This window comes from Sphaerodactylus townsendi, linkage group LG01 (genome assembly GCF_021028975.2).
Source record: "Sphaerodactylus townsendi isolate TG3544 linkage group LG01, MPM_Stown_v2.3, whole genome shotgun sequence".
NCBI classification, from domain to species: domain Eukaryota; kingdom Metazoa; phylum Chordata; class Lepidosauria; order Squamata; family Sphaerodactylidae; genus Sphaerodactylus; species Sphaerodactylus townsendi.
The window spans coordinates 142,765,953-143,342,668 of record NC_059425.1 but is presented as its reverse complement, the minus strand read 5'-3'; the positions used below and the strand labels follow the sequence as shown (position 1 = coordinate 143,342,668).

The 576,716-nt window shown below is 41.8% G+C and overlaps 3 protein-coding genes across 3 annotated transcripts; 1 reads left to right on the top strand and 2 right to left on the bottom strand.

The window, feature by feature from the left end:
* Window positions 1-105,606: 105,606 nt before the first annotated feature.
* LMBRD1 (LMBR1 domain containing 1) lies at window positions 105,607-175,207 on the bottom strand. The gene is made up of 16 exons (XM_048496336.1): window positions 175,068-175,207; window positions 171,762-171,938; window positions 165,899-165,959; window positions 154,889-154,986; window positions 153,160-153,227; window positions 144,557-144,645; window positions 143,281-143,354; window positions 132,108-132,233; window positions 131,022-131,174; window positions 126,965-127,029; window positions 125,404-125,506; window positions 124,280-124,384; window positions 122,717-122,866; window positions 120,558-120,636; window positions 106,340-106,431; window positions 105,607-106,165 (listed from the first exon to the last, which is right to left on the bottom strand). Exons 1-16 carry the CDS (start codon window positions 175,131-175,133, stop codon window positions 106,046-106,048), a joined length of 1,626 nt encoding a protein of 541 aa, XP_048352293.1. The 5' UTR covers window positions 175,134-175,207; the 3' UTR covers window positions 105,607-106,045.
* Window positions 175,208-220,061: 44,854 nt separating this feature from the next.
* On the top strand, window positions 220,062-468,497 carry COL19A1 (collagen type XIX alpha 1 chain). Its single transcript, XM_048496321.1, has 49 exons — window positions 220,062-220,180; window positions 227,807-227,933; window positions 239,713-239,784; window positions 245,698-245,775; window positions 246,532-246,631; window positions 276,821-276,944; window positions 278,847-279,122; window positions 282,750-282,830; window positions 285,186-285,311; window positions 289,345-289,398; window positions 307,590-307,643; window positions 321,539-321,592; window positions 322,134-322,178; window positions 340,976-341,029; window positions 351,666-351,719; window positions 352,801-352,836; window positions 361,147-361,200; window positions 377,698-377,751; window positions 398,723-398,776; window positions 406,499-406,534; window positions 408,262-408,315; window positions 413,391-413,435; window positions 418,970-419,023; window positions 420,772-420,861; window positions 421,325-421,369; window positions 421,453-421,530; window positions 424,052-424,087; window positions 425,463-425,516; window positions 425,606-425,659; window positions 426,907-426,948; window positions 428,749-428,802; window positions 430,509-430,562; window positions 433,084-433,137; window positions 433,677-433,730; window positions 437,889-437,933; window positions 438,679-438,729; window positions 438,810-438,845; window positions 441,507-441,533; window positions 442,754-442,807; window positions 444,187-444,231; window positions 451,584-451,628; window positions 451,719-451,781; window positions 452,557-452,592; window positions 453,265-453,309; window positions 455,469-455,630; window positions 455,869-455,935; window positions 459,413-459,541; window positions 467,661-467,738; window positions 468,300-468,497. Exons 2-49 carry the CDS (start codon window positions 227,843-227,845, stop codon window positions 468,434-468,436), a joined length of 3,285 nt encoding a protein of 1,094 aa, XP_048352278.1. The 5' UTR covers window positions 220,062-220,180; window positions 227,807-227,842; the 3' UTR covers window positions 468,437-468,497.
* A 10,811-nt stretch (window positions 468,498-479,308) lies between these two features.
* Window positions 479,309-565,512, bottom strand: COL9A1 (collagen type IX alpha 1 chain). Its single transcript, XM_048496309.1, has 38 exons — window positions 565,372-565,512; window positions 565,025-565,098; window positions 563,328-563,405; window positions 562,982-563,114; window positions 555,177-555,573; window positions 548,839-548,922; window positions 548,301-548,321; window positions 545,555-545,629; window positions 544,968-545,003; window positions 544,792-544,854; window positions 541,176-541,229; window positions 540,952-540,987; window positions 535,947-535,970; window positions 535,660-535,713; window positions 534,020-534,073; window positions 530,251-530,283; window positions 530,110-530,166; window positions 529,095-529,148; window positions 528,634-528,687; window positions 527,274-527,327; window positions 521,084-521,137; window positions 511,658-511,711; window positions 511,112-511,165; window positions 510,879-510,932; window positions 508,951-509,004; window positions 508,082-508,126; window positions 506,265-506,318; window positions 506,094-506,147; window positions 501,368-501,421; window positions 500,579-500,650; window positions 497,488-497,523; window positions 497,353-497,397; window positions 496,530-496,562; window positions 491,376-491,522; window positions 489,957-490,011; window positions 486,968-487,156; window positions 485,427-485,504; window positions 479,309-480,311 (listed from the first exon to the last, which is right to left on the bottom strand). Exons 1-38 carry the CDS (start codon window positions 565,383-565,385, stop codon window positions 480,127-480,129), a joined length of 2,766 nt encoding a protein of 921 aa, XP_048352266.1. The 5' UTR covers window positions 565,386-565,512; the 3' UTR covers window positions 479,309-480,126.
* Between the last annotated feature and the right edge of the window lie 11,204 nt (window positions 565,513-576,716).

Below are 576,716 nucleotides of genomic sequence, written 5' to 3'. Positions count from 1 at the left end.
TATTCATTATCAGTAGATTCAATAGTGGGCATGTCAGGTTACAGAGGTCTCAATTACTTATTTTGTTGGCTTAATGTTAGAACTAGAAAATGTACTATCTGCAAGGAAGAAATCATGTTTTGCTAATCATTTCTGCAATGTGTCAGAGTTTGAGAGAAAAAAAGTTAAGTGCAATGAAGTTTTGTGTTACGTACAAAATTTAGTAAAGGAGGTTTGTCAGGAAGGAGCAACCCAATCCAACTAGGCTGCAAACATCTGTGGAGGCATACAGATGTTCTGTAGTTAGAGTCGAATGTACATAATCTTGTTACAATGGAGCCAATTATTTGGAAGGGAGAGCAGAAGCCAGATTTGTTCATATCCATTCATTCCTTCAGTCTCTTGCATATACGTATCTCTTCCCCTTAAACAGCTGATAGGAACAAATAAATTAGGATTTTTTAAAAAACAAAAACAAAAAATCAATGAAGCAATGTGTGCTTGCTTACAAAGAGCATGCCACTAACATCTCATCTGACTGTGAGCCACAAATGACACAGGAGTCTCTGGGGATGCCCTGGCGAGCCAATCATTTTGAAGCAGTGAGTTCCTAGCCAAGAATTCCTTTGAACTACACCACAGGACCTGTGGAGGCCACTGTAGCATAAGTAAAGGAGGGGCTCCTCCTTCCTCTGTGCCATTTTTCCAGTCCCAATTCAGGTTGGAAAATGGCAGGGGGGAGAGGAGATGCTGTATTGTTTCGTTTAGCCTTGTGTTGTGAGAACATGGTGACCATTGCTGAAGCTCTGAAGTCTGAGCTACCTTGGAGCTTAGGAAAGCAACAGGGACAACATTAGGTAAAACACGGGAGAAAAGGAAGATAAAAGGCAGGGAGGAAAAGTGAAAAAAGTGAAAAAGTAAAGTGTGTGGATGAGGGCAGAGGCTGCCATAGAGATGGGAGAGAGAGAGATGTGAGGGAGAAAAGGAAAGGGGCGGGGCTGCAGGCATGTGGGGGGGAAGCAAGGAGAAAAGGAGTGGGAAAAGTACATTCCCTTTCACTACAAATCCTCACAGATCATCCGCTTGTAAAAGATGAACTTTAGATATGTTTTAGATGCCCCCAAAGAAGTGAAGGCCAGTCCAAGTGTGTAATCAGGTTTCCACAGTTGATTTCCCCTTTAAATGCGCAAGAGGCTATCAAGAAAGTATCAATCTTGGAGGAATTTTCCAGCTTTAGCTAGTTTTGTCTTTGCAGGTCCAGAGTACAGCCCCCTCACAGCCATTTATCTCAAGGACAGTTACCAGGCAGGTGCAATTTAATCATGCAGTCCAGCTGGAAGTTTCTGTTGGGATGGGTTGGGACGGGAGGTCACAAGGTAATGGCTAACATTTTCCATAAATATGCAATTGCCAGAACAGTCTATGTCCCTTTTTTCTTCCCCTTCTTCCCCTTCCCACACCTGTACAGCTGGAAAGAAACTCTAAACTCTAGAAACTTCAGGCCTCAAGAATCAACTATGTTGTGATAGGATTTTAGTATGTAAGTTAGCTTTGTTATTTTGTTTGAATCCTGTTGCTACCAAACTGTGTTCTTTTGTTTTAAGCAACTTTCTGAACTTCTTTAATAAAGCTTTATTTTACCTAAAATCTGGTGTGAGACCAAACCCAGAAGCATTTGGTCGCATTACTGACATGCAGCTGACCTGCCACTACAGAGGCTTCCGTAGGGGATGCAGACTAGTGATCCAATGAGGCTGTATTTCTTCGCTACTTGTTCCTATTCTAAAACTGATCAGGGTGAACACTGGCCTTTTTTTACACAAATCACCTGAAATCTGTAAAACATTTTCAATCACTCCCTTTACCATGATGTTAGTCCGCACTCATCTCAAAATGATCCATGGTCACCATTAGGTGTTTTTTTTTTCGTATTTTGATTTATTTCTTAAATCAATGCTTCAGTGCTTCCCAGCTTCATGTTTTGTTTCTCTATTCCTCATATAATCAATGCTCACTATGACAATAAACAGGAGAGTGGGAACGGAGTGAGCTCAGACAATGGCACCAAAGAGGAAGTCTGGGGACAGCACAGAGGCATGGGAAGCATCTTAAAGAGATCCTGCAATTAAAGACGTTTTCAAAACATTTCAACCAAAAAATTATTTTAAGAGGACATTCATTTTAAAAGTTCAAGGCTGCAAATAAAACATTTGGGGAAAATGTGAAACTCCTTGGAGGAAATGGAGGAAGAGCAGCAGTGGCGTAGGACGTTAAGAGCTCGTGTATCTAATCTGGAGGAACCGGGTTTGATTCCCAGCTCTCTGCCAGCTTCTGAGCTTTGTGGGAGGCTTATCTGGGGAATTCAGATTAGCCTGTACGCTCCCACACATGCCAGCTGGGTGACCTTGGGCTAGTCACAGCTTCTCGGAGCTCTCTCAGCCCCACCCACCTCACAGGGTGTTTGTTGTGAGGGGGGGAAGGGCAAGGAGATTGTGAGCCCCTTTGAGTCTCCTGCAGGAGAGAAAGGGAAGGGATATAAATCCAAACTCTTCTTCTTCTATTTCCTGCCTCAAAATGTTTAAAAAGGTTTGGGTACAAAGGGCCACTTTCCAGGCAGGCACCCTTTGTTTTCTGTAGATTAGCAAGACAAGCAGAGGGAAAGATCGATGTATGTTTTGATACTTGAAAATTTCTGTTATAATGAAATGCGTTTTAAAGTATACCACATTTTTTCCATTTTAAAAGCTGTACTTATTTTGTTATTTCTCATTACAAAGGATAAAGTCACATGCTTTGTCTTACTCTGTAGTCCAAAACTGGAATTCACTTTGTGAAATGTATATTAGATTTGATGGATATTTTTTATACTAGAATTGATGGATTTAAAAAAAATCCCAATGGATTTTTTTAAGAAACATGCTTAGCTCTTACAGGATTGGGCTCTACGTTAAACCTGTGTTGAAATTTTACTGTAGCAGCCACAACAACAAGGCTAATTGCTGGTGAGTCATTGAGACAATGTTATTTTACAAGCATCCAAAGTATGAAGTCAGGAACTTCGTTCTTCTGGTAGAATACCTGCTGCTTCATCAAATATTCTATTGCAAAGAAGTCAGGGGTTTTTTTTAATCACCCAAGAGATATTGGACAAATAAGCAGTCTTGAGGCACTCTCTCAGTCACTGTATACTGACAGTTTTATACAGAATTGTTTTGTGGAAAGTGTACCATTTGGTTTAACAGGACTGTACTCATGGGAAGCAAAGATTACAAAAGAAGAGGAACCGACAAGCAATAAAGTTTCTGGTTGCAGTTTGTTAAATAAGGTTTATGATTGAAGTAGCTGAGGAGTCTGAGAACTTACTCATGAGCAAAGGCAAGTAATCCACATTAATGCACTGCAAGCATGTATTCCTTTTAATATCATGTGGACGTGGAAGTACCCACAGTTTGAAGACTAAGCTTAACATGTTGGAAGATCCATGAACCTTTGAAGTATTATTTATTGGCAAATGACACCAGGAGGGAACAAACTCATCAAGGTAATGACATATCAAAAGGGGACTAACATTCCTCTTCACACCATTTCTGCTATTAGAGAAACCATGAAGTTTGTCTGTGCTACCCATAACAGGCTAAAGAATAGCGCCATTTGGATGTTTTAAAATGGAAAAATGGCACACACAGAGAGTCAGTGCAAAAATTATGGGGTTGTGGTGGTAGGGTTCCACAATTAAATTCATAGTCCCTTCCTTCAGACTCTTCTCAATTTAGGTCCTCCTACCAGTCTTCAGAAGCCACACCCCATCTGTGTTCCTACAATGACAGTCACATAATTCTCAGATCGTTGTGAGTCAGGTTTGTTTAGACAAGTGCACAACAATCAGGAAAATGGCTGTTGAGGGTTTTCCAGGCTGTGTGGCTGTGGTCTGGTAGTTTTTTTCTCCTAACATTTCACCTGCATCTATGACTGGCATCTTCACTGTGCCATGGAGAAGAACATATCTTATCGTGACGTGCCTCTGAAGATGCCAATTGTAGATGCAGGTGAAACATTAGCAGCAAAAACTATCAGACCACAGCCATGCAGCCCGAAAAACCCACAACAGCCAGTTGATTCCAGCCATGAAAACCGTCAGTGATCAGGAAAGTGCTTGGGAAAATCACATTTCCTTCAGATCCCAAATGGTATTGAGGCTTACAACTTCCTATTCCTACTCTTCTTAGCGCAATCCTAGTTACTCTAGACTAAGCCCATTGAAATGAATGTGTTTAGACTGTAGCAACTTTCCTTAGAATTGAACTGTTAATCAGCATTCTAATGCATGTTGTTTTTCACTTCTGATATTAAAACAAAACATAAAAAACCATGTGCACTGAACTAAAAACAAGCTGGATGGTTTAACATCTAACTGTGGAGACAAGTGCTCTTTATTAGAGGGTAGACTTTCTCCCCAGAAACCATTCTCTGTTCTCTAAAGACTTTGTGTTCACTGGGGAATTCTTTTCAATTTTTCATAGAATTTATAGTGTTTCTAGATGTTCCCTTCTTTGACTTGCTCATTTATCAGATTGTAAACAGCATGGAAAAGCAAGAATGTGTTGCTTGAAAGGGAAAACAGAGAGACTAGATGCACACCTTAGAACAACCACGCAATTTCTCTTGCTGGATGTTTTAAATTGTGTATTCCAGTTCACACATTTATCATTCCACTTCCAGGCCCAAAACACACAAAAAATTTTTTAAATGTCCCTTCTGTAAACAGCTACAGGAAAGAAAAGAGAATAAAGATTCCCTGGCACAATGCAGCGTGCTCAGTCTCTAGTGAGGCAGAGGGGGTGGAGGGAAGCACCAGCAACAATATCATTTCCAGACATCACCTCCACCCCAAAATCTTGGCGTGGCAGAGTAACGTTGCCACACACCCAGCTCTGTACAATAAGGGTAAATAACTTCTAAGGCTTGTGCACACAAATATGTTCTTCCAGGAAATGTGCCGATTGTTGAGGCAAAACATGAACTGGATGTTAATTGAACTTGCTCAGTAGGAACAGCTGTTAATGAAGTGTTAATGAGGCATCACCACTTGCAGGGAGTTCCAGTGCAACGCTTGTTAGTGCAGGAAGGGCAGCTCCTCATGAAATGTTTCCTTTGTGTTCTCCCTTTGTTCTCCCCCTCATCCGATTTAGGCATATTGCTCCACACAGTTAAAGAAACTGCAAGAGTTTAATCATCTTCAGAGTCATTCCATTTACTTTTAATGTGCTACCTATGGTCCATTCAGCACAGCACAAAAAAGATGTCTGGGAGATATCTTTAAAAGAGGCAACTTCTTTTTACTCTGCACACCCAAAAGAAGGTGATCTGAACAGAGGCACAGCTGGGCCATCCTGCACCCAGTGCGCACTCTCTGTTTTCCTCCCCCCTCAGCGGCGCCCTGCCCCCGCCCTTACCTTAGTTCAGCCTGGAAAAGCAGCCTGTTCCCTTCAGGCTGAAAATGGCCTGGTGGGAACTACACTTCCCATGAGACCTTAGGCTCGCAAGGTCTCCTGGGAAGTGTAGTTTCTACCAGGCTGTTTTCATCCTGAACAGGCCGCTTTTCCAGCCTGTTCAGTTTAACTAAGGTAAGTGGGAAGGGTGATTTTCCGCCCTGCCCCCAGGCACGCGCCCAGTGCAACGCACGCGCACACACACCTGCCCCTGGCAGCTCCGCCTCTGCCTGGGGATGTCTTTTTAAAAGCCACCTCTCATGTTTTTTCTAGACAGCACAGGCATCAGAGGAGAAAAGAGGCAGTCCTGCCAATTGTGGCAATATATAGTTTCCTTTAAAAAAAAATTTTTTTTGATGAGGTGCCTGTGAGGAAAAGCAGACACAAATTTGAGAATCTTAGCTGCCCAGAGGACTGGTGTACTTCCCATTGAAAAGCATTGAGACCATGGTGGACAGGTCTACCCAATGCTTCTCAATGGATGGTAGACCAGTCCTCCAAGTGGCTCAGATTCTCGTATTCATGTTTGCGAAGAAAAAAATCAAAAATATTTTTTAAAATGGGAAAATTATATATTGCTGGAATTGGCAAGGCCAACTGAGTACAACTATTTACTTTTAGGGCTGAAAAGGTACTGAGGATCAAAGCCTGCAGAACAACCATCCTGGGGCAACCTTCAGCAAATGGCAGCTGCACACAAGTTGTCTGGTGCAAGCCAAGGGTGAAACAGTTGAGTGGGGAAAACAATTGAGTGGGGGAAAGCCTCTTTTCTCCTCTGATGCCTGTGCAGTCTGGAAAAAACATGAGAGTTGGCTTTTTTAAAGACGTCCCCAGGACATCTCATTTTGGGTACGTGGAGCAAAAAGAAGTTGCCACATGTGCTAGAGTGCTCGGGAAAGTTTTACCCTTCCATTCCCCTTCTAAACACATAGACCATATGTTTCTTGGGGTTTACATCCCTATGGACTTTATATCCACGTATTCCTGATATGCTCAAAGTGTGTACCCATATCTACTTAGTTTTGATACATAAACCATGCATGCAAGTGTACATCTTGCATCACACATGACAATGTACTTCCTCCAAATAGGGAAAACATATGATCCCTCCCCACAACTTACTTCTTTACCCTGTCGAGGCATAAGCCTGCATACTGGGGCCTGCATCATCTAGCCAAAAGTTGTCGTCCCATTCATCTGACTACATATTTGAACACACCACAGAAGTCAAAAGGAAAGTTAGGGAACAAGGGATATTTTTACATTTTTTATCTTCTTTTATGTGGGGAGCACTTGTTAAAATTGAAGCGGGGAGAATGCATTTGCCGCTTGTTCCTAATTCTGGTGCCAAAAGCATGTACTGTATTCTGTGGAGCTATAATCAGACATTTCTTGTGATAGTTCAGTTCTTTTTTACCAATTGTCTATTACCAACTGAATACACCTACACAAGAATATGTTTGTGAAATGAGATAGAAATGCATTTTAAATCAGTTCCTCTTGTTCTGAAGAGGTACAACTAATTCTCCCAAGGCTGTTGTTTCTGATGGGGTACCTATAAGCGAGGATTTTTCTGAAGAGTGAACTCAAACATGTTTTTCTCCTTCTGTGATAAGAACTTTTGAAATTTCCAGATGATGAACCTGGCTCAACGGGCTTGTCAGAAGACAGCCATTCCCCTTCCACACATGTACACCATATGTGTCTTGGGGCTTACATCCACATGGGCTATGTATCCACATATGCCCCGTATACTCAAAGTGTATACTCATGCAGTTATTTATTGTAGTACCCTTTTCCTTTGGGAAAGTTCATTTACATTGGACTCCAATCCTTATTAGTCTTTCATCCCACTCTTCATCTTAAGGTACTGAGATGGCACTTATGGTTCTCCACTCCTCCATTTGATTTCCATAGCTACACGGTGACGTAGGCTAGACTGAGAGAGGCCAATTAATGAGCTTTATGACAGAGCACAGGTTTGAACCTTGGTTGGTTAAATGTTCCTAAAAAGCAATGCAGATTCTAGGTGGAGCCATTACACCACACTTGACCCTAAGTAAGCTCAAGATTAATGATACTTCCTGTACTGTTCAGCCCACTGATTAAAATCCTCTTCCTGAAACTTGCTCTCCATGTCCTCACCTACAAAAGTGAGGTGAGTTGCGGCCAGAAACAAGGCTTGTTCAGTTGAGGCAACGCCACCCTGTGGAATTCCGCTCTCCCTAAGACTTGCCTGGCACCTGCCTTGCTATCCTTTGCATACAAAGTCAAACATTTCTTTTTACCCAGGTCTTGAACTGCCATGCTCCATATTTTTTAGTTGCCACTTCTATCCTGAGGACTGTTTTATGAATATCATTCTAGGCTGCTGAATGTTAGTTATGCTGTTTTTATTGTGGCTTGTATTGTTATTAATGAGTTTATGTTATTTTTTATTTTATTGTATTTTTTAAATGTTGTGATCCACCTTGAAAATGTCTCTAAAGAGGCAGCATAGGAATTTTCTAATAAATAAACAGGATGCCCTGTGCTCAGACCACTCCGTAGTCAAATCCCTGTATCTAATTCTCAGCTTGGCCCATCTGCAAATAGTTAAATCCATGAATCAGGACCAGATGGAGAGAAAGGAGGTCTTTCTGAAAAGTTTGTGGAACATCCCCAGGTTTGCAAAAAAAAAATCTAAAAACTTACTGAAAATGGATAGAATTTATTTCATCCCTCCCACCTCTTTGCTGCTGCCACCAGCCCTGCCTCTCCTCAGCAACCTCTGAGGCAGTGACGTAGCAACACAAGGGAGGGGAAGTGGGTGGCCCTGGTGCAGTTGGTGGGGGAGAAGCAGCAGTGGGATCCAAAAATTTTAGTAACAGGTTCCCATGGTTGTGGGATTCAAACTGTGGCATAGCGCCAATGGGGCTGGGTGGGGCATGATGGGGCTGGGTGGGGCACACTGGTGCACCTCCTGCTAGACTGCTTCAAGTTCTGCGCACTACTGCTGAGAGGAGGGGCGTAACTAAGGCAAAAATCACGTGGCAAAATCACCAATTAGTAACCCCCTCTCAGCACACACAAATAATTAGTAACCTACTCTTGGGAACCTGCGAGAACCTGCTGGATCCCACCTCTGGGGAGAAGGAACTGCTATTGCCACAAGCCTCACCACTGCTCCCTCGCCTGACCAGCCCCTGAGATGGTGATGCTGTGGGCTGTGGCATATCTACAGAAAATAGAGACTGAGGCAAGAACTCTTTGCACCCCACCTCCCTTGCAAGCATTCAGCACCTATCTTTTTAATATCTGCATAAAGACAACTCAGTTTTTAAAAACCACAACAATATGTACCAGTAATAAATTTCTGTGTATATACCAATGTTCATGGAGAGGAACTGAAGCTCAGTGACAGAGAGTATATATACGATTGGCTTGCAGAAGGCCGAAAGTTCGATTTCTGGCCTTTCTGGTTAAAGTGTACTGACAGCTGGGAAAGTGCTTTTACTTTAACATTTTTCAGTTCATAGAAAGATCTGTTCTGTTTGCTCATGGCTCCAGTCTCCAAATTTGAGGCCTTTCCCACACAAGTTGTTTACAACATTTCTTGCCGCCAAATGCTGTTTTTCCCTTTTTAATTTCACACATTTTTTCCTTTACTTGGTTCCAGAAATGTTTTTCCTTTATTTTATCTTGATTGTTTTCCTTAACACTTTTACCATGATGTTTTTTCAATCCAGTTTTCCTTAAGCATGCGAGCATTTTAAAACAGTCTTTATTTCTCTACCCGACCAAACACCTGACCCTTTCTCAAGCCCCCATGTTGTTACCCAACTTCCCCTTCAGTATTTCTCCTCTTCTTTCTCCTTTATATTTGAAAGGAATTTTAAAATTGTTTTTCTCTCTGTCATATTGTATTTGTGATATAACGTTAGAGCACAGGCACAGGTTGATTGTGTCAGCTTTGACAATTTCATCTTGAATTAATGAAGTAACATTAAGGCAAAGATACACTGTGTTGACACTTAGGAGTAAGTGAAGTTGACAAAGGAAGTTGCTTTTGCAGGAGGAATTTGACAAGGGAATGCCACAGTAATGATTGTGCATTACTGCAGCTCTAACGCCCTTTCCACAGAGCACATGTACAGCGGGTTGCAGTCGAGACAGAGTAACTTGCTTTCCTGTTTTCGCGTTTGCATGCCTCCGTGCAGGCAGCGATCGGAGCCCATGGAAACAATACAGGTTGCTGTTGCACCTTTACACAGAGGTGCATCAATTTTTTTATTTACCTCCCACCAGTGCATAGCTATGCAGGCATGCACAAGCAAACCCCCACAGCCATGCTGATGTCTCACGATACAACCCTTTGCACCTGCGTGGCTACACAGATGTCAGCCGGGATTTTTTTTTTAAAAGGAAAGTGTAGCCGCATAAAGAGGCTGCAACCCGGGATTTTTAAAAAGACTTGCGGATAGTGCAATTCTCAGAAAACCCAGTTTGGGTAAATAACACGGGGTAGACTCACTGTAGGGGTGGGATCTGTGTGAAGTTCCCCCCAAAATGATTTTTTAAAACCATTGTTAACCCATGTTTATTGGCCCGTCGGAAGGGGCCTAAGTTGACTGAAAAATGTGTTTGTGTGTGTGTGTGGGGGGGGGGGGTTCTGTTCCTTCAGGTAAAGGTGTCTGATCCAGTCTTTTTTTTTTTTGCTTCCATTTTGTGTAAGTAGTTCTCAGTGCTAGAAATGGAGGCCGGGACATTTTTTTTTCAAGTGTTAGTTCAGTGTAACTTGATAGTAATGATTAAGTGCCTGCTCAAAAGAAAAAGGGAGAGAGTTTTTCTTAATGCATCATGGATGACATCCCACCGCTATTAGGAATAATATATGGGGAATAAATGCAACATGATTGTGCATTACTGCAGCTCTAACACCCTTTCCACAGCACACATGGAGACCCAGGTGGCCCAATGGAGACCCAGGTGGCCCATACAACCAGGTGGCTCAATGGAGACCCAGGTGGCGCATACAACCCAGGTTGCATTTTTCCATCTTCGTCAGGCCCGGCGGCTGGCTCCCTTCCTCTCCCACGCGGACCTAGCCACTGTGATCCATGCAACAGTCACCTCCAGGTTGGACTATTGTAACTCGCTCTACGCGGGCCTACCCTTGCCTTTGATCCAGAGGTTACAACTGGTCCAACACGCGGCGGCTCGCCTGCTCACAGAGGGCGCCTTCAGTGATCATATTCAACCAGTGCTGCATCGCCTGCATCGGCTCCTGGTTGAGTTCCAAATCATCTTCAAGGTATGGGTGCTGACCTTTCAGGCCTTTCGCGGCCTGGGACCCTTGTACCTTCGGGGCTGCATTACCCCATATGTCCCTGGGTATAGAAAACCCAGTAATAAATAATAAATAAATAAACATAGGAGACAAGGGGAAAAATAACAGCAGGAATGGAGATGTGCAGAATGATTTCACAGAAAACGTTTCCAGGACACAAGGTTTGACCACTGGAAACATTTATGGTAAACTGTGCATATGGAAAAGGCCTACTTATCTGCAGAACTGTCCATGTGGAGAACTAGATATACTGATGATGAATGTCCTCCCAATTAAGACCATGAGGTATTAGAGCTTTAAATCTGGAAACCAAGAAGTCATTTCTAGTTTTCAGTATCTCTGGATTTGATGATTGCTCCATTCAGAAAAATTCAATGACCTTTCATAGCAAATTGTTTTAATTACATGTTGTTCAAGCTTCCTTATCATGATTGCTGCTTTGTGGTTTCTGTAAAGATATTTACCCTCTAGCAACATACATTACATTGCTGGATATAGCTAACTCCAACTCAGTATATTCCTGGGAATCTAGGGGTCTCACTGGGGGAGTGGAGTTTGGGGGATTGGAGGGAGCACAGCAGAAGTGTGACATCACTGTAGGACTGCTGTTTCTCTGCTTCCCAAAGCTGCCATTTCTTTCTCCAAGGTAATTGGTCTCTGTAGCTGGAGATAGAGTGTTACTCTAGAAAGAAATGCAGGTCCTACCTTGAGGTTGGTAATCAATGATAGTTGGGTAATTAAAACAATCATTCAGTAGAACTTTAAAAACACAGATTTCCACCGAAATTCAAGTGACGAATTTGCTACCCATTATAATGAACCACTGAAATTATAGGCATCAGATGACAATATTTTACCACCTCTGGACCAGCATCCCACCCGCACTCAAAATGTCACTATAATCTGCAATAATGTGTTAAGATAGAACACTGCTGCAGGCCCATCTGCTATTCTGGCCCAATTTATGAGGGCCAACCAGGATTGGACCAATTGAAAAGCATGACCTTTGGCATTCAAGTAGACTGGCATTTATTCAGCAACCTGAGGAGAAAGGTGTAATTTTTGTGTTCACTGGGATCATTGGCAATCCATGTATTATGAAACAAGCATATTAAGTGCCAAATAAAGGGCATATATTTAGAAATAGAAAACTGACAATGAAAACTGTGCGAGGTTTGTTTTTGATCCTGTTAAATTGTGTGAATTTGCAGAAGGGTCAGAAAGCCAGGTAAAGCATGTTTCCAGCTGCTTTTATCTCTTCATGGGGAGGAATTGGGGAAGTAGCCAAGACTAGCATATTCAGTTCTGCCAAATCTGACAATGAATCAGGAAGCACAGTGTGAAAATCTGTTCTACTGCCTTCTGTTGGCTGTTGAATACCAAGATCAGGTGCATTTGTCATGTGGATTCATCAGTGAATGAGAAGCAAACCATTCTCCATCTTCAAACAAGGGACCTTTGAAATACATATCTGCTAAGCTAACATGCAGTGAATGAGGGCTGATTCATGTATCACACATATTAACTAATTATTGTATATAAATCAGGGTGGGGGTAATGGTAGGACACATGGCTCATATGGACAAGTCTTATGTTCAGTTCTTGGTACCTCTAGCTTAAAAGAAACATTAGATATTGAGAGGGCAGTCCTAAAAGGTGTTAGATAACCTCCAAAGTCTGTTTTTACTTTAAACAATTATTTTTTTCCTTCTTACTTTTCCTGTACAAATACCACTACCATCTCCAGGTCTTCTCAATATACACTAAACAACCCTTAGTAACCGTGATTGTTCAAACAGTGCATAAGTACTTTGTGGGAACTAAACACTGAAATAGTAGCAGTAGAGCAGCCCAATTTATATTTTTGACACTCTCAGCAAACTGTGACTTTGGCAGTGCCCCTCCTCCATTCAGTGAGAGAAAAGTGAGAAGTCTAGAATAAGGTGACCAGACGTCTCACTTTTGGCGGGACAGTCCCGCCTTAAACCAATCTGTCCCGCGGGGTTTTATAACTGTCCCGATTTTGCCTTCTGGGGCGCTCCCCTTTTCCTGCCCTGTCACAGGGCGGGAAACTGGGGAGCGCACCAGAAGGCAGTGCGCTCCTGCGGCCATGCCCCCCATCCTGGTTTAAAAAGGTGACAATCTGGTCACCTTAGTCTAGAACGAATGTTATGCATTGGGCATTCAAACTGAACAATGTAAAAATACGCTCGTCAAAAGCCTCTCATATCCCATGATGATAGCTGTAGAAGACCAGTCAACAGATTTTAGATGCCAGTTGACTCCAAGCTTTCCTTTAAGCCACTAGTAGAGTATGGCTGTTTGGAGTCAGAAGGGCTGGCCAACACTCCAACTTTCCATTGCTCTTCTTGATGGCACGACTGAGAACATAGCTGGAGCATCTACCCACCAACAGCTGTGCATGCATGAATTCCCAATGCAGCTCCCATTTTCCACTGAGAAGCCTGATTTCACTGAAGGGAAGGTGTGCATTTCGTGAGGTGGTGCACAGGACACCCAATAATCATGTGGCTCTTTTGGTTGGTTGTAAACATCACTGTGTCTTTCTCCAAGCTGCACTGTGAGTATCTCTGATATAGACAGAACTTTCATAACACCTCAAATATAAAAGCCACTTCATAGATTCAGCTGCCAGTCCGTCATAATTAGGAGTTGAGAATGCAAGTGATAAGAACCTACATGTGAACAACCCCTGAGATTCTGTAGTTTTTGAGCATTAATGATCTTGCATTAGATCATAATTGACATTTGTTAAGTAAATGTGGTGCAGCATTCTGTTTGCAAAGTCCTACTATCTTATTTCAGCAATTCCATTATTTTCTATTTATATGGCAATTTGTTTTGTACAGAAAGTTTAGAATTTCCGACAAGTTACAGTTACTTGGTTTGCTATACAGAGTTGAAATCAACAATTTGCTGCACGTGCCAAGCAACTCTATTATGCAGCCTTATGCAGACACCCACTGGAGGCATACTAACCCCCTGGGTGATCAGAGAGGCAAGGCACCCCCCCCCCTGCCCCTTCTAAGCACAAAATGGCCATATCATCTGAATAAATTCTGGTTGGGATTATGGCAGGGTAGTTACAGGGCTTCTATGAAATAATTAATCCATGTCAGAGATATTTCTTCACTGTACTTTCATCTTTATTTTCTAATGACCCAAAACCATTCAGGGGCTCAGGCAAAAATCCAGATTATATCCTCCTTCTGATATATATATAAAAAATCAACCCTGCCCCATATTTGCTGACTAAAGTGATTGGCAGGGCTGGCTTTGTCCATAAGCCTCTGAACAAAGGAGAACAGAGAGAATGAAGCAGTCAGAAGGTATTTTCCACTTATAATGTGGAAGTCCCTGAAGTCCTCACATCTGTTCGAACCAGATTGCCTATTTTTTTCAAAGTAATTAGTAAAAGTGGGGAAACAGTGGAGTATTAGGCATGAAAATATAAATAAAAATATAGTGTAATGTAACTTGTAATGTGGGCGGCTATGGCAAAAGAATATTTCTACAAACAACATAATTATGAACCACTGTTTTACTGAATGAAATAAAATAAAATAAATGCCAACAGGAATAAGTGAGCAAACTAATATGTAGGTTCCTGCATGAATGCATGTGTTTTAAAGAGACTCAAAAGAGACTACTTATTAGAAGACAATAGAAAAATCTTATAATGCATTGCAAACCACTTTTTGTTCAAGTTCCTTACTAAAACAGAAGATTGCTCACTCAAGAAGTTTTTGCAACATTTCTATAGCGTTTTCTGGATGGACATAATATCCCGGGGGGGGGGGGGGCAGGGAACCAGGATCATATATACCGGAATGTTTTTATTTCAGTTTCTCCCTCTGCACGGCTGCCCGTTTCCACAATCAGACCAAGAGGAAGAACTCCAGGTGATTATGCATGGCCCCCGGTTTAGTTTCATTTTCCATGGCAACATTTCTGTGCATGCACGAACAGACCTATTTTTCCGATGTTCTGATTGGCCGCAGCTGTGGGGCGAGGCGAGCAGGCGGTGAGGTGGGAAAGATAAACTGGTCCATCTCCTGCAGTGTTTGCATGGGAGCGAGAGTGGTGTGGTTTTTTTAAAAAAAAAGAACCGCCAATTTATCATTTTTTGAAAGCCGTGGGACAAGGGAAATCTCATGGGGTGGACCCAAGTTGGACCCAGAAGCCATGTGGAAGTCTTGGCCGAACTGAAATGTTTAACCTCCTTATCCCAGGATATATGGTCCATGTGGAAAACACTTATGACATCTCAAAAAAAATCAGTGTTGAGGTTTGGGTTACAATTCAAATATATTTCAAATTTAATTGGTAACAATATATTTAAAATTCTGTTGTAAGTAAATTCTGTTGTAAATAAAAAATGCTTAGGCCCTTGACATTAATGACCCAAACTAACATAACAGACCGTAATATCTGGTCCATGTCGACCATTTTATTGTCTCCATTTATTAATTTATTTGTAAGTATTTTTACCCTGCCTCATATTAGTGTTTATAGGCAGTTTACATAAGTTAAAAACAATAAAAAACACAATAAAACACCATCAATAAAATACAACAATTAAAACTACAATAAAATAGCCCTGAAATAATCTCTACCCTCACCCCAACTCCCCCAGTCCCACCCCCTAGACCAGGGGTAGGGAACCTGCGGCTCTCCAGATGTTCAGGAACTACAATTCCCATCAGCCTCTGTCAGCATGGCCAATTGGCCATGCTGGTAGGGGCTGATGGGAATTGTAGTTCCTGAACATCTGGAGAGCCGCAGGTTCCCTACCCCTGCCCTAGACCAGCAACTGTGGAGGGGGTTTCTAGGGAGGCTAACCAAATGCCTGGACAAAAAGGAAGGTTGTTGCCATGCACCTGAACCCACAAAATGTAGGTGCATGGCAAATCTCCAAGGACAGACAATTCCAGAGCCTAAGGACAATCATGGAGAAAGCCTTCCCACGTATCCCACCTCCTACACCTCAGCACAGCAAGGTACCATTAGAAGTACCTTCCCCTTTTTTATTTATTTATTTATTTGCTTGTTTATCTGACTTCTATACCATTCCATCCCTGGAGGGCTCTGACCTCATTGCCCATGCAGGTACATATGGGTGCAGGCGCTTCTTCGGATAGTCAGGGTCCAAGCCATTTAGGGATGTGTACATCAACATCAACACCTCGAATTGGGCCCAGGAGCAAATCAGGAGCCAATGCAGTTCCATTCTGGCATGATGTGCATACCAATCAGATGTACCAGCTAACAGCCTAGTTGCTCCAGCTTCTGGACTATCTTCAAAGGTAGCCCCATGTAGAGTGCATTATAGTAGTCCAATTGAGAGGCCACTAGAGCATGTGTAAGGGTCTGTTACTCCAGTCAATAATTGAGAATCAGGAAGGTTCAATAACTTTATTGAACCATGTCAGGACCTTAGTTGCAGAAAGCCAGAGCTGGGGCCCTGGCTTTTACAGCTAGCATATATCTCCAAACTCTCCCACTTTCTCGGTCTCCCTCCTCTCACCTGTTCCCACAATAGCAAGAATAAGAAAAGGACAATGTTTAGATCAGTATTGTTATGTGTTCCAAACTCAAGGACAGCAATAGACTCATTCCAGCCTCAGGGAGGGGGAGGAAGGAGGGATGCATACTTTACTAGGTTACAAGCACAGCAATTGAAACAGAATGGCCCATTAACATACAGATAACAGCAAGTGCAGGTGTGACCTTGGTGCCAGCCTGGTGATGCCAGGCCAGGCGGCAGCCAGTTCTGACAGCATGTAACCCTGTGTTCATGTTCCCTTTGTCCAAAAATGGGCAGAGCTGGTGAACCAGATGGAGCTGCTAGAAGCCACTCATGGCCACTGCTGTCACCTGAACCTCAAAGGATAGTGGTGAATCCAGAAGCACCCCCAATCTCACTCCTTCTGGGACAATACAATTCTTTCCAGAACCCATTGCCCCATGACCTCATGGATTCGGGAGCTCAGAACACAGAGAACCTTCTTTTTGTCTAGATTCAGTCCCAGTTTGTTAGTCCTCATCCAGTCCATAACTGTACCTCTCTTGACTCTGATAAAATGGAAAGATAGAGAGCTGGGTGTCACCTATATATTGGCGTATCAGTCCCATCTCCCAGCCATCTCCCAAGACCTTTGCACATAGCTTCCCAAAAGAGGGAAATCGTAGTACTTTTCCTTCTGTTACCTCTTATTAGCATGCGCTAGTTAGTTATTTTCCAACAGGTCAATTTGCTTAAACGTCTTTCCTCCCATGAACTGTACTTAGCTCCATATCTTCCCCCATATATGCTTGAAAGTAGGGTTGGAGAGGGACACACACTTAGGGCTGGAATAAGATATACTCAGACCCTAAACTATGCCAGGTTTAAGAGGCTTCATGGTATTAGCCATCCTCCCCAGGCCCCTCTTAATGAGGCCCTAAAATGCAATTTACTTCACTTGTGCATAAATCCACCTCTATACTCAGCACACTGAAGTCAGAGGATGTGATTACAGTATGATCAAACCACAGATATTTGAAGGTGAAACTGAAATGTTTGAATTTAACATTGCAGAGGGGAAGAAGTAATTTATTTTATAATGAATCCCTTGATCAACTTTCATAAAGCTAATGAAAATAGTCTATTTCCAATTGCAGGTTTTAATTCAGCACCAGCCTAAAATGTCACCTGCGTAAGAGAAGTAAGATCAATTCCTCATGGCTCAAAGTAGCAATAACCAGCCATGCTAACTGATGTTGTGTGGTTTTTCTACCTCTTAAAATACTTGTGGTAATTTAATTTTAAAGCTGAGTTGCTTTAAAAGTTTCTCTTTCCTTTGCATCTGAGCTTTGAAGGTGAAAGAAATAATAGGGCTGGCACACTAAAACAAAATCACAACTGATGATTACAGGAGTTTCAGTTGATTAACCAATGAAAATTGCCTAAGAGTTCTGAAGCAAAATTATACCTTATTTTGTTTTTCCTTAGAGCAAGGGTGCCCAATCTTTTGGAGCCTGGTGGCACCATTGGAATTTTGACACAGTGGTAGGTGCAGTCACAAAATGGCAGTCATGGAATAGGAGGCAGAGGCAGAGCCAGCCACCAGTGGCTGTTACAGCTTACCTTCCATCACACAGTGCAGATCCTTGTGCTGAAGAGACAACTGGTGCCAAAGGAACATTTTTGGAAATCTGAAATCTGCCAATCGAATTTCCAATAGCTAATCAGAAACTTTGCTGGGCAAAAGCCCCACCTGACACAATCTACTTACTAAAAACACTTGGCAGTCACCAGGAAAAGTATCAGTGGGCACCATAGCACCCGCCTGCCTTAGATTATTTATTTGTGTGTGTGTGCCATGGCAACACCATCTTGTGTGAGAGAAGAGGAATGCCTCTTCCAAGATAACACTTACCATCTATAGTATTTAAAAGGTAAAGTTTCCCCTTCAGTCGTGTTCAACCCTGGGGTACCACTGCAAGCAGTGATTTCATAGGCAAGTCATTTTTGTGGGGTAGTTTGTCATTGCTTTTCCTGGCTATTCTTTACCCCCTAGCTGTGTGCTAGGTACTCATTTACCGACCAAGGAATGGATGGATGGATGGCTGAGTTGACCATGAGCCAGCTGACAGGATATCTGTCTCACAGGGGGCTCAAACTCCTGACTGTGTGAGTGGCAGTGCAAGCACTTAACCACTACGCCGCGCAGCTCCTCTATAGTATTTACAAATACTTATATTAAAACAGTATTAAAAAAAATATTGCCTGTCTGAGGACACCTTTTTAAATTGGTCAGTTTTATTTTGGACAACTGAATCTGATTGAACCATTAAATGCCAAACTTCAAATTATAATTTACAAAGCACATACATTCCTTTCATGTACCTTTCATGTTAATAAGCATTACATAGCTCTCAGTTCCCTTTTTGTTCAGTCACTTCTTTAGCCTAGGAAGTAAGTTCTACAAAGGTGGGAGCCATGTTCTATGACACACAAACCCTGCACAATACTGCAATACAGGAAATCTGCCAGAATTAAAGCTTGCTTACAAGTCAGGACTTATTTCCAGATGTTGGTGAGGCAAGTGCGCACACTGCAAATAGGTCTACTTTCTGGCACCTGTCCCTGACTAGCCTTTTGCCGTTTGAAAAGATTTGTAGAGATAATGATTTTTTAAAAAATGATGTTCATTTGCACCTATGTAAGTATAGCCATCTCATAACTTGTCCACATAACTTCTTACCTGATAGTAAATGATGCTGAATGGAAATCGCAGCTGTTCTCAGGAAGGGACCATAGCTTGGTGATGAAATATCTGCTACGCATACACAAGCTCCCAGGGTCAATCCACAGGATTTCCAGTTAAAAGGGTCAGGTTGAAGATTATATGAATGGCCTCTTCCTGATGAGATCATGGAAAGCCTCTCCTAACCAGGACAACACTGACTTTGATAGATGAATGATCTGACCTGATATTAGGCAGCTGCATGTGCACATCAGTAGTACCAAATCCATTGCGGCAAGAAATAAATAGTGGGGAACACTGCGAGTACACATGGAACACTGGAGGACTGACTGGTGGGGAATAGCTATGCTGGGAGAAGAGAAGAAGGCAAGGGAGAGCTTTTTGTGGGGAGGAGCTATGTCTGAATCTGCCTGCCCTAAACAAGAACCACATCTTGCTGTCCTGCTGCTGCCTTCAATGTGTACCCCATCAGGAAATGAGGTGCCCTTGATACTTGATGCATCTGCACAAACAGCAGGTCTTTCCAAAAAGAAGCAAGGAAACCTCAGAAAGAATCTAAGAACCGACTTGATGTCCTACACCCCTTTTTAAAGACAGACCAGCTTATGGGAAGATCACAAGCAGGCCAAAAAAATGAACTGACTAAAGTTATACATGTTCTGGTTAAATTCCTGTCTTGATTACGGTAATATGTTATATGTAGGGCTACCCTTGAAGACTGTTTGGAAATGGTGGTTGGTTTGGAATGTAGAAGCCAAATTATTAAAGTTAGCTGCAAATAACAGTTTCCCCCTATATTAAGGGATCTTTCTATTGTTTGCCTCTACCTCTAATTATGGAGGCTCTATTTGACTTATCTTGGTTAATGTACATTGTCTCATTTGTTTCCCATTAACTTGTCTAATCCTTAAAAAAAAACTCATCTTGCTCCTGAAGCTAAAGTCATTAGTTTATTTTTTTAATTGCTGATTGTCGCCAAGACATGGTGTGATGAAGTCAAACATGAGGCTGTCATGCACCTGAGAGGTAAACAAGCACTCAGCTGCTTTGACAACTGAGTTTATTGGTGTGCTTCTTTAGTATTCAGTCTCCTTCCAGAGGAGGGTTGAGGGCTGCCACAGGAAGAGTGCAAACAAGAGAGGGGAATTCGCTCAGCAAAGGAGTACACAAGTTTATGTATAGCTCTGCCTGGCAGTGTGGCAGAGTGGTTTAACTCTACCTCTGGGAAAGGAGAGTCTTATGAGGCCTGTGTCCAGTGGTGGGATCCAAAAATTTTAGTAACAGGTTCCCATGGTGGTGGGATTCAAACTGTGGCGTAGTGCCAATGGGGCTGGGCGGGGCATGACGGGGGCGTGGCCGGGCATTTCAAGGGCGGGGCATTCCTGGGCGGGAATGCTGCTGGCAAGGACGCAGCCGCTGCGCCGGTCCTTGGGCGGGAAACGAATGCACGCAGGCGCAGGCTGCTACGCACGCAGGTGCACCTCCTGCTAGGCTGCTTCAAGTTCTGCGCGCTACTGCTGAGAGGAGGGGCGTAACTAAGGCAAAAATCACATGGCAAAATCACCAATTAGTAACCCCCTCTCGGCACACACAAATAATTAGTAACCTACTCTCGGGAACCTGTGAGAACCTGCTGGATCCCACCTCTGCCTGTGTCTGGTGATGACCAGACTTTGTAACTACAAGCGTTAAAGAGATTTCACCACATTGGCTGTACATAAATAAATCCCAATGCAATCAATAGGCTGATACGTCTAATAAGTAATTACAAGGCCTAGGGTTGCAGAAATTTGAAACAAGTCTGTTATCTGAACAAATTAGATTGTCGGACGCCATCTTACAAATTAATTTAATTATTCTTTTTAGTCTTTTATCCACTGCTGCTTTTAAAGGTTTTAACTGTTTTTATCTGTATACAATGGTTATCGTGTTGTACACCGCCCAGAGCCCCTAGGGGATGGGGCGGTCTAAAAATCTGAAAAATAAATAAATAAATAAAAGTAATATGTTAAACAAGGCAGGATGTGGTATTACATTAAGGGCAAACACAGTGCATTTTCCTGGACCAGTCTGTTATGATGTAGGCCTAGATCAGTCACATTCTGTCAGCCTGGCCTACTTCAAAGGACTGTTCTGAGCATAAAACAGAGGAGATTAGGGATGCTTGAACATCCATTGGGACAGATCATGTTTGGTTCCCTGGTGGTTTCCCTGGTTTTTGTCTACTGGTTTTTGTCTACTAGAATGCCTGTTTGTGAGAAGACATTTGAGCCTGTTTGCTTGGTTACTTTTTGCATATCCAGGCAGTGCAGTCAGTGATGTTTCATGCATATATGTTCTTGCATGCTTCAGTGGGAGTTCTGTTTATCACCACCCTATCCCTCATGCCAATTCCACACATCTTGGACTTCAGAAGAGAAAGTGGGAAAATCAGTCAAACAATGATTATTTAGGTGCTGTGTGGTTTCCGGGCTGTATGGCCATGTTCTAGCAGCATTCTCTCCTGACGTTTCGCCTGCATCTGTGGCTGGCATCATGCCAGCCACAGATGCAGGTGAAACGTCAGGAGAGAATGCTGCTAGAACACGGCCATACAGCCCGGAAACCACACAGCACCCAAGTGATTCCGGCCGTGAAAGCCTTCGACAATGATTATTTTTTTTAAAAAAACAACACACCCTTGTCTTGTATTTTTTAAGTCTTTTCCATTCGTGACTATGTCCGAGCATTCCTTTTCACAACCTTACGGAAAGCCTAGGAAAGAAAACCAGTATGACAGCTGCCTCATAGCCACAAAGCCTTTTGGTAGCTGTTTGGCTTGGAGGCCAGTCTGGCAAACAAACTGAAGGCTTGGCTTATGCGTGATGCGGGTGGCTGAACACGGCACATTTGCCTGCTGGATGTGTTTGCTATGAAGTCTGCCACATTCCTAGAGGACTGGACAGCCCTGTAAGCTGTCCCGAGCTTCTTGGAAGACTGTTGGAATGGAAAAGGGATAGAAAGTGAACCTTAAAATCCTGCAACCTGGGAATTGAAGTGTTCATAATGAATCAGGACAGGCTCATTCATGTTTGCATATTTGATTAGTGATTGATTAGGTGTAAACTTCGCTGAGTATCAGCCAAAGTGATTGCAGCTCATTGTGTTATTCGGATGCTCTAGCCTAATTACAAAATCATGCTAGGAAGTGAAGCAGCAGTGGGGTATGCAAGGAAGCCTCTGAGCAAAGAAGATGGTGTTTGCACCAAATCCTAAACAGAGTAGAAGATTAATGCCTTATTTGAATGATAATCGAATTAGAGATGACATTTTCCACATTTACACTTAGGTATGTGTGTCATGTTGTCTGGCAGACCTGCTGAAACCATCGGATGTGTATTTATATTCCAGTTAGCAGGCAAGCACTGTGGCCGCCACCACCAAGTGGATCTTCATTTTTTCCCCCTCCTCTCCCCATTCCTAGACTTTGTTGCCCTGCCAGGCTTGGTTGGCTTGGACAATAAGAGAAGACATGGGGGTGGAAGAGGGGGAAGGAAAGGAAGGATGGGTGGCAGGTGGACTTCTTCCTCCCTAAGATTGCCTCATAGCATGTCATTGAGAGCTAGTGTAAGCCCCCAGTGGCGTACTGCCCATGGGGACATGTGGGGTCATATGTTCCCAAGCAGAGACCATTTAGTCATGGGGGGGCAGAAAATCGCCCCCACATGGCCATACCCCTCTGCATGCAGGAAGTGGTGGGGACAGCTGCGGGGCTGTTGCTGGGCCACCCTTGCCTGGGTTCAGTGGCACCACTGTGCCTCACAGACTGCAGGATGAGCAGACGTGCTCCCCCACAGCCCTGAAGGCCCCCTTGCCTGCAGCTCCCCTGCTGTGTAGCCAACCACGAGCTTCGCGCCACACTCTCCAGCTTCCCCAGGGCTCAGGTATTGCACCGCAGCCCTCTGGCTCTGTCACTGGTGCAACCACAGCTTGGGGAGGGGTCATGGCTGCCACCCCCATGCCCCGCCCTGTCTGCTTCTCCAAGCCCTTCCCCGGGCCTCAGTGAGGCCCATAGCGGGTGGCCTCTGCCTCACTGGCTTTCCCTGCCAGCTTTAACAATGATTCCCTATCCTGGCTGTCCCCAGCCATTTTTAGGACGTTGGTGCCGGCATTGTTGGGGGGGGCAGGTGTGTCGGCAACAGGGCTCATTGCCTGGCCGAATCTGGGTGTTGGGGCTGCACCCAGCTCTTTAAAACAAACACACCAGGTGGAAGATGCACAGTCGGTATTTAAATCATGTGCAGCTGCAGCTGTTGAGTAGCCAAGGAGGTGGGTTGCGATTAACATGCGCTGTTGCAGAGGTGCAGGAAATGGGCCAGGGAATCGGACAGCGAAGAGTGGGGTAGGTTGGCTCATGAAAAGCGCAATGGGGCCTGTCCGCAGGCAGAGAACAGAGATGTTGTGGTGAAGAGAGATGCAGGCAAAAAAGGAATGGGGCAGGGGCAGCAATCTTGAACTTGACACCCCAAAGCACATTCAAAGTGTGTTTATTGTTCTTCATGGCCTTTCCTGTATGTGCAGAGTGTGTCTGCTGAAAGGTGCGGTTCGTGGGAGTAAATATTACTTCAGCTGCATAACTAACATGGGGCAGGGGGCACCGCATCCTAGGTGCATGCCATTGGGGTCACGTTGGGGGTTGAAAATTGCCCCTTACACCCCTCCCCCTTCATCCCCTCACCTTGCTCCACCTTGCCAGACCTGGCAGAAGCCACTGCCATGCTGGCCTCGCTGGGCCAGGCCCAGCAGAGACTGCTGCTGGATGCTCCTGCCTGGCCCCGTCCCACCAGCAAGGCCATGCGGCCGGGAGCAGCCTGGCAATGCCAGGCTGCAAGGCTGGGCGGCGGCCCAGACAGGCTACTTTTTCAGCCAGCTGTTCTTTGCATTTTGCCTCAAACACCATTTTCCCCCACCCCCACGCCTTTGCATTACTCCTGGGAAACTTCTTTGCACATGCTCAGACATAGAACATCCCCCCCAAACCAATCAACTGAGCCTTTGGGTGTCGCATATGGAGGGTGCAATTTCATTACTTATCCCGGATGCCATTTTCTGTAGATACGCTCCTGCCCCCCTCCCCAATAATTAGTTGGTTTAGCCCAGTAAAGGTGGTTTAGCCGCAGAGGAAAAGGCTAATGGTTGGGGAGCTTCGTAAGATTATTTGGGCTCATACCACCTTATATAAGATAACTGGAACACTTTGTATGCAAAAATTAATTTATAAAAGGACAATTAAACTTTGCTCAAATGAGTATTATTGTGGTAATTACATTGTAATTGGAGGGCTGTGTTTTTCAAGCTGCAGGTTGCAGTCTAGTTACTTCATTGTCCAGTTTGTTGGAACTGAATCCTTTTGAAAGAAAAATGGATGAGAAGAATCTTGCACCTTAATCGACTTGAGAAGTGAGATGTAACTCATCACAAAAGTTTTGTAAGCCAGAACCAGCTGATTAATTGAACTCAGACAGACTATCTGTTGCAGTTTCCTGTTTGCTGAATGTTCCTGTTTTGGCTACTTCAGTTCTGCTGTATTCTTCTGTATGACGGGAAGGGTGAGTTACAGAATTTTTTATTCTAAATTGATTCGTCTTACAAGTTCTGTTCCTGAATTAGCCCCAAAGAATCCACACAGAAAAAGGTTATGCCAGCATGATGTAATGTTAAAAGTTTCAGACTAGGGTCTGGGAGACCTGGGTTCAAATGCTAATTACCAAGGAAGACTGCTGGGTGACCTTAGGCCAATCACACTTTCGCTCTGCCCAGTCTATCTCAACCTAAACTACCTCACAGGACATTGTTGCAAAGATACAATGAAGAATGAGAGAATGTTGCAAACCACTTTGGACTCCCACAGAGGGGTGGGGGGTGGGAATTGAGATTAAAATGAAGTAAAATAAATAAATGCTATGGTCAGTTTACTAACACATCCTGCTTCAGAATTCTGGCAGGCCAGGCTGTTGCAGAATAAATGATTAAAAATAATATAAAGTAGATTTTTTTTAAAAAAAAACCTTCAATAATGAATAATGCAGTGATTCTTTTTATGCCTAATAAAGGTTTACTGTACTGTACTGCAGTGATTCTTAATGTGAAAATGGGGGGAGGGGTTATCTATACAAAGGGCCCCTAATTTAACCTGTGAAATTAATTTTACATATGCTTACAGCACTTTAGTGTTACTTCACTAAGGCTGATTGCGCATGGGCCAAAAACAGTGGTGTGAAAACAGTGTGAAAACAGTATAAACCCTTTTACACTGTTTTAAACCCTTTTACACCATTTTCACACCGTTTTCACACTGCTGTTTTTGGCCCATGCGCAATCAGCCTGAATTAAGGGCTGAGTCTTGGCATTCAAAGTTCTTCTGAGCCAGTTGGGAAGATGCTGTGTATAATGCTTTCACTAATTTGACATCTCTCTGGCTTCAGCAAGGACTCAGAGTAGAATTCAACCAACAAATTACATCATGTAACGTTTGTACACTTGCTGATTTTGTTTCCCTTTTCCCCTAATACATAATCCTTGGAACAGCAGGAGCAGTAGAGATTATTCATCCTCCAGTACACCCACAATTCCCAGAACAGCCTTTTGCACCAGGACTCTCCGCCCCAAATGAGCTATCCTAATGCTGGATGCTCTTTTGTTTTCTCCAGGTATAAGCCTCTGGCCTGTCTACCCCTGCTGATTACTATGCTGAAGCCTCTCACTGCACGCAGATTTCTGTCACTAGATTGGAATGACTACTGCTTGTTCTCTGACAGAAAAAAGAAAAAGCTCAGTCTCGGTTGGCAGATTATAAAGGCTTGGGTGCTCTCCTTGCAAAGTGCAGAAACAGGATTCCTGGTCATTTCTCTTGTGTACTACTCTCCATTCTTCTGAACATTCTTGGGAATTTTAACTACATGATTTGTAAGCAGTAGTGAGCACTGGAGTATTATGGCACTTTGTTGTTTACTAATATGTGTTGAGACTGGGGGAGCAGACAACCACCAGATGTAGTACTAGTCAGAGGCCCTTTCCGCACGGACCATTTACAGCGGCCGAGGGATGGCAAAAACGCCGTTCCTGGGCGGCTGTTCACACAGGAGGCCGTCCTGGCTGCCCGAGAGTGGCGTGAAGCCACTCCTTGCAAAACTAGCGAGGTTTTTCTAAAGCACCGTCTTCCCGTTGGTGCTGAGTGAACAGCACCAGCGGGAAGACGCTGCTTTCCCCCTCCCCTCTACTCACCTTCCTGTCCTTCATCGCTATGGAGGGCTGCAGAGTCCCTGCAGCCCTCCAGAACAACGAAGGACGGGATGGTGAGTGGAGGGGGGCAACCGGAGATGGCTCTGTATGGAGCCGCCTCTCTGGCTGAGGGGGAAGTGCCGGCTGCTCGCACGCTAGCATGCGAACGGCCCCCAAGCCTCCACTGGCATAAATTATGCTGGCGGAGGCTCGGATCTGCGCATGTGCGGAAAGGGCCTGGGACACAACAATAAGCCCCCTTTTCCTAGTCTGCTGCATTGGCTTCCAGTGGAATTCCGAATCATTTTCAAGGTGTGGGTTTTGACCTTTAAGGCCTTACGTGGCCTGGGACCCTCGTACCTTAGAGACCGCATTACCCCATATGCCCCTACTCAGCCTCTGCGCTCAGCAGAGGCCAATTTGCTGGTGGTTCCTGGCCCCTCAATGATGCGGCTGGCCTCCACACGGGCCAGGACTTTCACAGCCCTGGCCCCGGCCTGGTGGAACACTCTTCCTCCAGCTGTCCGGGCCCTGCGGGACCTTGGTGAGTTCCGCAGGGCCTGTAAGACTGAGTTGCCCATTCACCGGGACCTTTGGAGTGTCCAGTCGCTGAAATGTGCGCCCTCTCTCTCTATTCGATTACCACCATATGCTACCCTCTTAGAGGGGAGTCCGGCTGTTCCCTTTCCTTAGGGAGGCCTTTAATTAAATTGGGTTTTGGGGTGCCTGATATCTTTGTATTGACCGCTGCCTTTAATAGATTTTAATAGATTTTATTGGTTTAATAATTTTACTGATTGTAATGAATATTGTTGTGCACCGCCCAGAGCCCCTCGGGGATGGGGCGGTCTACAAATTCAATAAATAAATAAATAAATAAATAAAAAACTCTGGCTTCTCCTTCATACACATCACTTTCGAGCACCATAGTATTTCCTTACCAGACACTGTCCAAAACCATGGGTATGCCAATAGCGGTCCGCCATCAGTGCCATGAAAACACATCTTCAAACTATCCAAAGCCATTCAGAATGCAGCTTCAGCTTCTCTAGCAACATCAGATGAACCCCAGCGCCTTTCTGCAACCTGTCAGTGCAAGAGATATTCCTATCTTCCCTTGACATCATGCAACAGCATTTCTGCTCCACTTCCCTTGACATCATGCAACAGCATTTCTGCTCCACTCTAGAATTAAGGTGATGGTCTGTCAGAATATCCATGTCCCAAATCCAAGGAGGAAGAAACCCATTGCTCTATGTATAGCAGTGGTTCTCAACCTGTGGGTCGGGACCCCTTTGGGGGTCGAACGACCCTTTCACAGGGGTCGCCTAAGACTCTCTGCATCAGTGTTCTCCATCTGTAAAATGGATAAAAGTTAGGGTTGGGGGTCACCACAACATGAGGAACTGTATTAAAGGGTTGCGGCATTAGGAAGGTTGAGAACCACTGATGTATAGGCAAAAGGTTATTATCATGAAATCCAGATTTACAGAAGCTAAAATGTGAACTCTCCATGAAAGGCCACTAAGCCAGCTGTGGAATGAGGCTGTCAGAAAATCTGTTCTCATGGGTTTTAAAAACAAACAAACCAGAAGCCAAAATAATCTAGTACTGATCTCCAGAAGAACTGGTCAGTCACTAAACCTCTGAACAAGGTTGTACACAGTGCTGGTTGGCTGGGTCTCAGGTCAGTTCCAAAGACCTCCCTCTCTCTGCTTCTCAGATTAATTCCCAATGACAACAAAGACCTTAAATGTGCTAAAACATTTTGGAAAAAGCCAAAGAAACATCTAACCAGATGAACACAAGAAGGTGCTTGAAGTAGAAAACAGTGAGTAGCCTGGCTGTGGCATCGAAGAAAATGCAAAGTGGAAAAAGTAATCAGTATTCAATCCAGAGGCTCAATAAGTGTTCTTCACAGAAAAATGAGGAAAGGGGTGTCACCTGGTTGCACAAAACCCACAGCTGCTCCTGTTTCCAAGTATATACATGACCTAACATGGTTTCTGTTTTCCACAACTGAGAGGATAAGTATGTTTGACTCCTTGAAATCTACTATCTTGTCATGGATTTTGCCTTCCCCCTTCTGAGCTTCACCAAGCCAAATCTGTAAACTCGGAGCATTATGGGACAATCTACTGTTCCACTCAAGTCAATGCTCATTTTCTTAGTACAGAAGCAAAGTTTACCTTACATCAGATTAAAAAAACCCCAGATGAATACATGTATAGAAAGATCTCCCACTTACAGAGGTACATGCCCTGATTAGCATGTCCCTGAACTGGCAGAGTAAAAAAAGTAATGCATTGCTTTCCAACTGCGATACAGCATGTGACCTTTGAAAATGTTATCATCTGATCTGCAGACTATTGAAATAACTTCAATTTGTTTGGCATGGAATAAGGACGCATTCAATCATGCAAACTAGACCTTTGCAGAACTCTCAGAAAGATTTAGAGATGTAATATAAAGGCAGAAGCACTGTGAAAACTGTGGTTTAAAGTTACTTAGAAAACAACCTTACACTTCAAATTTGTCTTTTGAACACAGTTTCAGATTGGAGTACCTCATGTAGCACATATGTAGTGATGCCAGCCCAGAAAACTGTATTGTTGAAGAGCCAAATATATGAATTCTGTAACTCTTCCTGTTTATGTGCCCAAATAGAATTAAACAAGTGAGAACCAGCAAGGACTTGTGGGAGGCATCTCATTTTCCCCCTCCTATACTATTTCCTCTTTTTTGAAAGCCCCCATAGCCTCTCCCCTTTTCCTCCTTCACCTTCTCAGCCATTCACCACTCTACATTTTATCTACCTATCACACTCAGCAGTAGTGTAGCGCCAAGGGGATGAGGGCATGCATGACGCACCAGGGGCACGCTCCTGCAGGGCCATGGTGAGGGTGTTCGAGGGAGGAGCAGGGGCAGACAGGGTGTGGCAGGGGTGCAGGATGCACGTGTGCCCCGGGTGCAGTTCCCCCACGCTCCACCTGTGACACTCAGCTATATTTATTATTTGTTTACTTCACAGTGAGGATCAAAGCAGCCCACTGCCTTGTGCCACCCACTGCCTCGCATGGTCCTGGCTCACTTGGCCTGCCCCTCCCTCTTGAATTGTGCATAAATAATTGTTTTAAAATGGCCACTGTCTTATTCCCAGACACCAACAGCACTGCTTTCTGTAGTGTCATAATTTTAAAATGGGCACAAGATACAGTTGGGATTCTCCAGGTGGCTCCTGGAGTTCTCTCCAGAAGTCAAGTTTCTGTTAAAGAAAAATGTCTACTACTTGTGGGGGGGGCTCTACTGAGTGCCCTCCCCAAACTCTGCTGCCCTCAGGCTCCATTACCAAGTCTCTTAATACAAGATTACAGGGGGAAGAAGGAGCAAAAGTGACATTTATGTGGACATATGCAGAACTGGGTCTTTTTTTTCCTGGACTAGGAAGCCAACCTACAGAGCATCAGCTATGCAAAGGAAGATTCTGTTAATGCTCCTTGATATAATCTACATTACTTTCAGAAGAAGATCATTTATCTTATTTTCAAGGCTATAGGTGTTAAATACAAACTAAGTCTTTTTTGAACCAGAATCAACAATACAACATATTCTGCAAGCAAGACAGAAAGGAGAATTATCACTCCAATGGGTCACTGTTAATAAAGATGTGAATTTTCTTCAGAACATATTCATAGTTTAGGATTAACCTTCTGCTCTGCAAGTAAATAGACCCTAATGCATGCTTGAAAAAGTGATGTCTCCTTGCTCTGCTGTGCTGCACTATTTATAATCAGACCTCCTTCCTGGGCTACATTCTTGAAATGGCCCTCTGCAAGCACCAAGTCGCTTAAGAATCTGACTTATTTATGGCTCTGGAACACCAACAAGAACACAGAAAGATGTTTCCTATCTTGTAATTGAAATTATTGGCAATTGAACAACATCCTGGTACCAAATTGTCCCATTTTTCTTCTCCCTTTTTCCTTTCTTTGCAGAATGGGGCTGGCCTCTTTCACATGAGTCATCGGAAGCCATTCTGCTGGTACCTTCTGCAGTGCACCTGCTCTCCGTGTGTGGCATGCTGTGCCCTGAATTGCACAGGCTGATCCCATGGGGGAAAATAGGACCAGTAGCAAGAGTCTTCTGCATCACATCACTAAAAGGCCATTCAGTGCTAATCAGTCTTCTAGATTCTATGAACTGACAGCTTTTTTTAAAAAAAGACAATAGCTCTGATTTGAAAAAAAAAGGTTAATTGGGTATAAAATAGTACAGCAAGTTGCAGCTGATTGTCTCTACCACTGCATTATTATTATGTTTGATATCACAGCTGCCAGTTCTTTAGCTGGTTGTTGGCCTTTCATTACAATTTGAGCCTCACCCAGGGGCCTAGGAAGTTGTAATGTATCGGCGTAATATTCGTGCGGATCCCAGCAGGGCTTCCTTCTGAATATGACAGATATTAACTTTGTTGATTTGAAGGTGTTTCAAGTGCCGCCCTAGCATTTTTGGAATGGTGCCCAGATAATTGGCACGATTATCACTGGGACAACTTCAGCTGGTTGTGCCATAGTTGCTGTAACTTGATTTTCAAATCATGGGGTTTAGTGACCTTCTCATGTTCTTTTTCAATGACCCTGCTGTCATCAGGTACTACTATGTCGATGATGGTCACTTTCTTGTCCTCGATCACTGTGGTGTCTGGGGTATTATGTTCCAAAACTTTGTCTATTTGGATTTGGAAGTCCCATAAGATCCCTTCTCATTTTCCATTATTTTCTCTGGACAATGTTCCCACATTGTTTTAGTTGTCCTAATTTTGTAATTCTTACATAAATTCCAGTGGATCATTTCAGCCACTGAGTTGGGCCTCTGTACTCAGCCTGGGCGACCTTTTTGCAGCAGTTGAGGACATGATCTACAGTTTTGTCAGCTTCCTTGACAATCTGCACTTTGCATCATTGGAAGGTTTTTCGAATCTGGCCTTGATAGAATGTGTTCTTATGGCCGTGCAGTGCTTTGTTGTGCCAGCTTTCAGTTCTCATTTTAATCACACTTTTCTGTACTCCTGCTTGGTTCTCAGGGCTTTCAGTAAATTTCTGTTCTTCACTTCAATCAATACCTGTTCTTGACTTTCACTCACATAATCGGCCAGTGCACGTTTCTCCTCCTCCACTGTTTGCTTTACTTGCAGTAAGCCTCTGCCACCAGAGCTCCAGGGAAGGTATAATCTATCAGTATCACTGCGTGGGTGTAAGGCATGGTGCACTATCATAAGCTTCCGAGTTTTTCCATCCAATGCATCCAAATCAGCCTGTGTTCAATTTATGATTCCTGTAGTGTATGTGATGACAGGTATGGCCCAGATATTGATGGCCTTAATGGTATTCCCGCCATTTAATTTTGTTTTCAAAAAATTTTCTGACCCTCTGCTGACCACAGTCTTCACTTGTCCAAACTTGATATTATCCAGCTGCAAAATGCCCAGATATTTATAGACTTCCTTTTGGTTGTACTTGATAACTTGGCCATCAGGCATTTCTATGCCGTTACTCTCAGTGATCTTGCCCCTCTTTTTCACCACACTGGTGCACTTTTCCAAGCCAAGCTCCATTGAAATGTGTTCGTGAATATTCGGACTGTGTTCACTAGTGGCTGGATTTCTGTGTCTGATTTTCCATAGAGCTTCAAATCATCCATGTACAGCAAATATGAGATTTTTTCTGAGTCTTTGGCCAGTTGACATCCAAACTTTGTTTTCTTTAAAATTACTGTTAGTGGGATCATGGCAATGATAAACAGTAAGGGCGATAGTGAATTTCCTTGGAAAATTCCTTGCTTGATATTGACGTGTCTCATAGTTTTCATTTCAGATTGTCAGTTCAGTTTTTTCAGTGAATACTTGAATGTTTTTGCTGACACCAATGGTTTCCAAGCATTTCATGATCCAGCTATGGGACAGTGAGTCAAATGCCTTCTTGTAATTGATCCAGACCATATGCAAGTTCGTTCTTCAATACTTGCAGTTCTCCACCATCTTGTCTATCAGGAGTTGATCTTTTGTACCCCTGCTCCTTCTTTTGTTCCCTTTTTGTTCCATTGGCAGGATGTTATTCGCTTCCAAGTAGTCCATAATGTTATCTACTATTATGCCAATGAGCAGTTTGAGCATTGTAGGTAAACATGTTATTGGCTTGTAGTTTCCAGATGTTGTTCCTTTGGCTGGATCTTTCTGAATTAAGTATGTTTTCCCAGTTTTTAGCCATCCTTTGATTTCACCCTTTTGCATGGTTTCACTGAACTGCTTACCTATTGTTGGGTGCAAACTGGTTAAGTATTTAAGCCAGAAGCCGAGCAATTGATCATGTCCTGGTGCCGTCCAGTTTTTCACTTTCTGGATTCGATGTTTCATCATATCAGTTGTTATTTCCAGCTCTTGCATTGTTTTTTGCCATCATCTTTCTCAAAATCTTTTATCCGCTTTGCCTTCTTGTTGTAATCTTTCTCATTTTCCCACAGATCTTTTCAAAACTGAAGTGTTGCATTTTTCTCTGTTGTTGTTTTTTTGCTTTCAACATTGAGGTTCATGTTGAAGCTTTGGTAGAAACACCTTTGGTCTGATCAAAATTGCAATTTTGTCTGTGCTGGTCATTTCTTGCTTCATATCTTTCAATTTTTCTCGCTGTGACTGTTATTTGCTGATCTCCAGCACTCCTTCAATTGTTCTAGTGTCTAGCCAATATCTTCTAATTAGTTCTTTCATGATCTTGCCTTTTTTATCTTTGTTCCCTCAGGTTACTGGCATCTGATCTTAGTTTTTTGATCTTCTGTTCCAGTTGAATTTTTCACTTTGATTTTGATATTTGATTTATGTTGGGTTTAGGTGTTTCAATGCCCAGTTCATGTGTGACCACTACAGTTATACTGTATATGAGCTGATTGATGGAAGTTGTTTCAATTGTCATCAGTGCCATGTTCACATCCCTCATTATGGATGCGGGGTATTTTTTGGACACCGTTATCAATGCTGGAAGCTGTTGTCTTTTCTCATTTAATTGTGCATATTTGATTATCTCTTCCCTTAGCTCTTTTTGTCTTTTAGTCAGTCCATCAATTATTTCCATGCGGACTTTCTCTGTTGATTGCAATATTATTGTACTGGTGTTTTCATCTTGCTGTTCTACTATTATCTCTCCTGTTGTTTCTGGAGTATGTATTGTTCTTTCTTCTGGTGTTACAGTTGCTTTCTTTTCACAATTTTTATGGATTTCTTTCAGTTGTATCTCTGTAAACACTTTGTTCTGTATGATGGATATCCTTTGATCTGCCAGTCTTTGCTTAGTGATATTTGAATCTGGGTAGTGTTATTTCCACAGATTGTACATCCACTTCAAGTATCCTCTTTTTTCTGGTCCTGAGTGTAATAACAAGCCATAATGGCACAATTTTCTTGTGCACTATACTTCTTTCTTTTTGATGATTGGTCCACTTGTAACCCACTTGTCAACACATGCCCAGGGACCCCAGGGTCTTTGTTAACCCATAGAACAACTTATGTGGTATGACCTGGAAATCTGTACAGCAGTGATGAAATACAACTAGTATATGTATTGGATAAAGCTTAGTCTCAAAACCCTAAAGTGGAAGAAAGCAGTCCTTTCACAAAATGGTTGCTCTGGAAGGTGGAACCACGCACATACTCCCAGACAAAGTCCAAGAGGAGAAAAGGGTAATTTTAAAAGAGACACTGGAAAAAGAGAGAGAGATAATAAAACTAACATTGTGGGGGTTGTGCCACTGAAGCATCACAATTTAATTAGCATTTTTCATGGCCTCTGGAACTCATCCATTTTTTCGCCTGATGCACATGGAATTTTAGATCCGTTGCAAGATGTTGCCAAATGGTTATGAAGATTTCTTTTAAAAGAAGGTAATAGTAAAATATCATATAGCTTGAAGGATAACAAGAAAAATAAATGAAGATTGGAGCAGAGTTCAAGATTCTGTCAGCTGCACTCAAATTGAGTCCTGAGACTAAAACTTCTGTCCACTTTAAGAAAAAGAAAGGAAGTTTGGTGCTTGCAGAAAGGTGTTTCAAATGTCAAACATACAGGAGTTTGTAATAGCAAAAATGACATCACTAGTAACCTTTCACTGAACAAGCTTTTTCAAACAGAAATGTACACTTTTAATGGCCCAGCTCCATGGATTCACGTCTTTCTTTTCAGCCTTAAAACAAGGCTTTTAGGTCAAAGATTTGTATAACAGATTGATAACACTGGATATATTTGTTCATCTCAGTATGAATATATGACTCTTGAAGGAAAAAAATATATAAAGCAGTCAACATTTAAAACATATTTTTCAACTTTTAGTATGTATACTAAAATAACCATAACTGTGTATTAGAACTTTGCGATAAACACAGAGCTAAAACAGGCAAAAAAAAAATCAGCTTGGCATCAATTCCTCCCCTCTGACTACAGAATATGAAGTCCAACTCAACATTCAACATCATAGTGCTGCGTACTCCCCTGCCCTGCCTCATGTTGTTACTTTCCAGTGGCAGGTGTCAAAAAATACTCAGTGCAATAACATTAGAACATGGAGTAAATGTCATGTCTAGGGAACTTGATACAGAATTGAGGCCCCCCTGGAGGTCTCAGCCAATACTCTGAAAAACTCTCATATATCTGATGTATGCATGTTGGTTTTGCTTGCCTTCTTGAGGGAAATTCATTCCACACAGAGAGATTTTCTTCAATATTCGGAATAGGTCCTAGGGCTGAGATTCCAAGGCCAACAGCTGATGAGTCCTAGCATACATGTAAGCCCCACAACGCTGTGCTGCTTGAGTGAGGAAAGGATACAATATGCTACAGATGTGTGGGGGAAGCAAAAACGGGGGGAAAGTTGCCCCACAAAAAGAATATTTGAGGCCTCAAAATATGAAGGAGGAGGATGCACCCCATTTCCAGCCAGAAACTGTACTTGGGAAGGAGAATTTAAATTCTCATTTGGAATCTGATTTTATGAAAAGTACTTGAAGAAAAGAGCAAAAAACAAAACAAAACCCAACACACATCACTTTTAGCATGTGCTAAAATTGAATGTGCTTTTAAATGATCCACAGTGATCCATGCAATGGTCATCTCCAGATTAGACTATTGTAACTCGCTCTACGAGGGCCTTCCCTTGCATTTGATCCGGAGACTAAAACTGGTGCAGCATGCGGCGGCGCGTTTGCTCGCAGGCAGCGCCACCTGGGAACACATCCAGCCTGTGCTGTGTCAGCTGCATTGGTTCCCAGTAGAGTTCCAGATCATCTTCAAGGTGTTGGTGTTGACCTTTAAGGCCTTACGGGGCCTGGGACCATCGTATCTTCGAGACCGCATCACCCCATATCGATCAGTTGAGGCCAACCTACTAGTGGTCCCTGGCCCCTCGGTGATGCGGCTGGCCTCCACACGGGCCAGGGCCTTTACGGCTCTGGCCCCGGCCTGGTGGAACGCTCTTCCTCCAACTGTCCGGGCCCTGCGGGACCTTGGTGAGTTCTGCAGGGCCTGTAAGATGGAGCTGTTCCACCGGGCCTTTGGAGGAACCGGCTGCTGATGGTGCCTCCTTCCCCCCCTTTCATGGCCCTCTACATCTGGGCCGTTTGTCATTCAACGGGACCTGCCATTCCTCCCTCTTGGGAAGAGGATTTTGAATATGGAGCTGCTGGATGCCCTTTATTTTATGCTAGTATTTTTATATTGTATTTATGAGATCTAGCTTTTACTGTTTTATCGATGCTTTTAAAGATTTAGCCATTTTATGTTATATTATGTTTATTGTTGTACACTGCCCGGAGCCCCTCGGGGATAGGGCAGTATAAAAATCTAAATAATAATAATAATAATAATAATAATAATAATAATAATAATAATAATAATAATAATAATAATAATAATAATAATAATAATAATAATAATAATAAATTCAAACATTTTGAAATCAAAAATTTTAACACTGCAAGACTCAAATACTTGTTGCAGTAAATCTATGCCATTAGCATTTATCTACTTGGTTTTTAAAGAAAAAAAATCACAAAAAATAAATGGGAATATTTCATATACCCTGAGTTCACAGTCAAACATCTGCTTAATTATAAGCTCCATGATTGACCTTGGATAAATCATGATATCTTTGACACGGTTGTTATGAGAAGAAGAAATAACAGTAATACCGGTATTGCCAAGCAATTGGTATACAATGCTATGCTAGAGGAAACATGTCTTCCTGTTATGGAAATGATTCTAAATATTCCCAATTAATACTCACAAATCCGACAGTAGCAGTGAAACAGTTTATTCAGGAACACGTCTATATAGAGGTGGAGATTGACCCTTGGTAGTAGTCAATCTGAAGTCTGAGGTGCAACTCGGCTCATTTTTATACATCTCCTAGCTAGCCCTGGCAGCCAATCAGGAAGTTCCACATGGTCCTCCAGACTGACCCCCCAGTCATTACAATTCTAACTTATTAAGGCATTAGCATATCTCATATGGGGTGAATGTAACTCTAGAAATTCCCTGGCTTGTTTTTGTAGTCATTTACCGATAACAGCTTCTGCATTTTAGTTCTTATAAACATATAATATAAAGCAAAACATTATCTTACAGTAAAACCTCATTCCCTGCACCTGCTTTGTGCCTGGATCTGGTAGATAGTTTCTTTGGTTAATAAAAATAGTTTATGGTTAAACACAGAAGCATCACCTGTGCATTTTTTCCCAACCAGGATTAGCCACAGGGCAACCAGGGGGCCACTTCCCAGTGGTGAGGGCCTGACTATCCACCTGCTATACCACCACCTCTGCTGGCTTCTCTACAGTCTCTGGAGTTATGGCAGGTAGTGGCAACTTCAGGGCAGCAGCCAAGGCAAGCAGTCAGAGGATGGGGCCGGGGCGGGGGGAGGTCTCCCAGGTGTACACATGCTTTCCCTTGTCATGACGTCTCCCCCACCTCTGCACACAATAAGAAGGGCAGACTGGGAGGCAAAAATAGCCCTGGAAAGGGCCTCTGCTCAAGCCTGCCCCATTTGGTGTTTGGGCAGCTGCTTATGGCCTCTTCAACCCAGATGAAGCTAATTGCCTTGCAGTGGCTCCCCCTGTCTTGCATAAGGTGAAAGATGCCCTTGCTTGGGGTAGGAGGCATGATTCTTGGGCCCAATCCTGGACTTTTTTCTCATCATCAAAACTATCCCTGGGTGTTGTGGGGTTTCCGAGGTGTATAGCTATTTTCCAGCCGTCATTTTCATATAACTTCCTGGCCTTGGACTAAGGCATCCCATAGGAAGGAATTTAAATTTATAGGTGGTTTAGCAGAGTTATCCCTCCACAGTTAATCTAGGCACAATCATAGCACTGAGGGAAAATATCCTTTTTATATATAAAATTAGTCCTATCAAATTTAATATTTTTGATGGAGAAAGATGCATGTGATAGTACTTGTAAAAGGATTCAGACTGAGTTAAATAACTTCCTATTACTCCAGAAGGGTAGCTGAGCTTTTAAGAAAGAGCACTTGACTAACTAAATAAAATAAAAGATAGCGGTAGGAATTTCGACAGTAATTAATTAAATTACAAACTATTGGTCAGGTAACCAACTGAGAGAAATCCAATAGAACTAGAAGCATGCATTAGCAACTGACAATTTGAATAGCTCTTAGTGTTGCCATTTATAAGACCTTACTTAGCAATATGGCTTTTGATTGAAGATTAAAACAGGAAGTGGCAGGTAGTCACCTAGTCTCATTAGAAATGGGAAGTAAACACTGAAGCCTCTCCACCTATACTGAATGTGAGTTATGTTGATAATCAGAGCCAGATATAGAGGCAGGTGGCCCAGACAACCACCTGGAGTAGGTACTTGAATGCCAAGACAGTGGGTTCTGGGCTCAAAATATGCCCATCATGGTGTATCTACTCAGCTATCCACTCAAAAACTAAAATCAATAGGAAAAATTATATCAATAGGACAAACTATCATAAGACCATCACCTACAATAACAGTAATAGAAGGTCCTCCCAGTGAATTAAAAATGGTATTTTTCAGATCCAGATATCAGGGAGATGAAAAATTTTGATATTTACAGTTATTGGGCTCCAAATGCCAATTCCATTGTGATACTATTCTGCTCCAGTAGTCTGTATGGGGAACTTTTCCAGAGGGCTGGAGGGGCTGTTCTTTGAGCATATTGTACCAAAAGGTGAAATATAGATGTTGATGACTGTCATTTAAATAACCCCCAAGTTTCAAGTTAATATGACCAAGAGGTCCAATTCTATGGGTTCCTGAACAAGTTGCTCCAGTCATCCTCTATTGTTTACGGGAAGGGGGGGGGGGTCCATTCTTTTTCCAGAGCAGAGAATGGCCACAGGCATAAGAGAAAGCAAAACAACCGTTGGCCAAAAGCCTTTCAAATCAAACAAGCTGTACAAGGGAATCCCAGCAGAAACAAAGGACAATATGGGAAGCCTGACAAAACAAATGTACAATGTCAGAATCCAAGCAAATGTCAAACTAGAGAATAATCAATGCAAACCAAATAGGAACCCTGTTGCAAGCCCAACAAATGTAAAATCAGAGAATCCAACCTAAAAATCCAAGGCAATGTCAGGACACAGAATTCACTGAAAACCACTAACCCAACAGAAACCAATTCATGCAAAGAACATAACTCTGCAAGACCCATAGAACTGATTTCAAAACACAGAATCTAAGTCAAATCAACTGGCAAGCCGAAATGAAATCCCAGAAAGATACTGATAGAGACACATCAATTCAAGGGTGGGGAGAAGTCCTGGAAGTCTTAAAATGCTGGCTCCTAATTTTCCAAATTACTCCAGAATATTTCCAGGATTTCTTGGAACCAATTTCCTGATATGCTAGAAAAACCCAGATACCATCCAGAGAAAATACCAGCAAGATATTTTTAGATATATATTTGGACCAGATATATCTGAATGCACATCTCTACAGTGAACAGTTCAATTTCTTAATGCAAGCACGCTCCAGTTATTCTTAAAATTAAACAGCTTCTAAAAGCTTAGAGGAAACAAATTTGTTTTATATTTGCATATATATGGCACAAATAAATACAGATTTACAGATCCCAATGTGCAACGTATCTGTCTTCTATGATAAATCATGTATGCAAATTGAACATCAAAAGTGTCAAATGGCTTAGAAATGCAATAACAAAACAAGGTATGGAAAACTGAGTAAATGGAAGGGATGTAAAAGATACGCTTCACCAAGGGAAATGTTGGGCCAGGACCTATCCTCCATTTGAGCTTCACAATACATTCTATTTATTTATATATATCCAGCTTTTTCTCCCCAATGGGAACTCAAAAGTGTCTCACATCACTTTCCTCTCCTGCATTCTATACTCACAACAACCCTGTGAGGGAGGTTAGGCTGAGAGTGTGTGATTGGCCCAAGATCACCCCCAACATTTGACACTCCTACCACCACAATGCACTGGCTGTCATTTACACAATATAGAGACAAATCTGCATTAGATTAACCAAAAGGTTAATTCACTGGAGAGGGAAGTGAGAGTTATAGACCCAGAGCTAATCTAGTCATTCTCAGGGCTTGACTTCTGGTGTTTTTGCATCCATATTCTTACAAAAAATCTTGGTAGGTAAAAATCATGTATTATATTTCACCATCCTTTCCCAATAAATCCTGTTGACTAGATAGTATAAGAAAACATGTTGTAGAGGCGGCCCACTCTGCACTGGCCAATAAAGCTGGGTTGGGGGCGGTATAAACACCATTTGGGGCAGGAACTTCACACGGTTCCCGCCCAGAATGCCACTCTATACTGCCCCCAACCCACTTCATCGACTTTGGAGTGGGTTATACTCATTGAGTTATACTCATTGAGTGGGTTATACTCATTAAACGATTCTTTTGTTTTACAGCGGAGCACAGATGCAGCTGAGCTAATGGCTGTGGCTGTCAGCAGCTTTAAACAGATAAATTGCTCATTGAGTTATTCTCGTACCACGTCCTCCCTGGCTCCCATTTGCAGAGCTATGGCGGGGAGGGGCTGTCCCATGGCCCAGGGAAAGCAGGGACAAGGTGGGAGGTGTCAGGGAGGAGATCCACGGACATGCCTCCATGTGAAGGCGCATCTCTGACCCCCGGCAGCTGTGAGGTTGCTTGTATGAGAGTGTGCGAACAGTCTCAGGGCTCCACCACCATCAGGTACCCTGGTGTGAGCCTGCCTCCCCGGCCTGTGCAGAAAGGGTCTTATACGGAACAAGACTTCACCCCATACTAAAACGTAACAGCATTTTTAAACACAGAAAATACTTGGGGGGGGGGGAATATAACAGCTGCATGTTTTTTCAGAAAGAAATCCAAGTTAGCTCAATCGAACTTACTCTTATGTATACCTGTAGAAAATAGTATTCTTGCATATTACGAAGTAACATTATACGATTTTTAGCAGTAAGTTGGATCATGCTGGTGAATCTGGAAGGAGCTCATGTTGGTAAATCTTTCCCAGCTTCTAAAAGACCCTGAGCATGCCCAGAAACCTCTGGTGAGGATTGGGAGATACCCATGAACAGAATGCTACACAGCATGGGGTTGCAGTGGATAGGGGAAACCACGATAAACCCCTCTCCCTCTCATTGTGCAGAGCACAACAGGCCTTGGGGTTATCACAAAAATATCGGTTGGATTTCCAAAACTATAAATAAAAAGATAAAAAATACTAAATAAGGAGACATTAGATAATAAGACACCATTTATATAAAAACACTCCCAGAGGCCCCTTCCGCACATGCAAAATAATGCATTTTCAAACCACTTTCACAACTGTTTGAAAGTAGATTTTGCTATTCCGCACAGCTTCAAAGAGCACTGAAAGCAATTTGAAAGTGCATTATTCTGCATGTGCGGAATGAGCCTGTGATTTTAGGCAACAGAGATCACATAACTTTACAGCAACTAATACATTTCTCTGACATTTTAGGTTAGGTCAAAAGTCTTTAAATTTAGTTCACACAAACATAAAATAATAAAGAATTAAAAATTTGCTATGCTGTATCTGTAAATGTATGTGTGACTCCCAACAAAATGCAAGGTAATTAAAAGAATATTAATGTAAATGGAAACCAAGATCATTCTATCAGGCATTTCCTTAACCATTCCAGTAAAACGGAACTTTTACAACCAAGAATAACAAAAGAGATCAAACACATTTCTATTCCAATAATAATCCTATATCTACGTCACAGGAAAAATGAACTCAGCTTGAATACCTAGAGCTATAATTTCAACGTATTCTGCACAGACAGACAGAAGCCTTTATTGGCAGTATTGTATTCTGTGTTTGATTGTACTGAACAAAAAGTGGACTTGTAGTTTGGGAGTATATCAGACCCAAAGTAACAATACCAGTACTCCCTCAAGTCCTTTACAATGTAATGCAGCATCATAAGCTTTGTGATAAAACTTTGCAACTTGACAATCTAACATATTTAAACCAGAATTCAAACATTTAAGGGAAAGTTATTTGAACAGCCTACAATGGCAAACTGGTTTTTAAGCAGGACACAAGACTGCATTTGCAATGAAATAGGCATTCTTAGGCCCCTTCTGCACATGCAGAATCATGCACATTCAATCCACTTTCACAATTGTTTGAAAAAGGATTTTGCTATTCCACACAGTAAAATCCAGCTTCAAAGTGCATTGAAAGTGGACCGAAAGTGCATTATTCTGCATGTGCAGAAGGGGCCTTATATTGCTGGTTGTGGTAAAATTATGGTTACAAGATAGCACTAGCATGAGAGCATGGTGTTTGCTCTTACTTTCCCATAGAAATAAAAACTAAAAATTCACCAGACAAGAACAACTAACACATGGCGGGGGGGGGGGGGGATTCCGGCCGTGAAAGCCTTCGACAATACAACTAACACATTACTTAAGTATTTTCATCCCTCACTCAGCCTTCCAAACATCCTTCTCCTTTTTTGCTGGGATGCAACATTTTACCTAGCAGTTATGAACCTTTAGAAACCTGCTTTTAAAACGCAAATAGTTCCTTCTCCCTTAGATCTGCAGAATAGTTCATTATAGCTTTCTGCAGTTCATGGGAAGCAGGAAAATGCTTTCTTTAAACTGAATGAAAATCAAGTAACTTCTCGCATCTGGGATTATCAGTGGCTAATGCTAGAAAATTGCTCACATCATGAAAGAAGCAAAGAGTCCTTGTGAAAGCTCACAAAAGAAAATAGAAAATTGCAGTGATGGAACTGTATAATAACCTGTATTGCGGCAAACCACAAAACCCACTTTTTTATTTTTTAACTATCTACAGATCTTACAGGCTGACACCCAAAAGGTAAACGAGCCTTTCCTTACTTTCCTAATATATTTTTTTATCCACCTCTTTTGTTGTTTCTTCCATTCTCACCATTAATACTGCAATTGTCTTGGAGCAGGGACATTTGTGCAGCATTTATTACTTTGAACAGCACTGGGGCAATGGCACAACTAAACCAAGCATAAAATTAATATTAAGGGGTGGGATCATAAGTCCCACATGTGTGGAACAATGTTTATAAAATGGGCGTTTTCCACCTATGTATTCTTTTCTCCACTGCCATGCTCCAAAAAAAGCCGCTGTTGTTGACACTAAAAGGGTCCTTGGGAAAGGCACAGGGCACTTGAAAAGGGAATCCACAGAAATCTAAGACACAGCCCCCTCCCCACAGTGCAAGCAAACATTCCATGTACTTACACTCGGTGTGTGCGTGCAATGTGGCAACTTCATTGGAAAGCCTGTGCATTTCTAACACATTTTTTTGGGAAGCAATTGTATTTCTTTCTTTCTTCAATTTATAATCCACATCCTGTTTTCAAGATTGGGCTTGGGGCGGTTCACGGCACACACAAATATAGCATTAAAACATGAGTACACAATAAAACCTATACATGCAAATAAATAGACTCACACTTGCAATTTTTTTAGAGCCACACTTATTGTGGCTTCTCTATTTTCACCATGAGGCTACAATTATACAGGAGTATAATAAACTCAGTAGCTGGCCCTGTAGCTCATTATCTCCAAGCCCAGAATATGGCTCTCCCCCTTCCCCTGTACACAGTAATATTCAAGGCTATGGAAGTTCTATAATTCTGTGCAAGTAGGGGGGAAAAACCCTATTTGTTATTGGACACAGAAGCCAGGATCCTGAGATACAGTTTGTTTAAAACATTAAGTCCTTTACCTCACACTGAAAAAGTAGGCTTGGCAACTGGTGAAGACTTAAAAATGTAGCGAGGGGCTTAGTAACACTTCCAATATTCAGGGACCCCCTCAGATCTTGCTCCCTCTCCACAATTGCTAGATGCAGAATCAGTTATTCAAAATAAGTCAGTACATGCACATTTACTTAAATTATGCTGGTCTAATTTGCAACTGAGAGGTTTACCAGGAGTGAACAAGATGATGTATATCAAAATGAAAATCTTTAGGAGAACAATGTTTATCTTCATAATAACATCAGAATTACCAGATCTAGAGTGATGGAGACAGAGATTGTGTCTTTAGAGTGGGACATAAAGGAAAATGTCGCCGGTTGAGGCTTTTCCTGAAACATGGTGGGCAGGCAATTGCAGAAGCACTGACGTCATTGTTCAACAACTGCTGGCAAAGGAGTGCGGTCCCAGAAAACTGACAAAGGGGTACCAAAGTCAGGTTCTCCAAGGAGGACAATATCTCTGAATGCACCAATTGGCAGGGCATCACATTCCTCTTAGTCCCTGGGAAAGCATTCTGCATGATCCTACTCCAGTGATGCAGAATGCTTTCCCAGGGACTAAGAGGAATGTGATGCCCTTGATCAATGCCTGAGAGAGGAACAAGCTGGATTTCACAGTGGAAGGTCCTGCAGTGAACAAATCTTCACCCTCTGAAACATCACTGAGCAATGCATTGAATATCCACACCCACTGGCCATCAACTTCATCGACTTCAAGAAAGCTTTTGACAGCATTCACCGAGTGTCCCTCTGGCAGATCCTGCATTTGTATGGAGTACTAGCAGCCTTCATCACCATCTTCAAACACTTGTACCTATGATCAAGCTGTTGCATCAAGACAGATAATGATTGCCCAAACGTCCTTGAAATCACCACTGAAGTCAGACGCGGCTGCATTCTGTCTCCACTTCTCTTCCTTGTTGCCCTTAACTACATCTTGCAGAAAACTGGAACATGCTCTGGCAATGGTATACACTGGTCTGACCAAGACCACCTTGGCAACTTGGATTTTGCTGATGACAACCCTCTGCTCAAGCGAGATGAGCCAAAGCTGCAACATGCGACAACTGACCTGGATAGAGAAGCGGGCAAAATTGGCCTCAGGATAAGCACAGATAAATCAAGGATCATGTGTGTTAGCTCCACAGTCCGAACACAGGGAATCATTATTGGATCACAGCAACTAGACAAAATGGAGAGGTTCATCTGCTTGGAGATGCAGAGGCAGATGTCAGGTGCTGCATTGGGAAGGCTGCAGCCATTTTTTGGAGAATGAACCAATCTCTGCCTCTTCGTTTCCATTGTGATCCCAACAGCCATTTATGCTTGCTAGACCTGGAAGACATCAACAAGCATCAAACACAGGCTCAACGTCTTCCAACTGAAGTGTCTATGCTGAATCCTGAATATCCAATACTATGACCACATCACTAACAAAAAGATGCTCCAAAGGAGCGCCATGTGCTAAATTCCATATCATCGTTGCACACAGAAGACTTCGACTGGCTGGCCTCGTCCTTCTCATGGAGAACGGTCAGATCCCAAAGACGGCAATGAAATGGATACCTCCTGATGCCAAACGACAGTGAGGATATCCCTGAAACACCTGGAGAAGAACAATTGAGAAAGACCTGAAGGCACTGAATATTGCATGAGAAGAGGCTGAAACACTTCATGACTGGAGCTGCTGGGGAGCACTTATTGCCTGATATCTACTTAGCATGATGGATTTGGTGGTGGTGGTGGTGGTGGTGGTGGTGGTGGTGGTGGTGGTGGTGGTGGTGGTGAGGCTTTTCCAGTACCCTGCCTTTGGTATTCCCAGGTGAGGCTGAGCTCATCAGATCTCAGAAGCTAAGCAGGGTTGCCCCTGGTTAGTGTTTGGATGGGCAACCTCCAAGGAACACCAGAGTTGTGACTCAAAGGCAAGCAATGGCAAACCCTCTCTGACCATTTCATGCCTTGAAAACCCTGCAGGGCCACCATAAGTCAGCTGTGCCTTGATGGCACACACACAAAAGTTTATCCAGTTACTACCGCAATTCTGCATTAGAACTGAATGAGAAAAAGAGAAACTGGCAGCAATTAGGAAACAAAGAAGAGATGAAGGGTTTATTGGAAGGGCAGGCAGAGAACTGCAAAACCAAATAACCAGCATCCTCCTTATGTAGATCTTTGGATGCTGCTCAATGAAAAAAAAATCACTGCAGAAACCGAGAACTAATTTTTTTCTCCTTGAGAAGTGACCTCTAGTGAGAAGTAAGGCTCACTGCACTTCCCACATAGCAGCATTTCCACAGAATAAAAATTGCCTGTTAAAGAGCTGCATCCGAGATACTGTTCCAGCAAACATAATTTCCCCAGTGTTTCAACATGTGACTAGGAAAAACCTGCACCTGGTAAAATTCTCATATCTGTGTACCTCTTAAAGGTCAAGGAGCTCCCCAAAGATGGGCCCAAGCAATCCTAACAGATGTGTGTGGAGCATTGACAAAATAAACAAATGGGCAGGTGGATAAAAATAAACATATACATCACTGTGGGATGCTTATAGTGAGTACTAAACAGTCTGTCCAACCATATTTGTCAGCATTTTAGCAGGAGAAAAATAAGGTATGGATATCCAGTTGCTGCTAAGTTGTGTATCTAGGGTTGCCAACAGCCTGGAGAAAAAATGTTCTGTCCCTTTAACAAAGGCTTTTTAGGATGTTATTTACAAGAGGATGTTATTTACCTCCATGCCATGAAAAATTCATCTACCTGTTCCCACACAGTAAGTTTCTATTAAAGGAGTAGGACATTTTTTTCCAGCTGCTTACCCAGTCAGCGGGAACTCAGAGCAATGCAGAGAGGAACAAACAAATCCCCTTCCAAGAATTTAGATTTGGGAGATTCTGCACAGCCAATCTAGAACAGGAGAAGGAGGCAAACAAAATCTGTTTTGGGGGCAAAGGTTTGCATGGAACACTCCCCCAAAATGGGTCAAGTATGTTTTAGAGAGCCCCACCCATGTTAAATGAAGTTCACTAAACAAGCAATCTTTTCCCTGTAACCTGGGTTTCAAACATTTCTTGCTTGCCTGTGCAAACTATGACAGCAGGAAGCATCCAATCCCCCCCCTTCCATCCACCATTTGAGAATCTCCAGAGAATCCACTAAAATTGTGCCTGCCATGTTCAGATGGGGTGAGATTCTCATTTGGGGGGATCTCTGGCTGCCCACCATTCCAAAGTTCCAGACATGGGGGCAAGGGGAGATACTTTTTTTTCTTGTCTTGTCTGGGCATTGTGTGGCCACAAAGTCCCCTAAAGGCCTCTGTAGCTACACATGCATCTAGGGAAGCGGGGGGGGGGAGTATCCCTGTTCAAAGGAGCTGGAGCTTTTGCTGCTACTTCCTGAATGGGTGAGCTTCTATGTGTGAAGCGGGAGATAGGGAAATGGGTTCATTCATAATGAGTTACACTTGTTATGAATGAGATGTGCACAAAGGGCCTTTCTTCTGGGCCATTCACTGTATCAGGCCAGAATATTCGCTCTCTCTTTGCCATCCCTGAGAAGTCATGACATGCTCTTTGTTTTTGAAGTGAATGATCGATTGCCCTGTAGCTTTCCATCATTTGATTCTGTGGACAAGGTAACAGAAAGCATCCTGTATGCTTGCTAGTTGACTGTTTGTTCTTGCTATGACCATGTTTAATAGACAAGTCGTGTATTGTTGGTGTTGGTCTCATTAGTCTCTTGAGCAGAATCTGAGGTACTGTGACCTCTTCAATCAAACAGAACAGAGTGTAACACCCTCAGGACAGCTGGTGGCAGTCTCAGGACTGTCAGCCCACACGTTTAATGATTTTTTTTAAAAAAAGACAGACAACTACATTAGAGGACTGAGACAGGAGGGAGTCATCTGGCATTACAGCCTAATTATATAATATATTTAACACACAGTTGATGTTGTGATTTTTTTTTTGCTTGGTAAGTAGTTCATTTTTGCAAAGTCACATGATTATGACTATTGTCATTTGAAGATACTTCATGGCACAATTTCTAATGGTTTGTGGAAGTACTACAATTAGTACAGATATTCATATGATGTCACAAAGTCTCATAGCATGACATCACCAGAGTCCATGAGACTCAAGTTTTGGAGTGCTTGGAATATAGTAATACTATTTACAGAGCCACTATATTTACATCTCTGCTTTTTTCCCTGACTATTCTGACTGGAGTTCAAGCGTATTGGCTGCCACTATGATCTTCTTTTTCCTCCCACCGTGTGAGATCAGTGTATCCTGGCTGGTATCTGAATAAGGTAATACTCTAAAAGTAAAGGTTCAAAAGTATGTCTCCAACTTTAATACAGAAAAAAAAGCTGAAGCATTAACTATGAGAAGTGGAGCGAATGCTGATCTATAAAGTATGTCCTGAATCACTAGGGTAGTGAAATTGTGAAAAGGAAAGATTTATCATTGGCTAACATGGGGCAAAGAAGAGAAGCATGACATAGCTCAATCTCATCAGATCTCAGAAACTAAGCAGGATCAGTATTTGGATGGAAGAACACCAAGGAATATTCTGCAGAGAAAGGCAATGGCCATGCACCTATGCTTCTCACTTGCCTTGAAAGCCCCCTTACAGGAATCACCAGAAATTGGTTGTGACTTGATTGCACTTACTTACATAACATGGGGTGAAGTATGAAGAGAAAAGGATTTTATGAAAGGCCTTTAAAGTAGAATGTACTTATGGATGGTCACTTCACACTCAGCTCACTCCTGATCCACTTGTAGGATCTTTCAGTTCTTTGTCATCACTCCCCACTTTCAAGGACTATGCATTGACAGTGACCATGGTAGGTTTTGGGCACGTGGGGCTTCTCTACTGGATGATTCAGCCTCCTCTACCTTCCAACAGCAGCCCAATTGAAGGGATAGGGCACAGGTGTCAAACTCACGGCCCTCCAGATGTTATGTACTACAGTTCCCATCATCCCCTGCCAGCATGATGCTGGCAGAGGATTATGGGAACTGTAATCCATAACATTGGCCATGCTGGCAGGGGCTGATGGGAATTGGCCAATTGGCCATGCTGGCAGGGGCTGATGGGAATTGTAGTCCATAACATCTGGAGTGCCAAAGGTTTGCCACCACTGGAATAGGGCATGCACTTCAGAATGAGCCTTCTCAGCTGGGCAATTAAATGTCCCCCAACTCCTAGCAGAGCCTAGTTAGGGGGGTGGGCATGTGCTGCAGAATGAGCCACCTCTGCTTGGCAATTCAGCCTCTCCCACCTCTTGCCACTGCCCCCTCACTGCCTGCTGCCCAGAGCACATGTCTCTCTTGCTCCCTTAGATCTAGCCCTGATTATTCAAGGAGTCCAGCAAACAGACTCCTTCTGCTGCTAATCTCCATTTACTGCTTCCACCATTTCAGGGCTCTATCAACTAGTTCTTGGATATACAGGATCATCTGTGAATGAAATATTGGTTTCACAAGCTAGCCATTCTTAAAAATGAGCTATGGCTTTGTGATATGTCAAAACTGATCTATTGACTGAAGGTACATGCATGCCAAAGCTTCCAAATGAAAAAAAAAAGTGCAAAAATTAAAAACATGACATGAGATGTAGTCCATTTTGTAGTCTTTTACAAATTATATGCTTTAGGTAATAATGTACCGACTTACTATCAGCTTTGCTGCAGGGAAAGCGACACCACAGCTATGATGCTGCAGGCATTCTCTATATTCTAGCCTTCTAGTATTCAGGGGTCTAATAGTACATCCAGAGCATAATTACCCTGTTTCCCCGAAAATAAGACATCCCCTGAAAATAAGACGTAGTAGAGGTTTTGCTGAAGTGCTAAATATAAGGCATCCCCCAAAAGTAAGACATGGCAAAGTTTTTGTTTGGAAGCATGCCCGTCGACCAGAGCATGCAGCTGTGGAGCGGAAAAATAAGACATCCCCTGAAAATAAGACATAGCGCACCTTTGGGAGCAAAAATTAATATAAGACACTGTCTTATTTTCGGGGAAACAGGGTACCAATGCTGGATACTGCAGGACCCAGCTGGAAAGGAAAACGTCACACAGAATTCAAGGTGCATTCCCTCCTACTACCATATGAACTTGTAGAAGACCAGACTGAAGCAGGGAGACAACCTATAGCACAGTCACTCCCAACTATTAGGATTGTCTGGATATGTCTTAAAGCTGAAATAATATTACAAAAACTCTGACTAAATGTTAGAATACTGTTCTCCTGAAACAAAAAAACCCTCCAAAACAGCTCTGTGGGGGTTCTCCAGTCTGGAAGGAAGAGAATGATCGTATCCCCCAAGGTAACAAGAAAGCTAAAGGGAGTGGGTGGTCTACTCCAGAGGCTCCCAATGGAGCTCCCAATTTGCATGTCTGGCTAATTCTTTGTGTGTCACTGGATTATTGCAGCTGTTCTTTCAGGCTTATTTTACTACAATATTTTTCACGGAGCAATCACCAAGGCATCTGTTGAGTTCTGCTTCAAGTGAAAATGGGAATTATTATAAAACAATCTTTTATCTAGTTCCAGCAGCATAGCACCCTGTTGCTTTCTAAATACATCTTTTTCTCCTCCGCAATGACTGTTGAAATGAAGACACTTAACTATCTCTTCAAGTTTAGGTGCTGTTGAGAGCGTGCAATCTGTTTCTGGCTACAGAAAGATTAAGATTTCTGAGAGTACAGAAGTTGTTATGATTTGTTTGCCAGGGAGAAAAAGCTGAGGTAAGATCACTTCCTGAATTTTACACTTGTATTTTATCAGGTTCATTTTTTAAAAAAGTCTTCTGCTTCATTCAGAGGAAAAACACACACAACCAAAGTGGCTTTCAGAGAATAAAATTTTTAATTAGAATATAAACAAAACCCATGACTAAAAACACAACCATCAAAAACAGCCAATAAGAGAGCCAATAAGAGAACCAATAGCCTACAGAATGGAAAACCCAACATTTATTAGCTGCGTAATATCTTCACAACAATAATAGAACTGGGATAGTGCTCAGAGTCCTTCTGCTGGCTGCTTTTCCAACAGGAGGAATAGCTGAGTGTCACCAGTATACTGATGGCACCCAACACCAAATCTCTTGACAAGAGGGTACATATGTACAGTGGAACCTCGGTTTTCAGTGCCTTCGATTTTCATCAGTTTCAGTTTTCATTGATTTTTTCAGTGAAAAATTTGTCTCGGTTTTCATCGATTTGCCTCGGTTTTCATCGATTTGCAGTAAGGTGCAGGGATTTGTGAAGAAAAATCACCCGGACAAAGCTGTTGCGGGCCGTGTCTGCAATTTGTTTAATGACAATGTCTTGCCCCATTTCAGACAAATCTTAAAGAGGCGTCAGAAACAGACCTCTTTGGACAGCTTTCTGGTACGACATTGGTCCACTGGCTCTGCAGCTGGTCCTAGTGTTATTGTTTGTTACTGTTTTCAGCATTAAACACTATGGGTGCTGTGTGGTTTCCGGGCTGTATGGCCGTGTTCTAGCAGCATTCTCTCCTGACGTTTCGCCTGCATCTGTGGCTGGCATCTTCAGAGGATCTGATGTTGGGAAAGCAAGTGGAGTATATATCTGTTGGAGTGTCCAGGGTGGGTGGAGAAACCTTGTCTGTGAGTAACAAAGAAGGCAACCAGGTCAATATTTGAGCGCATCTGAATAGAAGTATGAGTAACAATGAAGACTATAGCATGGGCGTAACACCTTGCTATCTCCAGTGACCTTGCTATCTCCAGTGTTACGCCCATGCTATAGTCTTCATTGTTACTCATACTTCTATTCAGATGCCCTCAACTATTGACCTGGTTGCCTTCTTTGCTACTCACAGACAAGGTTTCTCCACCCACCCTGGACACTCCAACAGATATATACTCCACTTGCTTTCCCAACATCAGATCCTCTGAAGATGCCAGCCACAGATGCAGGCGAAACGTCAGGAGAGAATGCTGCTAGAACACGGCCATACAACCTGGAAACCACACAGCACCCAAGTGATTCCGGCCGTGAAAGCCTTCGACAATACATTAAACACTATGTTTATTCACCAAAAAAATCTGTTTTTGGCATGGGGTGCTGTGTGGTTTCCGGGCTGTATGGCTGTGTTCTAGCAGCATTCTCTCCTGACGTTTCGCCTGCATCTGTTTTTGGCATGTTTTTTGGAGTGCATAGAACGGATTAATTGGATTTACATTGATTCCTATGGAAAAGTTTGCCTCGGTTTTCATCAGTTTTGGTTTTCATTGATTCTTTTCGGACAGATTGCCAACGAAAACCATGGTTCCACTGTAGGTTAAATAGAACTGGGGAGAGAATTTAACCCTGTGGGACCCCACAATTCAGATCTCATCAGGAAGACCTCTCTTTCCTAATAGCAAATCTCAAAGAGCATCTTTGAAGGAAGATAACTAAGGGATCTGATTAGGACCAAATGGTCAACAGTACAGAAAGCCGCCAGTAGATCCAGAAGAATCAACAGCATCAGCATGCCTTTATCCAGTGCTGTCCCAGCCTCAAAGCAAGGCCTGAAGCCTGACTGAAAAAGTGGAGAGCAGATGTTTTATCCAAGAAGACCCAGAGCTACTCAGTCATTGCTCTCTCAATTACCTTCCCCAGGAAAGGAGGATTAGACATTGTGCAGTAATTGGCCAACTTTTTTTTAATCTAAGGAGGATTTCTTCAGCAAAGGTCTAACAATCACCTCCTTAAGGGAACTGGGGAAACAGCCCTGTTAGCAAGACAAATTAATAACCTGTATCAAAGGGCCACTTACCACTTTGTGGCTTGATTTTACCAGCCGTGGGGGACAAGGAGCCAAGGAGTAGGTAGTTGGTTGGTTTGTAGAAGACCAGGCTGAAGCTGTCACGATCCTATCACCCTATGCAAGGGTGAGTAGGCCACAAGAGTAAACAGAAAAAAAACAGATAGTGCAAGCAAAGTTCCCATTACAATTCTGTTATCAGTTCTGGCGGCCAACTCTTGACAGAGTTAAGATACTTTATCCACAAAAAAAACTCACAAGTTAATCACAGTTGAGGGTCAAATCAGTATCAGTTTCAGGGCACACTAAAGGAGTGGTCAACTGTCAAATCAACCTGAATAATTGAGCTGGTTGTGAACTAGCAAAAACTATGGAGGCAGTGAAAAAATATCACTTTGCACCACTTTCACTGCCACCTCATAGGGCTTCAGTAGGGCTCTATAGTACGCTGTCACAGCTTTGTCTTAAGTTAGTAGCCAATTGCACTCTAGCTCTCTGAGCAGCCTTATAAGACCTCATAGACTATCATTTTACCAAGAAGCCACAGAGTCACGAAGGAGCAGAGAGCATCAAGAAACAATCCAGTCAATAGCTTCCTGAAGATCTCTGTTCAGTCAGCTCACTGAGGGAACTACCAGAAAGTTCAGATAAATCTCAAAAAGTGTTTTGGAAACCATCAACTTCAATTAATCTCTGTGGACATAAATATGCTCATAGCCCCTTTGGGGGGAATGGCCTCACCCAAATGAACCCCCAAGAGGAAGTGGTCTGATCTTGGCACCAGGTCACAAATGACTGCACTGTTCATATCAATCCTAGCACAAAAAATCAAATCTAGCATGTGGCCTGCTTTGTGTGTATGGGGGGGGGGGAGGGTGTCAATACAATCTGGGATTGTTCCAATGTTGCCATGGCATCCATGGAGTCTAAAACTGCACCAAGCAAGAAAGACTCTGCATTAATATTGAAGTCTCCAACAGTCTATGGAAATACCATGTCCATGAACTTGCTTATGGGCAATACTGAGCTTAGACAAAATGTGTGCCAAATTGATGAGAATTGCTGAGGAAATCTTTGGGTAGCTCCCTCCTCCTGCAGCATCTTGTGCTGCTATTCAAGCCTTCCTGGTGTAGAACTAACTGCAACTTGTCATCGTGTCTGAAGTGGATGCTTTAACTAATGCTGGCTTTTCTTGTCTACAAACCAGGATTCTGAACCAGTCTGTATGCAAAAAAACAAGCTGCAGCAGACATCCTGACCCATTTCAGTTTGTTCTCAACCAGGGCATCTTCAGTTTTGGCATGCAAGAGCAGGAGGGAGGACACAAGCTCCACAGCTTCATTGGCTTGTTCATGGACCAAACAGACCTGGTTTTTATGGTTGTATGAATGTTAGAATCACCCTTTCACTGCTCCAGCAGGATGCTAAATTCACAGTGAGCACTGGTGAGCCAATCTACATTTTACCAGTGCTTATAAGGTACTGTGAATCAGAGTTTAGCCCTGGCTCCCTCATTTAATTCAACAAACTTAAGCCAGTCTGGCTTGCAGTATCATCGTTGCTATGCAACATTCTCCATCGATATTGCCTTTTTATTTTTAATTTAGAGGCAGATTTTTTGCTACAATGAAATAGGGTTTTTTTTTAAATCCATGTGTTAGGCAAATTCAAAATAAACTAACGTTCTGCTGAAAAGAGTGAATAGTCTAGGCAGGTAAGTTCAGGAGAGTCATGGTCACATTTGTCTTTGAGCAGCATCAATATTGAACACATACAAAACGTGTGTCAAGTTCCTGTATCACATTCCTTCTACACGCAGAGAATCTCAGCATGAAGAAAAATTGAACACCTTCTTGAGTGAAAATTGCACTTATGTCTGTAATTATGTGTTTTTGGAAGCCACAGCATGGAGTAGTGTCTTCAGATTTACCTAATAGCAGTAAAGTAGCCTCCAATACAATTTTTATACAATGGAGTATTTATTGTTGTTTTTTCTCCATGGAGATTAAATTGGAAGCCTGTATGAAGCAACCCTTAGACATATCTATGGCGATTTGCCTTGCATACAGATCTTCATCTTGATTCCCCCCCCCCCCATGTGTCTGGAGGGGAAGAATTAAAACCAAAGCCTAGTGGGAAGCCAGAGAAAGAACGGCAATATTAATGTTCTAATTACAAGAGAGGAATTTAATATGCTCAGTGAAGCCTATCTGCAGATCATTCTCTGAGAACAGAATAAAAAGTGGTTGCGGTAACCTGAGATATTTCTCCTGTTCTCTCTCTCTCTTAATGGAAGAAATCATTTGTAGGGAAAGAGTCATTTCTATGATAAGCTGTTATTCTTAATGAGAAAATGGGGACTTGCTGGCCAGGGAGGACATGGGAAACAATCAATCTTGCACTTATTCTATGTAAAACCAATGATTGTGAATGCAAGTGGAATTTTATTTTAAAATGAGATGGGAGGAACATAACAAAAAAAAAGTTTCCACTGCCTCATTGATTTCTACTTCTGATTCTTTGAAAGAAAGAACTTGAGCTGTATACAGCCACATTCTGAAAACTCAGTAAGGTCACTTAGATCTCCTTGAGGGAGCAATTATTTTCATTGATTTCTGCCCCGCCTCCACTCATCCCATGTTAGACTTACCAACCTACCTCCATTTTTTCATGATGAAGGAAAGATGAAGGAAAGAAAATACAGTGGCTGATATACTTCTAATTAATGTCAAGACTCAGAAGAGAATTAACAGAGGAAGGAATATTAAGAGATATGACAGAGTTTGAAAAAAGCTCGTATCACAAAAACATTGGCTGGAAAGAATGTACAAGATTCTACTTAAATAAGTATTCTGAAATAGAACAAGTGAAAGACTGGAAAACTGGATGCAAATCTTTCAAGAAGAGATATCGCTCCAACAATGGGAACAATTATGGTTCAAAAATATTAAATTTACCACATTAAAAATTGTGAGAGAGAATTGGTACAAAATGTTCTATAGACAGTATGTGACACTGAAAGACATCATGAAGATGAGCAAAAATTTCAGTGGTCTCCTTTGGAAATTTCAGGAAGCTGGGTCATTTTTTTTCATATGTGATGGACTTGTAAAAAAGTTTTAAATATGGGGTGCTGTCTGGTTTCCGGGCTGTATGGCCGTGTTCTAGCAGCATTCTCTCCAGACGTTTCGCCTGCATCTGTGGCTGGCATCTTGGGGGTGGGGGGGGGGGGGGGTGGGGGGGGGGGGGGGTGGGGGGGGGGGGGGGTGGGGGGGGGGGGGGGTGGGGGGGGGGGGGGGTGGGGGGGGGGGGGGGTGGGGGGGGGGGGGGGTGGGGGGGGGGGGGGGTGGGGGGGGGGGGGGGTGGGGGGGGGGGGGGGTGGGGGGGGGGGGGGGTGGGGGGGGGGGGGGGTGGGGGGGGGGGGGGGTGGGGGGGGGGGGGGGTGGGGGGGGGGGGGGGTGGGGGGGGGGGGGGGTGGGGGGGGGGGGGGGTGGGGGGGGGGGGGGGGGGGGGGGGCACGGGGGGGGGGGGGGGGGGGGGGTGGGGGGGGGGATGGGGGGTGTGGGGGGTTGGGGGGGTGGGTGGGGGGGGGGGAAAAGTGCGAGGGGGGGGGTGGGGGGGGGGCTATCTATCTATCTATCTATCTATCTATCTATCTATCTATCTATCTGTGCGAATTCCACTCACTGACTCACTTGTCAACGGAACTCAGAAACCGCCGAACCTACACACTTGAAAGTTGGCACACTGGTTCCTCATGAGCCCGAGGTGCTCAATAAGAAAGGATTTCCAAAAATATTGAAGTCAATTTGAGTTATTAGCTATTTTCTGTTTTTCCTATTCATCTCTGCCCATCTGCCCGAATACTCCGTGGGTGACAGTTGAGCACTTCAGCCTTCCCAGAATACCAGACAATGGCCACAACAGCCAGCAGAGGGAGCTGTTCCATTAGATCCTGGACCATTTAGCTTCTCTTAACACAGTCCCTTGTGTATAGGATCTAAGTGAGGGTGAGTACTTACAGGAGGAAACTCAATTTTCAGATACAGACGATCCACTCACAGAGGACATAGAACAGACTCCCAGATATTTTAAAGGGGAGGATTTATCTCTACTACCCTGTTTCCCCGAAAATAAGACAGTGTCTTATATTAAATTTTGCTCCCAAAGATGTGCTATGTCTTATTTTCAGGGGATGTCTTATTTTTCCGCTCCACAGCTGCATGTTCTGGTCGACAGGCATGCTTCCAAACAAAAACTTTGCTACATCTTACTTTCGGGGGATGCTTTATATTTAGCACTTCAGCAAAACCTCTATTACATCTTATTTTCAGGGGATGTCTGATTTTCAGGAAAACAGGGTAATTACAAAAACTATAAATGCGTTCGATTTGCAGCATCCAGTGGACGCTGAGGATTTAAAAGGGGCTTGGACATATTTATGGAGGAGAAGTCGATTTATGGCTACCAATCTTGATCCTCTTTGATCTGAGATTGCAAATGCCTTAACAGTCCAGGGGCTCGGGAGCAACAGCCGCAGAAGGCCATTGCTTTCACATCCTGCATGTGAGCTCCCAAAGGCACCTGGTGGGCCACTGCGAGTAGCAGAGAGCTGGACTAGATGGACTCTGGTCTGATCCAGCTGGCTTGTTCTTATGCTCTTATGTTCTCATGATCCAACTGGACAACTGCAAAGAAAGCCTATAAAAGGCTGTCCCAGGGGTAATCAGAATTATTTCCTGGAGGAAGGTGTCCCTTCCAGGGTTCTCCCTCCTACCTCCTGGGTAAGAGAATGGAACAACCCACGGAGAATACCCACTAATAGAACAGCTTCCCAGTTCCTTTGATGAGTCACTCACTCTAACAGTGATTGGTATTCCACATATACAGCTTCATGTCACAGGACTTTTCAGTGACAGCCACGTTCTGCTCTAACTCCACTATCCAAATCAACAAGCTGTGGTACTGCCCACCAAACAACAGGCACGCTTGATCCACTGGTGCGATGCCTTACATACGCACAGCAACTTACAAATTGTATTACACGCAGACAGCGCCAGAAAGCTGCTGCAAACCATGCAAAACCCACCCACCCCCCACACCACAGGCATGCTGTGAGGAAACATGCTGCATGTCACCCCTCAGTTCACAAACACACTGCAAAGAAGTATGCTGCCTGTCACCCTGACATTCATATAGACACCGCTCTCACCAACACATAGCGAACCACAGGTGCCCTGCTATCCAACACGACGCTCCTCCACACACAGCAACCTGTTCCTTCTTCTGCAACCACTACAGGGTGACTCAACAAATTCATACAGACACTGTGATCACCAACACGTTGCGAATCACAGGGGCCCTGTCTAACACCGCGCTCCTCAGCACACAGGAACCTGTTCCTTCCGCTGAAACCGCTAAAGGGAGAACATGCCTTACATACACACATCAACTTACCCATTGCATTACACACAGACAGCGCCAGGAAGCTGCTGCAACATATGCAAAACCCACCCCATCACTCCACAGGTAGGCTGTGAGGAAATATTCTGCATGTCATCCTGCAGTTCACAACCACACTGTACAGAAGTATGCTGACTGTCATCCCGAAGTTCACAGAGACGCTGCGCTCACCAACATGTACCGAATCATGGGTGCCCTACTATCCAACACCAGGCTCCTCAACACATAGCAAACCGTTCCTTCTGCTGCACCTGCTACAGGGTGACTCAACAACTTCATGCAGACGCTGTGATCACAGGATAGGAAGCCTCATGGCAGGACCCCAGCACCATGACTGCACCATGGCTCACACATGAGGTTTCGAGGCCCTAAATAGGACGCTCCAAGATATTACTGGCCACAACCGTCTTACGGGCATTTCTTACAGGTGGAGCATTTACATTTCTGTGTTCCGCTTTTCCCACTCCCCGTAGTGAAGCACGGGTACCCTGCTAGTTTGACATATATTCAAGTGCTATCTGAATAGCAAAATGTTAGGTAAAATTATTCTCTTTATCAACTATTCTATTCAGGACAACTTCACCATAATCACATGATCACCAACTCACATTTCTACTCTTCCTCGTTTTGATTCCTGTTTTAAACCAACACAAGGTTGTTATAGCTGTTCATGTCTTGCCCCCTCTCCTTTCTTCTATCATTCAAGGAAATTTTCAATTAATTTTAAAAGTTGCTTCTTGTTGTCTACAGTCTCACAGTTAAACAGCTCCAGTTACTTTGGGAAGTTTAGCAGTTTGCTGTATGTATGCATTTGTTTATGAGTTACTATCAAGCTGGAAGACTTAAATCTAGCTTAGTCCTTCAAAGAAGAAAAGCACATGAATAAAAGGCAGCCAGCTTTTTCAATAACCATAATAGCTTTGTTTCCTCCCTCCTTTCCTCCAGGTTTGGTTTCTCAAATAAGTGTTGGATGGTGAAAAAAAAAGGAATGAGTTTTTCTGTATCATGAAAAGAGCACAGAGCTGTTTTCCCACAGAGCAAAGTGCAGTTCTTGCTTCCTCTTGAAACTCTACCATTCCAGTTAATCATGAGGAGGACAGGCTATGGCTGAGTGATAAGGGAAAGTTTCAGAGGGTAACTGTGGTGGTCTGTAGTAGCACAGCTAGATTCCAGCTGTATCTTAGAGTCTCAACAAGATTTTCAGGGTATAAGCTTTTAAGACTCAAATCTCCCTTGTCAGAGTTCAAATGGAGATCTCGGAGTCCTTCTATCCCAGTCAGAAGGTGGGAGGGATGTTGCAAAGAAGGAACTCAAGATTCAGAGGTACAATACAATGGTGAGGGAAAGATATTATCCTGTGTTATTGCAGGTCTTGCCCCTTTAATAGAGGCTTAAGGTGATGTTTGCGTTAGCATCTTGAAAACAGTCAGATCCCCTTTTCATATTTTTTTTGCTATCAAGTCACAGCTGACTTATGATGGGGTTTTCAAGGCCACAGATACTCAGAAGTGCTTTGCCATTGCCTGTCTCTGTGTAATGATCCTGGCAACTCTTGGAGGCCTCCCATCCAAATATTTTCTAGGGTCGACCCAGTTTAACCTCTGATGAGATCAGGCTAGCCTGGGCAATTCAGGTCCCTCCTGCAGGGACAAGGCATCTTTTTCTGCAAGCAGTTAACATTACGATATATGGAAGAGATTTAAAAACTTGATGAAGGCCCCTTCTGCTCATGCAGAATAATGCATTTTCATTCCACTTTGAAGCTGGATTTTACTGTGCAGAATAGCAAAATCCACTTGCAAACAATTGTGAAAGTGGATTGAAAGTGCATTATTCTGCATGTGTGGAAGGGGCTGAAGGCAAAGGTAAGGTTAAACAATCTAGAAGACTTTTATGTCAGGGAATGAGGTTGTGCTCCATCTGAACTGGAAGCTAATTTCTTACCAGAAACTCTGTTTAAAATGAGAGAAAGGGTTGGTTCAGAGCTGCATAGGAGCCATGCTACCAACCCTAAATAGGATCATCAACTCCAGGTGAGATCTGGGGGCAGAACCTGGGGTAGGGGTATTTGGGAAGGGGATGGCACTCAGCAGGGATGTGATGCCATACAGTTCTCTGAAGCTGCCATTTTCTCCAGGGCAACTAATCTCTCTGGATAGGAGAGCAGTTGTAATTCTGGGAGAACTTCATGCACTACATTGTAATCAGAATATTGGCCCTAATATCATCCTCCCATCTTAACTGTATTGTGCAGCAGAATTATGTCAGAACTGGGTTTAGCCTATTGTAAGAAATAGTGGCCTTTTCCTCATGCCCAGATTACCACAGATTTTCCTAGTGGTCAAACATTGTCTCTTGGAAACATTTTCTGTGAAATCATTCTCTCCTTTCCCTCCATGATGCAGAATAACAACCGTCCCCCTTTATTTCCCTTTTGCACAGGCACTCCAGCGTTATTGCACAGTGACAGTTCAAAATGTCTCAGCCTCCATTTCAACTATAGAGAACTGCCAACCCAAAATGGAAACCAAAACAACTCCTACAATGGACACCATTGCCTGAAGGAACAGAAACTCATAGGCCTCCCAAACAGAATCACATTTTCCAGACAAATTTGGTCTGCCGTAACACACAATTGTTACTGCAGCTGTCTTTGATTAGATGCAGCAATTACTCTTAGTGTTCTTTTAAGCTTCAAAATCACTCTCTGCCCTGGTGTTACATTGGTAGTTTGATATGAAATTGACAAAGCTGATCCAACTGATCATGCTAGGTTGTATCTTTACCTCAGAGTTTCATCATTTGATCAGGCAAACAGAATTTTTTTAAAAAAAACTTTTTTAAACGGGGGGAGGAGAAAATGGCTGAAGTGAAGGTTGAGCAACTACATGGGGTATGGATAAGGGCCAGGTGTTTGCACAAAATGGAAGTTTAAAAAAACCCTGCTGGAGCAGGCACCATTACCTGAAGGAACAGAAATATGATGTAGCCTACCCCCACCCTCACAAAAAACACATTTTTTGACCAAATTAGAGCTGCGGTAACACACAATCATTATTGTGGCAGTCACTTGTCAATTTTTTTCTACAAAAGCAAATTCCCTTGTCAATTTCACTCACTCCTAACTGAATCCAGTGTACCTTTGTTTTCACATTACATTGCTAATTTCAGATGACATTGACAAAGCTGATACAATGGACCTGGTTTGTTTCTGCACTTTAACATTAGATCGTAGCCCCAAAATTCACCTGCGTTTTTGTATTGTTGCCAGAATATTCCATTGTAGGTTCTGTTTGAAATTAACAAAGCTGATCCAATCAACCCTGCTTGTGTGTATGTCTCCACCTGAATGTTACACTGCTAGTTCAATATGTCAAAGAGAATTTTAAAAAAAAATTCTTTCAAAAATGGAGGAGAGGGGAGGAGAAAATGTGTGGAGGGGAGGCATGGATAAGGACCAGGTGTTTGATGGGATGGAAAAATATTACCTTTTCAACATAATTGAATGTTCAATGGAAGCTGGCTTGAACACAGAACAAAAATTGCAGTAAAAGTGCTTTGGAAAACAACAGAGGAAAAATGAAGGGGAAATGTTTCCAGAATCAAAGGGAAAAAATGTTCTGAATTAAAAGAAAAAAATGTAGCATTTTGTGGCAAGAAATAAACAATTTGTGCAGGAAAGACCAGTGACTAAATATATGTCATGCTGTTGCCATTAGAGCATGGAGGGGTTTTTTTTTAAGTCTTCTTTGTTGTTGCAATTCTCTTAAATATACCACAATGTTGAACTAAATTAGTAGCTGAAGGACAAGGATTTTTTCCCCAATTCAGGACATGTTTTCAATTAGTTTGACTTAAGAAAAGGAGACCAAAGAGGCTTCTTTAGTTTATACTGGGCTAAGGGTCTATCCAGTTTCATAACGTGGCCCTGGCAGAACTGGCAGCTGAATTGGGATCTAGAAGCAAACTAGTACCTCACTCCAATTCCCTAAGAATTTACTTGGTATAATCTCTCCTTAACACTTGTCAGTAGGTGATCTGTCACAAGTTGGCGGTTAACTATAGCTTCTAAGTAATTTTCAACAGGAGAAGCGTTCATAATCTAGTGGTCATCTCTACTCTGCAGTCTACCTTTTCTCACAAATAATTGGCATAACACCTTCTCTTGGGAGAATAAGGCTTGTTGCTGGACTTTGTTCTGAGGAATGCCTTAAGATCTTTCATCAAGACATCTTCAAGTTTGCCTCTTGAAGCGTGGCACAAAAATTCTGTTCAGGCTGACACCACATGTTGAGTCATTTTTACTTCTGAGGCTATACTAAATTGTTTTAATTATCAAGACTGAGTGCTGTGGAAGGTACCAGTTGAAGGCTTCAAGGCAGAAATCCTTGCCTCCCCCCAAAGATTAAAGATATACTCCTCTGCCAAGTGCTCCAAAATCAGGTTTCAATCCCAGCATTCTGGATGCATTTCTAAGAATTAAAGTTATAATCTGCAAATGAGGGGAAGGGTCTTGAAAAACACTGTCTAACATTTCTTTTTAGCCCCTAACTGTCATTCTCACCAAAAATGGTATATGCCCCCCCCCAACACACACACACACCACTACTCCAGCCACACACTGTTCACACAGCCATTACTAATTAAAGTGTCATAGCCATCCTGTTCTATTGTTCAAATTGGAGATGACTCATCTCTCCGGGCTTTTCAATACCTACTTAGTTTAATAGGTATTGGTGGCCACATGATGTTCCTATGTTCCCAGAACCTAGAATGCAGTTCCCATTCTCCTACCAGGGGGTGGGTTGCAGACAACAGTTTTGCAGTTTGAATTTAGCCAAGAAAATAGTAACTGTTTTTGAATTTCTGGAGTCAGCTGGAAAAAAAGCACCCTGAAGCAACTGTGCTGTCATATTGGGACAGCTGATGCATCGCTTGTTCATGTGCCTGCTTATTTCCCCTCTCAACTCAATCCATATAATTTCTCTGATATTAAGAATGATCTACTATGGGTTTCATTTTGTTGCTCTGTTGCAGTACAACTGGGGATGAAGCCAGGATGAATTCCCTCCACAGTGCAATGCTGAGCAACAGCCAACCCTACAACATGGCCAATGGCCACAGTGGCCAGTTTGCCACCAGCTGTCCTGGTCCAGCCTACCTCCTGCTCCACTGCAAGCTGTTCCAATCAATAGTTATTCAGCTAGCATTGCTGCTCCTCTCATAGAGTTGCAGGGAAAAGAACTATTCTACCTAGGATTCTATGCAATATATAAACACAGGAGCATTGTTGGAACAAGACAGCTGGCAACTCCAGTTGGCTAACATTGTTAATATACCTGATGCCATTCAATAAATTTATGTATTGCTTTACAGCAGTGCCTCTGTATGATTGGAGTGGGACAGAAAGGAATGGGCTCCTGCCCCCTGTTCATCAGTAAAAAAAATCAATAAAAGATTTCATTGTAGACCCATTGGCCTTCACAATGTAAGATATAAAAAGCAAAAAGATAAACAAGTAGATAAAACACAATAGATAAAACAGTAGATAAAGCACCCTTTCTGTTTCATTGTAGGTGTTTAACATGCAGTCATAGAGGTGACAAGAAAACTTTGGAAGATTCTTAACACTTCATGTATATTTTGCTCATGTATATTGGCTGTGCAATTAGAGAATTCTTAGTTGTGTGATTGGTAGTTCTAGACTGGCCTGCTCCTTTTGTTTGGCAGCTATTTGGCCTGTAGTAGATCAAAAAATGAACTTTTGTTGTTTCTTGTATCCCCCTTAATTAGGGTTGCCAGTTCCTTCTGGCCACCAGCAAAAGTTTAAAAGGGGGTGGAGATGATGCTCTATGCATGTGGTGCAATGATTTCATTTCCAAGTTTACCCTGGTAGCCCTGGCATCGGGCAGGAACACTCTAGCACTACCCTCCAAAAACTATATGGACAGTCACAGGGTCATCTTAACACAGGGGTCTGCTGGGCAGTTGCCTGGAGGCCCCACGAGTATAGGGCCCCCATGCTAATTTATGAATGTTGTGACATGCTGTGAATAAATAAATACTCTACTATACTACACTATACTATAAACATTTGATATTGGAAAATTAATATTTATCATGTGTTTCACTAAAGATAATAAACAATATTAATGTTAATGTTTATGATGACAAGTGGACATTGGCATTCACCTCTGATTTGGTATCATGGTCACCTCTGCAACTACATGTGCATGTATGTGCATGTATCTCATACACTATATTGCGAGGAGGCCTATATAATGCTATAAAAACAGCCCTGTATTTGGAAAGCATAGAGTTTGCAGGGGGAGGAGTGCCAGAGTGTCCTCACTGCAATGCCAAGTATTTACTGGGTAAACCCAGAAGTGACATCATTGCACCACTTGTGTGAATCTCTCCCTTCCTTCAGCTGGCCTTCCACCTGCTACCCAGCTGAGGGTTGATGGGCAGCCTGCTTAATTGGGCAGTCAGTTGCCCAACATTACTAGGCAAATGGGAACCCTAACCTTATCCAGATCTGAACCCATGGCTTCTAGTTAAGAGAAGGATGCCTTTTTCTGGTGAGCTATTGGGGAAATGAGTGGTAAAGCACTGAGTACATGTGATTGTGTGTTCCCTTGCTGCTGCTACCCCAGTAGCAACAATTCCATTGGCCTAGTGAACGACGTATGGTCTTGAGCCCTGACCATCCCAAGGCGTGAACTCATCTGCAATTAAGATTTGGGATCTTTTATGAGGTTTACCTCTGCTAGGTTACCTTAGCAAGGGTAAAATAAAATCTGGGCCCTGCAGAACCTAGTACAATTCATCAGGGCCTGCAAGAAGAAGAAGAGAAGAAGAGTTTGGATTTATATCCCCTTTTCTCTCCTGTAGGAGACTCAAAGGGGCTTACAATCTCTTTGCCCTTCCTCCCTCACAACAAACACCCTGTGAGGTAGGTGGGGCTGACAGAGCTCTGAAAAGCTGTGTCTAGCCCAAGGTCACCCAGCTGGCGTGTGTGGGAATGCACAGGCTAATCTGAATTCCCCAGATAAGCCTCCACAGCTCAAATGGCAGAGCGGGGAATCAAACCAGTTCCTCCAGATCAGAATATACCTGCTCTTAACCACTACGCCACTGCTACTCCTGATGGAAATGTTCCACTAGGCTTACGTTTGAGGACAGCAATGGTTTTATATTAGTGGGTCTCACTTCCTTTCCCATCCCATCCCATCCCCTCCCCTCCTTCCCTTCTCCTTTCCACCCTTCCCTTCCCTCTTCTTTCCATTCTGTTTCCTTATCCTTTTCCTTGCTCCTCCCACCGACAGCTTTGACAGCTTTGCTACTCTGCAGATGCATGGCTTCTCTCCAGAACTGGAATTGACGGTATCAGCTGAGAGAGCTGCACCCAAGGTGCTACACTTAGTGTTAAATTTTGTGATTATATTTTAATGGAATTTTATATGGTTATTTATATTCTTAATTGCATTTATTCATGTTGGCAGCTGTCCTGAGCCTGGCTTAGGCTGGAAAAGTGGGGTAAAGATATAATTAAATAAGTAAGCAAATAAATAAGCAAACAAATAAATAAGAATAGGTGAGTATTGTGACTAGAATGACCATGTTCCCTTCCCTGTCTGTGTGCCTGGCAAAGGGGAGCATGTTTGGCTGAGAGGATTCACAAACCTGTATCTGCTGAGCTCTTGGGAATATGTTCAATCCAGATCAGGTCAGGTCAGGTCAGGTCGTTCCATGGTGTAGTCTGGACCTAGCACAACCATGTTGTGAAAGATTTTTGCTTTATACAAAGCACAGATAGACAAAAACTTGGATTGAAAATACCCATTATAAGTAGTCATGACTGTAGGAAGAAGCAGATGGGAGTACTGAGATAGCTTATACTTATCTTAGTCTGCTGGCACAATTTCAGGGTTTCTTCCAATGTCACACTGACTACCCCATTAAAATGTTTTGGTTGGACATAAATATTTAATTACTTAATTCATTTATGCTCTGCTTTTCTTTCTCTGGCCCCTTCCGCACACGCAAAATAATGCGTTTTCAAATCACTTTCACAACTGTTTGCAAGTGGATTTTGCCATTCCGCACAGCTTCAAAGAGTTTGAAAGTGCATTATTCTGCATGTGCGGAATGAGCCTAACAAAGACCCAAAGCAGCTTACTCCATCTTCCTTGCTTCCATTTCATCACCACAACTGCACTGTGAGGTAGGGTAGCCATAGAGTGTACAACTGGCCCAAGATTGCCCATAAAGTTTCCATGGCAGAATGGGGATTCGAACCTTCATCTTCCATATTATTGTCAGACATTCTAACCATTACACTACACAAGAAATATGAGAAAACAAAACTGGTCTTTTGTAGACACTTGCCTAAATAGTATGAATACTTTTTGTCAAAAGCTTTAATCTGCACACAATTCCACATGCTTTATCAGGCTTTAAAAAAAATTTTCTTCCTTCCTTTCTAGTCTAGCTTTGCTATTTATTAATCACTATCACTCGCATATTAAAGAAGGCTGCAGGGTTCTTAGGATTCAGCTCATTGGTTAGCAATTAACTGAGCTTGACTTCAGCCATAAACTTTTAACTTCCAAGTCTACCTTTGATATATGTATCAACAAGCTCAGGAGACTGAAGCTCAATTCCAGATTCATGACTGAACCAACAGGAATGAGGTCCCTCTATTTATGAGCCTTGCAAATAATAAAACCCCTGCCTCTTTTCGAAACTTGTGCTTACTCTAAAAAGGCAGGTAAACTTATCCCCCCCATCCAACTGTGTTAAAGATTTCATGCATCACTGAGTTTTAGGTTTTTAAAAATGAAATTCAAACCTCTAAATCTTTTGCCTATAATTGGAGTGTGAGGATCAGAAGAAAGGAAAGATGGATTTTGATGAAGGAAAATATGTAACATCTTTATATGAAAGTTTAATATTATGTCCAGTTGTTCACTACTTGGTACCATTTAATGCTTAAAAATTATGGAATGCTATCAAGATGGGGTGCTGAAGGCTGTGGGAATCAAGGTGGTTTTTCTGTATCAATAATACAGAAACATCATGCAAATCATAGGTCCATTCCACACAACACAAATGAAATGTTTTGAGGCTTGAAAATAAAATGTTTCCTGCAGGATATCTGCACAGTGTTTTGCTCAAAATGTCTGGAATTGCTCAAAATGTTTGGAAAATGTTTTATTTTTCCTCAAAACAATTTATTTTGAAAACACAAGAGATTTTTTCCCCTGAAATGTTTTCAAAGCATTTCCTGCTTGGGTTGTGGACATCAGGAAACTTTTCATTTTTCCAAGCTCTCACATTTGTTTGTTACACCCGCTATTTTGTGCCACTTGTAATTCTCCATGTCACCTGCCATGTGCAGAGTTTTTCCCAGGGATGTTTGCTCTGCTGGCATCCCTGCCGGGCACCATTTCACTGTTAAGTACATGAATCAACTCAGCTTTGCCTGCTGATTTCAGCAACATGTCACTTTATTATGCCGATTTTAGCAACATGTCTTTATTATTATTTTTGTTTGTTTTCCATGAGGCAGTGTCAAAGCTACAGAGACACGATACAAGAATCACCATATATAGGTGCTCATTTGAGTCTTCTTAGTTTCGACGTTGCCTCACTGAAAAAAAGGGGGGGGGGGAGGAAGGGACACATTGCCAAAATAGGCAGGCAAATCTGAGTTGATTCATACTTAAATAAGTAAAATGTTGGCCAGCAGCGATGCCAGCAGAAGAAATGTCCCTGGGAAAAACTTTGCAAATTGTGGGTGGCACAGAGAATCTCAAGTGGCACAAACTGGTAGGCACAGCACTGAATAGGAGGAAAAAGTCAAACGGTTCTTCATAAAATGTTTTAAATACATTTTTAAATGTTCTGTGCAGAATCACCCATAGTTCTACAAATATCATTGTTGTACTTTTGCATTTTGAGATAAAGAATGTGTAAAGATGTGTGGAATGCTCCTATTTGTGCTTACTCAGCAAATCCCACTCAGTTGTATGCTGCTTACTTCTATGTACATATGACTGAGACTGACTACCTTACAATCATAGGAATGCTTTTCTTGGAGAAAGTTCCACTGAATGGACTTCAGTAGGATTCTAAGTAGACTTCCTTAAGACTGAATTGTTAGTCTGGGAGATGTAGTCTCAAAAGGGGTGATGTAGTAGCAAAGCAATGCAGTAATAGGTAGAGAATACTACAGGTCCAGTGCCATTTTCCTAGAAGCAGTGATAGTAAAATATATATTTCACCTGCTGCACGCACCAGATACCAGGATAATGCTAAAGGTTGGACTAATGTAGTTAGAGGAGAGGAAACAAAGTAATTTTGAAACAATCATTCCCTTGTAACAGTTGTCCAAATCACTTCTGTATTTTTAAATAATTCTCTAATTAACAATGCACTTCTAAACAAAAACAGATTCTGCATGGGCTAAAAACAGCAGTGTGAAAACGGTGTAAAAACAGTGTAAAACGGTTTTAAAAGCTGTAAAAAGGTTTACACCATTCTCACACTGTTTTCACACCACTCATGCGGAATTTGCCAAAGTAGCACCCTTCTAAACCTTTTGGTTTCAGTGGACTTAAAAAGTGTTCAAGATTGTACCATAAATTACCCTAAAGTGATTTAAATAATCTGTTTGGTCTTTTGGGGTGGTGAAGGAACATTTTATAAACTACCATATGCAGGTACCTAAAACATAAAACCTATTTGAAGAAATGCCCTTTGCAGATTTCTTTTGGATTTAGGGCTGTCAGTAGAAGTGGTGGGAAAGGAGTGAAAGGCTTTCAAACACAGAGAAACAAACCCATCTCAGAGTACAGTGACTCCGATAGAAGATCACACTCTGATCATATGCCAGAACAAACTGTGACATAAAGGAATTAATCACATTGTTCAATTGAAGCCTGCCAAGTATGTACTAATATTTTTCACTATCAGCAGCTTCATTACATTATTTGATTCAATTTTTATAAATATTATTTTATACAAAAGCATGAATATTGTAGCATGGCACAAATTCCATAACATCTGTCACGGTGTTCCCCAGATCTTCTGACACACTGAAAGGACCATGCTGTAAATGTTGTCCACCTGTTTGGTTCATTTGTATTGTTGGAGCTACTGTGGCTTAGAATGTTCATCCTAAACACAAGTTTAAGCGAATAAGGTCAGGAGGTGTGAGAATACCAGCTGTGTATCCTGCTATCATGGTGGTAGGGCTCAAGGTGTGGGATTTGAAAATCCCTCTAATGGTATCTGTCAAAAATGCCACATCCTTGCAAGGATATTTGACTCCCTTGTTCCCAAACCAGGCCCCTGGAATAAATCCCCTTGTGATCGTTTGACTAAACTGGGCTTGGACTCTCACGCACAGAGTACAGAACACACCAATAAAAGCAACAGGCTTTATGGAAAAGGTTTAAGAAAACGTCCAGGTTGAAGCATAAGACAAGAGACAAGGAGATGCAATAAAATAAGAAAATCTAATTTCTGAATATACATGTGGGTTAAAACCAGTGGTGTGATTCAGCAGGTTCGCACCACTTCGGCAGAACCGGTTGTTAAAATGGTGCTTGTAAACAACCAGTTGTTAAATTATCTGAATCCCACCACTGGTTACTACATCTTCAAATTGGCAAAAGTAACAAAACAGCAGGTAGGAGATGTAGCAAGATGGACCCTGGCCCATTACTGTTGTTGATGGCGATATTGGGCCATGCTTGGAAAAACTTATGCCAGATGGTTATAGGCTAGCTTTATAGGAAATTGAACACCTGACCAGCATAAGCCAATCAAGAACATGACCCAAAGAGGAACTACATTCCCTCTTCCTTCCTGACATCACTGATGGCAGTTATGTCTAGTCACTTTGCAATGTGAAGTTGTGACCACAAGCCCTTCATCTTATCTTAGAAACAGCAGACGAGTTTGTAAGCATTTGATATGGAACTCTCCCCTGTGTTATTTTTTAACACTTGGACGACACATGAGAAAACAGGCTATTACTTAAAATTTATGACTTGGCTAAATGCTAACATTTATAAACTGTCAGGTTGATTGATACAGAGGTGACCATTTCTCTTGACAGTATCAGGGTAATGTCTGGGTTCTTATCCTGTATTGCCATCTGCTACAATGGAATAGTGCATTCAGGCCTTATTCTGAGAACTGGAATTCAAAATTAAGTGGACACCAGGAGTAAGTCAACCTCATACTTTTAGACTCTAACCATTACACCATGCTGGTTTTCACTTCTGTAAGGAACCACTACCATGTATACACTTGTTATCAGGGGAAGGGCTTCTAAGTCAGACCATTTTATGACAGGCTGGAGCCCTGGGACTTTCCATACGTAACCTCTGAATGTGTTGGGAGGGTGGGGGATGGACCTAGAAAATGTTAGCTTAAAAAGCCATTGTAATAGTCATAATTTACATAATTACCACATTGAAGGTTATTCAGAACTATGTGGAATATTTTTAATCTTATACCTCATGTTTCAGAATCAGTCTTGACTTTTCACAAGCACACAAAGCATCACAACATTAACCAAACCTGAGCAAATTATCACAATTTTCAAACTCTGCTGGCATGCAATTGCTGTGCTGTTTGTAATCAAATATGTGCATAACCATTTGCCAGGACAGAAAAATAAACTCCTTTTAACAAACTAAAGGATGTAGCCAGTGACCACAGTTCATAGCAGCATTTAGTTACAGCAAAGTTGTTCCAAGCAGACATTTGGTCACTAACTACAATCTTGCCAGCCAAAGATAATATTCGAATGACAAATACACTTGATTATGCATTGCTATAACTTTTGTGTGTTGTGTGTGTATTATTCTCCAAATAAAGGAAGCCCCTTTTCTCTGAAAAAGCTCAGCAAAAGTACTCTACTGGTAACTGGTTAAAAAAAACAACCCTAAAGGTATCACGTGTAGCATTCTTGCACTGCTTCCTCTTCACTACACCAGTCAGTTCAGGTTGGGTAAAATCAGGAGGCGGTTCTGTTCGGGACCCACTGGAGTGCCATCTTTCCAAGAAGCTCAGGGACAGAGCACTAAGGCCCAAACTCTTCAGTCTTCTTTCATACAAAAGGTGCTCACCTTTCTTAGTATCTTTTTTAGCTCTGCAACATCCTTTTTGAGATACAGTATTCCAGACAATGCTGCACCATGGCCATTTTATTTCTGTCCCTTTTCTGATGATTCCAAGCAAGGAGTTTGACTTTTTTCATTGCTGATGCATACTGGGTCAGCAGTTCCATCGAGTCTTGCACTACAACCCTAAGATCTCTAATCCATCTCAGTCAGTTCAGACTCCATCAGGATTTTTTGAAACTTTAATACTCATTACCTTATGCTTGATGGGGTGGAACGTGCCATTGAGTTACAGTCAACTTATAGTAACCTGGGGTGGGAGTCCTCAAGGCAAGAGACATTCAGAGGTGGTTTGTCACTGCCAGCCTCTTCATAGCGACCCTTGTAGTTCTTGGTGATCTCCCATCCAAATACTAACCAGAGCCAGCCTTGTTTGGCCTCTGAGATTTGATAACATCATGCTATGCTGAGCGATCCAGGTAAGGGCCTTTACACTTACCTATTATTAACTTCATTTGCCATGTTGTTGCCCACTCATCCAATTTAGAGAGATTCTGTTGTAGCTCTTGACAATCTGCCTTGATTTTTACTATCTGGAATAATGGTAGTATCATCTGCAAACTTGGCTGCTCAAACAGAATGATTGGTTCTGAGAGTTGCCCTAATAAACCACCAACTGAAGGGTGTGTGTGGAAATACAGAAATACAGACATGTATATTGTACTGGATTAGAGAGTGAGGTCATAATTTCTCTTCTTAAAATGTCAGAGAAATGAGGAAGATGTTAGTGATTATGGATACCCCATAACTTATTACACCTCAGGAAGGCCTTCTCCTTTGGAGAGCGGTTCATCCAGCTTCACTTTCTGCTCTGCCTCGGAACTGTATTATATGTTCATCAGGCTTTATGGCTTCTGCTGTCCTACAAACTCATAACACTATGTCTGATGTTCAAAACTGTGAATTAAAAACAAGAATTCAAACAAAACAGAAGATCTCTCATCCCCACTGGATTCAAAACCAAAGCAATCATCTCTTTGACAGAAGGGCTGTCTTAAAACCTATGCCAAGAGTTTGACTGCAAATTAATGAGGCTTGAAACATTGTTAGCGCAAAGAGGACAAAACTACTTCCTTTCCCAAATGCTCCTGCCAGAGTAGTTCATAAAATACAAGTTATAATTGGGCAGAACAGATTGAAGGAACACATGTGTGTGAGGAGGATGGTATAAAAGCTCACGGCACAATAAGATTACAGATTTGCCACAAAAACTGCAAATTTTACCTCATTGTTATACACTAGGAACATTTGGATCATGGTTTTAAAAGATTTGTTGAGTTTTATTGTTCTATCTAATTGTAAACTGGCTAGCTTTGATGTGATTAATGAAAATTGTATCCACCCACAGACAAAGTGGGGAACTTTACATACTTGGCAGGTGCCACAGGTAAATAGAAAAATAGTATATTATCCAAAAAATAAATGTGGGGAGAAAATCTTCAAAAACAGGCTGCTGAATGCAAAAAATGCTCCAGAAGGGCAGAATGAGCAGCTAAGAGTCTAATAACCCAATATATTGTCCATGTCTTCCTTGGATCCCATTGGTCAGATGCTCCTGAGAAGTCTGCGCTTGAAATGTAATCCCAAGGTGTGTGGGAACCGAATTTGCATCACAACTGTGTCACACAGTGAGAGGGAGCTTAAACCTCCCCCTCTGTCATATTCCCCAAACTATTTGCCTCATTGGGGAAAGCTATGTGCAGCTCATCAGTAATGTAGCCCAACAGTATGCACACATTTCCCTACTGGGGCAAATAGCATTCCCCACACCACCTGAGCCATTGCAACTCTGGAAGAGGATACAGAGGAGAAGATGTAAGCCTCCTCTCTCCCTATGGTCCCAATACAAATTGGGTTTCTGTACATGCAGGAATTAGGTTATAAGCATGGGCCTCCCTGTGCAGGTCTAGTCAATAGAACATGGGGCTAACACAAGGACTTGGTATCATGTAGTTAGGTCCTGAATGTTAATTGAAGCAAAACCAAAACAAAACAAAGAACCAATTTGTTCTCCAAAGAGTTTATAGAATCCTGGATAGGGCAGTGGCGAAGCTCCCACGGGGACATCCGGGGACACTTGACCCGGGCGCACCCCGTGGGAGTCACGTGGGGGGCGCAAAACCATCCCAGCGCCTCCCCTCCTCTGCCTGATCTCCAGCCGTTCTCCCCTTCTCCTTGCCTGTTGTTGTCGCTTCCTCCCAGCCGTTCTCCCCTTCTCCTTGCCTGTTGTTGTCGCTTCCTCCCCCTCCTTGGCTGCTTGTCTTGATCGCTCGGCTGCTCTCCCTCACTCTCATTCACTTTCAGTTTTGATTTTGCTTCATGAGGGAGGGAGGGAGGGGGAGTGAAAAAAGGCTGGGATAGAGCCAGACGAGCCAGGAGAGTGGAGAAGAGATCATGCATACCCTTCTGAAACTTGCATTGGTAAGTTTTAAAAGAAAATGAAAGGTGTTCTTTTAGTTCTTTCAGTTTTACAGGGGGCTTCACTAGGGGGCTAATAAAAACAAAAGCTAGTTTGTGGCTTTTACCTGTTTTCTTCCAGCATAAGCACAGTATTATATCTGTAAATTGCATTTGTATGAGATCTTTAGTGCATTGAATATGAAAATAATCCCTTCATAGGTAATGGTTTAGCACTATAAAACTGCATTATACAAACAGCACACAAGCAGCATAATTTGCATACTTGATTCCACTTGAAAAAGATCTATCTTTAAACCTTCCAGTTTTCCCCCTTGCTATTTTAGTTGCCTGTGGCTATTTTGTTTTTGGTATAGTTTTTGGCATATAATTTTATAATACCGTGTCTCTCAAAGTAAGTGCATCATGTGGTTTTTAACTATAGATAGTGGAATGAATAGTTAGCTAAGGGTTCCAACCTCCAGGTGGGGGCGAGAGATCTCCTGGAATTACAAATGATTTCCAGGTACAGAGATCAGTTCACCAGGAGAAAATGGCAACTCTGTATGGTAGATTTTGCATTGCACTCCACTGAAATCTGTCCTCTCTCTGAACCCCTTCCTCCAGGGTTTCATCTTGGAAAATCTCCTAGTGTATTTCCCAATCTGAGCAGACAACCCTAGTTCTGCACAATGTTGCAATGTTTTAATAATAGCTATATCTTCTAGTGTTTGTGATGTCTAAATTGTAAAACAAAGGGAGCCTAGAAGAAGGAGCAGGGGACACAAACACATAGCTGTGCATCTGGGATTGTAGAGAGTGATGTGTTGGAATGCTTGGAGTAAACTCCCCACAGTAAACTCTCCTCTGAGGTTCAACAAAAAAGGCATAGAGGCAGAGTCAAAGTCACAGTGATGTTGCCTCTCTGGCACTGGATATTCAAGAGGTTTAATGCCCCTGGAATGTGGGAAGTTTTGCACAGGATTTCAGCACTCAAGACAGATTTTTCAAGAGCAAGTCAAGAAAGTAGTTTCTGAGTTTGTGCCCAAGCAGCCCACAGCAGCTTCATGGTCTTGGCTACCCAGGCGATGAATGCCTCACCACTATATAAATTCAAAAGAATACATAACCCCCCCCTCTGGGACAGCAAGAACCTTTTGGTCATCCAGGGTTACTTTGGGCTGCAACCTCTTAGCAATTAAAGGACAAATCTCAGCAGTGTTTGGAATTGCTTTGTAGATACATGAGTCTGAAATAGGCATTCAGAGAAAGAGAGATGGAAATTCCAGACTTGTACTGGTGTCTTACTTGGTCAGGTTTAATATTAATCCAAATTGGCTATTATTTTTGGCAATGCTTGGGAGAAATGCAAAGGAATGAGTGGAGGGTAATAAAACATTATTGAAACAAAACATTTTGAAAGCATTTTAAGTCGTATGGCACTTAAAATACTTTTAAGTGTTATAACAGTTGTTAAACGTTTTGAAAATGTTGTCAAATTTTGTTAATCTTTGCTGTGTGCCATGGCCCATTGCTGTGTTCAGATTTGTGAGTTGGGAAATGTTCTATAATGTGATGGTGGCTTTGAGATGACTTGGTGCAAAAAATCATTCTTTGGCTGTAGTGGGGGAGGGTGGTCTTTGGTCATGGGGGAGGGGGGCTGCCTGGGGGGGGGCGCAAATCCAGATTTTGCCCCGGGCTCAATTTTCCCTAGCTACACCTCTGGGATAGGGGGAGGGGAGATAGTGCTTCCACGATTTCCTCATTCTGCAGCCTGGCTTACTTGGAAGACTGACTGTCAATTGAGAGGAGAAGCAGAACATACATTTAGGAATCTTTACCCAAATAGTAGGCAAGCAAGCTCAAAGTGCTTCTAATAGGTAACCAGTAACCAACTAGATATTTTCAAAACAGTCAGATCTTTTTTTAAAAAAATAAGGTTTACAGTGTATTTAGGGATTTTAATTGATTTATGTATATTTTCGATTTATATGCCACCATACCACACACCAAGCAGGGTATATAGTGTAATAATATTGAAACAGCTGTGTCCAGAAGGCCATGTGAGTTACACCAAAGGAGAGAAAGTCAAGCCTCTGGCTTATCAAATACCAGCAACAGCCACAAGGAGGAGGGGGACAGTGAAGGATTTAAATAAGCTTATTAAGGTGGGAACATTCTGAGAGAAGGTTACATTACACAGCCTCTGACAAAGCAGCATGTGAAACATTTATGCACAGAAAATAGTAATACATTTTGCCCCAGCTCCATCATTCTTCTCGTCCTTGATTTAAAGAAGGGGAAAGGAAAAAGGGAGTGTGTTGTGAGAGAAAAAAGAGAAGTCCTAGTCTAGGGTACTTCTAGGAATGAGTAGCTCAGGGATTCATAGAGCTACCCATTGTCATTTTTGGATTTCACCTGGAAGTGACATAGTGACATCAGCAACACCACCAATGTCATCACCCATGTACCCACCCTTTCCCATTGGTTGTCAGGCTCAATCATTGGTTGCCTGGCAACCATACTTATTAGAACTGTCTCCTGGATACCACTTAGTCAATTAAAGTTCTTACAGCAGAGCTAATGGATACTGGCAACTAATTATTGTATTTCCTGATGATCTGGAAATTCGGTGATTACATATAGCTGTAGGAGCTCTCACCTTTTAAAATAGGAGACAGCCAATTTTGTCCCGTCCTTTGAGGTGGGGAGTCCCTGCCCCCCAAACTGAACAGGCACAGTTTTCACATTAAAATGATTGGTGTGAGAAGTGCTTACTCTAATTTCTTGCAAAAGGTCCTTGGACCTTCTGGAATACTCTTGGCATTCAGCATTTTATTTTGTAACAGTCATTGTTCGGAATTTTTGAAAGGAGATGTCGTTCCCACCTTTGACCTTGTTTGGGCACCACTCAACTTCATTCCATCATGGAAAAAGTTATGAAATAGATTTATATACCTACTATATTACATCACACATTGCATTCTATGTGGTCAGGGTCAGTATCACAATGGTAAAGTATGCAGTGGATCATTTTGTTCACCTGGATTGTACAGTTAGTCCTTAGTAGCTCTATTGGAGGTATGATGTCAGTATGGAAACTTACCATCCCAACCATTTAAACGACATGATTGCCAACTGCTTGTTACCATGATAACATGGAACTTAGACCATGGCAGAATATTTTTCCTAGTAGCTGCCAGATTCCCTAGGTCAGGGGTGGCCAACCTATGGCGCTCCAGATGTTCATAGACTACAATTCCCATCAGCCCCTGCCAGCATGGCCAATTGTAGTCCATGAACATCTGGAGTGCCATAGGTTGGCCACCCCTGACCTAGGTAATCTGTCAACCATTCTGCTGGTTGAATCATTTCAAAAAGTCCCAGGCTGCAGTGATGCAGTTTTCTTAAGGAACAATATGTTATGTTTTTTCATAGGGGAGGTTCCTTATTTGAAAGTTCTCCTGCAAGAAAAACTGCAGTGTTTGTGTTGGAAGATTGGGTAAATCAGCTGTTATTCTGACTTCCATTTGCCTCACCTAACTGTATGGACTGAAGAAAGTACCCACAGTAAAAAATGAAAAGACTAGAATTCCTCTATGGTAGATGATTTCCAAATTCACATTAAAATATCTTCTTCCAAAGTTCATATATCTTAATTGCTGCTTCACACTTTACAACCTCCATGTGGATATGATCAAAGACAGCTTCACGCTTTGTGTATTCTTCATGGGGTCGTAGCATTCACAAATCTCTTACTCAATGTATTGCCACAATTATATAGAGACAGTCTATGCATCAATGACAGGAGCCAGTAGGAACATAAAGAATGGCCTTGAATACCCCATGTACAATTAAAGTAGAATATACAGTTATGATCTCTGAGTGGAAACCAGTTTTCAGCAGCTAGAATGTGGGAGATGTGATCTGAGATACTAGTCTAAGCAGGCTGGATGGGGCATAGGAAAAAGGAGGTTTATCCTGCAACACAGAAGGTGACCTGATATACAAATGAAGGAAGTTTTGGCTAACTGCTGCATCAGAATGCAAATATCCCAAGGCTTACTCCTCATTAAAAATCATCATTCCTTTCTACAGAACACTAAAAAAAATCCACAAACCCTTTGAAAACATAGCCATTTGTAAAAATAGCCATAAGTTATGGCAAAAATCCCTGAAAATATCAGTGCAATATGCATCAGAAACTAATGCGGGGGGGGGGGGCGGGGGGGGGGTTAACCACATTAGAGAAGTAATGACATTGTGTCAGTTCAGGATATTCACAAGGCCATCTAATAAAAACTTGGTATTAATATGCCATTAATGAATCCTTTCTTGTTTACTGAGATTAATGAGAAGCAAGACAATGGACTTTTCCTGTTCTTCCCCAAACATTGAAAGGGAATGTTGCTTCAACTTGGCTGGCTGGCAGGTCAATTCCACAAACCACTGACTATTCATACTCACACTGGAGCCCACGTATTTGGTCGTTGGGATCTATTTATGGTATTAACTAGGGCTCTGTCATGCCTGCATCTCTTGATGTCTATATCATCAAGTGGTGACATACATAATTGAATGGATTGTCACAGAATTAATGTCATAGATAGAATTTTCTGTATTGCCTCACATTATCTCAGTCAGGCCTGGTTTACATATGCAACAAAATAAAGTGACAGAATCCTGAGGAGGGAAGAACTGTAAGCCACAGGTCAGAAATGACATTTTGAATGATCTTAGCAAATAAAGATGTCTGCATGGAACAAGTACATGTCAGGAGGAAAGCAAGCAGACTAGATTAGAACCTACTATGTTACTTCTCAGTTTGCCAAGAAGCGTTCCATAAGGGAAACTTTCAAAAATATGATCCCTCACCTTATTGAAGAAGAAGAAGAAGAAGAGTTTGGATTTATATCCCCCCCTTTCTCTCCTGCAGGAGACTCAAAGGGGCTGACAATCTCCTTGCCCTTCCCCGCTCACAACAAACACCCTGTGAGGTGGGTGGGGCTGAGAGAGCTCCGAAAAGCTGTGACTAGCCCAAGGTCACCCAGCTGGCATGTGTGGGAGTGCACAGACTACTCTGAATTCCCCAGATCAGCCTCCACAGCTCAGGCGGCAGAGCTGGGAATCAAACCCGGTACCTCTAGATTAGATACACGAGCTCTTAACCTCCTACGCCACTGCTGCTCCTGAGTCGTGCATTCTACCACCACTCAAGAATGCCTGAGTCGTGCATTCTACCACCCCAACAGCACAGTCTTGTGCAGGTTTACTGAGAAGTTAGTCCTAAGATATTGAATGGGACACACTCTTGAATAAATTTGCATAGAATTACACAGTAAAGTTACTAATTTATTCACACATTTTTTTGTGCATGTTTGCTTAGACCAGTGGTCCATGAGCTTTCTAGGTCTATGGGTATCTTTGGAATTCTGACACAGAGCAGTGGGCACAATTATAAAATGGCTGCCACAGAAATTGAATCCATTCACTAAATGGCTGTCACATGAGACAACAAGCTAACAACAAAAATGTCAAAGAGTTAGATCATGCATATCTCTAATAGTAACTCATCAACATTTCAGATAGTGTAACCTCTATCTGTGGGTTCTGTGGGGCAGAACTTGGAATGAGTTTGCAACAACAAATTTAAAAAAAACAAAATGGTTTACTTTCTTAACATATAACATCAACATTTAACATCACACTTCAAGGTCTTGTTCAGGTTGCATTTTCAAGTCCTTATATTTACAGTCTACTGATACTGCCAAGTCCAATTCTTCTTTGCAAGTGGGTTGGCTCCTGAAGACTCCAAGGGCTTGATGAACAGGATTCAACATGATGAAGGTTTCCAGGAGAACTCTCACCCATTACAAACATAAAAAACCCTGAAACAATAAACTCCAACATTTACAACATAGCAAAAATAAACAACTACCTTCCCAGTAGTTCCCAACAACATTGCAGCTACCTTAACAAGGTGTTAAGGGCTTATACCAATCAAGGTCTGAGTCTGGTAGCCTTGCCTCCTCCAAACTACAGGAGCTCTGCAGCCTCTTGCTGCTTTGAGTCTCCACCCCTTTCTGGCTCAACCCATTCTGAGCATGGGGGTTACAATAGCACCTCTTTTTAACACTTTCTAAAAACAGTTTGCTGGTACTGGCAAAGGATCTGGAAAGCACCATGGCTTCCATTGGGAATCCCAGATTAGACCCAGCCACACAGTGCTTTTCTAATATGTCAGTACATGGCTCCAGCCTATCATCAAGTATAATCAAGTCCATGCACATGTAAAGGATCATGTAAGTGGAAAAGCAGACTCCACCCTGCAATCCTTTCAAACCTTCCTTATCAGATATTTGAAGACAATAAATATTAGAAAATATGACTAGAGCTTCAACCTGATACTATTAGCCCTCTGTGATGTAAACTGTCTCTGATTGTTAGGGTCCATAAAGCAGCTAACACAACATGTTAAAAAGAATGCAATATTTTTTTTAAAAAAAACAGGTAATAAAAACAGCCAGCAGCAGTTAAACCTGCATAGGCATGACAGCACATGAAGTTGATTGCACATTTTTCCGAACATTTCTCCTTGAAAACAAGGCCTTGCTTGTAACTAAGAACTGCCGGTTTGATTTCCACTCATATGATTTCACACCTAGCTGAAGGTTCTTCTTCACAGCTGTGCAAGGTATTTATATATTCTTTCATAGCTTATCCTTCACAGACTTTAAAAGCCAATAATACATTTGTTCTTTTCCTAGAAACATGATTGTCCTACAATGTCAACAGTTCATAACACAGCTTAGCAGTCACAGTGCATCAGATGGCAGGCTGTGCATGGCCTAATGCAGGTTTGGCACTCATGAGCTTGAATTCACATGGATGCTGTCAAGCGATAAGCTACATCCCCATGGATACTGGACACTGGAGAGAGAGAGGGGAAGATCTGGAGAGCTGCCACACTATTTTAACTAAACAAGGCAAAAATAGGGTCTGATAGTCCTTTACTAGGGATAGGTACCTGAAAACAAATAACTGTGACTCTGGCAGATAGGGACTGCTGGAGTTCATAATAGCTGCTACTTGTCAAATTGAACACAAGGCAGAGGTACCTTAATAGTTTGCTGTCCTCTGAAGTGCAACTGCAAACTACACTGGGAAGAATATTGCATTAATACATTTGGCAAAAGGGTGAAGCCCTTGTTTATATCTTTTAGGTCAGATGGGTCTTCTTGCAACACTTACTGGCAACACTGATTTCATGACAGCTTGTATCTTACAAGAGATCCTATATTTTGCATTTTATCCTGCCATTCCTCCAAGAAGCTCAGGGTAGCATAAATGATTCTCCCCTCCCCATTTAACCTCACAGCAACTCTAACAAGCACATCAGGCTGAGAAAGAATTAATCTTTGCGGAAAGCCAAGCCTATCAGATGAGGGGGCAGGTTTACCCTCGTCTTTGGCCAGAAGCGTAGCTGGATAGGAGTGCACTTGGGGCACACTCCATGTTTTATGCCCCCTACAGCCCCTCCCCTTCTCTCGTGCCCCCCCACACTTACCTTTTCCAGCCAGTAGAAAACAGCTTTCTGCTGGCTGAAAATGGGTCAGGCTGGGGGGTGGGGGCTGGCAAGGTAGGATGGGGCAGGAGGAGAAGAGAGTCGGGGTCAGGGGGTGATTTTTGCACCCCCAGGCATGCTCCTGGTGCAACACACACCTCCCTTCCCCCTTGTAGTTCTGCTGCTGCCTTTGGCAAAGCCAAGCATAACACAGCTCCCAGTTTTAAAGTGGAGGGGGGAGCAAGAGAAGAGCCTGTCCTCTTCCCCTCCACCTCATTTGACTCCAGGCTGCTCCAGAGCTTACATTGCCTCACCTAAGTACAAGGTAGGGGGGTAGAAAGGAGGGGTGCGTCAGGTGTTCTCAATCATTAACATTCAGAAGCCTGAAAAAACTCTTCTCTCCTTAAGAGTATTTAGAATGTACTCTAAGCCCCCTCCCACAAAGCCTGCCATGGCCACTGTCACTGCACAGTCCTTGAAAGGCAGAGCGGGAGGAACAAATAATTGGAAGGTCCTGTAAGTGCAATAGTGGAGGGTGCCTCAACCAGGGAAATGAGAGAGATTAGTAATGCCAAGAAAGGTTACCTGTGGCAGGGGAGAGTCTCAGTTCCCACCGCATAGAACTTGACATCTTTGAACATCTCTTCAGGAATCTGTAGTTCCCCTTCCTTTTTGCTTGCTATAGTCTCCCCTGACTAACAGCTGCAGCTTCTGCCTTACTAAGGGCTGCAACTCCCCTCTGAGGGAGCAATGACCTAATTGGGGAAATGGGTTGTGAACACTGCAGAATGAATGATCTCTTCCATGTAGTTGAACCTCCCCCACCTCCTAGCAGCAGCCAAATGGGGCGACTGGGGCACACGTGCTGCAGAATGAACTATCTCTTCTGGGTAATTGAGACTCCTCCTCTCCTAGCAGCAACCTAATCAGGGGAATGGTTGCGACATACTGCAGAACAAACCATCAATTCCATGCAATTGAGTTTCCCCCTCATCTTAGCATCAGCCTAATTGGGAGAACAGGTCACATGCACAGCAGAACAAACCATCTCTTCTGGGCAATTTTACATCATCCACCTGCTGCCACCACCCTCTCTCTGCTCACCACCTGGGGCACTGCCTCCTCCCTTCTCCTCCAGATACAGCCCTAGTTAGTACTTGGATACAGGTTTAGTACTTGGATTGCAGGTCACTATGTGGAAGAAAGCAATGGCAAATCATCTCTGTTAGTCTCATGCCTTATAAACCCAACTGGGTTGCCATAAGGGAGCTGCAGTTCGACGGCAGTTCTCTCTCTCTCTCTCTCTCTCTCTCTCTCTCTCACACACACACACACACACACACACACACACACACACTCACACTCTCTCTCGCTCTCTCCCCCCAAAAATGAAAAAGTGTAACTACTGAAAAGAAATCATCCTCTTTTATTTCCCTTTGAAGAATAACTACAACTCATGTGCAATAGTTATCTTCCACTAATTATCTAACTTAAAGAGGGGGGGAATCTTAAGGACAGCTACAAAGGTAGATATTTGCAGCTATGTGATGTGTCTGCATATGTTTTTTAACAGATAGCAGCAGACCTTCCTACAACCAACTTTAGTGGTAAAACTGTGAATTGCATAATACTCGAGCCCAATGAAATACTATACTGGATGTAACTGGGTACTTCTAATTTATCCTGCAGTTTTAGACTCCCAATAATGGTAAACAAAAAAGTTGTTTTTGGCTGATTTTGCATGCCGAAATTGCCTCTCTGTTGGCATGGGGAATGCCCAATGCAATCAGGAGTTTCGAACAGCCCCTGGTGCTGCAGCATGGCTGCCACATTTCTGCCCCAGAGCCGCCCTATGGCAATGGCTTTGCTCCACGAATTTCCTGAACCGCAAAGGTTGATGTTCTTTTGAAATGCCCCTTTGTTGCTCCGGACGCTTCCGCTGCTGTGCAAAACTCCTCTGTGGCAGAACCGGGGCCAGTTTTCCCACCTCACTGCTCTGGGCCGCCCCATCAATGGACAAGTGCTGAGAAGGAGCACCCTCTCCCCCACCTTGCAGTGAAAAAAATGGAGGGAGAAAACCTTGGTTATTAGAAAGGAGGGAGAAACCTTGGGCAAAAAAGCGCCATGTGCAGGTGCTGTGAATGGGAGGGCAGCAATTCTCTCTCACACACGAGGATTTTAGATTTACATTTTAGATGGGGGTTGGGGGTGGAGGACGGCAATCCCATCACACATGAAAGGATTTTAGACAAGGATTCTCAGTGCCTAGTTTGTGTTCAGAGTCATGTAAAACTGAATAGTGGAAGTGAGTGGGGGGAATGGAGCGAGATTCAGCCAATCCGAATGCAAGAAATGGAGGCTGCCCACGTATGCGCGAAAGAGACTATGGAAGAGCTCACAGTGCTTAAGCAGTGCTAATGGGAAAGCCTCAGGTTTGTGGGGAACTTTTCAGGGCTTCCCTCACCAGCCCAGACAAGAGCAAAGAAAGAACTGGGCAGCAGTGGGGAACTACAAGTAGGGTGAGAAGTCCCGCAGCAGGTACGCTCCCCAACTAAGCCATGGAGCATTTAGAAAGTTCTTTGTTCACTGAATAGAGAACTAACTTAAATGCTGTGGCCAAGGATTTTCAACTAGAAAAATGCCTTCTCAACAGTTGTAATGTATAATTACACATATTTGTTCAAAAGAAAGACAACACCAAAATGACCCCTCTAAAAATGTTATGCAGTACTACGGAGAGTCACTCCAGTCTTAGCCCTTTCGTTTCAATGGGCTTAAATGGGAGTGGCTCGGCATATTGCACTGATAAAAAAAATTTCTGGACATAACTGTAACTTCTTCGTGGATGTAAGAAGACCACCTCTTTTTTTCCCCTTAATTGCATACCTGGGAAAACCGTAGTCTTGTACTGGAGTAAATACTCTAATACTTGTAACATTGATTTCACCTGAAACAGAGGTGAGAACGGGTACCATTTCGGTTTCTGAATTAGCAAAAAGTTATTAAGAAAATGTGAAGTCTCTTCAGTGTTAAGAGTATACTCTAATGAGCACTAGTTCTCTCATTTCTCAGATTGCGATCTTTCATGTCACCTACTACTGAGATTGTTTTAATTAAAGTTGTTGAAGATTGAACCTGGGACTTCCTGCTGGCAAAATAGATGTTCTACCCCTGAGTCACAGCCCTTCCCAAGAACAGCTGTCTTTATAGGAAAGGGTTATAAAACCAATCCAATATTGATTTTTACTGTTTTCATATGATGTGGCAATTTCTCTGAAGGAGTATTTATTGCTATGATGTCCATTTTAAATTTAGATTAATAATCATAATAAGACTTCATTATAAGAAATATTTTCCTTGCACCTTGGCATTAGGTGTAAATGTACACTTCTAAGCATGAAGCTCAAAGGAATAATTCATCGGGGCAAATCAATAATAATTTTTTACATTGCATACTAATGTGTGACTTTAATACAACATTTGCAAAGACTGTTGCAAGGACTGTTGCTTTCCTTTTCTGTGGACAAAGGCTCACAGCTTGGTCACAAGCACTAACATATTTTTTAATGTTTGAAAACTGAAGGCAAATATTACAACACATTGCAGACATTGAAACAGAAATTTTAGTAGTAACTGTGTATCAGTCTAATTTTTAAAATCTCTTTTCTGGCACATAGAGAGGAAATAGAGTCTGCAACAAACATTAATAAATTTGGTTCGAAAGGATCTCAGCAGACTAATTTATTCCTGACTAGGTTTATGTGTACATAGTAAGGCCAAAAGATGTGATCCAGGATGAAAGAGTTCTCTTGGGCCTTCATTTCAGCAATAATGACAATAGCTAATTAGTAACATTCCAGACATTAACATTAGGTTTCCTCATGAGTTGCAAAATCAACAGGATTAATTATATTAGAATGGAAACAGAGGGGAAGAGGTATGGAAGAAATCACATTGCATTGGTGGCATGATATCATTTCTGACAAATATGCAAAAGTGACATCACATCACTAGTATAGTGCTCTAGGATTTGGACAAAGCTCTGTGGCAAAACCATATACAAGTCTTAAAGCACTACACTGGTCAGGTGATATCACTTCTGGGTATTTGCTGGAAGGGATATCACATAACTGACACAACGTTTTGGACTATCCTTCCCCCTTCATCCTGAGAGGCGGCAGGAAACAAAAATGTACATGGGGAGGAGATAAAACTGGTTCCCCACACAGGGAAAGTGAGATTATTCCTCTGTTCTGGACCCTACTTTAACTTAAGAAATACTCCCATATTTTCAGGTCAGAGTATCTGAGAAGTCAATGTTTACTGAAGATTCTGAGATGCATTTGAGATTTGTACTGAGTGGTGTAGTAGCTGCAGTGTCTAAGATTTGGAAAACCAAAGTTCAAAGCCCCGCTTAGCCATGTTGCACACTATGTGACCTTGGGCCAGTTACACACACTCCATCTAATCTAAGGTAATTGTGAGGAAGTGAGTGAAAGGGAGGAAGTATTTCTTTTCAGATGCAAATGAAATATTTACTCAAATTTTCTCTGTGAAGGAGTTCACAGCATCTTTATCCTCCACTTATAAAATCTTTTTTGACTGAGATTCAGACACTTACAAGTGATTTTATTTTTTAAAAAACCACATGATTGTTGATGGCATATTGTTTTTGGAAATTACAATAATTTCTTATTGAAATAATTTAATATAGATTATTAAGTATGGTCCTGGACCAGGTTCAGCCCTGTGTCCTTCCAAGGTAACTGAGAAGTGTATGCCCCTACTGGCAAAGTACCCATCAGGGCTTGGAAGAAGTGAGCTTCCCCCATAGAAAGCAAATGTGCATGAAAACAAAGTACAGTTAGGATCTGGAGAAGATAGCAGTGAGTTGACTGCATCTTGGATGACACAGGATCTTTTTCTCTCTCTGGGCATTTTATGTGACAAAACAGATCTGCTGCTCTCTAGGAGTGCTGCTCTCCTTGTGTAAATAAATCAGATACTACAAAATGTCATATTTACAATGTTTTTCCGTCCAAAGGAAATCCCTGAAATTTCGCACCACTTGGGTAGTAGAGGGTGCACGACAAAATTATTGTAGTTCTTCTCTCTCTCTCTCTCTCTCTCTCTCTCTCTCTCTCTCTCTCTCTCTCTCTCTCTCTCGTTGCACAGGGGTTTAGTAGCCAAAAGGTAGGACCTAAATAAACTATCACAAGACTGTAGCAAGGACAGAAACAGAACATTATTGATTCATGAGGAACACATTTGTTTCTTCCATAGAAGTGAATGGAAAATGTTGGCTGTTTGATCCTCAGAAATACCTTCAAGGCGCGTGTCTATGTGAGGAGGGGGGAGACCCAAAGGAACAAAACCACACAGTGAGAAAAAACATCAGGGTTTCCCTGCTTTTGCTAACCACGGGGCTTTGGGGATCAGCAGCAACATAAGAGTAAGCGTGTTTGCACAGAAATCTCTGCTGTGAAGGAAATGTTCCCTTGCTGCACAGCAGAGCAGCAGTGAATAACTGGCCAATGACTTACTGGTTTTTACCCAAGGTAATTTACTCAAGGTAATTTCACCCGGTGTTTTTTCTAAAGTATCATAAGAAATTCCCATTTTATTCCTGAGAACCTCTTAGTATGTAAATACCAGTGGTTTGGAATAACATTTAAACCCTGAGATGGGACCTTTATAATGTATTTGCCAAAGGTTACGTAGGAAAGAAAGAAGGAACAAAGCAGCCCCTGCTAGAATGATTGCAACATATTTGTTTATTCCCCACTTTTCTTCCCAATGGAGACCGATAAATAATTTATAACAAATACTTCTCTATGGTATCCTCACAAATACAAACCTGTGAGGTACATTAGACTGAGGAAGATCAACTGGCCCAAGCTCACCTATCAAACTTTCATGTTGAAGTTGGGAATTTGAACCTGGGTCTCCCACCTCCTAGCACAATAACCATTACCCCATGGGGTAATATTCCACGGGGGTATGGGATGGGTAGGCAGGCCTCTGGCTGAAAAGACACCCTCTAAGCCTAGCATATAGCTACAGAGAGACATAGTAGAGACACTGAGGTTTAGAGGGCATGGGGGCTTGAACAGAGGCCAACTTACACACCCCAGAGCCTAAGACAGTATTCGCAGATCTCTATAATTGGAACCTGGCCTGATCTCAGAAGCTAGGCAGGGTCTGCCCTAGTTAGAAATTGGATGAGCAACCTCCACAGACTACCAGGGTCATGATGCAGAGGCAGGCAATAGCAAGCCACCTTTGAACATCTCTTGCCTTGAAAACCCTACAAGGTTGCCATAAGTAAGCTGTGACTTGACGACACACACATACACACGCACAGATCCTAAACCATATATTGTTTCAATCAGTTTTTTTAAAATGAAGATAGCCTTTAGTGAACGGTCATTGAAAGCCAATTTCAGAATAGCAATTTGGCTTGATTTTTATACAAGTAAGCAGATCTGCAGAAATCCAAGTGAATTCATCACCATGGTAACTACACTTTGTGACTCTTCTATTTTAGATTGATAAGAACATACTCAGAGGTCACTAGCTAACTTGTGGAAAGCTGAATTTAAAAAATGTTCATGCACAGCTTTTCATAATTCTGAATAAAACGTCTTTACTGAAAATGCTAAAAGCTGGACAGAAAAGGGGGGAAATGGATTCAACAAGGAAAACCAGTATTAAAACATTAACATATGACCTTAAGAAGCCATGTCTTTAGAGTATGGTATACATAATGCAAATCTTTAACCCCTATTCTCCCCAGAAGGCACAAAACAATTGTCTGAATACTCCAATACATATTAAAATCTACTTGCCTAACCCATTGATCCGATTAGCTGCTGCTATGAGCCAGCATTCCCGAGTGCCAGACTAGGATTTGGAAGACTCAGATTCAAACTCCCACTCAATCATGAAGCTCAATGGGTGACCATGGTTATGCTAAGGATAACATAGAGGACTGTGCCCCTGAGCTCTTGAGAGGAAGACCGCAATAGAAAGGTACTCAAGAAATGAAATGAAAACATAGGCTACCATACTATGGAGACTTGTTTCCAAACCATGACAGGATACTTGCTACAATGCTTAAGACAGCATCCAAAGAACTGTAAGCAGAACAGGGGTTGCTTTTCCTGCTGCAGCTTCTTGCTCTATCTCCTTGGATCCTTAGAATTATAGGATCTGAGTGATCACAGGATCTATCTAAGGAATCATAGGATCCATGGGAATGGCAAAGGATGGGACAGATAGCATCTGGATGGCATGTGAAATGCCCAGAAATTGCAGGCTCCACCCATCATGCTAGTGGAAAGTGGCTTCTACTCTTAGAAGCAGGCATGGGGCGGTGTGTGTGTGTGTCACATTATTAGAATTTGATTTGCATCCCACAGGCTGGCTCATTGGCCATGTCACTCTCTGGATATTTTTCATTTGTCATGTTCTCCAGAATACAGAGTGCTTTAAAATGTCTAGCACATTCATCATATATAAGAGCTACCCAGTTGGATTAAGCGGCTAACAGGCACTCTTAACCTTGGATTGAGACCCTCATGCAGTTTTCCACATTGTACAGCCAGATCTGACTGCTCTGTGTTTTCTGCCTCACTCATTGCAATGTTTGCATTGTGTTACAGCAGTGGTTCTGAACCTGTGGGTTGCAACCACTTTGGGGGTTGAACAACCCTTTCACAGGGGTCACCTAAGACTCTTTGCATCAGTGTTCTCCATCTGTAAAATGGATAAATGTTAGGGTTGGGGGTCACCACAACATAAGGAACTGTATTAAAGGGTCGCGGCATTCGGAAGGTTGAGAACCACTGTGTTATAGGATATTGTTGCTGCTCCAATGGATTTCTTTCAAAGCCCCTCCAAAGGTGTGTGAAAGACAGTTCAACTCTGCCTTTTACTCCCCCTACCCCACCCCCCATTAGCAGTTCTGAATACTGGAAACTGCCAGCTCTTTCCAGGCTTGTCAGTGATGGTATACATATTTAGAGTCATCTTATCTTCCTGTTACTTATGGTTCTGTGTTTTGTGCAGAGTAGGAATAAGGAACCATTTTTAGTTACTGCATTAGCTATAGCCATTCCTTCTCATATTGAAAATGGAAGGTGTACAAGAAGCTTGGGAACACACACACACACAAAAATCTTGCAAAAGTGGAATGTGCATTTTCTTGGAGAATTTGGCACCATAAGTTAGCAGACTAATGCCTCATAACATGTCCATGTTTTATATATGGCAACTGTTCAGAAGCTGATTTGAATGTTAAACTACCATGGCACCCAATAAATCATAAGAGCTTCAGTTAATTGCTGAATTGATTACATCAGCACAAATATACATAGTTTTTTTTAAGAAACGCATACATCATTTTTTAGACACTTCATTCTAGCCACCATCTTAGAACAGGCCTTTCTTCCTGTGTAAAACAGAAGCCATGGTGTCCCTTCAGAATTTTGTAAATATTTGTACTAATTGAGGGCACAATTTTTTTGTCAACTGAAAGGTTTGAAATCTGTAAACGCTTCTTGGTTGAACTAAATCCTCAAAATTAATGGTGGAGAAAATATATACTTTAAAAGAAGTGATTAACAACATGACTTATTTATGTAGTTGAGTGCCTGAAAACAAGTTCTAAAATGGGGCATGGAGACTTCCAACCCTTCTCTTATGTCACGAAGCAAGGGACTAGTTCCATTTTGCACTGTTTTGCTTATTTATTTATTTTCTATGGAAACAGTTTGAACTTTCTTCCTCAAGTCTGATCTCAAGAGGTCCTTTTTGGCACAGAATCAAATAAAAATAAAACAGCATCCAAGATGTAAAAACCAGCACACAGTATTTAGAGGGGAAAGTATGCTCCTACTGGAGAGTGTAATAAGTTTGCCTTTTACTTTGCAGGCAAAATTGCTCGAATTCAGCTTTACTTGAAGACTGCCACTTCAAATTTAGAGTCAAGAGTCTGAAGTGCCAGGGGAGCAATTGTGTTCTGCTTATTTGGACTTTCAGGCTTTTATCCTAAAACAAAAGTGTGTGCTCAGACACACGTGACCAACCACCTGCAAGCAATGTCCATCCTTTGCTGGTGGAAACTGATCTCTAATGTCCAAAGAAACCAAAGTCACAGAGACCTTGAAAACTGCAGATCTTTTGTTCTTCTTTTTCTTTGTAGATGCCATTGTCACAGAGAGGATGTTAAACACTATGAAAATGCTGAAAGAACAGTGATCTCCAGCTACACACATCACTACCATTTATTTTCTGGATTCTCACCAATGACTCAATTATGGCATTGAGATCACTCTTGTAGCTTTAGTTGACAGTCTTTACCTACAGATTGATGGGGTAATTGTACACCATTGATCTCATTAGATCTTCAATACCATTCATCATGTAGTGCTGGTGATTTGACTGTGAGACTTGTGGGCACTTGTGGGCCTGTCGCAGAGCACTGCTGGTGCTCATTTCTGGCATAAACAAGCAATTTCTCATTATGTCTCTGGAAAACTACCTACAGAGTACTTTAGGATTGCATGAAGTGGGTAGGTGAGATCTGACTCCAAGTTGTATGTATGTACCGCTCTGCAATCTAATTCAGGTTCTCACAAATGTTTATCAATGATGGGATTAAACATGAGCAAAGCAAGTGGGACTGAATCTAGGGCCCTTTCCACACAGGCCAAAAACAGCGCCCTAGGGATGGCAAAAATGCCGTCCCTAGGGAGCTGTTTGCATGGGGGATGCTGCTGCATCGCAGCAGCGCCGCCCTCGCTCCCCCCCAGTGGCGCAAAGCCACTGTTTCCTCAACCTCGCTCAGGAAACAGCGGCTTCCAGAATGGCAGTGGCTGGAAGGCGCCATCCCCCCTTTCCTGAACACCTTACCTTCCCTCCGACCTTCTGGCGCGTTGTCCAGGCCTGGGGACACGCCCCCCCTGCCCTGCTACTCCAGAGTTGTCACGTAGAGCAGGGGGGCGTGTCCTCTGGCCTGGGCGACAGGCCGGAAGGTTGGAGGGAAGTTAAGGTGTTCAGGCGATGGCGCAGCGCTCTGCCGTCTTCCCCGCCCCGACTGGGACCATTGGTGCGAACAGTCCCAGGGGGGTGCATTGGCATCGTATATGCCGACGCATCCCCAAGCGTGGCCGTGCAGAAATGGCCTAGATACTATTAAGATAATTAAATATTGACGGATCACACAGAGAACGCTTACCTCAGGTCTCTTCTCTGCGCAGTGGGCTTGCAAAGGGCTCTCCTCACATTTTTCTGTTTACACGTGAGGAGGCAGCCGGGTGCTTGGCATGCAGCTGCTTCCTTAAGTCTTAACCGTCTCCTTTTGCTGCTTCTCTTAACTGACTTTCAACAGTCTTAAAAGGAACAGATCAGAGAAGGGGGAAGGAGTTGGTTTAAAGGGAAGAAGTTAGCAACAGGAAGGAGGGCAAGGGGGGAAGCAAGCAAAGAGGAGGACCCAAACTGTAAACACTATCATCTGCTTTATTGATAACTTGGATTTGAAGTAACAAAAATATTAATGGATATTCTGCCATTTCAATATTTTGAAAACAAGTTTTATTTCAAGACACAAAACAAACATAACAAAGCAACATTCACATTTATACAATTTTTATGGAGTTTAACATTTTAATTTACATTTTGAGTTAAATTACTCTATCTTTTCAATATATTCTCATATCTAATAACATTTATTGTGAAGCATATATTACCTAAATCTGTCTTCTGATGTAACTTTATTCTTAGTTTCCAACTATGTAATTAAAAAAGATATTCCATTATTCTTGAAATTCTGAAATTGATCTATTATGTTAAGGATATTAGTTTTGCTATAATCACATATTCAATTAATGTACTCATCCATTCATCTAAATTTGGATATTTCTCTGCCTTATATTTTGCTGCATATGTTATGCTTGCTGCCTTCACCACATACTTGAATAATTTCCTATATATTTTTGGAATATTACTTGGTAAGCTGATTAGCAGCATATTTTTCAGATTCATCTCAAACTTAAGTTTTAATATCATCTTTTTTTGCATTTTCATGTATGTATACCCTGACAGTATATTTTTCTTGGCAGTACTTTGTTCCGCGTGTCCATGAGATACAGAAGCTGCTGAATTTTGGTCCCCCCCCCCCTCTTGACATTCCAACATGATAATTTTTGTCAGCTTTTGCTATACCTTTAGGTGTGATATGCCATATGAAGAACATTTTATACCAATTCTTTCTTGCTATCTAACTTTCTGTAAACTTAATTTCTTTAGTCCAAAGGCTTTCCCATTGACTGACGTGTATGTTTTCTCCCACATTTTGCATTCATTTTATCATGTAATCTTTTACTTGCTCTGCTTCAGTATCATATTGCAATAACATTTTATAAATGTTCCTAGGAAATGTTTTGAATCTCAAGTGATTAACTGTTTGAAAGTTTTCTACTTAGTTAGTTGCCTTCTTTGGCTATTCTCTCTATTTTGGTACCATTTGGTGATATAATAACCACAGAATATTCTTTCCTTTATCTTCAACTATCTGGGCAACTAAAGACATTAAAGGCAATATAGATAAGAAATCAAGCTTTATATTAGTTATTAAATGTTTAAAAATTTGAACTAGATTGTAACGATGATGAAAACTGGATGAATGGCAGATATATGCAAGCTTCACAATGACTAATTTTTAATAATGCATTATATAAAATGTATTATATAAAATTATTGTAAGTTATATAATCAATTTTCTTCTTTGTGCTATTAATATTAAAAACGTCAACTGAAAATGTCAGTGGTGGGGTTGGCGGATTCATGATGCCCTCTTTCTTAATTTTTCCCCTCTCATATAACTAAATAATCAAACCAATTAATATTTTATAGAATCTTAATTTGATAATAAATATTGATAAATATTATTTGATTATCTAAGCCTCTAAAATATAAAATATAGTTGAAGACATGTAAAGATACAGTTCTTTAAAAATAGTTATAAACACAAAAGCCCACAATGTATAATATAGTTGACAGTTGATAAAAAAGATAATGTAATCCTCTCAGGGGATGTAACAGGACAGGTAATTCAAAAAGTATGATAGCCCTAGACCAGGGGTAGGGAACCTGCGGCTCTCCAGATGTTCAGGAACTACAATTCCCATCAGCCCCTACCAGCATGGCCAATTGGCCATGCTGACAGAGGCTGATGGGAATTGTAGTTCCTGAACATCTGGAGAGCCGCAGGTTCCCTACCCCTGCCCTAGACCCTGGAGAGCTATAATGTTAAGTACCAACACCTTGAACTTATCTGGAAACCAACCTGGAACCAATGCAACTGGTGGAGTGCTGGTTGTATGTGTGCCCTCCATGGAGTTCCCATAAAGACCCATACAGCTGAGTTTGGGCAAGTTGCAATTTCCAGAGTATCCTCTAGGGCAGTCCTGCATAGAATGAGTTACAATAGTCTGCCCAGAGGTGAGATCTGCTGTGTGGATCACCAGGTCAGAGTGCGACAGATAGGGCACTAACTGCTGGATACGGTAAAAGTGGGGAAAAAGCTGTCCCAGCCACATTTGTAATTTGCCTCTCTAACAAGAGAAAAACATCCAAGATTACCCCGGGGCTTCTGAGGGATGAAAATGGCACTAGTTGTGTCCTATCTGGAAGCTGGTTGTTCAGCTTTTGCCCCTTTCTGATCCATCCACAGGACTTCCATTTTTGATTGATTTAATTTCAGTCAGCTCTGCTTTAAACTCTTCACTGCAGCCTCCAGCTCTTGGCCATGGTATTAAAGTTAACCCCTGGCTGGCCATTCTTTAACAGATAAAGCTGGGTATCATCTGCATATTGGTGACAACCTAGCCCAGGGGTAGGGAACCTGCGGCTCTCCAGATGTTCAGGAACTACAATTCCCATCAGCCCCTACCAGCATGGCCAATTGGCCATGCTGACAGAGGCTGATGGGAATTGTAGTTCCTGAACATCTGGAGAGCCGCAGGTTCCCTACCCCTGACCTAGCCCATAACTCTTGACTAGGTGGGTAAGGGGTGACATGTAGATATTAAAAAGCATTGGGCAGAGGATTCCACACACATGGTTCAATCAACCTCTAGCTTCATGAAATCTACCCAAAGATTATTTCCATGAATAGTACAATTTCAGTTTGTTTCAAAAGAATAACGGTTGAATAAGCTAATGCATGAGTTCAGAGGATTAATAGTGTTAATAAGAAAAGCGTATGACCAGCACACAGAGTAAGGCTAATTATAAAACTTCAATTTATACATAAAATCCACAAAATTTAACGGATTAGTCGTCTGTGTTCCTGAGTAGGCACTAGCTTTGCTAACTGACAATGGAACAAAAGTATCAAAAAAAGTCATAATTCTAATGATAGGTCTTAAATTAGAACCTCTCTTTTAGGCTCCCAAAATATGCATCGTATGAGTTTTATCTTTAAAAGATTTAAGATTCCTCTACCCACATTCGCCCAGGGTGCATTCATTATACAATTATCTCATTATAAACAATATTGTTTCAGTAGCTTCATGAAATTTACAATTATGTACTGACCTTCCTTATTGCATGAACTAAAATTGGCTGCAAAAAAAGGAGGGGGAAAAAAGATAGAGGATGGCAGATCCTCAAATATATAGCATCTTTCACCTCCACCCCCTTAATTCGATATTTTAGAAAATATTGACTTAAAATATTAATAGACCCACCATTCTTCCATCCACATAGGATGGAAGCTGGGTCACAAACACAAAAAACATTTAGAAATCAAGACAAGATTTTTAAAAGCCATTTTTTAAAAAAGCAGTAAATAATATTCACATAGAAGACTTTACCTCTGCAATCTAATCAACTATAAAACTATTAAGTAATGCCAAAATCCTGCTAAAAGTTCTGATTTCTGTTCTTACCAAAGATAAAGTCTGCATTACTTCTTATGGGAAAATTCCCCTTAGGCCTGTGGTGGGCAATGAAAAAATCCAGTAAGTGAGCAGCAGAACAACACAGAACACAGCTGTTTTACAGGGTCAGACAAGGAGAAACAGTGTTCAAGTATGTGGGTCCCAGATCATGAATGTGGGTCCCAGTGAAGGTAATCACCAGCACCTTGAATCAGATCTGGAAACTCTCTTTCTGGATCTCTTTCTCTAGCTTTTGATAAAAAAAATCGTCCACTGCATTCTGCACCAGCTGAACGTTCCAAGTAGTCTTCAAGGGGAGTCCCATGTAAATCCATTTCAATTTGGCCTACAATTAAGCAACACTTGAGAATCGAGTAGACTTTTCAGACAAAGGTATGATTACCAGCTCCTTCAGTGCTTTAGGTAAATTCCCTCAGTGAATAAAAAGTTTATAACATTTCATAAGGGGTCGCTACTTTGCGAACTATGGCGCACAAAAATCCATTCCACAAATGGTGTGCACTGAACTCAGGACCCAGTATACATCCTTCACAGTGATCAAACTGAAACGATCCATACAATTTGGATGAGACACAAGCCATACTGTCAAAATAGAATCCAAGAGAGCAGACCTGAGATAGTTAATCTGCCAATGATCATAGCTAAAATTCAATTTCTACCTGAAATGCTTTTTTAACAACATCCCAAGTATACAAAATGATTTAACAGAATGTGATTCCACTGATGTGACTGTAGTAGCTAGAGATACCTCATTAGTACCAGAAGCCTTCAAATGGGCTGTCAGACTGGGCACAAGTTTTCCATCAATGATCCTTTGGATGTCTCCTTATCAGAGGCGTATCAAGGCAAACTGGACCCCAGGGACAAAACCTGGGTTTGGCACCCCCCCCCATGCCCATGAGAATGGATTTAAAAGGAGAATCTGGGGAAATTTGGAGTGTGCCTGCTTTCAGGGGTGCAATTGTTAAGCTAGCAGCACCAAACTTTCAGGGTATCTTTAGGAGACTCTCTTGATGATACCACCCAGGTCTGGTGAAGTTTGGTTCAGGGGGTCCAAAGTTATGAACCCTCAAAGTTGTAGCCCCATCTCCTATTAGCTCCCATTGGAAACACTGGGGGATGGGGCCACCCTTTTGGGAGTCCATAACTTTAGATCCCCTGAACCAAACCTCACCTAACTTGGATAGTATCATCAGGAGAGCCTCCTGAAAAATCCCTGAAATTTTGGTGCTGCTAGCCTAAAAACTGTGCCACCTGAAGGCCGAAAACTGAAAAAACACTAAAAAATACAAAAAACACACAAACCTGATTTTTTGTGCCCTCCAGTAGGGGGTGCCCAGGGACATGGGGCACCCCATGTCCCCAAGGCAAATATGCCACTGCTCCTTAGCCTTTACCTCTTGCTCAAGTCTGGAGAAAACCCACAAGAGCAGGGATATTCTGAGAAGGAAATCAAGAATCAACTGTGCTGATACATGGAACAGTCACTCTAGAGCACCATGACTAGGGATAAAGTAGGGAATACAACAACAACACCTCTTATTGGCACATAAATAAATTATATTAAGCATAAAACTACCCACAGTTAATATAGATAGGAAAGAAAAAGTACAAAGGCCATTCGTGGTTGATTATTCAAATAATTAGTCAGAAGTGACTATGAGGTTTCGAATCTTCATCGCCCTTGTTAAATAGGGAATAAAATAGGAAATATTTTTTTCTGAATTATAGATTAAACCCAAGATTATTGGGTTATCACCAAAAATATAGAATAGAAATCAAAAGTTTTTGAGTTACTCAGAATTATATCAGTCTGGATGTTATCTACAGGAAGAAAATGTCTTTAGTTGGCTTAGAAAGCCCTAATCTGCCATTTGTAGCTTGCTAAAAATAGCAGTTGAAGGATGTTGCTGACTCAGTTTCCATAAAGATGGCTTTTAGACACATTTGAAAGTGCCAAGATGAAGGGACAAAGCAGCAAAGAATGGAAAAAATGGAACATCCTCTTTGAAATTCAGAAACTAGAATTTCATCAAACCCTCCCCAGCATGCAGGGCCTTGTCAAGCTGACAGCAGCAAAAAAAGCATGATTATGCTCATCATCACAATGCTGGCTATTAGTTTTACATGTACAGCAGATAGCACACCAGGTGAAGCTAAATTAGATAGTCCTACTTCACGAGCAACCTCTTGAGCAAAACCTTTTACCCTCTAGTCAGATGCAAAGTCCTGGGAAACGTTACTTAGTTAATATAATTATAAACCATGTACTCAAAGTTTAGCATATTTGGATATAATCTCCTAAAAATAGAATAAAATAATAAAATACCATAAAATAAAAACACATGACTGATCTGCTGTAAAACACACCAGGGCATAACATCAGTGGCCGACAATCATATTTATTGGATAGTCCTCAGATTAGCAGCAGACTACAAAACAACTGATGGGCCCCATGGTTAAAAAGGTGGAGATAAGGAAATATTGTAGTCTAGCACTTACTAGGACAGTAAGGTTCTAGGTAAGGTTCTAGATAAGGCTCAAGCTGAAGAGCGTTACAAAGATAAGGAGCTATCTCTGAAAAAGTCCTTTTGTTGCCTGCCTTAACTCTACTCCAGGAGGGTTTGCTGAAAACAGGACTTGGAAAAAGGATTTTCACTAATGGTCTAGACTAGGGGTAGGGAACCTGCGGCTCTCCAGATGTTCAGGAACTACAATTCCCATCAGCCCCTGCCAGCATGGCCAATTGGCCATGCTGACAGAGGCTGATGGGAATTGTAGTTCCTGAACATCTGGAGAGCCGCAGGTTCCCTACCCCTGGTCTAGACTTCATGGTAGAAGGCAGCCCTTGAAAGCACTCATTGAACTGTGTTTAGAAATCTGCCTGCAGCAGTTACTCAGCAAGATTTTTCCCACATCCCCCCCCCTTAAGACTTGTCTACTGCTTGCATCAGTACCCTACAAATTTTATCAAATAGTAATTGTTAAATATACTCTGTGAATACAGTGGGTAGACTTGTTTGACATTTACAAGAAGTAGATATCATAGTTAGAAGCTATTTTAGCGAGATTTTTAGTTTTTCCTGTCCCCTTATGCTGTTGGAAAGCCCTCTGGAGGTGGCAGGGCAGCACAACAGTGGTGCCATCCCCAGCCACTTCGGACTTTGGGTGGGGCTGCTAGCCTTCTGAAAAGTCCTTAGCAGGCACAAAAAGCAAAATACATTGCAGTAGATGTATAAGCAAATAAAAACACAATCCCACAAATTACATTCTAACATCCAATGTAAGGAATACATTATCAGCTCAAACTTTTAGAACCTTGGGTGCATGCGAACATACAAAAGTTGCATAAAATCTTGCTAAATATAGCAAATGAATAGCTGCACGACATATTGCTCCTGTTTTAAAAATTGCTCTCAACCATGAGTCAATGCTTGAAAGCAACTGTATAATAGAATTGCAAATTATGGAGAATTGAGACCACAAACCTATGCTTATACTTGCTTTCTTGTTTGTTTCTTTAGCTTTTAAAAAAATGTTCTTTAAAATCATGTTTTCAACACAGTTCTGCAACCATAAGAGGGAGAGTTTGCATTTACACCCCCTTTTTCTCTCCTATAGGGAGATTCAAGGTGGCTTACAAATTCCTTTCCCTTCCTCTCCGCACAACAAACACCTTGTAAGGTAGGTGGGGCTGAGAGAGTTCCGAAGAATTGTGACTAACCCAAGGTCACCCAGCAGATTTCATGTGTAGGGAAACAAATGCAGCTCACCGGATAAAAGTCAGCCACTTGTGTGGAGGAATGGGGAATCAAACTCAGTTCTCCAGATCAGAGTCCACAACTCTTAACCACAATACCAATGAAACATTCCCCCCCCCCCCGCCCCAATTTAGCATCTGAAAATACAGGCTCCAACCCATATAACCTGTATTTTGGAGCAGCTGTTGCAATCCAAAATGCCACATGCACAGGTATTTTCACAGCCATTAGAACCTTCTTAATTCAGACCTCAATAGGTAGACATTAGGACAACTTTTGCTCATTGGCACCAGTGGGGAAGTCATTTCCTCATAGACTTTATTTTTCTTCTCAGGAAACTTGAGTGGGAAAGCAGCACACAAGTAGTGGCCAATAACCTCCTGTCTTCCCCCCCCCCTCCCCCAAGCATGAATCATCAGGAGATATGCAAAAATTTATCACGGTCAATCCAACCATCCTATGTCACCTTTTTCCAGTTTAAGAGACAAATAAATTAGAGACAGCCTCCTTAGATTTGAGAAAGCCATGAAAGTTGAGCCAAAGTGGAAGATGGGGAATAAATATATGAAATATAAAATTTTGACTAAAAATGAAATAAATTGTGCTCAGTAGAGTAGTACTATGGGGCAGTACTATGGGGCAGGATTGATACTATTGTTTCTACGTACAGAATAGGAGAGCAAGTTTGAAAAATAATTCTTGATCAAAAAGAAAAAAATTAAATGATTGGATTTAACAAGAAGAATGGTTGGATTTAAATTCTGATCTCTGATGAAAATGAATTCAGACTCTCAGTGTCCTAATTCATTCTCATGCTTATCTTTTAACATCTATATGCGACCCCTTGCTCAGTTGGTACGGAGCTTTGGGCTGGTATGTCATCAATATGCCGATGACACCCAGCTCATTCTGTCAATGGAAGGGGGAGTGGTCACTGCCCCTGCAGCTCTACAGCATTGTTTGGAGATGGTTGCTGGTTGGTTGAAGCAGAGCAGGTTAAAGCTGAATCCAACAAAGACGAAGATCCTTTGGCTAGGCCGTGGGGGAGGGTGGGGGATTTTCAGCCGCCGGTGTGGGAGGGGGTCTCATTGGCACCGACCCCCTCAGTTCGCAGCCTGGGGGTCCACCTGGATTCGTCACTTACAATGGAGACCCAGGTGGCCCATGCAACCTGGGTTGCGTTTTTCCATCTCCGCCAAGCCCGGCGGCTGGCCCCCTTCCTCTCCCAGGCAGATCTGGCCACTGTGATCCATGCAACGGTCACCTTCAGGTTAGACTATTGCAACTCGCTCTACTTGGGCCTTCCCTTGCAGCTGATCCGGAAATTGAAATTGGTCCAGCATGTGGCGGCACGTTTGCTCACGGGAGGTGCCATCAGAGACCACATCATGCCCGTGTTGCATCGCTTGCACTGGCTCCCAGTTGAGTTCCAAATCGTCTACAAGGTATTGGTGTTAACCTTTAAGGCCTTACGCGGTCTGGAACCCTCGTACCTGCGAGACCGTCTGGCCCCATATGTCCCATGTCGGTCTCTGCGCTCAGCAGAGGCCAATTTGCTGGTGATCCCCGCCTCCTCCATGATGCAGCTGGCCTCCACTAGGGCCAGGGCTTTTACAGCCCTGGCCCCTGCCTGGTGGAATGCTCTCCCTCCAGCTGTCCGGGCCCTGCGGGACCTTAACGAGTTCCACAGGGCCTGCAAGACTGAGTTATTCCGCCGGGCCTTTGGGGAGACTAGCTGCTGATAAGGTGCCCGAAAACAACCTAAGGCCCGCTGTTCCCCTCTTAGAGGAGTTTTAATAGTCGGATGCCATCTGTATTTTAATTGGTTTATGGAAATTGAACGCTGCATTTTAACTTTATATGTATTTTATGTATCCACTTGTTCTGTTATTGTTGTAAATCGCCCTGAGCCCTCCAGGGGAGGGCGATATATAAGTGGAACAATAAATAAAAAATAAATAAATCTTCAAGTTATTATGTACTAAGCTCTTTGAGATAAAAGTCTTTATCAGTTGTTCTGGATCCAGTGGAAAAGCTTGCAGAAGGAACGGCTGGAGTGGACCTTTCTCTGCCTTCCCATGGTTAAAGAGGCAACTGTACATGATTTTCCACCCCAGGCATGTGCCCGGTGCCTGGCGCACCCCCCATCCCCTTGTAGCTCCGCCACTGTTTTCAAGACTAGCAGAAGACTGGTTGGGGAAGAAGGTAAGAGAAGCAGCTCTCTGCCACTCCTTCCACTGTGTTTACAATGCTAGGGTCAACTGAATGAAACACTTTATGTTCATTTTAGAGAATTAACTTTTAGTAAAGAACACACCTATCCATATATAATCCTATTAGGAAGAGTGACTCAGTCACTTCCAACTGTGAGAAAAACTAATGAAGTTAGAAAGTTTCTCCAAAATTCACAGCTTGCATAAAACCTGAAATCTTTTAAGGCTTCTAGCAAGTTGTGCTTTGATTACATTTCAGCAGATGGTCATGGCTTACTTTACTGCTGTCAAATGTATTTGAAGGGGAAAAAAATCATTTGAAAGATAATCTCCAAAAGTCTGGCATTAAAAGTCACAAAATGCTGGCTACCAACACCTTCTGATGTTCTATTACTGGGAACAGAACTCAAGATACAATCGGAAGGGAATTTCTACTGAAAGTTCTGGTCATCATGACACGATGAAAGTACAGAAACGCTGAAGCCAAGAATAAGGCAATGAAACAAATGCCCAGCATACTTGAATTCCCATTTCACATGCTCTTCTACAATATTCTTGCCCTTAAAGAAATCCATGATTCTCAGCAACCTAAAGGATGTACTGGCTTCTAAGTAGAATAACCAACCCCTACCACAGTGGTAAAGCAAAAGAAATAAACCAATAAGCTTCACACAATGCAGAAGATAAAAAAACAGGCCTGGAAAAAGGATGTCCAACACAGAAAGGGGACAACAGCATTCAGCATGTTCAAGAGCTTCAAAATTTATTGCACCCAAAATGACAAAACCCATGAATGTCTAATGCAAGACAGGGCTTCCCATTAGATTCAACAGACACATCCTTAAAGTAGTTGGCAGCCATGTCAGTCGAAAAGTGAAATCCAAAACCGAAAAACACTATCCACATGAACACCTATTATTAAGACGAAGCAAAGTGACACAAAACAGCAGGTAAGCTTTCAGCTTCACCAGAACGATTGATCAGCTTACAGCTCATAAACAATGTGGGGCAGGGGGAGACGTCTCGGGCCATGACCTTATGTTCCATGCAGGCATGCAGATTTAAAACTGTGCCAGTTTGCAACCCTGGCTTTCTGGGGGTAGTCCCAATGATTTCTTTACAGTTAATACTGATGATGAAAAGGATACAATATGATTTCTTTACCCTCTTCTTCTAAGGGATATGCAATTCATATCTGGCATTAGAGAGCTTTTGGGACAATTGTTTCAATGGAGAGAAACTCCCAGGAAGTCAGGGGTGCAACTTAATACCCATACCATTTAAAATCTGCATGCCTGTTCAGCATAAGCACGGATGCGAAGAGCAAGTCCTAGCTTTGTGTCCTGAAACACTGTCCTTTTCCCCACTCCCTTTTCATTTTTGTAATATCCAGGTGAACTTGAGAGACTGCCACTGTTTTGTGCTATTTTGGTTGATCGTACTAATAAAAGCTGTTACATGGACTGAGTTCTTGACTGGAGGCTAAAAAGGAACATGCATGTTTCATAAGGTTTTTCTCCTAAAATGAATGGTTTAGTCTATATGTATCAACTTGTACAGATCTCTGTATACTTAAGTAGGCCTTTCAGATAAAACATCTTTAAATACTCATTGATGAAGTTGCAAGTCATGCCATAAAGATTAGCATTAAGAAAGTTCATTTTTTGAAATTAGTGACAGCTATATCAGTTGTCTCTAGTAGTTACTGTCAGGGCTGTTAAGTGGGTCAAATGACTCCCATGATCCTAAGGGCTATAATACCCCTCTGCAAGGATAGATGTAGTCCCTCATGGCAACATAATAGAAAAATGGAGTTCGAACAGAAGACACCTGACAGTTCAGGAGGGCTGATATAAAAAATTAACTGTAGCACCCCCTAACCACACTGTTAACGGTATACATTGCTATATATCTTATGAGACTCCTATTACACACTGTCACAATCTCATCAATATTGAGGACAGGTCTTTTCTCATTAATAGAATTTCTAACACCCCTTAATATATACCTATCATTTAATACAGAAGACCATCAGTTGTTTTTCTTTTTCACAATTAAAAAAATTCTTTCCCAGGAAAGGATCTTACTCAACTGCTTAAATGTGTCCTTTATCAAAACTAAAAGCACCAGCCAGGAGCTTCTGAAAGCAAAACAATTCTCAAAACAATTCTCAGAATAAACTGTTTTCATGAGAACATTCAGCTATTATCCTTATGAAAACTAAGCATCAAACAGCATCACTTAGATACCGTATATACTCGTGTATAAGTCGACCCGCATATAAGTCGAGGCACCTAATTTTACCACAAAAAGCTGGGAAAACTTACTGACTTGCGTATAAGTCGAGGGTGGGAAATGCAGCAGCTGCTGGTAAATTTCAAAAATAAAAATAGATACCAATAAAGTTACATCAATTGAGGCATCAGTAGGTTAAATGTTTTTGAATATTTATTTCAAAGAAAAACAGTAAACTGGCTCTGTAAGTGGAAAAGAGGGTCAACAAGAACAATATAGTATCAACAAGAACTTTAAAAGTACAAAAACCTTAGCTCAATCAGCAACCAAGCTAAAACACAAGAGTTAAAATCCTTCAAAACTGGATTCCTCATCATCATCTGTATGTTCAAATGTAACTCAACTTAGATTTTAAGAGGGATATTATCAGAAATGGAAAATCTATTATTAGCTTCCATTGTAAACAATAGGGGATGGGGCACCCTTTTGGGGATCAATAACTTTGGATCCCCTGACGCAAACTTCACCAAACCTGGCTGGTATCATAAAGAGACTCTTCTGATGAGACCAGCCAGGTTTGGTGAAGTTTGGTTCAGAAACCAAACCTCAAAAGGGTAGCCCCATCTACTAATAGCTCCCATTGAAAACAATGGGGAATGGGGGCACCTTCTTTGGGGGTCCCTAACTTTGGACCCCCTGAACCAAACTTTACCAAACTTGGCTGGTACCATCAGGAGTGTCTTCTGAGGGTACCCTGAAATTTTGGTGTTGCTAGCATAAAAACTGCCGGCAAAGTAAAAACACACAAAAAATTTTAATGACCCGCATATGTCAAGGGGAGTTTTTTCAGCATTAAAAATGTGCTGAAAAATTTGACTTATACATGAATATATACGGTACATTTTTCCTCAAAAAAATGTAGGAAGCTATAGAGGCCACTAGTGCTGCTCTCACCCCAATATGGCCTCTTCCCTTCAAGTGTATGTGCGCTGGTTGTGCATAGCTCTTTTGCTTCTTGATCTGATAACATGTAAAACTGCCCTATACCTTTTCCAAAAAACCCTTTAATACTTTATTTTTGTAGACTCTGTATGAATGAATTGCTCGAAGATTATTGTAATAATCTTTATTATTTTTCTCAGACTCAACAAAAACTCCTCTCTATTTTCAAAATGGTTCTCATTATTCCAAGGTCTAAATTCCTATAGAAGGATTCTGGTATGAATTGGTGGAGAGATTTTGCTGTTTACCCACCTCTTGCATAATTTAGAATTCCCCACAATAATTCACTTAGCTGCAGACCACTAATCTGAGTAACAGGGCCACCAAAACCAGTTAGCAAGAAGATACATTAAAGTGATAGCAGATTTCTCTTGCTTACCCACATGGTAAGCAAAACATAGCTTTTCCTCACCCTGCTTTCTTTTGAAAAAACAAAAATTAATCTCTAACAAAAATGCAGAACCTAGAGCAAATTAAAAATAATTAAGATGCAAGAGCAAACCTTAAATAAACATTACCTCAAAATTCATGGATTTAGTATGCAAAACTGGAAGACTAGAAATCATCATTTACAAGTCTTAATTTTGTTTAACCAGTAGATTTTAACTAAAGAAGCAGCAGTTAATTCCTTTAGTAAACGTCGAAGATAAGAGAACTAACGGACTTGTTTCTTGTTATAAAAGTATTTCAAAGTTGCATTTAGACAAGATTAATTTATCTCACACAATTGGACAGAAACTACTTCCATGCACAATTTAATTGTTTATGCTTTGTAGTTAGCTATAACTCATGAAAACGACAATGCGCTGATGATAGTTTAAAATCACTTCAAAATGTGTTATTGTAAGATGAGAAACTAACCTTGGTGATTAATACAGAACATAATTTTTTAAAAAATATATATAAAATATGGCAGATCCCAAATTACAAGTAGAATGAAGTTGTGGCTGTTTTGTATTGCTTGGCTGACAGAGATAAACTGTTAAAGAATGTACACAGGACAGGAAGAACCCATGTTGCTCTATCCAAATGTGACCACGTATCGGGGAGGAGCAGTACTATTTAGAGATGGCCTACACGCACCACCCCCCTCCTAAAGTGCAGAGGCTACACTAGGAAATCCCCTTGTTTGAATACAAGATCTAGCTAGTCTGGCTATATAAATATCCCACATGATAGAACTAGGGGAGATTTGTAGAGATTTCCCAGTATAATTAGTATCAATGGGTAAACAGAGAATCGGGACAGCATGTCAGCTCAAGGCCTGGACCCAGTCTCACCATAAATCAAGACATTTTGAACTGGCCCAGTGTAATGTAATTAAGAACTGAAATCAACCAATTCAACAATTCTGGACAACTAAACTTTATTAAAGTTACGATAATGTATGTTGCAGACGTTAACTCTTATATCAACAGGCAATGGCATTTTAATAAATTTAAGATTCACTGCATCATTTCAACATTATCAACCAAAAAACTGAAGCTTGCAACAGAAAGACAACTAAATTAAATGACAAATCACAATATTAGAGCATATACTCAAAAATAGTAGTTTTAATCATTCCTTTATAAAATCTGCTCTTGGGATTATTTATGTACACATTAGTTTAACTATAATACAATAATGATCTCAGAGATCCCAACTTCCAATCCCGTTTTACATCAATTGTCCCCCTTTTAACATTGGCAAACATGATCTTTTTTCAAGGGAAGATCAAAGGTCCAAATGAAAATGGCATTTTCACAGTTTTAAATGGCATGTGTTACTCTTCAGGACTCAGGACTGTCAACCATAATAGAGAGAGGGTTCATCATCACTTATATCTGAATCATCTTCATCCACATCACCTTCAATGACAGATTTTTTTCCTTTGCAGCATGACACAATTAATCCAATTAAGAAGACCTGTAAATTTAAAATCAGTATAATCTGTTATTTTTGATAAGCGGTGATGAATATGGAGGTAACAGATTTAGAGTGGGAAAGCACTTGCAGTGATGCAAATTATATGATAATTGCAATTATGTTAAAAAAAACCCTGTTCAGGATCATAAGGACTGCCAAAATAAGATTACTTACTGCAATAAAAGCCCAATTGCCAAAGTAATATGCAGCACTGAAGAACCAAAATTTGTGAAGGAAAAGATAAGTCCGAGTAATAATACACTGGCCTGAAAGAAAAGGACAGTTTAAGGTTAAAATGCAAAATAACTCCTCATTTTATTGGGTGGATACAATTTTTTAAATATCCCAACAACTCAAAACATATTTATTTTCCCTTATAAGAAACATTAAGACTGTACCACTAGCTAGTTATTGCTAGGAAATTTACTTCCAGATTTACAAGAAATTGCTTGCTACTGCATAATCTTGGTAAGATCAAGAGCAAACACATTATTTCTCTACTTAAAACTAAAAAGTGCCCTTATTCTTACTAATTAGTATATAAAACATAGTATTTCTGTTTGAACAATTACATTTTACATTTATTTCACTTATCATTTCAAGGTATTCGATCGAGCATTTTTGTGTCTGAAGTTTACATTGTATGTCAATAAGGAATTTGTTCTCCCTTTCCACCAGGAAGATAATTCAGAATTTATAATTTGACATTGTAGGCAGATTGTAGTAATACCAAGCCGTATCTTACAGACAGATTTTGCTCTTCTGCCATTTAGTTTAGGAGGGTAACATTAAGTAGAGCCAACTGACTTCACTGGTTCTACTTTCTTAGTCCTCCAGGATGAGTTAATACTTCATTTACAGATAACTGAGATTTTAAAAAAAAATTCTCCATAGCTACTGAAATAAAAGAGTGTACATTTGTTTCCCTTTATAAATAATTCCGTAGGAGGTAAAATTTAAAAACATATTTTACTGTTCAATTTATAGCATTGCCTGCTTTTTTCTCCCAATAATATCCTGAAGTGACTATCCTATTTTGTGGGTTAGCTCCCAAATTATGCCAAAAACTTTGTCAAAAACAGTTTATGTCACACTTGCACAGTCTGTGGCTGTTTTGGATAACACAAACAAACATCTTTTTTTGCAGTAGGCATGAATTCATGCAATTTACTGCTGTTCAAAAAGTTCTATTCCTTTCCATCCCCACCTCACAGAGAGTGGAAGGCTTCTTGTCTTCAGAAGCCTTCAAGTCTCACTTTGCTACCACAGCCAAAGGTGGGAGTCTGAGCAGGACCCTACAAGAAGAGATGCTACTGAATAGGTCACTTTTACAATAAGGTGAGTGTGAGTGAGTGAGTGAGAGAGAGAGAGAGAGAGAGAGAGAGAGAAAATGAGTTCGTTGATAATAAGCATTTTTCAAATATATCAGAGGGGGAAACCAGCCAAAGAATCAGTTAGGCCCTTGAATGACAAAGGAACAAAAGGATTGCTTAAGAAAGATGGGAAAGTGGCAGAGAAACGGAATAAGTTTCTTTCTTTACTGAGGAGACACAACAAATATCAACACTAGACCTGGAATTTTGGGGAACAGTAACTGAAAAACTGGATCAAACTGAGGCTACTGCTGGGGATGATTAGGAAAGGAATTGAAGAGAAACAGCCACTGTTGTAATGCCCTTGAAGAGATCTGTGGTACATCCTTAATTAGAATACAGTATCACATTCAGGTCACCATGTCTTTAAAAAGATACTAGGGCAGAAGAAGGTAACCAAGGTGATTAAGAGGGCTGAAGAACCTTTCCCATGAAAATAAGTTTAAAAAGTTTAGGCTCTTCAGTTTAAAAAAAGACTAAAGAGAACATGATAGATTTATAAAATTAAGCTTAACGTAGAAAATGTAGACAATTTTTCTCCCTCTCCCATAACACAACAACTCAGGACAGCAAATGAAGTTGATGGGCAACAGATTCAGTGCAGGAAAAAAGGAAGTAACTGTTCACATGTTACTAAGTTGTGGAATTCAAGGTCAGTGGACATACGAATTAGTTATGACCACTAACACAGATGGCATTAAAAGGCAGTTGAATTCAGAGAGGGGTTCATCAACGGAACCTAGCCATATAGGGAACTTGCACTTGCAGAGGAAGGAAACTGCTAAATACTAATGTCACGAGGCAACGTTGGGGAAGCTTTGACCTCTATGTCCTGTGATTGGCCCTCCAGGGTAACTAGTTGGCCGCCATGAGAGACGGGCTGCTGGACTACATGGACCCACTGGTTTGATCCAGCAAGGCTCTTTCACACTTCCAGCTTGACAGCCATAGTGTATGCTTCCTCGGCTATTATTTTCTTTGATGCTTTACAGGGGCTTTGAAGGAGTTTTCATGTAACAGACTGATGTTATCACAGAGTACCTTGAGTGACAACTGTTTGCTGTTCCAAGTATTTATTCCTGCTGAATCTTGGAATTCTGAGCTGCACACTGTCACATTAAGCAGGGGAACTTCAACCTAGTACCACCCCCACCAATCATGCAACAACCAAGTCAGCTTGACGATCTGCACTGAATTCTATTTAACAACATGAAACCAAAGAGAAACATGACATCTGGAACAGCTGTCACAGGAATGCAGAACATTTTCAATAGTGATGAATCATATTCTGGGAAAGGACGGCTGAGATTTACCTTGCCTGCTGTTGCTGCCGGGGGTGGGGTGGGGCAGGGAGAGGGGCAGGCTCAGTGCCAGCATCCAGCCCAAAGTGCCAGTGTGACTGAGTGACATGCCTGGAGAAGGCAGGGCCGTGACCTTATATGGGCAAGTCGGGCCATCCCACACCTCTTCTGTGCTGCCTTCGAGGCATTCAATTCCTTCCTCGAATGGGTGGTAAAAAGATGCATAGCCAGCCCCCATGTCACACACTACCTGGATTATTTCCTTTTCATGGGCCCAGCGGTGTCTGGCACCTGCCATACCAGGTTGGCTATCTTCCAGGCCCTTGCCAAAGAACTGTGGGTGCCACTGGCAGGAGAAAAGATGGTGGGCGCCACCACTCAATTGGTTGACCTGGATGTTTTGTTGGTTACCATTCAGGGCACTTCTTGCCTGTCAAGGGATAAGTTGGATACCCTATGTTCGCTCCTCCAGGACCTCTTGGGTAAGAGAAAATGCACTGTTTGGGAGTTGCAAGTGGTCCTCAGGCACCTTAACTTTGCCTCCAGGGTTGTGGCACCTGGCTGTGCATTCTGTGTGTGATTGTCCAGGGCCACCTCAGGGGCCTCCTCCCCACACCATTTCATCAGAGCGGGCAATGGTTTAAAGTTGGATTTGGCTGTATGGCTGGAATTCCTCAACCATTACCATGGTGCTTCGCGTTGGCAGACGCTGCTCAACCCTGGGGAGGCCTTCCAGGTGCACTCTGACACCTCTGTCAGTCTGGGTTTTGGCATGTTTAAGGGGCGATGGTGTGTACAACGATGGCCCAGTAGCTGGGAGGGCTCTGGTTTACTGTGGGACCTCACTTTCCTGGAGGTTTTCCCTGTCCTGGTTGCAGTTTATTTGTGTTGTGTGACCTATTTAAGGACAAGCTAATTCTCTTTTGGTGCAACAACCAGGAAGTTGTCAGGGTTATTAATCGCCAAACGTTCTGCTCTGAGCGGGTCATGTGTTTAGTTTGGCCCTTTGTTATATACTTGGTTCATAACACCTCTTTCTCAGGTAAGTATATTCCAGGCACTGATAGTGGCATTGTGGATGCCTTGTCTCACTTCCAGGAAGAGAGCCCAGGCCCCCAACTTGAGACCTCAACCCCGACATGTTTCTGCTGGACCTGTGGAGTCTTGGCAGCACCTAATAATCCTGGGAGTTCTTGGGTTCCTGGCCCCTGCAAAATGGCAGGAATACCAATGGCCTGTGTCTGCCTTCCTGGCCTTCTCAGCCCCCCCTGCCCCTCACATTTTCACCCCCTTCATAGAGTGGGTGGTCCTTCACTACCTTGCACAACTTTGAGTGTTAAAGCTGGGGCTCCAAGACCTTGCGCATGCACCTAACTACCATTTTGTTTTATTGCAAGGCATTGGATATAGCTGATCCATGTCACTCTTTTCTAGGACAGCTATTAAAGGGTGGACCTGCTTAACACCGCATCCCCATGACAACTGCAGGTCCATTACCCTAGTCATTTTGGCGAGCCTGTCCAGCCAGCTGTCGAGTATCTGCTCCTCCCAGTTTGAATTAAAGCTGTTCTGGACAGCCTTTTCCTTTGCCCTCTTCAGGACTTTTTGCTGCAGCGAACTGGTGCCCACATTTCAGGATGACCATAGTGGCAGGGCCCTCGTGCTGTCAGACCTATGGGTGGGTGGCTTTGAGGTGCACCTCTGATTTCGCCAGTCCAAGACTGATTAGCATGCATGTGAGATCACGGTGGCCCTTGGGGCTTCCCTTTCAGGAGTGCCCTGTCCAGTCAGAGACACAGCCAACTACCTTTCCATCCGGCCACTGACCCAGGACCCCTTCCTTATACATTCTGACAGCACGTGCTTATCACGTTTCCAATGTACCAGCATCCTTCAGACTTAGTTTTGGCCACATGGGGCTCCCAGCATCAGAGTTTGGCCCCCACTTTTTCTATATTGGTGTCGCTACCACTGCAGCACACCTGGGTTTGCCCAAGGTGCAGATCCACACCATTGGGTGCTGGCGCTCCCTGGCATACAAGGGATATGTTCGCCTCTGGCTTGAGAACTAATGTTTCTTGTCTTTCAGTCTGGATCGTCAGCCACAGCACTGTCCATTGGGCTGCCAAGTATGCATCTTCTGGTTGGGGGAGAGCCCTTGACCTCAGCAGCCATGAAGGCAGAGAATGATCTGCCTGCAGAAAAGAGCATGTTTCTGGCTTGCCACATGGTGTTGGAATTTATGACACGCTGGTTGTCAGGGACTACTATTTTCTGGTCAAACCTACTGGAGCATCAAGTATGGCATGGGGCATTGCCCCTGGAGAAAGTGGACCTGGCCAGATGCAGGACCAATAAGAAGACAGTGGAATGCTTTGTGCTGTGGGTGAGTCGGGGAGAGGCCGGTTGACTTTTGCCTGCCTATGCTTGATGGCGAGGCCTTGCAATTGGCCTAATCGGTCAAAAGTCTGGCGGTGACCCTGGAGTCAGTTTTGTCACTAGAGGCCCAGATTGCCAAAACTATCCAGGTGGTGTTTTATCATCTGCGTCAGGCATGGCAACTAGCACCATACCTCTTCCACTCCGATCTGGCCACAGAAATCCATGTAACAGTCACCTCTAGAGTGGATTATTGTAACTCTCTCTATGCTGGCCTTCCTTTGTCCGTGACTTGGAAATTAAAACTTGTTCAGCACACAGCAGCCAGGCTCCTTTCTGGAGCCTAGTGGAGCCCAGATTGTGCCTGTTTTGTACCATCTTCATTGGCTGCTAATCAAGTTCCAGACCATATGCAAAGAGTTGGTGTTAGCCTTTAAGGATGTGAGTGGTCTTGGACCTACATACCTATGGGACCACCTCTCCCTGTACTGCCCCATTAGGCCCCTTCGCTCATTGGAGGGGAACATACTGGAGATCCCTGGCCCGAAGGAGGCTTAGCTGGCCTCCACGAGGGCCAGTGAGGCCCCTACCTGGTGGAATAAGCTCCACAATTAGATCAGGGCCCTGCAGGACCTGGGTGAGTTCCACAGGGCCGGTAAGACAGAGCTATTCCACCAGGCATTTCCACCCGGCCAATCAACCTGACTATTGACTACCATCATGCTTGGTCTTCAGTGGGGGGGATAAATTTGCCATCAAAATTGATTTTATTATTTTATTATGATGCTGTTTTATTGTTGTTTATTATGGTTTATTTTGTGGTTGTTTGCCACCCTGAGCCCTTATGGGGAGGGTGGGGTATAAATATGAAAATAAAATAAAATCTCTGGCAGAGGGGGCAGGTGCGTCACCCACCTAGACATTTCGTTTTGTCTTCCAGCACTGTATCAGAATGACAGCATCCATCTGTCGGAATGGGGTATGGACTTTTGGCTGCACAGCATCAGATCTGCTTTGTGTGATTGGCTGTTGGCTTAGAAAGCTTTGGTGGGAACGAGGTAGTCTCACTCTTTAGTGGGTTGTGTATGGGGACTGATCCGTTCAGGAGAGGAGGAGTCTGCGGGCCAGCCCTCCCCATTTGGAGGCCTGGGGGTGGAGCAAGCCTGTGAACCACATGCCCAGGTGGGGGCTGCTGGTGGCTCATGACCCCTGGCAGCAAGTGGAGTTCATCCAGAGGCCAGCACCCAGATGGCTCCCACTAACTTGCTGCTCCGGGCATTGGTGTCTTCCTCCATGCATTGGGCCCGGGGAAAATTATTACTGGGGGACAGCAGATGTGCTGCCGAGTGCTGGATCTGCCCCCTATGCTGCACTTCTGCTTCCTTTTGCTAGCACACCAATAAATGGCTGTGGCCAAATTTTACCCACACAATGGGTTTTTGTGTGTCTCATTCTGCACCCACGGATTACTTCCTCCCCTCCTCAGGTGGACAACCTAAACTCATCACTGAACACAATATTCTAGGACATACTTTGTTATTTAGATTTCCACAATTCCTCCCTCCCAGAGCTGTGTTTAAATCAAATCTTTTACTAAAAGTTGTATTTAGGACAATAGCCCAAACAACTGTGTATGTAAGAGATGGTGACAGATTTCTCAAGAACTATGGTACAAAATTTAAAAAAGCCTCAAAAAGGGTGGAAGAAGGATGGGGGATCTATGCATCAGAGCCATTGAACAGTGACTGAAAATCACTTGGTAGAATAGACCTTCCTTCATTCACCCTGTTATCTCCTGCCCTCCTCAAAGTGTTCAGAAGATCAGAGAACAAATTGAGATGTAATATGGGGAACTTTCAGCAAGAAGAATCAGCCACATAAACTAGTGTTCTACCCATGAAAAAGAGAATGCAAACAGGAAGGGGGTAATGTCCGCTAATTTCCCTTTCAGCTGCATCCCCCTGTATTGAATCCCACTCTTAAAATATCCCCAACTTAAGGAGTAGGGTATGCAGAAAAGAATATTGCATGAAGTTCAGTTCACTGGATTCAAACCTTTGTCTACCAGGTCAGGTACCTTGCCAAAAATCTAGAGAAGGTGGAGGAAAATTCTAGCCAAAGTTTAGATGAAGAAACTGAAAAGTTCTGTAGAGTGTTTCTGCATTTTTAATTGACTGCTATAATTTTAAATATTTTAATTTTAAAATATGTTTTTATGTTTACCGCCTTGTGGATCCTGACTGGTCAGAAATGTGGCATAAAATGTTTTAAATAAGTAACTAAATAAGAATAAAAGAAAACTCAAGGGAATAAAGCGGGCACAATGGTTTCTTTAAGGTTAGAGAGAAACAGAGAATCAATCTAGAAAAGGACTCTGCTAAAGACATTTTCACAGTGAGGTGATATTGAATACTCTGCAGAGACATTCTGAAATCAAAATGCATACTGGTATTTTTCTTCTCAAAAGACTTTGTAAGTCAAATGTTGTTCTTCTGAAACACTGAAATGCCAGAGAGGATCGTTAACTGAGGGTTTTAAATACAATTCAGGTTTCTCTGCTAAGACAGTTCTTAGACTGCAAGATTAATGCTATCTCATATATACTATATTACTCTAAACAGTTTCAACCATTCCAGTGTTTCACCTAACTTTCTATGCAAGAAACAGTACAAGAATGATTTATTGTGGCAATCACTACAGAAAGTATTTGGGAATCTATCCCAATTAGGTCTAATTCAAGGGCCCAATTAGATGTGCAGAAAAGACTGGATAACTCCAAACACTTCAGCATACTTTTTCCTTGGCTATGCCACACAGAGCAGTTGCTCACTGAGATCCATTTGAATAAAGTCCCCTTCAGCGACAATCTCCACATCAAGTAATTTTTGTGTTTCTTATAACCAGCTGTTGTAGCAACTGGCCTTGTGCTGTCAATTTGTCTTCCCTCAATGAAAAGAGAAAGGAGGTAGATTTGCAATTCTGCTGTGGATGTCCAGGCTAATTCTGAGGATATGCTGGACTCTTCACCCAGCTATCCTCTGGCCTCATTATACATTTTTCCCAAGATAGTTCCAGTTAACTGGCCGCTTATCAAACATGAAATTTCTCGGGCATCGTTCAAAACACCACACTTTTCATTTGATAATGGCCTTGCAGTTATTTTATGTACGCTAATAAGAAAAAGGTCTTGATCATTCATGCCACAGAACTATCGAGGCTCAACTGTGCTCAAGTCTAAAATTGGTTCAGCTACATTATACAGATAAGAAAGAAAAGAAAGCAGCATGGCCAACTATAAGTTTAGATCAACTTGGCTGCGAAACAGATTACCTCATGACTAATCCACTACACTCTATATTAGGAGAGGAAATAAAATATTTTATCTGTATATCAGGACAGCATATTTTCCAGTACCATCTGCAACCCCTCCAGCTGCTCACCTGAATTAAAGAGCAACTAAAAGTCCTACAGATGGCTCTTTACAGTCAACTGACTAAACAAATTATAGCAGGTTATTTTCGACCTGCATGACCTTCAAGAAATGTTCTAATGGAATATGACAACACCTCATTGCTACAATTACAGTATTTTAAGTTCCTTCACAGAAGACGCATTTGGAGGACAAAATGCAATAAAACGATCCAATTCGTGGCTCTGTATCTGTATGTAACAAATACACTATCTGATCTTTTGACACTGAAGAACTGAAGGACTGCATCAAATGGACATATAATTAAACAGACAAAGAGGGGAGGGGGAATAGCCTAGTGTTACTGCACATGCATCACACACAGAAAGGCCCTTTAACGAAAACACTGCCATCCAATGCAGCTACTTCAGTCTAAGCCTACTGATTTCAGTGAACTTAGTCTGCAGAAGTCAGTAGAGGATTGCACCTAACGTGCATGTTGTTCTAGACACACAAAATCAACTTTAGCTGTCTATAAAAGTTACAAAAGATGGTTTTCCCTTCCCCTCCCATATCATACTGGGCATCTGATTAGCCATGTTCCTATGAAGTTATTTTTAAAGTACTTAATTCATTAGAAAGTAATTTTTTTAAAGGCTGCTCTCACAAAATTGTTCAGTTCAGTTGAACGAAGAAGACTTTAATGATTGATAGTGCAATCAAACCTAATTACAAATTAGTTGTGTTCTTGTGAAAAAATGAAATTACCCTTTTAAAAACTGTTATGACTATCACCAATGCTAGTTTTTTATGAATGGGGACATTCTCTAAACAAATTTGGTTTGGATTTTATCTTGAAACACCAGGGGTACCCTTTAATTAGGGGAAACAATTAAGAGAGAAATAAAGGAAAAAGTGAACACAACTGAAATCCCTATCTAGCTGTCTAGAAATGCATCCAGCAAATCCTCCCAAGAAGTTAAAATGACTGAACTACGGCTATTGTACTTTGGTCACATGACTGGAAAAGATAATAATGCTAGGAAAAGTTGAAGGCAGTAGATAAAAGATAGACCCAATAAGACGGATTCAATAAAGAAATGGCCTTTAGTTTACAAGATATGAACAAGGCTTTTGACAATAGGATGCGTTGGAGGTGATTAGTTTATAAGATCACCATAGCTGGAAGAGACCTGACACCGCATAACAGCAGTGAGGAGGCTTTGCAATCCTCTGCAGGTAGAGATTTCTAGAGAAAAACAATTAAAATAGAAAAAGGTTCATTTCTTGGGGAATGCCCCGCAAGTCAGCCCAGTACTGTAACCACAGCAAGCAAGTACTGGTTAGGACAGAAATATGACATCTGTGGGCTTAGTTAACATTTACCATCACTCTGCCAGGTTACCATTAGCATGACTTTCTTAGGACACAGCCTCCATCAGTACTCTTGAGTTAGGGACTTGGGAGGAATTGTCTGGTAGAATGGAACTAAAAACCCTCCTCTTGTAGTCTGTCCTGACAAAAGGGGGAAAGATCTCTACAACTTCCCAGTTAATAAGGACATTTTAAATTAAACACGGAGAATATTTTGTATTCTAGCCGACTAATTAGAACTCCAGTAAGGACACCATGGGGGAGGAGCTCCCTATTCATGCATTTTACACTCGTACTGCTATTTTAGGGGGCGTTTTTAGGTTTCTAAAAATAATTTCTAAATGCAGGAGTGTGAAACAAAATACACATTCCCCCTAGAACAAGCACAAGTTGTTATGTTTTTAAAAATGTTTAAAAATGTTTTAAAAAATGGTCTACAACTGGTAGTCAAGGGTAGGAATTAAAAATAGTCAGGTCTTTAAACTGTTCAAATACTTGAGGATGCAGACACAAAGCTTCACAGCAGATGATGGAAAGTAACAGAACAACGGATTAAAAGTCGATTGTAGCTTCCTTAGTAACAAATAGAACTAGTTGAGGAGGAGCCAGAACTATACTAGAATTAACTTTCCCCCCCAAAAAGCGTAGTTTATGGGGATTTAAGTTCAGCTTCAATTTGATTTTAGAGGGAAATAAATTCTCAAGACTACTGTTTCATTTTCATGTGTCGTAACAAACTATTCCTGCAGGGACTTTAGAGCTGCCTTAAATGTTACACTTTTCCTTCAGCAACTGCCACATCTTGGAGCGTGTAGGCACAGTGAAATAGTCATGAGAAGTCAGAATAGCATTGTTCCTGCTTTGACTTATATGACCGTGTGCTCAGTGCAGAAAATACGTAATATTTGAAATGGCCCTTAGGACTATGTTTAATACATTCTAGTGGGAACAATTAACCTTTCTAGAGGAAGCTTTAAGCATTAAAGTTTGTCACCCCAGATTACTTACACAGATAGACATGCATTCTATTCTGCCTAAGGTGACAACCTTGTTTGCTCTATTGCCTTACATTTACTATGCTGCTTGCTTTGGGTCAGTTATTTTATCATGGCCTGGCGCATCTGTTCCGAACTATAGGTATATTGCTGGTATATAAGCAGTAAATGTACATCTTCCATGTATTCGGTAGAAGAAAAACTAAAAATTAAATGCAGCCATTAGTACTAAAAATATGCCTTAGTTCTTCTAAAAAAAGTAAACAATTGTGCCCTTAAAACAAAATACTCAGATCTGTGAACAGCATTCTATATTAAATGTAATATTCTAGCAATATGGAAGTTATGTCTCAATACTTAGTTTCCATAACAACATCTCTAATTCAGACTTCCCTCTTCTAATGGTACTAAAAGAAATAGATCTCAAGAGCAAAACCATCAGAAATACTTTTATTTCCAGTACAGTACCATTACAGCCAAGCGGGTCAACATAAGCTCACGTCTATAGAACATGTAATGGCAGCAGAGTGATTGATAAAATATATATTTTGCCAAGCACAATGAGAGTTTAAGAAAAACATTCTAGTTCTATAGAAAATTTATTACACATTTATCACACAATTAGCAGGTAAGATACTGGATTAAGGGCTTCATTTCAGTAACACCGTATCCCCTCTCAAAAGACAGAAGCAAAATTGAAAAAGTGTATCAAATTATCAAACTGCCAGTGCTCATTTCTGTTCCAAGACACACAGATAAGATACGCATACGATACACGTGTTACTTTCACTTAACCAGCCCCAATATATGCACATGTATTTAAAAGTTTTCCCATTAATGGGAATGCATTCTGAGGATTGCAGCTTTGGGTGCATAAAGTTACATTTTGCAGATTTGTCTACACATGACCTTTTATCAAATTACTACCTAGAATACGTAAGCATTTTCTATTAAGGTTGGGAATTCTATGTGCCACAATACAAGCAAACCAGGACTATCCACAAGGTGCTCCTTGGTACATTGAGGAGCTACGCCATATGAAACGGGAGCTCAGACGGCTAGAGTGAGTGTGGAGGAAATCTCGTGACGAGGCCACGCGAACATCTTATAGGACGTTTATGAAGGCCTATGAGATGGCGACGAAGGAGGCGAAGAGGACGTTCTTCTCCTCCTCTCTCGCATCTGCTAGCTCCCGCCCAGCACAATTATTTCGCATTATTCTTCGATCAGCTCAATCCTCATTTGTCTGAGGGCTCTACAAATCATCAATTGGCTATTAGCTGTGAGGCATTTATGAGCTTTTTTGCGGATAAAGTCGTGTCGCTCCGCCAGGACCTTCCCTCCACCTTAGAGACAATAAATGAACTGGAGGCTCCCTTGCCGTCTTCTGACGTTTGTTTGACCCAGTTTTCCCTGCTCTCTGAAGCCGCTGTCGACAGGGTCCTGGCTGCTGTTAGACCTACTACCTGTCCTCTGGATCCGTGCCCCTCCTGGCTTATTAAAGCTTGCTGGGAGGAGCTACGACCCCACCTGTTGAATATCATTAACAGCTCCCTTGAGCAAGGAGTTTTTCCGGGTGGGTTGAAGGAGGCAGTGGTCCGCCCACTCTTAAAAAGACCATCATTAGATCCTGGAGATCTGGCCGGTACGCCCCGTTTGAATCTTTTCGTTTCTGGGGAAGGTAATTGAGAGAGTGGTGTTGGAGCAGCTTCAGGGCTTTCTGGAGGACACATCGGCCTTCGATCCCTTCCAGTCCGGCTTCCGTGCTGGGCATGGGATGGAGACTGTTCTTGTCGCCATTATGGACATGCTCCATATGCAACTTGACTGGGGCGGATCGGCGCTGCTGGTGTTGTTAGATCTTACTGCAGCGTTTGATGTGGTCGACCATGATCTTTTGACCCACCGCCTGGCCGCTTCTGGGGTGCGGGGCACTGTCCTTCAGTGGATTGCCTCGTTCCTCCAGGACCGGACCCAGCAAGTGTGGTGTGGGGACCAAGCCTCCCAAAGGTGCCCACTTCAGTGTGGTGTGTGCCCCAGGAGTGCTGCTGTCCCCGCTATTATTTAACATCTATATCGCGACCCCTTGCTCAGTTAGTGCTGGAGCTTTGTGCTGACCATCATCAGTAATGCGCTGATGACACTTCCAGGCTCTCGATTCTGTTGATGGAGAGGGAGGCGGTCATCGCCTTCCTGTGGCTCTCCAGCATTGTTTGGAAGTGGTTGCTGGTTGGCTTGGAAGCAGGTTGCAGGCTGCTGCAAAACTGAACCCGTCTAAGACAGAGATCCTCTGGCTGGGGCGGGAGGGAGGGGCTGGGGATTTCCAGCCGCCGGTGTGGGAGGGGGCTACATTGGCAACGGCCTCCTCCGTTTGTAGCCTGGGGGTCCACCTGGATTCGTCTCTTTCAATGGAGACCCAGGTGGCCCATGTAACCCAGGTTGCGTTTTTCCATCTTCGTCAGGCCTGGCGGCTGGCCCCTTTCCTCTCTCAAACGGACCTGGCCACTGTGATCCATGCAACGGTCACCTCCAGGCTAGATTATTGCAACTCGCTCTACGCAGGCCTCCCCTTGCGTCTGATTCAGAAATTAAAATTGGTGCAGAATGCGGCCCCTGCCTGGTGGAACGCTCTACCTCCAGCTACGCGGGCCCTGAGGGATCTTAAAGAATTTCGCAGGACCTGCAAGACGGAGCTGTTCCACCGGGCCTTCGGGGAGTCCGGCCGCTGATGCCCCCCCTCCTCTCTTATAACATCTGTGGACCCTGCCTTTCCCCCCCTCCCTTCTCCTCCCCTTTTTCTTTTTAGGGGATTGCTAGTAGGTCGCCATCGTTAATTTTGATATTAGGATGCTGCATTTTAATGGGGTTAATTTTAGCATATAGAGCTATATTTAACTTTGATTTTATTTGTGCTCTATTTGTTTGTTCTGTTCGCCGCCCTGAGCCCTTCGGGGAGGGCGGTTTGTTTGTTTGTTTGTTTGTTTATCTAATTTAAAGACTGCACAATATTTTTAAAAGTCTTTCTATCAATGTGTGGGAAAAGACAAATTCATGGCAACACAATGAGGATTTAGTGAGCACTTTGTTCCTTAAAAAGAATGGGCAGGTTGGGGAAGGGACCTTCTGCAGGACATGCACGTTTAATGCGGCTGAACAGGACAGAATTGTTCTTAATTATTGTAGTGAGTTTTCCGGGCTATGTGGCCGTGGTCTGGTGGATCTTGTTCCTAATGTTTCACCTGCATCTGTGGCTGGCATCTTCAGAGGTGTATCACAGAGAGAAATCTGTTACACAATGTATCCACTATCCACTGAACACTCTGAAGATGCCAGTCACAGATGCAGGCGAAACGTTAGGAACAAGATCCACCAGACCACGGCCACACAGCCCGGAAAAGCCACCACTACCAGTTGAATCCAGCTGTGAAAGCCTTTGACAATACATTGTTCTTAATAACTTTTTAAATTGGTTGCATTCTGAGACAGACCACAACTTTCAGATATGTATTTCACAGTTGTACGTTGACATCGCAGAACTGGAAGAGAATGATGCCGTCTTACCTTCAGGAGCATCTGCATCACAAACTTTAGGCACAGACGTTGTCACATTTGCAGACTGTCCATCAATGGTCATATTATTCTAAACAAAGGAAGAGACAATATAATTTCACGAACACTGAAGTTTTAAAAAGAGAATTCAGATGCTGTGGACTTATGCTGTGGAGCTTTGGCACAATAGGCGAATATAAAAAAGAAATAGATCTCTGTTTTGCTGGTGAAAAAAGCTTTTTGGGTTGCACGTATAGTTACAAGAACCATGATATCATTACACTTCAGATGTTCAGTACTTTAGTATCAGGAGAGCAAACATTCTGTACTATTTTCTTTCTAACCTTCACCTGTGGCAGTCTCACCCAGAAAACGTTCAAGACGCAAAGTAGCATAAACAGCACTTCCTGAAGCTTTCTAAACCGTAACCTTTCCACCCTCATACATGGTGCTTCATCTTTCTTTACCTAGGGTACATCACGGCTGATCTAGCAAGCCCAGCAGATGTACGCTTAAGTTAATAGGGCAGTCAGAAACTTTAAATGTATTTTCAAGTTGTGTAGGTGGAATTGTGTGTATAACACAACGACAAATGCAAGGTTCTGAACTTCCCTTGCTGAGAAACTCCACTTTTCAATTTTAACAAAAGGAAAAAGAAGTAACTTCCTGGTTGGGAAGAGACTGTTAAAATGGGCAATGCCTGGTCTCAGAAGCCAAAAATATGGTTGAACAAGAGCTTCAGGACCCTGTGAAGTCTATTCCCATGACAAGGGGAACCAAAAGAACTGTTCAAATCAGCATTAAAACTGCAGAATAATTTTGCACAAGATTCCAGACATACTCCATCTAGGCTGTTTCCTTAAAACTCAAAAGATGCTGCCCATTTAGAATCATACTATGGTAATTTACCACCTTCTTAATCTTGATGCGACATTGTTTTCCGTTGTTCTGGCTGCCAGAATAAGTGCACACAGCTTAAATACATTAATTCCAAACTGGGTTCAACTCAAAATAGGTTCAACAAGGAGAATTCAGGTTACCATCACGATCCAACTAAACTAGTCCGTTACTATTGTGTCATTAGGTACATGTAAAGTACGTGATATACTGGAATGATGCCTCTTGATGCATTAACGGAATAAGATGAATTTTGGGGAAAACTTCTAACATGCTCTCTCTCAATGTATATAACCCCAATGTGCTAGATTCTCTAGGCTTTTCAATCTGTAGAGATTAAACATTATTGCCCCTTCAAGACATAATCTCACTGGAACCCTTAATTGCTAAACACATCATAAACCAATTTGCTGATGACATGGCAGCTATATTAAAAAAACCTTAATGAAATAGCACCAGAACTACATAAAACATTTAATGCCTGTGGAGCGATAATAGGACACAATATAAATCAGGGGTTAAAGTATTTTGTTGTTGTAAAGGATAGAGAATATAGCTTTTCTTACAAGAAGATCTGGGTTACTCCTGAATTAATAGCAAATATGGCTATAGGTCATTAATCCATTACTCATTCTGGTTTTGCAGCTTTGTGACAGTATAACATTAGTCAATTTGCAGAAGTTGTGGAATAACTTTAGCATGTCCCCAGTTTGCAATTCAACTCAATTAACGGTACTGGCACCAAGTCAGCGAAAGTAGGTTGAGCAATGGTATGATCAACATAGGTCAAGCCATGAACATAGTCCATCATAGGATTCTCCCCACATGTTCCAGATTCCACACGGGATCACCGAGTCCAAATTTTCAACAAACCAATTAGGTTATATGAAGTGGCTGTACCACTCAGCTTGGTCAATGTTTGGTGGAATGATGTCTATTGAGTGAGGTTAGTTTATACCTCATCTTTCTTCCCAACAGGCAACTAACAGCAGTTTACATTGCTCTGCTCTCTTCCATTTTATCCTCACAATAATCCTGTGAGGCAGGTCAGACTGAGAGTGTATGACTAGCCGAAGGTCACCCAGCAAACTTCCATGGTGAAGTGCAATTCTAGCCTGAGTCTCCCAAATCATAGTCAGAAACTCACCATTACACTACAAGCATCACAAATCTTCATGCCAAACATATAACCTGAAAACAATGGGATTACTTCCAGGTAACATGCTTAAAATGCACTTGGAAAACACACTGTTCCCCCATATGAGACATCTTACCGGAATCAGGTACTTTTGGCTTCCATACATAACGTACTGTGGAGCAAGGCTGTAGATCATATAGCTGGTGTGAAGAACAATCAATAATAATATCATGCAAAGAAAGAGAAGAGCTTGAGGCCGTGTCCTACCCCGTCTGATCTTATACAGCTGAAAGCAAATATAAAAATTTTATGCCAATAAAGGCTTGCTGATTAAAAAATATAAAAATGAAGTGAATGGCATTGGAATTTCACAAAGACACACTTATAGTAGGATCTCCTTTTAAAGAAAAAACACAGTCCTAATTTTGACACTGTAAATTTTTTAATGCTTTACATTTAACTTGCGTTCAAGTTCAAATTCACTATTACTATTATGGATTGTGTTACAGATGTCCATGCTACTTTATAAACCCAACATAAAAATAAATTGTAAGCATTTTGGGGCAAGGATACAAGTATTAATAGTTGGAGAGAGAGCTAACGAAGAGAAGACATGAGAAGGAACTCTGGCAAAAAATGAAATGAGCACTGTGCGAGACTGAGCGAAATGAGGACCGCACTAAATATCCAAATGTGACACTAACAGTAGGCAGGATAGGGTGGATGAAGGGACAGCGAAGCTACACAGATTTTATGGGAGGCTGTTCCTGACAAAAAAAGGACAGAAGAGAGGATCCATGAAGTCATTTAAGGGAACAGGAGACTTGGGTGAAGCCAAAGATGGTCAACATGCAGGAAAAAAAGTTCGCCTCAATATAGCAACATGCCCTAACAATGAATTTGATAGCCTTTTCCTCTGGCACACCTGTGGTGGTAGAATGGAGTTTTAAGATAGAGATTCACAGTGTAAAAATGTACTCCACTTCAGCAAAAGTATCTGTATATTGCAAAATTTTAATGGCTCATGGCATATGGGCTACTTTAGCTAGGATGAAACAATACAATACTAATAACTCTTTGAGGAGGAAAGCAGGTATGGTTTCCAAATGAAAGAGGGCCTGAAGGGATTACAAGCTGGTGAGTGCTAAGGCAACAAGAGGAACCTAACAAGAAGGATCCCAAAAACAGAAAACAAATTCTAGGAACGGCAGAGAAAACTCCAGGTACTGATTTAAAAAAAACAACAAGTGAAAATCAATTTCAATCAGATAAGGTGGTTTAAAGGGATTTTTTGCTTCTTTAAGTGTTTAAAATGTCAATTTTCAAAAGCTACTGTTCTTCAAAGAAGCTTTATAGGAAAAGAAATCTGCATTTAATAGAGTTAAATGTGTTACTGTAGAACCTATGAAGTAAAACTAACTCCAAAGCACATAACCCAATCGGAAATGTACTGCCAAAGACAGGTTAATATGATGCTTGCATAGAAGAGCAATTTATTACACAGATATATGAATAAAGTTTTTTTTAATTGAACGTGGTCATCAGGATTAAAGGCCTTCTCCATTTATTAAGAGCTGATTAAGAAATGACATGCATTTACAGGTTTTTTTAAAAAACTTAACACACTGAGATTCCTTATAGAAAAAGTGTAATAGATAAAACACAAATACAGGTGTAATCAATAAAACAACAATTTTACCCTTATCCAGAAGAACCATATGCCCATGTTTCGAATCCCTGCCATTGAAGTGAAGATAAAGTACATGATAATAGTAGAAATGAGGATGTAATCAAGAGGGAAGACCTAGAAGACAAAATATGTTTAAGTTCAAATTGAATTAACTGGCTGTGTTTCTGCTTGCAAAACAATTTTCCCCATAATGAAATGGGGCATTGTAAAACAACATTTTTGGTGTTTTAAGGGGTAAAAAAATGAAGAGCAAGTGTGGTTATAAAACTTAATACAAACACAGAATGTTGCCCTGATTAAGACTGAACAAATTCTGGTAGAAATGTAAATTCTTCCAAACATCAGTCTAGAAATAAAGATATAAAAGTAATATCCAACTATTTTAGAACTACAGTGTATTAAAGCAGGTTTATCAAGTTTCTTGTGATAACACAAGATATAAAATTTACTATTAGGAAGGTTAAATAAATTCAACTGCGAAGAGAATAACCAGGCACCTGAGAAGCAATAACAACTGTCTACACAAGCAAACTGTTAGTTAAGACATTTTGGTTGCAAACATCATACAACAAAATGCAGTTCAAGATTTTGGACAGCTCTTTCCCCTTTAGAAAAAAAGAAGTATAAACCTTTTTAGTTAAATATTTATTTAATAAGTTATGTAAGGAAAAAGAGTCACAGGAGTGGATTTAAAAAACAGAAATATATTACATAAATCAATTTTAATTTAGCAATACATCCCTAACTGAAATCCTTCCCTGTAACACTTTTGACTTCAGATTCATCTGACTGCATTACTATTTTATAGAAGAGTGCTTCTGGTGAGATTTATAAATGCAGATTGATGTGATATCTTGACTCAACATTTGTCCTTTTTTGGTTATATACTTCCCGCCATCATAGCAATATTCTGCAAAATCCGAGTACAAGGGTTTCTAATGATAATGCTACAACCATGCATCTTAAAAGCTAAGCAATCTCACAGTTTAAGAATTTTTATAGAATGCTCCCTACTTGAGTGACGGCCTCTTGATGAAACAAATCTGAAAGTTCTTGGATGCAAGAACCTTAAAGTTTTCTACAATAAAGATTCATCCACTACATCTTTACAAGCCCCCGTATCTTTTACTCACAGTTTGTAGAACAGGCAAAAGCATATTCAGTGGATTGGTCAAATTTGTTCCCAAAATTAGAAATCCTGAATCTATGCCAGCTGAATGCAATGCTTTATCCAAGCTGTATTAATTTGAAAAATAGGAAGTTATTGCCTGAATTCAGTGTCTACTGCATTTTTAAATATACCCCAAATTTGCAGTGATTTCTTAAAGTTACTCAGAATCCGACTCAGGTATACTTGATGGGGCTTTTTCCCAGCCAACTGTTCTTAAGATTCCATTGTTAAAATCCTGTTAAGTATTTATTTTTATAGTATTTTGCACTGTCAAAATTCTTTATTTATGCCAATCTAAACTTCAACTTCAATTTCACTCTCTCAGATGTACAGGGATGAAGTTGTACATGATCCCAACGATGGAAATACAGCATTTCTGTATTCCATGCTTTCCTTTCCTTTTTTTCAAAGCTTCTATCACAGATCTGTTGCCATCCACACTTCCATCAATGCCCCATAAATTGCCCCATACATTTCTGACAAGGCAGAATTATTCCCATTATGTCACTAGAACACGTTTCCAATTTTTCTATAAACTGTAAGTCACTTAATTAAAGGCAATGGGTACAACAACATACAACACACACAGTGCCTCATCTCTTCAGTTATTAGAAAAGGGAACAGACATCTAACATGCTTTTTAGATTGCCAAATCAGTTTGTTCGTTTTGATGCTATTTTCCTTTAATATAAATGAAGATCTTAATGAACTTCAGCAGGTGAGATTACGTGGCTTAATATTTATTTAATTGAGGGCTTAACAAATAAGAGCTCCAGATCACCTCGAAAATCCTTTCTGGATCATGGAACCTACTCACGCTCACCTTCCCCCAGCAACCCTCCTTGATTTATTTTACTTCTTTATATTCTGCCTTTATCAATCTCAAGTTTATTCCTGACTGCTAGCCACGTGGGTCAAAGAGGCTGTGAAGGGAAGGAGGAAATCAGCCTCTCCTGGGATGGAAAAGAACAGTGCTGGGTAGAGGACAGCATAGGAAGGATTCAGGATTACTGGCTTCAACCCTGTCCAAATGAGTATAGTGCAAAACTCGTCCAGGCCTTGCTCAACTAAGTTCTGTCCTAAATTTAAGCAACCATGTACACTCAGACGGAAGTGGGGTGGGGGACGGGGGAGAGAAGAGTCAGGCTGACGCAAAACAACTTTTTTGTTAAACCAGGAGTTTCTTCACATCTAAAAAAAAAAAAGTAAAGGTAGTCCCTTGCAAGCACCGGGTCATTACTGACCTATGGGATGATGTCGCTTCATGACATTTACTAGGCAGGTTTTGTTTATAAGGTGGTTTGAAACCTTATTCTACCAGCTCATTTTGCCAGCCTTGGAAGAATGGAAGGCTAAATCAACCTTGAGCCAGTGCCCTCAAACTAACTCCCATTGGGATCGAAGTGCAGCACTGCAGCTTACCATGAGGCTCACTACACCTTCACCTCTATAGCTATACAGTTCACTTTCCAAGTATAAATAATTAATGTAGTCAAGACTTTAGGTACAAGAACCTTACTTACTTTGACAAGAAGAGAGAGATTGTGAACAGCAGGGCCACAAGGATGAAAAACACTCCCCAGATGACCTAAAAGACAAACCATTGTGATCTTTAAAAGCAAAGCAAGCAAGGTTCTTAAAATTACTTGTCTAAGGGCTGCAATGATATAATGGAGTGCAACGAATTATTTCACTTCCTACCACAGGTGCCTTAGGTTCCCCAGAGAAAAGAACAAGAAAAAGAGAATGCTACCAATATTACTTCTATAAATATATCAGATCAACATCAGGAAGTTAAAATTAGCAACAAAGTCATGCTATTTAGTTAAAATATACCTCCATAGACAACACAAATGAAGTCTGCTGTCCACATATAAAAACGTTTGGCACAACTGGTCACTAATTTCAGAAACTCGGTCTTGTAAACTGTTTTTCAGGTCAGGGTTAGATCTATTCAACAGACCAAATATAACAGTGAAAAATACAAAAAAGTACTGATTTAAAAAGTAATGGCGGCATGCATTGAAAGTCAAGTAAATTCAAATCATGTCAAGGGGGCTGAATCTATATATGACCCACACATAAATGGCAGGATTGCCCAGCAGGGCAGGCTGAGATTACAAAAGTGGGCCCTTGTGCTTAAGACTGTTCTGCTGGACTTCTGTGGATTGCCCTTAGTTCTAAACAAACAAACCACAGGGATTATCTTGTTTGGCACTGGGCTTGCACCACCACATTGGCCCTGGGTTCTCCTGCAGGGCTTCTCTGTTACACATTGGTTCTGTTGGCTTTGCAAAAGGCCTGCTTGATTTTGTTCTGCTGGGCAACCCTGGCTTGATATTGATCAGATTAATAAACATTTTCTTCGGCTTATAGGCCACCTTTCCCCATCAGGCTCAGGGCAGCTTACAACAATTTGACCAAAATACTTAAAACAGTTTTCGTATAAAATCCCAGCACCTTAATTACTACATTAATTCAGCTAGGTGGAGAATGAATTGATGAGAAAATACAAAACTGCTAAAATAAGTACACACCCACAAAAAAAGAAAAAAGGCCACGAAGAGGAATGGAGGGCGGGGAAGGGGAAAGGGAGGCCAGGAGGTTGGATATCATTGCTGCCTTCAACTATAGGCCTGGTTTTGTTGGACTTGCCACATTGGATTATGGTTCTGCTTGGATTCCTGAGCTCTGCTTTGATTCTGTTGGGCTTGTGTTGGTTCTTGGCATGGGAGGCATTGACCAGTGATTCCTGCAGGAATGCCCCATTGCTTTTGCCCCAGAGAAGAATTGCTGTTTTTGCCCATCTGAAACACTGGAGAATGGATGGGGCCCATAGAATTGGACCACCTGATCCAATCTTCTGGAAGCTTGGAGGTTCTTCTGTGGATAGACACCAGAAGTTCTGCTGCAAATTTCACACCTCTAGTTTTAACAGACCACCAGATAACTTTCCCGTAGGCAATAATGGAGCCTAATAAATTTGGATTCCAAAATAAAACCCAAATCTGAATCCACGCCAGTATTGGAATGCATGGATACTGGGAATATCAGTATTTTTCAGCTCCAATATATCTGAATCCAATTCCCTGCCCCTAACTTTGACAATGCACAACCCTAGTGACTACTATGCCCAATGGTTAGTGGTCAGTTCAAGAAAAAACAACTGTATATAAACTACTGATAAGTTTCTTTGAGGAAGCTAACTGATGACAATTAAATGATTTTTTTACCTAAGGAAGCTTTTGCCTCTTGTTAAAGCAGAACTCATATGACTTCCTATATACAGTTGGAACTGAGAAGACTACTCATTAGCCTTCCCAGGTAAGACCTGTATAAGACTTCTTACAGCAATTCATATTTTGAATACCTCCTTCATTCGATCCAGCTAACCTCTAAAGGCAGAAAACAATCCTAGAATTGCCCACTGTGTTCAATAGACCTAGAACTGGGTTTGTGGTATTTGGTGTTCAGTGAAATTCAAGATGTGGAATAGCATGTTAGAATAGTTCAGTAGCCACAGGAAATTTCAAGGTTTTTCCTACTTGATGAGGTCCTGAACCTTGTAGGAAGCTACTACATCACTGTGTACATAACAGGTTTCTAGGATAGCTTGGTATGAAGATCAATTCTACAAAAGCTAATCTGAATATAATGTCCATATCTCCTGATGCTATACATAGTAGGTACAATAATAGAGCAGCTTTAGAACTGATCTTATTAGGAACTCTAAATTGTTCTGAAAGCACAAGTATCTTGGAATTTAACCTTAAACATCTGGAAATGGATATCTCAGATACAGATCATGTGCACTTGGAGACACAGAGATGTCACAGAATTCGTCAAATTCACTTTCTGAATTCAATCTCAGGTTCAAATAGAAAAGTACTCTACAGAAATAACCAAAAGGCTACAAATAAATTTTCCCTCAAAAATGTGTATAACTTGCTGTTTTTACATCCAAAAGGACCATAATTCTGGTAGAAGAAAACAAAGATGATACACCAAAATAGGCATACAATTATAGCGTTACAAGGAGTAGCTATTTTCTGTCGCTCAAGTACAATCCTGCTTTTTAAAGTCCCCAGTGTCACTTTGGCTTTTCCTTCATCTGCCTTCTAGTACACTCCTTAGTTTCTCTGCATTCATTCTTTGACATTTCAGACGCTAAATTCAATTTGCTGCTCATTTGCTCATTCCACAAGTCCATTCGCACATTTCTTCAACTGGATACTTGTCTTAATTTGATTCACTATTTGTCCAATTTTATCAGTAACTTCAACCATAAATCTTGCTCCCATTTCCAAGTTAGTTTATATAGCTGCTAAACAGAATTTGACCCTGTGGCACTGCACAAATTTCAGAGGCTACACTCCTAAGCATCTTTCAGGGAGACTTTGTTCCCAAGTACATCAACGAAATTTACTTCTGACTAAGCAACAAAGTCTAGTGCGCCACACATTCCTAGTATATTGAAGCAGTATTCTTCTAATCTGACTATCTTGCTTTTAACATCGTGACAAAAATATTTAACACAGACAGAAAAATGGCTGAAATACACAATATATAGTGAGTTTAAAAAACTCACAAGACCCAACAAGCACAACCTTCTGCTTAGAAATGTATTATTAAATAGATTGAAGTTGACTTATACATTAACCACACTTTTTTGCATGGAAGAGTGGCGAGTACTTCTCATGACCTCTCCATCCCACTACAGATTCTCATTTGCCCCCCATGGTATCCCTAGGTTTCCATTAACCTACAGGGGCAGAATCTCAGGAAGCATGGCAGGCTGACTTGGGGGAGGCTGAGACATTCACTTGGGTGTGTGTCAATGCAGCCATACTCAATGAGGTCGACTTATGATCCAAGGAAATGTTTCCTGAGAAAAGTACTAGACAGATTCTTCATTTTATTCAGCCCAAGTGAATGAGTTCTGCCAAATCAGAGCAATGATCAGCCCCAAATGTAGGCAGCTCAAGTGTAATGTTCTGTAAACCTGAAATATTTACAACCATCTTCCAGGCATATTTGCATTTTAATTAGCATAAGCTGTCCTGGGGAATTCGTTCTGCAGTGCTCTTGACTAATTCTGCTTTCAACAGCTTGAATCCACAACAGTAGCAGTAATGGTGTTCCTTGACCTGAAGAACAGCTAGCAAAAAAAGTTTGCATGAAGTAGCTAGGAATCCAAAGAGCAACTTTAAACTTGACCAAGGATTTACAACTCCATAACAGGGATGTTTCCCTTTTACTAGCAATCTCATAAATTACACTTGGAATGCCACCACTCTATGCAGCATTAATAAGTTACCCAAGAAAAAGTCAAAAGAATATTTTGAACAGATTTATGGCCAATATTTCTATCCATCAACTGAACACATATTGTCCGATTGGTTCCCTCAAACCAATTCAACTGCTCCAATTTTGACTCTCTGTCTCTTTACCAGTTGCTGCAGCTTAATGGCCAGAATAGCTTGGGGGAGAAACAGAAAGAGACAGAACTGTTAAATTCCAAATTGTGAATTTTATGAAATATGGATTGTGTTTCTCCATGATACAAAAAGAAGTCCTTACTTTTAGCGGCCTCATGGCTCCACAGAACCTTGTCCAGCAGCTTTTCTCAACATATTCCAGATGTCTCCCTCTTCTTCGGAGGCTTCTTAGTCTTTCCTCAAGTTGCTGCAGTGTCCGTCTGTCCCGAGTTGGTAAAGGTCGACCATCTTTACACTAATGGGAAAGGTGGGGGGGGGGGGAACACAACTTTGGAAGTTTATTACCAAACTTTGCATCTTTTTAACTCGTTGAAAACCACACCTGATGAAAAACTAGGTGTGGAGGAAGAGATAACTTCTCTCTCCATGGGTCAGGACCTTGAGAACACTCACAACTCGGAGACAGAAAATCTTTTAAAATATCTTTTGAAGGTTTTATTGACTACAAAGTCCTTTTAATAAACCAAAATTACTGGCAGGCAATCACTCCATGAAGGGCCAGCAACTAAAACCAATACATAAAACACATCCTTGGAAAAACAGATGTTCTTAAGCAAGCAAGTAATATAAGCTCTAAGCACAAAAAAGACATAATTACAAAACAGCTGCTGCACGCGGAACTAACTGGTTAGCTGAATTCATCCTGAAGAGGCAGTTATAGAAACATCACCTAATCAGGAATTAGCACCAACTAACCCAAACAGGTAGTATGATTCATCATCTCATCAGGTGCCAAACATATCCTTTGTTAGAGAACTTCGTGCAGCTGGACCATGACCTTAAATTAACTGTTGTTCAGTGTTAAATGGAAAGCATTGGGAAAAAGCTAAGACAAGCAATTGTTTTGAGAACTACTACGCCAAAACTTACAACCTTCATGACTTTGGCTGGGTTAATATTAGCAATTCCTCCACACTTGGATATTCTAGTGCTACAGAAGATTCAAACTGTTGTGAATACAACAAGATGTAGGATTTTAATGGTCAGAATTAGTTTTAATTGGGGAAATTAACACCAAACTCATTTTTTTTCCATTTTTACATTGTCAGTGCATTGTAAAGGTTTTCTTCATTTTTCTTCATTGACCAAGCTATAACAAATAAAGGTGGCTGCAGAAGCCAACTTTGTAAGAAAGAGCTTTCGAAAATAAGCGTTTAAGACAACAAACCTTTGATTTAATCCTTTGTATGTTTTGCTCAACTTCCTCGATATCTTCAGTGTTTTCTAGAAGTTCATAAGTAGCATTTCTTGTTCCCTTTATCAAGTTTAGAGGTAAAGCAGACATCCCATAAGCCTAAAGAAATATTAACAATTAATTGAAACTACCAAACCTAAATGAGGTGTGACACAAAATACTCATTTTAGTTGACTTCTCCCACCTCACTAGGCTGTTGTGTCATATCTCATTGCCGAACATTGGATATGTTTTAGACTGGCTCTCAAGGGTATCTCCCCCATTCAGAATTACTTAAAAGTTAAGAGAATAAAGCACTATAACCCTGCGTATAACGATCTGAGCACCTGGACAGAAAGGTGAGAAAAAGAAGTCTGGTAATAGTAGTAACACCAAGCCATTTTCAGTCAGTTCTCTGTACTATAAAGAGCAGAAGACCATACGCTAAACTAGGATACTCAAGACCAGATGACTGACTGCCTTGGTAGAACAATGGTAAATGTGGCATTCCACTAGTTTACTATTTCAGGTCTCCTATGTAACCTCCTTGGATTTACAGTAAATAACAATGATAGAAGATTTGAACACTTGGGAAATAAACGTGAAGAATTAGATATTGAGAACAGTCCCACTTGCAGTTTAATAGTACACATCTACACAGTTACTTTCCCAGACAAGGTTTGGCATTCTCCTGTTTTATGATACGAGAATCTCTACCATTGATACTTCTAGAGGTATAAGTAATGACTCACTTCGTAAGCACTGGGAAAGCGTCAGGCAAGCAACTGAAGTCAAAGAGTTTACTGGCAATACTTGGGAGGAAGAATAATACTTGCACTGAAAATGCCCACAGAAAATGAAAAAAAAATTACCGTGTGAAAAAGGGGCACCACCACAAAAAAGAATTAAACTTCAGTTGAACTAGGGACCCACAATCAAGGCCTCTGTCACATGCATACGGGATGTTGATATTTATGCATTTTAGTTAAGGGTACTGGCTGTGTTTCTTTTTGCTATGAAGTGTTAAATAAATGAACTTAAAAAACAGGCTATATGAATATAAATTGTGAAATTTGGTCAGACTGGCCTGCAGGTAAATGAAATTATGAATCTTACAAACAGAAGGGCCGGGTTAGCAAGGATAAACTGTGCTTATGGCATCAGTCAGACTTAATCTGACATTGTCTGCCCATTTCTTGCAAGACCCTTTGCCCTCATACAACACAGGTCTGGATCCAACCCTTTGGCAATTCTCATTGTTACACATGAAAAATAATCTTAATGCATAAGCCGTTAGCAAGGTATACATTTTAGGTAAAACTAGGAGACCACAGAAGAAGAAAACTCAGGTAACAGGTTAGGAATGCAGCATTTAATTGATTGTGACCACACTGTAAGGAAACAATCCATAATACCTTTCATTCCTTTTTATGCTTTCTTCTTTGTCCTTCCTTATATCCTTCCACACTTTTTTACTCTTTGTCAACTTTCACAACTCTGTCCTCCTCCTGTCTTCCTTCCTCACTCTTTCTCTTCTTTCCCTTTACCCTAGCCCATTGTTCCATCTGCCTCCAAGGAATGCCAAAGGCGAGTGAAAGATAGAGGGGTTCAAATGGCAGGGAGAGGGGCTGTACCCTCTATTTGCGCCCTGCAAAGTGGATAATAACTGTAGCTTGAAGAGTAACAGGTACCTGATCTTGTAGTATGATTCTATTTGTCTTGCAAGAGTGGGCTTGATCTACCTTACCACAGCAGCAACTCAACCATAAGAAGAAAGGAAGCAGGGGAAGCTCTCCTTGTGAGAAGCTAAACAAGAATTGAAAACAGAACAGATAAAGAAAAAATGGCAGCAGGAAAAGAAAAACAGAGGATTTATACTTCCCCAGTTTCAGCCTGGGAATCTACCCAGTTAGAACCTACCACGGATATATTTGAATAGGATGCTCACCCCTACCTTTTGAGAAGCAAAAAAACCGAAGTGCCCTGCATGGCCATTATTCTCCATCCCCCTCCACCCACAGCAGTACTACCTACACAATAGAAAGTTGCCAACCTATAACATGAGCTTTATGTGAAAGCATAATTGCCTGCTGGAGGGAAAACAGATGACGTATTATGCTCTGCAAGAACAGAAGGTCACCTGATAACTGAGACCAAACATTTTAAAAGGTCAGGGACAGGGCTACAACCCCTATACCAACTGGTACAAAATCAGTGCATCAACTAAAAAAATCATCTACTAATCATCAACTAAAATCATCTACTAATCATAGTAGATCTATCTATATAGGATTGTAGAGTGACTCTTAGACACTCAGATAAGCAGTGGATTACACTTCCCATCCAGTCACTGCCAGGGGCAGGGGCTGATGGGAATTGTAGTCCATAACATCTGGAGTGCCAAGGTTCGCCACCACTGTACTATAATCTACTATAATAATACATAGTAGATCTATCTACTACAATCTACTAATCATCAACTAAAAAATATACCACAGAAGACAGTCAGATGTTTTTTAAAAGGAGTTGTGCGCGTTCCATGGTCCAGCAAGAGTAATGAATGTTGTGTTGAGTGCAAATATCAGCTGCCAGAACATCTCTGCTTTCATTAAGCAATTAGGCACGCTTTTAATCCTTGTGGCTGTGAAGATATAATTCAGAATGTACTGCATGGACAGTACAATCTCAGAAGCCCAAAAGAACTAAATAAGGTTTCCCTTTGTGAGGAGGGGTATCAATGCCTTGTTCAGCTTCTAGTCCCTAAATAAACAGGACCACAAAATAAAGAGTTGTGAGATTTTTTTAAAGACTGTGTACAAGTAGTCAGGCTATGTACCACAACATAGGAGGCATTTTTTTAAAAAAGTTACTCTCTTACGGACAGTGCTATAAGGCACAGAACAAGACTTTCCAACACAACACACATAGTCCTCCAGTTTTTCAGAACTATGTTGACTGTAGCACAGACTAACTCCCATTGCCCTCACTATTTGCCTGAGCTGTCCGCAGATGATAACAAGCCACTCTTAGACCTCTATCATATGGGATTTTACTTCATGGGGAACCATAACGGTTCCTCCCTTGAACCTACAGGAATCTGAAGGAAAATTTATTGAAGAAAGTAGATGTGACTACAAAATAATAAACAGTTGCATAATAAAAAGATCTAAACTTTAACTGTGTGATTCCTTTCATCAAGCCAACTCGCAAGAAGCCATAACAAAGATCTTTATCCTGCTCCTATAAATTGTGGCTGTTCAGTCTCCACCCACACATTCAATCTCTCCCTGGAAACACCAGACAAACCTTTTTTTTCCAGTTAGAGATACAAACCTCTGCTGTTATTTCACCCATCTACAAACTTCTGTTCTGCCCTTCCAGAACACACATCCTTTAGGACACTTGAAGAAATTAATGCACACATCGCTGATAAAAACCAACAGTCAGCAATTCAAGCAACAAAACCACAATCTTTAAAACAAGACATGAACATGAAAGCCAAGCATTACACAGCCAAATACTGCAGCAGATTGAGAACTAAGATAACTTCCAAAGCTCCAGGAAACAGAACAGAAATGTTGTCAGGCAGTCTGTGGTTGTTAAATGCCAAACAAAAGTATGTCAGATGAGATCTTCATTGGCTGGCCACTGACTCTTTACAGGAAACTCAACGGAAATGTACACTCAGTGCAAGGGAGACCGCAAGTGTGCAAATGACCCTAGAGTCAGGGAACATGAAATTCCTCTCAATTCAGCCAATTTTAACTTAACCTTGCATATTCTACTGCACATATTCCATTCATGGGTGAATAACTAGGCCTGTTGGGCTCCATGTAAACAATCTGTGTTCTAGGGTCAAGCACGTCGATGAAAACAGAGAGTGGCTGTTTTTCCAGGAAGCTTGAGCAGTCTTAACTGATTTTCATATTGAGGGACCCTAACATTTCTTGAAACTCACGTCCTGCTTTTTCAGGGACAAACTCCCACAGAGTCATGTACACCGCAGCTTTTTTTGACCACTGGTCTTTGATAACACACCCCGTACTCTCCCATCAAGAGAGGAGAAAGAAAAAGATGCAAGTCTCCTCACTGGCCAGATCTCTTTCTCATAAAAACTGGATTGTAAATTCGGCTTCAAAACTTCTGATTTAAATCATGAAACCACCAGTGTTTTCTACGTTGGGCATTTTCTTGCTGTGTTGGCAGCCACCACTTAGTTTTGATTAGAAGTGCCATGTTTTAATGTTTATGCTTTTTGTTCTAGTGCTTATAAATACTATCACAATTAAGCACCAATAGCTACAAATAATGCCATTCTCCAAATGTGTCGTAGGCACTGAAAGTGAAACTTGTTAATTAAACCTATAACTTCAAGGGCAATTACTACTTTGCTATAACTGTTTTGTTTTAAAATGGATGCAGATCCATTTGTTAATTTTCAGAATGTGCAACATGTAATTTCAGACTTTAAAAGCCATACTTAGCCTAACACAAAAGGCTTTTAGATGCAATACTTGGCTTGTATTTGTTGCCTACTCCTGCCCTCTAGTGAAGTCGTACCACTACATAAAACTGCAGGGAGATGGGAAGGAATATGAATAAGATCTAAATTGCACTGCAGTCTATGCAAATGTTAACAGCCTTAAAGATGGGCATTTATTGTTAGATAAGTGTGGTGATGTTTAAGGTGCCACATTTTTGCTAAAGAAGAGTAATAATCTACCCCCACCCCGTGGAACTGGTGCTAATTTCTGCTGTTTCAATCAGGATGGGTTGATTTAAATCACCAAGGGGGAGGAGAGGAGAGAAATCTAATTAAACAATGATATAGCAATTAAAACATGTTGATTGATTATTATATTGGCTGAGATTATTATATTGTCCCTCGTGCTATTCAACTTCATTTGCTAAATTTCACACATACTGTCTTATATTAATCCTATGCTAAAAACACAAAGTAACAGCCCAAAACTTCTGCTCATTGTAGCCCAACTCTGTGCATATCTGTTAACTGACCAGTAAAAGCAAAGAAATATCTATAGCCCGGTACTTAGCAACTAGGCAGCACGGTACTTTCCCCTAACATAATGGAATAGCTTTGCTTGCTTACAGCAAGCTACAGATTTACCACCTTGATATGTATAGGGTAGAATTTTTTAACAAAAGCCTCAATAATCCACCTACACCTATAATTTCAGGAGCACAGCTGGTTTGGTCTGCAGTAAAAGAGGTAGATGCAAGTACACTTAAGGTAAGATTTTAGGGGTATAAGCCTTAGAGAGTCGAGGGAACTTTTTCTTGAAGGTGTTCCCAGACTCAAATCTAGCTCATCTACCTACCCTTGTTTAAGTGGGCTATCTGATCTACTGTTTAAGACTACTCTCAGTCATTTTTCATCTAAAATTTTAGTGGGAAAAGAATCCCATGTTTGAATCGCTATAGCTAAACTACAGCAATAGCGGTGTAATATTACCATCTTCACAAACTTTTAGATCTTGAATTCTGGATATTTTCAGTACTCCTGCCAAGCAGTGGCGCAGAAAAACAAGACCTTTATGGCTCTCTGGGCATTCTCCCTTTGACGGAACAGCTGAGCCCGCTCCACCGTGTTTTGTTGTTCAGTGTATCCATCACATCACTTTCCTAAAAGCCCCCATATCATTTAACATTTATTAATCAGACAGTCATGGTTGGTCACTGCATCTTCACAGCAGACATTCTCTGAGTATGCATCAATTCAAACTCCTTCAATTACGGAACAGCAAACCTGTCTCCACCTCTTTGTTCTGGCAGCACAATTATAGGTAAGTGCTGGATCAGTTGGGAATCTTATAGATAGCTAGAGAGATGGGATATAGGTATACTAAAAATAAGCACTGGGGGAAAAGGAGTTTAATGGTGCTGCAGGAAGCCTTAATACTACTGACACAGCTACTTTATACCACCTTAATTCGCAATGGATCGCTCTGTTAGTCTGTTTGCAGCAGTAGAAAAGAGCAAGAGTAGTGCAGCACCTTATAGACTAACAGAATTTCAAACAGGGTATGAGCTTTCGTGAGTCACTGCTTCAGATTCTTTATGCTGAGACACTCTTGCTCTTTTATACTCTTATATTACCTTGGCTTCCTAAAGAGGCTCCAAAATATTACAGCACTGCAAAGAATGACAAAAACAAGAAAAATCTACCTCCCGTTGACACACATAGCTCTAGAGAGGTAAGCTTGTACACCAATTGGCCATGGCGGCAGGGGCTAATGGGAATTGTAGTCCATGAACATCTGGAGAGCCAAAGGTTGCAGACCCCTGTTCTACACTAAAGAAATACTATAGCCAAGCATGTACATTCTTTTGACTTAAGAGTCTTGTTTAAGTAGCACACGTCCTGTACAGAAGTTGACACTGGCCTACAAGAACATTTATTCTTCGCTCATAGACAAGGGATTAAATTATAGTGAAATCTGCAGAACACTTTCCTGGGAATAAAACTCATGCTACAGATTTTAGTAGGATTCAAAGTACACCAGCTCTCTTTGGCTACTATTACAAACCCATAGCTGTTTGTTTTATCTGAACAAGCCATGTAGCAGGAGCACACATTCAAAGCACCTCTCTGGGCAATTAGGGATTTCCCAAGTCTATACAGAAGGCATCTGCACTTCTGGAATGTTGATTGCTCCTAGCACAATGATACAGTTTATATTTCCAACAGACATTCCCACATATCTTGATGATCAATGTAGCTTTTTCTTTGAAATGTCCCAATAATTTTGCAGGTTGCTGATGCTTCCTAATTGATAACAGAATCTGCAAAAAGCTTTAATACAAAGAAAATAGTAGAACCCCTGAAGTCTTTGATGACAAAAAGTAATGCAGATAAACAAGGGTCAAGAAACTGTATCCTATAAGCTTACATGCAGTTTCACATTGCTGAATCTTTTCTATCTAAACAATTATACTTGCTGAATCTTTTCTATCTAAACAATGATACTTGCAGAAAGATGCAAAAATGTTAGCTATTCCTCTTTAACATCTTGAAAAGTAGAGCCAATTACACTCATCCTTGAAGGACATGCTAAATGAGAAATGAAGGGGAAAGGGAATCATTCAAGTTAATCTGCTTCATCAAAGCAAGAACTGTATTCTTTTAGTGACTCCAAATGGAGACCAGAGTTTACAACAGCTTTTCTATTAATATTTGAGACTACATAACGTCATTTAAATACAAGATAAATTAATGGAAGTATGGAAGCAAGCTACATCATCTGTGAAACAGCTTCTAACAAGGCATTCCAACCCGAATTTATCATTTTAGTTTGGGGCTTCATGTTTACAGACAGTTAAAGTTGTCAGTATCAATCAAGGTCACAGGATTTGTGATGCTGGTAAGAATCATTTGTTCAACTTTATTCATCCTTTCCCCTTGCCAAATGCAAGGGAAAAGACATTTTACAGTGAAGTTCTATTCATTCGCAATATTGGAAAATCAATGTCTGTTATTTGGATATATAAAAAGATCAAGGACACACATAGCAACTGCTCACAGAAAATTATTTCATTAAAAGCTGCAAAGAATAATGCAGTGTGCCAAGAGTAAACATCACCATGAAAAGATAATATTCTACAAAAGTCTTCAACCATTATGGAATTATGGACATCAAGAGAAAGAGCACTAACTTGCATAACTGAACAGTGTGTTCTGTTTCTGGATTTCACAAACAAGGGCTCTACAACAAAAGCTTTGAGAAACAGTTTAGAAAACAAAAACCATTTTGGAGAGCAACACACTCTTGTTCCAGGACAAAGGTCGGAAGATCACAACAAAATCCTCTGCATTTATCTTCCTTAAAGAAAGGGACAAACCAGCAACAGATTTATGATCATCTACTACAGCAACTAACACACATCTACACTATACCACTTAAGAGGCACCTGGTCAGGAATCCAAGGCATACTTAACTCACACAAAAGTCGTTCCTCCATAGTGTTATCTTATCCAACTGGGGAAGGGGGAAAAGAGTAAGCTGTTAAACCCATACAATTCGTGCACCTTCTATGCAAGTGAATACATCAAATACAAATTCTAATACTTAAAAGCACAGTCCAAAGTATATTTTGGCCATAATCTTTCAGCAGTTCTGTAAAGCAAACAGTACCTATACCATCTGAATTCTCTTTGCAAATGAACTGTTGGTGGTCACCAAGACTCTGCCAAATGGAGTGAATTTGTCCCTATACGACTTAAAAGTTCATTTTAATGAAACCAAGTTTTCAAGAGTGAAGGCTTTTAATCAGGAGAGGACTTTGGCCAAGATGCTGAGAAGTTCAATACTCAGGATACAAAGATCTATAGTTGTAATCCCATTTCATACCCTCAGCTCTGACACATTGACTTAGAGGTGGCATCAAAGTTCTGCTGACTGTAGTGTTGAGTCAGGAAGACACATCAAATCTACACAATTCATTTTAAAACCTTTTAAAACCGTTCCCTGCTGGGATACTAACTTCTGAGAAATTGTGACAGTTCACTGCCAGTCCAAGTCAATGAAGACTTCCAACTTCACAAATGCACATCAGAACCATGAAACAATTAATCACAGTGAAGTATTTCAAAAACACAAGTTCAGCACTTAGCTAAGTTACAATTGCTATGCAATGGCTGCTAAACCTAGGTTAATGATATTATCAGGACTAGCAGGTTCTAAAAGATATGATTAAATAATTTGCACCAATAAAATAAGCTTGGTTAGGATGTCTTCTCTGAAAACAGAATGGTTCTACAAAGTAATAGATACAACTTTGGGAAAGACATGTTAATTTACAAAAAAAAAGGATTTCAACAATGTATTGGAAAAATACCTTCCAAAATGAGGTTGGGCCATATTGCTGATTGATGTGACTGCACATGTAAAGCAACATTACATCATCACTTTACTTGTGTCATAAATACTCTCTAGTTACCCTTCTTCTCTTAATATGTAGGTTGTGCATATTATTGTAAAACTATACTTTAAGAGGTGAGGCATTTTTAGAAGTATTTGTTCAAAATAGACTCCCAAAGGAAGTCCCAAAGGAAGATCATACCAGAATTGAAACTGGAATTTTCCATTGAAAGGCAAATGCAATAAGGAGAACCAGTGTGGTGTAATGGTTAAGACTGGTAAACCTAATGGTTAAGACTGGTAAAATCTAATGAATCAGGTTTGATTGCCCACTCCCCCACATGACAGGTGGACTGTAATCTAGTGAACCATGTTTAATTCCCCACTGCTCCATTTGAGAGACAGACTGTAGTCTGGTGAACCCGGTTTCTCTGCCACTCCTCCACAAGATGCCTGCTGGGTGACCGTGGACCAGCCACAGTTCTCTCAGAATTCTCTCAGCCCTACCTACCCCACAAGGTGTCTGTTGTGAGGAGAGAAAGGAAAGAAGTTTGAAAGCCATTTTGAAACTCCTTACTGTTACCAAAATGCCAGATACCCCCCCCCCACCAACAACAGAGGGAATATGGCGGCAGCAGCCCTTAGGCGGAACATCTATTCATGGGCCTGGCACCCCTCTTTGGACAAAATAACTCTTTAAGGCATGGCAGTCCACCTCTTGAAGCTTGGAGGTTCCTTCTATTTTTACAGTGCTGTTTTTTTATTGGGGGTTGAATGAAATTGTGTGTTTATATTGGGTTTCCCCCTTTTGCTCTGATGTTAATGTATTGGTAGTGTTATGTTTATGTGTCGTATATTCAGCTAGTGCAGGGGTGTGTAACCCACAGCTCCAGAGCCGCATGTGGCTCTTTCGTCCTTGCACTGTGGCTCCGTGTGGCTTGGGTCCTCTCAGCCTCCTTCAGAGAGTCACCCTAAGGGTTAATGGGAAAGAGTCCCCATTCCTAGAGAGGCACAGCCCGAGACGGCTATCCCAAGCCACTTCCGGCTTCCTTGTTGCAGCTGCCTGGTTGGCTGATGCCGGTGATGACGACATGGGGCGGGGGTGGAGCACCGCTGGTGGATCCTCTTGAATAGGTGAGCGGTGAAGGGCGGGAAATGGGAGGGAGTTGCAGGAGTGCAGATTTTCAGCACAATCCTAACCTCAGTCCGCCCCCCTTGAACAGGGGGTCGGGGTCAACCCTGCTTTGAGTGGCCTCATTTCCCCCTCCCCCAGGTCCTTCTTGGGCGGCGAGACTACATGGGGAACCCCAGCAGCGCCACCTTGGGTTGCAGACTCCCCCCCCCCCAGCAACCCCACTGAGTTCCAGGGGCTTTCCTGGCAGATGGCTGCCTGGCTGAGTCCAGGTGAGAAATACGATGTCAAATTTTAAAGGAGTTATTACCCTGTTTCCCCCCAAAAAAGACAGTGTCTTATATTAATTTTTGCTCCCAAAGATGTGCTATGTCTTATTTTCAGGGGATGTCTTATTTTTGGGGAAACAGGGGTACCTGCAGCCCTGCAAGGTTGCACTTGTTGGGGCTGTCTGATGGGGAGGCAGGGGTGGGTGGAAATTGTTTGCTTCTGCATTGCCAAGGTGGGCAGGAGCGCATGGGGAAAGCCTTGCACGTGGATCTTGGAAGGTATACCTCAGAGTAAGCCAGTAGAGGGTAAGCTTGTAGATCGTGGAAGGGAGGAAGGCCAGGATCATCTTCAGCCATGGTTGTCGCAGGTTGCCAACTCCCGGTGGGCAAATCCCAGGACATTTGGGGGTAGATTCTCAGAAGTTGTGGCTTTTGGGACCAGGGTGGGGGCCATGCTCAGTGAGGAATATGGCTGTCGAGTCCACTCTCCATGGCAGACATTTTCTCAAAGTCCACCCCCCGGGAAGTTGACAACCCAATTAAAGGCACCAATTTTGATCCACCATCCAAGTGGAATTTGAGGAGGTTCGGGGGGGGGGGGGCAAAATCAGGGTCTCAACACAAGAAAAGAGAAATGTGTGAAACAGGGGTTCTATTGCTTGTCATTTGAATCATGTACAAAACAGGTTTCCCCCCTCCTTTTGCTTTGATGGGTAAAAATGGGCCCCAAAGGAGGGAACTTCTCCCTGCATGAGAATGTATACAGTGTTATCTTCATTTTAGATGTCAAAAAGTATTTGCGGCTCCAAGTGTTTTCTTTTCCGTGGAAAACTGGTCCAAATGGCTCTTTGTGTGTTAAAGGTTGCTGACCCCTGTCATAGACTTACTGTATAGGTCACAGATGCCACCATTCCTATAAGGGTCAGAGAGCTTATGGAGAAGGAGAGGGCAGCCAAACCATCTGAAAAACAAAAACCAACAGAAATATTTTGCTGGTATTCACATTTAGGTAGATTTGTGGCTCTGTGACAACAGAACTTAAGCTTATGTGACTACTTTAGAAACCAAATTTCATACTAATTTTAATAATCAACCTTGGGACACTAAAGTTGTAATTTTTTATCTTTGTACATACAGCAAAATGTCCATGTCAGGCAAAAAGTGCTTAATTACTACCAAGTTCTCTTAGCATGATTCCTTGCTTATATTGATCAAATATCTGCAATTACCATGATGGATCCAACCACCCTTCAGGATCCTTCCTCCAATGTGCCCCGTTAACAGAAGACCCACTTAAATTGGAGGAAGACTCTTTAGGCTAGAACAGGGGTAGGGAACCTTTAACACTCAAAGAGCCATTTGGACCCGTTTTCCATGGGAAAGGAAAACACTTGGAGCTGCAAATAATTTTTGACATTTAAAATAAAGATAACACTGTACATATTGGGTTTTTTAACCTTTTGCTCCGCTCATTCTGAGAAGCGCATGGATGTGGCAAGGATGGGGCCAGCGGCTCAGCCTCGCCGGCCGCCGGGAAAACGCCCGCCCCGCTCCAACGGGGCAGGCGAGAGGGAAAGCCCGTGGCGTGGCCCAGCCGGTCACAGGCAGTTGGAGCGCTCACCCTGCTGCCTGCAGGGCGGGCAAGGATGGGGCCAGCGGCTCGGCTCGTGGAGCCGCAGTGCAAGGGCAGAAGAGCCACATGAGGCTCTCGAGCCGCAGGTTCCCTACCCCTGGGCTAGAAAAAGCCCTCAAATTGCCCAGCATGGTGGTAGGTCAGGGTAGGATCCACCCCAATGTTTCCTGCATCCAGCTTACCTGGATTTAAGTAGCACCTACAAGGATTAGAAGGCCATCTCTTTGGATACATAAGCAGAACAATGCCCTCTGGTTTTTTTGACTGAATTACCAAAAGTATGATGTACAGACAAGGCTTGTACCCAAGAAGACTTTATTCAAAATGTGCAGACTCAGCCCCTTTCTCAATTTCCTGCTACATCAAATTCTCAGACCATCTTCGTCCTTATGATTAAAAAAAAAGCCCCCCCCCCTCCCCCCCAAGCCAATCCTAATACGATAATTCTATCTGGTATACTTTACAACTACCTACTAAACCTGTCTTTTCTAGAGATTGCATAATGACCCCAAGAATAAAGAACTTCTTACGGTTGCTTCCAAGTTCTTCAAACAAGAATTTCACTTTCTCCCATTCTGTTGAATTTTTCTTATGAGGAATATCCAGTGGAACAAAGGCCCTGCAGCAAGAAGAAGTGTGGATAAAAAAAGTCCTAAATATACTCTTCTAATGTACATTAGATCAAGCCTAAGAGATATTTGGCATATTGGGACTGTGTTGGCATTAAAGGCAAAGACTCCTTTTCAGCACTCGCCCGAAAACATAGGAACAGCAATTCTCTTTATTTCTAGTCGACAATTCTCCATTCCATTAATAGTGTTTTTAAAATGTTGATTCCATAACATCTTTGATGTGTCACATGACAACTATGACAAATTAGAGACTTAGAGAAATCTTTTTAAAACAGTGGTTTGGGCCCACACTGCTCTTGCAAGCTAAGTGCAGAGCCAAGTGTAGCAGTGAGAGCCAGGTGGATTCTGCATGGGCCAAAAATAGCATGGGTGTGAAAATGGTGTTAACCCTTTTATACCGTTTTAACCATTCTGCACCGTTTTCACACTGCTGTTTTTGGCCCCTGCGGAATCTGCCCCAGTCAAACTACTTCTGTTAATAAAAGCCTAAACAAGTTGAAGATTCACACAATTTGATCAATTCAAGAGTTTACAAAGGGGAAAAAAACCTGAATAAAAAAAATCACAGCAATTGACTAATAATGTAGGTTAGATCAAATATTTAAAAATGGTTTACTGTGTTCCTATTGTTCTATGAAGCTTTGCAACATTTCCCCCCATCAAATAGGGTATCGTTAGAACTTAGCCAAAGATTTGAAACCAAGGAGAATTTTAAGTAATTTGTGATATGACATTTTGTTCTGCTGAGGAAAAATAATCTGGGCATGGAAAATCCCCAGCTGCAACTTTAATAACTTTCTGCACTTGGCTACAGTTTTTTTCCCCTCCCTCATTTATTTAAAGGATAGTTTTTTCATCTTACTTTTTATGCAGTTAATTGCACACAAGATTTATAATTTTGCAAGTACTAAATATTCAAATAGTAGTATACTTCACAACAAGCTATGAACCAAATCCAACACTGTAGCAGCTGCTGCTACTACTCCTCAAAAGCAACCATGATTTAGATTTCTTAACTTATCAAAACATTTTATCAGAAATACTCATGTATTTCATTTTCCTTTGATGAAATGTCAGGGCATCAGTTCACTTGTGTGGTTAATGAAGATCCCATCAAATTTTTCCACAGTAATCCCCACCTCTCAACATTGTATTAAGAACTAAGTGGACATGAGCAATTTTTTTTTCATTTTGTTGAGATGAACCAAGATTTATTTTCAGGTAGTTGACAATTACAACTACCAGACCACTCAAAGGATGTTTAACAAGAGAACACGAAAAGTTGCCTTTTTATTGAATCAACAATTCAAGGTCAGTACTGTGTGCTCTTACAGGCAACAGTACTTGCTGTAAATTCATATTTTAACTCAGGTCAACTACAAAATTGTGTAATTCATAGGTGTCAAACTCACAGCCCTCTAGATGTTAAGGACTACAGTTCCCATCATCCCCTGCCAGCATGATACTGGCAGGGGATGATGGGAACTGTAGTCCATAACATCTGGAGGGCTGAGAGTTTGACACCTGTAGTGCAATTGAAGCAGAGGCATATCTAGGGTGGGGTAAGACAGAGCACATGCCCTGGGTGCTATCCCTTGAAGTGGGCACCAGCCCACACCCTGAACTATCCAGTGACCACTGTTGAACTGTGCCCAACCCAAACTGCATGTGGAGTTCAGGGGCATAGTCAGCCAGTAGTGCTTGCCCTCAGCACTGTTTTCTACAGATATGCCCCTGATTTGAAGAGAGTCCTCCTAGCAGCAAAAATATATTCTGACTACTTCATAACAATCTCCCCAAAAAAGTTCACAGAATTCAAGTTTTGCATTCTTAAAAAATGAATGCAGAGAACAAGAAACTTCTGGAGGCATATAAGGTTCTTCCATTAAAAAGTGCAAAGACACAAAATGGATTAAGTGAGGGAATTTCATGTCAAAAAAGTATGCATCTGTATGGCACTGAAAACAAGCATTTTAGCTGACAATATGTACAAACAACAGATGTCACCAACATCCATAAAGTTCACAATAATGAGCTGCAGCTGCTTTTGTCAAAAAAAGTCACTGCCTGTACTGGGTTCGTCCTGTCAGAGAACACTTGAATCCAGACAGCACAATATTATGCCATGAGTGGAACAAGGAGTGTTCAAATTAAGTATTTCTTATGGCAAACCAAACAACCATTTCTGAAGGCAGTTTGACTAAAACAGTGGTGCTGAACCTATGGCATGGGTGCCAGAGGTGGCACTCAGAGCCCTCTTTGTGGGCAAGCGCGCTATCACGCCAGTTTGGGCACTCGGCAGTGGCATAGTGTCAAGGGGGTGAGGGATGCGCAACCCACTGGGCACGTGCCCTGCAGGGGCATGGCAAGAGCATTCCAGGGGTGTGACAGGGGTATTTCGGGGCATTCCAGGGCAGGGCGGGGGCAGACAGGGGCATGGCAGGGGTGCAGGGCGTGTACGTGCCCTGGACGCAGTTTTCCCTTGCTCTGCCCCTGGCACTCGGTCTCTAAAAGGTTCGCTATCGCTGGCCTAGTACAAAAGAGAGAGCCTTAGCACTGATTCTGGGTTTTCTGAGAGCTCCTACAGCATCAGTAGCAGAATTGCATCCAGACAAAAGTACCAGACACCAGCACCAGAAATCTTCCCAGAGAAGAAGAAGCAGAAGAAGAGTTTGGATTTATATCCCCCCCTTTCTCTCCTGCAGGGGACTCAAAGGGGCTTACAATCTCCCTGCCCTTCCCCCCTCACAACAAACACCCTGTGAGGTAGGCGGGGCTGAGAGAGCTCCGAGAAGCTGTGAGTAGCCCAAGGTCACCCAGCTGGCATGCATGGGAGTGCACAGGCTAATCTGAATTCCCCAGATAAGCCTCCACAGCTCAGGCGGCAGAGCGGGGAATCAAACCCGGTTCCTCCAGATTAGATACACAAGCTCTTAACCTCCTACGCCACTGCTGCTCCAGAGCAGAGTAGGTTCCTGAACTGTAATCATACTGAGAAGCAGTCATTGTATCAAAAGGCAAAAAGAAAGCAGCTATTTAATACTCATGCATACTGACTTAGGGTTAGATTTTTTAATTTATTTACAAAGCTTCTAACTTAGAGATCACCCGGCCTATAATAAATGGCTAGTGTACTTCAAGCTAATTAGCAGCAGCTTGGACTAAAGCAGCATGCTTTTAAGAATCATCAACTAAACTGAACCACCTTTCTCTCTCCAGTACAAACCTTTCTAAAACAACACCCTAGTGAAATTACGACTTGCTTTCCCAATAAAACATTCATTTAAAAAAATGCTCCAACAATTCAGGTTTTCTTGGTTAAACAGTACTTCTCAAGAGCACAAAGCAGCATAAGCACATTTTTTGTCTATGGCGGCAGCCTAACTTAAATCAAATGTCTGTCAACTTCAACATCAAAGCAACACCAGAGCTATGAAGCTATGTCACAATATATAGAATACAGTACTGAACTGAAATTTATCTTTAGAAATTTCTCTGAAACAAAACTGCCAAATAAGGGAGGGAGTGAGATCAAGTGAGCAAAATGTGTTTGCAATACTACACACATAGGATTTGTCATTAAGACCACCAAGTGCAGAAGTCTGTCAAGCTTTCTTGCCCAGGTCTGTACCGATATCATCACAACTGCATGCAGAACCAGGCAGTTTAATGTGACTGTATTAAAGCTCCATGCCGTGCCCAGAACTTGGTGGCCATGTCAGAAGTGGAGGAATTAACCAAGCCTGCTACAGAATGTGAAAACTGCTGCGCGCTTTATGATGTCGGCAAATCTCTAGATCAGGGGTGAGAGACACCTGTGTTTTCTTCCAGATGTTCAGGGAACTGCAATTCCCTATCAGCCTCTGCTTCAGCATGGGCCTAATTGGCCCAAAATGCTAGTAAAGGGGCTGATGTGGGAATTGTAGTTCCTGGAGACATCTGAGTGAGTCGCGAGGTTCCACTCAGAACCCCATTGCTCTAGATCAACTGGTAGAAATAGATTGACGTCAGGATGCACAGTATGCATCTCCCCTCTCCCTTAAGATAATTTAATGGAATGTGGCTGAGTGGAGAAGTAAAGCTAGTATCCTGGACTTTTTAAACTATATTAAAAGTTTTAATGTAATTTTAATCCAAGAGACCTGGTCACAAACACAGATAGCAATTCGTGGGTATAGATCTCACTGCCTACAAAATCAAAACAAAAGGGTGTTACCGAGCAGGTTCGGTGATTATGGTAAAAGCTGAATTAGGGGCTGACATAAGGCGCTTACGTAATTGTAACAACTTGGCACATGCACTCCTGTTATAATGGGATCGATGCAGTCTAGTGCTAGTCAATTTATATTTGCCACCAGAACAAGTTAGAACAAACAGGATTCCCAATGGAAGCAGTTTATGGAGTACTTTGAGATGCTGAAACACAAATTCCCAGTCACCAACATAATAGTAGCAGGTGATTTCAATGCAAGAGTGAGCAGGAATAAGCCAAAAACTCGGGAGATGGTGAGGCTAGATTTGGAAGTCTTGCCCTGGTATTTCTCTCTCCCAGGGAATTTCAAGGAGAAAGTGATCAATTATGCAGGCATAAATCTCATTAAATTTTGTATCAGCTCTAGTATGATCTATCTAAATGTCCTAGTTCAATTCAACAACTCTGGTGAGTATACTTTTGTCTCTACCAGAGGTATTACTAAGGGTGCAGGATCTACTGCGCTCGCCTGCTGGCATAAAAATTCGACAAGAAATAATTCAGGTTACATCCCCCTCAGAACTCCATAAGGGACTGGCAGACTTAATATCAATGATCACTGAGGTCGCCACACCCCCCCCCCCCCTTGGTGATGAGCACCTGCAGGAGCTGGCTAGATGATGTAGTGCTGGATTTGATGGGGAATATGTAGTGCTGAAGCACCAGATACGGGAGATCTACTTTGCCTTTAGAAAGTGGAATGGGGTCAGGCTGCCTGATGAATATTTTGTACTTAGGAAACAGCTACTCCAATTAATCAAAGGTAACAAATTTAAAAGCATAATTTCCCACTGGGACACTCTTATTCAGGCTACATTATCAAATAAATCTAGGAACTTCAGGGCAATAATATCTGGTGATTTGCATCCCAGTGTTAACCCCATCTCTAGCATTCCCGCACATGTGGGGTATTTACATTTCCAAAAGCTATTTAATGATGATGGGGATATGTCAATAGTCCAAGATGGAGTCCAACCTCAAGATATGCCTGAATGGTCATGGGTCACCACAGAGGAAGTCAAGGTATGGATTGATCAACTTAAGTTGCGCAAATCCCCAGGCACGGCTGCACTGCCTCCAAAGCTGTTCAAATGAACACAGAATGGTGGGCTCCATTGCTCTTCATTCACAACAGTGGATAAAACAGGTACAACAGTGGATAAAACAGGTACACCGCCCTGAGCCTTTGGGGAGGGCGGTATATAAATATAATAAATAAATAAATCCCACCAGCCTGGACTGCCATTATTGTCCCAGTTTTCAAAAAAGATTACACATTACCAAACAACTTCAGATCCATAGGCCTGCTATCAATTGCTGAAAAACTGTATGCCAAACATCTTTTAGGCAAATACATCTTTTACACTTGTTCCCTGGATTTCCTTAAACGGGATATTGGGACGTGAACAAATTGGATTCAGGAAGGGCAAATCTACTTTGGACCCTGTATGGTCCTTAACTTATTAATTACCAAGTATAAAGACAAAGGGAGATCCAAGTTGTCTGTTGCCTTTCTGGATCTGAAGGGTGCCATTGACTCTGTAGAGAGAAGTCTACTCTGGAAAAACTGAATATGATTGGTAGGCTCCTAACTCTTACAAAGGCATTACATAGGCATACCACATGTCAGGTAAACTGTACTCCCTCAGCGTCACTCACCCCTAAAATATCAGTCACAGGGGTTGTTAAACAGAGTTGTGTTTTGGCACCAGTGTTATTTAATTTATTTTTGAATGATTTTGCTCCAACCCTGCAAGGAATTAATTATCATGCCCTGTGGCTAGGAAATGCCCAGATCCCAGTTTTATTGTATGCAGGTGATGCAATTATTTTGTCAAGATCCAGAATTGCTTAAAATGTCTCCTCAACAAATGCAATGAGTACTGTAGTAACAATTCGCTGGTATTGAACTTCAAGATTGTGGTTTTCTCAATGGTATACAAGACAGTTACATGGTTACTAAATGGCAAGCCCCTGGATCAAACTAAACATTTCAAATGTTTGGGCCTTAACTTCCATTTCAAAGCAAACTGGGCCACACAGCAATCTAGTGATTGCTGGAAGTAAAAACAGCACCATGGCTATTATATGTTTCTTTTACACCAAGGTCCATGAATTCGTCCAAGTGGCCATCAAAGTTTTCAATGCCAAGCTGGCCCAGCAATTGCTTTATGTGGTACCACTATGGATAGGAGCTTGGAACTCCTCACTTGAGTGAATTCAATCTTGCTTCTTATATAAGATACTAGGTGTCCCCCCATTGTGTGCCATATGCTGCTTTGTGTTTGGAAGCTGGTCAACATCTTCTTGAAACCAGGACATGGCTAGTGACCTTCAAGTTCTGGGTACATTTATGCTTCAATCTGGAGGTCCTGAGTTTAATGTACAAAGCTTTGCCTGCCCTCCAAAGATCTGAGTGGTGGTCTTGCATTGAAGCCAAAATACTGACTCTAGGTTGGTCACACGAGGCGTTGGCAATGTTACCAGCCAATGAAATCCTTCAGAGCTAGAAAAGGAGGTTGATTGACCAAGAGTACAAGAATCTAACCAGATAAGCCAGTAAGTTCTGTCCCCCACTCTAGTTTGGAATCTACCCCAAGGTAGCCAGTCTGGCAAAGTATGCAAAGTATTTAATACAACTAACAGAGCCCAATCAGCACCGAGCCTTTACTTGTGCAAGATGTAACAAAGTCCCATCAGCTTTGTTGCAAGGCAGACAGTTGAAAATTCCCCATCATGAAAGTTTGCATATGCATCATGAATTGTGTAGTACTGCTTGAACGTGTGTTTTTGTACTGCCCTCTCTATGAGACAACCAGACTAAATCTTTTGCAACAGGTTCTGGCAAAGAAAAAAAGTTTGTCAGACCAACAAAAAATCTTAAACTTGTGGAATAATGAGGTTGCTAATATAACCAAGACAGCAGCTAAATTAATACGTCTCACCAGCATGATATATCTTCAAACATAGAGTAGGAGTTCTACAGCACTGCAGCCAATTCTCCAACTCTATTATATTATGTATGACCTTTTTTCCCTTGTCTGTCTTTATACAGATATGCCAATAAACGTTGCCTTGACTTGACCATCAGGGAAAGTCCCAGTGGCCAATGGCCTAAGTGTCAGCCCTGTGTTAAGTGGGCAGTAGACACCACCACTGCAAGCAGCATCCCCCACCCCATAAGCCTGCAGCAAATCTTCCCTCTCAATCTCCAGCAGGAACTGGTTCTGTTTCTCCTTCCCTGCCCACCTCAATGAGGGAAGCGGGGTGGTTTCAGGGTTGTATTTGTCTCAGTCTCCGTCAATGCTACCATTGTAAAAACACATTTTACATATGAAACAGTGAAGGGTAGCCTTACCATATGAATTTTTTAAAAACCGGGGGTTCATGCAGAGCAAAGACCTCTGCATTCTATTTCAGGCATTTCCTTCTTGGAGTATTAGCAAAATACCTGCTCAGTAATTTACAGAATGAAACCTGAAGACAATACCTTACTTGCACAGAGATGTCTATTAAAAAGGTTCGTCACCTCAGCATTGATAAAGGAACTCAAGAAACAAGAGCCTGAAGGTTCTCCTTCAATCATATTCCAAGGGCATTATACTTTTCTTCATTTGCCATTTATATTTAATGTACGAGATGTTATTAAGCATACTAAATGCCGCAAATGATAGACTGTAAATTCTGGCAGTAAGGACATCGATCTCCATGTCTCACTGTATATATATGGAACATTAAACAAAAAGGACAATGAAAGGGAGAAAACCAAAGTAGAAGTCCACAATTCACATGCCACAGCAAGAGTTCTTCTTCCCTCTCTTCTCCAGGGAATACAATTCCACCCTCTACAGGAGTGAAACTAGGTTAAGACTCGTCTGGGTCATGCTGCAAAACTGGAAAAAAATCTGTGTTAAGCAAAATTAAAACGCTAAATAGACTTTCCTTTATTTCTTAAGTGAAGGAGACTGAGCATGATGAGCAGAGGCAAGTACATTCAAAAGGAGGTGTGTGGAAACTGTAAAAAATTGGTCATTGACAAGAACTAGAAAAACAGGAGGTATAAAGCAAGAGCCTAATATAGAAGACAAACAAAGGGAAAATTGGGATTTACTGGCCTATCACTTCGGCATAGTAAAAGACTATGGGATAAATGGGGGGGGGGGGGCAGAAATCAAGGATATAGTCATAAAAGCAGGAAAAGTCAGATGATAGGCAATATTCCAAGGTGTAAAGAAAAATATTCACTTACCCAATTACTAGAAGGATGGTACAAACCAGAAGAAATCCTAGCGTATACTTGAACGCCGTTTTAACCTGCTGTAAATTCAGATAAAAGTAAATATATAGAGAGGAGATCCATCCATTACTTCAATGTACTAAAGTTTTAACTTTCTTCCAAAATGAAGGACAGAGCACAACTTATTTATGGGATCTAAATTTCTTCCTTTGGATCTTGAACTATAATTTTTAATACTGACTTTCAGTATGAACTTTTCATAAACCCTGCAGGTTAAAATATCCAACAGCATGCCTAATGCGCATTTCATGCCACTCTCAGTACATCAAATGAGACTGATTTCTTTCCCCATTGTGCTGCCTCAATTTCTGCAGGCTAAACTGTCAACGTTCTTTGATATTTGACCAGATAATTGAACTCCAAAGGCCTTAGCACTTGAGAAATGATAGAGAAAAAGAGGTCATCGCTAGTAGAGCCTTCTGGATATTTTCTCTGTTAAAACAAGAACGGGAGTTTCCACAATACACACCTCTGCAGCCTATCTTATAAAAGGCCTCAATTTTCCCTCCCTTTCTGTTAAGCCCTGTTTTCTTGAGATAGCAACTGTACACTTTTTATTGTTAGTATCTCATCAATCTCAGCATGATAGGCTTTGCTCTCTTTTTGTTTCTGCCTCTAGAGACAGTATGCCAAGTCACAGAGGAGAAAATCATCAGTTAAGGTTGTAAGTTATTCTCACTGTTGTTCTACAATTATACTGATAAAATGCCTGCTAGAGAGAGCAGCCAAAGTCACAAAAACAAGCAGACACGTGGTAGCCACAGCTGCTTCCTCTAGAAGTCACATTTCAAGGTATTTTATCCATGTAACTATAGTACAAGTGTGAAAATAATCTTCTTCTTCTTCTAGGCTATTTTCCCAGTGGAGGGGTAAGCACTGTGACTGTCATTTCCTCAGGCCTCTGTTTTGTGCATCCACAGGGCTCAGGTTGGCAGCACGCATGTCTTTGTTGATGGTGTCCATCCATCCTTTTTTTGGCCATCCACGTGGTCGTCGTCCTGCTGTCTCCAAATGTAGTGCTGTTTGAGATACTGATGTTGGTTCTCTTCTGATGACATGGCCATACCACCGTAGCCTGGCTTCCTGCATTTTCTTGCTAATTGCTTTTATTCCTAGCCTTTGACGGATGTCATTATTTGGCACATGGTCAAGAAGTGTCAGGCCACGCGTCCATCTCAGCATTTTCATTTCCATTGCATTAAGGACTTATTCGTGTTTCTTCATTGCTGGCCAGCACTCTGCCCCCTGCTCTGATTCTGCCTCAACATGGAATGATTGCTACAAGGAAGAGATTGCAGCTGCCAGCAATGGACTGCAAGCAAAGTATAGCTATGAAAATAGAAATACACAGCACGAGCACTAGTTCTGTGAAGATTTATCAATGCAAAAGCTTCTCTGAAAGACACCACCAATATCTACTTTGGGTCCCCAAAAGGCCCTCAGATTCCATTTCATTCTTTTAAGAGATTCAAGAAGCCTACAGATGCTCATGAAGCAGACCTAAGAGGTCACAGGTCAAGACCACAGAACCACAAATATCAACTTCAAACATTTTATTTTTATAATAAGTAAGCATTAAATGAAGTTCAATTGCAATCGGTATTAGAATGAAGATATCTAAACCAATTTATATACTCCATGTCCAGCAAAGTTGTCAAAATAACCACAGCAAGAACCTTACCGAGCATGTGTCACCATCATCTTCATCTTTCTCCTCATAGTAGAAATAGACAAAGGGAATCCACAAGAACACACAGAATAATATAATGGAGTAGAGTGCTACAGAAGGAAATGAAACAACTGTTACATTCTGGGAAGAAACTTCTAATAATTCTGATTTATTTACTACTAAAGCATCACACTACAAACAAGTTTAGTCTGGCCAAAAAAAACAACAAAAAGTGCCCCATACATTTGATGCAGGAGTCTCTAGTGCAGTAGTGGGATTCAGCAGGTTCACACCACTTTGGCAGAACCGATTGTTAAAATGGTGCTTGTAAACAACCAGTTGTTAAATAATTTGAATCCCACCACTGCTCTAGTGCCATCCTAAAGAACAAAAGGATTACATATAGGGCCCTTGATTCATGACACTGGACAGATTCCTTTGGAATGCTGGAGAAGGAAGGCTCAGAGGGAGGTGCAGGGCGGGCACCACAGCACCAGGTTGCCAGGTCAGCACCAGTCAACCTGTTTCTGGAGGACACAGCAGGTTTTCCCAGATAAAAGCAGCCAGGAAAGAATGAACCAGAAACAACTTTGTCCACCACTGTCTTGTGCCTGCCATTGGGCTTTGCCTTGTTCTTGACCTCAGTGTATTTGACCTGCTGGACCATGACCTGGCTTGTGCTCTTTGGGTGTGCCTTCTGGGGTGATGCTTAGACTTCTGAACACCTGTCTTTTGACACAGAAGTGTGTTTGGATTACATTTGTTGTCTCTTGCCCCACGTGACTGCCTGAACCCAGAGACTAAGCTAAAGCAGCTGTAATCAGAAAGCCTTCAGAATAACATGCTATGAGAATGGAAATAAATCTTTTTATTCTATTGTTGTGTCCACAAGTTATAGGAACTTAAAATTTCAGTAACAACGAAGATACAGCACAGATTGTTTAATAAGGAATGCTGCAAAGAATAGCACAAAATAGTCCTTCACTCCATCTATCAGTATCATATAGCAGTAGCTCTATAACTGTAGTAAACATACAAGAGTTTCCGTCTTATCTACCAGAAATGAGAATGAGTTTTCCCCTGAAATGGTGATATGTACAAATCAGTCAAGAGGCCTCCTCCAAGCTTACACGCTTATTGAAAACATTATAAGTTACAAAATGAGGTTTTCAGTCTAATCTTTGATTGTGAAGCCTTTCATAGGAACATGTTCAATAAAGATAAACATTTATGAGCAAGCCAGAAACCCAGATACCATCATGCTACAGTTCACATACGAAAGGGAAACAAAGCACATCTTTGTTCTGTCATCATTTTGACTTATCTCTACCAAAGGTTCTTTCAAAATATTTGTCCATACACAACACACTATCAAAACTGATTTGAAAAAGGGAGATTTTTATTAGTAAGATTACATTTCTGCCAGTTGAAAAGGCAGAAAGTATGCTGTTCAACCGAAAGAGTATTCTAGAGATCATTATTGTAATCCAGTAGTGCTTCAGGCATAGATCTGCATTTGGACATCAATAATAAGCTAGTGTGTTTAAATGACAGTCTGGGGTACAAACCTAATTAAGTCTACCAAACACATAGTTTGTCTGTAAATCTTAATTAATCTCCTTTTTGCTTCTTCTGCCATCTCCAAACAGACACTATCTCCCTATGTAAACAACCTTCAGACTTCCTGAACATTCCAATTCCACCACACAATAGATTTTCACAGACACTTGCTTGTTTTTGTAGACTTTTAAAAATCCCCCCAGGAGATCTGTGAAGAACATACGCCGGGATTCTTACCTTCTTCAAGTCTTCAAGAGAGGTGTGGAAATGCGGCAGCAGAAAGGGAGAATATCTCTAGGAGATGGTGACCTGCGCCTCCTTCTCTGTGAGCAGAAGGCTCCAAGAGTTAGTGCTACTGAAGAAACTGGGATTTCTACGCCCATGTTTCAGGACAAACTGAGGGCAAGAATCCCAGTTCAGGAGGTAAGAATTCCAAAACTGACACACTTTGTTATGCAGACTGCAATCAGACATCACACTAAACTAGAATTTAAATCAAACCACAACTAAACCACATTAAATTAAATCAAACCACAGTTTGTTATGTCTGAAGTATGGACACAGATTACCCCATATTAACTCTATGATCAACACATACGCAAAATGGGTTCTTCCACCAAAATGAGCAAACAAGTCCATGAGCAAAGCAGCCTGATGTGTGTATCAGAATTTCTAGAGTGGAGTGACTTAGGATACAATCATTGCCGCTCCCCCCCCCCCGCCCCGTCCTTTGCTAAAGATTGAAAGGAGAAAAGTCACTCGTTCCATACTAACTTGTTTTGAACATATAACAATCCTCTTATACCTCCCTAGTGTCACAGTTGTCTTGATTATTTATGTGTTATCACACAAATTCAGTTTGAATGTAGAATATGACTTCACCATACAGCACTGCCAGCCACAATTTCATCAGTCTCTATAGAAGTGCTTGAGAAGTTGTGAACCCTGACAAATTTTAAATAATTGTGTTAAGAGCATTAAAAAGAGATGTGACAAGGATTAACAGAACAGCTACAATAAGAGTAAAAACTATTAGTCTAAACTACGTAGCTCTAAATCTGCTACATAAAACCTTGATTTAATAAAGAATTAGTATCAAATGTAAAACGCAGAAGATATTTCTTTCCACATCCTTTGAATCTTCAGATTGCTACAATTTCTGATCATTAGAATTTTACAGCTGACATCTTAAGTTCCTAAGTAAATAAAGCAAATCTAATCCAATCTTAATGGCGGCGATGACATACAAAGTTTAATTTTCTAAGTAGGATTCTCCTGAAGGTCCTCCCTTCCATAGCGCTTAATGTAGATTTGAACCCTTGTACTGAAGAGATCCAGATCAGAACAAATAAGCAGATATAGCTTTCAGATATAGCAGAGTGAACAGCTAGGTTTGAGTCTAGTAGTAAAGAAATTAGCAAAGAAAGAAATTACTGTATAGGATAATTAGACCTAGGATCGACTCCCAAATGTGAAGGAGATGACTGCTACTAACAGAAAGGTCATATCCAAACCGAGGAAGAAAGCAGCATTGTTGCCAAGGGAAAAGAATACACTGGAAATGTTTATTTTACCTACACTGGAAATGTTTATTTTACCTTGATGATAATGTTTAGGAGGAAGAGAATTGTTGAGTTGTTATTTAACAATTGTGTGTTTTGTTTTACTCAGTACTGATGACTGACATTTTGTAAACTACCCTGTGAGTGCCTTGTGCCAAAAGGCAGGATAGAAACATTACTAAATGATCAAGTGCTTGACTAGCAGCATTCCAGATTCAGAATGCTGAATTCTCTAGACCAAGGCACAGTGAACAGCGGCTCCATTGCCAGACTTGCCTCTGGCACAATCTCAGCAATTATTTTTCCACAACTCTTGTGACAGTCAAGCCACCCATTCATCCTCTGTTCTCACATTCACGCTGCCTTTCAATGTGATCAGGAATTCTAACCATCCAGAAAAGGGCTCAATACTCACCACTGCCACAGGTATGGCAAGAGGGGGTTGCCAGAAGTAGCCTAATCACGAATGAACATAAGAAGGGCTTGAAGACATAATTTCTGGATCTGTTTGACAACAAGCTGAAAATGGCTTGCCTATGTCTGATCTGACCAATGTTCACCACTAATAATCCACTCATAAAAAATTAAGTGCATATATATCTGTCTTTTTCAGAGAGAACGGAACATATATACATTTATGTGCTTGCTAGAAACACCATGCTGAGATAGTTACAACTCAAGAGCAGCACTAATTCATCAGAGATCACTTAGGGAGAAACTGTCCATAGAGCTTGTATTGCAAGCCTGAAGCATAGCTTAATGTCATGGATTTTTTTAAAAAAAGTTTGTTTTTTAAAGATTAACTCTTATGTTTAATTATGTTGAAACATGTTTGCTTTGGTTAGTACATCTCTGTCATTCCTAATTTTGCACTAGCCATTTCGTTAGATTGTGGTTTAGCTTAAAACACAATGTCTAACTGCATTGCCTCATTAATCTGACATTTAAAATTGCAAGAGAGCGATGCCTTCAGTTCATACTTAATCACTACCACCACCTGGAGGCAGTACTACTTAACAGCACCAGTTCTGCACACTGTTTCCTTTAATATGGATTTTTACATATTGGCTAGGAACTTTTCTTAAACCACATATTTACACTTGGTCATTTCAATGACTACAGATGTGCCCCTGAACTTTGCAGAGTCCCAAATCTCAAATGAGTGTACTTTCCCTGACAATTCCATGTACCAGTGAAAAAAAAAACACTGCTAGTGAGTTCATTTTAACAGTCTAATAGCTTTGTACTACATAGTTGCAGCATTCCAGAAAATCAGAAGGGCTTCTCCTATTAATTTGCAGATCTCTTCGAGGACATTTTATGTGAATAGCTATCCATCATTCCCCCTGACAAATTCAGCAGTCCATAAACTAGGGGCTCCCAACACAGTGCCCATTCACAACTTTTCTGGTGTCCACCAAGTGCTTTTAGAAAGTAAGTGGGGTCAGGTGAGGCTTTTATCGAGGAAGGCTTCTGACTGGCTGTGCAGATTTTTGAAGACATTGCTTTGGCAGCAGCTCCTACTATAGCACAAGGATTTTCACTATATCGTTGAAGATAAGCTGTGGTAGACATTTAGTGGTTGGCTCTATCTCCTGCAACCAATTTGTGGCTGCCCCTGTGGCATTGTGTCAGAATTCCAAAGGTGAGCGCAGGGTCAAACAGGTTGGAGAGCCCTGCCATAGACCATCCATACAAAGAATTCTCCCCTAAGGCATGCACACACAGGAATGACAAACTGTCTTTACTGAACATAGAAAACTGTCTTTACTGAACATAGAAAGATTAGAGTACACTGAATAGTACAAATCAGTGCAATCTCTTTGAAAGTCTAGTAGGATAAAACACAATATATATTCTAGTTTACATTAATAGGGAAAAGTTCTAAAACTGGATTACTAAAGTGAATGCAAAGAAGGCCAGAGCAGAGCAATACAAATTCCAATGACCATTACTATGCAATACAGATGTTATTAAGCACATCAGATTATGTAGGTCTGAGATTATCAGCAGGCTAGAAGTGAAGGCATTTTACATTGATTTCATGCATTGTTGAGATACCAGTTAATAAACTCAGATGAGTTAATTGATGCATCAAAATCTGCTTTTAAAGACTGAGATGTTCAGAAGTACAACAGATGCTGAGGACATGCAAGCAAGGAACAGATGTCACCTTTATGCCACCCGAAGGGTTTCTAGAAAAATCTGGCTGTCTACTACTGGACAATGATGCACTAGACAGATCTTCAGTCTGGTTCAGTATGAACAGAAGAGCCTTACTAGTAATTGCATCCCTGCCCTGTAATATTTAGAATTTCTGAAAGTAATTCAAAATAAGTCCAAGAACAGGGGTCCAAAGAAGTCAGCTTTTCAGGAAGCATAACTGCAAGCATTTTTGCCTACGGGTTTAAACAACAAAGCAGAAAGGCAGGCAGCAATCTTGCCCTTCCTAGTTCTTCCCCATAACAACCTTTTTTTAAAGTTCAAACAGGCCATGCCAGATTTCCAGAGAAGAGCAAGTTATCCCACTCACACTTGCTTTAACTGCTCACCTGACCTACACTTCTTTTATAGGAACAGAACATCAAAAGTCTCGGGCTCTGGACTGACAACACAAAACATACCTCCTGTTTTTCTAAAACTCTAGATTTTATTCAGTACATCTGAAAAATGTACGGCTTGTTTTTCAGCAGAGTTTTCATCCATGTTACAATTTAGGGGAGGGGAGCTATTTTGAACTGGGGAAAAACTCTATCAGGCTTTCAACTTCATGTTATTACATCACCTACATCAATAACCAAACAATGCAAAGTATGCCTTCCAAGCTAATCTGAAAAATAGTTGGAACTTTGGTACATTATCTTTCTGTATAAATAAGTACATATTGGCATGTGACAGATCTGAACAATTAGCCTTCTCCATATTCAATCAGGAATTCATAGGACTCTCATCAGATTACGTTTCTCTCAGAAGTATAACATGTAATCACTTCAACTTTCAGGAGGGCCTATTTAATTGTGGCACCAAATTTCTTTCCTCCCCCAGGAGATTTGTCTGTCTTTTTCTTTTAACTGAGTTTTTCATTGTTTAAATATTTTTATGTTTTCTACCTTGTGGACTCTGATCAGGCAGAAGGGCAGCATAAAATAAAATATTTTAAATAAATAAACTTTGCTGGCACAGATCTTTATAGAAGATTCCTTCAACCAGTAGTTAAGTGTACTTTTCTCAACTGGGGAAAGGCAGCTAAAAATCTACCATCTACACCAGTGGTTCTCAACCTGTGGGTCGCGACCCCTTTGGGGGTCAAATGACCCTTTCACAGGGGTCGCCTAAGACTCTCTACATCAGTGTTCTCCATCTGTAAAATGGATAAATGTTAGGGTTGGGGCTCACCACAACATGAGGAACTGTATTAAAGGGTTGCGGCATTAGGAAGGTTGAGAACCACTGATCTACACTAAGACCACAATGCAGACGATTGGAAAATAAAACACGTAGTTAAAATTTTAAAAGATGCTGAAATCCAGATACAATTCTGCCAGGTTACCCAAATAATTTAACAAACAGTACCAAGGAAACATTTAACAGCAATCCATAAATTATCAAATGATTTGCAGTGAGAGATTTCCTGGTACTGATATTAAGGATCAGAAACATTGACTACAAATCTTAATTCATACTTTCCAGAAATTTACAGCCCATCCCAAGGGGAGAACCCAAATCCGTTTCAAGAGCAGAACACCACTGGATTAGCCGTCCCTGGGGCACTTGCCCAGACAGAGTGGAGAATCTGGAGGTGTGTAGTTGCTGTGCCCACCCCCCCCTGAATGCAGCGCCAAACGTGGCACCAGAATGCTTGTACCTTCTGCTGGTGTAGTGGGTAGGTTGGGGCTTGTCAACTCCCTCCCAGCCATTCAGCATGCTACACTGGCGGGCCAGGAATCACACTTACGCTACTCTTTTGGATAGCCTAAGTCTATGAAGCTCAATGGGGGCTTCTCGCTGGTGGGGAGGCTGTGACATTTGTGCAGCCCCCATGCACCACCAGGAAGCACCTTTGGGAGAAATCGAGTGGCACAGCAGGCCACCCCTTCTTATAGATGGGCTGCCCAACTTACAGCAGCAGTTCCGAACCTATAGGCTATGAATTTTAGGGGCATGAGGAGCTGTTACAAGGGGTCTGTGACTCCATGAGCCTTGGACAGGTTTCTGCCTTTCCCCATCTGGGCTTACCTCCATGGCAGCCACGTCACCCCAAATCTGTTGGGCTGGCTGGGCTTTATCTGCCAGTCAGCCTGTCACAACACAGTTAACCTGGGTGTGCACTGGCCCATCAGAGCTGCTTGCTTAACTGCCAGGACAACCATTCCTAGTAAGATGCTTCTATGAGGTGCACTGGATCCCATCACCCACCCCTTCCCATGTACAGTGACAGCTAGAAATGGCTGCTACTTGAATGGAAGCTGTGGCTCTTTAAGGAGCCTCTGCTGAACTGAAGGCTTCATTGCAGCCTGCCGTTTGGTCCCTCCCCACATCTCTGCCAGCTTAGGAATGCCCAAAGCTGCATCAGTCAGACATCAGGGCCAAGAACTTCACCAGCACACAGCATTTCCCTCTCAAACATACCAGGGCAATCTGGCGAGTGTGGGAGAGAAGAGAATGCTCCCAGGTGTGGGCGTGTTTGTCTCACCTTGACAAACAGCAGCCTTCCCACCCATTATCATCAATTTCTAAAACACCAGTTTGATGAGGGGAACATCATATAACTTGTTCTCATTTGTTTATAAACAATGTTTCTCTAAGAAGAGAGAACGACGCAAACAGGGCTCTTAGGAAACAGCACTAAAAGCTTTGGAGAGATGGAACTCAGGCTTGCTATATATAAAGCACTAAGAAATGTGTTCAAAGTGCATTCCCTCATCAAACACAATACCCCACCTTTCTGGCTCGGGCATTTTTAAATGCTGCTAGCAACTTCAGTTTAGAAATAAACCACCTATGTGCAGCTTATGCACCTGAAAGGGACATGGACTTCAGAAAGCTTTTGATGGAACAAATGTTCGTTACTCATTGACACTGCGTTTGTCATTTATTTTGCCATCCAGAGATCAAACCGCATATTTTGGAGATGTGGTCCCCCTTCCTCCAATGATTAGTGCTATCATTAAGGCTAGCAGCAACCACTGGGAGAATTACAACCCTGTGATTTGCTTGACTTCCAACTACTTGCCACTATTCAGTAACTGCTCCCATGAAAGCCATTGCAGTGGTCAGAGTACAGTTGCCAGGTCCAGTTAGGCAACCACAAAAGACTGAGGAATGTGTATATGGAGGGCAGTCATTGACTGTGAGAAAAAACACAGCAGTGACATCACTCTCTAGGAATACGGTGATTTCTAGAAAGGTGTGAGGTAACTTCTGTTTTTTTCCCCAAAACAACATCTCACCATTGCTGATGCGGGGGTGGGGGGGGGGGATTTGTTATGTTTTTCTGCAACTGGCATTTGAAGCGCTGGAGCTCAGTGCCCATCGGGAGCGGGAGATCTGCAGGGAAGGGAAGGCGGGAAAGCTAAAGATGGTAGGTTGGCTTGGGTGTGGGAAACAGAAAAGAAGCAGGAAAAGGGGAGATGCTACGGGGGCTTTCAAGGAAGAGAAGAAATAGTGGGGGATGACATTCCCCCCGCCTGCAAGTCCTTGCAGACACCTCGTTCGTACATTACTATATTGCAAATGCATGCATATGCTATTGTGATTAATCGGGTGTGGAACAAAAAAAGGAAGACCTAGAAACTTAAACTGCTACTGATGTGTTTTGCTTGTTTCCACCAGAAAGGGGGAGGAAGGAGTTTGAAGTTTCAACCTAATACATTCTGCACAACCCCCAATTAATGCCAAAAGACAATGTAATGCACTAAGATGGAATTCCATTGCAGAACACATGTTTGTCCTTTATGATGCACTAAATTAAATCCTTTCATTTCCAGTTTAAGCAACACAGGAATCAAATCTCTAGCTGAAATACCAGAGGCTTTGGTAGCAGGCAATACTGACAGCACAAGCCCTTACTGATTACCAATCCAACTTTTTAAGGCAGGTTGTTATATCTTCCAGTGATTACAGTTCCCCTAAAGTTCTGATGGCCACAGGATAAACAAAACAGTACAACAGAGAAAAATGTGAATGATATTATACCTTTTTACACCAAAAGATCGAAGCTCAATTATGAATTAATCCGCCACATTTTCCTGGACCTTCTTTGCAATGAAATGCTTAGTGATGCTGTTAGTGCCTGCCCAGTTCTGCTTCCTCACTCTACTTTCAGATGATTATGAATGTTAAATAATCGTTTTTAAGCATAGCCTTCATCAAAACCATCATTCCGAGCACGACTGAACATTTTACTCTGATAAGAGAGCGTTTAGATTGGCCAGAACGACTACTGGTGAAACTTGCTTTGTTCCGTAGTAGCACCCGCCATTTTCTGCCAGGTTCAGGAGCCTCTGTGCTGCTGTGACCATTGTAAGACTGTTCTTAGGAGTTTCCTCTGCATGTAGCTCATTCAATTATTTATCTTTCAGTAAGAAGCACTGGGTAGACCTGTCCTCTATGGTGGCCAGATCTACCCATTATTTTTACTCATGGGCAGGCTGGTCCACTGGAGGACTGGTCTACCTGTAATTGAAAGTAATGAGTAGACCTGGTCTCCCAATGTCCCTGGGGGGGGGGGGGGGGGGGAAGAGAAAAAGTGAAAGATTGATAGGATAAACACACTTTATTCATCAACATTTTAGAGTGACATGGCCATCGAATGAGCTGAATGCAGAGGAAGCTCCTGGGAATAGTCTTAAAATTGCAAAGGCTGCACGGAGGCTGCTGAACCTGGCAGAAAATGGTGGGTGCTGCTACAGACAAGGCAAGTTTTGCCAATAGTCCAGGGCAATATAAATGCTCTCTTATCAGAGAAAACTGTTCAGCAGAGCACAGAATGATGCTTTTGATGGTGGCTGCACTTAAAAACAATTTTTAATGCTAATAGAGAATCTCTATTATCCAACAGTGGAAAGACGCTCCTGTCACTTCCGCCGCACCACACATGACCATACTTAAACCTTTTGGTGGAGAAGGGTATAACAGACATGAAGATTTGAGAACGTACTGAACAGATAAATATTTCACTACCCATAATGTCTCAAATACCTGGTCACAAGTCACTAGCCATTTTTGTGAGCAAAACTGAAAGTGATCCATTAACCATTTCTCATGCAGTTTTCTAAGAACCGCAAAAAGCCAACCACAAAAACTACAGAAAGCAAGATTTTTTTAAAAAAATCCACTCTAGCAGCCATACCAGAAAAATTATATGCAAGACTGAAAATCTTGCAATGCAGTATAACCAATAAAATCAGTTCACGTTCTTAGCTTCTATTCAATAGGAACAAGACAGCTGCAAACACTAATCATTTATTACCCAGTACAAACCATTCAATCTTTACATACCGGTATCTCACAAACCAGTCTGAGATTGATGAACCATTGCAGATATTGGACTTGCAAACCAAGTATGATTACTTAGAAACCCTAACAGTATCACTGTTCCTTACCTACACGATTTATAAACACTTAATGGGTTACATCTGCTGATGAAAGGATTTCCATTTGTGCAGTGTGACTTTTTCACCTTCCCTCTTCTGCTGCAACCCCAACATCCCTTCCCCCCAAACACAATTACTGCGAGACAGGAAGAGCACTTTGAAGAGCATCTTGAGCTGCAGCAGGAGTTGGAAGGCAAGAAAGGTGCACTTCTTTGACCAAAACCATAGTCTAAATGCAATTCATTGTAAGGCCTTGGAAAATAGGTCACAAAAATACACGAACACAACAGTTTCATAATACTTACTGTAATATGCATATAATACCGTATCTTCAATTTGTCTTGTTACATTTGCATCGGCCCAGTCCTGAAGATGTTAACAAGAGAAAGAGAAAAAAATAGTAATCTATGTATTCTGTAAACAAAAATAGTAATACAAGAGACTTCTAGTTTACATCTAGCCTGTCAATTTGCATGATCAGATTAACTGCAATTTAGTATAGCTGCATGCAGAACCACCACTAACACATGAGGAGAGATACTGCATGGGTACTGTGTCTCATACAGAGATCTACCTCCGGGTAGCCCCATGGGTTCCAGAACTAATGGTTAACAAGATATTAGCAAAGCTGCAAGTTGGAAGCAAGAAAAAGTTTAAAAGCCATCTGACTAGCAAATGGAGACTTGAACATTGGAAGATACACTGGTTGCTCACTTGTCCATTCCTTACTAGGCTTAAACAAAACAGGAGCAGGCTGTAACATTATAGAAAGTGATCACTGTGTAGGGAACAGCCATTTTAAGAATTATAATTTGACCATTTGGATACATTGGTGTAGCCTTTCTTCTTAATTTGACCATTTGGATACATTGGTGTAGCCTTTCTTTCTTAACTCAACATTTGCCTTGGCACAGGTTGTAAAACTTGAGAATAATGCCTGAAGAACCAAGTACCTTCAGTGAATAACCAAATATCATCCTACATTTTGAATGGAACATGACACACAGAGGTAAAGTAGTGATGTTAAAGACACTGGTGGAAGAATGAGGCAACTGTATTACCAGATTTTGATTGCACGAACCCAGAGTAGGGTTGATGGTCACGTAATCAAGCAACCTTTCTTAAGCTTAGCAGGTCTGCATCTTGTCACTGCCTAGATGGAACCTGCTAGAAACCTCATATATGCTGCTTATCTCAATAAGGGCAATGTTACTACTATAACCTTGAATCAGATCATGATTGATACAGGGAAGACTATGACATTCAGATGGCCTCCCTTACAAAAGGCTGAAATCAAGTTTACCCTCTAGCTAATTCTACAAATGGCCTCTTCACCAGACAATAAACGAAACAGATGTATAGAAAAGTTACCCATAACACCAGAGAAGTGACAGAATTATGAATCCTTTTTTAAAACAAAGTTGTTCTTTTCTGAACACCTTAAACTATGGGATCTTCTTTGACTTACTAGATAGGAAGGCAGAATAACTGGCATCCAGAGGTGATAAGGGCACAGATGCGGAAAAACAAATTGAAATTTAATCCAATCAAAACCAAAGGGCTGATGCTGATGATTGGACATAACTTTGAACCGAAGTTAGGGTTACAACCTGCTTTTTATAAAATTCTAGCTCCCATGAAGGAGCAAGTTCACAGTCTAGTAAGTGCCCCCACATCCTAATCTGCTTCTTGAGAGGAGGGCTGCTGAGGTTGCAAAGAATATGTTTCACCAACTTATGCTGGTATGGCAACTGTGTGCCAGCCAACTGTGGACATGTATATCTGGCCAGAGTCTCACACGCCAGTCCCAGATTAGATTATTAGAAAGGACTTATTCTGGGGATGCCTTTGAAGACTTCTCAGAGAACTTCAACTGGGCCAAAATGCAACAGCAAGAGAACCAACTGGGATACACCCCAATGGCCAAATGCTATGTTGCTACTGACCTGCTTATTCATTTCCAGAGAGTAATACAAACTTGACCTTTAAAAACCCAAACAGTCTGAGACCAGGACACTTGAAAGCACCTCCATCCCAATTTGTCAGACACAGGATATGTCTTTAGAATATTGTTGAATGCTTTACTGGGTTTCATGAACTATCAAAGAATTTTAAACTGACTTCTTTCAGATTTTTTTAATGTTATTATTGCATTGTAGTTACAGTCAATGTTATTTTTCTGGCTTGGTTATCCACCTTGTGATCTGACAATTTTCAACTGTAAAGTAAAATAAAATAAATAAATTGCTTAGGTGCTAATCTCTTTTTTCGCAGTTCTCAGATAACTCATTGTGCACGTGTTTAAGTCTGTGGCTGCTGACCCAGCAATTACATCACTCTCTCACATTTATGTAACCAGTACAGCTTAAGCAGGCTGGTCGAACAAAGTTATATTAACATGTACTCAGCATAACCGTCTCCAAGGCAGTCATTGCCGTGTAATCACAAAAAAAAGAGAAATTCCAACTAACAGTGATCTGTTTACAACCGAAGCACAGAGTTTTAACATGAGTTGTTCAAGGACTGCAATGAACAGCATTTTTATGAATGAATTCAAAACTGAGAGGGTATGATTGATATAAAGCAAACAGTTTCGGAATTGATGAATTTACCCTCTCAATCGCCCATCTATCTGATCAAGACAACCTTCATGTCATCTTGCAACTTCTGAGAACTATGTCAGCATCAAAACAGCACAGGTTTTTGCCACATTCAACTAATGGCGCAAGAATAATGTCATGAATAATAAACTGATGACAACTGCTTTGTTATTCAGTTGTTCAACAGTTATTCAGTTATTCAAAAATCAGTTGCCTATTAAAATATGGGCAGGAATGAGAATTTACAATTCAAAATAATCACATCCAACTAATATCCACATCCAACTGCTTCACAACATATTGATGTTTATGGCCCAGGATAGACTGCCTGGATCAGAAACAACCAGAACCAACATTCATAAGATGCTGAGAAAAGTTTCTATTTCACATGGTGTTGTGGGGTAACATTCTCGTTGTGACAAAGCCCTTAAAAAAAACCCTGGAATAACAAAAATATAGAATATTTACAGGTTTCAAAGGTTTGCATGACTTACCCAGAGGGAGTCAACTACACCTATCAGCAAGAAAATTGCAAGTTTTATCCTTAGGAGTTAGGACAAAAATCTCAAACTAAGGGCAGGGGAGCAATATTTTCTACTGTATAGCTTCAATGCTCTCTAAGCACAAGTAAAAGACATTTTAAAAAACCCAGTTACTTTCTTACTGGAAAAAAAAAGGAAAGCAAGCTTCTTTAACAAACAAAAAGCAACAGAATAATCTTTTACTTATTGCAAATGTAACCAGGAGGATTGAAAGCAAGATCCTCAACTAAAACTATATCCTCAATAAAATACACTAGCTTCCTTCTGAATTCAGAAGGAATAACTCAGTGAAAAAATATGAGAGACAATTTGATGAGACACAAAAAATTTTAAAAAACTATAAAGATCTACCTGATGCAGCATTTTAAACACTGCCATAGTTTTGTAATTGGAATTTGGAGTAGGTTTTTTTGCCACCAAGTTGCAGCTGACTTATGGTGACCCAGTAGGGCTTTCAACGCAAGAGATGTTCAGAGATGGTTTGTCATTACCTGCCATCACAGTGACCCAGATAGTCCTTGGTGGTCTCCCATCCAAGTACTAGCTAGGGCTGTTGTCACTTAGCTAATAGGTTTGAGTTAGCCTATCCTCAAAAGTTTTACCCACTTACTAGAGCCATTAGGATTTGCTTTCCACTTGTGTCATTCTATAAGTTCATGTGTATTCCACATAGAACAAGTCACTAAAGAAGCCTGTTGCTTGGAATATACTACCAGATTCAGAGGCCATCTCAATATGATTAAGATGCTTTTGCCCTTGCAGTTGGCTAAGCAGCACATGGGAGTAGGAGAAACTGTAGCCTCAAATTATGCAGACAGTCTCTTAAATTGAGAAATCTGAAGCTGGGCTAAATCTCCAGTAATCAGTGACTTCCAGGTCCTTCACACCAACCTCCCCCAGTTATTTTGGTTCTTGCCATTCTTCTAGTTCTCGCTAAAACAACTGAGCTCTTGAAACAGGCACAGTGAACCTTGGAAACAGAGCGAAGTTGAATAAACATATTTGCACAGGGTCATATTCATCTGGTCCTGACTAGAATCTGAAAGGTGTGTCAGTCTGTCAAAGTTTCCTTACCTAAAGTTTTGTTAGATACAGAGAAGAGCTACAAATTAAAGTCATTCCACAGTTAGGATACGGAAAAGCAACTCCAGTTTGAGTTATCACACATATCCTAATTCCCAAAGTCATGGAATGTCACATCTCACTTCGCACCAATCAGTGTGCAGGACTCACTTCCATGGCAGGCAGTACATCCCTCACAGTTCAACCAGTTCTCTCCCAATGCAGGAGCAATGGAGGCAGGCCACCTTCCCCACCAGGCCCAGCCCCCCCCCCATTCCCCCACCAACCCTCCCCTCATCCAAAATATTGCCTTCCCCACTGGACCTGGCACAAGCTTCCCCCGCTTGGCCTCTCCCAACCCCCAAAGTCTGCTCCCCCCACTGCCTTGGGCTCTTTGTCTGGGCCCACACTCACTGCCAGCCAGCTGATCAGCTGGGACGTCCAGCCACACCACTGAAAAGACTGTGGCTGCAACAGGATCTGGTCACAGAGGATGAGGCAGAGAAACAATACGAGAAGTGGGGAGCGATGCTTTCCCAGAAGACAACACTGACAGCTGCTCTAGCTAGGAAGCGAACTGGCAGGGGAGGGGGAAGGGGCAGGTAAAGCATCAATAAAGTCCACTAAGGGGGAAAATGCTTGCTCACCACCCTTTTCTAGACTCCACTGAATTCCCCCCAGAATGGCCTTTAATAATTTCTGCCTTTTCCACAAGTCAAACTAACAGTTTTACTTTACAACTTCTTTCTAATGGACGTTATCAAGAGCAAACAAACTACTGTCTATTTAGAGAATAGTGCTGCTGCTCCCTTAGTTCATAAAAACCTAATAAATATACACCAAACTAAAGTATTTTAGAATAATGAAGAAGTATTGCGAGGGAGTGACTGATCTTATTTGCTACCTATATATGCTTACCTGTGTGTAACTCTTGTACCTGACAGGTTTGACTTTATCCCATTCCACACCACACTTTGCAGCACAATTTCATAATCTATTTGTTAAATACTATTGGATGTATTTGAATGCAATTTAGCCAACTCACGACACACTCCGGTTTTATGCCTAATAAAGGTTTTGGATTTGGAATGCAATTTAGCCACCATTCAATAAGGATAATGTTCTTTCACATTCCCTTCCAGTCTCACACAATGTTTTTCTCTCTTCCAGTCTAATATTAAATATGCTGCTGGGTTATATTCACACCAGCATTATAATTAGCCTTTAAACCAAATATTAGAAGCTGTGCTCAACTAGGCTTAAAAGCTACATATGGTAAACAATAGCTGTGGTTACGCTGGTAAAGACATAATGCATGCCATAATTAATGGCAGTTAAGAGAAAGAGGGTGGGAGGAAGGAGTCTGAAAGACACTCCTGACCATCTAACCACGGTTAGAAGAATGTGGAATGTCAATTTCATCCAGACCATATCTGTGGGTGGCTACCTTTCATTGGACTTCGATTATTATAGCATTCCTATTAGCTTCTCCTAACCATATTCAGTGTTTTTTTAAAAACTCAATCAAGGCTTGAAAGGCAAGAGTGGAGGATAAAAGCAAACAATTTTTGTTTTGTGAAAGGTACCCCAGAAACCAATTCAGCTCTGACACTCTTCACAAGGAGACACAATACACAATTACATTAATTTTTTTTTAAACTCTGAATTCCACAACATATTCTCAAGTCACTGGCAGCCCTCTACTGTATTAAGTCAAGCCTTTGTCTCTTCTGAGTATGACGGTGTTCTGCAGTTCAGCAGCTTTTTTGCATGCAGACAAGTAACTGCAATGGCATTGCCATTAACATTTCTAAGCAGCAGCCTCTTCATTATTTAATGAAATTACTAAGTGCTGATGGCAACAAACAGCTGATCAGAAACTCTAACAAAATATAACCAGGAGAAACAGATAATTTTTGAATACAATGACATTAGCTGTGTGGGAGAGGGAAATCAATACATACCTTAAACGTCCCATTTTGATTTTTCACATAAGAAACTAGAAAAATGTCCACTGGTAAGAGTGCTGATGTAATCAGTGCAATTGCCAAGGCAAAAATAGAGGTTATGGTAGAAATTACTTCACTTTCCCGTCTACTCTGGTATTTGCGAACATAAACCCAGCAGAAAGCGAGAATAACCTAAAACGATAGAGAAAGAATTATTGCAGCCAAATTCAAAGATACCTCAATCTTGTTAGGTTGAAATATGTACTCAGTCATGAAATGCTCCTGGTGTGCCTAGTCAAGTCTGTACCATGCACCTTTTTCAACTCCACCAATGACACAGCAGGACTAAGAATGCAACTTTCAAACTACCGTATATACTCGTGTATAAGTCGAGTTTTTCAGCACATTTTTTGTGCTGGAAAAGCCCCCCTTGACTTATACATGAGTCAGGTGTATTTTAAAAAATATTTTAGGGTTTTTACTTTGTCAGCCGCCAGGGAGCGCAGTTTTTAGGCTAACGGCACCAAAATTTCAGGGTATCACTAGGTGACGCTCCTGAGGATACCAGCCAAGTTTGATAAAGTTTGGTTCAGGGGGTCCAAAGTTATGGACCCCCAAAGGGGGTGCCCCATCCCCCATTGTTTCCAATGGGAGTTAATAGTAGATGGGGCTACATTTTGAGGATCCATAACTTTGGACCCCTTGAACCAAACTTCACTAAACCTGGGTGGTATCATCGGGATAATCTCTTGCTGATACCAGCCAGGTTTGGTGATGTTTGGTTCAGGGGGTCCAAAGTTATGGATCCCCAAAGTGGATGCTCCCATCCCCCATTGTTTCCAATGGGAGCTAATAGCAGATGGGGCTACATTTTGAGGGTCCATAACTTTAGGGTCCATAACATAACATTTTGAGGGTCCATAACATAACTTTTATTCAAAAACATTTAATCTACTGATGCCTCAATTAATGTAATTTTATTGGTATCTATTTTTATTTTTGAAATTTACCAGTAGCTGCTGCCTTTCCCACCCTCGACTTATACGCAAGTCAATAAGTTTTCCCGGTTTTTGTGGTAAAATTATTATTATTATTATTATTATTATTATTATTATTATTATTATTATTATTATTATTTATTTATTTATTTATTTATTTATTTATTTATTTAATTTGTATACCGCCCGATCCCCGAAGGGCTCCGGGCGGTGAACAACATTCACTACAACATCAACAGGAGCGGTCGTACAAATATAAACACATAGGCTCCATCCCATAAAATAGCTTAAAACTCATAAAACAGCAAAAACCATAATACATAATAAAAGATGCCACAACTTATATGCGGGTCGACTTATACACGAGTATATATGGTAATTGCAAAGATAAACAATATCCACAGAAATATATTTAGAAATCACAAATCCTACTGTGTGCATCTTTTGAGGGAAATTCCACAGGCATCAATGGGCTTTATTCCCACACATGATTACAACCTTGGGCACACAATCGCACTCCCATTAGTCACACTGTACTACTACTATACATTACAAACCGAATACTGTCCAGGGCCTCAGCAGACAGGGTTAAGAGAGGAAGAACTAGGATTCCAACCTGACTTCTCAATGCACCTGTTTGTTCATTGTTGCCTCTGGACAGCAGGCTACACAAACTCTGATTGTGCGAACATATTAATACATGTCAAGCTCTGAAGAACACATGTACACTAGCTCAGGCAGAGAGCTTCAGAGACAAAAAGACAGATTTTTCCCCCTATCGCTTTAACATAAGCTGAATGGCAAAGCAAGAATTCTAAATTGATGCTTGCACAAAGAGACTGTTTTTATCTCAGATTAATTAATGGAGCACAGGAGGCACATACAGAGCATGTACAAGACTGAACATATTCATTCATGAGGCTCTAACCCAATGGTTCTCAACCTGGGGGTCGGGATCCCTTTGGGGGTCGAACGACCCTTTCACAGGGGTCGCCTAAGACTCTCTGCATCAGTGTTCTCCATCTGTAAAATGGATAAATGTTAGGGTTGGGGGTCACCACAACATGAGGAACTGTATTAAAGGGTCGTGGCATTAGGAAGGTTGAGAACCACTGCTCTAACCTCTCCTGAACCTTTCACTCATTCATTGCTATTGTCCAGCCATGACTTATCCTAGATGGAGTACGAGGCTATGATCTTGTGCATGAAGTTTACGACCCCCCCAAAAAAACTTGGTAGCTGTGAGAAATATAGTTTATTCATGTAGCACTACAAATGTACATGTGACATTAATATAAGTGGGAAAGAAAAAACTTCTCCTTGCTGTTACAGATTCACAATGCATATTTCCATGACAAAAAACATGGCAGAATCCAGGAACATATTTGCAGGATGTTAGGTGTGTGCAGAAGGATTACATTATTGATAGCCTCCTGCAGTAAACCACTCCCTTTAAGAAGTAAACAAGGAGGTTCAACTACAAGCCTTTGGCAAACCTCTCTTTGTGCCATACTAACTTACTAACAATCTCCAGTAGCATAGTCCAAAAATCTATCACGTCATACTTCACAATGCTCAACACATAACACACAGTTCACTCTCGTAGTAGTCTTTCCTCCTCCCCTACTCTCTGTCTGAAGAGAGCAACAGAGTCCTGTGCAGAGTGACTGCATCCAGACCCCACTGAATAGGGGAGCATTTGAAAAGAACTGGACTGTAAGAATACTGAAAGGCAATGAAACCACATTCAATTTTAATGAGGTGACAAAAAGCACCCATTATTTTTCTTTAAAAACAAAAGACAACTAGGGTTCTTTGTGAGAAAGAAATTTTGTCCTCATTCTTTCCCCTGGCCTCCAATGGGCCTTTCTGATATAGAAATGGTCCTTTTTGAGAAAGACTTTCCACCAGCCCCCAACAGTCCTTTTTGAGAAAGAAATTTTACTCCAATCTTTCCCGCGGCCCTCCTCAGAATTCAACATTACTTTCTACTGGAATGCATGTCAACCCAAGCTCCCCTGTGAACCACATTCTGGTATTAGGGATGCAAACCTACGAACGCTTATTTGGAAATTAGCCCTATTGAACATTGCACGATTTACTTCCAAGCAAACATATGCAAAAGTGGCCTCACATAGACATATACGCTTTTAAAAGGAGGCACACGGGGCGGGGGGTGCATTATGTTGGCGCCCCCCCCCCCAAACAAGGAAGCAGCAGCGCAATGACTGCCCAAAAGGCAACGGAGACAGCAATTAAGGGGGCTATTTGGAAAGCCCACGCCAGAAGAATGGCGAGAAGCCGCCGCTCTCCGCCCTCCTACCAGCAAAGCGACGCCGAAGAGGCACCAGCCTGTGACCAGGTCCGACTCAGCCGCGAGGACCACCATCTTCACTTCCGGCAACAAAGACTGCACGAAACGACGCGACTGTCGAAGAGAAGGCGGAGCCTGATGGAGGAAATGGGTTGACGGAGGGGAAAAGGCAGGTCCGTGGCAGTCGCTAAGGAAACGCTAGACAATATTCTATGCGCGAAGGCTTCAAGGCGTTGCGATTGGTTGTTATCCTGGCAGAGCTGACCAATCAGCGTCTCGAAGAGCCAGTGCACTCACCTGGGCTCTTTTCCCCCCTCCTTTACCTAGATGGGATTACTGGGAATGGAAGTTCCGTGCTGCTGCTGGTTTGATTTTAGGTGAGCGCCTACAAATAGCAGTATTTGGTGTAAAGGGGAGATGGGTAAGGACGTAGGTAAAGGGGGGTTATTGGGTTCAACCCCCCCCCTTCATGTTCGAAGCTTCGCCCGCCCGTTTATGGGTTTTTAAAACATTTTTGTGTTTTTCGGTTTTTTGCCTGCAGGGGGCGCATTGTTTAGGCTAACAGCACCAAACTTTCAGGGATTATTTGAGGGATCTCCTGATGATACTACCCAGGTTTGGTGAGGTTTGGTTTAGGGGGTCCAAAGTTATGGACTGCCAAAGGGGATTCCCCCATCCTCAATTGTTTCGAATGGGAGCTAATAGAAGATGGGGGCTACACTTTTGAAGGTCCATAACTTTGGACACCCAGAACCAAAGTTCACCAAACATGGGAAGTATCATCAGGGAGTCTCTTACTGATACCACCCAGGTTTTGTGAAGTTTGGTCCAGGGGGTCCAAAGCTATGGACTCCCAAAGGGGGTGCCCCATCCCCCATTGTTTCCAATGGGAGCTAATAGGAGATGGGGGCTACACCTTTGAGGGTCCATAACTTTGGACACCCTGAACCAAACTTTACCAAACCTGAAAGCGAAATAGAAATCATCAGGAGGGAGTCTCTTACTGATACCACCCAGATGTTGTGAAGTTTGGTCCAGGGGGTTCAAAGCTATGGACTTCCAAAGGGGGTGCCCCCATCCCCCATTGTTTCCAATGGGAGCGAATAGGAGATGGGCCTACACCTTTGAGGGTCCATAACTTTGGACACCCTGAACCAAACTTCACCAAACCTGGGTGGTATCATTAGGAGAGTCTCCTAAAGATACCCTAAAAGTTTGGCACTGCTAGCTTAACAATTGCACCCCTGACAGCAGGCACCCCCCAAATTTCCCCAGATTCTCCTTTTAAATCCACCCCCTTCGGCATGGATTTAAAGGGAGAATCTGAGGCCCTCAGTTTAGAAGAAGAAGAAGAGTTGGATTTATATCCTCCCTTTCTCTCCTGTGGGAGACTCAAAGGATCTTGCAATCTCCTTTACCTTCCCCCCCTCACAACAAACACCCTGTGAGGTGGGTGGGGCTGAGAGAGCTCCGAAAAGTTGTGACTAACTCAAGGTCACCCAGCTGGCGTGTGTGGGAGTGCACAGGCTAATCTGAACTCCCCAGATAAACCTCCACAGCTCAAGCGGCAGAGCAGGGAATCAAACCCGGTGCCTCCAGATTAGAATGCACCTGCTCTTAACCACTACACCACATTGAAAGTGATGCTGTTTCAGGGTGAGGGATAATCCACCCCAAAACAGCATCACTTTCAATGTCGTTTAACTGGGGACCCCAGATTCTCCCTTTAAGGTGGATTTAAAAGGAGAATTTGGGCTCTCTAGTATAAACACCATTGAAAGTGATGCTGTTTGGGGGTGGATTCCAGCATCACAGTGGCTGCCTGGGGGAGGGGGGCGCAAAACTCAGATTTTGCACAGGGTTCCATTTTCCCTCTATGCCTCTGCCCAGAGGGGAGGGCAGAAGGAGCTGCCGGCTGGGAGCTGATGGGGGTCAGGGGAGGGCAGGGTGGGGAAGTCTGGCGTTTTTATAAGCGCTAGGCTGGGGGCGGGGCTTGGGGAGGCGTGGTCATGCCCTAGGGGCGGGTGGGGGTGTGGCCCCACCCCTGAACCCCCACCATAAAAATCTATACCTACGTCCCTGGAGATGGGCCTCGCGTTTTCACTTTTGGTGTGAGAGAACAGGCCACAAAGTCTTGCTTTGGCTAATTCAAGATGAAGCTATCTTTAAAAGTACTTTAGAAGTATTTAATATATTTTACAATCATCAGAGACATAGATGTACCTAAAAACAATGTCCCAATCTGAAAAAAGCTAAAAGTTCGATCTTCATGGATCCTTCACGTTTTAAAAGGGAACTCCACCTAAACCAGTATCAAATCACTTGTGGAAGTCAGAACTATGGGCAAGACTAGAAAACATAAATCCAACATTTTGTGATGCTGCAGCAATACAAAAATGTGAATCCGAGTTACAGATTCTCATGAGTTCATATGATTTTTACATTGAAACAAAATAAAACTACCGTCGCACTGTATACCATGTCTTAGTCTACAGGCAGCACCACAGAAATCACACATCCACAGCTTCGTAGCAACACAGTGCCACAAAAATGTGGTTGTAATACATGGATCTGCCTTCATGATTTTCATACAGGTCACCCTGAAATCACTATCAGATCACATTAGATTACTGTAGCCATAGATGTGACAACAAAAATCATAGATATTATTCTTCATGGCACTGCATTGGCCAAGGGCATGGTTCCAAAGCATGGATCCTTAAATTTTTTTGTTTCAGGTCACACCAAATTCACCATCAAATTACATTACATGTCTGTAGCCCCAGATCTGACCACAAAAATCACAGATCCGCTGCATTGAGGCATAACAGCAGTGCAAAAAAGTGGTTGCAAAGCATGGAACCTCATGATCTTTGCAGTAGATCACCCTGAAATCACCACCAAATTATATATCATGTCCATACCCACAGATTTTAGTCCAAAAATCAAAGCTCCACTGCTTTGTGGTGTTACCATGGTGAAAATTCAAGTTCCAAAGCATGGAGGCTCATTATGTTAGTGCTGGTTCAGCCCAGACTCACCCTCAAGCCCAGATTCACCATCACCACTTAATATCTCCATACAGACAGATTAGAACATAGAAATCATGTATCCACTGATTCTTGGTTTTGCCACATTGCAAAAACACTTTCTAAAAACAGAGAATCAAAGAGCAGATCACAACAATCCAATCTGGATATCTGTAAGAGAAAATTTGGTCATTTACTAAAACCATCCAGTCTGACTGAGCCGATAGGAAACAGAAGGATTCACCAGGATCTCTCCCAACAGACCTGGCTCTACAGTTCCAGGTCTAATTTCACAAACTTATCTATTAAGCTTGTTTGCCCAGAAGCACGGAATGCAGGGTGGACAGCTTACTCTTTAATGGGAGAACTGCAAATTATGTGAAAATACTTTTTCAGTGAAGACTCAAGAAGTTGTAATTCTGAGCAGAGAAGCAATGTGTTGGGAGTAGTTAACCCAACCCACTGTCCTGGCAATTGTTTCCTCTCAAAGTGTCCTATCAAGCCACATATCTATATCTATATCTATATCTATATATAAATCTAAACATGTGTTTGTCCATGATGGTCTCCCTCAGAAGCTGCTGGACAGATCGCCCCCAAATTTTCACATGATGTTCCTCCCTGTTGCGGGCAGGTAATCGGACCTTCAAATCACCGAAAGTCCATACCTGAGCCAGGTAAAATGTCTTTTTCCTGGAGCACCAGGCCATGAAGCTGGCTGTGTTTAACTGTCACCCTTAGAATGTTCGTGCAGCCTGTCTGTCTGTGGCCTGAGGGGTTGGTATGAGGGCTTAGAATGTTCGTGCAGATGGGCAGAGATGAGCAGTGAAAACAGTAAATAGGCAATACTGTTAGGTAATATGAGTGGAAGTGAAACACATACACACTTTGCCATGTGAGACATCAGGTGGGGTTCCCCCCCTCACACGCAGGTAACTTTCACTCTCTGTGCCCCCACACTACTACTACACAACACACATACTCGCATACACATCTAGCTCATTCTCACGCACCTCACGCTGCACTGCCTCACATCCAGCCACCACTTACCCACTTCCTCACCCATATTCGCCACAGCTCTCTTTTACTAAAAGCGAGGTGGAGTTTGCCTTTTTCTTCTAAGAAAATCCGCGGGGTGGGGGCGAACCAACACTACCGGCTCTGCTTCTTTTGCACATGGTCCTTTAAGAACCCAGGGAGCTGGCCTCGATCTGAGCGCCTCACCACCCTGCCTCTGCTGCCTGACTGGGATAGCCTGCTTGCCCCAGTTCTGCCTTACCCAAGCCAGGACTGTGCATGTCAACCAGCCTCATGTACAGCAGATTCACACTCTGGACAGTTCCGTTGTGGAATGGGAGGGGTTAGCTTATACTAAAAAAACAAGACACCACCATATAACGATGTGCATTGAAAAAGGAAAGGGATTCCATTTGACCACCCCAGAAGGCTATGCTGGGGATCATTGGACCTGCATGGAAATCTGTGTGGGTTGTGGACTATGATGAGAAGGGCAATTGCCACAGCAACGCGTGGCCGGGCCCGCTAGTTACATATATGCTGTGAAACTGTGGTCCTCAATTACACATTCTCCAGCTTGATGAAAGAAAAGGCCCAGCCAGACCCCACATTCTATATGTAAATGGGAGGGCATGTGAATGGATTCTCCCTCTGGATCAGATTTCACCAGTACCCACAACTAATTTTGTGTATTTACTTTATTTGTCATCTTTCTCCCCAATGTAAGCAAAAGGGTCAACATCATTCTCCTGTCCTCTGTTTTATGCTCACAACAAGCCTGCCAAGTAGGTCAGGCTGAGAGTGCATGAGTGGCACAAGGTTACTCAGCAAGCTTACGTAGTAGAACGAAAACTTGAACCTGGGTCTCCTATATCCTAATCCAACACTCCATATGTAAGCTCGTCTGTGTATCACATTCAAATCAAATGAATACTGTCACAGCCTAGTGACCCAGCCTTGAAAGCCCTTGGAGCACATACACCCAATCCAATGACTCCAGAGACTTAAAAATGTATTTACTTGAGCTGTATCAGAAATGAAATAGATAAAGATAAACAACTCCAACAAAACAAACTGTATAAGAGAAAACACGGCATAGTAGGTACAACTATTAATTGGGTGCTGCAGGAGGTGAAGCCAGCAAACCCGCCCCCCCCCCCCAAAAAAAAAAAAAAACTGGCACCACATCTTGTCTTCATACATGTGGTAAATATCCTTGTACTGATAGTGGCAGCTGCTACCATAGGAATGTCTTTTAAAAATCTGCATAGCCAATCAAATGTACAATGATCAATCAGAAACCAGACAGTTAACAGGCAAGCCCATGGCAAGATGTGGGGGAGGGGGGTTGTTTCTGAACAATGCCCTACCAGTCACCTCTATGGGTGTCAAAAGTTCAGACTAAAATGGATGTCAAATCTTGATCCTGGACTTTAATACCCAGAAAGGGGTTTCACCTGAACATGCTTTCCCACTCTCAATCAATATGCACAGCAACTAGCAATGCCTTTCCTGCAGTTTCAAACATTGCCATCTGGATAACAAAAACCCAGCCCTGGTTTTCCACACACCTGTTCTCTAGCCACAAAGGATATGTAAATGCTACTCTCACCCTCAACACAATTAGCTTTCTTGATTCCTTTCTTCCCTATCTGATTTTAATCACAACCTTTCCTGTCCTACCAGAGAACCATCAAATGTTACTTTGAATTGGAATACACTGAGGTATAAATTAATCGATTGTACCTGAAATCTAATCAAAAACTGGACTCTCCCCAGCTCTGACTCAACTGAGCCATTTTCTACTACATTGTTCCCTCCTGAGAATAGCAACTCTGCTTTGCTTCTGGAAAGCAGCCCCTCTTGTCATTGCCAGAGCATCAATTTTGCCTATAAATAGGACCCTAAGATCAATGATAAATTGCACTTGGATGTCTTCCTTGTTCCTGTGAGTAGTGCTAGCCACTGTCTGTCATTTTCGTTGGATCTTCCTCGTCTGGATCAGGTAAATATCATCCTCCCTGCAATGACCTCTGCTATTCCAAACCTTTCTTTAACCTCTGTCTAAATATTGGGCATCTTGAAACTGTGTGTGTCTATTTTTGCCAAACTATATGTGTACTTTTTATTATTTTCATTCTTTAATAAAATTGTTACAACTTCTCAAAAATTGTAAGATTTTTGTAATTGTAAGACCCCCCTCTCCCCTGCAGTACAAGATCTGTTCTCTGCTAATTTCCCAAACTAAAAGGAAACAAACCAAGACCAATTTGAGTAATAATTCTGGACACAATTCTCCACCTGATCCTGCCCACTTTCTAAAAACACCTAGTGGACACTAGGAAATGTTTCAGCAGGCACCACAGTCCTCATGGACATTGCAGACCCCTGATTTAGAAGTTTGCATTGACAAAATCTGTTTGCAAAAAAACTTGCAGCTAAATCCTCATACATAATTAAAACATTCCCCCCACAATAATCCCCCCCCCAAACCATTTTAGATGAATTAAGGCAAGATGTATAATTGCTTTTCATGATTAATTTGTTGGTCTCCATTTGGTGGGTTGATATTTCACACTCACAGATCAGATCATTAAACAGTCTTTAATATTTTTGGAGGTTGGTAGCATTAGAAATTTCCAGAAACAATTCTTTACAGTGGAAGCTGTGGACATGAATGTGATTTCTCATTTTAATACAGTGGTCATGCTAATGTGAACCATTTCAGATACATGTTTTTGGGGTGGTAATTCTATGGACATGAGGTGATCCTATAACAGTGATGGCGAACCTTTTCGAGACCAAGTGCCCAAATTGCAACTCCAAACCCACTTCTTTATCGCAAAGTGCCAACATGGCAATTTAACCTGAATATTGAGGTTTTCGTTTAGAAAAAATGGTTGGCTTTGAGGCGTGCATTACTCTGGAGTAAGCTTGGTGAAGCAACCGTGCTACACTTAGAATGGGTGAATCACGACCCTAGGAGGGTTTACTCAGAAGCAAGCCCCATTGCCAGCAACCGAGCTTACTCCCAGGTAAAGGATCGTGCCCAGGCTAACCTAGATATGTGTGTGGGTGATTTTCCGCCCCCCACATGATGAACTCAGTGCACATGTGCCCACAGAAAGGGCTCTGAGTGCCACCTCTGGCACCCGTGCCATAGGTTCGCCACCACTGTCCTATTATGTATTTGATGGAGCCCATTTAACCATTGTGAAGATCCAGAAGGATCAAAGCATTTAATGCACTTTGAACTTTGGCACTGTACTGTTGTGGGCTGTTTTTCTTTTCTTTTGGGTGGAGGGGATTCATTCTGTGGTCATATATATGATGTGTGATTTGGTGGTGAGTTTAAGGTGACCAAACATAAAAAGCCTAAGGATTAATGCATAACCACTGTGGTATAAGCTTTAGCCATAGACATACACCATTTGATGGTGAGTTTTGGGTGACCCAACACAAAAACTCTCAGGACTCATAGTTCTGAACCATGGTTTAATGCCATGGAATCTCCACAAATCCATAGGCCTGTGATTTTTTGCAGTGCATTAGGTGCCCATCAACATGATATGTGATCCGATGGTGAGTTCAGTGTGACCTAGTGCAAAAAATCATGAGAATCCATGATGATCTGTACTTTGCAACCACGTTTTTGCACAATTGCAACCCTATGAAATGTGGATGAATAATTTTTGTGGTGTTGCAGATAGACTAAGACATGGTTTACAGTATCATGGTGGTTTTATTTTGTTTCATTTTGAAAGTCATATGAATTCTTTAAGATCCATTTAAAATAATCTGGAACTGATTTTTACCCAGTCTCTCAGAACCTAGTTTCCCTCCTTAAACTGTATTACTGAGATGAGTGGAAAATCAGAATTAAAAAAGTAAAACTCTTTGTTGCTTTAACTGCGACAGTTTAACCATGTGGGACTGCTCAATTTAAATATTAGTTCAATGTTCCAAAAACTTCCCTTTTGACCACCACTCCTTAGGGCCTTTCCGCACATGCAGAATAATGCACTTTCAATCCACTTTCACAACTGTTTGCCGGTGGATTTTGCTATTCCGCAGAGCTGTGAAGTGCATTGAAAGTGGATTGAAAGTGCATTATTCTACCTGTGCGGAAGGGGCCTAAGTTTTATACCCCAGTTCTCCCACAACCACTGGAGATGGACGATTATGAATTTTACTTTTGTAGAACAGTGACATTCAATTTGGTATTAGTATGTTGATAATAGCCAACAACAGCCATAGGGCAATATTCTGTGCTTTAATGTAGGGCATTATTCACTGAGAAATGTTTGCTTCTGCGCTATATTTCATGAGGCAGTTGCTCTTGCCTTGACAATTTAAAGTCATGAGGGAAGAGTGGTCTGCACAGAGTGAAGCAAAGAAAACATGTGAAGATATTAATTACTGCAAGTCAGTTTTGTAAAGAGCATCCATTTCATACCTGGAGAATTTGCAATATGTATGTGATGTGTCATGAAGCCACTTCTGATTTATAGTGACCCTATGAATTAATACCATTCTTAAAATTCTATCATTGTCAGTATTGCTCAGGTCTTGCAAATTGAAGGGTGTGGCTTCCTTTTCCTATGGCTGTCAACTATTGCATTATTGTCTTTTCCAGTGAGTCTTGACTTCTCATGATGTGGCCTGGTATGATAGCATCAGTTTAGTCATTCTAGCTTTTAGTGAGAATTCAGGCTAGATTTGAAATAGAAACCACTCATTTGGTGGAGGTGGTTTTTTGATGGTCTGTCCTATCTGTAAAACTCTCTTCTAATGCCACATTTCAAATGAATCAACTTTCTTCCTGTCTGCTTTCTTCAAAAGGAGAAATCTCCTCCTGTCTCCCTCTTCTCTGCTGCTTTCACCCTGGCAAATTAATATGAATTCTTCGTAGTTTATTGTTTTTAGACTCTAAGACTATGCTGTAAGTAATCAAAATCAGAAATTCTGGATTGCAGTACTTCAAAGGTTCAAAGAATTTAACATATGATGCTCATATTCCCAGGCTGAAGTGTCATGGAACAAAGACTGCTCTGTTCCCTAGCTGAGTAAATTTCATTAGAAAACTACTAATAATAAATGTGTAAAAATTACTTCATATGAATTTTGAAGAAATTGATTCCTGATGCCATAAAATGTACATTTCCCCCAGTTTTCTTTAAACTATCCATCCATTCCCAACTGCTTTGAAATCATTTATGCATTGGCTATTTTATATAGAGTTTCACATTGTTCTTTGTTATCTATTTCATATTGCGTGGGGGAAAACCCTTTTTATACTAATTTTGTACACTTGTTAATACTATCAGGTGCCCTCTTGTTCTATATTTGTGTAGAACAGTGAACAGCTGTTCCCTGTTAGCGTTTTCAAGAGCCTTCATGGTTTCATGTACCTCTATCATATTTCCAGTTAACCATCCCTTTTTTTAAGCTGAAGAGCTGTGGTATTTTTAACGTTTTGTGCAAAGATACTCCATGTGTGTGGCACATGATCACATTTTTGTTTTTCCCTTTCTCTTCCCTTGTTCCACTCAATTGTTCCAAAATGGAATACTAAAAACTATCCAGCCGATTAAATATAACTTGAATGAACCATATTTTAAATTTTTAAATGTGAATTTGATACTTGTAGTTATTTTCTGTGATTACTAGCTCTTTACACTCCATTTAATTACGAGGTTAAGATAATGGTTACATAACATTGTTCAGGACCTTCAGGGATCTCCATCCCTAGGAAACAAGGGAAATTTTGACTTACTGGAAAATCCAAATGTTAGCAGTGGGTAACTTTTGTGAACGTGCCTCTTCTCAGTAAAAGGCAGGATCCACTTCTGACCACCACTTGGAGGGGATTTACTGAACCAGGCAGAGCATTACAAGTGCTCAGGAACCCTAATTAGGAGAAATGGGTGGGACATCTGTGTGAGGGCCAGTGTGCTTCTCTCACATGTGTCCATGTGTTCTGCCCAACATAAAACATTGAAATGTGTAGGCTGATCACGCTCTATGCACTCTTAAAAATAGGAATTCACAGCAAGTCTTCATTTCTGGGGTGTATGAAGGCAGTATTATTCCTCAGCTGACTACACCTCTTTGCATTAATGTCTTCTAAATGTCATTTCCATGTTTGAGAGAAAGATGATCTATTATCTTGAGACACTGAGCATACAACTGAATATGCTACAAATCAAGATATATAATTCTCAGCATGGCCTCATCTGTGAATATGTAAATCTAGAGACTGGGACTATGAACAGACAAGCAAGATATTATTTCTACAAACCTCAGAAGAGCCCAAGGTTTGCAGAAAAGTCTGGAGGGAGGTGAGCGTTAAAATCTTCCAAAATGATTGAAGCAGTATCTGCAGCTTTAAGGAAAGAATGTCATTGTCAGGCAACCACAACATTATTGGTAGTGATAGAAAGTAATATCAAGTTACCATGGACTTATGGGATCTTCAAGGCAAAGATGTTCAGACATAATTTATGATTGCCTGCCTCTGTATAGAGAGCCTAGACTTCCTTAGTGATCTCCCATCCAAATACTTGCCAGGCTGCCTCTGCTTAGCTTCCTAAATCTAACTAGATCAGGCTAGCCTGGGCTACTCAGGTCAGGGCCCAAAAGAGTTCCCTGACTTCAAGCCTCAGTTTTCATAAGGAAAAAAGGGGGGGCAGGGTTCATTTTGAAGCTGTTTTTGACTGTGAGTGAGGATTAATTGGGGCCAAGTTTGACAGCAGCTGGGTTGGCTTTCTGTGGCAGTGGTGGCCACTGCCACTTTGAAAGACCATTATCTGTGCATGCTCAGACAACACCCTTTCAAAAATCAAGGGAATGTAAAGCCCCATTTTTGTTTTCTTTTAATTTCAGATTTTTCTGCAGACTCAGGGGATCCCTCAAGTGTACCCAAAAAGCCTGTGGGGGGGTCACTCTGCCTCCTATCTGCAGGTTTAAGTATCCACATGCAGGGAGCAGAGTTGGGAATTAGATATAGATGTCAGCCAACATAATCTTACCAGAATGACCCAGTGTCTATTCTATAGCGGGTTCCCTTGATCAGTGAGAAAATGCAGGATATGTTTTAATAAATAAGTAAATACAAAGCTTAGCAGTTCCAGAAATCAAGGCCTTCACAGCCAAACTCACGCTGCCAAAATGATCTCTCACACAGTTCCTGATTAACAGCCGAACCTCTAAATGAGAAGGAAAAACAGAAATACCTGCAAGGGCCACATTTGTTCCATTTGTCCTACCTGTCTACTAATATTTGGATGAATTCCCTCAGGAAAGATATTAATCTTATGCCATCTTTGCCTTAAATAAGCTTTGGCTAGGTGTTATCTTTGTGTGTTTTATCAAAATATGCTGCCTTGATCTAACACTAAAAGGCCAGGGGTGCCAAGCATATGACAGAGTTTAAGTTTGTTGATAGTCATACAAATACATGATTAACAATGATGTGTGTGTGTGTGTTTTATTTACAAGGTGTGCTCTCCAATTGAAAAGACTTACAATTATATCACTGCCACAAATTGCCATGCTGCTTTATTGGGCATGTGTCTGAGGATGTCCTGCTATTTCTTACTGAAAAGACAGAAGGATCCTCTGTGGAGACTGGACATGGAATCTGGCCATTGCTTCATAGCAGGATACCAACACCCCCAGCAGCTGAGCCAGCTCTATCACATCTGCCTAGTATTTGTATGTGACACTCTTGGTGAAAGCAGTCACCTTTAGCTGCCTCTCTAGTGAAAAGAACATTCTGTCCTGAAGCATATCAAGGGTTATTACCAAGTGGTCTATTTGCTGCTGCGGATGCAGAGAACTCTTGTCTATATTTATGACAAACCCATAATCCTTCAAGCAATTGACATCCATTTGACTGTCTTCCCAAGCTTTTGTTTTTGAGGGTGAACTTATGTGGATATCTGTGCAAGGAAAAGTCCTGGTAAACCTCAAGGAAATTGATGTTAAACCAAAGGGTAGGGGACTGTATGGATACTATCTCTTTCGGAAGTATTTGTTGAACTTTTGGACTGATGTTTTTTACAACCTTGTTCTTTTTAGGAATGATGAAAACAGTGGAGTAATTTCCAATGTGACCCTGACAGTCCATTTCTGTCACTTTGATATCCAACAGATACTAAATCTCTGCCAACAGGAATAGATGCTTTTGATGAGTTTTCAATCTCATGAACTCTGTCTCACTGATACATTTTTTACCTTTCAACATGGAAATGTTCCTGAGGATCTGAAATGTGTATTTGACATGTATCTGCCACTTTTATGTTGGGAGGGCCTTCTTTTTGTCTTTCCTTTTGATAAGAAATGTTACTATGAGAGATCTTCTTGAGGCTATTTTTTTTAGCATCTTGGAGATGTTGGGTTCAGCTGCCAACCTAAAGAGTCATAGCTCTGGAGAGTGGTGTGTGACTGATTCTGTAGGAACTTTAAAACAGTGGTTCTCAACTTTCCTAACGCCACAACCCTTTAATATAGTTCCTCATGCTGTGTTGACCCCCAACCCTAAATTTATCCATTTTACAGATGGAGAACACTGATGCAGAGAGTCTTAGGCGACCCCTGTGAAAGGGTCATTTGACCCCGAAAGGGGTCGCAACCCACAGGTTGAGAACCGCTGCTTTAAAACCACATCTCAGTGTTGCCTCACCAGCATTATTTACGATCTCCTGGCTGTTATAGCTTCTATGGACAATGAGCTTCTAGAACAACCACTTGTCAATTTTGAAAGTATCATTGCTTTGACAGGAAGGGAATAGTGTGTGCTATGAGTGTCTTACAGTGTTGCTGAATTCATCAATCTAGGAAAAGACAATGAACAGGGACCTCTGTTGAAAGACTATCTTTTCCATTGGTCTGAGGGCAATGATTGTTGGAATAAGCGACTCCTGCATGCCTGGACACTGGGGGGTGCTGTATATCATTCTAACTGTGATGTTGCCTCTCTTGTTTGCCCTCCTTGTCTGGGCCAGGAGACCGCCCACTAACTTCCTTTCTTCCCCATGCTAGCTTCACTTCTGCTCTAGCCTTTGAACAGAGCGCATGGTCAATGGCAGCCTGCTCAGTGGGGCCTTTGCCACTGCAGCATCCACTCACTTCCGCACACGTGATGGGCGTTAGTTGTGCCCACTTGTCATAGGGAAAGTAATCTCTTTAGTCTAGGGTTCTTTCTAACTACCTTTTCTTGGAACAAAGTTGTGAACTGAAGATGATTGAATAAATGTAAGTTTTACCTTTTACATTTATGTCTCTGGAGAAGTTTCTACAAACTGCATTCACACACACTACTGGGCATATCCATGACTCTAAACGAAATCTAACAATGATCAGTTCCAAATTTTGCATTCTTTTTCACATTCATGCACATATATTCAACTGAAATTCTGAGAGAAATAATTCTGAGAGAAATAATGTCTTGTTATACACTTGGACACATAAGCACATGCTCAGTATTGCCTAGTTAGACTGGCAGCAGCTCTCTGGGCTTTCAGTTAGAGTTCTTATACATTGCCAACTTGCACATGATTCTTAATTGGAGATTCTAAAGAGTTAACCTAGACATTTTTATCCATACCAAGCAGGTTTCTACTACTAAGCCATGATCCCTGCCCCTGCTTTTACCCAATTATTCTCTTTTCTCTCTGCAATGTGGTCTATTGGAAGCCTCCAAAGGATTGAGTTAACCAATTCTAAAGGGGCTGCTCTGTTACAGTTCTCATATGCAGTGTCGTATGAAGAAGAATGTCAGATGTGAGACAGGTGATAAGATATGAATGTATTGGATCACAAGAGGAGATGCTAGAATGTTGCTGGTAGATTGCGAGCAATACTTTTTGCATTTAAAGTATGAGTTGGCCCCAACAGGTGGTGACAGGAGATCTCCTGCTATTACAACTGATCTCCAGGTGACAGAGATCTGTTTACCTGGAGAAAATAGTCATTTTGAAAGGTGGACTCTATGGCTTTATATCCTTCATCTCCCTGAACCTGCTCTCATCAGACTCCACCCTCAACATTTTCAAGTATTTCCCAACCTAATGGGAACCCAAAGAAGCTTACATTATTCTCCTCTATTACATTTTATTTTCACAAAAACTGTAAATTAGGTTGAGAATGTATGACTGGTCTATGGTTGCCCAGGAAGCTTCCTCAGCAGATTAGAGATTCAGACTTGCTCCCCAAGGGGGAACTGCGCCCATGGCATGCGCGCATTCTGCACCCCTGCTGCGGCGCTGCCTGCCCCCGCCCCGGAACACCCCCGCCAAGCCCCCTCCATGGTCTGGCCATGCCCCTGCCAGGGCGTCACGCCCCCCGTCCCATTGGTGCTACACCACTACCCCCGCATTCTAGTTTGAAACTCTAATCGCTACATCACACCGGCTTTCATGATGTGACTGTTACTAAACAGTAACAACCAACTGAGCTTAAGGGAATCAAGCAAATCACATAATCACAAGTCGTGATGTGGTTGCTGCAGGGTCTGGCCTGGTGAGTCCTCCCTTAAAAACTAAAATAGTCCTGGGAAGGGCTCTGTCCGCTCCCTCTTCCTTTCACTGCCAGAAACATGAATGTTAAGGTTAGCAATACTGTTATGGTTGCCTAGAAATCTCTGCAATGGCAACTGAGAGAACATTCATTTCTTAAAGCTACAAAAACTGCTTCTATTATTTTGGGGAGGGGTTATTTTTTGAAAATTTCAGATGTTTCTGCAAACCTGGGGAGGGTTATAGAAAAATCTGTCTTGTTAGTTCATGGCTCCAGCCTCTGGATTTAAATGTCCACATATATGGGCATGTTGAGATTTAGATACATTCATAATTCATCTTCTGACATAGCAAGGATGAACTTTTTTCAAAGTGAATAAATGATGAAAATGCTAGCACGTTGGGTGACACATTAGTTTGCCTAAATGGTCGGCTGGCCTTGGTCTTAATCTAACATAGGCCAGATGTAAAAGTTCATTTTTGTGATGCTTGGAGCATTCCAAAAATGAAGAAATACCAAATAATATTTTCTTCTTAATCCTACATAGAGTATGGAAAAAGTTAGCTTGATTTTGTCCCAGGGATATTCTGGAAAAACAAGAAGGGCAATAAATATGATAATTTCAGGGTAACCCAAAAATAATTACTACTGACTATTCTACCTTTTGGAAATGGTGTAACCCAGAGAAATAGATGTTTTGCTCTGATATAGTCATGAAGCTTATAACCTGATCACAAAAATCTTGCATTGTAGTTACAAAAAATTCACAAAGCATTTAAAAAAAATTCAAAGAAGAAAACAAATGCTCCTGGAAGCCTGTCTTGGAGCAGCAGTGGCGTAGTGGTAAAGAGCAGGTGTATTCTAATCTGGAGGAACTGGATGATTCCCCGCTCTGCTGCCTGAGCTGTGAAGGCTTATCTGGGGAATTCAGATTAGTCTGTGCACTCCCACACACACCAGCTGGGTGACCTTGTGCTAGTCACAGTTTTTCGGAGCTGTCTCAGCTCCACCCACCTCACAGGGTGTTTGTTGTGAGGGGGGAAGGGCAAGGAGATTGGAAGCCCCTTTGAGTCTCCTACAGGAGAGAAAGGGGGGATATAAATCCAAACTCTTCTTCTTCTTGTTTTGTGGGTAGGAAAAAATTTACAGGCTCTGTAACCAGCCTGGCACATTTAGTTTTTAAGGAGACCCTGTACACACACAGTGCGTAATATATGCCCACTCACACATCTTAGTTTTCCTTTTAGTCTCCATATGAGGTTGTTTTTGTCTGCCTTTGGCAAACTCAAAGGATGAGAGTAATAGCACATTTGCAGAAATGTTTCTTCTTTGCTTGGAAATGCAAAAAGGAGGGGATAAGACGATGATGTAACTGAAAATATACAGAAGCTGGAATGGCAATCTTATCCTGTGGATGTTTACTTGAAAGCAAGCACAGGACTGCACTCATGAGATCCAATTCTGATGGCTCAATTATTTGCTGTTAAAAATATTGTCATAATAAAAACAGAATATGTTTCTGTTTTAGTGCTCTGAAAGGCAGGCCAAAACAATTAAACTATATATTTTCTTTCATATCCCATTCCAGGAGAGGCTATGCCCTTGTGGCACTGAGATACCAGACACAATATTTTACTTTATTTTAAACTGCGTACTCCACAAAGAGCGGCCGTGAATCAGCGCTGCCGCAGTTGCTTCTCAGGATGGGCAGGAAGGAGTCCCCAGCTTCAAACCTGGTAAAGGCAGAAGTGGGCTTGTAGCCATGCCATGGCAGGGCAGGCAGGCATCGCAGCGCTTACCCCGTGATGTCATCAGGAAAGAGGCTGGCCTGAACCTATAAAGGACTGGGCCGGCCAAGTGCTTGGGCCAACCAGCAACTAGGGAACTAACGGTGCCCATCTAATTGAGGCTTTAATCACCACTAGGAAGAAAAGTTCAGACAGATCACTTGTCCACACTTTCCTGTCTCACAAGCATGAGAAGACAACAGCACTGATGGCATGTTTTTTGGCCTCTGTTTTGATTGAAAGATCTCATCTGGAATACTTTGAAACCAAAAGATGATTAGTAAAAAGAGGATTAATTTCCTGACTAATGTAATTGAATTGATTTCGAATACCTTTAATGGCATATAAGTAGTTTAACATTAACATTTCAAGATAATAACAGCCTTTACAACTTCTGACGAGTTAAAATAACACCATTTAAAAATTTAGCCACCACTTCCAACAGCTCGTAGTTGTGGCTATTTAAAAGATATATAACCTTCTGTTTATCTGTAATGCCTTCACGCCCATGCAGGAAGGGAATTATGTGCTTCTTCCTATCTATCTCATAAAAAGGACAATTCAACAGCATATGAGATACTGTTTCCACAGTACCCATGCCACACGGGCATTTTCTTTCTTTATGTGGGATTCCAAGGTGGCGTCCTGACTAATGCAACAGTTGGAACAGTTACTGCTTGATACAAGTACACTAGCTTGATACTGATATTGTTTCAAATGTAAGGAGGTCCAATTGGACCAGCACTTATTTTAAATGCCACTCAAAGTTTCTGTTTCTCTACATCTTCTCATGATTGTTCTTTTAAGGCACTGTCTGGTTTTCTATCCTAGCCAAAATGTGCCTGGCTATATTTTTAACAAAAGCTATTATATTGTTCAGTTTTACAGATTTGTAACAAATATCTCATATGAAGATGTTCTGTCCATTTAAGCATGTAAATTTTGCCTGGAGATTTTTAAATGATTTTACATGCTTTCTTTCTGTGTCTTTTTTTTTTTAAAAAAACTATGTACTAGATATAGTTTCCCATTGGGAACTGAACCCATGGTCTCCTCTTTCACGTCTTACCAGTGATATCCTTTCAGGCAAAGTATTTGAGTTATGGGAAGAAGATACTGTCACACTGACATCTTGCAGCCAAAGATGAATCCTTGAGGGTTAAGTCAGGAGATTTTTTTAAAAAAAAACTGGAGTCAAAATGTTACTGCATTTGTCCTTCTCCAGTACTTGTGTGTCTTCTAGAGTTACCACACTTTAGGTGGAATTAATGATTTTTATTATCTCTGTTAATTTCTTCCTTTTTTTTCTAAGCAAGACAAAACAGTTAAACAGCATGATCATCCTGTTTCAGTTTAAACCAGAGTATTTTGATTAAAATCCCATGTGGTTTTCCTTGGAAATGAAGTGAATCATGACAATTCTCCCAAAATGCCTGTGAAAATGCTGTTAAAATGTTAACTAATTTTTCCAGTTTTAATGATGGGGCTGCATCTGTGTTTACAGTTGAAAAGGCAGGCAAGTTGTCTTATAGATAACACAGTATCAGCATCATTTGTTCAACATAGACCCAAATGCAATAAACACATTTCTGATTATTACCCGGTTTTACTATCTGGATTCTATGGTTTGGTTGCTGATGTGCTAATAGACAAAGCATAAAGAGCAATGAGACAGTACAAATCCCATGAACTTATTTTGGGCCCAAGTACAACCGGTTTTAAAATTATTTGCTGACTGGTGTTTGTGTACATACATCCTTAGACTATATTATACAAATCAATTTCTACACACATTCTTTGACCTTGAGTGTCAGTCTGGTGAAGTGGTCTGAGTGTCAGTCTGTGATATGTGAGGTCTAGATTCAAATTGTCACTAAGACATGGATGCTTGCTGAGTGACTTTGGGCCAAATACTCTCAGTCTAATCTGTCTCAGTCTAATCTATCACGACAATCACATTGTTGTGATGATAAAATGGAGGAGAGAAGAACAGTATATGCTACTTCACGTTCCCTGTGGGAAGAAAGGTGGAGTATAAATGAATAAATTTGTCCTTAAAACATATGCCTTAAAATGAAGCAAATGTGTACTGAACACTGGTCCATTCCACACCACCTAAATAAGACGTCCTGGGGATGCTAAAAAAGGTGTCCTGGGAAAGCACTCTGTGCAGCTTTCTTCCCAGGATGTCCTCAGGATGCTTTATTTTAGCTCAAGGCTTCTTTTTTGCAAGACATGTTTTGCCTGCCTGTGTGGAATGATTTAAAACAATTTTTTCCCTTACTGCACAGAAAAACTGTCGGTCTGTGGAAGGCAATCAACCCAATGCTTTGCAAAGGAAGGTGGATAGGTCTTTCTGAGCAGCTAAAATTCTCATATTTGTGTCTGCTTAGCTATGGAGATAACTCATCGAGATTTTTTTAAGAATAGGAAAGTTATATATTGCTAGAATTGGCAGAATCAGCTGCGTACAACTATGTACCTTTGGGGCTGAAAAGGTGCCCAGGATTGGTGCCTGCTGAGGAAATGTCCTGGGGCAACCTTCAGCAAATCATGGTGGGGAAAATACCTTCAGCTGCACAGAAAACGTCAGGCCCAAGCTGGGGGCGAAACGGACCAAAAAACCAAAATGGTTGGGCAGATAACAGCCTCTGCTGTGTGAAAAGCATACCAGAAGCCGCCTCTTTTAGGTGTCTTATTTTGGCTATGTAGAGTGAAAAGAGGCAGTCACTTCTTTTTAAGACATCCACAGATGGCTTTTTTTGTACTGTGCAGAATGGACCAATGTCACCCTAAACAAAATTATGTCCTTTTAAACCCATTGACATTAATGGGCTTAGAAGTGTGTAATTTTGTTTAGTGTGATACTGCAAATTACTTTCACCTCATATGTCCATCCTTAAATAAAAATAATGAGCACAGTCTTTCCTTACAGGCTATGGATCGGTCAGCCCCTCCATTCTGTGTCATTCTGTGTAAATGACCATTGCAGTATTAGGCTGCTGGTTGAAACTAGACACTCCATGATGTGGGGGTGCAGAGGTGGGAAAAGTCTGAATTAGATGGTGTATTTATATAAATTTGAATTTCCTTTTAACTGTGGGAGTCAAATATATTATTAAATGCATCAAGATCTTTTTTGCAACATTCTTAAAAATACATCTGATAATTTTGAAGAGCCAGTCTTTTCTGGCATTTCTATCCACCCATTCCAATAACCTGCTGTGTAAGATGAACATGGATGGGACTGGGTGCAAGGCTTTTACACCTGTACACTGTCACAAACTAATATGTTTGTAGAAGCTCTTGTTCTCTACAGCTTGATGGTTTCTCCCAGACTGCAGGCTGACATGCAAGAAACAGTGTTATGGCACACAACAGCCACATATAATACTGTGAAATAATTAGATATAGCCATGGATTTCATCCCTCCAGGAATCATAAGTCCCTGAAACATAAGTAAAAAACAAAATGGCACTGTTTGATAGAATGTAAACATAAGTTGCCTTGGCATAAACTTATTGACAAACCAGTTTTAAAAATGAAGGCATTGTAAGATGTGCTGTTACCAGGCACAATTTTCATTGTCAAACTCAAAATTGAGTTTACGATGGGAGCAAAACAGGTTTTTCCATTATTTTACCCACTTGAGGTGCCATTCAAAATCTTCTTGCTTGATTCAATATGACATCCTCAAATAAATGTATGTAGCACAGAGTGTAACACTGAATGGATAAGGACAAAATGAAAAGACAAGGACAGAAAAAATATGGAGGACTGCACATTTATTCCATTTTCTATGCCATATTCTTGATCAGAGAAAGGGTTTTGGTTTGAATGTGTGCAGCTTTGCAAAATGCAATAGGCGCACATGAAGACGTAGGATGGGGAAAATTATTATTTACCCATGTTGGCATCTGAAACACAGTTCTCTTTTCAGTGGCCTACAGAAGTCCACTATCCTTTTCCAAAAAAGATATGGATGCTGTTTTGTGGACTGAAATAGAAAAACAAAAAGTTGAGGTTCAAACACATAGTGGTAGTGGAAGCAAGATCAAAAATGAGAACTTTCAGAAGAAATATGCAACATGATGAACCAAATATGAAAACCTATGAGGCACATGTCCTAAATGGAAGGAATTAAGGAAATGTAAGATTTTACTACCAATGCATGAATAACGGATATTTAAGATAACGTTTTGTAAAACTTAAGAGAAAGAACCGTTTATGAGTTGGCATATACAAACATCCTCCAGCTGTATATTCTCTAGATTTGATAAATTCCTCATCTGCCTGGAGATTCTCAAAAACTCATCCTCCATTAGTAGATTTTGAAATGTTTCATAGGAGTGGTATGATATGGGGAAAGACCTACAAAAAAAGCCAGTAGTATGTTAGAGAAGAAGCTATTGGATTTGGTGAAAATAAAGAATTAGAAACATTTGCAAGAATAATAGAGTCTTCTATATTTCATTCCATAATGTTCATAACATTTTATTTATAGTGCTACTTTATTCTGCGTTGGTCAGGCCTCACCTGTAATGTTGTGTCCAGTTCTGGGCACTGCAATTTGAGAAGGATATGGACAAGCTGGAGCATGTCCAGAGGAAGGCAATCAAAATCGTAAAAAGGACTGGAATCCATGCCCTACTATGAGGAGAGATTTATGGAGTTGGGTATGTTTAGTCTGGAGAAGAGATGGTTAAGGGGTGACATGGTAGCCGTGTTTAAATATTTGAAGGGATGTCACACTGAAGAGGAAGCAAGCTTGTCTACTGCTGCTCTAGAGATTAGAACATGGAGTAATGGATTCAAATTACAAGAAAAGAGATTCCGCCTAAACATTAGGAAGAACTTCCTGACAGTAAGGGCTGTTTGACAGTGGAATACTCTGTCTCGGATTGTGGAGTCACCTTCGGAGATTTTTAAACAGAGGCTGGATGGTCATCTGTCAGGAGTGCTTTGATTGTGTGTTCCCACATGGCAGACGATTGGACTGGATGGCTGTTTGTGATCTCTTCCAACTCTATGATTCTAGTCTATTATTTATTCAGTTTAAACAGAATGCTCATTTTTCTTTCACTAAGGCAGAAGTTCTTCCCAACAAGTTAGGTCTCATAAGGTAGGATCAAGCACAGTTTTATTCTGCTCATGGGTTTGGGCATCTCAGTACAAGAAACGAATGCTGGCAACTGAGCAATCATTTTTTTACTTTACATTAGTTAAAATTCATGTCAGAATATGGCAGTTGGCAAAAGTTAAAATTAGCAGACTATCTACTAAAGTTGCAAAAAAAGTTGGTTCACTTTCAGTAGTGAAGCCTATTGTGAAAGTAAATTGGTGTTGTGAATAATGCATGTATTTTCCCATGCATTATTTCTATAAAAATAAAAATACCAATTACTTTATACATAGCTATCTAGTATCTTTGTATTTCTCATAATTAATGTATAAGTATTAAATCACCAACAGAAAATGGTTCTCTTGACGTTGTTACTGATAATAAATTATGCATGTTATGAAGCCAAAAATCACCTCACATACTATGAAAATTTTAAAAAAAGTTAAAAGCTTGCAAAAATGCTTTTTTCCCAAAGAGGGAAAAAAGTCAACATTGCACTTGTAAACATATTTTAATGGTAATAGAACAGTCAATACTTTGGCCAGTAAAACAGATAATGAAAGGCACCATTAGTAAGTGAGTATTAAAATTGTAAAAATTAATTTTGTAGTTGTACATTTATTTAACCATGATGGCTGCCATCTTATTACTTATCCTTGGAAAAAGTCCACTAAATAAATTATGTTTAAATCACATGTCTTTTGCAGTGGTTTCTAATCTAAGTAAATTAACTAAGTACATCATTAATTACAAACCTTCAGCAAAGTAATTATTAAAACTAGGTGAAATGTTTACTCAGTCTCATACAAGAAACAAAACATCATTTTTTATTTCTGTTTCAAGGATTTACCATTTCCAGGTTATGATGTCTACCTTAAGAATATTGCAGTGCAATCCTAAGAACACTTTCCTGGGAGTTAGCCTACTTGTGTAGAATTCTGAGTAGACCTATTTAGGATTGCACTCGGGCAGTCTCACCAAAGCCCTTGGCAGCAGGACACAGCACCGTTACAGCACCACCTCACTGCAAGGAAAGGTAAGGGAAGGTGGCATGCAAGGAAAGGGAGGGAGGGAGGGAGGGAGGGAGGGGTGGCATGCAAGGGAAGGTGGAGGGAGGGAGGGGAGGCATGCAAGGGAGGGGAGGGGGCCAAGCATCTGGACATGGCCCACCCACCCTAGCAGAGGGAGGGGGAGGGGAGAGAGGGGGAGGGTGGCATGCAAGGGAAGGGGAGGGAGGGGTGGCATGCTAGGGAGGGGAGGATAGTATTGTAGTATTGTAATCTCTGGCCATTTCTGCACAGTCAAATAACAGCACCCTCGGGACGGAAAAAACGCCATCCCTAGAGCGCTGTTTGCAATGCACCGGTGGGAAGCTGCCGCTTTTCAAAAACCTTGCTCAACGAGCGAGGCTTGAAAGTGGTGCCTTTGCACCGCTCGAGGGCGACCAAGACGGTGCTGCTGCATCCGGCGGAGCCCCTTCTCCGGGTTGGCAGATCTTTGGGGCTGCTTGCACGCTACCATGCAAGCAGTCCCTGAGCCTCCACCAGCATAATTTATGCCGGTGGAGGTGCGTTTCCGCCGCTGTGTGGAAAGGGCCTCTGAAACATAAGCTGATTTTCTTCTGAAATTCTCTTGTATGTTCCAGTAACCAATGTTAATTTGCAATTTGATTTGTAGTGCCTCTTCGTTTTCTGACTCCGGCTTGAACATTAGGCATTTTTCATTCCATATATGGTAACAGTCTGTTGTAAGATTTTTAGCATCACTTTACTCTTGTGGGAAATTAATTTGGTGGTCTGATAGCTGATGCAGTCTTTGACATCTCCTTTTTTGGAACTGGGCCATTGTTTTTCTTCTTTTCCATATTTGTTGGCATATTCTTGTCAGAATTTTGATGGATTCTGTTTCTGAGGCTTGGAATAGCTCTATTGGTATCCCATCTGCTCCTGGTGATTTATTTCCCCCAATTGTTCTCAGTTTCACTTCACTTTCTAAAACTGTAGGTTGTTCTTCAAAAGATTATTCTGGGAAATAATGTCACCTTTTACTTTTGTTTCTTATCCGTCTTTAGCAATTTTAAGAATTTCCTCAGTCGTCCATCAAGACTTTTCATTTCTTTTGGCTACAGTGACACTCTGTGCATTCTGGCCTGATAATATCTCTAGTTTCAACCCATAGTTCTTCAGGTTTAAATTCACTTGAATTTAGTCATGCAAATCTATTCTTTAAACGGCCTTTAAATTCTTCAGGAATGCTACTTAGATTGTATTTTGGCACTATGAATGATCTGTTTTTCTTCAGCTGTAGTCTAATTTTGATATTAACAATTTGTGGGCTCTAGATCTTGTTTTAGTAGAGAGAACTGAGCTTCTCCATCTTCTGCTTCCAATTATGCAATCTATTTGGTTTCCATACTGACCATCTAATGATGTCCATGTATAAAATGGTCTATTTGGTTCCCTGAAACATATGTCTGCAATGAAAAAATTGTTGTCCTTACAAAATTCTATGAGTTGGTGTCTTGCTTTATTTCTTGCTCCCTGCCTAAATCTGCCAATATTTAATTCTGCTTTGTTTCCTACTTCGGAGTTTCAGTCACCTATGATTATCAGCACATCTAGTTTAGGTGTGGGATCAATTTTTTCCTGGATACTTGCATAAAAGCTGCCAATTTCTTCTTCATCAGCATCTGTAGTTGGGGCATAAAATTGGATGATGGTTATGTTGATAGGCTTTCCCTGAAGTTTGACTAAGATTATTTAATCAGACTTTGCTTTATAAGCTTTGGACATTCCTTCTGCATTCAATCACATCAACACCTTTATATATAATATTATCCCATTACATAAAAAGCTAGCCATAGTGGCAATGACTCATTTCCAGCAATTCATGACTCACTTCCACCCAACCACCACACACACGGCTGCGGGGAGGACTTACACAGAACAGGTAAAAAACAACACAAACAAAACAGTGGAATTTGGTGGTTACTTACTCTCTCCTGTTCTCCCCCTTCTTCCCCACTGCTGAATAATTACAGTCAGCGTACCAACTGCAGCTGCCTGAGGACGAGCAAGTACAGGCATCTACCACTTCCCATGGGAGGTTCATGACTACTGGTGGCCACAACTACACCATTAACTTTTATGCAGAGGTGGAGCTACCAGGGGCAGAAATGTGTGCATTGCACCGAGCATATGCCTGGGGGTATGTGGAAAATCCCCCCACAGCACCCCCCACCCCTGCCTCCTCACACTTTCCTTAGTTCATCCTGAAAGTGCAGGTGGAAAAGTGGCCTGTTCACTTGAGACTGAAAATGGCCTGGTGGGAACTACACTTCCCAGGAGATCTTGCGAGTCCCAAGGTCTCCTGGGAAGTGTAGTTTCCATCAGGCCGTTTTCAGCCTCAAGTGAACAGGCCACTTTTTCCAGCCTGCACCTTCAGGCTGAACTAAGGCAAGTGTGTGTGTGTGTGGGGGGGCACTGCGGGTGTGTGTGTGTGCGGAAAACACAGAGTGCGCACCGGGTGCAGTATGGCTGAGCTACGCCTCTGCTATTATGTGGTGATACAGGTATCTGAGAAGAGTAACAGACATCTGGAAACAGGAGGAGAAAGATGCCTGTACTTGCTCGCTTGCTGACAGGCAGCGCCGCCTGGGAACACATCCAGCCTGTGCTGCGCCAGCTGCATTGGCTTCCAGTAGAGTTCCGGATCATCTTCAAGGTACTGGTGTTGACCTTCAAGGCCATTCGCGGCCTGGGACCATCGTATCTTAGAGACCGCATCACCCCATATGTCCCTACACGGCCTCTCCGATCCGCGGAGGCCAATTTACTGGTGGTCCCTGGCCCTTCAGTGGTGCGGCTGGCCTCCACACGGGCCAGGACCTTTACGGCCCTGGCCCCGGCCTGGTGGAACGCTCTTCCACCAGCTGTCCGGGCCCTGCGGGACCTTGGGGAGTTCCGCAGGGCCTGTAAGACGGAGCTGTTCCGCCGGGCCTTTGGAGGAACCAGCCGCTAATAGTGCCCCCTTTCTTCGGCCCTTGACAACTGGGCCACCTGTCATCCAACAAGACTCGCCATGCCTCCCTCTCTGAGGGGGGAGGGATTTTTATTACTGGAATGCTGGACGCCACTTTAATTTGTTGAGTTTTATAATTGAAATAGGAAATGAAAACTTTTTATCACTGCCTTAAATTACTACTTATTTTATACTGTATTTTATATGTTGTGCACCGCCCAGAGCCCTTCGGGGATGGGGCAGTATATAAGTCCAATAAAATAAATAAATAATAAATAAAGAGGAGGGAGGTAGTGGTACAGAGCCAAGGATTAAAAAAAAAGGATTGACCCCCTTTGTGGTTGCTGTTAACCTGCTAAGAGTTTTCTAGAGCCCATTATATTTGTTCATACAATGTGACTTTACTGCTAGTATGATATAATTTTGTTTCCTCTCTTACTCACTAGAACTGAGTGTTACTATGATATGATTCTGTTTTCTTTTGTCAGTTATTATCTATAATAAATAAATAAATTCAGTATGCCACTGCATGGTTGGTGGATATGAGACATGAACATGGAAGTAGGGGTGGGTAGCGTGGTGGCCAAGTTTGCAGATGATACCAAATTATGTAGGGTGGTGAGAACCACAAAGGATTGCGAAGAGCTCCAAGCGGACCTTGATAAATTAGGTGAGTGGGCTCAGAAATGGCAAATGCAGTTCAATGTAGCAAAATGTAAAGGGATGCACATAGGGGCAAAAAATCCAAACTTCACATACACGCTACAGGGGTCAGTGCTATCAGTCACAGACCAGGAAAGGGATTTAGGCGTCTTAGTTGATAGTTCCATGGGAATGTCAACTCAATGCATGGCAGCTGTAAAAAAGGCAAACTCTATGCTGGGGATCATTAGAAAAGGAATTGAGAATAAAACTGCAAAGATTGTCATGCCCTTATATAAAGCAGTGGTGCGACTGCACTTGGAGTACTGTGTCCAGTTCTGGTCGCCACATCTCAAAAAGGATATTGAGGAGATAGAAAAAGTGCAGAGAAGGGCAACAAGGATGATTGAGGGACTGGAGCACCTTCCCTATGAGGAGAGGCTGCAGCGTTTGGGACTCTTTAGTTTGGAGAGGAGGCGGCTGAGGGGGGGGAGGATTGAAGTCTACAAAATTATGCATGGGGTAGAAAATGTTGACAGAGAGAATTTTTTCTCTCTTTCTCACAATACTAGAACCAGGGGGCATTCATTGAAAATGCTGGGGGGAAGAATTAGGACTAATAAAAGGAAACATTTCTTCACGCAACGTGTGATTGGTGTTTGGAATATGCTGCCACAGGAGGTGGTGATGGCCACTAACCTGGATAGCTTTAAAAGGGGCTTGGACAGATTTATGGAGGAGAAGTTGATTTATGGCTACCAATCTTGATCCTCCTTGATCTGAGATTGCAAATGCCTTAACAGACCAGGTGATCGGGAGCAACAGCCGCAGAAGGCCATTGCGTTCACATCCTACATGTGAGCTCCCAAAGGCACCTGGTGGGCCACTGCGAGTAGCAGAGAGCTGGACTAGATGGACTTTGGTCTGATCCAGCTGGCTTGTTCTTATGTTCTTATGTTCTTAACATCAATATTTCACAATTATGGACACTGAAGAGTTGGTTCTCATCTAATATCTGCAACTAAAACATATTCAGCAACATTAATTAATGTATTGAAGATGTATGTGGAGATGGGCTGGGATGGATAGGGGAGCTAATGCACGGATGCATGAGTGCATTAGTAATCAACTTATTGGAAATTAATCTGCAGCCCCTCCCCAAAAGTAAAAAGAAGGACTGTGTTTTACCAGGGACAGGTATGAGAAAGACCATTTAACATGGAAGAGCAGGCAATTCCAGCTGGGGCCTCATTGGCAGGTAGACAGGTGACACGAGAAGGTCAATCCAGTGCCAATGTGTAATCTTAAACTTCCATATCTTCTGCCTTCCCAAGTGTGAGAAATGCTTTGCAGAGAGAGACCATGAGAATCAGTCACGCTCTGAGCCGTTAAACTACTCATCCATGGGCTACTGTCATCGTTGAGCTTGCCAGCCCTTGGGTCAGAGTACCTCAGGGTAATACTATACCCACTATAAAAGTAAGGACACAAAAACCAACCCTTTTTAATAAAGCCTCAAGTGGGAATAGCAGCAGAGGAAGCTAAGGGGTATTTTTTATTTTGTCCAGCAGAGGGCTTTCACATTGTATTTTTGCCTGAACAGTAACACCAGTTACTAATGGTAGTCTTACCTTTGATATGAGTATGAATTTTATATTTTTAAAGCTCTTACTCTTTTAGAACTAAAAGAGTTTTTGGTTTGCTTGCTTGCGTTTCAGGCTGCAGTTTAGCAGTAAGTTACGTGAAACATAAATGGTTCCTAACAAATAATTTTGAAATCAGTGCAATTGAATCTGAGCAATAGTAAAGCTTTTTAGTCAGGAAATTACTCTTTGATAATACATAGGCAAATATTTCTAGCTTCATGTTAAAATATAGTTGTCTGCCAATATTTTGTGGAAATATCTTTCATCTCTGTCTTTTGTCTTCAACAACTGAACATTAACTGGTAACCCTTTGAAAGTATAGGGAAAAACAGGAACACATGTTCAGAAATGCTGCAATGCTTTTTTCCTGATGCTGCATATCAGGCTGATTTATAGTTGTGGCACCGACACATTGGTGCTGGAGACCCATAATAATACTCTAATACATGGATTTGCAACCTTGAAATGGTATGCAACCAAATATGTCTCTTTAGAAAAGAAAATGTTTAAGTTATGATCAGAGATGTAGCGAAGGGGAACTACACTGGGGCAAGTGTGTGCCCTGCGCCCCCGCCATGCCACCGCCCACTCCAGAACAGCCATGCCATGCCACACCCTTGCACCTGCACACCCCCGGTGCAAGACGTGTCCCCCCCGGGTGCTACGCCACTGGTTATGATACATTGGAGGAACAGGTGGAATGCTAGATAAACCATTATGTGAAGGGAACGGTAGACAAAATATTTATGGAAATAAAGGGTTTCCTAGAGGGGCCTTATAGAAAAAGAAATGATAAAGTTGAATTATTACCAGTAATCCCAGAGTGAACCATATGCAGATTTATGCCAGTGCACAAAAAAAAGAAAAAGAAATCACACATTAATGTAAGAAGCTAGGATTATTGGATTGGACCCCTGAACCTGGGTGTCTTCCAATGTTATTTTATAGGAAGTCTTTGTGGCCTGGAACAGCAGGAGAAGAAAGTTATCCTGTATCTTTTCAACTCAGAGACGAAGATTCCATGGGGACATCTGGGGACAAATGCCCCAGGCAGCTGCAGTTCAGTCATGGGGGGAGGTGGAAAATTGCCCCCACACTTCTACCCTGGGCTGCCTGGCTTAGGCCCTGGCAGGCAGCTGCCCATCTGTGCTGCCACCCTAAGACTATGCAAGCCCTCGTCACCTGAGTCAGCAGGTCAGGGAGAGGAGGGTGGGTGCAAGCCTCCCTTCCCCTTGAATATCTTTCCTCCGTGAGATTTGCGCCTCAGGGCTCTTTCCCCTCCCACTTACTTGGAGAAGGGGAGCTGAAAAAGGCTTTCCAGGAAAGCAGTGGCCTGTGAGAGGCTGGTGGGTGTCTTCCTGTTGCCCTGTTCCGGACCTCCAGTGGACCCCCCCTCCCCACCACCACAATGCATGCCAGCCTGCCTGCCTGGTCCATCAGGGTTGTGGGTGAGCACAGTGCAATGGCCTTTCTGGAGCCTGCCTGCCTGTCCCTTCCTCCTTCTCTTCCTGCTCTTGAGGCGGCAGCTCTTTGAGAGGCCAGCAGGGTGGGGGCAGGCAGCAGGAGCAGCAGCTTCCCCTATTGTGCAAGAGGTTGGCTTTCTCTTTTGCTCCCTCTTTTTCTGTCTTTTCCCCGCTCTCTTTTTCCATCCCTCTCTGTCCCTCTTTTAATCTTTTTCTCCCCCTCTTTTTCTGTCTCCCCCCCCTCTTTTTCTCCCTCCTTCTCCCTGTGCAGTGGCGCAAAAACATGCTTGAAAAACACAGATCTCATTGATAATCATGATTTTCCCACTTGAGACATGTGGTTAAGGGCTTGAGCTGTGATGTGATGGTGATTTTGGGGTGACCAAGTGGGAAAATCATGAGGATTCACGAGGATCTGTTTTTCAAGCATGCACCACTGCAGCACCACGGAGTGTGGGAAGCATAAATTGTTGTGGTCAGAGATGTAGCTAAGGCAGGGGTAGGGAACCTGCGGCTCTCCAGATGTTCAGGAACTACAATTCCCATCAGCCCCTACCAGCATGGCCAATTGGCCATGCTGGTAGGGGCTGATGGGAATTGTAGTTCGTGAACATCTGGAGAGCCGCAGGTTCCCTACCCCTGAGCTAAGGGCTTGAGCTGTGATGTGATGGTGATTTGGAGGTGACTTAGTGCAAAAATAATGAGGATCCATGTTTTTCAAGCAGGTTTTTGTGCCACTGCAGCGCCGCTGAGTGTGGGATGCATGCTTGTTTTGGTGCTGCCTGTAGACGAAGACATGCTGTACAGTTTCATGGTGATTTTGTTTAATTCTAATTCAAAAATCATATGAATTCATGAGGATCCGTTTAGATCCACCTTTTACCACTATTTAATAACATTGGCAAGGCTATCCTATGCGGTTATTCCAGTGTATGTCCCTCCCTCCTTTTCTTCCTGGCTTTGTGCTGGGTTTCCAATGCTGGGGGCAACTGGGGGTGCTGGAACACCATAAAACATTTTCACAGCACTAATAAAACATTTTGAAAACATTTTAAGTCACATGACACTTAAAACACTTTAAAGTGTTATAACAGTTGTTAAACATTTTAACAGCATTTTGAAAATGTAAAAAAAAAGTATTTCCCCTGTGTGGCTTGGACCATTGTTGTGTTCAGATTTGTGAGCTGGAGCATGTTCTATAATGTGATGGTGACTTTGAGATGACCTGATGCAAAAAAAGTTGTTTGGTCGTGGTGGGGAAGGGCCTGGAGCTTCAGTAGTGGGGGAGTGGGAGAAGAAATCCTCCTGCAAATATTTAGGCTTTCTACTTGTCTTAATCAAGTGTGGCCACAATGCCATAGAACAGATAATTCTACAGACTTGGTAGGCAGCCCAAGTTTGCAGAAAAATCTGAAAATATTTTTTAAAAAATTGGCTTCAAATTGCCCCTGGAAGAAATGCATTCTCTATGCACACCTAGGTTACACATTTTCCTGCTCAGTTGCTGTCAGAGGCTGGGAACAGTTATGGTAATAGGGGTAAGGGAGTAGATGCACTGGGCAGGCAGTGGAGTCTGGGAGCTGCTTTGGGACCAGGGATAGCAATGTTTTCTACCACTGTAACTGCCATGACCGACGCTAAAGAATCCTAAGAATTATAGGGTGAGGATGTTCAAACATTTCTGTAGATATATCTCTTGTCTTTCTTTCACGCCAGCCGTACACGTCTCAACCTCTCCAAGAAGAAAGAACTGTTAAGTCAGTGATAAGAGGTCTGTCATAAATGGTTTATTAATCAGTTTACTTTTATGATAGGCTTGAAGATTACCACCTGACATCAATAAATCACATAAATAATTTCCTTCATTGCCATGTTCTCCAAAAACCTACCCCAAGTAGTAACATATCTGTGCTATTGGGAATGAAAATACATTTTTGCCTGGATTCTTTCCAAATGGTGCTGATTTAAAGTCATAGGTATGCTGGATTAAATTACTTTTTAATAGATTGAATTTCCTATGACTACAATATCTGTGTCCACTGCTTTCATGGCTGTAGCTGGTATTCTGATTTTTGTTTCTGGGCTTTTGAGGTTTTGATTTTTTGTTATTTGTGTGCTGTTATTTTAATGTTGTTATTCTATATTGGTTTTGTTTTCAATGGTTTTTAAGAGGGATTCCTGACAATATAGTCTCCTGTGCCGGGTATTAGTAAAAAGTTTATTTTCAAATAAAACTCTTTATGTGTCTTAATTTGAATTTTTGTAGTCTGACAATACAGTCCTAAGCAGTTAGTCATCTAGATGCACTAAAGTTGATGGGCTTAGTAGGGTATAACGTTTTAAGATTGTACTATTCCACTGTTGATTTTAATTGCACTGAAAATGGATCCAAAGAATTGTGTTTACGTCAAAGGTGACATGTGGTATATATGACTGTTACAGTATATAGGAGTACACATTCCTGATCTCCTCAAAATAGCCATTTAAATGGCCTTATGTGTTATCATTGAACTATTGTAGGTGTAGTTCAGTAAGTCAGTTTACAGCACATGCTTAAAGTTTTAACTGGTGGGATTGTTGTCTACACCGTTTTTTACATTGTACTGTTTTAATTGATTTTATATGATGTTTGCTGCCCTGAGCCCTATTGGGAAGGGTGGGATATAAATCTAAAAAATAAATACAATAAATGAATTTTGCAATGTCTAGACTTGGCTTGCAGGTGAAGACTTTTACTTCCATGACATTGTAGACCAAGAACACTAGTGAAATTGTTTTTTTCCATCCCAAAATGAAACCAGTATAAAGTTTCAGAGTGTAGCTAGATTTCATTCCAAGATTTTTTATACCAAGATTTTTAGAATACAAGCTTTTGAGGGAGAAAGCTCCCTTCATCACATTTGGTGCTACTGGACCAATATTTAATCTCTGTGAGTACTCTTTCCTTGATCAAAAACAGGTTTTTCCATTGTTTCCATTCCATGTTTTCCATTTTAAAAATTTACATGAAGAAGAAGGAGGAGGAGGAGGAGGAGGAGAAGAAGAAGAAGAAGAAGAAGAAGAAGAAGAAGAAGAAGAAGAAGAAGAAGAAGAGGAGGAGGAGGAGTTTGGATTTATATCCCCCCTTTCTCTCCTGTAGGAGACTCAAAGGGGCTTACAATCTCCTTGCCCTTCCCCCCTCACAACAAACACCCTGTGAGGTGGGTGGGGGAGCTCCAAGAAGCTGTGACTAGCCCAAGGTCACCCAGCTGGCGTGTGGGAGTGCACAGGCTAATCTGAATTCCCTAGATAAGCCTCCACAGCTCAAGCGGCAGAGGGGGGAATCAAACCTGGTTCCTCCAGATTAGAATGTGCCTGCTCTTAACCACTACGCCACTGCTGCTCCCGATTAAGTGACAAATTACTTTCTTAACTGTCAGCTTACCTTGTTCTTCTAAGAATGATAAGCAACCATGTATATTTTGATACAGAATGTACCTATCTTATATTACCTCCCTATTGAAATGTCATAACATTCATGACATTTGTTATTTGAATGGAAAGATAAAGGAGAGATGTAATTGTTACCTGACTGATACATTTCACCCTTTGATGTGGTCTATAATCGGTACCGGAGAGCAGGAAGTAGTTCACTTGAATGATTCCAGTCAGCACTACTGAGGAATAAGTGCATCCTTCTCTTGTCTTGTTTTCAGGATCTAATTCGGCATCAGCAAAGTCAAAGAGAATACATGGAATGGCCTCTAATGCTTTTATCCTGTGTTCATAATGGCATACTGCTCATGATAAATCAGTAAACCAAATCAATTGTCATGACCAGAACATGAAATTTTGTATAACACTGAAAAGAATTTCAAACTGGCTTGAATGTTGACATGCAAAAAAGCAAGTTGCATTTGCAACAACTGTGTCCATGCTTTATAAAGGGCATTATAAATAAGAAAAGCCCTTCGTCCAGTCAATTGTGTCAAAAACTGTGCTTGTTTAAGAGTCAGAATATCTAATACAAAATTCATGGAAGCATGGGAAAGTAGCTGCAAAACATGCTAATTTAGAACACATTCTGTTTGTAGTTAGGTAATTATCCAGCAATCCAAGAAAGTTGGGCTGGAATGTCAACTCCATTCAGTATCATGTTCTGTGTGTGTATAATAGGGTTGCCAGTTTTCCAGAATGGCAAATACTCGGAAATTTTGGGAAATGGAGCCTGAGGACGACAACATGATAAAATGCCATGGAGTCCACCATCCAAACTGGTCATTTTCTCTAGGGGAGCTGATCTCTGTCATTTGAAGACCAGTTGAATTAGCAGGAGATCAGCCACCACTGGAGTTTGGCAATTTTAGTGTGTAAAGTGCTGTCATGTCACACTTGACATATGGCAACCCCAGTTAGGAGCTTTCAAGGCAAGTGAGAAGCAGAGGAGGTCTGCCTTTGCCTTCTTCTGCATACGCTTGCTTGGTGGTCTCCCACCCAAGTACTGACCCTGCTTAGTTCCCAAGCTCTGATGAGACTGAGCTATACCATGCTGCCTTCTCTCTCTTTCTACACACACATACAGACTTTACATCCCTATTGTCCTATCCTATAAAGTGCAGCCCCATTTTACAAAGCCCTATCCCGTGGAAAACCCCACCCAAACTAGTTCCTTTATTTGGTTCTGTGCTGTGCAGGTATCTGTCAGAAATGAAGCCTAGAATTAATGTCACATAGAAGCTTTTCTTCCAAATCACTTTATGATTTGATGCCACAAAGGCTAGGGTGATGTTGAAAAGGCTATTATTGTTGAGCACTCAAATATTAATGGAAATGAGGCTTAAAAAGAAAATGGCATAAAATATTTTGTAATGAGTTTGCTTATTGCTTCCCCCCCCCACAAAAAATTCCCCCCAAAAGCTTCATTATGAACAGCTAATTAGATCAATTTAGCATAGGCTACTTCCTTCTCCAGCACTCCAGTTGGGGAAGTTAACCAGGAAGTACACCAGAAACATGATGAGAAATGCAGGAAAGTGTGAGTATGAGTAAACAAGGAGCTTTCGTCAGCTGGTTTGAAGCAGCCTGTTAGTCAGCTGCTGAGAAGGTGAGCAGAAAGTTTGTCAGGAATGGAAATGTTATTTTAAGGTCTAGTTGTGCATGCTTATCAGAGTTCTTCTGCTGTCTCCTGTGATCATACAATAAAGAATTCAAGAGCTTCGGAAACTGTGTTTATTTGTTATTCTTTGACACTTTCTGTAGCCCCATCTACTGGTGACTGACAGTGTCCATATTTTTATCTATGAAACGATGGTGGCTATGGATATACACAGCAGGAGCTACCTAATGATTGGGTTTGAGCTAAAGAACCACGAGCAGAGGAAAAACAACCTCAGTGTTATTCCTGCATATTTGCAAGAGTTCAAATAGTGCTTGAATAGATAGACTGTCTAGATAGAAGTTCTCATGTGGAAGAGATTAGCCAAATTAGCGTATTTGCAAAAGAAAAGCTTTTGATTTAATTTCCCTTTTCATAGTGTCTAGTACAACGATTCTGTCGTTACAAGACACTTTCCTTACACAGAAGGCCATATTGCGATCTAACCCACAGTTCCTGCCTCTGTGTGTTGTGCTGTCAAGTAGCTTCTGGCTTACAGTGACCCTTGGTCAGGTCTTCCAAATGGAGAGCTGTGACTTCCTCTGTGGAGTCAATTATTCTCATGTAGCATCTTCCTCTTCCTGAGGCCTTCAGTTTTTCCTAGCACAATTGTCTTTTCCAATGAATCTTTTCTCATAATATGGCCAAATTATGATAACTTCAGTTTTGGTCGTTTTAGCTTCTAGGGAAAATTCAGTCTTGATTTGATGTACAACCCACTAAATTGCCTTTTTGACGGTCCATAGGATCCATAAAACTCTCTTTCAATGCCACATTTCAAAGGAATCAATTTTCTTCCTGTCAGCTTTCTTCATTGTCCAAATCTCACATTCATACATAGTAATGGGAAATATTATGGTATGAATTATCTAAAAACATATCTAAAATTCCTAAAAATATACCTAAAAGGAATTAACCGCCCCCTCAGTGACCCTCCCCCAGGTGCAAATGGAGAGTAGTTCTGAACAAGCCCAGTAGATGGTATTAATCAGTCAAATGCCTGGGTGAAAATGACTGTCTTAACCAGGTGCTGAAAAATGTATAATGTTTGAACCTGTCCAACCTCTAATGAGAGGACATTCCACAAAGTGGGGGGTAACACAGAGAAATCCCTCTGTGCAGCCCCCACCTCCCTCACTTCACAAGGGGAAGGGACCACTAGCAGATCTCCCCCCCCCCCATTACCTCAGCACCTTGGCTGGTCTATATGGCAGAAGGCGCTCCCACAAGTAATCTGGTTCCAGGCCATTTAGGACTTTATGGATCATAACCAATACCTTAAATTGAACCCAATATCGAACTGGGAGCCAGTGCAGACCCTTCAGTACCAGCATAATATGAACATGGTGTAATATGCACACAGCATAATATGCAAAGTAGTGGCATAATATGTTAGTCAGCAGCCAAGCTGCAGCATGCTGCACAAGCTCCAGCTTCTGGACTGTCTTTAGGAATAGCCCCACACAACGTGCATTGCAGTAGTCCAACTTGAAGGTTACCAGATCTTGGACAACTATGACCAGAAATAAGTGAGCTGGCAAACCAACCAGAGATGTTGGTATGCCCCCCTCAGCAACAGCTGCCACCTGAGCCTCCATAGACAGCTGCATATTCAGGAGAACCGCCAAATCTCTCACCTGATCCTTTTGGGCAAAAACCAGGTGAAGGTTTGGACTGAGCCTTAGAACTGAACACAAACAGCACCACTGCCTTGTCAGGATTCAGTTTCGATCGATTCACCCTCATTCCCCCATCTATGACCATTTCCAGGTAGTGCTCAAGCATCTGCACTGCCTCACCTGATAAAGATAGAATCACGATGAACAGCTGGCACCAAACTTCCTGATGACTTTGTTCTCTCAGCAGGTTCATATAGATGTTGAATAGTGCAGGGGACAGCACTGAACCCTGGGGAACCCCACAAGAGACCTCCCAGGACTTTGAGCTCACATCCTCCACAACTACCCTCTGGAACCACCACTGAGGTAGGAGATGAACCACTGTAAAACAATGGCTCCCACTTCCATCCCCTGCAGACAGCCCAGCAAGATACCATGGCCAATCATCATCTGCCTCCCACCCCATCACTCTTTCTTTCTGCCCCATCATACTCCCACCCTACCACCTGCTTCCTCATAAACTCCCAAAGCATCAGCTGAAGCAGCAGCTCACAGAATCACAACACATCTTCCCACTACAGAGATCAGTTTTCCTTAGGCTTTCCAGCTCCAGGTTGGGAAATTTCTGAAGATTTGGGGGTGAACAGCCTTGGGAGGGTGAGGTTTGTGGAGTGAAGAACCTCAGTAGGGTATAATGCCATACAGTGCACCCTCCAAAGCAGCCATTTTCTCCAGGACAACTGACCTCTGTTATCTGGAGATCATTTGTGATTCCAGGTGATCCCCAGCCTTAACCTGGAGGAAAGAGCTGCTTTAGAGGGTGTACTTTATGGCATTATAACCTTCTATGGTACCTGTCCTCCTCAAAGCTCACCCTACCTAGCTGCCACCCTTCAAATCTCCAGAAAATTTGCACTCTGGAGTTGGCAACTTTCTCTCCTCCTCACCAAAAGTGAACCTAGCTTTATTGCCCCTCTGTCTTAAATTTTCTGTCTCCTTCTTCTCCTCCTGTTTCCTGCCTTGGAAAACTACAGTTTTTCTCCACAATGAGGATCAAAGCAGTTTACATCAGTCTCTTCTCACATAAGTTTTCAATAAACTTTCAATAAGTTATTGCCAAAGCTCATTGACTGGATTTATTCTCTCTCTCTCCTGTCCATACATTTTTTTTATCCTTGCACAATTTGTTGAATGGTGGCCATTAATACCCAATTCATGTACACTGGTGTGCAGAGCAGTCATCTATTCATTGAAATCAATTCTTTTCTTTTTCCATTAAAAAAATCCTAATGTCCCTGATGTGGGGATAAATAGTCTTTTGCATCTGTAGCACTATAATTTCAGAGATGAATGTTTGATTCTGTTTTTGCAACAAATAGAAGCCAGAGATAAAAACTCAAGTCCAACTTCACTAATAAAAATGTCATGGTTATAAAGTAGTATGTTTCCTTTTTCTTTCTGTATTCAGTTAGAGAGATTCCCAAGCATTTTAGGGGAGAAATAATTCAACAGGATTTTTATCTTTTCCTTGACTGCCTGAGGAAAAAATGACACATTGTAGGGTTTTGTTTGTTTAGCCTTGTTGGATGTGGTATGCATGCACTAGACGTTTTGAAAAACAATTGGATGGAAGAAATCAGTTTTACAGTTTGTTGTGAAACTACTTCCTTCTGTAGAAATTGTGATCGCTTTTCAGAGGTTGCATCTCCAACACAGGCAAAACCATTTTTCCCCATTACTGTCCCACTGTGTGAGAAAAAGCAAACAATGTGGATTCTTACTTGTAAAATTACAAGGCAGTAATATTTGTACTTATTTATTTACTTCATTCTCTGCCTTTCTCCTTACATCTCTCTCCTCTTCTCCATTTTATTTCATTGTTAAGAATTTGAGAAGCTAAATTTATTTATTGGCTATATATGGAGTGTTCACATCTTGAACCATAAAAAAAACTTACATGCAATGGTTAAGTTCTAAATCACAACTCATTAACGTGCTTGGTCTGTGATAATCAAGACGCATATTCCATATCTTACAACACTGCAATTTATAACACTCGTAGGAGGGATCATCTCTAATTTCTTGACCAGGCATGTCATGTGTTTTCTGTTGTTGAGGAACATAGAAACAATTGATCAGAAGGCAGAAGTAATATAAGCAACATCTGTGAGGATGTGGTCACAAATGACATAGACACAGCCCAAAATAGTCAAAAATACTCAGAATGGCAAGGAGAGGGTGGATTTCTCACTTGATGTTGCTGTACACAACTGAATTTCAGTTAGTGGGATCCAAATGTGATATGACACCCAGTCATATGTGTTCCCCACGCCGCCCCTGGACTGGTTAAAAAAACTAACACAAAACTAAACTCAGCAAAAGATGCTATGAATGTATGAGCAGGAATGGCAGGCTAAGTAGACTGTTTCTCTTTTTCCTCTGACTGTTTTTCCGTACAGGAGAAAAGAAATAGGTGGATTACACACAGCAAATGTATAAATGGGTTGCAGTCATTATAAAGGAACATTTTTGCTGTTCACATGTATGTTGTGAAGGCAGCGACTGGAACCCATGGAAACAGGTTGCTCTCGCACCTCTGCACAAGGATGCTTCTCTCTTTTTAAAAAAAATTTCCTGCAATACATACCTAGCTGGTCAGGCATAGAGAAATGAACCCCCACAGCCATTCCAATCATCCCACAATCCAGTTGGCTTCACCTGCATAGCTGTGCATGTGCAACCTGCAAAATTTAAAAAGAAAAAGGGACCTCCCTGCAGTGTTGCAAAGTTGGCAACCCTAGAACACACATACGACCCTGTTTTCCCGAAAATAAGACATCCCCTGAAAATAAGACGTAGTAGAGGTTTTGCTGAAGTGCTAAATATAAATCATCCCCCAAAAGTAAGATGTAGCAAAGTTTTTGTTTGGAAGCATGCCCGTCGACCAGAGCATGCAGCAGCGGAGTGGAAAAATAAGACATCCCCTGAAAATAAGACATAGTGCATCTTTGGGAGCAAAAATTAATATAAGACACTGTCTTATTTTCGGGGAAACAGGGTACCTGTTTGTAAGAAAGAGACAGCGTGTGTTCACTTTACAAATGAAACTGGGGATTGATGTGGGATTCAAATAACATATGTGTACATATGTTGAATGTAATATGAGAATTGCTCAACTTATGCATAGAGAAAAAATCAAGGGTACACTCTCAGAGGTGGGATCCAGCAGGTTCTCACAGGTTCCCGAGAGTGGGTTACTAATTATTTGTGTGTGCCGAGAGGGGGTTACAAATTGGTGATTTTGCCATGTGATTTTTGCCTTAGTTACGCCCCTCCTCTCAGCAGTAGCGCGCAGAACTTGAAGCAGTCTAGCAGGAGGTGCACCGGCGTGCGTGGCAGCCCGCGCATATTCGTTTCCCACCCTAGGACGGCACAGTGGCTGTGTCCTTGCCACAGCCCCGCCCAGGAATGCCCCGCCCCCGGAATGCCCGGCCACACCCCTGTCGTGCCCCGCCCATCCCCATTGGTGCTACGCCACAGTTTGAATTCCATCACCATGGGAACCTGTTACTAAAATTTTTGGATCCCACCACTGTACACTCTACATGGATTCATTGAAAGTTATGAACAGGGCTTGCGTCATATTCCATTCCTGCCACTAACCATGATGCCCTTCTGTGTGATGCTCTCAGTACCAGGCCTCCATTTTGTTCCTCAGCCATCTGATTCTTTCTCCTCTGATCCCTGCTTCTCATTGCTATGAGAGTTCATTTTCTACTTTATCTAGCCCTGCTCCTGTGTATTTAACAGCACCAATACAGATATTAAAATCTTTAAAAAGCAAACTTCTGCTATCGGGAATTCCCTTGCCAGGAAAATTTTCAGCAACCTAATTTCTGTGTGTAAGGTAGATGTCAATGATACAGAACCCTTTAAAAGGTGGTGGTCCCATGTCGGACTCATTACTCCATCAGAACACCAGCCTTCTTGAATACTTGTCAAACAGCCTTCTTTATCTTCTCTGTTTTGTTGGATTTTTTAAATCACCAAAGCAGACGTTCAAAACCTGTATGCTCACAGAGTAGCTGGCCTTGCTGCCAGATGTCAATAAATACAGTGATCCTTGCACACAAACAAATACACATGCTATCAGAACTTCCCCTTTTCCAGTGTTTCTGAGTATATATATACAGCACAACTCAATTGTACAAAATCTTCAGTGATTTTTTCAGAAAAAGCACTCAGAACAGTTACCACCACTAACAATGTCCAGTAATTAAAGAACAGCAAGAAAGTCCAAACTATTAATAAAGCAGGGCTTCTTTCTCTCATCTGGCCTTCTGCATCTTGCCTTCTGCATGTTGCTGCTGCAGGACTTTTCTCAATTTGGGCCTGTAAAAAATAAATAATTCTCTCAATTGAGCTGTAGGCCTTCCTTCTACTGCGGGCCAGATCAACTGAGGAGGATTACATCATTAACAACCTAATATTTCCATTACATTGAGGAAATTCTATTATATTTTTCTTTCTTATTAAGCCTACACATACCTGTAAGAAAAATAAGAAATTCCCTCAAATGAGCTGCAGGCCCTCCTTTTCCTACTGCAGACCAGATCAACTGAGGCGGGTGGAGCTCTTGCAGTTGGTAATAAGCAAGCAAGCTTACCAACTGCACATGCTCAGTGAGCTTTTATCCCCTGGGCCCTAAGATCCAAACAAAACAAAACAAAAACTAAAATGGCATGGGTTACACATGCATAAAGAGACAACTCACAAACTGGAGTGCAGGCCCCATAGGCCCAAACTAAACTGCAACCACTTTTACTTTTCTGATTAGGGCTGCCATTTCTGAATGGGGAAATGGGAGAGGTTGTGTGGGTGGAGGGAAGCTAATATTGTGCATAGTTTGAGGGAGGGGGCAGACCTTAGTGTGTGTAAATTTTAATTTTTTGGATCTTGCTGGTCAATGACCGTAAATAAACTATCTGGCTAGTGTGTGTAATGCCATAGAGTCCACCCTCCAAAGGACCCATTCCATAGAGTCCACCCTCCAAAGGACCCACCTCCATGGGAACTGATCTCTATTGATTGCTATAATTCCAGGTGATCTTCAGTCTTCATCTGGAAGTTGGCAACCTTCCCCACTGTATTCATTCAGCTATCTGCAGACATCTGTTCATGGGATCCAGTTCTCCCGTCTATCTGCATTCAGTGTGTGTAGTTTTGAATGCCTAATCAAGGATCATTGTAAGGTAAAACAGAATTGCTTATTTCCCTCCTGTTCTCCTAGGGGTTCATTTTTCAAAGTTCCCCATAGCAGCACTAGTGCTTATTCAGCTAATATCAAATTGACCATGGAGTCTATTCAGAATATATGTTGGTCAGACCCTTTCATTAAAGTGGATCTATACTCTCTGACCTCCAAAGGATCATGCCTGTAAAAGATTTAAATCATCAGCAAAGAGGCCTTGACCCTGCAGAGAGCAGACACAGGGAGTTTCCCCATTTCAGAATTAAAGTGGAGGCAGACCGAGCTCGTAAGAACCGGGTGTTTTTGAGCATGAGTTAGTGTTCCCCACTGCAGTTTGTCTATTAGGGAAACGCTCTGCTGCGGTTTTTTAGAAGCAGCACTCCCCACGGCCCTGCTGTCGGCAGGGCGGGTCTCTGTTACGATTGGCTGGAGTCCCGTTTTGGAGGCTGAACCTTTCTTTTTTTTAATTTCTCCTTCCCGGAATCAATGTTGAACCATCCCCACATGCACATGTCATCACAAAGCTGCCCAATCCAAGTTCAGCCCACTGCTTCCTTATTGGGCAAAAGGCTACATGTCACTAACAGGGGCGGGAAACTCAAACCCCCAATTCACCACCCAGACTTCCCCACTGCCCCGTGCTCTGCCCGGGGTTTTCCTAAAGGTGCTCTTCTGTCCAGGATCTTAAATGACGCGCGCTGAGGGGGTAGGAGAGCGGCAGAATCGGGGTGGCTGCGTTGTTGCGGCTGGTGTAGTGGGGAGTGCAGTCAGACCCCGGGTTATTTGCTGCCAGTAACCCTCAACAAATGGTGAGTGGGGAAACGACCACAGATCAAGGGGGGTCACGGTGTGTGTGTGTGTGTGTGTGTGTGTGTGTGTGTGTGTGTGTGTGTGTGTGTGTCATGGGCCCCAAGCGTCACTCACACACATCATGTGGGGGGTGCATTTGGCCAGCTATGTCAGGCTTCACTGCTTCCTACCATTCTGTTTTTAGTATCCCGTTTATACTTCAGCCATGTAATGATGAGTTTTTCTGGGTGGTTTTCTGCTTCTAATACAAAGATAATTTTATTGTCAGTTCTTCCATCTTCAGTAATTTACTTCTTTAATTTTTTTCTTGGTGATTCCTATTGTAGCTTTATATTTGTTTTGGAAAAAACATTTATTACTGTTTATTAATTCCATCTATATCCTGTCTTCCTCCGTCTTGGAGAAACTCAGATGGCTTAAGGTTCCCAGACTGCCTTCTATACAAACCTTGACCATACCTAAGCTTCCTTAACTTCAGCAAGGATGCTGTGTATGTAAAATGCCTTCAGACTGTGCCCTACACAGAACCAGTAGGGGTAAGAATTCTATTTTTTTAAAGGATTTCATTTTTACCCTTTATAGCAAATAGCAGACATTGTTTCAAAGGAGACAAGTCAAATCTTTTCCCCTCAGTGCTGAAAAAATGTAAATTCTTTGACCTATCTATAAAGTATACACAGATCAAAGAATTTATATTTTCCTGGCACAGCATTTAGTTTGTACAAATGAGAATTAGACACACAAAGCCTACTGCTAAAATTATTGAACTCCATTATTCTCATTGCGTGCATATTTAGTTTGTACAAATTATCTATAGCAAAAAAAGTGGAACACTTCGGGGAAACACTCTGAATGCTTGCAAAATGTACCTCATCTGAATTTCTTTCCAGTGTGAAATTCTAAATCACCCAGTCTTTTTCTGAAGTGGAACCAATGCATTAGGAGTGTGCAGTGGGTCTATTATTTTATCAAAATTTTGTACAAACTGCATGGACAGATTGTGACAGCCTTCCGTTCATCCATGACCTTATCTTATTATATTACCTACGTGCACATAATTATTGATAAAACAATGCAGTAAAGCAATCTTCATACGATTGTCTGTACAGCTGCATCAAGATCCTTTTGAAGTGGCATTTTAATGGTGTGCAGGGATGTGCAGGGACACCAGTGAAACACTCCCCACAAAGACTCTTGCTATCACTGTACATACAGTCATGTCAAGGTTGCTTTTCCCACAGTGATTTATTGATGCAGATGTGTGTATCAGTAACCAACAGAGGAGAAATATGCAAAGGAACTACAGGAGGTGAAAGCTGCTCCAATTCCAGAGTTAATTTTAGACATTCTCCTAGTTAAACCAGAATTCAGAAACCATGATCGGAGGGCAGAATCAATCAACTTGGGGAACAACAAGGAACAGCAATGGGACAGGGGCAGGGGCAATGGAACGGTGGAGAGACACTAATCCCTGTGAAATAGGCTCATCTGTGCTGAATTAAAATAAATGATCTTACATGTCAAGGTTTGGGAACTATATAACTGTATACACTTTTAAAATATCAACAAGACAGTCGATGGTTGCATTGGAAAAATACTCCTGGTCCACACTTCTGCAGGCAACAGAAGGTAGTCTTCCCAATGACTAAAAGTGTCAGGCAATGATGTATCTTTAATCCAGCTGCACTTCAACTTCATTAAAGTTCACAGTAATTTCAGTAAAAGAAAGTAAAGTGTATGATAAACTCTATTATTTATGAATGATATCATACCAGCAGCAAAGGAAAACAAGAAAAGGGCTATCTGCCATCATTCAAACCGGGGTAGGACACAGAGCAGGGCCTTCTTTGAAGACCTGAGCATGCGGTTGCATTCATAGTGTGGGCGGACTGGCAGAGTGATCCTTCAGATGTCGTTCTTATTGCTTATTTGCTGATGTAATGCTATCAGTGTACATGTCTTTTTACAATGAATGTGAGCAATAACAAAAAGCAGCAGAAGAAAAGAAAGTCATGTCTCTGCTCCAAGGAGCTTACAACCTAAGTGGAAGCTGTGGGATGTAGGCAGCAAAGGGAGTTCAAATGAGCAAGGGTAATTGACAGCAGAGAGATGGGTTAACTGTTGATATTTGGTTGTAGAAGAAAGGGTGTTAGAAAAGCTCTGGGTGGGGTATGGGGTGGGGTAGGGTGGAGGTTGAGGCAAATTTTTTACTTTAATAAGGAAATACTAATGAAGTGCATTAAGATCCTACCCTTTCTTCTGTCTGAGGATATTTCACAGTCATTTTCTTTCACTTGCTCTCCTTTTATCCTCTAGTTAAATTCTTAAAGGCGATACCAGGAGCTGTCACAAGAACATTCTGAGGGCCCAAGTGAGCACAGTTTAGCATATTCAAGGGAGAATTAGTAGGAAGGCTGAGTGTCACACAGTTTTATCACAGACAGATGATAGCGTGGTGTAAGAACACCCTGGCTTTATGTGATGGGGCTTAAAAAGGCAACCCAAACCCCAGCCCTCCACTGTTCTCTGCTGTATCGGTGCCATAAATAGGCACATTCCCATGGCTGGTTGATTTTAAATTTATTATAAACTATATAAAATTAATGAGATGTGGCTACATTAATGTGCAGGGGGGGAATCAACTCCCCTGCTGTTATGCTAGTATCATGTACAGTACTTCAGAGTCAGCGCGCTGAAACCAGACACCCTTTCATTCATGCAGTTAAAACCCAAGCTGTCTTATCTGTGACACAGCTTTTTGCAATCCATACCTAACCCGTTTAATATTATTACCAGATTTGCAACTTATTAAGTGTGTGCTTTTGCAAAGGAAAAAAAAAAGCCCCCAAACCTGGTGCTGGAGCTGGGGGCTGTCCTGTCTTAGCAGTTGCTTTCTGTGCTTGCTGAGTGGGAGGGTCACACTCTGCGACTAATAAGGACAGAGCTGCATCCCCTTCTCCCACTCTTTAGAGACTCACTTCAGCAACTCTTCAGCAAGCACGGCAGCTGTATTACAAGCATTTACTGCGCTTCTGGGAGAACTTAACACGCAGCATTGAAGGTAAGATCCTCTTGTTTGCGATCAGCTGATTTACACCCAGTGTATACTCACAGTATTGTGTGCTCTGCTGGCTTGTTTTTTCTGCTTTTGCCAGAGTTAACGGGAGCCCTCTTTCAATCGTGTGATACATCATATGTCTATCTGTGTATGCATCTATATTGTATCGCTTGCGCAGCTATATTGTGTAGCTTGTGCAGCAAACAAGCCACTGTTCAAAACCATTTGTTTTAAATATAAGCTCTGTTCTTAAGGTGGAAAGAAGAGTTTTGGAACACAGTCTTCAAATGACTACAAACCGATACAGTGCTCTTATGGTTATGTTTTGTTCAAACCTTATGGATCTAAAGATGTACCCATAATTGTATGCAGTACATACACATTGTATTGGTTTGTCAGTATAGGTCCGTTATCGTGAAATGTGTATGTGAACAGGGACGTCTGGTGAAAGAACAGAAAGTCCTACTGGGATGCAGGAGACTCCAAAGGGCTGTATCTCCTATGAGGAACTAGAGCACTTTTGCAGTCTACTGGATAAAACTCACTCTCTCTCTCCTTTGCTGTTAAAATTTTTTTGTTCTGTTGTTACTGGAGTTCATGAATGGTTTCCCTAGCTAGGCACACACCTTAACAATCAAGCAAGATGAGAGATGATTGCCCTTCAACAAATCTCCTCCTGTCTTCCATATTAAGGACTATAACGGGTTTCCCCTTTTTAGTTTAGTGTGAATTGTTTCCTATCATATTTGCTTGATTTCTGAATGCTTGAAGGTTTTGTTATACTCCTGTACTGCATAAACTGATACATGTCTTGAGTACTTATTTGTACCATTAAATTGAGGGACTGTGACTCATTGTAAGTAAGGTAGGGCTGCGGCTCATTGGTCGAGCATTTGCCTTGCATGCAGAAGGTTTCAGATTAAATATTTAGCTGGAAGGTAATGTGAAAGACCCCTGCTCAAGATTCTGGAGAGCGGCTGCTCGTCTGAGTAGGCAATACTGACCTTTATGGAATACTGATCTTGCTTCAGCGGAGGGCAGCTTCATATGTTCACGTGAATGGGAGATATTCCAAGAATGTGAACACATGAAGCTGACTTAAAGTGAATCACATCACTGGCCTTTATCGATGTCAGCATTGTCTACCCAGACTGTCAGTGACTCTCTAGGGCCTCAGTCAGAGGTCTTTCACATCACCTGATACCTGGTCCTTTTAGATGGAGATGATGTGGTCTGAACCTGGGACCTTCTATGTGCAAAGTAGATGCTCTACCAGTGAACCAGAACCCAACTCTGTGTGCTAAACTGTTCTATTAACATTAGTAGGGCTTGAAGATGCTTGTATTTGATTCCATCATGCTCCTTGTTTCTTGTTTACTAAGAAAAAGGAGCATGTTTAAATACTTAAATACCTCTTAGCAGATGATGTGCCTTCACAAGTCCACTTTCCATCACATCTCATAACTACCAAATGACAGCTCCCTCTGTGGTAAAAATGTGAGTTCAACATGCAATTGAAACAGATGTGTCTGTCTTCTAGGGAAGGGACATGGAATCCCTTTGTGATGATTATGAGAAGTGGCAGAAAGGTTCGGTTTGTTTTCCCAGCTTTCATAATGTATCCTAAGGCTGCACTCTTGAAACCAACCAAACTTCTTAAATTCCGGCTAAGGTCTGACCTAACTGGGGACAAAGTTAAAAAGCAGTTGTACTCTCTTGTTCCCTGTTTGTCTTTAGGGATGAATTTTATAATTTTAACTATGGATGGTTTTGGACGGGCATATGCCTATTTCATAAGCCTTTTTTTTTTTATCTTCCTGTGTCATCTAAAACAAAGCTGTGTTTTTGTGGAATCCTCACTCTGTAGCCGTGCCACACTTGCATGCACCTGCATGTGTGGAATTGTTCTGACTTCAGAAAACCCTTTGACATGGTAAGTTCACAACAGAAGCTGCCCTGAATTAGGGCCCCGTGCTTCCTTTGTGACATTCAAATGGCCCTGATGAGGGCATCAGAGGATGTAGTTTCCCAATGGAAAAGGTGTTGGGTGTTGATCAGGATGTGAAAGGCTTAAAATAGAAATAGCAAAGTTCTGTAGGCAGGGAAGCAATCCCAGCAAGGAGCAGTGGCTTCAGGCTCTTGCAGTGACTTGCCGCCAGGCTTGCCACCATTTTTACAGGCCTTATTCCTGCGTGTCTAACAACTGGATGGCATTTAGCTGGTAAAAAATTTCCTGACATAGCGATAAATGTCAGTGGGAACAGTGTTATCCTCTAAACATTTATGTGTCATTAAACACTAGTGGCAAAGGTGGTGCCCTTTCCAATGGAAACTTTCCCTAGCTGACCCCCATAAGACTTGCATATTTACTCAGATAACAGAGAGCTTCTAATTCATATGTTAGGTAATGTATGAAGCTCCCACTTCTGCAGGTGATTCTTTTTTCTTCCCAAGACAGATGATTCTTACAGGGGCTGCCTTCAGGCATGTGGGGTGATACAGGTGTATGGGCTGGGCTAGACATCTAGAGACATTTTGGAATAGGTGAGTTTCTTTTGAAAGTTTTGAAAGAGGAAATAGATAAATGTCCGATAGGTATTACTGGTCACCACTTGGATTAATGGTGGCTGAGTACACAGCAGAGGCATAGCTAGGGGAAATGGAGCCTGGTGCAAAATCTGAGTTTTTTTTCAGTTTTTGGCCTGCAGGGGGCGCAGCATCAAAATTTCAGGGTATCTTTAGGAGACTCTCCTGATGGTACCACCCAGGTTTGGTGAAGTTTGGCTCAGAGGGTCCAAAGTTATGGACTCTCAAAGGTGCAGCCCCCATCTCCTTTTAGCTCCCATTGGAAACAATGGGGGATGGGGCACCCCCTTTGGGAGTCCATAACTTTGGACCCCCTGAATCAAACCTCACCTAATTTGGGTGGCATCATAAGGAGAGTCCTCCAAAAACTCCCTGAAATTTTGGTGCTGCTCGCCTAAAAACTGCACCCCCTGCAGGCCAAAAACGGAAAAAGACTAAAAAATACAAAAAATCAAACCTGAAAATTTTGCTTCCCCCCCCCCCCGGAGCGCCCGGTGCAACGTGCACCCCCAGTCCCCCTTGTAGCTCTGTCTCTGGTACACAGGTTGGGTCTGGGTTCCCCATTCTGTATGAAAGTCTGGTGTGAGTTGCAGGTTCTCTTTCCCCATGTGTGTAGTACCCAATTCAGAGTGCATGTGGAGAAGGGGCTTCAGTCTTCTCAATATGAAGTTGTTCTGTGGGGTAGGGGTGCTTCTTGACCCATGGGAGAAACCACATGTTCCCTGGGACACACATGAGTTTTCTCAACATGTAAAAGAACATGTGCAGTACAACACAACACAAGCCTTTATTGGCATATAAACATGTGCAGTAACACACTGAGATTGTTTCAGGTTGTTAAAATGTCATGGTGGAAAACTGAATGTTCTTCTCCATACATACCATGACCCAGATCTGAATTAGCCATGTAGTGGCTTCAGGCTCTTGCCGTGACTTGCAGCCAGACTTGCCAATAGTTGGCTATTGAAGGATTCCTCAGTTCTTGTACAGAATTACTTCCCTCGCATATGGGTTGATAACTGCACCGACAGATCCAATGCGGATTAATTGGAGGGGCTTAGAAGCTGCATATTATGACCATCAATCAGATGAGAATTTTAGTGTCTTCCGTTTTAGCATTGTACCCACGTGCTGGATAGAGGGCTGGATAGAGGACACAGATAGTGAATTAAGCACGTCCCTCTTTTCTATCCAGCTGCCTATCAAAATGTATTACCCTCCTTGTGCCAAGCAGACATCAGCAAGCAATTCTTGCAAGTCACTGCATGGTTGGCTGTGAACACAAATGCCTCCCCCACTTCCTTCTCTTTCAGTCATTTAAAGAACTTCTGCAGCCACCTGGAATAGATGGTCACATGGAGATTGCTATTGTCAGTGAGTTTGATGTGCCCATGCCATTTTGTCAATATTGGCTGAAAGATCAAGTTTCCTAGAATCATTGTAGGTGAAGCAGCTGCAGATGCTGCATGGATCTTCATTGTATGATAATGCCCCCCCAAAATTACACAATATGGGGGAACTGACCAGTTGCAGATCTGTCAGTGCATCCCTAAGTGGCAATGCCTCTTTAGTTCTCTATTTAGTTGTTATATCCATCTTAACTATATTATGTGCAAATTTTAGTTTACTGTACTAGTTTATTGCTTAGTCACAGCTACAAATGACTAAACTCCCAGGGTGGAATTATGCCAACATTTGCTCATGAGAACCGCAATAAAATCACCTTTTAAAGCAGGTGCATGTTCAGTGCAATGATCTGAAGCAGAGTTGCACCCTTCTAAGTCTGTTGACTTCCAGGACACTAAGTCCATTGACTTCAGTGGATTTACAAGGGTGTAACTCTGCTTGGGACCATGGTGTTCGAGAACAAGTATTAGTTTAATCTCATAGTATAGACTCCAATATCATGTTTATTTCCTGTTCTGAAATAAAAGAGAAATATAGAAATGGAACCAACAAAACCATTTTCAGTCACAATTTTTTAAAATGGGTTTTGCATTTTTCATCTCTCCATTACCAATATAGCAATTTGAGCTAGAATCTAAATTCAGTTTTAAAATGGCTATTTAGCACTTAGGGTTGTTAACTTCTGGCTCTCAGAATTACCATTGATCTCCAGATGGGGTTGCCAGGTCTTCAAATGTAGTTGGGGACTTCTTGCTGACAACCTCTTGCTTTCTGTAGCCACTCCATTGGCTGGCATGATAAAATTAATTCAAAAAACGCTATTGGCATGACATTACATCTGGAGAAAACCCAGAAGTGATATCATGTCACTCTAGGAGTCACCAGAAGTTCCAGGCAGACTTCAGAAACTTCCAGCAATTCCTGGAGCAATGTGATGTCCTTTCCAGGTTTTCCCCAAAAGTGACATTATGACATCACATTGATGGTCCCATACCCTATGTTCCCACCCCCAACTCCCTCTGGGTGCCCACCATTGACTGGCAACCCTACCTCCAAATGATGGAAATCACTTCCCCTGGGGAAAATGGCTGCTTTGATGAGCTTCCTTCCTTCCTTCCCTAAACCCTGATCTCCTGGACTCATCCCCAAATCTTCACGAATTTCTCAACCTGCAGCTGGCAACCCTCCTTAAACTTTCTATGTTAGATTGGCTGTATTGGCACATTCACTTAAACAGTGTGCAAAGAGGCCCAAAGATCCTTTTACAAACCCATCCAAAGGGCTGAGGCAGCCAGAATAGGCACAGCTACCATGCCTCTGCACCACCTCCAGAATCAGCACGTACCAAAAACTCCCCAGTTGTCTGCAAGCCCTCCAAAGCCCAAACAGCTATGTCAGGGCATTCCCAGCTCCAAAGGTAGGTAGAAACTGACTAAAGTTGACTCTCAACACCCACAGATGTGCTGGTGTCCTCCTGGATGCTGACATAGCTCTGGAGGCTGGGCTGTCTTTTGGGTTGGGGGCCACTGAGGTCCACAGCAGCAGTCTACCTCCCAGTTTGCCCTTGTCACTGGCATAAGGGTTATTCATGCTGGCAGGAAGGGCAAACATGTTGGCACAACCCGCACCAGCTCCAATAACCCATTTCCCCCCTTCCTCCATAGGATCGGGCTGCCCATGTGATGTTTGAAAGGGTCTTCCCAAAGTTTGAGCACAAAACTAAAACAAAGTAATGAAATTTAGGGGCACACTTTTAAATTCAATTTAATCCAATAAGTATATTTTAGCTCTGCCTGGAGTGTCCTTTTTCATTTTAATTCATCATCTTCCAAAAGTAATCCTTTGACTGTTGACATTAAAATGACAAAATTCATATGAGCACTAAATACAGATGGCATCAATGGCTTAGAAATTGTAGCTGAGTATTTTTAAATACTAAGATCATTTTCACGTTCTGGGCTTATATTGTTCTTACTGGAGAATGTTTTATTATGATGTTTTACTACTTTGCTAAAATCTGACTTCTGTATTCATTACGATTGCTTTAGAAAAAGTCCTTGATTGTGTTGAAAGGACAGAGATATTTTGTTGGATACACTGAACTTTTTATGGATTCAAAATAGGCTGCCCTACCTATTTGCATATTTTAAGGGATTAAAAGGTTGTCCTTTTTTCTCCAAATACATGATGAATTTCTCAGTTTAGCATAATGACTACAAGTCATCCCACCCATAGTGATTGCATCCTGGTTAGCTCAAAGTATCAAAGGTTAAATGTCAAAAATAAAAATGTAAATCAGCTATTATTAATAAATTATAACTGAATAGCATTCTGAACAAAATATATGACTTCACATGACCAAAAATCTATTAGTCATTAGTCTAAAACCAGAGAGAAAAATACCTTTCTTATAAGTTTAAAATTAGCTTCTAAAATTTTCCCAGTGGCTCTTACACACTGTTACGTGACATACACTGTGTATGACTAATGATTCTCTCTCAAACAACATTTTGTTGTGGATGGGGAATACATTTTAAGGAGTAGAAAAAAGAGAATAAAATATAGTCAGATGTTACTGTTAACAAAAAACAAAGTTTACAGAATTCAAACAGCTAATAAATGCCAAATTTGAAAATTTTTATAGCAATAATCTGACTGCAAAACACTTGCAATATTAATCTTTCCTAGACAGCCAAAATGAAATTTCATTAAAAAGGAAATGATCCAAAAGGTGTATTTAAAGATGAATATTCTGAAGAAAATTTGCTCAAATTTTTGTTATAACAAATGCAAGAATTGCTGCTCTTCTTGCCTTCCTATGTAACACAATTGCAAAGCTGTATGCCGCTACCCTGTTTCCCTGAAAATAAGACAGTGTCTTATATTAATTTTTGCTCCCAAAGATGCACTATGTCTTATTTTTAGGGGATGTCTTATTTTTCGCTCCGCAGCTGCATGCTCTGGTCGACGGGCATGCTTCCATCAAAAACTTTGCTACATCTTACTTTTAGGGGATGATTTATATTTAGCACTTCAGCAAAACCTCTACTACGTCTTATTTTCAGGGGATGTCTTATTTTCGGGAAAACAGTGGTAGGTACATTTGTATCCATTGCTCCAGTGCAGACAATATGCCCATTCTACCTACAGTGGGAAGCAGGAAGATAGGAGAGCTCACCCTATCCTCGCCCTCCTGAAACACCAGCCACATTTATTTACCTCCTCTAGAGGACATCCAAATGTATTATCCAATTTTGCACCCATAGGCTTTGTACATGCAGTAAAACACTAGTTTAGCAATGCCATCCCAAGCATCATTATACCCCTTCTAAACCCTTTGACTCAAGTGGACTTAAAAGAACATATCTTTGCTGAGCAGGAACCAGTAGATGCAGGACTGCAGATGTGTTTATGGTGTCTAAGTGTCCTAAGATTATTTGGCAATGAGTGGAATCTGCAAGCATACTGGATGGCTAGATGGGTATGGTGTGCTCCACCTTTACTGTTCCCCAGACTGGCCCTCTGATTTCAATTGACTTTGGTGTGACTGCCCAACTACACCTGATTGAACCTTCAGAGAAGCATCTTGCCTGACAAAAAGTGAGTCAAAAGATTGTTTATTTTACTTTATTTCAGATTCCTGGCCATTTGTTCACATGTGTCCGAGAGGAGATGAAGGCAATTGGATTTTTCATAACTTGGCTTTGGTTGGCCACCCTTTGTTTTCCTCTTTCTCATTGTATGGCAGTCACTGACAATACAGGTATGTTGTTTCAGTGTGTCACAATAATAGTGATGCCAACTCTTGAACTGATAACATAATGGTATGGAAATCATGGGGCCAGAGAAGACTTGTTCAGTCAGTGGTGCAGCTACCCACCTAGGGGTAGTCTATTACTTTTTGTGGATTAATATAACTAAAAAAGAAAATACATATTACTGTGAATCATATGGACAGACCAGTGGAAATTGCATAAAGTTTCTAATCTGGGAAGTATTTGATTAAATTTCTCTATTAAAAGATGTTTCCACTCAAGGTGCCTAACAGCAATGTTTCCATTTCCTGACCACTCAGAGGAGGCTACATTTGGAATGAACTTGCAGTCGTTTACAGTTATGTTGTGCTGCCACTGATACTTCCTCATTTTCTTAAGTTACACCTTCAGAAAGAATCTAACCCAGGCCTTGGAAACTGAGCGCAGTTGTGAGTGCAGTCCTACGTTCATGGGTTCTGCAAGCCCTGAACCACTAGTGTTAAACTGCAGTCAGAACACTTGTTTAAAATCAAGCTCAGCCAAAACAAATCAGGCAAGTGTGCTTAGGAATAGCTTTTTTCCCCTATTAGGATAGGAATACTTAGGAAGTTTTTATGTAAAGTAAAGATAAAATTTGCTTCCTATGCATATAAAGGGCAACCAGATTTGTGTGGTGGTTAAATTGTTGGGCTACAATTGGAAAAAAATGTGTGTATGTGGTAAAATTCTCATGCTGGCATAAAGCTCTCATGGTAACCTTGGGCCACTTGTGCTCTCTCTCTCTCTCTCTCTCTCTCTCTCTCTCTCTCTCTCTCTGATCTTTGGTTTGGAGGAAAAAAATGGAGAGAGGATACTACCCCCAGCTCCTTGAAGGAAGGGTGGGGTAAAATGTACTTAATAATAGTTGAAAAGGATATAATATGTACATTTTAAAAACTAACACCTAGAAGTAGTACAAAGCCTTGCCACACATCATTTACAACCTCTATGATTTTGCTACTTTTTGTTCCTCCACTTAAAAGTATGTTTATCACATCTTTCCTCTTTTTGCCCCATCTTTCTCTTGGTTGGACCTGTTCCAAGAGTTGTCATCTCCTCTTTTTGTGACTGCAGAAATCAGGGTATTGTTTTTTTTTATCAAATATTGACCAGATGCTTTCTGGGATAGGTCAATGTTTGAATTTATATCTAGAGTTCTGACAGGTGATCGAGTTTGGTGGGATTCACTGTGTGACAGAGGTGGGAGGATTTGGAACAAACCCTGTGTAATAGCTTATCTGCTATTGACTGAGTTAGCTCTAGGGTTGGAGATTCGGACAGTCCAAATCCGAATTTTTACCCGGAGGAAATCTGCCACCAGTTGAATGATTCGGACCGAGCAGGGGCCAGATCTGAGGCTGTCGAATCTAACAGATCGAATCCAGAGTTAGTTACCAACTTCGAATTGCGTTTTTATTTTTTGGTGTTTTTTTCACATTTCGGCCTGCAGGGGAGACATTTTTAAACATATCAGCACCAAATTTTCAGGGTATCATCAGGAGACTGTCCTGATGATACCCGCCAAGTTTGGTGCATTTTGGTTTAGGGGGGCCAAAGTTATGGACCCCAAAAGTGGTGTCCCTATGCATTTAACCAATGGGAACTAAGGAGATAGGGCTGCCTTTTGAGGGGTCCATAACTTTGGCCCCTAACAAACTTTGCACCAAACTTGGAGGGTATCACGGAACTTGATCTCCTACCCTAATGACCACCAAACCATCTACAAATGCACCCCTGCAGGCACCCCCTAAAATTGCACAAGATTCTTTGTTCTGCAGTGACTTGGCTGCATTTGCTGTCAATAGGGGAATTTCTGAGGGCTGTGGGTGCACATTTTTCATGAAATTGCTACAAAGCTTTCAGAACATCTTCAAGGAGTCTCTGGATGACACCATCAGGTTTGGGGAACTTTACTTCAGAGTGGGAGATGGAATGGGTCCCATAGAATTAAACCCCTGAGCAAATTCCCCAAACCTGGATAGTGTCATCAAAGACTTTCTCCTGAAAATACCTAACTTTGTGACCTATCAGAAATGTGCACCTCCACATCCCTCTACCAGAAATTCCCCATTGACAGCAATACCAGTAAGTCACTGCAAATGCTGAGCAGAAATTCCTGAGAATTACCTGCTGAGGGCATTTTGAGATGTGTTGGCACCAAATTATCAGGGGGTATCATCCGGGTGAGGCTGTCTGATGTTGCCCGCAAGTTTAGTGCAGTTTGGTTCAGGTATGGACCTCAAAGGGGTGCAACTATCGTTGTTTCCAATGGAGCTGATAGAGGGATGGGGGCTACGAGTCATAGCTTTGGCTCCCCTGAACCAGAGCTGCGCAGAACTGAGGTATCATCAGGACAGTCTCCTGATATTACCCTGAGGACTGGTGTCACTAGCTTTAAAATGCTGGTTTGCGTGTTTTCACCGCTCACTCCTCCAGCAGGCTTCATGTGCAGGGCGGTGAAACATGAAAACCCGGAATTTTTTTTTAAAGCTAGTGGCACCAAATTTCCAGGGTATCATCAGGAGACTGTCCTGGTGAAGCGCCCCTAAGGATTTGGTGCAGTTTGGTTCAGGGGGGGCAAAGTTATGGACCCTCAAAGGGAGGCCTCTATCCCCATTGTTGTTTCCAATGAGAGGCTAAGGAGATGGTGGCTACCATTTTTTGAGGGTCCCATAACTTTATTTAAACTCTGAGCACCCCAAAGAATTTGCCCAAGGTTCTTTTTTCTGCGAGAGTGACTTCTGCATTGCCTTGCTGTCAATGGTGGAATTTCTGGTGGAGGGCTGTGGGGTGCACATTTATCCAGTACAGTCACCAAAATGTTCAGGGTATCTTCAAGAGAGTCCTTGGATGACACCATCCAGGGTTGAGGAACTTTGCTTATGGTGCAGTGTGAGATCGACCCTACCAACAACATTTAAACCCTTGAAGCAATGGTCGCAGAGCCTGGATGGTGTCATGAAGAGACTCTCTGAAGACACCCTGAAAGTTTTGTGGGTTTATTGCACTCCACAGCCCTCCCACAAGCTCTATTAGCTACAATGGAGCCAACCAACTCACTACAGAGCACAGAATCTGGGAAATTTCTTTTAGTGACTGTGAGGAATGCGGATTTAGAGCTACTGTCACCAAAATTTCAGGGGTATCATAAATGTACTGGTATCCCTAAATTACTCCCCAAGTTTGGTGAAGTTTGGTTCAGGGTCCAACGTTATGGACCTTCAAAGTGTAGCCCCCATCTCCTGTTAGCTTCCATTGGAAACAATGGGGGGATGGGGCACCCTTTTGAGGTCAATGCTGCCCCCCTGAACAAACTGCATAAACAGGAAAATCATCGAGACAGTGTCAGATATATCCTGAAATTTTGGTGCCGTCTTTTAAAATTGCGTCCTACAGGCAAAAACGTGTAAAACACCCAAAATTCAAAAAAAATAATAAAACGGACCCGAATTTTTCGGATTTACCCGAATTTTCGGGTATATCCGAATTGGCTATGATTCGGATTCAGGCATACAAATCATTTTATGCCCCAAAATACCCAAATCCGAATTTTACCGAATTTTTTTAGTATTGACCAACCCTAGTTAGCTCAGAGTGAGGTAGGTGATATTTGTTGTCACATCCAAATATTTTTAAAAATTACTAATGAAGAATGTTTAAATTATTTTTTCATAACTTCTTTATTTTCAAAGAGCTCAAAGCAGCTCACACCCCACCCCCTCAAACAAAGAAACCCCTTCAGGACTTCAATCTAACACAGGGTTTCCATACAAACATAGAATACCTATAAAAATTATGGACAGCAGTTGTGCTGTAATGCAGTAAGACTTCTGAGTAAGCAGACATTGCATTAGAGTTTTTTCTCTAAACTCATAAAGCAGCAAAAGCTTTCCAAGTTTGCTGATCTCAGCTCCTTACATAAAGAGAAGGAAACTGCCTAATGAATCTATAGTATCCTTCCCTTGTCCTCTGAAGGTGTGAAGTTACAGAGTTCTGGAGGAAAAAATATCCTTACTTTAGAGGTGGAGCTGAACCTGGCTGTAATCCTAAGGGCACTTAGCTAGGAGTAAGCCTAACAGAACTTACATCTATGGGGGCCTGCTTAAAATTGTTCCCTGTGTCCTTTGCAGAAGGTTCTCTATCAAAGAACCCAGACAGTTGGTAAAATACATGCATACCGTACTTAGAGGTCAAAAATTATGAATGTGGACAATCCCTGGTGATCATGAAAAAAATTATAAACCAATACTGACATTCCGTAATTTCTGTCATCCACACTAATGTATGCCTTAAAATTTAATATGTTGTATATCCACACTGCAGAGGATGCAACTTTGAAAAGTAAGGAAAATATTTTCCATTCCAGCATAAAAGTCAAAGTTTTTTATGCCAGGAGATACACCTGAGGTTGGTGTATTAAAAAGGAATGCTGTATCACTGCTCCTCTTATTTTTTAAAAAAAGTTGTTTGCCCCACTATTTAGTGAATATCACTCCAACATGGATTACCCTTTTGGCTCTACCTATTCTCATTAAAATGGCCCTTATGATCTGCTTGCTCTTCTTTCTCTTTCACTGCAATCCTGAGGTGACTTATACCCTTCTGAGTCCACTGAAGTAATCAGTGGGCTTAGATGGTGTAACTCTGTGTAGATATCTCCTGTTTCTCTCCAGTGCCGCCAGCTCATTGTCTATGGCAGATAATTTTGTATTTCTAAGCTCGCTTCCCTGTGGGTCTAAAGATGTTTTGGATTGAGACCCTTACAAGTCATTTGCAACGCTCTAAATGCCTTGAAATGACTCTACGAGTACTCGGAACACCACAAAAACTGTTCAATTAACCTTGATTTTTAAAAGTGGCACATATTTGAAATATGGAGGCAATTATGCGTATGAAAGAAAGAGGAAGATCACATGTGTGGGATGTTGTGAAAAAAGGAGTAAGGTTTGCTTTCTGCTCAGTACCCTGACTGAGCCTGGGGAATGGCTTCATTTAATTAGCCAATATTGTATTAATTAAGGAAATGGCAAGGCTGAAAGACGATGTTGCAGAGTGGCAGATTACACCGGTTCTGCTTGCAGCAGCCTGCCTAAGCGCACGCTAACAGCAGTGCTCCCTTCCAGTTTTTGCTTCTGCAGAACTTCTGGTATAACAGCCATTTACTGGAGGGAAGTGATTACGTCTAAAAATAAAATACAACAAATCTAAAAGAGAGGATTGGGTTACAGTGCTGAAGCTCACGGGGTTGTCAACAGCCATGTGTTGAAGCCTAAATAGACTAAAGATAACTTGTTTCTCATAATTGTTTTATTCCCTGACTTTTCAGGGATTAGGTTTGTTTAGGAACATAAAGTTTTCACAGCATTGGCAGGACTTCTTTTTGACGGAGCCAGAAATAATTAAAAGTGATAATTTATACAATTTAGTTGAATGTTAAGATTGCTTTAAAGCTGATAGCAGTTATTGTTGTGTGCCCAAATTCCTATTATGGGTATCACTCTATATTGGCTGTATATAGTTTTTATTCTCTAAGAGAAAAGCCTGAAAAGATTCTGGAAGATCCATGAATGAAACTCCAGCATTTTGTTTTTGTTTAAATGGGAGTTGTGCAGGGGGTGGGGGTGGGGGGCAAATCTGGAAGGTGGATACAAGAAAGAGGACTTTTAAAAATTTTTCCGTGTGCTGTTTCTCCAATTTCAGATGGCATCCCCAGGAGTTGCACTTTGTTCCACTAACCCAAATTCACAGCCTATAGCTGTTATTTAATATTAAACAATGTACTGGAGGACTTGTTCATGGGATTTCCAGAAACTTGGCTGTTTCGATCCCAAGGCTGCAGTCTTATGCCTACTTATTTAACAGTTGACCCTTCTAAATTCACTGAGACACTTCTGACTAAATATACCCCAGGTCAGCTGCATGTTCCACTAGACCCGTGGAACAAAGTTGCAATGACTAATTAAAGTTCTATTGTCAATGGAATTCGATCATGACTAATTTTAGATGATTCAGGGCCATGAACAGTGTTGACTAATTCTTTTCAATCAAAATAACTTTCAGAGTTGCTGCCTCCACCAGAAAAGGTCCTGGATCATTGTTATCAAAGATATGAGTTTTATGTCAGAATTTTAGAAAGATTCAGTTTTCATGCAGACACCATGTGCTAATTCCTAGTCTTCTGTTTGATGGTCAGGACCAGTCTAAGATCTCAGTTCTGGCACAACCACTGTATCTCCTTGTTTACAATGTTTTTTTTAAGTTTAATGACAGAGAGTAGAGAGAAAGAAATTAGGGGAGGGGAGTGTAAAGAAGACAAAAAGTTACTTGGGGATGTTTCCAAACATTCATCTAAATTTCTCCTAGGATTTTGGCACTCTAAATTACTTGGGGTGCAAAGTGGAACCAAAAAATTAGGAAATCAGTACTTTCTTCTCTACAGAGAATGATGGGTACACTGTGGCCTTTCGTTCCTTCAGTTCAGTAGCATCTCCCACCCTCCATGTACACATTCACATCCATAAATCAGTGCAAAAACACAACATTGATACAGCTGAACATACAGTTGTATAAAGTTTTGTTTTATTGGTGATGTACAGTAAAATATGCATATTAGTAAAACATTTCACAAAAAATAATTTTGATGGAATCACCTATTTTGCTTTGTTTTACCCTTGAACATGTCAATGTTCATAAAAGTGAAGGAGGAAATATGTAAATCATTTCAAGAAATTGATTTGCATCCCCATTAATTTTAGAAACCAGACATAAAGAGAAGTTTAGTATATCACAATGAGAAGTTCTAGAACAGAAGAAAACAGAATATTTATTTTTAAAAGATTTTATCCCTCTTATCTCCTAAACAAGGGATCCAAAGTGGCTGGCCATGGATTAAAAGCCATTATTACAATAACAAAATATTAAAACAATAAGCAGTCAAAATCAGAAAATGAGAAGACCAACCAGATTCAAAACAATTTAGATGTCCTAAAAGGCCCTCTTAAAGTGTTCAGCTATGCACCTTTTCATAAAACAATAAAGAAATGGACTTACCTGACTGTTCAGAACACTGTTTCATAACATCAGAGCTGCTGCAATGAAAGTTCATGATCAGGCAATAACAGATCTTAGTAAAATGCAACCAAAGACCAACAGAAAGTCCTGCTTGGATGAGTGGAGCTAATATGCAGATTCATATGGGAAGTAAAAATCCATTAAGTGCATGGATCCCGAGTACTTAATGAGCTTTCAAGATAAGCTCCAGGGCCTTGAATTGAACTGAGAAACAAATTGGCAGCCATTGTAAAGACTGGTGTAACGTGTAAAATGGCTCTAGTAAGTAATCAAATAGGAGAAATCCATTCATTCTCAGTTATGCAGAAGAGAGAATCTCAGCCAAAAGACAGCATAAAAATTCTCCCTTCTTCCTAACTGTCCAAAATACAAGAATCCCTATCCTCCATTTCATATAGTCAAGATATTAAACATTAAAAAGGGATCTCATATTTCAGATGCAAGTCCCAAATCTGAAAATGCTGCAGTTTACTACTCTAATCTACAAATTAGAGTGGGATGTAACCTATCATTCTGTGCACAGAATGCCTCATTTTGCTGCATTCCTCTCTGCCTTCATACCAGTAGTTGTATCAAACCCCTGAAAGATGATTCCTGGGGCTGTGAGACTGTGGGAAGCAACAACCATGGGGACTAAGGAACTGGAGTGAGGTTTACAAAGACCTCTGCTGAGGAAAGAGGTCCGTTTCCTTCCCTTACTTCAGCTCACTGAGTTTCATGGTTGTTCATTCATACAAATCCTGCACCCCCAGGAATTATCATTATAGGGGTTCAGTAAGAGTTAAAGGAAAGAAACATGGGAAACTCTGTGTACCGTCCTCATACAAACAGTGGGAAACTGTTCAGTATCTGGAATGGAAATGGCAGCTTTCTGAGATTCAATAATATCATGTGTCAAGATACTGTCATCAGCATGGCATAAGAGGTCACAGGATGTCACCACAATAATATATTGTGTCTCCTCCTGGTACTGGGGCTGTATCTCCCAGTCTTGCCCCCATGGGCTCTGCCAGTTCCCTTGGGTTCCAAAGGGCCTCAGAAGTGAGGAAGGAGGACTCACATGCTGCCTCTCCCTCCTGACACGCCCCCTCCCAGCTCCAAGAACTGGGCATCAGCATCTTCCTCCTCAGCAATCCTCCCACCCTTTCTTTTATCAGTCTAACTCCACCCCTTGGCCCTTCCAACCAGGACCCTGGAGTTGGGAGCCAGCCCACCCTTCCTTGGCCTGATTTCCCCATCCCCCATCATTTCTGCCATATCCCTGCCTCCTCCTACCTAGACATTCCCCCATTCCTGTCCCCTTTCTGCTGAGGCCTGGCTATGGGCATTCTGCTGTCTCTCCTCACTGTCCTCTCCTTTCCTTTTCCCAGCTGGCTCCCTTGTCATATCCCTCCAACACCTGCACTTGCCCTCTTGCTGCCATATGCCAGCTTAGCTGGCTGGGTTCTGGGTTAGCCTCCTGCTGGATCTTCATGCTCCCCCTGCTCTTGTTGCTGCTGCCCACCACTCCATCATCCTACGTGCTGCTGCTACCCTCCTGGTGCCAGGGAGCCTGCTGGCCAAGGTGGGGGCTGGCATGGGTTTATGCTTCATGGGCACAATTTTGTAGTAATTTCCATATAGTATATAGATTCAATTGAATTCCTGAAACAGTGCAATGAATACTGATTTCAGTGGCACTGTTCATGAATAAATGTGGCCATTTACATTGGGCATTACTCACTTGTATACTTAGACACCGTCTACAGAAATTGAATTGTTCACATTGTGCATCATTTAAAAGTTAATGTTCCCAAGACTTTCAGCTTATGACACTCTATTTATGGCTCTGGGTCAGACAACATTTATAAATGCACAATATAGCCTGTGATCTTGTAGTTTCAAACATTTTGCTTGTTACACTACATTTAATTAGTAAGAATGCGAAAAAATTAACATGCACTGTATCTTTGCCAATGCTTTCTGAAACAACTATTAACACACAAGGGCCTTTTGAAGAGATCAAAGATAGAGATGGGGTGTTGATGCCTTTTAAAGCCAAGATACATTGGAAGGATAGTGCCATCTGTACTTTTCTTGCCAGTAATGGTGTTAAGGTCATGCTCTCTTCCCTGGCCTTAAAAGCTACATAGGAATAAGTGGGATTTTCCTTGTCCTTTTGTTTTAATGATCTGGAATTTCTCTCTGTGCTGTGCTGTACACCTCTTTAATTCCAATGTAACTGGGAAAATTCCTGAAACTAATTTGGGAATTGTATCATGCACAATTTGTCATAGCCTTCAATTCCCCTTTATATTGCCACTGCTGCCCATACAGGCCTTTCTAAAATGCTTCAGAAAAGCAACAGTGATGTGACCATTCGTATGACTGCATCAGTGGTGTAATGGTTAAGAGCAGGTACATTCTAATCTGGAGGAACCGGGTTTGATTCCCTGCTGTGCCACCTGAGCTGTGGAGACTTATCTGGGGAATTCAGATTAGCCTATGCACTCCCACACACACTAGCTGGGTGACCTTGGGCTAGTCACAGCTTTTCGGAGCTCTCTCAGTCCTGCCCACCTCACAGGGTGTTGGTTGTGAGGGAGGAAGGGCAAGGAGATTGTCAGCCCCTTTGAGTCTCCTACAGGAGAGAAAGGGGGGATATATATCCAAACTCCTCCTCCTCCTCCTCCTCCTCCTCTTCTTTGCTGTAGCTGTTCTTGTTGCATTCGGCGTTTTGCCGACTGCGGATATCTGGATATTACCTGGAAGCCCAGAGAGTATCAATGAGGAAGCTGGCACCTGCAGACAAGCCCTTCTCTGGGTGCCTCCCATCCCTGCCACCCCCCTGCCACCTCTGTGCAGGCCGAGCCCCACCCCCCGCTTCCCCCCCTCTGTGCAGACCATCAGGGCCTGGAGAGGGTCTGGGGAGGCCTGAATGGAGATTGGGGGGCAGAGCTTCGGGGTCCAGGCCGTTTGCCATCGATCCCTGCCACCGGCCTCCATGTAGGCCAAGCCCCACCCCCAGCCTCTTTGCAGGCTCACAAGGCCCAGGGAAGGCTGTATGGAAAGCAGCGGTGGGGCTCGGCGGCATGCAGCTCGGTCGCACACCTTTTGGACCTATGCGATCAAAAGGTGTGTGCCCGGGGACATGGGTGACCCCATGTCCCTATAGGCCGTAAGCCTTTGATACTAACCTTCATGTGTACTGATGGTTGTGTATATTTCTATCGAGTCACAGCCAACATATGATGACCCCATAGGGTTTTTAAGGCAAGAGATAAACAGAAATGGTTTGTCATTGCCTGACCCTGGATTTCCTTAATGGTCTCCCATCTAAATAATCATCATTTATTATGAGCAAAAGATCAGTCAATATCAGTTTAACAGCACAATTTACATACAAGTGTAAAATTAGTGCACAGAAATTAAAATTAATGCACTTATGGTATTGTAATTAGTTATACATAAAAGTTATTAAAATATTTGGATTTTTGTTTGTGGACAAGGTCTCAGCACAAAATTTGGCCACTTTAGAGGTGGACTTTGTTGGAGTGGTCTGCAAGGACAAGATTTTCAAGATCTTCCTGGGATCTTAGATACTGTAAGGGTGAGGTACATAGAACAGATGTCCTTATAAGATGAACACTTAATTCCACCTGTTCCACTCTTTTGACAGTGTTCAATTGCTAGGAACACAAACATTGAGAATAGGGGAAACACAAGTACCTCCCTTACAGTAGCACCAAGGGACCATCCAGATACTAACCAGGGTCAACGGTCACACTGCATTTTTGTATGGTGTTGAATCACTGTATGCAAGTGCATTATAAAGTGTGAACTGTGCAGTTTGTGTTTGTGTTTTTTGTTTTAGACATTCAGATCCAGGTTAGGCCCAAACCAGACTTTCAAATAATGTTCCATGTTGTACAAAGATGTTGGGAAACTATTTTTGTGTATCAATCCAGTTGTGTATTAATCAGGGCTACTGAGAAGATGGAGGAGTTCATGTATACTGATATACTAGAAGTAATGCCTGTTGTACAAACAAATACAACAGGTGCTAGAAAACTATAGGTGGGTTAGTGGTGCCCACTAAGGGGACTAGCCCCTCCTGCCTTTCATTCCCCCTTGGCCCTGGGTCATCAGCTCTGTCCTCATCCTCTTCCCAGATGCTTACATCAGCACACAAAGGTTAATGCAGCTATTGAGGAAGGTGACCCATCCTGCCTCTCCTCCCCCCTCAGCCCCATGTCACCAGCTCCCTCCTCCTTCTCCTGTTCCCAGATGCCTGCTCCTCTTCCCAGGCACCTGTATCACCACATAACAGTTAATGATGCAGTTGCTACCACCAACAGCAGTCACGACCCTCCCACAGGGAGTGGCAGAAGCCTGCGCCTGCTCCTCCTCAGGCAGCTGCAGATGGTACAATGACAGTAACTATTCAGCAGTGAGGGAGAAGGGCAAGTGTGCAAGAGAGTGAGTAACTACCACATTCCGCTGTTTTGTTTGAACTGTTTTTTATTTGCTCTGCCCCCAAGCCAGGTATGCATGGCAAGTAGCTGGAAGTGGGTCATGTGTGGCGATTGCCTGGAAGTGGGTTGTTGCCACCATGGCTAGCCTTTTATATAATAGGATAATAATGGTATATTGACATCATGATGTACTAGTCACCTGAGGCTGAATACTTTATTACAGTGAGGCTGAGGCAAACACTTGCCTATCCTAAGATGCTGCTAAGCCCATCAACCATGCCAGTGTTGGAGCAAGGTAAGTCCCTGGTCTTATATTTTCAGGTTCATCTTATTCCTCTATATCCTTACTTGGGCTGAGCAGTCAGAACTAGGGTTCTCAACCTTTAGATGGGGCCTGGTGATCTGGAATTACAACTAATCCCCAGAATACAGAGATCAGTTCCCCTGGAGAATATGGCTGCTTTGGAGGGTGGGCTGTCTGGCATCATGCCCAACTGAGGTCTCTCCTTTCCCAAATTCTACCCCCCCCCCCCGTTCCACCCCCAAATCTCCAGGAGTTTCCTAACCTGGTGATGGCAGCTGTGCTTAAAACATAGTTAATAGTAACCAGCAAATATCTGTTAACATGTTAATATTTACCAATGATGTACTAAAGTAGTGAAAATGTGATTTTTCCCTCCCTGCACCCTTTACCTGTATGGTGCTCTATATTAATCTGTAGTGGTCATATTTGTGTAAGAGAGAATTCCTTTCTGGATTAAACAACACATACAAACAATACCGTAGTTTAAGGATGTGACTATAATTTTTGGGGTTTGCTAGACCTTGTTGGAGACTTACCGTAGTTAAAACATGTAAAAAGTCTATGATTAGTAGTTAGAACGACTCCTTTCATAATTAAAAGTGATTTAAGTACATTTAAACACTGTTCAGGCAATCCATTTTCGTCATTATTGTATTGCTTGAACATCAGATGCATGGCCTTTTCTAAATGCAACTTTGCTAATGTAGATATTCAACTTCATATTATATGAAAAACAACGTATGGCCGCATCCAAAGTGGGGGTGAATCCACCTGTGGGAGTGGTGCACAGCCTTTTCAGCCGATTTGCCCTTCCCAAGGCACTTACCCTGGTGGAGTGGTGAAACCACCGGCATGCAGCCACCGCCATCCTCCCCAGTGGTGGGATGCAACACAGGACACTGCAGCAGTGTCACTACCACCACCAGTGCAACAGGGGTGATCTGGGGGCGTGGCCTCCTGGTCGTTCTCCCCCTTACTCCAGTGGTGGTTAGTTTAGACTTAAGCCACAAAAAGGCAGTGTAAGTCAATAGAGTCCCATAAAGGCTTCTCAGTGGCAGTGAAGCCTTTTCTCTTTGTAAGCCATCTGCCTCCCCCCACAGCCGCCAGGAAGCCTGTTGGGTGCAGTGGGGCAGCACAGTCACTTGGATGGGCTGCTTATCTTTTAAAATAAATATGTCAGTAAAATCAGTCCTGGTGATGCCAGCGCCTGTCATTCAGCATATAAGCACACTATTTTGCCACTAGTTTTGTGCCAGAAGAAGGAAGGGTAAACAGATTGATCTTTTACTGATTTATTTACTAAAGGTTACAGCTTTGTGAACTACAGCCCATTTCATCAGATGTAAAGAAGTGTATCATATTGGTAGAAGTATATGTATCTGTAAATATAAAATCACAAAATTAGATACATGGCAATTGAGAGCAATACTAAGAGGCACAAACTGTGTAGCTTACAAAGCAGGAATTATCAGGGGCTGATGCAAAGAAAACGGGAGTTTCCAGAATCTTTCACAGATCAAAGAGGAGAACATTTTTGTCAGGATCAACTAGTCTGGAAATAGGGCGAAAAGCTGCCGCTATGATTTGTTTTTTTAAAAAATACAATTATGAAGAGTTTGTACCTAGACAAGTTTTACAAATATAGATGCTTAAATTAATATATACTCACAAATGATATGAAACAAAATGAAGAGTGAGAATTTTTATTCTGCCTCACTGCTACAGTTCAACTATAATGAATGTGATTGGCAGTAGGTTCAGGATAGCCAAGAAGAAGTACTACATTACAGGCTGCATAAATTAATGTATTGAATAAACTTCTATAAGTGGTGACATCCACTGGTTAAGAAAACTCTATAGGGGGAACTCAGGTTAACATACCTCCTTTCCATGGATGACACAACCAACTTTTCATGCAATTTTCCATCACAATTAAGCATTTTTACCTTCTGGGGGTTCAATTTTATGGGCCCCCAAAAGGCTTATTTTGTTTTCCCGCTCCTACACATGAAGTCTGCTGACTGAGTTCTCTCAGAACTCTCTCAACCTGCCCCTCCCACAGCCCCCAGAAGGAAAGTTCACCAAGACTGGATGCTATTGTCAGGAGGGCCTCCTGGAGCCACCTTGAAAGTCTGGTGCCTCTAGCTTCAAAAATGTGCAGCCTGCACAGAAATTCCCCACTAGGTACAAAGAAGCCACTGCAGAGCACAAAATCTGCCAGGCTCTTCAGCAAGTTCTATGGTGGAAAAAAATTAATTAACTTTTCCCACCATAGATTTAAATGGGGCTTGTTGTTATGTCCAGCTGGCTCTGTGCTGGAGATTTGGGAAGGACTTGGGAGGGGGGTGTTGTCCTGGGTAGGGGCATCTAAATTCCTGCAGGGCTGCTGGTGTGAGTCTCCTGAAAGGAACCAGCCAACTTTGCTAAAGTTTTCTTGGGAGGGGCAAATGCTGTGGGCACCCAGTTGAAGGTGAACCTGGTGCCCTCAGAATAAGTGCCCAGCCATCCAAACTTCTAAATCCTAGCCTTCTTGCCACCCCTTTCTAAATCCTAGCCTTCTTGCCATTCTCTGTGTGCTTGTGTTTTACCATTGTGTGTAAGTTTATTATTTTATTTTCTTAATAAAAATGGTTAAACTTTACTATCTGGACTCCTGGGATTTTCTGACAGAGAACAACCTCCGTAAACTCAGGTGACAAAGACTCCAGTTACACCCTGTTTCGCAATGCAAGGTCTGTACTTGCTAATTTCCCTACCATTTCAGGCAACACCTCCTCAACAGCCCTCCTCAACAGCCCAGTAAATATTGCCCAAGAAACACCTTTTCTGGTAATTGTGCTGCTAGAAGCCAAAATGACTACACTGAAGTAGCTATACTTTAGTCACTGGAAAAGACAATAATATTAAGAAATATTGAAGACAGTAGAAAAAGAGTAAGAACCACAATAAGATGGATTGACTCAGCAAAGGAAGCATGGCCCTCAGTTTTTTTAGCCTGAGCAAAGCTGTTAGCAAAAGGATATTTTGGAGGTTATTGATTCATAAATCAGAAGAGACTTGATGGCAGATAACAGGCCCTCTGTTCTTGTTCTCTCCTTCTCCTTTCAATGTGTAAAATTAGGCTCTTTGGAGAAAGTCAAGCCTATCAGATGAAGGGGGAGGTCTGCTGGTGGCCTTTGGCAAAGCCAAGCTCCAAGTTTTAAAGTGGCTGGGGGTGGCAAGAGAAGAGTGCATCTTCTTCCTCTATATTCCACTAAATTCCAGGCTGTTCGAAGGCCTGCAGCACCTCAGCTGAGCACAAGACAGGATGTGGAAAAGCGGGGTGCATCAAGCATTCTAAATCATTAATGTCCATCGGTCTCCCACTCCCTTCACCCTACCTCCTATCAGCAGCCTAATTGGGGGAACCCAGGCTGCAGAATGACCCATTTCTGCTGGGCAATTGAACCTTCCCCATCTCCTGCTGCAGCCCCCCCCCCCATCTGCTGCCTGGGGCACATGCCCCTCTTGTTCCCCACTAGATCCAGTCCTGGCACTGTGTTGAGCTTGAGATAATTTTTCCACTAGGCAGTATTAGAAAAATCTTAAAATAATGGAAGCAGAGGTAGCTGCATTAATGATGAAACACAGAATGGCCTTGTAAACTGGCAGCCTGGTTAAGTACTGTAGTTCATCTATAGCAATGCAGCAACCACAAATTCTTTGCCTTCTGTATTTTGCATGAAGAATACTTCCTATTATTTTGTGGTCGCAGCAAAGAAATAGAGGCTTCTTTTTATTCTCTCTACCTCATAATCAATACCCTTGATACAAATCTGCACATACCTTATGTTTATTTCTAAGTGTGAGCTGCTCCACAGTCTAGGGGAAGGGATGTGCCCATATACTTAGCCATTTTGTTTAATTTTGGTTTAAGTATTTGCATTCAGGTGGAAAATGCATTCTCTAACCAGCCCATTAACAACTGTATTGAAATTATGATTTGTAGATATAAAATTTTCAAGTGTGTATTCATGTCAAACTTGGCTGATGGTACAGTTGCACTGAAAAGTGAGTCTCTAGTGCATATTTGAAACAGTAGATAGTAAACTCAGAACACTTTCATGATTTCAAATATTTAATTTCCTGTGCAACCTTTTCTTGTCCATTAGTATATTCCTAGACTAATACAATGCAAAAAGTCTTCTCCCTTTACCACTTATGAAAATTTGGAAAGCCCCTCTTAACTTGTTTTGGAAATCTTTTTAGGAACTTCACATATTGAATTCAGTACAGATTCCGTCTGCAGTAGATAAGTAGGCCCATGCTTGACTCAAATAGTTTACATGTGATCTTTCCTTTAGACAGTATTTTGGTACTGAAAATTCTTGGCTGTATGTAATTCACCCAGCAAAGATTGATCCATGAACAGTACTGATATGAAATCCTCTACTAAATTAAGATATTCTCTCTCTTAAAAATCTGTTCAATTGCTACTCTGAATCACTTATTTCAGTGTAAGTTGTTCACTTATAAGAAAGCAGTGTGATGAACTTATACTGGTGCTGTGATTTGATTATGCCCAAGTTGTCCGGGAGGTCACATATGTTCCAGCAACTGAAAGTGATACAAGTGACTCAGTAATGCTTAGGGGGAAAAAGGGTGCTATCATCTGGCCACAGTGAAAAGTACCTGTCTCTAAGAAAACAGATTGGGATTGATAAATAATAAATATTTGGGTAGGTCCTCAGGATCTGTGACTCTACTCTGCCCTTATAAATGGGTTCCAAATAAATATTGGGGTACACATGACTCATGTTGTGTTTTTGTTTTTTTGGCTGAAGCAAAAGACTCTGCTAATGGGAAAGAATGGAGACATTTTTGAAAATTCCCCTCCCATTGCACACCTCCACAGTGGAGGTGGGAATGCAATTTGTCTCCCACAGTGTTCCTAGGGGCCCATCAATGCATAGGGGCACAACTGGGGCACAGCAGGCTGTGAAAAGGTAGGGCTGGTGGAGTTTTGCTTGTGTGAATACCACTCTACACTCATTGGGATCCACCCTATCGGTATTACTTATTAACGTATCTGAAGTTTAACAATTTGGTAAATGGCTTGGAAAACAAAATCTGAGATAATTTTGGATCCATTAAATCCTTTGGTATAGCATGCTTTATTAGTTTAATCATTCGAGTTTGTTCTTCCAAACATTAGAACACATAGTTTATTCAAGGGGGGAAAGGCAATAAGGCAAATAACTTGTATTTAAAATAATCCGTGTTGTAGTGCAGCTTGTCCAGCAGAAGTCTTAAGAAAAAAAAATATGATTTCATTATTTAACATTGTTCCCAAACTCTGAGAGCATGAACTCAGCATTGTGAGTAAATTACTGTCTTCATAGTAAATAACATTTGGCTCTTGATCTGGTACTCCAATTATATGCTTTCATTCTTGCTTTGTTGTAAAATTAACAGTTATTGCAAATTCTGATCTTAAGAGTTTGTATGCATTTTAAAAATATAAAAAAGTGTATGATACCACACAAAATTACATTTCAGTTGGAACTCATTGACTTCAATTGATTTTGAAGGGTGCACTACCGGTATGAACCTTTTAATATGGAAGCAGCATTCACTTATAGAATCTTTACCAGCAGTCTGAAATAGAATAATCCAGGAACAAATTTACCATCTCTTTTCCTGGTTCTATACAACAGACCTTACTTCCTTGATGTAAAACAGATATATCAATTCTCCTTGAAGGTTTATGTGGATGACTGGCATAATATTTGCATATTCAAAAGTTTTTTTAATTAGTAATAGTGCATATGACTTTTTTTAAAGCTCTTCAAATAATGGTAAGGTTGGTCTTAGTATAGGGAATAGCAATCTGTTCCTCCTGACCAAAGGAAATTCTTTTTGTAGATAATACGTGGTGTCCGCTGTTGAACACAGAAGGATATCAGATTAGCCGCCTCGACAAGGAAAATGTTGATATTTCAGGTGAGCTTTCCTCAATGTAAAAAAGAGCATATTCAAAATACGTTTAAGTTGTTAAATTTTAAAAATGAAATGTATCTCTATATTTTTAGAAATTAATTAAGAATAGATTGTGAGGGCCAAAGTGGATGTGACAGCAACCTTGAGGATGCCCCTGTCATTTTAAATTCATTTTTAAAAATGCAGCAAGAGCATCTCTCCCCTGCCTCCCCCCCCCCTCCCCGCCATGCCTTTGCAGGTACCAAAACTATCATGGGAAGCAATCATTTTGACCCTTGATAAGGCACAGTTCGGAGGAACAAGAGAACCTCATCTTGCAAGATCAGTGCCACGCTGCATTTTAAAATTATTTATAGTGGTCAAAGCAGCCTTTGGTGGCTAGAACGAAACAGTCACATCTAATTTAGCCCTGAAATTTCTGTTTGTTCCAACTTTTTGTTTGTGCTTATTATAATTAGCAGTGTAGTTAGTATTGTTTTGAGAACAAGTTTTATTCTCATTCATTTTGATGGAAAAGGAAAGAACCAGTGCATTCCTCAGAATTCACAAAATAAAGTGCTAGAAGAATTTCTCACTAAAACCTTCCATAGAGAAAATGAGATTTGCACATTTCTGTGATTAAAATTGTAGGATTTGTAATAGGATATCAGTTGCTAGTCTAGAAAATCGAACGAGCTGGTGGCACAAATCAATAATTTTCTCCAACATTTTAAAATTGCATTTAATGATCAATAAATATCATTATATCATATTTTGCAGGTTTTGATTTAGCGGAAAGCTTCTCTTTGAGGCAGATTTCATGTGGAGTTGGAAAACCCTGTTTTAAATTGGGGAGTGTGCCTCTTATCAGAAACTTTCAGTAAGTAATACAGTACATAATCCTTGTATATCAAATTAGGAGCCTCTAAATAGTGTTTTTTATATTGGGTTCTCCTTTTCTTCCTTCCATGTTATCTCTTCCTTTCCACTTTCTTACAGTGACTATTTACCTCTTCTGCATATTTTATTTTCAGGCTTTAGTCAAATGAGCTTTTGTTAGGAACTTTATTAGGAACTTTGGCTAGTGGTAATGGACTTAGTTCAGATCTTATTCCCATGCTAGCTAATGAAATTAAAATCAAATGGTAGTGGAAATGAAATGGCTTAGTCAACTAGTTGGCATATGATTGGATTCCATTTTTAACTCTATACCTGTAAGAGATGACTTGCCTGCAAAGATTACTGTTGCCTATCAAAAGCAGAGATATTCACACATATGACAAGTTATTATTTCAGATATGTTCTGCAGGATGTTTCCATAAGGATGACTGTGAAAGTAATTCATTTCACCAATGGTACTTGTCTCTTGTTTTTTGAAGGATGGCTAGCCAGTGTGACTCACGCTGCTTCTGAGTTTCATTGTACTTTGTTTACTTGTTTTTCCAGCTCCATATAGTTGTATTGTGTAAGAACTGACACATAAGATGGAAAAAGCTGTGATGGGGGGGGGGGGATGTTTAAAAATATTCTGCATTACACTGTTAAAGTTTTAGAAACATCTGTTTTATTTCTCTTTGCTCCCAATAAAGAGATGAATAACTAGAATATAGCTTTAGCCTCGATCCAGATGGGTGTTCATATACATATACAAATGTTTTGCAGATTTTCTTGTTCAAAAGTTGTCCCTCCCTGAAGTAGAATCTCTTAACTCCTGGGTACAAAAATGTACTTTGGAGATGTGGATATAAAAGCAATTTAAAACAAAACTGTCACCAGATGACCTATCTCTCCCTATTGCTCAAAATTCCTTTTTTGAACTTGGTAGAGTTTGTAGGGTCTGCTGGAGGAGGAGGGGGCAAATTGATTATGAAAATACAAAAAATGTTGGTATGTGCACCTCATGTGTGTTTCTACACCCAGTTGAATTGCTGCCTGCCACAGTAACTTAATACATCCAGATTTTAAAGAAAGAACTCTAGGAATTTAGATGTCTGCCAGTAGAACATCTTTATCGCAATTGCCCAGGTACTGTGTATTCAATAAATCTTTATTCACTAAGTCGTCTTCTCTTTCTACCCGGTGTCAGCTTATATAGTTTTAGACAGCAGTTAAGCCAGATGTAACATGACTTGTATGTTCATCTCTTCTCTTAGGATATGTAAATAGACCCTGGGTATACTATGAGTAGCAGAAAATCAGTCTCCCCACTACAGGAAACGAAAGAGTATCTGATTAAGCTGACTAGAAAGTGTCAAGTAGCTTGGCAAATATCCCCTTACACTTCACTCATTCAGCTATAGCACGAGCGATTATGAAGTATGCTGTACCACGTCTGTTGTGTGAGGCCATTTTATTTTTCAATGGGGCTTGCAGCTATTAATATATTTGTAAATATGTTGCTTTCCAAAGCCACTATGTGGAAGTGAAGTTTTTAAATACATATGCATACAGAGATGGAATTCAGGAGTGGTTCCTTTTCTCATGAGGAATTTTTTTTAATGTACATGCCCCCCACCATGGGACAATGAATGTTTGCATGCAATTTCCATATTGTATTTTGCAAAAAGACCTTATTTTTTAATTGATGCGGTGAATTAATAGATTAGATTTTAAAATTATGATATTAAAATGGCTACCATGAGTGCAAACAAATGTGCAAGTGACCACTGCTATCTGAGTAGGATTTGCAATATTTAAGGACTGAACAATGTCTGCTTTTACACTAAGGATTTCCAATGTTTCAGCCATCTGACTGGTGAATATTTTTTCACATGTCCATGTTACGTTGTCCTTTATTCATGCACAGACTGTCAACAGCCTGTTCCTTTCACACACTCACACAAATCTGCTTAATTTTAAATTTGTAAAAAGCCATTTTTTTCTGGAAAGGACGCCAATAGCGGGAGTATTTTTTGTGTCAGGAGAAGAATCAGCTAGTAAGCTACTCTGTTCATTTGCTGATGATTGCAAGGGGCTTTTCCCCTGCAAAAATTGGCATAACAGAAGACAATCACTAGCCTTTTTGACAGAGGGGAGGATTCATCAGAGGAGGACTTTTTAAAGGTTTTGAAGGTATTGCATTATTCTTATCCAGCATTAATCATGCTCATGGATTTGAAGAAGATGAGGAAGAGAATCACCCAGAGTTCAGCCTGCCTTTTAACGCTGGGAAGGGGATTGTTGGGGGTGTCTGCAATACATAGTTTTTTTGTTTTAAGTTTTTTCCATGTGTTATTTCTATGCAGAGTTAGTCATGCTATTCAAAATAACAAAAAACCCCAAAAAAATTAAACCAGGAAGAGCAGATAATCCTGAGGTTCATGTAAGAATCCACTGGGAGTGGGCCTTCAATATACATCAGGGAAACCATGGCTAAAATGGTAAGGACATGGATTATCATGTGCTCTCTGGATCTCCATTGTAAAGCAATTTCACACTGAATTGCATCAGCAACCAGACTAAAATCACCCTAGTCAGTGTGAATGCAACTTGGGCTTAGTTTATTAGCAGATACCACTGTGGGATTGCAGTTAGTTTATCTGAAAAGATATGACTGAAAATGCACGACACGTCCTTGTCTACAATTATTTTGTTTAAATTACAATTGTCATTTTTTTAAAAAAATCATTTTTATTTATTATAATGACATTTTCATTTTGATTTTCATTGATTTCAAAAGGGTACACACGTAATTAGACTGAGGTTGCAAGCAGGAACAATGATAGAAAGCAAAGTCCAAACTGAAAATCCAATCAATAGCATCTATTAGGCGGTAAAAAATGTTTTCCTTCCAGCTGTCATGCTTTACCCTTCTTCTCCATGCCAAATTTCAGATACCTTTATGAGACAGTCAATGTCCCAATTGACTGCTTATGATAGCATCTGTCTGGAGCTTGGCCTAAATCTTGTTACCTCCAAAATCTGGATTCTTACTCTCAAATACTGGCTACATCTCCATTTTAGAGCTAAGCCAGACAGTTTATTATTGCTTATGCTGACCGACACCTCCCACTCCACATGTACCAGCTAATCATCAATAAAATCAAATCCCTAGGATTCTCCATGGACTACTTCACAACCTCGGATGAACATCAAATCTTCAAAACCTTAAAACAAAGAGTTTTCGACATGTTTTCTACATTTATTCTGCCAACAATCTTGGTTCAAGTCACTCTGAGCAGCATATAATGCTGTCTAGTTATTTTACAATTGGCATTCTGTTCCATGAGTAAATTCTAACTCAGTTCCTCCCTCGTCTTCTGGCTATGCTACAAACTGTCACGTCTAGGCTACATCATTTCCCAAGTTGCTTGAAGTTTTAATTTGCAAGTCCTTTAGACTGTTTGAGGGGAAAGCAGTGCTGTTCCCGACTATCCTGACTGCCTCAGGCTTTGGTTGGGCTTTAAGTTTAGCAAGACTGCAGGATCATTTTCATTGAGGTTTTTTTTTGTTCTGGAGTAGAATGTTTTGATAAATTTTCAATGATGTATTTGGAGCTAGTGCTCATTTGTTTTTGAAGTGTCTTGTTTAGCTTGATGCACTCTCTTATTATTGCTGCTTCTGTAACTGTTCATGTCTGTATAACTAGTTTGTTGTGAGAAGAAAGTTTCAGTGATAATCGACCAATGTCTGTTACCAATGTCTTGCTCTTAATCAGGATAAACTGTTCAGTGCTCTCCTGCCATTTGATTTTTGAATAAATATAGTGATTAGTTCTTTAAAATGGTAGCGTTTGGCTTCATGAGGGTTGTTGCTAGAATTTGGTACACAAAAACGGACATGTTGAGAGAGCATGGAGGATAATTCTGTAGACTTGAAAGATGGTTTCCCAATGCATGGAAGCTAGGTATGGAATATTTCTTAAAGTTCATTAATTAAAATATTGTATTGTGGGGGGCTTTCACGGTTCTGGTGGGTCTTCTGGGCTGTGTGGCCGTGGTCTGGTGGATCTTGTTGCTAACGTTTCGCCTTCATCTGTAGCTAGCATCTTCAGAGGTGTATCACAGAGAAAAGTCTGTTTCACACTGTGTCGAAGTGACAAGGGAAAGTTCAGTGTGTTATATTGTCCATGTCCCAGGGTGGGGAACCAATCATTAAGTGTTTGGGTGGAACTTGCTATGCAAAGGTGTGGTTGAGTGCACTGTATTGTGAGTGGGGTTATCAGTCTATTTTTTAAGTACTGGGAGCCACACTTTGCTAATTTTCATAGTCTCTTCTTTCTTATTGAAGTTATTTTGGTGTTGGCCTCCCTGTGCAGTCTGGCGTAGTAACCTTCTGAATCGTACATAATTTTAGTGTTCTCAAATAAAATGTTATGTCCAGTTTTGTTTACCACATGTTCTGCAACTGCAGATTTTTCAGCATGGTTAAGCCGACAGCAGGGACGTAGGTATAGATTTGTTTATGGGGGGTTGGGGGCGGGACCATGCCCCCACCCACCCGCCCCGCCCCTGGCCTCAGTGCTTATAAAAGCAGCTCTCCGAGGCTGGGGACGGCAGACTCCCCTGCCCCGCCCTCTCCTGCCCCCACCAACTGGACTCCAGCCGGCAGCCCCTTCTGCCCTCCCCTCTGGGCAGAGGTGTAGCTAGAGAAAATGGAGCCCAGTGCAAAATCTAAGATTTGCCCACCACCCCTCCCATTGGCGGCCACTGTGATGCTGGAATCCACCCCCAAACAGCATCATTTTCAGTGGTGTTTAAACTGGAGAGCCCAAATTCTCCTTTTAAATCCACCTTAAAGGGAGAATCTGGGGTCCCCAGTTAAAACAACATTGAAAATGATGCTGTTTTGGGGTGGATTATCCAACACCCTGAAACAGCATCACTTTCAATGTTTAAACTGGGAACCTCCAATTCTCCCTTTAAATCCATGCCGAAGGGGGCGGATTTAAAAGGAGAATCTGGGGAAATTTGGAGGGTGTCTGCTGTCAGGGGTGCAATTGTTAAGCTAGCAGCACCAAACTTTCAGGGTATCTTTAGAAGACTCCCATAATACTACCCAGGTTTGGTGAAGTTTGGTTCAGAGGGTCCAAAGTTATGTACCCTCAAAGGTGTAGCCCCTATATCCCATTAGCTCCCATTTGAAACAATGGGGGATGGGGTAGCCCCTTCGAAAGACCATAACTTTGGACCCCCTGGACCAAAATTCACAAAACCTGGGAGGTATTAGTAAGAGACTATCCTTATGATACCTCCCAGGTTTGGTGAAGTTTGGTTCATGGGGTACAAAGTTATGGACCCTCAAAGGTGTAGCCTCCATCTTCTAGTAGTTCCCATTGAAACAATGGAGAAGGGGGCACCCCCTTTGGGAGTCCATAGCTTTGAACCCCCTGGACCAAACTTCACAAAACCTGGGTGGTAACATCAGGAGAGTCTCCCAAAAAATCCCTGAAATTTTGGTGCTGCTAGCCTAAAAACTGCATTCCCTGCAGGCCAAAAACAAAAAAACACTAAAAAATACAAAAAAAACCTCAAACATGGGGGCTGAGCTTTGGACATGTAATGGCGGGGTTTGAACCCGAGAAACCCCCCCCCCCTACATCCTTGGCTGACAGTGTCTTTCATGCTCCTTAATACAGATCTGAATGCTGCGTTTTATGGTTCCTATGTAGACCTTTGCACAGCTGCAGGGTATGCTATAAACTCCTGCAGAAGTGAGGGGGTCTCTCTTGTCCTTTGCTGAGCGTAGCATCTGCTGTATTTTCCTGGTGGGTTTGAAGATGGTTTGTAGGTAATGATTTTTCATCAGCTTCCCTATTTGATCTGTGATTCCCTGTGAATAAGGAAACTGTGAATAGGAATTAGCTTGGCTCCCAGTACCTACTTTTCTATTTCACATTCTGATATAATCCAATCTCCCCTCCACCTGGCTGCTTACTTTAAAGCCTCTAGGGATATAATGGATCTCCATCTGCCTCTCTCTCTCTGCCCATGCACATTCATCCCTTTTAGGTTATACCCCTACACTTTCCTCATAAGTTCCTTCCCTAAACTTTAACTATCTTTTAATTACCTTCTTGCACACTAGACCCCCCTGCTAGACCCATGTCTGAACTCTACAGTAAAGTCACGCTTCAACTTGTGCTTTTTTCCATAGTCCTGTTTTGTATTGCCGAGTTCTATCAGCATCTACTTCCATGTCTGCTTTTTGCAGCAAAAATTACATCTAGTGATATAATTTAAAAATCTCCAACTTCATGTGTGGTTTGGTCTTTTATAGGAGTGTGAAAATGAGCACTTTTTGTAGCAGAGCCATTCAACCACTTCGGGTTTTCTAAACATCCTGATATTCATTAATGTTTGGTCTGTTTATCAAAGCTTCCCTAATGCTTTGCTCTGGTTAGCTCTGTGCAAGTCTTATACTGCCACAAAGTATGTTTCACGGTTGAGAGAGATAAATTTATGAATACCTCTTAAGGAACAAGTTTATTTCAATTTGCATAAACAAAAATGGATCATGCTCTGCTTTTTCCAAGGATATGTGGATTCCAAAATGGCTCAGAATGTAAGCATAAAGTCAATTAGGCACGTTCAGATTACTATCTTCTAGTGAATATTTGTCACATCACAAAATCTTTTTGCAATATGGAGAGAGTTAACATAGTTTAGCATGAATGAAGGTCTCTCCTCTGCAGAGATGGAAGAACAGAATATATATATATATATATTACATGAAATCTACAGTGTTGACAGAATGTGGGCAGGCATCCTTATTTCAAAATATGCCCCAAATCCATTTTTGACCAAACCAACTCCAATAAATTTGTCTTTCCTTCACATTTTCAGGAAATTACTGGACTGAATATAATATTCCTCAGTGAGATATCTAGAAGACACATTGTAACTGGGCAAGAGATTTCTGCTTTTCTGTCTGCAAATCCGTGGCTATAGAGTGCTGCTCTGTATAGCCTTCTGGATGTTGTGTATGTGCAGCACACAGAAGCATTGCTGTTTTCATTAAGAATTTTTGCTGCTTTCACTGACAGAACTTAGCTGACACTTAGAGTCTGAACTGTTGGAATCTTACTAGAGCCTAATATAGTTCAGTGTCAAAACTATGGATTTTGTTTTATTTCACAAACAAAAAGATCATACAGTCCATATTTATTAAGACCAGTCCTTTTCCCCTTATAACTGTCCTAAGTAAAGTATTGTTCTCATGTTGTCTTTGGAGGAAAAAAAGTGGATTTTCTAAATTTTGGTTGAGTTCACATATATGGAATAGTGGTGCCATTCTTTTATTTACAGACATTTCTCAAGAATCTCTGAAAAATAAATTACTAAATGGCAGAGAGGATACACTGTTGTGTCTGTGCATGTAAATAAAGATTCTGCTGCTCTTATAGCCCAGATAAGCCAGACCTCACCAGAGCTCAAAAACTAAATGAGATCAATATTTGCATGCAAAACCACCAAGAAAACCTGGGACTGCTATGCAGAGGCAAGGCAATGGCAAACCACTTCAGCTCAACTCCTGCCTTGAAAACTTAATGAAGTAGGACTGCATGAAGTCAACATGAGTTTGTTGAGACTCAAAGATATACTTTACCTTTTCAATATATAAATCTTTGCTTTTAAAAAAACTGTTATGGATAAGTTTACCAAGATATCTGGTGTAGAGTAAATTAATCCAATAAATGGAGAAGTATCTTCAGCATTATATAACAGAGGGAGAAGGGACATTTCAGACAGACAGTAATTGTTGAAGGAGAAAAGGGAAGATTTGGTTTTAGCAGAGGGAACAGACAAAGCTCTAATTACTAGTTGCCTAGGATGGAAGTGATCCTCCCATCTCTGGCAACCAACTGTGGGGTGATGTTTCCCAGCTGGGAGGATGAAGAGGAGAAGAAGCAAATGGGCACGTGAAAAAGCAAGTAAGCACAGTGTTCAGTCCCTTGGATCTACCAGTAACAATCTGACAACAAATAGCACACGAAGCAGTCATCATCATTCTGTATGAAGGAACAAAATGCCATTGTAATTGGGATATGATTGATGACAGGCTAGATATTCTTACAATGAAATAAGAATATCCTTATTTATTCAGCAATATTTGCATTTGATCAAGTGGTGTATATTGTTCACATTGTTTTCCCCAGTTTCCCCCCTTTTGCTTCAACAAATCCCATTACTTTCTCCTCTGTATTTTAGTGGTCAAGTTGTAAAAACTCTCTGGGTCAGGAAGCTTTGTTAAGGATTATTCTAGACTTGTGAGTGAGGTTCATATTATGATCCCTCCTTCCTCTAGTTTTAATATCAGCTTAAAATGAGAACTAATATGGAATATAGAGAAGGGGGAAGCTGGTTTGAGAATCGTATCCTAAGCAACAAAGGGAGCAAATTGAAGGGAGAAGACGTGTGTGTGTGTGTGTGTGTGTGTGTGTGTGTGTGTGTGTGTGTGTGTGACTGAAGTAACAAGAAAAAAGAGGTGAAAATGGAAGAGTACCGCTGAAGAAGATAAGCAGTTACATGACAAAGACTGGGATGAAAGAGGATATGCCTGTCCTGATACAAATAAGCAGAACTACAAGTCTAATAGTAAACACAAGCTCTTATTCAGAGGGTTTACTGCCTCTGAATTTTGAAGTTGGTAATCAGATTCCCTTTACTAATCATGTCTAGTAGCCACTGAAAGCAGTGGCATGGGGGGGCACAGAGTGGGGCAAGAGCCCAGGACATCATTTCCTTGTGGTACATTGCACAACTGTGCTACCCCCCTCAGCCGTGGCCCTGAACTCCCTGTGGAGTTTGGGGCAGGGGCACAGTTGAATGCTGGCAAGAGGGGCTCCCCCATCTCCAAACTCCACATGGAACTCGGGAGCAGGGCTAGCCAGCTCACCATGTCCCCAATCTCCATGTGGAGATCAAGGGCAGGCCCATTTGATGCTGGCCTCAGATTGCCCATGTCCAACTTTAAATTCAATCCAAACCTCTCTGAGGCCAGGATCAGACTGAGCACTGGAGGTTTACCAGTTCTTGTTTGTACTGTGGACTCCACCCCTTTGGTCAGGTGGAGTTTGGGGCTGGAGCCAACAGTATAATACTAGATCCAGTCAGCCCCCGATGCTCAGTCTGACCCTGGCCTCTATGAGATTTGGATCAAGCTTCAAATTGCAGGCTGGAAGCCAGCAGTTTAAAGCTGGACCCAGGTGAGCTGAGGCCTGCATCAAACAAACTCACCACACTCCAAACCTCCATGTGAAGATCAAGAGCGAGGCACAGCTGCGGGCAGCACCCAGGCACCATTTTATAAAGCTGCGCCACTGAATGACAGATGTATCCTCCTTGCTCTCTAATCCCCCTTTAAAGCTATTTATGCTACTGGCCAGGTAGCTTTGTATGCTACAAGACTTCAGCATTAGTTCATTCCCCCCTTCTTTAATAGTAGGTTTCTTCTGCACTTGATGACTCGCTTTGGAAACTCAGGAGTGTCAAAAGCACTTCACAACAAGTATAGGGAGTTGCTTGTAGAGTAAAATTCAACCAGTCTATCTCATGTGTTAACCTAAAGGATGTTGCAGTAGACTAGAAAGTCTTTTGCTCCTAGTGATTGGTCAGTGTATTTATTATATATGCTTCAGTTTATCATGGGATTTATATAATCAAAGAATATATTGATTGTTATATTATTCTGAAATGCCATCTTTATTAGTTTTGTGCAAATCAGATTAGCTGTTAAAAATAGTGTGATTCAGAATTATTGGGCTCCCACAAACAGGATTTCAGAGAAGGGCATCTTAGACTGATGCAGGAGATGGCAGCTGAGAAAGTGGCACTCCATGATAAGAAGTCCTTGGGCCAGAGGCGTAGGGGGGGGAATGGCACATAGGGCAAAATGGCGCCCCCGCAAACCCCCCCCCCCCGTGCCCCACTTACCTGAGCTGGCAGAAGGGGGTGTGGGGAATGATTTTCCACCCCCAAGTGACCAAATGAGGGCCCACATGAGGCATTTATCCCCACCCTGCCCATGGTAGCTACGACACTGCCTTGGGCCTGTGGAAATGCTGCATTGAGTCCAACCCACAGATTTCAGCAAAGGAAGGTTATGAATCACTACTGTTCAACTTTTTCAACAATATTAAATGTTAAAGTATAATTTAAAACACTGATCAGTTAATGATCAGTTATTGGATCCTTTGTATTTCATTTTTGGTTAGGCATACAACAACATTCTTCTATTTATGCTAAATAGTTACATAGACTTCTATTCTGAATCAAGCCAAATGGGTTCATCCTGCTAATAATTCCTTACTGGACAGAGGCCAGATTACATTTCCTCAGACTCCACTAATTTACAATATTAGGGTACACTCAGCAGAGCCGTTCCTCCCATTGGGCAAAGTGGGCAGCTGCCCAGGGCACCACCTTGTGGTGGATGACAAAATTGCTGGCTCGTTTGTGGGGAATTTTGTATTTTCAGTGTTTTTTCCGTTTTTGGCCTGCAGGGGGCGTAGATTTTGGGCTAGCAGCACCAAAATTTCAGGGATTTTTTGGAAGACTCTCCTGATGATATGACCCGGGTTTGGTGAGGTTTGCTTTAGGGAGTCCATAACTTTGGAGTGCCCCCATCCCCCATTGTTTCCAATGGGAGCTAATAGGAGATGGGGGCTACACCATTGAGGGTCCATAACTTTGGATCCCCTGAACCAAACTTCACCAAACCTGGGTGGCATCATCAGTAGGGTCTCACGAAGATACTCTGAAATGTTGGTGCTGCTATCGTAATAATTGCACCCCTGACAACAGGCACCCCCTAAATTTCCCCAGATTCTCTTTTTAAATCCACTCCCTTCCTGCCAATGCTTGTTTTCTTTTATTCTCTCAATGCCTAATAAAGGTTGTTGTTGTTGCTGCTGCTGCTGCTGCTGTTGTTGTTATTAAATCCACCCCCTTCGGCATGGATTTAAAGGGCGAATCTGAGGTCCCCAGTTTTAACATTGAAAGGGATGCTGTTTCAGGGTGGGGGAGAATCCACCCCAAAATAGCATCACTTTCAATGTTGTTTAAACTGGGGACCCCAGATTCTCCCTTTAAGGTGGATTTAAAAGGAGAATCTGGGCTCCCTAGTTTAAACACCATTGAAAATGATGCTGTTTGGGGGTGGATTCCAGCATCACTTGTTTAAACAAGGGAGTCCAGATTCTCCTTTTAAATCCACCTTAAAGGGAGAATCTGGGGTCCGCAGTTTAAATAACATTGAAAGTGATGCTGTTTCCCCCAATTGGGGGGACTGGATACAACACCATAAGCAAATAAAACCTGCTCTCCAATCCATCTGCATATTTTGCCTCGTTTTCCCACTCCTGCATCTACATCTCCTAAATGAGCCCACTCTGAGACGCGCTGTCACCTTAGCCAGATGCAATGTTCTTCCTTCTACCAGACGATACAACAGAGAGCACAATCTTCCATCCTCTGATAGATCTTGCACCTGCAATCCTGGTCTTGAAGAAACAGTCCATCATGTTCTATTATATTGCCCTTTATATGCTGTAGAGCGGGAAAGACTACTTAATCCTCTCTTAGCTGATCTAGGCAACACTACAGATGCTGTCAAAACTTTGTTCTTGTTAGACAGCAACTCAACTGTTACCATCGAACAAACTGCTAGATTCTTGTGTGTTGTCATCACTGAACGTTCCCAAATGCTTAGCAGACTCAATCCCAATTCAGTGGCTTAATATTCCAGCTCTCCTGATGCTTGTTTTTTTAATTTTTTAACCTGCCAATTTTAATTTCCATTGTATAATTTATATATATGCTATTAAAGGTTTCTAAAACATACAACACCATAAAATGTTTTCATAGCAGTAATAAAACATTTTGAAAGCATTTTGAAAATGTTTTCTAAAAATTATTTCCGCTGCGTGGCATGGCCCATTGCTGTGTTCAGATTTGTGAGTTGGGGGATGTTCTATAATGTGATGGTGACTTTGAAAAGAACTGGTGGAAAAAAATCATTGTTTGGTCACGGTGGGGGAGAGTGGCCACCCATGGGGGGGGCATCAAACTCAGGTTTTGCCCAGGTCTCCAGTTTGCCCAGGTACGCCTCTGACACTCAGGCTCTGAGCCTTTTATCTAACAGCTGTTGCTATTCAAATCTTCAAGATATTGATGAAACATTCAAAACTGTATGAAGGCTTTCACAGCCAGAATCAACTGGCTGTGGTATGGCTGTGGTCTGGTACTTCTTGCTCCTAATGTTTTGTCTGGCATCTTCAGAGGCATGTCTCCATAAGATGTATTTCTCTCCATGGCACAGTGTGGAGTGATTTTGTGGTGAGGTATGGACAAATGCACCCCACCACAAATAAATGTGATGTGTCATTGTCTCTGGATTAGGTGCAGCTGCTTTCATCATGTGATCTGTTGCTTAAACTACCATGAATAGTACTTCCATATTACATGTATTGTCTTGATTATAGGTACTGTTCTAACCCTCCTTCCCACCCAGACCTGTAATCAATTTTTAAATAGATATAATTCATGGTATTACATTATGCATCCACTAAAAATCCAGCCACACCTGCTACCTTTCCCCTGACGTGCACCTGCTAGAGATGTGTAAACACTTCCAGCACAGTTCATTATTAAACCAGGATGGGAGAAGGGATTAACTATAGTTCCTGTTATGTTCAACCACCCTGAATTTTTCTTGGTGCACCCTGTAATGTTCCCATACAAACTGGATCCTTTTCTTTGTCACTTTTTTTTGGTGGAATGGGGATAACAACCTGTTGATCCTAGGACTGTGGTGGCAAACCTATGGCACTGCAGATGTCCATGGACTACAATTGGCCATGCTGGCAGGGGCTGATGGGAATTGTCCATGAACATCTGGAGTTCCATAGGTTCACCACCACTGTCCTAGGAGGTCTGCAGAATGCTTGAAGGATCCTACAATCCTCTCAGCATCACTGGGTGCATGAAAGGGGTTTAGGGGTATTTTGGAGAGACCCAAACATATAATTTACATTCGTGTAATAAGATTTTGGATTAGGGCAGTACATTCATTATTCTTCTATCAGTTCCAGAAACATTTGCTATGGAGCAAAAGACATGCTAGTAGGTATGAGAACCATGTATAACTCCTACCTGAATAATACCTTCAAAATATCCTGCATTTAGGGGGTGGGGTTAAGAAACATATATTGTTCTCCCTAGTATATTCTTGGCAAACTCCACAAGTATCAGAACACAAAAGCCTCTACTATCCTATCATGCTTCTTCCATGATTAGACCTAGGTGACCCTTCATTCAAAGTAGTTTTATGGATCACATGGGAAACACTTAATTCACTCCAACTGCCCTCTGAAATATAGTGGCATGAATGGCATCTGATTTCTCTAAATGGATTTCTCTGGGACAGTGGGTGGGAGAGAGGACAGATTTTGTTCTATAAATTTGAAGCTGTGCCCATAAAACTAAATCTATCAGAGCCATTAAACAAGAGTGTTTTACCTCTCCAAGGCCCAAAGGCTACTGAGCTGAAGCTTATCACATTAGTGAGGCTTAAAATATGAAGCTCAGTTTGGTTGCTGATTCAGAAGGCTAAACTAGTGAAGGTAATAACTGCTCTTCCTTGTAGTGTATCACTCTATTTCTGCAGGATGCAGTGCTGTGAAACATTTGAAAAGCACTCTGAGGTTTCACTGGCTTCATAGACACTGAAAGTAGTGAGGCATCCAGAATTTAGTGGTTCTTAATAAAGGTGCAAATTCACTTTAGAAACATTCCACCACTCAGGTACATTTATTTATTTATATTATTTTTACTAAAATGCAACCACTCAGGTACTTTTAAAAGTATTTCTCTCTCTTAAAAGGGGATAAACTCTTGGATTATTTTTTAAAAAAGGAGTGACAGTATATTTCCTTTTAAAGCAGCATAAGCAGTATAAGAACATATACAAATTCTTATAAGCTTACAGCCTATGGGAATTCTTCCTTTTAATTGCATCCAAAGTACTATTCAATCTACTTAAATGTAATAACTTCCCGTTTCTATCCATCTTTCTGAAACACTTGCTGTCATGTAGTATATATTGTTCAACATGATGAATCTAATACAGCACTCTTCCAGTAACACAAATACTTTGAAAAGCAGGCAGCCCCATCCAAGGGGGCAGGGTCAAATACACCACTGGGAGCAGTGCAGGTGAGAGCCAGCAGATTTGCCTTCCTTGGGACACTTGCCACAGCAGAGAGCCAAATCCTCTGGAAGGCAGCCACTACAGCCCTCCATGGTGGTAGGATGCGGCACTGAATGCTGCACCAGCATCCTTATGCCCCCTGCCACTGTCAGTATAGTGTGGGCTGGTCAAGGGCGTGGTTGGGGAACGAGCCCACATTAGTCAGCTTCCACCCAGCTGTTACTCCTGTTGCACCCACAGCCAGGGCTAGAGACTTATGCCACCTTTTCGTTGATATTAAGCCCAATGGAGGTTTTCTGGCAATAGATGCAATGAAGGAAAATGTTGCAGGGCATCACTGCTTCTCTCATTTGTCAATCATCCCAGTGCTTTTTACTTACTGACTTCATCACTCAAACAGGAGTAACTTTACTTTGTACTTAACAGTGAGTACCAGTGGTGTAACTAGGGTGTGTGGTGGAACTGGGGCCCCAAGTACTACTTCCTAGGGGTCCATGGCAGGGTAGGGCCTCCTCTTGCAACTGTACTCTATCCCGAACTTCAGGGAGTTTGGGCAGGATTGCAGTTGAGGGCTAGTGAGAGGGGCTCACTCCACCCACAATCTCCATGTGGAGATTGGGAGTGGAGCCAGCTGGGTTCGCCCCACTCCCACCTTTACATGGACATCAGAAGTGGGACCGGCCGGCTTGTCCCACCACCAATCCCCATGTGGAGATTGACAACAGCAAGGGTCCCTTTGAGTCTGGCCTTAGCCATGCTCAGACTGAGCTTGGCTGTTGTCATAAGAACATAAGAACACAAGAAAGAGCCTCCTGGATCAGACCAGAGTCCACCTAGTCCAGCTCTCTCCTACTCACAGTGGCCCACCAGGTGCCTTTGGGAGCTCACATGCAGGATGTGAAAGCAATGGCCTTCTGCTGCTGCTCCCGAGCACCTGGTCTGCTAAGGCATTTGCAATCTGAGATCAAGGAGGATCAAGATTGGTAGCCATAGATCGACTTCTCCATAAATCTGTCCAAGCCCTTTTTAAAGCCATCCAGGTTAGTGGCCATCACCACCTCCTGTGGCAGCATATTCCAAACACCAATCACACGTTGCGTAAAGAAGTGTTTCCTTTTATTAGTCCTAATTCTTCCCCCCAGCATTTTCAATGAATGCCCCCTGGTTCTAGTATTGTGAGAAAGAGAGAAAAATTTCTCTCAGTCAACATTTTCTACCCGATCAATAATTTTATAGACTTCAATCATATCCCCCCTCAGACGTCTCCTCTCCAAACTAAAGAGTCCCAAACGCTGCAGCCTCTCCTCATAGGGAAGGTGCTCCATTCCCTCAATCATCCTCATTGCCCTTCTCTGCACTTTTTCTATCTCTTCGATATCCTTTTTGAGATGTGGCGACCAGAACTGGACACAGTACTCCAAGCGCGGTCGCACCACGGCTTTATATAAGGGCATGACAATCCTTGCAGTTTTATTATCAACTCCTTTCCTAATGATCCCCAGCATAGAGTTTACCTTTTTCACAGCTGCCATGCATTGAGTTGACATTCCCATGGAAGTATCAGCTAAGACTCCCAAATCCCTTTCCTGGTCTGTGACTGATAGCACTGACTGTCAAGTGGAGCTTGGGGGACAGAGCCAACAGTCAACACTATAAAGCTAAGGATCGACAGCAGTCAAGCTCAGTCTGAGCCTGGCTAAGGCCAGGCTCAAAGAGGCTTTTGCCACTCCTGACCTCCATGTGAGGATTGGGATCAGGGGTGGGGTGAGCCCAGCTGTCCCTGCTCCCTATCTCCCAATCTCTGCTCCCAATCTCGGGATCAGGTGGGGCGAACCAGCTGGACCCCCTCCCAACCTCTACATGGAGATGTGGGTGGGGTGAGCTCCATTTGCTAGCTCTCAACTGCTCAACGGGGAGTTTGGAAAACATGCAGCTGTGTGGGAGGGCAGTGCCCAGGGTGAGGCCTGAGTTAGGGTTAGGGCAAGGCCTAGGCACCATTTTATTAAGCTACATCCTTGGTTGATACTGTTACTTCCAGTAATTTTCCCCCTGTATCTTCACACATATAAGAAGTTAAGAGTGTTATATTTAAAAGGCAACATGTAAAAATTTAGGGAAGAAATCTGGACTGGTCTCAGAGGGTAGAATGGAATGATTCTGTGAATGAATCCTGAGTGAGATGGAAGATGGAAAAACAGAAAGTCAGCTCAGAGGTCATTAAATATAGAATGTGCTTTTTGGCAAGATCATGTGGAAGCATACCTCAGTGTGTTTACCCAGCAATTATTTCTGCATATCTTTTAAGTGTTCAGTTGCACTTAAACATGCCTTCTGCCTGCTCTCTGTTTGAATTGTTGTTTTTAGTTTTTTGCATGTGTATTTTACTTTGGTTTCAATTGTCTTAATGATGTGTTTTTCCTTGGTCTTAATTGTTTTTAAGATATGTTTTATTATATATTTTTAATTCATTAGACTATTTGGTGACCCTGGTGATGGTGGAAGGTGTAGTATAAATTTTGTAAATCCTTTAATTGGCCAAGGGATGGAATGTTCAATGATGAACCCCAAGCCAATGGTTACACAGGACTCACTCCATGAGTCCTGCATGCCCATTAGTGAGTAACAATCCATCCTATCCTTGGCCACCTTCCCCCAACCCAAAAGCCTCCTCCTGTCCCAAACAACAAATTGGCATGCCATGCTAGTGTCTGGTTGCCACCTGCTGTCCTGCTGAGCCCCCCACTACCTTCCCATTGCACCCTCCCCCTGCCTGAAAAAAGCAACCCAGGCTGCTGAAGTAGTGCACTGCCCCACCACCTGCCCCACCCCAAACAAACAGCAGGACCTCCCTGTCAAGGACTACAAGCACTGGCCTTGGATAAGTCCACCTGGAGCTGGGGCTGGGGCAAAGGCTGGGCTGGGGTCATTCTAGGGCAGGGGTAGGGAACCTGCGGCTCTCCAGATGTTCAGGAACTACAATTCCCATCAGCCCCTACCAGCATGGCCAATTGGCCATGCTGACAGAGGCTGATGGGAATTGTAGTTCCTGAACATCTGGAGAGCCGCAGGTTCCCTGCCCCTGTTCTAGGGGAAAGAGAAAGAAGGATGGAATCCCCCTTCCCTGTGCCCCATGTCTTGAGCCCATTTTATTTTAATTTAAAGTGGGCTTTAGTGCTAGTAGATTAAATAAACTGAATCAGTACTCAGGAATTCTAATGATTTTTCTGGAAAATTGACCACCTGGCTCTCATCTTGCACTATAACAAAGAGCTAAACTAATTGATTGCCTACCTGTGGGCATGGCCTTGTAGTATACAAAGCAACTTATGCAGGGAAGTCTGTAGAATTGACTAATGTGCAGCTACAAAGTTGCTCAAAACTGTTTTGATTCAACATTCCAATAAAAAACATTGGGATGTTTCAAGTTTTAGACTGCTTGATCATAGTAAGTTTGAATTCAGTCATATTTGGTTCTGGTGGGTTTTCCGGGCTGTGTGGCCGTGGTCTGGTGGATTTTGTTCCTAACGTTTCGCCTGCATCTGTGGCTGGCATTTTCAAAGGTGTATCGGAGAAAAGTCTGTTTCACACTGCGTCTAAGTGAGAAGGGGAAGTTTAGTGTGGTATATTGTCCATGTCCCAGGGTGGGGAACCAATCATTAAGTGTTTGGGTGGAACTTTCTATGCAAAGGTGTGGTTGAGTGCATTGTATTGCGGGTGGGGTTATCAGTCCATTTTTTAAGTACTGGGAGCCAGGCTTTGCTAATTTTTAAAGTCTCTTCTTTCTTATTGAAGTTGTCCTGATGTTTGTGAATTTCAATGGCCTCCCTGTGCAGTCTGACATAGTAAGCTTCTGGATTGTCCAGAATTTCAATGTTCTCTGTCCAGTTTTGTTTAACACATGTTCTGCAACTGCAGATTGTTCAGGATGGTTAAGCCGACAGTGTCTTTCGTGTTCCACCAGACCACGGCCACACAGCCCGCAAAACCCACCAGAACCAGTTGAATCCGACCGTGAAAGCCTTCGACAATACATCAGTCATATTTGTTTCAAAGTTCCCAGCATCTCTGGTGTCAGTGACCGACTACCCACTGCAGGCTCTTGCTTTCCCCGTGGGGCAAGAGGAAGTGTGTCGGGACAAGAAGTACCTCCTCTCTTGGCACACCACAAAGAGGAAACATCGGGACAAGATTTTTTGCCCCAGCACACCTCTTTCAGCGTGCTGAAAAGAGGAAGCGTGTCGGGATAAGATTTCTTGCTCTGACATGCCTTTTGTCCCACAGTGTACCAGAGCATTGGTGGGTAATCGGCCAGTAAGTGCCTTTCTACTGCATCTACATTTAACTGGGCAATTATAGATGTAGATTAATGCCATTTTAGAAGTTGATTGAGCTATCCTCAAAATAGTTGCAGTGCTAGATAGATATACTGCAGTCCCAAGCCCACTTACTGGATTTCCATTAATTTGAAGTAAGCATACTTAGGGTCAAACCTTCAGTTCTGTAAAACAGTTTAAAAACTGATAAAGAGTGTTCAGTATAAAATTGGCAAAAGTATGCAATAATATGTAAATTGTTCAAACATTTTAAGAAATCAAACCTATTTATGATCTTCAGTTAGAGAGTGAATAAATTTTGGCTGGGGATTTTTAGAATAAAGCTTCATCTCTGGTATAAAGTAATGAATAATAATTTTTCCTAAGTTCTAAATTCATGGCTATTATAATGCAATATATATTATAATACCTTTGAAGACATGTTGGAAGCTGTAGATGATTCCGAATTTAGTCACATGCTTCTGGGGAGATGGGTTTAGAGGGAGTATATGAGACTGGGGCTGTTGGATCTATATTAGCTGCCAGGAAGCTTTCAAGCAAATTTCTAGAATCTATTGATGTATAGAGACAATAAATGGTTCGGGACTGCGTGCTTTACTACCTCACTATTTAATTTTAGGATGTAGTAAAGCTCTAGTTGTCTGATTAGGGTTTGTGATACATTTTTACACTACTGTGAGAACTTTGTAGCAGAGCAACAGTAAATGTTAAGTAAACAATAAATAAAAGTAAAAGAAAACATGAACAAGAGAGGCATAGTCTGATGATGATGGATATGCCCACCAGAAACGGTTGGTGGCACACACTGACTCTTCTCTTATATGGATACGCATTCCAGTGTCCTTCATTGACATAAGACTTGCAGCTGGTTCTTGTTAGTTGCTCCCTACTCTTTTATTGTTGTTCTCCATGACACTCTTTTGTTGTCTAAAATTTTTTCCACATTGTACATCTTATGCCTAATGTATTGCTGCTGACAATGACAGCAAGAAGGATTGTCATTTTGAGTTCTGAAGCTTTGGTTTTCCATGAACAACCTGCATCTAAATCTTCTCTGCAAACACAAAAGGCTAAGATTTCAGAGTCTGGGTCTAAGGTGGCTTTAAAAACATCGTCACCCGCCGTGGGACACAGGTTTCTCACGCCAACCTCACGACCACTGATCATCAAATTATTTGTAATGTGACAGGTGACGGTAGGTGTCAGCTGGAAGAAGAAATGTCTTGCCATAAATGCCAAACATCTCTCACTTCACTCTCAGGAAATGTAACTTGGATCATCTTTCTCTTCCTGGAAGACATTCAGCAAGCTAGAGGCCCCATTGATACATGTAAATACGGAAGTTAATCACAAACTCTAATTTGGTCTCTTTCAGTGTGGAAGAATTAGTGTTCATAAGACCTATAAATAGCATCTTTTTTCCATCAGTGCTTTTTAAAGCAAAATTTGAAAGGTAAATAAAGATTGACTTACTAAATTTGATACGGGTAGCTCTTACTACTGCTTCACAAAAATAGCACTGTGTCTCTCTATAATTCAATGATTATTAAGTTTATTGATAGCGAGGTACAAAAGTGTAGAATATTTAGAAAATCTGGAAATCATGGAATTGGAAAAGACTGCACAGAAATTATAGTTTGACACATTGTTTTTAGGTGAGATTCTTCATACTTCAGTTTTTTACAGATTAACTCACACATCATTCTGACCTACAGGAAAAATGTTTTACCTCCACATATGTCAACCAGTTGGACCCATTCATCGGCTCCTGTCTGCTTCATTGAGCTATAGATGACACTACCCCCACTAACCTTCTTGTCCTTAGTTCTGGTAACTGCTGATGCTCTGCATTTCATTTGTTGTTGTTGTACAAAAGGATTGAGATTTCTGTTATGCCATTCAAATTACTTTTAAATAATTGTATCCTATCTGTAATTCCTGTTTGTTTCTTTAAAATATTTGTATTAATTACCATTTTTTACTTAAAATATTTGTATACTGCCTTACCCCGAAAGACCCAAGTCAGCCCACATAAAAATACTGTAGGCATCCACTATTAATATACCAATAGCCATGTTGGCCAAATCTGAGGATACTTTAAATCTGGTGACCAAAGCTGTACACTGGCAAGACAGATCTTTCTTGAAACCTGTAAAAGCCCCCAGATTTGCAGAAAAATGTAAAATCTAAAAAAGGGTGGGTTAAAAAAACAAAATGATAAAAGGAGTACCTATAGCTTTAAGGAACAGATTCCTTCAGGGGCTGTTGCTAGGCAACCACAGTATTCCAAATTGAGCCAAAACAAAAGGTGTATAGAGAATCTTTAATATGTACAGTATTTCTTTGATGATCTGTTCAACGATCCCTTGAAAATTCTCTGTGCACCTTGCATTTTGTCATGTTTTTACCTTTCCTGGTGTAGCCCATCTGTGCAATTCTTCAGTTAGAAAGGTTTCTGTGAGTCAAAAGGCGGGAGAGGCAAGATCTTTTCCAGACCCATTTTTGGCATTTCAAGGAGGACTCATTGAATCCAGACTGCCTAGAAGCAATCTCTGGGTGACTTGATATCACCCTCCTTGCATGATTCAACTAGACCTGATGACTTGCTACTGTTCAACAGCAGCCACCTAATAAAGCCAGTATAGTATAGCAGTTAGAGCTTCAGAGATCAGTCTGGGAGACCCAGGTTTGAATCCCCATCTTGCTGTTGCACCTAACTGGGTAATTTGGGGCCAGTCATATTATTTCATGCTAACCTATCTCACAGGGTTGTTGTGAGGATAAAAAGGAGAATATAATAAGGTAAGCTCTTTTGATTTCTACTGTAGAGAAAGGCAGGTGTAAATGAAGTAGATAAATAATAAATATAGCTGAAGATGGGAGGCAGATAAAAGATAGGTAAGAATGGCAGAGAAGGTGAGAATGAAGCAGGGAAAGGGGAGTTCCAGAAGGAGGGGAAGCGGAAATAATGTGCTAGTGGGATACAGAGGATAATGTGGTACTATGCCACAAGTCCTTGAGGATTCCCTACCATACAGGTTGACTTGGCCCAGGGGCCAGCATCTGGGCCACACTTTTCCCAGACAGAGTCTGTTGGAGGACAGAGGGCAGATAAATTTAGGTTGACTGTTGGGTTGGAAGAGGAGAAGGAAGCAGTAAAATGGGAAAGGCTATGAGGACTTTCAGTAAGGGAAAAGAGGAAAGAGTGTGGGAGGGGAAAATGAGGTGCCTCCCACAGTTGTCTAGTCTCAACATTACTGTGGCAAGGATTCAAGTAGCCAGATTGGTTGTATTAAGGCAGGAGACCATCTTCCAGACTAAACTAAGTTCTTCATGGAGTCAGCAAGGGCCAACTGAATCCCATTGAAGGTGGGAAGCACAATGTGCTTCAAGATCTCTGCCTTTCCAGCCAGCATTGCATCTATCTTTAATTTGTTTACTCTTGGTCATTTAACTACAATGGACAGGCAGCGATTCACAACCTGTACTACATCACTAGGTGATTTGCATAAGAATAGGTAGAGACAATGGGGTTTTTAAATCCTCATTACTCATTATAGGTGTATATTAATCCAAGATGAAAGGATAATTTGCTTTAGTAGCTGGCATTGAAAAGGACTTCTCCTTTTTATACAAGATATGGGGCTGCTAAAAACTAACCTGCTTCTTTTATTCATATATTCATGACCAGTTCTATGGGATGGCCCACTCAGTCTACAGGGCTGAAAACATTAATTGACTTGTCAATTTATCACATTAAAAAGCAATTATAAAGGACTGACAACAACCATTTTTTCTATTTGCTGGTAGTTAGTTAATTGAATGGTAAGCCAGTGTAAAGTTTTGTTTATTTGGTAAGAGTTTATTCCAGAATGTAGCATAGACATTGTATGCCAAAGGCCCAATCAGCATAGGTGATCTGTCTGGTCTCTATAGAGAGTCTTTGTGTCAAGGCAAGAGTAAATTTCTAGCCAGTTAATTGGTGTCCAGTTAAGCAAAAGTCATTTATGATCGTCTCAGAGGATATGCTTTGTATTCCATCCTCTGAGCCAGATGGTGAATGCTACATAAATAGCCATGAGATCCTTGATAATTAGAAAGTTGGCATGCTTGGAAAATTAGTAACTCTTTTATAATATAAAATCTCAGTGCGTGGAGAGGGTTGAACTTGACTGCAGTCTGGCACTGTGAAGAGACATGAACGATGTGAAGTCCAAAACAGATATCCAAAATGTCTGTTATAAATGATAAATTGAGAGGGAGTCCAAGATGGTGTCTGAGTTGCAGAGTGGCAGTAAGAGTTCTAAATGATAAATTGCACATGCACACTTGAGCCATTCAGGTTAGGGACATGTAGGGAGGAAAATGGAGAGTTAAGTCATCGGGTCCCTCTGGTGTTTGTTCATAAAACCCTGAGTGGAAACAGAGCAGCGGAGGTGGGGTGGAGCCAGGGGCATAACGAGGCAGCCCTGGGCAAACTGTAGCCCTGGGCAAAACCTGAGTTGGATGCCCCCCCCCCATGGGCGGCCATTCCACCACGACCAATTTGTTTTGCACCAGGACATTGGTGCCTGCAGGGGGTGCATTTTTAGACATATCAGCACCAATATTTCAGCATATCATTAGGAGACTGTCCTTATGCTACTCCCCGAGTTTGGTGAGGTTTGGTTCAGGGAGTCCAAAGTTTTGGACTCCCAAAGTGGGTGCCCCATCCCCCGTTGTTTCCAATGGGAGCTAATAGGAGATGGGGGCTACAGTTTTGAGGGTCCATAACATTGGCCCCCCTGAACCAAACTGCACCAAACCTGGGGGGTATCATCAGGGCAGTCTCCTGATGAGACCCGGAAAGTTTTGAGACTGTGCCTTCAGAAATGTCCCCCCCCCCCCAGCCTGCAACCCCCATGGACAGCAATACAGAAAACTCAATTCAGAACAAAGATTCTTGGGCAAATTTCTGGGATGTTCCTGCAGGGGGCGCATTTTTGGATGTATCGGCACCAAAATTTCAGGGCATCATCTGGAAACTGTCCATATGGTACCCCCCACGTTTGGTGCATTTTGGTTTAGGGGATCCAAAGTTATGGACCCTCAAAGGGGGTGCCCCATCCCCCATTCTTTGCTAAGGAGATGGGGCTACCCTTTGAGGGTCCATAACTTTGGACCCCCTCAATCAAACTGCACCAAACTTGGGGGGTGTCATCATGATAGCCTCCAGATGATACCCTGACATTTCGGTGCTGATACATCCAAAAATGCACCCCCTGCAGGAACATCCTAGAAATTTGCCCAAGAATCCTTGTTCTGCATTGAGTTTTCTGCATTGCTGTCAATGGGGGTTGCAGGCTGGGGGGGAGGGGGCACATTTCTGAAGGCACAGTCTCAAAACTTTCAGGGTCTCATCAGGAGACTGCCCTGATGATACCCCCCAAATTTGGTGCAGTTTGGTTCAGGGGGGCCAAAGGTATTGGACCCTCAAAACTGTAGCCCCCATCTCCTATTAGCTCCCATTGGAAACAATGAGGGATAGGAGCCCCCCCTTTGGGAGTCCATAACCTTGGACTCCCTGAACCAAACCTCACCAAACTTGGTGGGTAGCATAAGGACAGTCTCCTGATGATACGCTGAAATTTTGGTGCCGCTAGCCTAAAAACTGCGCCCCCTGCAGGTCAAAAGTGGAAAACCACTAAAATACCCAAAAACGAACCCAGCATTTTGATGCCCCCCCCACAAGGTGATGCCCTGGGCAGCTGCCCACCTTGCCCAATGGGCATTACGCCAGTGGGTGGAGTCCAAAAGAGCCTTTGTTTGTATAGTTCCTTGCAAAAGCCCTCTCTGTTGTTATATTATGATGAAAAGCCTGTGGGGTATCCAGTACAATATGATTACATAACCCTGATTGGCATCTTAAATATGGGAGAATTTGGGTGCTGTGTGGTTTCCGGGCTGTATGGCCGTGTTCTAGCAGCATTCTCTCCTGACGTTTCGCCTGCATCTGTGGCTGGCATCTTCAGAGGAAGATAGACGAAGGCGCAAATAAACACATGTTGCGGTTTGCACATGGTTCTGTGTTCTGGCTTGTCAGTCTCTGCTTGGAAAGACTATTGTTCAGAGAGGACATCGATCCTGATCAATTTCCATTGCAATGTGTGTGATACATGCATAAACTGTGGAATGCAACATATCTATGATCACTTATAGGACGTTGATATAGAGCCCCTCTACAATTTTTCCATCAGGCATGTTGAACTTCATGGGGCCAGAAATTGACGCATTGTGAAAGGGACACAAAACCTATGAATATTATAATAATATTGTATACTACATCAGAGGTGACCCCACAGGTTTTGTTCCCACTCCACAGCAATTGGATTTGCACTTTAATGGCATGATGTATTTATTGTAGGATATGTTTGCAATACACCTATGTTCTTATATGGTGTCTATATCCTTTGCAACATGTATATATAGATAGATTTTACAGGTTGTTATTCAAATGGATAAGATGTATGTCATTGCTATTATACTTTTGATAATGAGTTAATAAGACATATACACTTTATATATTTGTTATATGGTGATTGATAGTGTGCTACTTCGTTCTTGCTTCTTTCTGTTAAGGAATATGCAGGACAGAGTTCCTTTGGTCCCATTGTATCAGGCCTATGCCATCCTTGGCCTGGCAGGGCGCATGTAGGCATGCCAGCTGCAGCTGGTCCGGCCATCTCTGCCACCCAAGGCCATGGGGCCTCTGTCTTTTCACATGTAACTAGTTCAATAGTGCTTGCTGGAATCTCCCTATCTTTTCTTCTAGGGAGTGACCCGCCTTTCCCAAAACAATGTAACTGCTTTACTCTTGATGGCTCTGGGCTTTCTCCTGCTGATATTGGGGGAATGCAAGGGTGGCGGCTTATGGGCTTGTAACCTTTATGTATATACTGGGGCCAGTTTCAGCTATCTGGCCGTTGGGGCCTGACACAGCTCTGAATAAAGCTCTTGAACCCATCCTGAGTCTTATTTCTGACTGGAGTATGAGGACCTTACACATTGTGTGTCCGCAGGAGTTCAAGCACCTTGAAACTAGGGAATGAATACAGTTTTTCCTTTTTATTCCATGAGGATCAGACATGTCCTCACAGTGGTTGATGGAGAGAAGTAAGCTCACATTTTGCCTTGTCACAACCCCTCTGCTTGATCCCAGAGATTCCCAGTCAAAGCATTAGCAACTGCAGTGACTGTGCTCCCTGAAGTAAAATCTGGGAAGACAAAGAGCAGTTACTCTACCTAAGCCACATATTTCCTTGCTGAAGCTAAACGATGGTTGTTGTTGTGGCTCCCTGGTTCCAGATACCATAGATAGAAGGTTTCTGAGGGATCAGTAAAAGGACCAAAAAGTCCTCTTTATCTTGAGTCTCTTGTCCTCCTTTGTAAAAATTGTGTAGACCATTTATATCTTTGTGTAGAGTTGCTAGGAACACACCTGGAACTTTCTAGAAGCCTTGGGGCAGGGCACAGCAGTACTGGCCCAGAACTGGCGAAATTCCCTCTGTCACCGCTGAACTATGCTGCCCTGTCACCAAATTCCCCCAGTTGTGGCACTGCCACCCTCGCAACCCCCGCCCTCCACAAACCTTTCCACCTTTGAGCAGCACTGGCCAGCAATACACTGTGGGTGGCAACAAGATCAGGGAGGGTGCGCTCCTTCCCTGGCCTTAACCCCACCCCCAGTGTGTTGCCGACTGGTGCTGCTCAGAGGAGGGAAAAGATTGTTAGGGTTTTTTTGTGGGGGCAGCAGCAGGGGGTGTCTGGCAGTGGAGGGGCAAGGGGAATTTAGCAGCGGGGGTGGAGTTCAGCTGAGGGCTAGGTGTGGGGAAAAGGAGCAGTGGGCCAAAATGACCCCTCACGTGACCCAGTCAAATGGCACCTGGGTCGTCTGCTCCCTCTGAGCTCCCTAAGATAGGCCAGTGGGACGCAGAAAGAAAGACATCATTGACATATTGATGTCAATTCTGACTAAAACTGATATCTTCCCCCATTTCCCCACAACCACTCATTTGAGCAGCAGCAGGGCTGGGCAGGAGGTTGTCCACTGTAGCAGGTAAGTTGCCAACCCTAATTTGATAATAATTGCAAATGATACATAGAAAAAATGCAGTCTGATTCATGAGTTATTCATAAAATTGGGTTCCTTTTGGAATGAATCCACTAATTAAGACCAGTGTTTTAATGATGTTATGACAAAAGCAGTATTTTTGGGACAGAGTAGTTCAGATGATCAATTACACTTAAACCTGCTGAGAATTGCTCCTCTTCTTCCCTGTTTGTGGGTATGTGCTGATGCGCTTTTGAGCAACGAGCAAGCAAGATGTTTACTGCCAAACTGTTCTAAAGAAGCATATGAGTGTGTTCACCTTTGCCTTATGTGAATTTGTCTCTTGATAGTAATTTAGATTGCTCATTGCCAGGAAATGTGAAAAGAGTGGTCAGAAGTAACCTTTCGGATGTTGGTGGTTGGCTTGCTTTAAAAATAATTTGTTGGATAATATACTTGTATATCTTGAATTAAGCAACACATTTCTTTTTATATTGCATTCAAAGATCATTTGGGGTGAAATTCATCCCTGGGCAGAAGGCCAACTCCAGTCCTATATATCAAATAGCATTTAAGCTGTATGTTTGTTGCTCTTATATTACTGCACTGGGCTGAAAATTAAAGTCTATCATAAATGTGCTGTGCTTGTGGGCATCTTTCCCAAATATTTGCCCAGTGTAAGATAAGAGCTGCAGGGTGTGGTGGAGAACCAACAGACAGGAACTGCTGCCAACAGACATGACTGAGTATGTGAACTTCCTGCTCTTGGCTCCAGTGAGCATTTGATAAGCCTTGCTCTAAAATGAGAGATCGAGGTAGTTTCATACATCATTTTGGCATTTCTGGAATCACGCTCTCTGCAAATATGCAAATAATGTGGGGCAAATATGCAAATAGTGTGGGGCAAATTCAAAATGTATAGCTAATTAAAAGCTACAGAATGTTGCTTCCACAGCCCTGTTTAGTTTTCCTTTAGATACAAAGGAACGTGTGGAGAAGGCTAACTGGGAACGTAACAGATGGTCCTACCTTTCACTGTCATATGTTCAAGAGTCACATTTGTATGGCACATATATACATACCTTTAAATACGTAGAGGCCCCAGTATGCAAAATGGAAACTTTCAGTTTTCCAGGATCATGCATATGGGAATCTGTTCCTTTTGTCAGAATACATTAGGCCTGCCAATCACCAGGTGGGGCTCAGAGTTCTCCCAAAGTTATGACTGATCTCCAGATTATAGTGATCAGTTTACCTGGAGAAAATGGTAGCGTCACAAGTTGGACTCTATAGCATCACATCCCTGCTGAGCTCCTTCTCCATCCCAAACTCTGTCCTTCACAGGCTCCATCCTCAAATCACTTGGAATTTCTCAACACCGAGCTGGCAACCCTACTAAACATGTAGGCTTCATACAAGCATGAACCTTGAACTTGTAGAGGGGGAGGCTAGTTGCCATGATCTCATTCAGCTCATTCCATATGTTAATGTACACCCAATAAATTTGTTTATATAAAACATTTCTTAGCCTCCATTTACCAGACTGGTTACAATATGACTGAAGTGTGGTTGCAGGAACTTGTAAGAAAGAGAGATAGATAATAATGAGAGCGTTCAAAGGCAATTATACACAAACTACTGGTCAGGTGGTATAAACAGACCAATAATGCTCTCATGGTAATATGCTGAGTCAGCTTGGCAAAAAGTCACAGTTGCTAGCAGGTGTAAATGCTTAACAAGATGGTTAGAGTCCTAATTACAAAGAACACAATCTACAGCTGGGTATAACTTTTAGCTGAAGCAGCTATAGGTTGGAGAAAATAAAAGTGGTGAAAACAATGTATCTACTCACACACACACCCTTTAGCTAAAATTTTGGGGCTTAATGTTCCAAAAATTATAGCACAGAAAAACCGTAATTAGATTTGTATCATTCAGGACTTTTAATTTGCAATATACATTTAGCAACAATAGAATTGCATTACACAAAAAGATAACATGAGATACTTATCACATTAGTACACTGTACTCTTCAGGCAGGTCATGGAAGTACTCGATTTTTTTTACTCTTGAGAAGAGCTTTTCTCAGTCCTTCTCTCAACCGGTCTTCAAATCTGGTTAACACTCGCCTTCTGAACTTTTCTCAGAGGAAACATTTTATTGTAGAGGAAGAGCTGACTAGTCTCCCTTCAACGTGGGTCAGGATTTTGAAGGCACACAGGACTCAGAGGCAAAAAGGTCTTTTAAAACATTTTTTGAAGTTTATTGAACTCAGCACTCATTCAACAAACTATAGAACACTGGCATAAAGAGCATAAAACAAATCCATAGTAGAACAGCTGTTAAGTCCAAAAGCAAGCAGGAAAAATATTCAAAAAGCTCTTAAATGATACAATATTGAAAAGACAATTATAGAGACGTTACAAGTCAGGTGATCTAAGCAAACCTATCAAGGGTTAGTGCTAATTAGCAAGGACAGTTGGTGTGATTAATCATTGTTATCAGATGCCAGATTTGAGGGTTTATTGAAGTTTCAACGGTTAGGAAAACTTCATACAGCTGGGCTGTGACCTTCAGTTACCACTACTCGGTATCAGGTTGGAAAAACTCAGGGGAAGCCAAATATAGGCTATTATTTTAAGAACCACTTCATGAGAATTTACAACCAAAAAGGCTTCAGTTAAGCTAATGCAGACACTTTCTCCACAGTCTGCTTCAAAATGTTTTATTTTGGTTGTGCAAAAAGGGCCATGGAGTATCATTGCCATTAAAATGTGGAAATTAGATTAATGGTTTAAGGGGAACTTCACTTTGGTACCAATAAGACATGATAGATCTGTTATTCTAACAGTGTAAATATGTCAATTGAGAACTGGGGGGAAAGACAAAACATTGACTTTATTCTGTCCTAATATGAACAGTATTACTTATTAGCATAATTTTCTTTTGCTCAGAATCTGGATTTTCTTGGAATAAACTTAGCTTACATTGAAGAAGAAGAAGAGTTGGATTTATATCCCCCCTTTCTCTCCTATAGGAGACTCAAAGGGGCTTACAAACTCCTTTCCCTTTCCCCCTCGCAACAAACAACCTGTGAGGTAGGTGGGGCTGAGAGAGCTCAGAAGAACTGTGGCTAGCCCAAGGTCACCCAGCTGGCATGTGCTAGAGTTGAGGGCATTGTGAATGTTTTGGTTTGTGAAATTTTAGTGGTTCAGAAAATAGTCTTTTATCTTAAAGTTTCTTGCCCTACAATAAGCTATGTAAATGTACTGATGTACAGGGATCTAAACTATGCTTACAACCGGACCTTACTATGTTTGAATAGTTGATAGGAACCAAATTATAACTTTTTAGTCTTCAAGAGAGGAAACATATTCTTGAAGATGGTACGACTGCTACAGAACTGGGTGCTGTGTATTTTTACATATGTTTGTTTTCATATTTTACATCAGTTATGCTGTCAAATTAATGAGACCAATCTTTCCTCATTCTTTAGGCAAGTGTTTCCAAATGGGTTCCCAAAAGAATATTCATTAACAGCCACATTCCGTCTTAGACGAAACAGCAAGAAAGAACGGTGGTATTTGTTACAATTTTTAGATCAGCGCAACATGCCACAGGTTAGCACAAATTACTTTCCCCTTTTAATTTATTTTTTGATTTCCTCTTTGTTTTTTTCTGCTGGAGTAGTAGATACAGCTTTGTGGGAATATGGATCTTTTCCCTCTGAATTGAAACTATATTTAACATGATTTTTTTCTTTTAAAAAAACTTGGGGATCATTATGCAACTCAGAGCTATAAGTGACATTTCACTACTAAAGCACTACAATGGTTAGTATGTGAACTATTTTCCAGGACTTTGACTTATTGAGAGGCTAAATCACTTCTCCATGCAGTGGGATACAGGTATAACAAATGAAACACAAGTAAAACAATAAGGGTTTCTCAACTGGTGTGCAACGATCAAGTCGCATGGGAAAATATTTGAAAGGGTGTTTCCAATAGATATTCTTAGGAGTGTGCACCATTGGGTGTGGTATTTTCTGAGTTCAGCTTTAAAAGACTAGGAATTTTTCAAAAGCAAAACAACAACAAAACAAACAACCCACCTCAAACTTCCATGCTGACTGTTTTTAGGGTTCTTTGGAAAATTTTCAAGTCTTTTAAAGCCTAACCTAAGAAATTCTGAGCTGCAGAGCTGAGTGGGTTTTGGAGGTGCAGGGGAGAGCTGAATGCTGAGATCGGCTGAGTTGAGCCTGACATTCACTTCTGCACTTCTGCTGCCTCCAAAGTCCACATGGACTTTATATAGGCTGACCAGCCGTCCCGCTTTTGGCGGGAGAATCCCGCCTCCGCACAATTTGTCCCGCGTCCCACGGGTTCCTTGCATTGTCCCGATTTTTGGGAGGCTGCCGCACTGCCTTCTGGGGTGCAAGGCAGTGCGGCAGCCTCCTGCGCGTGTGGCCACAGGGTCATTGAGTTATCGCTTACGCTGCCGCTTCCCTCCCTGTGACAGGGTGGGAAACGGCAGTTTCCAGGAAGGCCATGCGCTCCTGCCGCAGCCATGCATGCATACATCGGGTTCAGGAGCACTGCCTTCTGGGGCGTCGCCATTTACGGGAAACGCTAGTGCCTAGAAGGCAGTGTGCTCCCCGCGCCGCGCAGCGCATGCGCAGGCCCTGCGGCGCCAGCAGTCACTTCACCCTGTCCTGGGTTTACAAGGTGACCATCTGGTCACCTTAGTTTTAGAGTACTATTGTTTATTATAATTTTATGTATTATAATTCTATGGTTTTTTATATTGTTGTGAGTCACTCTGAGCCCACTGCAGTGGAGGGGGAGGGGGTTAAAAATCAAATAAATCAAATAAATCAATAACTGGGGATGCTGTAGATTGAACCTGTGACCTTCTGCATGCCAAACAGATGCTCTACGGCTGACCCATGTTCCCTCCTCTGAGTTCTCACTAATAGACGGCACTATATTTTATCAGTATCAATATGTTGTTAGAATTCAATGCAGACTTTGTAACAACTTCAGCAGGTAAGTAAGGGGATAGGGAGGGGCAGTAAAGAGGGATATCCCCATTTTAAAAATGGCGGCAGGGCCAATGCAGCCTGAAAAACGCCAGATCTGATTTCAGCTCTCTTAAATTGCCACCGTTTTGGGGGGCCTAAAATACCCCAACACATGCACCTAAAGCTGAAACAGCTTTTTCAGGTTTATTATTCAGTTTGGCTTTTTTAAATGGATGCACAGCCCTCGTTATTTTGTGCCTATCTGAAGGCACTTCTGCTGGCAGAAGGGCAGGGCTATTTTTACCAATGTTTTATACTTAATAGGGGCTGTAGGAAGCAGTGTGTGTGTGGGGGGGGGGGGCATGAAAGCCTCATTCCATGAGGAAAGCCCTGATTACAATACGATTTATTTTATGCTGAGGGATGTATGTTTGGTTTTATTCATAGCTACCATACTTGCCATAAAGCTTCTAATTGTTCCAAAAATGTGTTTTCCCCCCAGATTTATGTCGCCATTGATGGTTCCAAAAAAGTTGTGGAGTATGTTGCACAATCTCCCCAGGGGACTTCATTGCGCTACACTTTTAAAAGCCGTGAGATCCTTCCTCTCTTTGATCGACAATGGCATAGGCTTGGCATCAGTGTACAATCAAGGATAATTTCTTTGTATGTGGACTGCAGCTTAATTGAGCAGAGACAAACAGATCCAAAAGCCAGTCCTGACTTTCAAGGAAGGCTTCTTATTGCGACTCGTTCCTTAGATGGCAAGCCAGTAGATGTAAGTGGTAGTGACTATGAGAGGAAATTTTCAAAATATAGAAATTATCTGTTTAATATTTTAGACTGCAAAGAAAAAAGCATTTGCAAGTTGGCATGCTATGTCTTCATAGAGCTGGAACACTGGAAATAAGCAGCATAATTCTTGAAAACAGACAAACAAAATGAGATTAATACGTCCCTTGGATTCATGCAGCAACAATACTCCCTAGATTGGCTGGAATTCCCTGTATGTTGCCAATTCAGTAGAAAGCCTGGGATGGACTAGACTGCACTTAAATGAGGCTAGCCTGGAATCTTGGCTAGGAAGAAGGAACTGGTTCATGACAAAGGTCTAGGCTAGATGACACAAAGATAATCGAGAATGGTTAAGAGTGGTGGACTTGAAGAGAACTGGGTTTGATTCCCCACTCCACATGAATGGCGGACTTGAATCTGGTGAATCAAGTTTGTTTCTCCACTCCTCCACATGAAGCCTGCTGGGTAACCTTGGGCTAGTCACAGTTCTTTCAGAACTCTCTCAGCCTCACCTACCTCACAAGGTATCTGTGGTGGGAAAGGAAAGGAATAGTGATTGTAAGCCACTTTGAGACTCCTTAAAGGTAAAGAAAAGCACAGTATAAAAATCAACTCTTCTTCTTCCATATGTGGTTGGGAGAAAGGATGCATCTGTCTTGCCCCAAATTATCTTTATGTAAGCTTGACATTGAGTTGTGTGGTCAGTTCCTGGATTTGAACTGGGGGAAAAATAAACAGTGTGATCTGTATACATATGTGCCCACTTTGTATCACTTGCATAGATATTTGGATGTAGGCCAGGTACGCTGGGCAAGAAGAACGTGCAAGTGTACACTCCCTTTCTACCACATGCGTATAAGCACTTTTGCATCAAGTACAATGCTACGCAAATGCTACGCAATATAGAGAATAATAGTTCAAGCATTTAAAGCAGAGGTGTTTCGAATGTCACTGAAACTTACAGTTTTGAGAAATGCTTTTTAAACTAGTCCTTAGATCCCACAGCCTTCCATGATTAGAAATAAGCTAAAATTGTGTGTAGTTTTTATGTTTTCTTAATTTCTGTATTCTTGAGGAAGAATCGCAGATACATACCATAATTAATCATTTTGGTTCCAGCAACTCTGGTTGCTATCTGCTCTAGATTGGAAAATATGTGGAGATTTTGGGGGTGAAGCCTGAGAAGAGTAGAGGTTTTATTTATTTTTTATTTATTTATTATCGTATTTATATACCGCCGCATCCCCTAAGGGCTCTTTGGGGTAGGAAAGGACTTCAGTGGGCTATAATACCATAAAATCCACCTTCCAATGTGCCATTTTCTCTAGGTGAACTGATCTTTGTCATCTGGAGATCAGTTGTAATGCCGGCAGATCTCTACTTACCACTTGGAGGTTGGTTGGCAATCCAATGGGCACATTTTTCATTTGAGCAACTGATGCAGCCTTTGGTGTTAACTAAAGGGTATATCTTTTGGGGAAAGGGCACATTTTACGCCTTCACAAAATAGTTGGATCCAATCAGTTTTTCTGCTGGTGATCGCAAAAAAAAAAGATCATTCGAAAACAAATTGATGACTAGTAGTTTTGAAGGTCAAGAGTTGATAAATTAAGATCCAGTCAAGGAAGACTTTTTATTTATAATGATGCTAAATATTTAATTTCATTTTCATGCTTAATGAGCAAGTGCTAAAAATGCAGGGTTTAAGCGTTAACGTTTGGTTAGAAGAAACTGGAAATCTATATTAAATAAGTACTTTATAATTTCATCAATTTCTGTCTTTGTGTATGTTTTGGGCTATGATTTTGAAGTACACATTTTAAAAATTGAAAACGCAAAAAAAGATCATGCTGTGGGACTATAGGACTTTTATGTGTGAGAGCCATATGGGACTGGGCCTGCAACAGAGAGAATTAAGCAGCACTGAATGAAGAAGTTGGCTGGATCTAACCCAAAGAAACCTAATAAGAAACCAGTTAAAAGCATTTGAACTCTGTCTGATAATCATACACACACAGAGGGTCACATACTCATTTCCTAAAATGCACTTATTCTCCTACCGTGTTTCCCCGAAAATGAAACCTACCCCGAAAATATGTTTTTTCAGGATTTTTGGTGGAGGCTTAAAATATAAGCCCTACTCCAAAAATAAGCCCTACCGGTAGTTACAGCTCAGGATGGTGAGCTCCCTGCCAATGAGGATGCAGTTTACATCATACGTGACAGGGAAGCAACAGGGCTGCTGAGAGCCCGCGTTAATGAATTGTGAAGGTACCGTATTTCCCCTAAAATAAGCTCTACCCCCAAAATAAGCCCTAATGCATCTTTTGGTGCAAAAATTAATATAAGACCCTGTCTTATTTTCGGGGAAACACGGTATATGCATTGGGTAAAGACATTTTAAAATGTCTTAAAATACTGTCTTCTTCCTCATGGCAGCCACGAAGATGCTATCATGTTAAGCTTGGCCCTAAACTGGTGCCAATGGAAGGAGAGTGTCTTAGCATTACAGAGAAGCAGCAGCAGCAGCAGCAGCAGTAGTAGTAGTAGTAGTAGTAGTATAAAAATTTAGTTCCAGTGTAGATAGTTTGGTTTCTTTCCTTAAATATATGCTTAAATGATAATCTGGAGGAACCGGGTTTGATTCCCAGCTCTGCCGCCTGAGCTGTGGAGGCTTATCTGGGGAATTCAGATTAGCCTGTGCACTCCCACACACGCCAGCTGGGTGACCTTGGGCTAATCACAGCTTCTCGGAGCTCTCTCAGCCCCACCTACCTCACAGGGTGTTTGTTGTGAGGGGGGAAGGGCAAGGAGATTGTAAATATAGGAGAGAAAGGGGAAATAGAAATCCAAACTCTCCTCCTCTTCTTCTTCTTCTTCTTCTTCTTCTTCTTCTTCTTCTTCTTCTTCTTCTTCTTCTTCTTCATCATCCAGAGAAATTAATCAAAAGAAAACAAGAATCTATAAAATCTGCTATAGTAGAATTTTCAGTTGTAAAACATTAGTTTTTGGTGCTTTTATTGATATTGATGTGTTGCAAGCTATCTTGTGAGCTTAAATATGGGAGGATGGTTATTTATTTATTTATTTATTTTATTGGATTTTTATACCGCCCCATCCCCGAAGGGTATAAGTATTTACCCTTTATTATTATTATAAGTATTTCATTTTAATAAAATTAATGTAAATATGGTTTGGCTGTAAACAGCTGTTAAATTTGAATTAGAGTCTGTGGGTTGCTTTGTTCATTAGTATAATGCAGGGGTAGGGAACCTGCAGCTCTCCAGATGTTCAGGAACTACAATTCCCATCAGCCCCTACCAGCATGGCCAATTGACAGAGGCTGATGGGAATTGTAGTTCCTGAACATCTGGAGAGCCGCAGGTTCCCTACCCCTGGTATAATGCATCAAATACAGTATTTTAAAATGGCAGTCTGCAATGTATTTTTTTTAATCATGGCAGTAATCCAATGCAAACTTAGGTGCATTGAAGCCTAAGAGGTTTTTAGCGGTTAATCTCTGTGTTGAGTTATGGCTATGGAGTTTCTCAAATGTGTGTAATATTTGTTACCTTATATTGCTGATAAACTTTCTGTGTTTCTTAAACAGATTGAACTTGGCCACATGGTAATATATTGCAATCCCCAACATGCTGCTCAGGAGACTTGTTGTGAATTATCTGAAAACATGGTAAGTTATGAAAATAAACATGCAGGATTTGTTTCTTTTAAATCAGTAAATTCCTTCCTAGTGCTTACGAAGAGTAAGAAAATTCCATTTTTGGAATGCCTTTCTTCAAAATGGAGGCTTATATTACATAGTTATTTTTCATCACAACAATATGAGAAACTCTGGAAAAACAAGATGGCTGTCAGAAAAGGAATCAGACAGACATTTGCTCCACTCTGTGTATTCAACTGATGTAAGTCCACATCTTCTTCACAGTGTCTATCTGGATCTCAAGTTGAATGCAACAGTTTATCAAGATGGGGATGTATGTTTTGGAGAGAATGATGCACAGGCTGCAGAGATAACATGATACTTTCACCGACATCTATGCAGAATCCTTTTTGATAAGCCTAGTATCTCCATCCATATTATTTTGACAAACTTAGGTTACCCTAAATAGGCTGTCTCTACTTTTAGTTGGGGGAATTAACCACAGAGGCAAAGCAATAGGGGGATGATTGAGATCTATAACCTGTGTATATAGGGACTGTCCAGGTTGGAAAACTCTCAAATGAACAGTCTGTTGTAAAGTTATGAATTTTGTTAATAAAATAATTAAAAGCCAAAATTGTATTTAATCACACATACACACACAAGTCATATAAGAGCTAACTGAGAAGAAGGGTGGAAGGTGAATAGGGCTTAGGGATGGGTGATATTTACCAGTCTCAGAGAGGAACATCCAGTTAAAGCAGTGCTGAAGAGGGAAATGGTCAGCATTTTCAGGAGCAAAAGGAAGTAACCCACACGCAAGAGAGGAGATGTGTGATGAACCATCAGAATGAAAGAATACTTTGAACTATTTCCTGAATATAGGTTAATGACTGAGATAGGTGCAGATCAGAGTGGAGATGGCTGTGAATTAGCATAAACAAAGGTCATCTCAGAGTGCTGACATTCTCATCTTAGGCCCATTTTACACAGTCCACTGAAGTGGCTGTATACCTGCATGCTTTATGCTGAGTGAGCTTCAAAAGCAGTGTTTTCCTGCTGGTTGGGGCAGGGGGGGGGGAGCACAGAGCTGCCTCATTGTGGAGGTGGCAGCCATGTGAACACTGCCGCAAGGATGGCATTTTTACCATCCCTGGGGTGCTGTTTTTGACCCATGCAGAACGGACCTTGGTGTGAACAAATGGAGATCTTTTGTCCTTTTTGGTCAGCTGAGCATGTCATAAGAAAAGTACAAAACTACCCATGCATTGATCCACAAAATGAGGAAGAATCCATTTTTATGTGAGAGCAGTTTCTTGCTGTCATATCAACTCTTGTTCCCTGTGCCACCCATGACACCCTCTAGCATTGGAGGGATCCGGCTGCCTACCCTTAGGCCTGCTAGCTGCAGCATGGCAAATTTCTGGATATCTCAGGGTGGTTTCTAGGGTGGGTAGAGTTTTGGAAGGGACAGTAACTCAGCAGGGATGTGATGCTGTATTATCTTCCCTCTGAAGCTGCCATTTCCTTCAAAAAATCTGATCTCTGTGATCTGGAGATCAGCTGTAATCTTGGGAGAACTTCAGACCCCACTTGGAAGTTGCCAGCTTCACAAATCACACTTTCCTTAAGTGTGGCTGGATAAAGAAGTGGGTGAATTTTGGCTTGAAAGCCAGTTGTTATAAATATTGAATGGAAAATCGCATTCTAAGATAATTAAAAAAGAAAAGCACTGCATGCCATACTACACGGATACAATGGTTAAATTTAGATCAGTCTTTATGTTTGCTGAATTGGCATCATTTAAAAAAATAAGTTTAATTTAATTGTGTATGCAACACATATGATAACCCATACACGGCATATATAACTTGGAACAATAGTGTGTTAAAGATCTTTCCAAAGTTAACTGAAAAAAAATGCAGAGAGAGACTTCAGAGATCATATTTTGATTTATTCTTATTTATTTATCTGCATACTTATTTTCTGCCCATCACAAAAGTCCATGGGCTGGGTACGATCATAAAAAACCTTAAAACCACCATAAAAACTACTTTAGAAACCATCCTCATACCCCACCCTTACCCATATATGATATATGTGAACCTTTTTAATCTAAAGATTAATTTTTTTTATCTAGGCAAGTCACAATATTGCTATATTTATGCTTTTGGCTCCTTTAAATTAAAATGAAACCTTAAAAAGATTTAGTCCTCCCTCATATGGTACAAGGCATAAACAAAACACTGTTGGAGTTGAGTTCACAGTTTTCAGACTGTTTGCCACCACAGCATTATTATTATGTTCTAGAATGCATTGTAGGATATATATTTTGATCTGTGTTGATGAAGTAGACTTAAATCAAAATAACGTTTATAATTTCAGTGTCCTCTGGAAGAACACCTGAAAACTACTGCAGCATCACCATCAACTGTTCATGTGAGTGAAATACATGCACTTCCAATAATGGAACAAAAACCTGAAGAGAAGTGTTTTTGCTATCCAAACAAGGTATTAATTCATTTTATATGTTGCTCATGCCTCAAGAGATTTGTATTAAGTTTGTATTGCTGCTGAGTATTATTTTAGTAATAATTTTGTTTATCAGAGATATGGATATGCCAGATGGCAAACATTGCCTTTTTTCCTCTATATCTCAGCTAAGATTTAACATTAGAGAAAGTTCTAAATTATATCATGTAGACTTTACTAATTTAGACACCATGAATATACAAAACAATGGATTGGAGCCTGTGTATTGTACTGCACAACTTGCGGCAGTTATTTGTTTACCAGTGGGGATCTGAAGCAGTGAAGATCTGAAGTAGTTTACACTGTTATCTCCTCCATTTTATCCTCACAGTCACTCTGTGAGTAGGTTAGCCTGATTCTATGACTAACCCCACTAACTTCCATGGCAGACTGGAGATTTGAAGATGGGTCTCCCAAACCCTAGATCAATACTCTAATCACTACACTTGGCTTTCTGCTTGTAGAACATTGGACTACACATACTATGCTATTTTTGAATTCCTGTGCAACTGCTGTCTTACTTTCATTTGAAATCTGGGGTAATCTACAGTAAATCCATGGCATATTTGGTACTGATAGATACTTTCATGACATTCAATTTTTATGCCACACATGAATGCAGTTGTATGTTGAAAATTGGTGCTACTGATGTCGTGTGTGGGTGGGATCATTCTTATTGGAGGGAGGGACAGGGTTAGGCAACTCATGTGCCTCCAGGCATGTTCTTGCCTATAGTTGGTCTTGAATTTCTAGCTGGTTCAAAATCTCATTGTGCTCCCATCATACCTCCCAACCATGATGAGCCCAGCTCACTTGAAACTATGGCTACCTGATGGGTTACAAGGAAAAACCACACAACAAGGATTTTTGAATGACAGAACAGAACTCCAGTTTTTCGGAACACAGAAAGAACAGAAATTATGCAGGAGCAACTTCAATTAAAAAACACACACCCGGCACTGTTGGAATTAGTGAAATGCCAGATAATCAGATCATTGGCCACCTACTCCTACCTAGCAGTGGCTCTCCAGGATCACAGGCTAAGATCTTTCAAATCAGCTTCTTCTTGAATAATTTAACTTGAGATTCTGGGAACTGAATGTGGGATTTTTTGAATGCCAAGCTGACGCTTTACCACTGAGCCACAGCCCGTTATTAAGTGGCTGTTTGCAGCTGTAGCATAGCTTCTGCTGGGAGTAATTCCAAGGCTAGGTGGCCAAAGACTGCCTTGAAATTGTTGGATACATGTGGCCAGACTAGTCAGAGAGAAGCAACTTCCTGAGGTCACACAGGCCATCAGAACTTTTCCTGGTAGCCTTCATAACCAGTCTGCCCCTGGCCATTACTAACCAGTGACAGCTAGGATGGCAGGGTTGCCTGCAGATCTCCCAGAATTACAACTGATCTCCAGACTGCAGAGATCAGTTACCCAGGACAAAATGGCTGCTTTAAAAGGTTGACTATCATATCCTACTGAGGTCCCTCCCTTTCACAAACCCCACCCTCCCCAGGCTTCACCTCCAAATCTCCAGGAATTTCCCAACACAGAGTTATCAGAACAATGTAATATTCTGCAAGCTGAACTCTGGTCTGAGAGACTGAAATCTGAATCTCCACTATTCTACGGAAGAGCCAATGAGACCTTTCAGCCTAACCTATTTCACAGGGTTGCTGTGAGGATAAAATGGAGGAGAGGAGAATGGTGCAAACTGTATTGGAAACCACATTAAGGAGGAAAGCAGGGCTTAAATATTGAAGTACATAAACAAACAAAAAACCTTCATAGAGCCTTCCTCCTGGTCAGAGAAAACATGAGAAAGCAATGGATTAGGGTAAATGTTGTCTGGATTGTGAGTAATAACTAAGTGAACAACATGTCTCTATAAAAGGGAATACCCCTCATGTAGATTGTCAGTTGCCCTGACCTGGATAGCCTAGGCCAGCCTGGTCTCATTGGATTATGGAAGCTAAACAGGATTGGCCCTGTTGGGATGCTGGGATGCTTCACACAAGCAGGTAACGGCAGGCCACCTCTGTTCATCCCTTGCCTTAAACATATGGAGTCGGCATAAATCGGTTGCTGCTGGACAGCAGTTTCCACCAGCAGTTTGTCTGTTAATGGTTCAGTGTTAAAGGAGATTAGAGTAATCTAGAAGGCAGACAAAAACTGTAATAAAGGGTGATTTAAACTGTTCACATTGATTGGATAAATGTCACTCCAAGGTATGCTGCAGAGATGGAACTTCCAAATGCTAGAAATGACTGCTTCCCGCAATAACTAGTTTGAGCTCACACAGTATGTGGCAGTTCTTGGTTCATTTCTAAGTTTAGCGTAGGAACAGGACTGCAGAATTAAGACAGCAGTGTAAGGAAGAGCAGCACTGATAGACTCAAATTTCTTACGCAGAGGCTGGAGGACACCATTCTTATGACCTTTAACTTAAAAGGTGAATAGAACAAAACTGGGGATGCCCAAAATAAAACATCCAGGTACATTAAAAGCAGAAGGCAAGCAGGGAACAGAGCACCAGTAAGACTGCAACAGGCTCAATTGTCCGTGAGAGCAGGACCCAGTACAAACTTGTAAATTTGTACACATTATCTCATTGCATACATATTCTCTCAGGAGTTCTGAATGGAAAAAAAAATCTATTTTATTTTAGAAATGTCATCAACAGAATGTATTATAGGCTTCAGCTGAGCCCTTCTGGAAAGTGTACCTATTTCCTGTACCTTTTCCCATCTTATTTGAACCCATATTGGACATTACATTCTCAGGCTAATGTATATTTAAATATATGTGATGTAATCGGCATATGGTGAAATTCTAGGTGGGGAGGTGATATGGGGCCACCATTGACACCATGATGTCAATTCTGAAAAAGAGCAGTTTGCCCATAGAGCTTCTGGAGACTCCTAGGCCCTTTCCGTATATGCAGAATAATGCTCTTTCAATCCACTTTCAATGCACTTTGCAGCTGTACAGAATAGCAAAATCTCCTTGTAAACAAACGTGAAAGTGGATTGAAAGAGCATTATTCTGCATGTGTGGAAGGGGCCCTAGAGAGAAGCAATGTCAGTTCTGGGGCTTTCCTGGAAGTGAGATCACACCATCATCTGCAAGCCACTGGAGTTTTATACGCATATGTAAAATTGCCAATTAAATTTCCCTTAGAAGGCCTAAATGTGAGTGAGCCACTTAGCAACATTTTAGCAAATATATTAAACACCAGGGGTAATGTGAAACTTTTGTCTACACCTATGTCCTCAAGCATAATTGTCAGAAGTATTTGGAGCTAAGAATACCGCCAGTGCAACCCTAGGGTTGCCAACTTCTAGATGGGGCCTGGAGTTCCCCCCCAAATTACTATTCATCTCCAAGTGACATGGATCAGTTCCCCTAAAGAAAATGTCAGGTTCAGGGAGTGGACTTTATGGCATCACATCCCTCCTGAGCTCCCTTCCCTTCAGATTCGGTTCTTCTAAGGCTCCGCCACCAAATCTCCAGGAATTTCACAGCCTGGATTTGGCCACCCTGCTAAGCGGAGTTGTACACTTCTGTCTATTGAAGCCAATGGGTTTACAAGAGTGTAATTCTAGTGGATTTAGGATAGGGTAACTAGGGTTGCCAGACATTGCCTGGCTGTTAGTGGGAGTCCAGGGGGTTGGGGACCTGGGGGATACCATCAGGCAAATGCATGATATTGCTCCTGGGGAAATCTTGGATGTGATGTGACATGTCTCTAGGAATCGTATGGTAAAACCATAGTGTTTCCAGCAATTCCCAGAAGAAGGTTGAAGTCACTTCTGGGTTTTCCCCAGAAGTGACATCATGCCATTACCCAATGGCATTATTCGAATATTTTCCTCCCACTCATTTCAGAAGCAGCATTATGTGATCCATCAGGGGGGCACTGGCATACTTAAATAACACTGTCCATGTAAGGGTGTGCTTATGTTCCTTACTTTAATGGAATTTCAGAACAGAAAATTTTGGCTTTATTTTAAACAGGGAGAAGCAGGATTGCCAGGAGCAGCTGGCTTGCCAGGTCAAAAAGGAGAAAAGGTAAGATAAAATTGTATGCAGAATGTCACTGGCAACTTTCATACTTCCTGCTATTAGGTTTACATCTTGCAGTGATTTTAAAAGAGTCTGGAGGGAAAAAAATACATGGTAATTATTCTGTGTTGTACCCCACCTCCATTCCTCTCTGCTTAATCTGGGCCCTCTCAGATATTCTTGGATATGCACTGGTTATATATATCAAGGTGTGTCTTTGTAGTATACGGTAATATATTATGGCTGGTGCAATCATCAATGCAGCATGCTTTCACTGTCTGCTTAACTTAATCTTTTGTATTAAGGAAGGCAGTTTCCCCTTTCTGTTATTGAGATTCTTATATGTATGCCATATCTGATTGGTGAAACTATTTTTCAAAATACAGCCATTCATTGCTATTAAATGGGTATCTTCCATGTACTTTATGTAGCTACAGTTTGCATATATATTTTAAAAAACACAACAGGAAGTTATCTAACATATCTGGAAACTGAAGGCTATTACAGTAGCAATGGTTTGCTGCAGGGAATGCCTTAGTCTCAAGCCCTGGATATAACTGAAAACAAAAAACAGTTGGTGAGTTGTTTTCATATATCCCAGAACTGCCCTTTAGCCTGCATATGATGCCCTGGAGTTCATGGTTATTAGAGTCTAATTCATTAATAGCAATTTTTATTAAAATAAATATTCAGAAATATGGCAAACATTATCAATATACTTTTGAAATCAGAATGGACAAATTTGTGTAGACATAGGTGATCAATATTTAAAAATTCCTTTTATTTCTTGATTTCCTCCCATTTGGCTACTGCTGGATCTTTCCAAAATAAAAATTTGCAGTCTTAAATCAGTTTACAGTTTAAACTGGAACAGTAACAACTGGGCAGTTTTTAAGTGGTAAAACAGGGAACGCATATTACAGAGAAAAGCTGAATGTGACATTAGTTCACTCAAGCTGCCCTAAACCACTTGTGGGTATTCCCTGGAAATGATGTAGTGATACAGCTGGTGTTGTGACCCACATGATCCAGCCCCAGGTCTTCTCACCAGTTTCTGGGTTCAGCTGGCAGCCGTGTTACTCTCACCCACTCGTGGGTACATCTGAAAAATAAGAATGCACTTTTTAATATGCTTGAATCTAACTGCTATTGATTGATTGAACTGATATCCAGGTGCCAGAGATCAGTTCACCTGGATAAAATGGCTGCTTTGGAAGGTATACTCTAGGGCCATTTCCGCACGGCCTTTTTATGGCGCCCTGGGGACGGGATAAACGCCGTCCCCAGGAGTTGCAGCAGTGCCGACCTGACTGCGCTCCCCATCCCCCAGGGCGGCATCAGGCCACCCTAAAAGAGCAACTACTTTAAAGCGGGTTGTTTTTTTGCCTGGCAACAGCGATGTTCTCGCCGGCGTATGCTGCGAACCCGCTACAGCCGGAACACGCTAGCTTCTTCGTCTTTCACTCACCTTGTCCCATCGCCGAGCGGCCTGCTGGCCTCTGCAGCCCCTCTCTCACTGTCCTCCAACCCCTGGAGGTCAGAGGGCAGCGTGGGCGGGGCTTCAGAGGCCAGAAGGGCCGACGATGGGGACAAGGTGAGTGGGACGGGGAAGGGGGCAGAGGCGGCTCCATGCGGAGCCGCCCGTCCTCCGCCGGTCTCCTCTGAGGCCGCACGCACGCTTGCGTGCGAACGGCCTCCGCCCCCACGCCGGCAGAATTCTTGTTGGCGTGGGGGCGCCTCGGGGGCCGTGCGGAAACGGCCTATGATATTATGCCCCATTGAAGTCCCTCTCATCCCCAAACTCCACCCTCCTCAAACTCCATCTCCAAAATCCCCAAGTATTTCCCAGCTTTGCAACCCTGTTGATCATTCGGTAATAGGGTTACCATCAGCCATCTCCTAACCATCAGTGGGGGAGGGGAAAATGGGGGGATTTTACCAGGCTTAAAATGAGGCCTCGACCTCAAACTTTCCTGCTTGATTACATCACTTCTAGAAGTGACATCACCACATCAACAATGATGAGGGAAACACTGGTATTTGGACAAAAACTTTATAGTAGAAGCTGTTTTTAGCACCATAGAGTTTTGCCCCCAAACCAGATCATCTACCCTGTCATTGCCTATATGATGATGTAAGTTTTGGAAGTGATGTCATCATACTGGTGATGTTGAGGCCTAGGTCTTATTTTAAGCCTGGTAAAATCCCTTTCTGGTCAGCTGGGTGGTGTCAGAGGGAAGGGAAACAAAGCAGGGTATCCTCCAAACTTGGTGGGGCCTGGTAACCCTAACTTGCAAGGAGGGTGATTTACAACCACTTTTGGTCATTCCTGCTCTTAACATATTCTGTAATGGTACTATACACCTAAAACTGTGGGTCTTGGGACTCAGTGCTAAATTATAACCAACACAGAGATTTCAGTGGAGAAGAAACAGCAGAGACCCACCTGGGAAGGCCAGGTCAAATGGAGCTGAAGGTGCAGGGTTTCAGGTGCCTGTGTGCCAATGCCCAAAGCTTGAGCAATAAGGAGGAAGGGCTTGCGCTTCTAATGCAGTCACAGGGATATGATTTAGTAGGTATTACAGAGATTTGGTGGGAGGATTCCCATGACAGGAATATATCGGTGAGTTAAAAAAAACTGCAAAGGTCAAAGATGCTTTAAAGTGGCACTTTATGTGTGGAGAGGGTTTGCTTGTCAGGAAATATTGGAAAAGGCAGGTTGTGGTGATGTGGTGATGTAACATCCCAGTGGAAACTATCTGGGTGAGGATGAGGATAAGGAAAGGAAGGACAAACTGTACTGTGGTTAGAGTTTGCTACAGAGCACCTGACCAGGATGAGGAAGTGAATCCAAGCAATTTGATCTTGTCGCTATGAGTGACTTTGACTTCCCTGATGTGTCCTGGGAGACCAACCCTGCTACGAGTCCAGAGTCTTGCAACATCCTTGCCTGCCTGCCTGGCTGACCTGACTTTTTCAAATGGTCAAGGAAGCTAAAAGGGATTCAGCCATACTTAACTTAATATTAACCAACAGGCAAGAATTGGTAGATAGAGTGAAGGTGGCAGGGACCTTCATGGGAAGTGACCATCTCCTCTGACAATTTCTTTTGCTGTGAGGGACCAAGGAAGTTTGTAGCCAGACTTGTATGTAAGATTTTAGTAGGACAGACTTTAACATACTCAGAGGCATGATGAGAACCATTCCATGGACAAGGCTGCTGGAAGGGAAAGGAGCTAATGAAGGGTGGGCTTCCCTAAAACTAGAGCTCTTGCAACCTCATGCCATCACTATCCCAACAAGCTCATGCCATCACTATCCCAACAAAGATAGTAGGGGTTCCAAGAAGCCATTGTGGATGAACAGAGAACTTCCTGATGTCCTAAGGAATAAAAAGGAAATATTCAAGAAATGATGGAAAGGACATATCCCTAAAGAAGAGTATCTGTGGGATGCTAGGATCTGCAGGTCAGTCATCACAGAGTGAGCTGAGGCTAGCCAGGAAGGCTCCCTACAACAAGAAAAGCTTCTTCAGATATTTGAAAAGCAAACACAAGGTAAAAGAGACTATGGACCTACTGTTGGGTGAAAATTGAGAAATTCTGACAGAGGACAGCTAGAAAGCAGAAAGGCTCAAACTCATTGCCTGTTTTGCCTCAGGTTTTTTCCTTGAAGAAGAAAACAAGCTCACCTAGAGATGATAGTAGTCTCCTGGTTGACATTGACAGAGAAGAGAAAGAGTGAGAAGAAAGAGAAGAGTTTTGGATTTATATCCTCCCCCTTCTCTGCTGTAGAAGTTGTTGAGAGGCACCTGGCTGCACTGAATGAGTCCAAACCCTGTATGCACCCAAGATTGCTAAAAAAAACTTCCTAAAAACCTTGTAAATTCGTTGTCCATCATCTTCAAGACATATTGGAGGATGGGAGATGTGCCACAACACTGGAAGAGGGTAAATGTTATCCTGGACCTCAAAAAAGGGAGGTGGAATGATCCAAGGAATTATAGGCCAGTCTTGTAATAGGCATGATACCGGAGCAGATTTAAAAAGGGGTGACTCTGCAGGCATCTGAAGGACAACTTGGTGGTCTGGGGAAGTTCACATAGATCTGTCCCCAACAGATTCTGCCAGACAAACCTAGTTTTCTTCTTTGATTGAGTGAGGTTTAATAAATAATAAATTAAATAAAAAAAATAAAGGTATCCTTACAGCTCTTCACAGCCTTTTTGAAACAGTGATTTTGGCTATATTGCAAAAAAACATGGAATGGTTCATGGAATGGGTTTACTGTGACCATGTTGCCGCCTTGTCCTGAGGCTGTCCTGATCCTGTGGAATTGTGGAGTTTAGTGAATGTTGTTCCCTGATGTTTCAATGATACAAGAGAACCCAGAGGACTGGCTTTCGTCCTAGTGCGGGGGTCTGCAACCTGCGGCTCTCCAGATGTTCATGGACTACTACTACTACTACTACTACTACTACTACTACTACTACTACTACTACTATTATTATTATTATTAATTCAATTTCTATACCGCCCGATCCCCAAAGGGCTCCGGGCGGTGAACAACATAATATATAAACAATAAGCAGGAGCAAATCCAGTACAATACAAACATAGGCTCCGTCAATAAAACATCTTAAAATACATAAAAACAGCAGCTAACAATTATCAAATTAAACAAGAGGCGTCCAGGCTCAATTTAAAAACCCACCCCAAGAAGGGGGGGACGGCAGGCCCCTCAATATGAGGAGCTCTGTTGTACCAGTGCCAAAGCAGGAGTAGTGGGGGGGGCACCATATCAAGCTGACTGGACACTCCAAAGGCCTGCGGTTAGAACTAATAACGACAGTCTTACAGGCCCCCTCTGGAGAAGACTCACCAAGGTCCCGCAGGGCCCGTGAGCAGTTGAATAAGTGGGAGGGGTGTTCCACCAGGCCGGGGAGCCAGTGCTTTATGAAAGTCCTGGCCCGTGTGGAGGCCAGCTGCATCATTGAGGGGCCGGGGACCACCAGCAAATTGGCCTCTGCTGAATGCAGAGGCCGAGTAGGGACATATGGGGTGATGCGGTCCCGAAGGTACGAGGGTCCCAGACCGCCTAATGCCTTAAAGGTCAGAATCCACACCTTGAAGATGATTCGGAATTCAAATTGGCCATGCTGGTAGGAGCTGATGGGAACTGTAGTCCATGAACATCTGGAGAACTGCAGGTTGCAGACCCATGTCCTAGTGCATCCAGGAGACGGCTATCCCCCTGGGGGGTGGCTATATTGACAAAGCGCCATTTCCTGGCCGTTCCAACTGTGCTGGGTTGCATACATTTGTTTGGTGGACTGGACGACAGTTTTCTTAGAATGGCTGGTGAAGAGCTGGCTTCCTGGGTGGTGGCTGCTGCATTCTTTGTGCTTCCATACTTGGAGTACAAGTGACCAAGCCTGTCAATGGAACCAAGCAGCTAAGCACACAAATGAATCCAACCGATGTGCATCATTCCACAGCTACAACTTTTGCAGCAAGTGGAAATTTTGGATATTGTCAACTGTTTCCAATAAACTTTGGGGCACATGGGGTGACTTTGGAGAACTTCGGAGGCGGCTGAGCTTCCACAGTTTCTTCTATGGGTGCTACAGCAGCGAGTCTGTGGCTGGTTAAGCCTAGTTTGCCCAGGGACAGGACGTTGATGCTCTGTTGGGGACTTGATAATTTAACATGTTAGCATTTTGGAGTGGGAGGGAGAGTAAGCAGTAGTGATGTAAAAATAAAATCATCATCATAATTTCTGATGATTTCCTACCCAACGTATTGGTTTTTGCACCAATGTTCTCTTTTGATTTCAACATACATATGTTTCCTCGTATTTGTGCAGAGTACAGTATTATCCGCTCTTAGTCTCAGTTTTGCCAGTATAGAAAATCACTTTTTCCCTTTTTATCATGAAAGTCTCTTTAATCATGTAAGTATTCCTGTCCATCTTCTGCACACTGAAATTTATCATTTTGGAGAATAATGCCAGTGGCCTTTACTAACTTTGTTATTTACTAAGATTTTATTATTTACTGAGAGGTAGTTTCTTCTTTTTTCATTTCCAGGTCATAATTTCACAGTACAGACCAAAGTACTTATTCTTTATCAAATCATGCAGCTAACACTCTCTACAATAATTTCATCTCATCTCATTTCTGATGCTCCCATATATGGCTTTCATTTGTGTTAATGATGCCTCCTAATTTTACCATCACCTTCCAGCTGTATATATATCAGATATCATCAGCATCCTTTTTCCATCACCAAAGTTGCTAATGAAAATTATTTTTCCGTAGCTTATCTTTGATATTCTAGCTGTCTTTCCATACAGCTCTTTGTGTATTGTTTTAACCAGTTCCTTATCTATATGTCTATGGTACCACAATACAGCCCATGATTTCCAATTTAAGTAGTAATCTCCCATATGGTGCTATATCAGATGCTTTGCTTGAAATCCAAATAGACTAAACGTACTGCATTTTCCCTTGTCCAGAAAACCAATTATCTTTTCCAGATTAGTTTGACATAGTCTACCTTCCATTGACCTATGCTGTATTCCTTTTTGCTTGACCTTTTCTTCCTGTCTTATTCATTCCTCCACTGTTTCCTTAGGGATCTTTAGTTTGCACTGACGTGAAAAAGTAAAGCAAAGCAAACCTCTGCAGTTCAAACAGGGCATCTTGATGGCAAAACCTTTACAAAAAACCAAGTCCCATTGCTTGGAATGACTTATGCATACATAGCAGATATATAAGATTGCAACTGCTTCTTTGATTTAAATCTACCACTGAAGAAGCCTGGGGAATCTACCTATTCCTCCTTTCTCTCTCTTCTCTTTTTGTAAAAGCTATGGTTGGCCACTATGTGAATGAGTCTTGAAAGAGCCTAGAGTTTACTTTTGCAATTTTTCTTCACCCTTCTCTACCCACCTTTTGCCCAGCAACATAATTAGTTATTTCTGAGTTTGTAGAAAATCATAATTTTTCATTACATCTGAACTGGCAAACTATGGTTGGCACTTGTCCTGCAAACCAGGGGTATAACTGGGAACAAGCCATTGTTGGAATCATGGTGTGCCATGTTTTACTAACTGTTAAATTATTTTTCAGTTTGTGTAGGGAAGAGGGATTATGCATTTAGATTCCCTGGACTCCATGTATGGAAAAACCATGTTTTCCTGCACGGATATGAGATATCCTCATGGGACAAATCAGACTAATAGTCATAAGAATGCTTTCCTGAGAGTAAACCAGGACTGCTAAGCTCCGAGTTGGGATGCATCATTTTCTGCCCTGAGCTCCTGTTACCTGCCCTCACTCCAAGTGGTGACAAAGGAAAACAACAACAAAACGTTTGGGGAAAATCTGGAAATGATGGAGGTAGCTGTAGGAATCCCCAGAAATTCTATGCTACCACCATCCCAGAAAACCTGGAAGTGACATCACCATGTTTACAACAATGCCCCATCATGTCTCTGCTCCCAACACTCTCAGTCAACTCTAGAGTAAGCTCCATTGAGTAAATACTAAGTAGACCTGCTAAAGATTGCACTTTGAGGCCAATTTTGCATGCCAAAATTGCTTGTCTGTTGGCACAGGAAATGCCCCGGTGCAGTTGGGGGTTTTGCACTGCCCCTAGTGCTGCAATGTGGATGCCACGATTCTGCCCTGGAGCCGCCTCACAGCATTAGCTTTGCTCTGCCAATTTCCTGAACCGCAAAGGTTGAGGTTCTTTTGTTGCTCCAGAGGCTTCCGCTGCCATGCAAAACTGCCATGTAGCAGAACCGGGGCCAGTTTTCCCACCTCGCTGCTCTGAGCCGTCCCATCAATGGACAGGTGCTGAGAATTGGTGCTCCCCAATGGTGGGATTCAGCCTATTCGCACCTATTCAGTAGAACCAGTAGTTTATTTTTTGTCTAGTTCAGAGAATGGTTGTAATTCTCTGTAATTCTCTCTATCACTGATTCTTTTTGGAACCGATTGTTAAATTACTTGAATCCTACCACTGGTGCTCCCCCCCTTGCAGTGAAAAAAAAAGAAGGGAGAAGTCTTGGTTTTTAGAAAGGAGGGAGAAACCTTGGGCAGAAAAGCAGCATGTGCAGGTGCCGTGAACAAGAGGGCAGCAATTCTCTTGCACATGCAAGAATCTAGATTTTAGGTGGATGGGGGTGGAGGATGGAAATCCCATCGCACACACAAGGATTTTAGTCGGGGGTGGGGGGGCAAGGGTGCCGATTCTCAGTGTCTGTTTTGTATTCAGAGTTATTTAAAACTAAAATAGTGAAAGTGAGTGGGAGGAATGTGGCAATATTCAGTCAATCCGAATGCAAGAAACGGAAGCTGCCCACACATGCATGAAAGAGACTGCGGAAGAGCACTTAAGTAGTGCTTAAGTGGTGCTTTTGGGAAAGAACCAGGCTTGTGGCAAACCATTCAGGGCTTCCCTCACCAGCAAAGGAAAGAGCCGGGCAGCAGTGTGAGAAGTCCCACAGGGTGAGAAGCCCTACAGCAGGTACACTCCCTGGATAAGCTACGGAGCACTTTCAACATGCAAAATCGACCTAAGACTAAGAGTAAATTAGATATCTCAGGCAGACACTCATTTTTAATTTACATGTCTGGTGTCTTCACATATAAAGCAGAGGTGCCTACTTTTGCACAAAAAGAGGCATGTCAATGAGGAGAGCTAAATTATCGCTGTTGTTTCAGCCTGTTTCTTCAGGCCAGCCCCAAAGTTGTAAGTCAGTTAGGCTGGGGAGGAAAGAGCCTGAGTGTGGGGAAAGTTCAGTTCCCTCACCCATGCACAGCTTTTGATGTAAAAAATTAGCCAACCACCCTCACTTTATATGTGAGTAGAGCAGACAACTGTCACATCTAGTTTGGCTCTGGCAGCACAAAAGAAAGCACATGGCACTAACTGTGCATCCAGCTGGTTGTTCTTTCAACCTACGCCTATAGTGGATAAGAAGTGGAAGGTGTCCCAGTACATCTGGCATTTGAGGTACTGCGGTTCATATGAAACATCCATTTATTTATGTTGCTTCCCGGCCTTTTCTGTTTTCATTTAGCAAGTTAAAGGGCACCCTGAAAGGTTGATGTTCACATTCCTCTGGGTTTCAGACTGTGAAAAGGCTATCCATTTTCCGAAGGATATGATGCCACGCCACTTTGTAGTGTTACTCTTGAGTAACTTGGCAGCATGACAAGCCTGGCAGAAGCCTTTTCACTGGTTGAGGGGGGGAAAGCCAGCTGTTGCACTACCCACCACCTCCTCTTCGGGCTTGCAGAGATTATTTTCTCATTTTGCGCAGGATGCCTGCCAAGGGAGGAGGGTGTACTGCTTCCTCCTTCCCTGAGAGCTTTGCATGAAGTGAGAGAATCAAGATTCCAGAGAGTAAATTCCCCGAAACCCCACATTCTGTCAGCTTCATGCAGAACACTGTTATCTTACATGGTGTTTTCTTGTCAGTCTGATCCTATTCCAACCCACTATGTCACAGCATGCTGTATTGTCCTGTTTGTTTTTTACATCCCAGTTCCAGTTCTTTGGCTCTCAGCAGTACTTCGGTTGTTGACTGTGAACCACTTCATGATAATTATTTATTTAAAATATTTATATGCTGTCTCTGCAGAAACTTGCTCAAGGTGGCTCACTCAATAAATCATGGTAGAATCATAAAAACTTAAAAGTCAAACTATTAAAAACCCAGAGCATAAAAAGGGCTTAAAAACCCAGAGCAGATCAAGTTCAGAGCATAAAAATATTGGCAATTTCTAAGATCCTTAAAATGATATTCAGGGTAGAAGCGTGTTGTAAAAACAGTTGATCAAATCTTTATTAAAAGCCTGGGTAAAAAAAGAAATGCCATCTGAAACAGAGTAGCAGTGGTACCAGATGAGTCTCAAAGGAAAGGGCCTCCTCTCCCTGTCTGTGGTTGCTATCTGCCTCGCCTCTGCAGGAAAGGGCACAAAACAATTTGTCTGCAGGAAGTGCACAGAAGCTGGTTTCCAGTCTACTTAAAACTGTGGCATCAAACAAAGTAATAACAGGTCTAGCATATCAGGTCAGTGCCATGCAATTGAAGAATAAGAAAGGTGAGAAGACCACAGGGAAAGGTCAGGGGGGTGATACCACTTGAATGCCACTGCTTGGAAACAAGGGTCAAAGTTAACTTCTAAATGTGACTATGTTTAAATAGTCTAGAAAAATCACTTCTGTATATGCAGCTTAGGTCAGACATCAAAGAGTAAGCATGATAATCAAAGGTCACAATATCTACTATTTTTTAAAATTCATTCTTTTTCATGATGGCATTTCCTGACCAGAAAGATCTGAAATTACTTTCAGAATAGACACACTGTTTAAGCATCAGAGGAGGTGCAATTGATTTGAGCCATTATCACTCATTATTCCAACATAGTTCTTTGCATACTTGCACAGAAATGTGCAAAGCGCAGGAGTGGTATAGCAAAACCAACCCGAGACTAAATATCATGAGAAGCTATCAAGTGAAATAGCAGCATGCACTTTGTTACTGCCTTGCCTGTACCTATTCATCTGGTACCTCCACTGAGTGACAAAATATTTCAGTAATAAGGATAGCTAGCTGTCACATTAGGTTTTTTTTATCTTCTCTGTGATGAAATATGGCCTTTGCCATTGGATAGATTATATCGATCCTGGTATAAACCTACATACCTGGTGTTCTCTGCCTCAATTTTTACTTGTGTCATTTTGTAGGGCAGTGAAACAGCTGCTGCTTGTTCACAGGCTTTACATAAAAACATGAAAAGAACCTCAGTGGATCAGACCAGTGGTCCATCTTAGAACTGGAAAGGTTCCTGGTGACGCTATGAGGTCCCCTGCCCTCCCCTGTTGTCCACAGCAACTCTGAGTGTCAGGAGAATTTTTTTTTAAAAAAAACCCACACGCTAATAGCAAACCATAGTGTTTCTAGTGATTCCCAGAGCTTCTTATTACATTTTTAACCAGATGTAACATGGTACTGCACCCGACATCACGAACCCCCCCCCCCAAGAATTTTCAAGCACTACCAGGAGCCATAAGTGTTACAGACTTTCTTGATTTTTAGAAAAACTGCATGCAGCACAGTGATGATCATAATATTATGTTTACTGAATTGATCATTCAACATATATGTATAAGTAAATACTGAATTCTTAATATAAAGCATCAACCTGGTTACTTCCAAGTAGACATGTGCAGAACTGGGCAGCTAAACTTTCATTGGGACTAGGTAAGGATGATGCTGTGGATTGGCAATGTCTTCTATTTATGGGCGTTTCCCCACTCACCACGATCACCCCTGAGAACAGTGCGCGTCATTTCTGGCGTGCGCCCAGGCGTCCCTACGACCCCACGCTCTTCGCGGGGTCATCAAAAGGCGCCGTTTGCAAGAGCGCCAGGGATGCCGCGCGCTGAGGGGGCGCGACAGCGGCTGTGTCGGGGCTTCGCTGTCACCGCCCCTGTAATGGGGAGTGCCGGGGGACCCCGCGCTACTTGAGGAGAGTAGCCGGGGCTTAAGGTAAGTGGGGAAAGGCCCTATATTGAAAGGGATCAATAAGATAATTCAAAAGTCCTTCGTTCCTCAGTGATGTTCTTAATTAGGACAAATAGGAAATCACATGTACACCAACCTTTCTGCAAGTAAAATGAGCATTCTAACGCTGATTGAAGTGGATAGTATAATTTGACTAAGCTAGGGGAAAAATAAAAAAAAATTGCCAATTAGTTTTTGAGCATGCAGAACATGACAAAATTTTGTTGGACAACTAGAAATTTCCTGACATTAAAACTAGTCTGTGCTTTTATGACTTTCAAGGCCAAGTTGCAAGACCTCTATTAAACAATGCAAGTTTTCTGAGATGGAAGAGCAGAGAAACAAATAGGACAATCCTAAGTAGAGTTACCCACTTCTAAGCCCCCTGACTTCAGTGGACTTAGAGGAATATAACTTTGCTTAAGATTGCAGTGGGGCAGCCCTATCCAAACTCAGCAGCAGCAGGCTGTGGCACCAATGCGGCACTGACCCACTGCTCCAAGCAGGCTTCCCGGTGGTGTGGGGAGGCCTGAACAGTAAAAAAAAAACAACCCTTCCTGCCACCAATTAGCCTCCACTGGGCTAAATGGACTTGCGCCACCTTTTTGGTGGCGTAGGTCTGAGGCCAAGGTCACTGGCAATTGAGCCAGCAAAGGCCAGGAGAGAGATCACCAACATTGGCTCATCCCCTGGCCCTGCCCCACCCCTCCCTCACTACGCCAGATGTGACGGAGTCCTGGGATGCTGGTGTGGCAACCAGCGCAGTGTCCCAGCGCTGGGGAGCGCCCTGGTGGCAAGTGTCCCAGGAAGAGCAAATCTGCTTGCGTGGTTGCACATTGCTCCCACAAGTGGATTTGGGGCCCATTTAGATGGGACCATCAATGTAATATTTTTAAAATGAACATCAGAGGCCCCTTCCGCACACACAAAATAATGCGTTTTCAAACCACTTTCACAACTGTTTGCAAGTGGATTTTGCCATTCCGCACAGCTTCAAAGAGCACTGAAAGCAGTTTGAAAGTGCATTGTTCTGCATGTGCGGAATGAGCCAGAGTAAGTTTTTGTTTTATTTTTTCATTTTTTTCCTATTTTATTTTTGGTTATTTACAGTCTGCTTTTTTTCACTGAGACTCATGGTAGATTACACAGTGTAAGTTAGAGGTCTTTTAGATGTTTAAGAATTATTTATGCATTACTACATGGTTTTAGAAAAATAATAAAAGGTGACAATATAGGATAACAGCCTATATCTCACAGAAATTGTCTAATAAGTCAAATGCTAGTTGCTCCAGACACAGATAAACATTGACTTGAATAGCTTATTAGACTTTCTTCTCTACTGAAGTCAAAATTATGTGATGCAGGCATAATTTCATAATCTAATTTACTGTGGCATAAAGTTATCTTAAAGGCTTAAGGGAAAAAAGCTGATTTACTGTTATGAAGCAGCTGTGTATATTTAGCATGATTTCTAGCCCGTTAAGTTAGACATCCTTTTTTACATGACATAGAACTACATGAATTCAGAGTATGCAACATGTAAAAATATACTGTGAGAGACAACAAAATGGCTTAGAGCTTTCTTAAAATAGCTGGAAGCAGCACAGGAAGCAGACTACGATGTAATGCTCATCCCGTGGGTGGTCACAGAAGCTGACATGAGTCATTTTTGCTCATCCTCTTCTCCCTCTCTTAAGCGCTGGTGGCCGTTTGCTAGTAATGTACTCAGGATTGGGTCTTGTTGTTGGTGGCTGAACCAATTTAACATGCCTGCATTCAAAACTGAATGAGGAACACTAAACATCATTACTTCAATTCATTGGAGTTGAATTTCTGGATGGAGTGCAGCTGCTCATCCATGTGTTGCTCATTTTGCTTAATTTGCTCATCCTCATGCTCACATGCCAGTAAATAAGTGTCGCCAGCTGGGTTTTACAGGTGCAGCCCTTTGAGTTCCTGTGAATGAATGCTGTGATTTGAAGGAGACAGGTATAAAAGCTGCAGGATGTTACTTGAGGAGGCAATTTAGTGCATGTAAAGGAGCAGTGACTTACAGAAACCTTTTATTTTTAGAAAGCAGTTTGAAAATATGAATTTTTTCCCCTTTAGCTAATGACTTTCCATCACTTAAATATTGCTTTTAGTGATAGCGGGGATTTGATTTCTTTAGCCCCTTTAGAATATGAGGCATTCTGTGCTATGGACAATACTGGCAATGCCATCGTAAGCATCGTAAACAAGGCACAATACAGATACAAAGAGGGTAAGCGTGGTGCATAGTTATTCAGTCACAAAACAAAACCAACTATTAACAATAAAGGACGTTTAAACAAAAAGAAAATGCAAAGTGTTTATTACGTTAAATTTTAAAGGCATTAGAAGGTTAGATACAAATCATTATTCAACAAAAAAATTATTGGCTGGTGTGCCTTTTAAGAAAGTACATATAGCTGTTTCCAGACATTCATGGTGCAATCATGTTGCTAGGTTATCTAGCTAAGGATCTGTTTTGGTGTCTTCATTAGAGGATCATTACAACATATTCATACTATATAGAGAGACTATTTTAAAAGTGAATTCTTCATTTGTAACAGGAAAATAATACATTCTTACATAAACCAACCTTCAACCTCACCAACTTTGACGTTCTTAAAGACCCTGATTCATGACACAAAGTCCTTTCTCAGGCACCAAAACTTTCCAGCTCTGAATGAAATCATAATAGACATTTAAAACCTTGACTTGTGACACTTCATTCTCATGCATGTTCCTAATGTCTTTTTTCAAAATATTTAAAGTTGTATTAACAAAGAATACAACAGATATATCCTATTATATAAAAGGCTAGCTGTGGTGGCAACAACTCACTTCCAGTCATTGTCATTCATAACCCACTTTGAGCCAATCACCATGCACATCAGCTTGGGGGTGGGGCTTACACAAAATGGGTAAAAAACAACACTAAACAGTGAAATGTGTCAGTTACTCATTCTCTTGCACGCTCGCCCTTAGCCTGCACTGCTGAATAATTACAGTCATGTACTGTCTGCAGTTGCCTGAAGACGCAGGGCTGGGGGTGGGCTGGGGGTGGGACCTCATCAGGGTATAATGCCATACAATCCAAAGCAGTCCAGGGTAAACAATCTTGAATAGCGGAAATGATATAACTTCTGACTTATGCTCTAGGAATCCCCTCAGTCCCTATAGTTAACACCATAGAGATTTGAGGGCATTCCTAGAGCATATCAGTTCCAGGTCAGACCTGACCATTCCAGTTCCCACCCTAGAAATCTCCGAGGGGTTGCAGATAGAGGCCTGGCAACCCTACATGTGAAAGGACTTGTTATATGTTATTTGAGAGACCAATGATGAAATCTAGCAACATTTTGACTAAAAGCTGCTATGGGATTGGGCTGTTAATTTTATCTCAGAAACAGCATTAGCAAAAGTGGTTGCCAGCTCCGGGTTATAAAATACCTGGAAATTGTGGGGCTGGAGCCTGGATGTGCAGGGTTGGGGGAGGGACCTCATCAGGGTATAATGCCATTCAGTCCAAAGCCATCCAGCGTAACTGATCTTGGTCATGCGGAGGTCAACTGCAATAGCTGGAGATTTGCAGGTGCCACCTGAAGGTGGGCAACCCTAGACACCTTTTTCTCCTGTTGCAAACATCAGACTTTGGAAGACAGTAACAGAGAATCACCCATCGGAAGCAGACACACGAAAAGCCTAGTAACGTCAGGGTGGTAAGAGAGCCCTCGAGCACAGATCCTACTAAAATGATGGTCCATGACTCTCAATTTGTGATATAATTTCTGAAGCAGTAATTTCTGAGATAGATTTACAGTAGGCATGAGCACTAAGTAGGCATGAGCTGTCCAGTCTCTTGCCCACAGAGATTGCTCAGCAAACCACGGAGATCTCTCTCCCTCTGTCCTCTGTTGACTTCCAAGTCCACATGGGCTTGGGATGGCTGTCGGGGAGGGAGATTTAAAAAGCCCAAAAAACTGAATAACATTTTTTTTCAGCCCCAGGTGTAATCAACTTTTTAAGTACACCTGAGGGTTTTTTAATTGGTAAAAGGATTGTTTTTTTTGGGGGGGGGGTTCTTCTGTCATTTGAGTTTACTGAATCATCAAGCCTAATCTACAGTCAAGTCATGTTTATGAAATCCTCATTTCTTTTGAATGATGAAATCTAACTCATCTCTCAAAAGTTCACTTTACTTAAACATTCTTAGTGCAGAAGGCCATATATATTCCTGATATAACCTACCCAATAATGTCTACAAATAGAGAGGGGAAATTTAAAAAACAGTGCAGTGTATACACCTGTTCCTGGAGGTTAGTGGACCCTCAGGAGCAGGTGACTGGGGATTCTCAGCCTATAGTGATATACTGACTTATCTGGTGAACTAGATATGTTTCCGCACTCCTACAATCTTGCTGGGTGACCTTGGGCTAGTCACAGTTCTTCTGAACTCTCTCAGCCTCACCTACCTCACAAGGTGTCTCTTGTGGGGAGAGGAAGGGAAAGGAGCTTGTAAGCCACCTTGAGTCATCTATCAGGAGAAAAAAGTGGGATATAAATCCAAACTCCTCCTCCTCCTCCTCCTCTTCTTCATGGTGGACTATTATCTAGAGAGGTAGGTTTGCTTCCCCAGTCCTACACATGAAGCCTGCTGTGTGACCTTGGACCAGTTACAGTTCTCTCAGAACTCTCTCAAGAGACCTGTTGCAGGGAAGGGAAGGGAAGGGAATGAGAGTGCCAACAGATTTGAGATTCCTTAAGGTAAGAAAAGTGGTATATAAAAACCTAAGATTAACACACACGTGGTCTCCTTTGTTTTGACCATAAATTCCCTTTGGGTTTGATTCTCAATTATGCCCACATTTTCCCCTCTCCAGGAATCACCCCACTCTCAGATCAGAGAATCCCATTTCTGAAACCTCTTTAAGTGCAACTTTTTTCTCCCTTCATAGGGAAAAGGAAGACAGAGGTGGAGCAAGGGGAAACCGTGCCCGGGGCGCACGTACTCCCTGTCCCCCTGCCGCAACATCACCCGGAACGCCCCTGGAATGCCACGCCATGCCCCCACCATGCCCCCTCGATGACCCGACCATGCCTCCACCGCTGCTCCATCTGGGGCATCGCACCCCTCTCCGCCCTGTGGGAGCTACACTACTGAGTGAAGGAGATCCATATGCATTAAGATTTCCTCAGATTTTCTCACTCCTCTCTGCCCTCCCACCACCCACATCACACTACCTCCCACACTATCAGTCCCTATTTCAGGACAATCAGGTTCCCCCACTGGCTTAAAAATTTTTACATTCAAGGTCTATTGCTGGGGTGGTGAACCCAGTGAAATTGACAAGGCTGAGTTTGCTCTTGTCTGTCTGCCTTCCTCATCTCTGCCCACGCCCACAGCTACTTCTGCCTTCTTTCCTCCCTCTCTTCCTTCTCAAGCTTTCTGCAAGACTTTGTTGCTGTGTATATTGCTGGGCATTGCAGACCTAGCTAGAGAGACAAGCTTCTTTGACAAACTATCAATTGATAAAAGATAACCAAAAAAGGCTGGCAAACTCCCAAACTGCATGGCAATGAAAAAAAGAGTGGGGGGTGGGTGGGAGTGGATCAGCCTATATATAGACACTTTGGGAGAGGTTGACACCAAATGTAAACAAAAAGACATGGGGAAATCCCACTTTGAAGCAAAACTTGCTACCCAGCTGCACAGGAAGTGATATGTGCATAAAGAGCCCTACCCTAACATCTACAGAGGGAGGGGGGAACTAATGGAAATCAGGAGAACTTTGTATATAAGTATTGGCACTTTTTTACATTAAAAACATACTGATTTAACTAATAGCGCACCAGTGGTTTCTAGTACCAGGGCAGTGGTATAGACATATCAATTCAGTGATGTTACTGTGAAAATGCACAGTGCAGTACAAAGGAGAGTTGCTCCATTCTAAGCCCATTCATTTCAATGGGCTTAGACTGGAATAACTGCACGGGATTGTGCTGACTGATGTAATAATGTGTTATGTTCAGCATTGAGCAATGTCTGGAACACTAGAAATCCTAGTTTTTCTAAATTAACATTTCATAAATAAAATGGTTGAATGCCTACATTTGTAACAAAAAAGATAGCTGTTACTGACTTTTAAATACATACTACCAAGACGTAATGATGGTACATGGTAATTGGGAGAATGAATCCACTATTTTTCATCAGCATTTGGCCAGAAAGCAAGTCTAGATCTTCAACTTCAAGCTTTAATTTCTGTTGTGATTCATTATCTTTCAAGTATATAAAATTGTTTTTCTCATTTCTTCACAGTCACTTTCTGTGGCTACAGCACTGTTTGCTATTCATTAGCAGAAATAGGAGCATAAAAATCTGACAAGAACCAGAATTAACCATTTTGAGGTTAATATGGTTTGTAAAATCAAATTTATATATATATTACATTGATATGTTGAAAGTGATATTGTACTGTATGTAGGGGACTGCATGGTTTTTATGGTATTTTATGTGACCGTGATGGCTGCTTTGACAAACTACAATAAATTACACGACGCACTATATAAATGCATTTATTTTACAGGGTGAAGGAGGTTCAAAAGGAGAAAATGGAATTCCTGGGTTTCCTGGAGAAAAGGTAAGAAGCCTTCCTATGATCTCATGTAGTACGAAGTTTAAAAATTAGTGGAGAAAGTTTGGCTGAAGGAAAGCCTTTTTGACAGCCTTACACTGTTGCTGATGGAAATTTCATTCTTGTGTATTTCATTGTGAAAAGTGAAAAGGTAGTTCTGAAGATTGTTTCTACTTCTGAAGTATTCTTAATAGATATTTATTAACAGTTAATGAATTGAATCAAAAGATTCTATTTCAATTGTGTAACAGCAAATATGCCAATGAAATGGCACCTCCCTTAGTGGAAGGAAAGGGCAATTGTTGGCAATTATGCTATGTTACTGCTAATTCTCAATTCATCCACTGCAGTACCCATGAGAATACCGGACAAGGCTCCAGCAGCAGAATTTTGGGGCTATAGTTGGAGGGAGAAATCAGAAAAGTCCTGTACTATGAGCTTCACTTAACTTGTAGTACTTTGGATCCAACTTCATTATGTTTAACTTTGGAAGCTTATAGGAGCTGTATGGATGATAATACTTCTCTGTTAAATTAGAAGTAGGTTAGGGGCTTTCTTCTCATGCATAGAAAACAAAGAGTAAGATGATGGGGAGGAATATTATTCACACTTGAATTGGAGTAACTCTTAGATTCAGATATCCAAATGTTCTCTTTATTAATTAGAAACAATATTCAAAAATCAGAAATAGTCTAACTTGCCTTCATGTCTAACTTGCCTTCATTGTGAGATTGGTAACAAATTCAACCAGCCATTCAAATGAGGACAATGGTCCCTCACCAGAGAAATCTGATTTTTCAAATGTTAGATAAAGGTTTATAAAAGACTAGTCACACTTCTTCCTCCAAGAGTGCATTGCGAAATATGTAGCCAGATTAACTTCTTAAAAATTGTAGGCTCAATTAATCGCATATTAGTTATCGCATATTTTAAATTGTGACCGTTGGGGACTGCAGAACTTTGAAGGCTGGTGTTGAAATGAAAGGCCTTCCCCGGGTCTTCCTGTGTGAGCTTAACTTTATTAGCACTCCTGTTCTGGGCTCTTCTATAGAGCTCTTTAATCAATCCTTACGCTCATCATTCTCCTTGGTGAGATTGGGAGATATTTTGGATCGCAGCATTACGGTCGTTTCAGCATTCACCCCCATTATTTGCCGTCTTGCCTTTTTTATTATGAAGGTAGGTAAAAATGATTGACAAATCATGAAGATGTTGGGGTCAGTTTATCCAAAAACCTGTGCAGTAGTAAGAATTTTATTGTTGCATGTAAGATACTTTCTCATGAGGCATCTAATATTATCTTTATATTTTTGACCTGCTGAGTTACTATAACATCCCATTGGGGGGGGGGGGTGTTCTTGTATGATTGTTTGTACAGTTTATCATTCTTATGTATTAGCACCTTCAATGTGCATTTCATTTTCAAAGTGCAAAAAAGTCAGAACCCCTGCTCTGAGGTGCTTACCTGAGAAGTTATTACATATTTCTAAAACTACTACTAGACCTTAATTTGACACCTTCAGAAAATAATTAGAAATAACCTTTCAGTTTTATAAAACAGAAATCCACATCATATCTTTTCATTTACCTGATACCATCTCCTAGCATTTCAGGACTTCAGCATTCAGATCACCTTGAATCTAAAGAATCTTTAGCTCCTCTGAAAATGTGGACATCTATTTCATAATTAGATTAAAAACAAGAATAACCACTACCACCCAAAAATCTTGGGGTCTAATGCCCATTCTTCTGTGAAGTTTACTGGTTGACCTTGGGCCAGTGATTTTCTCAAGCTTCAGCTATCTTAATTTGGCTGTATAATGTCAATGCCTCAAGAGAGGCAGGTATGGCCTCTGATGGAGGCGGGGGGGGGGGCAGCAGCAGCTGGCACCGGGCTGGGAGCCTGCCCCTGGATGGGCTTGCGGCAGGCTCCTGGCCTCGAGAGAGACAGGCTTGGCCTCCGATGAAGGTGGTGGGGCGGCAGCAACTGGTGCTGGGCTGGGAGCCTGCTACAGGCCCACCAGGCACCCCTTGATGGGCCAGGGGCAGGCTCCCAGCCCAGCACTGGGAGCCTGCTAGCCCCCCCCACACACACACACACATACTGGGGGGGACACAAAGGACATGCAGGGGGCACCATTTATCTCCACTATGGGCATATTATTCATAAAATGGCATGATAGGTACATGAATATGAAAGGAATAGCTTGCATAGGGTAGTGTATATAATCTTATTTTCATTATTAGTTCACAAAGCATATTTTAAACTCTACAACCCATTTTAGATAATATTTGATTCCCATTTACATGCTGAAGAGTTATCTGCTAGGCTGCTTTATTTTTTTCCCCATATTAGGTAACAATTACTGTAGTGTGCAGATCTGTGGACAGCTGAATTCCATGTGATATTATTTTTCAGTTCATAGAATCTTAACTTCCACAAATTCATCAACTTTTGCCCCTTGCAAGAGTGTGAGTTCTAAAAATTTTTTTTTATTGAAGTCTGTTTGACTGTCTTGGCATCTAGGGATGTGCGGACCTTTCCTCAAAACTGAAATCAGTGTCTATGTCATATATTTTATGGCATTGCACTGTTACAGGAATTGCAGTTGTACCACAAAACACTTATTTGCTGCTGGAACAAGCCTCAACATTTCATTATTACAGAATTTTAAAAATGTGTATAAGTGGATTTTTTTGGTTTTACTCTGTAAGAGTCTCAACTGCATGCTTATAATCAGCTAATACATTTTGCCCACTCTACAAAACACACCAATACTTTCAGTATCATGCGGCCTTTGTAAAAGTGCTGAGTGTACGAGAAGAAATGTTTTAACATTTTTTCTGTTGTCTATTAAAATTGCCCAAGGAAGCAATCTTCCCTGCACTACCTTCAGATGCGTAGCTACAAGGGGGCCGTGGGGTGCGTGTTGCACTGGGTGTGCGCCTTGGGGGGCTGCAAAAATTTCAGGTTTGGTTTTTTGTATTTTTTAATGTTTTCAGTTTTTGGCCTGCAGGGGGTGCAGTTTTTAAACTAACAGCACCAACATTTCAGGGAACTTTCAGGGGACTCTCCTGATGATACCACCCAAGTTAGGTGAAGTTTGGTTCAGGGAATCCAAGGTTATGGACTCCCAAAGGGGGTGCCCCATTCCCCATTGTTTCCAATGGGAACTAATAGGAGATCGGGGCTACACCTTTGAGAGTCCATAACTTTGGACCCCCTGAACCAAACTTCAGCAAACCTGGCTGGTATCATCAGGATAGTCTCCTAAAGATATCCTGAAATTTTGATGCTGCTAGCCTAAAAACTGCGCCCCCTGTAGGCCTAAAACTGAAAAAACCCACTAAAATAAAAAAAACACAAATGAACATAGGAGGGCAGCAGAACGCAGATTTTGCACCGGGCTCCATTTCCCCTAGCTACGCCTCTGACTACCTTTGCTGGCTAAAACAAACTATTGATGGTCCATATCTGCTGCAGTGCCCTCACTGACAGAAAACACCATACACAGCCCGGGCCACTAAATAGCCATGTCAAACCTTAGGAATTAGGCAGATAATCATGGTCTTATAGAGTGATTTAATCAAACACTGAAGGAGATGTTATGGAAATTAGCCCATGACAAGCAGTAATAGACTTTTCATGGGCCTCTCTTGTTTGCAGCACACAAGACTCCACAAGCTTCAGCTGGTTTTCACCATTTGAGCTGCAATATGAGAGGACGCCCCAGGACATCCTAGTCATAATGAAAGAAACCTGGGCTCTCAGGGAGATGGCTGAGGAACAAACCACTCCCATCTATACCCACAACCTCCAGAAACAATTGGGCCCCTCTCAGGCAGAAGCTGCCCAGAAAGTCCAACATGACCAACAAGGCTAGCCATTAATATTGGCAGTAGGTGACATAATGCTTTCAAATAAAGGTTTCCCCGACCCCTCAGGACTGGGGAACTCTTGGCAAGGGCCTTTCTGGTTCATGCTGGTATTGGGACTCCTCACTTTTGAAGTGCAGTGTGGACCAACAGGAAGACAGGAAAAAAATACTTCATGCGAATGGTCTGAAAGAGTATCATTTTCAGGACAAAGTACTTGCCAGCTACAGCAGAGATGCCTGGCAAGCTTAGGGATGGAACTCCCCTGAATGCTAGTGGGATGGGATCAATCACTTTCCTGTCCTGGATGAACAGCAGATTGATTGGCAGAAACAACAGGTACAACTTCTGTTAGCCTGCCTACGTGAAGTGTTCTCTCAGAACCCAAGAAGAACAACATGTATCTTACATACCATCCATATGACCCCTGAAAGTGACCAAAAGCCACCTGTGGACCAATGCTGCATCACTGATGAGAGACCCATGCATCAGTAAGTCCAAAAGATGCTAGAAATAGATGTCACAAACCCTCCCACAGTGCCTGATGGAGTCCTACAGTGCTAGTATCGAAATCTAACAGGATCATGCAATTCTGAGTGGATTACCAGGCCATAAACACCTACCCGATGCACAATGTAGCATCTACGACAAGGAAGGCACACTTTCAGCACTAGATCTGGCAGATCCTTATGAATGCCACAGACGAGGAAAAGATCACTTTTGCCACTCCCTAAGACTTTTATCAATTCAAAATGATGTCCTTCAGATTACACAGGGCTAGGGTCACATTCTAGAAGCTGGTGGGTACAGTGTTAGCCCAGTGACAGGAGTTCACAACAGCCTACATTGATGACATCCTAACCTTCAACCCATACTGGCTGTCTTATCTGCAACATCTTGAGAAGGTCTCGAAGGCCTTGGTGGAGGCTGGGTTGGACCAACCAGAGGATGAGCTGAGTTGGCATAAGAGAGCTAAAATATCTGGAGTACATCATGGGACAAGGTCATCTCTAGCCTCTATCAAACAAGATGGACTCACTAGAGCAGTGTCCACCACCCAGCAACTTCCTGAGGCTGGTGGCAAATTCATCCCTTATATCTCCAGTTGTGGCAGGTGTTAATAGACTCTCTCCAAAAGAATGAAATGAAACAAAATATGGTGGTCCAAAGAATGTGATCACACCATTCAGAACCTAAAGACTGCTGCTACCCAGGGGCCCATTTTTTGAAACCCAGATGTTGATCAACTCCTCATAGTCCCAGTTGACACTTCTGGAATGGGCTTGGGGGAGTTATGTCCTAAGAATGGGATGTTGAGGAACACCACATCCTGTACATCAGCCACCAGCCCTAACCAGCAGACCAAAAACATGCCACAGTGGAGGAAGTCACACTAGCCATCAAGTGATCCAACAGGGTGCTATAACTACCTGGAAGGACCATGCCTTCATCCTGGTGACAGAGCACACATCCTCCAGTGGATGTCTCACATGAAAGACCACAATGCTCAGGTCTTAAGGTGGTATTTATCCCTGTTGCCTTTCAGTTTCACCATCTGTCACAAACTTGGCCTCTGCCACACCAATGTGGACTTCCTGCCCTGCATACACAAATACTTTGAAAAAAGTATTGAAAAGTATTTATTGAAAAGCAAACAACCAGCATAAGGGGTGGGGGGTAATCCGGCTATTCCTTCTTCCCTGATCAGCTATTCCTTCTTCTTCCCTGGAAGTTCCTGCATGCCTGGATTTACCAGGTACTCAGCTTGCCTCCTTGAAGGTGTGCCAGGGACAGTGGGAGATGAGACAGCCACTGGCAAAGCTGCTGAGTGTTGTGGCCCTGAGGAAGAGGAAGTATGATCCGCCCCAGCTGGTGCCAGGACCTTCAGCTCCAACTGGCTCAAGTGGAGAGCTAGCAAGCAGAAAGATGGCTGGAGAAGGCGTCAGCCTGCAACTCACAGCCAGCGCTAATTCCCCTCCCATGCAGTCAGAAGGGCTTAATGTGAGAGGCAGAGTTTGGACTGTCTTTCTAGCCAGTGAGAAGCCTGGATGAGCCAGAATGAAGGCTTGTGGGCAGTACAGGGGGACAGGAAACACAGCTGCTCAGCTGAGCAGAATCAGCCAGCTATCCAAGATTGGAGGACTGAGGATGAAGGGGATACTAAAGGGAGAGAGACAAGGAGAGAAGGGTTCAAAAAGCAAGAGAGAGAGAGAGATGCAAAAGGCAGAAGAGCCAAACAGGAAGAATAGTAAGGAGAATGAGAAGAGAGATCCGTGGAATGGCAGCACACGCACTAAAATTGGAATGATACAAAGATGATTAGCATAGCTCCAATTTAATACAGATATCGATATATAAGAATGAGGGAAGAAGAGGAGCCTAGAGAGGGGGCTTACAGGTAACTAATAGGCAGGAGGGGAGCCAGAGAAGGGGCCAGGGGACAGTTCTGATGAGCTCCTTGCTTAACACTTGTGAAAGGAGGGACCATCAGACGGTTGCTGAGTACACCCCTGAGGACAGGGAGGCTGGGTCTGCAAAAGAGGCACCCCGCACCCCTTGCCTGATTGGGACAGTAGAAAGTTGAGAATGATTTCTATGTATGTTATTTAAATATTACATGAAAATTATTTATTCTATACTTGGTAACTTGAATGGCAAACAATGTAGCATCAACCAGTGAGGTTTTGCTGGTTTTATGACTGCTATGGATTTTATGTAGTGGAGTACATGAAGTCCTGTTTAAGAGAAATGTTGATTAGTATATATATGACGAGGCATTCACTTGAAAAGTGTTACGATAATATGCATAATTTGAAAGATAATCTACTTAGATAACCAGGTTATCTGTGTGCTTCTGTTTGCTTACATTTAGACATTTTACTTTTGCATAACATCGTGGCATGACAGTAATTTCATTCCACATATCAATTCACTGTTTTCAGTTGAGTAAAACAAAACAAAACTTTTCTCTACTGGAGTCTAGGATTTTATTAGGGTCCAGAGTTATTTCACAGTGATAATATGGTAATGGAGTGGACAAGGCAACTGGCCAGGAAGAGCAGAGTGACCTGCTGGTGTTCATTTTGGAGGGCTTTTCTCAAAGCCACATCTTTTAAAACAGTGTATTTTTAACAGGGGTTTGCAGGGGTTTTCTCTTTTTCTCCTTGTAAGGTTGCTAAGAGCTGAGACTGCTGGAGGTGGGGCTTAACAGGGGTTAACAGAGGTTACTCTTTGTCCTGGGCTGCTAAAGGTGGGGCTCCTGAGGTGAGTCATTCAGTCTTTAGTTCAGTCTCTTGAATTAGCTGGCTACTTCAGCGGGCAGCACCATAATTTCTCTTCTTTTTTTTTTTTTTCTTCTTTAAAAAATAAATAAATAAATTAATTAATAAGGACATTTTTTGAGGGATAGTAGGTACAGATAGCTCAAAGGGCACTGACTAAAAGTTTAATATCTAAATATATAAACAAAAGCAGATATGAAGGCAGGAAGCCAGCAGGGGATGGGATTTCCCAGTGTTTTTTTGCACTGAGTGCCTCACATGTATGACTATCTGCCACTAGGCCAGAAGTCGGTGGGTGTGCCTCGCTGTACAATGAGCTCCTGGCATACAAGGAACGTGTCCGTTCTCTTGAAGCCAAGGTGGCAGACCTGGAGAAGTTGAGAGAGGCAGAGAGGGCAACAAACAAAGGCTTTCAGGGACCCAGCAGCCGGGTCCCACTTCCCAAGATGACATCTCTTCAGATGTCATGGAGAATGAGAGTCTGGGTGACAGAGGGTGCCAGTCTCATGTGGGGGAGAAGATGTTCCCTTAGATGGGACCCTTCCCTTAGTTGGTGGTCAAGATATCCTCCTCGCGACTGAGGATACCCCTACGGGGGAGTGTGGGGGGCTCCCAGTAATGGGTGATTCGGGATCATCAGGAATATAGAGAGCTGGGTTTCCAGGGACAGGCTGATGATCGCCTGCGATGGCGACTTGCCTGCCTGGTGCCATAAGGCGGATGTCACGCCACGCCTAGATAGGCTGTTAGAGCAGTGCTGGGGTGGAGTCAAAGCAGTTGTGGTCCACATTGGTACCAATGACATTGGGAAATGTAGCCGGGGAGGTTCTGGAAGCTAAATTTAGGCTGCTAGAAAAAAGGTTAAAATCCAGGACCCCAAGGTGGCATTTCTCCCTGAAATGCTACCTGTTCCACGCCAAGGCGAGGGCTTGAAGCCAGGGCAAGCGGAGATACAGGGTCTCAACAGCGTGGATGAGAAGGTGGTGCAAAGGCAGAGGGTTTCAGATTTGTCAGGAACTGGGGAACCTTTTGGGATAAAGGCAGGCCTGTACACCAAAAGGGACCAGGGCTTCATCCTTAACCAAAGAGGAACCAGGCTGCTGGCTCCAACATTAAAAAAGGTGGCAGAACAGCTTTTAAACTGATCCCTGGGGAAAGCCGCATAGGAGCTGAGGTGACTTCGGGTTCGGAATACAGAGTCCATGTAGGGGATGCAGACAGAGAAGGAGGTTTTTTTTAAATCCAACCACATACAAGAGTGAAAGAGCACAAGCAATGTGATAAGTGATGAGTGTCTACAAAAGGCTAGAGGGCAAAAACACATAAATCCCAGGTTGAGGGACAGAGACAGAGTATACAAGGTTCTCTATGCTAATAGGCAGAAGCATCTGAGCCTAAAATGGGGGAGCTGGAGTACAGAGTTTTGAAGGAGGAGGACATTGATATAGTGGGCATCCATGAGACATGGTGGAATGAGGAGAACCAGTGGGATATGCTGTTATCCCAGGTTCACAGGCTCTACAGGAAGAGATAGGACAGGGCGATTGGGGTGGGAGTGGCCCTCTACATCAAAGAGAGCATAGTGTCACATAAAATAGACAATGCAGGGGAGCTGGATTCCCCTACAGAAGCACTGTGGATATCAATACCAGGGGTGGTGAAGCATAGTTTAACATTAGGAATATATTATCGCCCCCGACCAAAAGCATCAAGAGGATTCTGAGATGGAAAAAGAAATTAGAGAGGCCAACAAAAAGCAAAAATATGTCGAGTAGTAATGGGCGCATTTTAACTATCCCCATATAAACTGGAAAAAACATGTTCAGGTCATAGTAAGGAGAGAACATTCCCTGATATGCTACAAATGACTGTGGCTTAAGAGCAGAGCGGTTGTAGAGACCAACCAGGGGAGATGTGATCCTAGATCTACTAATTCTATGTGGGACCCAGGACCTGGAAAGGGAAGTCAGTGTTGTTGAGTCGATAGGGAACAGCCACCACAATGCTGTCAGATTCAGTATCTCTGCATGCGGTAACAAGTGACAACTAATAATGTAGTTAAGCATTTGCCTTCAGAAAGGGAAATTTCTAAAGATGAGGGGGGATAGTGCTTGGGAAGCTGAAAGGGAAAATCAAAGAGAGTCAAAAATGTCCAAGATGCTTGGAGGTTATTTAAAAACACAGTCACAAAAGCTCAGCTGGAATGTGTTCCCAAGAGGTTAGGAAAGGCAGCCTTGAAGTCCAAAAGAAAAGCCACCATGGTTAACAAGGACGCTGGAGGAGAATTATTAGGAAAAAAAAAAGATGTCTTTTAGAAAAAATGGAAGTCCAACTAACTGATAAAGAATACCAGAGGAGAACAATAAATGGTGGCTAAAGAGAAGCAAGTTAGCTGTAAGTGAGGCAAAAAAGGATTATGAGGAACACATGGCTGTGGAACATCAAAACCAGCAACAAACAGTTCTTCAAGTACACCGCAAGCAGGAAGCCAGCAAAGGGAAGCGGTAGGTCCAGTTAGATGACAAAGGAACAAAGGGTGTGCTAAAAGATGACAGGGAGATTGCAGAAGTGCTGAATCGAATTCTTTTGCATCTGTCTTCACCCAAGAGGAGGTGTGAGGAAAATTCCTGCACCTGAACCAAGCTTCTTAGGAGGCTAATCCGAGGAACTAACAAAGATAGTGGTAGACAAGGAAAAGAAGTTCTGGCAGCCATTGATAAACTCAATGTTACCAAATCCCCTGGCCCCAGATTGCATTCACCTAAGAGTTCTTAAGAGCATTCAAGCATGAAATTGTTGATCTTCTCACTTTAATATGCAACTTATCCTTGAAATCAGGCTCCATCCCTGAAGACTGGAGAAGATGGCCAATGTCACACCAATCTTTAAGAAAGGATCTAGGGGGGGACCCGAAATTACAGGCCAGTCAGTTTGACATCTGTTCCTGGTAAATTAGTAGAATCTGGTCATTAAAAGATAAAAATTATAAAACATGTAGAAAAGCAAAGACCTGCTGAGAAAAGAGTCAGCATGAAGCTTTTGCAGAGGCAAATCCTGTCTTTACAAACTTACTAGAGTTCTTTGAGGGATGTAAAGCAGGCATGTGGGATAAGGGGAACCAGTGGACATTGTCTACTTGGATTTCAAAAGCTTTTGACAAAGTTCCTCACCAGAGACTATTGAGAAAAACTCCAGCAATGAAGGAATAAGAGGGGAAGTCCTCCTATGGATTAAAAAACTTGGTTGAGAAACAGGAAGCAAAGTGTGGGGGTAAATGGGAAATTCTCACAATGGAGAGAGATGTAGGGAGTAAGGGTGTCCCCTGCTGATCCAGTGATGGGGACCAGTGCTCTTTAACCTATTCATAAAATGACCTGGAAGTAGGGGTGGGTAGCGCGTGGCGGCCAAGTTTGCAGATGATACCACCATGTAGGGGTGGTGAGAACCACAAAAGGATTACAGAGGAGCTCCAAGCCGGACCTTGATAAATTAGGGTGAGTGGGCTCAGAAATGGCAAATGCAGTTCAATGTAGCAAAATGCAAAGTGATGCAATATAGGGCAAAAAATCCAAACTTCACATACATGCTACAGGGTCAGTGCTATCAGTCACATGACCAGGAAGAGGGATTTGGGCGCTCTTAGTTGATAGTTCCATGGGAATGTCAACTCAATGTATGGCAGCTGTGAAAAAAGGCAAACTCTATGCTGTGGGATAATTAGAAAGGAATTGAGAATAAAACTGCAAAGATTGTCATGCCCCTTATATAAAGCCGTGGATGCTTAATCAAGACTTGAGTAATTGTGTGTTCAAAGGCTCCTGAGTCGCCCACATCTCCAAAAAAGGATATTGAAGAGATAGAAAAAAAGTGCAGAGAAGGCTTAATGGTAGGATGATTGAGGGACTGCAGCACCTTCCTCCTTATGAGGAAAGGCTGCAGCTGCTGGGACTCCCTTTTTTTTTTTTTTTAGTTTGGAGAGGAGACGCCTGAGGGGATATGATTGAAAAAGTCTATAAAATTATGCATGGGGTAGAAAATGTTGACAGAGAGAAATTTTTCTCTCTTTCTCACAATATTCTAGGAACCAGGGGCATTCATTGAAAATGCTGGGGAAGAATTAGAACTAATAAAAGGAAACACTTCTTCACGCAACGTGTGATTGGTGTTTGGAATATGCTGCCACAGGAGGTGGTGATGGCCACTAACCTGGATAGCTTTAAAAGGGGCTTGGACAGATTTATGGAGGAGAAGTCGATTTATGGCTACCAATCTTGATCCTCTTTGATCTGAGATTGCAAATGCCTTAACAGTCCAGGTGCTCGGGAGCAACAGCCACAGAAGGCCATTGCTTTCACATCCTACATGTGAACTCCCAAAGGCACCTGGTGGGCCACTGCGAGTAGCAGAGAGCTGGACTAGATGGACTCTGGTCTGATCCAGCTGGCTTGTTCTTATGTTCTTATGTTCTTAATATTGAAAAATGCATTAAATAAAATTATAGGTGCAAGATCTGAAGAACTTCTATTCAAGCGGAAGTATTTCTGATCATGTTTTTGATAGTGTCTCCTTCAGCCCAGGAGTACATTGTAGCTGAAGTATGAGAAACTACATTTGGAGTTTGATATTCAGACAGTCTTGGTGTACACCTGGGGAAATGCTCTGGTGCACACACTGGCCTCTTTAGATCTTTGCCAATATTTATTAGGCAATATATCTTTTGATAGACACATTTTAAAAGAGCAACACATGGCTAAAAAATTGGTTTTCCCCAAGATTGTAATATCTGTGGAAAACAATTTTATTGTGTTGTTACATATGATAGAAATATACAACTGACTGGACTTTATTTTCTAAATTAATGAAGCATGAGAGGTTATTCATCTCTTATAATATTTTGCAAATGAAAAGAAGTAACAATATCCAAGCAGACTTGGTGAGAAGTGTTTTCATGTTTCTTATTTGCCTTTGGTAGATCACTTGGGTGGATGTTTCAAAAACGTTGAAGGAATCATAAAAGCAAAATATGTATGAAAATAAAGAGGAAAGGTTTTAATTGGTACTTGCACAGTATTGCTTTTGGTCTTAATTGGTGTGTAAGTTGAGTTCTGATATAAGTTTTTTTAGGATGTTGGTGACACGTTTGGTAAAGAAAAAGTTCTATTAAAACGAATAACCAAATGGGCTTCTTCATACACTGAACTCATGAACTCATTAAACTACTTTGTACTGAGTCATAACATTGATCTCTCAAAGTCAGTGTTGTCCACTGGGATTGGCAACATCTTGCAATGGTCTTGGATAGAGGCCTTTCATGTATCTACCACTTGGTCCATTTAACTAAAGCTGGCTGGAATTGAATCTGGGACCTTCTGCATGTCTTCCAGTGAGACATAAGCTCTCCCCTGTGCCATGGCCATTATTATGGATCAAATTCAAATTTCCCAAGTGTGAACTCAACAGACAGTTCTAGCTTCCTGAAGAGTGCCTGCATGTGATATCTATTAGCACATTTGTTGCATTTCCAGACAAAACATATTAGGGGGTACAGCCATTCTTTTAACTACAAAAATAGTGAGTGGAGCTGTCTAGAAATGAATAAAAGAAGCTCATTTCTGTAAAAAAATCCTTTGCATTGAGGAAACATCAGGTCTACTATGGATATAGGGAATTAATCAAAGCATCTTCAAACTCAATCTGGTTTGCATTACATGCCTTCCAACGTTTGATTTAGGATCTGTCCAGATGGCAGAATCCTGTGTTGCTAGTTGGAAAACACAGGGCAAAATTAGAAGTGCAGTAGAAAGTGTAGAAGAAAAACCTTAGTTCTACAATTATTTCAGGTGACATGCACTTGTTTATTTTGGAAGTCAGCTTACATATGACATAAGAAATGTCAGATGTATATTTAAAAGCTACTTCTAGGATTCTATTTTTGTGACATGGAATTGTGGCCAATAAATTGAACATTGGTCAGCCTATGTTCATGAGTAGATGGGCTAAACAGACAGTGAATGGTTCAGTCCTGATGGTACCTCCCCCATTCAATTTAAGCAAAGTCAAGAAGGGTGCATACTGAATCACAGCTGTGATGAAAATCAAAATCTGTTTCCTGCCACAAATACTATGCTCACCAGTTTTAGCCCTTCCTACAGTACTGTCATTGATTGTTTTTCTCACATGAGTGCCATTCAATTCTGTGGCAAAACAGAAAAATGATATTTGGAAACCTGGCTGCCACGGGGACAAAATCTGCTTCACATTCCTGTTGCGGTGTGGTTTGATTTCCATTTATAAGAAGCCAGTGGTGAGATCTTGAAGATCCACAGAATCTACACAATGGTCTTTGTTGTCTTCGTGCTCTGCCAATACCACCTTGTAATCATGACTTCAGTGCTCTATGAAAGCTTCCACTTTTTCTTTCTGTGGTTTGTGTAGGGTGGCTAAAAAGTTATCAAACAGTGTGAAGACCAAAACAAACAGCTCAAATTACATATTCTTCAGAAAGAACATTGTACATTACAAGTTAGTCAAGCAGACTCTTATTTCAACGATTTTTCAAGACATTCTGACAATTAAATATAATTTGTTTTGAAAAAATCTCATTCTCCTACTCAATGGAGAATGAAATGATGCAGGAGAGGTTGTTTTCATGATCACTGTTATTATTTTATTTCGAATATAAAATAATTCTGAATTTTGGTTAATGAGTTTCAGATCCCTACATTTTGATATATTTTGTTTCAGGGAGAAAATGGTCTGATTGGTGTTCCTGGTATCTCTGGTGATAGTGGAGAAAAGGTAGTACTCATTTAGGTTCTTCCTGAAGTTTCCTCTCTCTCTCGCTCTCGCTCTCTCTCTCTCTCTCTCTCTCTCTCTCTCTCTTCCTGTGTGTTTTCAGCCCTTTCCCTCTCTCTCTCTCTCTCTTCCTGTGTGTTTTCAGCCCTTTCCACACAAACTGTTGTGTTATTGTGAGCATAAAAATAAATCAATATATGTAATTCCCAAGTGTGCCCCGATGTACAGATTCTTAAATCTACAGATAGGAAGCCACATAAGACTTATATTTGAATTTGGTTGAGTAGGGGAAAGAGGGGAGGGAAGAATTAAATCCCTTCTGTGAAACTGACCAACCTCAGTCAGACCGTCACGCAGCTTTTGGTCTGAAAATGATGGAGAATATAGAATATACAAACCATATATTTTTGATATGGCTTATTTTGTCTCTGATGTAATAGTATAAATCAAAAATACAAAAATGTTAAGCTGCATTGCTGTACTATGTTGCAATAGCTCTTTAAAAATGATATGCAATTGACATTATTTGTTTTCCCAAATGCAGGGTGAACGTGGTTTTCAGGGGGATAAAGGAGAAACAGGTGAAAAGGTAAAAAGTCCTTGCTGAATGTTGCCATCTATATTTGTTTGGTTTTACTGACTAATGGCTTTTTAATTCCCAAATTCACATTGCATTCAATTGTGAAATCCATATTACTTTTCATGTACGAAACTTATTTTCATGTTCAAAACTTCTGATTGCCAAACAAATTCACAGCAAGGTAGCTGGTTTCAGGCAAGTAAGAAGGCTGCTTCAAAAATGTGATAATTTCTATCCAGATTGGATGTGTGTGTCCTGCTCATATTTCAACAAAAATCTAGCCAGGGAAAAATAACTTGGTAACCTCTGTGACAGAATGTTGACTTCGCTGGTAATAATTTGCTGCATATGTACTTGCACAGTTTATTAAAAATAAAACAGTCAAGTGGACATTATGGCACCATCTCATGGACTAACATAACTGCCAAATCAGCATGTAGGACTACAAAGTCCTTGACCACTTGTGAAACATCATACCTTGAACCAGGGACATAATCCATTCAAGGGTTTTGGAACACTGTGGGCAAATGTTGTTGTGTCAGCTGGAATCACCCGATAGGTCCATTAGCACCGCAGATACTTGCTAGGCCCCTACATGATCTCCTACAACTCTTGAAAGAGCCCTCTGTAGTGGTGCAGAATGCAGCGACTATGTGCCTAGGAATCTATGGAGAGGTAAAAGTTTGATCAGTCCCTTCATACTTGTGGTAGTGCTTGATGACATCCCTGTGTGCACTACCAAGTAATCTTGTTGGGTCAGCTGAACATTGCAACTAGGATTTAAAGGTTATATGGCAATCTATTATGCTTAAAAGAGATAATTTCTGTGAGGTGGTACAGGTTAGGGGAAGGACTGGAAATGACTTGTTTTATATATATAAACCGCCCTCCCCCGAAGGGCTCAGGGCAGTAGACAACAGAAATCAAACAATAATAAAACCCAGCAAGATGAAACAGAAATCAGTATAAAACCTACAAATTAGAAACATTATATCAGATGGCGACCAAACCCCCACCCCCTGCCATGCCCACGAGAGGCCTAGATGGAATGGGGATATACAATGACCTTCCCCACCTCCTAGCCACACATGCATACAGCTATGTTGACTTGATGTTTGTGCAGTTACAATCTGAAATGTAATTTAACAGGTTTGCTTTGCTTGCCTTAAACATAATGTTCATGTAGATAGGCCAGCTCAAGCCAATGGGAGTAAATTTTGATAGTTTGGATCCAGTCAACTGTTTTGCTCAGTCTTGCCCTATTTCCCACTTTCTCACATGACTTCTATAATCCTCAACAGAGCCTTTTAGGGAGGGGAAAGGTGACCCCCCTCCTCCCCTTTCCACCAGCAGTGGTTCCAGTCTTGTTCTTCTTGTGCATTACAGGTGTGCAACTCATCCAAAATCTACTTTGATTACAGTTCCTTGTTATTGAGTTCAGCATATTATCTTGTCTAATTTTTCCACTACTGATCTGAGGAATAAAGTGTTGCTGCTAGAAGCATATGTTGTTATACTACCAAACTGAATTTTAAAGTGAGTTTTAAAAAGTTGTCACTGATAGAATATATCTGTCTATGTCATACTTTCCTGTTTGCTTGTTGCCTTTTGGGAAATCCCAGTTTAGATTTTTATATCCTCTGACTGATTGATGAAGCATTGTGGAGTTAAATGGAATTTCCAGCATTTGATTATTTGTTAGTGGAATGCAAGGAGCTTGCACAACTTCCTTGTAGCGGTATAAACAAGCAGGTTGACACACCGTCTCCTTAATGAATTGGGCCCCTGAATCTTTGTGAGAGACCGCTTATATATAAATAGCTGTTTCTGCTGAACAAGGCTGGCATCAAAACACTTAAACTGAAGTTTCTGTGTCATACAATAGCACAAGAAACTGAAACCAGAGAGCTCCATACTTTTTGAATGCCTGCATTTATTACCTTATCTCCCAACCCACCTTATGTTCCATCATAAGCTGCTTTTGTGAAAATGGTTTCCCATGTGTCAAGCTACTCTTCTGTTGACTCCATGCATATCTGACTCTTTAAAATACATTGTTTCCAAGTATCTGGTTGGCATTATACTACAAATTAGAAACTGTTCATTTAGGAACACAGATGATACAACAGGAAGGAGAAAGTAGGAGTCTATATCCGTTATTGCTAACAGTTCTGAGATACATGAAAGCCTTTTCTAGGGAGTCTGTTTAAACAAGTTTTGTGTTTTTAAGTAATTCTGCAGACCTCTTTTAATAGTGTAAAGTAGCTCCACAGCAGCTGGTCCTGAGCATCCCCCTGTCTTACTATTGCATTTTATTAGGACAGGTCATGACTCCAGCTGCTACTGCCGCTCTGGCTACACTGTTTGTATTTCGCTCTACAGCAGACTTCAAAAAAGGTGCAACCACTAATACTGATAATGATCTGGCTTTGGAAGCAAAACCAATAAGGCCTTATTATTGTAACAATTTCTGGATGCTCTTGGGTCCATAAAAGATAATGATATTGTCCCTTAAAGATTTGGCCAAGCGTTTTTTAAAGGAAGCAGCTGGAATGTATTTGAATACAAACGTGTTTTAAAAGGAAAATAAGTTGCTCACCTGGGAGAACTGGAACATCTCATTTTACAAAGGGTCTTCTGTGTTCTGATTGTGAAATCTCCTCCTCGGAGGTTTTAACCACAGAGTTATTTCATAGTTACCAGACTCTACAGGTTATTCACTGTCCAAGGCAAGGATTGTTCGAGGTATGGTGGGGGAGAGGGCTGTACTCTTCATGCGGATGCATGAACCCAGTCACTGTAGGTGGCTTTTTTCCATAACCCAGTACCCATTTTTATTTAAACCAATAAAGTTACTTGAGTATCTAGGCACATGGCAGCATTATTGAATTTTCAGGGCTATAGAAGTTCAAAGCCTTTAAACCATAAAAGGTATAATATCGATGAACACACAGAGAGAATGTAAGATTCAGCAAATAAATACAAGCAATTTAGAAAGAAAGTCAAAAGATAATCCTAATTACTGCATGGCCTTTCAGTGTTGGAATTTTGCTGAGCTGAGCTATAAGTGTAAAGATGCTAGCTCCAAGTTCAGTATACTTTTATTATTTCAAATTTGAGAGATAGGATTCCCAATTTCAGGTTAGAAAATTCCTGAAGGTTTGAGGTAAAGCCAGGGGAGGACAGGGGAGGACCGGGACCTCAGCAGGGCATAATGCCATACAGTCTGCTAATCTCAGTTCTCTGTGTGGATACAGTGGGCAAAATTAGGCCCCTTCTGCACATGCAGAATAATGCACTTTCAATGCACTTTACAGCTGGATTTTACTGTGTGGAATAGCAAAATCCACTTGCAAACAATTGTGAAAGTGGATTGAAAGTGCATTATTCTGCATGTGTGGAAGGGGCCTCAGCTGGTATGAAGGTAATGCATACTTTGATCAGTTGATTAGTCCAGTTGACTAGGCCATCTGTGTTTAGCCTGTTCTTCCTTTTCATTTGAAGACTAGACTACCATTTCTCTAAAAAATATGTTCCTGCAATCTGAGCTCTGCAATGTTCTAAGTTCACCATTTCATTAATTGTCATATACCTCAAGGTTTCATTTAATAGCACTAAGGGAAGAGACTTAAAAAGAATATCTTGAGGAACATCTCTTTGGATTCTTTGTGAGAGCAGATTGGGAGATCAACTGGATGCAGAGGCATATCTATAGAAAATTTCTCCCAGGGGAAGCCCAAAAATCCCCCCCAAAATCCCCCCCCCAAAAAAATTGCACACCTCTTGCTAGATATGCGCCTGCCTTGAATGGAAAGCAAACTGTCCCAGGGAAGAACTATGATCAAAGGACACAGGCAATGATTGTGCCGCATTCTGTAGAAGCTGAAGCTTCTTTCTTGCATTTCTCCCTTCATAATGGCCTTATGAGGCAGTCAGGCCTCACAAGGAGAGGGACATGGCCACCAAGCCATGCTTGGAAGCAGGGCAAGAGACTGGCCTCAAGTTCCCTTCCACTTCAAACTGTCCCACTCGCTTTGAACTGCCCCTGCTTGAAAAAGAAGAGCTCCTTCACTGAACAGAAAATCAAGAGGCACCTTTTCATTTCTTCTCTCCCACCCCCACCCCCACCCATGAGACAAGGAAAGCTGAAAGAAGACCACTGGCTTGCCTTGAGCATTGGTGTGTGTGCTTACTGCTGCCGCTGCTGTGCTGATCAACTCTTCCCCTCTATGTGTGGGAAGGGATGGATGAACTGCTCAACCTGCATGGAGATGCCTCCTCCCACCCCTGCAAAGTGATCTCCAGTGGTCTGAGCTTTCCTGTAGGCCCCTTTGCCAGGTTTTTAAAAGCAAGGGGCAAAGGAATCTGCAAGCAAGTGTAAACTCAGCCTGCAGGGAGATGCCTCCTCCCACCCAGCAAAGTGATCTCCAGCAGGCTGAGCTTTCCTACAAGCCCCTTTACTGGAATTTTCAAGCAGCATTTGCAAAACTCAGCCTGCAGAGAGATGCTTCCACCTCCTCATCCCGCCCCAGCAAATCAATCTCCGGCAGGCTGAGCTTTCCTGCAGCCCCCCTGGCCGGGCTTTTAAAGCAACTGGCAAAAAAAGTTTGCAAGATTAAGCTCAGTCTGACAGATTAAAGATGCTTCCTTCGAAGCACAACAAACCCCCACATGACCCAAACAAGTGGCCCCTGGGGCTCAAGCTCCCTCAGTCCCCCGCCCCGGCTACCCTACTGACTGGATGACATTTCTTTCTCTTTCTCCCACACTCTTTTGTTTTTCTGTCAGTTAAGTTGTTCAGTCAAATCAATATATAGCATTTATTTCAAGAATGTTCTTTGATAGTCAAGTATATTACAACTGTTCTAAAGGCTGAGTTACTCTAATGTTGAACTTCAGCAGGTCACTCACTTATCTTTACTCAAACAGTATCAGGCTGTGATGCAGGAGACAGAGTGGCACAGGGACAGAAGGAAGGTACTGTCCTTTATTCTTTGCACTCTCAAAATATTTGTGTAAAGAGGAAGAAGATACATTATTAATGTTCAGCAGTTTAGGACTGCAGATGGGGTGGGGAAACTGCCCTGGATGTAATTCCACACACTGCATTTCTCCTATTAACCCTAAAACCATCCTTTATGTGAACAGATGTCTGAGGAAGAGTATTAATATGAACCAACATCTGTGTGAGAATGCCTTATGGACTAAGATACTTGTGAATGTTCATGTGATGACAGCTCTTGACTTTAAAATACCAGTTTCCCATTTTGTCTGAATAACAGCTTCAATTTCTGCAATATTCAAAAGCAAAAATCTTTTGACAATTTACAATTTGCCATCTATTTTCACTTTTGCTTTCAGAGCTTCTGTTTCTAAAGCTGGATCTGGAAGGGCAAAATTTTGCTAGCTCTAACAGTTTATGGGATGGGGGAGAAGGAGGAAGAAAAGAGCCCAGTTGGACGGCAACATGAACATATAAAGCAGTTCATTTGCAAGGTAGCTAATAAGAACTTTTTGAGTGCTGGAAACACTGGCCTGTATCCAATCACCCTTTCACAAAAGACATTCAGATTTTTCTTTCTCCCCACTCTTTATATCAATGGTTTCCATCCTGGGGTACATGTACCCCTAGTGGTACGCACCAAGAGTGTTTGGGGATACAAAAAAAATTACACAATGGGTTTGCTGATATGGGGGTCCAGTTTTAGGGAAATGGGTTCACAGGGGGTATACAATGAACAAAGGTTGGGAACCACTGTCTATCTCCGTCCAAACTCCAGAAAGGTAATTTCTGGGGACATGGGATCTATGCAGAGGAATGGTCCTATGAGTCAGTAGACTGGAGTGAGGAGGAAGAAAGGGATGAAAACCTGGGCTGCTCAATAGGACTAAACTTGGAGGAGGAGGAGTGATTTCACCCCTTCTTTGCTTCAGCTCACAATCTTGCTGACCAAAGGCTTAGTTGTCATGGATACAAACAGGAATCTCATTTTGCAAGAGTCTGTACCGTTAGTATGCTCAGGTTGTCGTTGATGAGGGGGATGATTATAAATAGGTATACCATGATCATTCCTCCTGAATGATCCACAGGATAAGTTGTAAAGCAATATAAATACACCCACAATTGGACAAGCATTCCGAAATCATGGTACTGCTTTTAAGAAACCTTCTCTTTCATGGCTAGAGGCACCCAGAGGAGGATGTCCAATGGTTGATGTATTTGGTACTCTTGGGAGGCTGTGGTCTTTAAGATATTGTGATCCTAGACAATTTCAGAGTTCTTCACATTAGCTCTGGGAACAGACTAGCAACCAATGAAAGTGGTTAAAGGATTAAAGTAACCTGCTTCCAGGAGCAGCAATGGATCTAGGAATTTTTCCAAACCGTGTACCTGTATTTTCAAGTATATTGCAAATCCCATTCAAAAAAGGCACAACATCTATTCCTAGATCAGTCATGTTTCCGACTATGACTATCTTGGGGTTGACTGAGTTGTTTCAGTTATTTTAATCTCCATCAATTTTCACTGTTCTCAGATGCTGATTCAGAACTTTCTTTGCCTTCTAGAATGGTGTGGGAATGAGAGATAGAGAGGAGTGTATTTTGTTTATATACTGACGACAATGAAGCGCAGATCTTTAGATCACCTCTCCTGGTGGTGCCACTTATATGCTAAAAGTAAAGGGGGACAAGATGTATCCTGTGAAATTTTACAGGTCAAGGACCACAGCATGAAGCAGGACACCCTCAGCACACTGTAGGAGATGATGCTCTTGCAACTGCCATATGCCACCATATGAAAGACTGAAGCACATTGCCATGGAGTAGGCTAGTCAATGTGAAACTCATGGTAAAACACTGTTCTGCAGATAACATAGAGGAGAATGGATGGAAAAACATCCTTCTTATATCAAATGAGAGTAGAGTTAGCAGAGCATACAAATTATTATTTGATGATCAATATATATCTGGAAAATGGGAGTACATGAATGTACTTGCAACACTTCATTTTTGTTCTGAGAATTATAAAAACAAGTTTTAAGTTTTTATCAGACGGCAGGGATTGATTTCAACTTGCAGCAGCTCATATCCAAGATCAAATACTCTATCGAGGGCGGCGGGTGGATAATCTAACCTATTTAAAATCAATGAAGTCTTCGCAATAAAAACTAGGCCGTTAGTGTGTCTGTTTTAAAACGCACTATTGATTTTTCAGTGTTTAATAATAGTGCACATAAATGAAAATTGAAACAAAATATGAAAGGAAAACCAGCATTAACTCCTTAGCTCTCAGGTAGCTCTGGACATTTCTGAGTATAGGTTGTAAGTTGATGCTTCTTTTGGGTATGGGTATTACATTATGGATTTTTGAACATATGTATAAATTGAATCTGCTTTTGTTTTCTTTTTGCTGGCCTTGTGGCCATAATAAAATTATTCATACATTTGTTATATGTGATGCTAGAGAGAAGAGGATACATTAATTCAAAATGGACATGTGCAGTTAAAAATGAATTTCAAATTGTAAAAATTCTAACATCAACTTAATCTTATGCATGACTACTTAAGTAGAGACCACTGTGTTCAATGAGAGTGTCTCCCAAGGATTCTAGTCTTAGAAAATGGTTTATCAAAAAGGTATTTAATTACAAGAATTTATTTGCTTGAAAAGAATGTAGTACAGCATACCAGATAATACATACATCTGTGTAGTCTTAACAGTTGTTGGGAGTAACTTTGCATTCTTGCCAACACAACTTTGCATGTGTGCTTTCATGGAGTTTTGCAAACTAAACCAGGGGAAAGGTTTGGTTTTGTAATGGACTTGCTGGTATCTTTGTTTTGCTGCACAATTGTTTAAAATGTACAATTTGCTTTCAGCCACACTCAAACATACATCATTTGTTATCCAGTTGCAAAAGGCCTCACCTTGGTGACACGTGAAATCAGTTGACCTTGGCAATGCAAACCAACTGCATAAACAGGCCTGAGTGATAAATGACCCCATTTCACTTTTGTTGAGCAATTGATGTTCCATAGTGATACTTGTTCATGCAATTTTGCTCCTCTCAATTGCTTACATGGATGTCTAAACCAGTCCAAGTAATCCCCTGTGCAGGCTGATTGTTATATAGTGTGACTGGCAGCAGTGGACAGAATATTGGTCTTAGACTGTGGCAAGCCAAGTCTAAAATACTTTCACTGCCTTACAGTGGCGTATATGCCTAGGGACAAGGGGTAACCCTTATTCCCGGATGCCACTCTTCTGGTCACATGGGGGGCGCAAAATTGGCCCCCCACGTGACCAGGAAGTCCTGCTGCCTCGTTGTTTTCATGTGTCTTGACCCCGTCCAAGGCACGGAAAACAACGAGGCAGCAGGAACGCCCTCAACCCCACCCTGGACTCCCCCCTCCCTTCCTTCCCCCCCTGCCAGCTGGGCTCCCAGCCGGCAGCCTGCAGTCTCTTCTGACTTCCACTCCGGACAGGCCAGAAGAGACTGCAGTCCCAGCCTCGGAGACCTTCTTTTATAAGCACTGAGGCCAGGGGGTGGGGCTTGGGGAGCAGGAAGGGGTGGGACTTCCTGCTCCCCAAGCCCCACCCCCTGGCCTCAGTGCTTATAAAAGAAGGTCTCCAAGGCTGGGATTGCAGTCTCTTCTGGCCTGCCTGGAGGGGAGATCAGAAGAGACTGCAGGCTGCCGGCTGGGCCAGCAGGCAGGGGGAGTCTGTGGGGTGGGGGAGGTGGGCACCCTAGACCTTGCCCATGTCCATGGTGACATGGGTGGGGTTGAGGGCAGTGGGGGTGGAGCCTGGGGGAATCAGGGGGTGGAGCTAGGGGGAAGGGGGGCAGAGCCGGGGGGCGTCCTGGAGACAATTTGTCTCCGGGTGCCCTTTACCCCGGTACGCTTCTGTTGCCTTATCACTCACTGGCTGACCTTTGCCCCAGTGTCGCAGTCAAGGAAAGCCAATATCAAAATGGTGTCTCTGGAGGAGAAAGTCACACACGCTGGCTTGCATTTCATGGAGAAAAGATGGCATCAAAAAGTAAATGAAATAACACAGGAGAAAATTTTTAGTGAGAGTCAGAGATAGCATAGTGGATTCCACACAGCATATTTTTAATGAGTTGCAATCATTATAAATGAACCCTTGTTCCTTTCTTTCATTCATATATGTGCCATTTACACATTCAGGAAGCGATTTGAACGCATGAAAACAATTCAGGTTGTTTTCATGCCTATGCACGAAAATGCTTCTCTTTTTTTAAAAAAATTCAACGCGTGTATAAATGCAAAGACATACTGAAATGAACACTCGCAGCCATGCCCATTTTCCCTCAACCCAATTGGCTACACCTGCATAGCTTTGCATGTTCAATGCACAAAATAAAAAAGAGAGAGAAAGAGACTTCCCTGCAATGGCTGGACAATAATGAATGTGTTACTATAGATCTGAAATGGCAGTCATACTCACTGCCATCAGGAGAAAACCTGCTTGGGGGACTTGTACAGTGACAGGTGGGCAGAATCTTCCTGACATAGTGGAGGGCAGCAGAAACAAAAGTAAAGGGGGGGGGGATCAGCTGCTAGTAGAAAAAAATTAAGCACCTCCTGCCTGTGGTGTTTGCGCAGGCGCAGCTTCAATCTGGGATTTTGCAAAAAGATCACTCGTTTAGTGATTTTTGAAAAAACCAGGTTGAGAGGAATATAACAGACTTAAGTTATTTTGGGAAGGGACCTGTGCAAGGTTCTTCCCCAAAACGCTATTTAAAACGTCCTAAAGACATAATATTTGTGCTGTGCGAAATCCACCATAGCGTTTCTGCAAACACATTCTGGGGCAGGAGCTTGGGGAAGTCAGACTTTATACTACACGCACTGCAGTTCATCACACATTTGACACACCGTTGGAATCACTGCCCAGCATCTGCTAGTGTCTAAATAACAATAGCAGCAGTCTACCCCAGCTTTAGAAAACATTGATGTCTTAAAAATGCATTCTGTGGAAGGAATGCCATTTGTCAACCATTGACAGGAAAAGATTGGGTCTCCACTTACCTTGAAAAAGAAAAGGGCATTGGCTGGTTTCTTTTCTCTTGTAAGATCTCCAAAGTGAACCTGCTGAGAAAACATCAATCAGAAATCAGACTTCAAATATGATTAAATATTGACTTGAGTGATAAGGGCACTTTAAACTTTCATTTCTCTTCTCTGACTGCTACTCATCAGGGCCAGTTCTGACACATCATCCCTCTGGATATCATAGCCCCCTCTCCAATATTTCAGTTCCCGAGCGAGGAGACAGAACATATTGCCCATCCTGATATTCTACTGCTCAAGGAAAAGAGATTAGAGTTGCATGGTGACTCTGTGAGGAGGGAAGAGATGTCTGTTTATGCAGATGTCTGCTTTCCCCTTTATTTTTGTTCTGCTTATTTCATGTTCTGCCTCCCCGACCCCCAGATTTAATGCAATAGCATTAGCAAATGCCTCCAGCAATCCTGGAAGCACTCTGGCTCAGTCAGCACGAATGCAACTAGAGAATGCCTCAAAGCCGGATAGCCTTCATACCAGATCTCTGTGTGCAAACCAGAACAAAGGCCGAAAGGCCTGTGTCTTCTGCTCAGTGTTCCAGCTTTCTAAATTCAAACATCTGGGGGGGAAATGGGAAATGACTGAGCATTACTGTGATCTGGATTCAATTTATAGAGAGCTGCAAACTGGCAACCATGAAAATACAAAGCTAATTATAGAATTTAGGCCTGGAAGTGACCTTAAATGCCACAAGGCTCATCTGCTGGTCAGAGCAAAGACAGGTGCTTGTAAAATCTGTTTTTAAATTTTCCCCGTTGATTTAAGGTCCCAGTGGTATCCGACTGCATAACAAATATTGTTATCTTAAGAATATTCAAATAAGGAAATACTGGAAATGTATCCTTGCTTGTATCACCCATTTCTGCCCCAGCTTGTGCATGCGCACGCACGCACGCACACACACATACACACACGTGCACAATAGCAACCATTATCCCTTTCAGGCCCATTACATTCATATCACTAACAGGACATTGAGAATATGTATGAAGTTCACAAAACAGCAAAATGGTCATGTCACTGTTCTGCCAGTACTTAGTCCAGACATTTTGCATCAGCATAGTGTAATAAATTGTAAGCTCGAGTCACAGTGAAGCTATCATATAATAGTACCAGTCAAATTTAATTCTGTTTCCAGTATTTAGTCACATCATTGGTCAGGCCTCGGCTGGAGTATTATGTACAGTTCTGGATTACAGCCTCACTTCAAAAAAGGATGTGGACAGAATAGAGCAACAAGGATGATCAGGGGTCTGGGGAAGCTTTATGAGGAAAGGCTGAGGGAATGTTTAGTCTGAGGGGGGGACATGATTGCTCTCATTAAATATTTGAAGGACTGTCACTTAGAAGAGGACAGGGAGCTGTTTCTGTTGGCAGCACAGGATAAAACTTGCAATAATGGGTATAAATTACAGAGCAAAAGGTTCCAACTGGATATTAGGAAAAAGAATTACAGTAAGAGTTGTACAACAGTGGAATCAGTTGCCTATGGAGGTGGTAAGGTTTCCCTCACTGGCAGTCTTTCAGCAGTGGCTGGACAAACACTTGTCTGGGATGTTCTGGGGTGTTACACATGTAGCCCAGGGGCTTCATTTGGCACATTGAGGGGTCTTATCTGACCCACAAGCCAGCTGAGGCAGACTCGTGGGCCTGATAAGACCCCTCAAGGGAGCCACACCAACCTGCTGCTGGCTCACCAGTTCAGGCATCCTCCTAGTGCTTTTCTAGGGGCAGCTGAGGCAGGCCTGGCCTGATTAAGTCACATTTATGTCATATCCAGCCCTCATAACAAATGAGTTCAACACCCCTGCTGTAGGTTGATCCAGCATTAAGGAGGGGGTTGAACTAGATGGTCTTTATAGGCCCTTCCAACTCTATGATTCTATGTGGTCTAAAGTGAACATTTCTTAGATATAATTCCCACAGTGTATCTGATCAGAGCAGCTGGTTTGAGGGCTCAACCAATGTAGCTCATTGTTCATGACAAACAAGACTTTTTGCCCTGAGAAGAGCTTGCAGTTTTGAACCGTTTTAAAAACCCGTTTGTTGCTGGTTGTGCACTGGTCTCATAAAGCCTCGAATTCTGTTCATACTGAATAAATCTGGCAACCCATTCAACACAGAAATAAAGCCACCCCAAATCATAAAAGGAATTTCTATGAGTAGGCTTACTTGTTTGATCCAGCAATTATTGGAACTATTTGATGGTAATACTGGAATAAAGGCACTCTGCTCTTAGAAATGTGAGCTGTGGTAAGGAAAAAGACCAGGATGGTTTTGTTTGCAGAGTTAAGGAAATAATAAAGACTTCAAGGGAAGAAGAATGCACTGCATTCATTGAAAATATAGGGCTTGTGAAGCTTGTTTCATTACTCTTTGATCTCTGTTTTTCCTTTATGCCTTCCTTTCCTTCTTTTCAATCCTTCAGCACATTGCTGCCACTGGCTGGCCTCTGGTTTATGAACAATAGTTTTCACCTAGCATTCATAAGGTGGCCAACCCCTACTTGGTGGCTAAAAATCTGGAACTACAGCTGATCTCCAGACCACAGAGATCAGTTCTCTGGAGAAAATGATTGTTTTGGAAGATGGACTCTGTGCCATTATATTTCACTTAGGTCCAAAGGTGGGATTCTGACCAGTTTGGCAGAACCTTTTCCTAATCTTTCCTTTAGTTCACTGAACCAGTTGTTAACTGGTGAATCCAACCACTGCCAACCCTGGGGCAGAGCGCTCGTGGGGACATATGACCCCACAATGTGGGCATTTCTGCCTTCCCCCCGGGGGGCCTGGCTGCCCAGCCCAACATGTGGGACCAACTTTGGGGAGAGGAGCTCCGAGTGGCTGAAAGGAGGCTGGCCTCTGATAGAGGTGTGGGGGTAGCAGCCTGCTGTTAGCGGGTGAGGGGCCAGCATCCAGGTAAGTGGGGAATGGCCAGGGTGCCCGGAGCAGGTTTTCTGCAGAGGAGGAGGGGGCGCCAGCGCAGAAGGGCTCGTCTGGTTGCAAACTGCCAAGAAAGAGGGAGCCCTCCGCAGTCAGCTGGTGCACAGCTTGCCACCCGCTGCTTCTACCCCGCCTCCCCCCTCAACCTCCATCAGCGGTGGCCAGGGACACCGCAGATGGAGGTTGAGGAGGGGCGGAAGCAGTGGGTGGCAAGCCAGCGAACAGTGAACGGCCGTGGCTTCAAGGCACATTATGCAGCTGGGCTTTTTTTTGTTTCCCTCCCGGCTCCCATCTATGGAGCCACGCAGGCATTGCTGGCCCCAGCAAGGCTCTGGGGGAGCATGTGTGGCTGCACATCAGAGGGTGGTAAATTTTTAAAAGTGCCTCCATGCAAAGGCACGTGCCTCGGCTGATGTCCACTGGATAGCCAGCCATGCGAACAGCCCGGAGCTTCACTGGGCTCTTGTATCCTGACTGCAACCCAGTCTAAATTTGCTGTGCAGAAAGGGCCTATGTTTCCCTGTGAACTGTAAACTCTGTTCCACAGAAACAACAGGAAGAGCTAAGAAAGATTCTTGGTACACTGACCTCCTTGAATTAAACTCATTCTAGACTAGAAAACCACCATAAAGCCTGCCTCAGCAACCTACACTAGTGTGTCTCAGAGATACAGTGGTTAGCTAGAGATCTATGCTAGTATTAGTAGTGCTACAGCTAAGCCATCATCTTGCTTAGGAAATGAGCAGTATGGAGGGCAGACTGGTGATGGGATGGCATCTGAATCCTTCTCAACATCAATCTTGTTCCTGGCATAGCATCAGGGCAACATTACACTGGTGATAACCTGATGTAGCTTTAAAAATTCTGAGGGAAAAGACAACTGTCCTCCACAATTCTGACCATTCCCCCAAGCCCTGGTGTACCTTCAGATGCTGATCTGGCAGTGAATCACATCTCTCCTAAGTGCTGTATAAACCCCAGCTAGATGATGGAATATGAATAATGGGGATGTATCTCTCTGGTCTCTTGTTGGGTACACACAGAACAGGCTCCATGGGACTTTAGTGATGGGAGCTCCAAGGAAAGGTCATTTTGCCAAAACAGCCAAGGGAAGAAACAACTAACATGGTTGCCCATGTCAAAACCATTATGCTCACTGTTATGATATTCTATCTCAGAACACCAATACCAAAGGGATTCATCCACTCTGTCAATTAGGGATGCAAGGATTGGTCATCCATGCAGGAAAGCATAAGAGGGTAGGCCTTGCCCCAAGCTCTGAATGCTGACACTGTTCCTGTATGTCACTCTGCCTACCTTCATTGCCTCAGAAATCCTCTCCCACAAAATCCGTTGTCACTATGTATGTACAGTGTCGATCCATTTGCAGATATCTCTGCCAGCATTGCACCACATGGTCAGGGTAATGACATGCCACTGTAACTATTGCCACAAGCGAAGGACATGGGGAGATGACCACAGACCTAGATAACTTCCAGCTACTCTGCCGTATAATGTGTCTTTGCTGGCCACACACTAATGGTCCATATTACTTTATAACATCAGGGCCAATGGGGTAGTCCCAGCTCACCATGCAGAGGGGAGACATAACTTCAACTATTTACAAAGGATGGGTGAGTACTGGCTTCATGGGTACATGTCTCCCAAGAGGCACATCTTACCCCCAGTGGGGAGAGGGTGCTGGCGGAACAGCAGGACCACCGTATGCACAACTGTGGGACATACTTGTTTATTTATTTATTTATTTTATTGGATTTTTATACCGCCCCATCCCCGAAGGGCTCTGGGCGGTGTACAGCTACTGCTGTGGCAGTATTCATCACTGTCCTTATGTCTCTGGATTCTTTGCAGGCCTTCTGGTAGGTGTAGAGGCCAAGATTTATTCCCTTTACAGTGTAATGCCAACCCCCTACTGCAGGGGTAGGGAACCTGCGGCTCTCCAGATGTTCAGGAACTACAATTCCCATCAGCCTCTGTCAGCATGGCCAATTGGTCATGCTGGTAGGGGCTGATGGGAATTGTAGTTCCTGAACATCTGGAGAGCCGCAGGTTCCCTACCCCTACCCTACTGAATCGAAAAGATGGTCTCAGTGTGCATCTTAGCTTTGCAACTGCCAAGACACTTGTCATACCTTGCCTTAAGGCACTGTAAACTGCAACCCCATTCTTCAGCTTTGTTTTCAGAACTCTGTGCCTGATCCTGGTCAATAAATGTGTAAATTGTGTCACAGCTCTGTCTCAGTTTTGCTAGACTTTAGTGCATAGTGTTACCCAAAATAGTAGGGTATGTCCCTTTTAGTATGGGGAATTAGCAGGACAGACCTTGTTTTCCGGTAGTGGATAATCATGGATCTTTTCCACTGGGGGTGGGTTTCCACAAGAAATCCACAGGAATCAGAAAATAAAGTTTAACAATTTTCATTAGCAGCAAAAACGCAAGCACACAGAGAATACAAGAGGCCTAGGATTTTAAAAGGAGTGAGGGAATGTCAGAAATAGATTAGGTCAGGGTCTGCAACCCGCTGCTCCAGAGCCACATGTGGCTCTTTTGTCCTTGCACTGCGGCTCTGCGTGGCTTGGGTCCTCTCAGCCTCCTTCGGAGAATCCCCCTAATGGTTAATGGGAAAGAGTCCCTGTTCCTAGAGAGGCACAGCCCAAGTTGGCTAACCCAAGCCACTTCCGACTTCCCTGTCCCAGCTGCCTGGTTGGCTGATGATGGTGATGATGGCGCGGGGCGGGGGTGGAGCACCACTGGTGGATACTCTTGAACAGCTGAGCGGCAAAAGGCGGGAAACGGGAGGGAGTGGCAGGAGCGCAGATTCTCAGCGCAATCCTAACCTCAGTCCCCCCCCTTGAATGGGGGGCATGGGGTCGACCCTTCTTTGAATGGCCTCATTTCCTCCTCCCCCGGGTCCTTCTTGGGGTGCGGGATCACATGGGGGACCCCAGCAACGCCACCTTGGGTTGCAGACACCCCCCCAGGAACCCCGCTGAGCTCCATGGGGCTTTCCTGGCGAATGGCAGCCTTGCTGAGTCCAAGTGAGAAATACGATATCAGCTTTTAAAGGAGTTATTACCTGCAGCCCTGCAATGTTGCACTCTTCAGGGCTGTTTGATGGGGAGGCGGGGGTGGGTGGGAATTGTTTGCTTCTGCATTGCCAAGGAGGGCAGGAGTGCATGGGGAAAGCCTTGTACGTGGATCTTGAAAGGTTTACTTCAGAGTAAGCCAGTGGAGGGTTAGCTTGTAGATTGTGGAAGGGAGGAAGGCTGGGATCATCCTCAGCCATGGTTGTTGTGGGTTGCCAACTCTTGGCGGGCAAATCCCAGGACATTTGGGGGTAGATTCTTCTTGTGATCTACTTAAAAATCAAGTTGTGTATTACCTTTCATATAAAACATCCCTGTAGAATGTCTGTGGCATTACCGGGGGGGGGGGGGGGGGTCACTTCTGTGGCAGTCAGATTTCTGATTCAGACTTGCAGCTGGGAGAAACCAAACTCTCAGTAAGAGATAGAGGCTTCCTGTTTATACATGGGAATGCCCCCACTGAAGAACAGCAATAATCAACAATGCGGCCAATTAATAATGCATAATATTCTTCATAGGTATGTGTTTTTGCTTAGTCACCACTTTTTGGTCAACCATTATAGAACAGTGAATGTGCCAGGAATAATTTAAAATTGGCTTGCTAGATGTACTGCTGCTATTCACAGGGCGATTGTACAGTGCAAGTGATGAATCTCAAGATCTGCTTTAATAGTGAGAATGTGTGTAATAAAAGCCAAAATCCCTTTTCTTGGCTACTAAAAATCCTAGGGAGGAAATTTGAATGAGAGAAGTGACAAGGAAGAGGGCACTTAATGCTTTCCAAATGCATTGTTTTCTACTGGACTCCTTCACTGGCTGCTTTTTTCATATGCACGCACACACACATAGAAGGAATCTCTGCTACACATTCAGTTAAAAAAACAGAAAGAGAACAGTTGCTGGTGTGTGTGTGTGTGTGTGGGGGGTAATTCTCAGCAAAACAAAAAAAGTAAATGTGGCGGGTAAGTGTTTTCTTCATCCATTGCAAATTATCCTATCTCCATGCTGCTGTCTTGTCTAGCCTGTGCCAATTTTGACTATTTAAGGATTTAATTTTATTTAACAGTTTAAAGACTGAGGATTCCTATTTTGAACATGATTGTTTAAAAATACAAGACAAACATTGGCCCTTTCCACATAACACAAACAAAACATTATCAGATGGAAATAAAATGTTTCCTCCATGGAGTTCTATAAAGTTTTTAGCCCAAAATATTTTATTTCCTGCTTGAAAACATTTTATTTGCATGCAGTTCCCTAGAGAAAATTTTTTTTGCATTCCGTTCCCTAGAAAAAAATGTTTTCACTTGCTGTGCAATTGGTTTAAAACATTTCTCATAATCCCTGGACTTTCTTGTTGGTGCCATTTGCTGAGCTTGCACCGGCCATCTCGCATAGTATTTCCGTCAGTGTTTTTTATTTATTTGACCCTAAAGAATCACAGCATGAGGTTTTGAAGCTTTGTAGCTATGAATCTAAGAAGTTTAAAAAACAACAGAACAACCACAAAATGGCAGCCAGGAAACATTTTCAAGGGGGTAAGTGTGGACAAATGGGGTTTTGAAAACATTTGTGAGGAAAGGACCATTGTTGATGTATACTCATTAGTGACTGACTGTTTAGTGAACCATATATTTTGTTTTAATTAATTATTATGCACTCCCTCTTGTTAGCCCTTGGTTTTGTAGAGCAATGGTTGCTCTATTGCTAATGCCCAGAAACGTTCTTTGTTTTCCACAGGGTTGCCAACTCCCTGGAGAAAAAAAAGCCCTTTCCTTTTAATAGAGACTTAGTGGGATGCTGTTTACCTCCATGTCATGAAAAGTATCAGCTGGCCTTTTCTATAAATTAAACCTCTATTAAAGGGGCACAGCATTTTTCTCTAGGCCAGGGGTCTGCAACCTGCGGCTCTCCAGATGTTCATGGACTACAATTCCCATCAGCCCCTGCCAGCATGCACAATTGGCCATGCTGGCAGGGGCTGGTGGGAATTGTAGTCCATGAACATCTGGAGAGCCTCAAGTTGCAGACCCCTGCTCTAGGCCTATCGGCTATTCTCCAGTGTGTTCAATTTGGACTTCTTACTTCACTGCTAATTTTCAATGTGAATTTGTTGAAGTCTTTTGGAAAGTCTTTTTTAAACTATATATACATACAGTTGCATTCATTGATTCTGTGAATATTAAACCTTTGTTCACTTCCAGTCTTTTACCAGTTTGGGTTTGTAGTACTCTAGCAGACAGATCACAGTCTTTTGGTCTCTGGGCAGAAGCTGTTGAGATTTTCGAGAAATTGTCAGAAGAATTTCACAGCTGATAGAAAGCGAACATTGATGTTATTATTATTTTATGCCTGAGATTTCCTTTGTAATCAACTCTGACAAATGGAGCTTTATCTGAGTATTTCCTTGCTTAGTTCTGGCTGCCATGTGTGACATCTGTAGCCTAAATAAAATCTTTTGTATTCATTGAATCAAGGTGCTGCGCATCCTCCACTCCCAGTTTTTCTCCAAGTTAGATTATGCCGGGTGGAAAACAAAGCTTACTGTCTCTGTGTAGATATGCTTCATATTGAAATGGCCATTCACAGTTCTCCTCCCCCAAAATGGTTCTCTACTTAGAAATGTTTTTTTCCAAGAATTTAAAAGCAACTTTTAAAATCTAGGGTGAAAAAGGAGACCAAGGAGAGAAAGGAACAGACGGCATTCCCGGAAGAGATGTGAGTTGATGTGTTATCTCTGTGATTTATAACATCTTGCCCTTTGTGATCTAAAATGGAGATGATGGTATATGGAGAGGTAGACGTGGAAATGGCTACTCAGCACTTGCACAGCTTTCAAACCAGCTGGGGAAGAAACACTTGGGAAGAATGCCAGGAATATGCCGAACTGTAAAGGTTCTTTGGCCTGCAAGTCATCGTTTGAGTATGACTAAGGAAGAAACCTATTTTCCTTAACCTGGATTATGTCAGGTTTGTGTTATGTTTTTAAACTCAAAAACTAGATACAGATGCAACAGCTCTCCCCTGCATATATCTGGAATTTATTTATTTATTTATTTATTTGTTTCCAGTATTTTATGTCTCACCAAGCCTAAGTATTCTTGTAGTAGTCTACAGCAGAGTGAAACAGAAAAAAAAATAAGGAACAATAAATACTCTAAAATTATGGTAGTTTTTTTTTCAGATTTGCTGCTTACCTTACGATTTTTCAGCCTGTTTTAGTAGATGGGCAGCCCAATTGGGGGCGGGGGGAGATCCCTTTTTGGAAGCAGTGCTGGCTTGTGCTGGTGGAGGCTTCCACCACTAGTTTAGCCCCCTTGCGCCATCGAAGCAGGACCTGGACATACGCTGCAATTTTTGCAGTGTATCTTCGATTCCCCCATGAGGGAGTTAAAGGTAAGGTTAAAAAAAAAGACTTTTTGGGTTTCCCACACTGCGGGAAAACCCTCTGGAGTGGGCAGGGTGATGCCGGAGCAGCTCCATCTCCATCAACATGACAGTTCTGGATTGGGCTGTTTGTTTTTAATCAGACTTATCAGGATTATTATGGTCATGATAATGTAATAAAATTAATAGGCAATAGGAGCAGCAGTGGCGTGGGAGGTTAAGAGCTCATGTATCTAATCTGGAGGAACCGGGTTTGATTCCCAGCTCTGCCGCCTGAGCTGTGGAGGCTTATCTGGGGAATTCAGATTCGCCTGTACACTCCCACACACGCCAGCTGGGTGACCTTGGGCTAGTCACAGTTCTTCTGAACTTCCTCTCTCAGCTCCCACCTACCTCACAGGGTGTTTGTTGTGAGGGGGAAGGGCAAGGAGATTGTAAGCTCCCTTTGAGTCTCCTGCAGGAGAGAAAGGGGGGATATAAATCCAAACTCTTCTTATTATTATTAATATTGAGAATGTTGCAGATATAAATTTTAAGTTGTCATGCTGTATCAAACACCAAGGTCTTTCTCTGTATACATGAGACTTGGAAGACATGACTGAACAGTCAAAAATATGCAGGAGCTTTGCTGTAGTTCTATTATAAATGTGCCCACCTCATTTGCTTAGTCTATGCCACAATGCTTACCGCGGTACTCTGATCTAATTGTAAAGTAGCTAAGAATTAATCTTTGTCCTCTCAGACGTAAACCATTTTCATATCTGCTAGATCAGATTCCCATAGAAAGTATTTTAATTTTACTGGATGGTACTTATTCATGACATTGACCTGGATGGCCCAGGCTAGCTAAGTCTTGTCAGATCTCGTAAGATAAGTACATTCAGCCCTGGTTAGCCCATTGATGGGAGACCACCAGGGACGTCCAGGGTTGCTATGCAGAAGCAGGCAATGGCAAACCACCTCTGTTCTTCTCTTGCCTTGAAAGCCTTTGGGGTCACCATAAGTCGGCTGTGATTTGATGGGCACTTTGCACTCATGCACACACACCAATCAGATTGAGGGCAAGTCTTTTGCCTTAAGACTGATGTTCTTCCTTTTCCAGATCTGTTGTTGTTGTTTTGCAAAGTTTTCCTCCAGACAGCATGACATAGTGTTTTCTTTCTGAGGCTATCAGTTTGGCACATAGAATTCGTCCACCAAAGTTTACATCCAAGCCTGCAGATGGATGACACTTTCTGTAGTCCGTCTCACTTGGAGCTCAGCTTGTATGTAAGAACTGCTTGCTCCTTCCCCAGCATCTACTTTGCAGTTCAGTACACTGGAGAGACACAGACACATCAATAATGTCCTGACTCGATCACTCCATTCAGCGGAGGCGAATTTGTTGGTGGTCCCCCACCCCTCTATGATGCGGCTAGCCTTGGCCAGGGCTTTTACGGCCCTGGCCCCTGCCTGGTGGAACACTCTTTCTCCAGCTGTTAGGGCCCTGAGGGACCTTGGGGAGTTCCGCAGGGCCTGCAAAACTAAGCTGTTCCACTGGGCTTTGGGGGGGGGAGCTGCTGATCTGCCGTCCCTTCCTGATGCCCATGTACCATCTGTTTTTCTTCGGCTGTCTGCCGGTCCCCTCCCAGTGTTAGAACTGGACACCATCTGCCAAATTGTGAGTGGGTTGTATCGCTGCTACTGTTTTTATTGATTTATGTATTTTAATGATATTATTCGATGTTTTTGTACTTTGGTATTTATTGTCCGTACACCGCTCTGAGCCCTTTGGGGGAGAGCGGTTTATTAAGTTGAATTAATAATAATGATGATGATGATGATGATGATGATGAGCTACAATTTTAAATTCCATATTTATGATGAATGCCACTCATGTTGCAACTGCCACGTTGATTCCTTTTTAGGTGGCATCTTAGGATAATTATAGCATTATAGCATTATCTTTCCCAGCTTTGGAAATAAGTAATTTAGCGTATGGTTTTGAAAACATTTTTTCTCATTTCACGCAAACAGTTCTTTGGAGTGGTGCATTAAAGCATTATTCCCGACTCAGAGCTCTTGATATTAATACTGTTTTGTGCCATATGAGGAGGGAGTCTGTGCACAAGGGCAATGAAAAGAGGACACAACTGAGGTGAAATAAACTCTACCATTTATAAAAATTTATAAGTGTGTGCAGGTGTAACCTAGCGGATCCCTGGCTACATAAATTTCTGTTGGAGTCTTAGGAGGGCAATTTAAAATCAATAAAATGATAGCAACTTGTGGCTTGCTAAACAAATGTGAAATTGCTTCAACAGGATAACAACATTCATGGTAACAAACATTTAATATGAACACAAAAACTTTACAACTACAGTTAAAACTAAATCATAGTGGCTATGAATATAGCACAACTCAGATCTTCAGTGCCCTTTAGGAAAGGCAACAGTGCCCAGTAATAAAAGAAGAGGAGAAAGTCCAAAATATTAATTAGAAGTGCATGACTGCTTCTTCTTCTGTTCTTCTGTGGTGTCTGTGGCTGCTGCAGGTCTTTCTCCAGCTTGGGCCTATAAGGAAATAATCAATTCCCTCAGTCAACCTCTGGGCTTTCCTACTGTAAACTGGATTGACTGAGGTGGGTGTTCAAACCATATTTTGAACTGTAACATAATTAACAACCTCACAATCCCAATTTGTTATATTAGGGGAGATTATAATATGCCATTTCTCCCTTGTTGGGCCCACCATTTCCTTGCAGGTATGTAAATGGTCAATCCCCTCAGTCAAGCTCTGAGCCTTCCCTCTCCTGCTGCAAGCCAGATTGACTGATTGAAGGGGGAAGGGCTCTCACGGTAATATATGAGCAAACTTGCCAACTGCTCATGCTTAACGAACTCCTGTTCCCTAGGGAACTCCTGTAGGGAAATTATCCCAAAATAATAACATGCAAATATTAAAATGGTATGGGTTACACATGGACTTCCCAACCACACTTGCATTGCATATGAAATGAGGATGCATTAGCAATGTAAATACCTAATAACCTTCATCTGGAGAAACTCTAAGACCTAAATAAACTATTTGTATTGCTATAAGTTGAATTGTGATTAGAGCACTCTAACAAATGATGTTGTGCACAACTTCCCCTGGAAAATCATTATCTTTAACCAGTTGGTAAACATTGAAGTGTCAAGTGGCACTTGAGCGATTTCTACTACTCATTATTACAAGTTAAATGTACTCATTGGCAATTCCAACTGAAATAACAAGGATAGTCCATATGTGCCATTTGGATTAAAACGTTGCTTTGAGTGCCATTGTCCTTTGATTGGAGTCGATTTGCAGATAAAGATAAAACTTTTTCAGTGGTGGCATTTGTATGATAGCTTTGGAGAGATCTCTGGTGGAAAAGTGGGGCTAGAAAATAAGTAAATAGAATGGAGATGCGTGGGGAAATTCCCTTCTGTTCTTTATCCCAAGTGTACATCCTGATTGCATTGATGTTTCTTAACTCATCATTTGATATTTCCAGTGCAGAAAAACTTCAATTTGCTGTTTGTTTTGTCTGTTGTTGTAGTCATTGTTGTATTTTCTCCCCTCCTTGCAGACTGCTTTAAAAGCAGGCTCTGCTGCTTTAAAAACTACTACTACAACAACGGCAACAATTCAAGGCAGGTTGATGTTGCTAACTTGATCAAGGAAGGCATGCTGAGGATGAGGGATATTTTACTGTGTCCTCTTGGGCTGTGTTTCCCTTGTCTAAACTGCCCCCCGCTGCTGCTGTTAGCATAGGGAAGGACAGGTTAGGTTGGGGAAATGGCATGGGAAGAAAAGATTCATTCCCACCCACTCCGTACAGCTCCACTTCCCCAGTCATATTACACAGCAGTTTTGAAGTCAGAAAAAAGTGAGAGATCTAGATAAGGGATCTCCTCCATCATGTCTTCTTTGGGCTGAAGTCATCTCTGCACATGGCACACTTGGTGTAAGAGTTCCTCTATGCAGCGGTTAGCGCTTTTCTCCATTTTATTCAAAAAATGAGAACATCTTCTGCCTTTCTCAGTTAATTGAAACTGACTTTTGGCTAAATCTCTGTAGGAGTAAAGAAAAGCTTTTAACATAATTGTGGAACAAACCTTCCTCATGGAACAATAAAGGGAACTGGCTCTTAGTTGAAGGCTATTTCCTTGTGTGGACAGTTTCTAAGACCTGATTAAAGTCAAGGAGCTAGGATTAGATGGATTTTTAAAAAATCTAATTTTAAAAGCAGGTCAGAGGGTGATGTTAGCTGACATGATCACTTCCCCCTTGAAATTCCAGCTGTCATGGCTGTAGTTGGTATTTCAGACTTAATGATGCAAATGGATAGTCGACCCTTTCGGAGTTGGTCCTTGAAAATCAGAGAATAAATTTAAATGTGGTTATACTACATTTTGTACTTACTTAGAAATGTCTGAGTACAAAAATGTGCATGAAATATGTCATTTAAGAGGAATGCACATATATTAAAAGTTAGCCAAATTTAAATATATTGCTATTTCAATTAATACTATCAGTGACCAGGAAATGATTAAACCTTGCTTTCCATGTAGTTTAAAGTAATGTAACTGATGCATTACAAGTCTGTTTTGTACTCTGAGCCCAATTTTAAAAAACTGACCATTAGAACCTATTTCACATTTCTGTGTAGTTCCACATTCAGTAATTTGTAATTACAGGACGAAATGAAGACAGTTTCCATTGTTGGACAGAAGCCAAAGTACTACAGTACTTCCTATTGGCTGGTTCAAGAACATGGGCCAGAGGGAGGACAAGCATCTCCATGATTAGTTCTTTCAGACAACCACAAAGAAAACAGGAGGCTCCTTGTTCTTCGTCTGAAGGTTGTGTTTCTTTGCAGATGTTCTCATTGTTTTTGAATGCTTACCCAGAATGCCCCTAACCATTTTGTTTTGTTCAGATGATTCCCCTCCCCCAATTCTTTGAGGTCATATAATGCTCCCCAAGGTGACATGAGCCAGAAAGGTCATCTATTCCTTGCTGGCATACAGTAGTGGCTGCAATGCCAGACTAAGATCCGGGGGATCCAGCTTTAAATTCCCACTCCACCATGAATGCTTGTTTGGTAAGCTTGGGTCTGTCACATCTTCTCATCCTAATCTACATCACATGGTTGTTGTGACAATCGAGTGGAGGAGGGGAGAATGATAAGATAAGGAGCTCTGAAAAAATGGGTTATGAATAAAATATTTCTCTTCTGTCCACTCACTAAAGGTCCTGAACATTTCTGATATTGAACAAGTCCTTTCATCTTAGTCAGAGGAGCTTGATAACCTATCTTCATCAATGAAAATGCTCATTTTGCATCCTTGCCTCTCATCCACAGACCATACAAAACAAAACAAAACAGCAGTCATTATCTGTCCTCTTAGCCATCATTCCCATCAGCCTAATATTGACAGATGGTATTTAGTGCTGTTCATAGGACCTCAGTGTTATTCCTGTTAAGTATGCGTAGGACTTACCGTCAACAGTTCTGTTTCCTGCAGTCACACTGTGTTATGTGTAACATGCAGCCATCCAGAACATGTTGAAAGTCTTCTCTGTTAAACAAAAACAAAAAAATGTTCAGATAAATTCTGTGAAACAAAGAAAAGTAAGAGGCCCATCAGAGTCTTTCATGACAGAGCTGTAGACAAGTGCTTACAGACTGTCACCTTCATGTTCTTCTCTAGAATCTTTCCTGGTACTGGTGTCAGGCTGATTGGGCGGTAGTTGTTTGGGTCCTCTTTTTCCCCCTTTTTGAAGATGGGGGCAACATTAGCTCTCTTCTAGTCTGCTGGGACTTCTCCAGGATTATAGCAAGCGGTTCTGAGATTACTTCTGCCAGTTCTTTTAATAGCCTTGGGTGCAGTTTGTCAGGCCCTGGAGATTTGAATTCATCTAAAGTATTCAGGTATTCCTGTACTGGCTCTTTATTTATTGGGGTGTTGTGTGGTTTCCGGGTTGTATGGCCATGTTCCAGTAGCATTTTCTTCTGATGTTTCACCTGCATCTGTGGCTGGTATCTTCATCTTTTTCTATTCTGTGCTGCATTTCCCCTACAGTATCTTCTTATCCATTTCTCCCCAGTTGAGCACTGTTTTTCTTTTGGGAAAAAACAGAGGCAAAGAAGGTGTTGAGTAGTTCTGCCTTTTCTCTGTCCCCTGTTAGTATTTCACCATCTTCTCTATGCAGTAATCCTATCATATCCTTTGTCTTTCTTTTGCTACGAACATAACCAAAAAAGTCATTTTTATTGTTTTAACATCTCTCACAAGTCTGAGCTCATTGTGAGATTTAGCTTTTCTGACTTTCTTCTTATGTGTCTTGACTATTTGTTTGAATTCCTCTTTAGTAATTTCCCCCTTTTCCATTTCTTGTACATGTCCTTTTTATATCTTAGCTCACTTGAGAGTTCTTTAGACATCCATCCTGGGTTTTTTAGACACCTCCCATTTTTTCTCCTCACTGGAACTATTTGAATTGAAATTGTGTCTTCAAGATCTACTTTTAAGAAATACCCATCCATCTTGTACTCCCTTCTCTTTTAATATTCTTAACCATGGGATCACACCCAGTAGTTTCTTATGTTTACTGAAATCAGCTTTCTTAAACGTGTATCCTTGGCATCCATTTCCATTGTATAACGAACTCCAGGAGAACATGATCACTCCCACTTAAAGACCCTAGCACTTCCACCCCATTTATCAGGTTATTATTGTTGGTTAGAAACAGATCCAGAATCTCCCATTTGCTACTATGAAGTGGGGCGGCGGGGGGGGGGGGTGATCTTCATTACTCCACATTGACATCAATTCCAGAACAAACCTGGAAGCACCAGAATTACACAAGGGTGACACTCTGGTTCTCGGCCAAAAACTCCATAAAGTTTTGGGATGAGTGTTGGAGCACCACGCTGGTGGGATGCTGGGGATTCTGGGTTGTGCCAAAAGTGCCATAATCATGGAGCAATGAAGATTGCCCCCGAGAAATAAGTAGTCACCTCTCCCATCTCCCACCAGTTGTCAGCCAGCTCTATTTATTAACAATATGCTAGCCAAAAGATTCCATATTTATCTGTGTTTACATATTTATTGTAGAGACGAATTCCTCCCTACAGTGAAGAATAACTTCCTTTCACTAGTGAATAGCCAGAGAATAACTAGGGACAAGGTCTTTAAAGTGATCTGCTGTTTATTTTCAGCATAGTACGAATCTCATTTTCCAAATTAAGTGCTTGTATGCCATTTCATAAATTTTGTCTCTTCTCTAAATACAATCACTGAATGCTTTCTCTACTGAAATATACTATTCCATTCATTTCCTGGAGTTACCATCTAGCAAATTTTGTTTACTGTTCATAACAGATCAGCTACCTTAAGCATCTGTTCAGAATCTTATTGTTTTACATTTAGATTGTTTCGTGAGTTGGCATTAATAAGACACAGAGACACATAATCCATTTTTTTCTTTCGTTAGCCTTTTCCCCCTTTGACAGAGTGAAGACTACTTTAGATTTAACTCTTCTATTTTTGGCAAGCATCATACAGGGCATATCAAAGCTAACTCAGAAGTATTTACAACATCTACCATTTAATCCAAAGTGGGTACTTCAGTGCTCGTACGCTCTAAATTATGTCTTTTCCAGATGGTGAATTAATGTAATTTCTGCAGGAAGTGAAGTTGTACAAATATGAGTACTTTGAACACTTGCTGATTTTATGCTTCTGTGCCCACCATAGCACAGATGTTGCTTATCATTTTAGAGCAATATTTCCTTCTCTTTCCTGTTTCTGAAAGTCAAGCAATAGCATTAGGAGGGGCTGAAAGTGAAAAAAGGAGGATTTGGGATTGTAAATTCTGCTTCTCTAGAATGACACATACAGGTTTTAATGGTCCTTGTTTCAAACATCTACCTTGATATGACAATGGGTAAAAATTGTGTATCCTTTACTTATTTTAAAATTTCTACCTAGTCAGTCTAGAAAAGGCTTTTGTGGCCTTTGGAATAAATTCTCACAAATTATTTTAACAAGCGAGGACTTATAGGCAGCATCTTATTTTCCTCTCTTCCACTATTTCTCCTCTTTTCTCTCTTCCACTATTTCTCTCTCTTTCACTATTTTCCTCTCTTCCACTATTTAGGAGAGCACACTATATTCAAACTTCTCCTAGGACCCTTTAACTACTCGTTCACGCTGATAAACATGCACAGGGGAAGAACTGAAGTAACTTGGAAACTCTGCCCTTGGCACATGTTCAGAAGTAGCCTTTACTGTTGTTCCCCAAGTCACTGATAATATGGGGGGTGGGCTGGATTTAACTTGGGATAATGGCATCAAAGGAGAACACACATAAAAACACAAGAACTTATTTTACACATAGACCCAAGGTGGGTTTAGGACAACCCCCTTTTTCCCCCTTTTTTTCCCTTTTTTTCCCTTTGTTTTTAAGATTTGTTTTACGTTTTGTTTTGTTTTGTTTGGCAAACTTGGGGCATTTTTCAGTTTTGAAGAAAGATGTCTTGCCTGTTCAAAGCTCCCATTTCTTGGTTTACATATACACAGATTTGTCCAACTTGAGAATTAGCTGTATTGATGACATTGTTTGCAACTTCAGTGAAAAAATAGCATTGCCAAATTTTTTTTTGTGATGCCTGACCTCCAGGTTCAACATAAATGACTTTAAATATCTGAATTTTTAGAAACTCTGTGGGCTTCTCTTAAACATTTGTCATGTGTGCTTTGAAAGTGTAGTGAAAACTAACATTTTTTTCTTCTTTCTGGGGGAAAGGCTACATAAGTGTAAGTGTGTGAGTAACAGTATAGTTCGATACAGAGTTACTCCAGTCTTAGGCAATTGAAACCAGTTAGCTTAGCGTGGTGAAGTGGTTAAGAGCAGATGGATTCTAATCTGGAGAATCAGGTGTGATTCCCCACTCCTCCACATGAGTGGCAGAGGCTTATCTGGTGAACCAGATGTGTTTCCGCACTCCTACATTCCTGCTGGGTGACCTTGGGTTAGTCACAGTTCTTCTGAACTCTCTCAGCCTCACCTACCTCACAAGGTGTCTGTTGTGGGGAGAGGAAGGGAAAGGAGTTTGTAAGCCACCTTGTGCCTCCTTATAGGAGAGAAAGGTGGGTTATAAATCCAAAACTACTACTACTACTACTACTACTACTACTACTACTACTACTACTACTACTACTACTACTACTACTCTTCTCTAAAATAACTCTACTTAGAATTTCATTGTTAATATTTCAACAAAGCAAAATTCCCAGATTTTCACAGGTGATGGCTGTTTTCCACGTAATTGACAGAACCTATTATAGTTTCTTTCTGATTATTCATATTTGGGCAACCCAATTCTGATTGGGAAGGGGAGGAGGGACTCTTGGAACTGGCTTAGGACTGCGCCAGTGCACTTGCCCACCCTGCTGAGGTAGTGGCACTAGTGCCAGTGGGGAGAGCAAACAGGCAGGTGAGGAGGCACCATGTTGCTTTGCAGCTCCTGACCCAGAAGTAGCCTCTAGCTGCAGAGCTGTGCCAGCCTAAACATGGATGTTGGCACAGGTGTGGGCAGCTAGGGGTGTTATGGAGGTGGAGCCAACCTCAATAGGCTTCCACCGGGCTTTTGATGCAGGAAAACCTCTGACATAGGCCGATGACATGTGGCATAAGTTATTATTTCCTATGCAGCATTTCGGGAAGCATCTGGGGTATTTATGCCCTGCTGCTTGCTACATTACCTGGAGCTTCATTGGAAGTGGCTCAGTGTAGCCTTTGCTGTGCTGCCTCCTGCTGCTACAGAGTGCCCCCATCTGGATTGCGTTTTTGTTTGTAATTTTAAAGGACCACCAATGCTTTATTTTGGTAGTGTACATGTTATTATTCTGCAGTAAATGATATGTGTATTCTTTTTTGGGTCATTCTGTAGGGCTTAAAAGGAGATGCCGGTGATCATGGGATGCCTGGTCCAAAGGGTGAAAAGGTATTGGCGTGTGGATGCCTATGCATGCTAAAAGTTAATTATTTGTCAAAAATCTAGGCAAGGTTTGTTTAATAAAGGAAAAAATCACATCAGAATCCTATCCTTTAGATGTAACACTTATAATTGTGCTGTTCAGATTCTTGGTTCAGTTATTCCTGTATTATTGATAGCTTTTATAGACTACTTAAAAACAACTAACTTATAATAGTTGCTTGATCATTGCTTCTGTCTAGATCTTCTGTCCTTTTGATTTGACTTGTATTAATTTGCATAGTAATATGATGCCTATTGCTGTCTCTTGCATTGCCCGGTCTTTTGGCATCACTTTCCCATTCTCCCATTATGTATCTATATTATGTATTCCTACCCACCTAAACCTCTGCTTTACATATTTAACAAAGTGCACTCAGATCAATAAAAGTATGTGTTACGATAAATACATTTTGTCTTTAAGGTGTCACAAAACTTTTTGTGAGTTTTTCTAAAGTATTGTTTCGTGTGCTTCTTTAATGGGTTGCAGCACTTTGCTGTGTTGCTGTTTCCTTCCCCCTCAATAAAAGTTGTGAAGGCCTACAACTGTCCCATATCTCCAATACCATTTTATGGATTTCTCCCTCCCATTTTTGTTTTTTAGAAGTTGTGTACTTCTCTCTGGCTCTTATGTACAACTCCCCTGGTGTTAGACAGATGGACAAGCTACCTCCCTACATTCATGCTCCTCCTAGCAGCAAGGTTGTCACTGAATTGCCTGGGAATAGATACCACACCACTTGTACAGATCATATTTAGTGGCAGTTTGGCTCTTTGAATGAAGATTGATTTAAAAATTTAAGTTGCAGAGCAGACAATGACATAATGTATATGTTTGCAACAGCACTAGACTGTGCCACAATGCACCTTGATTGCATGATATCTATTTTTTTTCAAATGTGCCACCCACATGATGCCAGTTCTCCTCTTGATTTGTCTAGCAACATATCGTAAAACACAGTTTTTCAATCTGTATATAGACCCTAATGATAAGGTGTATTTTTCTTGATGAAATAGAAAGACTTACTGTTTTTATGTGTTTCTTCCTAAGGGCGAAATAGGGCCTCCAGGACCAGCTGCCCTTAGCGTAAGTATGCATGCCAACTAACAGAAAGGAGAGCACTCGTAACTTTCAGAATATTCTTGCTTGAAATGGACTGGCTTCCTAATGCTAAAATTGCTTGGGGATAATCAAATAAATACCTAAAGGAATTGATATTTTCTTCAACTGAAACAAAATATTTACCTAGCAGCTTGGAACACTGGTATCCCAGAAATATTAAGTGGGGAAAACAATGCATTTAGTTTGTGTTTATATTCTCAACAATCTGAAAAATGCTTCCATTTTGTCGTTGTGTGAAACAAGATCATTGTAAAAGCTCTGTGTGAGCAAATAATACATAATTTTGTTTTCCACCTTACATATCCAGCAGTTACTTCAGTGGGACAAATTTGGAGTTAAATTTATGGTAGATTTTCAGCATCAATCATGAAAATTATGGCTTTTATTTTACATGGTAAACTTGTACGTTAACTTTCTTATAATAAAGATAGCTGTCGGAAGCTGAAAGGAAGTTTACCACTATTATTTTAAAATGTTTTTGAGTATCAGTAAAGTGCCATAGTGCTATAAAGAATACAAAAACTTTATAGTTCCTGCACAAAGCTGCCAGCCTACACAGATGGATTCCACACAGCATAAATATAACATCTTCAGGATGTTATAAAAAGATCCTTTTTGGCATATTGTGTTCCCACAAGTGTTGTCAGCCAAAACAGATCTTTTACCCACCAGCTGCACAGAGCTCTTGTCAATTTCACAGTGACAACCACCATTTTGTGTGCTGCAACAGATTCTTCTGCTTGCAGCTCATCTGTTTCCTATTTCACTGTAAAAAAGTAGATGAATAAAGTTTGTTTTGCCTAGCAATCCCATGCATGAGTCGTTTCTCCTTTTTTTGTTTTTAGAGGGATGTCTACAAAGCTACAACAACACAAACATGTGCATATTTCAGCTTCTGTAACCATGTTGCTATAGCTTCTCAGTCATCCCCTAAAAAGAAAGAAAAATGACACGGCCATGGGATCGCTAGGCAAAACAAATAGCAAATGGATGAGCTGCAAGCAGAGGAAACCTCCGTGGGGAATCTCCATGGAGAATCTGTTGCAGCACGCAAAATGGTGGGAATGAGAAGTGGAAATAAAAGTAAGCGGTTAGGGCTGGAGAAATAAAGCATTTCCTGCCTCCTTGCATTCACTCAGCAGGCAGGAATCATCTTCAACCTGTGTTGAAGGGGCGGGGGAAGGGGTGATTAAGAAATTCAAAAAACAAACAAATAAATAAATAAGATTGCTAGTTTAGTAATTTTTGAAAAACCTGGGTTCACAGGAAGTTCTTCCCCAAAACACTTTTTATAAAAGGGGGAATAGAATAGAATAGTTGAAGCCATCTCTAGTTTAATATTTTATGTATTTTAATTAACTTATATTTATGATGTTTTAAATTTTTATGTTGTTGGAAACCGCCCTGAGCCTTCGGGGAGGGCGGTATACAAATATAATAAATAAATAAATAAATAAATAAATAAATAAATAAATAAATAAATAAATAAATAACATCCCAAAGCAGTGGCATACGGGGCCTAAATGGCACCCCGGGGGCATGACCACCTCCTCATGCCCCTCCCACCTGGCTCCCCGTGCCCCACCCCCCTGCCTGGTTCCCTGTACCCCAGGGAGCCAGCAGAGAGGGTGGGGGAGGACGGGGCTCAGGGAGGAGGGCAGAAGTCAGCCTGCAAGGAGCCCAGGAGGGCAGGGCGCCACCGCCACTGCCATCTGCCACTGAGCCCCCTGCTTCCCGGCAGGCTGGCTCTGCTATCCCCAGGGCCTGAGGAGGCAGAAACCAACCTGCAGGGAGCCCAGGAGTGTGGGGTGCCACACACTGCAGAGCCCCGTTCCCCTGCATCCTTGCGGGTCGGCTCCTGCTCCCAGGGTCTGGGGAGGGCAGATGCCAAGCTGTAGGGAGCCTGGGAGGGTGGGGTACCTCTGTCCACCATGGACCCCCCCCCCATGTACCTGCAGGTTGGCTTCTGCTCTCCCCAGAGCCTGGGAAGGGCAGAAACTGGCTTGCAGGAAGGGCAGGAGAGGGCAGCAACTTGTGGCTGGCAACTCGGGTGTACACCATTTTGTCACATGAGGGCACCTGGCGTCCCACACATGATGAAACGGTGTGCGCGCAGGAACATGGGATATCCCATGTCCCCATTAAGAGTAAGCCACTGTCCTAAAAACATTATGTTTGTGCTGTGCATAATCCACCATAGTGAGCCTATCACTGCCAGTAGTATCCACTTACTGCAAGGACAATGCAGAACCAAATTGCTTCGCCAGTGATAAAACTGCTGCTACAATATAGGTTGAGTGTGAGCAGTACTCAGAAAATCATGTTGTTTACATGTTTTAATTGGAATGTGTGCATATTAAATCTCTTGACTTCAGGTGAATTATTTCCCTCAAATTGAAATTATTTGGCTAACGATAGCACATAGATTGCAACAGTAGATACTATTTCAAGTCTGATATTCTTAATGAATGCTGTAAGGGCCATCCAGTAACGGAGCATCAGGGATTATGGCATTATTTTTGTGGTTTTGTCAAGGTGCTGAATTAGAGTGAAAAAAGTCAGGGGCTTTTCTCTGAAATGACACAGTTGGCTAAGCTCCTCTCTCCTTTCTGGTATCCAGAGCTTAAGCCTGGATGTCATATCAGAAGAGTGACAGGTGAAGGAAGGTGGTACAATGATCTCTCTTGTAAAGTATATGAAAACTATTTCTCTTGACACTTGATCCACAGCGTTTAGTTCCTCAGGAAAATGAGCGTCAGTCTCTACGTTCCTGTGGGCCTATCCCTGTGGGAGTTATAAAATACTCATCCAGATGGCACCAAATGTTTACACCGAAGCCAAGGGTTAAGTCAGTCACTAGCACAAGCACCTAAGATTTGCTTACTAAACAGATACTTGGAATGCTGGCTCCTTACTCCTTGGGGCCTAGTCAAATGAAGCATCAGATAACATCTTCTGTACAAAGAAAATAAAACCAGAAAGCTGGTAACTTAGGCCTAGACAAGTCCTGTAGTCTCTTTTAGACACACATTCAGTGAACAAGTGTCCTATCAGTAATACACTACATGGTTCTATTGCTGCATGCTAAGTGGGGATAAATCTGTAGGTTGCTTTCTATCACAGTCTAAATAAATATGTTCAGGTATTGGGACAGATCCAAAGCTGAAAGCACTCTCTGTTCTTAGAAGGGCTAGTTTACACCTCATATTAGAATGTTGCGTGATAAAAGTAAAACTAAATCCAAAGATATCCTTCCGCTTGTAAAAGCACAAGTATGGGAAGTACTAAAGAGCTTGCCTATGGCTGAATTATCTCTCAAGCTCTCTCGTGTGAATGTTTGCAGAATATTGCTTTCCGTAGATTCAATGTATTCTGTATTTTAAAAATTTATGTCAGCTGTACAGCATGATTGGCAATATTTATACAAAATAAATGTGGTGTAATGCACTGTGATGTCACTGTGATATCCATCTTGTGTAATACTGCATTCATATTACAAATTTTGTAGGTCCAGGGATGGGGAGTCATTTGGCGGGTTCTCAGATTAGAGCCACAATGAGAGTTAATTTGGAAATTATTGTTATAATTGAGACATATTTCTGTTTAAAAGGATTAAGAACAGATGTACGTAGGTCTCTAGAGGAATCTTTGCCTTGAGAGTGTACAAGGTGGTGGAAAAACAATCACGTGGAGAAAAAAGACTTAGTACTTACTCAGTGCCATTTTTTTCTGATCTGAAATGGCTTCAAGAAGCACTGTTTTCATTGTGTGCTCTACTGAGTAGCTGAACTAAATTACATTTCCAAAATGGGGCAAAGAGTATCCCTTGTGGACTGCTTCAAGTCAGAAAAATGACTCCTCCCAGAAATGTGTTTTAAACCAGTTCTGTTATTTAAGCTCATGATTCAAGCTTTTAATATAGAAATGATCATGGGATGATTTTAACACTCTCAAGAGATCAGTGTTCTCACATGTGACAGGAGTATTCTATCAAGGTATAATTTCTAGAGGAGCAGAGAATATTCCTGTCATTTTAGCCTATTTTAATCTCTTCAGTACAGTAATGCAGGAAAGCTCCACAGATTTATGGGAGGAGCGGTGTTTGTTTTGTTTTTGGCCCCTGAGAAGATTTATGCTTTGTAGAAATCTGCAGCCTCTGCAATTGTAACAAAATGATTTATGTATTTTTCATTAGACAAGATGGTGTGACATTAGCTTTATGTTTCCTGCTATTACTAATGCACTTCAGTATAAAATGGCATCTCAGATGTTCCTTCCCTGCCCCTGCACAAGGGTTTAAATTATGTAGTCAGTGTTGTTTACCTTACTAAAGGCTTATATTTTAATGATGCCAATATTTTAATCTCTGAACAACAAATGTGATTTATAAAGGAAATTAATTCTAAATTAATCTTTTTGAGAAACAGAGATGTCAACTATGATTGCTGCAAGTGAAAGTAGGAATTAACACATATATAGAAAAATTAAAATACTTGAGATATGCTTTGCGCTTAAGGAGACAAGATATGAGTACCCAATTACAGACTGCACCCAACTCAACCATAAGCAAAGTTGCTGCTCTCTGGCAGCCCAGTCCAAAGAGATGTGTGGTGGAGCAATGGCCGGGCACGGTGGCATGGTAGCACACCAGTGCTGCCTCCAATGGGGTTTCAGGTGGGGTGAGAAGGGGATTTTTTTTAAAAAAACTAGCCGCATGAAAAATCCCATTGGGAACACGGACTTGCACCTTTCTTTTGGGTGTAAATTGGCTGTTTATATAGGGGGTGCTACCAGACTGAAAGTCCTTTGGATGCTGACTAAAGTCAGGTCCACTCTGGGGACACCCCCAGAATGTCCCCGGAATTCCAGCAGAAACTTTTGCAGCAAAGGCCCATTGCTGCAGGACTGTACGTCCAGGTTTGGGCACCGTGGCACCTGGCTGTACGTCTGGGTTTGGTCACCTTGGCACCTGGCTGCTGAGGTAAGTTCCTCTGTACTGGCATCTGTGCCACTTTATTATTTATTTATTTATTTATTTATTATTTGATTTAATATACCGCCCTATCCCCAAAGGGCTCAGGGCAGTGAACAATATAAAAGCATATATAAACATAAACATATAAAAGTTTAAAATTTTCATTCTAAAACAGTATCCCACGAACCCATATGCAACCCTCCCAAGAAGAATAATGGGTCCCGATGATGTTAGGGACCCTATACAGCAGGGGGGAGGATGAAAGCAGGGCATCCTCAGCGGCTGGTCTCTCCGAAGGCCCGGTGGAACAATTCGGTCTTGCAGGCCCTACGGAACTCTCCAAGGTCCCGCAGGGCCCGGACAGCTGGTGGTAGAGTGTTCCACCAGGCAGGGGCCAGAGCCGTAAAGGCCCTGGCCCGAGTGGAGGCCAGCCGCATCATTGAGGGGCCAGGGATCTCCAGTAAATTGGCCTCTGCTGAGCGCAGAGGTCGACTCGGGACATATGGGGTAATGCGGTCCCGAAGGTACGAGGGTCCCAGGCCGCGTAAGGCCTTAAAGGTCAAGACCAACACCTTGAAGATGATTCGGAACTCCACTGGGAGCCAATGCAGCTGGTGCAACACAGGCTGGATATGATCCCAGATGGCACTGCCTGTGAGCAGACGTGCAGCTGCATTTTGGACCAGTTTTAGCTTCCGAATCAGACGCAAGGGAAGGCCCGCGTAGAGCGAGTTACAATAGTCTAGCCTGGAGGTGACCGTTGCATGGATCACAGTGGCTAGGTCAGCGTTGGAGAGGAAGGGAGCCAGCCGTCGGACCTGTCGAAGATGGAAAAACACAACCCGGGTTGTATGGGCCACCTGGGTCTCCATTGAAAGAGACGAATCCAGGTGGACCCCCAGGCTGCGGACGGAGGAGGTCGGCGCCAATGTGACCCCCTCCCACACCGGCAGCTGGAATTCCCCAATCTCTCCCCCCCGGCCAAGCCAGAGGATCTCCGTCTTCGATGGATTAAGTTTTAACCTGCTCTGTTGTAACCAACCAGCGACCGCCTCCAAACAATGCTGTAGAGCTGCAGGGGCGGTGACAGCTCCCGCCTCCATCGACAGAATGAGCTGAGTGTCATCAGCATACTGATGGCAGACCAGCCCAAAGCTCCGTACCAACTGAGCAAGGGGTCGCATATAGATGTTAAATAACAGTGGGGACAACAATGCCCCCTGAGGCACACCACAATAAAGCGGGCACCTCTGGGAAGCTTTGTCCCCACACCACACTTGCTGACTCCGCCCCCGGAGGAACGAGACAATCCATTGAAGGACAGTGCCCCGGACCCCGGAGGCGGCCAGGCGGTGGGCCAAAAGGTCGTGGTCGACCACATCAAACGCTGCGGTGAGATCTAACAACACCAGCAGCGCCGATCCGCCTCGGTCAAGTTGCATACGGAGCGTATCTGTGACAGCGACGAGAACCGTCTCCGTCCCATGCCCAGCACGGAAGCCGGACTGGAAGGGGTCGAAAGCTGATGTTTCATCCAGGAAACCCTGAAGCTGCTCCAACACCACTCTCTCAATTACCTTCCCCAGAAATGAAAGATTCGAGACGGGGCGGTAATTGGCCAGATCTCCAGGATCTAACAATGGTCTTTTCAAGAGTGGGCGGACCACTGCCTCCTTCAACCCATCTGGAAAGACTCCTTGCTCAAGAGAATCATTGATGATCTTCAACAGGTGGGGTCGTAACTCCTCCCGGCAAGTTTTAATTAGCCAGGAAGGGCACGGATCCAGAGGACAGGTAGTAGGTCTAACAGCAGCCAAGATCCTGTCAACAGCAGCTTCGGAGAGCAGGGAAAACCGGGCCAAACAAGGGCCAGAAGACGGCAAGGGAGCCTCCAGTTCACTAATTGTAGTTAAGGTGGCAGGAAGGTCCTGGCGGAGCGACGCAACTTTGTCTGCAAAAAAGCTCATAAATGCCTCACAGCTAATAGCCAATTCACGATTTGTAGAACCCTCTGATAAAGAGGTCAAAGATCGAATTATCCGAAACAATTGAGCCGGGCGAGAGCTAGCAGATGCGAGAGAGGAAGAGAAGAAAGCCCTCTTCGCCTCCTTCGTCGCCATCTCATAGGCTTTCATAAACGTCCTATAGGATGTTCGCGCAGCTTCGTCACGAGCTTTCCTCCACACTCGCTCTAGACGTCTGAGCACCCGTTTCATCTGGCGCAGCTCCTCTGTATACCATGGAGCCTGCCGTGAACGGGGGCGCAGAGGACGCCGGGGAGCAACAGTCTCGATGGCATCAGAGAGGCGGGAATTCCAATCCTCCACTTGCTCATCGAGTGTGCCGGCGGGTTCAGGGTCCCGCAGAGCATTCAGGAAACCAATTGGATCCATAAGTCTCTGTGGGCGGGCATAAATCGGCCCGTCGCCTAGACAGGGGCGGCGCAGCATGTCAAGCCGCAGCTTCAGGGCATAGTGGTCGGACCATGGCACTCTATCAATAGAGGATACGACCAGATTAACCCCTGACCCAAAGACCAAATCCAGCGTGTGCCCAGCCTCATGGGTGGGGCCAGAATTTATTAAGGAGAGGCCTAGAGTCGCCATGGATGACACTAGGTCCGCAGCCGCCATACATGAGGCGGTGTCGACATGGACATTGAAGTCACCCAGGACAATAAGCCTGGGAAACCTCAATGCCCAGTCAGCCACCACCTCTAGCAGCCGCAGAAGGCAGTCCCCCGGTGCGCTAGGCGACCGGTACACCAGAAGGACCGCCAACCTCTCCATGGCCAACCACTCCAGGCCGACACACTCCATGCCGGTGATCTCCGGGACGGGGACTGCCCTGAAGGGAATGGAATTGCGGATGAACATTGCTACACCACCACCCCGGCCCTGGGTTCGAGACTGGTGGCATGGATGCCAGTGTAACCTGGCACAGTGCTGGTGGCATGGATGCCAGTGTAACCTCAGTGTAACCTCTCTGTCACTTCCAGTTCACCTTCACACCCTCTCACTGGATTGCACAGTCAGTACATTGACTTCGGTGGATAGCCGTTAGGAAAGGGTTTCTGTATGACACTGGGGTAGAAGAAAAGTTTTAACCATTCTAAACTGCTGTCTTTTCACATTTGGGACATTTTCCAGCCCTAACCCTCAGTAGACATGAACATAGATATTGAACACAGAGAGGCAGAGGTAAAATTTTGTGTTACTTAAGTCTTGTTAAGCTGTTTGAAAAATAGGTATCTGGTCACATTAATGTGAAACATTTTTCTGAAATGTTTGTGTTTACAGGAAATGCTAGGGATAGAAGGTCCTCAAGGCCCACCTGGGAAAGAAGGTCAAAGGGTGAGTAAGTACAGCAATAATAATTGCTATATGTTCATTGGTCCCATTGTAACCTTTTTAAGGAAGACGCCTGGGCCCATGCTCTGCTAGGCAAGAAGTCCAGTTTTATTTTTTCTCAGTTTTGGATAAAGACTGCAGAAGCCTCTTTTGGACTGTTTTTCTGATTTTTTTTTCTAATATAAAATACTTGTGGGATTACTGTGGACACTTGCAGTTTCTGGCATTCATGAGAATAGATGTGTGTGTGTGTGCCTCACACTTCCCTCTTATATAAGGGAAATGGCAATCACAAGGAGAAAGCGGCATTGCCAAACAGTTGTAGCATCACTTTATAAAGGAGGTTGTAGCAAACATGCATCAGAACAACATCTTTGTTGCAATTTACCTTCAGCCAGAATGGGCCAGTTGCTGCCAAAGAATCTCTCTCCTGGGATGAGAACCTGCAGTGGTCAAATATGCAAGTGCTTCTTATTTAAGTCTCCTTTAGCCACAAGGTTACTTCCCAAGCACTCCGCCTCCATGTGGCAGATTCACTGGCGTTGTTACAGGAAATCACCATGCAAGTGCCTCTTGCATACAAGTGCTGCCAAGTCGCATCTGCCTTATATTACAGTAACAAAAGCATGTAAAATAAGCTTTTCAATGACAATCATGCCTATATGAGTCAAGTTTTTGTTCCCCTTTTTGTTTTCATTTATTTTATTCATTCTTACACCACCTTTCTGTACTGGTATTCCCAAGGATGCTTACATAAAAATGTAATTTACAGTCGCGACCTTCATAATAAGTTAAATTAGAACTAAAATTAGGGGTTAAATTCTCACTTTTGGTTTGGCTATCCTTTTGTTGTCTAAATATATTGTTCAACAGAAGTGAGGAATGAGGTGGGGAATGAATGATTTGCAAGAAGAGAAAGAGATCAGAAATGGGAAAAGTCAAGACAACACCAAAAATCTTTGAGAAAGTTACAAGATACAAAATTGTTTTTTGACTAAGTAATCACCCGTCAATCATTGCAGGGGCAGAGGGAGGAGGACAGGCAGAAACAAAGGGTACAGTTCTAAGGATACTTACCCAGGAATAAAATTAGACTTCCTTCTGTGTAAGACTACTTAGGATTGCCCTCAAAATGTCAATCATGGAGAATATTTCCCCACCAACATCTGCAGCACCTTCTCCTGATTCGGCCTTGACTTTTAGAATCCCTACAGACATACCTAAAGCACAAACTACAGAACACCCATTCTCCCTATCAATCCTATATTTAATAATTTCGAAGATTTATAATTGTACTGGAGTCAAACTTTGCTTTTTCACGAAAAACATGCAGCTTATGCACCAGTTAGAGTTGGCAAAAAGATCTGATTCCCACCGAGGAGATCAGTGCATCTGCACACATGGATCCAACAGCCCCTCCAAAATGCAAATTGTTCTTTTAGGGAGAGAGTAATTCTCTGATTGGCAGTATTATCCATCAACTTTACCTTAATTTTATCTACATCTATGTTCAGAAGCTTTTTATATTGACCCTCAGTCCATGATTACTCTTAAGCACTTCTTGAAACATTTGCTAACTCACCCAACTCTGCTGGGAAAGAGAAACAGAGTTGGGTTCCACATGTATATTCATGATACTGCATTCAAAATCTCTGGGTGACCTCTCCCAGCAGTTTTATCTAGACGTTAAAATACCTTAAGGGACAAAATGGAACCTACAGGACTCCATTGCACAAATGCCATGAAACTGATAGCACCATCTTTTGTACAATCAGCGATAAAATATTTGAACTGCCTGGGCACGGTGATCCCTACCTTAGCCAAACAGTTCAGGAGAATAGCATGGCTGATGGTATCAAAAGTCATAAAAAAGATCAGGATAAGCAGCATGGTCATATTCCTCCTGTAGTTTATGAGGACAGTTTCAGTTTAAAAAAAAACAACCAGTCTTGAAACTGGGTGGAAATGGATTCAACTCAAGAGGGAAGGTGCTGTCCAAATACTGCAATAGCTAAAAATAAAGATCTCATTACATTACCGTCATTCACTCAAGCACTTTCCCAAAAAACAGAATATTTGCTATCATATGGTAGTTATTCAAATTGTTTGGCTCTAGGAATGTTTTTTCTCTCTCTCACAGCTGCCTCCTTTGACCTGGTTGGCATTTATCCTTTCTTTCAGTAAAGCGTTCAGTGCTATGTGGGCCCTGCTGGGTAATACAGCAAGGTGTAATAAACTAACACAGGCAAGGACTGGTAGGTTACATCTTCCAGGGCAACTTGTCAATATCCTTAGACTGCAGTAATTGAAAATCCAAATCTCTGTGACTAGCCAAAGCAATAAAACATTCTGAGATTGAACGGATGGAACAGTGGTGTTGGAATGATTATGAATATGAACTTCTATGTCTGTGAAATGATTAACAAATGAGTCCCAGTGTTCCTCTGAATTATTTGATTTTACATCATCAGAGGCTTGATGAAGAAGCCTCCTCATGTCTTGGAAGGCCTCAGCTGGGCAGCATTATGTAGAAATACTTGAGGCAGAAAAATATTTCTATTATAGCCACGAAATATAGCCAAAAATGTGCTCGAATTAGTGTTCAATTGTACACCATTTCTACAGTTTGCCATCAAACTTAATTGTGTCACATTCCTCTGTGTAAACCAAGAGGTATACCAAGAGATAAGATGATGCATAGAAGGGAAAATGTTTGCTGCCCAGACCATTTCACATGTCAGCCAGGACTTTGGCAGGAGAACTATGCTTCCATAGATAATTCCAAAGATTATGGGAAATAAATTGTAAACTTGAACTACTTTGTTTGAAATGTGAGTGTGTGTGCAATGTTCCGTTAAATCAGTGGTTCTCAACCTTCCTAATGCCGCAACCCTTTAATACAGTTCCTCATGTTGTGGTGACCCCCAACCATAAAATTATTTGTGTCTTGGTTCCTAAGACCATCGGAAATATGTGTTTTTGATGGTCTTAGGCAACCCCTGTGAAAGGGTCATTTGAGCCCCAAAGGGGTCATGACCCACAGGTTGAGAACCACTGCATTAAATTATAGCTGACTTAACAGCAACCTCATTGGGTTTTCAAGGCAAGAGCTGTTCAGAGGTGGTTTGCCATTAGCATTTCACTGCATGGTGACTCTGGAATTCCATAGTGGTCTCCCATCTGTATTCTAACCAGGACTGACTCTGCTTAGCTTCTGAGATTTGATGAGGTTGAGCTAGCCTGGATCAACCAAGCCAGGGCATTTGAAATGTAGATGTGCCCTAATCATACAGTATAGACAGCACTAGCTTTTTAATGATTTGTTCAAAACAGTATCAGAGGCACATGTACCCTAGGAATCCTATTTAGCAGTATTTCTAAGCCAGCCTATGAGGGAGGAACAAAGCGGGTTGGTATTCTGATTACATTTGGTTGAACTTTGTGGAAGTTTTCAGGTTGGCAAAATGTTATGACCTTAGATCAAAAGAAGCCATTAGTACTTTTTAAATTGAAAGGAGCTAAAAGGACTGACTAAATAAGAACAATTAATGTAGGCGGAACAAACATTATTTCCAAAAGTTCTTCCTACTAAAAGGTTATAGTTGAGCAAGATTCACTTAATTATAGTTTTCTAGTCTGAAAGTTTTCTCCAAGTAATTTTTTTCTGACACATTCTGACCTGAGATAAATCAAAGTCAGTGGGACTGGAGCAGTGATGTATTGTTTCACAAAGTACCTAAACTCTCCAGGCACTTTTGAATCTTTATTTTTCAGTAAAGTAATTACAAAATAAAGACAAAAAAATGATAAAAATTTTCATAAACTAGAATTACATAGTTAAATTTATAGATCATCTGAAAACACATATAAAAGTTAATGAAATCTCTGCCTGCTAGAAGTTAGAAGTTTGTTATATATTCCCATAAATACAATTAATACAAATAAATTGAAATTGTAAGTAAAGAATAGCAAAAGTATGAATATGAGAAAACCATGCTGGGGGCAGCTTAGCAGTCATAATATTAGTTAGCCTCTGTCATCATAGGAATGTATGAGCAAATTTCATTGGATATGTAATATATTGCCCAACTCTAGATTTGTGTGCCACAAAGCATTCTTCTTTGTTTCAGAGTTATTAATCTCAGAGGTGGTTGGAGCAAGAATAAATAGCCTTTTCTTTGTGCCACCTTGAATGTTTGTCTTTCTATTTGGGGTAAGATTTTGATGTTGTAAGTACATAGGGTCCAACTGTTCCTCATAAGCACTGTGGCCCCTTCCACGCAGCAAATATATAATTGGTTGCAGTTGGAATAAAGTAACCCATTTTTCTGTTTTCACATTCTCCAATCACATGCAGGCAGTGATTGGAGCCCACGGAAAAAATCCAGGTTGCTGTTGCGCCTTCCCATGGAGGTGCATCTATTTTTTTTTTACTTACTTCCCACCAATCTGTAGCTACAAAGGCATGAACAAATGAACCCCCACAGCCATGCTGATGTCTCGTGATATGAACATCTGCACCTCCGTAGCTAAACAGATGTAAGTCGCCAAATTTTTAAAAAGGGAAAACAGAGGCGAATAAAAGTTTCCCCTGCCTGGTCGTTCGCTCATGAGCCGCTGCAACACGGGATTTTTTAAAAAACTGGCTAATAGCGCGATTCTTAAGAAACTCCATTTGGGGCAAGTAACATGGGGCAGACTCATTTTAGGGGCAAGGTCTGTGCGAAGTTCCACCCAAAATGGGTTTTTTTACTGTCCTACTGCCGTGTTTATTGGCCCATGAGGAAGGGCCCTGTGTAATGCGTGAAAGAAATGGGCCATGTGAATACTGGAAACTTTGACTCAGCACTTGGAAGTTTCCTTGAGATACAGGCACCAATGTTAAATGCCTGAAAAAGGACTTTAAAAGCTCCGCTTTTGTAATCAATCTTGTGAATTTGTCCTGGATCTCTAAAAACTGAGCATATTTATTTAGGAAAAAGTTACGTAGATGCCTTAATTTCTGAGAAAGAGAAATTAAATCTCAGAGTATCAGATTTGAGGCTACTATTGAGGCTACCATTTGGCATTTCCTCAGTGAATCCTGCTCCCTAACTAACGTTTTAATTGCTGTTTTGTCTTTTAATTGTGTTTTTAAATAGTTTTAATAATGTTTATTTTTGGGAGGGGTTGCTTTTAATGTTTTTTAAATGTGGTTTTATGATACATATCTTAAATTGCTTGGTACCTGGGTGACCCTTCTGAAGTCAGAAAGGCAGCACCCACAGTTTGTATATAAATAATAAAACAAAATATCATTAATCCCCATGGGTCTGAACTGATACACTTACTAATCTAATACTGATAAAAAATCTTTACATTACCTCAGATATAAAGTTCATTTAAATGCTTTGTTTTCTGAGGTGTGGCAGTCCACTCAAGTGTCTGTACTTGGATGGAGAGCCATGTCGGAGGAAAAAGTGTTCAGCTGACTACTTGAACTAATACTAGTAGCATTAGCAAAAGTAGTAGTATTAATGAATAGTAGACATTTTGAGAATTTCATTTGCCAAGAAATCCTATCTCATTTTTATTTGGGATAGGGAAGGCAATTAAAAATGTTCAATTTAAATAGTATTATCAAATTGTAAAAGCATTTGATTTCCTTTTAGAGGTCTTTCTGATAAAATAACCTTACACTGGAAGATTATAATTGTGTAGTTTTTTGCAATCTTTTCATTTTTATTTCTTGTATGTGTGTTTAGAATTTTCCCAAATGTTATAAAATGCCTGAAAAGATACTAAAAACTGAGGTGAAAATACAGTTTAAATTAGTCACATACAAAGACTCCCTTTCCTCCACCAAATAATCTGTCCTTACTCTAGGAATTAGTATTTACTGGCTTTGGAGAGGAAGCTGCGAATGAATGCTATCTTTGTAGAAGAAGATAGAAATAGTCATTTGGTATGCTGACGCATATATATGTTCCCTGTTCTGATTACAAACAAATTGTTTTCTTTTGCAGTGACTCAGGATGCATATTTTAGTCATGGTCCATTTAAATGGTCTGTCTACTACTATCAGCAAGCTTTGCCAACTTTCCCCCATACACACACAAACACATGGGGGGAAAGATGCCAAAAAAGTAGCTTTAGAAAGAAAGAAAATAGTTCTGTATTGCTTTTCAGAATAAACTAACTACAGATATTTTCTCTAGTTACTCCTGAGATATCTTTATTATATTTGATTTTTTAAACTTTTTCTTTTGGATAGGATATTATTTTAGAATGGGATATTTATTCTTGAGAATGCACAAGTTACCATAGAAACAAGTTCTGAAAGTTACAAAATGTAGAGTGTAAGCTTTACTCATTTTAAACAGTACATCATTGTATATTGCCATGTTGTGAAATATGGTACTATACTTTGATTTTGTCCCTGAAATAATATATTAGGCATAGGCAATTATAGGCATGGGTACTTAAATAGCAATTAGTTGCTCTCTATCTGACCCCCTATGTGACTAATTTAAACTGTATTTTCACCTCAGTTTTTAGTATCTTTTCAGGCATTTTATAACATTTGGGAAAATTCATAATTTCTGACTTAAACTCCCCCCCCCCACACACACACACACACACAAAACCCTCAACTGTTTCCCATGAGCTAGGCAGAGAGCCTCTTAATATTTCATCTCTTCTGTAAAATTAAGCAAAACAGATTCAGTTTTATTCAAATTATTCTTATTCAAACCTTCTTCACAATACAGGCTTCTTGGAGGCAAACCAAATGGAACCTTGTGGTGCCAAAACCACTGTTTGGACCAGATACCTGTGTATGTCATCTTTCAAGGAATAGTTTCTGAAGTGTGAAAATGTTTGATTTGGGTGGTCCAAAACTGTTTTTGGATTCAACTCTGTCTCAGTATCTGCATATGTTTTTGTGCTGGGTGCACCCCACTTTAAAGTAGATGGCACAAGAACGGGGCTTTGAACCAGGAAACAGTATATGATTACCTGGAGGACAGAGGAATGAGAAACTTGGAGCCAACTTCACAGTTGAGCTGGCACCAGAATGATGGTGCAGCCTCAGAAGCACTTGGCTTTAAGGTAGAGTGGGTTGATGTGATGGACCCCACGCTGAAGGTCTGTTCAGCCCCCACCTCTTTCATTCACCCCCTTGGCAGGGATAGCCAAAACACTTCAGTTGGGCCTGGTGTCCCTTCTCTGACTCCTTGCTAGAGAAGTGGGAGTTAAAGTGGAAGTTAAAGCTGTAGTTGTCATGCATCTTCAAGTCAAACTCCGTAGCATAGCGAGGGAAATGGCACTCAGGGCAAAATGGTGCCTGGGGACCCCCTCCCAATGAGGTCCCTGCAAAGAACAGCCAGCTGTAAAAGCAGCCTGGCTGGGCCGCCAGCTGAACTAAGGTGAGGAAGGGCGGGGTTGAGGAGTGGCCCCCCCAGTGGGACCCCACCCTTTCACGGACCCCTTCGGCCTCCCACTTACCTTAGTTCAGCCAACTGCAAAGAGCAGCTGACTGAAAAAGCAGCCTGGTGGGTTCTGGCTGGTGGGGGAGGACCAGGCAGGGGCGCCCAGCAGTAGCCTCCGCCGGACCTGGCCCGGCAAGGCCAGCCTGGCAGCAGCTTCTGCTGGGCCTGGGGAGGGGAAAGGAAAGGGGTGGGGGCAATTTTCTGCACCGCACATGACCATAATGGCACGCACCAGGGGTACGGCACACACCCCACTCCATGGTAGCTACGTGACTGGTAAAAATACATGTGGCTTCCAGAGATTCACGATCTCTCTTCAAGGAACCTGTGGTGTGGATGAACATTAAAGACTAAATTAACTCCCAAAACAAATATTCATGATCACAGTAGTAGGAAGAACTTTTTTCTTTTTAATGTATTGCAACAATCTTTCTATCATTTCATTGTATTACTGTCTTCAACAACTCCATTCTTAGCATCATTTTTCTATATTCCCTTCCTTGCCTTTTATATATTTAATTACCTATTTATAGCTGTATGACTTCATGCCATTAAAGGTGTTGTTGTTGTTTTATTATGTTTAATATATTTATGTATTACTTTCTTCTAATTGGTTTGATCTAATTACTTCTAATAGGTTTCTGTGCTCTGTTCTCTATACCGCTTCCATTTCTTGACAATTTTTTCTACATTTAAAAAAAGTTGTTTTGCTATTTTTAATTATTAGTGTTTCTCTTTTTCACACCTTTAGAGCTAATTTCAAGAAAAATGAACATGAAAACCATGTTGGAGAAATAATGGAGCAATGTTCTCCTTTGAATTTTAGTAGAAACCACATGAAAGAACATTTTTATATTGGCATGGGTTACCGCAATGGACCTTCAGATTACATTACATCTTTCAGATTCTTTTATACAAAGCTGAAATGAAATTCAAAATGTACAAGCTCAAATCACCCAGAAATTGTTTAAATATTGGCTAATGCTGGTACCAAGGAATGTGTTCAGTTTTCTTCTACATGAAGACTTTCTTTGGCCCATCTAAAGAAATGAACTGGACTGAGGATATGTTCTTGATGATAATCTGAAACTTAGAAATCAATTCATGATCTTCCCAGATGTACTACTTTAGTTATCATGATTGAATACTCTTCCAGTAAGACCAGGCTAAGACCAGTAAGCACAACATTTCTGTAATCAAACGGGGGGGGCGGGGGGGGGGGAGAATCCAAACAAATATTTTAATGGAATCAGAAAAGAAAGAATGAAATTTGAAATAAGAAAAGTGAAAAATGTCAGAACGTAGCTAAAGAAGTAAATAGAAACTAAAAAGGGAATCAAATGTGATTTTTTAACTCTTTTAGAGATAAGAGAAAGAGATTTTATCCATAGAAAGAAAAAAGAGCAGGAAATAGAAGGAGTTATAGGAATTGCATGCCAGTCTGTCTACTGTATGTTAAATTTAAGATAATAATCCAAATCTGTGTAGAGATAGCTGTATGACAACTTGAAGAGTCACTAAGAACACAGGGGCTGAAGAGAAAAAGGAAACAGACAGATAAACCTAGATTCTATCAGTAAAACAAATAACATTATATTCTGAAATAGAAAATTAGATACCAAAAATAAAGAATGAAAATCAGGAGGCAAAAACTGTGCCTGAAGAGTACTGATGAGAGAGAAAAAAAATTAAAAGCCGCTGTGTTGCCCCATTTTTTGAAAAATCTTCACAATAACCAGTCATAGTGCTAATTATCCTTGCTAATGAATAAACATGGTTCTGTTGCGAGGACCACCTTCTTTCAGTTACATATACCTGGTAAATTGGCCGCTCATCTAGATCCTGCTTACCTGGCTACACTGATCCTATTACAGCAAACTCCGTAACAGATAACTGACACATACTCTACAATAGGATGCCTTTGAAGACATCTTGGAAGACCTAATTGCAGCATGTCTCCAATCTGGGATCAGCTACTCAGAACACACAGTTCCTTACTATTTCAACTGTACTGGCTACCAGATGCTTCCTGGCCCAATTTGAAATGCTGATTATTACCTATAATATAAAAACATTCACAACCTAGAGCCAATCATACATCAAACTACATCTCCTCTCGTTACTTTCCTCAAACAGCTGGTTCCTGAAGGTTTCCTTCCTTAGGAGTATCTATACTAGGACTGCTAGGTCTCCCACCAGCAACCTGAGTTGTTCAGTGCTGCTCAGTAGAGTGGCAGGGGAGGATGCAAAGGGGTGACCCACATGTTGGAGTTTATTGCACAGAGAATCGGCTAATACAGCGATTAAAATGGTAAAGGGTAAATGTTCATTAGGAACTACATTTAGGATAGGAAAGGGAAAGATACCATGCTGCTATCTTGCTAGATAAGAGTCTCTGAGAGTATCAGTCTAAATCCAAACAAGAGGGGACACAAAAGGACGGAGGAATCACTAACTTAACAGCCATCTCCAGTTAACCACTTGCCCACCCCCTAACAGCCATCTCCAGTTAACCACTTGCCCACCTCCATTTAACCACTTGCCCACCCCGTATTGGGTTTTCATCTCAGTTCCTTTGCACGCTAAACATCCAACAACACATTGTTTCAAGGCTGTGACATCTCTTCTGGCACAACCCTGGAAGTCACAACATTGCTTTGGCATAACACGGTAGGGCTTCTCCAAGGTTCTGAGAAAACTAGAAGCAGTAGCGAAGCCACCAGGGAGCGGGGGGTGCGCGACGCACCGGGCACACCATTTCACATGTGGGGGGTGGAAAAATCCCCTCCCCCTCCCCCCTGCAGCACCTCCCCCCACGGTGCCCCCCTTGCGACACCCCACCCCACTTATTTTTAGGAATGCAGCAGGCCAGAAGCCTGCCTGTGTTGCCTGGGCCTGGTGGGAAATGTAGTTCCCACCAGGCCCAGGCAACGCAAGCAGGCTTCCGGCCTGCTCCTTTCCTAAAAGTAAATGGTGTAGTGTGCCATGGGGGGGAACACTGTGGGGAGCGCTGTGGGGGGCATGAAAAAGCCAGAGTGTGCACCGGGCACACTCTGGTCTAGCTACGCCTCTGACGAGAAGTGACATTCCAAAGTCAAAACAACACAAATAAAACATCTTGAGAAGAGGAGGGGGGGTGTTCAGGAAGGAACTCTGCACAATTTCCCCAAAAAACATTTTGAACGTGTTTTATTTGTGCTCAAGATGGCTTTTTGGCAAACATTAAACTAGCAATCTTTTTTCCCCAAGAAGGGTTCAAGACGTCTCCTTCTGCTTGCAGGGAACAGGAAACATTTTATTTTTCCCTCCCAACTTAGCTTCCACTTTCATTTTCCCCTCAGTTCACACCCACCATTTTCTGCTACTTCAGGGATCCTCTGTGCCACCAGCCATTTGCTGAATATTGTTTCCCAAGAACATTTCCTCTGCTTGCATCTCAACTGCCAGCCATAGCAAGTTCCTGTAGCTTCAAAGACACCTCATTAAAAAAAAAGAAGGAAAAAACAACAACATATGGAATTGGCAGGCAAAACTAACTCTATTCATGTACTTTAAACACAAATTGTGGGTGGCTGCGAAGCAAACAGAAGAAACGTTCGTGGGAAACAACATTCAGCAATGGCAGGTGGCACAGAGCAATGAAGAAAAGAACTGTTTTCAACTGAAACGCTTTAATATTCCGCGCGATGCTTAGGAAAAAAGCCAAAATGGTTCTTTTTATAACGTCTGCAAGACATATTATTGGTGCTGTGTGGAAAAAGCCATATTTGCATGTTCCTGCCCACTATATACTTCCCACTGGTTACCAGCTAGCAACCCTAGACTGTGTAAAATTCACAAGATCACATGCCTGGAGGGCCATATCCTTTGGAACAACCTGCCAGAGTCAGTAAAGGGATTCAGGAAATCCCTTTACTGGTAATCTTGTATAAATAGCATTAGGAGCATTTTTTTCAGAAGATTTGTCTGTGAGATTGCTGATCCTGTGTGTCTTACAATGCAATTCTGATGGAGAAGTAGTTACACTGTGGCTGGGGATGGCACAACTGCACTGACTCCCAAGTTCCCTTTGTACTGGTATTGACTCCCCAGTATTGCACTGCTGCATGGCTCTCCTTCCGCACATGCAGAATAATGGACTTTCAATCCACTTTCAATGCTTTTTGCAGCTGTGCAGAATAGCAAAATCCACTTGGAAACAATCGTGAAAGTGGATTGAAAGCGCATTATTCTGCATGTGCGGAAGAGTCCATAAGTGTCCCTGTGCCTAAATGGCCCTTATGCTAGTGCAAGTGGCATTTATGCAGGTGCCAGGGTCACACCACCTCCTCAGTAGCCCCCCCCCCGCCCCCGACTGCATTGTTAACTCTTGTGTGTTTTAACTCTAAACAAAATTAAATTGGTAAATTGTATATTTTATTTGTTTTAATTGGACTGTTTATGTCCTTGCACTTGGGTTGCTACAACGTTTTATACTTTCAGTCCAAGGAGAAAAGGTGGGATACAAATATTGTAATTAATAAACGTATTGGGACCAAATGAAGTAGCAATCAAGTTTTTGGTTTCCCAGAAATCAATAGAAAACCAATATGCTCATAACGTTTGCAACCATAAACACAATACCTAAGAAAAAAGACAGAACTCAGTGGAATCTCATTCAAATGGACATATTTAAAATGATGCTGCATGCGTTTAAAATCCTCCTTTGTGCTTCATTTAATTCCTTCTGCCAGAACTACTGAACAGTTTTAGTGCAAATCTGATCTCTTCTGTGTGATTCAGGTCATACCCGTGGTTTTATCCTGTTCTTTATTTCATTTCTCATCTTTTTTGCTTTCATTTGTCATCCTCAACATGTAACTGATTTTTTAACTTTTTATTTTCCATTTTCTGAGCCTTTTCCTTTATCAGAGATTTCTTCTGTTGTTTGTTACCTTATTCTCCTTAAAAAAAACACCCTCATCTTATTTGCTGTTCAGAAGTAAGGGGTACTGGATTCAGTCCTCTCCCCTCTTCCTTCCTTGCTGAACAACTGATGGGCAGGATTCCAGGTTTTTAAACAGGGCAAAATATACGCAGCCCCAGTCATTCCACATGGGCTCAAAATATAGGCATTGTGAGATAGAAGTGATCTGCAGAGACTCTCACACTGACATGGGCAGCCTATTCCAGAGGTAGGGAAGCAAATGGTTTTTAGGAGTGGGTGAAGGTTGTGCCAACATGTTTGCTCCCTCTGCTGGTGTAAGTGGCACTCATGCTGGTGACAGGAACAAATGTGGCAGTGTTGGCCCACCCCACAACTCCATGGCAGGCAAACCTGTACGTGAGAGCTGCCACAAGAGCTGCACTGGCAACTGAGCAGATGCCAGTGCCAACGGGGGGGGGGGGGGGGGGGGGGGTCCCCGGGGGTTGAGCTGACTGTACACAGCTTCCATAAAAATTCCATTTGGGGAACACCGATGCTGCACTTTTGTGTGGTATAAGCCTGTTTGGGCTATGAGGGGATTCAGGGGGCAGGAGGGTTTTTTAATTGCCTTCTGTAGAGCTGGTGGGGCATTGCCTTTGGCGCAGTGCCCCTGGTTGCCTCAGCGCTGCTCCCCATCCCACTTGGAATTGCACTGATGGTCTTTTAAAATGAAAATCAGAGCGTACCTGGGGGAAATACCTTCATTTATGTGATGTATCTGCTCCTTTAACTCCTATGAGCTTATTATATGTAACCTACAGGTTTGAGCTGTGCATGAACCAATCTTTTGTTTCTGTGAGCAAAAAGAAAATTTCATAAATTTAAAATTTATTTTGTAATGGGAGTGTAGACAAGGAAAAAAAGATTGGAAACAAATTCTGTCATGAAATATCTGTCCTTATGCTGGTGTTTGACCACCTAACTTCTTAACACTGTGTGTGTGTTTGTGTGTGTTTGTGTGTGTGTGCGTGCGTGCGTGCCATAAATGGCACAGGAGAAAAGAATAGTTGTATGATTCAGAAGGTACATAACCTGTAACTCATTGGCATAATAAGTAAAAGCTGCAACATTCAATTTATTGTGATGTCCACTCTTACTTTGCCAAATCCTTTATAATTCAGCTTAGCAAATTTTAAAATCTTGCTTGAAGAGTATTCTGTAATATTCCTTTGTGGTAATTAGCTCCCAAGTCACAGTTGTGCATGCCAATCAAAATCCCATCATCTCTGGCTTAACACTCCCCTGATACTTTGTTTAGACAGTTCTGATTTGAAGTGTCATTCATCTTACTGCATCCTAAATAACAGCCAGGATCAAGAAAGTGTTTTTAAGATAGTCATCAGTGTTTGGTTTTAACATATCAGAAGGGCTATTTTAAAGGCAATGAATTTAATATGTCTTTACAGCTGTTTAGGAGCCCTGTGGCGCAGAGTAGTAAACTGCACTACTGCAGTCAAAGCTCTGCTCCTGACCTGAGTTTTGACTCTGATGGAAGTCGGTTTCAGGTAGCCAGCTCAAGGTTGACTTAGCCTTCCATCCTCATAAGGTCAGTAAAATTAGTGCTCAGATTGCGAAGCAGTGGAGGGATTATAGATGACTGAGCAAGGCAATGGCAAACTACCCCATAAACACAATCAGTCTATTAAATGTTGTGATCTGATATGTATTTATTTATTTATAATTTAAATTTAATAGACTGCCCACCCCTGGAGGGCTCTGGGCGGTGTACAACATATTTAAAACCAGCAATACACAGTTGAATAACTTAAACCTTAAAACTATCATTTAAAATCCAAAAATACTAATTTTACATATAATAATATAATCACTTCATGGGTCAGTAATGACCCAGTCCTGACACAGGGGACCACTTTTCCCTTTATCTACAGCTGTTTTGGCATATCTGTGTTTCATTTATTTATTTGTTACAATCTTACCTTGTAATTCTGGGATAAACAAAGGTTTAAATTTTGGGGAAATGGACTGGGGGCTTCCTCTGCACATTGGAATGTTGTCTGGACTTTGGTGCATTTCACATAAAACTTTATTCACTTCAGTGCTAGTGATCAGTCTCATCCTTCTCTGCATACGCTTCAGTTGTTTATAAAGTATATGAAAAGCTTGAACTTGTGATACTCTGTATGCATATGGTAGTAGACATAGATCTTTGGATCAGAATCAAAGACTCAAGTAACCACAAGGTGATCTTGAGTTAGATTCTATTTCAGCCTCATTTCCCCTATTAAAACAGAGGTCTGCTTCACCTGTCTGTGGTGAGGATAAATCAGGCCAGAGCTTAGTGCACACTTTACTTCCAAAATACCATATATATTATTAATGCAAATAATAGATGAAATAGAACTAATCAGACTTCATTTTTTAAAAAATTGTTTAATCACCCTGACTTCCAAAATATATGTTTGTCTATTTTTAGTAACAAATAAAACTTTTGGAAGCTATCATCTAAAGTTAAGTTAAAAGATAACATCTTGCCATAAAAATGCATGGCCATATGGGAAATACACGAACTTGAAGTGATAACAAGAGACACTTGACTGCCGAAAAATTTTAATCTGCTGTTTTCCGGTCTTGGATTCCCACAGAACTGCTTAGCTCTTGGAATCAAGGTTGAGCTGGCTGTGAATCCCAGAAGATGACAGATGACTTAAGTAATGGAGATCAATAAATAGGAAGCACATAATTCTGTGTGTTTGTGGCATGGCTGAATATCAGCTTGAGAAAAGGCTGTAGGACATTTGTAAATGTGTTTTACACAGACTGTTTTATAGAGTAACAACTATATCGCCATTTTACATCCTAGAAACTGCCTGTGGAATCTTTGAATATTATGTAATTTAACTGGGCTTGCCTATGTTAGTAACCTTTCAAAATACTTACACACTGCAATCCTGTGCAGAGTTACTCTAGGCTTAGTCTGGGATAACGCCACATAAAATTGCCCTGTTGTTCTCCAAAGCGTCATTCGTAAAGCAATGGCTAATTATTAGTATGGAGAAGCACATCAGCTTTTTTGTCTTTTAAGTATCATTGTAAAGGTGCTTAATTGTAAGAGAGCCTTACAGTCCCATTATTTGTAGATTTGCCTTTGGGCTTCCAGTGCAAGGGCATCAGCCACTATAAATGCCACTGTACAAACTCTTAGATATATGCAGTTCTATCTGGCAAGATTTTAGGGGAGAATATGGAAAAGAGACAGTGCCATAGTTAAGTTCCTCATATTCTGGGAGGTGGCTGAGAGATTATGTTTGGCTCTGACAGGTTATAAACTTATAATATGAATGTAGGTCATCTAGTCTAACCCCCATGCAACTGCACCCACCTCCAAACTTTCTGTGGGATTCAGGGCAGTTGAATGAGGGGTTAGACTAGATGAGTTACCTTCATATCATAAGTCTATAACCTGTTCAGTGCAGGGATATGCATCTACAACTTCCTCATGGCTATCTAGCCTTTGCTTAAAAACTTCCAGTGAAGGATAGACTACAACTTCCCAAAGCAGCCTGTTCTACCAATAAGCAGTTCTTGTCATAAGGACATTTCTTCTGATATTTAGCCAAAATCTGCTTCTTTGAAATTTCTACCTATTTCTGGTGATGCTGTCTGATAAGCAAAGTTCAGGATCTGATTTTTTTTAAATCTACATTTCAAGATTTACACTTTTTTGTTGTTGTTAATTCTGTGGGGCTTATTTCACTTCATGTGATTTAGGGCTTCAGCATGTCTCAATCTGTCCCTGGGTAAGATATAGAGATACCTTAAATATATCTACCAAAACAGCAAGGAATGGTCTGGGGGGGGGGGGGGGCTTTGATGACTGGTGGGATGGATCTGAATATTATGTCTAGCTCTGCCTCACATGCCTCCAAGTGATAGTCTAGATGCAGTGAGCAATTTCTTTTTAGTGTTGTTGGATGCTCAAACTGTAGCAAACAATCATGCAATTAAATCTTGGTCCTCTTGGGTTTGTCAAAAAAGAAAATGACCACCTAATTCCAATTCCATTCTAACTTCTAATGTTCATTAATATCCTCTCTTTGTTTTTAGGGACGACGAGGCAAACCAGGACTACCTGGGAAACAAGGACCACCAGGACCTCCTGTGAGTAACCAGCAGGGATATTGTGAAACTCGGTTGAGTCAGGAATTTGTACCAGATGATTGAAGAGCAGCAAATTAAATTAACAGAGCAGATCTTTGTTTTCTCTTTGGTATCCAGCAGGTGTAACAACATGAAACAAAGACAGCGAGATAAGCACAGGCTCATGTAGAGGAGTGGGGGATGGTACAGGTTGGCAAGCAGCAGCATTTCTGAAACTACTGTAGAAATAGCGGAATTTGTTAGCATTTCAAAAAACAAGCTATGTACATTATCTGAGGGATACTTCTAATTCAGTTTACCCAAATTGATGATGCTGTGTGTTTACGATGGGATAATTTCTATCTCACAGGGGTAATTTCAAAGATGAAGGGCTGTGCGATGAGCTTGCCAACTGTCTGAATAGTGGAAAGGATTATGCCCAATGCTGGAAAGAGCATTCAACTGTAGATCAAATGAGTTTGCTGAAGAATTAAAGAAGATTAGGAAATACATAAGTGTATGAAAGGAATTGTAATATGCATCACTAGAGGTTTTAATTCAGATCCAAGCATTTTGAGGTTGTTTTTTCCCCTTATGAGATATGCACAGTTCAGAATTTGAGCTTGATCATATTTTTGACTCTCAGGACTCCTCAAAGCATGGAATAGAAACAGTCTCTGGAAATATATCATGATGTTAATATTTCAGCAGAACCCTTATTTTTCATACCAAGTGTGATGGCATAACGTCTAGAGGCTCACAAGTTAACAGAATATGTAAAGGCTATGTGCAGCCTTTCAGAATAAGCCGGTTTCATTGTTTTAATGATACCGGTGATATATACAATTAATTTTATCCTGGAGGTTTTCATTTTTTTCAGTTTTGTGTGAAAGAGTAACCATTCCATTTATTCTCCTCTGATATTCCTGTTTCTGTATTTTCAAGGTTCTGCTACTTCGTATTTAAAATTTTTGGACATTGTTCATACCTGCAAAAATGTACAGCCTGCACATAGATTGATCCACATTTAATATAATAGAGCCCTGGTTTCCCCCTGCCTCCTTTGGCACACATACGCAAGCATTTAGGAAGGCACCAGACTAGGAAATATAGAAAATTACAGGTATGGACATGCTTCCCATATCTCTGCTCAGCCACAATTGTCTAGAAGCAAAGTTTTTCATCTCCCCATTGCATAAGTGAGAGGAGAAAAAGCTCATTTCTCTGAAACCCAAACTGATAGCTTGCAGGGAAGAGAAGGAAACTCACCTGGGCTTTTGAATGGGAAGTGAACTATATTGGCAGGTGTGCGAGAATCCCCAATGTGAATCCCTTTGCACATTCAGCAACAGGGAGATAAAGCAGTTTTCTGGGAAAGAATCATACACTGGCAAGGTAGGGGGTGGGAATAGCAGGTAAGGTTTGGGCTGCAGTTTGTAAATACACAAAGCAGCTGAAAGTGGGGCCTGGGGAACAAAATTGTGGGATCTCTTAACATGCTAGGGCCTATAAAGCCAAGCAAACGATGATTTCCTCCCATAGGATTTTGGGCTAGGTTTCAGTGATGATAGGGTAACCCAGAGGGAATCTTTGCCTGGGGACCTGTGGTGACTCAACAGCCTGGTATATGCATCAGTTTTTGAGAACAATTGATATGCAGACTAAAGCTTTCATTTAATCAATAATATCTTCTGGCACGTACAAATCCATAAACTTTTTTTACAATTTCCCAGCCAATTTTTTGTTGTATTATGTTACAAAAAGAACAGGGATGGGATCCCCCCTTCCTTTTATGCATGCTTCCTTTCTTTAATCCAATTGAAAGCTTAGTGTGTGGAAGCAGTCTTTTGTCTAGGTTTCTGTCCTGTAAGCATATAGTTCTGCTTACATAAAATCAGCACTCTAATATTTTCCCATTACCACCCAAGCTGAGGTCCTGTCAGTCAGATGTCACATCTTTCTCAAAGGGCAAGGAGATGTATGGTAGGGCTAGAAGTAGAAGGTATCCCTAAATCAAGGTTCTAAGGGCAGTCACATGGATATAATGGGGACATCCGGGGACAAATGCCCCAGGCGCCCCACGGTGAGTCATGTAGGGGGGTGGAAAATCACCCCCACACTTCTGACCCACCCACCACCACCCCTGGCAGGTCTCAGCCAGTTGGGGGCCGGCCAGCCAGGCCATCAGCTGAGCTGGGGGCTGGAGCCTGGGCTGTGGGGAGCAGCCAGCCAGGCAGGCCTTGCCCCCTCCCCAGCTAGAGCCTGGGCTGCGTAGCATTGGCTCAGGTAAGTGCGTGTGGGGGGCATAGCTACCACATAATGCAGGGGTGTGTGTAGCTACCACATGGCACAAGGGCAGGGGGTGCATAGCTACCATGGGGCAGTAGGTGCATAGCTACCACAGGCCATGGGGGCGGGATTTTGCCCCAGGCCCCATTTTGCCCTGCTATACCTCTGTCTAAGGGAAACCTGCTGAAACAGCAGAGGCAGTAGCTAGCTATCTGGCCAGACTTAAAACAAAGAGGTAGGCAAAATAGGTGTCACATTCAGGTTGCCAGGCTGGTGAGAGTCTAGATGGGGACATGGGAGGCATGGGTGATGGAGTGTTGTAATTTCTGACTTTTCTCCAGAATGAATGTCACTTCCTCTCTAGGAATGGAAAAACCATACAGTTCCTAGAGATATGTGACCTGACTTTCAGATTTTCTCTGGAAGTGATGTCATGTTTTTGCTGACAGCTCTTTTTTAACATAAGGAGTGGTGCAGGGAAACAGGAGCCGGGGCAGGAGATTACAACCAGTGGGAAAATGATAGCCCTCTGTTGCACACAATCAACATTTACTGAAGGACCTAAGAGTAGATATGTAGCCTTACCCTTCCTATTGCCTTAACTAAGACTGATTCTGGTAATACTTGTCAATTATTCTTGAGCACCAGTAAGAAAAGGGAGGCCCTATAATTAAAGGTGTCTCTCTCCTCGTTGTATTGGCTTTTTCTTGGAATCATCAGCATCTTTGCTTTTTGGGCCCAGGAAGTAATTCTGAATTTTGTGTTTGATCTGATACATGTGGCAGTAGACTAATAGGTGAGTCCTAGATCTATAGCTGGTATTCCAGATCTTTACCAGAGTGTGTTGGCTCCTTATGGTGGTGGGGTCCTCTCTTTCTCAACTGTGTATACAATCCACAGCTGGATGCATGGTGACCTGGTTTGCTCCTCTGACTTTTCAGATTCATGCTCTGAAAGTTGATGGATCATGATAGATGTATATATAGATGCACATCAGATTTACCCTATCCTCTTTTAAATCACAAGGTAACATTCCATCCCTCTAGCAATTTAAATGATTGTTAGGGGGAAATTACCTCAGGTATAATTTATACCCTAGGCTGGTGGGAAGCATTTATCAAATGGCTTACTTCTTGCTTTCAGCTTCTGTGAGTAGATTTCTCACCTGTGCAAAGATCTCTGCCTAGAGAGTTACTCTTGATGGGGCCTGGAATTCTTCTGACATCGAAACTGTTCTCCAGACTACAAAGATCAGTTCACCAGGAGAAAATGGCCACTTTGGAAGATGGATTCTATGGCATTGATCCAGGTTGAAGTCCCTCCCTCCCCAAACTCCATTCTTTTCAGGTGCCATGCCCAAAATCTCCAAATAGTTCTCAACCTGGAGCTGGCAACTCTAGCCATACGCACAAATGTCTTCAGTATTACCAGTTTGGCATGGGGGTGCATATTTGGTTTTTCAGGAAAGGTGTTTCCTATATGGGTAGTACCCAGCTACAGCATTTCTATCCACTCTTTTCTGTCACCTGTTTTGTTTCACAGCATTTCTGCACATGGGGCACCCATTTTATTAATAGGAGAGGTGATGTCATCAGGCTTGTAAAAGTCTACAATGCCAGCTTTACTGGATGATCACTGTGATGTCCTCAATGTCTTTTTGAAAATCCTTACCTTTCTAAATTGATGCCTCAGAGGGTCACTTGATAAACTGCTTTAGAAGGATGTCTATTTCTTGGACTGAATCTATCTTAAACAGAATCAACAGCTGTTCTCACCTGCTGAACAAAAAGAAGAAAGTCACAAGAAAACAGTAGAGACAAAGCTACATGGAGATACTGCTTTTCCAGCTTCTTTTCTTTAAGAATTGTCCCCTAAAGGGTTAATATGATTTACTAGCTTAAACAAAAGGATTAAGGAATTGACATTGTGCTGCAGGTAGCCAGGGCATGGTCAGGTCCAATGGGTGAAGGCAGGTGGCAGTCGAAGATGTAGTCATGGGTTAGTTCAACAGGTCATGGCATAGGAGATCAGGTAAACAGGCTGGGAATCAGCAGTAGACCAGGCACACGGAGGCAACAGGAAATATACTTGTGTACCCAGGCATACGCAATCTCACAGCAAGGCTTATATAGAGAGCCTTGTCCAAGGGGGTGGGATTCTGCAAGGAGTTAATCTTCATCAGATGCAGACACTTATCTTCCCATATCTTGCTGCAATATGAGCACTCCTCCTTCGCTTCTGCAGCAGCTGCCTCTGCTTCCACCTCCTATGCCCAGCTGGCTCATCACTGGGTTCCCTAGGACAGAGTGGCAAACCTATGGCACTCCAGATGTTCATGGACTACAATTCCCACTGGCAGGGGCTGATGGGAATTGTAGTCCATGAACATCTGGAGTGCCATAGGTTCACCACCATGGCCCTAGGAGGATCTGCAGGCTCCTCCACCTGCAAGTCATCAGGCAGGGAAGGGCTGGGAGTTGGCTCTGCTTCCTGGCCTTCCTCAGGAGCAGCCAACTCTGGGTACACCGTGTTGTCAGGTTCTGCCTCAGAGTCCTTTGTATCCTGGTAAGTACCCAGGAGGTGGCTCATGACAAACATGATGTAAAATAAGCATCAAGAGCCAGTGTAGTATAGTAGTTAAGAGCAGCAGACTCTAATCTGGAGAACTGGTATTATTTCCCACACTTCCACATGAAGTCTGCTGGGTGACCTTGGACTAGTCACAGTTCTCTCAGAACTGTCTCAGCCCATGCAGTGGCAGACAATGGCAAACCACTTTGACCACAAATAATGGGACTGTAAGGCTCTCTTACAATGTCCCGAAAACCCTATTGGATTGAAACACACACACACACACACACACACACACACACACACACACACACACACACACACACACACACACACACACACACACACACACACACACACACACACACACACACACACAAATGTAATCCCCCCCACTCCACACACACACACACACACACACACACACACACACACACACACACACACACACACACACACATGTAATCCCCCCCACTCCCTACTGAAAAACACAGATTTTCTTTAGCAATGTCAGGCTAATTAAAACATTCAAAGTATTATTAAATTGCATTCAAAGAATCAAAGATAGCAAGGTATGTATTTATTTAAAACACTTCTATGCTGCAAATCAAGGTCCCCAAAGGGACCATTTTCACCCAATTACGAGTCTCAAAAGAGGCAGGTTGCTCTGATCTGGATGACCCAAGCTAGGTCAGTCTCATCAGATCTCTGGGGCTAAGCAGGGTCAGCCCTATGAAGAGGAAGGCAATGGCAAACTATCTCTGTTATGCTCTCATCTTGAAAACCATACTGGGTTGCCATAAGTCAGCTGTGACTGGATGGCACTTTAGATACACACATACAATGAGGCAGGTTGCAGCTTTTAATTCTTGTTCTAGTTTAATACGGTAGCCAAGTAGTTCAGAAGATTCCAGGACAAAAGAAAACAATAGCTGGAGGGAGAAATGTTTGAGTCTCTTCCCCCCGCCCCTCCCTGCCATGTAAGATGTAGTATGGAATCCAGGGGTCACTGCTTCTGCTAACTCCAGAGTGAAGGTCCTTAACAAGGGACTTGGCAATGTATTTATTAGAAACTTGACTATGAAATTGATGCAATGGATGAAACTGCTCTAGGAACATTAATTATTTAGAGCAAAATAAATCTGGCTTGACAGGGCAAGGCCAGATTGGGTTTCCCTTGTGTTATGCATGTTCAGTGTAAACATGCAATTTTGCTCCTTAAAATATAAACACATTCAGGGGATTTTATATAACTTCTGTAATTTAATGTGCTATATTTCTACTGATTTGTTGTGAACATTACTTTTTAGCCTTTCTGCAGTCAGTGACAGGAATATTCTACAACTGTCCTGAGCTTCAGATGATCTGGGGTATTACACTTTTGTGGAAAGGATATTGCTGGACATGGTAACAAATGCTTCTCTGAAGTACAAGATGAATACATGGGAATACACAAGGCCTTCACTTAAGTACAGACAAAAACAACAAACAACATAAATACATCTGTGGAAAAGAAAACAAAGATAGTGATCCATCCAGAGCCTCCATTTATCACCTTGAAAACAAGAGGGTAATAATTCTACTTGACATAGACATATTGAGACTAAACTGGGAATACAGTTATACATTTAAGGCAAAATCTTTTAAGATAAAAAAAATCAGCAGAATGGAAAGCCCTTAAGGTTTATTAAAGCATGAATGTTGTTTTAAAAATGCAGCTACAATATGGAAATGCGCAGAGCTTTTTACCTAATGCCAGTCTTACATTTTTCCTTATGTATTATAAAAACAGTGAGTATGGCACTCTGTCTCCTAGTATTAAATCTGTATTGTCTTTTTAAAATGCTGGAGGGAAAGCATGGCACCTGTATAGCCTCCACAGACATCAATGTAAAACAGTGCAATGGTGCTGGAATGCATAGTGTTTTATTTTGCTCTTTCTCCCTTTTCTAACATTAAAGAGGCCTTGTTATGTAGCTGTGGAGGGAGATGCGGGGGGCGGTAGGAGAGGGGAATAGAACTGATTTGACTAACCTGAGCAGCAGTATTTCTCTTCTGCTGAAGTAAATCCACATTTGGGCTCTCTTTTTTTTAGGTCAAAGCAGTTGTAGAGGGCCCTAATCAGGGTGGTGCTGAGGAGGGGGATGTTTAACCTTTGCACTTGCAGTCTAGATCTCCCCTCTCCCCAGGTACTATTTTCCCCACAGGAAAAAAAATGCCTTTATCACAGATTTCCCTACATCTCATCTAACCCAGCTTTGACCCTGAAGAAGAGAGTTTGCCATAAGAAAAAGTTACAAAATTGGGATCATAAATAAACTTGAAGTCAAATTAAATATTTAATGAAGGCCACACAAAATCTAGCAGTCTGGTTGTTCTGGTTTCATCTGATGAAAGACCGGGTCATATAGTGGTTAACAAAGTCTTTCCCCACCCACCCCATTGGAAACACCTGCAGGGGTTGGGGTCTGCTAACTACAACAGGAGTTCCACCAGCAGCCTAAGGCACCACTTTAGGCAGTGGTCAAAAGGCGGTGGCACAAGGGCGACGCCCATTGTGGGGCCATTTGGGGGACTGTTTGGGGAGGGATAGGCTGTAGGAGGAACTGACTTTATTTTAGTTCATTGTATTTTACTTTTTGTGGAATCTGTTGTTTGGGAGTTTTTAAAAGTTTATTATTCTTAGGTAATATTGTATTATAAATTCTATAGAGCTAATGTTAGGCATAGTTAGATTTGTTTTAGGTTTAGTTTAGTTATATGATGCTGTATTTTTTAGATTAGTCACTAGACTAGACTTGTACTAATGTGGCTGTAAATTGGTTGGGGGTTAGTCATAGGTCATTGTGTTTTCTGTAGCCTTAGGCTATAGAAGGAGAAAGTCACCATATATGCTTACTATATCTATCTGTGTTGATTATGTATGCAGTTATGATTATTGTTGCCTTATAGCTTATGATGTTATGATTATTGATGTTCTTGTTTATAATGCTATGTTTATTGATCCTATGTTTATGATCCTATCTTTGTTGATATTTTGTTGCACGATGTTACGATTACTGATGTTAGGCTGTTGTTGTTCACTGCCCTGCTCCCTTTGCAGACTTTTTTGGGAGGTTGTGCAGAAAGGGCCTGGGTTGGGAAGCCAACTGTGGAGGCCTACAGGAGAAATAATTCGGAGGAATGGTCCAGTTCTGGTGAAACATCTTAATAATGAACTTTTCTATGTGGTTCTACAAATCAAACAAAAATAATTTTTCAACGGAAAATTAATATATTGTATGACTTAAATTTGCACTTAAAATTCTTATGGTAAAATTTAGGGTATCTCTAACCTTGTTTATTCCTGCTGAGGCTTACCAGCCAGGGGCTGTATTTCTGACAGATGTTGAATGATTTTAAAACATTTCAATTGATTCCAAACACCACATAATTGGTTCAAAGCAAACTGGCTGAGGAAAGAGGGAAGCTAACTTGGACTTATTTTATGATGTCTAACAGTACTCTAATTCTCACCAGACCAAATCCCAATTGTACAGAAGCCATGTTAATTCACTCAAATTACTTTCTCCTGAACCTTAGGGTACATTTTTTGCTTTTAAAAAGTCAGTAATTATGAACAACTGCTGTGATTCCCTCCTGATTCCACGTCCTTGGATTCTGTTTCTTTTATTGTGTGAGACTGTGTTTTGTTATTTCAGTGTTAAAAATCTCATCATTATTCAGTAAAGTTTTCTGGTGAAGCTACCTAAGAGGCTGTTTGTTAGATAGGGCAGCAGCTCCCTCTACTGTTTCTGAAGTCACATTCTCCTTATAAACAATATAGAAAAGTTTTCATGGGAAAGTTTGTAAGGAGGATTTAAAATTTCAGAGTTCAGGTCAGAATTTTTTTTAAGTCTTCAAAAGGATACCTTATATTGGAACAGTTAGTCATCAGCAGTATTTCAGGCAGGCAAGCTTTGGAAGTACACACAAGCTGTCTCATCAAAACAAATATGATTACATTCTTAGACATTCCATATTAGTGCTTCAGCATTTAAAGGTTCTATACCATATGGTGAGGACCCAGATGACGGGTTTCTTTCTTCTTACTAATTTGTAAACTAATTAGCTTGGTAAGAACATAAGTAGATTTTCAAAGCTTCTAGCACCTGTCTGGGAGTGTGGTGTGGTTAAGGTTAATAGGAGATCTTCAGATAAACGTAATGGTAGTCCCTTGTGCAAGCACTGGTTCATTACTGACCCTTGAGATGATGTCATATTATGACATTTACTGTGTTTACAAGATGGTTTGCCACTGCCATGCCCAGTAGCCTACACTTTACCCTCAGCAAAGTGGGTACTCATTTTACCAACATTGCAAAGATGAACAGCTGAGTCGACCTTGTGCTGGTTACCTGAAAGTGACTTGCTTCAGGCTTGAATTCAGGACATGAGCAAAGTTGACTGCAGTACTGAAGCTTACCATTTTGTGCCATGGGGCTCATACAGGAGATCTTTAGAGCAAATCAAAATTTTAATTAGATTACAAACATGTATCCCTTGCTCAGATCAGTGACTTGAAGGGTTTAAATTACAGAAACCATCCAGATACCTGGTTAATAACTATTTTTTCTTGACAGTTACATTCAACGTAAGCCAAATGTTACCTTCTAGAGAGTGGGCAGCTCCATGATTGTGGGGCAACCTACCCAGAAAGGTTTCCTTAGCCCTCATTACCACCCAAGCTGAGGTCCTGTCAGTCAGATGTCACATCTTGATGTCACATCTTGGGAAGCAGTTGAAGAGAGTTTTATTCAGGGTTGCATTTGATTAATTTAATTTGTATTTATTGGCATTCCAAATTGAGATTTTGTTCTGGTATTTTAGGATTTTGTGTTCGTATGCATGATTGTGTGAGTTTGCCATCAAGTCACAGCTGATTTATGGTGACTCCATAGGGTTTGGAGGTGACCATTGGCTGCCTCTGCTTGGGCTGAGAAAACTGTAACTGGCCAAAGGTCAGCCAGCAGGCTTCATGTGGAGGAGTGGGGAATCAAATTCAGTTCTCTCTCTTTACCACTACACCACTACACTGTAAACTGCCTCGAGTGCCACAAGGTAGAAAGTTGTCTATTAAAGGTTCCAGATAAGCTAGATAAAGTAGTATTCTAGCATGTTCTGTTGTCACAAACATCACTATCCACACAGCCTAATGGGAATTTGCAGAGGGAGATAGGAACTGGTGAAAATCGGCACAACCTTGTATATGAGTAATGGCACGCTTTTTAAAAAACAAGCCCCTCCCTTGATTACAATAAACAAAAAGTCTAAGGTTTGACGGTCTGTAAGAATTATTGATTGGAGGATGGGAAAATCAAATACAACATTGAAAATGTTCCTGTTTCAGAGAAAAAATAATCTACCAAGATTGGTTATCTTTTTTATCATTTGCAAGACCATAATTTGTTTCTTTCATCCCGTTAATGCAGATGCCATGCTTCTTGTGGCTCTTAGCAGTATCTCTTTGATGTTGCTGCCCTGATTAACAGACCACACCAAAGAGCTCCATGTTTCATTGCAAGGTTGTAAGGAGGAGAGGGGCACAGTCTATTTTTCAGTGGAGGCATGGAGTGGGTAGAAGTGATGATTCAGAAATATTTTCCAGATGAATAGATGAATAGACTGAATTTATATTTCTCTATTCTAATTTTCTATTTCTCTAATCCTCTAAAAGCACTTCAGAAATGTAAGGTACCAGTAAGTCAGCAATATATACACTCTACTGATTTAATTTACACTATTTTGAGGGCCACTGGTCTTCAATAACTTCATCATTACTGCAAAGAAAGATGTGCTACAAAGCTTATGGAGCCATCTGCTGCATTACGAACAAACTGAAAATTTAATTAGGTATCTAACAGTATCTTGAAAAATATTTACTTTGCAGCTGTGTGTTCCTTGCCTTTCCCCCAAATATATGAGCAGTTTTCGAACATAATCACCTTGAGCAAGTGATTACTTTCTGTTTGTGATTCAGTTACCTTCATTACATTTATTTATTCACAAACCCCAAACACAGAAACATAGTGTTACTGAGCATTTCAGTGGTACACATAGATCACATTTGAAAAACAATTAAAATGATTGATATGGCAGATTATCAGTTAAGGGTGAGATCTTCCATTGAAAGATTGGTCTCATAGTTAACATAAGAACATAAGAACAAGCCAGCTGGATCAGACCAAAGTCCATCTAGTCCAGCTCTCTGCTACTCGCAGTGGCCCACCAGGTGCCTTGGGGAGCTCACATGTAGGATGTGAAATCAATGGCCTTCTGCGGCTGTTCCTCCCGATCACCTGGTCTGTTGAGGCATTTGCAATCTCAGATCAAGGAGGATCAAGATTGGTAGCCATAAATCGACTTCTCCTCCATAAATCTGTCCAAGCCCCTTTTAAAGCTATCCAGGTTAGTGGCCATCACCACCTCCTGTGGCAGCATATTCCAAACACCAATCACACGTTGCGTGAAGAAGTGTTTCCTTTTATTAGTTCTAATTCTTCCCCCCAGCATTTTCAATGAATGCCCCCTGGTTCTAGTATTGTGAGAAAGAGAGAAAAATGTCTCTCTGTCAACATTTTCTACCCCATGCATAATTTTGTAGACTTCAATCATATCCCCCCTCAGCCGTCTCCTCTCCAAAGAGTCCCAAACGCTGCAGCCTCTCCTCATAGGGAAGGTGCTCCAGTCCCTCAATCATCCTTGTTGTTTCCAGATACCTGAGTTTCCAGATACCTGAGCCAGAAATGAACATGGTGGGTGGCCAGGCCAAATGGCCTGGTGGGTGGCATAACTCCATTTGGTCAGAGTTTTCCCTGGTAGAAGACACCAGAGGGGGGCTTTTTCAGCATTAAAAATGTGCTGAAAAAGTCGGCTTATACTTGAGTATATACGGTATATATGTGTAAAGTGCTATCAAGTTGCAGTCAACTTATGGGAACTCCAGCAAGGAACATTCAAGGCACAAGAGAAGCAGATAGGAGTTGCCACTGCCTTCCTCTGCAGTCTTTCTTGGTGGTCCCCTATCCAACCAGAAACCCTGCTTAGTTTCCAAGATCTGATGAGATTGGGCTATAGTACATCAGAAATTCCCATGATTTATTGAAATACAAAATTTTGTTCTATAATGTGTGTCCCATTGCATGGAGTGCCTTGAAACAATGAAGTAGATGTGGAAGCTTACTTGGCAAACGAGCTCAGCAGAAGTTTAATGGATATTCTATACAGTGCAAGTGTCTCTTCTGCTGAACACCAGTTTAATTTATGTTTTATATAAAGAACTTCTTTTGGTTATCTTCACTATAGGAATTGAGCATGTTCCATGTATTAATATATACAGTTGGATCCTTACCAAGTGGAAAAGGGTGCTTTCATTTTCTCAAGTAAATAATGGAGTCAAGTAAGATTGCCAGACTTCCCGCTGGCAGCCCCTAACCCCCAGTCCTACTCAGAATACTCAGCAGGAAAATAATGCAAAAATTACTGTTTGCATCAATGGCATGACTTTGTTTCTGCTGCAGACTCGGAACTGATGTTATTCCATTCTAGGATTCAAACACAGAGTTTATACTGAATCCTAGAATCATGTGATGTCATTTCTTGATTTACCTCAAAAATCACATTATACTATTGATGCGACATTGCCCACTAATGTCCCTCACTTCCCAGTCCCCCACTGCCACAAGCTGGCAACCCTAGGAGCAATAAATTTGTGACATATGAGACATTACACATGAAAATTCTGACAAAGCTTGCTATGGAATCTGCATTTTTGTGAATAACTATATACCATATTGCTTTGAAGAAGGTTTTAAGGCCTGAATAAACTGGCTCATAATGGACTCCTTTGTTATACAGTGTCATCGCAAAGTGGATGTATGTATCTTTGATGCACCATGGAATCACTTTATTACAGGATGGGAAATAGGTTCATTGGCATATTGATGTAGAGGGCAAACAGTCATGTAACCATACATCATATACCAGAATGTACATATCTACTCTATGAATTCTTGCAAAATGCAGGGCTAAGCTGAAAGATAATTTTGTTTTCCGCAGAGCTGGAAATAACCATGGAACTGTGTGGGACTAATAGAACCAAGGAATTATAATTTTAGGAGTTAGACAGGAGGCCTCTCAGTTCTTTGATCCTTTGCCCTGATGTTCATAACTGAAATTACAATGGAAATTTGATTTAAGAGGGTAATTACTGCCAGAATACAAATGGTGGGCTGGATCTTTAGCTTCCCTCTCATTCTGTAGAAGCAAAAAAAGAAGTGATGGCAGAGAAGATTTCCACTGTTATGTTCACTGCTGAAGTTAGCAAGTTCCTAAATGAACCATAGCCTACACTATGCCTTACCTCCAGGTAAGGCATCATCCAAAGGCAAAATATGCTAATTGAAATTGATAGGGATTGTCTGTCCCTGTATCCGTGGATTTTGTTATCTAATTGATTGATATCTGAATTGCTTCTTGTGATGTACTTTTAGTATTCCTTACAGCAGTCATTTCCTTTAAACTTCAAATTCCATGGGGAGTTTTTAAAGGATTTCAGGAAATGCCAGCCTAACAGGAAAGATCAGTACCTCCATAAACTAAATCCCTCAAGTTGTCCCTCAAAAACATAACTTTTTCTAACATTTAAAGGCTCTCAGGAAAGGCCTTTGTAGGTATGTTGAAAATGATGCTTTTGGTGTATGAGCAAGGAGTGGAAGGGTACTTGGGTGCTTGCCCATTCATTACACTGTTATGGAACAGATGGAGCTTTCTGGAAAAGGCTTCAATGTCAAAATGCAAATCATGCTCTCTTGTCATTTCATATTTACCTCATTTATAGCTTTGTTAAGACACTTCTCAACATGATATACAGGAGCCAAACTATGCCTGCCTTAGGGAATGTATCCTCAGGACAGCCATCTGACTTTAGTTGGCAAAACAAAATCACTCAATTAATGTCACATTCTTCACACTATTGCCTCAAATTAACATAATTCTTTCTTCAAAGTATAATCTGACTGGCTGGCTTGGTGTATGGTGAGGAAATAGTGTAGGTGTTAAAAGAATCAGTGTTGGATCAGACCACGTGATAGAGGTCATCTTTATAATTCTATAGGGCTGAAATAAAGAGAAATACATATTTCATTGTTTCTTGGATTCTTAACACAAGTGATTAAATGTGAATTCACTGCCAGCTAAGATAAGGATGGCCATAGGCACAGAGAGCTTTAAAAGGGGATTGGGCAGATTCATGGAGGATAGATCTATCAATGGATTTTTCTGCACAACCAAAATAAGACATCCTGCAGATGTATTAAAAAAGCCATCTCATGTTTTGTCTGGACAGCATGGAAAAAAATAAAATATTTGAGAAGTCAGGGGGTTCCCCCCCCCCCCCCATCATGCATTGTATTTTTCCTGCCCGACTTATAAGCTTTCTACTTTCATTTTCCTCCAACTGCCATTTTCTGCCACTTGACTCCTGGCATTTGCTGAAAATCCCTGGGGCGTTTGCTCTGCAGGTATTGTGGCTGCCCGCCTGTTTAGTTAATAAAGTGCATGATAGAATTAAGCTTTTCCTGCCAATTTTGGCAATGTATAGTTTTTCAGGGTTTTTTTTTAAAAAAATTTAAATCTTCAAAGCTACAACTCAAAATGAGAATCGGCTTCCTTATTCTACACAGGCAAGGAAAAATGGGGTGACAACGACTGCTAGTATTTGCTAGTATTTTCTGAACACATCAGGTTGAGCTGAAATAAAACGTTCTGAAGACATTCTGTGGGAAAAGCTGTGTAAAGCCAACCCCATATATGCTTCTTTTGATGTCCTCAAGATGTTTTATTTGTGCGATGCAGAAAAGACCAGTGTTACTAGCCATGGTGATGAACAGCAATCTCCATATTTTTGAATGCCAGTGCCAGGAACCAGTATCAGGGGAGGGCCTCAGCTTCTATGCCTTGTTTTTGGACCTCTGGCATAGCTGGTCAGCAAATGTGTGAGGCACACTGCTGCATTATGTGGACCATGGGTCTGATTCAGTAGGGCTGTTGTGTTCTTATGAAAGTAAAATTATATTAGAAGAAACTTTGAGTACGTGTGAATATCCAAATCATTTATCACTACTTTGAAGATATGTCTTTTGTGTACAGCAATAGTGGGTCTTCTATCTTATATTTCTACTTCATGCTTCTCCTGGCTATTTCCAAATACTATTATCAAACATTATGCCACTCCAGAAACTAATATTCTGCCCATAGATTGTTGGGAAATCACCTAGGGGAAATTTTAAATCATGCCTTCTGATATCAGTTCTCTTTTTTCAATAATACAGCAAATGTAATTTGTCTTTCCAATGCGAAACTAGCAGATAATGAAGACTTTAACAGATATCTTTGATTCTAAAGCTAGTGTAGAGCAATGGCTAGCATATGAGAAATGTACATGGGAATGTTGGATGGGATCCTGATACAGATGTATATTGTTTCATTTAAATGCTACTTACATTTTCATCTACACAAAGGAGGTCTATGCTCATGCTCAACCAAACCATGGAGTCCCAGTGTTAGCCAGTGGCTTGTGGTGGTACGGCTCTTTATTTTTCCTTGCATGAGTAAAGGTCTTGGACTTGGGACACTGGTGAGGTATGGGTTAATCTACTCCCTGTCCCAGATATTCCTAATGTCTGGCATAAAGATCAGATTTTTTTTACCCATCGGACAATGGACTGGAGGCTATTCTCCCTCCACAGGGATCATCTCCCCCGGGCAGCCCCTGTGAGAGATAGCAGAAGGACCTTCCCCTCCCCACCTCCCCATTCAACTTGGACTAATCATATCTGAAATGCTGAATGGGAGGAAATGAGGCAATTTAACAACCAATGACCAACTAAAAAGGGAGGAACTGGTTTTCGGATGGAGAAGGGATAAGAGACGACCAGGATTAGGCAGAGAGTCCAGTAGGGGTTATTGTTTAGACCAGGGGTAGGCAACCTTTACCACCCAAAGAGCCATTTGGACCCGTTTTCCATCACCCCAAAGATCTACCGAGCCAGAGAGATGGCTCCACATGGAGCCGCCTCCAGTTCAGGCCCTCTACTCACCTTTCCTTCCAGTTCTGGGAGGCGGAGGCGCCAGGCAAGAAAAACCCCTCTGTCTGAAGGAGCAAGCAGCCTCCTGCTCCGTGGGCTAGAGTGGGGATGGCGGCTGCGGCCTGCCCGGTGCCGGCACCTCTCACGCTGTGGGAGGCAGTGGCGCTAGGCAGGGAAACCCCCTCTGCCCGACAGAGCAGGCAGCTGCCTGCTCCGTGGGGCAGAGGGGGGATGGCGGCTGCTCTGGAGGGACACACCCATACTATCCTCTGACCTTCAGGGGTCAGAGGGCAACATGGGTGTGTTCCTCCAGCCTTTCAGAGCAGTGCTGGAAGGAGAGGTGAGTGGAGGGGTCCTGAAAACAGGCGACCTCATGCACAGAGCTGCCTCCGGTTTGGCCCCTCCACTCACCTTTCCTTCCAGCGATGCTCTGGAGGGCTTGAGGGACACGCCCATGCTGCCCTCCGACCTCCAGGCCACACGGAGCCGCAGTATAAGGCTGAAAGAGCCGCATGCAGCTCTGGAGCCACGGGTTGCTGACCCCTGGTTTAGACAGACAAGGTTTGTGTTTCAGGTGGGTCTGGAGTAGAATAGTCATGCAACAGTCATGTTGTTCTGGAGTAGAAGAACAGGATTCAATTCCAGTAGCACCTTAAAAGCCAACAAGATTTCCAAAATAAAAGCTTTCAAGAGACAGACTTTGTCAGGCATTGGGCACTGTCCTTATTAAAAATAGTGAAGTCTGATTATTGTTTCCATGTTTGAGCCTATTAGAAAATATATGTTGTACCCACTAAGCATGAAGTATCTGCCAGCTCTGGTAACTGTGTCATCTATCATACTGGAATGGGAAGGCATTAAGTGTCCTGTATACAAATTAAATAAACTTAAGGGTGTTTGTCACCACTGACTTCTGCATTCTTATCAACTCATATAACCAGTGGCAGACTCTGAGGGAAATATTCTGTTAGTGATCAGCTGTACTCTCTGTTTAAAGGATTAAGTGTTTCTGTGCAAAGAAAAATAAAAAAATCCACTTCACCTTGTGCCAGTGGCATATTTGTCCGGGGACATGGGGTTACCTATGTCCCCGGGTACAACTTACCTTGTCACGTGGGGGCACAAAATTAGGCCCCCACATTACCAGATGTCTTCCTGCCCAGCAGCCGCTGCACCTGCGCGCATTTCGTGCTGTGGCTGCTGAGCCAGGAAGAGGGCTGGCCAAACTCTTTCTCGTGAATAAGTGCTTTTAAAAGAAAGCGCTTACTCATGAGTAAGCCCTGCTTACTTGCAAGCCAGGCTCCAGCTGCTGTTCCCGGCCCAGCAGCCGCAGCGCAAGAGAAAGTCATGCCCGCCTGCTGGACAGGGAAGAGGATCTGGCTGGCCACTGCTCCTCTTCCCAGCCCAACAACCAGGGTACAAGAGAAAGTCATGCCATGGCTGCTGGGCAGGGAGCTGGGCAGGGAAGAGGGGATGGCTGAGCTCTTACTCATGAGTAAAACTTTTAAAAGTAAGCACTTACTCCAGCCCCTCTTCTCGGCCCAGCATCTGCAGTACAAGAGAAAGTCATGCCTGTCTGCTGGGCCGGGAAGAGGGGCTGGCTGGCCCCAATTCCACTTCCTGGCCCAAAAGCCGGGCATGAGAGAAAGTTGTGCTGCAGCTACTGGGCAGGGAAGAGGGGCTGGCCCCAGCTCTTACTTGCGACTAAGTGCTTTTAAAAGTAAGCCCTGCTTGTTCGTGAGTCGGGTTCTAGCAGAGGCGTAGCTGGCCCAAACTGCGCCCGGTGCACATTCTACATTTTCTGCCCCCATGCCCCCCGGCGCCCCCCCCCGGCGCTGCCCCCCCATGGCACCCCTTTCCCCCTTCCCACACTTACCTTAGTTCCTTTCCTTTTCCAGAACTTTTTCAGGCTGCAAAAGGCCTGTTCTCAGTAAAAACTGCCTGAGGAACTATACTTTCCAGGAGACCTTGTGAGCCCCAAGGCAACACTTTTTTCTTTTGGGAACATGGCCAGTGAGTGGTGTGACTATGGAGGGACATGGTCCTTTTCCCGTGCTGTTTTGTATTCCCTTTTCAACCTATCCCTAATGGCAACTCATATTTTAAACTAACACACACTGCCTAAAGGCAAAATATGTATTACACTTAGTTGTTTTTGCTTTATGCTTCTTGCATTATACAATGGGATTTTGTATGGGTGAATCTTGCCTTATGGCTGATACTAGGTGTGAGTTGCTTTTCTGGGTTTAAATTGTCTTCTGTCCTCCCAGCTGTTGTGGTTCAGTGTCCAAATAACTCACACTGACCAGATCACAATCTTCCAGGGTCCATATTATTGTTCAAGGATATGCCAGTTTGTTGTTCAAGAATGTTGTGACCATTAATAAAACAGTACTTGCTGTGGAGTTAAAACACTTATGTAAAATGTATGAGATTAAAATTTATACCTGGGTGAAAGCCAATATAAACAGCAGATAATTGGTAGTGTTGCTTATTTTTCTGATCTGCTCTTTCTGTTAAAATCACTTTACTGGCCTCATTTGTTTGGTTTCCTTTGGTTCTCAAAACGTATTTATATTTACATAGCTATAAATATTTAAAGCTTCATACATTGGGACATAGATGGTTTTATCATGAATATTGTTTTGCATGTCCTGGCTAGACCTTCTCAAAGTGGGAAGCTTTCTTAGGATACCTCTCTTGGGGCAATCATCTACTGAAAAGTATGAGCTTTTGTTGAGACTAATTTAGAATCCCATGACAGTTCATTCCTTTCTGAATTTGAAAGCTCTCTTAAACAAATCTTTCCTGTAAATCAGTTGAAAGAAAGATAATTTCAAGACTGACTGTTTTTGTGATCTTTTTAATTGCACTGTTATTCTTCTAGAACTCAGTCTCTGTATGAGATCAAGGAACAATTCTACACAACCAAAATAAAACATTTCAAGGCAGGAACATTTCCTCTGTAGAGTTATGCATGGTTTAATCCCTAAAATGTTTTATTTTCAGCCTGAAAACAATTTAAATGAATCCTCTTCTTAGCAGAGGTGTATGGGGGGAAGTGGCGCCCCAGGACAAAATGTGGTCGCATAACTCTGCCCCCATGCATTGCGTAACTCCACCCCGCGCAACCCTGCTGCCAGCTCCAGCTCTTCCCTGGGCCTAAGGACGGCAGAAGCCTGCCTGCACGGACCCCGGGAGGATGGGGCTGATGTATATCTAGGGAAAATGGAGAACTGGGCATAATCTGAGTTTTCTGCCCCCCCCCACCCCCATTTTTCCTAAATACAGTTGACAGGGGAGAGAAATCAAGCCGTCTGCCAATCTCACGGAGGAGTGCCCAGGTCTACCAGTTGGGCAGGCAGCAAGGGGCCCAGCCAGGTCTACTGCTTGGAAAGGCTGGAAGGGGCTTGAGTTGACATGCTGGCACGGGCTCTGGCTCCGGAGGGTCAGCACCCTCCCTTGACCTGTGGCGGCCACCTTAAAGGGATAATCTGGACTCCCTAATTTAAACTCCATTGAAAATGATACTTGTGGGGGTGGATTTCCCCCCCCCCCAAAAAAAAACCAGCATTACTTTCAATGTTGTTTAAACTGAGGACCCAGATTCTCCCTTTACTGTGGATTTAAAAGGAGAATCTGGGGTCCCTAGTTTAAACAACATTGAAAGTGATGCTGGAATCCATCCCCAAACAGCATCACTTTCAAAGGTGTTTAAACTAAGGAGCCCAGATTCTCCTTTTAAATCCACCATGAGGGGAGAATCTGGGGTCCCCAGTTTAAACAACATTGAAAGTGATGCTGTTTTGGGGAACATTTTCACAGTGTTTTCACTTGCTGTGCAGATCTCTTTAAAATGTTTCCCATACCATTCTGCAGTCCCTGAACTTCCTCCTTGGCGCCATTTTCTGAGCTCACTTCTGAGCTGTTTATTTTCATCATTAAAAAAAACTATGTTGGGGGATCGAATCTTCAAAGCCTCATGTACACAACCTGTAAGAATCGCAATACAAGCCTTTGAAGCAACATAGCATCAAATCCACAGAAAATTTAAAAACCCAGAATGGTCACAAAAGGGCTGCCAGGAATTGTTTTGAGGGAATGAGTTCAGACAAACAGGGGTAATAGAAAACATTTTGCAATCGTTTTTGGGTATCTGTGTGGAAAGGACGTATGAGGTGCAGCCAGTAGAAAGCCAGCACCCATTAGACTATAAACTGTATTGAAAAGCGCTCAGATCTAAGAAAGCTGAACAACAGTGCAATTAAATGGACAATGAAAACATGGAGCGGGGGCACGAGGACATGCTTTTGATGTACATGTTCCCTAGTGTAGTATAGTGGTTAGAGACTACGACTTGGGACAACTGAATTCAAACCCACCACTCAGCTGTGGAAGCCCACCAGTAATCATGAACCCATCCTAATCTCTCAGCCTAACTTGCCCTTACAAAGTGGCTGTGAAGATTAAGTGGCAGAGGGGAGGAAGAGCCATTTTGGGTCCCCTATCAGGGAAAAAAGGGAGATATAAATATTTTTAAAATAAATCCAATCCTATGGAGATCTGCTGCCAGTTAAAAACCCAGTACTGAGGTTCAAGGCGCAGGGCAGCTGACAAATAAAAAGTTGTATATTAGGGGCAGAGGTGAGTTTGGATTTCACATATGTCTTACAGAAGTTGTTGCAGGTTTATCTTTTTTGTTGCCTTAGAAAGTATTACACATGCTATAACTGAGCAAGATTTACAAGGATCTTTTATGCCCACCTTTTGACACCAATAAATTACTTGTACAAAGACTGATAGTAATTACATTCTTGTTGTTCTAATTTGTAATCCAGTGGCCTCCACTATTAAAAATCAACAGAGCATTTTAAAATATTTTTGTGATAATATATTTGTGTTTAAAAATGCCAAGTAATCTATTTTATGAATGTTAAAATATTGATTTGAAATGCAAGTATACACAAATAATTATCTAAATGATAACCATATTTTGCTCATTCTAGGGCCTCCCAGGTGTGCCAGGACATCCAGATTCCTTAAAAGGGCCATATTACCAGGTATGGATTTTAATGTTCATGTGCAAAGGTGAAGGAAATGTGTGCTTGCTGCCTCATGTGACTTCATGAATGTACAAGTCTCTTTTATATTTGGAAGGATGATTGAAACTGGAGGATGAAGTGTCATGAGGTGTCATGAGAGTGGAAGTGAAGCTGTTCAGACATTTTAAATTCTACTTGACATTCAACCACACATTCAAACACAGGCAGGGGAACAAGCTCCTTCTAATTCATTCATTTATTTATAGTTTATTCATTTAAATCTGTAGGCACCCACCTTCTCCTGAGCATCTCAGGACCCAAGAACATAAAAAGCAATTGATAAAACAAACATTAACACAACAGATATAAAATATTAAAAACTCAATCTAAAAACACTTTGTGCTCTGGGCAACAGCTCAGGCTGTCCAAAAGCTCTGTCAGATAACTCTGTTTTGCAGCCTTTCTATAAAGTCAGAAGGGTAGGAACTCTCTGACCTCTTCAGGGAGGCTGTTCCATAGGACTGTTTCTGAATATACCTTAGACAGGGCAAATACTGCCAGTAGACTTCACTGGGCAGAATGAATTTGCTACATGGAATGTGCAGATGGAGGTGGTCCTTGAAGAATGTGGGTCCCAGATCATGAAAGGCTTTGAAGCTGGGCACCAACACCTTTAATTGGACCCAGAAACTAACAAACAGTCAGTGGAGGAACCTCAAAATAGGAGTGAGATCATTCCACCAGCTATTTCCAAATAACAAATGAACTGCTGCATCTTGCATCAGTGGCAATTTCTGGAGTGTCTTCAAGGGCAACCCGTGTAAAGAATGTTACAGTAATCTAGCTTTGATATTACTGATCAGTATGGCCAGATCAAGCATCTGCAAACAGGGAGCCAGCTTCCGAACTAGGCGGGAAAAAACATGTTCTAGTGTCGTGGATACCTGCTTCTCCAACAGAATCCAGGATCTAGCAAAATGTCCAAGCTCTTAACTGAGTCTTTCAGCGAAAGCAACACACCATGGATGGTAAAAAGAACAATCCTTTTTAAATCAGTGGCCCTTCCAGACTGCACAGCATTATCGTGTCTGGAATCAACTTCAATTTATTCTTCCTCAGTCACTTAACCACTGCATTCAGAAATACTAATTAAGGCCCCTTACACAGATATGGAACAACAAGGCAGGCAACACAGAGCCTTGTGTCCCCACTCCCATCCTACTCAGTTCCCAAGGGATTCAGCATCTCCCACTGCAACATTTATCAGTAGTTTGACGAGAGGATTCACATCCACACTGCTCTTCCCAGAACCCCACCCCTACCCCACCCCACCTTCCAGGCATCTCAACAGTATAGCATGGTTGACCAAAAGTAGCACTAAAGGCTTCTCAGTATCAAACCCAGGCCTCAACTGAGATTCAAAAGGACCAACGACTGATCCAAGTATTTCTGGAGTTGTCCTGCCTACTCTTTCAATAATCTATTCCCAAAATAGAAAGCTTTTGGGCAGGACTGTGATTATGCATACCTCCTCTTTCTCCTGTAAAATTTTATCCACCATTAATGCTCTTCTGACCAATGAATCCCTGGTCCTTTCTGAGGATCCCCTGGGTTTTCAGCATACAATTTATTTTCATAATTAGCGCAGCAAACATCTTTCTGTTTAGAAGACCATTTAGTGAATCTCTGTGGTTTTTATGGTGGAATTTAGAAAGGTAAACCTTTCCCAAATGGACTTTTTAATGGGAGTTTATGGTAATTTTCCAATTAGCTTTACTATTGTATTCATATGGGCATGGACTTTTATGATAGTGTAATTTGTTTTATGAATTGTTGCAAGCTACCTCAAGCATCATTAGAAGAGAAGGAGGAGGAGGAGGCTATGTGGAAAATGAAGAAAGCAATCAGTCTGTTGCATTCATTACACTGAGTGCAACTACAAAAATATATTTCATCCAGCAGTTTTCTCTTCCTAATGCATAGCTTAATTCTCAGAATAATTCTTGTCATATTTGGCACCATTTTTAGTGGCCTTCTGATTTAATATTATTTAACTTTGAGGCAGGTGAACAAGAGCCATTGTGGAGGTCCTCTCAGTTTGATATGCATCTGTCTGTGAGATTCATGTTTCTCACTACCATGAGGCTCTATGAATTCCTAAGTCCTCTCATGTTTCCCAATTAATATCTTCTGGCTAAATGTGGGCCAGCTGTTTTGCCTTCAAGAAATTAATCATCTTTTAAATCCTCTTATAGTATACCAACATACTCCTCCCCTCAGCTGTCCCATGTGAAGTATTTAATGACTTATTTTTAAGCAAGCAAGTTGCCAGAGAAGGAGTGCTAAGTTTAGTATTTTGGCTGATGGAAGAGATGACTGACCAATCTAAACTTCAGATTTAAATATTTAGACTTTCTGGAACCAGAATTTCAGCTCTCAGTCTAAGCAGGTCTGATCCAACCCTTCAAGCCCTCGGATGGATAAATGAAACTTGATGCAATGGATTGTGTGGAGTAGGGGCTGGGGTGAGATCGAAAACACGGGTGTGGGCCCGGTAAAAACATCGGTTGCGGGAAGAACCTTGCAGGGGTCCTGCCTCCGAAATGAGGCAGCACTGTGCTTCCCCCCCCCCCAACCGGTTGGGGAATGGTGTTTTTGAAACTCGCTGAAGGAGCTAGTTTTTCCAAAAACACAGTTTTGCACCCGGTGCTGAGTGGTTAAATTTTTTTCAACCATAAAACAAAAAATATATTTTAAGCAAAAAACATACACACAGCATACAAGACCTGGCTAAGAGAAAAGGGAGGAAGAAGGATAGGGTTTCAGGGATGAGTGATAATTACCAGTCTTGAAGGGATGTCCAGAGGAAACAGTGCTGAAGAGGAAAATGTCCAGTGTTTCCAAGAGCAAAAGGGAGAGTCCACATGCAAGTGAGGGTGTAGGTACAGATCCAGAACACACACGCTATGAATCATCAAAGTACCAATATTTATACCCCTAAAGGGGTATAAGGAGAGACTTGATACGTTGTCAAGACCCAAGGGAATGCCTGGGCTACTCTCCTAAATAAAAATTGAGTAAGTAGATAGGGTAGATAGTGTAGTACAGTAAGTAGATAGTGCAGATAGGGTAAGTAGTTGTCAGCTCAGAGCATGGATTAAAATCACCGTAGGGTGATACAGTGGGGATTAGATAGCCCCATTGTCCACGCAGGCACAATTTAGGGCCAAAAAGTTCAGCAGGCAACCACCTTTCTGCCCAGGCTTGCCACAAAAGATCGATCCCAAAACTGTCTAAGAGGCATCCATTGTGAGGAACAGTGCCTGTTCTTATGCCAGTCTTTGGTCCCAATGCCTTTGTGGTCAGGTGTCTGACTGCTTACAATTGTACCTTCCAAGAAAGGCCCATATGGCTTGTATTTATTTAGCTTTTATTTATGTAAAATGTTTATTATCTGTCATTCTTCCTTAGGGAGCTCAAGGCAGCCTACAACATAAATAAAATTTGTAAAATAGAGTAAATAAAAATACATAAACCCCAAAATTTTAAGTTCACAATTTAGGATTGCTTCAATCAAATGCAGCAGTACATTAAACCATCTTCAGTTGTATTCTGAAGATTAGAAGTAAGGGGACCAGGAACACCTCCCTGGGGAGGTTGTTCCATAATCATGAGTCTACCACTAAAAAGACTCTCTTGGGTACCCACTAAACAAGCTTCTTTGATGAAAAGGACAATAAGGATGTCCTTTCCTTGTGATCTTACATAAAACTGTTACACAGAATGTGAATACTGGGCACTCTCTCTCATAAAGTACCTAACACTTATTCCAAGATGCCACTCAGGTATGTAATGCAATATGCAACACAGCTGCATCATGGCCCCCAATCAGGGACTTCCTCTTTCAACATGCAGATTTTGCCAAGACGCTCAAATTCCTGTCAGATGGTTTAAAGCATCACCAAATTGCATTGAAAAAAAGATCTCCCTGTTACTTTAGTTTTCACCTGCCCCATACTCAGTCTGAATCTATACATGCAACAGTTACAGAAGTGTTTTGTGAAGTAGAACCATAGAAAGACCGTACTGGACCTCTTAACAGAGAACCCCATTCTCCATTTTCTTTGTATGCATTTTTTACACTACCCTACCTCATAATTTTTTCCTAACTTGGAGCTCTCTAGACTTGATTTAGCTGAATATGTTTTATAGATATACATTCATATTTCAATAAATGGCCGGGGGAGGGGGATTGACAATAAAAATGAATGGCTCTGTTAAAAGGTATCCTGAAGATACTAGGACCACTGCCCTGGGGTCCTATTTAAATCCTACCTGTTTTCTTCTTCCACCCTAGAAATTGAACTCTTGGAACTCAAGATGAGTCACAGGTCTTCCATCCAAGCACCAAGTCAACCCTAAATCTATTTAGCTTCAGTAAATATCTTGGCACTATTTATGCAATATTCATTCCCCAGCCCACATCATCTAGATCAGGGGTGTCCAACCTAAGGTCCTCCAGATTTTTTATGGATTACAGTTCCCACCAGCCCCTGCCAGTTGGTAGAGCTGATGGGAATCGTAGTCCATGAATATCTGGTGGGCAATTGGTTGGATACTCCTGTTCTAGGCCTTCAATCTTTTGGATGCAAGTCTGGTTTCTATTGCCAGTTTATGGTTGGGAAGGACAACTGTCCCAATTTTTTATTACCATTTCAGACACACAGTTATTTTTCTTGTGTTCTCCTTTAGGAATTTATTGCACACTTGTCAGTTATCAGTAGCTTTATGGTTTGAAACACATATCTTCACACTTACAGAACGCACTGTGATTTTGAATAGGTTCTCACTGAGAATTTTCTTATGTGTATGCAAAGTCAGTCAGATGATTATATGATTTAAATGAATTCATGAACTGAACTGAACTTAAATGAACTGAAAAATTTCCATTAGAATACATTTCCAATATTTATATACATTCTGAAAATACTGTGTTTTGTTCCTGCCTCTGTTTTATTAGTCTGATGCAGAAGAGTATTTCTTCCAATTGTGCTTTTAATAAGCAAATGCAATGTTCATAACATTCTGAAAATTATGCTATGTATTGCTAGGTGCTGGATAAAAAGAGAACTCAGAAGTACTTCATTTTCAAGCTCCCCAGTCTATTCCTTTAAAAAATAGTAGAATAGGTTCCAGAAACAGGTGAGGAACAGCACAAACATAAGGTCCACACTTAGCTATGTATTACAATTGTTTCTACAGGGGCAAGTAAGAACTGTAGATTGCCCAACTCATGAGTGATTCTGTCTCCTTACCTTTCAAAGAAATGACTCAAAGCAAGGTATCCATGTTTGGTTTTAGTCGGCAGAGGGCCCCATATGTGGTGAGACTCTCAGACGTACTGTTATTTTAATATTTATTTCCCATCTTTTAGTTTTTAAGTGTCCAAGATAAAACAATGTAAAATAAGTCAACTGAGAACAAAAAAATCAATACAATAAATTTCTACAGCAAAATACCAATGATAAAATACCACCGACAGCAAAAACAAATAAACTTTGAATGGTTTTTGCTGCTGGTGATATTTTATCATTGGTATTTTACTGCAGAAATTCTACTGTCTAAAAACAAATAAGGAAAGGATATCAAGAAAGTGTCTAGGGAGATAAATGTCCCATGAAGAGTAGAATAAACTTTTCCAATTTTTTCTTTAACAGTTGTTTGATTAAATTGTAATCCCTCCCTGAATTGTAATCCAGTCTAATCCAAATTCAGGGGAATTCTTTATGCTGGGATTATGTTTGTTTATGCTTGCTTTTTTTACATCTCCTTTTAAAAGATTTTTTTGTCTTTTTCATTAAATCAGTTTAATTGTGTTCTGTGGTATTACATTGTTCCCCATCCTTGAAGTGTGACTAAGCTACTGAGATACATTATGATTTAGGTTCCATAGGTGTGCACATTTTTCTTTCACAATAAAATCTGCATTATAGAATGCCTGTTTAACAAACAAAGCAGGGTGCTTTGTATCTTAAAAGATATGTGCTTTTTGCAAGACAAATGTATGTTAGCTAATGGTACTGGGCAGAGCTACTAAAGTATCATAAGAGATACTTCATTATCTCATTTTGAAAATCACACACTTGGCTGTCACTGTAAACCGTATTAGAAAGGTTTTAAAAAACCATTGTTTACTAAATTGTTGTCTTTGTTCTGGGGCAATCCACCACATACTGTATTGTTCCAATATTAGTATAAGTGCTGCCAAAGTAAGCTCTCACAGCATTCTATATAGTGTTGTTTGAAAATAGTGTTACAGATCAGAAGGGTTTGAGCCTCTTAAGATATGTCAAATGAAATTAGACAATATTAGTTAATTGATCACTATGATTTAAGTTGGCAAATTTGTTTCCTATCTTTAGTCCAATGACCTAATATGGAGCTTGCCTTTGTTCCTTCATGGCATCACAACTATTAAGAGGTGTTGAAGCTCCATGATTGGATCAGCTATCTCTTTATACTTTATATACAGTAGTCTTGCAATAGGGGGGTTGGATTAGAATCACTGGGTAAGGAAAACTAATTCTTTTCCTCACGTTGTTTTCCCAGAGTAAATGACTGACCTCTCTAGATGCTATTTTTTAATATAAAGAAACCATATTTTTGGTAAAAATGGCATGGAAGTTTAGCAAATCTTTTTCCCCCCCAAGGACACTTCTTATACATGCTTTAAAAGACAAAAGAGCCAACTGCAGATCTCTAACATACAGTTTACTTCTATCATAAGGTTACATACTTTCTAGAAAAGCTGCAAAACTTTCCTTATTGGGCTGACATTCAATATCCAGGTTTAATTGGGCATAGGGTTACTTTAATTGAGGGATTTTGATTTGATTACATGTCTTCTGCTTTGTTTTAACCAATATTAACCATTTCCAGCACTTTTGAGTGGGAACTGTAGACCTGAACTAAGTAAATGTGTTGCCTAGTAGTTGGCACACATATGTGACTCAGTCCTGAGTCATGGTTCATTCTCAGACCTATGATCCACTCATATAAACTTCCATCATGTGGGTCTGCGTAGTGGTTCAAGGCACAATATAAATGAAGAAAATAAATAATTATAGTCAAAGATGGGAGGCAGATAAAAAGGTAGGTTGTTTGGTGGGTGGGAAGGAGAGAAGAAAGCAGGAAAATGTGAGGATACAGGAATGCCAAGAGAAGGGAAAAAGAAAGTAGTGTGGGGAGAGGAATACAGGGGAAAGTGAGAACTCCCCCACATGTCTCTCCAGGTTCCCCAGCATGCAGCTGAGCCTGGCAGCCAGCATTCACTATTTCCAGCCTAGTGGGTGGTATGGCTCCATTTGGTCATAGTTTTCCCTGGTAGAAGACACCAGAGGGAGTAAAGGTGGGAAAGCTGAAGACATGAGTGTAGATAGCAGTAAGTTGACTGGTGGGTGGGAAGAAGGAAGCAGGGAAAGGCAAGGAGCTATGCAGGTTTTCAGGGAAGAGAAAGAGGAAATAGTATGGAGGGAAATAATTAGATGCCCCTTGCAAGTCCATATGACCCCTGCTTATTTGTTATGTTACCTTTCATTAAATTAGCACAATGTTTAAATGTATTGTTAATGTTAATTATAGCTCACACTTTCACTAACTGGTTGGTTGCTGTGTTTTAGAAATAGAAGGATTTCATTTTCAAAGTCCCTATAAATATTAAGATTTTGTTTTTTATCTTAGGGAGATGCCTCTGAAAAAGGAGAAAAGGGGGACCCAGTAAGTATAGTTGAAAACTATCTGTTATCTCTTTTGATTTGATGCTTATTTTTGTGGGGTAATTTTATTAGACATATTTTGTATAAACTGTGAATGTAAAAAGGTTGCTCAGGAATTTATTATAATGGTACAGTTGGGTCTTTAACTTTATTTAGGTTGTTGACTACATAGATTTTATGCAACTGTTACATCCAGAAGTTGGCATCCAGAAGGCCTGGGAGATACACAGATGACTCTTGTTCCCCTATAAAATAAATAATAAATATTGGTGCTTGTACTCAGCAAGGATGTTGCGACAGACCCCCCACACCTTCCAATATCACCAAGGCAGGGAAATCACTCACGACTTGTCCTTTCAGTTTTTTCTCACCTATTTCCTGTCAGGGACTGAGGTGCTTCAGGAATGGTGTTTGATGATAAGCACTTCCCCTGAGCTCTGTTATACTCCAAGAAGGTGAAAGAAGCCCATTGACCCCTCACTAAGGCAATCTAAAATAATAATATTGAGGCAGATTTAAACTTAAACAGATTAAAGATTTATTAGCAAATAGAGGAGATGATACAGGAAGATGAAAAACTTGGGAGAAAGAAATGGATAAGGCAGGATAAATATATATTTACAAAATAGCTTACCATAGTATCAATATTTGATTGTTGGCATAGCACAGACTTAAGAATACTTAAGAATACTTGCTTAGTTTCAGTTCTCAATTACAGTTCAGCTTAGACGTTCCTCAGTTTTTTAGATGTTTCACAGTTTGTACAGTTCCTTAAACTTAGATATTCAGACTAGTGGCTTGCTCTCATGCAGAATCCTAACAGGCTTGATACATATTTCCATTACTGTCAGCAGGCAGGTGCTGCCCAGCCCTGTAGCACCTGAACATGGAACAGCCTGGATCTGCCAGTGCATGTGGATCCATTAGCATAGTTGGGGGCAGGTAAGGGGCATTTCCATGGATGAAGCTTCCACCTGGCTTTCAGTCTGAGAACATCTCACTCCCCAGCCGCAGACTTATGCCACCAAAAAGTGAGACATGTCCTTTTTGTCTAATGGGCAATATTCACGTGGCTGGAGGTTTTCTTGTGTTTTTTTCCTGCACTGCCTGAAAGCCCTTTGGGAACATTGTGGTAACATAGCTGTCTCTGGCCACTGTGCACTCTGGATTGTGCTGTTATAGATTCAGAGTTAGATGTGGCCTTATATAATTGTGAATATGTAAGTTACTAATCTGAGCAAAGCTTTCACAGTGTAATTAAGGGAAGAAATGTCAGTAATCATGTTCTGTTTAGATATTTACCCCCTATGATACTAGTGAAACTCTGCCTTGTCATGTTGTTGCAGTAAAGTTGATTGTGAATCATACACTGGATTTCACTGCCTTGTATTCAGGGCCTAATCGTTATGAATGGATGAAAAACAAGATCCTTCTGTGATACATGTCAATATGATCAATCAAAGGATTGTGAAATTGTGTGCCAGCTTTTGAGTTCTCCAGAACTCCTCACCAGGCTAGATGTTAAAAGGCTGACCTCTGCCAGCATCCAGTGTGGAATACTTTGTGGCCAGTATCAGGTTGGGAACAAGAAGCATAAAACAGAAAAGACACAACTGGAATTACAGTGAACATCTCATTAGTAGACATTCTAAAAGAATTATTAAGTGGAAATTTTTCATCTATGTAAACATATACAATTAACTTGCCTTCTGGAAAACATTTCTTCAGGGTGAATCTGGACAGCTTGGTCTTCCTGGGTCCATTGGAAGTCCTGGACTACAAGTATGTACATCATATTTGGTAAAGTGTACAGAACATTTTGACAAAATTTGCATTTTTATAGACAATATTGATTTCCAGATCTTGCTACAATACAATTAACTATTTTTAACATTTAATATTTATATGCTTCAAATGGAGAACAATGTAAGCCACTTTAGGTCTCTGTTGGGGAGAAAGATGGGGTGTAAATGAAGTAAGTAAGTAAGTAAGTAAATAAATAAATAAATATTATGCACAACCTTCTTGACAGTTTTTCTAGATGTTCTGCTGAATCATAAATCACAGTCTAGCATGCAAACTTTAATCCTTATCTCCAGAACTGCAGGTTTCTTCTTCAGCTCTCAGTATATGAGAGATAAAAATAGCTTCTCCACAATTATTATCCTCTATTTAGACTTTAGAATCCATTTTAAGGAAATAGGTAAAATGAAACAGAAAATAGAAAAATAAAATGAGGAGGCTGGTTCTGAATGTTGTTAGTTATAAGCTGTTTGCCAGCTTGCTTTTATCTCACTGTTCTTGATAAAATCAGAACCTCACAGTCCCCTTTTGATTAGATCTGCAAGGATCCAACTGTCAAAACCTTTTTGTGTGCAGATGTGTGGATGTTCACTCTATTGACCACTGACACAATTCTTAGTTGGAATAGAATTTGGCTGCAGCCCATTTATTAGTAACAGCTTGAGAAGCTGGGCGAGCATAAGGGGCACATCCTGGCCACCAGGCAGTGAATGCTGAATCTGGCATACAGGCAGCAACTGCTGAACCCGGGCCCTTCAGGCAGCAATCGCTGAACCTGGCACTGTCCCCCCAAGGGGATTGGGACAGAAAGTTACTAGGTGCTACTTGAGCATGTACCCATTTAGTGACACCCCTTCCTGCCGAGAGTAGTGAGCTCTCAAGCAGAGCCCCAAGGCTTGGGCCATCGAGCCCTCCACTAGCCCCAGACCTCTTATTGAGGCCCCCAACCGTGGGAAGGTCCAGCATACAAGCTCTGCCTTCCCAATGTGCATGTGCTCCTATGCCCCAAACCGCCACTGAGCTGTTACCAACAGTTTCCGCCCCAGCTTTCCAAGCCCGGAGCCACTGGCTTGTTGCGTGCCACTTAGCCACTGCAGTAGAGCATGCCTTATGGTGTGAAGCCAAATGTCTATCCCCCATTTGGATAAGTGGACTCCATCAGGGTGAAAATGCACCTCTTGCACCTCTTCATCTGCAGGATAACCACACCGCCCATATCCCGTACCACCCGGGCTGTGGCCTGACCTGACAACGCCTAGCCCTGTTAACTTTTCTAGGGTTCAGTGCATTCCGCCATGCCCTCTGTTCCAGCAAACACGACCAACACCTTCTGGCCCTTGGCAACCCCCAGTGTAGCACCTGCAGGTCCTCAGCCATCCAGTGTGCCAGCACCACACCCTTCCAAACTGGAATGTCTTTTTCACCCAGCTGGAGCACAACACCGTGAAGAAGGCCAAAGCGAAGCACTGACTCGCAAACTGTAGGCAGCAGGGCATCCAAGACCATGCCTCGACGTCCCAACCAACTAATAGTCACAATATCATCCAAGCCAAAGTTCGTGCCCCATCCAGAATTTGCACAATGCTGTTTCCCACTCAATGCTTACCACTAAGTAGCTATCAACTATAAAACCCCTTAACTATAATACCCCAGTAAAAAGCCTAAGCAGTAATTACCCCAACACTACTATCTATCAACCATATCAACTAACTCTTTTTTTAACAGTGAATCATGATGTGGCGCTTCCCCTCCCCACCCTGGGCTCTCGGGCTGTGGTTCCTTCCCTCCCTCCCTGTCCTGGGGGCTTGTCTCCCCAGAGGTGTCTTTTTCCAGTTGGCTTAAGGGGCCAAGAAATAGTTTAGCCCACAGGGCACCTGCTGTTGTAGGCAGCCCGTCCCAGACTTCACAGCCTTCCCTTCCTATCCCTGTGAGTGCAGGAAATGGATCTGCTGCAGTTGCCTCACTGACAGCTGGACCCAAGCTCCAAAGGGGCAGCACGCCCAGCCCAGTTACCTCACTGGGCTAGAGTCAGTTCCCCTGGGCTGAGCTGCCTTCTGCCTGCCCACCCGGCCCAACCTTGCCGCTTCCTCCTTTTTCCTCCCCACCATCACTAACAAGTCCCCTCCCAGCACCCCGCTGCAGCGGCAGCTCCCGAGCGCCGTTGCCTCCGCTCTTAAATGCCCTTCCGGCTCTCAAATCCCTCCCTCTCCCCAGCTGAGGCTACTCTAAGCCTCGTTGATTGGGCTCAGCTGCGCTCCATGCAGCTCTTTCTCCCCGCGCCCCGCTGAGCCCTCGCCCTGCCTCGCCGTCGCCTCTTCGACCTGGCTCCGTTTCACCCCGTCGCCAACTTCCTCCTTGATTGCATTGATGATTCGACCTGCCAGCGAGGTTCCCGCCCGCCCGAACGCGCAAGTCCGGGCACGGTGGTGGCGGGAGCCCCTGCCGCGCTCAGATACATGAGGTGGATGGGAGAGTAAGACAGCTTAAAAATTTCCAAGCCCCTTAACAGTGAACCATGGGGTGGATGAGGGAAAAGACAACTTGCACTCCCAAGCCTTTTTAAAAAAAGGAACAGTAAAATTGTTCCCCAAAATGGCCTCCCAAGGGAAGCCTCAGGCCACCTAAAATGGCCACCAACTGCTCTTCCTCGGGCTCCTATGCCCCTTCTCCAGTAAGCTGGCATGGAGAAAAGCAGTACTGAATGGTACTGAGGAGGAGACAAGCGGCAATAATACAGATGTCAGGCAAGGAGGAAAAGAAACGCAGCATAGTGCCCTTTGAAGGAGGCCCCGCCAATAGTCTGGCGGGCCTCTGAGCATGAACTACCTCCATTACGTGCCCCCACCCCTCCTAATTTGCTGCCCGCTCCCCAGGGCCTAATGCTCAAGTTCTTCCGAGGCCTCAGCAGATGAATCTGGCCCTTCAAAGCAGATAGGCCAGCCACACTGATGATGAGTGAGTGCTCCTCTCGGCTGTCAGCAGAGCTGGCCAGGCGCCACCTTTTATAGGCGCATCGGCCTCCCTCATCATGTGACGGTCCCCTGTCATGTGACCTGGCTGATCAATCAGCAGCAGGGAGGAGGGCAGCTGCTCACTCCTCCCCTGACGCAGCGGCTCCCCAGGCTGGTTCCTGGGGCACATTTTCCTCTCTCAAAAGTGGATAGGAGAACAAATATTCACTCTCCCTGAGGTTCAGATGCTCCACCCTTGCTGAGACAAGCCTGAGAGCACTTCAAAAGTGCTACCATTCAGACCACTGTTACCCTGGAGGTCTCAGCTAGGGGTTTTGAGAAGAGCCTTTAACTTCATTCAGTCTTCCTTTCATTCTGCCATTCTCAATATCTTTCAGCATGGGATGCTATCACCAATCATGTGTAGATTCTCCTAATCAAGGTAGCATATACAATATAGTTTGATTTGCTTGCTCCTCCAGAGTGTTCAAATGTACTCCCCCCAGTTCCACAATGTGACTTGAGATCAACATACCCCTAGAGAAATAACCAATAGAAGCAATAGTGACCTACTAAAGAAAAGTAGGGTTCCATTCTACTCAGTCCGCTGTTCTGAAGCAAGATAGTGGACATCTTCCCATACTTGATCTCAGAAAGGTCAGTGCCTTCATTATCCCAAGAATGGACCTTGGGAACTTTATCAGCTTCAAGGATGTTTATTTCCATAACTCAGTTCAGCCTCAACACTGTAAGTTGCTTCACAGTCTCCTTATTGTTTGTGTAATCAGATAGGCAGTCCAGTAAACTGTGTGCTATTCTGCCCCCTACCCCCTATTCTCTACATAGAGATATGGTAGTTCTGTGACTGGACATTTTGTTTTTGCCAAAAGTGATCTCAGGTTTTCATTTCAACCTGATTTTGTATACTTCACATCTAACCCATCTTCAGATTCAGAAAGAGGTCTTCACTCATTGGTTGTTTGGGGGGTTGCTTTACTTGACCAGGAGAGTTTCTTTCAGGAAAGCCCTACTTCCATTTTTGTGTGTTATTCCATCCCTAACCAAGGACAGAAAGGTTCTTCACACTGTTTTAGAACTGGGTGTCAAACACAAACAACTACTGAAAAAAATGAATCATAAATCCATAATTGTCAAAGTTCATTCTGCTAGAACTGTAGTGATAACTACAACCTTTAGCAGAAGGTTGTAGAAAGATGGTGATCTTCTCTTAATGATCCACATTTATGAAACACTGTGCCTTAAATGTCAGAGCTCAGAAGGATGCCTTGGCTAGGCGAATGATGAATAGTTGTTTTGCGAGACTGCACCTGTGCCTATCACGAGATATGTCAGTTTGCTATCTCATTTGTATCATGCACAGAGATCAGAAATAAGAAAAAGAAAAGGTGCTTATCTGTAACTGGTTTTCTTTGATATTTATTTGTGTAGTTACACAACAGGTGCCTTTTACATTTGCTATGGTGTTATCTTCAGAAGAACTAAAGGGGAGTTTGTGACTCCTCTCTCATGGGCATGCACAGTGGTGCATGGGCTCAGAAGAGGGAAAGATGACTAAATGCTTAGCTTTAGAAGGCTGTAAGTTAAAACTGTGCAGAAGCAAAGCCCATTTTTTTGAAATAGTTGAAAAACATCAGTTACAGGTAAGAAACAAGTAAGTTACAGGTTTCCTCTATTGTGATGAGTTTCCTATACATTTAAATGCTTAGTATTTTAATTTAGTTCCTCAAAATGATTTCGCTCGCATAAAGGTTGAGTAAAGATATAGAAGACTTGAAGATACAGGATTGGATCCTGAAAACTCTGAGGGGAACTCCATTCATAGAACATGTCCTTATCGCTTCCTCTCCCTTCTTGCTGTAGTTCCCTCAGGGTCTCCTAAAAGCCACTTCTGTAGCAAGAAGAGAGAACCTGCAAAAATATCCTCCACGGCAGGAGCAGAACTACCTTTTCTCTCATACAAAGAATGTGTGTGTGTGGATACAATTGATTTTGGTGACTGCATTTGAGTTTCAAGAAACCTTTAAATATTTGTACGGTAAGGGAAGGATGCTGGTTACAAGTATACTTGTAATTATTCCATAGGGACCACCAGGACCAGCTGGCCCCAGAGGAGAGCCAGGAGAAGCTGTAAGTGTTGACTTGTTCCATGTATAATCATTAAAATTTACTGAAGTGAAATTTAGTTGGTATAACTATTATTCTTGTAATGCTATTTTTATAAGGAGCTTGAAGAACGGTGTGATTGATGTGTAGCTCATGAGATTTCAGAGGGTTTTGTTGCTGCATCTCTGTGGTTTAATAATCTTTTTGTGTCCATTGTTTGCTAGCTATGCAATAAGACTGACAGTCTAACAAATAAGACTATAATCCTATCCCTTTGTGACACCTTCTCAAACATGGGAGAAGTCATATAATGGATTATCGAAACAAAAACATGGAGAAGTATCTTGCAATATAACAAAGACCCCTTTCAGTTTTCACTTGAATGAAGAAGAAACGGCAGCATTTGGATTTATACCACCACCACCACCCCGCCCTTTTTCTCTCCTGTAAGGAGACTCAAAGGGGCTTACAAACTTTTTCCCTTCCTCTCCATGCAACAGATACCTTGTGAGGTAGGTGAGTCTGAGAGAGTTCGGAAGAACTGTGATTAGCCCAAGGTCACCCAGCAGAAATATAGGAGTGCGGAAACAAATCTGGTTCACCATAGAAGACTCCATTGTTAAATGAAGGAGTGGGGAATTACACCTGGTTTTCCAGATTAGAATCCACCTGCTTTTAACCACTTTTAACGACTGCACCAACCTGGCTGAATGTTTTAGGAGCAACTGAAAACATGTTTTTTTTTCTCTCATACAAAGAAAAAACTGGGAAAGATGACTAAATGCTTAGCTTTAGAAGGCTGTAAGTTGGACAGCAGTCAACAAATTAATGACTGAATATGAAAATATCAATCTCTGTCCTGTTTTACAGTTAACCTCTATTTCAGCCTTACTCATTGGTCTGGTATTTGAAGGGAAGTATTGTGGCTTCTAATTCAACAAATGACCTAGGATGTATTTGGTTGCTTCCCTTTGTTCAAGTTTAACATGGTCTCTATACTGTTTGCATAAGAGGCTGCCATGTTAACCATCTGGAATGCAATGCCAAGAACCTCATTTATACTGTCATCCTGGTGTTCTATACCTGTCTCATCCCAACCTAGCCATGGTCACTTCCAGATTAGACTACTGTAACTCATTCTGCACAGGGCCACCCTTGAGACTGATTCAGAAACTTCAGCTTGTTCAGAATGCAGCTGCACAGGTCCTTACAGGGACACTGTGGAAAGAGCATGTCCAGCCAGTGCTCTGTTAGCTGTATTGGCTCCAGGTGAAGTACCAAATCAGGTTAAAGGTTCTGTTGTTAACCTAAAAACCCCTAAATTTTCTAGGACCCTGCGAGATCATCTCTCCCAATATGTCCCCTGGAGAGCATTGTGCTCAGCATGTAACAACCTACTGGTGAACCCTGAACTGAAATATGTTCAGTTGTCTTTGGCTACAGCCAGAGCCTTTTGGTCTCTGGCATCAGCCTGGTGGAGTGCTCTGTCCAATGAGACAAGGGCCCTGTGGGATTTATGTCAGGGCCTGCAAAACAGACATGTTCTACCAGACTTGAGGTTGAGAGCAGCAACAGTATTACTCTGGCTGGACTCCTTTTTCCTTTTCTTTCTTTTCTTCTTTCCTTCTTTCTTTTTTTTGTTTTCCTTTGCATTCTTTGCATGCTTTTATTTCTAATCTTTTTATGTTTGTTTAGTTAAGTTCTGAAATTACCTGCCTCCCTCACTGGGCTATTATTCAAGGGAAGGGTGCTGTGAGATTGAATAGAATGTAAGGTATGCAGTTGTTTTATTATATAATATGCATATGTGAACATCTCTGAGCCTGCTTGATGGTGGACAGCAGTCAACAAATCTAATAAATAAATAAATGTGGCAGTTTGCAAACATACCAGCAGAATCGCTACTCCCAATTTAGGGAGCCAGGAACAGAACCTTACATTATATATTGAACTGAAGTTTTCTCAACTGTGTGATTAGAAGAGGATTTCTCCTTTTTTGTCTTTAAATGCTTTAAATGATTAATTATGCAACTATTATACATACCATCAGGGAAGGAATGTTGCCCCATTCCACTTCATCAGCAGAAGGTCTAAACAGAGCCTAATATGTACAAGCACACACATGTAGATTCTTTTCATAATCAGAGGCATGACAAACTTGGCAGTTCTAACTGTCTGTATTTATCCTACATCCATTCATTTAGGGGAGCTCTGCTGAATATATGGGCCAGCAATCCCACTCACCTCCCACCCCCCTCTGTGACTTCAAAACAGGGTTTATTTGTTATTACAAATTTCAGCCTTCCAAGGTAGCAGACAAAAAGAACTCCACTAAATCAAGATTAAAAACACATTAATATATATAAAAACTATTAAAGCAATTAAAGCAAAACACATGAATAGGAGAAACAATCCACTAGAATCAGTAATTGTGTGATTGGCTGGAGGGAACAGTGGAGAGTTCTATAACCAGCGCTCAGGAATTCTGGGAGGAGTTCTGAGGAGTTTTGCTCACTGAGAGGTTTGAGTGGTGAGAGAGCTCGGTGGAGGAGTTCAGTCAGATCAAGTTGAACGGGAATATTACCAGAGTGCTCCATTCTCTGGCATTGTCCAGAAGGCTCTGTGGAAGAGGAACTAGTAGAGCAGAAAAAGCATCTGCAGTTTGTCCCTGGTTTAAACCAAAAACACACTGAAATGCAAGGTTGAAATTTGAGGTTCTCTAAAGGGGAAAGATCCATTCTGGAAAATAAGTGGAATACTTATTGGAGTGGTGATCCTGAAAAAATGGAATAGAAGTGGATTTTTATTTTCTGTACAAAGGTCAGAAAATTGAAGAAAAATCCAGCTCAGAGAAATCAACCAGTGGCCAAGACAAGATTGTCTTTGGAGTGTATGGGAAGTTAATGTCAAATTTTAAAAAAGATCTGAGGAAAATCTTCTTAGGAAAAAAAGCACTACTGTTTGTTTTGTTTTGAAACAACTATATTTATTTATTGAATGAAACGTCCTGTGTGGGTAGCCTGAGATTGTAACCATTCAGAGAGAGAGAGAGAGAGAGAGAGAGAGAGAGAGCAGCTGAACTCAAGTAAAGTGATAACAACTGATTTAGATGGGGGAGCTTACCTCCTGTCTCTCCCACTGTAGCATCAGATGCACATCTGAAGTGCTCTTGCTTTCCATGGGGAAAGCCGAGAGCAAGAGCAGTAGGCATGTAGTAACTTCCTTGCACATCAGCACAAGGAAGTTTGCCATGGGCCACATCTGCTCCCTGCATACAGCAACTTTTTTGTACATTGATACAAGGAAGTTTGTCATGCTGAGGTTCAGTTGCCAGCACACCGCAGGGGGCCCCTGCCTAATCAGCCAACTTCCATTCAACACAGCAGAAAGCTGCAGCTTGCATTTAACTATATACCAACTCGCTGACTTACCTGATTTCAGTTAACTCATAAATATTTTGATGTGCCAACATCTTTTAGTGTTCCTGAAAATAAAACTTCTTATGTTTGTTTAACTTTTTGAAAGCAGCAAAAGTATTTTGTGCCTCTATTCATTGTTAGGAAGTCTGACTGGAAAAGAAAAGGGGTTAAGGAATTTTATATGTATAATATAATCCTCTGTCTCAACTGAGCAGTTGGTTGTTCTTTTATTTGTTCCACTCATTTTTGAAATGTGGGAAATAAATATCCGTTAACACCACCTGTAAATATCCGTTTATTCAAACAATTGGTGGCTGCTCAGGGGGATTTCACTGTGACAGTTATAATGTTGGCAGGAAAACTCCTGAGAGCAAGTTGCCAGGGCAGGACAGAGGAAGTCTTCATATTCTTCATTGTTCCATTTTGTGCATAAGGAAAATGGAAATGCTTTACCTGTTATATTTGTGCATATCAGCGAGGAGGCCTGTCAGAACAAAACCTACAGAGGAAAGTCTGGTGTTAGGTTCCCTTGTGATGTGGTTGCAAGGAGAACACAGCTGATTTTTTACTATCATTGATAAGATAATTACTAGTTATTACTTCTGAGAATTGTTCAATACAGTTTATATAAAAGGATAATTTAAAAAAATCAGAATTAACTGAACAGATGACAGTACAAAACATGTAGGTGTTTATCTTACATTTGGCTGCACCCAGACGCCAACACAGTAGATAAAAAAGAACAGCTGCTTTAATATTTTATTCATAAGTAAATGTCATCCCTGCATTCTCCAAGTTTTAAGAAGGCTGAAAGTTTCAATCTCCAGAGGAAAGTGAAGCCGTGTATTTTTTCAGGAAAATGCATGTATTTTTTCACATGAATTCACATATGGCACAAATAGTAGATATGTATAAGTAGAGGACCCACAAGGGCTTGAGGAGGGAATTTTATTTTTCACTCCCCATTTCTTCTTTCTCTTTTGTAAAAGTCAGGGGACTGAAGGGGACTTTTGTAAAAGCCAGGGGACCTCTCCCCTTTCTCTGTTTCCTTTTTTCCTTCCCCACCAACCAAACTATTTTTATCTTTGCCCCCATCTTCAGCTGTCCCTCCTTCAGTCCCCTGGCACATCTTCCTAGGAAACGTATGGCCAAATTACCCAGTATCAGCCACTGAGTCCAGTTTTATGGTGAGAAACCCACAAGGACTTCCAGAGAGCACTTTCCCCCTGTATCTTTCCTTCCTACCATCAACCAACTTATCTTTTATGTTAGGCCACATTTATTATTTATTTATTTCATTGATGCCCTGCCTTTCTTCATGATGGGTACCCAAAGCAACTGACATCATTGTCCTCTTCACCATTTTATCCTCATAAAACCCCAAGAGGCCAGTTAGGCTGCGAATGGCTGCTTCAACACAACACAATGGCATGGAGCTCTATTTAAACTCCCCCTTTTTGTTGAGGCAGGCTGTAGTTTATTTCATTTCTGAAGTCCTTGCATTTAAGGAAATTGTTTAATGAACTGTTAATGAAACTTTCAGCTATAATACTGAGGACACTGTCATGTAGATAAAACTGGCTAGGAAATAAATCAGCATTGCGATCATCTCAAACTATTCAAATAATGTCCTTTGGATGGGTAAAACCATTTTGATTAATAATGAAAATTTTGGTGTTTGATGTTTTAGGAAAAGACAGAAGGAACTGACAAATAAATAGCATCAGCTTTCATTATATTTTTTAAAATAAACCCAAGGGCATATATTATCTATCATTTTTAATGCTGCAGTTGGGTTATGAAAATCCAGTTCCTTGCCTCAAATATAACATTCTAGATTTTTGACTTGTAAGATTTTGAATGGGATGTATTTTGATAGGTACAGGTAAGTTCAGTTTTTCTAAGCCATATGTAAGGAAGAGAGTCTGTCATATGAAATGTAAAAAATGTTTAAGAATGAAACATTTCACATTTTAATCAACATTTTAAGACTGCTTGCTGTTGCAAGGAAGGAAACCTTAGTGAGGCATACTCTGTCATATTGTTCTTCAGAGCAGACCTATTTTAACTTAGCAAATAATATGAAATATAAGGAAAACAAATATAACAGCCCTGTGCTCTTTTTTTTTAATTAACCAGGGTTTACCAGGAAACCATGGAACACCTGGAAACCCGGGAATTAAAGGAGAAAAGGTAAGCTTTGAAACAGATTAAATAAACTTTTGTTCAATAGAAATAATTCACAAATCAGGTGGGAGACACCCCCCCAGTCTATGATGAGTGTGCTTGCCTCAAATATATTATAAGTTTTATTTTACCAACCCAAATATCCCAAAGAGATTACTCCTGGACCTTGTTTATGATGGAATAGGCAATATCAGGTGTATAAAAAGAATGGGAAAAGATCCTGCCGGAAGTGGGGGAGGTGGCGTAAGGAAAGGTAACCAGATAGGAGTGTGGAAGCCCATCCCCTTCCCTCCCTTGCATGCCACCCCTCATTCCCTCCCCTTCCCTTGCATGCCACCCCTCCTCCTCCCTCCGCTAGGGTGGGTGGGGCAAGTCCAGATGCCGGGCTCCCTCCCCTCCCTTGCATGCCACCCCTCACTTACTTCCCTCCCTTGCATGTCACCCCTCCCTCCCCTCCCTTCACTAGGGTGGGTGGGCCATGTCCAGATGCCAGGCCCCCTCTAATGAGGAGCACTGGTAGGATGACCCCACTGTGCTGGAACCCTCTTGGGAGAGCAGCAGTTGTTCCTTCTGTCCGCTTCCAGAGCTATGTGGGCTTTTCAGGATCTTTATGTAGGTGAGAGGTGGCCCAACACAACCACGGTAGCACTATATTGCTTCCTGCCCCCCCTCTGAAAGACACCTCCATATGTGGAGGCAGAAATCTCTGAATACCAGTGCTGGGAAGCAGAAGCAGGGGAGGTCCTCAGCCACTTTGCTCTGTTTGTGTGGCCCTCTAGGGGAATTGCTTGGTTGTTGTGCAAAACAGTTTGTTGGAGTAGAGGTTCCAGCAGGCTGCTCTTACAGCAGGCTGTTAAATGTCTTTTCCTTGCTACTCTTGGGCGACATTCTGCTGCTTCTTGGAAGTGCCACACTGTCTGTAGCAAGCCAGGGAGCAAGCGTGCTATCTCTTTCTCCTTCCCTATTCAGTATGTTTTTTCACTAAATGTTTCCTTTAATCCTTAATCAATTTGTGTGACAGCTGTTATGCACGCACTCAGCCCAACAGTTTAATGATAGAGAGAACCCTGGAATGGGATGCTTCACTGTTCAGGATTCCCTGCAGGAACTGACTACAATTCCAGTGGTCAAGGGGCAGCCATGTTATTCTGTTGCTGCAAAAACAAACAGGAATCTTGTGGCATCTTAAAGTTTTTTTTCTACCTAGGGTTATTTTAACTTTATGCTTCTGTGGGCTGTAATGAGTTCTGGTTTACAAAAACTTAGGTTAGAATAAAATGTTAGCCTCTAGTGCTTAACCTGAATGACAGCTGTTGCCTCAGTCAGCTAACACTAACTACTACTGAGACAGAGCCCTTGCAGATAGAGTACACCTGGTTTGTGTGCCCAAGGAGAGCTGCAGTGCTTGTTTGCAGTATGAGATTGCTTTCCTGTTGCTGAGCAGAATAAGAATTTGCAGTTGAGAGCATTTTTTTTTACTGCTTCAGCACTCATATAAAATGCTCATAAGTAAAAATGATCCAGTTGGTTTGCCGTTGCATAGAGATATCAGAGTTTTGAATGAGAAAATAAAGCCTGTCAGGAAAATCACCAGTTGCCTTTTTAGGAACGCCTTTTTAAAAAATAAAAGCTCTCAAAGCAAATTATTTGGCTGTGGAAGTGGAAGTCTGGAATGCATTCAAATCCAGAATAAATAGTTCAATTAAATTACCCTCTTCTATGAAATTAACATCATTTTCTTATGTATTACATAGGGGGAAACGGGTGGAATTATAGGTCCCCCTGGACCTCCAGGTTCTAAAGGTGACACAGGCCCTCCAGGATCAAGCCTCCCAGGAAAACCAGTAAGTATCATTGACCTATGTCATACAAGAGCCCTTGACATCATCAACATAACCTCTAGCTGCGCAGCAAGTCTCACACAAATGTGCACTCTTAAAACAAACACATGTAAGCAAAGACAATGAGAAAAGCTTTCTGTAGAGTTGATGATTCTGGATTACTCAAGCAAGTCAGTCACCTTTTTCCCTATCTCTCCTGATCCTTTGTGGCTTACCCCCTTCCTGTCATGTGTAACTCAGAAATAAATTTGGATTTGATTTTATAACTAAAGCACAAATAAATTACAGTATTGTGATGTATTTATAATGAAATATTCTGAGTTCAACTCAGTAACTGAATAGGATTTCTTGTACATTTCATTGTGTGTGTGTGTTTATTAATTTAAAAATTATGTCAATGACTGTCAAATTCACATAAAGATTGTCAAAAACTATCTTTCAGGGTAGAATTTTTATTGTGTTTTAGGGACCAGCTGGGTCTGCTGGAACACCAGGTCCACGTGGACCTAAGGTATGCTGTTCTGACTTCTGTTTTGAAATTGTTTGCATAATATGTGCTTTTAAAGAGGCTTACACAAAGCTTTATCTTTTTAGGGAGAAAGAGGACTACCTGGCGTACAAGGGGCCCCTGGAGAAATGGGTCCAGTAGGAATTGGAATCCAAGGCTCCCCTGTAAGTATAGAAAATACTATTTGTGATTTTTTTAAATGACAGGAATTAAAGGAAATACCATATTCACATGTCATATTTACACAGATGACACTATCTTTATTTAAAATATGATTACTGATAAAGTTTGCCAGCTCCAGATTGGGAAATACTTGGAGAATTTTGGAGGTGGAGCTTGTGGGAGTGTGGTTTGGGGAGTGGAGGAACTTCAGTGGGTATAATGACATGGCAGCCATTTTCTCCTGGTGAACTAATCTCTATTGCCTGAAGATCAATTCTAATGGCAGGATATCTCCAGCCACCGCATGGAAGTTGGCAACTCTATAAATGAAGTAGCATTTCCTGTTTCCCCACCACTTGCAAAAACTCTTAAATTATTGCAAGGGGCATAAAAATTAGAGACTTGTTCTTCAACTATTGTACTGTAGCAAACTTCTCCAGGTATTTGTGAAGACTATGGACATCAAAGAGATCTTTTAAAATTGCATAAATATGAACTTCTGTGATTCTGCATTTCAGGGATCCTGGAAATCATATATCTAGGTGTTTAATAAGTTTCCATGGTGCTTGCCAAACAATGGCCAATGAGGAAAAATTAGATACCTAATTATACAAGACTCTTTGGAAAAGGACACCCAGGTCTTCATTAATGTAATAAACAATATAGATATGTGAATGTTATAACTCCTACTGAACAAACCTCCTCAAAATTTAACAGATTGTTACAGAGTGAGTCCCCAGGAACAGAGGGAGATCAAATTCTAAATAGGACAGAGGCAGCAGAAACCACTGATCCCTGTAACTTTCTGTCTGATTACTGCTAAGAAGGAGAGTGTATTGCTTGCTACACAACAAGGCAAGGGATATCACTAACTTCTCTCCTCTGTTCTGTTGTAATTTATATTACTTGCTGTTAACTATACACTACCACTGAAAAATCAGTACAAATGCAGTCCCAACATTTATTGGAAGAATTGTGTGACTTCCTTATTTTGCCTAGCCTTCAATGGTGAAGGTACCATTTGATGTGTGGTTTAGAGGCTGTGAGTCTATAATTGCTTGCAACCTTTCTGTTTTAACAGAATGTTATTCATAATATTATAGTTGAGTTGTGTTTCAAAATCTAATTACTTGCCCAAGCTCTATGGGTAGCGGAGGTTGAAAAGCAAACTCAAAAATCTATCATATATCCTTGCAGTATTTATTCAACTGGGACAGGAGTACAGCTGTGCATGATAGAGTCTTGTGACCAGTACATGACAGCTGAAGAATCTTCTCCCTCCTACACACTTTATGTAAGACAACTTCTTCAGAGGATTATTTTATATTCCGTTTCGCTCTCCCTCGCCCACCCAGCCACTAACCTTCAACATGGCCTGTGGCTTTCATATTGTAAACAGGGATTGTGATCAATTTTTTTTTGCCCAAGTAGTGGAGAAGGGCAGTCAGTGTTCCACTGCCAGACTTTCTTCCACTGCTCAGATGTCCTCAGTAAATAAGGTTTCATGTTTTGACAATGATGCTCATGAATCGTGTCATAATGCCATGAATTATGTACATATTCTGCAAACTGAAATCTGCTCAAAATGTTTCACTTTATTTCTTCAGATTGCAAAATTAATCTTTTTTTGGTTTGGTTTGTATTTGTAGCCTGCTCTATAGCCAAAGGTCTCAGGGTGGGTTACAACGTAAAAGCTTATCTCAGTGGGTCTCACGGAGGGGGCGGAGGCGGGATTGTCACTGTAAGTCCAAAACTTACCAAGAAATGACCAGCCCATGATAACAGGCTTACCATCAGCTGTTCTATTAACAGGGCTCCACTGCCACATACAGGTAGTTTTTTAAAATAGCACCCAATTCCTGTCCCTATGCCATGTTGCTTTTAAATGTGCAGATTCCATGATCCCCACCATAGTATTTTGGGTAGTATCTGGTCAGGTCCATTATTCTTGTTTAATTTTGCTGGATTGTAAACCAAAATATGTTACTGACAGGGATAAATTCAAATGAAATTGCTGATCAGGGGATGCAACTTGGCACAGAAAATCTAATTCCCATGGCACTGGGCACTAGCAATCCTGATTCTAGGTATTAGCAAGAAGAAGTTTTATATTATGAAGCCAGGATGTTTTGGGTATGGGTCTGGAGAATCACCTTGTATTTTAAACCACAGTTCCTTTGAGTAATTGAAGGAAAACTCATCAGACAGATTAGGATAATTTAGTTATTTGTCATTGTTGAATAAAATATTGATGTCATTTTCCAACAGGATGTTAATTTTCAGATTGATCCTATGTTTGTTAAAGTGAATTCCATTGAATTCAGTAGAGATTACTCCTAAGTTAATGTGCATGTATTGCAGCCTGAAATTTGTAACCAGATTGCAGAGCAGACTCTTGGTACTACATTACTCTGAATCAGATTCCCACCACTACTAAATGTTTACATTGTAGTCAAAACGAATTAATGTATTTCAACCATTGTATAACAAGAAAAATCCTTCCCCCCCCCCTCTCATTTACAGGGTATCAAAGGACCTAATGGGGAACAAGGGGTCCAGGTAATATACATACAGCAAAAGCTAGATGAATGCCATTTATATATTTACTAGCAGCAAAAGCCATTGCAGGGGGGAGATGCAATGGGCTGTAGCAAAGGGAGGCTGAGCAAGCATTTTCCTTCACAGTGGGGTTTACCAGGACTGTTACTGTCCCCCCTTCTCCTGGCGAGAAGGACCTACCTTGTCCTGAGTTTGTGGTCGCAGGAGTCCGGTAAACGTGGAAGACTGGTGGGGGGGGAGGGCAGGTGGGCATGGAGTAGTTTGAGAGGGAGGGATGGGTTTGTTTGGGATGGGAGAGAGTGGAAAGGGTCTATTTGGGGGAAGGTGAAAAGGGGAGAGTTGGGGTGGAGGGGGGAATGGAGGAGGCTGGGGTAGGGAGGAATGGGGAGGTTTCGGGTGAGGAATAGTAGAACAGGAAGGGGTGGGATGGGGAAGTGTTGAATGGAGAGACTTGGGGTGATGGAAAGGGAAAGCTTGGGATGGGGTAGAATGGGAAGATGAAGCTTGGGTTTGGGGAATGGAGAAAAGGTGTGACATGGGGTGGAATAGGGAGGCTGGAGCCATCTCGCTGCATGGGGGCAGAGAGAGGGTGGGCATGAGAGTGGAGAGGACCGAGCCAGCAGGGGAGTAGGTGGGAAGCCACCACTTGGGCACTGTCCTAGGTCCTTGCCCTTGGTGGCCATTCTCCACCCCCTCCTCCCTGGTAGTTCTTCGCCCCTCCCACCACAACTCACTGTTTGTGCTGGCTGGGCGGGAGCTGTTTTTGGACCTCACAGGTGGGTTGGCAGGATCAGGTTGGAGGCCAGAGGCCAGGACAGGAGTAGGTGGGGTGGTGGGGTGGCAGGTGTCGGAGTGTGGGGAAGGATGGGCAGGGGCTAGGGTGGCTTTTTGTGGGCCCAGTGGGAGAGCGCAAGTTGCTGGAGCCAGTTTTAGTTTTGGGTGTGCGGAAGTTGGGGGAAAGGTCAGTTGTTGCCACCCCAAGTGACAGAGCAGCAGTAGGCCATGTGGAGTGCAGGGGTAATGAGGTGGGGTAGGGGACCTGGGTTTGGTTTGGGGTGCAGGGAAGGGCCTGCTTTTTGTGTGCCCAGAGAAAGAGCCTGGGTCCCCACCAGGAGCGCCAGCCCAGCTTAGTTTCTGGGGGTTGCGGGAGGGCAGAAGTGAGGGGACCTTGAGGGTGGTGGCAGGGCAGGTAGATTTGGGAGGGATCAGGTAGGACATGGGCCAATGGGCATTCAGGACGCACAAGGCTTTGGTGGGCATTCATCCTGCATAGCAATTGGCTAAGGGTTCGCCATCGTATGTTCCAACCCCTAGCCAATTATATATGGTAAGATTATATAACTGTTTTTTGATGCTCAACTTGCTTCTTCCTTAGGGCCCAAGAGGACCTCCTGGATTACCAGGAACTCCGGGAGCCCCAGGTATTGATGTAAGTACTAGCTTTGTAAATTCTATAATGCTAAGATTTTCTCCCCTATAGAAGATAAGAATATAAAATGCAGTACAATTTTTTAACAGGGTATTCCAGGACGTGATGGAAAGCCAGGACTTCCGGGCCCTCCAGGTGATCCAGTATGTATACTGACCAAGGCCTCTGTTGGTAATTAGGAGTGGATTCTGCAGATGATCAATTTACAATAGGACAGTGACATCTGAAATTTTAAATGTTGAATGCAAAAACAAACAAACCCTTATTTAAATATGACTCTAATCCCCATCAATTAGGATTTTAGTCCACAAATGCTTATACTAGTGTAGTCTCACTGAATTTAATAATCTGCAGGTGTCTTGACTATGGCATCTTCCAGACAGCCTTAATTTCATTTCCCATTATTGCCATTTTAAAATATTATATAAATAAAGAACTGTAATTCCAATTGAGTCTTGTGTTCTATCTGGTTAAGTGCTGGCACCATTCCATATAACTAGCTCAAAGGGCTGCTGCAATGATAAAATGGAAGAGGAAGAATTTTGTAAGCTGCTTTGTGTGTCTATTGGGGAGAAAAGGGGCTATAAATATCTAAATTAATGAACAGGAAGCTTGTTTCTTACTACTTACCTTTTGCTATTTTTGTTACTTTTTTTTGCCTCTAAATGCCACATGAATTCTAATTTCTATTGAACCCTAGGATCTTCCACCCTCCACCTACCCATGCCACCCACTGGCCATGTTACCTGATTTGTTGCCATATAATATTGTGATTTGCTACTTCTATAGAGAAGGTTTATACCAAAGCATTATGACAGCTAACAGTCTGATGGTGATAGTTACCATTCTGCCATAGTGGTTATTAAGGTTTTTATGGATTTGGCCCTTGGATGGATCAGGAGGCAGACTAGGGACACAGAAGTTAAGAGAGGAAAGAACACCGCATGCCTCCTGGAGCCTCGTTTCCACAGGGAGAGCGGAAATGTCCAATGGGTCCTCTACATCTGGATAAAAAGTCTCTATTTGCATATCTGGACAAGGGTTGGTCAGTGAAGATAAGATGTACTGATATAATTAGCCAAAGGTAAAATTGGAATCTTTTAGAGGCAACTTGGAACAATCCCTGACTGGATAGCTGATCCTCAGTTACTTGAATGGGATAGCAGTAAATGGCATGTTTAGATGCTTATCAGCCAGATGTTTATTTATCCAGATGTAGAGGACCCATTGGACATTTCCGCTCTCCCTGTGAAAACACCAGAAAGATCTTGGTCACTTCAAAACAATGCATGTATGCTTATTGTAACTATATTATATTATTATATTAAACAATGAATGCCTAACCTTCTTGAATAATATTACAGCTTTATAACTTCCTGCTTCATTCCAGGTTGCTCTTCCTCTCCTTGGAGACATGGGTGCCTTATTAAAGGTAATCACGTTATATGAAAAGACTTATTTTGTGCTTATTATAAATAGACACTGTGTATATGTAAAGTGCTATTAAATCACAGCTTATGGTGACTCCAGAAAATGGTTTCAAGGTAAATGGTTACGCAGAGGTGGTTTTCCATTGCCTTATTCTGCAGAATCTTCTTTAGAGATCTTTCTTCCAAGTATTGATCTTACTAAGCTTCCGAAATGGAGTCTTTCCTCTCCATAAATGGACATTACTAAGTATAAATCTTCACAAAATCTTCTTAGTGGGCTGAATTCATTCTCTGAGCATACCTGATCACAGTAGATTACATGCTTCTGGTGTCTGGGGGTATATCCTGGGTCCTACCCATTTTTCTGCCAATGGTCCATCAATAGAAGCAATTCAAATGGCAGTTAGCCTTACCCACAGTTCCATGTGTGTGATTGGATCAGCTCTGTAATTGTTATTTTGCACTGAACTCATAAACCAGAAATACAGAAAAGCTTTCTCACATTGTTCTGTAAGTTGAACCAGTATTTGTGTGGACCTGCTTTATTATTCATCTTTATATATTTTAAGCCAAGTAATCTTTCATCATGCATTTCCACTGAAGGTATTCGTGCTGCTGATAAACCAAGCTGCTTTTCAGCTTACAGCCTAGCATACCTTTTCAGTAGCATGAGCATGAGCTTTTCAGCTTACAGCCTAGCATACCTTTTCAGCTTTGGGGGAAATGTCAAAAAACACTGATTGCAAATGTGGTTCTGTCCCGTATATACATATGATTTTGTTTGATTCTGGTCTAAAATAGCACAACAGTTAGAGAAATTGACAGCATAATTCTAGGTGTTGTTACTGTTAAAGACCTAGATCTGAATATCCAGCTTGGTTTAGTGGTTTTATTAAGTTTAAACCTAGGGCAAAACCAGATAGGGTGTAATACACATCTGCTTATGTGTGTGCGTACTTCTCCTACTTTAATGTGGAGGGCTTGAGCCTCCAGGGTCACCCCGTGTCCTAACTCAGGCCTCAGATGGAGAGGGGGGTTAGGTCATGTTCATTCTCATTTTCTCTCCTGTCCTTTTCCCCTATTCTCTTTTTTGCTTGAGGACCAGAACTGGTCTGTTTCCCCCCTCCATTCTGTTGTAGGCCTCACCAGATCAGACACGGGCCCTGTAGTTTTCCTGTTCCACCAGAATTGCCAGGAGAATGGAGCACTATGAGAGGCCATCAGTAGGTCCTGGATGTGGTTGTTGCTCACCTCTGTTCTTTCCTATTCCTATACGCAAAACTGCTTCCCAAAAGATTGGTGGGAATAGGATGTTAAAGGGCCAGCTGCCAATCAACCAACAGGCATCCCTTTAATGGTGATGTCCACACATTAGCCACGCATTGAGGCTGCTCCTCTAGCCAGCCTAGAGTGGGGAATCTGGCATGCTTTTGACTCCCCTACGCTGATTCCATTTATTCACACCTAAGGAACGTGTCTATTTTTTAAACAAAAACAGCTAAAGCCTTCCTGTCTCATACATGAAGCCCTCTTATCATATCTATTTTACCTCATCTGCCTTACTTTGCTGTTATTTCTTGGTAGAATGATTAGTTTGCTATGTTTGGTTTCTATGTGTTGTAGAATGTTTGTGGCAATTGCCAGGCTGGGGTTCCAGGACTGACTGGTGTTCGAGGAGCAGGCTTCTCTGGTAGGGACAGCCAGGAAGCCAGAAAGGTATGAGTGCCATTGTGGCTCTCTACTGTATTTACTGCTTTTACTCAAATTTCTTCTCATTGTTCTCCTTTGTTCTGAACTATCAGGGTGATCCTGGACCAAGAGGTCCCCCAGGTGTTCCAGGCAGAGAAGGACCAAAGGTAAGTTTTTGAAGTGGTACTTTCATATATTTATCATAGTGACATGAATATCTTGACACTTCTTCTGGCATGGAACTGCTGCTTGCACAATTGAATTTCATCCAAGCATTGACCAGACTCAGAATAGCAAGACTACGGCATCCATTGCCTTCTAGTCATACCTGGTTGAAATGAGACAGAACTCAGTATAGCTTCCTGCTGGATCTCAAATACCGATAAAATAAGTGGAAAATAAGTTTTCCATATTTTACATGGTATTGCACAACCTTCCAACCCATCCACCCCTCCTTACAAATAATCCTTTGAACTAGAATGGTGGTCTGATGCAATTATTGTGGGTAATCAGCTGCTGTAGAGGATGAGTTACCTACTCTCCTTAAACGTGGGTTTGGATTTTGAATTTTCACACGACTCAGAAAAAAGGCAGTTTCTTTAAAACAAGTCCTTAGAGTTTATTGAACTCGGCATCATTCAACAAACGATAGTCAGATGGCATATTATGCATACAATTAGCTGAATAAGAGCAAACAGAGACAAAATAACAGAACCTACTAAAATCAAAATGTAAAACTTCTCCATTGCTTAGCAGGCAAAAAGAAAAGAATCAAACAGTTCTCATAATTCAATAGACAGCCTCTAGCCAGCATGAGGTAGCATTGCGTATATTGGGAGTGAAAAGGGAGGGGGAAGCAAGGAAAAAGGGTGCCTCTCTTACAATATGGAAAAGCAGATATGGGGGAATTGCACATCAGGTGATCTTAGTGAACCAATCATAACTTGGTGCTAATTAACTAAAGCAGGTGATGTAAATCTTCATTCTTATCAGGTGTTGTGGCTGAAAGTTTATTGAAGTTCCAACCGTTAGCAAAACTTTGTGCAGCTGGGCCAAGACCTTCAATTGACCGTTACTCGGTACCAGGATGGGAAAGCTGGTGGGAAGCCAAAGATAGGCAATTATTTTCAAGAACTATTTCTTGGATTCACAACAAAGGGCCCAACAAGGCCATGGTAGTGATGTTGAACTGTTACAAAGTTCATGAGCAACGGTTACATTAATAAACTGCATACAAAATGGCGATGGTTAAGCTAACATAGCCACTCTCTCTACAGCTGCCCATAGGCATTTGTGTCCTTTCTGATGGATTGCAGCTCTTGTTGTAGTAATAGGTAGTTTTTAAAAATGCGGGCAGACTGATTATTAGAGGAAACTCCTGCACGTGAAAGAAGTGGACAACAGAACAGTATTTTTAAATCTCATCTAAGAACTTGTTCACATGTAGATGTAAATCGTTTGATTTCTTTGACTCTTAACATGTAGTGATGTGTAGCTTAATGTTTGAATGAATTACCACTTGATGCTACAGCCTTTAAAACTAAACAGCCAGGCTATGCAGTAAAATCTCTGCCTTGTTCCTCCTCATGCCTCTGTACAATCCCACATGGGACTGTGCTTGTGCTCCCTTTCCCCACCAGCCACAGGCCTGGGCTAGCTACTTTCCCCACCCAGGTCAATTACAGTGAGCAACACTGTTTTTCCTCTAGTATATAGTGTTTTGGTCTTGTTTTCTTCCCCACTGTGCTTTTCTTTTGTTTATGCTAGCATACTCAATTATTATGTCTAATGAAATCACTCTATAAGCCAGCAGTTTGCTCTGCGAGCCCACAGAATGCACCAACAATCCCGGTGCTGCTTTGTTCCATCTTAGGGAAGCAAAGGTGAACGTGGATTTTCTGGGCTTCCTGGAGAAAAGGGTGATGAGGTAAATATGACTTCTATCGTAATTATTTTTCTGTTCCAGTTATTCAGATATGAATGATGAGACAATTAGAGGGGGAAATTAATTCTGTACATTCTCCAAGTCTACAAAATATCTACGACATCCAACTGCAATTATTATAGACCTTTGAAAAAATAGACTAGGGCAGTTGAGAACCATCCCCATTATTTGTTTTGGTATTTACCAAATATCTTTGGTACTTACTGAATATCTTTAGGGATGAAGAATTAGAGGACAGTGCAACAGACTGGACTAGAAGTTTAGTGAGGAACCTTCCAATTTATCACTATGCATAATTTTAAAGGGTTATTTTCATAGGGCATTTGTTTGCTGTTTTCCACTTTGACTAAAAAATTAAGTAGTGCTTTTCCAAAACTGCAATAATCTTTTAATGTACAGGAATGTTTCTTGGGGGATCATTTTAAGTAGGAATTCAGAAAAGATTGCACACACATGCCTGCAACCCACTATACATTTGCTCTGTGGAAAGGGCCAAAGTTTGCATACTGTAAATGGGTAAATTACTGTTCTTTCCAGGAGAGTGCACTGCAGACAGAGATTCCATTAGTCTGACTGAAAGAAATGTTTCAAGAACATCTAAGTGGGATTGTACATCATTCCAGTGTGTCTTAGTTTTCACTGTATAACTGATAGGTACTTTTTAGAAGAGGGTTATCCTTAAAGGAGGAAGAGGGAAGACTGCTGAGGCTTTCTCCCCAGGAATGCTTTACAAATTTCCTGGTAAAGAATGGCAGACTTTAATCCAAAGAGCCGAGTTCAATTTCCCACTCCTCAACATGAAGCCTGCTGGGTGACCATGGGCCAGTCATAGTTTTCTCAGAGCTCTGTCAGCCCAAGCATAGGCAGGCAATGGCAAACCATCTCTGAATCACTCATGCCTTGAAAATCCTATGGGGTCACCATGTCAGCTATGACTTGATGGTGCACACATAATGACTGGGGCATGAGGTTGACAGAAGTGCTAAAGAACAGCTTCCCCCTTAACTCTCTTCCTGTCACAGCTGAAAGTCCAATGGAATGTATGCAACTGGAGAGACCATTTAGCCTGATGGCCTTCATTAAACCTAAAAACCTTACCAACAGGAAATGGCAGATCAGATCAGAATGATTCTGGGCTTATTTACAAGCACAAGAAAAATTCAGAGGGTTTTGGTTTTTTTTAGTTTTGAATGTATTCTTTCCAAATTGAGTTCTGAAACTCGGCAACAAGACTAATGAGAGTTGTAGTCAGCAATCTTAGTTATTAATCTCTGTTATGAAGCTCAATCTGTAGCTATTTAAATGTGTACTAACAAATTAATCTTTCTAGTGGATAGATAGGAAAGTGACTTTGCAAAACATAAAATGGATTTATGATGCATGAGTGACTGTGAGCACTAGTTCGTTATGTATAGTAAAGGAAATCTATTCTTTATTACTTTTTTCCTTTAAAAATTCAAGACGCTAACAAATAATGTCCTACTTGGATAGGGGTTAGGTATCATAAAGAAATGTGTATGAATAATCACACATTGCAGAAATAGGGGAAAGGACAATTAATCCATACGCAATTTCAGTACATCATGTCACGTTTATTTTTTGTATGACCTAAAAATCATCAAAATAACAGGAAGAAGAACATGAGTATAACTTAGGGTAGAACAACACATTCTGCATAATTATTTGATTCTCTTTTCCTACTATTTCTACTGGATAAAAATACAAGCGCAAAAGCAGCTTGAAGTGACTATTCTCACCAGGAAATAGCACAGGAGAGAAAGACTCTCTCCCACCATGCTGCTGACCCTGTGCTTTCCTTGGTTTTAAAAATACCTTTGGAAAAGAACCACGTAACCGCATGCATGGTGTGGTTTTGTGCTTAGGGCTGAACCATGCTGAAAGCTTATATAGAGCCCTTCTGCAACAGAGTTACCAAACCAAAAGATTAAATCATGTTAAAAGGAAATGTGTGTCAGTAGTGCTGTATACTATTGCTACATTTCATCACCTTTTCAATTAATCATCTGCCTTTAATGCAGACATATTTATTACATCAGGTACTTATCTGAGATTTTAAACTAAGGATATTGAAAAATGCCCAATTTCAGTCAGTGAATTTAGCTTGGATTTGCAGAGGCTGAAGCATGTATCCCCATGCCTATTCATAACACTAATCACTACAACATACTGGGCTGATAAAAAAGATTATATTTCCTACAATACAGGTTTAATATATTATACCAAATTACACATAAACAATTACAGGTAATATATACCACCAGCTTTTCTACTGGCAAAAGAAAAGGTTTTTTAAAACCTTATTCCCACCCTCACTGCTCTATGCGGGGTCCATAATTCTTCTTTTATCCTTTTCACGGGTTCAAGGCGCTCTTTCCCCTTCTTGCACCAGCAGAAAACCTGGTAAATTCCATCTTAAAAAGTCTCAGAAGTATTAATTTTTTCTCAGGAATATAATTTTGTTCTTTCCTTCTTTTTCTTTCAGGGTCTTCAAGGGATTCCAGGACTCCCTGGTGTTTTAGGTCCTCCGGGATCTTCTGTAAGTAAACGATGTGGTCCATCTTGATGACTCCACTGATTGCAAGCCACTTCCCCCAGAACTTTATCTCTGCTATGCTTGTCAATAAGGCTTGAACAGGGGTCTGACTGAAACAGTTCAGTGTTGTGCACCATTAAGGGCTTGGTGGAATGCTTCTTATGCCATTATCCTTAGACTCATAAGCAGGGATATGCTGAAGCTTTCGAGATCTACACCAATTTGAAGTTGTAAATTGAAATCCTGACATGTGTGAAGAAACAGGCTTCCATGCATGTCATCTGCTGGACTATGAACCACAGATAGACCTCGGATGTATCACCTGATTGCAGATGTTGATATGCTTATTGTTTCAGTCATGTATTTGTTTTGTTATATTCTTTAATGTGTTGCTAAACTTCTTTAAACGATGAGGAAACAATCTAGAAGGTAGGCATAAGCTTGGATTAGAAATGTAATAAGGTTTAAATGGCCAACGTTTAAAATCAGAATTAAACAGAATTTTAAATTTTTCTAATGTGACTCAACATTATGTTTTTCAGGGGGCAATAGGAAGACCTGGACATCCAGGTCCACCAGGAACAAAAGGAGAAAAGGTATTATATTTTTTAATATAGAATAGTTAAACATCAAACTAATTTGTCCACTGCTGCTTTAACTGATGATACAGTGCAATGGCAGTGGGGCTTCAGTGTGGTTTCCCTTCCTCTGTCCCCCTGGCAATGGCACCAAAGCAGGTTTGGGAAAGAGTCAAGAAAAACCAGGGAAACCTTGGGAATGCACAAATGCTACGAAATACTAAAAGAAAGCAGGGAGGGAGGGGGGGTCTGTTTCGTGCAGTTAAGGTCTCAGATTTGTTTGTCTGTTGGTTTGCTGGATGGGTTTTATGAACGTATAAGTTGAAAGTGGGCATGAGTCACTGAGATTCATTGGGTTAGATCTGTAGACCCAAGTATCACAGGACCCCAGGAAAATGTATTCCAAGGGTTGAGGGACTTATGTGAACTAATTGCAATCCCAGTCAGGTGGTTGAAGTAGGATTGGTAAAGGGGTGAATTTGCCCATTTCTTCCTCTCTGGTAATCAGAGCTCTGCAAGAGGTAGAAAGAACATTTTTGTTCTCAAACCCACCCACCCCCCTCCCCACCCCACAACAGCAGCCAAACCCATGTCCATACAGGTCCCTCAGCTCTGGAAATGGACATTCCTGAGCTTGGAAAAGGTTCTATTGGAAGGAGAACATGCGGAAGAACCTGAACCATCAGAATCTTTAGTTGGCAGTTCACAGGATCTAACCAATCATGTTTTGCTGTAGATTTGTATATTCTGTAATCTGTTAGCCCAGATTCCGTTTACCAGCCATGCCTATCAACCGCTGAGTCCCTAGACAAACCTCCTGTTTTTGCTGCGTGTCTTGGACTGCAGCATATAGCTGGTTGACTGCATATAGTTTATGAGACTCAGATTGTTCACATCAGTATCTAAGAAACTCTTTGGATATTATAATGGTCTCGTATCCAGTAATGGCAGACCTATCCAAACCAAAACCAAAGGGTACATAATGAAGAGAGACTCCATAATCTCTCATGCCACCATTGTGACTGAAGTTACCCGTGTCATACTGAACTCATAAGTATTCTGTACTCCTAGGCTGTACAGACTCAGTTTAGCCTTACTTTTCCCATCTTTGCTTTACATCAACACGAATGACATAGTTTCTATCTATTGAGTGGTCCTGAGAGAAACCAGACACCAATTTTTATCTATTACTTCTGGTTTCCATTTGCTTGCAGGGAGATTATTGCTTTAAAGATTATTTGTTTAAACACAATCAAGTGCAATATTTGGGTCATATTTAAAAAGTCAAACTTGGATATACTGTTACTGATACAATAATTTAAGTGTGCTGGAGAGCAGACATGCTCACAGTAATGTTAACTTCCAAGTATTCTGAAGGTTTCAATGTTAATACAATAGGAGGAAGCCCCACACCAAGGTATTTTCAACCTGTCCATGGTTCTGAAATTTATTGTTAGGTGTAAGAGACCAAGGCAACATACATATTCAACCACAACAGTCTTTCTAGGTCGTACATTCATCTTTATTATCCCAACTTGTTTTTGAGAAAAAAATTGAATCTTTTATTTATGTATGATATATTTCAAGGATATGTTTGTCAGTATGAATTGATAGTGTATAGCTTTTTGAAAAGAATTAAAATGTTCAGCCATAGAATGTTTCAAGAACAAATGTGTTTCACAATCTTCAGCAGTTTTCTAGTCTTAGCCATTCTTATTATTTTCTATGATAAGCCATTGGCCACCACCTTCTTTGTCCCACTGCAAAACTGTGTCTGATAAAACCTTACAACGTAAATACTGAGAGCTGTCATTGGGAACACTGCCTTTTAGAGATAAACTACACCTCTTTTTTTGGCTAATTTGGGTTGGAATTCCCTGGACCCAACATGCTTTCCCTGCAGTTACACCCAGTGGTGGGATTCAGCAGGTTTGCACCACTTCGGCAGAACCGGTTGTTAAAATGGTGCTTGTAAACAACTAGTTGTTAAATTATTTGAATCCCACCACTGGTTACACAGCAGTTGCAGGGAGAAGTGTTTTTTAATTCCATAGGACCCCAGTTCTAAGAAAAGAAGAGGTTCCCGCCTTCCCCTTCACAGTATTCTCCCAAGCCAAAACATCCCTAATAGGAAGGGGGTTTTGTGCATTTGGAGCTACAAAGCTATTGGAATAATCCACATGCAGTTCCAAAGTTATCCAAATAACTCCCTGGTGGGGCTGTTTAGGCTCTATAAAATGCCATGGAAAGGAAGACAAGAGCCATTTCTCTTCTTATGCCACACGTTAGAGCTAAACTGGGCTCCTGTGAGCCTTAAAAATTTCTCCCCCCCCCCCCCCACTGCTGTGTGGCAGCAGGGAAAGCAGGCTGGGTTCAGGGATCTCCCAGCCTCCCAAAAAATGGAATGTGTGGTTTAATCATTTAAAGTCAGAAAACTCCCACAAGTAAAACAGTGGGAGGAAGTTAATTATTTTAACTGTATGGCTTTATCTGCTGCTTGCGAACTGTGATACCTTGTTTATTCAGAGACTGTGGACTTACTAAAATTTGTGACAAGCAGCATTTACAGTCATTTTCATACAAATTACCCAACAAACAGAAGAAATGGTATTTATGCTGCATCAAAACAAAGAAGAATAAGCAGCAACAGTCAGAACAAAGAAGAATACATGGCAGCTGTATGATTGGCACAGTGTTTAGGATAGTCAGCTACAAATGAAAAGACCCCCATTCAAATGCTGCCAGTGTTGGGTACTCACTTGATGGTCTTCTCAAGCCGCTCTTCTGCAAGGTCAGACTAGATGAAGACTCTAGAACAGTGGTAGTGAACCTATGTCACGGGTGCCAGAGGTGGCACCCCAAGCCCTCTTTGTGGGCACGCGAGCTGTCGCCCCAGTTTGGCACTTGGTAGTGGCATAGCGCCAAGGGGGAAAGGGGTGCATGACATACTGGGCACGTATCCCTACAGGGGTGTTGAAAGGGTGTTTTGGGGGCAGGTGGGGGTGTTTCGGAACATTCCGGGGGCATTCCAGGGCACGGTGGGGGCATGAAAGGGGCACAGGGCGCAGACGTGCCCCAAGTGCAGTTTCCCCTTCATCCACCCCTGGTACTCGGTTTCTAAAAGGTTCGCCATCACTGCTCTAGAAGATCCATGAACTCCCAGGGTTTTTGCAAAGTAAATTGCTTCTGTGTGCAGTATCCATCTGTATTCCATCCAGGACTAATAACAGCTCTGGGGGAGCAGGTCAGTTACAATATGTGATGCCTCCCCTCCCCTCCCTGTACATTTCAACTAAAATTGGGACCACACACAGCTACAAATTACTTTTTAAAATGCTGGAGAAATCTAACCATGAATCCCTCAGTGTATGGTCTAGTGACCCTCAGACGTATCTGCCCAAAATATGTCAGTAATACGGTAATGTATATGTAGTGCCTTGAACATTCTATACTAAACTAAAGCAATATGTTGATGTTAGGGCAATCTTAACGCTCTTTTAAAATATTATATTAAAAGTAGGTGCCATTTCATTTTGCCTGTTTTGATCTAATGCTAGCAAACAGGTTAATAGCACAATCCAAAGCTGGGGGCAAAAGAGCTCAGGATGCAGCATGATCTCAGTGCTGGCCTAAATGCCACTTGCACCAGCTAAAGGGGCATTTACACCAGCACTGGGGCACTTACACTAGTACTGCGGAGCCATGTGGCAGCATGACACTTGAGTGCCTGTGCAACCTTGACGGCAGGACCCCTCTGATGCAAGAGACTACCCTGGCACTAAAGGAGACATTCCCAGGGGTGAGGCTGGCATTAGTCAGCTTCCTGAACCCTTTCAGCCCAGGAACACCCCCATTTACCAGTATGAACTTACACTGGAAAAAACAGTGGCACAGCCCATTGTACTGCATAGGCTATGTTGGTGGAGGAAGGGGGAGTGTTGCTTTTGGCTTACTGGTTTGGAAGCAGTGCAAATATTCCATGGCTCAGTCAGCTCCACCATGGTGCAGCTATTTGCCCCCTGAATTGGATTTACCTGTAAAATTGCACCTAATGTAACATCCTATAAAGCTGATGCACCCTTCCATCTCTAGGGCCCTGAGTTTTTATAATCACCATGATCACATAGTGTTGCACAAAATAGGTATTCGCAACATGTGATTATTTTTGTGGTGCAGGGATCTGAAGGCGCTCCTGGAAAACCTGGACCCCCTGGACCAACAGTAAGTGAAGTATGTGATTCTGTTGATGAGTAGACACCAGAAAAGGTTTATCTATAAATGTTCCACTGGTTTCAGTAGAATTGACTTCCTTACAGATGCCCCCGTACTTAACCCGTTCAGCTCACATATTGTTTGCAGCTCATAATATGAGAGCTAGTTTTTCATTGAACAGTTCGGCAGTTCATAGGCAGTTCAAGGTAATTTGGTTGCTTACTTTCCGCATATGCAAACAGCATAGTGCAATCAGCAGCATTTTTGTTCATGTCTATTCTCATTCATTGCACTGTTCTGTTTGCATATGTGGAAAGTATGCAACCACACTGGGATTCCCAGTGATCTGTTGTTGCTATGTGCCATTCAATAGCCAATTATGTAAAGAGTGAGCAAACCAGTCAATCTGTTATTTATAAATAAATACTGCATTTTAAAAAAATCTTACCATTCAACTAAGTCTGAGTTATGAATGTTATTTTGTATATCTGCATTTTCACACAATGTTGTGGAAATCACAGTGTCCCCCCCTCCAATGTATTTAATTACATAACTCAACCATCCATGACCCTGGAGGAGAACTGATTTTATGTTCTACACAGGTGTAAAAGCAGTTGCAAGATAGAAGGAAACAAAACTGTATCGTTCTACCTGTTGGGCAGCTGCAAACAGTTCAGCAGCTGCTCCTGCTCAAGGTACACTGAGATGACTTTGTCCTTCTAAGGTTTCAACAATTTTTCTTCCCTCTTTTCAGGGTGTGCCATATAATGAAAGAAATGGCATGAGTAGCCTCTACAAACTGCAGGTATTTAACCACCTGTAATCAAAAGTCTATGGTAATGACTGCTTTACATAAATTCATATGCCGTATTTTCCCCATTGCAGGGAAGCACCAATGTTGCTGGTCCACCTGGAGCTCCTGTAAGTCACAATATTGTGTGGTATTGATATGAATATGAATTAAATTTAATTTCAAAAAGTGACCATGCTTGAACTCTTTTTGTATAACTAAAGTTATTATGTGACTTTGGTCTCATAATAGGAAAACAAGAGTTGCTGGAAAAGACAATAATGCTAGGCAAGGTTGAAGGCAGCTGTAGAGCAAGACAGGGTGTCTGGCCATACATAGATCCAACTCAGTTTACAAAAAAAACCCCACTTTAAAACGAAAAGATTTCTTATAAAAGGAAAATCCTTTTTTAATTTACTAAGAGGCAACCCTTAACCACATCTATTTCAATAACAGCAAAATAATGCTAAAAATATGGGGTTACAGCCCAAACAAAGGTTATCAGAACTAAAATAAAAATTATATTAAAAGGTTAATAATTTGATAAGACTACATTCATGCAGCAGGCAAATCAGAAATATTAGTTCCAAATAAGGCGCAAACCGGCAAAAAAGAATTCCCTGAGAATCGGGAATGTCAATAATAGTCTTTTTTGCAAACTTGAACAGTAGTTCTAAAACCAAGGTACAGACAGGTGATAAACACAGCCAATAACATCATTCTGCTCATTAAACACAGACTAGGAGATTATTACTTAACAATTGCCAGGTGGTAAGACATCAAGTAACAATGGCATGTAACCACTGCAATTATCCTGCTGTAACCACTGCAATTATCCTGACCCTAAATAATGAACAGGCTTCTCACAGCTACAGAGGGTGAGGGAACATTGCAAGGCAAATTTTATCTTAAAGAGCCCCTCAATCCAGGTTGTGGTTTTGCTGAAATGGACTATTTCTCCACAGCAGCAGAAAACCAGGAGTACCCAACATGAGATGGACTGACTTTCTAAAGGAAGCCGCACTCCTCAGATTGGAAGACCTGAGCAAGGCTGTTAATGATAGGACATTTTGGAGGACATTGATTCTTAAGGTCACCATGAGTTGAAGGTGACTTGACAACACTTAGCACACCCACACACACATAGTCAGGTGCACATGTATAACAGTGAATATGGTCTGCCTTCTTGATTGGAGCTCAGATTCACAAAACTAGCCTCAGGAATCTGATATAGAGAAATTAACTCTCCTCTGCAGCTCCTTGACTGTAGGACTGCTGTCTCTAGTTTTGTATTTCGATATGTATCCACTAGTTACAGCTCTCCTTTCTTGCTGAGACTCAAAGCAGACTACAAAATTTAGAATAATGCACCAGGAACAGTGTAAGATGCATGAAGTTACAAAGTTATACAAAGAGGCAACAATACCAGGTATGACATTAAAAAATACTCGTTTAGCCGCTCTGCGCCAAGCTGTTTGGCTGGGAATTGGGATTTCAAGTTCAATAAAATTAAAATAAAATGCAAAAACACTGACTGTTTCAAAAGTCATGCATGCTTCCCAGGGCTGATGATCCTAAAAATACTAATTAAAGCACAGCAGTATATGAATATTTTAATAAATACATGCACATAAAAATACACATAGATAAAAATATAATCCACATGTGTTACAAACTAGTACTAACTCCACACTGTTGAAGTTAAGGTCTATGAGCCAAATTAGGTTATGCCGCCTCCTCCACAGGGCAATTTCAGGAACTAAGTTCACAAGTTCTGTGGGGGCTCAATTCTGATCAGGGCCATTGTATGTGGGGAGAAGGTGCTTCCAACTTCTCCTGAGGCATATTCCTGATCGAAAACAGCCAGAACAGGAAAATGAGAGGGGCTAAAAGTGTTACCTGGTTTGGCCATATCTTGGCTTACTTTTCCAAAACAAGGGTGTGATCCCTAGAATGATAACATTTATAAAAGTATAATACTTAAAAAGAATTCGAATATGCTCTTCTTGAAAAGATGTTGCAAAGAAAAAGATATACCCAGCATTAGGGGACAGCTGAATTCTCAGCATTTAGAACCTTCTAGACTTCCCATCATTTCCAATTCTGGAATGTCAGTTGGTCACTATTTATGATGCTAAATATGAAATAAGTGTAAATAAACAAATAAAAAGGAAGGTTTTATTGAACATTAGGTTATCGATTGTCACAAAACATTATTTTGTATTGTTTCTCTACATATTTATTTTGTATTATATGGCTCCTCGATCGATCGATCGATTGATTGATTGATCGATCGATTGATTGATGTAAGTTCTAGAAGAAGCACCAGTTATTTTATACCTGCTCGCTATCTCATTATAGTAACAACATCTTACACTTTTACTTCAAAATGATATATATGATATATATGAATTGTGGCATTGTAAAGGCTTTCATAAGTTATACAACTTGAAAAATGTGAACATATGAAACTGTCATATAGTCTACTTACCTAGCTTCCTTGGTGCCCTGGGCTCTCTCTTTATGAAGCTTTTATGACTTGTTATGGAGTTCTTTTGACAATACTCTACTGAATTTATTGCTCTTTATGACTTATTTCTCCTTATGATTTCATTGGCACTATGTACTAGAAAAATAATCTGAAATATCACTGAGGGTTGTGCAGCAATACAGAATGGGGTTTTAGTATGACATTTGAACATTGATGGTCTTTCTGTCTGTTTGCATTGACTATTGCAGATGATGGCTTTCTGATTTTCTCTTATATATTTTGTAAAATCTCTTTGTTCCAGGGCCCCAAAGGTGACACTGGAGCAGTGGTATGTAGCTTATTAAAATGAAGCATATTAAAATGTATCTCAAAAAATTGGTTCTTTGAAAAAGTGAGACTTTGCCAAACATTTGCCAAACTCCCCCATTTCAGAGATTAATTTCTTAATGCAGAGGGGGGAAAAAAGTGTATAGTACTCTTTCCCACTGGCACAGTAAAACTTAAAGTTGCTTATTTTTTGAGGAGCAATGGTACTACATTTGGTGAACTCTTGCCTAAAGCTTAACTTACTTTGGGATAAGATACTGGCTCAAAAATTGCTCCCCTCAAAAAAAAATCCCTGATTATAATAAAAAGATGGTAAACACTCAAGACAGAGGGGAAATCCCTCCTTCCTGCCCTGTGTTTTTATGGTTTTGTGTTTTATGGTCTTTTGGTTTAAATTATTTTAATGATGTGTTTTTATTTGGTTCTAATGTTTTCTAAAAGCCAGCTTTTATTATGTATGTTTTTAATCTATTGATTGCCATAGTAACCTTCTCGAGGGCAGGAAAGCCAGGTGTAAATTTTGTAAATAAATAAAGGTGTTTCCCTCAGCCACTTGCCATCTCTGGGCCATGTTCTTACTGTCTTTTTCGGCTCATCCATGCTGCTTTACCAGAGTCGGTTTTTGCGTGCCATTTTTGTTTCTTACAACTTTTTTCAACATCTGAGCAAGTTCAGATGTTCCCAAGCAAGGTGCAGGGGTTTTTCTCATAATTAGTGCTTTTTAATTAAATCAGTTTTCCATCAAATCCTAAATGGCAGTCCATTCAGACCTGCTGTGCAGATTTGCCTATATGCACAGAAGCAGTCTCTTTCTTCTTGCATATGGTGATTTTAGAATTTTATTTAACATTTCTTGATTGAACTAATGCAATAAAATGGAAAGGTTTCATGGTGAACAGACAGGTGGAGGTATGTATCATATGCTACCTCACAGTGGCACTTTCTGAGGTGGACAATTATCTCTATTAATCTATTCTATGCAAAGCTCATTCAAGCTGAATAGGATTTTTAATCAAAACTAAAGTGTTTATTCAGAAAATAAAGGTAGTCTAATTCCACAAGCATTTTTTTTATTCTGAAGTCATTAAAACATTCAATGGAGCAAAAATTTCATCATCAAGTTAAGCAGCATGTTTAGCCGCTTGTACCGTTATCTCAGATTGAATGTTTCACTTTATTGAGAATGGAAACTCTGAAACAACAATTTTTGTTCTTTACAAGGGCGAACCAGGTCCAATGGGACTACCAGGCCTGGAGGGACTTCCAGGAGAGAAGGTAGGATTTTAATAATAAACTCGAACCACCTTTTCACTCCACATATTACTAGTTGGCTGAGGTGATTCTTTTCCAAATCTACATTACATGCTAGTCCTGGCAAACAAATATTTCCTTAATGAAATATTACAGCAGGGGGCAGCAAAACTAGCTAGTAAACTCCGTGTACAACAAAACCAAATATTTTAAGGAAAACAAAACAGTTTACCTACATACACAGCGGGGCTGTTTAGCTTTCTTGTGACAGCTGCTCCTGGAGTGCTTTCACAAAGCTGTATAAAGGGGGAGATGAGGGTACATGAGCACTTAGCATTAGGACCATGTTCGTGCTATGCTTTCCTTAACTACAAATTCAGTTACAGAACAATATAATTTATTTCCTGTGCAGGAAGGTTAACTACCGTAGCTTCAAAAAGAAGGCTCACTTCAGAACTGACTGTGGAATAAACACTTTTGAGTGCTTCTATTATTAATTTTATATGTATATAGGCTACTCTGCTGTGCATTGTGGGCTGGATCCAGAGTAAATTTTCTGCTTGTCCAAGACACTCCTGTCAGTGGAACAGGAGGTTTCTACAGCTCACTGCTCTCCCCCAAATGCCGCTCCTGAGGGGAAAGGCCCTCAAGAACAGCATAAAGGGCAAATTAGGGGTCTGCAGCAGGTCTGCACATCTTCTGTTAGCAGAGATTTTAGTCTGGATCCATCCAGATGATCACTGTTGTGACATTCAGTATACAGCTTGTATTTCTCTGAACAGTAATTTCTGAACAGCAGTAAAACAAAACAACTTCAGAGTGCTTCACACATAAAAGAGTGCATGTTGATTCCTATGTGGAGATTAACTGAGTAATATAAGCACCATTAAGTTCTAGTGGGAGAATTGTCCACATTGAATGTTGCTTCTGTGGAGCATCTGCCAGATAAAAATTTTCATAGCTGGAATCTATTTCTCATTTTTGTAACTATCGGAAGCTTGTTGTGATTTCAGAAGAATGACAACGAAGTTAGTAGGACTGACTTGTGTTGCCGACAAACCCACACAGAGTTAGATGTACTTGAGTACGTCAATTTCATTCAGCTTAACCTTCCGTAATATTGTTTTAGATTGCACTCCTGAGTGTATCCTATATGAAAATGACAAAGGTATTAATATGAGTCTGGCCAGAAATTACTCTTAAGCACTTCTGAGAGAACCAAAAGGGCATCATACAAGTTGAATTAAAGCAAGATGAGACATATTGAGGTTCTGTTTACTTTTTGTTATAGTAAATTTTCTTCACTCTCATGTTCGGTCAAAGGCTTCATCAGTTTCTGATCCTGATAGCAAGAAATATTGCAATACACTAATAGATTTTTGTATCTCTTTGATTTCCCAAAGGGAGATCGTGGCCCTGCAGGTCCTCCAGGAATACCAGGAATACCTGTAAGTATGTCTGCTACACAGTATTTTCATACTGGGGTTTGTGAGAGGCGTGATGGGGTTTGTGAGAGGCGTGATGACCGCATGGTTTGTGAGAGGCATGATGACCGCATGGGGTTTGTGAGAGGCGTGATGACCGCATGGTGACTTGCCTGCCCGGTGCGAAGGTTGCGGATGTCACGCTTCGTCTAGATAGGATTTTAGACAGTGCTGGGGTGGAGTCAGCAGTTGTGGTCCATATTGGCACCAATGACATTGGGAAATGTAGCCGGGAGGTTCTGAAAGCTAAATTTAGGCTGCTAGGAAACAGGTTGAAGTCCAGGACCTCCAAGGTGGCATTCTCAGAAATGCTACCCGTTCCACGCGCAGGGCGAGCTAGGCAAGCGGAGATACAGGGTCTCAATGCGTGGATGAGAAGGTGGTGTAAGACAGAGGGTTTCAGATTTGTCAGGAACTAGGGAACCTTTTGGGACAAGGCAGGCCTGTACAAACGGGACGGGCTTCATCTTAACCAAAGAGGAACCAGGCTGCTGGCGCTTAACATTAAAAAGGTGGCAGAACAGCTTTTAAACTGATCACTGGGGGAAAGCCGACAGGAGCTGAGGTGACTTCGGTTCGGAATACAGTATCTATGGGGATGCAGACAGAGAGGGAGGTTTTTCTAAATCAACCACATACAAGCGAGGAACATAGCAATGTGCATGTGACAAGGGATAGTGTCTGCAAAAGACTTGAGGGTAAAGCACATCAATCCCAGGTTAAGGACAGAGACAGGGTATACAGGTGTCTCTATGCTAATAGTAGAAGCATTCGACCTAAAATGGGGGAGCTAGAGTACAGAGTTTTGAAGGAGGACTTTGATATAGTGGGCATTACAGAGACATGGTGGAATGAGGAGAACCAGTGGGATGCTGTTATACCAGGCTACAGGCTCTATAGAAAGGATAGGACAGGGCGCATTGGGGGTGGAGTTGCCCTTTACATCAAAGAGAGCATAGTATCACAAACAAATACAAATACAATACCTTTAATGGCATATAAAAAGTGGTAAAATACAAATTAGGTTAAAACCAATTGACTAAAATTTACACAAAGGTGTCACCCTTAATCCAAGTGCCTTTGTTAAAAACCTGGCAACTAATTCAGTAGTGTGGGGATGATGGTCACTAAGCAAGTATGAAACTATTTCCTTGTCTGATCTCACTGAAAATTTCTTCAAGATGGCCTCGAGAAAAAGCAACCGATAGACTGCCAAATCTTTACAATGAAGGAGCACGTGTTCAGTTGTTTCGGGTAGGCCCGCTGCGCAGGAACAAGTCCTGTTCTCCTGTGGGATGCCATGATATCTGCCTCTTGTTTGGGCAGTCGGTAGCACATTAAGCCGAGCAAGCATAAAATATCTACGGAGATGTGGATTGATTAAATTACTCAGATATTTAGCCATAAAACCCGGCAATGGTGGTGAAATGCCATAAAATGTGGGAGAACAAGTTCTGCAGGCTCCAGCTGTGAGAAGCTGCCCTTCAATGTCAAGAGTACGTTGTTTCAAAACTCCGAAAGCCTGTCTTTCACGCATAGTATCACATAAAATAGACAATGCAAGGGGAGCTGGTTCCCCTACAGAATCACTGTGGATATCAATACCAGGTGTGAAGGACAGTTTAATATTAGGAATATATTATCGTCCCCCAGACCAAAGTGCACAAGAGGATTCTGAGATGGAAAAAGAAATTAGAGAGGCCAACAAAAACAAAAATGTAGTGGTAATGGGTGATTTTAACTATCCCCATATAAACTGGAAAAATGCATGTTCAGGTCATAGTAAGGAGAGAGCATTCCTGGATATGCTAAATGACTGTGGCTTAGAGCAGATGGTTGTGGAACCAACCAGGGGAGAGGTGATCCTAGATCTAATTCTATGTGGGACCCAGGACCTGGTGCAGGAAGTCAGTGTTGTTGAGCCGATAGGGAACAGCGACCACAATGCTGTCAGATTCAGTATCTCAGCATGCGAACAAGTGGCAACTACTAATGTAGTTACATTCGCCTTCAGAAAGGGAAATTTCTCAAAGATGAGGGGGAAGCTGAAAGGGAAAATCAAGAGAGTCAAAACTGTCCAGGATGCTTGGAGGTTATTTAAAAACACAGTAATAAAAGCTCAGCTGGAATGTGTTCCACAGGTTAGAAAAGGCAGCACCCAGTCCAAAAGAAAGCCACCATGGTTAACAAGAGAGGTTGAGGAAATTATCAGAAAAAAGAAAATGTCTTTTAGAAAATGGAAGTCCAGTTTGACTGATGAAGAATATGAGAGGGAACACAAATGGTGGCAAAAGAGAAGCAAGTTAGCTGTAAGGGAGGCAAAAGGATTATGAGGAACGCATGGCTGCGAACATCAAGACCAGCAACAAACAGTTCTTCAAGTACATCAAAAGCAGGAAGCCAGCAAGGGAAGCGGTAGGCCCGTTAGATGACAAAGGAACAAAGGGTGTGCTAAAGATGGCAGGGAGATTGCAGAGAAGCTGAATGAATTCTTTGCATCTGTCTTCACCCAAGAGGAGGTGAGGAACATTCCTGCACCTGAACCAAGCTTCTTAGGAGGCGAATCCGAGGAACTAGCAAAGATAGTGGTAGACAAGGAAGAAGTTCTGGCAGCCATTGATAAACTAAATGTTACCAAATCCCCTGGCCCAGATTGCATTCACCCAAGAGTTCTTAAAGAGCTCAAGCATGAAATTGCTGATCTTCTCACTTTAATATGCAACTTATCCCTGAAATCAGGCTCCATCCCTAAAGACTGGAAGATGGCCAATGTCACACCAATCTTTAAGAAAGGATCTAGGGGGGACCCGGGAAATTACAGGCCAGTCAGTTTGACATCTGTTCCTGGTAAATTAGTAGAATCTATCATTAAAGATAAAATTATAAAACATGTAGAAAAGCAAGACCTGCTGAGAAAGAGTCAGCATGGCTTTTGCAGAGGCAAATCCTGTCTTACAAACTTACTAGAGTTCTTTGAGGGTGTAAACAGGCATGTGGACAGGGGTGAACCGGTGGACATTGTCTACTTGGATTTCCAAAAGGCTTTTGACAAAGTTCCTCACCAGAGACTGTTGAGAAAACTCAGCAATGAAGGAATAAGAGGGGAAGTCCTCCTATGGATTAAAAACTGGTTGAGAAACAGGAAACAAAGAGTGGGTGTAAATGGGAAGTTCTCACAATGGAGAGATGTCGGAAGTGGTGTCCCCCAAAGATCCATATTGGGACCAGTGCTCTTTAACCTATTCATAAATGACCTGGAAGTAGGGGTGGGTAGCGTGGTGGCCAAGTTTGCAGATGATACCAAATTATGTAGGGTGGTGAGAACCGCAAAGGATTGCGAAGAGCTCCAAGCGGACCTTGATAAATTAGGTGAGAGGGCTCAGAAATGGCAAATGCAGTTCAATGTAGCAAAATGTAAAGTGATGCACATAGGGGCAAAAAATCCAAACTTCACATACACGCTACAGGGGTCAGTGCTATCAGTCACAGACCAGGAAAGGGATTTAGGCGTATTAGTTGATAGTTCCATGGGAATGTCAACTCAATGCATGGCAGCTGTAAAAAAGGCAAACTCTATGCTGGGGATAATTAGGAAAGGAATTGAGAATAAAACTGCAAAGATTGTCATGCCCTTATATAAAGCAGTGGTGCGACTTGGAGTACTGTGTCCAGTTCTGGTCATCGCATCTCAAAAAGGATATTGAGGAGATAGGAAAAGTGCAGAGAAGGGCAACAAGGATGATTGAGGGACTGGAGCACCTTCCCTATGAGGAGAGGCTGCAGCGTTTGGGACTCTTTAGTTTGGAGAGGAGACGTCTGAGGGGGGGATATGATTGAAGTCTACAAAATTATGCATGGGGTAGAAAATGTTGACAGAGAGAAATTTTTCTCTCTTTCTCACAATACTAGAACCAGGGGGCATTCATTGAAAATGCTGGGGGGAAGAATTAGGACTAATAAAAGGAAACACTTCTTCACGCAACGTGTGATTGGTGTTTGGAATATTCTGCCACAGGAGGTGGTGATGGCCACTAACCTGGATAGCTTTAAAAGGGGCTTGGACAGATTTATGGAGGAGAAGTCGATTTATGGCTACCAATCTTGATCCTCCTTGATCTGAGATTGCAAATGCCTTAACAGACCAGGTGATCGGGAGCTACAGCCGCAGAAGGCCATTGCGTTCACATCCTACATGTGAGCTCCCAAAGGCACCTGGTGGGCCACTGCGAGTAGCAGAGAGCTGGACTAGATGGACTTTGGTCTGATCCAGCTGGCTTGTTCTTATGTTCTTCTTATGTTCTTATGTTCATATTGGGAGAAATAATTTTTAGTATATGATATACTGGTAAATTCTACTTGAAATATGATCTAATATGATCTACATATGATCTAATCAGTGGGAAAAGATACCTTGAATTGAGACCTGTAGTCAAATATGTCTAATCCTCGTATTGTCGAAGGTTTTCACAGTCAGAATCACTGGGATGATCTCACCCAATACATGGAAATCAAGCTCGCCAATTGCACCCTTTACATTTGTTAACAGGTAAACGTTCTTTTTCCCACCCTAGACATTCCACAGGTATATATACTCCACTTGCTTTACTACCATCAGATCCTCTGAAGATGCTAGCCACAGGCAAAACGTCAGGAGAAAATGCTACTAGAACACGGCCATACAGCCCGGAAACCACACAATAACCAACTGTCTAATCCTCCTCTTCGCTTCTTCCTTATACCAGCACAAAATCTCCCCCACCCCCACCCATAGCCTCAAACATACTTGAAGAGGAATACACACATTTGGAGTCCCTAGAGGGGGAAAGGGACTTGCAGTTTGATGCAGTGTACAGGGGAGAGGGTTAAATGTCCCATCACCTACTGATTAACCAGTTCAAATCCCACTCCCAGAGCTTTTGTTTGCATACATTTATGTGCAACATGTATTTACAGCATTCTATGACATTATAGCAATTTAGTGGCCACAAAGAAACAGGTTCATGCAGAATCAAATTATCAGCCATCATTTTCATCCTTCTGCTTACTCTGCTTGCCTCACCTTCCTATCTTTGATTTATCCTTCCTGTAGTTCAGTTCCTCGCTAAGATCGCTTCTTCCCTGTATTTCCTTCAACATCCACTCCTTTCTTTCATTTTCTTTTATCAACACATCACTAAAATTGAGGGTATTCTGCTCTCAGCCCTTCTGTGACATCGTAGGATTTTAACCAGTGGCAGCAGAATGAAGTTTTCATTGGCACTCGGTGACACCAACTTATCCCTGTTATACTGACCTGCTGTCCTCGTTAATGTTACAATGAGTAGAATGTGAAAGCAAACTGCTGCTAGGAGGGAAAGTGTGACAATTTGAAGCACTACTGAGAGAAATTAATTTAAGAGTGTGAACTAACGTATTTTTAGAAGGATAACAGTATAATGTTGCTGTGCTGACATGTTGCCTTATTTATCATGCCTTCCTTATCAGGGATATACCCTTCTCAGCCCATTGACGTCTGTGGACTGAAATAACGTAATTGCATTTAGTCTTAGGAGGGCACTGCAAAGTTTTGAAAAAGAGAGGAGGAGGAGGAGTTTTTGCAGCGATGGCAGTATGAGAGAAGTGCATTTGCAACTGGACTCCAAAGACAGTATTTTTGCCAAACCCAATAAAAGTGCTGTATAAAAGTAAATATGCTGATATGTTGATTTGCCCATTTGTGGGGATAAGTATAAGTCTTTGCTAAAGGAAATAAATAGATGTTTTTGTTTTGTTTTAATTACGTTTCTGTTTAAGAAAGGAGCATTCAGCCTTTAGGATAATGAAGTAATTTTTATGCAAATTAGCTTTTTGCTATTAAATTGGAACAGCTCCCATGCAGTTTAGGAATAGCTTTTTAATTATGAATGTCTTTCATGAATTTAAAAAACATACGCACACACACAGCTATGGGTGTGCAGTTTTTCATTTACTTCATGTGAGGCCACTGAAGAACACAAATACTAAATAGATTAATTTTAATAACTTCCCTAAAGAAAATATATAACATGAACAAAAAAGAGAGGGTAATTTGTCAAATCCTTCTAGCTAGATTAATGGTTTCCTGTCATTTTGATTTATAATCAAGGTTTATCTACTGTCCAAGGCATTAAGAATCAGTAGTGAAGCAGCTGCTGAGGTTAATCATATATAGGTTTGCCTACAGATACATCTAAGGCCTTGCTCCACATTTAAAGTATCGTTAAGCATTCTAACTGGATACGAACTGTGCCATTTGTCTCATCCACACTGTTAAGTATTTCATCAATGTAGTCTCAATACAGAAGTAGTTTCCACCCTGTGATGTACTTCCTCCTTGATCTCATTCCCATCTTGCTTCTCAAATGACTGCCCTATCTGTGTTGGTTGGATTGATCTAAACCCCATTTTTTTTACCAGATCCCTAAAGTTGTTTACAACTTTTGCTAACTGGAAGGCTTCATTTAAACATGCTTCAGTCTGGGGTCTGGATCAGACAGGGGATCATTCTTTCTCCAGTGGCTTTTTCACAGAGAATAATTGGTCTTAATGGCTGTTGATGTGGGGGAAGAAGCAGTCCAGCAACAGGGTTTATTTTTTTGGTCTGTAAATTATTTTGTGGATCTAAATGGATGAGCAGGATAAAATATCTTTTTCCCGGGCTCCATACTATGTAATTCATCGTATGGTCCATTGAGGATGTTCTTCTTGAAGACTAAGATGTGTGAGTGGGTCACGTGTTTGCTTCCCACATCAGAAACTACCTGCACCTGAAAAGTATGGCTGGGCCAGCCTAAATTTTCAATTACTCACCAGCTTTCCATGGTATGTGGTGGAAGGAGGTTCTTGGGGGTGGGGGGAATCCAAGTATAATTTCCTGCAAGCATTTTGAAGTGATATAGAATTGCATGCTTTTTCCTGCATGTTTGAATTGGCTCTGGATTCCAGTCCCTCATTTATGATTTGATAGTGTATAGCAGCCTACTTCAGGGAGCTGTTCTGGGTAAAGAAATGTGGTAGCCCAGTTTTTCTAACACATTATGATAAGAAGTGTTTTGCTTATTTTATGCCATCAGCTATCTATCTCAGTACATTTTGTAAGTATTCCTTTTGGATTAGATAATGACGGAGAACCTCTAATCATTTTCAAATGCCTTGCAGGTGTCTTATAAGGATTTCATTAAACCAGTTTTTACATAGTCTGCATATGCATAATATTATTACATTTATTAAATCAAATTTAATTGTGGTGTAGGCTAAATAAGTGCTATTTTAAGTTATATTTGTTTAAATTTCCACAGGGAAAGCCTGGTGCTCCAGGGCCAGCAGGGATTCCTGGAGAACCAGTAAGTGGATCTACAACTGAGCATTTGCTCATATATTCTGGTCCTTTTCAGTTACCAGAAGATTTCATGGTCACTTTTCCTTTTCCCAAGGGTGAAAGGGGCCCTGTCGGAGACATTGGCTTCCCTGGGCCAGAAGGACCAACTGGAATACCAGTAAGTAACTCACAAGTGATTCCCTATATGCTTGAAAAGCTAGTTCTCTTAGATGATACAATTACATGAACATTTTCCACAATCAGTACCTGAATAGGTATGCCCTCCTGCTACATCACACGAGAACTTTCAGTGTCAGGTAAGCAGTGAGTGGGGAGAATATGAACTGTTAGGTATTCAGAAGGAATTATTAGGACTATTGAAAATTGTTTTTGATACACAAAGACCAAGCACTCCCCTCCCCCCATACTTATAATGCAACCCTCTCCCTAAGATTGCTCTGTTAGTAATATAAAATCACAGGTCTCATACTAATAATCTATAAATGTAAAATATTGTAAGCTCTTAAATAATGTTCCCCAGGAATTTGTTGGGAGTCTGCTGAATGTTGGACCTGAATTTGGAAAACTGAAGTTCACTTGTAGCTTCTCCACACTGTACAAAGTCTTCATGTTTGCTGGTCAATGACTTGAGAACTTTGCAGTAGACTTCCATAGGAGTTTTGTGTCTTCCAGGATCACGTGAGTCTTTTCTCCCAGTGATCCAGGTCCATGAGCAGAAACAGTGTTGGTTCCCACGAAGTGCTTGCTAATTATTATATCTAATAGCTCAGATTTTTCATACAATTTACCTAAGCCTTTAGGCTTGTATGTGTTTTGCTAACAAAAAAAGTGAAGACATTCCACTTAGCAGTTTTTATGCTAAAATACTAATTGCTTGTTATATAGGATCTCAGAAGCTTTTTTTTTTAAAGAAGTCTTATTCTTTTTCCTAGGGCATAAATGGGAAGGATGGATTGCCTGGTCCTCAGGTAGGAAAGCTATCCTTATGAGGAGAGGCTGCAGCATTTGGGACTCTTTAGTTTGGAGAGGAGGCGGCTGAGGGGGGATATGATTGAAGTCTATAAAATTATGCATGGGGTAGAAAATGTTGACAGAGAGAAATTTTTCTCTCTTTCTCACAATACTAGAACCAGGGAGCATTCATTGAAAATGCTACGGGAAGAATTAGGACTAATAAATGGAAACACTTCTTCACACAACGTGTGATTGGTGTTTGGAATATGCTGCCACAGGAGGTGATGATGGCCACTAACTTGGATAGCTTTAAAAGGGGCTTGGACAGATTTATGGAGGAGAAGTCGATTTATGGCTACCAATCTTGATCCTTCTTGATCTGAGATTGCAAATGCCTTTACAGTCCAGGTGCTCAGGAGCAACAGCTGCAGAAGGACACTGCTTTCACATCCTGCATGTGAGCTCCCAAAGGCACCTGGTGGGCCACTGCGAGTAGCAGAGTGCTGAACTAGATGGACTCTGGTCTGATCCAGTAGGCTCTTTCTTATGTTTTTATATTTTTTGGGTTTTACATAAAGTTTGTAGTTCTTCATTTCAGACCTCTGCTTTTGGCCACAGTGAAAGATTAATTCAGATATTCTCTTAACCAGATAATTGGTGTTATCACAATGTCTTTCCTTTTGCAGGGTTTAATGGGAAGATCTGGTGACAGAGGCCCCAAAGGAGAACGAGTAAGTTACATTTTTATACAGGGAGTTTGGTTCATCATTTGTCTGTTAAGGTCATAAATGCAGTCTGTTTGTCTTAAATGGAAAATATCCATTGACTGAGGTGAATCAAGACTGTGCCCCAAAAGCAATACAGGGCTGCTTTTCTTACTTAGAGCAGAGATAAACAGCCTCTGTTCAAACACCAATGAGGGAGTCAACTGAAAATGTTTTTTGTAAAGCAAAAAAAAATGACATAAATAACATTAGGTCTGCAAACATCTCCCTGCATGCTGGTCTTGCTTCATGAGGATTTTGCAGAAATGTTACCAGGAAAGCAGCTTTAAGGCATGCTCCCATCTAGGTTTGAAGAAGATAATTTATTTTCTTAAGGAACATACCATTAGTTCCTTCTCAGAATTACAACAAAAAGGGGATTTGTCTCTAAACTATTAGTAATATCTTCAAATTTGGAACTTTCTATAAACTAAAAAATTTCAAACATTTTTCAACCCTTTAATAAATATTAGTTAATTTTACTTTAACTAAAAAAGAAGCAATGGCTTGTGGCAATCATTTATGCTTTAAAGGTAAATGTGGACCAGAGAAGGAATATTTATGAAGATAGTGGAGGGAGATATTTGTCAGTAAATAGACCTGAAAAGATTGTGGATTGATTTACATAAAGGAATAAAAAGGTTTCAGTGAAAATGGCTGTAATGGAGAATACCCTTAAAATTATGCTCAGATGGCATCTTACACTGGAAAGGTTAATTAAAAATGGTAGTGTCAGTTTCGGGTTTGTGCTGGTGATGCCAAAAATAATTAGGTTCCTTTATTCACAGGGTGGAATTGCTGTTTTATACAAAAATATTGGGATGGAATATTTACAGAGGTTAATGAGATTTTGCAAATAAAACTTCCATGTGATTCCAAAATACCTCTTCTAAACATTATTCCACAAGGAATTCAGAATGAAACAGATAATTGGGAATTTATTCATATCAATAAGGCTGTGATTATCATGTGCCTGGCAACAGAAAAAAGGATCCCGAGAGTGAAAAATAGCTTCGAAAATATGGAACATGATGCTTATGGAAGATATTTACATATAGGAAATTCTTAGGAGGCTATAGATCATCAGAAGATCAATTTATGATGTCCTTTTATTATATTTTGCAATCTGGGCTGCCTGATCTGACTAGGTTATCTCTATTGTTAAACAACTCGGACCCTGGTCTTTGTGAAGAGGTTGCCAATCTCATTGTGGAGATAGTTGAGAGTTCTCAGTAGAACGTATTTGTTGTGCTCCCCATGGGGCCTTTTTATCTATTATGTATTCATGCATTTGCTCCTGATTTATGTATTTGTTTCTGACTATAAAGGCTTATGTATGTATGTATTATATTTTGCAACATAATCAAACCAGATGAGTCTGATAGAGAGGAAATTTTGAACTGCATTTGAATTATTAAGACTTATGTAAAAATTGGAAGTAAAAATTATGGAATCCGAGCAGTTCAGGGGTGGGACTGATCTTATGTATTGTTATTTAACCTTACTTGAGGCTCATCCAGCAGTTATTTGAAGTCATTTTGATGCTTGAATAATATGTGTCTGTTGGCTCAATCAAGAACCAAAGTATTGCTACCATTCAGCAGCTCACTGGCATTCAGAGATGCATGTAATATAACATTTTTGTGAGATTCTTGCAACTTTCTTGTGTACTTAACCTATATGCCCCCTTTCAAGTAATTCAGTTGCTATTGTTATTTTGCTGCTCTTAAAATAATTTTTCCATACTCTTAAAAGTTCCCATGACCCCTGGTGCCATCATTGCAGAAAACAGCAAGAATTTTGATCAGGCACAAAGCTGTAAAAGCTAAATTTTTTGTTCCAATCTGTCTCAGAAGACTGTTCAGCTTTGGCAAACCAATACTTAACTGTCATTGTTATTCTAACCTCATATATTCATACATATCCTATTTTATAGAGCTCAGATGATAAAAGTGTGAATGAAGGACCATAACATTTGTTTGATCATAGCCTGTCAGTATCTTCTTTTTGTAATTGCGCTGTGGTTTAATGAAATAGTTCTCATCATTGACTTCGATTTAAACAACTGGAAGACAATTGAGAGTCAAACAGCTAAGACAAAAAAACACTTTCTTTCTTTTAAACAGGGGGATCAAGGCATCCCAGGAGACAGGGGGCCACAAGGTGAAAGAGGAAAACATGGCTTACCAGGAGATAAAGGATCTCTAGGACCTGTGGGGCCACCCGGGGAGAAGGGCAGCCTTGGAGCCCCAGGTCCTCAGGGCCATCCAGGTGTTCCAGGCTCACCGGTAAGGCTGCTGGCTCTTTAAGAAGCCCAGAAAAACTAACATTTTAAGTAGGACTAAATTTTAAATATGCTGATTTTACTGCCATTGTAATTTTCATATTTGTACTGTGTTATATTTATAAATATTGATGTTCTTGACAAGGTCTTATAATACCACACAGTTCAGCATCTTTCCTTTGATTATTTTGATACAGAGAATATCTACCTTTATATTTACCTTTTAAAAAATATTTCATCAGGTTGATTCCGTTTCATTTGAAGAAATGAAAAAATATATCAGACAAGAGGTTCTAAGAATTTTTGAAGGTGAGTAAATCAAAGTGTAATTATTTTGCATGTGTTGTATGTTCACTTAATTTTTTCTGGAATGTAATGTTTTAAGGCAGCATCTCTTGAGTTTACTTAACATGTGCAGCACAGTCCTTCAAGTGCTTACTGGATCTTACTCTGTAGCAGGTGGACTTAGGACTGCAACATTATACAAGTAGGTTGAATAAAAGAGGAAGTTAATACAGACCAATACATGCTGTGCAACCCTAAGTATAAACTCCAATGTAAATCCAGTTGAGTTCAATGGGACTTACAATTTAGTAAGCATGTTAAGGATTGCAGCCTTCATAGAATCATAGAGTTGGAAGAGACCCCAAGGTCCATAAAATCCAACCCTCTGCAATGCAGCAACACACAATCAAAGCACTCCTGACAGATGGCCAACCAGCCTCGATTTTAAAAAGGAGACTCCACCACACTCTGAGGTAGTGCATTCTACTGTTGAACAGCCCTAACTGTCAGGAAGTTTTTCCTGTTGTTTAGGTGGAATCTCTTTTCCTGCACCTCGAATTCATTACCACTGTGTCCTAGTCTCTAAGGCAGCAGAAAACAATCTTGCTCCCTCATCAACATGACATCCCTTCAAATATCTAAACATGGCTATCATGTCCCCCCTTAACCTTCTCTTCACCAAACTAAACATTCCTAAGTCTCTCCTCATAGGACATGGATTCTAGACCTTTGACCATTACCATTGAGGTTTACCTAAGGCACATCCACAATATCAGTTGAGGCACATCAGCCCACCAGCCATGTATTTGGGCCTGCCAGATTCTTGATGACACTTCTAACTTTGCAATTCCAAGCAGCTAGCAAAAACAGAAAGCTTGGTGAGGCTGACAGGGCTACATGGCTGGTAGGCTGTGCTCAACTTGGTGAGTCACAGATTAAGCAGGTCTGATGAAAATATTCATATGACCAATTTTCATTTGTTCCTGGGTTAGCAAGTGACATGCAAACTCTTTGTTTGATGAACTGATCAAGGCTAATTGATGTGAAGTCTGCCCTGGGATAAACAAGAAAATATACACACCCACACATGGATTTTCCAGTTCCTCTTTCAGCTGGTGTTATGCTGGCCAATTAATATTGCATGTTGATAAATGTGGTTATCAAAAAGAGTTAATGGCTTTAGACCACAAAATATGTAACAGACTTTTCATTGTGATTCACCTCTGAAGATGCCAGCCACAGGTGAAACATTAGGAACAAGATCTACCACAGCCCAGAAAACCCACCAAAACCAGTGGAATCTCTGAGTTGATTTTGAGGGGGGACTTATGTAGAGTGCATTACAGTAGTCTAGTCTTGATGTCACCATGATATGGGATGTAGGTGATCAGATCAGACAAGTCAAGGTACAGGGTTATCTTTCAGACGACACAAAGTTAGAAAAAAAGCTTGTGTGTGTGTGTGTGTGTGGCTGCATTAATTTGCTGGGTCTGGTATAACTCATAGGATCTTCATCTATTCCACAAAGATCAGCTGTACCCTATCAAAAGTTGGAAGCACAATGTTCTTCAAAATTTCTGCCTTTTTAATCAGCATGACCTCTATCATTCCAGAGTTCTGTTTCAATTTGTTCCTTTTTATTCATTTAACTATAGCAGTCAGGCAATGACTGAAGACATCTATTGCATCACCAGAGCATTTGGATGGATAGATAAAGAGCTGGATGTCATTATCATATTGATGACATCCAATTCTAAAGCTACAAATGATTTCTCTTAAAAGGATTTAAATAGAGGTTGAATAATATGGGGAATTGTGCCCTGTAGAGCTCCACAGGACAACTCTTACACTGAACTTTAAAAAAATGTCGAAAATGTAAAATAATAAACATTGGCTCTTTCCGCACGGGTGGAATACAGCGTCCCAGGGACGGCAAAAATGTTGAGCGAGGTTTTTGCAAAGCAGTGTCTTCCTGCCGGCACAGTGCAAACCACCACTGCTTTTCCCGTCGCCTCCACTGACTTTCCTGTCCAACGTCACTCTGCAGCCCTCCTGAGCTGTCAGTGGATGGGGCCGACCAAGAGGCAGCTCCATGCGGAGCCGCCTCTCAGGCTGGGGGGAAAGTCGGGGCCGCTCGCACAATAGCATGCGAACGGTCCCTGAGCCTCCACTGGCACAATTCATGTTGGTGGAGCTGCGTTTTCGTGTGTGTGCGGAAACAGTTTTACACAAGTTTCTGAAGAAGCCTATGATTTAGAAAGAGGCGAGTGATAGATGGGAATAGTAGAGGTCATTGTGGGAAGGGTGATAATTACCTGATCTAGGAGAGGAGGTTCAAGAAGGGAGAATCCTAAACCTGCATTGGATTCTGGAAAGACAACGTCAGGCACAGCATAACTGAAAACCAAAAACAGTGGGCGAGAAGCTACTGTCTTGGCAGACTAGATACAGAAAAAAAGACCCTCTGGTGATGCTAAAAGAGCCATTCTTCCAGAACAAAACAGAGTTTTGGTTCTCAGGAGAGAACAATACCAAGGATGATGGCTCAGATGAGTCAGATGATTAATTTATAACTTTGGGATATTCCAGTTCAGAGTAAGGTTGGATGGTCCTCTGGTAGTGAGGCAGAAATGGTATGATTTGCCAGGGAAGAATAGTACTGAGGAAAGCTGATTGAGTTAAGGCCTTTGCATATCTTTTGTGGGCTAGTGAACAGGTACGCCTTTTCCAGGGCTATGGCCATAGTTATCAAGATGGAGACGGTTGAAACTGCAGGAAAGGTGTAGCTGGCTACTGTGCATATTGAATGGGGAAGGAAGAACATGTCCAGACAGAGGTCTTCTATTGGAACCCAAGTCCAGACCAAGATTTGGCAAAGAGATGTGTTTAAATAGATGTATCCCAGTATCCATCTTTGTCCAGACAGCCTGTGGCACAAATAAAGGTGATGGGTGGGGCACTGTCTGAAATAGGTCCCCATCTTGCCATGGGTCTATCCGCCAACAGAATCATCCTGACTATTTCAAATTAATGATTTCTACATTGAGATGCAATTGTATTGTATTGATGGGATGTAGGTAAAGGGAAAATATCGTTAGATTTGATGTATGACAAGACATTTCATAAGACCCAGAACCCATTTAGGGCTGAGTTTAAATTTGTCATTTTTCATTCTTTACTCTTGACAGGGATTCCAGAATGTTCCTACCTTTTTCCATAATTCCCTTGGGGACCACAATTTGTTACTGGTAGTGTTATTTATAAACCACAAGTATCTTTGTACCTGGACCATCATCCAGCTATTTCATAATCAGAAGAGAGATTAAAATTAGTGTCAGTTGTTTAGGAAACTGACTATCTTGTGAGTAAATAACAACTGGCCGTTTGAAAGATTTAAACATCAGCCAGTTCAATATATTTAGGTTTAGTATCTCTTTGTTCATTGTACTAAAGACTATTCATGCATTTTTTTGTAAAAAAAATTGTCTTTCATTGTTGCAGAGAGAATGGCTCAGTTTGTATCTCAGCTCAAGCTGCCAGCTGCCATGTTAGCTTCCCAAGCTCATGGGAAACCAGGTCTTCCAGGAAAAGACGGGTTACCTGGACCACCTGGACAACCTGGACCTCCAGGTAGGGCTTCCAAACATATACCTTCATGCGTATTTTTCTTGTAAAATTTCAGAGTTGGATAGAACTACATATGTAGCTTCCTAATAATTAACTTTTAGATCCATACTACTGTTTTTCAGACTAGACAAATATATTAACCTTTAGTAGGTGTGTGTTTTGTACATTAAACACTTCTAATCAATGAATAATAATCCTAATAACTGATAACACTAGATTACTGATACACACAGCTTTCCTAAACCTGTTGCATTCTAGCCTTTTTTTCAACCCGTGCTCAGACTCAGCAACATTCTAGCAATAAGGGAATTATCCCCCAGCTTTTGAGCTCTGTCTGAGATCTCGTGTCTCTGATCTGCTAAGGAAAGAGAATTACTTTTCAGGAAACAAATAATGAACCTGAACTGTGACTGCAGTTAAATTCACCACTTCCTTTTCAACTAGATTTGCAACATATCGAATCCTTTTAGGCACTACGTTTCATCACTCATGTGGAAAGAATGTGCTGCAAATGATCCTCCTAATATGCAGTCACCATTGTGTCTGAAAGGGACAACATGGGTATTTTCAGCCTTGGTACACAAGGGTTACTTTACACATGTACCAAGGCTAACAATAGATACGTTGCCCCTTTAAGACAAAATGTTGAACTCATGTATTGGAGGGGGGTGCATGTAGTGCTTTTTCCCTATGTGAGTGGTGAACCCTAATGACTGCAAAAGGCTAAACGTTGATTTGTACTTTGTATGAGATCACCCCCCATTTAAAAAAACAGATGCCAATAACACATACTTCCTCAGGTTTTTTTACTACATGTATCTTTGGGACCAGATTTTAGATTTATAGGAGATAAGAATTAGAGTACATGCTGTAAACAGATTATTATGAATAGATTATTGGGGTAGTAAGTAATTAACCTTATGTGTACATAGGTAGTTCTTAATTATTATCTTTTGTTAGTTTGGTCTGCTCTGGAGTCAGAGCAAGTCAGACTGGAATGAAGAAGCGACAAAACAACCTGAAGAGGGGCGGAACGCAAAGCTGTGAGGAGAAGAATAAAGGCTAGAGAGACTGATAAGAGCAAAGCCTCGACTGGAGGTTGAACAGTGTGATGAGCTCAGAATGAGAAGAACCAGAATAAAGGACCGAGGAGAGCATTAGAAGAGACTAGAGCTTTTAACCTGAGCGGCTTGCTCAGCGTCTGAATATTCAAATTGTTGTAAATGATTGACTTGAATGATTCTGCCAGATTGTTTAATAAGGAATCTCATGGTGGATAGTTTAAGCCAACCAATAATGTGAATTATTTCTCAGCAGCATGTTTGCCAAAGTGACGACTGTAAACTGTGATTTTGTGGGAGGAGTAATGGATGCTGCTTTTAGTGCTTTCATCGTCAAGAGAGTAGTACTGCGTAGCTGAACATAAAATACCCTCAAAATCACTGCAGTTTTAATATGCTAGAACAAAGAGTCAGATCAACTAAACATCAATCCACTTACACTTAATACAATATGTTCCTATTTGTTTTTCTCCACATAAAGTATTTAAAACATAAGTAATATGTAATCAGAAGCAAATGTACCTTTATAAGTGAAAGAAACCCAGATTAATTGAAGTCTAACCTGCAACTGAAATTTCCTTGAATTCAGAGGGATTTGGTTCTATGCTATAAGACCCATTTCCATGAAAAATGCTGTTGGTTTATCTTTCTTCCTTTATAGGCCAGAAAACTTTTTAAATTTTCTCCATAATTCACAGTTTTTTGATCTATTCGGCCATGGTAGAGACAGATAAACTTTTCCATTTCCTTGCAATAGGTGTTGTCAGAGTCCAGAGCTTATTGAATAGAAATGCCCTCACATCAGTGTAAACCTAAGAGTTTTGTGGCACCCGTTAATTCCAATAAATATTCAGCAGCAAAAGCCCAGAGCCTATCATATGCTTCATGTATCAGTTGAAGTGGGCTAAACATGCCTCAAGTCTGTATATCTTTCAGGTGCTACAACACTCTTCCTCAGTTTTGCCCATATCTATTCCTGTCACCAGTTCTGGAGTTTTAATAGTGTGTTTAATGCTAGTGTATAAGATAGAAATTGGAACTTGTATCTACATTTGAAAAATTCATGATTGATTAATCTAATCCACTAATCAATATATTGTGCATTGAAGGAATCCTTGCGGTCCTTCTCTTTGCTCTCTGCTTGTATTCATTAATGCATAGCCAATAATAAAACAAGAGACATGAAGAATGAAAAAGATAACAATACTGTTGCAGATTTCAGTTTCAACACTAAAAAAAAAACAATGCAAGGCTTCAGATATTCATGGTAGCAAATGAACATGTATTCATATGACTATTCAACTTGTTCAGGAAAGTGTGGGCTCCATCCAGACACAATTAATCCTTCTTATTAGCATTAAAATGAATATATGAGAGTTATGCATGTGCCTAACTCTACCACTAAAACCAACTATTCTTAACTTTGACTAAATTCCATCCTATGTTTATATATATACAAGTTTAATATTGCAAAAACATACTTGATCTGATCTAGCCAGAATGATCCGAATGCAAAACATGGGCTTCTACAGTCTTTCTGGTTGCAATGTGGGGCTAAATATTCTGTACTTCCAACCTGAAGTTTGCCTATGTTGTCTCTCTACTCTGTGTAGAGAAGAACATATCACAATTCCCCATCTCATTTCTGGTAATAGCTGATAGAGCCATCTGCACATATGACCAAGGGAATCCTAGCGCATTGAAGACTGAAGCCCTACTTTTTAGAAGTAGATGTTTAGAGATTCCCACAATGCTATGAATAAATGCAGTCCTTAATCTGACACTGTGTTTACCAGTGTTTGTATGTAAGTTAAGTGCTGTCAAATTGCTTCCGACCCATGAGACTCTCTGAATCAAATGTCTTCCAAACAAAATTTAACCTTGGATAATAGGAAGTAATCTTTGAGCAAGTACAGAATGTCATTCCATCACTACTAATGGTTTATGTGCATATGGGATTAATCATTCAGAAGAACAAGAGTTCAGAGAAGATTATTTTGAAGCACGGTTGAGTCTCAGTAGCTCTGATCTAAGAAATTCAGCACTGAGATTTAAAACAATTTTGAATATGTGTCCTTGATGATAGAACAAAACAAATGAAAAGAAAACCCGTTGTTCATAATGTCTGTTATGCCATGTACGAGGGGGAAATTTCCTTATGTGGTTGTTTTTGCCTTACATATATATCTTTTTGCTCACTTCCCTGAGCAGTAGCAATTTCAGAAGAAGCTTTTTACAGCATAAGCTCCCTTTTGATGGCAGGGTATTAGAGTCTTAACTGAATTTATAATATGTGTTTGCTTACAAAAATACGCTCATTGGAGTAGCCAGACACCCAACTAATGCTAATCTGTCAAGCAACATTGGCTCCTTAAAAGATAATAGCAGCCCATTTTAGCTCCCCCAAACCAGACCTTCCCTGCAAGCCACAAGACCAGCTTCTTTCTCCTGTGTGGGCTACATTCAAATTGTAAACATGTTTCCTTTGCACAAAACAATGACCCATATGTAATAGCTACCAGCTATTGAAAACCATTAATTAAGCACCTTAAGCTATGCAAAAGTCTTAAGTGTTGACTTTTGCATAAACAAAAATAGGCTCTCAGGACATACAAAAACAGATATGTTATACTTAGTGGGCAGTATCCCACCACTCCATACACAGCACTGAGTTTTTCCAGTGATCTGCTCCATGCCTGCAGTGAATTCTGATCCCAGACAGATCATTCTGAGTTTCAGGATCCATGAAGAAAAATAGTCAAACAGGCTGGGGGGCGGGGAGGGGGGTGTTGTGAGGAAGGAAAAGGGAGTGAAATTGCTCCTCCTTCCTATTGCAGGCAAAGCTCCACAGAGAGGAGAGACTGATTTCATACCCTTGTCTCTTTTCACTGTTCTTCTGCATGGATTCTATGACTCAAGGAATGGCCTTTTAGGAGATCTGAAGGGTTTGTAGAAACAGAGATGGGTATGGGAAACTTCTGGTCATTGGATCATTGGATCATGGATGGTCATGGATCATACAGTTAAATGGCAGCACTTGGCACTTTCACCTGGTCTGGGAAATCTTATTGCAAGCCAAAGTTCTCAAATGCCTTCCTGAATTTAAAGCACCATCCACATGTGCATTGTGTGCACTGACGCTAATTTAATATGTGATTCTGGAGAAGATTACAAATAATAGAGATGTAGCCATCTCAAGTGGGGAAAGCAGGACAGCTTTACTTGTCTCTTTCCCATTTAGTGAGTTCAAACATTACTACTATACCCTCCCCTTCTTATGGACAAGATAGTTTATATGTCAATTAACCCTGGATCATTAGGGATATTTTCGATGAATTTTCTTATCTGAATAGCTGGCTGTCAGATTAATGTGGTAGAAAATGTGCCTCAAAGATAAAAGAGTACTTTATTCAAGAGTCCTTGATGGCTTGAATCATTCAAGTCGTGGATATGCGAGTTACCCAGTAGAAAGGTATACGTGTAAGAGCTTGATCAGTTTTAGACTTGGAGTGAAGTAAAGGTGAGCTGAGGAACTGGGGCTCCTGACAGCACAATCCAAAGTACTCGGCAGCCTTCTGAATCCACGAAAGTCAATGGGATGAGAAAGGTGTGATTCTTCTTGGGATTGCACGACCAGGGTCTGATTAGAAACAAAAACTCGTGTACCTGTCTAGCAGCTTATGCTGAGCTCCCCTTAAAATGTCTCAAGCTCCATGAATTATTCCCTTAACATGTTATAGGGCAGCAGCAGGGTTATATTGCCAGTTGTGCATAAAACATGTTGGCAATCTGTTCTGTATGGAAAAGCAAGAGAATGTGGCATATTTTCATATGTGGACTTAGCAGAGCAGAAAAAAATTGTTTTTTTCCTCTTTATATGTCCTGAAAGACAGGTAAAAGATAGTGAGACACAGATTACAGAGATTGTCCCTTTTTGATGAATTACTAATGCTTGCAGAGTCCATCTTGGCTGAAAAGTGGGGTATGAGTATCAAACAAACATACCCAACTATATAATCACTGAGATAATAAGCACTGCTCATTTGTGAGATGAGGTTCAATTGTTCCTTTCTCAATTTCTAAGAAAGCTTTCAGATCCAGGAGTTTACAAAACCATGTCTTTGATGAGCCTTGTTCCAGCATTGTAACAGTACTCCATATACAGTTCTTACTATAACCAGTTGATACAGGAATCAAAAATGTATTTTAACTGACTAACAGCCTGGTTCTATAGTTGTAACTCTTTTCCCTCTGATAGAAGAGGTTCCCCAAAATATGCTCAAGTAGACTGTGAAATTAAACTCCAGAAGTTTAATCATAGCATTTCTTAGTAAAATACCTCATGTAAAATCTATTGTGTTATTGCTGGACATCTGTTTTGGGTTGTTGGCATACGAAATTTAAATGTTTTTCTTACTGTTTTGATTCTGTAAAATAAAAGCTTAGAAAGCCATTGGTGAAATGTTTTATTACCTTTTTGCTGCATTGTTAGTAGGTACAAAATATTTGCCTGCATATTATTCAGATGTACCTAAATGTTGTTTACACTATTCATAACTATAAAATGTGAGTAGATTCTGTTGTGCTATTAAATATCTTTAATGACTTGAATTTATATAATGCCCAAAATTTCTCAGTCTGAATTGATCTCATTCTGTACAAATAGTTCTGAATAGGAATTCTGAAGGTAACATTATGAATATCATTTAATTTCTTTATGGATGATGCAGATGGAGATAAGTGATTAGCTGGACGATTCTTTTGTGAAAGTATAGTTTAACATGGCTTGTTTGATAAATGATTCTTATTGTACGGAGAACAGAGGTGCAGTTCAACTGAGAAATGTAATAAACTGATTTCAGAGTGTAAGTTTAGTTACAAAAGGCAATTAAAACAAATGACACAACATTTCTGGCTAACAGTCATAAAAAGAATGCATCATAGTAACTGAAGATCAATAAATAACCATTTACAGTTCTACTTAACAGGACAAACCTTGCATAACTAACATATTAAGATAATGGTTTCTGCTGCTTTTAACTTCAGAAGAGATTTGTTCCCAAACTCAATACTTGCTTGGTTGTGTTTTTTTCAATGTAAACCTGCTCAGTTGTGCCATGCTATGCATGTTCCCACAGCGTATCCATTGTACCAAGCTGAATTTTCTTTTTCTGTGTTCTGATGACAGAGACATTCTAAACAGGATTGTTGGCATATTATCAACAAAAAACTATTGGTTTGCGCTTCAAGTCCAAATTATTGTCCTATTGGGGCCAACTTGTTAATGAATAGGCAGATGGTGTTTATTTTGTGTTCTGTTTCTCTTGTTAGATCTCGATGTTAAAAGAAGTTCTACTTTCTTACTTAATTTCCTGAGGTTTGGCCCTGAGATGATGTGGAGAACATATACAAAGCGAGATTAGAGTTACAAACATCTTGGCAAAAGCTAAATTAGAAGACATTATTACAGTTGAGATCATGTTAGAAAAACCTATTATGAGCTCTTCCTCCACATTTGTGTTCTTCTAATTGCCTCAGAGTACAGCATATCCTCAGGAAAGAATGTCATGCTTGGCATTTGGAACAGGCTAGAACTAAAGTGATATCCTTTGTCAGGAACGTCTCGGACTTAACTTTCTGAAACTGATGTACCTCATTTCCAATATAATGTTCTGCAGACTTGCCTGTGAACTATGCCTGTTGGCTTCTGGAGACAAATGTGGTGCTTGCTAACTAACATTCTTCTCAGCTACCTATTCCCAGTTAGTTCCAACACAGGAAGTGGCATAAGAAGGTTATCAAAGTCATCTGGTATAAGCAACAGATTAGGCTCAGCTGTCAACTAAATGATGCATCAAACTCCTTCTTCTAATAATAGGAGAATGTATACCCATCTAAAATATTGTCTAGCCCTCTTTCAAGTTCCACACAACTTATCTTTGTCACTGCTGCTGTATGGAATTGGAACATTTATATGACATTTATAAATTACAGCAAATATCCATGTATTCCCATGCCACATGAATATATATATATTCAGTATGCATTCAGCAATCTTCACAGGTGGTCCACTGACACATAGCCAGTTTTAATATTAAATACAAATTTTAGAGAATTGCAGCAGGAATTGTTCTGTCTGTATTCTCCAAAATTATATGACTTAAGTTGTGACCTATGTAAAATTTTGAATCATGTTTGCCACTTTATGTAAAACATTTTTGTATCAAAACCTTGTTAACTGAGATCAGAGTAGTGGATACTTTGCATAATGGATCCATGATGATCTCAAATGGCAAGATCCTAGAGCAGTTCCACTTTGGATAGCATTAACAGTGCAATCCTATTGAAATTAATGTGTTTAAAGAACAGTAATATTTTGTAGGATTGCACTGTACCATTCCATGGTACAATCCTCATATGGAATTGTCATGCACTTTTCTCCAACATCCCACACAAGAGTTGTAATTTCTGCATCAGTTTTTATTTTTGCATGGACTGAGCAGAGTTTTGAACGTGAGTCTGTGTTCAAATATGGCATGATACTGGCTCCCATATATTCTTGTTATACTCAAGATTCTTTTTTCTTTTTTTAATTTAAAAATAAATTTTGCTTGGGTATGCCACAGTGTTATATATTCATAGACTGCAGGTTATGGCCATTTTCCCCCCCTCTCCTGTGTTGCATGAGACCCCAAAGATTGTTGTCATTCCCTGGTAGCTCTCCATCAAATTTAGCAGGGAGTCTAATAAGTGTTAAGGGAGTGAATGTATGTGTACTATTTAATGCATGCTTTCATTGTCCAAAAAGGATTTCTTATCACCCTTAGTAATTATAAATACAAATCAGGAGGTAGTAGATCAAGTTGAAATGAATTTGATCTCAAGATCTGTTAACTTCTGATTTATAAATTTTAGCTGTTGGGTTAAAGATAAATACAACAAATATAATGACATTCTTGATTACTGTATTCTGTGGAGGTACCGGTAGCTAGGGAAAAAAATACTCTTGAAATCATGGGGCACTCTTATTCCTTCTCTTTGTATCTGTTTATCTTCTTTAGGCTACAGAGGACAAAAAGGTGAAAGAGGAGAGCCTGGAATTGGGTTGCCAGGTGAACCTGGTCCACCTGGCCCGACAGGTAAAACACCACTGCTTATATAAACCATAAATGACATAAACTGTAGAAAAAGTAATACTCTTTGGATAGGATTCTGATCAGCTTTGAATTGATCACTTTTGAAATCACATTCTAGTCTCAGTAGTTTGATATTAAGTTTCTGCATTCAGCTAAAAATGCTGTTTGACCTATAAAGTTCCAAATAATTGTGGTACCAATTATCAGCCTCTTGAACTATTGGAATAAAAGGGAGGACGTGTGGAAAGTGGCAGTATATGCTGTTTGGCTGCAGGGGAATTGTGGAACAGTTTTCAGTTACCTTCTCCCCAAACTGTGGGCTTATCTGTCCCAGGGATTACGATTGGTGCCATTTTCATTCCCAAAAGGCTTTGACTGAAACTGACAGATGCTGTTAGTCACTCAAGATATTATGATGATTCTTGATTCTGCTAATTAATTGTGAACTATTTTGGGGCACCTTCAAGAGGAAGAAAATCATGATTATTAATTGACTAAATAAATAAATAAATATATTTATTAACAGGCTAATTGCAAAGGTTTGTTTTTTACACTTTTATTTAGGCATAGGTATACCAGGTCCACCAGGATCTTCAGGAGCACCAGGTTCACAAGGTCCTTCTGGACCAACTGGAAGGTGTAACCCAGCTGACTGCTATTATCACACTTCTCCAACTCGACCACGGACATCCAGGAAATGAAAATCTTCTCCATAATGACGTTTTAATTCCTGTTTTAGCCCTTCCTCACCCATTCCCTCTAATCCAGTGGTTCTCAACCTGTGGGTCACGACCCCTTTGGGTGTCGAATGACCCTTTCACAGGGGTCACCGAAGACTCTCTGCATCAGTGTTCTCCATCTGTAAAATGGATAAATGTTAGCTTTGGGGGTCACCACAACATGAGGAACTATATTAAAGGGTCGCGGCATTAGTAAGGTTGAGAACCACTGCTTTAATCCTACACTTACTTTCAAATTTAAGCTTTAAAATACCTGGTGGTTTTTTTGTGTGTCCACACACACTACATTGTGTATAGGAGTTTTTCAGAGCATCTCAGTGGAGCCATTTTTTTCTCAGAGTTTTTCTTTAAGTGCATTCCATATGTTTAAGATTTTAGACTACTTTTCTTTAAGATATGTAATTTTCTTGTTCATAATGTCCTTGTTAACCTCTTAATTATTTTAGTATTGTTACTTACAAAAGTAAAATTACAGGTTTTATATTTAAACTTCCTAAATTACCATTTATATTCAGGGTATTGTGTCTGGATAGCTCCTGACTGAAGAGAAGTACATAACTTAGTAAGTACCAAATGGCCAGCATGTACCTTCATAAAGAGCAGGGATGGATCAAGAAGTGTTTCTTCACTTGCCTTCTCTTCCCACAGCAGCAAAAAAGGCATTTCCAATTATTAGAGAACCCTTGTGAACAAAATACCATATGGTGCATGGGGCTTCACCGAAGAGGAGAAATCATGTGAATCATCCCTCATACCTTTTCTGCTGGCCAAGCTTCCATTGGTAGAGGTGCCACTAGGTGAAAAGAGAAGCGGGACATGAGTTCATTCATAATTTCTCCTCCTTGCAGCAGCCTCTGGACTATGTGTGTATGGAGAGGGGTTGGGCATTGGACTTTTCCTGGACTGCTATGGGAAGGCTGACAAGATCCATTTCCAGTGCTCATTATTCATATGCTCCAATCCAATATCTTTGCCCCTCTCGCTAATAACAGTCAGCTATTATTATTACAACAAGAGTAAGTTTCGTAACTCAGGAAAAATCACGGTAGCGTACGTATACAACCTTTTAGTTTGCCACTTGCTGTGGCAAGCTATTATTTTGTTTCCCTTAAGGATAAAACAATACACAGTGAATGGAATGTAAACTGTAAATAGAGCATCAGTAATGGTAAAATTCAGCCATGTAGGACTAGAGATCTTTAAAATCAAAATCAGGCTAGGAAACAATGGTCTTGCCCGCAGCTACTCCTGGCAGAAACGTTGATCTGACTAAGCCATATCAAGAAATGGAAGTTAAACAGATAGCAACAAGAGTCAAAGATATAGTTCCTTTTCAGAAGGATGTTTGAGCTCCTCTAGGTGAGAATTAGCCAAAGACTTTTTATCATGTGTAAGTCTAAAATCCAAACATTACAATAATTTGTACACACGGTTCCTAAACTTGTGAGTAAACATACAAATTATTTCCAGACAATACTTTGGGCACTTGCTAAAGGAGAGATGATGGATAAATACCTAGTCTGTGCACAAAGACCTTGGGATTACAAAATGTCTCATATCACATCAAGTGCACTAAATGGCTTCATAAGAGAGTAAGTATATAAATCCTGAATATACAGCAAAGAGGAGAAAATGTGTTCTTTTTGTGTAATGTAATGGTAAACATTAAATAATATAAGATATATCTGTAAGCAAGATTATCGACAGCACAAATGAAAAATGGTGATTCTAATGAAATGAGTGTAAGAAGAGCATATTAGAATCAACAGTATAAAAGTATCTAAAAAGTAATATTTGTTTTCTGTATTAAGCTATCTAGTTTTATGATTTGTTTCAACCAGGTTTCAATGTGCCAAATTTGCTAATGAATTCCTGTTTAGTGACTTCATTCTTGAGTCTCCTTTTGAAACATTTTGGTTGTAGTAAATTTCAAATGTCCTACATAACGCTCTGCGAGGCTGAAATGCTCCCCCACTGTTTTACAAGTGCAACCATTTTTGATGACTCATTTGTGCCCATTTGCCTTCTTACATACAAACTGACATATGTGGCAGAAATAAGAGCCAAAAATATCATTTTAAGATGACCAGATGAACAACCATATGGCTGAAGCCATGACAGTGTTGTACAAGTAGCTATAAGTGGCAGAATTGGCATTTGGGATTGTAGTTGATTCCAGAATTTGAAGGTCTGTGAAATAGCCACTTGTTACTCATGAGTAACTGCCAAAGATTGGATGGTACTAAGAGAAATATACCATATGGGGCTTGTGAGGGGGAATGATCATCTTCCCAGATGGATTATAGATCCCTGGTGATGTGATGGGGAAATTTTAGTTGAGAGATATAGGAGATGATACACGGTGTTCTGTAACTTTTTCTTCTATCCTGTCTTAGGCTATTCCAATCCTGAATAGATTATTCTTGCCTACCTGTTAGTCAAGGCCTGCAAGAGTCTTGTCCATGCAGGCAGGCAGGCAGACAGCTGCTATCCAGCAATAATGGTCTAAGCTTGCACTTCCCAACTTTAATTTTTTTCCCTTTTCCTTTTGTGTCCTAGGCACATATAGCTGTCCCCAAAGTGGGCTCTGCCCTGCCAAAGTTTATGCAGCAATAAGACTGATAAGGTGCCATCAGACCATTTCTTGAAATATACAGCACAATTTCATCTGTGATGAGTCTCGTTCTGCCATCTGAAAGTCTTTGTGTACAACAAGGGCTTTCTCCATTTCTATTCCTCCTCTGCAGCCATGTCCCACATGTCATTTTTCATCTGGGTTCACAAGTGTGAGACTTACATATTAATAAAATAACATCTGTGACATTTCCTTATGCTGTCAGGCTATAGGTTCATCTAGTTTAATATGATTTACATGGACAGGCAGTGGCTCTACAAAGTCTCAACACCTGCTGCCAGAGAGCCTTTAAATAGAGATGCCAGAAATTAATCCTGGGACTTTCTGCATGCCACAGGTTCATTTAGGGCATAGGTGTCAAACTCGCGGCCTTCCAGATGTTGTGGACTACAGTTCCCATCATCCCCTGCCAGCATCATGCTGGCAGGGGATGATGGGAACTGTAGTCCATAACATCTGGAGGGCCGCGAGTTTGACACCTATGATTTAGGGCATGAGTAATTCTCCCATGAGTGCAGCTGAATAGCTTTTTCTTCCCTCTCCTTCCCATGCTGGCCGTTGGGCAGATCTGCTTAGCAATGCACCCACCCATTACCTGCTCTAGGAAACTCAACCATTTCTTCTTAAGTGCTGCACATGGATTCTACTCCTGCTTGGACCATGAGTAACCTGCACATAAGAGCTTAAAGAAAAACCAGATGTCAAAATGAATCAAATCCCCAGTTTTTAGATTTTTTAAAAAAATCAGAAAATATCTAAGAAATAAAATAGGGGTATGCATTCAGGAAAACCGAACCAAAAAATACCAGTTTAAGCTGTAGCCGCCAATCCCAGTCCCAAGGAGGGTGCACCATCCATCCTCCATTGTTTCTGATGGAGGAAAAAGTGGGGGGCATAAAATTGAACCTTCTGACCCAATCTTTATCAAACTTGGGGGAGGAGTCTTCTAAAGAGAATCACGTGCAGCTATGGTGCAAATTTGGTGCCTCTACCCCAAAAAAAGACCCCCAGAAAGATTCCCCATAGCTACAATGGAGCTAATTTTTTTTCAAACTCTTGAAACCTCCTCCCCAGAAAAAAAAACACATGTTAGTGTAAACATTTGGAAATATTCAGAAATCCTAAAAAATTTCAAGTCCAATATGCCCAAGGCTAAAGTTTTAACACTCCCAAATTACATATTAAGGCATTTGAAATGTGGAAGGCTTGTCAGAAATTATTAAATTTTCTATAAAATGAAACAATGATCTTAACTGGGATTGAAGACAACTGTGCTTTTAAAAGGTACAGCAATATTTTAATGAAATAACTGGGTCCAGTCTAGCTAAGACACTGTCCTTATATTTGATCAGTATAGGAGAATTCTGTCCTAGTCAGATATTGTGTAATCCTTGGCAAAAGTATTTTCCCCCCATTAATTTGCCCAACTTTTTTGAACTTCTCCAATGATTCCAAATTTAACTGAACATGTTCCCAATATTTTTAAACTTAGAATTTATTTTAGACTTTACTATAAGATTTTGAAAGGTGCTGTATTTTAGAGAAAGTCACACAATAATTATATTCTGTATAAATGTTCCTTTTAGGAAACTATACGATATGATGTATTATTTGGTGCTGTGTGTATATTTTGGATTTTATCCAGTTGAATAGACCTTAATAAGGTACCTGGCAATATTATATAATGGTTTGTTTACTTGAATTTGTCAAAAAAAATTATATATTTTGGGGAAATATATTTGTTCATTCATTTAGATATATTTTTATTTGTTCTAAGTATGACATTTCTTGCGAAGTTTTTTGTCATTTTAAAACTTTAAGTTGGAAGTGGATAGTTGTACATTTGAATTATTTTGTGGGTTAATGCTTTCCTTTTAAAAAAAGGGGTTTGGTTTTTTATATAATTATGGTCTAATATTTTTATGCAACTTTCAAGACATCATGTCATTCTCTTCCTAAGGCCCAATGCAGATTATTTCTATGAACCCAGCTTGCTGTTGGTGTTGCATGCTCTGTCCCACCTTCCCTACACAGCATGAGGTAGTGAATTCTTCCATTTTCAATAAACTCCAGTTTGCTGTGGTGTCCAAATGCATGCAGTTATTCAGGATTTGTTTCTTTCCCACAAACTGTGTCTAAAGCATCGTCAAACTGGTTTAAAATCCCCAGTTCGTGGGAAGGAAACATTAAAATTTCCCCAAGCACCAGTGATTGGACATCACAGCCAACTGCAGTTTGATGAAAGCAGTTCAAAACAGGAGGCTTCTATGGTTCTCCATGAGTAAAAGGAATAAGGGAGCATGTGACCAGGGCAATAAACTGCACTGATGCCTGTCATAAAGCAAACCAAGGTTTGTTCATGACATTTGAAGTCAGCCTATGTCTGAATACAATAAATTAGAAAAACTCAGTACATATGCATTTTTCAACAGAGGCCATATTGTGATTTGAGACAGGCGCTCAGGTTTGTCCTCTTTATCTTGTGTGTGCATTTGAAGTTAAACCATCTCCTTTTTGTAATTTCTATTTTGATGAGGTTTTTTTTCTTTTAAGAATTTTGTATTACACAGTAAATAGTGAAAAATGGCAAAAATTCCAATGCCACAATATGAGATGTTTCTGTCCTGAAACTATTAAGCTAGAATGGAGTGCACACCCAGTAACCAAAAGGGAAGGAATAACATCAAACTAATCCAGGCGCTGACATTGGTGCATATTAAATTTCTGCTAGCAGGCTTCCCTACTGGGAATGTTTAAAGTGATTGTTTACCATTAGAAGGCATCTCAAATAGGGTTCCTGCATCACAGGAAAACTCTGACAAATGGACAGTAATCAGCATGGTAATTTGCTCTGACAATGCTGAGCATGATCTGTGATAGTGGGAGGAGGGAGCAGTGGCTGTGGCTGGGTTGATGCCCACAGTTTAAAGCTTGACCCAGCCACTCTGAGTCCAGCATTGAGAACTCAGTCTGACCAGCTCCAGCTTCATCCTGCTGGCTCCACCCCACCCCCCAAGCTCCCCCTGCTGTGCTTCTTATATTCCTTTATTTAAATATGACAGAAGTGTTACAGTCTCAGAATTACTTAAGGAGACTTCTGAAATGTCTTAAATGAACACTGTGTATAGACCTATTTAGTTTTGACCCCCCCCCCTCCCCAGGGATATCACTACTGCAACTTAGCTAATTGTTAACACTTTGAAAATCTCTTCAGGGTCTGTGCTGCACTACCTTTATATCCATAAGGTGGCTAGCAGCACATTTTTAGTTGTGTATATGATTTATTAGGGACTGCGTTCTACAAATGTATATAAGGCAGGAAACCGTGCACTACATAGAATCTTCGAATCTTGTACCAAGTTTCCATTTTTGTCTTTAAGCTCATTATGACTGTTTTTTAATTTCTTTCTTAGAATTGATAGTTTATTATATTTTAGAAATGTTTCTAAATATTTCAGCCAAAGTTTACACTTTTTAAAGTCCCGTTGTTTAAGAACTTGCTTAAGTTAACCCATGACAACCGGCAAGATGATAGTGCTGAACTTTGGTTGGATCATTTCCAACTTTGGTACTTTATTTCCAAGAAAAACTGTTACGTGTATACAATGAAGCTTAAAAATAGAGTTACAAAACCATGGGCATCTAGCTCCTCCCATACCTGTAACTCTGTGTATGTGGGAGAAGATCCCCCATATAAAAGATTCTGTTGAACCCCTCTTCCCACAATTTGTCATATATCACTATGAGAACAGAATTTCAATATTGCATAAAATGCCTTGTAAATGATGTGGAAATTAAAATACCATTTATCTTTGATATCAATGTTTTAATAGTAATATTTTTGTATAAAATACATCTTTGGTTTCAGGGGTAATACAGGCCTGAGTGAAACAGACTATTGTTTGATTTTTTTAAACTTTGATTTCCTTTCTTTGCATTATTTTATGCAACTTCAATTGTTGGAAATGAATGTTTGCCATACAGTTAAAGCTAGATTTCAACATATCTGATAACAATGCAGTTTCAGTTTACTATGATGATGAACAATGGTTTTTTCCGTTAGTTGAAAATGGCACTGAATAAAATCTAGCTTACAAGTAACAATGTTATAATTTAATAGACCAAAGTTATCTGATTAGATATAAAGATTCTCCAGTCACCATTAATGCTGTAGTCAAACTGAGAGTTAAGCAGTCCACTAATTTTTGCAGGTCTACTTAACCCTCGATTAGATTATAGCCCTTGGTACTGTTGCATTTAGATTTCTCTCAAGAAAGCAAATGTGTTTAAATAATTTTCTTTGTCCTCAATTTGCCAAAAGTTCATCACAGCATTATTTTATTGTCACCTTTCATATCTGAATAACCTTTCTCTACATAATCGTCACTAATTCTCTGCAGGGTGCTTTTCTTCACAAATGGAAGATTCAGATTTTTGCACATGCTCAGTGGATTGTTATCTACTTGATTTCTTTAGTCTTAAATTAATTTTCAATTGCATTAAGCTGAACTGGTAATACCAGGTGTGTTTCTTGTGCAACTATAATTTTAAATATGTTGCTACCTTTTTATAGAGACACTGAAGGTGTGAATCCTGTTTCTTGTAATTTTGATGGACTTTGCATTTTTCCTTCTTGTACATTTGCCTTATGTTATTAGATCTGGTAAAATTGTTTTCATTCTCTTCTTAGGCTACTTTGTTATTTATACTGTGTTGATATGGTTAAAATAAAAGTTAATTGATGGATGAATTATCTTAAGAATGATGCTTTCCTCGCCCCCCTCCAACCCCCAAATTTATCCTGAGTCCATTGTCACATTTCAGTGAATCTCATGGTTCTACCCTACATGCAAAAGGTTGTATTGGTGACCAATCTTTTCATTTCAACAGTTCTCCACAATTCCACAAAAGACATTGGCATGGTTCATGGGACCCCCTTGAATATGGGAGGCTTCAATGAAATGGGAAATTGAGTGAAGTCCCTATTATTACTCCATGAACAGAGGTGCATATTAGGTGCATCCCTTCACTGATGTTCCAGAGAGAGTTATGTATCCTGTTTAATTTTATTTCTTAAAGTTGGAAATAGTAAATTAGGATGTATTCTTTAATCTGGGGAAAAATCCTTCACAGCAATCTCACAGGATTTCAAAGAGAGACCATGCTCGGGGAAAAGACAAATGCAAGTCCATTCCTTCCCCCATCCTAAGGTAATTAGTTAATTACATTTAATTAATTACATTCAATCTTCCAAAAACTGTAATTGGAGCTTTCTTATTGGTTAAGATCAGTTATACCACACTATCCTTGACTTCAACCCAATCTGCTTTCAGAGGCATCTTATTTCTCCTACCTGCACACTGTTGGGATATAAAATTGCCCCCCCCCCCCAAATTTCAGATATGTTCCAGATGTTAGGTACCCAACTCTGCAATGGGTTCCCACTACTGGCTCCAAAGTCCTGGGTGACAGAGTGTCTTGGGCTGACAGTATCTCTTTGCAGCGGCTCTGCTATTCCAATGCAGGCACTCAACTCTTCCAGCTCTCTTTTCACCTATCTGGCCTCTCCCCCACTTCCTTCCCATCAACAAAAATCTCATGGAATTTCAACCCTACTGCATCAGGCTTGTATGCCTCCTCCCCCCCCCTTATGTTAATAATGTGTCCTTAGCAGTGGTGTAACAACCACGGGGAGGTTGCATCTACAGAACATTTTTCCTTGATTACTGTATATACTCGCATATAAGTCGAATTTTTTCAGCACATTTTTGTGCTGAAAAAGCCCCCCTCAACTTATACATGAGTCAGGTGTATTTTTAAAAAATATTTTAGGGTTTTTACTTTGTTGGTCACCAGGGGGCTAGCAGCACCAAAATTTCAGGGATTTTTCAAGAGATTCTCCTGATGATACCACCCAAGTTTGATAAAGTTTGGTTCAGGGGGTCCAAAGTTATGGACCCCCAAAGGGAGTGCCCCATCCCCCATTGTTTCCAATGGGAGCTAATAGTAGATGGGGCTACATTTTGAGGGTCCATAACTTTGGACCCCTTGAACCAAACTTCACCAAACCTGGGTGGTATCATCAGGATAATCTCTTGCTGATACCAGCCAGGTTTATTGATATTTGGTTGAGGGGGGTCCAAATTTATGGACCCCCAAAGGGGGTGCCCATCCCCCATTGTTTCCAATGGGAGCTAATAGTAGATGGGGCTACATTTTGAGGACCCATAACTTTGGACCCCCTGAACCAAACTTCACCAAACCTGGGTGGTATCAGCAAGAGATTATCCTGGTATCATCAGGAGGGTCTCCTAAAGATACTCTGAAATGTTGGTACTGCTAACATAAATATTTCTCCCCTGACCAAAAATCCAGTTTTGAAGTATTTAAACCAGGGGTAGGGAACCTGCGGCTCTCCAGATGTTCAGGAACTACAATTCCCATCAGCCCCTACCAGCATGGCCAATTGGCCATGCTGACAGAGGCTGATGGGAATTGTAGTTCCTGAACATCTGGAGAGCCGCAGGTTCCCTACCCCTGATTTAAACTCTTGTGTTTTAGCTTGGTTGCTGGTTGAGTTAAGGTTTTTGTACTTTTAAAGTTATTGTTGAGACCATATTGTATTTGTTGACCATCTTTTCCAACTACAGAGCTAGTTTACTGTTTTTCTTTGAAATAAATATTCAAAATCATTTAACCTACTGATGGCTCAATTAATGTAATTTTATTTTTATTTTTGAAATTTACCAGTAGCTGCTGAATTTCCCACTCTCGACTTATATGCGAGTCAATCAGTTTTCCCAGTTTTTTGTGGTAAAATTAGGTGCCTCGACTTATAAGCGGGTCGACTTATACACAAGTATATACGGTATTTTGTGTGTGTGTGCATGCTTTCAAACTCTGTTTTTGTTTTGCTAAAATTCCCTCAGCTATTATTCTTTTATTTCTTTAATAAATCCTTAACTAAACTATTGCTTTGTTTATTCTACGAATCTGCACACCCCTATGAGATGATGCACCAAAAGGCTGAACCATGACATACATCAGGCAATACAATCCCAATAATATTTGCCCTAGGCACAGATGTGTATAGGCTTCTAACCCTTATAGGGAGGACACTCGTTCGGTCAAGATATATGCATATCTGGGCCATTTGGGTAACACCATCTTCCTCTTAAACTGAAAAAAACGTTGCTTCTTTCTCTAAACTTCCCATTGGTCAAGAAAAAGTGGAGCAATTTTGCCTCCTACCTGGTGGTGCAAGAGGGTTCTTGTGAGCCATAGCAATTCATTTTGGGTGTCATTGGTGTTTGTTAGTTCATTTTTCCCTAGTTTTTATGCCTGATGTAAACATGCAAGAAAAAAATCATTAAAACAATTTTTGAAAAAGTGAGAAACAACCAAATTCATTGTACCTGTCTAAGATGGTACTCAAACATGCTTACCTGCAGAGAAATTTCTTTGCTAATTGGCACTGGAGTTCATTTTCACAGCATAATAGAATCTGACATGTCTTTGTCAAATATATTATTGGTTGATGAGGAATCAACTGCTCCTTGACACAACTCAGAAATTGAGCCCTATCCAGTGGTGGGATTCAAATAATGTAACAACTGGTTGTTTACAAGCACCATTTTAACCACCGGTTCTGCCGAAGTGGTGCGAACCTGCTGAATCCCACCACTGGCCCTATCCAAGGATGTCTGCCTCAATGAAGTACATACTGTACCACCTATATGTGACCTGTTTTGAAGAAACATATTGATCCTAAGAGATTTGGGCTGCACCCACTGCAAGTAATAAAAATGTTTATTTCCTGTTATGAAAGAAACCTCCATTCTGAAAAAGTCTCACAATTATATCTCCTCACATAAATGCACTGGTCTGTTATATTCAAGTTGGTTTCCAACAGAGTTTTCGTTTGCTGAAAAATACCAGCAGCAACATAGAGGAGGGGGTAGTGATGATTAAAATAAGGGCATTTTTATTTTTGTCGTAAGACAACAGATCTGAAAATATATATAATTCAAAAAACAAATTTACAAAGGAGAGAAAGAGAAAAAAAGAACACTAATTAATACATTATACTTTTGTTTAATTGAGAAACGAAATTACCACTGAAAATATAACTGAAGATATTTCTGGGAAGGTGTGCTAATAGAAGTGTTTTTAACCATTCATACAAAAAATGCACAGGGTTAGAAAACATTATTTATTTCCACATTTTTTTCCTTTACAACCAAAGATGTCACTTAAGAGCTTTTAAAATAAATAAGCACAGCTATAAGTCTTAGCTGTTTCCGAAGATTAAAATCCCCTTACCAGTGGCTTTCTGACCTCTTTGATTTCAAACAAAAGTACAGGGTAGAAATGGTGACAGTGTCATGTGAAAACAGGATTTGGAGCAGATGATTAATAGCTGCCTCTACATGTCAAGGTTATTTCACATGATGTGGTCCTGGTAGCCCAGCATTCATACATTTACACTGTTTTACAGCATGCAAACATTTTATGTTTTACAGCATGATTTTACATGGCAGCCATGTCTGTCTATTTAAAATCAGACTGACAGGGCCATGCACGGTTGGTAACACATAGCACCCACGTGGCAAAAATGAATGCAAATCATCTTAATTTAATTTACAAATGTGATGGACCGTAACAGCTATAACAGAATTACAACATTCTCTCTGATGCAGTACACCATGAGTATGGGAAAAGGATTAGATTAGTATTTAAAAAGAAGCCCTTCAAAAATAAAAGAATTAGACAGCTGCTTTTCACCACAAGAAGAAATAAAAGCCATCTGGTAACATTTTTGTAAGCACCATTTTGTTTGTTTTTTTAAAGTTTGCACAAGTTGTAAAGAAAGAGACAACTGGTTCAATTAAAGTCTGTCAAGCGTCTCATAAGATTCTCTCTGTTGTTTACAGTATCCTTTGCTTCTGTTTTCTTTCTTGTCAAATGTATGTGCAGATAAGTACACTGCTGCTAGTAACATGGATCGTTGCTTTTCTCATGGCCCTTTCACGTTTTTTCCGGCTCGTATTCCTGCTCGCACCGTACAGTCTGATGGCTCACAATAGCCAGCAGGGCCAGGCGGGCCAGGAGGGCCAGGGACACCAGGTAGACCAGCCTCTCCAGGTGGGCCTCTTTCACCATCTCGTCCATCTGTGCCATAGCTGGCCTTGCCTGCTTCTCCTAAAGAACAAGACAGCACAAGAGTCAGGGAATTCAGCAGGTTCATATTCTTTGGAAGTGCACATTAAATAGACACTCCTAGGGAAAAACTGCCTCATGCTCAGGGGGCAGTCTCCCCTTCCAGGATAGTATCACCTCCTGGTCAAAAGAAAAGGCCCATCTCTGACTGCATTAGGAGACCAGGGTTGCCACTGGTAGCTATGCTAAGCACTATGGCTCGCCCTGACCCCAAACTCCACGTGGAGTTCAGGGGTGGGCACACGTGTTCAATGCTGGGCTTGGCTCAAACCTGCAGTTTAAAGCTTGACCCAGCCAGTTAGCACAGAATCAAACTGGGTCTGACTGTCTCCAGTTTTATACTGCTGTTCCCCCCACCCTCCCCATGAGATAAGTTAGGCTGAGTGTGTGAAACTAGGCCACAGTCACCCTGCAAGGTTCCACAGCTAAGTGGGAATTTGATCCTACTCTGACACTCCAATCACTGTGCAACTCATTGTTATTTGAAAACATTTTATTTTTCTTATTTCTCCTTTCCCTCCCTGTATACTTTCTAGTCAGGAAACCACAGAGTGCATGAAAGGAAGGGGAACATTCTACCCCTACCTGCCTTCAAGCTGGAGGAGGATCAGCAGATAACTGACCGCAGCAATTTGGCCACCACACTGCCTAGCCCCAAACGATGGTGTTCTGCTGCATTTTTCGTGTTGCAGATTCCATTTTGTGAGAGGAGACTGGAAGGGACAATGTTCACGCATCTCCAGTCCAGCAGCACAGCTTCCTCATCATGCCTCACTCCACTGCAGTCCCAGTGAGGAGTATATCTTCACCTGGACTATGGCCTACTCTAATCAAAGTTCGGGATGCTTCAGGAGGTACACAGCTCTATCTTATCTGAGACTGACTAAACTGGAAGAGGAAGAAAAGTCCACGAGTGCCATTGCAAAAGGGTAAGAAACCTAAGAACAAGGAAAAGGCAACTGATTTCACATCCTGCATGTGATCTCCCAAAGGCACCTGGTGGGCCACTGCAAGTAGCAGAGTGTTGGACTAGATGACTCTGGTCTGATCCAGCAGGCTCTTTCTTATATTCTAAAAGCTCAGCCAAAATCATTCCAGCAAACACAGAGATTGCTTTCCTGACATCTCCCCACCCCACCCCATCCCCAGCTACAAGAAGCCCTCCTTTCCTTCTCCCTTGGTCCAGTTCATCTGAAGGAACAGAACTAGCATAAAATGAAATGTCTGGAGGTCCCTCCAATTTCAACTGAATTAGATTCAGGATAAGAGGCACATTTTGTTTCCTTCAAGGAGGTCTTTCAGAGTTTAAATGTCTTGAAGATGACCACTTTTGGGGGGAGATTTCCCTTACAGGAAATTCATAGAGCTGTCACCTGCAATATATACATTCTCCAAATATTACATAGACAACAGAATTCTGCAATTAGCTCCTTAACCTGTAACATGTTGGAGATCCTGTGCTAAGAGGCAGTGTTGCTTTTTTATATCCTGGAAATAGAGATTTTCCTCTGAATATAAGTGTGAGAAAAAGAAATGTTACCTATCATAAATGCCTGTTCTTCAGGATCTCCAAAGGACAGTCCACCTATCCTTTGGCATGTGTATGTGCTGCACTCCTGGGCAGGTGTGGTTCTGATATCGGGTCTGCAACCTGCGGCTCTCCAGATGTTCATGGACTACAAATCCCATCAGCCCCTGCCAGCATGGCCAATTGGAGAACCGCAGGTTGCAGACCCCTGTGGTAGGTGACCCTCTGTCTTTTGCTTTCACATTAAGGTTTTTAATAGCTGTAGGGTTATTGCTGTCCTGACCTGGATGATCCAGACTAGCCTGATCTCATTAGATGTTGAAAACTTGGGTGGGAGACCACTAAGGAAGGTATTTGGGTGGGAGACCACTAAGGAAGTCCAGGATTGCTACACAGAGGCAGACAATGAGAAACCTTCTCCATTTGTCTACTACCTTGAAACTCCTACAATGGTCACCATAAGTAGGCTACAACTTGACAGCACTTCCCACTAACATGTTTTTTTTCTACTCTTGTTAGAGCTGGGTTAGGATCCAGGTGCTGAGTGGCTTCTGCTCATGATTGTTCAGGAAGCCACTCTTCTGGGTGGAGTAAGAACCTGATGTTCTTCAGGCCTAGGAGGAGATACCTGTCTGAAAGTTGAAACTGCCCTCTGAACATGTTGAAAAATGGGGATTTACAGTGAATGATATTTCCTTTTCCTTGGAGGGAAGGGACTCAGATCTAACCCTCAAGTTTTCCTTTTTTCTCACCAGCATACAAGAAGATCTTCAACATAAACCTGTCTGGTGATGAGTCAGAGTACTGGAACACAGTCATGGGCCTTTCTCGGTCCTGCTAATGGCAGATACCAAAGGTGACCCTGGAATCATCTCTCCCCAGTTTTAAAATAGGGGAAGTTTGGAACGTACAAAGCTGTTTTATGCTGTCAGACCCCTGGTCCATCTAGCCTGGTACAATTTACTCTGAGAAGCAATGATATTTCAGTTTCTCACACAAAGGTCATTCTCAGATTCTTATCCAGAAATCCTGAAATAGGAGAATACAGAAATGGAACATGGGACTACCTGCAAGCAAAGTAAGTAGTCTATTGCTGACTTATGTCCCCCTCTGAAGGACCGTTAGGACCAAGTATATCCCCTCCCAGTTTCCAGCTACTGCAAGTGAATAGTTCAAATTGAGAGGAAATTTAAAACTGATTTTTGTCATGTAGAAAATTTAACATCCTGATGAGAGGAGAGGGAGAGATATTTTAATGTAATTTGTCTTCTAGATAATTTAAGACAATTTAAACCATATGCATTTACTGAAGTTCCATAGATTGCTATTTAGTGAGTATACTTTAATAAGCATTGTTCATTTCTGGAGAAGGATGAATCCAGAACATTATGATTCAGAAAAGCAGGACTTATAACTTTTGGCAAATGATCTTCATGACAATATCCACTAGAGGGCACTTGTGTTACATGAATAATCAAGTTCTTCCAGGAGTTCTGTAGTGCTCCACAGAACACGGATCAGTATATCACATTAGTATAGTAAATTCTAGTACACAAAATTTCAAAATGTTGGTCAACCAAAATCAGATTTAAAGGAAACACAAATGCTTGCCTACTGTCCACATTCTGATGATATGTGGGAAGCCCATTTATTGTTTTAAAACACTTATTGGGTTTGCTGGCGGTAAAGTATAGGTGACTGGGGAAGGAAATGGCGAATCACCCCATAAACAAAGTCTGCCTAGCAAATGTCATAATCTGATGTAACCCCATAGGTCAGTAATGATGCGGTGTTTGCACAAGGGACTACTTTCCCTTTTAATTGGCCTTGATCCTGAAAGCAGTCACTTTTTGCTATGTCATGCAATGATGGCAATATCCCCTCTATTTATCATCATGAGTTCAATAATTCCCTTCCATGGATCCTTGACCTCCAAACTGGCTTTTATATAAAAATAAATCTTCAGTTGTTAACACAGCAACCATGGTACAACATAATATAGGAAGACACTTGTGGGCAGCTAACTACAATCTAGAAGCTGAGTTGGAAGTCTTAAAATGGGTTGCCAAGTCGGCCAGGTTTTATCCAGCATCTGGTCATGCCACCCAATACATGATTGGCCCAATAGCTAGCCTGAATTGTCAATTTTTACATACAACAGAAACACATTTCTAGAGCTTCTAGAAGCAGGGACAGAAGGCAAAGTTTTCTGCCTCATTTATAAAATGGTAATAGACCTGTTCCAGCTTCCTTTTATTCTGGGCAATGAAGGATGTCCTGATTATAACTGACAGCTATGAGAAGCAAGAGGGAATGCTTTGCTTCCACACTGCCACAAGCTGCTTCTTCTGAACTTGCCTTAGTTGAGGGCCTGCAGCAGTAGCTGATTAACACTTCTGTGTTCTTGTGCTATAAGCAATCAACTTCAAGGAAAAGTTTCTCATGCCTTCTTGTGGATTTCCAAATTATTCCAAAAACAACAGCATAATAAAAATTTAATCTCTCTCTTCAAAGAAAGTCTCCCACACTTTCTGAAAGGTTGGAAGCACCCCAAAAAGTTATCTTTGTATTTTAAAAAACTTGAAAATAATTTGAAGAAATTATTGAAAATAATTTGAATTTTTTTTGAAAAAAAATTAAAATAATGTTAGCTAGTAGCCTACCCAGTTAAAAGGAGCAAGTCTGGTTACATTAGTGGATGGAATGCATATAATTAGTCCAGGCTTTGGTCCTGGAGTGATAACCCCCCCTCCCCAAAAAGTTATTTTAATGAAAAATATCCTCTTCAAAGTTCAAAGGTTAGTCTTTATTGCAGATACTAAAGAAAAGCCTTGACAAAACCAAATGACATCCCACACTCTTTCCTAATTGCAAAGAAATTGGTAGATAACACAACAATTAATGTTTTTAATTGTATAATTCACAAATAATTTGTATAATATACGAATCATGTTATCCAGATACAGGAAACCTAAACATAGCAGCCTCATCTTAAGGTGAACACTGACTTCTAATATGTAGACCACTGAACTGGAAAGGGAATGGGAGAATCCTTCCAAGGTAAAAGATGATTTCATGCCAAGTAAAGAAACTAAGGGGATTGTCTGTACATTCAAATAAAGAAGACTGTTCAAAAAAGAATAACATGAAAAGTTAAAAGTTTTCTCAGTACTCACTTGCCCTATGTTTTCATATGGCTAAAAAAAAGTTCCAATAGATTTTAATGCACAGATGTATAAGGATTGCTTGGACTTCTGTTCTCCAAATAAAAAGGTAAAAGTAGTCCCCTGTGCAAGCACAGGATTACTGAACCTGACCGTGAGATGATATAACTTTACAAGATTTACTAGGCAGACTATGTTTACAAAGTGGTTTGCCTCCCTAGCTGGGTCTTCATATTATCAACCTCGGAAGGATGGAAGGTTGAGTCAACATTGAGACAGCTACCTAAAACTGACTTCTACAGGGATCAAACTCAGATTGTAAGCAGAGCTTTGACTGCAGTACTACAACTTATCACTCTGTGCCACAGAGCTCAAGACATTCCCCACATACTTGTCAATATTTACCTGGGAGTCCTGTTGTTCCTGGTAACCCTTTGGGCCCTCGACCAGGGAACCCTCTCTCCCCCTTTTCTCCAGTTTCACCTAAAATGGACCAATAAAACATTATATTCAGTCTGTATAAAGAAATGTTCTGTACTAAAAGTCACTGAAAACCAGCTGGCAAGACTAATGAACTATTCAGTATAAGCCATGGAAAGTAATGTTGCTGTAAGAACACATATCATGTATTGTGACAATGTGTAAGTGTAGCTGTTGCCATGCCATAACCTAGCAGGAAGACTTAAATTCTGATTGTTACATAATCCCTTACCTATTTCTAGTTTTTGTTGCTAAGAGGTATGTATCTGAAGGTCTGCATTTGTTCTCCACGTAGACTAAGTGCTTTTGGCATGCATCCTTTTTCAACTCTACACAGTCATTCATTATGCTAGCACATTTACGTGTGGTGTGCTTTCAAGCTGATTTCTCATTTTAATTCCACCTAACATTTCTGTGGGTGGAAGAGTTCTATTTGTAGACTCCAATGCCAGGCATTTCACTGTGCACCAAGCAGTGTGTGGGCAGTAGGTGTTCTCCTGGCATCCAACTGTACTAGAATGACACACGACCTAGTGCATGCAGATCACTTGCAGCTGGACTAAATAGAGGTTCAGAACAAGGCTGTGATATAAAGGAGTGATGGAAGTATCTCAGTACAGAGCCCCCGTAATCGAGCCAGAGTCAGCAGGAACAAGCCCCTAGATTCTACCTTCAGCAGCTAGCCTTTGGAGGGCAGAACATCTTGGGACCTGAACTGGACAGTCTAATCTCATCAGATCTTGGAAGCTATGCCGGGGTGGCCCAGGTTAGTACTCGGATGGGAGACCACCAAGGAAGTTCAGAGTTGCATCCAGAGTTAGCCAGTGACAAAACCCCTCTGAACTTCTCTTGTCTTGAAAACCCTGCAGCTGCCATTCAGCTGTCTTCAGCACCCTCATTAAGGTAACGGCACATGCATGTTTAGTTCGGCAAAGAGAAGGTTAAGGGGTGACATGATAACCATGTTTAAATATTTGAAGGGATGTCATGCTGAAGAGGGAGCAAGCTTGTTTTCTGCTGCTCCAGAGACTAGGACCAGGAGTAATGGGTTCAAGATGCAGGAAAAGAGATTCCATCTAATCATTAGGGGGAGCTTCCTGACCCAGCTCCCTAAGTCTCTCCTCATAGGATATGGATTCCAGACCTTTTACCATTTTGGTTATCCTCCTCTGGACCCATTCCAGCTTGTCAATATCCTTGAATTGCAATGCCCAGAACTGAACACAGTATTCCAGATGAGGTCTGACCAATGCAGAATAGAGAGGTACTATTACATCCCACGATCTAGACACTGTACTCCTATTGATGAATCCCAGAATTGCATTGGCTTTCTTGGCTGCCGCATCACACTGCTGACTCACGTTCAGCTTGTGGTCTACTAAGACTCCCAGATCCCTTTCACATGTAGTGTCGTCAAGACAGGTGTCACTCATCCGACATCTATCCATTTCATTTTTTCTGCCTACCTTTGATCCCTTTCAGCCCAATTTCACCAGGAGGACCCTTAAGGCCAGGCAGCCCCCGGGATCCAGCCTGTCCTGGGAAGCCATTTTCTCCAGAAGATCCAGGAACCCCAGGTGGTCCAGGTCGACCTGGGAGGCCAGGAGCACCAAATTCAGGCCTCCGAAGACTGGCAGCCAACTGAGCCAGTTGTTCTGTGAAATTCAAAGAATGACAGAATGAATGACAAAATGAAGGTTGCTGTGAATTGTTGATATTACTTGTAAGAGTTCACATAACAACAGAGCAATTAATGTGGGATTCTTTCAGTTGTCAATTTGCTTCTTGCCTTCCAGCAATTGCCAATATATTTTCAAACCAACCTCTATAACTATGAGGATTTTCTTCTTAAAAATTACAATAAACATTCTCATTATTGTAATCAGACCTAGCACAGTGCATAGAAGTGCCAAATGGAGCCCGGGGCCTTACACTGACATTCCTTATCTTCGATAATTCCTGGAAATTGTGAACACAAGATTCACATACTAGGAGATGAAATAGGCTACAATTAACATATAATTGTTACAGAGACTTAGGTGGAAAAGTATTCAGTATACATGTGGATGGTTAAAAGGAATGAGATTATTCACACAGTAATTTTGCTTTTAAAAGGTCCTAAGTGAGAACTTAAAGGTTGCACACTGGCATTTGTTAAAAGATTCAAATTCTATTTGTGAAAAGATTCAAACAAAGAGACCAACACAGAAGTTTCCAAATTGCTTTCCTCTCTCCCTCACTAGTATTGGTGCCTGCAAATCATTTGTTCAAGTATAGCATTGAACCTGTTAACACTTTGCTTTGCTTTATCTAGCATTTCCAAAGTCCCTGTTCTGAGCAGCATCCTGAACTGATAGAGAGAGATGAAAATATTTTGCTGGAAGCTGCTGCTGTATTCTGGTGCCTATTTTTTTAAGTAGTTCACAGGGACTGACTCAAATTAAATCACAGAGTGCAACGCAAGCCTCTTAATGTCTTGGATTACAATAGTGCAATATCCCCTAGGACAGTGTTTCCTAAATGGTGGGTTGTGTGACCTGGCACCAGGTCACAAAAGCAAAATGCTGGGGCTCCTAATGTCCTGGGCTGGGACCGACCACACCACCTCTGTCCTTGCTCGGAGGGCACCACCCACCTGGAGCCGCATTAGGCAGGACGATACAGCTGTTTCAGGGCTTCTCCCCGGCCATCCAACTACTCAGAAAGGGGCCAGGGATGGAGCTGCAGCTCACGGTAGACACTGGTGCTATGAGGGAGGTGGGGAGCCTCTTTGACACTGCCGTGTGCAGATTATAAACATTTTAGTGGATCACGAAGGAGAGGTGTTAAAATAATCAGGCCATGGGGGAAAAATGTTTGGGAAACACTGCCCTAGGATGTACACAGCAGCATCCACCTGCCAGATATCTTTTTCCACACAATAAATCCCAGCCGAAAAATGTTTTAATATATAAATCAAGAATGAAACAAATGTTTAAGTCTTTAACTTCATACATATCTGGAAAAGACAGATTAGTAGCTGCTCTCCCATAAACCTCGGCACATTTTAAAACGCTGAACCCCACCACTACCTATTAATTCCCCTGTTATCAGGAAATTGTTCACTGCCCTAATTTAATGACAAGAGTATTATAATGACAGGGCAAACTCTGAACATGGCCATTTACAGCTTCTTTCTAAACCTTATAAAAGTGACTTCTTGAGCTCCATAAAAGGTGAACTGTAAATTAAAAATTAATGGTTCAATGAAGTTACTTATCCTTGTTCATTCTTTGGGCAGTAATTATGCCAGTAGGGCAGCACTGCAGACTCTCCAAAATTCCAGCTGTCATGGTGGTCTTATACTGAGATGGTTATGCCATATGGAAGTGGATAGAACAGGGGTAGGGAACCTTTATCACTCAAAGAGCCATTTGGACCCGTTTTCCACGGGAAAAGAAAACACTTGGAGCCGCAAATAATTTTTGACATTTAAAATAAAGATAACACTAAATATATAGGGTTTTTTTTACCTTTTACTCCGCTCATTCTGAGAAGCGCATGGATGCACCCGCCCTGCTGCCTGCAGGGCGGGCAAGGATGAAGCCGGCGGCTCGGCCTCTCCGGCTGCCGGGAAAGCGCCCGCCCCGCTCCAACGGGGCGGGCGAGAGGGGAAGCCAACCGTGGGCAATTGGTGCACCCGCCCTGCTGCCTGCATGGCGGGCAAGGATGGGGCCGGCAGCTCGGCTCGTGGAGCCACAGTGCAAGGGCAGAAGAGCCGCATGCGGCTCTCGAGCCGCAGGTTCCCTACCCCTGGGATAGAACAATTACTCCACTGTACTCTTCAAATACCATTTAGTTCATTGGATCTTAAACTCCAGTGGGACTAAGATCAGCAGCTGAAGGCCCATGTACTGGGTGTAAATCCTTCTTTATTTCATCCAGCTTCACACAAAATGTATAACAAGGAATATTATATTGTGGCTAGATCTCATGTTCCAGGACACAAATGCCACAGAGCACTTGGGCATCACTCCTCTGCCACCCCACATTTTGTGGCTCCTTAATATCTTGGTATTGGGGCTCATGGTAACAATTCCTCCAGTAGGTTCCCACAGCCCATCCCACAAAAAACCCATTTATTTATTTATTTACAAAAATGTGTACCCCACCTTTCTGTCTTACAAAGGCCACCAAGCCAGCTAAAAATTTAAAACATCTATGATAAAATCACATTCAAAACCATTAAATCAAAGTTGATCCACTGCTTTGATGATACCTCTTCTGCAACTAGTAAATCCAAAGTTTGGCATTTGAGTTGATTTATGCCAAAAAAGTATCACATCACAGGAATTTTAAAATTAATGCATTGGCTGATATACAACAAAGGAGACAACGCATGCACAGTTAACATTCTGAATGCAAACCAACTTGCAGTCTTCTGGCTGGTCACATAAGTAGGTAAAGGTTATTTACCTTGCATTACTCTCATGCAAACCTGCTTAATGTGTCCATCAGTTGGCATGCGACCCTGGAATTAAAAAAATCATAAAATCATTCTATAAATCATTGAGACACATTGTAAGACTACTTCAAATGGAAATACTGTTAAGGTGAAGGGTCCAATCCTGCAATGAAAACCATGAATGCATCCACCTCTCTCTCTGCAGGCCAAAGCAGCTCCAACAATCATGGAGCAAAAGGATGCCAGGAAAAGGGAAGGGGAACAGCAATCCAGATGTTTAGTCATGAAACCCCCAACTCCTCATCAGCATTTTCTTCTTCTGTGATTTGTCACAGACATGCAGGACGCACTGCAGATAAGGAAACGCTTCACAGGAGGGCGGGGGAGTGCATAGTAATACAGCATCCAGCCACACTTAGTACAACTCACAGCCAAATGCTCCTGGTGCCACAACTCCTTGGAGGCTGAGCTGCTGTGAGTTTCAGCAGTGGGAGACTGCCACAGGATCTGCCTCCGCCCCCTCCCCAAGTACCTCATTCAGCCTTTTGTATTGGCCTCAACACTCACGTTTTACATTGGCGTATCTGCTTTCAACAAAAAATCAGCATCCAGCCTTAGTATTTATGGACCAATGCAAAAACAGTCATCAGGCCCATCTAGTTGCATTATTTTAGGTGACATGACAAAATGAGCGCCACAGAATTTCTCAGGGTAATGCACTATCAGAGATAAATTTAGTTTATGGCTGCCAAGCCCCAGAAGTTGGGGGTGTAAATTCCCGCAACCAAGATGAAAATGGTATTACACCCAACAACACAGGATCAGAAGTTACGGTGAGTGACCCAGAGCAGCACTGCCAGGAACAACCAGCTTGATACAGCATCCTTCCCTGCACCCAACAGCAACCATGCATAACAACTTGATGACTTCCTGCTTATTCTTTCATACCCTCCCCTAGCAATTTGATTACACTTTTACAAATAATACTTTATAGATTGGTGCCTGTTTTTATGGAGTAAAAAGCAGAGAGACAAAAGAGGCCTCCCTCCATCTGTACAGCCATCAGTTTTGTCATGGGACAGGCCAAAGAAAATGAAGATGAGCTTGGATTTATACCTCGCCTTTCTCTCCTGTAAGACATCTCAAAGCGGATTAAAATCTCCTTCTCTTCCTCTCCCTACAACAGACACCTCTGTGAGGCAGGTGGGGCTGAGAGAGTTCTGAAAGGACTGTGAGAGAGTTCTGAAAGCACGCTTTATGTGTAGGAGTGGGGAAACAAATCCAGTTCACCAGATAAGAGTCAAACCTGATTCTCCAGTTCACCAGATAAGATCAAACCTGATTCTCCAGATTAGAGTTCACTGCTCTTAACCATTCTATCATGCTGGCTCTCAAAATATACATATGAATAAAAGGAAGTTGTTACTTACGGCTGGACCCTGGCTTCCAGGTAGCCCTGGAGCACCTTGTTCCCCTTGCATACCACGAGGTCCAGGTGGCCCACGCAGTCCTTCTATACCAGACAAACCACGACTGCCTTCAGGCCCACGTGACCCAGGTTCACCAGGATTCCCAACCTAAAAAATTATATGCATTGAGCATGTGACTCTTTGCTGAGAATGCTACTGTGACAGAATGCAGAGAAAAGTATGTTTCAATAGGTGCAGGTCTGTCAGCAGCCATTATTGTTTTCACTCAGAGAGAGGAATAGAGGCCTAGGAACAGGGAAATCACCTGACTGGCTGAGGCAACCCTGCACTCTGATTGGTCACTGAAGACTTGATGCCACTATGAGGGAGGAGGTTATCTCCTTGTGTAAAACTATATGACAGGCTTTTGGAGCCTGAAGCTTATAAAGAGTTAACTGCCTTTGCTGTGTTAAAAACATAATCACTCTAAGAGAAGTAGTGGCAGTCCATGCGTGATTCTGGTTTGCCTAACTGTGTGACAGCCCAATGTGTTGTGGTTGCAAGCAAATATAGAAGACAGACTAGGAAATCTGGTGGTTAGCTTATTGAGGAGCTATTAACCAAGGAGGGACAGATCTTCCAGGCAGTGAAAAGAAGAATCCTAAAGAATCTGCTGTATGGGCTTTTGCTTTATTTTCCTCTATGTGATGGTTTTATGTTTATTTTGGGGGCTCTATCTGTGAGGGCTGAGTAAGGATATTGAAGTTATGTACCAACCAACCCCTCCCCCTTGCATGCCATCCCTCACTCACTCACTCACTCACTCACTCACTCACTCACTCACTCACTCACTCACTCACCTTCCTTTGCATGCTACCCCTCCCTCCCAGTGGTGGGATTCAGCAGGTTCGCACCACTTCGGCAGAACCAGTTGTTAAAATGGTGCTTGTAAACAAACAGTTGTTAAATTATTTGAATCCCTCCACCGCTCCCCCCTCCCTCCGCTAGGGTGGGTGGACCATGTCCATATGCCAAGCCCTCTCTCCCTCCCTCCCCTTCCCTTGCATGTCACCCTCACTCACTCCCCTCCCCTACTCCTCTTCCCTTGCATGTCATTCCCTCCCTCCCATCACTTATTCATTCCTTCTTCTAGGTCAGGGGTAGGGAACCTGCGGCTCTCCAGATGTTCAGGAACTACAATTCCCATCAGCCTCTGTCAGCATGGCCAATTGGCCGCAGGTTCCCTACCCCTGTTCTAGGTTATTCATCTCCCATTCCCATCCCGTCTTTGTTGATAAATCTTTTATTCTGTTTAAGTCCAGTCCTGCCTCAGTATTATTATTTCTGCCTTATAAGGGGTTTGCCAGAGAGATTTAAAAAAAATAATGGGCTTCCTTTGCCTGAGGGAAAGTGCTTTCTTATTATAAACGCTGCCATATTAGAAGCAGTTCAGTCCCTGAAAAGAAAAAGGTGGGGAAAATCCAAAAAGCCTGGTCAGTAAGAGGTTTCCCTGCCCGGGTGATATCTGAAAGTGTGAGGAGGAGGTGTTCTTCTCAGTTACTCTTCTACAGTATCCTAAGTATCCCACTGTAACAGGGATAAATCCTACTCCATTCTACCTTGCCAATGAGTACAGTTTATTTATTAAAATATTTATACCCTACATTTCCTTTAAGCTCAAGTTTGAACTTTCTGCCAATATAATGGAGGAAGAGCAAAGTAAGTTGGAAGAATGCTCCTTTGGTTGAAGGAAGGCTACTTGGAGGATGTTTGGATACCCTCCACAGTCTGTTTTGTACAAGTTCCCCAGGTTTCCATGCCATTTACTGTGGGAAATGAATGCTTTGAGGGCAGGTATGATTTTATAGGAGGAGCACAATCCAGATGGGGGTATGCTGCAACAACTAAGGACAGTGTGGCAAAGGCAGCACCACACTGCTTCAAAAAGGACTTGGGCCATTAAGTCAGCTCCATCCCTGAAACACCCCTGGCCCATCCACTCCCTGCACCAGCATCAGCTCAGACACCAGCATAGCTCTCTGGCAGCGCCCACTTCTGGGTTTGGCCACCACAGAGCTGTGCAGCACCTGGTCATGTTTGCTCTCTCTGCCAGGCGGGCCCCTCCACCACTCCCAAATGCCATTTTGGCCCCCATTCTGGATTGGACCATTAGTTTTGTATTTTGCTGAGTGGTAAATACAGTGAATGGAAAATTGGCAGGCTGTTCAGTAAATGAAGTTAGCGTTTTTGACCTTATTTAATATGGCTGCCATGACAACTTAGCATTCAAACAGGTTTTGATTTGGGTGCTGTGTGGTTTCCGGGCTGTATGGCCATGTTCTAGCAGCATTCTCTCCTGACATTTCGCCTGCATCTGTGGTTGGCATCTTCAGAGGATCAAAACCTTCAGAGGTTTTGATTCTTTAACTGAAATTCAGAATAACTCTAGTAATTGGGCAGGGGGATGAAGAATATAGTAACAGCCTCATCTGAGACTCTTGGTTTACTTTTATTTTGGTGGCAATCCTGAGAGATGTAAGGAGGACTGTACTTATACATAGCAATAAGTGAATAGAAAAGAAAGCAACAACTGCATAGTACATTACATGTACTTTCGCTTTCCCCTTTGCAGACAGACATAAATGTATGAATCCCTGAAGCAATTCTAAACTTTTACAAAAATCCTATGAATTAATCAAATATTTAAAATCAGCTTAACTACCAAGAAGACCACAAACCACAACAGCTTTTTAAACTTTCAATTTTTATATTCTATAAATATATCTGCAGAGGAAATAAATATTAGATAAGCTAGAAATTGGCGACACAAATGTTTGCAAACGACTGCGTTGCAGGGAAAGGAAGAAATATCTGCAACTATTTCTGTGTCTCAGAGAAGCACAGTACTAATTACAGCATTTGGTAATCTTGGAGTAAAAAAATAGTAAAGATATGCGAAGATTTTCATGTTAATTCTCAGAACAGAAATTAATAGAAAAACAAGTTCACAAGGAGCCTTCCAAGATTTAAATAATCGAACATTACCTGGATCTCATGGATTATATACAACCCTGTTGGCACACTGCTAACAGGAAATCTCTTTTTAAAAAAAAAAAAAAAATCTGCTTGATGCTTCTGTGTAGGACTAGTGATAAATGTGAGTTATTGATGACAAAAGCATAATTGTAGTTATTTTGAAATAAAGTTTTTTTTAAAAAGCAGCAGTTATGTTTAATATCTGAATAATGTATGTAGCAGCTATGCAGTGACCCCTCCCACCTGTGAAAGGCTGAAGTTGTAGTCCCCAGCAGTCGTGTACATTACAGCCAGGAAGCAAGCAGTACTTCTCTCAATGTGGGTCTCATGCATGCTGCTCTGGCTTCCTCCACTTATGTTCCACCAGAGTTTGCCACTACCTCTTGACTCTGCCGAGCCCCTTGTCCCCACTGAGTCTGAGAGAGCTGCTGGCATGAGTCCCTATATTCTGGGGCCCCAGTTCTCTGCCTGGGACCCAATCTCCCACACTGCTGGCTTTGTATGTACAATTGTATGTATGTAAACTGTACCTAACACTCCACATCCAATCTATATTCTTCCACTGGAACATCACTGTAGAACTAGCATGGGAAAGTGTAGCTCTGTGCAAACATTTCAAGGAACATGAATATCCATGCAACAGTCACTTCCAGATTAGATTTCTGCAACACACTCTACACAGGGCTACCCTTTGTGCCAGCTCTGAAAGCTCTAACTAGTCCAGAATGCAGCACTGAAGGTCCTGACAGGGACCCTGTGGTGGGCCCATATCCAACCAGTGCTCCACCAGCTGCACTGAATCCAGGTGGAGCACGAAATTAGGTTCAAGGTGCTTGTACTCACACACAAAGAGTTTAATGGTATGAGGTCCACGTACCTTGAGGACCATCTCTCCTGGTACATTCCCTAAAGAGCATTTAGATCCGGGAATAATAATCTACTGGTGGTCTCTGGCCCCAGAGAAGTTCAGTTAGCCTTGACCAAGGCCCTGGCCCCAGCCTGAGGGAACTCCCTGTCTGATGAGACCAGGGCTCTGGGGGATCTTATGCAATTTCACATGTAAAACAGGCATGTAAAACAGAAAAGTTCCACCAGGCATATGGTTGAGACAGCCATAATATCATTTGACCTCCCCTTCCCCTCTTTCCCTGTTTTTCCTGTCCTCTTATCAAGACATTGATGCAGAGGCGTAGCTGGGTCATACTGTGCCCAGTGTGCACTCTGCATTTTCCGCCCCCCACTGAGGTGCCCCTCCCCCACACACTTACCTTAGTTCAACCTGAAAGTGCAGGCTGGAAAAGCGGAATGTTCACTTGAGTCTGAAAACGGCCTGGTGGGAACTACACTTCCCAGAGGTCTCCTGGGAAGTGTAGTTCCTACCAGGCCGTTTTCAGACTCAAGTGAACATGCCGCTTTTCCAGCCTGCACTTTCAGGCTGAACTAAGGTAAGTGTGTGGGGGCGGGGGGGGGCGACATGGTGGCACTGTGGGGGGGCGGGGGTGATCCCCCCGGGTGTGTGCCCGGTGCAATGCGCACCCACCCCATCCCTTAGTAGCTCTGCCTCTGCACTGATGTGTTATCCACACTGCTACAGGGCTGTTTTATTTGTCTCTTGGATTAACAGCTGAATTGATTGGATATTGCTGGAATGTTTTTAATTTTTCAGATGTTTTTATTTATATGTATATTTATATCAATGTTGTACGCCACCTTGAGTCCAGGAGGGGATGGGCAGCGGGTGTACTATGTGACACACATAGAAGATGCATAATCCTGTATATATGAACTATTAAATAATGCAACCCAGCTCTACTGGGAACTCTTTCTTGCCGTCTCATACTATTAATTTACCTGTCTCTTCACTTCCATTACTGTCATACCCAGACAACTGGTGTGTGTGTGTGTGGGTGGGTGTGGGGGGGGGGGGTTGTCATGTTTCTAACTTTGAGAAACCTTCCAGTAATTTACAGCTGTATAATAAAAATGAATGATAGCTCACATTTGCCTTAACTTTCTTCCTTGGGGAACTAAATATTTAAACTCCATTTGTGAAGCCAAACAACCATCTTATTGTTAGAAATATTCTGCTGATTTATTATGCCTTTGATTTTCAGTAACAATGCAGTTCATCATACTTACAGATCCTTTAGGGCCTGGCAAACCCATGTCGCCCTAACAAAACAAGATAAACTATGTCAAGATAGTGTATGAATGCGATGATTTGATATTCTCTAAATAGTCAGGAGTTATACCACTATTAGAAGAAAGGAGAATTCCTGGCATTTGTAATAAAGTACCCACCAAAATGATACAAAGGTATCACAAGAAACTCACGTTATACTGTAAGCTTTAAAAGAGGAAAATGTTGAAAACAAGGAGTATTCATCTACCTATTGCAAAATATTTGTATTCACTATACAAGATCCAATTCAGAATCATCCTCAACAATCTTGCATTTATAGGGGCCGGAGCTCTCCTTCCATGCAAGAAACCTTCTGCCTGTGGAACTGAAGCATTCCATTTATGCAAGCTTCCTTGTGCTAGTGCAGTGGTGGCGAACCTATGGCACTCCAGATGTTCATGGACTACAATTCCCATCAGCCCCTGGCCATGCTGGCAGGGGCTGATGGAAATTGTAGTCCATGAACATCTGGAGTGCCATAGGTTCGCCACCACAGTGCTAGTGGAATATAACACACAACCCAGCATCTCCTAAAATAAATATGGCCATGAAAACCTAATATAAGTTCATTCTCTATGAATTTACCAACTATTTCAGATACCTTATTTAGCACTTAGTCGCATTATTATGACATAGCCAATCAATTTTCATTCGTTTCAAAATACAAAACTCTTGCGACAATAAGTTATAGAATCTTTTTTCCAACTTATGGGGGAAAGCTTCTGATTTTATCAGTTTTTAGTGTCTATAAAGCTCTAGGAAATGGAAAGTAGTTCTTACAAAGTCTCCTTTTCCTCCTGGCTCCCCTTCTCCACCAGCAGAGCCCTGCATTATAACAAGAAGTAGGTATCATGTATTTTTTCCAGAATTCTGACAATATTAGAAACATGAGAAACAACATGAATGTATGCTTACTTGTTCTCCTTTGGGTCCTGGTTCACCAACTATACCCTATATGCAATTTAAAAAGATTACATTTTTTTAAAATTAAAAAATTATTAACATAAATTTAGTTTATTTTAGTTCATTTATAGCCACCATTCCACTGAGAAGGTAGCTTATAAAATTTTTAAAAATGATCAGATAGCAAGTAAAACATAGCCTAAACCATTAAAGTGCAAAATCTGAATTCACTTTTAGGAAGCAATGGCATGGGACACTTTTGCACATGCAGAATAATGTATTTTCAACTGGTTTGGTGGGTTTTCCGGGCTGTGTGGCCGTGGTCTGGTGGATCTTGTTTCTAATGTTTCGCCTGCATCTGTAGCTGGCATCTTCTGAAGATGAAGATGCCAGCCACAGATGCAGGCAAAATGTTAGGAACAAGATCCACCAGACAGCCTGGAAAACCCACCAGAACCAATTGAATCCGGCCGTGAAAGCCTTCGACAATACAATTTATTTTCAATCCACTTTCACAATTGTTTGCAAGTGGATTATGGCCCCTTCTGCACATGCAGAATAATGCACTTTCAATCCACTTTCAATCCACTTTGCAACTGGATTTTACTATTCTGCACATGTGGAAGGGGCCTAAGGTAAGACCAGGTGGTTGCCCCAAAGACCAACCCACTTGGGCCATCTGCCTTAGGCCTACTGCATCATGATCTAAAGTGGCTTAGCTAAAACTGCATTTCTGGAGTGTAACATATTTGTTAGCAATGCAAGCACTGCCATTAGTTGGCTTCTAGTGCAATCTGTAGAAGTTGTAAGGGCAGAAAGATCTTTTTAAAAACCTTACATGGGGGCGTGGGGTGAGATATAAGTGACACTGTGGGTTGGGAATGTTTAAAACCTCTTTCTATATTATCCATTACAGAGAAATATAAAATTGGATTTTGATAGGTTATAATAGATGCATTCGCTCCCTTTAAGTATCTGGAACTGTCCCTTGTACTGAACTGAAATGGGTTGCAAGTGGGCAGAAGAATCACACTGGCATGCTCATTCAGAATTATTTAATGAAAGCAGAGTAAAAAATAATGAAAAAAAATTAGGAACAAAACCAATATTGAATTTTTAAATGAATTCAAATAAAGGTAGTGCTGTATCAGCAAAGAAACTGTACATCTGTTTACAAGAGGCAGAAAAAAACCACAAAAATGATGGTCATCAAAGGGAAAAGGGGAAGAAAGGACAAGTTTCCTGCTGCTGTCCAAATAATCCTATCCCAGACTCTGGCTGGAGGAACAGTCTCTCCCCATACAAGAGTTCAAGGTCGCCTCCTATAGCTTCAGCAGCGGGCCTTCCAGGTTGGCTTCTGACTTTTTAAGGCAGTTCAGATCTTCACAGATTTGATACAGGAGAATTGGTAAGCAAATATACATCTGTAACATGGGGGCTTGCATTTCCAGATAGAATAAAACTGTGTAATTTTGTGAATAGGTACTCCCGGTCAGCCTTTTCAATGTAAATTAATCACTTGCTCTTGACTACCTCTTCATCTTCATATCAACACTGTCTCCTTTTCTTGTGTCCAGGATTCCTGTATACCTGTATACCTTCACATCCCACTGCCTTGAGGGTTATGGCATGACTCATTTGCCTGATCCATTTGGCTTGGTTTACTGGGCCATGTTCTGAAGAAATTATTATTTTTGATAATTATTATTTCTTGGCAAGTTAGCATCGTTTGCTGGTGTTCTTCCCTCACACCCTTCCCCACCCCTCTGTCCACAAGGTGAGGGAATCATAACAGATATAACTCTCTGGGTTGAAGACAAGATTGAATCACATCAATCTCTGAACCTGCAGTTTCTTCTAGCAAGAACATAAGCACTTGGGTCTCTACTTCCATTGTGCAAGATTAATTCAACATTTCTATAGCAGTTATGACAATAGGACACTATTGCAGGAATAATTTCTATTAATAATTGCTACTGATGTTTTGTGATAACTAATAGGCAAATATCTCAGGCACTGTTGCAGGCAAAACATACTCTATTCCAAGTATAAAAAGTTCACATGGTTTACTGCAGAAATCACAGATACAATGAAGTATGCAAATCAACGCTAGTAAATGTTAATGCCAACCACCAGTGACTGAGAGGCCCCTTCCGCACACGCAAAATAATGCGTTTTCAAACCACTTTCACAACTGCTTGCAAGTGGATTTTGCCATTCCGCACAGCTTCAAAGCGCACTGAAAGCAGTTTGAAAGTGCATTATTCTGCATGTGCAGAATGAGCCAGTGTGAACTTTTTTCACGTTACACCCTAGAAAGCAATTCCTCTGGGATCTCACAGTACTTTGCTAATTCAGCTAAAGTTATAATGATGTGTGTTACTTATCAGAGCAACAAATTAAAGACAAGTAGCAGAGAACACCACTTGATTAAACTAACAGATGAAGGAGTATTTCCTGAGAAAGAGGATCCCATTGACTACTAAATCAGAATAAGATCGATCCTAACATTGGTGACTAAGCTTCTGTTAACATGAAAGCAGCCACTAAAAATTATCTGGAAGGTGGAGTAACACAGAGATGTGGGACCATCAGAATTATGTCAAAATCAAAATTTGCAAGCTTTTGGATGAGGTTCAAGTGTTATTAATATTAATGCACTAGGTGATGAAGTCATGCTCATTTGCCAATGTGAGATTTCACCCAAAGGCTGTGGAAGTTGTTGCACGGAAAACTAAATTAGACAGCAAGATTTTTATGTGGGGTACAAAAGGATGGAATATGCAAAAAATGGTATTGTATAGTTTTATTTGTACAAAAACTTCAGTAAACATATAAAGAGGATTTTTTGATGAACATCATTAAAACAGAGAGAGAAGTGGGGGGAAAAACTTAAAGGTACAGTTTTGTTCATAGTACTTAACAATAAGGGACACTGGAACATAAAATTATAACCTGCAAGCAGCTATTGCTATTCGTTTTCAGCTTTGCTTCAAAAACAGATTCAGGAATATTGTGAGAAACTAAAAAAAACCTTGAAAATTGTTATTCACAGTGAGAAGAGTGAGGTGCATTAATTCTTACTGGCAAATTATATACTCACCCTGTCACCAGTAGCACCAGGAAGTCCTGGAGGCCCAGGTAACCCTGGAAGGCCTAGGTTACCCTCAGCACCCTGTGCAAATAATCAATTTGACAGAATCTTAGGATAACTTTTAGACCTAACAAAGTGATAGTCAATAGCCAGATTCAGTGAAGCAAGTTATGGCCTTCCTATGAACAGTAGGACATCAGGCAATGATGACTATATTCCTTTCTTTTAAGTGGTAGAATTATATTGGACTGTTTCTGGCACTTCACTATGGCAGTCAGAAACAGCAGTTTTTTGCTTTTAATGGGTGTGCTAAAAATACTATCCTCCCTCTCCCCCATGGTGTGAGCATTCCTCTCTAACAGTGAGCTCTTTCAGACCCCTAATATTCAGGCTTCCTTCAGCAGACACCGCACAAATGACGTTTGAATCATCTGAAAGAACCCATTCATGTTTGCTAGCTATTAATGCCAAATAGAAGCTAGTTTTCTTTAAAGCTAGTCTTTCAGTATTTCTACTTCTAGAAAACGAATAGCACAACCAAACAGGAAAACAACCTTTCCAAATGGCACATACAAAAAGAGACTTCTGATTTTTCATAGTACTACCTAAAAATGACATATTCCAAAATCAGCTTCCTGGGATTCTAATAAGAAATATGATTATAGTAGAGTTGGGACAAGGAAAACCAACAACAATCCTATTCATACTCATTTGTAACTTGTTTGATAAATGAATAAGAACCATAAGCACGTGGAAAAATAAACATGAATCGGATGGCAAGAGGCACAGGCTGCTTACCATTTTACCTGGTATGCCTGGCGGGCCTGCAGGACCTGGCTCTCCTCTGCCGCCCTTTCATGAAACAAGAAGACACTTGTTATATCATAGAAGCATTTTCTTTTGAATGTAAATTAAAACAAAATATATTTTATCAATGTTGGTCATAAAAATATTAACTAATTGATCTCAATAATCTCCTAATAGAAAGAAGTGCAAAGTTTCAAGAACCAGAGTACAGCAAGTCTTTTTGTCCAGCATGTCTGTGAAATTTTCAGACTACAATACATGTGAGATTTGAATGACCCATTTGTACTTCAGATGGCTCAATCCACACATACTTGCCCAGTTACAGTAAAGGTGATATGTACACAAGCTAATACAGATGCGGATATACATTTGAGATCACTTCATCAAAATGCTCTTCTGGCCCCCACTGAATCGGATGGCTGCATTTTTTGATGTGAAGAAGAAGAAGAAGAAGAAGAAGAAGAAGAAGAAGAAGAAGAAGAAGAAGAAGAAGAAGAAGAAGAAGAAGAAGAAGAAGAAGAAGAAGAAGAAGAAGAAGAAGAGGAGGAGGAGGAGGAGGAGGAGGAGGAGGAGGAGGAGGAGGAGGAGGAGGAGGAGGAGTTTGGATTTATATCTCCCCTTTCTCTCATATAGAAGACTCAAAGGGGCTTACAATCTCCTTGCCCTTCCCTCCTCACAACAAACACCCTGGACAGGCATCTGTGACTACTAGTTGTAATGTCTCCAATATGGTTAGAATGCCAGAGTAAGACAAATGCTAACCTGGATTTAAAGCCCTATTCAGCCATAAAGGTCACAGGGTATCCTTGGCCTAGTCAGTATAGTGTGGTGCAAGTGGTCTCTAATCCGGATAACTGGGTTGGAGTCTTTACTTCTGCCCATGAGCAGCAGACTCTAGGCTGGTGAACTGAATTTGTTTGTCCATTCTAACATTCCTGTAGAGTGACCTTTGGCTAGTCCCATTTCGGTCAGAACTCTCTCACCCCCACCCATCTCACAAGATGCCTGTTGTGGGGAGAGGAAGGGAAAGGAGTTTCTAAGCTGCCTCGAGTCCAGAAGGTGGACAAGTCCAGAAGGTGGAAGAGGCAACAAGGGGAATGGCTATTTTAGATCTGCTCCTAACCAACAAGGATAGCCTGATTAATGGGGTGGTAGAGTCCTCAGGTGTTTTCCTGGAGTTTGTTATACAATGGAAAGGGGATGCCAAGTCTAGTCGAACACACATTCTAGACTTTAAGAAAGCTGATTTCAGTAAACTTAAGAAACTACTATTTGTGATCCCATGATTAAGAATACTAAAAGGGAGTACAAGATGGATGGGAGTTTCTTAAAAGTGAGATCTTGAAGCCACAATCTCAAACAGTTTCAATGAGGATAAAAAAATGGGAGGTGTCTAAAGAAACCAGGATGGATGTCTAAAGAACTCTCAAGTGAGCTAAGATATAAAAGGGACATGTAGAAGAAATAGAAAAGAGGGGAAATTACCAGAGAGGAATTCAAACAAATAGTCAAGACATGTAGGGAGAAATAAAAAAAAGCTAAAGCTCACAATGAGCTCAGACTTGCAAGAGATGTTAAAACAATAAAAAGAGCTTTTTTAATTATGTTTGTAGCAAAACGAAGAAAAAGGATATGATTGAGTCACTGCGTGGAGAACAGTGAAGTTCTAACAGGGGACAGAGAAAAGGCAGAACTACTCAACACCTTCTTTGCCTCTTTTTCTCCCAAAATAAAAACAGTGCTCAAGTGGGAGGATATGGTTCAGAAGATACAGTAGAGGAAATTCAGCATAGAATAAAGAGCTAGTAAAGGAATACCTGGCTTGACAACAGTACATGTGAAAAGGTTCTGGTAGTCTTAGTAGACCACAAACTGAACATGAGTCAGCAGTGTGATATGGCAGCCAAGAAAGCCAATGCAATTCTGGGATGCATCAATAAGAATATAGTGTCTATATCGAGGGAAGTAATTGTACCACTCTACTCTGCATTGGTCAGACCTCACCTAGAGTACTGTGGTCTCTGCACTGCAATTTAAGAAGGATATTGACAGACTGGAATGTGTCCAGAGGAGGGCAACCAAAATGGTAAAAGATCTGGAATCCATGCCCTATGAAGAGAGTCTTAGGGAGTTGGGAATGTTTAGTCTGGAGAAGTGAAGGTTAAGGGGGGGGCATGATAGCTATGTTTAAATATTTTAAGGGATGTCATGTTGAAGAGGGAGCAAGCTTATTTTCTGCTGTGTCATTGGCTAGGACACGGGGTAATAGATTCAAGGATTCTGACTGTCAGGGCTGTACTCACCAGAACTATTATGTGTGGCAGGATAAGGCAAGATGGATAACTGAATTTAACTATTTTCCTCAACATATCAAACTTTTGACCTCTTTTGGTTCTCCCAAGCTACACTTGGGATCACGGGGCTTGTGCAGAAAAAGAACCACATGGGACGAAGATACAGTAAAAAAGAAAATTAGAGATCCCTTCTAATGCCAGCAAAGAAACTGGCAAGATTCAGGCCAATATTATAATTGGTTATTCTTTTATGGTTAAGTATTAATATTTTGGAACAATCATTACAGCAAGTTAAAAGGATTTCAACCACAAATGGAGGCAGAAAATGGTATTGAGCAATTGCCATAGAACATATGAATCAAAACGGTGCAAGAATTATGGGAAACAGGAAACTATGTTTTGAATTAAGGCACTAAAATGCTATTCTATTGTTTTCAGAATTGAAGTGTGTCCCACCCACCCCATTCACACCCTTTTTTAATCGTAATCAGAAGGCAAGCTTCATAGAACAAATGGATTATGTTTCACTCCTCACGGGTGATTCATTCAAAAACATTGTAATAATTCCTTAAGTAAATGCAAGTTTGAATCTTGCAACAAAACAAGTCTGATTAGCGCAGTTAAAATTGGATCCATATTCTTCTTAATTGCAGTATTTGCAAATAAACAGTCCAATGCTTTTGTATGTGCCTGCAAAGGGCTGCTTTTCACAGGCATCTGTATCAGCACAAAGCTTGTCAGCATCCAATTGCCTGTGATAGCAAATGAGAATAAATCTGAACAAAAGGCCTGTAAAGTGGACACTTGGCTGTCTCCCCTGCTTGTTTCCTTTATTCTTTTGGTCCACTGACATTAAAAATGTAACTGGGGAGGAGCCAGTGGCGTTCCCTATAATACATTATCTACTTAGGATCTTGCTTTGCTGTGTTAAACATGTCGGTCAATTCCTGGAACTCAGATGGGTTTTTAAAATGATACCCTAATCTTATGATTGACATTTTAGGTCAGCTGCAATATGCTATGTGGTCTCAGACTATGTTCAATTTTGCTGCTCCTATGTACTGCCTCCGCCTGTATTTCTTACCAAGTAAGACTTTTCATCATAAAACTGAATTAATGCTGCAATTCCAGCTGCCGCCCTAATTTTGGTTGTACCAGTGCAGCACCTCTCTCACGTGGTCTATTTTTATCCCCTTGCATGCCCTGCTGAAGTCAATGAGGTGAACCCAGGGTAAGTAAAAGTTAGTGAAGGCTGATTTGAGAGAGGCTAGTGGATCATCCTATCATGAACTAACTAGTGAAATGGTATCCAGAGAGTACTGCAGTTCTATTGGCCCAGCCCGATGAGGTAATACATGAAGGGTAAAGGTACAGTCTAATACACACATTGACTTACTTTGGAGTAAATATGCATGACACATGTGGGCTGCACGTTTGCAACTTGATACACACTCACTTGGGGGAAAATTCCATTGAAATAAAATGAACAACCTATACGAAGCATTATTAACAGTAAATCTAGTGGGAAGAGAACAAACACTACTCGGGAATTTGAAACATCTTAACCACATTTTTTCATTAAAAGTATGAGAGAGAATTATGGAAAGTTTTGCAATCCTGGAGGCTCAAAAAAAGCAAGAGATGCCAATAAGCGGTCTTGCTGGTCCCTGTAACTACAGGCTAAGGGAGAAAAACTCAGTGTATAATCTGAAACCCCTCTTTTAGCTTAACAGTGAGTGTTGCTAATGGGTTAATTGCTAATCATTAACACAGCATGACAACTCCGGTTTCTCTGGACAGCTGATTTTACAAACCTTCACTTGCCTTTTAAGGGATTAGAACATAGTTTAGAAGATTATCGTACATTATCCTATTAGGAAACTACTTTTCTGTTAATTAACCACACCAAAAACCCACAACCATGCATTGTAAGCATAAAGATAGATGGGAAATAGTTAATCATATCTGGGAAATAGTTAAGCAGACCAATGATCAGACATTGCTGTAAAAAAATATTGGAAGCACTATAAAGTCATTGTGTAATGAGAAAGAGTTGAAAGGGAACAGGGAAGAGCAGAGGAATATCCTTGGGGTTTGGTGAGTGCGTTCTATACCAAACCTACTGATAGAAGATACAGGATTTTTCTGACAGATGACAGGCTGCAGCCACCGGACTCTAATGCCATTTTCCCAGAAGTAGAAGTACCACAATACTGCACCTTAGTATAACATTTGAATAGTAGGTTTGAAAATGTTTGGAGCACTGGCTTTTAAGACAAGAATAGACCAAAGAATATGGAAGGCACACAGCAGTGGCAGTCTTATTTCTATTTCCATCCTTCCAATAAAGGTAACAAAGTACAGAAAGATGGTAGCTGACAGTAAGTGGAAATATAGAGAAGCAAGAAAAAACAAGTACTCACAGGTGGCCCTCTGGGTCCAATTGGGCCTTGTCCTCCTTGTATCCCTTGTTCTCCCTGTTTTCATGGTTATAGGAAACAGAACAAGCTTCAAAATTGATTTGGCACTAAATACAAACATCACAGAGTTGTGTTTTTTTTAAGTCAGGAAACTAGAGGTAGAAATGATCTTACAGGTTTACCCGAATTTCCCATCAAGCCAGGTATTCCAGGAGCACCTGTGTTACCCTGTTAGATAAAAGTTAGATTTCAGTCAAAACCAAGTACTATCATCCTATACTAAAGGGTTACACAAAAATAAACAAAAACCTAAAAATGGACATGTCAAATGATATATTATGAAATCTTTCCTTCCCCCTCTTTTCTTTAACCCATTTCCAGCAAATATTTTACTTCTAAACGTGTTTTAAAAACTCCCATCAAATAAGACCCATTTTCTCTTTCTTCTGGCTATTTCATTACTTCATCTACATTACCATAGCCATCCACAGACATTCATCTGTGTTTGCTGACAGCAATTCTAGCAATGCAACACCACTCATCTTTTTCTGTACAATATCCGTATCTACCATTAGAAAATTATTAGCACATATGTTATGATTATTCATGTATTTCCTTTCAATTCCAGACTTATTGTAAAATCCAAAACTAGAGTACACTTTTCAAAATTGCTATTATCACTATTTGCCTTTCTTCTTAGATAATCATCATTCTCGTATGGCATATTTCACTGTATGTATTCTTAAGTAAGCAAATAATACAAAATCCTATATCTGAAATTCTGAATGTGTCACCCTTTCATTAGTTTGTTCTGTTACTCAGCATTAAGTCCAGGCTTGTGAAACAATCTTTGTGCTATTTTTTACTGCCATTCCTTAATTACTTTTGCTTCCAATCCCATACTTAGCACCTACCAAAGTTTCTATTTTGTATCTATTTATAAGAACAGAAGATGAGCTCTGCTGGATCAGACTAGTGGTCCATCTAGTCCAGCATCTTGTCTTACACAGTGGCCAACCAGTTTCTCTGGAGGCCCAACAACAGGAACTAGAGGCCAAGGACCTCTCATGATGTTGTCTCCAAGTATTAGGAGGTTTACTTCCATTGAATGCAGTGATTCCATTTAGTCATCATGGCTAGTAATAGTAGACTTGCCCTCCATGAACTTGTCTAGTGCCCTTTTAAAACTGTCTATGCCTGTGGGCATAACTACGTTTTCTGGAAGCGAATTTCACATTTTAACAGTTGCTGAGTTAAAGAAGTAGTTCTTTTTATCCGTCCCAAATCTACCACCTATCAACTTCCTTTTTTGGAAAGGGAGAAAAAGTTATCTCCGTCTACTGCCTCTATCTCATGCATAATTTTATCATGCCCTCTTTCATTCCCACCCTTTGTAATCTTTTCTAAACTGAAAAAGTTCCAGTGTCTTCAGCTTTTCCACACATGAAAGGTGCTCCAACTCCTTAATCAACTCAGTTGCCCTCTGCTATATACTTTCTAGCTCTGTGCTGTCCTAGTTGAGACACAGCAAACAGAACTGAATGCAGTATTTCAGTTGAGACTACACCATAGATTTATTCAGGGCATTACAACATTGTTCATTTTATTTGGTTCTAAATCTAGTATCAAAAGTAAATACATTGAGACCAAAAATGCTTATGCTGAATTACACTTTTTAAAATCTGCTGAGGCCAATTGTATTTTTTAAAAAACCATACTTAGGATGAAATGTAACTGTGATGTAGCAAACAGAGGGGTTGGGTTTGATCATAATGATTTGGATCCAAATCTCTGTCCAGTTTTCTCCCTCTTCTTCCCTTCCTCCCTCCCTCCCCCCCTCTCTCTCTCTCTCTCTAATGTGTGTAATATATATAGATTGCTGTGAAAATAAAATGGGATCGTCTTTATGTAACTTGTCCTTGAAAAAAGGATGGAATACAAAATCATCTGGAAAATAGTTGGTATTTTCTAATTTGCCTAGAATACTTCACCTTTTGGCCACCAACACCTTTTGCTCCTGGAGAGCCGGGTAAACCCTGAAAAAAAATGTTTTAAATGTTTTAAGTGCTCTAGATATTTTCTGGTAATAAAATTGCAATAGGAGTTAATTCAACTTATTTATGACATATGCTCCAATTAAATAAGGGAGAGCTCTACAATCAACAAAAATCCTTTATGGGCATATCAACGTTTTCTTTGAATCACAATAATAGCATGTTTGAATTTATTTTGATAACAGCAAAAAAGCATATAACAACAGGATCATTCAAGTAAAACTGCATGCTGCTGCTTATAGTCTCATTTTTTCAACAGCCATCCCCCGAAATCCACCAACGTCTTTATTTTGTTTATACATTTTACATCTACCATTACAATAAAACATAGGACCAGTGGTGGGATCCAAAAATTTTAGTAACAGGTTCCCATGGTGGTGGGATTCAAATTGTGGCGTAGCGCCAATGGGGCTGGGCGGGGCATGATGGGGGTGTGGGCGGGCATTCTGGGGGCGGGTCATTCCTGGGTGGGGCTGTGGCAAGGATGCAGCCACTGTGCCGATCCTTGGGCGGGAAACGAATGCATGCAGGCGCAGGCTGCCACACACGCCGGTGCACCTCCTGCTAGACTGCTTCAAGTTCTGCGTGCTACTGCTGAGAGGAGGGGCGTAGCTAAGGCAAAAATCATGTGGCAAAATCACCGATTAGTAACCCCCTCTCGGCACACACAATAATCAGTAACCTACTCTCGGGAACCTGTGAGAACCTGCTGGATCCCACCTCTGAATAGGACCAATAAGCAACTGGCTACAGCTTGGTTTGTAAACTATGCTGTGTTTTAAATTTTAAAGGCAAAAGATACTTACTGGCAGTCCCTGAATTCCTACATCACCTGGAGGGCCTGGTTTTCCGGGTTCACCCTGAAAGAAAAGGCTTTGGACATTCGTCAAATGTTAATCATAACTTATACAAAATGTTGCTCCCTAGAAGCAGAACCAATCATTTTACACATGTGTGTGTACATGAATGGATGGGAGTATACAATCATATATACTGCTTAACATAATATTGGAACAGTTATTACAAATGTAAACATATTTAGGTAGGCATGATGTAGCAAAGGGAATGCTAGGTGAGGGTGAAGAAGCTAACTGAAAAGAAAGTAAGGGGTTTAAAGAATGAAGAAACACCCAAGTCAGGGGTGTACCACCTTAAGGACATGGGCACACCCATGTCCCCAGGTGCAAGCCTTTCAATCACAAGGGGCGGGCGCCAGACACCCACCTTGTGACCAAACAGCATGCGCCCCAGCCACTGCCCTCAGGAGCCGGCCTGCAGGGAGCTGGAGGCAGGGCTTGGCAGCAGACAGCCATGGCATCCACCTGGGCCACCTGCCACTGCAGAGCACCGCCCCCCCTCCACCTCCGCACAGGCCGGCTTTCAAAAGTTTTCAAAGCCGGCTTTCCTGCATGGAAGCCAGGGAGCGGGGCTCAGGGGTGGGACCCTGCCTCCCCCTGAACCTGGGAGCATAGCTTGGCAGTAGGGCCCTACCCCCAAGCCCTTCTCCCTCAGCTTCCATGCAGGAAAGCCGGCTTTCAAAAGCTTTCAAAATCCGGCTTTTCCTTTTAGGGGCCACAAGGCCAGAGGTGGGGGAGAGCAGGGCTTGGGGGCATGGCCCCCAAAGGCACCCCCTTGCCCTTCCTGCAGGCTGGCTTTTGAAAGCCGGCTTTTGAAAACATTTTAAAGCTGGCCTGGGGGGGCTTTGGGGGACCATGCCCTGAGCCATGCCCCCAAGCACAGGGGGTGGGGGGCACCCGGAGAAGGAGTTATCTCCAAGTGCCATTTCTCCCCCATACACCCCTGACCCAAGGAGAACCAACATTAACTTTAATAGCTGGCACAGGATGGTTGAGGAATGTTTGACAGCAGTGGAAAGCTATACAGTCTGCGGTGGGAAATGGAAGATGACCCCACCCACCCCTGAAAAACTCCAAGGGTGGCCTTGTACAAATTACCCTAGTCACTGTCACAACATCAAGACTGTGAAAACTAGTGAGACTGTAACTTGTAAGATGTACATTACTGTAAATGATCAAATAGTTTAACTAGCATTCTATCCATCATCATGCAGCCAGATATTCTGTTAATCTCACAAGCAGTGAAAACCTTTCCCCTACTGTATACTCCCAGCACTGATAATCTGAGGCCAGGCCTAGCAGCAGAATTAGGTGGCACCTGGGTGGGTAGAGGTCTTCAGATGGTATGAAATATACCACATCTGACTGTAGTCCAGAGATTACATTTTTTAAAAAATACCCTTGGGCAAAGGAGGTTTCCCTGCCTGGCGCCTCTGCCTTCCAGCGCTGGAAGGAAAGGTGATTGGAGGAGCCAAACCAGAGACAGCTCCATGTGGAGCCGCCTCTCCGGCTCATTAGATCTTCAGGGCCGTGGAAAACGGGTCCAAATGGCTCTTTGGGTGGTAAAGGTTGCCAACCCTTGGTTTAGGTCTTTCTTCCTGATGCGCTGCTGCTTATTTGCATTAATAATGTGACTGTCCTCCTGCTTTCGGAAACGGTGCAGTCTATTGCACTCTAACAGGCTTGGGAAGATCCTCCTGATTTTATATACTCGCCTGAGCTATTCTGCTATCTAGGCTGCTAGCCTGCTAGGCAGAAAGGAGAAAGGCTTCACTTGTATCTCTTGAAAGCAAGGCAAGATATTGTAGGGGGTGGGGAGATATGACATTTCTTAAAAGAAAGTTATAGCTTAAACATTTTATGTTAACTTTAAGCACCTTTGTTCCAGGCATGCCAGGGATCCCTTCACGGCCATCAACTCCTGGTAAGCCCTTGAGGAAGAAACAGCATCTTATGTAACACATTAGTACTACATTAATCACACTATCATTAATGCCTTTCCTCTAGTTTTGAAAAAGAACTAAACATGACAGCAATGCACATTACAAATGCTGCTATTGCAGCTACTAGGAATAATAATGGTAAATAGCAATAATTGAACTATACATACCCCTTCTCCTTTTGGCCCAGGGAGGCCAGTAATTCCTCTAATACCTTGTGGCCCCTAAAAGGAAAAGAAAATATGTTCAATTGTGTTAGATGCATTAAAAAATTAATACACAGAAGAAGTAAATGCCACCTCTCAAACCTAGTAACTGTAATAAACAAAATTTTCCCCATTAACTTCAATGGTTTTAACAACCTTCAAAACACATAGTAGATTAGATGTAAATGTTAATCCTATGAACATTTGCTTGAAAGAAAGTCCAATTGAACATAGTAAGACTGCGTTCTCTGTAGTGTAGTGGTAAGAGTATGAGACCACAATCTGGCCTGGGATGCCCAGATACAAATTCCTACTCAGTAAGGAAACTTGGGTCAGTAATTCTCTCTCCTCTTAAGGTAACATTGTTGTGAGGGCAATATGTAAGAGAGGAGAATGATACATACTACTCTGAGCCCCTTGAAATAAATATGCATAAGATCTGGTTTGTAGTCTGTAACAGAAATGTTATATTATTACTTCAATCGATATTAGTATTCATTAAAAACTTACTCCGTCCCCTTTGGGTCCCATTTCTCCCAATGCACCTCTCTGCCCTTGATCACCCTGAAAACAAACATACACATTTATCAGCAAACTTCAAAACAATTTCTTTCTGTTATATAAATATAAGTTATATTGGTGATTGCCAAAGGCCAGATAAATAACCATTTGGCCAGAGTGACAACAATCTCAAATTATGATATAGAGTACAAAATAATGGGGTAGGATGGCAACTTTGTAGATTAACTGGGAAGAGAGAGGTTTCATCCTAAAATCCACAAAGGTCACAGGGGAAACATTCATTCCTGTGCTGTCTACCCATAGCTCTGGGGTTTTAACTTTTTGTTGCAACCTTGGTAAAGATGACTCCAATCAAATAAGGCTCATAATACAAATTGCAACTAAAACTAAAAGCCAGATCTCTGTCTTAATGTAGACAAAACAGCCTCCCTGTCGCTCCGGATGGATTTATCTGTTGCCTTTGGCACAAGGGACTACGCCATTTTCTTGAGGTACCTGGAGGCAGAAGCAGCTATTAGGGGTTGTAAATGGAATTAGTTCAAATCATTCTTCATGGACCTGACCCAAAGAACTGCCATTGGAGACCAGCTATCATCAGTGTGGGACTTATTATGTGGGTGCAATCAAATCCCCCATGTTCTTCATTCGTTATGTAAAGCCCTTAGGTCAACTTATTCATAGTTTTGGGACTGGCTGTCATCAATATGATACTCAGCTATATATTGATACGTATATGTGTATACACACACACACACACGCATGTATGTATATGTGTGTGTATATATATGTATATGTGTCTATATGTGTGTGTGCATATGAATGTATGCGTGTGTGTGTGTATGTATACATATACACACACACATTTTGAAGGACACTACACTTCCCTTGCCAAAACCAGCACACCATCGATGAACATAAACTTTCTTAAAGTTAAAGGGGGGGGGGAGGAAGGGATTAAGAACAATGAGGGTTCTGGGACAAGCTTTCCTCCTCTCCCTTTCCTTGCATTGTAGCATTCATTCAGTCTAGATCTTGAAATGTTAGTTCAAGTTTTGCTTGGCCCAATGTCTCTGAACCTTTGGCAGTGCTTCCTGGTGCAGCTGAAATGTAGCTACAAAGAAGGAAAATGGTGTTGATTCCGGAGGGGGGGATCATGGCTATTAGGAACCAACAGCACATAATGGTAAGGGGAAAAAACAACATCCTTATGAGGGAGATTTGATTCTATCAGTATACAGAAGGAAGTTTCTTCATGCAGATTAGGTCTGTTGGCAGTGTTTAAGGCTGCAGAGGGAACCCCACTATCCATGTACAAGTGAGCTGTTTTTGAAGCTACCTAACAAGTGTGCTCTTGCTGCTGGTACAATATGCCAGCACAAATAACTTTTAAGTAAGGAAATGCCCTCTTTTACCCTGTTTCACCCAACTCCCCCAGAGGAGCTCCATTACACTGATGAAACCAAAGTCAGCGAGGATGTCTCTACCTTTAGAATTCCCTGGACTGTGACATGAGACACACACATACAATCAAAACACTGCCATGTTTGTATCAGGAACTATGAATGCTAAATCAGTATTTCCTATATTTCTGATAAAAAAGCTGCAACCGAATAACCGGGGGCAGCCATTGCTGCCGGGGTGAGCCAAGGAGCAAAAATAAGTTGCATGCATGGCTTGGCGGCATGCTGCAGAAACGGGGTGCAATGATTGGCTCCCGGCCGGTAAAGGCGGGAGGAGCCAAGGGTATATAAGAACGCCTCACCCAGTCACCCGGCGGCGAGACTCAGAAAGGCGTGGTGTGCAGAACTGAGTTGAGCGTAAGGCCTGGAAGTAACTTGGTCTCGGCCATTCTCCCGCTGCTTGGTCTACTCCTCACCCTTCTCAGCTCCTCCTTCTTGGTCCGACTTTACTTGTGCTTACTTTCTTTCCGTTCCTTTCCTCTCCACCACTCCTCTTCTATTTTCACTCTCGGCCGCGGGCCAGGTCTCTGCTTCGCCGCTATGGGTCCGAAGCCGGCGGTATATAAGGGGAGTCCCTTCCCAGGAGGACCGGCCACTCTTCAGAGTGGCAGGCCCGGGCCCTCAATAGTCAATGGGCAGGGTTGCATGCTCCAGATCGGGCCCCGAGGGCACCCCGTGGGGGAAAGGCCCCGTGTCGTGGTGGATCGGGCGACTGTTGCGCTGACGGCTGCCGCCAGCGACCCTGGGCTTATCCCATCCCCATAGGCAGGGGCGAGGCTGGCGGGCTCAGCAGTTAGCAGCCCCCCCCTCTTCATCCGGGGAAGTGATCCCCGGGCGCAGCAGGAGTTCCCTGGCGGACTCCCGCCCCCTCCGTGCCTTCGCCGGGTGATGCAACTCCCGATCCCACCTTGGTCCGGAATTTAGCAGACACGCTTGCTTCATCTCTCTCTCAAGCCCTCGGGCGGATCGATTCGGGAGTCCCGGGACCCCCAGTGGATCGGAGGGACCCAGAGACCCACCCGCGCCGGCGGCTGCTGGCGCCTTGGAGGGAGCAGAGTCTGGCGGGCGTGGGCCGGCAGAAGGAGAACTCCAGCTGTCTCCCTCCCGTGCAGCGCTGGCCTCCACGTCGGGTGGACATGTCCGTGGAGCCCCTCCGGCGGGAGGGCCGTGGAGGTGAAGAAGCGGTCGCCGCTGACATATCCCGGTCCTCCAGGCGGTCACCCAGTTCCTCTTCTATCGGGTGAGTCAACTGGAGTGATGATGAAAATGCAGGCTCAGTGGGAGTTCTGGTTCCAGGGGAGAAGGTGCCCGCTCTCTCCCCACTGGCTGGCAAAACGCAGGCGCCTTCGAGGGGTTGAGGTTTCGCCGTCTACCGGGCAGCTGTCCCTGACGACAACGGGAACCCTCCCGGGTCCCATCTCCCCAGGAAGCTCCAGGAGTGGGCTCTCGACGGGTATTACGTGGACGTATTCAGATGCCTGAGGTGGGAGGGGAACATGTAAGCTTGTCTGGGGGGCAAGACCGCGATAGCAAAAAAGGAAGGACCCTGCAGCGGCGTGAGCGGACCTTTAACTAACTGGCTGCAGGGCTTTACTGAATACCTGAAAGCCCTGGATAAGCGGCCGCTTACACCCTCTGCTAATGGAGCCTGGCACTTGACGGCCCATATGGCACATGTGCTGCGGCCTCGGTCCTTGGCCGGCGAACCCGTGGCCATAGCCTATGACGAGGCTATTCGCAAGAACGCTTCCCACAAGAGCCGCTTTCGCTGGGACCTCATCCATGACCAAACGTGGAAAGAAGCTACCTGGGACAGGGGGTGGCAAAAGGGACTTGCTGGGAATTTAATAGAGGCGCTTGCCAGCGACCAAAATGCAAGTATGATCACGTTTGCTCCAATTGTTCTGGGAACCATAGCAGGATGGTCTGCATGAAACCAGCCGGCCGCCCTCCCTTTCGGCAGGCCCGGTTCCCTGGCACCGGGCCCTCTCAGAAGGACGCCGGCGGCCAGGGCGGCGCTGCCGCCTCCCAGAAGCATTGAAACTCCAGCCTTTGCTGCAGACCTTGTAAGCGCCCACAATCTTCCGATCCGGCTGGGGAGTGCTGCGCTAGACTGGCTGCAGAATTCATCCTGACACGCGTCCAGCAGGCCTTTTGGGGGATGGCTTTGAAGCGGATTTCAGAATCCTCTTTACCAGGGGTGCAGGAGGGCCTACCAGGCGTAACAACTCTTGAAATCGGTTCTGGATCACCCTGACGTGGTGGCGAGACGAAGCTGGATAAGGAAGTGAAGGCCGGTCGGATTGCCGGGTCCCTACCAGCCTGTAGCCTCCACTACTCCAACAACCTGAGGATCTCCCCATTGCCGTGGTCCCAAAAAAAGGCCCCGGGGAGTTTTGCCTGATACAACACCTCTCCCATCCCCGGCTGACTCCAGTGAACGATTTCATAGACCCCGGGGTATGTACAGTCGCGCGTTATGCCACCCTAGAAGCGAGGCCATCGGCCTTGTCAGGTAATAGCTGGCCCCGGAGTGCATTACTTGCAAAATGTGACATCCATAGTCCGCCTTCCGGCTCCTGCCCATTTCTCCCCCTCTAGATTTTTTGAGCTGCTGGGCATCCATTTTCCAAGCGGCACTGGTATGTGGATAAGGCAATGCCCATGGGATGCTCCATAGCCTGTGCCGCATTCGAGGCCTTCAGCAGTTGTCTTGAATGGGCCTTCAGGCAAAGGGTGCCCTCCGGGTAGTGACACACTACTTGGACCGCATTTCCTGTTCATTGGACAGCAGGGCACCAGGGAGTGCTTGAGGTTGCCTCTGGGGCCTCCCCAGGCACTGGCAGCCGCAGATAGGGGTCCCTTTGGCTCCCAAAAAGACGGAGGAGCCCTTTCACCCGCCTCTGTAGGGGCCATTTCTAGGCATACAGCTGGACACCATCCACGGCACGCCCTCACTCCCCTAGAGACAGAGATAGCTGTCCGCTCTAGCCAACCTTAATCCAGTCGATCATGCCCCTGCTTGAAAATCGCAGGGTGCCCCTGGTCCAGTCCTTACTGGGTCACCTTTAATTTCGCCTGGCAGGGGTGGTGGCACTCCAGTGGGCAGGGCATTCTGCTCCCGGTTGGCGAGGTCATTGTCCCGGCTGCAGGTCCCCCCGACCATCACGCTAGGGTTACAGCAGGGGACTGAAAGAGGCCCTGGAAGGTTTGGCAATCCTTTCTACACGGCTTTACCGGGCACGTCTCCTTGTGGCAGTCGCCTGTAGGAACCTGGGTGATGGAGCTACGAGGTGCACTCTGATGCCCTCCAGGGGCCTTTGGTTTTGGTGTTTACTTCCCAGGGTCGTTGGAGCACAGGGCCTCCTGGCCCCCCCATCCTGGCATGCGCACTGGGAATCACCAGGGATCTCGGCACCTTTTCTTGAACTGTTTCCCCATCCTGGTGGCGGTGCACATTTGGCACACGCAATGCTGGCTTTAACAAGAGGGTGTGCTCTTTTGGTGCTTTGCACAACCAGGCTGTTGTTGTCAGCGTGCGTGTGGTGAACAGGCAATCCAGCAAATCCGCTACGGCGTCATCGCGCGCCTCCTGGGGAGTCGCTAATCTTGTCCTTTTACCTGCTTGATTCTTATAACATTTCCCTTCAAAGCTTCGCTTTTGTTCCAGGTTTGCAGAATGAGATCTCACTTGACGCATTATCTCGCCAGCAGGTGGGATCGCCTTCAGGCGCCTGGCCCCCGGGGCGGAGCTGTTCCCGGTGACAGTGCCGGCGCCCCTGTGGAACCTTGGCAACTGACGAAACCGCCATCACAGGTGCTTTGAATTCATTGGCACCGGCCACGTGTAGGCAGTACGACAGAGCTGTGCGGGACTTCCAGAGCTATGCAGCGACAACAGGGCGCTCAGTCCGCAGTGGGGTGGACACAGAGCCTCCTACTCTGGAGTACTTGGTTCAACTTCACGGGCGGGGGATGGCATCCGCGCTAACCATGGGGTCCAGTTGGCTGGGATTGCATCTCACTGCAGGGATTTCAGGCTTCCCAGACGTTACTAAGGCATTTTGTAGTCCGGGCCGCTTGTTGTGGCAGGCTGGCCGGTGGGTGGGCCCTAGGCGTAAGGGGACTCTAAGGCCCTGCTGTCACCAGGGAGAGGTGTTGCGAAAGCAGCTTCACTGGGGAGCTTTCGCGGCAGGTGTGTGCACCTCACGCTTATGAGCGCTTGCTCTTCGCAGCCACTGCCTTTCACGCCTGGCACATCCACCCGGGGCTTTCAGGCCGGGGAGCTAGCGTTGCCCCTACCAGGGACCGGCCATCCAGCACCGTGGCTACAAAGGCAGCATCTTGTCCTGTCCGGGACATGGTCTATGCATGGCTTGCCCATTCCAAACTCGACTATAGGAAGGCCATGGAGCCTGGGTCACCACATGCCGGGTGCTGCCGGGTGACGCGAATCCCGCCCCCTTGCCTCGCTAACCACCTGGCTCCAGCATAGGCCATACGGCAAGGGAGGGATGCTCCTGGTGCATTGAGGACGTGGTCCCTCTCACCAGGTTTCCTTGTGATGCTGGCGGTGTTCCAGGGCGTTGCCTGGCTTCCGGGCAGGAGTTGCCAGCCTGCCGAAGGATTCGCCTGCACTCGCCCCTTCAGAGATTAGGGGCCGCCACAAATCGTATGCAGGAGCGGCAGGGTCCAGGACGACATCCGCACCTTTGGCAGGTGGCGGCGTCGGGTGCATTTCGGGCTTACATCCGCCCTCACCTTAACTTGTTGATTCCCTTCACAGTGCCTCCAGGGACGCTGCAGACTGTTTTTCGACAGGTGTGGATTGTGGGGCACAGTGTCGTCAACCAAGCCGGGGACTACGCCTGCTCATCCGACTGGGGCCGGCATCTTGGACTTGCGGCCCACGTGAGGATTACCTGGTTGGGGCAGGGGAATATGTTATGGAACGCAGGCTTGAAGGGCCAAGCTTTCGATCGAGTACATTTTCCAACTGGCCACTCCGGACATCTTTAGTCGCCCACCTGGGAGGAGAGATCTCCCGGCCAGGTCGGGCCTTGAGCTCGATGGGCAGTGGCCACCACGCTGAGGAGCTTGGCCAGGCACCGGCCGGGCATGACCTTGGTTTGGTCTGAGCTCCTGCAGCGGGTACATTGGAGGGGAGCGTTGGACCCCACGGCCGTGGACAGGGCCCGCCGGAAGGTCAACAAGGCTGCCGCCAAGGTTGTGCTCTCCCTCGGGGGAGCGGTGGCGAACTACACGCAGAGATCACCCAGGACAATATCAAAGGACTCTGTATGAGCCGGACGGTGTCCACCTTGTCCCGGTGGGGCTTGGACCCCAGTTTGATTACTAATCGGGTCCATTTTACCTCTCCTCCGCTTTGGTGAGGGATCAGACAGGCTCAGGCTTGAGAAGCTTGGGCGGGGAGCTGCAAGAGGGCAGCTTCGTGGCGGGTTTGTCAAGCGGGTGTTGCACATCTGGGGAGAAAAGCGAGCCTTCCGGCAGGTTCTCCCAGGCTTGTGCTTCCCTGTGGAAGGGGCCGGGGAGTGGGGCGGGAGCAGGCTGTAAGCGAGGTCGGGCAGCCGGGCCGCTACTCGACACCCCAGGGAGTGGGGTTGGAGTCGGCACGATAGGCGGCGTATTAAGGGCTTAGCCGGTGCCCGGCCACCCCAGCAAGCCCGGAGGAGGGCGGGCCGGTAGGCGGCCATGGGCTTAAGCCGCGATTGCCCGTCTGCTCTCAACAGTAAGGCGGGAAGGGTGGAAGCCGGAGTGATATCTCTGGGGCTTCCCTTCCCGCCAGTTTCCCAATGGAGATTGGGATGTTAATGTCGCGACCCGCTTGGTCAGCCCAGCTTCATTTTGGTACATAGTTCAAGTTTGATCATGTTATTGATTAATAATTAATAAACTGGGCTGCGGCTCCATTCCTTTCCAACCATGTCGTTGTTGTGTCTTTATTGGAGCAAAGAAAGGTCTTCACCATCTGCAGCAAAAAAAAGCTGCAACCGACAACCGGGGCAGCCATTGCTAAGCTGGGTGAGCCAAGGAGCAAAAATAAGTTGCATGCATGGCTTGGCGGCATGCTGCAGAAACGGGGTGCAATGATTGGCTCCCGGCCGGTAAAGGCGTGGAGGAGCCAAGGGTATATAAGAACGCCTCACTCCAGTCCACATACCCTCTTCCCGGGCGGCGAGACTCCAGAAAGGCGTGGCCCACTCCACCCTCCCTATAAGTATGTCCAGGGGGTTGGGGTTGTGTGGTTACTACTTCGTGTCGCAAGCCCTGGCGGGTTTGTCAAGCGGGTAGTCGCCATACATCTGGGGAGAAAAGCGAGCTCTTCCGACTTCAGAGTTCTCCCAGCGGCTTGTGCCCTGTGGGAAGGGCTGGGGGGGGTGGGGGGCTGAGCAGGCTGGCGAGCTGGCAGGCCGGGCCGCTCCCCGGCACCTCCAGGGAGTGGGGTTAATGTGGGTCGGAGCCGATAGGGCGGCCAAGGGCTGCCAGCCGGTGCCCGACTGCACCCCAGCAAGCCCGGGAGTGAGTGGCTGGGCCGCTAGACGCTGCCATGGGCTTAGCTGGTGCCCAGTCTCCTCAGCAAAGTGCGGGGAAGGGTGGAAGCCGGAGTGATATCTCTGGGCTTCCCTTCCTCGCCCAGTTCCTTAACCAATGGAGATTGGGATGTTGATGTGCAACCCGTTTGCCGCTCAGCTTCATTTGTACATAGTTCAAGTTTGATCATGTTATTGATTAATAATTAATAAACTGGGCTGCGGCCCATTCCTTTTCCAGCCTGTCGTTGTTGTGTCTTTATTGGAGCAAAGAAAGGTCTCACCATCTGCAGCAAATAAGACACACTTCTCCTGAATTAAAGCTGGGGGAATACTTCACTTGCACTCCCCCCAATGGTTACACTTTGGTGGGTAGGAGTAAGAGTAATCTGTCCTTGTGCATTATTCTGTGATGTTCCATCACATGCCGATCTAAGAATGCCTTCTTATCAGAAGGAGGTAAGGCTAGAGCCATGACATAAAGGGATGCAACAGACAGCCTCTGCAGAAGCTGGGAAATTGTTGTACTTCCACATCAGGAATAAGTGAGCAATTCAAGCGCCCCTGAGGCAGACACAGCAGAATTGGTCACCTTCAGAAGAGGCTAGTTGGAAGGAAGCAAAGTTGTGGATGAATGATTTAGATTCAGAGGAGTCCTTAATTATTATTTAATTGTCATAGCAGACTAGCAGTTTGCTCACAGAACACTAGATGTCTCAGTAAGTAGACATGTGTTAGACTAACAGCTTTGGAAACATGACAGCAGAGATAAAAACTCCAGAGAAAGGAAGTATAGGACAGCTTCTCTAATATGCTGAACTGTGAATCCTACCTGGAAGTTAAAAGCAGACTAATGGCTCAGTTCTATGGGGAGGGGACCTAATTGGATCCTGGAGCCAACACGGAGCTGTGCTGACGCGTTTGCCCCCTCTGCTGGCGCAAGGGGCATCCCCGCTAGCAAAAAGGGCAAAGGCGCCAGCGGCCAGTCGTCCCTCTGCTCCATGGCAGTGAAACCCAGAAGTCAGGGCTGCCACAATCGGATGCCAGCATGGGAGGGGGGAAGCTTGGGGCATTCCTGGGGGCAGAGACAATGTTAGTCAGCTTCCTCCCTGGATTTGCAGGCAGTTATGCCACAGTCCAGGACCTTTCAGGTGATATAAATCCATTTGATATAAATCCCTCAGCAAAGAATCAATTTCTTTGCTGAGGGGTGATATAAATCCATTTCGGGTGATATAAATCCAGAAGGCTTTCTGGTGGCGGGGGGTTGGGTTTGCTTTTTCTGCCTCCCCACCGGAAAGCTCTCTGGAGGAAATGGGGCGACACAGCAGCAGCACCATTCCCAGCCACCTGAGACTAAGGATTGGGCTGCCCAAAACTTGATGACAAACAACTATACTTACAGAAGCCCCAGGAAGTCCTCGAGGACCAGGCTCTCCCTCAAGGCCCCGAGCACCCTACAAAATTATATTTAAAAAAAAGATTATTAAGACATGACATCTTTGAAAAGTCTGATCACTTTTTATTTCCCATTGAGAACAATGAGCGGAGCAGACATTCCATAAGCATTATACATGAGGACATTTGGTTTAAATACTCAGATCCTACACATTTAAAATGCAAGAGCTGAAAAGACCCCACAACATGATACCTATATATCTAGTAGCTATATGTGGTCCCCATCTGTGGCTATTTAAACCTGCACATCAGAATCACACTGAAACTAAACAGATGTTCCCACACACTTGGGGAAACTCCCAGGTTTTCAGAAAAATCGGAAATCTGAAAAAAAATATTTGAGGGTTTAAATTTCCCCCCAAATTAAAAAAAAGCTATTGTCTGCACACCCTATGCACTTACCTTGATTCTGAAGAAATGGGGTTGGCAGGTGTAGGAGGCCACTCCAGGCCTGGCCATGGAAGACATAGGGAGCCACTCTGAGCCTGGCTGCACCCATGGCAGATACTGAGAGTCGCTACAGGCCCAGAGCAGCTTCTAGACATCACTGCCACTGCAGTTGCGCTCTATGTGAGTGGTAGGACGTGGAGCCACAGCAGGCTCCACAATGAGAAGATATGTGATTCCCCCCTCCCCTAAAGTCTCCCTGTATATTCTAATAGCAAAGTCAGCCAAACAAGAGCATACTTAAATCCAGTGGTGGGATCCAAAAATTTTGGTAACAGGTTCCCATGGTGGTGGGATTCAAACTGTGGCGTAGCGCCAATGGGGCTGGGCGGGGCACGACAGGGGCGTGGCCGAACATTCCAGGGGCGGGGCATTCCTGAGTGGGGCTGTGGCAAGGATGCAGCCGCTGTGCCGGTCCTTGGATGGGAAACGAATGCACGCAGGCGCAGGCTGCCACCCATGCCGGTGCACCTCCTGCTAGACTGCTTCAAGTTCTGTGTGCTACTGCTGAGAGGAGGGGCGTAACAAAGGCAAAAATCATGTGGCAAAACCATCAATTAGTAACCCCCTCTCGGCACACACAAATAATTAGTAACCTACACTCGGGAACCTGTGAGAACCTGCTGGATCCCACCTCTGCTTAAATCCAACGATGGGAGTTATGGACAAACAAGGTAGATAATTTATAAACCTGAAAAATGCCTCAAGCTTGTAGAAAAATCTGAAATCTAAAAAAAAGAAAATAATGAGGGTGTTTCTAAAACCCAGAATGATAAAGTGGGTGCCTGTAGCTTTAACAAACAGAAGCCCTCAGTAACCACGGTCACAATATTTTACAATTGTTTCTGTGAGTAAAAAGGTAGGGGATAGGCTCTTTTCATGGTTATTTTGGCCTTTTGAGGGAGAACTCATTGGAGCCAGGACAGGCAATGTGTTATTAGCCTGGATTTGAATTTGAAAAGGGGATTTTCCTAATCTATGATGTAGTCTTATTTTTGAATTATTATCATTACTCTACCTATTCCTGTCAGCTTGCTCTTTTGTGAAAAACAACTTGCTCCTTTTTTGTTATTCTGTTTCCTATGAAAGAGCCATAAAGCACCCGGAGATGGTGGGCTGTTGTCATGATATGCAAACCTGTGCCAGCAAGATGATCCCAGAGTGGGAAATACTGTCTTTAGATAGTCAGAGACAGTAACACAGCAGGGAGCTACAAGGGCTCTTTGATCTCAAGGATGTTTGAGGAACATTAAGCATTCTATAAGCATTGAATTGGCCCCTTCCCTGTTTCCATAGATAAGGAAATCCCATAGCACCAGTCCATTGTCTGTGGTCTTGCACAAGAAGAGTTTTGTTTTCAGTTAAACTGGAATGTCACCCTAGGTATCCTCTAAAACCCTCTTTTCCTCTGTCTTCTGTACACTTGAATGTATGAAATCATCTGAAAGGGGCTTCACCTGTTTTCCTGCGAACAAGGATGAGTCTAAATGACATATTTGCTGATTGACCTGTATCTGTCTATATAACCTTTGAATCCTGTAGAATTGATGCTTCTGCCGCAGTTCAAAATAAACTTTCCAATTATCTCTCACTCCTAGTCTTATTTATTGGTACTTGTGTGGTGCCAAGTACGCTTTAGCAACAACCATTGGGTGACTTGATGCTACCTGACTTGAATTACTGACCTAGCCAACCTATGAAACCCAGTGTGATGTAGCAGTTATTACTTCAGAGTAGGGTTGAAGAAACCTAGGTTAAAATCACCAGTCTGCCATGGAAGTTCACTGTGTAATGCTGGGCTAGTTGTATACTTTCAGCCTAACCTACCTCACAGGGTTGTTGTGAGAATAAAGAGGACAGAATGATATAAACTGCTTTGCTTCACACTGTGGAAAAGGATTCCTTTTTGCCCAGTTGTGGCAGGCAATGGTCCACCAATTAACCAGGCTGCCTACCACCCCAAGCTGTTTGGCGAGGCCGGCTGAAGGCAGGAGTGATCCATGTGCATGGTGTAATGACACCACTTCTAGGTTTACCCCAGAAGTTCTAGTATCTGCAATGGGGCTGCTCTAGCACTTTCCCCAAAAAACCTCTATTGCTGCCCCCATGAAGCTCCCACTGGTGGCCTGGCAACCTTAGGAAAAAAGGCACGGTATTAATTAATTAATGAATCATTCAATCAATCAATCAATCAATCAATCACTCACTCACTCACTCACTCACTCACTCACTCAATCAATCAATCAATCAATTAATTAATAAACCAATTAATTAATTAATTAACATAGCTGAAAACTATAAACATAAAGATAAAGAAAACTATAAAGATAAAAGGCAGGCTGGTGAATGGCTAAAATGGAGAGAATGAGGCAAGGAAAGGGGAAAGAATATGGGGGTTGCTCGGAGGAAAAAGAGAAAATAGTGTGGGGAGGGGGGGCTAGGGGAAAGGTGCTCCACAAGAATCCTTGAGGGTTCCCTACCATGTAAGGGACCTGACCAAGTGGCTGGCATCATACAACTGGGCCATTGTTTTCCTAGGTAGAGGCTGCTGGTGGAGGGAGGAGAGGGAATGCTGAAGACAGAGGGGCAGATAATTGTAGATTGGCTATTGGGTGAGAAGGAGACAAGGAAGTAGGAAAAGGGGAGAGGCTATGGGAGCTTTCAGGAAAGAAAAAGAGGAAATAATGGGGGAGGAGGAAATTTAGATGACTTTCACAAGTCCTTGTGGGCACACTTGTTCTTTATAACATCGTGCCAGCATGCAACTACACACTTATGGTTAGCTTCCATGCCACATCAATATGTGATACTGAGGCATCCTATGAGCCACTTAAATAACATGTATAATACTTGCAATGCCAGAGGTTTCCCTTCATCAAGAACACTGGCATAATTGAAAGAATTACCAATACAACATGGGAGCTAAGCATGGTGGCATGACAACCATACTAAACAGGTGAACTATAAGCAGGCCTTAGCATGGTAAGGTAACAAAATTTAGATTCGCTGGAGCATTTCCAAGGATAAGAACAATTTCTGCCTGTTTTTGTTGCATCCTCATTCTATTGCAGCTCCAAATGTTTCCCCAAATATTATTTCAGGGATCAGAAGCAGTTTCTTTGGGGGGAGGGGTGGACATTTTGAGCTACAGTGGTCAGATAGGCAAGAAAGTCACTGTCTGCATGCAGAAATAATTTTGTCCACAAAAAATGTGGACTCCAAACCATAGACTTTATTTTGTTTGAAAATCAACTGTATGGGAGGGCAAAGGGCCTTCAGCTCCATGGCGGCAAAATCCAGAAATGGCCGCCACCACAGAAGAACACAGGTGTCCAATCGGATACTGGTGTGGGGGGAGGGATGAGCTAGGGCATTCTCAGGAGGCGGAGCCGACTTTAGTCAGTTTTAACCTGGACTGAAAAGCCAAGGATACCACAGCCAGGACTTTGGAGTTAGGCCCTTTGGAGGTCTTCTAGTCTAGGCTGTTGTTTTGGGGGGTTTTCCTTTGGTTTTTTTCCTGCCTCCCCACACTGCCTGGAAGCCCTCTGGTGATGGCACGGCAGCACAACAGCAGCAATGTCCCTGGCCCACTTGGGATCTGGATTGTACTGTAAGGGTAATAGGTTGCCATATGATACCTTGTATTACTTATGAATTATGTCATTCAACTGTCATTTTTTTATCGATTTGTGTAGGGAAAGGACTGATGGATTCTTTTAAAGAGATCCCTTGGTCACAAGCCACTGCTGTCTTTTACTCATTCCCTATTCCCTGCACATAACACATGAATGTGCTCTCTGTAAAATTATAGAAAATTGAACTTTTGTGAAACTACCACATAAGGCACCGAGTAAAAAAGAAGCAATGATATAACAGAAAATCTGAAATAATCAAGAAACAGTATCTCAGAGAAAACTTATACGCATTTAATTTGATGGGGTAACTTGAGTAAACGGTACGAATAATAATAACGGTGAGTGCGATGAGTCAAGAAAATAAGCCTGCTGACTTCGATAACAGAGTTTCATTCTTGATCAATAAATGATTCAGAGAACTCAAGAGGAGTCATTTGATGAACAGCTTTGAAAATCAGAAGAGTAATTCTGATTCCTTTCAAGCAACACACAAGACCAACCAACTCAGTATAAGAAAAGGGCTATATATCATCAGCGCAATTCTCCCGTTCAAGCCCACTGAAATTAATGGGCTTAGAGTAGTGTATATCTGCATAGGACTGCACAGTTAATCTCCTAACATGAAAAATAATAAACGGTTTGGCATTGAAATAGTTGAAACACAGGAAATCCATAAGGAACAAAATACAAAATGGGCTGTGTCTTATCTTCTGGAGAGTTTAGGTCATATTAAAATGTAATATTGTAACAAAGCTGTCCAGAAGACAGGATAATGTCCCAAACGAAGGTTCTTTACCATGGAGTGCCCACCAAGTGTTTTTAGGAAAAGAGCTGGCCAAGTGGGATTTCTCCCTAGCAAGGCTTCAGGCTGGGCATTGGAGATCTATTGGCTGTGCAGATACCAAAAAGTTGCTTTGGCAGCAGCTTCCACTACAACAGAAAGATCTTCACTGTTTAGCTAAAGGTAAGTTGTGTGTCTGAATGAAAATAATTCTTAAACAAAATGTTCATTTTAAAAGGTATCAGCTAAGCAAACCTTCTGCCTGAAATGACAAACAGTTACTATTCCATGGCATTTTGTGGTTGGCACCTCTTCCTCTGGCAGCCATTTTACCGTTAGCACTGCCTCCTGTCCCCCACAGATTGAGCTATGTGCACGGCACAGCCTGCTGGGTTGGCGGCTGGCTGGCGCTCCAGAGCCCTCCCCCAAAGCGAAGGCCGCACACAGCCCTATCAGCGGCCAGCCGGCCCCTCACAGCTGCCACCTTCCCTCCCTTCCCCCCTGCCCAACATTGAAAGGGGGGCCACAACACAGCAGCCAGGTAAGTGGGAAGTGGGGGGGGGATCAGCGGGGGCTCACAGTGGGGGGAGGGCAAACCAGGGGTTGGAATTTTAGAATCCCACCACTGGTTTGGATCATTAAATATGAAAAAAAGAATGTGTTTGGCACTTTCACCTTGATTCACTTAGAGGCATATATACCCCTAGAAATAAGGAACTGCACTTGTAAAGCCATGAAGGGTTTCTGGCCAGATCTAGTGACCAAAATTGCATTATGGATAATCTATTTAGTCAGGGAGAAGTGAACTGACTGAGTCTTCATCTTCCTGGCTCTCTGTCTTCCAACTGCTGACTGGAATTACTGTCAACTATTTGACTGAGGATACATAGGGGCAACTGAATCAGGGTTAATGTCTAACCATCCCATCAATGCAACCATCCATATTACTCATATATTTCAGGGATAGCAGCAAAGTATCCAGAATCCAGGCTAAGAACAACATTTTATTGATCTAATAACATTCAATTGCACTGGTAAAACTACCAAAATGTAACAGATGATTCAGGGTCAGAATTTTTATAGGAAGAAAAGGGCTGTACATCCTCCTGATTGAAAATATGGATGTATAGAGAAAAGCGTGTGTGAATAATGAAGCAAAACACATCATATTTCATTCACTATTTCATTGACATAATTTTGTGAAACAAGAAGCTTCATAATCAGGCTTAACAAACATTTATCAATAACAAAGTTGCCATTGCTGTTACTTACTTTATCACCTTTAGGTCCCAAAATGCCAGTTATACCCCTTAACCCTTGAGGTCCCTGAAAATATAAAAATATTATGACAGTGTAGTCAATGAGAGTTTTTTCTTTGACTGCAATATCAAAAGGTCCCAGCTACGAAAGGTTACATTCACTAAAACTGCACAAAGATGAGATCAAGTAATCTGTAACAAAATAGTTCCAAGTCACAAGGAGCGGGAAAGGAATAATCCCATACCCCTGCCCCACTGATTCATGCATTCTCCACATTAGTAATTCCCCTCCCCTTGACAATCTGTCCAATCACATTCTCCTCCATCTCAGCAATTCACCTAGTACTCCCAGACCAATTTCCTATGCTTCCTCTGCCCTTCTCATCTTTTGGAACATCAAGGGTCAAAATTTCAAAACGCACTCTCAGAAAAGCCAGGTTTGCGCAGCCCAATCAGCGGCCGGCTGGCCCCCCACAGGTTGAGCCAGGTTAACGGTGCAGCCTGTGGGTTGGCAGCCTGCTGGCGCTCCAGCTGGGGCTTTAGGAACACACAAAAAAACCCTCCCTCTGAAAGCGATGGGTCATAAAATAGTTGCAGTGAAAAGTCTGAAGCCTTCTTTCAACCTAATAAACCCCATCAGGAGGAAGAACAATTTCACCTACCCCATCAGGAGGAAGAATAATTTAAGAATCATTCAAGTCTCCCCACCGTGCCACAGGGAGAAGGGAAGAAGGGCCCATTCCCCTGTCTTCCACCATATCGCAGGGAGATGGAAAGATTTCTCCCACCCTCCTCCTCCTCTTTGCCTCCCTTTGCACCCTAGGGAAGCAGTAACATAGAGTCCGCACTCTTCCCCTTCTACACCTCAGTAAGAAACCACTGCCTACCCTCGTCACCCCCTGGCAAATGGGTGAGTCCCAGTGGCAAGGCAAAGTAGCACCCGGTCTCCTCATTTCCCATGCTACAAGGTGGCATGGCAAGAAGCCATTGCCTGTCTCCTCTCCCTGCTCCAGTAAGGTAAAGTGAGATAGAAGGAATGAGGAAGAGGGCTGAGCCAACCCCAGGCCCACCCCAACTATCCGATTTCCCTGACTACCTGATGGAGGAGGGAAGGAGAGAACAGGCTCCCTATCACTGGACCAGGACCAGCCTTCACTGGACCAGGAGCACCTCCTAGGACAGATCCAATGCCACAGGCAGGGGACAGAAAGCAGGGGGCTCAGGGTGACTGAAGGGCTGGCTCCTCTCAACTTCTGGCACATTGGGCAACTGCCTAAGGCACCTAGTATACAGGCCAACTCTGTGGAGAATGGTTAGATCCACCCCACTAAATAGAAAACAATTAAATTATCAATAAAAAGGAAATACTTTACTGGAGTGCCTTGAGTTCCAACTTCACCTATGCCTCCTTGTTCACCTTCTTCTCCCTAAAGAAGCATAAAACACAACAAATCAGCTCAAAAACTGTCTAAGACTGTATGAGTTAAAATGTTATTATCTTTTGGTCTATATATTTACCAACCTGCCTGCAGCACATTGGTTATCAATGCAGTGTGTATTAATTTCTCTTACACAGAAGCAACACCCATGCAGGACCAATGTTACACAAAGCACAGTAGGTGGGGTAATGTATGGAATATTGTTTCTTTTCAAGCAAAGCAGATCCAAAGTCAAGCAAAAAGTGGGCTATGGTTTAGAGAGATATCAACTGGGAGAGTGTTAAAGTAATTGTGGAAGATACTATTCCACATTTAAGAAATGCATAATGAAATAAATTATTTCCCTATGAACTTGTCTTTCCTTATAATTTTATCAATATCCCATTTCTTCTTACCTTATGGCCTTGTTTTCCTGGTTCACCAACCTCTCCTTTTGCACCTTTGTGACCCTAAAAGACAAGATCAAAACCGAGCATATATTTCTTTCAAATGTGAAGTGTATAGCAGTTTTACAGTCAATCATGTAATTTGTTCCAGGATACATAATCTGGCCTCCTTTACCTGTAGTCCACTAGAAGATTTAATCTGTTTAATCTGTTTAACACTTAATATTTTTGTGCATGCACCAGATTACTGTAAAAACTCATCTGTTTGCACTTTTTATGTGTAATCACACTTCTCTCTTCTGGAACTGGGCAACAACCAGAGACATTACAAGTCTAATTTCAAAGGCTCAGGGCGTCACTCTTCCAATCTTTCTACAGCTTCCTAGTTCATGTTTAATTTGGGGGAAGGCGCCAAGCTCTTAATCTGCTTATAAGAAAATGAAATGAGATACATCCTGAAATGGCTCATACAGGTCAAATAACAAAGCCACATCAGCGAGCGGTCCTTAATCTTTGTGCCACTGCTTAATTCACGGTAACTCAGACAGGAAGAAAATAAACACTTAAGTGGAGGACATTCTTTTGGCCTTTGCGAGTCATGGACACAGGAGAGACTTCCCATCCAAGGTTCTTCAAGATCAAAAAGAGGAGATGCTGGGAGATCCATGATCGACCATCCTGCAGTTTTGCAAACTTAACTGGCCCATCACATCACTTTACAGGAAAAAAAAGATGGGCACCAGAATTTTTCCTTTAAAAGAAAAATAGCAGCACTTTTATTCTTTAAAAGGCAAACTGTGGTTTTAATTGTCGATACCAAGTGAAGATACTCTCCATACAGAATCCCTGATCCTGGTCTGTGTCCTGTGAGACTATAATTTGTTCTTAAAAGGCTGACAGAGATCTGTTGCCCCTGTCAGATCTAGCATGACCTGATGTAGAAATGTGACTGCTAGCCACCACCACAACACGATCAGTATTTGTCAACAATTACAACATTTCTAATCACACCAGATTATCTTACCTTCATGCCTATTAGCCCAGCATAACCTGGTCGTCCAGTGGGGCAAGCATTAGGACACTGAAAAGGAAGTCATAAGTTAAATTAATAAGACTAAGCTTTAAAGGCATGGTCTTTTCTCCCACAAGAAGACAAATATCTTACCAGTGGGTCTCCATCATGAAGCCCAACAATTCCCTGAAGTAAACAGATTAACAAGAGTTAAAAAGATGCAGAAAAGGGAACAACAATCCCACCCCCACCCCCAGAAACAATGTATTTCCTTATGGTGACAACTGTCTTTTCTCAAAGAACTCAAAAAATGTGGTGAGGAAGGACTTCTCTTTTCAGAAGCCATGCTGATTTTCTCTCAATGTGCCTAATTATTCTGTCTTTGATTACAGTCTCTACAGTTTTATCTGGGACAGACATTATGCCAACTGGCTTGTAATGTTTTTTATTCCTCTCTGGAACCATTTTTAAAAATAGGTGTAACATGGTGTGACATTTGGCACTCTGCAGTCTCCTTGTACAATGGCTGGTTTTAGTAACAAGTTACATATACTGGCTAGCAGAAGGAAATCATATATAGCAATAACTAAGAACCAAGCCACATGTAGCAAAATGCAGTGGACAACATCTTAATAGTCTGGTTTTTTCCCACATCTTCAACATAAGGGACAGATGACGTCATAGGGCTGGTAAATAAGGGCCAGTGAGAAGTAAAAAAATATGAGGACCTGTACGAGGGTCTATAAGACAGAGATGTTCTTCCAGGCTTATGGCTGCAGACAACAATGATATTTATGTTAGCTGGCCTCCCTCTCCTCCCCTCCTCTCACTGGCGTAATGCCCATTGGGCAAGGTGGGCAGCTGCCCAGGGCATCACCTTGTGGAGGGCATCAAAATGCTGGGTTCGTTTTTGGGTATTTTAGTGGTTTTCCATTTTCGGCCTGCAGGGGGCGCAGTTTTTAGGCTAGTGGCACCAAAATTTCAGCGTATCATCAGGAGACTGTCCTTATGCTACCCCCCAAGTTTGGTGAGGTTTGGTTCAGGGAGTCCAAAGTTATGGACTCCCAAAGGGGGTGCCCCTATCCCCCATTGTTTCCAATGGGAGCTAATAGGAGATGGGGGCTACAGTTTTGAGGGTCCATAACTTTGGCCCCCCTGAACCAAACTGCACCAAACTTGGGGGGAATCATTAGGGAAGTCTCCTGATGAGACCCTGAAAGTTTCGAGACTGTGCCTTCAAAAATGTGCCCCCCCAGCCTGCAACCCCCATTGACAGCAATGCAGAAAACTCAATGCAGAACAAAGATTCTTGGGCAAATTTCGGGATGTTCTTGCAGGGAGGGCATTCATGAACGTATCATCACCAAAATTTCAGGGTATCATCTGGAGACTGTCATGATGGCACCCCCACGGTTTGGTGCAGTTTGGTTCAGGGGGTCCAAAGTTATGGACCCTCAAAAGGGTAGCCCCCATCTCCTTAGCAAAGAATGTGGGATGGGGTACCCCCTTTGAGGGTCCATAACTTTGGACCCCTAAACAAAACTGCACCAAACTTTGGGGGTACCATAAGGACAGTTTCCAGATGATACCCTGAAATTTTGGTGCTGATATGTCTAAAAATGCACCCCCTGAAGGCACCAATGTCCTGGTGCAAAACAAATTTGATCGTGGTGGAGTGGCCGCCCATGGGGGGGGGGGCATCCAACTCAGGTTTTGCCCAGGGCTACAGTTTGCCCAGGGCTGCCTCATTACGCCCCTGCCTCCTCTCCTTCCCTGTTTCTTCACTGCCCTTTTCTGCTTTTCTTTTCCTCTTGTTCCCGTGCCCTTCCTTCACCCTTTCAATTTGTTTGCCCCTTTGAATGGATTTACCTCCTGCTTCTTATAAGGTGTCAACATAATTGGAATCATAATGTGATATGATTGTAGTGTTGTAAAACTATCCATTGTGAACTGCTCTGAGCCTGACTGGATGGGGGAGAGCAGCATATAAAATCAACCCAACAGACAAACAAACAAACAAACAAACAAACAAATAAAGGGCAACCTATTAGACATGACACACATGGACACTGAAAAGGCTTTTGACAAGATACCGTACCAAAAGCTCCTGAATAAGCTTAGCAGTCATGGGATAAAAGGGTTGGTTCTCTTTGGGTTAAACGTCACAGCTGAGAGTATCCTAGCCCTTGGGGAGAAGGGGTCGAACAGTGGCACAGCCCCAAAAAAGGCAGCAGCCCTGTTACAGAGCTGAGAAGAGAGTCAAGGGAAACAGCAACAGCAAGAACAGAGCAGTCAGGAGGAAGACTAACCAGTACTAGTTGTCTGTGGACCAAACAATGCCTCTGGGGTAAAGGCCTCCTTAAGAGAAAGGCTTTGCCCTGGAGTTTGAGAAGAGAAACTTGACCTAGGAGTGGCTAGGGAAAGAGGTATACAAAGCCCCAGCTGTAAAAGGTGGGTCAGACAGCTGGCTGAAAGGCTGGAAGACTATAGACAGTCAGGCTTAGTTGACCCATTGAGGCTTGAACAGAGTCATTCCTGGCCAAGAAGAAAGCCACAAGGAATGTTTCCTACATGAACCAGTCAGATGGGGTCCCGCCCTGGCTTAACCCTGAAGAAATGGTACAGCAGTCAGGACACAAGCTCAAGGAGCTGAGAGAAAGGCTCAAGCTAGGAATCTTCACCCAGCACATAGGTGGGAGCAGGTGAAAGTGATTAGTGGTGGTTAGGCTACAAGGTGACAGCTAATTCTGGAGTGAGCATTGTAAAGATGTAACTTTCCAATGCTCCATCCATAAGTCCCAGCAAATTACCTTCCATCTCATTGGTACATTTATCTTTAAAATCTTTGGAACTACTGAATGGATTAACCTTCAAAATTCTTTAGCTTTTTCACCATAAATGATAACACATCCCTTCTTGATGGCTATATTTCCAACTTATTCAAAACATTCCTATATATATTTGCCAGTTTTTCTGCTGTTAAATACCAACAAAACATGATTTTATGTTAAAACTTGAAGTATAGTTAAGCCCTTTTGACCACATTTTCTCCCATGGCCCAAGTTGAATGCTGTATCCAAAATTCATAGCCCATTTTAACATACATTCACTTTGTTTTTATTTATCATGGCAGCAGCAAGAATATTGTATGCACAAAAATGGAAAACTCCAGCTATAGCGATAATTGATGAATGGTGGATAAAGATGCTAGAGGTGGCAGATGTGGTGAAACACATCGTTACTTAAAGAAAAAAATTTAGTCAACTTTTTGAAAAATTGGAAACTCTTAATAAATTATTTGAATGAAACTGAAAAACATAAATTGATTATTAGAGTTTTTGAAGACTAGGGGATTGTGACAATAGAAGCTAATGGAGAAAAATGTGACAATTATTACCCGAAATGCCTATAACAATACAACTTTACTTGTGTTGGTAAAGAGCAAGAGGTATATTTTATTAATGCTCAATGCAGAGGAAATTGAGAGTCCTTAAGATAAATTTACTTATTCTTTTTTCTTCCTTTTCTCTGGTTGTTATTTTTGTTGTTAAGCTGTCTTAATAAAAATAAATTTGCAAGAAGCCAAGCAACTATGTGCAACCTTCACAGGCGATGAAGCAAAATTAAATTTGTGCTACAAGTGATCTTGCTTGTGGCAGGGAGATGAAAGCAGGGCTTGAGCAAATACATCCATACAAAAAAAATCTTGACAACAGACATCCCCCCCCCCCGCCCCCGCATCACACAGCAAATGCCTTGTGCGTAATCGGCCAATGAGTGATTAAAATGTAGAATTTTCTGCCAGATGATGTAGTGCTGGCTATAAGCATAAATAGCTTTAAAAGGGGTGAGACAGATTCATGGAGAGTAGGTCTGTCAGTGATTACTAGCCACAGTGACAAAAGGAAGCTTGCTAACTTACCCTAGGGCCAGGAAGCCCTGGTGGTCCTGGAGGGCCTCTCTTTCCAGAGTCACCCTAAAATGAATGTCATTAGTTCACATCAATGAGCTATAAAACAGATATATATTTACGTTTATTGTAAAAAAGCACAAAGCTACCACAGAGGAGACCAATAATAAAACTCCAGAGCAAAAAGTTTGAGTAAATGTACATTTCAGAACATTCAAAAAAATAACTTTCCTGACAGGGGAGGAGACGTCATAGTAATCCATATCACTTATCTTTTATCTCTTTCACAAAGGATATATAACCCTATGACATGAATTATTATTAAAGTCTTAGAATTCATGGTCACAGCCATTAGGGGACAAAAAATTAAATCACTCAACAATACTCAGAGTTGGGACATCAGAAGCCCCACTGAGCTCCACTTCATTTACTTTTCACTTTACAAACTGCAGTTTGGTAGACTAGTTAGTTTTGGACTGGAGCTGGGTTCAAATCCCCAGTCTGCCATGAAGTTCACTGGGTGACCATGGGCCAGTACTATCAGACTAATCTGACTCAAGAATGGAGTGCAAAGGATTTGCAAAGGATATATACAAAGGGCTCAGATGAAGGAGATAGCAGGGAGGTAGCTAGCTGGAACCAGCTAGGTACAGAGAAGAAGAACAAGAGTTTGGATTATACCCTTATTCTCCTGTAAGGAGACTCCAAGGGGTCATAAACTCCTTTCCCTTCCTCTCCCAACAACAGATGTCTTGTGAGGAGTTCTGACAGAACTGTGACTAGCCCAAGGTCACCCAGCAGGAATGTGGGAGTGGGGAAACAAACCCAGACTAGAGTCTGCTGCTCATGTGGAAGAGTGGGGAATCAAACCCAGTTCTCCAGATTCGAATTCACTGGCTCTTAGCTACTACATCACGCTGGCTCTGGAAAGAAGGAGAGTAGCCAGCCAGGCCTGGACTTTCTACCATTGATAGGAGCATAAGACTCCCCTAGCCCAAACAGACAGCATTCCTGGTCTAGAGACCACAACTACCACTGTCCCAGGCTCAGATAGCCTAACTACTGTAAGTGTTTGCCCTGACAGAAGACAAAGTGGCCAGACCTAGGAGTTACCAAGTTCAGGAGAAGGACCACAGCTACTTTGAATAAAATCTGAGGTAGCACATTAGCTACATCAGGACTTCCCAAACTAATTTTTCACGCTTGGTTCCCAATATCTTACATTTTTTAGATACAGCCCTGCAGTATCACACTAAAACACATGAAAGAAAATATCACCATCACATTGTGTGTTCAGAAAAGGATAATTTTACACACTTATTATGAACAATTTCATACAAAACTATATAGCATGGTAAATATCTGTGTTGGTGGGGTCATACAATTACTTCCTCTATTCCATCCTGTGGGATAAAACCTTTCAAATGAAGTCCTGGTAGTAATTGTAGCTCCTTGTTGTGGAAGTCCACAGAGAAAGCAATTTGACACAGCATGACTGGGACTGGGGATTACCTGCCTGCCATGTTTGATAGCATCCTTGTAATGACAGTAACCCAGTCCATAGGATTTAAATATGGATCAATAGATGTTGGAACATATCCATACTTATCATGTATAATGGCACCGAAATTATAGATGAATGAAATACTCACAGGTGGTCCAACTCTGCCCACTTCCCCAGGAAGTCCTGCTATACCAGAAGGACCCTGCATTGGAAAAATGTATCACATTAGTGATGAAATTGTATATAAAAAAGCCAATCCCAGAGATTAACAGCTTCCTGAGCAGAAAAAGTTGCCAAACAAACCACTTGAATAAAGGGTTACAACAAAAATTGGTATGTACCAACAGGTTCATGTCATATAGTTTAATTAGGTCATTTCATTGTGAACCTTGAACAATTATTCAATTAACTGTTGGTAGCTGAACTACAACTTACAGGAAATCCAGGAATTCCTTTTCCCTGCAAAAAAAAAATTAAAATTTTAGGACATTTTTATATTTGTACATTCAGATGTCATTACATGCCAACCTTAGGAACATTCAGATTTAGACAACACAAGCTTTATTTTAAGATGTGTCAGTATTTAGAATGAATAGTATTCATGGATTATTTTTGTATTTATTACTAATCAAAGGCTATCCTATTAGCAAAGTTTTAGTACAATAATCCAGCTGTAGAGTACAACTTTAAGGTATACCTGCATCCCTACTGCTGAGATGATTGAAGTAAACAATACTGTACAAGTTGTTCAAGGAAAGATGTGAAGAAGAAGAAGAAGAAGAAGAAGAAGAAGAAGAAGAAGAAGAAGAAGAAGAAGAAGAAGAAGAAGAAGAAGAAGAAGAAGAAGAAGAAGAAGAAGAAGAAGAAGAAGAAGAAGAAGATTGGATTTATATCCCCCTTTCTTTCCTGTGGGAGACTCAAAGGGACTTACAAACTCCTTTCCCTTCCCCGCTCACAACAAACACCCTGTGAGGTAGGTGGGGCTGAGAGAGCTCAGAAGAAATGTGAATAGCCCAGTCGCGAAGCTACAAGGGGATGGGGGTGCGCTGTGCACTGGGCTCATGCCTGGGGGGCACAGAAAATCGCCCCAGGGCCCTCCTCCTTTCCCCGCTCCCCGCAGCACCGCCCTGCAGCGCCCCCACCCCCCTTTCCACATTTACCTTAGTTCCTTTCCTTTTTCAGAACTTTTTCAGGCTGCAAAAGGCCTGTTTGCAATAAAAATGGCCTGAGGAACTACAGTTCCCAGGAGACCTTGGGGCTCAAAAGGTCTCCTGGGAAGTATAGTTCCCAGCAGGCGGTTTTTACCAAGAACAGGTCTTTTGCAGCCTGAAAAAGTTCTGAAAAAGGAAAGGAATTAAGGTAAGTGTGGGAAGGGGGGAAGCGGGGGTGCTGTAAGGGGGACGTCACAGGGGGGTGCCGTGGGGGGCGCCGCAAGGGGGCCAGGGGGGGGCAGAAAATTAGAATGCACACCGGGAGCAGTTTGGCCCACTATGCTTCTGGACTAGCCCAAGTTCACCCAGCTGGCATGTGTGGGAGTGCACAGGCTAATCTGAATTCCCCAGATAAGCCTCCACAGCTCAAGCAGCAGAGTGGGGAATCAAACCCAGTTCCTCCAGATTAGAGTATACCTGCTCTTAACCACTATGCCACAGCTGCTCCATGGTTGTTCATAGCCAAAACAAGCCATATTTAGACAACCACTGATTGTATGGAAGAGGTTGACAGGATTAATCCTTTGCATGCACTTCTAAGTAACACATAAGGGAGCTTTGCAAAGATCATATGAACACATGGGGTTGACATGAGAAAGCTAACTGTGATCCTTACAACACTCCCTTCCTGCATTTAGTTGTTACATTCATAAGAATACAGAGTCAATGATTTGGGGAAGAGGGTTTTATTCTATATCCATGGAGTCAGTTGTCAGGGAAAGGTATTATTTGTTTACCAGGTGTGCACCCTTAAACTGATTTCACCCTGATCTGGAAGTTGTCACTGACAAGCATATATTGGAAGATCATAGCAGAAATAGCACATGTGGGTTCCAGTAGACTAGAAAGAAAGAGGAAAATGTATAAAGGAGTACCATTATGCACAGGAATGTGGTTGATGAGGGCTCTCTGGCCAGAAGTAATTATTTACATGAAGGAACATTAAAATATATGATATGGTACAGTCCAGAATCTTACTTCCTCTGGGCTAAAACATTGACAGTCACGGTGGTATAGTAGTTAGAATCCCAAATGAGAACTTGGGTGACTAGTATTCAAATCTCCTCGGACATAGAATCTTGCTGGGTGACTATTGGCCAGTCACATAATCTCAGCCTAACCTACCTCTCAGGATTGCTGTAAGCAGGGATCTAACGTGTCCTACTATGGCAGGAAACTTCCCACCATGCCCCCCCCCCCCCGCATCCAGGGACATACCAGTGTAAAACAGTGCCTGGGGCTCATCTTGGATGTCGATGCCCCCTAGCTGCGCCGTACACCCAAACTCCCTGTGAAGTTCAGGGCGGGAGCACAATTGAATGCCAGTCAGTGGAGCTTGCCCCGCCCATAAACTCCACATGCAGTTTGGGAGGAGACCCAGCTGGGGGCAGAGCCAACAGTATAAAACTGGAGCTGGCCTGCCCAACTGCTCAATTTGATTTTGGCCTCAGGAAGCCTTGGGTCGAGTCAAGCTTTAAACTGCAAGCTTAAAACCTGCAGTTTAAAGCTGGAACTGGACAGGCTGAGGCCAGAATCAAATGGGCTTGCACCACTCCCAAACTCCACCAGTAGTTTAGGTGTTGGGTGAACTTGCGGAGCCCTGTAAAGCGCCCTCCACATGACCCCAAGAAGTGGTGGCTCCCCCAACACCCCCCTTGCTATGCCATTGCCCGCACCATAGGAAAAATTGCAGAGCATAATTAATTGGCTTCACAACAAGCTCTTAACATCACTCAAGATTCTGGGAAATCTGTGAACAGATCTTCCCAGTGATTTCTAAAAGGGAAGTAGCAGCCATACAAGTTCATTTCTCATTTGGAGAAATGCAAGGTGACAGTGGGTTTAGCCTACACCCAGTGCTGTTTCAGTTATTGAAAGTAACACAACCTACCATATATACTCGAGTATAAGCCGACCCGAATATCAGCTGAGGCACCTAATTTTACCACAAAAAACTGGGAAATTTATTGACTCGAGTATAAGCCTTCAAACTTGACTCAGTAGCAGCTAAAAACAGAAGATTTGGGAGCAAGATGAGATAGAGTTGCTTAATAGAGATTACATTAGGGATGAGCAGCTTTCCAGGACTCTAGGAACACAAATGACCCCCTGTTTTCCTCCAAATGTAGAATAATTCTGGGATTCATAGCCATGCCAGCCTAAACTTTGCTCCAAAGAAAATCTTTGTCCTCAGCAACATCAGTATTTGGGTGTAAACTACTGTATGAAGAAGTGTATTCATCTAGAATGCAACGCACCAATAACCCTTGGGAGAGAAATGTCTCAGTTTCTTTTCACACATACACACACACACACACACACCCTAGCTGTAATGCTGTGCAGGCTGTCCTTACAGCTTGTTTTTACAGATCTCTGGTGAGTTAGAAAAAAAACAACAACATGCTTACCGGATCCGCACAGCAGCCCCAGCTCTGGCCGCCATCTTTGAATCTATATCTATAAACGTGAAATACCACTGACTGACTCACTCAAAAGAACTCAAAAACCACCAAGCCTACAAAGTTGAAATTTGGCACACCGATTCATTATGTGGTTTAGGTCCTCACTAAGAAAGGATTTTTCAAAACATTCAGTTTTACTCAAGTTATTACACATTTACTGTTTTAACTGCTCATCTCTGGCCATCTGCACAAACATTCTAAGGGCAAACCAGCCCCTCAGTCCACAGACATGCTGCACGAACATTCTAAGGGTGACAGTTAAACACCACCAGCTTCATCAAATAGGCTGCAAAAAAGCATGCTGAATGTCACCCCAAAGTTAACAGATAGGCTGTGAAAAAGTACTCCCTCACCCACCCTCACGTTAACAACACCACTACAGCCAAATACTATCAAAACAGATTACAAACCACACTATCACCTTGGACTACTAAACATTTGTCGGATTTTGCATATGGACATCAGATTGATTACTGTGCAGACAAGTTTACTGCTTTCGGCCTCCGATCACTCTGTGCTTGGTGTCATGCTCTAAAGTGGTGGGATGAGTCCCCAGGAATGTGCTGCAGTGGCGGTACAGTCCAATTCCCTGCCCTTCAACCCTACCCTGAACCTCTTTACAGCCTTCTCACTCATCAGCATCCAATGGCAGAACACTTCCTTTCTGCATCCCGAAAATACAACGGCTGCTTCCACATGACGTCTTTTGAAGCCCACCAGGTGAAAGAGAGCAATAACACATTGCATTAGAAAAAGACAACTACAGGAAGCTGCTGCAAAATATGCGAAAACAAACCCATCAGACTTCAGACAGGCTGTGAGGAAATATGCTGCATGTCACCCCAAAGTTCACAAACAGGCTGTAAAGAAGTTTGCTGAATGTCAGCCAAAAATTCATAGAGAGCCTGTGATGAAGTATGTGTAGCGAAGAATGGGTGCCCTGCTAGTTACCATATATACTCGAGTATAAGCCAAGAGGGGCTTTTTCAGCATAAAAAATGTGCTGAAAAAGTTCGTTTATACTTGAGTATATACGGTATGTGGAAAGGACAGATCCCTGAAAGGACAGATCCATCAGATTCACGTATGGTATCAGTCTGCCACCTCATTCTGTATTTTATGGTTAAGTGTACATGTTTATCAACCCAAGTACCATGTATACAAAGTTTGGGACTCAGCTATACTATATAACACACTCTTGATGGAACCCCTAACTTTTTAGCGTATTTACTTAAATGCAAGACTAATGTGTTTTTCAGGTGGGGTAATCTTACATTTGCATGTAAGTTACACTTACGTCCAGTAACATTTGTGTGGGTGTATACATTAACATTTGGGGGATGGGTTACATTTAGGGTCCTCTTCCTTTTGAGTAAATGTGGTAGCTTTAAGAGTTACACAAGCCACTTTAGTGATGAAGAGCTCAAAAATTTCCACAGTATGCCCTTTAGATCCCTGCTAGAAAGTCTTCTACAGTAGCAGCAGAATAAGAAATCACTTTCTATAGTAAAATACTTGGAACTTTGTTTTGAAGTCTACTTCTGAAAGTTGAGTTACAAAAGCTAAGAAGAATGTGAGAAACTATATCTGCTCTATACTGATTTCAAGATAACAGTCCTTTTCACACTTCTTTTATTTTAGACTGGAAACTCCTTTAGAGATTTTGAAAGTGGGTTGATCCCCTCCCTTTTCACTGTTCTAGCAAAAAAAAAAAGCAATTCATAGTATGGATCTGGAAACAGACATAATAAAAAATCCATTACTTACAGGAAGTCCACGGCCTCCAGGCAACCCAGGTTCACCCTGCAAATATATTTTATATTTCTCTTAACAGAAGAAAAAACAGCTATTCAATAGACCAAATAAAAAATATGATGGAGGGTATTACTAAGCATTAGATTCTGACACAATAGCTAATAAAATAATCTCAGAAGCTTGTAAAATAACTCTAGGGTTCAAAAATTGAAAGAAAATATGACAACAGGAATTACCTTTTGTCCTCTTGGTCCAATTGGGCCTAATGATCCATCTGGTCCTGTCAATCCCTTAAGAAATCAGATATTCATTGTTAGCACAATAATAATCACAATGTTTTGTTCTGTTTATAAAGTGCTGATGGTATCAAACTGCCAATCATTGCTTGAGTGTCACAGTTTATACTTAGCACAGGCCATAAAAAGTATCTGAAGGCTAAGAAAAATTCTAAATCCAAACTTGCAATTGTTCAGACTGCATTTATTTGTGGTACTTTAATTACCAATAATTCACTTCCACAATTCAATACCATGTTAGTTATGCCCTTCAGTCCCACTGAAATCAACAGTATTTTGAGGCTGTGATCTCAGGTGTTTCCATAAATTCTAAACAAGATTCAACAAAGAATAAGGTATTATAAGAATGAATAGATTTGAACTTCAAACAATGGATGTAGGAGTCATGCCATTATTTCACTTTCATTATTCTAGAGGAAGTGATTTGAAGATTGTAAACTCTCCAATAATAGATTTGAATTACTGTTTTACCACAACAAATGCACTACAACGAAAGAACGTTAGCCCAGCACTGGCGTAAACGTCTTTTATGCTGGTGTAAGGGAATATTACACCAGCACAGAGACATTTATGCTGGCATTGGGTAGCCATGCAGCAGTGGAACCCCCAGGTGCCAGTGCAGCTGCAGCGGCAACACTTCTCTGATGCAGCAAAGGGGGCATTCCTGGGGCAAGACAGCTTTAGTTGGCTCGCTAAACCCTTTCAGTCCAAGACTGCCTCATTTGCTGGCGTGAACTTATGCCAGCAAAATCACTGGCACAACCCATTGTGCTGCATAGGTCACTCTCACAGGGCAGTGTAATTTTTGGTTTCTTGTCTGTGGTGCAGGAAGCCTCGTTAGAGAGGGCACAGCTGAACTGTGGGTGGGATGTCCCCAACCATGACACAACTACTCGCCCCTCCCCGCCAGGAATGCACTGCCCAAGGAGAGGTGGCCAACAATCAAGAAACAAAGTATCAGGAGTACATAAAAACAGGAAACAATATTGAAGACTAACGCACTTTATACTCCAATAAGTGAATGAAATAAAGATAATTGTTTAACAAGAATGCCAGGATGGCTTGAACAAGACCTGAATAGAAATACGATCTTTCCTCATTTAACACTCATAACTACCTTGAGGCAGGATAGGCTGAAGGAGTGTGATTGGCCAATGTCACCCACTAACTTTAGGGCAATTGCTCATACATTCAATTATGACTTGTCATGCAGACATAGCAAATCCTTCAAACAAGATTGTTAGGGTTTCCAGCTTCCAGGTGGGGCCTGGAGACTTCCCAGAATCACAACTGATCTCCAGGTTACAGAGATTAGCTTCTCTGGAGAAAATCCACCTTTCGGGATTCGATTCTGTGGCATCGTACTACACAGAGTGGTCTTCTTCCATCCCAAGCCTGCTCTCCCCATGCTCCACTTCCAAATCTTCATGAATGACCCAACCTGGAGTTTATAACATTAAACAGTACAGAACATTCAGTTCCACAGGATAAAGGTTAACCCTGGCAAAGAGTCAGCCAATTTGGGAAAATGTTCTGGTGGTACTGTCTTTATCCTTTTGGTCGTAACTTCTTTATCTGGCATGACTTGTTTTTTTTTTAGAAAAGATAACATGGGTTTCTCCAAATCAAATCAAGCCCGACTAATCTTATCCCGTTTTTTATCTTTCTTTTAAAATAGAGTGACAAGCTTGGTAGATGAAGGAAATGCTGTGGATGTAGAATACTTTGGTTTTAGTAAGGAGTGACACAATCGCCATGTTTGAATATTTGAAGGGATGTCATGTTGATGATGGAGCAAGATTGTTTTCTATTGCTCCAGAGACTAGAACAAGGAGTAATGGATTCAACGTACAGGAAAAGAAATTCCATCTAAACATTAGGAAACACTTCCAGATGGTAAGGGCTGTTCAGCAATGGAATACACTGCCTCAGAGGATGGTGGAGTTTCCTTCTTCTGAGGTTTTTAAACAGAGGCTGGATGGTCATCTCTCAAGGGTGCTTTGATTCTGTATTCCTGCATGGCAGAGGGTTGGACTTGATGGCCTTGTGGTCTCTTCCAACTCTATGATTCTATACTTCAACAAAACAACTTCAAAGAAAATTCCAGCACTAAACTACTCAATTGGGATTTATTCAGAGACTGCATACTCTCTCCTCTTCTCCACCCCACAGTGTCTACTGAACTTGGATTTAAGGTTTTTATGTCACTATAATTGTGTCTGCCTTGAACTGGATGTTCCAGAGTAGCCCTACCTTGTCAGATTTCAGAAGCTAAGCATGGTCAGTCCTGGTTAATATTTGGATGGGAAACTACCAAAGAAGTCATACAAAGCCAGGCTATAGCAATCTACCTTTACATGTCTTCACCTTGAAACCGCTATGGGATCATGATGAGTGAGCTGTGACTATCCACCACTCCAATAATAATGGCTATCTTAACAAAATCTTTAACTCCCTACCCATGATGGAAGCTGAGTAGTATAGTATAACTAGTGAATGGTCTCTGTAATTTTCATGATTGGATTTGATTGTTATATAATATTTCACTCTGTATTTCATGGTCTCTTGAACCTGCTGTTTGAAGAAGTCTACAAAAGCTTATGGTGGAACACAATTGTGTTAATCTTCAAGGTACCACAAAACTCCTGTTCATCTTAATGTCACTTGAATTTGGCCATAGTGATGCATTACATTGACCCTGGCAATTAACTGGCATGTTTACAAAATACTACACATAAATCTCAATGTATATAGAAATGACCTATTAGATTGTCCATGTTTGGCATATTCAAAGGGCAAAGTGGAGCTAAATACTTTATATCATGATCACATATTGAATTATGATAGTTATATTATCGTATTATAACATTTTAACACACATAGACTCAGATAAATAAGCAGATCATAATCTCCTGCTGCTGCATGTGCTGCTACATGGACAGGACTTTCCTACAGCTTACTCTCAGCCCATTTCAGCACTGCAGCAGAAGCAGCTAGCCACCACCATAATTTATACCAGTAGAGCCATGGGACCATTTGCACGGTCCCATGCAGGCGGCCCCAAAGCTTCTGTGAACCGCAGAGGCAGCTCCACATTGAGCAGCCTCTGGTCTGTGTGGTTTGTTTACCTTTTCTTCCCTCTGAGACTCCGGAAGGAGGAAGCGACATGCCCACACTGCCCTCTGACTCACAGGGGTTGGAGGGCAGCGTGGGCATGTCCCTTCTCCCTCCAGAGCCTTGAAGGGAAGACAAGGTAAACAAACCACACAAACAGGCAGTGCCTGAAAGCGGCACTTACATGCCGGTGCCCTTTGAACAACACCAGTGGGAAGACGCCGCTTTCCAAAAAATTCGCTCATTAAGCAAGTTTTGAAAGCAGCGTTTTCCCGCCATTTTGCGGGGGACAGCACGACACTGCTTCAGGCAGCAGTGTGAACAGCGCCCCAGGGACTGCTATGTCTGTACAAGAATGCCTTTTCATTCTTTGGAACTACCCATATAGCACATAAGACATAAATGGCTCCACCTGACTGAAGGGATGTAACCTTCTACTCACATCAGCTCCTGGTTCTCCTGGCAATCCAGCGGTTCCTGGTTTGCCTGGTTCACCATCTGGGCCCTGCAGAAGTGAATTGGTTAAAGACAAGTTAAAGTAAGACCTATAGATAGAGATCATATAACATACTCATACCATCTATATTTAGTTTCAACCACCACAGGCAAAACACTTACCAGAAGGCCTGGGGGCCCATTAGGACCTCTGTCCCCCTAATAGATTGGAAGAAACAGGGAAATAAGATGAATTTTTAGGCATGGGGTAATATGAACAGAGCCGCATGTAAAACATGAATTCAAACATTATCTACAGAAATCCTGATTTCTTCTTCCAGTATAATGAAAAACCCAGACAATGTTTTGTGAACAGCTCTTTATTGCTCATTTTAAATATTATAAGAATTAATTATAATGTCATAATTACATTTAGTGTCTATTGCAGATAATAAATACTAATCTCGCTTAATCCTTTTTACAAATGAAGACAATCCCATTAAATTCTTAATGCAAATTTTATTTTAGAAAATAAAGTTTCACTAATCTCTTGTAGTACATGACTTGGAATGCACATCTAGGATTCTTGGCACAGAATTTTGGCAAATGATTTCTACTGCTGATGAACAGGACAGTTGCCAAATTCAAGTGCCACATGTTAAATAAACTAGTTCAGACAGCAAAATGATTGTATGACAGTGGAGAGGAATTCCTCAAACACACCTTGTGTCATGCTGTACAGGCCAGGTCATGCAGAAAAAAACACTTACGTCTATACCATCAATGCCAGGAACTCCTGGTGGGCCTGGGGGGCCTGGGGGACCCTGTGGACCTGGGGGGCCTCTCTGGCAAGGAATGAAAGAAAGGTTACACAGTGGAAGAGGAAACCTTAGAAATCCTGCTACAAATTGGGGGAGGGGAAGAGAAATAGTAGGAAAATACCAGTCAAGGGGTATTTTGATTGAAGCCACCTATGACCATCTTCCCTGTCCTGATGCACCACATTGCTGCAATTATGCCACTGAATTCCCATCCCAACACCTCTTTTTAATCCATACCATTACTAATACTTGATCCTAGCCAAAAGGCTGACAAGCGATGATCCAAGATGGCACCCGGGCTAATAGGGCTCTAATTCTTCTTCAGTAAGTATTTTCATTCCACAGTAGATCACTCAAGGCAGAGGCAATCAGATGCCACTTTTTGTAAAATGCAATTACAATCTGTAGATGTAGATATCAGAAGGACCCATTTTGCTCATTGCTATGGCAAACACTGTGCAAGTGTCCTTAGGAAAGGACAAACAAAATATGTTGTCATGGGGAGGTGGTAATACTTTTCAAGACAACAGTTGGGATGGACCAGACTGTTCTTTGGATCAGATATTTACTACCCTGTGCAATATTCACTATCCTATTCCTATGCAAACTCAATACTAATGCTGTGAGAGAAACTAAAGTGATTCCTGAAAGTCAGCACGATGATTTGCCTAACAATTCAGAGGAACCATTATAGTTAAATATAGCACTAGCTGTTCTGAGATTTTTCTTCTTAAAAATATACCCTGTGTAAAATGGTTCTCTAGGTAAAAAAATTCTTCTAAAATTAGTTCTGCTTTATTAAGTAAATAAAAACAAACCCTCAAGACAATCCCAAATAAACCCTAAATCTTTCCCCAAAAAAGCTAATGGTTTTTTTTTCATGAAACCCCAGAGGGTTTAACTGATTCACTGAATAGCTGAGGAAAGCCCGCCAAGTTCTACAACATGTCACTGTTTTCTTATGACTAAATTCCAACTGCCAGGCAAAGTTAACGTCACAATAGGTGCTTTGTGAAGTCAGCCTCTACCAGGCCCCTTTCTCTACCCTCACACTTCTTGCAGAGAAGGTGAACTACTGACACCAGAGGCTGCTTTCAGGGGGACCTACTTTCCTGTCTAGTACAGGCTAAGAATTCCAGTTCCAGCCACTATTCTTGTGTCTCCTTCCCTCTCAATCAGTATTTTATAACAGACATTTTTCTTCAGACAATTTGCAGTACAGTAACCATTTTTTGCCTGCCGCACCGCATGCTGCAGTAAACCAGCTAGCGCACTGCAGCACACATTTCTTCTTTCTTTTTTGTGAAGCCATTCATATTGCTTTTCTGGCATATGGTGGGAGCAGGTTCTAGCCTGTGAAAAAGTTATGCCACAATACATTTATTAATCTTTTGGGTACCACAGGAGTCTCTGATGACTATGCCACAATACAGTACCATATCTATCATTTTAAAAGTTATTTCTGTCATTCTTTGGAAACTGTATACCTGAATCAAACCATCCAGTTGGAATCTGAAGAATGGGTTGAAAGACTTTATTCATTGAAAGCAATGGTGGTACAAGGTGCTGCCAAATGATGCATCAGACTACATGCATTTTTAGCCAGAGAAAGGTCATTTAATAGTCACACAAACTGAGATCCTTAAGCCAGTGAATCAAAGACTGAACTTCAGATCCTCTATGCACAAATACACGCTCTGCCACTGAGTTATAATCCCTCCTTACATAACACCTCCAAAGAACAATTAACTTATTATTGACGTCTATTGTTAATTAAAATATGGCAAATTCATAGGATGCTTTATTACACTGTGTCATTTTCTGATATTTCCCAATTTTTGAAAGCCTGATCAGATATCTCAATTTTGAATAATAAATAGTATCATATATTACACACAACTGTGAAATAGTCAATTCAGAATATTTTTTTATTAATTTCTTATTTTTTATTCACAGTCATTCAATTGATTGGAATCCCTACTTTATGTAAATATTCATATTTTATATCCTCCCTTCTACCATTTTTCATGGCCCTAATTGTGATTACAAGGATGAGCATTATACAAGTTAAGGAGCGGGTAATATATATTAAGTCACTTCAAGTATGCATCCACAATGAACTGAAAAATACTATTCAAAATATCAGGGATCTCATTTAAGAAGTGGCAGCATTGTTTAGGCCAGAGATACAAGATCTTTTCAAACTTCAGTTCTGGTGAAGAATATTCGGGAAAGTATCCTAGTGCCAGGCTCCACCCTACAAACATTCAGTAGTTGGAGCAGAGCCCCACTCCCACCCGCGTGAACAACTGTATGCCTGTACAGTTTTGTCCTAAGATTGTCTGAAAAGAGCTTCAAGACCAGAGAACAAAGGGAGGACTCACTGTTCCTTTTTGTCCTACCTAAACAATAGTTCTGCACAGCAGCCTCCACTAAATTAAAGGTAATAATAAATCGCCTAGCTGTATCCAATCAAGTATCCACCTAGTCAAGCATTGTGCCTTCAAGAATGGCCAGCCAGATGTTTCTGTCTATTTTCTGACATAACAACATCTTTACAAATCCATTACTGCACTAATCTTGATTGATAACCAAAAAAGGAAGGGTGTGAGGAGCACATAAGTTAGAACAGCCAGGAGTATATAGAAACACTTCAGTCTCTGAAATAAGCAAGCATCCTGACTTTAAAACTTACCTCGATAGTTGTCTGGCTTATCTGAAAGAACAAGAAAATGTCAGGCAAAACTTACTTGAGACAGGCAAAGGCAAATGACTTGCAGGAAAACCCCTAGGAGCCGGGAAAAACCCTTGCCTGGAACTGAGCTAGCCATAGACACTTCTCCGATCGCCACAGATGAATTTTAGGATTTAACAATTTCCTGCAGAAGGACTCCTTTAAAACTCTTGAAAGTCACAGCCTGCAACACACACAGTTCTCTCTCCTAATGAATGCCTGTGGAGGAGGGTAACGGAGATTGGAGGAAACCAGATGGCTAGAAAGGAGGGATTGAATGACACCAGGTCTTTAACCCTTTGCCCTGCAGCTAGTCCCATGCATATCTGTGGCAACACTCACCTGTAAACAGAATTATTAGGCAAGGGAAACCCCAGGCCCCACTAACATTCTCTTCAGTATACACATTGGTACAAGTGAAAGGGGGGAAAAAGAGGTCAAGGCATTTTCGATATCAGGCACCAAAGTTAAAAGCATCGAGCTCCAACTTTCTTCTCACCGAGATGCTGCCAATAAGTTCACCGCAAGTTTCTCTTTGGGGTCGTTGAGGGTCACAATGAATCAGCATCCACTGGATTTCAAACTACAGAGAGGAAAAATAAATTCTATTGGCAGAGGTTCACCTTTTGGCTGCGATTTAGCAGGAGAAGACATTCTTCTCAGCTATCCCTGGCATTTTAAAAAAAGTATTATTTGTTTTGACTGTTAAATGCTGTCCTTTTTTAGGCACAGCATAAATAAAAGCTCTTCTTTATCTCATTGATCCTGGCAAGATAGTTAATAATTTTTCCCATTTTATGAATAGGAAACAGACAAAAAACAAGAAACCAAAAGGTCTCTTGAGGAGTCTCTGGCTGAGGTGGGAATAGAATCCATATCTCTGAAGTAAAAAGAAATGGACTGTATCAGCTGTCAGTAATTTAGGCCTTACAACAGTTGGAAAAGCTTCCTGCATATATTAGAATGCAGACAGGAATCTGAATTAACAAAAAGAACAAAAGTGTCCTAGTAGGAGTGTATTCTTACCTGAGAAAAAAGCACTAGATGAACTGTGTTCACACAACTGATTGGCCGTTTCCACCTAGCAAAATCATACCTGTGTACCACCGTTTTTTTAAAAAAAACCTGGGTCTATTTTATCACGGGGTGATGATCACATGACTGCCCATTTTTTAAGGGATTCAGCTAAGACTGGGAGGAAATTCTCCAGTTTGTTCCGCACAAGCACAGGACTTCTGTATTTACGTTGGAAGCAGATCTGAGCATGTCCGGACTTCCGCGTTCTGATTGGCTGTTGTTTTTGAGTTAGCAGCTGCAAGCAGATCTATGAGTATGCCTGGTGTCCTGCATTCTGATTGGCTGTTGATTTTGAGTGGCAGTTTGAATGAACTTCAGGCAGGGAGATCAGGCGGCTGGGCGGGAAAAATAAACTGGGTCTGCACTTGATTGGTTTTCGTATGGTAGCAGGCACAAGTTTTAACAAAACTTCCCTCCATTTTCTTTTTCAGCATGAATTTCCCCTGCCTGCTTTAACCATACTTAACGCTAGTCAGGATTTGCTCTTAATTGGGAAACCAACTTCAAAGCATGACTTCCAGCAAATTTTTGGCATCCAACAGGAACTGATGATCACCAACACAAGCCTGCAGCTACAAGGAACCAGGATTGCTATGCCTTGTTGACTCAGAATGTATCTTTAGCTCATGAAAGATACCAAAGAGTGATGAAAACTAAGCAGCTTCTTTGAGAGAAGATCTGGTTCCCAACAATGGACATGGAATTAAATGTTTTGTCCAATCTTATATCTTTAATCAGACAGCAGAACTGGAGCATACAGTTCTACCCATACAAATAACCACTTTGCCTTCTCAGCCTTGGGTAGAAGTTAAGATTGAATTCTCTGACATTCCCTCTGGTTCACAACTGATGACTATTCCAGATTTCCAGATGTTGGACTGGTTATTACTATATAAGCACTGGCTGTTGTACCACAATTGGACAAGGTATTTTCCATTTTTGTAATGCCACAGGGGGTGAGAAATGACAACAACACACTTTTTGCACAAATTTGCTGAATATCACAGGTTTTCTGATTAGAAAATAACACTTTATTGATCCCAGGCAAATAGAGAAGTTGAAAGGATTATGAGGACTCTGAAGAAACCCCAAGGAACTGCAGGTGCTGAAGGCAAAACAATCAAGCAACAACCATACAAATTCTTAAGAAATTAAAGAGCATCTCCACATTGCACTATGGGCATTCCTCCTGCAACTGCACTGTTTGTATTTCAATAGGTACATAGATACCAGAACTACTCGCAGTTCTGGATCACAATGGCCAAATTTGAGCAAAAGATGAAGCCACAAAAAAGCAATGAAAGAGAAGGCAGAAAAATGCAGAATCATAAAGCAAGCAGTCATACTAGAATCTGGAGTGGTTCCAACCGAGATTTTCCTTCTGGCTGAACAAACTGGCCGGAGAACTTCTATGAACACAATTAGGCCTTGTGTTCTTTTGTCTTTTGTCAACATAGCTGTCTGTAACAATACATATCAATAACACTTTTCCAAATAATTTGGGGGGGGGCAGTTTCAGATTAATCACAGCAGATTACTCTTAGGATCATTATATGATTGAGCAGTTCAAGGGACCATCTTATAACTAGGATCCTATAAGAGAGATTATTTATATCACATGCTAGTTCTGAACCACAGGAACCTACAAAGTGGGGCATACAAACTATCTAACCTATATTGCATGGGACAACCATGCAGCAAGAATTATCAACAATGCGATAACTACAATCATCTTCTCAGGCCCTGCTTTAGGTGTCCCAGCTTTCTGAGGTTGGACAGATGGCAGGTTGAGAGAGGGCCTTCTCAGTTATGTTACCAAATTTATGGGACTCCCTCCCCAAGGATATTCAACTATCTCCTCCTATTAGTGTCTGCCATCAATGGGTGGAAACTTTTTTGTTTTGTCTAGTGTTCCCGTAATTATCTTCCTTTCTGCCTTATGTTTTAATTATTGTTTCTGTATTTTTACACACACAAACACACACATACATTTAACACTTTGCTTTAAATCGACAGTCAGTGTTCTGTAGCAGTTAGATTTTAGGACTAGGATCCTAAAAATCCAGCAGCTTTAAAGATCTTTAACGCCAAAATCTGTCAATAGCTCCTTTATGGTATCCCACTATGGATTCAAGCATGGAACATTGAAATTGAGCTAATTCAATCTAGGTTCCTATACAGGATCTTTGGAATCCCCCATTCTGTGCCCTATGCTGTTTTGTGCTTAGAAGTAGGCCAGCATTTGATGGAAACAAGAGCTTGGTGTCTCACCTTCAAGTTTTGGCTATGAGTTTGCTATAACCATGAGGATTCTAGATTTACTACCCATGCTCTCACCTTCCTTCATTCAACGGTCTGGTGGGCTCATTTGAACACCAAACTACAAGATCTAGATTTGCCACTGGACTCTTTACTTATGCTAACTTTTCATAAAGTAAAACATAGACTTTTTGAGCAGGAATCACAAAGACTGATGGCCTAAGCAAATAAAGTTTGCTCCCCTATCCATCTGGGCATCCTCCCTCGGTTTAGAAGAAGAAGAGTTTGGATTTATATCCCCCCTTTCTCTCCTGCAGGAGACTCAAAGGGGCTCACAATCTCCTTGCCCTTCCCCCCTCACCACAAACACCCTGTGAGGTAGGTGGGGCTGAGAGAGCTCCGAGAAGCTGTGACTAGCCCAAGGTCACCCAGCTGGCATGTGGGAGTGCACAGGCTAATCTGAATTCCCCAGATAAGCCTCCACAGCTCAGGCGGCAGAGCTGGGAATCAAACCCGGTTCCTCTAGATTAGATACATGAGCTCTTAACCTCCTACGCCACTGCTGCTCCAGAAGCTGGATGGCCAGAAGCTGGATGGCCATCTGTCAGGAGTTCTTTAAATGTGTATTCCTGAATGGTAGGGGGTTCGACTTGATAGCCTTTGTGGTCTCTTCCAATTCTATGATTCACTGCACTCATTCATCATTCTGGATCTTTAAAAAAAACGTAAGCATTACTTCAGTGATACAAGCTGTTCTCCTCACTGTCCCTAGCAGGATCTCCTGCTCAAATGGATTGAATAGAGTTCTCCAACAGTAATTTCATTTGGACTTCCCCACCTTCTTGCTCTTATGGTGACAGGTATGTTAGTATCCTGATACTGCCCCAGCTGCAAGGGAAGCTTTCAATAATTAGTGGGGCACTTTCTACTTGTCTTGAAAGTCCCCACAGCAAGTGAACGGGGGATACTGGGGCTCTGGGACATGCAAGAGACTGATTGACGGGAGGCTGTATTGGCCATTTTGTGGGGAGATGCAGGCAGCTAGCAGATTGAAGAGAGATCGGGCCAAGGGTTGCAAGATGAGTGGATCTAAAGAAAATAAAGCACTGTGCAGGTGGTGATAATTCTCCTAACCCAGGTTCACAATCAGAGACATAGAGCTGAGAGATCCATGTGGGTGTTTTACAGCGATAGCCCTTGAAAAGAAGAAGCCCAAATCACGCTTCCCCTGTGAGCTTTCTTAAACAGCATGCAAAAGGGTCCCATCACAAAAAGTCATTTGTCATGAAGACCTGGCAGAGACATACTGGGCGAAAATGGCACTCGGAGCATGACTAGCTCCCCGCTCCCGCCCTGCCCGGTTCCCCCCGCCCCCTCATGTGCCACTTACACCAGCCAGCAGGGAAGCTGGGGAGCGTAGGGCTCAACGGCAGGCTGCTCAAGTGGGCACTGTGACAGCAGGCCATCTCCTGCCCTCCCCAGGGGTGGGAAGCCACCAGGGCTGGGGAGCCACCCACTGTTGAGCCCTGCATTCCCTGGACTCACTGGGGAAGGCAGGAGCAGCCTGCAGGGAGGCCACAGAGCACAGGGCTCAATGGCGAGCTGATCAGGCTGGCTGCTCAGGCGAGCGCTGTGGCAGCAGGCCGGCTCTTGCCCTTCCCAGGGCCAGGACGCGCAGGATCCAGCCTGCCACCGCAGAACACGAGCAAGGCAGGCACAGTCTCCAATAGAGGTGGGCAGCCACAGCAGCCTGCCGCAGGCTCACTGAGCACCCCTCGAATTGGGGGGCACCTGGGGTTCGCTGCTGCTGGGCCGCCCTCCCACCTCCATCAGAGGATGCACCTGCTAAAGTGAGGCAGGCGCAGCCTCCAATAGAGGTGTGGGGGCGGCAGCTTGATCACGTGGGGTTTTGTTTTTGCGCCCCCCACATGATCAAATCGGTGGCGCCCAGGGACCTGTGATCCCACATATCCCTCTGGCAGATCTGCCTCTAAGACCTGGCCCCAGGTGAGACAGTAGTTTGTGGAAAGACGTTTTAAGCAGGCTAATGGCAGAAAAAGTAAGGGTTAAGCAACCCCCTCCTGCCATTTACCACTTTTGTTCACTCCCACTGTATCTGGATTTTCATTGAGAAAAAACTTCTAAAGAAAAAAAATTACTCAACATCATATCTAGCTGGATCCTAATGGAGTCATTCATCACCTTGGTTGACTTTTCTGTATTTCAGTATAGTTGGTAAGAGCAGTATATTAACAGAGTGAAAATAACAGCTGGTTGTATTAATCACAAAATTTCAACTGGAGTAATTCCAAATTAACTAAATTGCAAATTTGTAAAATAGAGTAAACCAGCAGTGAATGATCCTATTTGGAATTATGGAATTGGATTAAATTTGCTTTGAACACACTCTTGAATTCCTGCCTTCTCTTTCCCTGAAACAAATCTCTATTATGTTATTGGACATAAAATGTGGCATGACTCATGATCTGACGAGAAAAAACAACCTTTCACAAATATATCCAAGCCTGCTTGGAGATGTGGCAGGTACAAATTATTTTCTATCCATCACTGACTGTGTAGTTCACACTTTCCTTACATACTTCACACCAATCACCATTCATCTCTGAAAATAAATAAGCTTGTCACACAGTATCACAGCTATGGTCCCACTTTCTTGGCAGAGAAACACAGCAGAAAAGTTCAAAAATCAACATGAGCAGTGGATTTTCTTTTTTCAACAAAGAAATTCTGCATGTGTATGGCAGTGACATAAACAAGGTGTTTGTACTATTCCTACAGATTCCAAATACTTAATCTACCACTATATGTTTGTGTGTGTGTGTGTGTGTGTGTGTGTGTGTGTGTGTGTGTGTGTGTGTGTGTGTGTGTGTATTTCAAATACAGCGGTATATGTATCATTATCATATGTATCATTAAAATGTATTGTTTCATACAAATAGATTTAAATGTTGTACACTCTTACACGTTATTGCTGTGCTGAGGCTTTGGGGTGAAGTGGGCTACAAATAAAATAGTAATATTGTGGCCAGCCATTTTATTTGGTTGGACATTTCATGCTACTAAAAGCATAATTAATTTTGATAAACTATTCAACTATAATATAATTCAACACTGCGTATGTTCGTTGTTAATTTGTAAAGTTGTTAATTGTGCTTGGTACTGAAGCATGATAAGAATTACATTTAAATCTTCAGCAGTGTTTAATGGATCTTCAGCATCCATTCTCAATGTACATTTTAAATACATTCCCCAAGATTTTTCCTCAGCATACACACAATTCTAGTAAGGTTTAGTACAAGCAAATTTCCAGATATTTAGTGTAAAAGGATTTTGGTAAACTTGTTAATAGATAATAATTATTTACCTATAATATCAAAAACATAGATGTGTGGGTTTTTTTATGCTCCACTTGAACCAAAATATTATCACAATGCACCAAAGCAAGAACTTTACTTGCAAAGATAAATATTTAAAACTTACCGGAACTGAAATCTGAGGATTATTTTTCAGTTTTCCAAGTGTGGTAAAGCCATTGATGTTGATCTTTCCCCGTGGCCTTATACTCAGGGTCTGTATCATAATACAGTCAACATAAAGAGTGGCAGTGCTTTTTTCTATGCCGATCATGACCTTGTGCCATTGGGAATCAAACAAATAGGGCAAATCCAAAAATGTTGCTGTCTGTAGTCTTCCATCAGTTCCTCTATATGAGTATTCAAGAGACTTGGCTTGTCCATTAAACTTCAATCCAACTTGTTCTTTTCCAGAAGAGTCCAGAACTTGCCAAAAGCTCCAGTACTTCTGCAGCGTACTTCCAGTCATTCGAAAAGTAGTTAGAATGGAGTATTCATCAGGTAATCCATTAGGATATAAAGATCTGTGTAAAGTGGAAATAATATACACTTGATGTTGTTGGTCATTAGCTGTCTTAATTTAGCACTTGGATAAATTGTCACTTCAGAGCCAAAATGAGACCACTACCTCAATATAATACGTATGCACTGGTAGTTTGAGGCACCCAACATACTATTAGTTCAGCTATCCTACAGGTGAGAGAACTTATAGTTACTCAACAACATTAGCTTTATACATCTCAGATAACTCCAAAGCAAGGCCTTAAGCTTAGGAATTTTCAAACAATAACTACAAACCAGTGCTGAGAATTAAATCAAAGCAATTGGTAACAGTGTTGACCTATAACAGCATATTTACGTTTGTATGATCATATCTACATCTGCCTTGTGTCTGATAACATTAGCAGCTATAGAGTCAATGGTTGTAAAGTTCCTCCTGACTGCATCAAAGACCTGCTCCTGCTATTTCATCCTAATAGGAATTTGCGCTTGATCTGATCCCCATGCCTTAAAATCAGAAGAAACTTTGCTTCAGTGGACTTCTTAACCCATCCAAGGAAATTAACGCACACATTTTTATTTCTTCACATTTAAAACAATCAGATTTTAATTGTGCAGATTCTTGTAGTTGGTTCTTTCTTCTGGCTTTTAAAAAAAATCATTGTTCTGCCTACTCCTTCTGTAATAAATAGTTTTCATAGGATTTTAGATGAGCTTACAGTACTATGTAAAATGATTAATTGGCAGAGTTGTGAGTATAAAGTAATGCAAATTAAATGCAGGTGATAGTACTTGCAAAAATATGATCACGATGGACCTATTAAAACTACCATAATATTTCAGGTAAAATTTAGTTGAGCATTGCCAGGACACATGCTGTTGGCTGCCTCCTCATGAGATTTATACATTTGCTGACAGTAAAGTCATAGACGGAATTCATTATTATGCTTCTGGTTTTAACATCTCTAACAGTACAGCTCTTCAACTGACATTTCCAGCATCTCTGCAAACTTTAGTCAGCTTAGTAAAGGTGTAGTAAATGTAGATTGAATTGTAAATTAAATTTATTGTCCACCCATCCTTCAGTGAACTTGCTGGGGTCCAATTTTATCTTCATGGCTATTCTGTGCAGCAGTTCCTGTTGATACATGAGCATTTTCAGATATTATGTTTGAGAGGACACACACAATATACGTGTTATGTACAGTTCTCTCCATATAAACAATCACTGTTTCTTCTGAAAGGAGTGGCACACCTATATTCCAACTTTAAACATAGATAGCAGACTTCAAATTAAACTGATGTCTGATTATGCATGTAGGCACAAAATTAACAGATCCCTTTCAGAAGAAATGGTGATTGATGACATATATTGGGAGGATAGTGTTTAGAACATTCATTCTGTACACACAGTCACAGTACACAGCCAAGGATGTAATAACTGAAAAGGGTTATGATCACCAATGTATCTATGAGATGTGTGGCTGTGAAGGATTTCATACAACCTTTTCAGTGAACAGCAGGAATCAAAAATAAATGTCTAATGTGGTAAAGTCTATTTGTATTCCTATGTAGTGAAACAATTATGGGCTTCCTGTGGGTACATTCAAAATTCACATGGGCAGCTTCTGGTGCAGCACTGAAACTTTTGCTTTTTAAAGGTTTGCATTGTCCATTCCACAAGCCAATGTGTGTAAGTCAGCAGAAAGCACACAACCATCTTTTCTCTAGGCTTACATAGCCCGAATGTGGTAAAGCAGGCTCTTCAGTCACCTGTCATACATGGAACCAGCAGAGTAAAAAGAACCTTCAATTTAATTTCCCAAGAAATCAAGCTTAATTTCAACAAAGTAGCTTTCATGCTATATGCTGCCTTTCTTGCTAAAAAAAAATACTAGTGGCAAAAAATTCATTTTGCATTATTTATTGGGGACAGGGAAATCACTGGGACAAAACAGATAATCTCCTAGTTTTTATTCTTACATTAATTTCCAAGGTTTCCTTGGAGATATGCAAATCAGAAGCACTGAATAGTAATTGAAATTTGCTTCATTCGACAAAGGAGGTGCAAAGGAGGCAGCATTTTGTATGCTAAACCTTTTCCGCATATTGCCAGTACAACAATTACTGCTTCGTAACTTTTTCAATGCTTTAGAAAGTTTAGAGTTGGTCATTTCAAAATAAACTGCAAGTACATGAATGTTTTATTAATCCTAGTGAAACATGAGAATACTTGAGGCTAGTTTTGTCTGTAGAGTAAGACCTCCCACCCAGATTTTGAACTCTCTTGGACTCTTCTTTTATATTGCCCAATTTTACACACAAAGACTACAGCAATTATCACCTAATAGGCCAGATATCTTGAAAATGCCCCTTTTCCCAGTTCTTACTATATCTAACTTCAGGCCCTTAGCAAGAAAAGGGGCATAAAGGGATGAGTCAATGCAGAACAGACAGCATTCAAATACAGGTAGCCTCATAAGTCTACAGGTATTTAATTGTATTAAATACTACTGTTGGTGTTTGCTTTGTTGATATAAATATTTACACGAAAGTCCCTAGTACTTGTCAGTTATTCCAATGCCTTTTTACTGATTGGTCAAAACCCTAGCAGAAAGGTTATTTCTGACTCAGCTACTTTGCCCATCCTTGGATTTGCACAAAGAAAAATTCCATTAAACAAAGGACTTAGAAATAAAAGAAAGCTCAAGATCCAGAAAAAAAGACGTTTCTGTGGCACTTGCTCTCAGTACTGCCTGCCATAAAGCACATATATTTCAGCATTTATTTATGAGCAAAAGGCAGGTCAATCTAGAGATTGAGAAGCAAAGTGAGATTGGTCAACATTTTCATTAAAACATGTCATTGTCTGTTAGCCCTGGATTTCGTTCCTCACTGGTAATTTTCCAACAAAGACATATGTCCTCTTGGAGAAAATTAACACAAACTGCCAAGAATTAAAGAAACAATGGTCCAAACTCAATCAGATATGAGGAACTGATGATTTCTATTGTTCTTACAGGACGGAAGCAGAGGAATCCAACCAAACTTAAGCATGTCAAAGCAAAGCAGTATATTTTCAACCCTAGGAAACAACCAAGACCCAGACTACAAAATTATTCAGATAACATGATTCTGCTCATACTTTAATATGTCTGTGCATCCAAGGATGCAGGGGTAGTCTACTGTTTTGTAATTAAGTTCATAACAGACAACATTCTACTACCTATATGGATATTAGGTGCCCATCCCCCCCCTTTTGAGGACCCCCATAAGATGTCTTTGGCACTGGGGGCCACACAGCCCAGTCCAGAAATTGTTGGCTGTTTCTCATCACCAAGTGGCAAGAGAACCATGCAGTATACAATGCCCCTGCAGATCCCAGGCTTGCCATTCCATAGTTTTCCTCCAGGCAGGGATGTTGGGGCATGGGGGGTGGGACAAGTTAACATCAGCCAGCAGCAGGTCACCCAATGAAGGATTTGCCCCCATGCTGCACTAATGCCCCTGCTGCTGTAGTAGTAAAATTCATGGCCTAATTTCTGATGCAGGGCATGAAAAGGTGAATCACACACTGGACTGATAAGCCCCACCCGCACTACAATACTATCAACCACATCTTTGCATAACAAGTTCCACTCAAACACTTACTGATTGGTTCCCCACCCTGGGACATGGACAATATATACCCCAAACATTCTCTTCTCTCTGGACAAAGTGCATAACAGACTTCCCTCTGTGATACACCTCTGAAGATGCCAGCCACAGATGCAGGCAAAACGTTAGGAACAAGATCCACCGGACCACGGCCTCACAGCCCGGAAAACCCACCACAACCAGTTGAATCCGGCTCTGAAAGCCTTCGACAATACATAAAAAAGAAAATCCCTTAATAGAGACCAAGAGTAGCAATGATACATAAACTTATGAAACAGATCCTCCTAGGACTTCTATTTTCTACAGAACGACCTAGCTTCTCATCTGATGCATTTTACATAAAGCATTTACACCCATTTCTCCTCTATTTGTTTACCATAGCATTCATGAGCTCAGACTCCTAACTCATGCTATCCACTGTGGGATAATCCCAGCCCAGCCACCTTTTGCAGATTCTTTAATGTTACCTGATCCCTTCCCAGAACAAGAAAAGAGTGACTCAGACACAGCTGGCAGTATATATTTACTACAGCATGTAAAATTGATCTATTTGGCTTATAAGAGTCCATAGTGACTCTTTCAGCACTTGTGCTTGTGAACAGCACCACTGTAACGCCACCAGATGGAGCTATGTCCAATCAGTTAACAAGCAAGAAAAGACAGTGAGACCTTTCAACCAAACCCAAACAAATTACAGGAAAGCTAGCACCTTTCCTGAATAATAGCTAGCTGTTGTTGCATCCCAGTCTAATATTAAAAATAATTACATGCTTCATATGACGATAGTGTAGGGGTAGAGATGTGTAACGGCTTTACCAGCAGGAGCTTAGAACGGTTGTATTACTCACAAGCGGGTTGGTCAAGTTGCATCAAATATATTTCCCCCTCTTCTGAGGTGGCATTATGAGATTCACTCATGGGATTGGTCATAATTTGGCCACCTGGAATGGATGCCTGTAGTCACCGCCTGATGTGGCTGCGTCCTTTTTCCAGTTCACACAGCGTTGTATTTAAAGGTGTGTGTGTGGAGGGGAGAGGGGGTTAAAATTCTACAACATTTTGAAATGATTTAGAAATATTAATAAAAATAATTTGCATTGAAGAATAGGAACATATTCAGTTACAAGGTATCATTTCAATTTGTAAAACAGGTAATTTGCTGAGTAAGGTATTTGAGAGCCACTGCGAAAAGCTCCAGGATTTCCTGGAGGACACACTGGTCTTGGACCCATTTCAGTCCAGCTTCTGCTCTGGTTGCTGGATGAAGATGGCTCTGATCATTCTCACAGAGGATATCTGGAGACAGCTAGACTGAAGCAGGTTGGCACTGCTGATAATGCTCATTCTGACTTAGTCAACCATGATCTTTTGACTCACTGTCTCACCGATGCAGGAATACCTGGGACAGCCTTGCAGTGGCTGGTCTGATTTTCCAGGGCAAGGGACAGAAGGTGATAATCAGAGAAAGGATCTTGGCACACCACTCATTGATGTGTAGGGTCCCTCAAGGGGCAGTCCTCTATCCAATGTTATTTAACATATACATGTGTCCTCCTGCCAAATTGGTCAAGAGCTTCAGATGGGTTGTTATTAGTACGCTGACACCCAGCTATATCTGCTGATGGGTGATCATCTGGATACCACCCAGAATATTTGGCCAGATGCTTAGAGGCTGTGCTGAAATAGTTGAGGCAGAGCTGGCTGAAGTTAAATCCAACAAAAACAGAGGTTCTATGACTGAGATGGAGGGGGCGGGGGATGGACAGTTTCTGACTCTTGACAGTGTGCAGCTAACACCCATGTTGACAATTAAGAGTCTGGGTGTGATCCTGGATGCCACCTTATCTATGAAGATGTGTCACAAAAGTGACTCATCAAGCATTTTATCATCTTCATAAGGAAAGGTTGCTGGCACCCTTCCTGTCCAAACCCAACGTACCTGCAATGATTCATACAACAGTCACTTACAGGCTAAAAGATTACAACTCACTCTACACAGGGCTGCTTTGGAAAAATGTGGCAGAATGGGTCCTCACCAGGACCCCATGGCAGATACACATCCAACCAGTGCTCCACCAGCTGTAACTGCTTTGGGTGAAGGACTAAATCAGGTTTTGGTTTTAACCAAGGTTTGGTTTTAACCTTTAAAACCCTAAACAGCCTTGGGCTTTCATATCTCCCAGACCACCTCTCCCAATATGCTCCCCAAAGAGCTTTACTCTTGGCAAATACCAACCTATGGGTGATTCCAAGCCCAAAAGTTGTCTGTCTTCAACTGGAACCAGAGATTTAAGCTCAATCAAATAAGACCCATGCCCTTCAGAATTTAACACAATTTCACAGAGCCTGTGAGATGGAGCTGTTCCGCCAGACTCATGGTTGAAGCAGTAACAGTATCCATTTAGCTGGCCTTTCTTTTCCTTTTCCTTCCCTCCCGGTCCTTTTCATCCCATCTATTTCTTTCCATAATATATGGAATGTGAATGTTGATTTTATGGGGATTAGTTCAATTTTGATTGTTTATCACTTATAGAGATTTACAGCATTAGAGGTGGGATAAGAATTTTTATTGATGATTTATTGTTATTAACTGTTGTTATCAGCTGCCCTGAGCCCACATGGAGAAGGGTGGCCTATAAGCTGAACAAAATAAAACAAATAATCAGTTAATTTCACAGACATTGAAAAAGGTTTCTGTTGACACTTAAAATTCTGCTGATTGAACTAGTTGAAGCTGGGGGAGAGGATGAGTTGGGTCATCTGCAGACTGAGAATACCTTGAATAAATTTTCTCTTCCTGATTCATGCAATCAGTTCACATTAGGTACTTCAGACATGCAAAACTGCTATAAGCCTATGCAGCAGGAGGAAAGAAATTGAGAGTAATATGTACCTTTCTTTGGGGGCCGGGTGGAAGGTGACTCAGTGGAAATGTACACTTGAAGTTATGGCAGTGCTTGAATGGGGACATAATGTACATCCAAGCATTGCTGGGATGGAAAAAGTCTGTCCAAACAAGTATAAAGTGTACTACATGAGGACTACTTTTGGTATGAAATCCTAAAGGCTCCTAATGTAGATATAACAGTGGCCTGTCTCCAGCCACACAGTTCCAAAGACCTCAGGGGATTTACATTTTCTTAAGAGGGAGCTATATCGTCTGCTGATTTTCGCCACCTGTTGTAGCCCACTGAGTCTCCTGAAAATTTTCTCCTAGGGGTCAGCAGAACCTTTGAAACTGCTCAGAGGAAGTCTGTCGTGGAAAGAGGACCTGGCAGACATTCCAGCTCCACCTAAGTCTTCAGAATTTGTAGTTCAACTGATGTCAGTATCTCATGATGCAGTAAGTTACTATTCAACAATTACTTGTAGCTGTGCAGGAATGAACTCCTTCCACTGAATTTTTTTGTGATGATCCTCCATCCCCTGTTTATGATTCTTGGTGGCAACTGCGTAAATGTATGTCAGCACCATTTCTGGTTGACGAATATGCCTGCATGAACTCACCCTGAGTATCACGCTGCTAGAACAAAGCCAGAAGGCTAACTAGAGCACAATACAGGGAGCAAACTATCCAGCTCTTTGCTGTGTATTCAAGTACAATTTAAATTACCTCAAAAACTGCTGGTTCAGGCATATCTTTGGAAGCTTCATGCAGAAGCAGAAGAAAAGAGGTTTAGAAATAAGGGGAGAAGGGGATTACCCAGTCAAGTAGATGACTATGTATTTAAATAGAGATTTAAAAGGATAGTGAAAAAACACCTCATGTGTTACCTAGTTGGAATCCTGAAGTCTACATTTGTTCCTAACTTGTAAGCCACTTGTAAAGCTGTGGAGCCCACCACTCGCCGGATAATGCCTCTGGAAGCTGCTTTATCAAGCTGGAACTGTGAGATCAGATCATATCCTAAAAAAGGAACAAACGTATACATTTGAAATTTTTAGACTGAGAAATGGTGTAAATTGAATAACATTGTCTATAAATAGCAGACTTGTTTCAACAAAGTGAGATTTCTACAAGCCTGGTAGAAGTAAAAATCAAAAATAGAGGAAGGCCTAAAAATACTACAAAGCAATTTATTTGAAAGAAGCACATATATAGTTGCATGTATATACTTGCCTGGTAAGTCATCTTGGCCAATCCTTCTAATTGGGCAGAGGTCAGCCTGTGTGTTGGAACTGAATGTTAATGGAAACCCTGCAAGGAATATTCAATATAACATTAGTAGTTTCCTTGGAGGTGAGATACTCACCACATATCAATGGTACTTATTTATTAAAATAAATCCCACATTCTCAATTGATGCCCAAGACTGCTTTCAGTCCTGATCCTAAGAAAGAACTGTTTTTAATTTAATCAGAATGTAAAAAACTCAGGAAGACAAATGGATTAAGAAGATCCACAAAAATAGAGGGAGGATATTCTGGTCACAGCTCCAGACAAATGAGATTCTGCCACCATGTCTGCACAGTTCAGAGGATAGTGAATATGGTGTTAGATTTCTCACAAAATGTATAAAATAGCAGAGGTGGGTAACTGTTTTCTTCCTTGCTTTTCAGAAGGTCAGCTACCTTCCCAGACGTGGACTTATATAAAGAGTTCTACAGTGCAAAATGTCTTGTGGTTTGGAAAACCTTTAAAAATTGCTAGCTAGCTAGTTAGTTAAGTCAACACGTACACTTAATTCAAAACAAACAAATGCCAAGTCTACCTCAACTCAACCAACAGTTGAGATTCAAAGCTCTTGGCTTCCCTCCATTCACCTTTGATATTTCAGATGTTCCCAGATTTTTTTTTCCTTTCCCATGTTTGATCACATACCCTGCAGGGTAAAGGCATTCAGTGGTTGTGAACAAGAGCATAAAAGAAAGTCTCTTGCAAGAACAAATAGCCATTTCACCATTTGACGAGCTCACTCAAAGCACCAACTGTGAACACTTGATGGTGGTGGGAATCTCAACCCATCCATGTACCCCCAAACCCCTCCCTAAAAAAAAACAAAATGGAAAATTAAACATCAGTTTAGGTTGACTTAAGAGATCTATTTCTGTAGTGTTTCAAGTCCAGTGGGAAAATGTCAATAGAGACCTAAAGAAAGATTTGTACAGCTTGAAATGAAATACTTTGCCTGCCCATAGAGAGGCTGTTATCCAGCACAAAAACTGATTATAAATGGTAGTTCCCATCTCCGATAACTAAATAATGAAATGCATTAAAATGTTTGCCTCACCTACTCCAAGAACATAGGTTGTCATTGTTCTCGTGATTTTATTTTTCCAATGCAACTAATTATTTAGTAACTTTGCCCAATAGAGTTGTATAAAGATAATGCTGACAGGCCGGTCTTAGAACATAAAATTTGAAAAATTAGAAAGTCAGTGTTCTGGATCAAATATTTGGATTTACGGTCATCTCACTGTCTGATTCAGGCCAGGTCTTTTACTGGGAACTTTTAAGTGTAGGAATATGCATGTTTTTCAAGCTTTAGAGAACTTTGTCTTCTTTAGTTCTATTCCGTGTGTATATTCCTAACAAAAGATGTTGATCCAGTAAAACATGTGACTACACCTATTTTTACTCTCTAATTTTACTATTTTCTTTGTTAAGCAACATAAAAAATATAAGTATAAAAGTAAAAATTTAAAGTAATCATTAAAAGGTGTTATTTTCAATACAGTTATATTATTCATTTATCATTAATTCATTAATAACCTAGTTACATCACTAACCACTTTAGGCTTGCATGTATAGGAAGCTATGGGATAATAGTTTTGACTGCAACAATTTTAAGTAAACATAATAAAGCAGATTCTTACTTGTCTTCTGTTGAATGGTAGCTGATGCTGGAAACCCCAAAAAACAGCACATGTAGAAGAAAACTGGATATTTCCTGTAGAAAAAGACAGCTTAAATACATCCAAATAAAATCATCCCTTTTCGTCTAACCACAATGAATGATTTTGAAGCTTTGTTAGCAAGCAGTTTGCCAAGATTTCATGGCTGCATCTTTTTCCTGATGAAAACAAAATGCACTTCAATAATTAAATGCATAAGCGTCACAACGAAAAGAAGTACAACTCAACCAGTGAAGTCTATGTTAAATGCAATCAATTGATCTCTCTCTCTCCCCTGCTGTCATTTAGAAATATACTTGATTGCTTACCTGTTGTCCTTCATTTTCACACCCTATCATAACATTTAGGTTGCTAGACCATTGAATCGTTTAATTTTGGTCTCATCAAAGGAAGGAAAGGTGGGGATATGTCCCCGAGTCAGTTTTCTCTGCCTCTTGCAGGATGTCTATAGGGAATGAAACTCCAGTGACTGACTTAATAATTCTGAGGAGAAGGGGAGGCGGATACTGCACAGGGTTATGTGTTCTTAAGGGGATAAGAGGGAGGAATTTGGACGGGTTATAAAAACAGTGAACACGGCAGCTGAGTGGGGTGGGGGGTAAAGTAGGAATTTTTAATTAGACAAGGATATTCTGTGAGAGGGCACAGGAATAGTTAATGTGAGGGAAGCATTGGATTAGAAACTGGAGGTAACTCAAAAATATTATGTATATTTTGGCAACTAAACTAATCTGGATAAAATCTAACACTTCAGATGCTAGAAAACGGCACTTTTCACTTACCACTAACTGCCTAGTGAGGAAATATCAGCTGCAAATCCTGCTAGATAAAACCTTCGGCGAACAGAAGCAGGTTGTTTATATAGGAGATTTGCTGCTTAAATCTGAATCTTACAAAAAAAAGTTATCTAGTAAAACATTTAGGCTTTTATATTCCCCATCAGGCTAATCGGTGCCTTGCCAGTGAGACTATAACTTGATCATATTTTAAACGCATGAAAACATACATGTGCAGATGAATGCAGAGAAAATGGTGATTTTCATACAACTGAAATAAAACATCCTGCAGACGTTTTTAAAAGATCTGTTTTAGCTTTTTAAGTTCGCACACAGCCAGCCAAAAACACCCAGCCAAAAGCATTGCCAGCCAAAACAAATCTTTTTTCCTGTCTGCTGCACAGAGCTCTTGTTAGTTTCATAGTTGCACCCATCATTTGTGCGCTGCTGTAGAGACCCTCTGTGCCTCCCACTTTGGTGACAGTTTTCCATGGAGGTTTCATCTGCTTGCAGCTCATCCGTGCATGATTTCCATGTAAAAAGTAGATGAATAAAGTTTGTTTTGCCTAGTGATCCCATGCATGTGTCACTTTTCTTTTTCTTTTCAGGTGTATGTCTGCAAAGCTGTGACATCACAATTAAAGAAGCTGCAATATGCACATATTTGCATGGTAGCTTTGTAGACATACCTTTGAAACAAAAAAAGGAAATACAACGCAAGTGCAAGATCGCTAGGCAAAACAACCTTTATTCATTTACTTTTTACACAAAAAATGTGCATAGATGAGCTGCAAGCAGAAGAAACCTCAGTGGGGAACTTTCAGAGAATCCCTGCTGCAGCACACAAAATAGCGGACACAAATGGCAAAAATAAAAGTAAAAGGTTTGTGCAGGAGAAATAAAGTGTTTCCTGCCTGATTTTATTCATTCAGCAGGCAGGAAACATCTTCAACCTGGGTTTGGGGGAAAAGATTGCTAGTTTAAAAATAAAATGTTTTGACGACATTTTGGAGAAGAGACCTGGCCGAACTACTTCCCCAAAATGCTTTTTAAAATGTCCTCAAGACATTTTATTTCTGCTGTGCGGAAATCACCAATGAAACTTTATTAAAACATAATATAGTTTGGTGGACAGCAATCTGGACTAGAATCTGGGAGAAGATACATCAGTATTGTGGCTCCCATACTGAAGATGGGAAGGTTTAGGCTGATAACAAGTTATCTTAAAGCTATCATAGCTGAAAAGATGAGATTTGAACAAGATGATTTCTCACTTATAGGCCAATCTCCTAGCTGACTGAAATAAAAAGTTTTATATGGGAAGGTACACAGCAGAGGCTCTTCAGCTATATTAGCAGTGAGAAGTACCCCTAGCCATGTTTGGTAGTGGGAAATTTCAATGAAATATCATACTTTTGGGAACCCCTGGCCCTGATTCTATAATTCCAGAGATTCTGAAATTTCATACTGACTGGTGGGCCCCTATCCTGGCCACTCTTTTTACCCGAATAAACAGCTCAGGTATGATACCCAAGACTTGGCTGTCTGCAAATGTGTTTCCCATTCATAAAAAAGGAAGTCATTCAGAGCCCGCCAACTTCCACCCCATCAGCCTTCTCTCAGTGATAGGGAAGATTTATGCTAAATAGTTACTGAGGAAACTTCCTCTGTGGCTTTCCCATTCTGGTGCAGTGGGGGCTGAACAAATAGGCTTTCGTAAAGGGGAAATCTCCTCTGGACCACGCCTTGGTGCTATTACACCTAGCCAGTAAATACTCAATCAATGCAGATAACAAACTCTACGCTGCCTTTATTGATTTAAAGGCTGCCTTTGACTATGTGCAGAGAGTACTTCTCTGGGCAAAACTGGCTGCCCTCAACATTGATGCCAGACTCCTGTTCTTAATTAGGCAACTGCACACAAATACCAGTTGCCAGATCAAGTGTTCCCACAAAGGCCTTTTGACAGATAGTATTTCAATTTCCAAAGGGGTCAAACAGGGCTGCGTCCTGGCCTTCACTCCTTTCAATCTTTTCTTAAGTGATCTCCTCTCTGCTCTCTCAACAGTGAACAGCCATGCCCCAAAACTGGGTACATCCCATGTATCAATTCTGCTCTATGCAGATGATGCTGTCCTCTCTCAATCCAGAGTTGGCCTCAGACGCTTAATGAAGTGCTGTGTGGATTACTGTGAATCCAACAGACTGACAATTAATTATGAAAAACCAAAGTTTTGGTCTTCTCTAGGCGCTTTAAGAAGCTCACATGGGCAATGAATAGCACCCAAATTGAACAGGTTAAGTGCTATAAGTACCTCGGCCTTTCATTCTCCTATAACCCATAGGAAGGCCACTCTCCTTGCTACATCTAACAGTATGTCAGCATTACTATGTTTCTTCTACAACTGTGGTCATTCCTTTATCCCTCCTGCCCTCAAATTTTTCAATGCCAAAGTCGCCTCGAGATTGCTTTACGGAGTCACAATTTGGATTCAAGCTATTAACCACTCCTTGAATTCCCTTCAATCCATTTTTTTTCATAAGATAATTGGACTCCCAAATTGTGTGCCCTATGCTGCCCTTTGTCTGGAGTTAGGTCAAAACTCCTTGGAATCAGCTGCTTGGCTGAGGGCTTTTAGATTCTGGCTGCGAATCCATTTTCTCTCGGACTGTAATTCCCTGGTCCTCCGTCTGCTCTGTGACACCCATTCCAACCCCTGGTTTTCCATAATCGAAGAAAAAATGGCTTCTATTAGACTGTCAGTGGATTCACTTTGCCCTTTGTCCTATTCAGAAGCCTATAGAAAATTAAAAGGTCAACTATTGGATAGAGAGTTCTCTACCCTAATCACCGCAGCCAAGAAAACATGCTCCCCCCCTGTATTTTTCTCTCCCATATGAACAGGGCCACTTGGCACACTACCTGTATTGTTTAATAAACCCTGCTCAAAGGAGAGACATAATGCTCGCCAGGTTTAATGTTATGTCTTCTGCCTTGTTACATGGCAGATTTAACAAGCAAGAAAAGGCTAAAAGATTGTGCCCATGTAACGATGGCTCAGTTGAATCTCTGGCCCACCAATTATTACACTGTTTCAGATTCAAGGAAATCAGATCCAAGTATGTGAATCTTGCTCCTTTACATTTACCCGATCTGCCCGATTTATTTAGATTACACTACTTGCTGGACAATCCTGATCCTTCTCTCTGTACAATAGTGGCAGACTTTCTCCTGGAAATTACTAAATGCCAGTAGATTTCCCTCCACTTAACATTTATTTCCTGTACTGTATGTTTTTTAATCAGTTTTTTTACTGTTGTCTATGCCAATAAAGGCTTGCTTGAAAAAAATACTTTTGGGAAGATTTCCCTTAGGGAAAACTGAGGTGTGGAACAAATGGGGCTCAGCATCACTCAGCAAAATAGATACTGAACAAGGCATGAATATCCTCATCCACGAAACTCTACTCCCTGTAATGATGAGATATGGATATGATTTCATGATACATATAAGGCAGCTGTCTCTCTGATGAGGTAACAGGAAGTAATAAAACAACTAGATTTCAGCCCAGTAACACTTTAGAGGCCAGCAAGGGGTTTTTTTTGGGGGGGGGTGAGCTTTCGAGAGTCAAATCTCCCTTCATGAGACTCTTGAAAGTTCATATCCCAAAAAATCTGGTTGATCTCTAAGATGCTCCTGGACTAGAATCTAGATGCTTTACTTTATGCCAACATGGCTACCCTCTGAAAAGTACCCTTCACAGTACGGAAGGGAGAAGGGGTTCTCTGTTATCGTCCTGACAGAATACAATAAAATGGGGTCAGAGCAAACCACTTCCTGACTCTCATGCTTTGAATAAAGCATAAAACATTGGGTACTTCAGTTTCATTTAAAGAGCTTTGTGGAAAAATACTGTAAATTTATATTTTCTTCAGAGTAGTGTTAGCACTGCAGAAAAAGTAACAAGAGCTCTCCTTGAAGAAAGGAATCTCACAGCCTAGTTTTTGACTCTTAAAGGGGTGGTTTGGGAAAAATTATTGATATTGACTGACTAGCACTGCTGTTTATGTTCTCTGCTGCTATATTATTTCTCCCTCCATGTGCTACTCACAATGGAGATGTCTGTAAGAACATGGGAGAGAACCATGATTCATTGCACTCTCTGACTTAGCAGAATTCAATATAAATTATTCTCATGGAATGTAAGAAGTTTTTAACATGGCCTAATACTAACAAGTATTACATAGCATTAAGAAGGTACAGTACTACTCAGAGCTGTAATGTGGGGAACTGTGCCCGGGGCACCTGTGTGCACTGCACCCCTGCCATGCCCCTGCCCACCCCCACCCCGGAATGCTCCCAGAATGCCCCTGTTCCGCCACGCCACACCCCCGCCATGGCCCCTCACCGATGCGCACCTAGGGCAAGACACACACCCTGCCTGGGTGCTTCGCCACCGCTACTACTTCCTGAGAAACCGGAGAGCAAACCGGAGAAACCGGAGAGAGAAACTGTTTCGCCACCGCTACTACTTCCTGAGAAACCGGAGAGTCACTGGATATCCAGCTGATGCCTGCATTCTCCGGTCAACTGAATTATCCAACTGCTTCCCCAATGCCATTGTGAATTACCTTCAGGTCTCTTGAAGCAAACGCTCACATAGTCCTGCATCCACAACAGACCTCCCTCTCTTCCTTTCTGCACAAGAAACTGACAATGTTTTGAGGCTGAAAATAAAGCATCTCATCTGTAGAATTCTGCATTGTTTCTCCCCACCCCCTTTTTGGTTCCAAAAATGTTTCTAAGCAGCTTTTCCTCCATTTTGCTTGAAACCCCTTTTACAACTACCCTTTTGTCTAAAACAGAAACATAGCTGGGCAAGAGTGCGCTCTGGGCACATTCCATGTTTTCCACCCCCCTGCAGCTCCACTCCCTCCCCCATGCCCCCACGCCCCCCCCCCACTTACCTTTTCTAGCCAGCAGAAAACAGCTTTCTGCTGCCTGAAAATGGGCCAGGCGGGGGGGGGGGGTAGGCCTGGTGATGCCAGGAAGGGTTAGGGGCAAGAGTGAAGTGGGGGTGGGGTGATTTTCACATCCCCCAGGCACACACACAGTGCAACGCACGCACCCTCTGCCCTCTTGTAGCTCTGTCACTGTTCACTAGCTGTGCCATCATATTTACAATCAGTGGTGGGATTCAGCAGGTTCGCACCACTTCGGCAGAACTGGTTGTTAAAAGGGTGCTTGTAAACAACCAGTTGTTACATTATTTGAATCCCACCACCAGAACTGTTTGTTAAATTATTTGAATCCCACCACTGTATACAATGTATTATCTTTTCTGCTGCCATATTCCATGCCTTTATGCCAACACCCTACTTTCTCCTAGGCACCATTTTTTTGCATCCCTAATCTCTCTCTTTATCCCTCGCTTCTTTTATTTTTGGCATTTCTGTGGGCTTTTTAAAAACTGTTTTGGTTGAATCTATGAAGAATCAATTAAATAGAACTACAAAATACCCCCCCCCCCATTTTTTTTAAAATGCTCACCATGACCATGAAACGCTTGGAAGGAATGAGTGCAGACAAACACTGTGGTAAAGGGGGGATCAAAAATATTCTAGAAATGTTGTATGTGACTTATGCAGAAAGGGCCAAAGAGAGATTTATTGTTTGTACCTTCTTAAATTGTCTAGCAGTCCAATCCAGTGAAACTTTACAGGATTGGGACAACCAGTGGAACTTCATCCCCTATAAGAACTACCCACTTAACTTAAATGGAAGGGAAAGCTACAGAACTCTGAGAATCAGTATTGTGCAATGACATGAGTGTTGTACTAAGGCTTCAGACATTGGTTCAACACCCCCCCCCCTTCATTAAGCTCAATGAATTATCTTGAACCTAAATATTTGTTTGTCATTTTTTTATTCTGCCCTTTCTGACTAAAGCCAGGCTCAGGACCCCTAACAGTATAAAATTATTGCAATTAAAACAATAAATAACACACATATAAGTAAAACATTAAATTATGAATAAACAATAATAACTGATTTGTTGTGGATGGCCAAATGGCAGAGAAAGATAAACATTTATTTACTTACAAAATTTGTATTATGTTAATTTATTTACATATTTATATATTTGTTTGAGGGAGGCTGTTCACAAAATTAAATTAAAAATTAATTAACATTAAATTCATACAGCCATAATATAAAAACCAAGCCATAAAAATCCTGTCATAAAAACTAGTCGTAAAAGGCCACAAGCTGTGGACAATGTGGGATAAAAGTGGACAAGTGTGGGATAAAAATTTGATAGCCTGAAGTCTTTATAAGTATATTTTGGTTTGTGTCTTCTGTCTTTGTATTTCTTAGCAAATCTGAAGCTACCGTATTCATTTCTGTGATAGATACTGGCAACTGACAGCCTAATGGGTGAATATAGCTTCCTGACAGGTACCATCTGGCTTTCCTGCTGTTGCCTGACTCTCCTTCTTTCTGTATTCTTTGCTTCCTGAAAAAGCTCAGAGGATGGAAGAGGAAGGTATTTAATGCACACTTTTCTCCCTGATGCACTCCCCTCAGATGCTGATGGATCTGTTTCAGAGGATAGTCAGGTTGGTCAGCAGTTCGACAATGGAATACACTGCCACATTTTCAAGTCTCTGCCCAAGTCTCACTATTCCTTTTCCCTTCCCTTTAAAAGGGAAGGTGGGTGGGAACAGATCAGGACAGCAGCATGCTAAAGAGCAGGAAAACTGCAACCTCTGCAACTCATATTATCCCACTTTAAAGAAAACGGGCCAATTACACACTGGCGCTGAGGCACATGGTGGGACCAGAAGTGTGGCAGGGCATCAAATCTTGTCTTGTCATGCTGCCTCTTTGCAGCGCTCCCAAAGAGGAGACGCATCAGGGCAAGATTTCTTGACCCAATGCACTTCCTCTTGCCTTGTGCTTGCTTCTTGCTTTCCTCGACTTTTCATGCCAGAGCGGGGCAAGAGCAGAGAACAGCCGGCAGTGGGTAATCGATCAGGCTGTACAGGATATAGAGGGAGGAAAGTTAAACACATACACAAAGCTATGCTGAGACAACAGTAAGAAGGTTCAGCCAAAGGTTGAAAATGGTTTCCATCAGTTTAATTCTGCTAAGAATTTGTCCTGAAATTCAGTTGAATTTTGTTGAGGTTCCTGACTTAATCATGCTGCCTCAGGTGATTGTTCTCCTGTTCGGACTGTCTTCTCACATTTTTCACTCCCTCACTATTCGCGTGATTCATATGAAGCTGTGTGAAATAAAATGTCAACAAGTGGTTGAGATCTCCCTCTCTTTCCCTGCAAACGACATTCTTGTTGGTGTAGTCATTTGCTCTGAAGTAATTTAGTTTTTAGAAACAGAGATATTAATGGAGACTCGATACACTTCCTTCTTCTATACTGATGGGTAGATACCTTGAGACAACACTTTGCTATACAGACAGGAAAACAGGAAGTCATCTCTATGTACAAATAGGAAAAATATGAGTTAACAAAGTTAAAAATCACAGGACTTGCAGGTCTAACTTTATTACACATTTGGGTTCCAAGCCAACGAAAATAAGTTGTACTTAAGACTCATAGAAACCAATGAATTCTTAACTGAAACTCACTTATACCCTAACTGGCTTCAATGGCACTTAAACACAACTAATGAGTTGATAGAAGGCCTAGATTATGGCCACAACTGCACAGCCAGCAGTTTTTGTGCAGTGTAGCCTTCTCCCAAGTCTGATTGGCAAGCAACTTTAAAGCCTACAATATTTTACTCATTTGCATACTTAGAACTTAGCCTATCCCAAATACAGAAAGGTAGGGATTTTAAATTAAAGTATTGGACAAGAATCAGGGAAACTTGGATTTAAATCCTCAGTCTGACACAAAATTCACTGTAACTTCCAAGCAATACACTCTTTCTCCTAAACGACCTAACTTAGAACCATAGAGTTGGAAGGGGCCATACAGGCCATGTTCTAGTCCAGGGGTAGGGAACCTGCGGCTCTCCAGATGTTCAGGAACTACAATTCCCATCAGCCCCTACCAGCATGGTCAATTGGCCATGCTGATAGAGGCTGATGGGAATTGTAGTTCCTGAACATCTGGAGAGCCGCAGGTTCCCTACCCCTGTTCTAGTCCAACCCCCTGCTCAAAGCAGAATCAGTCTAGGGCACGGGTGACAAACATATGGCCCACAGGCCTGATCCAGCCCCTTGAGGGTTCTTATTTGGCTTTTGAACTTTTCTAACCCTGGCCAGGCTGAGACCAGCATTGAATGGGCTCCGCCTCCAAAGTCTACATGGAAATAATTGATCTGCAGTGTGATGCCGTGCTTAAATTTTTTGAAGTTGGAATGAGCAAAGTTTACCAATTTTGGAGTCCAAATTACCTCCAGCTTAAGACTTTTGCTGCTAAAATTGTATGTTTGGGCAACATATGTGTGTGATTCTTCTCTGTAATGAATATTAATGTATGTTCTCAGCTTATAGAGATACACCTGAACAGCATACGCAAAATTGCTACAGTAAAGACTGACTCCCGATTTTGGTTCAGTAGTTCAGATCAAAAACTATCAATTATCCAATACTGCTAAATAAAAGAAAATACTGTGAGAGTGTTGTTTTAAGCATGTTTGTATTTTAAGTTTTCAAAAAAAGACTATCATTAATTGGTTCTGGTGGGTTTTCCGGGCTGTGTGGCCGTGGTCTGGTGGATCTTGTTGCTAACGTTTCACCTGATCTGTGGCTGGCATCTTCAGGGGTGTATCACAGAGGGAAGTCTGTTACACACTGGGTCCTACAATCTTCCAGATTGCTCGTTATGAGAGGATAAAAAGGAGAAGAGACCATGTATATCAACTCATGCCCCTCGAAAGAAAACTGGGGAAATGTAATTAAAATTTAAAAAAAGGTTTTAAAAGCAATTCAAAGTACCGTACATACTCATGTATAAGTCGAATTTTTCAGCACATTTTTAATGCTAAAAAAGCTCCCCTCGACTTATATGCGGGTCATTAAAAAATTTTGTGTGTTTTTACTTTGACGGCCAGCAGGGGGCACAGTTTGTATGCTAGCGGCACCAAAATTTCAGGGTACCCTCAGAAGACACTCCTGATGATACCAGCCAAGTTTGGTAAAGTTTGGTTCAGGGGGTCCAAAGTTATGGACCCCCAAATGAGGTGTCCCCATTCCCCATTGTTTTCAATGAGAGCTATTAGTAGATGGGGCTACCCTTTTGAGGGTCCATAACTTTGGACCCTCTAAACCAAACTTCACAAAACCTGGCTGGTCTCATCAGGAGAGTCTCTTTATGATACCAGCCAGGTTTGGTGAAGTCTGGGTCAGGGGATCCAAAGTTATTGACCCCCAAAGAAGATGCCCCATCCCCCATTGTTTACAATGGAAGCTAATAGTAGATTTTCCATTTCTGATAATATCCCTCTTAAAATCTAAGTTGGGTTACATTTGGACATACAGATGATGATGAGGAATCCAGTTTTGAAGGATTTTAACTCTTGTGTTTTAGCTTGGTTGCTGGTTGAGCTAAGGTTTTTGTACTTTTAAAGTTATTGTTGATACCATATTGTTCTTGTTGACCCTCTTTTCCACTTACAGAGCCAGTTTACTGTTTTTCTTTGAAATAAATATTCAAAAACATTTAACCTACTGATGCCTCAATTGATGTAATTTTATTGGCATCTATTTTTATTTTTGAAATTTACCAGCAGCTGCTGCATTTCCCACCCTCGACTTATATGCGAGTCAATAAGTTTTCCCAGTTTTTTGTGGTAAAATTAGGTGCCTCGACTTATATGCGGGTCGACTTATACGCAAGTATATACGGTATGCTGATAAAATCAACTAGATGAAAATATTACTGTTCAAATGAAAATTTATTGGAACTCTTTGAGAAGATGCTCAAGCTTTGTTCCAGGGAAAGTGTTACAAAGCTGGGACCAACCACCAAAATAAAATGTGCCCTAATTTTTGCTTCAGACAAATGTACTAGGGGGCCAAGGCTCAAATATCCTCACTGCTGCACTATCTGACCTGAAGGTGTGAATATAGTGTGGCTCTGTAGAGATCTAAATCTGCAGATCAGGGACACACTGATTAAAAACAGATTCTTCTGCAAATTTAGGGGAACATCCCTCCCCCAAGTTTGCATAAAAATCTGAAAACTTTAAAAAAAACTTTGGGGGTTTAGATTGTGGGGCAACTTGGGGACCAAAATGAACCAGAACCATATTCAACTGAACACAAGAAAATCCTGATGATTTGAGTGTCAGGTTGGGAGCTCCTCATGAGAGAGTGCAGATTTCATGGCCCTGTGCTAGTTTCTTCTAGTTTGGCCTTGCTCTGAGATTTTGAGGACAGCCTGACCCACATCCAAAGAGCAGGGGAAGCTTTTGCTATGATTGTCTGTCTAGCCAATGAAAAAAGCAACACAAGAGTTCAGCAGGATAGCAAAGGCTCCCAGTATCTTTGCCTCTGTCTCAGTGGGCGTATGTGTGAGAGAGGGAGGGTGAGAGCTTAAAGAACATGTTATTAATGTTATTATCGTCTGTCATTACCCACTTTCAAAGCTTGTCATGTGACTGAGGAGACGCCTTCACACATGTGAGGAAAATGTCTGCCAAAACAATTTTCAGATCAGATTAAAACAGGAAAGAGAAACATCACTCTGCTTGCAGCAGCAATGGGAAAAGCTGCTGCAATACTAGTGATCATCAGGAAGGTGATTGAGAATATTTATTTACCTTACCGTATATACTGGCGTATAAGACGACTGGGCGTATAAGACGACCCCCTCACTTTTCCAGTTAAAATATAGAGTACCACCT

Coding starts and splice junctions, on each gene's coding strand:
- COL9A1 (XM_048496309.1), bottom strand. Junction 548,923..555,176: donor ATCCTCAGATTTCAGTTCCG/GTAAGTTTTAAA, acceptor TCCTCTCTGTAG/TTTGAAATCCAGTGGATGCT. Junction 535,971..540,951: donor CTGGAGGCCGTGGACTTCCT/GTAAGTAATGGA, acceptor TTTTTTTTGCAG/GGAAAAGGAATTCCTGGATT.
- LMBRD1 (XM_048496336.1), bottom strand. CDS start 175,133: ATGGTGGTCCTCGCGGCTGAGTCGGACCTGGTCACAGGCTGGTGCCTC. Junction 154,987..165,898: donor GGTATTATATGCATATTACA/GTAAGTATTATG, acceptor TTCCTTCTGTAG/CACTCTACTCCATTATATTA. Junction 120,637..122,716: donor GCCAAAAGTACCTGATTCCG/GTAAGATGTCTC, acceptor TCCTTTGTTTAG/AATAATATGACCATTGATGG.
- COL19A1 (XM_048496321.1), top strand. CDS start 227,843: ATGAAGGCAATTGGATTTTTCATAACTTGGCTTTGGTTGGCCACCCTT. Junction 227,934..239,712: donor GGCAGTCACTGACAATACAG/GTATGTTGTTTC, acceptor ACTTTATTACAG/TGAGGCTGAGGCAAACACTT. Junction 451,782..452,556: donor AAGGACCAACTGGAATACCA/GTAAGTAACTCA, acceptor TCTTTTTCCTAG/GGCATAAATGGGAAGGATGG.